Genomic DNA, 498333 nt, shown 5'->3' on the forward strand with positions numbered 1-498333 from the left:
AGATGGGAGAGACTTTTCCCTCTATATCCTTTTATACTTTTCATGTAAAAGACAGGTTAAAAAAATACATATATAAATATATATATATATATATTTTTTTTTTTTTGAGACAGGGTCTCACTCTGTCATGTCATGGCTCACTCCAGCCTTGACCTCGTGGGCTCCATTGGTCCTCCTGCTACAGCCTCCAAGGAGCTGGGACTACAGGTATGTACCACCACACCTGGCTAATTTTCTTAGTTTTTGTAGATACTGGAGTCTTCCTATGTTGCCCAGACTGGTCTTGAACTCCTAGGCTCAAGCAATCCTCCTGCCTCAGCATCCCAAAGTGCTAGAATTACAGGTATAAGCCACCGTGCTTGGCCAAAAGATGTGATTTTTGATGCTCACATATATCTTGAGCCTTGTAGGTCACACAGCTAGGAGGCTTTTTGTTTTTTAACATTTCCATTAAAAGACAGTAGTAAAGATAATAAAGTCCAGTCAACAAAAAAGTACCACTAGCATCTAATTCATAGAACTTTAAGGATCTTAGAGATTAATTAGTTTGATTCATTTTATGGATGAAGAAAATATTACAAGGTTACAACTCCATTATCCGTTCAGATGCATTAAAAAATGTGAAATTGGGCTGGGTGCGGTGGCTCAAGCCTGTAATCCCAGCACTTTGGGAGGCCGAGGCGGGCGGATCACAAGGTCAGGAGATCGAGACCACAGTGAAACCCCGTCTCTACTAAAAATACAAAAAATTAGCCGGGCGCGGTGGCAGGCGCCTGTAGTCCCAGCTACTCAGGAGGCTGAGGCAGGAGAATGGCGGGAACCCGGGAGGCGGAGCTTGCAGTGAGCCGAGATCGCGCCACTGCACTCCAGCCTGGGCAACAGCGTGAGACTCCGTCTCAAAAAAAAAAAAAAAAAAAAAAAAAAAGTGAAATTGTCATTCCTTCCATATATCGATGACTTCCAAGGAGTCATCCTCTTTCCCCAAAGGGCTTGTCTGGTTACTCATTGAGCAAATATTTCTTGGGTGTGTCCTAGGGAAGCCTGAGAAAGACCCACTTAGTTTGGCAAGAAACTGTGTTGAAGTTGATTCATGGTTAGTGACTGGAAGAAAAACTTCCATGCAATGAGGACAAGCAGCAAAAGGGAGAAATTCAATTGAAAATAAGAATATAGTTAGCAACGAACAAGAAGCAAGTATCCTCTCACCAACACAGCTGACTCTGGTAACCACAAACCTCAGCTAAACCCAGAAGTCAAGAGCTGTCACTTAAGTTTTGTTTCATTTCTGAGTGAAATACTTCTAAGACTTTATTACATGCAATGCCATGGATTAATCTCATAGACATAATGTTAAATGAAAGACGTACTGTATGATTCCATTTACATGATGTTCAAGGACAGACAAAAATAATCTATGGTAATAAAAGAATTGTGGTTCCCTTGTGGGGGTGGGGGTGGTAGGTAATTGACTCAAAGGGGACATGAAGGAACTTTCTGGAATGATGGAAATGCTTTGTATTTTGATCTGGGTGGTAGTTATACAGACGGGGCATACACATATAAGTATTCATTGAACTGCATGCTTAGAGTTGCATTTTATTGTATGATGTTATTCTTCAATTAAACAAACAAAAACAAAAATTTCTCATTATTCCAGGGACAAAAATAAGAATTCTTTATGTGGGCCATGGAGCCTTACTGATTCTGACCTTTACCTGCCTTTCCATCTTGCACTTCACTTCCCTAAGCTCCTCCTTGGTGCTTCCTATGTCTGGCACGCTTGCCAAACTCCCTGGCCATGCAATCGACCTCGGCACATGATATTTGCCCTGTATGGGATGTTATTTTTCCCCGTGCCACCCTCTTCTCCAGTTCCAGTAAGCTCCTGCACTTCCTTTGGCTGAAGCTGCACTTCCTTTGGCTGAAGCTTCACTTCCTTGTGTGAACTTCCTTCATAATCTACCCCCTTTCTAGGTCGGGTTCCCCATTGGATGCTCTTACAGAATTTTGCTCCTTTTGACTCAGACCATTTACCTCCCAATTTCCTCAATTTGTAATTACTCCCTCATTTGTGGGACTATTTAATTAAATCTGTCTCTCTCACTAGACTCTGTGCCATTCCATGGACTGAGGGTCAATGTCTGGGTTTTGCTTACCGTGCTATCCCCAGGGCTCACCATAGTGCCTGAAACACAGTAGGTGTTTACTAAATATGTTTTTGGGCTGGGCTTTGTGGCTCATGCCTGTAATCTCAGCACTTTGGATCACGAGGTCAGGAGATCCGGGGGTGAAACCCCGTCTCTACTAAAAATACAAAAAAAAAAAAAAAAAAAAGCCTGGTGTGGTGGCAGGCGCCTGTAGTCCCAGCTACTTGGGAAGCTAAAGCAGGAGAATGGCGTGAACCCGAGAGGCGGAACTTGCAGTGAGCTGAGATCACGCCACTGCACTCCAGCCTGGACGACAGAGCTAGACTCTGTCTCAAAAACTAAATAAATAAATATGTTTTTGACTCCTGAGGATAAAGTGACTATCTGATATTCTCTGGCAGGAAAATTGCTGATGTCTCACATAATGTGATTTGGATTTATCCCCATTAAATGTTTACTGGTATATCTTGCTTTAAGCAAACTGAATCCATTATATGGAAATCTGTATTTATCCAAAATATAAATTAGAGTGCATCTGTAAATGCCTGTTACATGATTTATACAAGTTCCAGGTGTTTTTTGCTGCATTTGAGAAGATAGATGAGCTTCAATTTGCCAAATTCAAGACTAGTTGAAATCAATAGGATTTGACAATTTGAAGTGATGGTTGTCTTCTATCAGCTGACTGGCCAGTATAGACGTAGTCATAGAGTCATTTACACCACTGCCATTGTCATCTGAACAAAGACCTAGATTTATACTAACTTCACGTTGTGGTTGGTGGAGTTCTGTAAGTAAGAAGGAGGCTGGTGCCAACAATCCAAGTTACACAAAGAGGAAAAAAAAATGCTCAAGAGGAAGTGGTACACTACAAAAGTGCAAACGTAGGTGGAATGTGTGAAAAAAAAAATTTTCAAATTAAAAGTGTCTTCGATTCTATGTTTTTATGATAAAAGAGGCCAAAAGAAAGTTGTCTGGAACTTCATATTTTTAAGATAATCCATCTCAGCACTCAATTTGGAAGACAGTGAATAAGTTGGAGGAAAAGAAGTAACAATACAGAGAGAACATGTGAATAACACCTTGCAATTTACCAAATGCTTCACTTATTCTCTCAACCTGCTACCAGGCCCTAAGCTGGGCTTCCAGGTTATAGCTGTAAACAAGTAGATCCATCCTGACCCTATTTGTTTTCTGATGCTTCCATACCCATTGACTCATTTAATCGTCCCAGCATTGTCAGAAAAACATTGTTACATTTGTCAGATGAGGAAATGGTAACTTAACTGCCTTGCTCAAGGAAACATCACCAATAGGTGATGGAACAGAACTCAGATTTGCCTCCTAAATTTAATTGCAAACCCTTACAACTACCCCAATTCTACTTGCTTGTAGGTCTCTGGGATGGCTACTTTGTTAATCAAGACTCTCAATGGAAATCAAGAAAAATTACAAAGTTACACCACTGGGCACTTTAATCATTCATCTATGTATCATTTCTCTCCCTTGTTTTGTCCTTTTATTTTTCTGAGTGAATAGGAATATTCCCACCAACTCCCTTAAAAACACAAGTTTCTTCACTCATTTCTCATAGCTCCTACAGATTTGTAGATGATTTCTGGGCAGACAGAAGTAATCAAGTCATCCAATTTCTTTGGCTGACCAATAACTAAATTGAGAGCTGCTTCCCTTTTAAATCACATGATTCAGGTTATTGTTTTTATTATTTGGTGCTTCGTAGTACCAGAAAGGTATTCAGACTTAATTTTGGACATTTTCTCCCAGTCCATAAAAGCCTGGTAATAAAAAAAATTTTGACATGACCTTCTGCTATATGGTTGGTGCTACAAAATGCTGATTTTAAGAGTAATTAGCAAAAATCCATCAACATATGAAGAGATAAAATATCTTATATTCATACAATGAAATATTATTTGTCCATAAAAAGGAATGAAGAACTGATACATCCTGCAACATGGATGAACCTTGAAAACATTATGCTAAGAAAAAGAAGTCAGTCACAGAATGCTATATATGGTATGATTCGGTTTATAGGAAATGTCCAGAACAGGGAAATCAATACAGACAGAAATTAGATCAGTGGTTTCCTACGGCTAGGGTAATGAGGGAATTTGGGGAGATAGCTAAAGGGTATAGGCTCTTTTTAAGGTGATGAGAATGTTCTAAAATTAATTGTAGTGATAGTTGCATAATTCTGTGATTATCTTAAAGACAATTGAATTGTATGCTTCAAGTCAGTGAATTTGTGTGGTGCATGAATTATATCAAAGAAACTTTTTTTTTTTCATGTCTGACGGGTAATGTGCTGACATTTATGAATTACCAAAAGATTTAAAACTGGTTTTTTATTTATTTTAATTTTTTTAATTTATTTAATTTTTTTGAGACAGAGTCTTGCTCTGTAGCCCAGGCTGGCATGATCATAGCTCACTGCAAACTTCAACTCCTAGCCTCAAGTGATCCTCCCACCTCAGCCACCCAAAGTGCTGGGCTTACTTACAGGTGTGAACCACCATGCCCAGCCTAAAACTGTTTTTTGTTTTTTGTTTTTAAAGGAAGTTGATATAGTGTTCCACTAATAACTTGGGGAAAATTCTTTCTCAAGTATATAATACAGGAAGTTGACAGGCAAGTAGTACTTAAATTTATGTTAATTGTGTAGAAAGAACTGAATAAATCATTTCCTGTTTTCTCTCCACCTGCCCCCACCAAAAAAAGAAAAGAAAAAATTCTAAATTTGACCAATACAATAATAGCAAGATAATGCAAATATTACAATGGGATATGGCCTAGGTCAATTAAAGCACCAGCAATTGACATTGGACCCTACACCTTATGCATGTCTATATCCAGCCATGATGTGAATATGTAAAAGTGCTAGCTGTGTCTTTTCCTGACTTGTTTGTTTGTTTTGAGATGGAGTTTCGCTCCTGTTGCCCAGTCTGGAGTGCAATGGTGCCATCTCAGCTCCCTGCAACCTCCACCTCACGGGTTCAAGCGATTCTCCTGCCTCAGCCCCCAGAGTAACTAGGATTACAGGCATGCGCCACCACACCTGGCTAATTTTGTATTTTTAGTAGAGACAGGGGTTTCTCTGTGTTGGTCAGGCTGGTCTCGAACTCCCGACCTCATATGATCTCACCCGCCTTGGCCTCCCAAAGTGCTGGAATTACGGGCGTGAGCTACCACACCTGGCTGTTTTCCTGATTTTTATATTTTAATGATTTGTATTAGAGTTAATTAATATTAACCCTCTTCAAAAAGAACATTAAACCTAAAGTCCAGTGACTCAGCAACATTAAATATTCCAGATTCTTTTCCCCAAAAAATTCCATTTCAACTCTTTGAAACAAAAAATTAGATAATGGTTTGGCCTTAAATGCCTTCCCCATAATACTCCCAAGTGAAAAAAATATTTTTTCCTAATTATTTTTTCATTTAATGTAAAACATTCCTAGTTAAAAGAGATTCTCAAAAATAGAGCTTTACAAAAAATATGAGTTCAAGTTTCAGTACCCTCCCCTCCCCCCACCCCCTGGCCCAGTGGCTCTGAAAAGATAGGCAATTAATTGTTATAAGTTTTTTCCTAAGAAATCTTTGGGGAACCAGCCAAGTTTAAATAGGGTAATTGGTAGGTCTATGGTTGCAATTTACATAAATTATAGAAACGTAACACCAGACATTTATCTAATTGAAGAAAATGTGGTGTTCAGTTACTTATCTAGAGGAATTCTACTAGCCGTTTGTGCCATTTGGTGATTAGTCCATTCTCTTGAGAATCTGAGTTGCTCTAGAGACAGAATATATGATAATAATGGTTCAAAAAATCAGTTTTGCTTTACTTAGCAACAACTCAAAATACATATTAAAAATAAAATACTATTCATACACATTTTCTTGATAAAAATAGTATTGAAATAGTATAAATCCGTAATTCCTTTAGAAGATGCTTATCCACATTCCTGTTAGAGATGTTGAGTAGTTAACACTCACCAGATAATGCTCTCCTTCTTTCCTTCCCTCCTTCCTTCCTTCCTTCCTTCCTTCCTTCCTTCCTTCCTTCCTTCCTTCCTTCCTTCCTTCCTTCCTTCTTTTCTTTTTTTTGACCGAGTTTCCCTCTTGTCACCCAGGCTGGAGTTCTATGGCGCAATCTCAGCTCACTGCAACCTCCGCCTCTTGGGTTCAAGTGATTCTCCTGCCTCAGCCTCCCAAGGCTGAGACTACAGGTGTGCGCCACCTCACCTCTCAAGTGCTGGGATTACAGGCGTGAGCCACCGCACCAAGGTGTTTAATTGTTTTTGTTTTTGTTTTGTTTTGTTTTTGAGACACTGTCTCTCAGGCTGGAGTGCAGTGGCAAGATCTAGGCTCACTGAAACCTCTGGCCCCTGGGCTTAAGCAACCCTCCCACTTCAGCCTCCCAGGTAGCTGGAACTACAGGTGCATACCACCGCACCCAGCTAATTTTTGTATTTTCTGTAGAGATGGGGTTTCACTATGTTGCCCAGGTTAATCTTGAACTCCTGAGCTCAAGCGATTCACCCAGCTTGGCCTCCCAAAGTGCTAGAATTACAGGTGTTTTAAAAAAGCCAAATAAGGGATATAAACACTTCCAATTCATAATTCAGATGCAGAGGACCTTACAATAGTTAACAATTTTCAAGCTAAAAATCACATCACCTATAAAACATTATAAGTGTTTTCCTTATTGAAATGGTTTAGTGGAAGGCCACAGGGCTTGAAATGGAGTGATGGAACACAAACATATAAGAACAGATAAGAAGAGTGAATGGTTGGCTTAGGAAGGTTTTCCCTTTCCATTCCAAGACTAGATTCTGGCAATATCTGGTATGTCAAACTAAGATATGTAACATTTAAAGACACAATGTTGTTTTTATTGTGAAAATAGTTTAAATATGTTTAGAATATAAAATTTGGGCTGGGCATAGTGGCTCACACCAGTAATTCCAGGACTTGGGAGGCCAAGGCGGGCAGATCACCTGAGGTGAGGAGTTCGAGACCAGCCTGGCCAACATGGTGAAACCTTGTCTCTACTAAAAATACAAAATATAGCCAGGCATCATGGCGCATGCCTGTAATCCCTTGAACCCAGGAGGCGGAGGTTGTAGTCAACTGAGATCTTGCCACTGCACTCTACACTGGGCAACAACATGATAGTCTGTCTCAAAAAAAAAAAAAAATTGTGCCAGACCCTTGCAGAATGCCTGAGACACCTCCATGAAATTCTAACACTGCATACTAAATGCTTTATAATCCTTCTGTTGAAAACCAGACATTCAAGAGCATACAGCTTAATTCCAGCAGAGGGCAGCAAAACTTCACTAAGCAGTTTTCAAAACCCTAGCAGCTTTTCTGTATTACCTAACAGCAGTTAAAAAATATTCCCCAGAAGAGTTCTGTAGTTCCACAACTACAATCTCATAGTAGTTGTGGAATTACAGTATTATCATACTTATATTTAGGCAGGACAGAATTCTTCCCAGAGTTCAAAGACTGTGGAAGGCTCTTAGATGGATAGGACCCGGGGCAATGACAAAAGGGAATAAAGATGAGCCACAATGTCTTAGTGGGGTCATCTGCCTGGTGGTTTTCCAACTCTTTTACAAAGAGTCATGATTTAAGGTACAATGGGATTCTTTTAAAAAATATGTTGTCACTGCAGGTGTGGTGGCCCATGCCTGTAGTCCCAGCCACTGGGGAGGCTGAGGTGGGAGGATCACCTAAGCCCAGGAGTTAAGAGTCCTGCCTGGGCAACATAGTGAGACCGCATTTATAAAAGCATGCATATATATGTATGTGTGTGTGTGTATATATATATATACACACACACACACATACACACATATTTTATAGTTGTTTAAGCATGTGTATATATATTTATAATAACAGTTACAACATATATATGTTGTAACTATGTGTCTTGAGTTTTCTCATCTGTAAAATTGAGATAATAATTGCACCAGCAGGGTGTGGTGACTCCCACCTGTAATCCTGGCACTTTGGGAGGCTGAGGTGGGTGGATCACAAGGTCAGGAGTTCGAGACCAGCCTGGCCAATATGGTGAAACCCCATCTCTACTAAAAAATAAAAAAAAAATAGCTGGGCGTGGTGGTGGGCACCTGTAGTCCCAGCTACTCGGGAGGCTGAGGCGGGAGAATTGCTGGAACCTGTGAGGCAGAAGTTGCAGTGAACAGAGATCACAGCACTGCACTCCAGCCTGGGTGACAGAGCGAGACTCCATCTCGGAAATAAAAAAAGAAAATGGCACCTAGGCCAGCACCTGCAGTGGTTCACACCTGCAATCTTAGTGCTTTGGGAGGCCAAAGGGGGAGAATCCTTTGAGGTCAGGAGTTCAAGACCAACCTGGGCAACAAAACAAGACCCTATCTCTACAAAAAAATTAAAAATTACCTGGGCATGGAGGTGCATGCCTGCAATTCTAGCTACTCGGGAGGCTGAGGCAGGAGGATTGCTTGAGCCCAGGAGTTCAAGGCTAGAGTGAGCTATGATCATGTCACTGCACCACACACTGTATAATAGGGCAAGACCATGTCTCAAAACAAACAAAATAAAATGATTGCACCTACATCTTAAGAGGTTGTTGCACAGATTAAGTGTAATGTAAAATCACTGGAACACTGTTAGCTGTTTTTTTAAAAAAAATTGTAAAATACATAACAGAAAATTTGCCATCTCGACCTTTTTTTTTTTCAGACGGAGTCTCACTCTGTCGCCCAGGCTGGAGTGCAGTGGTGCAATCTAGGCTCACTGCAACCTCTGCCTCCCAGGTTCAAGTGATTCTCTGGCTGGCTAATTTTTGTATTTTTCATAGAGGCACGTTCACCATGTTGGCCAGGCTGGTCTCAAACTCCTGAGCTCAGGTGATATGCCCACCTTGGCCTCCCAAAGTGCTGGAATTACAGGCGTGAGCCACTGCACCTGGCCTCAACCATTTTAAGTGTACAGTCTACATAAGCAGAATATATATGGGAGAAAACAAGCATACAGTCCAATAGTGTTAAGCATATTCACACTGTTGTACAAATAATCTATCCTCTTTTCATATTGCAAAACTGAAACTCTATACCAATTAAAGAACAGCTCCCCATTCCCCTCTCCCCGCAGTACTTAGTAACCATCACTCTACTTCCTGTCTTTATAAATTTGACTACTCTAAGTAGCTCATAGAAATGGAATCATATAGTATTTGCCTTTTTGTGATTGGCTTATTTCACTTAGCATAACGTCCTCAAGGTTCATCTATGTTGTATCATATGTCAGGATTTCTTTTTAAGGCTGAATAATATTCCATTGTTTGTATACAGAGCTGTTACATTTTAAAACAGAAATTTAAAAAATGACTTTGAGACTCCTGCTTCCAGTCTTACTGATCCCCCATAAACAACTAGAAAACTGGCCAAAATACTCTAAACAACTATATTCAGAAATCAAACAATAGGCAGTGTAGATCGTAATCCCTAAAAGAAAGGCAACAAGAAGGTAAACCCTAAAACCACACCAGAATTTTGTCTGAAGGCAATTTCGAGGTTGTGGATGCAGGGAGGGGAATGCAAGTGAAGCTGAGCAATCTCTCTAAGATTTGGGGAGCAGAAGGTAACTGAAAGTTGCCAGGCAAAATTCTAGAGAATTGGAAGCTTTGTAGAAAAAGTTTCAGAAGACTGTATAGTAAGTCCCCTTGACCATGCATGTGTGAGGTAAAACCTTCACAGGGCTGAGAAAATAAAGACTGGGAATTGTAAACTGAATAATACTCAGTGTTCAAACTGGGTGAGGAGAAGTGAGAACTTCAATTAGCCAAGGTCCTGAATAATCAATGGAAAGTCTTCAATAATTAACTGAGCCATGTGACAAATATTCAGGGGGATCATGCTTAGATGAAATAATCCTTGAGTAAAGGCTAATCTATATTTGCCATAGCAAAAATTAAAATAGGCCTTGAAAGTATCAAACTAATCTATAATTAGCTTACCTGCCTGCCATAACAAAGTCTGATCTTCTCTTCTCTTCTTTCTCTTCTCTTCTTTCTCTTCTCTTCTTGTTTCCAGCTGTGATTGCACCACTGCAGTATGATGGTGCACTCATGGCCCACTGCAGCCTTGACCTCCTGTGCTCAACTGATCCTCCTGGCCTCCCAAAGTGCTGGGATTATAGGCATAAACCACCATGGCCGGACTAATATTCTTCTTTTTTATCAAGGTGCTCAACAAAAGTAAAAAGGCCTAATATCCTTAAGATAACAACAGCAACAAAATTCAGATGCTCACAATGTCCAGCATCTAATAAAATATTACTAAACACGCCAAGAAGCCAGAAAGTGCTAGCTTATAACCAAGAGAAAATCAATCAACGAAAACAGACAGAAATGATAGGGATGCTGGAACTAGCAGATACAAATATTAAAATAACTATTATAAGAGTGTAAACACAGTTAAGTGAAAATATGAATATCATGAGCAAAGAAATGAAACTACAAAAGAGCAACACATGGAATATCCCAAGATTAAAATATATTATCAAATGAAAATGGAAGTTTCTCTGGAGGTATTGAGATTAGACACTGCTAAAACATAAATCAGTAAACTTAAGAACCTAGCAATATAATCTGTTTTTTTTTGTTTTTTTTGTTTTTTTTTGAGATGGAGTCTCGCTCTGTTGCCCAGGCTGGAGTGCAGTGGCCGGATCTCAGCTCACTGCAAGCTCCGCCTCCCGGGTTCATGCCATTCTCCTGCCTCAGCCTCCCGAGTAGCTGGGACTACAGGTGCCCGCCAACTCACCCGGCTAGTTTTTTGTATTTTTTAGTAGAGACGGGGTTTCACCGTGTTAGCCAGGATGGTCTCGATCTCCTGACCTCGTGATCCACCCGTCTCGGCCTCCCAAAGTGCTGGGATTACAGGCTTGAGCCACCGCGCCCGGCCATAATCTGTTTTTAAAAATGAAGCACAAATGTTAAAAATATTTTTTAACCAAATGAACAGAGCCTCACTGACTTCTGGAAAAATATGGAGTGGTCTAACATATTCATAATTGGAGTCTCTTAAGGAAGGATAGTACAAAAAAACTATTTTAATAAATATTGGCTTATAGTTTTGCAAATTTTATGGAAATCACAAACTCAGAAACCCAAGAAATTCATTGAATGCCAAGTAGGATAAACATTCTCACACATACAAACCTCACCAAGGCATGTCATAATTAAAATCACTAAAAACCAATGATTAAGATACAATTTTACATGCAGGCCCCTCTCAACCCCAAATACACATTACATACAGAAGAACAAAGATAAGAATTATTCTCAGGCTTCTGGTTAGAAACTGCAAAACATAAGACAATGAAGTAATATCTCTAAAGTGCTGAGAGAAAAAAAATTATAGATTAAAACTCTATTTTCAGTGAAAATACTGTTTAAAAATTAAAACAAAATTAAAGATTTTTCAAATAAAAGCTGAGAGGTTTATTGTTAGTATATATCTCCAATATAAAAAATGTTCAAAGAAAGTTCTTCAGACTGAAATAAAATGATACCAAATGGAAACTTTTTTCTGTACAAACGAAATAAGAGTACTAGAAAAGGTAAATACGGCTGGGTGCGGTGGCTCACGCCTGTAATCCCAGCACTTTGGGAGGCCAAGGCGGGCAGATCACCTGAGGTCAGGAGTTTGAGACCAGCCTGACCAACATGGAGAAACCGTGTCTCTACTGAAAATACAAAATTAGCCAGGCATGGTGGTGCATGCCTGTAATCCCAGCCACTCCAGAGGCTGAGGCAGGAGAATTGCTTGAACCTGGGAGGTGGAGGTTGCAGTGAGCCGAGATGGTGCCATTGTACTTCGGCTTCGGCAACAAGAGTGAAACTCCATCTCAAAAAAAAAAAAAAAAGAAAAGAAAAGGTAAATATTTTCACAGATATAACAATTTTTTCTAATTGCTTTATTTCTTTAAAAGAAATATCTCTATCTCTATTATGTGAAAATAATAATAAATTTTGGAGCTTAAAACATGAGAAGACACATGTGTAACAACACTACCACAGAGAAAGGGGTGAAGGAAATGGAAGTATATTGGTGTAAGATTCTACGTTATACATGAAACGGTATGATATTATTATTATTATTATTGAGATGGAGTCTCACTCTGTCACCCAGGCTGGAGTGCAGTGGTGCCATCTCAGCTCACTGCAATCTCCACCTCCTGGGTTCAAGCAGTTCCCTGCCTCAGCCTCCCAAGTAGCTGGGATTACAGGCGCCTGCCACCACTTCCGGCTAATGTTTGTATTTTCAGTAGAGATGGGGTTTCACCATATTGTCCAGGTTGCTCTTGAACTCTGGACCTCATGATCCACCTGCCTCGGCCTCCCAAAGTGCTGGGATTACTGGCATGAGCCACCGCGCCCAGCCGGTATGATATTATTTGAAGGTAGATGGTGATAATTTAAAGAACAAACACTAAACAAACAAACAAAAAAACAAAAAAGCCCAAAGAGAATAACTACTAAAGGGCAGATTAAGTATTAGAAAATACTTAATTAAGTATTAAGTATTAGATTAAGTATATATATATAAAGTATTAGAAAGTGTGTGTGTGTGTATATATCTATATATATATATAGATATATAGATTAAGTATTAGAAAATACTTAATCTGGTCAGGTGCAGTGGCTCACGCCTGTAATCCCAGCACTTTGGGAGGCCAAGGCAGGCAGATCACTTGAGGTCAGGTGTTGGAGACCAGCTGGCCAACATGGCGAAATGCTGTCTCTACTAAAAATATAAAAAATAGCCGGGCGCGGTGGCATGTGCCTGTAATCCCAGCTACTTGGGAGGAGAGGCATGAGAATGACTTGAACCCGGGAGGCTGAGGTTCCCTTGCCACTGTACTCCAGGCTGGGTGACAGAACGAGACTTTGTCTCAAAAAACAAAAAAAAAAGTAATTAATCCCAAAACAGTTGGGAGAGAAAGTGGAATCTAAAACAAATGGAACATACAGAAAACAACTAACAAGATGGCAGACTTAAAATGAATTATATTATTAATTACATTAAACATAAAGGGTATAAAGTTTCCAAATGAAAGAGACTGTCAGGCTACATTAGGAAAAAAAAGCAAGAGGCCAGGCGCGGTGGTTCATGCTTGTAATCCCAGCACTTTGGGAGGCTAAAGTGGGCAGATCACAAGGTCAGGAGATGGAGACCATCCTGGCCAACATGGTGAAACCCTGTCTCTACTAAAAATACAAAAATTAGGTGGGCCTGGTGGCATGTGCCTGTAATCCCAGCAACTCGGGAGGCTAAGTCAGGAGAATCGCTTGAGCCAGGGAGCCAGAGGTTGCAGTGAGCCGAGATCATGCCACTACACTCCAGCCTGGTGACAGAGCAAGACTCCGTCTCAAAAAAAAAAAAAAAAAAAAAAAAGGCAAGACTCATATACATGCTGTCTATATGCTGTCTGCAATAAATCTATTTAAATATATATTAGGCTGGGCGTGGTGGCTCAAGCCTGTAATCCCAGCACTTTGGGAGGCCAAGGCAGACGGATCACTTGAGGTCGGGAGTTCGAGATCAGCCTGGCCAACATGGTAAAACCCCATCTCCACTAAAAATACAAAAAATTAGCTGGGCGTGGTGGCAGGTGCCTGTAATCCCAGCTACTTGGGAGACTGAGGCAGGAGAATTGCTTGAACCCAGGAGATGAAAGTTGCAGTGAGCTGAGATTGGGCCATTGCACTCCAGCCTGGGTGATAGACTGAGACTGTGTCTCAAAATATATATATACACACACATACATACATATGTACACATAGATTAAAATATATAAGATGACAAAATATATACCATATATGCTACAAGTCAAAAGAAAGCTAGAGTGGTTATGGTAATATAAAGAGACTTTATAATGAGGAATATTACTAGAGCTAAGGGAGAAACATTTCGTAACCATGAAGGGGTAATTTCATCAAGAAGATAAAACAATCCTGAATGTGTTGGTATCCAATAACCTTCAAAATACATATCCCAAAACTGATAGAATTTAAAGGAGTAATAGACACATCCAAACTTACAGTTGGAAATTTTAGTACTTCTTTAATTAATACAAAAAGTAGACAGAAAATCAAGGCCACGTGTGGTGGCTCACACCTGTAATCCCAGCTTTTTGGGAGGCTGAGAAAGGAGTTGGAGAAGTAATTTTCCTGGTTTTTGGCATGATGGGTGATTTTTTATTATGTTCTAGACATTTTTCTATTACAATAGGAGAATATTACTTAAATTTTTTTAATTTTTTTTTTTTTTTTTTTTTTTTTTGAGACGGAGTCTCGCTCTGTCACCCAGGCTGGAGTGCAGTGGCCGGATCTCAGCTCACTGCAAGCTCCGCCTCCCGGGTTTACACCATTCTCCTGCCTCAGCCTCCTGAGTAGCTGGGACTACAGGTGCCCGCCACCACACCCGGCTAGTTTTTTTGTATTTTCTTAGTAGAGACGGGGTTTCACCGTGTTAGCCAGGATGGTCTCGATCTCCTGACCTCGTGATCCGCCCGTCTTGGCCTCCCAAAGTGCTGGGATTACAGGCTTGAGCCACCGCGCCCAGCCTACTTAAATCTTTTAACAGGCAGTTACCTTGTTTAGGTTACTGTGCAGGTCCTGGCCTAATTTTATGGGCTGTGGTTCCAATGACAGGTTTTCAGAGCCTTTTCAGTGTAATTTTGGTCTGCTTGGTTTATCTGGGGCTGCTGAGGCTCCCACTGGTCCTTGTTGGTGCTGCTGGAGGGAACAGAGGTTCCCCAGGCTGGACCACCAGGTGTCTCTCAGTTGGGGAGATGAGACTCAGAACCTGGAGGATGAAGATGTCTCTCCGGTTGGATGCTTAGCAGGATCCCCTTTGCTTGTGGGGGCCAACGACTGCTTCCTGGGCCAGGTTCTTGCTGTGATGGGACCTTGCCATCTCTGGGTCGGGAAGAGGAGTCTCAGGCCAACGGGAACAAAGAGGCTTCCTGGGCTGAGCCACTTGTGGCAGGGTCCCTCTTGCACGTACCCCCTGGTTATCTTGGTATCTCTCAGAGGGGAAGGAAACTATTTCCCATGGCACTTATTGTTAGCAGGGCTCCCAACCGATCCCCATCTCTGGTGGGGCTGGCCTCACCTGGTGGTGTTGGAAGGCTCCTGTTGGATCTGGGAAAATGAGCCTACCTGGGCTGTCTTCTATTGCTGCTTCAAGAAATGCTGGGTCTGGGTCAGTGTCTTCTGTTGAGTGGGGAGTAAGATACCCTGCCACTGTGTTGTTTCTCTGCTTCCAGGGTCCCAAACCAGTTTACCTTCCTGTTCTTAGCCTTCAGAGTTCTTCTTTGGTTGCCTCTTGAATTATTTCTAGGGTTTATAGTTGTGCTTAGTGGAGAGGAACAGGGAGGAAAGAGTCTACATCATCTTATCTGGACCAGAAGTTTGATTTATTTTTAGTTTTTAATTTTTTTTAGAGACACGGCCTCGCTGTGTCACCCAGGCTGGAGTGCAGTGGCATGATCCTAGCTCATCGAAGCCTCAAACTCCTAACCTCAAGTGATTCTACCACCTCAGCATCCTGAATAGCTGAAACTAATAGGCATGCACTACCATGTGTGGCTAATGTATAATTTTATTTTAAGTAGAGATAAGATCTCATAACTTTGCCCAGGCTGGTCTAGAACTCCTAGCTTCAAGTGATCCTCCCACCTCAGCCTCCCAAAGCACTGGGATTATAGCCATGAGTCACCATGCGCAGCCCTGGTTTATATTATTTATTTATTTATTTATTTATTTATTTATTTATTTATTTATTTATTTTTATTTTATTTTCTGAGACGGAGTCTCGCTTTGTTGCCTAGGCTGGAGTGCAATGGCATGATCTTGTCTCACTGCAACTCCCGCATCTCAGGTTCAAGCAATTCTCCTGCCTCAGCCTCCCGAGAAACTGGGACTTACAGGCGCCCACCAACACGCCAGCTAATTTTTTGTATTTTAGTAGAGATGGGGTTTCACCATGTTGCCCAGGCTGATCATGAACTCCTGAGGTCAGGCAATTCACTCTCCTTGGCCTCCCAAAGTGCTGGGGTTACAGGCGTGAGCCACCGAGCCCAGCCTACTTTTACTTAGTTTTAATTGTAGTTTAAAAAAAAAAAAAAAACATAAAAATTAGCCGGGCATAGTGGCACGCGCCTGTAGTCCCAGCTACTCGGGAGGCTGAGGCAGGAGAATCGCTTGAACCCAGGAGGCGGAGGTTGCAGTGAGTTGAGATCACACCACTGCATTCCAGCCTGGGTGATAGAGTGAGACTGCATCTCAAAATAAATAAGTAAAAATCCCAACATAATATTTACCATCTTAATTGGCTCCAAGTATACAGTAGTGTTAAATATATTAACATTATTGTACAATAAAGTTCCAGAACTTTCTTATTTTGCAAAACTAAAACTCTTATCTCCATTAAACAAAAACTCCTTATGTTCTCCTCTACCCAGCCCCTGGCAACCACTATTCTATTTTGTTTTTATGAATTTTACTACTTTAGATACATCATATAAGTGGAATCATCCAGAGTTTGTCTTTTTATGACTGGCTTATCTCACCTAGCATAATGTCCTCAAGGCTCAACCATGCGGTAGCATGTATCATAATTTCCTTTGTTTTTAAAGCTGACTAATATTCCATTTTATGTATTTACCATAGTTTGTTTATCCATTAATCCATTGATACTTGGGTTGCTTCCACCTCTTGGCCATTGTGAATAATGTTGAAACAAACATGGGTGTGCAAATATCTTTTCAAGATCCTGCTTTCAATTATTTTGGGTGTATACCCAGCATTGGGCTTGCTGAATCACATGGTAATTCTGTTTTTAGTTTTTTGAGGAACTGCCATACTGCTTGCCATAGCAGTGGCACCGTTTTACATCCCCACTGAAGTACAATTTTTCTACATCCTTGCTAACTTATTTTCTGTTTTTTTTTTTTTTTTTTTTTTTTTACAGTAGCCACTAATGGGTGTGAGATAATATCAATGTGGTTTTTATTTGCATTTCCCTGATGATTAGTGATGTTGAACAATTTTTCTTATGCTATTTGCCATGGTTGGTCTTTTTAACTTTAGATTTATAATAGCTGAGTAGGTGAGTAGTGGTATCTCATTGTGACATTAATTTGCATTAACCTAATGACGAGTAATGTTGAATGTCTTTTCATATGCTTATTTGCCATTCATATATCTTCTTTGGTCAGTGTCTAAATCTTCTGCCCCTTTTAAAATTGGGTTGTTTTCTTATTGTTGAATTTTAATTTTTTTTTTTTTTTTTTTTAGATTGAGTCTCACTCTGTCACCCAGCCTGGAGTGCAGTGGTGCGATTTCCACTCACTGCAACCTCTGCCTCCTGGGCTCAAGTGATTCTCCTGTCTCAGCCTCCCGAATAGCTGGGATTATAGGCACTTGCCACCATGCACCGCTAATTTTTGTATTATTAGTAGAGACCGGGTTTCACCATGTTGGCCAGGCTGGTCTCAAACTCCTGATCTCAAATGATCCACTTTCCTCAGCCTCCCAAAGTGCTGGGATTACAGGTGTGAGTCACCACACCTGGCCGAATTTTGAAATTTCTTTATTCTGGATTCAGATTCTCTGTCAGAGATGTGATTTGCAAATATTTTCTACCACTCTGTGGCTTTGTTTTCGGTGTTTTAATCCATATCTTGAAGAACAGAAGTTCTTAATTTTAATGATGTCTCAGTTATCAATTCTTTTCTTTTATGGATTATGATTTGGGGGTCCCATTTAAGAAATCTTTGCCTAACCCAAGGTCACAAATATTTTCTCCTGATTTCCTCTAGAGGTTATATAGTTTTCGGTTTTACATTTATGTTTATGATCCATTTATTTTTGTATAAGATGTAATGTAAAGGCCTAAATTATTAGGTTTTGTTGCATATAAATATCCAGTTGTTCTAACAATATGTATTGAAACGATTATCCTTTATCACTGAATTCACTTTGTAATCCTGTTGAAAATCAATTGACCATACATGTTTGGTTATATTTCTGGACTCTTATTTGTATCTATTGACAGTCCACCTTTTTTTTTTTTTTTTTTTTTTTTTTTTGAGACTGAGTCTTCCTCTGTTGCCCAGGCTGGAGTGCAGTGGTGTGATTGCGGCTTACTGAAACCTCCATCTCCCAGGTTCAAGTGAATCTCCTGCCTCGGCCTCCCAAGTCGCTGAGATTACAGGTGCGCATCAGATCATACCCAACTAATTTTTGTGGTTTTAGTAAAGACAGGGTTTCACCATGTTGGCCAGGCTGGTCTTGAATTCCTGACCTCAGGTGATCCATCCTCCTCGGCCTCCCAAAGTGCTGGGATTACAGGCATGAACCACCGCGCCTGGCCAACTGTCCATCTTTTATTTTATTTTATTTTTTTGAGACGGAGTTTCGCCCTGGTTGCCCAGGCTGGAGTGCAATGGCACAATCTCGGCTCACCACAACCTCCGTGTCCTGGGTTCAAGCAATTCTCCTGTCTCAGCCTCCCGAGTAACTGGGATTACAGGCCTGTGCCACCACACCCGGCTAATTTTGTATTTTTCGTACAGACAAGGTTTCTCCATGTTGGTCAGGCTGGTCTCGAACTCCCGACCTCAGGTGATCTGCCTGCCTCAGCCTCCCAAAGCGCTAGGATTTCAGGCACGAGTCACTGCTCCCAGCCCCAACTGTCCATTTTTATACCAGAATTACACGGTCTTGGCTATTGTAGCATTATAGTGAGCTTTGGGTAAGTCTTTCAACTTTGTTGTTCTTTTTCAGAATTGTTTTGGCTATTCTAGTTCTCTTAGATTTTCATTCCACTTTTAGAATCAGATTGTCAATCTTTACAAAACAGCCCACTTAGATTTAGGTTTGTATTGTGTTAAATCTATGAATTAATTTGAGGGAGAGCTGACATCTTAACAATATTGAGTCTTCCATCTATGAACATGGTGTATCTTTCCATTCTCTTAGGTCTTTTAAGTGTTAATACTTTTTTCTTCAATGTTTTATAATTTTCAGTGTACATTTTGCATATTTTTCTCAAATGTATCTCTAAGTTTTCCATATTTTTGATGCTAAATGGTATTGTTTCAAATTCAAATGTGTCACTGGTCATTGCTATCATATAGAAACATAACGGCTTTTTGTATGTTTATCGTGTATCCTGCAAACTTGCTAAGCTTATTCACTAGTTTTGGTTGCTTTTTGGTATATCCATAAAATTTTCTACCTAATCATGTTACCTGTAAATTAAGACAGTTTTACCTTTCCTTTTACAATTGGGATGCCTTTTATTTTTTTATTTTTATGTTATACCCTATTTAGGATCTCCAGTACAATGTTGAATAAAAGTGGTAAGAATGAACATCCTTTTTTTGTTTCCAATCTTAGGGGGAAAGCAGTTTTTCTGTAATGTGGGGTTAGTCATAGTTTGTTATAGATATCCTTTATCAGCGTCAAAACATTTCCCTGTATTCCTAGTTTGCTGAAGATTATTTTTTAAATCAGTATGCTGAATTTTGTTAAATGCATTTTTCTGCATCTATTTTTTTTTTTACTTTGGTAATTTGCATTGACTAATTTTCGAATGTTAAAGCAACTATTTGCCATCATTTTCTTTGCTTCAAGGATTTTTTTTTTTTTTTTTTTTTTTTTGAGTCGGTGTCTCACTCTGTCACCCAGGTTGGAGTGCAATGGTGCAGTCTGGGCTCACTGCAACGTCCACCTCCCGGGTTCAAGCAATTCTCCTGCCTTAGCCTCCAGAGTAGCTGGGATTACAGGTGCCCGCCCCCACACCTGGCTAATTTTTGTATTTTTAGTAGAGATGGGGTTTTACCATGTTGTCCAGGCTGATCTCTTTGGTCAGGCTGGTCTGAAACTCCTGACCTCGTGATCCACCCGCCTTGGCTTCCCAAAGTGTTGGGATTACAGGTGTGAGCCCCTGCACCCTTTAGTATTCTTGTAATGCTGGTATTTTGGTAATAAATTCAGCTTTTTTATGTTTGAAAGTCTTTGTCTTCATTTTGGAAATATATTTTCATTGTGTACAGAATTCTAGGTTGAGCTATTTATTGTTCTTTCAGTTTTTTTTTTCTTTTTGTTTTTTTAAGACGGCATCTCACTCTGTCACCCAGGCTGGAGTGCAGTGGCGTGATCTCTGCTCAGTGCAAGCTCCACCTTCTGGTTCATGCCATTCTCCTGGCCTCAGCCTCCCAAGTAGCTGAGAATACAGGCGCGTGCCACCACGTCCGGCTAATTTTTTTGTATTTTTAGTAGAGACGGGGTTAGCCAGGCTGGTCTCGATCTCCTGACCTTGTGATCCGCCCGCCTCGGCCTCCCAAAGTGCTGGGATTGTGTCCGGAATTGGTGGGTTCTTGGTCTAACCTCAAGAATGAAGCCGCGGACCCTCGCAGTGAGTGTTACAGTTCTTAAAGATGGTGTGCCCGGAGTTTGTTCCTTCAGAGGTTGAGATGTGTCTGGAGCTTCTTCCTTCTGGTGGGTTCGTGGTCTTGCTGACAGGAGTGAAGCTGCAGACCTTTGCCGTTAAGTGTTACAGCTCTTAAAGGCAGCATGGACCCTAAGAGTGAGCAGCAGCAAGATTTATTGTAAAAAGCAAAAGAGTAAAGCTTCCACGATAGTGAAGGTGAACCAAGGTTGTGGCTGCTGGCTGGCTAGTCAGCCTGCTTTTATTCCCTTATCGGACCCCACCCACATCCTGCTGATTGGTCCATTTTGACAGACTGCTGATTGGTGTATTTACAAGCCCTGAGCTAGACACAGAGTGTTAGACAGAAAAGTTCTCCAAGTCGCCACTAGGTTAGCTAGATACAGAGTACTGATTGGTGTATTTACAAACCTTGAGCTAGACACAGGGTACTGATTGGTGTATTTACAAACCTTGTCTACAAACCCTGAGCTAGACACACAGTGCTGATTGGTGTGTTTAGGATCCGTTAGCTAGATATAAAGGTTCTCCAAGTCCCCACTAGACTCAGGAGCCCAGCTGGCTTCACCTAGTGGATCCCGCACTGGGGCTGCAGGCGGAGCTGCCCCCAGTCCTGAGCCATGTGCCTGCACTCCTCAGCCCTTGGAGGGTTGATGGGACTGGGCATCAGGAAGCAGGGGGTAACGCTCATCAGGGAGACTCAGGCTGCGCAGGAGCCCAAGGTGCGGACAGGAGGCCTCGGGCATGGCGGGCTGCAGGTTCCAAGCCCTGCCCTGCGGGGAGGCGGCTGAGGCCCCATGAGAATTCCAGGGAGGTGCATGTGGGCCGGCAGTGCTGGGGGACCCAGCGCAACATCTGCAGTTACTGGCCCAGGTGCTACGCCCCTCACTGCCTTTGGCCGGCGGTGCCGGCTGGCCATCCCGAGTGCGGAGCCGGCGCCCGCACCCCCCAGAACTCGTGCTGGACTGGGAGCCGCTGCGGGCAGCCCCGGTTCCCGCTCACGCCTCTCCCTCCACACCACCCCACAAGCAGAGGGAGCTGGCTCTGGCCTCGGCCAGTCCAGAGAGGGGCTCCCACAGTGCAGTGGCGGGCTGAAGGGCTCCTCACGTGCCGCCAGAGTGGACACGGAGGCCGAGGAGGTGCTGAGAGCGAGGGCTGCTAGCACATTGTCACTTCTCAGGATTACAGGCATGAACCACCGCACCCGGCCATCTCTCAGTATTTAAAGATACTGCTCACTGTCTTCTTGCTTGCCTTGTTTCCAATGAGAATTCTTCTGTAATCCTTATCTTTGTTCCTCTGTATGTAACATGTTTTCCTCCTCTGGCTGCTTTGTAAGATTTTTCTCTTTATCACTGGTATTGAGAAACTTGACTATAAATGTCTTGTATTTTTCTTCTGCCTCTTGTGCTTGAGGGTTCATTAAGCTTCTTGGATCTGTGAGTTTATAGTTTTCATCAAGTTTGGAGAAATTTTGGCTTTATTTCAATTTTTGTTTCCTACCTCTCTCCATCTCTTCAGAGATTCCAACTACATACATATTAGGGCACTGAAAGTTATCTCATGGCTCTCTGATGCTCTTTTCATTTTAAAATTCTCTTTTCTCTATGTTTCACGTTCAATAATTTATATTGCTGTCTTTTTCACTAGTATTTTCTTCTGCAATGTCCTCTTAATCCCCTCCAGTGTTTTTTTTTTGTTTTGTTTTGTTTTTTTGAGACAGTGTCTCACTCTGTTGGCCAGGCTGGAGTGCAGTAGCACGATCTTGGCTCACTGCAACCTCCGTCTCCCAGGCTCAAGCAATTCTCCTGCCTCAGCCTTCCAAGTAGCTGGGATTATAGGCGTGTGCTACCATGCCCGGCTAAGTTTTGTATTTTTAGTAGAGACAGGGTTTCACCATGTTGGCCAGGCTTGTCTCAAACTCCTGACCTCAGGTAATCTGCCTGCCTCGGCCTCCCAAAGTCTTGGAATTACAGGCTTGAGCCACCGTGCCTGGCCATGTTTTTCATCTCATTGATGGTAATTTTCATCTGTAGAAATCATATTTTGGTCTTTTTTCATCTCTTTCATGTTTCTACTTAACATTAAAAATATGGAATACAGCTGTAACAACTGTTTTAACATCCTTGTTTGCTAATTCTAACATTTCTGTCAGGTATAAGTCAGTTTGGATTGGTTTTTATGTTTTTCTCCTATGGGTTGTATTTTCCTGCTTTGCATGTCTTGTAGTCTTCGATTAGATGGCAGGCACTGTGAGTTTTACCCTATTCAGTGCTGGATAATTTTGTATTCCCATAAATGTTGTTGAGCTTTGCTCCAGGATGCAGTTAGGTTACTTGGAAACAATTTGATACTATTTGGTCTTTAAGATTTATTAGGTTGGACCAGAGCAGTGTTTACTCTAGGACTAATTATTTTCCACTACTGAAACTAGACCCTTCTGAGTACTTTACCCAATGTCCTGTGAATTATGATATTCTTCTAGTCTGGTTTGTGAGAATAGGCACTATTCCAAGCACTATGTGTGTTCTAATTTTTTTAGGGTATTTCCCCTCAGCCTTGGGTATTTTCTTCACATGTATGCACTTTTCAATGCTCTGCTTAATACCTGAGGGGGACTCTCTACAGATCTCTGAGGTTGTCTCTCCATGGAGTGCTCTCCTCTTTGTTCTGTAAACTGTAGCTGCCTTGGTCTCCCTAAGCTCTCAGTTCCAACACTTCCACTCAGAAAGTTCACTGGACTCTACCTGGGATCCCCCTCTGATATACTTTGGATGTTTGTCCCTTCCAAATCTCATGTTGAACTATAATCCCCAATGTTGGAGGTGGGGCCTAGTGGGAGGTGTTTGAACCATGAGGGCAGATTCCTCATGAATGTCTTAGTGTCCTCCTGACAGTGATGAGTTATCTGAGTTCACACAAGATCTGGTTGTTTAAGAGTCTGGAACTTCCTTCTTGCTCTCTGTCTCTCGACATCTGACACGCTGGCTGCCCTTCACCTTCTGTCATGATTGGAAGCTTCTTGAGGCCCTTACCAGAAGCAGAGGCCAGCACTATGCTTCATGTACAGCCTGCAGAACCATGAGTCAAATAAACTTTTCTTCATAAATTAACCAGGCTAGGTATTCCTTTATAGCAATGCAAATGGACACCCTCCCTGTGCTGTGTCCTGAAATCCCTTTCAAGACTGTAAGTTGGAGCAATTGCAGGGCTCACCTCATTTAAATATCTCTTCTCTTAGGGTCACTGTCCTTCATTGCCTGATGTCCAGTGTCTTCAAAGCTATAGCTTTATAGGTTTTTTCATCTTTTTGTTTTTATTTCAGTTGCAAGGGCAAATCTGGTCCCCGTTACTACGTCATGGCTATAATTACTTTTTTTTTTTTTTTGAGATGGAGTCTTGCTGTGTTGCCCAGGCTGGAGTGCGGAGGTGCAGTCTTGGCTCTATGCAACCTTCGCCTCCCAGGTTCAAGAGATCCTCATGCTTCAGCCTCCCAAGTAGCTGGGACTATAGGCATGCACCATCATGCCCAGCTAATTTTTGTATTTTTAGTAGAGACGGGGTTTCACTATATTGGCCAGGCTGGTCTTAAAACTCCTGACCTCAGGTGATCTGCCCGCCTTGGCCTCCTGAAGTGCTGAGATTACAGGCATGAGTCACTGTGGCTGGCCATTTTTTTTTTTTTTTTTTTTAAAGACAGTGTCTTGCTCTGTCACCCAGGCTGCAAGTAAAGTGGCTCGATTTTGGCTAACTGCAAGCTCTGCCTCTTGGGCTCAAGTGATCCTCCCACAGTGCTGGGATTACAGGCATGAGCCACCATGCCCGACCTAGAATTACTTTTAAAGAGGTTTAAATAATAAGGGCCGGGCGTGGCTCACGCCTGTAATCTCAGCACTTTGGGAGGCCGAGGCGGGCGGATCACGAGGTCAGGAGATCAAGACCATCCTGCCTCACACAGTGAAACCCCGTCTCTAATACAAAAAATTAGTCTGGCGTGGTGGCGGGCGCCTGTAGTCCCAGCTACTTGGGAGGCTGAGGCAGGAGAATGGCATGAACTCGGGAGGCAGAGCTTACAGTGAGCCAAGATCGCGCCACTGCACTCCAGCCTGGGCGAAAGAATGAGACTCTGTCTCAAAAGAAAAAAAAAAAAGTAAATAAAATAAATAAATAATAAGAAAAGCCTCACCCGGGCGCGGTGGCTCACGCTTGTAATCCCAGCACTTTCGGAGGACAAGGCGGGTGGATCACGAGGTCAGGAGATCGAGACCATCCTGGCTAACACAGTGAAACCCCGTCTCTACTAAAAATACAAAAAATTAGCCTGGCGTGGTGGCGGGCCTGTAGTCCCAGCTACTCGGGAGGCTGAGGCAGGAGAATGGCATGAACCCGGGAGGCAGAGCTTGCAGTGAGCTGAGATCGTGCCACTGCACTCCAGCCTGGGCAACAGAGCGAGACTCTGTCTCAAAAAATAAAAATAAAAAAGCCTGTCCTATTTTCCGACATAGTTGCATGTTTAGTGCTCTTCATTCTGTTGTTTGGATCCACATGTCCATAGAGTATCATTCTGTTTCTGTTCAAAGAAAGTCCATTGAACATTTCTTGTATTGGAGGTCTGCTGGTGATGAATTCTTTCAGCTTTCATATGCCTGAAAAAGTGTTTTGCCTTTGTTTTTGAAATACGCTTTCATTTATCTTCCCAGAAAACAATCCATCATGATAGCCAAAAATAGAAACACAAAACCGATCTTTGATGATTCCAAAGATCTGTTTATCCTTGGACCACAACATATGAAAATGGAAAGCAAATGGTGGAATAACATAAATGACAATAGTAGACATATATAATGTTTACTATATCAGGAAGCAGTATCTATTAGAGGCTCAGCAGCATATTCAAATATAATGTTCAAATTAGGAGGTTTTAATAAAGGGACAATACACAAAGTTTGGGCAGTGTGTAGGGACAATACAATATCCTGGGGCTAGTGACAGTGGGGTTGTTACTATACTAGGCTAGAAGGGTTACAGGAATTCAGAAAGGACTCCTTGAGAGAAGCTGTGACCTGATGATAAGAGATGCAACCAGCCCAAGGCAATCCTTCGGGTGGGAGCTGGGGGAATGAATACACTAAACTCACTCTTCTCCCTCTCACTGATACCATGAGAGGATTTTCCCTGGGCCAAACCAAACCAGAAATGTCAGGCAGGAGAGCCCATGATGAAGTACACACAGAAGAGTGAATCAGGGTGCATAGTGGATTTGGAGAAGTAAACAAAAATATCTGGCATAGCACCATTCTAAGTACTTTTTTTTGTTGAGACGGAGTCTTGTTGTGTTGCCAGGCTGGAGTGCAGTGGCGCGATCTCGGCTCACCGCAACCTCCACCTCCCAGGTTCAAGCGATTCTCCTGCCTCAGCCTCCTGAGTAGCTGGGACTACGCGCGCCCAGCTAATTTTTTGTATTTTAAGTAGAAACGGAGTTTCACCACATCAGCCAGGATGGTCTCAATCTCTTGACCTCTTGATCTGCCTGCCTCGGCCTCCCAAAGTGCTGGCATTAGAGGTGTGAGCCACTGCGCCTGGCCCATTCTAAGTACTTTGGATGTATTGGCACATTGAATCCTCCCCCAAATCGTATTACTTACCATTATTACCCCCAGATAAACAATGAAAGATGAAGGAAAATTCAGCTGAACTGTGACATCTTCTGAGAGTTCAGAGAAGACACTGCCTTCGTTACATAAAAATAGGGGTGCTTTAAGTATAGAAAGAGTGATAGAAGAGGCCGGGCGCGGTGGCTCAAGCCTGTAATCCCAGCACTTTGGGAGGCTGAGACGGCCGGATCACGAGGTCAGGAGATCGAGACCATCCTGGCTAACCCGGTGAAACTCCGTCTCTACTAAAAAAAAATACAAAAAACTAGCCGGGCGAGGTGGCGGGTGCCTGTAGTCCCAGCTACTCGGGAGGCTGAGGCAGGAGAATGGCGTGAACCCAGGAGGCGGAGCTTGCAGTGAGCTGAGATCCGGCCACTGCACTCCAGCCTGGGCGACAGAGCGAGACTCCGTCTCAAAAAAAAAAAAAAAAAAAAAAAAAGAGTGATAGAAGAAAAAACTTTTAGTAAAAAGAAAAAACTGTGATGGCAACCCTCTCCTCAAATTAATAGAAGGATCTGAAGATAAAGGTGAGGAAATCTCCTTGAGAGCTGAACAAAATATAAATAAATAAAAAGTAAGAATAAAGAGATTAAGAATATTTGAAAATCAATCCAGAAGTTAAGGCATCAAATCCAGAAGGTTCATCTCTCTTTCTGGAATTCCTGAAAGAGAAAATAGAAAATTGTGGGAATGAAAATATATAAGAAAAAAAAAAATACAAGAAAAAATTCCAAATTATCTGGATTGAAAAGTATCCCCAGGTATACAGTACAATGAATGAAAAATACTCAGGCCAAGGCCACACTTTTGAGAAATTTCATATGTACCATTTTTATTTATTTATTTTTAATTTTTTTTGAGACTCATTGTGTTACCCAGGCTGGAATGCAGTGGCACAATCTGTGCTCACTGCAACCTCCACCTCCCAGGTTCAAGTGATTCTCGTGTCTCAGTCTCCTGAGTAGCTGGGATTACAGGCACGTGCCACCAGGATAGGCTAATTTCCATATTTTTAGTAGAGATATGGTTTTACCATTTTGGCCAAACTGGTATTCAACTCCTGGTCTCAAGTGATCTGCCCTCCTCGGCCTCCCAAAGTGCTGGGATTACAGGCATAAGGCACCACGCCTGGGCAACATGTACAAATTTAAAAGTGATTATTAAATAACAGTGAAAACTACTAGCTCTTAGTATTTTTTAAAACAGTGATTTCACATACAGTCTCACTTTTAAATGGGCTCGAGGGGTCCAGTGTCCCTGGCAACAGAGAATAAAACACTTGCGGGATGTCATTTTCAAACCTTTCACAGATGAGAGCACAGTTCATTAATACCTAGGTATGTTTGCATGTGGACAAGCTTTGGAATGCATGTCCAGTTTCCTAGGCTAAGTGATTGGCTCTTAAAGATACAGTGCATGACTTCTAATTCCTTGTTATTCCCTCAGGTCAACTGAAAACTGCTTTGACTAGGTAGGTTTGTGCAGCTGACTGATACATGAACCAAATCTGGAGAAAGGAGATATGATGGCATGAGCATTTTTTTTTCCTCCAACTTGTTTCCCTCCGCACCTTTGAGGTACAGTGAATACGGTCACCTTTTCTCACTGTGTGCTCATGTGGACAAGGTTTTACATTTTGATGATCGTCAGATTTCTATTGGTAGGTTTGGGCTTGGGGAACCCTCTTCCCTTCCAATAGTGTAGTTCTAGAATTCTGTTAATAAACAAGTTAGTGTGAATTAATTGAATCAACTGCGTCAATAAGGTGGGGGGGGGCGCGGTATTTACTGTCTGTCTCCTCAATGCCAAGGGGAGCCAGGTGAGGGAAACTGACTTGAGTGAAACTGGCCAGTCTCTTCACCAAATCTTTAAGAGTCCTCAGGCTTTGGGAGAATTAGTAAAAAATGGACATGCACAGAATGTAAATGGAAAGTCAAACAGCCTCTTCACCAAGATGGTGGGTTGCAGTTTCCTGCAGCCACACAGTCTTCGTTGAAACAGGGCTGTGGTTATGAAGAGCTATGCGTTCTTAGCTGCTGCAGATTGTGCTGGGAATGGAAACTAAAGCAGTCAGTGGCGGTGACCACAACCCAGAAGCTGAAACCATGCTCTAATTTTACAGAAAATTGCTAGTTCTGGCTCTGTTCATTGCTTATGGGTTTTCATTTAGACTGCAAAGATTACATCTAGTAGATTGCAAGGATTACATCTAGTTGTGTGTGAAATAACATCTTGAAAATTGACTGAAGAAAAACCATTTAGCCCTCACTCATTTGTACTAACCCACAAAACGTCAGTACAAACATTTTCTAATATAAGATACATCCTTTAGCATTGACAGTCAGTACAATTATAGGAGTAAAAAACGGAGGGAATAGCCAAAGCAGCAGTGAGAAAAGAGGACAGACAAAAGAGGAGGAGGAAGAAAAAGAGAATTAGGAGAAGCGAGTTTGCATTTGGGAAAAAATTTGGACTTACATTTATTTATGTGAATATCTTGCCAAATTTGGGAAGTAACAGTATGTTAAAGAAAATGGTGAGAGCTTATTGTAAAGATAAGACTACCTACCAGCCTTATTGGGCCCATGTGCTATTGAGAATTGGCTACTAACAGCTTAAAAAATGTTTAGCCTTTTCATCTAAAAACAAACCCCACTAATTGTGGGAAAGAGTACTAATCTTTTTTTTTTTTTTTTTTGAGACAGGTTCTCACTCTGTCACCCAGGCTGGAGTGCAACAGTGTGATCACAGCTCACTGCAACCTCTGCCTCCTGGGCTTAAGGGATCCTCCCGACTCAAGTCTCCTGAGTAGCTGGGACTATAGGCACATGCCACCACGCCTGGCTAATTTTTGTGTTTTTGTAGAGATGAGGTCTTGCCATGTTGCCTAGGCTGGTCTTGAACTCCTGGACTCAAGCAATTCACCTGGCTTGGCCTCCCAAACTGCTAGGATTAGAGGTGTAGCCACTGCGTTCAGTCTAGAAAGAGTACTAATCATTTTAATTAAAGTAGACTGAAATTCCAGTAAGAATTTCAAAGTGAAATTGGCCTTTTATTTAGCCTCAAGTTCCTCAACAGTTACCTATATTAGCAGTGAGATTCAACATTTCTTTTCTGTAACACCTATGACTTATCACTTCACTTTATACATAGTATGGATTCCAGATAGAGTTATTAAAAGTGAACACATAAGTGAATGAAAAGAGAATGCTTGAGAAAATAGATTTTAGAATTATGAGTTATTGTACAGATTCAGTGGATTATGCCTGTAATCCCAACACTTTAGGAGGTTGTGGCAGAAGGATCACTTGAGGCCAGGGGGTTCAGGACCAGCCTGGGCAACGTAGTAAGACTTCAATCTTTACAAAAAATTTTAAAATTAGCCAGATGTGGTGATGTGCACCTGTAATCCCAGTTACTTGGGAGGCTGAGGTAGGATTGCGTAAGCCCAGGAATTTGAGGTTGCAGTGAGCTATGATCACACCACCACACTCCAGCCTGGGTAACAGAGTGAGATCCTGTTTCAAAAGAAAGAAAGAAAAAAAAACGAGTTCTGTGAAAGTTTTGATAGATCAAAGACAAGCATTTATATCAATCTGCACCCTATTTTAAAGTTTGTATTCAGGAACCACAAACAAAAATTTCAGAAAGAACCTCCCCAGGAACACAGCTGAAACCTGTATTTTGTTTGTAGGACAAACACTGTACACATGGAGGATGACTTAATAATGTAATTTATTTGAAATATTTCCAGAAAAGTTTAAGGCCATTATACAAAAACATTCATTTCATCAAAACATTCATTGACTTTCTTCCCATAGGCCAACACTTGACAAACCTCTTTTCCCAACACACTGGCTGATGGCTCCTAAAAGTGGCTGATGGCTCCTACAAAGAATCATTCATTCTTTTCTTCACCATTAAAAGGCTGTTCTTGGCTTTCCTCTGCTTCTGTCTGCAGCAGGTTCACTTGCTGTATCAATAACAACTTGAGAAACAAAGCAGTTTTAAATAAACTTGTAATAGAAAAAAATTCACCATGTTTAAGATCTATAAATACAGGAATATGTTTTATAGGGTAAAATTGACCACAATATCCTTGTTTTTAAAAAATAAAGTATATACCTTGTTTTTATATTGATATATCCTGTCACACAGCTTCTTTGAATGCACATGATATATGTACATAATAAAATGACATCAATGCACTTACTTTCTTTTCTGTAAACTTGAAAGACAGAAGATTAAAGAAAAACTTTTTGGCAATAATTTAGAATAATTACCACTAGTGCTGGTGTGGGTATAATTTTGCACAGGTCATCCTTAATATTTACACTTGCAGGGAGCTCTTCTAGGTACTTCGCTTTTTTTAAGGTCTGCACTTTACCCTGCACTGTAAATCAAGGCTGGACAAAGAGGTTACTAATCTGGCTAGCTGATCCTAATTCATCAGAGTTAATGAAATTGGCCTCTGGAGAACATAATTACAATTCTGATTATAGCACAGAACCAGAGATGGCAAACTGATAACCCAAAAGCAGAGCAGGAAAGCCCAAGGCTCTGGCCTTTCTCAGCCTTGCTTTTCTCTCAGTGGCTCCCACACAAGGTTCTGACGAAGTGCTTTTCATTCCAACTTCTTCCTCTCCTGTGTTTCTACAAACAGTGTCATCGATAGAGTCATGGTCTCTCTTCCTTGTTGCTTCATTCATTCTCTAAAATATGAGTAGGCCTAGGCAGATGAAACACAATGAAGACAGGGCCTTCTTGTTATCCTGGAAGGCTTTCCTAGGCCATTTGGGTTCTATTCTGATGTTTTAGGCTAGCAACCAACTATGAGAGACACCTCCTGGTGCCATGTGCATTTCAGTTAAAGATTCAGAGCTGGCAGCTGCTTTTGTCCTGGCCCTTTTTAAGGTCAGCCTCTATTTTATGTCCTAATACATTCTTGCATCAAACTTGCACTGGATGAAGTTGCAAGGTTCAGACAGTGCGTCCTCCTTTGTAAAATTAAGCCTTCAGAATCTCCAGGGATGTTTTCAAGCTTTCTAGTTGAATAAAATCAAACCAAGTTCACTTCATGAGTTGGTCTTTCCTGATTCTCTCTCTAATACCATCCCGATACACAGGTGACTTCCTCATGCCCTATTTACAAGGCCCTCTAAATTCTGTGCCTTCAGCTACCACATCTAAGAGCTGGGAAAGTGCTACAGAAGCACAAGAGGAAGGACTCTTCAAGCAATCTATGTAAAACAGTAGTTTCGAGATTCTTTTTCTATTTTTTTTTAAATCCAGCAGGACAATTGAAAGTAACTTGTTTGAGTACCTCTCCATCCATCCAGACACTTGTGAAATACAACACAGGGTAATAGTTGCCACAGATTCCAGCTTACACAGACAGATTGGCAGTTACAGTACTAGGGACAAAGGTACAGATACAAGAGACTGGGTCAACATGTATATTTTCACAAAAGTATGAAAAAGTGCTTCTCCAAACCGTTCCATCTGCGGAATGCAAATACTGTACAGGTAAGACGCAGGCCTGCTTTCCGAAATGCGCATGCTTCTGTCAGACGTTGCTTTCACCATGCCTGCTGTTCCCACAGGAAGAGTCTGTCTGTTCCATGTGCTCACAGTCGAGGCTGACCTCACTTGTGTCCATACTACAGTCTGACTCACTGTCCGATTGGTCCATCTGTTCAAGTTTTGTTTCTCCCTGTAGCTCTCTGCTCCCAGTGGTGGGATTTAGGAATGATCCCTCGGAGTCAAGCACCCCAGCTTGCCCGGCAGCACATAAAACTGTTTCTTTGGCTTGACGAATACAATTAAGCCACTGCTGTTTGTTGAAGGTGTCATTGGCTTGTAGCGAGTGGGTCTGACTTTGGGATCCATTTTTGAAACTGACTCTGAAGAAGTTTTTAACTAGAAGGGAAAAACACATGAAAAACAAAGTCAATGGACAGATCCTTCCTCAGGCCAAAGAGAACACACATAGTGACACTAAACCCCAGAATCCATGGCAGGTATTGCTGATAACAAAACGTTTCCCACTGAACCGGGACATGGCTCAGCTCCACCCTGCAGCCACCATCAGGGAGTTGGGGTTGACACAGGTCTAGCGTTCAGCTGCCCTCATTGCTCTCAGAAACCAGCAGGTGGAGATCATCTTGGAACAACAAAGTTAAGTGATTTAGGGGAGCCCAGAGTACTGGTGACCAAATCTGGCTGCATAACAAAATCCCTTGGGGTGAGAGCTTGTGAAAAAGACAGATGCCCTCAGGAGACTGAAGTGGGAGCGCTGCTTGAGTCCAGGAGTTTGAGATCAGCCTGAGCAATATAGTGACACCTTTTCTCAAAAAGTAAAAATAAAAATAAATCCCCAGGCCCTTTTTGAGAGATTCTGATTCAGTAGATCTAAAAGTGGGTTTCATAATCTGTAATTTCAACAAGTAGACCAAGCTAGAGCTTTTTTTCAGTTTAAGAGGCTCTTTTTAATATTAAAACATGCCCATGTTTCTCCACGAGAGTATCTATACACTTAGTATTCAATGATGGAGAAGATATATGTAGACAAACTTGGTTTCATTGTCAAATGAAATTACATTTTAATTACCTCAACAGGAGCTATCTGCATTTAAAAGAAATGGTAGTCCACAATATGGAAGACATTTTATTTAATCTTTTTTTTTTTTTTTTTTTTTTGAGACGGAGTCTTGCTCTGGAGTACAGTGGCACAATCTTCGCTCACTGCAACCTCTGCTTCCTGGGTTCAAGTGATTCTCCGGTCTCAGCCTCCCAAGTAGCTGGGATTACAGGCACGCACCACCACGCCTGGCTAATTTTTGTATTTTTTTAGTAGAGACAGGGTTTTGCAATGTTGGTCAGGCTGGTCTCGAACTCCTGACCTCAGGTGATCCACCCACCTCAGCCTCCCAAAAAGATGGGGTTACAGGTGTAAACCACCATGCCTGGCCTATTTAATAACAACAATATAATGGACATTTAATGGGCCTTGTGTGCCACATGCAATGCTTGGTTCACAGAAACATCTGCAGTCTGTCCCTTTGCACTAACCCTGCAGCCAGTAGACTGGGAACCACCACCACTTCCAATGGCTTAGAGGCTAAGGAACAGAGGGAGAGGAGGCCAAAATGTTTTACTGCTAGCCATCTTCGGCTAGAAGCTAATCTCTGTCCTTCAAATTTAGGCTCCACCCTTTGATCTTGGGCAAGTACCTTAAATCCTCTGTATCTTAGTTCCTAACTTGTAAAATGAAGAAAACAAGAACCTACTTTATATGGTTGTTATGAGGAATAAATGTAATACATGTAAATGCTTATAAAATGCCTGGCACATAGTCAATACTCAAGAAACATAAGCTCTTATTTCTACTACTCCTACTCCTAGGGTAGAGGGATTGATCAGTAGGTAGAAGGCAGTACATACTAATTACTTTGACAGTATGATGCCTGTGTTAACCCAGGAAGCTCAAAGGTTACTTTCTCAAAGAAGTACTCCTTATTTCATTTAAAACAGACCTCCAGGCGGGGCCTGGGGGCCTGTAATCCCAGCACTTTGGGAGGCTGAGGTGGGTGGATCACTTGGGGCCAGGAGTTCGAGACCAGCCTCGCCAACATGGCAAAACCTCGTCTCTACTGAAAATACAAAAAATAGCCAGGTGTGGTGGCCCGCGCCTGTATTCCCAGTTACTTGGGAGGGTGAGCCCCAAGAATTGCTTGAACCCAGGAGGAAGAGGGTGCAGTGAGCTGAGATCACGCCACCACACACCAGCCTGGGTAACAGAGTAAGACTCTGTCTCAAAAAAATACATAAATAAAAATAAAACAGACCTCCTATTGCTATCCCTTCCTATTCCCTTACTGGGTTTTAAGTTTTCTTAACAACACTTAAAGTATTCATTTGCTTATCATCTTTCTCCTCCATCACAATGCAAGCTCCATAGGGGAAGGAAGTTACCTGCTTGTTTCACTGAGTATCATGTTAGATACTCGATAGATATTGCTATCTTGGCTTCTTTTAATTAATTCGTTTATGAAGTCTTAAATTAGGCCCACTGAGTAATGTTACAGATGAACCCACATTCCAGTTGACCATTCTTATGTCTCTTTAGGGACAAGTCTACCAGTTCAACTGCAAAACCCACCATAATGCAAATGGTATCCACGTAGGGACTATCTGGTTTTAAGCATGTTTTTATCCAATGGAAAAAGACAGAGAAAGAGAACTTAAGGAGCACTAACGATGTGCAGATAGGTTCACTTGGAGTATCTTACTAAATCCTTATAACAATCTTATGAAGGAGGTAAGTATGCATTTCCATTTTGGAGATGAGAAACTGAGAATCACAGGGGCCAAACAAAGTACATAATCAGGAAGTGATGAGACAGCATTCAAATGCAGTTTGACTTCAAGACTGGCTTTTCTCTTTCCACCAGCGGCCCACTCCCTCCAAACTACCACAGCCAAAAACATTCAACATGTCAACCCCGACTGCTATCCATACTTCTCTCGTTGTTGCTGAATGCCCCTCGCAGGGAGCCACCCAGCCTCACTTCTCCGTCCTGGAGGTCTTCCAGCAGGAGGTCCTTCACGGGGATTGGCTGACGGTACAGCTGGTAGCAAAGCTGCTCATTGTGGGTGACGGCTCGAGTGATCACAAGCACTTCTTGGAACAGGAAAACATGCAGTTTCTAGAAGAAAAAAATCCACAGGCTTTCACTAAGCAATAATGTAATGAGTGGTTGATATGTGGACCTCTGTGGATAGAGAGGTCCCCAGGTACCAGGTTCACACTGGATTATGAACTCCTAGGTTCAAATCTACCTTCAGGAGAACCAAAGTTGGGCATGATGCAGGCACTTCCAGATATGTCCACTGCCCTTCCTGTAGAAGCACCTCCCTAGGAACTCAGTGGAGAAAGCCCTTCTGCCTACAGATACCTGCAGCCAGGGTTGCCAACTTTGGGGGCCCTATTCATATTGCAATTCACAACTTGTACAGACATATCTGCCCCAGCTCCTATAAGAAAAAAACGAGAAAGGGAAATAGAATCAAGAGGGTAATGAAGGGAAAAAAAGTTAGCACTCTCTTGGCTTTGGTTTTATTACTCAATATAATTCTAAGTAAGCAGGCCGGATGTGGTGGCTCACACCTGTAATTCTAGCACTTTGGGAGGCTGAGGTGGGCGGATCACTTGAGGTTAGGAGTTCGAGACCAGCCTGGCCAATATGGTGAAACCCCATCTCTATTAAAAATACAAAAACTAGGCCGGGCGCCGTGGCTCATGCCTGCACTCCAGCCTGGGCGACAGTGCAAGACTCCATCTAAAAAAATTAAAAAAATACAAAAAATACAAAAACTAGCCAGGCGAGGTTGGGGGGGTGGGGGCGCCTGTAATTCCAGCTACTCAGGAGGCTGAGGCAGAAGAATCGTTGGAACCCAGGAGGCAGAGGTTGCAGTGAGCCGAGATCACACCACTGCACTTCAGCCCGGGTGACAGAGCGAGACTGTCTCCGAAAAAAAAAAAAAATTCTAAAACATCAAAATTACAAATAGTCTATAAAAAATGAGACTGGTATATCAAAGCTAAGATTAATCTTTGCTTTCCAAACCCATAAAAAACACTTGTTCCTTCAACCACAGAGTCATTATCAGCTTTATCCAGGAACTCCAAATCAGAAGACTGCTCATTCCTGAGGGAACCAGAGTATGCTGACACAGCCACAAAGAAAGATCATCAGGCCGGGTGGGGTGGCTCACGCCTCTAATCCCAGCACTTTGGGAGGCCGAGATGGGTGGATCACCTGAGGTCAGGAGTTCAAGACCAGCCTGGCCAACATGGTGAAACCCCATCTCTACTAAAAATACAAAAATTAGCCGGGTGCAGTGGCGGGTGCCTATAATCCCAGCTACTCAGGAGGCTAAGGCAGGAGAATTGCTTGAACCCAGGAGGCAGAGGTTGCAGTGAGCTGAGATCGGGCCATTGTATTCCAGCCTGAGAGACAAGAGCAAATTCTGTCTCAAAAAAAAAAAAAAAAGATCCACATTTTCCTTCTCAGTTAAGTTCATCAGAACCTTGGTTCTCTGAAGAAAAAAGTTGACAACTGATGTGTGTGATGTGGGCAAAAAGGAAACTGCAAAAATGAAGGCTTGTTTTAGGCCCCATTATGAAAGCAGGTGTGCTTGGTGGAGTTGGGGTAAATTTGCTCCATTCAATGCTAAGTGCCAGACTCTTCTCACAGTTTGGAAATGCTTAGGAACTGAAGTGAAAATATCCACAACTTTGCAACTAGGTTCTAGCTTTCTGGTGGAAATACTTGGGAATGTCAATCCAGCGGTCTTAAAGGGGAGAGACCAGAAGAGGAGAGGTTCTCACTTGGGTTCGCATGGACATAAAGATAGGAACAACAGACACTGGGGACTCTAAAAGGCAAGAGGGAGTGAGAGGGGCAAGGGCTGAAACTTCCTATCGAGTACTATGTTCACTATCTGGGTGATGGGATCAATAGAAGCCCATTCTCAGCACCATGCAGTATATTCTTGTAACAAACCTGCACATATACCCCCTGGATCTAAAACAAAAATGGGAACTGAATTAAAAACTTTGGATTAGAATTTTGACTTGGGATAGTGGAAGCACACTCAATATTATTAGATCATTTTAAATTTGGGAAAAAAGAAACCCATACGTCTCCCACCCCTATCCCTACTACCTCCCAAACACACACAAACACAGAAACAAAACCCAACCAAATCTTGGCTAGAGGGAATAAAATGTATATTTAAGAAGACTGAAAAACAGGATAAAGCACAAAACCAAGTTAAAGGCTTTTTGGTGTGGTAGTTGTGGAAATAATGTGTTAAGAATTTTCTTTTGGGGATTGTTTTAATGTACAGTATTTGGAATAATCAGATTTTTACACTGTTTCTACTTCTATCAATTTTCTAGCCAAGGTGGGCTGAGACTGTCTGGGCAACCTTTTAAAAATACAACTCAGGTGGGCACGGTGGCTCACTCCTGTAATCCCAGCACTTTGGGAGGCCGAGGTGGATGGATCACTTGAGGTCAGGAATTCAAGAACAGCCTGGCCAACATGGTGAAACCCCATCTCTACTAAAAATGCAAAAATTAGCCAAGCATGGTGGTGGGTGCCTGTAATCCCAGCTACTCGGGAGGCTGAGGCACGAGAACTGCTTGAACCCGGGAGGTGGAGGTTGCAGTGAGCCAGGATCGTGCCACTGCACTCTATCCTGGGCAACAGAGCACGACTCTGTCTCAAAAAACAAACAAACAAGCAAACAAGCAAAAAAGTCATTTATGAATGTTCACTGATAATTTCTCTTATTGGTCTCAACTCCTTCCTGCCCTCAAACTACTGTGCTTTTTTTCTGACCCAAGACTTTATTCACAGTGACTTTTTTTTTTTTTTTTTGAGATGGGGTCTTGCTCTGTCGCCCAGGCTAGAATGCAGTGGCACGAACTCGGCTCACTGCAAACTCCGCCTCCTGGGTTCATGCCATTCTCCTGCCTTAGCCTCCCGAGTAGCTGGGACTACAGGCGCCCGCCACTGTGTCCGGCTAATTTTTTTTTGTATTTTTTAGTAGAGACAGGGTTTCACCGTGTTAGCCAGGATGGTGTCTCGATCTCCTGACCTCATGATCTGCCTGCCTCAGCCTCCCAAAAGTGCTGGGATTACAGGCGTGAGCCCAGCCATTCACAATGACTTTTACAACTCTACTGGGGGGAAAAAAACCCACAAGCCTCCCACCCCAACTATCTTTGTTCTCAAACATCTATCTGCCTGCAATAAAAACTAGAGTTTATCTTTATGCCCTACGCACATCTAACCAGAGAGTTCTCAGTCCTTGACTGATGTATAGAAAGATAATAGGCTTACACCCTGTGGAGCAGTACATTTTCCTATTTCTCACTGGGCTTCCTAGAAAGAACGTTCAAGGAGCTTGGTGTCAGATACTAGAAGTCCACAGGTGCTTTCTGAAAATAAGCAAGAAACAATGCAGCTTTCTAGCAATCAGTAACTCCCTAGTCCCACAGACACACGTCTTCAAGCAACAGACTTAATAGGCCTCATTACCCGCACTGTACCATGTACTAGCTGGATCCACAGCATCCCTGATAATGGGTTATAACATGTATTTACTGATTTCAAGTAATATTTCCATGTCTGCTCAGTCTAGGCTAAACGGATGTCCCTTGAATTATCAAAACTTTATTAAGAACCCTTCAATCTAGTTTTGGCTTTCATTCTAAGGGTTGGCTAGATACTGAAGACAAAATACAATCAAAATGCAGAGTCTCTCTCCCAATGGTTATCTCAACACAGAAATTTAAACACACTCACACACACAATTTCTACTGGCTATACATACACATAGCTTGGTGAGCTAAATGAATTTTGAACTCTCATATAATTCAAATTCATCTTTCTCTTTAAATAAGCATTCATTCATTGAGTACCCAGTATGTGCCAGGTCCCCATAATAGATTCTAAGGTTGACAAAACACAGTCCCCCCACCAAAATAAAATGGTATAATGGAATATACTGACAGACAAATGGAGAATTGCAACTCACTATATTAGTGCTCTAAGGGACATATGCACAGTTGCTATGATAGCAGAAGAGGAACCATTGGTATCCACTTGGGAATAAAAGCCAGGAAATGGGTATCTATAGGTCAAAGCTAAATATGCAACCAATAGAAGATAGGTTATTTTTAAAAAACTGGTTTCAAAATGCCAGTCTGTGGATGGGCCCCAATCCACAATAAAGAAGTTAAATGCATTCAACTGAAGACTGTTTTTCTGAGATTAAATCCTTCTAACATCTTATTAAGATCATCCTTTATTTTCTTAAATCAAAGTGAGAGATGTTAACTATTCTGCATTTGTTTTTCAAAGTCATGATCAGACAAAATAAATAGCTGGCAACCCTATGTTGGTTTCCAAAATTCTTTCTGAATATTGGAATTACAAAATATGAATTACAAAATATGAATGAATATATATATACATATACACATATGGTCCTGTGACATAAATGACACTGGAAAAGCAATTTTTGTTTGAAAGAATGAATGACAGGTATGGTGGCTCAAGCCTGTAATTCCAGCACTTTGAGAGGCCAAGGCGGGTGGATCACTTGAGCTCAGGAGTTTGAGACCACCCTGGCCCAATATGGTGAAACCCTGTCTCTACTAAAAAAGTACAAAAATTAGCCGGGCGTGGTGGTGCGCGCCTGCAGTTCCAGCTACTTGGGAGGCCAAGGCACGAGAATTGCTTGAACCTGGGAAGGCATAGGTTGCAGTGAGCCAGCCTGGGTGACAAAGCAAGACTCCATCTTAAAAAAAAAGAACATGACCCTAGATAGGGAAGAAATTGTAAGAGGAGGCTCCACATCAAATGAATTAGGGATGGGGAGGAGGATGAGACTGCTTAAAGGGAGTAACTACTTACCACGCCCCGATTGTTCTTCAGTTCACCATGACAACACAAGACTCGAGAGCTGTCGATCAGGGAGTCTTTCTGGCCTTCTTCCAAGTAAAGAAGCCGCTCTTTATAATAGCGGCATTCAGATTCGCCAGTCTTGGTGTTGATTTCTGCCACAATTCCCTGAATGATATTTATCTATGGAAACAAAGAGGAAAATTAAGTATGGAGGAAAGCAGCAAACCATTCCCACCAAGTCTTAGGGGTTCAGCCTAGAAGGACACCAGGACACACCTGGATCTAATTCTGTTATCTAAGTTGCTACTTTGGGAAAAAGAGAAAAAAAAAACATAAATACTTTTAGTATACTGCATCTATCCATCCATCTGTACACATACACACACATTTATTTGTACACATATAAAGATATTTATATTATACATAAAACTAATATTGATGAATAATTTTATCTGGGAGGAAGGGATACCTATTGAGCTCCAGGCTGCACATTTCTTAAAACGTGCTCACAATGTTGAAAATATAGCCATATAAAAAAAATTGGCTAAGGAGAGAAAATAAAGCAGAATGTAAGAGTCCAAAAGAGGGACTGTCTTTGAGGATGTGACACAATTAATAGCTTCAATGTCTCTCTATATGTACTCAATCCAATGTACGAACAATATTTGCAAACTGGGTTTGAACAAATGGTTTGAATATCTTTTTTTTTTTTTTCTTCTGATATGGAGTTTCCCTCTTGTTGCCCAGGCTGGAGTGAGATAGCACAATCTTGGCTCACTGCAACCTCGGCCTCCCAGGTTCAAGCGATTCTTCTGCCTCAGCCTCCCAAGTAGCTAGGATTACAGGTGTCTGCCACAACGTCCAACTAATTTTTGTATTTTTTGTTTGTTTTGAGACAGAGTCTCACTCTGTCGCCAGGCTGGAGTGCAGTGGCGCGATCTCAGGTCACTGCAACCTCCGCTTCCTGGGTTCAAGTGATTCTCCTGACTCAACCTCCTGAAGTAGCTGGGACTACAAGCACCATCACGCCCAGCTAATTTTTTGTATTTTTTGTAGAGACAGGGTTTCACCATGTTGACCAGGGTGGTCTCAATCTCTTGACCTTGTGATCCGCCCGCCTTGGCCTCCCAAAGTGCTGGGATTACAAGCACGAGCCACCGCGCCTGGCCAATTTTTGTATTTTTAGTAGAGATGGGTTTCACCATGTTGCCCAGGCTGGTCTCGAACTCCTGAATTCAAGTGATCCACCCACCTCTGCCTTCCAAGGTGCTGGGATTACAAGTGTGAGCCACCGCGCCTGGCCTGGATATCTTTTTCAATGATATAATATAAACATTTATAAAGAACAGAGAAAAAATAATGGGAAAAAAGACACCAGTATAATGATGGGGATAGTCTGTATAAATACACTCACACCCAGGGTCTAGAGCACATGTGAGTGAGTAAGTTTGGGCAGAAGATTCCAAAGTGATGGTGGATGCAATGTTGTCAATACAAAAACAAGAGTACCGCCTGAGATGTGGTCAGTGGATATTTATTCTGATGTGTTGGCCATTCTGTCATATGAATATATCTAAATGTTATAAAACGCTAGAAAAGGGATGAGAAATTAGTTGAGCAAAACCTAATGACACCAGGCCAGGCGCGGTGGCTCATGCCTGTGATCCCAGCACTTTGGGAAGCCAGGGCAGGCAGATCACTTGAGGTCAGGAGTTCCACACCAGCCTGGCCAACATAGTGAATGCTGTCTCTACTAAAAATACAAAAAACAATTAGCCAGGCGAGGTGGTGCCCACCTGTAATTCCAGCTACTTGGGAGGCTGAGGTGTGAAAATCGCTTGAACCTGGGAGGCAGACGTTGCAGTGAGCCGAGATCATGCCACCGCACTAGAGCCTGGGCGACAGAGCAAGACTCCCTGTCTCAAAAAAATAAAAAACTCCATGACACCAATCAGAGGCAGAACAATGATTTCCTTAGCAGGATTCTCTGTCCCCTAAAAGTGAAAAGACCTACAGTCCCATCGTTCTTGTGGTGGTAACTGAAAAGTACTTAACAGATGGAAAATGTTGATAAGGTTTCTTCTTCGTCACATTTACTTAAAAGAAAAGTCAATCTCTGAAAAGCAAGGTTCCAAAAGAGGCCTTTGCTCAGTCAGAAGTTATCATGTCTTAAAATAGTAATAAATTCTATCTAGGATTGTTAAGTAATTATTTTTCTTTTTTTCTTTCATTGAGACAGGGTCTCATTCTGTCGCCCAGGCTGGAGTGCAGTGGCGCCATCTCAGCTCACTGCAACCCCTGCCTCTTGGGCCCAAGTGATCCTCCCACCTCAGCCTCCTGATAGCTGGGACCACAGGTGTATGCCACCATGCCTGGCTAAGTTTTGCATGTTTCATGGAGATGGGGTTTTGCTATGTTGCCTAGGCTGGTCTCTGACTCCTGGACTCAAGTGATCTGCCTGCCTTGGCCTCCCAAAGTGCTAGGATTACAGGCATGAGCCACTGCGTCTGGCCAAGTGATTATTTTTTCATATGCCAGTAAAATGATATTGTCTGCCAAAAGCAACTGGGTAAAAACTGTTACTCAGTTATAACTTTTGTACTTCTACACAAGTTTGACAGAAGATCTTACAGCTTTCAGCTGAAGTTTGGTGAATGTATGGAGAGACCATAATCTGTACATTCTCTGTAGCTATTAAGAGTTTCAAATATCTTTTCTTTCTTTTTTTTTTTCTTTTGAGACAGAGTCTTGCTCTTTTCACCCAGGCTGGAGTGCAATGGCACGATCTTGACTCACTGCAACCTTTGCTTCCTGGATTCAAGCGATACTCCTGCCTCAGCCTCCTGAGTAGCTGGGACTACAAGCACCTGCCACCACACCCAGCTAAATTTTGTATTTTTAGTAGAGACGGGCTTTCGCCATGTTGGCCAGGCTGGTCTCAAACTCCTGACCACATGATCCACCTGCCTTGGCCTCCCAAAGTGCTGGGATTACAGGCATGAGCCACCGCGCCTGGCCAAAAGTTTCAAAGATTTCTTTATTGTTTTCTCTATTTCTCAAATTGTGGTGGTAGCACTCACTACTTTGATTAAAAAAAAAAAAATCCTTATTTTAAAAAATATAGGCTCTTGGCCGGGCACGGTGGCTCAAGCCTGTAATCCCAGCACTTTGGGAGGCCGAGACGGGTGGATCACGAGGTCAGGAGATCGAGACCATCCTGGCTAACACAATGAAACCCCGTCTCCACTAAAAATACAAAAAAATTAGCCGGGCGTGGTGGCGGCGCCTGTAGTCCCAGCTACTCGGGAGGCTGAGGCGGGAGAATGGCGTGAACCCGGGAGGCGGAGCTTGCAGTGAGCCGAGATCGCGCCACTGCACTCCAGCCTGGGCGACAGAGCGAGACTCCGCCTCAAAAAAAAAAAAAAATATATATATATATATATAGGCTCTTTAGTGTTACAGAAGAAGCTTTTTGGCCTTTGACGTCAATCTAATATTAAATATAAATTCTGTAAAAGTAATTTGAGCTTTATTAACATAAAACAATAAATAGCAGAACACTTTGGTATACTTTCTTACTTTCTTTTTTCCTTTCTTGGTTTTCAAAAATGACTGATTTTCACTGTTACTTTCAAGACAAAATAATTTCACAAACTATACTAAAGCCATGACTCATCCTTCAAATTAATTTAATGTTTACTGAGAACCTGTTCCATGTTAGACTAAGTGGTACCATTCACAGAAATGAGAGGATTCCTGCCTTCAAGAAGCTTAAAACAAATGGGAGGTATCTGAGCAACTGTGTTATGTCTACTTTATCCTTTTACCTTTCCATATTTTACAATATGTAGTGAAATCCATGCTTTTTCCTTACTATTAAAGACCTCAGCATTAGTCGCTGTGACTTATCAGTTAATTGTTACCAGGTGTACCTGGACAGCTGGAATTAATCAGCACTTGAGTCAATTTTCTGAGTTGCCTGCAAGTATTCAGGAAACCAGAAAGAAGATGCACTATAGTCATAAATATGTGTTCATTTCCTAATTTAACTCAGGAACTGAACAGCTGGCATATCACATGAAGATTAATAAACTCAAATGCCATGGCGGTTCCTTATGCAGCTATGATTAGTTTCAAATACTGCTTCTTTTGCTGGTGTTTCAAAAACAGAGACAAAACAATGGAAACAATCAGTGTTCTCATTCCATGTTCTATGTATACATTTATAATAGTAACTGTGGGTCTGCTTTCATTTATTAAAAATAATGTTTTATATTTCTGTCTACCTGAATATCATGAGGGTTTTATTTCTCTGCATTGGTTCTTTTTTTCTGGAGACTGAGTTTCGCTCTTGTTGCCCAGGCTGGAATGCAATGGCACAATCTTGCTCACTGCAACCTTCGCCTCCTGGGTTCAAGTAATTCGCCTGTCTCAGCCTCCTGAATAGCTGGGATTACAGGCATGCACCACCATGCCAGGCTAATTTTGTATTTTTAGTAGAGACGGGGCTTCTCCATGTTGGTCAGGCTGGTCTTGAACTCCTGACCTCAGGTGATCCGCCCGCCTTGGCCTCCCAAAGTGCTGGGATTACAAGCGTGAGCCACTGCTCCTGGCCTCTGCATTGGTTCTTGAGAGAGATTTATTTTGCAGAATTTCAGGGAGGCATAAAGTTACGTACAGCAGGCTGCCATTAGCCAGACAACAGTCACAGTAGTTGTGCATTTAAATTAAATTTATTGTTGCATCTCTCACTGGGTTCAAACTGAAGGAAGGGACTGGTAAAGGGAGATGATGAGAGATACCTGGTAACAGTACAGAGATTAAGTGCACATGTGCTGGACTCATCATCCTCAAAGTGGACTCTGAAAGCCCTGACTGTCTGGTTCCTTGTGCCATGATACTCATTGGCTCCTGCCATGAACCAAGAATAGCAGTCTTCATGGCTGTTGCATCAAAAGCAGGACTGTTTTCCCACTTATTTCAGCGATTTTTTTTTTTTTAGGAGTTGAGAAATAGTGGTGGGTGGGGGGAAGGGATGCTCTGCAGGATCATTTTCTGGCAGAAAAATCCTTAGAATTTAAAACATTAAATGACCAAGTTCTCTGGAGTATCTGAATATCCAAACTCCTATTTTAAGAAGTTCTCTTTTGGGAAAAATTTTTTATCAACCCTCAAAGCATTATTAAGAAATTCTAATAAAGATGTGGTAGTTTAGGCACTACATTAAAGGCAAGACCTCTTTTTAGATCTAATCATAGGTCTGAATGCAATCAACTCCCTTGGAACGGAAGCAATTTACTTAGCACTCTCTGATTTTTCCCCTTTCATTGATGGGAAATTTATTCAGGGGATATTTGTCAAGCTATATTGGTGCTATGGGTTTTATGTTTATCAGACATTCATAATGCACCCAAGAGTACAGGGCTAAATAATTCTGTTCATCTGGGGTAATGCTACGAGGATTTTGTAAAGAGGGGGAAAAAAATCCTGTGCGTATACTGTGTGAGTAGGCATTTGGAAGACTTGCTCTGCAGACATTTTCAAATGCAGGTATACCATGTTTCATGCACAGATCTGCCTGAATAACCAGGTGCAGAGTCAACTTTTGAAAATGGCTTCATACTTTATGCACTAGGGAAACTGGTTACTAGCACATCATTTTATATTACACACAATCACATTCTTATCTGTTTTTAAATTCAAACTTTAGCTCACTGGGTATTTTTTTTTTTAAAAAAACAGAACAGTATTCTTTCATGCTCCATATTAAAAAAAAAAATCTTTACAGTAACTCAGAACAGGCTTCCATGCTTCAAAAAAGTCATGATTTTGAGTAGCTCATGCTCCCTGTTGTTTTTATTCCTGCAGACCACACACTTGCTGTGATGAAATATGGAGAGGAGGCAACTCTATCGCACTCTTCCCAGTAATAAAAAAACAGACATGATGAAGTGAGATGGGCCTCAACCTAGTGCCTGCGTCCCTGATCTGTGCTGGACTGCAGGCCTGATCTCTGTGTGTTGGGCCTACCAGATACACTGAATACCTCATGAATCAGAAGAGGGTCCTTTATTATTCTTTTCTATTCTACCTGGAGGCACCCAGCCCAGTTCTGCACCTGTGAGGCTGGTGACCAGACAGCTCTCTGCAATTATAAAGGCAACAGAAAGTGGTGGGCAGGCTTCCCACATCAAGGTATAGAATCATAAAGAAGTAGAAGGGCACAGGATTTGGAGTCTACACTGACAAGGTTTGAACATCAACTGCATCAATTGCTGGCTGTGGACCCGGGCGAGCTATTTAACCCCTCCAAGCCTCATCTGGAAAATGGCCCTAATAAGAACAGCTATCTCCTAGGCTGTTGTGAGGGTTAAATGAGATACATAACCTATGAGGCAAATTACATAAAGTTGATTTACTAGGTATTCAATGCCAGCAATTATTACCATGATTGTTGTTACTACTACTTATTATGAAACTCCTATCTGGGAGGAAATAGGCTGTTTGCTCAGCAGGTTCAAGGCTTCTGATTTTCAAATTACTTATGCATATCCTCCTTCTATTATTGTCCCAGATTACATCAGAAAATGAGCCCTTTGAATGATCTGTTAGCCTCTATCCCCCACTGCCACCTCCTTGATCAGGTTTTCACACCCGGACAGCATCCTCCGAACTTGCATCCTTATCACCAGTCTCTTCCTCCTCAGTTCCCCATTCTACCAAGAGTATGTGTCCAAGGTTACATAGCTTGTAAATGATGGAGCTGGGATTTGAATCCTGAATCCTAGCTACTTAGAAACCAACCAACAAACAAAAACAAACTTCAATTAATTGCATGACAAAGGAAAAATCTCTTAAATACTTAAAAACCTCTATAACCAGATCTGAACCCATATCCTCTGTCTTCTCTCCTGCTGTTTTCTCAGAGGACCCCTAACCCCAGGCCAACTGATCTATGATATTCCCCAGGCACGACCTGTCCTGTCATTTCTTTATATCTTTGCTCAGGCCACCCGCTCCCCATGGCCTGCCATCTGCCATCTCTACCATGCAGAGTACTTCAACCAGAATGGCGCTTTCTGGGTGGAATGCTCACAGTTTACAATATTCTCGTGATAGGCACCCCATTTTTCCTCGTCTCCTATTGCTGCTAGGGAAAAATATGTATTTCCCAGATTACTCAGCCCACACTCAATAATCTTTTTTTTTTTTTTTTTTTTTTTAAACAGTCTCACTCTGTTGCCTAGGCTGGAGTTGCAGTGGCATGATCTCAGCTCACTGCAACCTCTACTTCCCAGGCTCAAGCGATTCTTGTGCCTCACCCTCCTGAGTAGCTGGGATTACAGGCGTATGCCACCTCGCCCAGTAATTTTTTTTGTACTTTTAGTAGAGACAGGGTTTTGCTTTTTTGGCCAGGCTGGTCTTGAACTCCTGGCCTCAAGCGATCTGCCCACCTCAGCCTCCCAAAGTGCTGGGATTACAGGCATGAGCCATCATGTCCAGCCCGTACTCAATAACCATTTGCTGAGTGAGGATCCCACTAATGAGCAGGAGGTTTGACAAGGCAACCCACTGTAATCGGGGGCCAAAGGGAGCCAGATCTTAAATGGATGTCCACTTCATAAATGAGCTTTGGGGCTAGGCTAAAAGGCAACTTATTACTTTATAACCAAACAAAATTTAAAATCTACACAACGGTCTTGTCCCTCAGTCAGCAACTGTAACACCAGATTAGAGTCACCTATGTAAAACCAAGAATTTTACTGCCTAAGGGACCTTACAGTGTGTTTCATGTAAACACTGCATTTTACAGTTTAGGAAACTGAGGCAGAGAGAGGAGAAGTGACTTGTAAAATCAAAACATGGACGATGGCAGTGCCAGGCCTGGAACCCAAGATTCCTGAGTACTAAGTACCCAAGGACTCTTCCATTCACCCGCTGACCCAATCCACCAGCCATTATGGTGGAAATAACAAGAAGAGAAAGAAGGAAACAGACAAACTTACAGCTTCTTCCAAGTGCTGCTGATCTGGATTATCATTTGGTGTGTGCCTCAAGATTTCTCGGAGAAGCAGAGGGTATTTTACCAGACGGCTTCTTGGAATATCGAGGAAATTCCAGAGATCTAGTTTGCGGCTAAAGGGGGATTCTAAACATCGCTGTAGGAAATCCTGGACTCGGTGATCTTGCTTTTTGTGGTCTAGCAGAGCTTTGGCGGCTACTTGATTGCTGCAGTAGCTGTCATAGGAGCTGAGGCAAGGGAGCTAAGAAGGAAACAGAAAGAGAAGGTTGGAATGTCAAAATAATTGAGCTCTGAGGCTACAAGTGGCATCATTTATTGGGACTGAACAAATACCTAACTTGTCTCTGGGTCTGGCTGACATTCCTTTATCTGCATGGCTGGAGGAAACTAGTGGAATCTTCAACATGGCAGGCTGTGGACAGTTTTCTTAGGCTCTGGCTTGCTTTCACAAAGTAATTTTCTTAATTGCCTGTTTACTTTCTTAAGACTCTTACCATAGTTTGTTTGCATTCTGCCAATTTAAGTGATATGGTTTGGATTTGTGTCCCTGCCCAAATCTCATGTCGAATTGTAATCCCCAGTGTTGGAGGAGGGAACTGCAGGGAGGTGATTGAATCATGGGGGCAGATTTCCTCTTGCTGTTTTTGTGATAGTGAGTGAGTTCTCAGGAGATATGGTTGTTTAAAAGTGTGTAGCACCCCCCGCCCCGCTGCTCTCCTCCTCCTGTTCTGGCCATGTAAGACATGCCTGCTTCTGCTTCTGACATGACTGAAAGTTTCCCGAGGTCCCCGCAAGCCATGCTTCCTGTACAGCTTGCAAAAACATGAGCCAGTTAAACCTCTTTTTTTTTTTTTTTTTTTTGAGACGGAGTCTCGCTCTGCCGCCCAGGCTGGAGTGCAGTGGCCGGATCTCAGCTCACTGCAAGCTCCGCCTCCCGGGTTTACGCCATTCTCCGGCCTCAGCCTCCCGAGTAGCTGGGACTACAGGCACCCGCCACCACGCCCGGCTAGTTTTTTTTGTATTTTTAGTAGAGACGGGGTTTCACTGTGTTAGCCAGGATGGTCTCGATCTCCTGACCTCGTGATCCGCCCGTCTCGGCCTCCCAAAGTGCTGGGATTACAGGCTTGAGCCACCGCGCCCGGCCAAACCTCTTTTCTTTATAAATTACCCAGTTTCAGGTATTTCTTTATAGTAGTGCGAGAACAGATTAATACACTAAACTAGAAACAAAAGAAGTGAAATTACTGCATGTACATACAGTTCAGAATTTTCCTAACCTTCCAAAGATATCCAGTCACGTAAAAGCCTCCTAATTTATTTTAAAAAACATGGGATTTCATTTGAAATTATTAATAAGAAACTCATCTAGAAGACTTAGTGGCACAAAAAGGAGGCAAAGGGTCATACTCCACAGCCCAGCCCTTTGCATGGCTCAAATACCTATATTAGTCAACATTAGTTTATGATTACCTGATTCCAAGGCACCCAATTATAAAGAGCCTCACGAAGTTAAAGCAAAAGTATGATTACTAAAAAATCAGATGCAGAAAGCATTCATAAAAATCTTTTAAACTAGTTCTGACAGGTCAGAAACAAGTTTTGGCTATCACTAACAGTTAACATCACAATACTATGTCATGAACAATTTAAACTTAAAGACTTTGGAACATTTAACCTTCACTGCCTTCATTCCAGCAAAATGCTCATTTCTCTGACATATTCCATCATTCACACTGTGCAAACACCATGTCAGAGACTCAACGGAAAAGGCTTCTCATCCACTTTTTCTGCCTTGGCATTCTAATCTAGGAGCTATCAGCCTCCAGGGAGTTGCCAGAAGCAATCAAATGCAGCCAATGGCCTAACTGCTTTTGTTTCTCTCTCTTGTACTAAGAAGCCCTATTCCCTGTAACACCTGCTCTTTAGAGGGATTCAGTGCAAGACACTGGCAAAAGAGTGTCTTTCATTTCTGTATCCTCACTACTTTGCATTGGGCCTACTATATGGCAGACACTCTGTTCTGAATGAACAAATAAATGTATGTTTAATGGATTACAAGATTAGGTAATATTTGATGGTTTGGGAATATTGCTTAAAAATAAAGTATGGCGGCCAGGCTCAGTGGTTCATGCCTGTAATCCCAGCACACTGGGAGGCTGGGGTGGGTGGATCACGAGGTCAGGAGTTTGAGACCAGGCTGGCCAGCATAGTGAAACCCTGTCTCTACTAAAAATACAAAAATTAGCCAGGCATGGTGGCACACACCTGTAATCCCAGCTACTCAGGAGGCTGAGGCAGGAGAATCACTTGAACCCAGGAGGCAGAGGTTGCAGTGAGCCAATATCGCGCTACTGCACTCTAGCCTGGGCAACAGAGCGAGACTCTGTCTCAAAAATAAATAAATAAATAAAGTATGGCAGCATCTGAAACTTCAAATACTCTGCTGCTGCTTTTACACCTCTTATTGAAATTATTTCCTCAGTGACTGAAAGCAAAAAAAGGATACCAGGAAAGTAATATTTTACAAGCTCACTATTGAGCTTAACATTCCTTGGAAATGTCTACCTTCCTTACCTGTTATTAAAATTCTCTACTTATGTTAAAGAGTTGCAGAAATTTTTTCCCTCAACCTTATATTTGTGTAAATACTAGCTATTATTTTAAAGTAATGATAATTGGTACTTACACATGCGCGCGCGCGCGCGCGCGCACACACACACACACACACACACACACACACACACAGAAAACCCAGACGTGGTACTGTGGCTTGTAACTTAGATTTTCAGAGTTAATTAAAAAGGGCCTCAGGCCCTCTTCATTTAATTTCCACTTCCTCACCTTTTAAAAAGATCTGGAAATGCCCAATGTTTTCATTAGAAGAAACAAATCAGCAGTAACCATCGGATGTAAACTAGTGAGGAACCTTGACCACACTGCTGCTCGCTGTCCAATGGGTCACTGCTCCCTGTGATCCTGCTGCCCTGCTACCATGGCAACCAAATAGGGCTCTGGTCCTGTGCTCTCACCTGACAGGGTGCTCATTTCCTGGGCATGACCTGAAAGGCTATCTGGTTCAGTCACCAGCTAGGAAAGGCCCCAAGTGATCTTTAACTACACAGGGTGAAGAATGTACCAGATCTGGTTCTCAAAATACAGACAATCATTCAGAATGTGAGAGGTGAAAATGCAGTTAGAGACTAGGCAGGGTGCGGTGGCTCACGCCTGTAATCACATTACTTTGGGAGGCTGAGGCGGGTGGATCACTCGAGGTCAGGAGTTTGAGGCCAGCCTGGGCAACATGGCAAAATCCTGTCTTTATTAAAATATATAAAAATTAGCTGGGCATAGTGGTGCATGCCTGTAATCCCAGCTACTTGGGAGGCTGAGTCACAAGAATCACTTGAACCCAGGAGGCAAAGGTTGCAATGAGCTGAGATCGCGTCACTGCACTCCAGCCTTGGCGACAGAGCGAGACTCTGTCTTGGAAAAAAGGACAGACTCAGAAATAGGGAGAATCAGATTCAAAGCCTAACTCACACAGCTGTCAGTGACTCTTCCAAGCCTCAGTGTCTCCACCTACAAAACGTATATACTAATGTCCCTCTCTCCCTTAATGAGGTAAAGCATACAAAAAGTGTAGCATGGAGCTTGGCTTCTGATTAAGAATCAGTAAGTACTAGCTATTATTACTTGTTCCAAGAAGTTCTTTGTTTTTGAGACAAGGTCTCGCTTTGTCAGTCAGGCTGGAGAGCAGTGGCATGATCATGACTCACTGCAGCCTCTTCTTCCCAGGCTCAAGCAGTTCTCCCTCCTCAGCCTCTCAAGTAGCTAGGGCTACAGGCACACACCACCATGCCAGCTAATATTTTTTTTGTAGAGACAGGGTTTCGCCATTTTGCCCAGGCTGGTCTCCTACTCCTGGGCTCAAGCGATCCACCCACTTCAGGCTCCCAAAGTGCTGGGATTACAGACATGAGCCACCGTGCTTGGGCCCTAGAATATTCTTATTGAAGAAACTGTCGTTTAGAGAACCGAAGCTACTTGCTCAGCTGGAGACAAAACTAGAGTCTGACACTTCTTCTTGCTTCCCCTTTACCTTAGAGTTCTGAACTATTTGCCATCTCTTTATTAAATAGACTATCAATAATTTATAAGGGAAACTCACTTTTTAAAGAAGTTCTATTATCCCCCTAATATTGTGAACAAATCTTTTTTTTTTTTTTTTTTTGCTTCCATGTACCCTGGCTCTTTCTTAGGAATTAAAATTTAATGAGACATCAAATTAACATGAGAACTTTCTGCCTTGGAGAGCTGATATTTTATCATTGAAAAAACGTTGGCATGGAGATAAGTCACTTGGAGGTTGTTTCTTTATGCTAGAGAAGGCTTACTCAAACAGGCTGACCCACTAGGGAGGGGGGGACACTGATTCTCAGTAACCGGGGTAGTTCCCTGAAAAAAAGCAACCACTCTGTTTAAGGTCTTCAAAGTAAAAGTAATTGATTCATTCTAAGGTCAAAAGGACTTGCCAGGGCTGTCCCACTTGGAAGGCTCACTTGTTTAAAAGGATTTTTCCCCCCTCACTTTTTTCCTTTGCGAGGAAAATAAATCAATTTTTCATGGGTCGAATGGGCTCTGACTTTTCTCATCCAAAGTCCACTAAGATGTTTATTTTGTTCTGTTAAAAATACAAGAACTCAAACATATGTACCCCTAGGTTTACTGTTCCCACTCACACGGACACATCTGCAGTTAAAAGAGGAAAACATTTAACAGCTCGTCGGGCCTGATTTTAAATAAGGGCCATTTCTCATGAAGTCTGGCAACAACGGGCCAGTTGTTTAATTTTAGGCTGCTCTTCAAGATCCAAGTCCTCATTTGATGCCTGAAGCGTCCAGATAGCAATGGGCCAGCATGGTCACACTTCCTTTGGGTATGTACAGAAAAGGACTGCAAAGCTGTTCCCAGATCACACCAATTTTCTAATAAACATGACAAATGTTTATTTCAGCAAAAAGTTAATAACAAGGCAAATTCCTACAATTTTGCTTCTGGCATAAATTGACAATTTGCATATGATGCTTAAGGAAACCATGTAGTCCTGTACTGCTGTCTCATCAAAAGCAGAGGAGTTATCCTACAAATTCTGGAGTGCGACCTAACTGCTCCTTTTACCCCCGTATCAAAACACTCCACAGACTCAGGAAGTTTAAGAGATATTGAGGCAGACTCTCTGCTCATTATACCTTCTCTGTCTCTGTCTCCAGTTGGCTGGCTCTCTTTGGAGAAATTTCTTTGTGGGCTAAAGAGGTTAAGACATCTACCATGGCTCATAATAAAATGAAAGTCAAAAATATAAGATAAATGATCTCTCTTGAAATATTAAGGCATATTTTCTAAATTATTCATCTTAGACCATTACTTGCCTTTCAGATCCCTTGGGATATTTCAGCCTTGGTGCTAAAATTGACTCCTGAACTAAAGCTACCTAAGTCATGAAACTCTCATCAAGTATCTTGATCAAGGCAGTCACTGAGAAACATAAAGTTAAAAGATCAATGTTAAAACTTTCTGCACATCTATGTATTATCAAGGCATGTGAACCGAAAGGTTTTAGGAAGATTAAAATGCAGATGTAACTGAATAAAGAGAACTCACATAGCAACAGTAGGATTTATAACCTTCACAACACTCTCCAAACAGTGAAATGATCTCTAATATTAGCTGTTGTGGTACTTCCTGCCTATTTTTCTAGAATACTGTGTGCAACAGAGTGATGAGAGACCTAATCTTGCCTGGAAGAAGTCAGCAAAGTAATCTCCTCTCATTATCTGCTTCATAACAGATGAAAAACACCTGGAACTGGGGTGGAACATTCAAGTACTCACAGAAGGAAACGTAAATGTATAGAATAGGGAGTGGTGGGGACTGAGGCAAAATAGAGCACACGCCTTGTCTAGCATAAGTTAACCAAACAACAACTTTATGTACACAATACAAATCCAGCCCTAGGATCATAAATTTATGACTCCTAATCTAAGATTACAGCTTCTTTCTTTTTATTTAATTACGAAAAGGAATGGATTGTGTTGGGATGAAGGTCACCATAATACCCAGCTCTCCTATAAATTACTTAGCATGGTATATATCCTAAACATTAGCAACCTTTACTTATTATCTTGTTTATAAAACTACATTTTGACCATGAGATTTTTTTATGGCCTGAAAAGTTTTTTTTTATATCTAAACATTAGCAACCTTTACTTATTATCTTGTTTATAAAACTACATTTTGACGATGAGATTTTTTTTATGGCCTGAAAAGTTTTTTTTTTTTTTTTTTTGGTAGTGGATAAGTCACTAAATTTTTATTGGACTATATTATACTAGCAATTGGCCTGATAGAATATTTACTTCATTTGATACGAGACTAGTAATAGTTTCATGTGTACCTTTACTTATTTTGTTGCAAAAGGCCCTGTTACTTTTAAATGCAGTAAATTTGTAACAAGAAAAAAACTGTTTTCATGCTTTAAAGATACAAAGTTTAAATATAATTACAATTTTACTAGGAACTTGCTTTTTTTTTCTGATGCGAAACCAGTATTTGTAAAAAAAAAAAAAAAAGTCTAGCTAAAATGAAACTCCCATCTATATTTTTGAAATTTATCTTCAATAAAGACCAGAGAACTTTCTTACCCAGCCCACGAGGATGGGACCAACATGTTCAGTCGAGCCATCAGGCTTCCGAACATCTCGAAGCTGACTAAGGAGCTCTGGCAAAAAACAAACAGATGCTTATTTGTTAGGCAATCAAATATGAACAGGGCTGGAAGTAGGTTATTCACATTGCAGGCATTTCATAATCACTCACTCATTAATAAGACAACTCAATTAAGGCTACAAGTCACAACTCATTCTGGGAACAAAATTATACCTTCATGTAGAGGGATTAGAGAGTCCAGTGTTCCAAAAATTTGATTCAACTCTTGTTCTGTCATTATGGAGAGTTTCAGCATGGGGTCATGATAGGCCTGCACAAAAATGGCAAGAGATGGAAGCAAATGTTTAAAATCAGAGGAAGTACATTGTTCATGTAAGTAACTCCTGATAGGTCCTATCCAATAACAAAACTTCTGGCTCTCTAACAACAACTTCTCCCATAAAGCTGCAGGAACAGCAGACAGGTGTGGCTGGAGGAGAGGAGAAACCAGCACTGCCTTGAGCCTTTGTGGTTGAGAAACCAAAGCAGATTTTTCAAAAGCTTTTTTATTCTAGTATATCATGTATCTAGGAAAGAGCACAAATCCTAGGTATAGAACAGATTTGACTGTTAATATGTTTTCAAAATCAAGATCCTGCCTTTTAAAAAAAAATCCCACTTTATTCAAAACTAGCTACCAGCAGATTCTTTTTTTAAATTAGTACATATTTAAAATAAAGAAAAAGAGGAAAGAAACAGTGATTGGTATCCTTTACTACTGATTTGAACGAAGAGAGCAAAACCTCTGCTAATCCTATCACCTCTTATTAGAGAAAATTAAACAACAAGAATACACAGTTATACACAGGGCACTGAAGTAGAATACAAAGACTTAGAAGTCTCCTACCTTCAAGGAATTTTATAAAGCTAATGGGGAAGATAAGAAAAACTAAAATATTTTCTAGTTTTATATTTTAGTTTCCAATCTCATGGAAAACTAAATCTATGTTTAAAAAAGAATTTTTTTCTTTTTTTTTTTTTTTGAGATGGAGTCTTGCTCTGTCACCCAGGCTGGAGTGTAGTGGCATGATCTCAGCTCACTGCAACCTCTGTCTCCTGAGTTCAAGTGATTCTCCTGCCTCAACCTCCTGAGTAGCTGGGATTATGGGTGCCTGCCACCACGCCTGGCTAATTTTTTTTTTTTTTCTTTTGAGACGGAGTCTTGCTCTGTCGCCAGGCTAGAGTGCAGTGGATCTTGGCTCACTGCAACCTCTGCCTCCCGGGTTCAAGCAATTCCCTGCTTCAGCCTCCTGAGTAGCTGGGACTACAGGTGCACGCCACCACACCCAGCTAATTTTTGTACTTTTAGTAGAGACAGGGTTTCACCATGTTGGCCAGGATGGTCTCGATCTCCTGACTTCGTGATCTGCTGACCTCGGCCTGCCAAAGTGCTGGGATTACAGGCGTGAGCCACCATGCCCGGCCTAATTTTTGTAGTTTTTAGTAGAGATGGGGTTTCACCACGCTGGCCAGGCTGGTCTTGAACTCCTGACCTTAAGTGATCCACCCGCCTCAGCTTCCCAAAGTGTTGGGATTATAGGTGTGAGCCACCGGACCCGGCTTATGTTTAAAATTTAAAGATTCACATCAAGACTGATGTCACATGACAGCAAAAAGCCATCAAATCAAAACTGCTCTAGAGGGTCAGAGAATTAAAACTGGAGTGGCCAAGCAAAGTTTTGAAGATGAGCTGCTTGGTACAGAGAAGGAGGCAATAAATGTTATGTAAGAATAAACTGAGATTTGAGCTGGTTCCTGAAGGATGGGTGGATATGAACGGTTGAAAGGAACGAGAAAAGTTTGTAGGACGGTAGGGCCACCATGAGGAAAAGGATGGCCGGGAAACATCTCAAGGTGCTTGAGTTTGGCAAATCTTCATGCAGGAAAGGGAAATTACACGTATGACCAGCATGATAACTCTCACAGTGAAATAACTTCTTTGTCCTCTCTGATCTCCTCCTCCAGCCCTGCCTAAAACTCAGTTTCTTAGCTGTGTCCAAGCAAAGCTTGGGTGGCCGTCTCTCAGGAATGCTAGAGGTGGAATTTCATCTTAGCAGAAAGACTAAAAACCCTTAAAAGAAGGAAGGTATCCTTCCAACCCTGTGATTCTTTGAGGAGGTTGTGAATATCAGATGAAGGAGTCTGGTTTTAGCCTCCAAGCCATGCAGGAGGGGGGCTGTGCCACTGGAATGAAAACATTTTTGAGGAAGGTTTGTTGTCCTCCTCCTCCCCACACAAAATGTTGATTAGAAAACAAATTCCTATATAAAAGACCCCGGCTTATATGATAGTATGCAATTGCCTCATTTCACTTTATTTGCTTTTGAGATTCAAATGGCTTTATTTCTAAGACTCAGTTCAAGTTTCAGACAAGCACACATTCTCTCCCATGGGCAAAGACTCGTACATATGAGACTTCTAGGACAACGAAACATACATAAAGCGAGGCCTCCATGGACACTTTCTGATTTGGGCTGAAGTATTCTTTGACATGCATTACAGACATGCAGAGGTAAATGCCTAAAGGTGCCAGGTCTGGAGAGCTATTCTGCCCTCTGGTTTTGAAGCACTTTCCCCACTGCTTGGTGTGTGGTAGCAGACCAGTCTTAGTCATAAAAGGAGTTCTCATGAAGCACCACTTTAGGGTTGTGAAATTAGTCAAGAAAAAAAAGTGACTTGACTCAAATGACTGGATTTAAATTTACCTTTTTTGCTAATTTCAAGTCTTCTATCAAGTCTTCTTCTCCTTGGGAAAGCTCAAAGATGGCCTGCAAGGAAAGATAAACATATTCGCTGAATTCTCCCTTCATTTACAAGACCATATTCAAAGAGTGCTGGCTCCACCACTCAAAACCCCAAATTTACATATTTAAGTATTTTAAGTTACATTAACCTGAAGCAAATGCATCTATGCTTAACCCTGCAATGAAAAGATACTGCAAAACTACTGCATATTGTGCTTCTCTGTTTGTGGGAGAAAGTTTCCACACATTTCTAATTCAAAAAGTCATCTTTCATGTTAGAGAACTTTGATGCAGTCAAACAAGAGGGAACTATTTTAGGTAAAATAATTAGCGTGAGCATGGATTTGGTACCCTTGTTGTGAGAGGCAATCATAAGAAGTGATTCAGAGGCTGTTCTAGATAATGGATGTGGCAGTATTATTAACTGGGCCATCCTCACTTTTTCTTCCACTCGACAGAAGGCGAATCTCAGCAGAAAGTTTTATTTGTATTATCCAATGCCTTTAGGCTGATACTGTAGGAAGAATCCAACATTTTATCACTCCAAATACAATCTGGTAAAGTTAATTCATTCTAAATTACCTCTCAGTCCCACAGGTACAAAAAATAAAATTATAGGAGCTGGCTGTGTGGAAGAGTATGTAATGTAAATGGACCGTTTCTAATTTGGCTCCATTAAGCCATCATACTAAAGAGCTATGACGCGCAGAACACTCTTTCACTTCCATCTGGGAAGTCAAACTGTCAGCAAACATTACATTATTAAAGGACTACAAGTTTGTAATTATATTTCAGGGTCTACTGTGTTTCAGGATATAGGGAAAAAGTGGTCAGGCTTTGAAAGCTCCCTCCACCTGGGGCTGCTTGGTAAACTGAGGACAAAGCAGGTGGAGGCACAACCCTGGGCTGGATACTCCAAGGATCTCATCCGATGATGCACACATGAAGTTCTCAGCACAGCCTGGCACAAGCACTTAGACAAGCTCTTCTATACAGGGTAATATTATCAGAGCCATTTAGGGCAATTGATACAGAAAACTTACAGGGAATGAAATTAACTGGATTCTATAGAAAGGAAGTTTTCCACAAAGCTGAATCAAAGTTATGGAAACTGAATATTTTAAAATAGTCTAGAAGTTGCTATCAAAATATAACTAAAATGATTATTTCTGTGAACTTCAGAATCCTAAATAGACATTTGGTTTCATCTTCTTGTAAATTCACATTTTCACATCAGTTTCTTTTTAAAGTGGGGGCCACACCCTCCCAGCTGGTTTCTGGTTTCTCAGTTCCTTCCCCAAGGTGAGACACTCCCGTTTGTCCTTCTACAAATGCAATGAAGAATTGATTTGGAGACTAAGGCGCAAACTCCAGCACGGCTGACGCCTGCAGTGCACCTTTGTTCCAGACACACAGCCAACATGGAGTTTGGGCCCGGAGCCTACCTCCTGACGTTTGATTTCCTTGGATGTAAGCATCTGATTGACGCACACATCGAAGGTCTCACTCCACAGCTTGCTATCTCTCCGTTTCGTGCTTGAGGGGGCGGCATTTCTGGACCAGGGTCGGGGGGCGAGGATGTCAGGGCGGCTCTCACTGCGGAAGCTAATGGAGCGCTAAACAATGAGAAAAACAAACCATCACGGGGGCAGCGGCAGGACTGGGTGGATCTTTGAGCAGTTTCCTGTCGTTGACAGAACATAAATCATACATGTGAAAGAAAAAGAGGACATTGCCACAAGGCCTTTGGGAAGTGGGGCATTGTCTTGAGCCTACGTGCTAAGGAAAATTGGACAGGGGGCTGCTTTGGAACATGCGCTGGGAGTATCCGTTCTGTGCGACCTGGATACCAAGTGGACTACAGTGCAAGCACATATCAGGCCAAACTCACGCATGAAGGCAGTTCTTGGATACGTGATGAGCTCTACTTTTTTCCAGTGGACATCTCCCCTCTTTAGAAGAACAAGAGATAACAATAGTGGATGACCTTTATTTATTTAAACATTTGGCTAGTACTCCTACTCTCCTCCTTCTATAAATAGAATCCCACTAACTTTGGGTATCCTATTACATATAGTCTTGGTGGGCTCCCCCAGACCTGACCACTAGAGTATTCCACCATCCTGGTTCAGGGATGGGCATGTGATTCCCTGAAATTTCTCACATGATTTATGGGAGAAAGGAGGAAAGAGTATTCCTTTGAGATTGTGAGTTCAAGAGATAACACAAGCAGGGGCTTCCAGCAGCAACTCTCCCTGGTTAAGCAGAAGCATCTGTCTGCTACAGGAGAGAATAAAGGGACCTAGAATGAAGGATGGAGTGACCAGTGGAGGCAGGAAGGGAGCAAGCTTTACCAATACTGCTTGAGCCTCTGGATCCCACTGTGCCTGAAACCGGAAAGAACAAGAACCACCCTTAGACATTTTTGTTACATATAGAAAGACATTTCCCTTTCTATTATCTCAGTTGGGGTTCCATCAACTTGAAAAGTCCTGACTAATATACATACTAAATACCATCTTCGCAGCACATGATTCCTGTCCCTGAGGTATTTTCCTATTTCCCAAAGAGGCCCCGGTAGACTCCGGGGCCGTCTAACCATCCGAAGTCCACCTTTGTGACTTAAACATGCTACCAAAATGCTTTTCATGACAAATACAAATGATCCGGAAGAAAGCTGAGTGCATCATTTTCAGTCTTCATACTAGAAGATTTCATTACACTTATTGGAGACTGCCAAAGCAATGAGGTTGCTGTGCTCCAAAACCACATTCTTATTTAGGAAGTGTTCCCCCCCATGGCTCTCTGTGGCCTTCCGCGTGAAGTTTCAACTTCTCAGCTTGGCACAGAAAGTCTCTTGTAATCTGACCACAGTCTCCATATTTAGGATCCCATCCTGCCACTCATCCATGAGCCTCCATTTCTCCAACCATACTAGGCTATCTGTCATTCCCTAAATCCGTCATGCTTTGCCATCCCTCTATACTCCCTTCAAGCAATCTTCTCTTCCTGGAATGTGTTTCCATCACTTCAAACTGGCTAACTCTTTTTTTTTTTTTTTTTCTGAGACAGAGTCTCGCTTTGTCGCCCAGGCTGGAGTGCAGTGGTGCGATCTCGGCTCACTGCAAGCTCCACCTCCTGGGTTCACGCCATTCTCTTGCCTCAGCCTTCTGAATAGCTGGGACTACAGGCGCCGGCCACCATGCCCAGCTAATTTTTTGTATTTTTAGTAGACACAGGGTTTCACCGTGTTAGCCAGGATGGTCTCGATCTCCTGACCTCGTGATCTACCCGCCTCGGCCTCCCAAAATGCTGGGATTACAGGTGTGAGCCACCGCGCCTGGCCATGGCTGGCTAACTCCTAACTGCCCTCAGGATATAAGGATGTAACTCAAACAGCACCTCCTCTAAGAAGTCTTTACCAATATTCTCCCATCCTCCTACCCCAGAGCAATTTAGACATACCTCTTATATAGCAATGATCACACTTGATTATAATTATTGGTCACCTGCTCTTAACTAAAAACTTCCTGAGGTCAGGAACTGAATTTGCATATGACATATGAGCCTTCATCACAAAGGCATTCTAAGGTAGTTCCCAATTATTTTGAGATTCAACAAAATTCCAGAAAGTAAAGAAAAATTTTAAAAAGAACTATTCAACATAAGGGCATTGTTAAATAAGTTATAATTGGCTGGGCACGGTGGCTCACGCCTGCAATCCTAGCACTTTGGGAAGCCGAGGCGGGTGGATCACCTGAGGTCAGCAGTTTGACACCAGCCTGGCCAACATGGTGAAACCCTGTCTCTACTAAACGTACAAAAATTAGCCGGGGCGTGGTGGCATGCGCCTGTAATCTCAGCTACTCAGGAGGCTGAGGCAGGAGAATCGCTTGAACCCGGGAGGTGGAGGTTGCAGTGAGCCGAGATCGTGCCACTGCACTCCAGTCTGGGTGACAACAGTGAGACTCTATCTCAGGAAAAAAAAAATTATAATTCCCTGCTGGATGGAATATTATCTAGACAATTCAGAGATAATTTAAAATGTAAACATCCCTTCTATGTAGCCTAAAATAAAATCAGGATTAAAAATCTATATGTGAACATTTTATAGTTTTGCAAAAAATGCACATGAGCAAAGATATAAAGGGAACATCACAAAATTCTGTTGTTTTTTCATGTTGACATTATGGGTGATTTCTGTCCTCCTTTATAAATTTTTATGTCTTTTGTTTTTTTTTTTTTTTTTGAGATGGCGTCTCGCCCAGGCTGGAGTGCAGTGGCGTGATCTCAGCTCACTCACACCATTCTTCTGCCTCAGCCTACAGAGTAGCTGGGACTACAGGCACCCGCCACCATGCCTGGCTAATTTTTTGTATTTTTAGTAGAGACGGGATTTCACTGTGTCGGCCTGGATGGTCTCGATCTCCTGATGTCGTGATCTGCCCGCCTCGGCCTCCCAAAGTGTCTAAAATGGCCAGGCGTGGTGGCTCACACCTGTAATCCCAGCGCTTTGGGAGGCTGAGGCAGGCAGATCACCTGAGGTCAGGAGTTCAAGACCAGCCTGAACAACATGGTGAAACCGTCTCTACTAAAAATACAAAAAAAGTAGCTGGGCGTGATGGTAGGTGCCTGTAATCCCAGCTACTTGGGAGGCTGAGGCAGAATTGCCTGAACCAGTGAGGTGGGGATTGCAGTAAGCTGAGATTGCACCACTGTACTCCAGCCTGGGTGACAGAGCAAGACTCCCTCTAAAAAAAAAAAAGGAGCCGGGCGCGGTGGCTCAAGCCTGTAATCCCAGCACTTTGGGAGGCTGAGACGGGCGGATCACAAGGTCAGGAGATCGAGACCATCCTGGCTAACACGGTGAAACCCCGTCTCTACTAAAAAATACAAAAAGCTAGCCGGGCGAGGTGGCGGGCACCTGTAGTCCCAGCTACTCGGGAGGCTGAGGCAGGAGAATGGCGTGAACCCGGGAGGCGGAGCTTGCAGTGAGCTGAGATCCGGCCACTGCACTCCAGCCCGGGTGACAGAGCGAGACTCCGTCTCAAAAAAAAAAAAAAAAAAAAAAGAAAAAGAAAAAGAAAAAAGAAAAAAATGAGGCAGGGCTTGGTGGCTCATGCCTGTAATCCCAGCTCTTTGGGAAGCTAAGGCAGGCGAATCGCTTGAGCTGAGGAGTTCGAGACCACCCTGGGCAACATAGCAAGGCCTCGTTTCAGTTCTAAAAAAAAATATATATATATATAAATAAATAAATGAAAAATGTAAAAAGAAACTTCCAAAGAGCTTCAGGGTATTACCACAGCCTTCTGGAAGCAAGACGCTCACTCTGTTTGCAAGTAGCAACACAAGCCCCTCAGGCTGGCACAAATAGCGGGGAGCTCCTGGGCTCACTAATGAGCTCATGATGGCTGGACCAGCCCTATGCAGGTCAAGAAAGTACTTGCACCAAATACACAGTTCACTAATGGTATCTTACAAATCCTTGTGATCTCTTAAAAACAGTCCCTTGTAAACAGTAACCAGTAACTAAATGCACGCAGATCTCCAGCACTCAGAATCAAGCATTAAAAGGTCAAAACAAGTGCAGTGAGTCATTAACTTGCTCAACCCAATTTGCAGTTCTGATGGCAGCTGAGTTGAGAATTAAAGAGTAGAAAGAAAGGAAAACACACACAAAAAATTCAAAATGAACGTTTCCACTTTCACTTGAGAGAATCAACCTCCTACCCTGTTATATTTTCAGTCCTTGGCTAACTTTAAACTCCCCCTACCAATTTGAAAATCATGTATGCTAACTTTAAATTTTCATACATTACAAAAGTATATAAAATTAAGTACAAATGCCCTCATTTCCCCAAGTCTAGAAGTAATAACTGTTAAGTTTGTTCTAGCTCTTTCCAAAGTTTTTCCATGCATTCGTTAACACCCATAGAAAACTGAATGTTTTCTCTTTTCTTTTTTTTTTTTTTTTTTGAGATGGAGTCTCACAGTTGCCAAGGCTGGAGTGCAGTGGCATGATCTCGGCTCACTGCAAGCTCTGCCTCCTGGGTTCACGCCATTCTCCTGCCTCAGCCTCCCAAGTAGCTGAGACTATAGGCGCCCGCCACCATGCCCAGCTAATATTTTTGTATTTTTAGTAGAGACAGGGTTTCATCGTGTTAGCCAGGTTGGTCTTGATCTCCTACCTTGTGATCCGCCCGCCTCGGCCTCCCAACATGCTGGGATTACAGGCCTGAGCCACTGCGCCAGGCCGAGAATGTTTTCTCTTTCTACTTTACAGTATCTTTAGGTGAAATTTACATAACTCAATTACTTTTTTGTTGTTGTTTCTTGGAGATGGGTCTTGCTCTGTTGCCCATGCTGGAGTGCAGTGGTGCAACCATAGCTCACTGTAACCTCAAACTCCTGGGCTCAAGTGATGCTCCCACCTCAGCCTCTTGAGTAGCTAAGATTATAGATGAGTGCCACCACTAAGCAAGTGCCTGGCTAATTTTTTTATTTTTAATTTAGTAGACATGGAGTCTTGCTGTGTTTCCCAGGTTGGTCTTGAACTTCGGGTCTCAAGAGATCCTCCTGCCTCAGCCTCCCAAACTGCTGGGATTACAGGCATGAGCCACTGTGCCCAGCCTACAATTAACCATTTTTTAGTGAACAATTCAATGCTATTTAGTATATTCAGGAGGTTGTACAACTACCACTCTATCTAGTTCTTAAACATTTCCATTACCTCAAATTCACTTATTTTTTAAAATGGCTGCAGTTAGTATCCCTCCCATAGTCTGGACAGGCCTATTGATTTAATTAATCCACAACTGATGGACATTAAAATTGTTTCCAGTGTCTGGCTATTACAAAAAGTGCCTCAGTGAACATGCTTTGTGTATTTGTGCTGATACTTCTAAAAGGCAGGAATTCCTTAAGTGGAATTCCTTGGTCTAAGAAGTATGAACATTTTAATGTTTGAGATGTACCACTAAGTTGACCTCCAAATAGGCTATTCAACTTTATATTCCTCAGATAGGTACGTATCTCTCATAGATTGGTCACATTCTCATAACAAGGTATTATTATCAATCTGATAGGTTAAAACAACTACACCTTAATTTCAGTTTTGTGTTTCGAAGGTAAGATTGAGCATATTTTAATTAATTTATTTAAAAATTTCCCAGAGAGTTAGAGATTGCCTTCTGCTGCGGCATGGGAAAAAGGAGAGCAGTAAGCTGTACTAGGTGAGCTCTACCATTACGGAATTCTTGCTTTGCGTTTCCCTAATGATTGCTGGACTCGGGGTACTATGGGGGATATCACAGAGGGTCTTTTATATGCTTTGCCTACACTTAGCACTTCTGATATATTCTCTCTGATTCTCATAACCACCCTGCAAGTTGGGGGTTTATTCCCATTCTACTGAGGAGGAAACTGAGGTTGAGGGAGGCTAAGATTCAAAACCAGATCTGTTTGGTTCCAACAGAGCCTGAGCTCTTTCTACTATGGGGAATGCATCTACTGTTTGCATGCAAGACATGCATTTTGGGGAGGTTTCAGTGAGATGGGATCCAGCTCCTGCCTTCTAGGAATATAAATCTAGTTAAGGAGCGAGAGAGGATGCATTTGCTCAGCTTTAGGAATAACGGCTGATCTCTGACTAATCAAACTTCAAATTTACACCTTTAATTAGGCTGGATTAAAAGAAACATTTTTTCTTACACCACTCAGAAGGGGACTGGATGTTGAAAGAAGAATCCCAAGGGAGGAATAAAGAATGCCAACCATTTTTCCAGGTGAGGTTACTCACACCTGTAAGTCTAGCACTTTGGCAGGCTAGATGGGAGGATTACCTGAGGCTAGGAGTTTGATACCAGCCTGGGCAATGTAGCAAGACCCTGTCTACAAAAAAGGATAATCATACAATAATACCAAACCAGTGTGTGGGCAGCAGCTGGGCTGGGCTGGGGACAGCACCTGGGTGATGGGTGGGTGTTCACAACAGCACTGACTACATACCATGAGCTACCCCGAATCCATCATCAGTACCACTGGGAGAAACTATATTGAGAGAACTTGAGTTGAGGGAGGAACAGGCAACTACTACTAGGAAAAAAAAAATCTCTAAAGAGGATGCCTCTTTAGAGAGAAGAACAGCCATATCCCTACCAGCATTCCTGCCACTGTCCCTCTACACACCCTTTGCCCTTCTCTATTTTTCTCTATATTCAATATGTGCTATATTTATAGGTTTGTTTATTTCATGTCTATTTCCTTCCAATAGAAGGTAAACTCCTTGAAGGCAGGCATATCTACCTGCTGATGGATTCATCAGCAACTGACATAGTAAGACCTCAACAACTTTTGCTTAATTATTAAATGTTATGCTTGCTATGTGCTGGGCACTGTGAGGAGAGCTCTAGAGGGAAGGATTCTGCCCCCTTTACAGATGAGGAAACTTGAGGCTCAAGAAGGTGAAACTTTGCTGAAGGTCACACAGCAATGAATGGTGCTTTATTAGTTAAAACCCAGTGGTAAGGTGACTGTCAGAATGACAATTCAAGTCTAGTCTATTTCAGGCCAACCCCTCTGCCCCAATACTTAACCAATATCCTACCCTAATTGCCCTAGGATAAGATTCATAGTGTGGTGGGGTACACATGCCCAAATAAATGAATTGTAGGTTACTTCTTGGCCTGTAGAAAGTTTGAAAGTTCTTAACCTGGCCACCACATTTTGGACTACAGATTCTTTATTGTGGGAGGCTCTCCTGTGCATTGTAGGATATTTAGCATCATCTTTGGCCTCTAACCACCAGATGCCAGCAGCACAGCCAGCCCAGTTATGACAACCAAAACATCTCCAGACACTGCCAAATGTTCCTGGGGTTAGAAACACTGGTCCACGGTTAACTAGGAGAGGCCCACCTGAAAGTGAGGGACCTGGCCTTGGGCAGGACCACATAAAAACAGAAGCACATACATATATCTCCCTGGGTGTGGGGATGCTGGGAATGGAGTGAAAAATATTCCAGGACAAGCAAGAGTTTCCATGAGGGAATCTGGCCTAGCAAATGAGTCAAAAACTGAAATCTCATAATTGCTGGCAGCTAAAACAACAATGACCATAGCAGAGATAATGCAGATTGAGGAAATGGTGCTCATGTTTATGCCTGAGCTGGATATGTGGAAAAGATGCTGCAAATGCAAAAGAGACTGTCAGGGGCTGGGGGAGGGGGGTGGCAGGTGCACTTTACACGTGTCAGAGGAAATGTAAACCCAGCAGGTAGGCATGATGGGACAGATCTGATTTGTTAATGCCGCCTGTTCAGCGGGGTCCTCCCTCGCCCTGTTCCAAAAACCGTTTTCCACAGCCACAGATAACATGCTCCAATAAAGTATTCAAGCCAAGGAAATTCTCCACACTTACCATCCTAACCATATTGCTATTTTGTAGCAGATGTTTTATTACCAAGGATTGGAGGTTGGGGTGGGACTGTAAGAGGAAAACACTTTCCTATGTTGCCACTGCGGTGGGTTAAACCAAAGTGTACAGCAATAATGGCCAGGACAGGAAAATGTTATCCAACAGCATCCTGGAGGAGTCTCCTATGAGGCTTCATTACAGAAATTAATGATAAGTGAGAAGTAACACTTCCCAGCTGTGTGGTCTCTGTCACATTTGATCCTCATGCTAATCCTAGGAGAGGCATTGGGCAGGTTCTTGTATTTTTCCCCTTTTAACAGATGAGAAATTTGAGTAGCAGAGTGGTAAGTGATTGGCACAAGTATTGGAATAGGAACTGAGTGCAACTGTTTGACTCCAAAACATGGATTTGGGTGAAGAACATAGGCTTTGGAGTAAAACAGGCATGGCTTCAAGTTCACTCAATGGCTGAGAGACCTTTCATCTCTCTGGGTCTCAGTTTCCTCATCTCTAAAAGGTGCATAATAATAAGTACCTCACAAAGTTTTAGTGAGGATTGGATAAGATAAAGTACACGAGAGGCTTGGGCAAGTCCCTGGCACTCGGTCAGCAGGAATGGTAGTTACCTATCATTGTCATACCACAGACCGCACTGCCACTATTAGTGCTTGTTTATACATGCATTCATTCATTAGCAAACAGCAAACACATCTCTCTGAACTACCTGGACCAAATGGCTCCTAGGGGGACTTCCATTAGGATAACTCCTAGGGAAAGAAAAGCCCTCAGCAGGACACTGTTGTTTATAAAAGATCTGGAAACAGCCTAAAATGTTCTACAATAGGGATTAAACAAATTACACTGCAACAATAAAAGGAAACCTTAAACAGTTGTTAAGAAACATTCTTTTTGAGAAAAGCTTAATGATAAGGAGAGAACCTCACATGTAGAGTTAAGTGAGAGAAGATCCAATTTGAAATACAACAAAACGTTAACAGGGGTTACACCCCTGGATGATGGGACTATGGATAATTTTTGTTTTCTTTTTAAAATTTTATTTATTTTTAATTTTTTGATTTTTTTTTTTGGTAGAGACAGGGTCTTACTATATTGCCCGGGCTAGTCTTGAACCCCTGGCCTCAAGCAATCCTCTTGTTTCAGCTTCTCAAAGTGATGGAATTACAGGTGTGAGCCACTGCACCTGGCTGATTTTTATTTTCATCTTTTAATTCTCTAGATTTATTTTCCAGACTTTCTTTAATGAAGAAATATTAACTAAGAAGAAACACAGTCAGCTGACGAATGTGAAAGACAATGAACACTGAGTTAGAAATGTCACAATAAACATAAAACTACATATTTAGAATCTGATTCAGATTGATGCCCATTAAAACCATGGTAAAAGGGCACCCAATTAATTCATAATCAATAAATGTCAAACCTCAAAAACACAGTACAACAAGAAAACCTTCTGTAGCTTGGAGATATTCTGAGTAGAATGAATGAAAAGCTGAAGAAAATATTTGGCTTAGGTGTGGAGAAAATATTATACAATTTGCATAGCACAAGTCCAAAATTAGGAAGGCTTCCAGAGGCTTGGGGCAGTAGCCCAATCATCTTCATTGGGCACCATAAAATGGCTTTTGCATGAGAATGTTAATGACAAAATATTCCACAAGCTGAAACGGAAATGATGACTCTCCCTGCCATAGAAGGTGAACAGCAGTGAGGTGGGATGCTCCAACTCAAAAGTCTGGTGACTATTTTTAAATCCTGGCAAACTTCAGGCTTTATAATGATGAAACTTTGACTTTTTGTGGTAAGCCTACGGCAGAAGAGGCACTCAGAATCCCAGTTCTGGCCCTTACCAGCTGTGTGACCTTGGGCACAATTTTAAACCTTCAGATCTCTCCCTGTAAGTGATGATGAATCCTATCTTGCAGAGTTTTAGAGATGATATGAGGCCATGAACATAAGGTACTTTGTGCAGAACCTGGTTCATCATAGATACTACACTAATGAGTGTTATTACTAAATAAAAAATGACAAGCTTTAAATTACAACAGTCAACAACTTTTTTTTTTTGGAGACAGAGTTTTGTTTTGTTGCCCAGGCTGGAATGAAGTGGTATGATCTCAGCTCACTGCAGCCTCCGCCTCCCGGGTTTGAGCAATTCTCATGATCTCAGCCTCCTGAGTAGCTGGGATTACAGGCGCCTGCCACCAAGCCTGGCCGATTTTTTGTATTTTAGTAGAGACAGGGTTTCACCATCTTGCCCAGGCTGGTCTTGAACTCCTGAGCTCAGACAATCCACCTGTCTCGGCCTCCCAAAGTGCTAGGATTACAGGCATGAGCCACCGCACCTGGCCCAATATCAACTATTTGCAGTGGCTTCCAGGAACAATAAAGAACAGTAATATTCTACTACTCCAGGAATAGTAAAGAACAGCAGAGAATCAGGAGTTCCTCTTGAGACAGACTACAGATTAACTTGTCAGCTATACTCTCCAAGCTTGTCCAACTCACCTTATTTTGTTGTTCTGTTTGTTTTATTTTAGGCTTTTAGCAGCCTGAAGCCATGGTTTTTAGTTTCTGTTTCTAGTGATAAGCGGAAAAGAGGGATAAGGAAGGGGCTTTACTGGCCCAACCAGAAAGAGAAACTAAGAACCCATGACTGTATTCTCTCCCTTGGATACCCAATACAAGACAGTCTGGTTTCTGGTTGCTTTCCCTAACACACATGTGCCATCCACCCCCAAGCTCATCTCCATGTCAGCCAAATAAGCTAGTTATAGAAAATATGTGACCTTGGACCAAGGGACAAAGTTTGAGGTGCTCGGAGAAGGAAATCATGGTTGTCAGACATGGAAATCAGCACATATGCTTGGGTAATTTCTTACTTATTTATTACTACTTCTATCTAGATGGCATCAGTCATCCCATATTCCCTTCTCAAGCCTGAAATGCTATCTCCCTTTCATCCTTATCATCTGTGAGCCATTCCAGGTCCAACCCAAATCCCTCCACCCTTGCTAGGCAGCCTTCCTTGACGACCCCTCAGGCCATTGCTAAACTCTCTGTAGTGTATTTTATCATAGAAGATTTTCTAATCTTATTCATTTTTATCTGGTTGCAAAGGTAATACATAATTATTAAAAAATTCAAGTACAACAGAAATATATAATGAAAAAAATCAATAGTTCTATCTCATTTATTTATTTTCTATTCACTTGTAATTCTTACATATTGGGGAAAAAAGGAGAACACAAAATAAACAAAAGAACTGCAAAAGTATCTTATAATTGTATTCCCAAGAGACAACAGAAAAAAAAAAAAGAATTTGACGTTCCTGTTTTTTTTCCTATCCATATACTAATATGGGTGTATATTATTAATTGGGACAGTGGTTTTGAACTTTCCCCCAATTTTCTTCCCCTACTTGCTAATATACCTTAGACAACTTTTACCAAGTAGAACTTTTACAATTCTCTAGAGCAGGACTACCTTTCTCTATTGACTGTCTCCCCATTAAGTCAAGTAAGAATAAATAACACAGTGGATCCAAAGAACATTAATGGAGACCACTAATTTATCACATATTCATGCTGCATCTGGGTTGAATAAAATAATTCCCTGATCTAAGGGCCAGAGGATGGAGCAATGAGAGGCTGTGGTTGCCAGAAACCCTTCTTTGCCATAGCAATACTTCCTGGAGGAGCTACAACTGGGGGAGGGGACACATATTCTATTATGAAGTAGCCCAGCTGCAGGAGATGGGCAGGGCCCCATCACTAGGCTGGCAGCCACTGCCAGGCCCTGGAGAGAGCTTAGGAGCAGCAATGGCTGCCTTTTCTAGTCATAACAGTGATAATAATAGCAAGTACTAATTTTTGAGCACATCCTAAGTAATGTGTAGTATTAGGCACTGTGGATACGGAGATAAGACACCACCTTGGCTTGCATGGAAAACCCAAGGGGCCCCTGGGAAGAGCTATTTTGAAGGATATCACAGCAAAGAGAAAAACTGTGGCAAAAGAGATGGAGAAATGTTAAGAAGTCTAGATTTAGATGTGAAAACAGAGAAGCAGGTCTGTCCAAAACTGACACACATCAATAACAGAAGCCTTGCTGTATCAATGGCCTTTAGTATTCACACCCTTTGACCAGAATTCCATTTCTAGGAGTATAATCAAAGGAAAGAAAGAAGAACAGACATGCACATGATCAGGATGTTGAAAGCACTGTTATCTATAATGATCAAAAAACAGAAACAAATGTTCAACAACAGGAGAGTGATTAAATAACTGTACATTCTTTTGATGAAATGCTATATGAGTCCATTAAGAATCAGGTCTGTAGCCAGGTGTGGTAGCTCATGCCTATAATCCCAGCACTTTGGGAGGCCACGGTGGTAGGACTGCTTGAGGCCAGGAGTTTGAGATCAGCCTGGGCAACATAGTGAGATTTTTGTCTCTATTAAAAAAAAAAAAATCAAGTCTTTGAAAACTACAAATGACATGAAAAATACTCTTCCATTGTAGAGTTATTTTATACCATTAAGACCAAAGGGAGTAAAAAAATAGCATATACAGTGTGATAGTGATTTTGTTTTAAAAAATGCACATGCAAGTATAGTAAAAGGTAAAATTGCCTGAGTATGTACCAAAATATTAATGGAAGTTTTTTGGTGATGGGAAGTAGGATTACAAGTGACTTTTACTCTCTTTTATGTGCTTCACTATATTTTTCAATATTTATTTATTTACTTATTTTGAAATAGGGTCTCACTCTGCTGCCCAGGCTGGAGTGCAGTGGCATGATCTCGGCTCACTGCAACCTCCACCTCCTGGGTTCAAGTGATCCTCATGCCTCAGCCTCCCAAGTAGCTGGGACAACAGGTATGCGCCACTACGCCCAGCTAAATTTTGCATTTTTTGGTAGAGACGGGGTTTCACCAGGTTGGCCAGGCTGGTCTCAAACTCCTGACCTCGAGTGATCCGCCTGCCTCTGCTTCTCAAAGTGCTGGGATTACAGGCGTGAGCCACCACGCCCAGCCCCAGCCTCAATATATATATATATTTTTGAGACAGAGTCTCACTCTGTCACCCAGGCTGGAGTACAGTGGCACAATCTCTGCTCACTGTGACCTCTGCCTCCCGGGTTCAAGCAATTCTATCTGCCTCAGCCTCCAAAGTAGCCGGGATTACAGGTGCGTGCCACCACGCCTGGCTAATTTTTTGTATTTTTAGTAGAGACGGGGTTTCGCCATGTTGGCCAGGCTGGTCTGGAACTCCTGACCTCTGGTGATCCACCCGCCTCGGCCTCCCAAAGTGCTGGGATTACAGGTGTGAACCACTGCACCCGGCCTCAATATTTAAATGATGTTATATAATCAGAAAAGAAAGCACAATAGAAGGTAATTTAAAAAAAAAAAAAGGAGGGGGGCGGAGCAAGATGGCCGAATAGGAACAGCTCCAGTCTCCAACTCCCAGCGCGAGCGACACAGAAGACCAGTGATTTCTGCATTTTCAACTGAGGTACTGGGTTCATCTCACTGGGGAGTGCCGGACGATCGGTGCTGGTCAGCTGCTGCAGCCCGACCAGCGAGAGCTGAAGCAGGGCGAGGCATTGCCTCACCTGGGAAGTGCAAGGGGGAAGGGAATCCCTTTTCCTAGCCAGGGGAACTGAGACACACAACACCTGGAAAATTGGGTAACTCCCACCCCAATACTGCGCTTTAAGCAAACAGGCACACCAGGAGATCATATCCCACACCTGGCCGGGAGGGTCCCACACCCACGGAGCCTCCCTCATTGCTAGCACAGCAGTCTGTGATCTACCGGCAAGGCAGCAGTGAGGCTGGGGGAGGGGCGCCCGCCATTGCTGAGGCTTAAGTAGGTAAACAAAGCTGCTGGGAAGCTCGAGCTGGGTGGAGCTCACAGCAGCTCAAGGAAACCTGCCTGTCTCTGTAGACTCCACCTCTGGGGACAGGGCAATAACAAACACAGCCGAAACCTCTGCAGACGCAAACGACTCTGTCTGACAGCTTTGAAGAGAGCAGTGGATCTCCCAATACGGAGGTTGAGATCTGAGAAGGGACAGACTCCCTGCTCAAGTGGGTCCCTGACCCCTGAGTAGCCTAACTGGGAGACATCCCCCACTAGGGGCAGTCTGACACCCCACACCTCACAGGGTGGAGTACACCCCTGAGAGGAAGCTTCCAAAGCAAGAATCAGACAGGTACACTCGCTGTTCAGAAATATTCTATCTTCTGCAGCCTCTGCTGCTGATACCCAGGCAAACAGGATCTGGAGTGGACCTCAAGCAATCTCCAACAGACCTACAGCTGAGGGTCCTGACTGTTAGAAGGAAAACTATCAAACAGGAAGGACACCTACACCAAAACCCCATCAGTACATCACCATCATCAAAGACCAGAGGCAGATAAAACCACAAAGATGGGGAAAAAGCAGGGCAGAAAAGCTGGAAATTCAAAAAATAAGAGCGCATCTCCCCCGGCAAAGGAGCGCAGCTCATCGCCAGCAACGGATCAAAGCTGGACGGAGAATGACTTTGACGAGATGAGAGAAGAAGGCTTCAGTCCATCAAATTTCTCAGAGCTAAAGGAGGAATTACGTACCCAGCGCAAAGAAACTAAAAATCTTGAAAAAAAAGTGGAAGAATTGATGGCTAGAGTAATTAATGCAGAGAAGGTCATAAACGAAATGAAAGAGATGAAAACCATGACACGAGAAATACGTGACAAATGCACAAGCTTCAGTAACCGACTCGATCAACTGGAAGAAAGAGTATCTGCGATTGAGGATCAAATGAATGAAATGAAGCGAGAAGAGAAACCAAAAGAAAAAAGAAGAAAAAGAAATGAACAAAGCCTGCAAGAAGTATGGGATTATGTAAAAAGACCAAATCTACGTCTGATTGGGGTGCCTGAAAGTGAGGGGGAAAATGGAACCAAGTTGGAAAACACTCTTCAGGATATCATCCAGGAGAACTTCCCCAACCTAGTAGGGCAGGCCAACATTCAAATCCAGGAAATACAGAGAACGCCACAAAGATACTCCTCGAGAAGAGCAACTCCAAGACACATAATTGCCAGATTCACCAAAGTTGAAATGAAGGAAAAAATCTTAAGGGCAGCCAGAGAGAAAGGTCGGGTTACCCACAAAGGGAAGCCCATCAGACTAACAGCAGATCTCTCGGCAGAAACTCTCCAAGCCAGAAGAGAGTGGGGGCCAATATTCAACATTCTTAAAGAAAAGAATTTTAAACCCAGAATTTCATATCCAGCCAAACTAAGTTTCATAAGTGAAGGAGAAATAAAATCCTTTACAGATAAGCAAATGCTTAGAGATTTTGTCACCACTAGACCTGCCTTACAAGAGACCCTGAAGGAAGCACTAAACATGGAAAGGAACAACCGGTACCAGCCATTGCAAAAACATGCCAAAATGTAAAGACCATCGAGGCTAGGAAGAAACTGCATCAACTAACGAGCAAAATAACCAGTTAATATCATAATGGCAGGATCAAGTTCACACATAACAATCTTAACCTTAAATGTAAATGGACTAAATGCTCCAATTAAAAGACACAGACTGGCAAACTAGATAAAGAGTCAAGACCCATCAGTCTGCTGTATTCAGGAGACCCATCTCACACGCAGAGACATACATAGGCTCAAAATAAAGGGATGGAGGAAGATTTACCAAGCAAATGGAGAACAAAAAAAAGGGGGGGTTGCAATACTAGTCTCTGATAAAACAGACTTTAAACCATCAAAGATCAAAAGAGACAAAGAAGGCCATTACATAATGATTAAGGGATCAATTCAACAGGAAGAGCTAACTATCCTAAATATATATGCACCCAATACAGGAGCACCCAGATTCATAAAGCAAGTCCTTAGAGACTTACAAAGAGACTTAGACTCCCATACAATAATAATGGGAGACTTCAACACTCCACTGTCAACATTAGACAGATCAACGAGACAGAAAGTTAACAAGGATATCCAGGAATTGAACTCATCTCTGCAGCAAGCAGACCTAATAGACATCTATAGAACTCTCCACCCCAAATCAACAGAATATACATTCTTCTCAGCACCACATCGTACTTACTCCAGAATCGACCACGTAATTGGAAGTAAAGCACTCCTCAGCAAATGTACAAGAACAGAAATTATAACAAACTGTCTCTCAGACCACAGTGCAATCAAACTAGAACTCAGGACTAAGAAACTCAATCAAAACCGCTCAACTACATGGAAACTGAACAACCTGCTCCTGAATGACTACTGGGTACATAACGAAATGAAGGCAGAAATAAAGATGTTCTTTGAAACCAATGAGAACAAAGATACAACATACCAGAATCTCTGGGACACATTTAAAGCAGTGTGTAGAGGGAAATTTATAGCACTAAATGCCCACAAGAGAAAGCAGGAAAGATCTAAAATTGACACTCTAACATCGCAATTAAAAGAACTAGAGAAGCAAGAGCAAACACATTCGAAAGCTAGCAGAAGGCTAGAAATAACTAAGATCAGAGCAGAACTGAAGGAGATAGAGACACAAAAAACTCTCCAAAAAATCAATGAATCCAGGAGTTGGTTTTTTGAAAAGATCAACAAAATTGACAGACCACTAGCAAGACTAATAAAGAAGAAAAGAGAGAAGAATCAAATCGACGCAATTAAAAATGATAAAGGGGATATCACCACCGACCCCACAGAAATACAAACTACCATCAGAGAATACTATAAACACCTCTACGCAAATAAACTGGAAAATCTAGAAGAAATGGATAATTTCCTGGACACTTACACTCTTCCAAGACTAAACCAGGAAGAAGTTGAATCCCTGAATAGACCAATAGCAGGCTCTGAAATTGAGGCAATAATTAATAGCCTACCAACCAAAAAAAGTCCAGGACCAGATGGATTCACAGCTGAATTCTACCAGAGATACAAGGAGGAGTTGGTACCATTCCTTCTGAAACTATTCCAATCAATAGAAAAAGAGGGAATCCTCCCTAACTCATTTTATGAGGCCAACATCATCCTGATACCAAAGCCTGGCAGAGACACAACAAAAAAAGAGAATTTTAGACCAATATCCCTGATGAACATCGATGCAAAAATCCTCAATAAAATACTGGCAAACCGGATTCAGCAACACATCAAAAAGCTTATCCACCATGATCAAGTGGGCTTCATCCCTGGGATGCAAGGCTGGTTCAACATTCGCAAATCAATAAACATAATCCAGCATATAAACAGAACCAAAGACAAGAACCACATGATTATCTCAATAGATGCAGAAAAGGCTTTTGACAAAATTCAACAGCCCTTCATGCTAAAAACGCTCAATAAATTCGGTATTGATGGAACGTACCTCAAAATAATAAGAGCTATTTATGACAAACCCACAGCCAATATCATACTGAATGGGCAAAAACTGGAAAAATTCCCTTTGAAAACTGGCACAAGACAGGGATGCCCTCTCTCACCACTCCTATTCAACATAGTGTTGGAAGTTCTGGCTAGGGCAATTAGGCAAGAGAAAGAAATCAAGGGTATTCAGTTAGGAAAAGAAGAAGTCAAACTGTCCCTGTTTGCAGATGACATGATTGTATATTTAGAAAACCCCATTGTCTCAGCCCAAAATCTCCTTAAGCTGATAAGCAACTTCAGCAAAGTCTCAGGATACAAAATTAATGTGCAAAAATCACAAGCATTCTTATACACCAGTAACAGACAAACAGAGAGCCAAATCAGGAATGAACTTCCATTCACAATTGCTTCAAAGAGAATAAAATACCTAGGAATCCAACTTACAAGGGATGTAAAGGACCTCTTCAAGGAGAACTACAAACCACTGCTCAGTGAAATAAAAGAGGACACAAACAAATGGAAGAACATACCATGCTCATGGATAGGAAGAATCAATATCGTGAAAACGGCCATACTGCCCAAGGTAATTTATAGATTCAATGCCATCCCCATCAAGCTACCAATGAGTTTCTTCACAGAATTGGAAAAAACTGCTTTAAAGTTCATACGGAACCAAAAAAGAGCCTGCATCTCCAAGACAATCCTAAGTCAAAAGAACAAAGCTGGAGGCATCACGCTACCTGACTTCAAACTATACTACAAGGCTACAGTAACCAAAACAGCATGGTACTGGTACCAAAACAGAGATATAGACCAATGGAACAGAACAGAGTCCTCAGAAATAATACCACACATCTACAGCCATCTGATCTTTGACAAACCTGAGAGAAACAAGAAATGGGGAAAGGATTCCCTATTTAATAAATGGTGCTGGGAAAATTGGCTAGCCATAAGTAGAAAGCTGAAACTGGATCCTTTCCTTACTCCTTATATGAAAATTAATTCAAGATGGATTAGAGACTTAAATGTTAGACCTAATACCATAAAAATCCTAGAGGAAAACCTAGGTAGTACCATTCAGAACATAGGCATGGGCAAAGACTTCATGTCTAAAACACCAAAAGCAACGGCAGCAAAAGCCAAAATTGAAAAATGGGATCTCATTAAACTAAAGAGCTTCTGCACAGCAAAAGAAACTACCATCAGAGTGAACAGGCAACCTACAGAATGGGAGAAAATTTTTGCAATCTACTCATCTGACAAAGGGCTAATATCCAGAACCTACAATGAACTCAAACAAATTTACAAGAAAAAAACAACCCCATCAAAAAGTGGGCAAAGCATATGAACAGACATTTCTCAAAAGAAGACATTCATACAGCCAACAGACACATGAAAAAATGCTCATCATCACTGGCCATCAGAGAAATGCAAATCAAAACCACAATGAGATACCATCTCACACCAGTTAGAATGGCGATCATTAAAAAGTCAGGAAACAACAGGTGCTGGAGAGGATGTGGAGAAATAGGAACACTTTTACACTGCTGGTGGGATTGTAAACTAGTTCAACCATTATGGAAAACAGTATGGCGATTCCTCAAGGATCTAGAACTAGATGTACCATATGACCCAGCCATCCCATTACTGGGTATATACCCAAAGGATTATAAATTATGCTGCTATAAAGACACATGCACACGTATGTTTATTGCAGCACTATTCACAATAGCAAAGACTTGGAATCAACCCAAATGTCCATCAGTGACAGATTGGATTAAGAAAATGTGGCACATATACACCATGGAATACTATGCGCCATCAAAAAGGATGAGTTTGTGTCCTTTGTAGGGACATGGATGCAGCTGGAAACCATCATTCTTAGCAAACTATCACAAGAACAGAAAACCAAACACCGCATGTTCTCACTCATAGGTGGGAACTGAACAATGAGATCACTTGGACTCAGGAAGGAGAACATCACACACAGGGGCCTATCATGGGGAGGGGGGAGGGGGGAGGGATTGCATTGGGAGTTATACCTGATGTAAATGACGAGTTGATGGGTGCTGCACACCAACATGGCACAAGTATACATATGTAACAAACCTGCACGTTATGCACATGTACCCTACAACTTAAAGTATAATAATAATAAATAAATTTTAAAAAATAAAATAAAAAAATAAAAAAAGGACAAATGCATTAAAAAAACATTCAACATAGAGTTATTTAATATAAAAATATTCACAGCCTAAATATGTGTTAATATGACACTGGTTATGTAAAATAATACATTGGAATAATATATACTCAGTCCATAATATTTTCCAAAAATAACTGTGACATAATACTCCCCCTAAGCTAGACAAAAACTCCTTGCCCAGCCAAATAACAAAGGGAGGAGGAAAACAGATGGAACAAAACACACTAAGCAAAAAAAAAAAAAAAAAAGATGACAAAATCCAGGCAAAAAGCGTTAAAGGAAATAAACAGGAATATTTAATCCTAATAAAAGGTGCAACTCCCCCAGGAGGCTGTAATGGTGACAAATATGAACATTTGTGCACTTAACTGCATAGCTTGAAAATGTGTGAGGCTGAGACTGACAGAGATGCAAGAGAAACTGATCATCCACAGTCACTGTGGGAGGCTTTAACCTAAAAGTGAGCAGATCACCCAGACAGAGATAAGGCTGAATAGACTGCAAGGAACCCAAAACTAGGCTCAGAGTGTGTGAGCTCTGTACCTATGCCTAGAATAGTGCTAGAGGGAAACTGGTAAACTATTAATGGATTGTTTTGGTGTTGGAAGATAATACGTGTTCTTTTTCTCTTTCTCCTTTTCTGCATTTTTCCATAATGAACATTCACTTTTATAATGGAAAAGGAAAAAGTACAAGTCCAAAGAGAATGAGGGCCTACATCACAACATCATGAACACAGCATTCCATAGCATGTGCTGAACTCAGCTCAAATGAGTCCAGCAGCCGTGCACAGCTGTGGATAGGGAGAGGCAGGGCTCAGGGAGCGACTGGCCAAAGGCGAGCTCGCCTTCCTCACTCCACACCAGAGGAGCGCATGAGGGCCCCTTTCAGAGCTGGGCCAGATCTTCCTCTCGGGCAGGCCAGGGTGGGGGGATTTATAGGCTCAGAGGGATCCAGACATCTGTGCTTGAGTCTACCGGCAGCACTAACCTTCCTGGTGAGAAGCAGACAGAGCGCCATGCAGTCAGGCTGTCCCTCCCCAATGTCCACAAATGCTGCCTTTGTGTTGGGGCGCAAGCCCCCAGCCCATATGGGCAGAGGACACAAGAGAGAACAAATCCTGCAGTGTCTTGCTGAACTGTGGCTGCAAGGACCAGTCACATGTGTGACTGGGCTTTTAACATTTTCGGAAGTGGCTGCCAGCCCAGAGCTCTCCTGATATCCTCCCGGGCTAACTTGTGGTCTCCTGAGGAACCAGAGGAAGGACTGCTAAGTGTTGCAGCATTGATTAAAGCACCGTGTTTGGGCTTAAGTCATCTCTTCTATAATTAAAAGAATCCAACCTGAGAGACATAATTGAATATCCAAAGGGATATATATGTCTCTAAGGTGTCAGAAGCTAGGGAAAAGGAATACTGCAACAGAGAACCAAGCTGCTCAATTACAGCTTTGAATCATTTTTGGAATAGAAAAGACATAAATAATACACACATACGGGTAATGGATAGCTGCTGAGAGGTTTGGGGCAGCTGATACACTCTTTGTTCTCTGTTTCTCCCTTATTGGAAAGGGAACCAAGACTTAGACAAAATCAGAGAGGATGTGAAGTAAGCCCACTGAGCAGCGCTATGGGGCCAGCTCTTCCCCTCATCCTTACTACTCCCAGACCACATTAAATTAGCATCCAGCCAGGTGCAGTGGCTCACGTCTGTAATCCCAGCACTTTGGGAGACCGAGGCGGGCGGATCACCTGAGGTCAGGAGTTTGAGACCAGCCTGTCGAACATGGTGAAACCGTCTCTACTAAAAATACAAAAATTAGCCAGGTGTGATGGTGGGCACCTGTAATCCCAGCTACTCGGGAGGCTGAGGCAGGAGAATCACTTGAACCCAGGAGGTGCAGGTGGAGGTGAGCCGAGAGCACGCCACTGCACTCCAGCCTGGGTGACAGAGCAAGACTCTGTCTTGAAAAAAATAAAATATAATATAAAATAAAATAAAATAAAATAAATAAAATGAAATAAAATAAAACATAAATTAGCACCCTCTCTCAGTCTCGCTGGTGAGGGAAACTATTATTGAGATGCTACAGCTGGAAATAATGCCACAGAAGTTGCACTGTGTGCACCAAGGTGAGTTACAAGAAGACATGTGGGGACAAGGTGGCATTCTCCATGCTTTCCAGATCATTCTGCAAACATGGCTGCTAACTCTGCATACAACTTGAGGGGTGTATTTCCATACACTGACTGCCCCCCTCCCCACCCAAGGACACACTCAAACATAAGCACATTGCTCAATTCTCTCCGTATCTATGTACATTACCATTATGAATAACTCTTCTGTTTCTGCTGGGTTGTATATGGCCAAGATATAAAGCTTAGAGTGAGCTATTTATCATGATATTTGAAAAAATTAAATTAAAAAAAATATTTTGCACTTTGGGAGGCTGAGGCAGGTGGATCACTTTAGGTCCAGAGTTTGAGACCAGCCTGGTCAACATGGAGAAACCCCATCTCTACTAAAAATACAAAAAATTAGCCAGACTTGGTGGCAGGTGACTGTAATCCCAGCTACTTGAGAGGCTGAGGCAGGAGAATTGCTTGAACCTGGGAGGTGGAGGTTGCAGTGAGCTGAGATCGTACCATTGCACTCTAGCCCGGGCAACAAGGGTGAAAGTCCATCTCAAAAAAAAGAAAAAAAATATTTTGCCAAAAAAATCTTTGAGGTTTTAAAAACCAATTTCCACATGTCAGATCCTCCCTTGGGTTTGGCTTTCTCATCCTTGCTTGGCCTCAGTCTGCTGGATTTCAGACATGGCTTGATTTCTTTCTGTTCTAGTTCTCTAGGTCAATGCAAATTTCTGAGGTGAGCAAATGTTTCCTGCACTGTTCTCTGTGAAGGAAGCCCAGAAACAGAAGAAAGAAATTTTGCCTGAGAAGCCAAAAGAAAGATTTTGAAGGTAGGATAACAGATCTTACAGCAGCCAGGGCCGGGCTGTAGTGGGAGGCACAGATTGTGCTCTTCCTAGGCCCAGGAGCACAAACACAAAAAGCCTACCAACAAGGCAATGACAGAGAGTAAAGGGCCAGGTGTTAGAAGGGCAATTGAGAGAGGTGGGGACATTTGTAGGTGATGGTTGGCAGGCTGCCTAGGTCTAGCTCATTACTGCCATGTGGGAACACAGCACTGCTGCAAACCTACCAAAAGGCAATTCTATTATATCTGGAACACAGCAATATGAGGGCAGGAAGAAGAGCCTAATGCCTGATGAGGGCTCACTCAACACTTATTGAATGAATGAGGGCCTTCATGCACAGAGGGTGGACTGTCCTGGGAGCAATAACGGGAAGAGATGGCTGGTAATCTGGAGGTCTCACAATCAAGAGAGGAAATAATTGCAGAGTGAACTTGAGCCACAGCCATGAGATGGAGAGGAAAGGGTGAAATGCAGTAGACATTCTAAAGAATTTTCAAAAAGCAGTGCTCAGCGAAAGACCAGATGTGCAGGACTAGGGTGGTGATGAATCTTCCAGGGGATGCCTGCGATGAACTTGTCTAGAGGGCTGAAGGACTGGTCACAAGGGAGAAAAGGTAAACACATTCTTCACTAGTTTCAAAGCCCTTCATCTTGCTCTCCCAGACGACCTTATTTTCTCTTTCCTCCGTTCTCCCACAAAAGGGATCAGGGGATTAACCAGGGATCCAGAGGCCCAAGTGCTGAGAGAATTAGCTATAGCTAATTAGGTGATGAGGTATTCATTCAGGCGAAACTGCAACGGAGTTAACAGAGGAACGGGCAGGGCAGGGGAAAAGCAATGGAGAGGAAGGGCATCTATGGGAAAGTAGAAAGAACCACTTGGGCTATATGTGGAGTCATGACATATTGGCAGTATGGTAGGCAGGCAAGGACTGAAAGGGCTGAGGGAGAACCTCAAACAGTTCTCAAGTCATGGATTTTCACAGCATGAGGCATGCCTTGGGTTCTGGTCCCCAGTTTTCTTAAAGACTGAGAGCAGAGATAAAAAAAATATTGCCAAGCAAAAGTATTCAACGACAAATACATGGCAGACTCAAGACAGCTGCTCAGCTAAACCAGGTGAGCCTTTTCATGGCATATTTTTTGTGGGCTTCAATCTAAAGGAAAATTTGTATAATTATCAAATTGGGTCTAAGGCCTTGGATAAATCTCAACGTTCACTTTAAAAGATACACTTCATCAACAGTTTAAGAATAACTATAACTACTTGTTAACCAAAAAACTATTATAGTAGCTAATATTTACTACTTAGTCAACTAATTCAAAGATTAATGATTGCTAACTAAGGGCCAAGGCGTTATGCTAGGCCCTTTAAATGCACTGTCTTGTAAATCTTTACAAGGATTCCATGATGGTTTGGTGGCATCATGGCAAATTTACCCATAAGGAATAGAAGACCTATCAGTAGGACAAAGTATGGAAAAAAAATTTTTTTAACAAAAAATAAAAGCAAGACCTAGAGATGTTAAGTCACCTGCCCAAGGTGAGCCAAGGTTAGAACCCAAGGTACTTCCACTCCGAGGTCCTTAGGTCCTCGTTCTAAGCCAAAGGTCAGCAAACATTTTATGTGAAGGGCCAGATGGTAGATATTTTTGGCTTTGTGGGCAATATGGTCTCTGTCACAACTACTCAATTATGCCATAGTACAAAGCAGCCATGGACAATAAACAGATGGGCATGGCTATGTTCCAACAAAACTTTATTTATGGATACTGAAATTTGAATTTCATGTAGTTTTCACGTGTCACGAAACAGCACCATTCTTTTGATTTTCCCCCAAGAATTTTAAAAAGTAAAAATCAGGCTTAGCTTGTGAGTCATAAAAAAACAGGTGGTGAACTGGATTTTCTCCACCCAATGCAGTTTGCCGACCCTGGTCGAAGCCACTAGGCTCTGTTGCCCTCCAGTTAACATCATGTGCTGGTTTCCTCAGAAGGCCCATAGATATTTTAGGAAAAAATCGCGTGAGAGTATGTCTGGATGGGGCACATAACTCTGAAATACAATTGTGGGGAAAGGCCCAACTGCAATAGCTCTGGCTCTGCATGACCCTTGTCTGCAACTTGAAAACATCTTTCTTCCTCCAAGTCCCCTCACTCACACTCTTCTATTGAAATAAGCATTGATTCAGGTCACTCTGAAACCAGGGGAAATTCTAGGTAGAATGGGGATGTTTCCTCCCATTCACCATGATTTTCTGCAACCATAGGCCCCGTGTGCCCTTCTTACCTGCAGGGTTTGACTGAAGCGCTTTAATGGCGTGGCCTTCACAGGCGGGATGAGGTTTGCTAGTGACGTAACTCTGGAAAGGGGTTTGACCCGTTTATTACTAGGCTCCTATAGAGTTAAAAAAAAAAAAAAAAAGTAAAATGTCAAGGTCAATTGCAAAGACAACATAACCACCATACAACTGTGTTCCGCTCCACAAGGTGCTGGCTGTACACTGATCTATGGAATACAAAGTGTCACGTCTCACTCCGGCTGTATGGAGATGACCTGGCTTAAGAGGCAGGGAAGGACAAATGGCAGGCAGGGGATGTCAACAGAGGCATCATCTGGGAAGACAGAAAAGGGGCAGGGATCTGCTCCTTATCCCTCACCCCCCAGTATCTGCCAGCTTTTAATTCAGAAGCTTCCGCTTAGTAGAACCAGTCTCCCCACCCCTTCTGTAGACAAAAGCAGCCTCTGATTTCTCACCCAATTACCTTGTCTTTTGTTGCTTCTGGTTTCATCTTTTTAAAAACCTTTTCTTCACCTTGCCTAAAGCCACTCTTATGCAATGGCTTTCCTAAAGCACCAAGATGGTTTTCTTAGTTCATTAAATTTAAAAAAATTTTTTTAAAAAGAAGTTCTATGGGCTCTTAAGAAAGCATCTTTGTATCTACAGTATATTTGAAATGCACATATTAATATTTATAAATTATAACCAGACAGCAAAAGAAAATGTATAGAGAAAAAGCCCTACTATGGACATCAGTTTCTATACTACATACAGCCACAAGTGTTGAAAATCACCTCCACATAAAACATTATTTGCAAATCTGCAAGTTACTTCAAACCAGGCTGATAGGTGGGAGGGAGCCTACCCATTCCAAGGACTTTGCAGACAAGAATTACATAAATAAAAACAACAGGCTGGCCGGGCGCAGTGGCTCATGCCTGTAATCCTAGCACTTTGCGAGGGCGAGGCGGGTGGATCACAAGGTCAGGAGTTCAAAACCAGCCTGGCCAAGATGGTGAAACTCCGTCTCTACTAAAAATACAAAAATTAGCTGGGCGTAGTGGCGGGTGCCTGTAATCCCAGCTACTCGGAAGACTGAGGCAGAGAATTGCTTGAACCTGGGAGGCAGAGGTTGCAGTGAGCCGAGATTGTGCCATTGCACTCCAGCCTGGTTGACAGAGAGAGACTCTGTGTCAAAAAAAAACAAAAAACAAACAAACAACAACAACAACAAAACAGGCTATGAGGAAGAGAATGATGCTGGACACAACATTTTTACAAAGACAAAGAGAAGAGTTACCCTTGTCCTCCTAAGCTCCATCTGACCTGTAGTAGATGCTAGACAGCACATGAAGATACCAAATTTTGACAGACAAAGCCAAAGTAGCCAATTGTGGTGGCAAACCTCAGTCATTTCCAGAGGGAGCCTCTAGGTATTCATCTTTCCTTTTCAGCCATTGCTTTCAAAGTTTCGAGGGTTAAGGCAGAACTTCAGATTCTCCAGGACATCTCTGCATCCCCGTTCTGAACAGAGTAGGTGCCTGGAAAAACCTTTCGTGAATTTGGAATCCTGCTGAGACACTCTCATGTCATTTTATGTCCCTGCCAGTCTCAGAAACCAAAAGCCTTCTTTGAAATAGACTATCTCCAAGCTTTCCGGCATTTACATATAAAAATTTAAAAACTTAAAAAAAATATTCAATATAATCCCACAGTGTGGCCCAGAATGATTTCACGATTTCTCAAAGCAGTCAAATACTTTTCCAAGACAGAGCATGCAACCAGGCTGCTGGGTACCTCTCCGGCTTCTTAGCGTGCTAAGCTGAACAGACAGCAGAAAACTCTCAGAACACTAGGAAGGCTCAGTTCCAAAATGCAGAGGACGAATCTCCCAAGATGAGAGCCATTGCGTGACAATGATTTAAGAGCTGAAGGGAAAGATCTGACAGCTCTTCTGCTTCAGGTGACAATGCCCTTCAGGATGCTCCCTGGGCAGTGCCAGGCTCTTGAGCATTTGTGCCCAGAGGAGGGTTTAAAACATTTTTTTACGTCAGAGCTGCACCACTGGCGTACTGAATACACACATACACACACACGCATGCGCACGTACACACACACACACACACACACACACACACACACCGCCTCTTAAGCATCCCCTGAATTTGTCGAAATGGCTCCTGCTGTGGGCTGAAAATGCCAGGTTGGTAGCACAAACTGCATTACAGCAAGTGAGGTGACAAGGATTCCCTGAGGGAGCAGGACCTGGTCTCAGAGAATCCTGCCCACTGACTCTGAGTCTTTCTGTCTCTCTCTCTCTCTCTTTTTTATGGTTAAAGCTGCTGGGTCAGATTTTTATATTAGAATGGGGAGGTTGAAAGGCAAACGCCAACTGGGTTCTCTTGTTTTAAAAAGGGGCCAGAAAGCACTGCACGCTAGGCAGGATGGGGGATGATCCAGCTGTGTTCCACTTGCTGTATCATCTTTTCTAAGGTTCTGCTGACTTTGCTGTCCGTTTTGCATGACCCAGTCAGACAGGCGTTTTCTGCACAACTATAAGATGTAGGTTCAACACAAATGCAAGCCTCTCTGCAGGTTGAGTGCAGTGCTGCTACGTGAGATTGTAATTAAAACTGATTTCCTAAGGCATTGCCGATTTGGATGTAAACATCAGGCTGCTCTTTGGCAATCTGACATTCCCAAGTAATGAACAATTGAACCAGAAGCCGTTGCTGTGTGATTTAGTGCTACGATCCAGCAATGTAAGCAGGTGCAATTTCAAAACCAGAACACTTACAGGTTATTGGATCTATGGGGGAGGCTTTATGCCTAACCCATATGAGTAAAGTATGAATTATGGTGTTCTCCTTGAGGGCTTCTGTGAGAATAGAAGATTAAAAAAATTCCTGGCCTCATTTGATTTTTCTTTTCCATTTACTCAATATGTCTCCAGCTACATTTTACTGCTGTCTAAAGAGAGCCCTCAGGGAAAATATTTCCAGATTCTTGTTAAATAGCTCTACTGAGAACTAGCAAATGCAATTGCAGGGATGCTTTCAGGCTTTATAGAGAGATAACAGAACATAACCTGCAGGGACGCTTCCTAGTCCAACAACTCAGCTGCCAGACCAAGCGGGGCAAGGTCAATGCTAAACCCAGGAACCAAGTGTCCTGTTTCAAGTGCAGACACCACCCCCCACCACGTGATTTTAAGACAGGGCAGGAGGGTATCTCACTAAAGTTTAAAAAAAAAAGAAAAGAAGAAAAGACATTGAGCATTCTGTATGGACAGTATTTTGTGAATAACAGTTTTGTTTCATCTGTTCCAGGACTTACAACTCTTTTGTTTCTCTTGTCTTATTGCACTGGCTAGAATCACGGGTATATTGTTGATTACAAGCCAAGACAGTGGGTATACTAGTTTAATTCTTGGTTCTAAAGTAATTATTAATGAGATTTCATCATTAAATATTTGCTGAGAGCATGGGAGAGGCACCCTTTATCACACAGAGAAAGTTCCTTTCTGTACCAACTTTGCTGTAAATTTTTATCATGAATTGGCAGTGGCTTTTATCAAATGTTTGTTCTTCATTTAGTCAGAGAACAAGGAAAGAAAAAAAAAAGGAAGGGAAGAAAAGAAGGGAGGGGTGGGAAGAAGGAAAGGAGGTAATAAGGAAAGGAGAGAATAAAGAAAGGCATACAGGTCATATTTTTTCATAAATAAACTGATTTGACAATTTAAAATATCTTGTGTTTAATTACGAACAAAGGAGAATAAAACACTCTATGCAATTTTATTCTTAGTATGATATTTTTATTAAATGAATTTTGATATTCCTTCTCTAGGGGATACAATGATTTTTATCCTCTCCTCATTCTTCCCCTCAACAGGTAAAAAAAGCCAAAGCAGACTGTCTGCAATGTAAGAAAATGCCTATGGCATCAATATAATCTAGCATACTTTTTTATTCCTCCAAAAATAGTTCCATTGAAACAGACATGGCATACAGGAACTCCCCACTCATTTTCCCTGCGCTTTCTTTTTGCAGCCAGAGTGGGGTGGGGAATAGGAGGAATATCATCCATCTCATGTCTGCAGCTGCCCTGAGACTCTACCCCTAATGAGCCTCAAACACCATCCAGCAGAGTCTGGAAATGCAGTCACTGGCATAAGGACTCAGGCTGCTGTACTGCAGGGCAGTGTGGCTCTCAGCTGCTTTACATCTGGTTAGGAGCAAGGAAGAGGTGAGAATCGATTGTGCTAGCAGATACTCTTGCCCATGAGTTGATGGAGCCAAATAAAAAAATCTTTCAAATGTTTGGAAATGCCAGGAATGCCTTTTCAGGGTTCTATCTGTATGCCGGGTGTGTGTGAAAACTGTACTCCCAAGGGTCACGTTTAATCTACCCAGGAACCTTCTAGGTGGCTTTCATCGTCCTCGTGTTAAATAGGAAGTTACAATCTTACAGTGACTGATAAACTCTAGCATAAACAAATAATAATAATGAACTAATACTGGTAGCAGGAACTCAGCTCAGTGCTTTACATATAGTTGCAAATTTAATCCTATTAACAACCTTACAACTACTATTACGATCCCTATTTTAAAGATGGAGAAACTAAGGCATGTAGTAGAGCAATTTTCTTAAAACCATTCCGCTAAAACAAGGTGACCAGGATGTAAACCCAGGCAGGCTGACTCCAGAGCCCATGCCCTACACCAGGGCCTGGCTAACTTTTTCTGTAAGGGGCTACCCAGCCTCTGTCATGACAGCTCATCTCTGCTTTCAGACACAAACAATCTGTAAATAAATAAGTGTGGCTATATAATATTAAACATTTATTTATGAACACTAAAATTCAAATTTCATAGTTTTCATGTCACAAAATATTCTTTGAGACACGGTCTTGCTCTGTCACTCAGGCTAGTGTGTAGTGGCACGATCACGACTCACAGCAGCCTCAACCTCCCGGGCTCAAGCAGATCTTCCCACCTCAGCCTCTGAAGAAACTGGGACTACAGGTGCTCACTACCATGCCTAGCTAAATTTTAAAAAATTTTTTAGAGAAGGGGTCTTGCCATGTTTCTCAGACTGGTCTCAAACTCTTGGGGTCAAGCAATTCTTCCGCCTCAGCTTCCCAAAGTGCTGGGGATTACAGGGGTGAGCCACTATGCCCTGCTTACAAAATATTATCCTTTTGATATTTTTCAATCATTGTAACATGTAGACACTATTCTTAGCTTAAGGCCCATAGGAAGTCAGCTGTATTCGATCTTCAGGCCATAGTTTGCTGACCAGTTATGTCCTGGTCAGAGGCCCTCAGCCTCAGCTTTTCTACTGTAACATACCCAAAGACAACACTGCCAGGCACTGCACCTCCCACAGGCACACCTAGACATCGTCAGGCTCCAGTAGATAGCAAAGCTTGATTTGCATATTCTCCCTGCAGCTGGACATGCAGGGTCCTCCCCTGAGAAATAGGGGAAACATTTGACTTACTTTTTATGTGAGTAAACCCTATTTTATTGCATTTTATTCTCTTAACTTTCTAAACACAATGCCAACTTTCCTTGACCATTTAAAAATATATATGAACAAAGTACATAAAAAGTGATATGATGCCTGGGATCTACTTCAAAATAACAACAGTGGAGAAAGAGGATGGAGAAAGAGGAAAACAGGACTGGTCACAGGTTGGTAGCTGTCAAAGCTAGATGTCGGGCACAAGTACGTGACAAAATAAATGTCAAACGGTACATGTATTTGGTACATGCCTGTCTACGGTACATGTCAAAATTAAAAGTTTTTTTAAATTTTTTTTTTAATGGACATAAAATTGTTTTGCAAGTGTGCCAACGAATGCTGAACCGGAGTAGACAGGTGCTGTCTGTGATTTTTTTTTTACCTCAGTTATTAGGGAGGGCCTAGTGAGAAAGGATACTAAAGAGACAGACATCATCCAGAATAGAAGAAACCTATTTTTGTGTGTTGTAAAAAAGTTCCCACTACTGAATTTCAATAACTTCTAAATAACACACACTGGAATAGGGAAAGCTCCATGTGTTGGGAAAGAGAACGCTGGGAAAGCTACTTCACAGCATTTAAAGACAGCAACCCCAAGGAGAGCCATGGGCCAAGTCGCCACACCCCCTGAAGTCTTTTATTGTATTGACTGGCTTAATTCACTCTCATTAAGAAACCCTGGCCAGGCGAGGTGACTCATACCTGTAATCCCAGCACTTTGGGAGGCCAAGAGGGGCGAATCATGAGGTCAGGAGTTCGAGACCAGCCTGACCAACATGGTGAAACCCCGTCTCTACTAAAATTACAAAAGGTGGCGGGCGCCTGTAATCCCAGCTACTCAGGAGGCTGAGGCAGGAGAATCACTTGAACCCAGGAGGCAGAGGTTGCAGTGAGCTGAGATCGTGCCATTGCACTCTAGCCTGTGTGACACAGCAAGGCTCCATCTCAAAAAAAAAAGGAAACCCATTAATGGGTTCCCAATCACTGAACTCCATGACATAAAACAATCCAGGGGAGGTCAACTCTAATTTATTTTAGAAACACACAGAAAAATAAGGTCCCTTCAAGATCAGTTTGTCCATGGACAGGAGTCCTTCATGTTCCTGCTGTATATATTTTAACTTGTGAGTGTGTTTTGTTTTCCTGTGAATGCCTTGCAAATTCATATTTTTCTCGCAATTGATACAATAACATCATCTACTAACGAGGCTAAAACCTCCCATTTTTGCCAGATCCTCACTCCCCTTCTGCCTCTTACCGATCAAACAAATGTAAAGCTCATTACCCTACAATTGCCTTGACTTTACCACCCCGATTCCTCAGGGCCAAAGGGTGGTTCACATCATTTTACAGTTCATGCCCAAGATTCTCACCCTTCAAGACTTCTAGGCTACTACAAATATTCTTGTGTTCTAATTTTCTCTGATACCTCCTATTGCGAAGGCCTTCCCCACCCTTTCAGGGTCTCTGTTTGTTTACCCAGTGGACAATTCTTTAATTCCTGCTTCTGCCTCTTCCCAGCTATAAGCTTTACTTCAAATGGCCCCACTCCACCCAGCATGGGGGCACTTGACAGCTTGCTTTGTATCTTTTCTTTCAATGAATCCCTACAGATTTTTCCTCTTGTGTTAATGTTTTTCTAACAAAATGGTTGAGAATGAGCCATATTATTTTTCTAGATTTATCTAGTTTAGCCTGGCTCTCATATTCACTAATCTTGTCTTAAGCAAGTTACTTACTCAGTTTCTTCAACTGAAAATGGGGAAATAACCTTGTAATACAGCAGTGAGAATTCTGTGGGTAGGAGCTATGCTTTACGGGGAATTTACAATCTGTGCAGGTGCTGGGCGAAGAGCTTTACATGGATTTGCTCTTCTCATCTTCAGAACATCTTATGAGAAAGCTAATATCATTATCCCCATTTTATAAGTGAGCAAGTCAAGGTTCAAGGAGCACAAATACACAAGATCACGTATTTCAGGTAGAGGCAGAATGTGGACCATGTACTGGACTATACGCCTCTGCTTCGTTATTCTGCCCAATGACAGACAGATAATGACGATGAGCACATAGCACAGTACTTTGTGAATAGCAAGATAATTATCAGAGCCTAGAATAGGGCTTACAAATTGTTATGTTTTTGCTAAAGATTATTCCCCCCGCCACCTTTGCCTCTAAGAACAGGTGAGCTTATCTATTCCCTTAATATGTGCATACTCTTTTTCAAAAAATTGATTTTGAAATAATCTTAGATTTACAGAACAGTTGCAAAATTAGTAGAGTGCTCCCATAACTCCTTTACACCACTACCTCTAATGTTAACATTTTACATAACCACAGTACATTTATCAAAACTAAGAAATTAACATTAGGGCAATAATATTAATAGAGTTACTGAGATTCAACCGGTTTCTGTTTTCCCACTAGTGTCCTTTTTCTGTTCCAGGATCTAATCTAGAATCCAAAGTTATATTTCTGTCCAATCTGCGACATAGTTCCTCTGTCTTGTTGTTTTTCGTGATCTTACAGCAAAATACCAGAGCTCTCTGATTGACACTTGTGAAGAGTACTGGTTATTTTATAGAATGTCTCTCACTTTAGATTAATCTTATGTTCTCTCATGATTAGGTTCAGGTTATGCATTTTTGGCAAGAATACAACACAAAGATGTGCCCTTCCTGGTATATCACATAGGTGGTACACCATGTTGCTAAGTCTTATTACTGGTGATGTTAACTTTGACTATGTGGTTAAGATGGTCTTATGGATTGAATTATGCCCCTACTGAAAGATAAGTGTAAGTTCTTACTCCAGATACCTGTGAATGTGACCTTATTTGGAAATAGGATCTTTGTAGATAAAATCAAGTTAAGAAGAGTCTTACTAGTTTAGAGTAGGCCCTAAATCTAATCACTGGTGTCCTTATAAGAAGAGGGAAATTTAGAGACATACATGGAGAAGATGGCCATGTGACAACAGAGAGGTGGAGATTGGAGTGATGTATCTACAAGCCAAAGAACACGAAGGATTGCCAACAAACACCAGGAACTTGGAAGAAGCAAGGATTCTTCTGCAGGTTTCAGAGGGAGCATGGCTCTGCTGACCTTTTCTTTTCTTTTTTCTTTTTCTTTTTTTTTTGACACATAGTCTTGTTCTGTCGCTCGGGCTGGAGTGCAGCGGCACAATCTTAGCTCACCGCAACCTCCACCTCTGGGTTCAAGTGATTCTCCTGCCTCAGCCTCCTGAGTAGCTGGGACTACAGGGAGTGTACCACCATGCCCGGCTAATTTTTGTATTTTTAGTAAAGACAGGGTTTCACCATGTTGGCCAGGCTGGTCTCAACTCCTGACCTCAGGTGATCCGCCTTGGCCTGCCAAAGTGCTGGGATTACAGGTGTGAGCCACCACACCCGGCCTCTGCTGACCTTTTCATTTCAGACTTAGCCTCCAGAATATGACAATAAATTTTTTGTTGTTTTAAACTACCTAGCTTGTGCTTTGTTATAGCAGTCATAAGAAACTAACACAGGTGGTGTCTGCTGGATTTCTCCACTGTAAAGTTAATATTATTCTCTTTGTAACTAATACATATTTTGGAGGACTTTTTGACTTTGTGCATCCTTCTTAGTCCAATTTAGGGAGTGTTTACCCAGTATGGACAAAGTGGCCTTAATTGAAGTATACAGATGTCACTGTTGCGGGGAATGTCTCCCAGCTGAATAGGGAGAATCAGAAGGTTGATCCACAGAGTCAAGAGAGTCAGTGTCAGGTGGAGCTGGCAAGGAAGGAGCAGGTGAGATGGCTGGAAGGCAGGGCATGGTGTAGTGGACAATACAGGAACGCATGACACATAGGCAGCACTGAGGAGCCCTTCATAGAGCTGCTTGAGCAAAGGAGGAATAAGACTGTGGGTACAGAAAGGAGAGCTGCCTTGGAGCTTGCAAATGACTCTCTATCTTTTTCTTGGAAATAGAAAAAGAAAATAATAATGAAATAATTGTTCCTAATTCTAAAATTTCCATTGAAATATTTTTTTCTGTTTTTTTTTCCCCCCGGCACAGAGCTAACTGACTTGATGTCATCTGTTCCCAGAAGATGAAAGACAAATAATGAGGCCCAAATCCCAACAGAAACCTGGCTCCATTGATTAGGCCAAATGTGTTTCAGAATTATTGGTTTTTAACCCCCAAGGTGAGAAAAGGTCTTCAAACTCAGAACTATTAATTTTCCTCTTGTATGCTTATCAGTGATTTCAACAAAGGGACTACAGGCTTTGTGGACTTTGACAAGTTACCAGGAAATGTTCTGGGAGGCATCCCTGCTATCTTTGTCTTGGCTAATCTCAAACATGGAAGCCACATTCTTGTGTTTGTTTTCTCCAGCCATGAGTTTGGTTGCCAGTTGTCTCACATTAGGCATCTAAGGGGGATTTGATTTCCTTTTGATAAAATGGCTCAACTCTTTCCTCTATATTAAGGTAACGTGCTATGAGGAAAAGATCCCAATTTCCTTCTTTAAAAAAAAAAAAAAAAGCTGGGGTTTGTTTTGTTTTGTTTTGTTTTTGTTAATGAGGGAACAGGGACAGCCTGGATAACTAAAATCCACAAAACACCCTGAGTTGGTTCAGTCTCAAACCCAAGCTGCAGACAGGTTTTCGGGCTGCTGGATTGAGACTCCCACAATCTCTTGTCCCCTCTCATGGAAGTGCTAAGAGCAGATGACGGCAGAAGTCACAAGAGACTCTGGGCAAATCCACAAATTAAACCATCAACTCTCAGGTGCACAGAACTGAACATACTAATGTTAGAGGGATGACGTTTATTCTCTGTATATCAAGCTCTGTCTGCCTGAGCCAGGCAGCACCAAAAGCAGATTCGGCAGCTATGGCTTCTTGGCCAAAGCCTCCCTGTGAGATGGTTGCTTTCAGGGGGAGCCTTGAATAAGGCAGAGGCATAAGGAGGACAGTTGGCAGTTGAATGAACTCACACAATGCTGGCAGGAGCCTCTGAAACCATGCTCAGAGGCCCTGCCCAAACCAGCTTCCTATAAAACACAAATTTTAAAAACAGGGGTAGAAAGAAATCACACTTTATGACAATTTCTGTAGTCCTCCTAGCTTCATTTCCTCCTGGCCTCCCCTGCTGCCTTCAAGTCCAAAACACATGGTAGCAAAATACTACAGCTCTCTACTGTTTGTATAAACTGAATGGCAAAATGAAGGAAAGGTGGGGGTAGGGGGCAAGCGAGATGGATTTCTTCCAGTACACCCGGGAGAAGCAATTGATTTTACTACAAACTTGGAGAGGGTGAATGTTCATGGCACACCATTTTGTTTCTGAGAGAAGACTCAAGCAAGTTATTACCTTTATTCTTCTTGGTACCACTGAGTTTTTGCCCCCACACTGGAAAAGTAACCTGTCCTACTTGCCTGCCATGGGGAAATTTATTTTTGCTGAGCGAAGGTTTACGGGCTGAAAAAAAGAACCTTGGGAAATAATTCAGTAAAATACAGTACTCTGAGAGGTGAAGCAAGCAGCAGCCTAGGTTACAAACATAATCTCTAAGCAGAGCCAGTAAAATGAAACAAAACCACTGTTTCAGACACTGTATTTTTGGCTAAGGTTTCACTCTGCAATAACTTTCAAAGTTACTCGTTTTAGTCAACATTATAAGGGTAAGTCAACATTTGTCCTGGCAGCAAGCCCAAATTTGTTATTTTATTAGTCTGCTACTGGTTAAATTGGCCCAAGATTAAACACATCTAATAAATAGCCTTAAAATATTGAAGTTTAGCAGAAAACCACATTCAAGTTCTCTTTACACAGGATGTTACTATTACTTAACCTTGGGCAGAGGGAGAAATGCACACCCACACCCCGGTTAAGTTCCTTTTAGCAAACACCAGCCCCCATTGCCTGAAACTCATCTTGGTCATGCCCAGACATGATGCTACAGACTTTCAGAGAAAGAGGAAGCCAAATATTTAGCTCTGTCTGTGGTCCCTGGCTCCACATCTGCCTTCTGAGGCAGAAAGGGCCAGATGCTCAGAGCTGGAGAACTTTAAAGAGTTCAACCTCCTTAAAAATTAGGAGTTGCCAGCAGCATCAAGTCTCTGTGGCCTTACGGGAAGGCCAGCCATAGGCCCAGAGGATGTTTTCTCACATCAGGTTATGCATTTTTGGCAAGAATGCCACAGAAATAATGTGCCTATAATGCACACCCATCCCCCAGTCTGGAAAATGGGGCTGGACATCCCTGGTTGGATGATGCCAACAAGGCACCCAGAGGTAGAAAAGGTCTCCTGGTCATAGCCACGGGGTCCAGAGGAAGGTCTCTGTGGCTTTGGGGTTCCGGAGTCAGTCATTTCCTACTGACTTCTTGGAAACCTTTGGGTGGAATATATGTTCTGCATTTGTTTATCTCTGTAAAAGGGATTCCCTGGCTTCCCCTTGGGTGGGGTTGGAGGGGAAGGGGGAAAAGGATGCCACTGGGAGTTCCATTCCTCCTTCTTTAAGGACATTTTCTGGGCTCCCTCAGAGCTTAGGAATAATCTGAATGCCTCTGCAGCAAGTGACAAAGTTCTTATCACTCTGGCCCAAAGAGTGCATTGATTCTTTGCAAAGGATCTAAGGATAAAATATGAGTCAACCTGTCTGGTTAGAAAGCAATACCCTATGACCTTGGGCCCAAAATGTAACCTCTATAAGCTTAGTTTCCTCTGCTGTGAAGTGACGATGACTCTCCTACCTCCTCACAGAGTTGTTGGGAGGATCACAGAGACTAGGTGTATAATATGCTTGGCAGTCACCCGCCTGTTAGAAAGTCCTCAGTAAATATCAGAGTACTGCCCTTATTTCTGATGTCCTGGGAGAGGCGTGGTCTCTCTGCCAGCCTGCGCCCCTGCCCTCTTCTATTCCCTGCAGCACTGGATTTTGCCTTGATCCTTCCAGGGACAAAGCTGGAGTTCCATGTCACCTGCCAGAATCGTACCAATAACTGCTCTGGCCACTGAGGCTGCTACAAGATCATGTATTTTGATTCCACATTCCTGCCTTCCTTTTCTTCCCGTGGTTTTATCACCTGTTTAGTCAAGCTCCAGCTGGATACAGCAAAACAGTGGTGCTTTGGCAGGATTCAAGGCTATATTGGAAGAGAGGAAAGCAGTAAAATCTCAAGATAAGGACCCAAGTCCTAACCTCCCTAATCTGGGAGGTTTGCATTATCCTCCCACCTGCCCACTGCCACCAACACTGCTGAATTATGGGCTAGAAGAGCTGGTCTCCAGTCTTGCCAGATCCCAGTACTGTCTGGGATTAGGCAATGAGAGGAACTCTGGGCATTCAACCCATGTTGGATGTGCAAGGTGAAACTTCACAAAAATAATGTGTAACCAAGAAAGGACCACACAGAACCACAGAAAAGTCCTCTGTCTTTCTCATCCATCTGTCATTCTTTGAAGCTCAGCATTATCTTAGCTTCCCAGAAGAGGAAAAAGAAGTACAGAGATGAAAAAGGATGCGCAGATCTTAATCTCAGTGTCTCAAAGGAAGGACAGATTGTTCCAGCTGAATCTGGGATGATCAAACACATCTCAGGCAAGCAAAGCTGACAGTCAGGTCTGTCATCTGACTGAAAACTAGACAGGGACCAGGGATCCCAATTGGTTGCTGGGTAAAAACTACAGGGACATCTGACCAAGGGCACTGGGTCTGCAGAAGAAAATGGATCCCCTTCTCTTGATGTGTAGTTGGTTTCTGTTTTTGACAAGAACAACAATTTTGAGCAGACAGGCCTTGCAGAGATGTGACCTCCAGAGAGAAACACAAAATACGTCTGAGGTGCTCCCTGGTAACTACCAGCTGTCCCTTCTAGCACAAATTATCCTTTCAAATGTTTGGTCCATGTGTGTCCTCAGGAGCACATGCCCACACTTAGAACCAGGGGACACAGCACCCGGGTGTTTTAGAACACTCTGCTCCCAGCCGAGAACAGAATACATTCAAATCTGATTATTCAGAATGGAAAAAGCTACTAGCCAAACAACCACATGGGATTGATTAAATAGGAAATAAATTTTTAAAAATCTTAAACTTTCCTGTTTTTGGCTTTCAGCTGACATCTTACCACCCACTGAGCAATGGTATGCAGAAAAATAAGATACAAAGCACGCTGTTCAGGAAACTGTGAGGTAAGTAATCTATAATGGATTCATTTGGCATTTCTGTTGCCCCCACACACCCCAAATGAGCAGATGAATAGCTTCAAAATGTTATTCTTTGGGAGGGGTGTATGTGCATGTGCATGTGTGCAGAACACAAAACTGATTTCATTTGTTGAGACACTTTCCATTCTGTAGTGCATTTTTAATGGCAAGAATTAAAAAATACCCAGTAACAATGGGTTTTTCCAAAGGTTCATAACAAACACTGACTCTCAGTGCTGTACATTTGCAACCTTGAAACATAGTGATTACATGTTATTTTGAACTGTCAGCAATTAATATGCAACCAGATGTATCATTATCTACAGTTTATTAAAATGCAGAAGCCTGTGAATATTTAAAAAAAAAAAAGATGTAGCACACAACAAAGAAGGCAAGGAGCTCAGAGACTCAGCTTTGCTCCCAGAATCACTCTCAGCTAGTTTCAATTCCAAAGAGATAATGGTGAAAATGGGTAGACAGTGGCAACTGACTTAAAATGAAAGAATAAATACAAACCTGTGATTTGGTTGTTGGGTTTTGTTAAAAAAAAAAAAAAAAAAGTTGGCTAGCCATTGTAGAGTCAAGGACATTATTTTGGTGGTAAAATAAAACTGGCATTTATTCCTAAGGTAAAGGATGCCTGCAGCAGAGAGCAGCAAGGTTCTCAAGTGTTTTCTAATGTGGGACATCTACAGAGGAGAAGATTCCTTTGAAGACTGCTGGAAGTCTAAACTGGAAAAAAATTTCCTTGGTAAACGTTTCCCAAGCACTGCCAGGTTGGGAAGGGCACAAGGATGGAGTGGAAGGTTCTTCTTCTACATGCCAGGCCCTCCTTCCCTCTGCCCCAACATTTGAGAGTCAAGTGAGGGGTGCCCCTGAGTTTGCAAAGCAGGACTGTGCAGTGGGCCACTTGCCCTGCAAAGCTTCAATCAATTGCGATTAAATAAATCATACCCTGCCAAGGCACTTGCCTACTCATAGACTCTAGCAATTTTCTAGAAACAGCAGTCACCCTACACCTGATGCAGGTGTGACTCTTGTGACTCTGAAGCACTATGTAAACAATGAGGGAAGCTTAGGAAAGGGAAGGAGGAGGCACCAAGAGCCATGGAGTCACACACGCTCTCATCTTTGCCATACAGCAACCCTGTTATCCTGTTTCATAGAAGAGGAAGCAGGTGTTCAGAGAAGTGAGATGACTTCCTCCAAGTCATACCCAGTAGTTAACTGGCAGTGGTGAAATCTGAATTCAAATCTACCTGCCTTGAAAACCTCCCCCGCCACCCTACACTGGCTTCCCAGGATATACAACTTCCTCTGATAATAAATAATAATATAATCACAATATACAGGACGACTTTGTGCTAGGCTGTGCCAAAGTGCTTTCTGTGCATTATTTCCCTGACTTAAGTTAGTGCTATTAATATACCGATTTCACAGTGCAGGCAACTGAGACTCAGAGGGGTTAAGGGCCTTGCCTGAAGTCACACAGCCCAAATTGAGCCCAAAGCTACTAACGCAGCAAGGCCTGGGTTCTTAATTAACCACAGCATTGTTAGTTTCCTAAACCAGGGGGGAACCCCGAAGTGAATAGGCTGTAGAGGCAAAAGGGAAGTAGACACTGACGAAGGAGTGGCGGAGGAGAGAATGTTCTTTCGGCATTCAAGCCCTATCGCTCTGGAATCAGCAGCTCCTCCTGACACCTCCCTGAGAATCTTAGTGAGCCCAGGTTCAAAGGTGTCCTGCTTGCGTGTCCCCAGAAGATGCTGCCCTCTGATAAGGGCACACTCGAGGACTGGGGGGTGGCAGGCATCCAGCATCAGGGGGCTCATTGGATGACCACTTCTCAGTATTCCCCCTCCATAGTCTGCCAAGCTACCCAATGAAATAGCCTGCTTCTCCCCCTCCCCCTGGTTGACAGTCACTACCCGTATGATTGCGTTGTTAATGACTTGGTCAAACTGAAGTAGAAGTTCCTTGAGGACAGAAAGCATGCCTTTTCTAAACCAGGGGGAAAATGATACACAGAGCCAGGTTTCAAATAAATATTTACGGACAATTAAAGAGCATTAGGGGTCATTTTTTAGTTGTCTAGCTCTTTACCAGCTCATATCCATCACACTATGGAGTCTCCCTACATTTCCAACAAAGGATCTATTTATAATTAAAGCACCCTGTAAATGAATAGGGCATGAAGAGCTCAAAGCAATCTAATTCACCCTCATCTGCTTGCCTTGGGTCTGTGTCCATGGTTGGCATTTGGCTAGGATTCTCAGATGATGCATGTCAGGTGGGAGCTGGCCTTGGGACAACTTGCTTCCTACTCCCCTGGCCAGGGTGCCTCTCTACCCAGAGCTCACACACCAACCCCTGTTTGAAAGTCAATCTGGGAACAATCAGAAGGCCGCACTAGATTATTTTGTTGCTCTACCTGGCAGAAATGAATGTGAAGCTTGGCAGTATGCTTGGAACATCTTTTGTTTTTAAAAAAAATAATAATGCCCAATGCTAACTCTGATCACTTTATTTCCTACAAAGGAAGGAGCTACCTCCTAGCAGATGCCTTGGTAGGTATAACCACCTGTAGCTTCTACGCAACTGATCTATGTTTAAGATAGATGCTGCTGCTGCTGCTGCTAATGACCTATTAAGTACTTGCTTTGGTGGAAGCCCTTTATATGCTCATTTCAAATTCCCATTTTTCAGATGAGGAAACTAAGGCTTAGAGGATGAGACACAAGTCCAAGATCTCTCGGCTCACAGGTGGCCAAGTGGGGATTCAAACTCAGTTCAGGCTGACTTCCAAATCCAAGTTCTTAACCATTACATTCTAGGGCTGACCCCAATTAAAGTGTAATCTCATCCAATCCTTCCCGCCAGAGTGAAGGGGAAAAGGAACAGGATGGGTTGAATCATTTTAGCTGGAACTTTGGAATGTTCTTTGAAGCTTCGAAAAGAAAAAGATGTATGTTCTGAGGACAGAAATCTAGTTTTATTTTTTAAGTTGGCTACCATGTAGCACAGATTCACTTCCTATAACACATTAAAGCCAATTTTTATCTACTTAGTCTTAATATCTGAAATTTGGGTCCTATGCTAAATGTCCAAATTTCAAGTTTAGTTTGCAAGTGACTGTGTCAAACTTGGGAACTTATTGTAGACTTCTAATCCTAGAAAACCCCTCAGAACATGCCTTGTTCGCTGTTTCCAAACTCTCTGTATTGCCATGATAATTTTTTGCCATATGTACATGTCACCTGAGCCATTATGTACTATTTCCTTAATTAGTCATTTTTTACTTAAAAACTTATTGTAAAAATAAACTCTATCACTGCCTTAAATGGAAAATCACTATCACCTGTCATAAACAGATGCTAACTTTAAAAAATGAACCCTGAGGCCTACACTTAGTTACACAGGGAAATTATCAAGTGATGGGGAGGTGTTAAAGACACACTAATTCCAAGTGGAAACTTGACATAATCAGAGAATTTAAAAGGGAAAGTGATTAAATTATTTTGTGATTTGTCTTTGTAAGATTTGAGCTGCCCAAGTGGTATGAAACCCACCTTCTGGAAAATAACGATCTAATCCAGTCCTCTCATTCCAGAAACAGGCTCTGAAATGCCAAGACCCTAAGCCTACCTTTGCCCTGTCCCCTGCTACTTGGGAAGCTCTTGTACGAACCAGCTTAGAAATAAATGCTGCATTTAAGAGACTTCCGAAGCAAGCTCCTGTTCCTTGACGTTGGTGTCAGAATCAAGCTCACTCTTCTAGGCCCTTGGAACCTGGGCATAAAGCATTCAGAGACGAATGAATGCAACGTGTCTTTTCTGATGGTCTCTCCTTCAAAGCTCTCAGATAAGTCACCATCAAACATCTGAGGAGGAAGGAGGTGGAGGTGACAGTTCATCATGCATCTGTGGCTTACACACAAGAAACCATCAGTTCTCCCTCTTCTTTATTTCCTTCTCGACGGTGGTTTCTGACTCCTTCTGCAAGATCACACCCAGACATCCCCAACGCAATCACCAGGATGGCTGACCAGGGATGAGAAAATGAACTAAGACTGCCAAAACCTAACACGATATTGATGAGCCACTTTCACCGCGCCCCCCTGGCCCCCGAACCCATGTGAAGTCAAAAATTAAAAATAGTCTTCCCCAGTGACCTTTAGTTATCTTCTCTGTATTTGCCTGGGGTTGTTCTTGACATGCCTGCATCATTCGCGATTATGAAATGTTAGTATGCCAACATAAGATAGCACACTTGAAATGGGAGCTTGCCCTGGCCTTGGGTTCAGAAAGCACCCACAGGGAAGACTCACCATTTTGCCCCCCTCGGCCATCTGGCCGGACTCCATCTCTTTCCGCCACTAGCTTGTTCCTTTTCCTTCTGTAGCGTCTTCCTCTAGGAAGACTCCACATTTCCAAATCTGACAGCCCATGGCAAGTCCAAAACATTTACCTTTCTTTTTTCCTTTTTACATTTTATTTCAGGGTTCAGACACAGGCTCTCAGCTTTATTTAATTCAATCAGTTTGCCAACTTCTAATGCTAATGGTATTTACAGAAAGAGTGCCCTCGGGAAATGCTGTATTTCTTCTTACTATTTATCACCTGTGCTGCAAGCATTAGTGTGCAGAGTTCAGAAAGACATCATTTTAAGATATGTTGTGGCCAGAAGTAGTGGCTCATGCCTGTAATCCCAGCACCTTGAGAGGTCGAGGCGGGAGGATTACTTGAGCCCAGGAGTTTGAGACCAGTCTGGGCAACACAATGAGACCCTGACTCTACAAAAATAAAACAATTGAAAGAAAATTAGCCAGGTATGGTGGCACACGCCTGTAGTCCTAGCTGTAGTCCTAGGACTACAGCAGTAGCTACTCTGGAGGCTGAGGTGGGTGGGAGGATCGCTTGAGCCTGAGAGGTCAAGGCTGCAGAGAGCCATGATTGTGCCACTGCACTCCAGCCTAGGCGACAGAACAAGCCCCTATTTCTAAAACAAACCAACAAACAAAATACATCACCTATGTGTATTGAAGTTTGTATCTATCCATTCCTTGTGGGCTTTTTAACAGTGATCTCACATCAAATTTAAAGTAGGACCTTGCACTTGGAGATTACTCTGTACAGTGTTTTGGCTAACTTTAATGGGGTTCACTTAGAACATCCCCCAGAGAGACAGTGCTGCTTATCACCTACCCAGAACCATGACTGGCTTAAGCCAACATTGTGACATGCCAAGAGGTCAAGACTGGGCAAGGAGGGACCAACATTGGGCCCTGCCTCCTAATTTGGAGGGACCAACATTGGGCCCTGCCTCCTAATTTCTCTGAATCTCTTTTTCCTCAGTTGACCAACAAAAAGGACAGCTCCAGAAAAAAAGAAAAACAAAGAAAAAATGAAAAACTAAAAAATGAAAACCTAAAAACAAACAAAATAGCAAAATTAAAAAAAAAAAAGGACAGTCCTTGCCTTGCCCAGCTCCCTCAGCTACTGCAAGGCTCAAAGGAGAAAATGCATGTGAAAATAAGTGACTGCTGGCTGGGTGTGGTGGCTCATGCCTGTAATTCCAGCTACTTGGGAGGCTGAGGCAGGAGAATCACTTGGACCCAGGAGGCAGAGGTTGCAGTGAGCCGAGATCTTGCTGCTGCACTCCAGACTGGGCAAAAGAGTAAGACTTTGTCTCAAAAAAAATAAAAAAAAAGAAAAGAAGGCCGGGCGCGGTGGCTCAAGCCTGTAATCCCAGCACTTTGGGAGGCCGAGACGGGTGGATCACAAGGTCAGGAGATCGAGACCATCCTGGCTAACCCGGTGAAACCCCGTCTCTACTAAAAAATACAAAAAACTAGCCGGGCGAGGTGGCGGGCGCCTCCTGTAGTCCCAGCTACTCGGGAGGCTGAGGCAGGAGAATGGCGTGAACCCGGGAGGCGGAGCTTGCAGTGAGCTGAGATCCGGCCACTGCACTCCAGCCTGGGTGACAGAGCGAGACCCCATCTCAAAAACAAAAAAAAAAATAAAAATAAAAATAAAAGAAAAAAAAGAAAATGACTACTATCTGAACAAAGGGTGGCATTGCTCTGGATTTATTGAGCACAATGAAAAAGGAAGGTGTCCTCATTGCAACATACCTGTCCCCACTTCTCTGCATCCCATATGCACACATATAGGTTTAAACTGGTTACAATGAGTATATAATCATGCTCAACTTTTTTTCTCTTTATTTTTTCCAGGAACACTAGGGTATTTCTGTTTGCTAGTGAGTAATGGCTGCAAATGATGTCACTGACCCCTGTGCCAGAGGCCATGGTCATGGAGCTATTGCTCTATTGTAGGACAGAGAGGTTGTTGGCTTTTCTGTCCAGTTAAATAGGAAAGGATGCTAGACTGGAACCAAACCATCAGACTTCAGGCTCCAGCTAGGCCATTCCCAGCTGTGTGGTCTTGAGCAAATCATTGGACCTCTCTGACCCTTGGTATCTTCATCTTTAAAATGAGGACAATTATACACTCAGGAGAGCCAAAGAATATAGCAGTGCCTTGAAACTGTAAAATGCACAAATACAAAGCATGACTATTATTGCAAATAATGTCATTATGAACAACTTTGGAAACACAGCCTTTTCCCCACAAGAGCTAGAATACTACGTCCAAATATCTGAACCATTTTTGTCTTTTAATATGCACAGAAAGTGTGTTATCTTCTTTTCTTTTTTCTTCTTTTTAATAGACACAAGGTCTTGCTATGTTGTGCAGGCTGGTCCCGAACTCCTGGGCTCAAGCAATCTGCCTGCCTCAGCCAGCCTCCCAAAGTGCTACGATTACAGGCATGAGACACCGTGCCCCACCAATAAGTGTATTATTTTCCAGCAACATTCACAGCATTGGGTTTTTTTCTTTTCTTTTTATTTTTTAAGACAGAGTCACACTCTGTTGCCCAGACTGCAGTGCAGTAGCACAATCTCAGCTCACTGCAACCTCCGCCTCCCGAGTTCAAGCAATTCTCCTGCCTCAGCCTCCCGAGTAGCTGGGGTTACAGGTTCCCGCCACCACGCCCAGATAATTTTTGTATTTTTAGTAGAGACTGGGTTTCACCATATTGGCCAGGCTGGTCTTGAACTCCTGACCTCAGGTGATTCGCCCACCTTGGCTTCCCAAAGTGCTGGGATTACAGGTGTGAGTCACCACGCCCAGCTTGGTTTTATTATGTTTTAAAAATAGTTGCAACATCAATTAGGTATAAAATAGCACCTTATTATTGCCTTTTTCATTTCTATAATTCCTACTAGAGTGAACATTTTAAATAATCTTTACCATTCCTTGTGTGTGAACTGCCTTCTAGTATCTTTGGCTTATTTGTCAATGAATATCTTAGGGTACTTTTTAAATATCTGTATAAATTATTTATATGACAACAATGTTAATCTTTAGTCTGTCATCTTTACTTCAAAAATCTTTTCCAATGTATTAGTGTACTTCTCTTCTCTAAAGAAGCATATTAAGCCTAAAAGAAATCCTGTTTGTTGACACAGCATCATAGAGTGTCTTTGCACTTATCAATACTCAAGATTTTCAGGCACACTAAAGATGACCATAAGAAATAAGCAAGGACAGGAAAGAGATAGGACAGTATGTCACATTTGGAAAAGTTAGGGGAACCAGGAGCACTGGGCCAGGAGAAGGAAAGCATCTGAGGGGAGAGAGGGAGAGGAGAGAATGTACATATGCGTGGGTGGAGTGGGAGAGGTGTGGAGAGAGAGTAGTTTTCAAATACTTAAGGGCGTAACACATAAGAAAGTATTACTGGATCAGGCACGATGGCTCATGCCTGTAATCCCATCACTTTGGGAGGCCGAGGGGGGTGGATTATCTGAGGTCAGGAGTTCGAGACCAGCCTGGCCAACATGGTGAAACCCTATCTCTACTAAAAATACAAAAATTAGCAGGGCGTGGTGGCGTGTGCCTGTAATCCCAGCTACTCAGGAGGCTGAGACAGAAGAATAACTTGAACCCAGGAGGCGGAAGTTGCAATGAGCTGAGATCGCACCACTGCACTCCAGCCTGAGCAACAAGAGTGAGACTCTGTTTCAAAAAAAAAAAAAACAAAAACCACCAAACAAACAAAATGTAAAGTATTACTGAATAACATACAGCTCCAGGAAGCAATGTTACAATTAAGAAAGGATTTTCTTGTCATCTATACTGAACACAGATGGAGTACACTCATCCTTCAGTATCCAGGGGTGATTGGTTCCAGAACCCTCTCAGATACTAAAATCTAAGGATGCTCAGGTCCATCATATAAAATGGCATACTGTTTGCCTGCATCCTACCCATATCCTCTTACACTTTAAATCATTTCTAGATTACTTAAAATACCCAATAGAATGTAAGTGATAATTGTTGTTATCCTGTATTGTTTTTTATTTGTATTATTTAAAATTGTTATTTTTTATTGTTTTATTCCCTAATATTTTCTTTTCCTTTTTTTTTTTTTTTTTTTTTTTTTGAGACAAGGTCTCCCTCTTTCACCCAGGCTAGGGTTGCAGAGGCACCATCTCAGCCCATTGCAGCCTCAAACTCCCTGGCCCAAGCAATTCTCCCACCTCAGCCTCCCAAGTAACTGGGTCTACAGGTGTGTGCTACCACACTTGGTGAATTCTTTGATTTTTTTTTTTTTTAAGAGATGGGGTCTCGCAGTGTTGCCCAGGCTGATCTCAAACTCATGGACTCAAGCAATCCTACTGCCTCTGCCTCCCAAAGTCCTGGGATCCAAATACTTCTGATCAATGGTTGGTTGAATCCGTGGACATGGAACAAGTGGATATAGAGGGCCAACTGTATACAATCTAAAATGTTGTCCCTGGAGGTGTTTAAGCAGAGATTGAATGGATCTGGCAGCAGATAAGATTGGGCTACATGTTCTCAACAGGCCTTTCCCACTCTAAAGTCCTCTGATGCAATGACCCTGGGTCATTTCCTGGAGGCTGGATTTGTTTGTTTCATAAATCCTCAGGAAAAAAAAAAGCCTGTTTTGCTACTCCTTTCCTCCTCATCTTAAGAGCCAGAAAGAAGAAAAAAGTCTAGTGAACTTACCATTAAGGTTTCTGGTTCAGCTCCAATTAACTGAAATTTACTAATAATCAGGGCTACCTTCTCTCAAAAGGACACAATGGTCCAAACAGAAAGTCCGGGCACAAGTGTTTCCAGACTTAAAAAGAATCACTCCTTTCCCAGCCAGTAGAATGTTCGGAAACCTTTCCTGATTAACTTGTGACACAGTCTCTCTCTTTATTTTTTGAAGATGGAATCTTGCTCTGTTTCTCAGACTGGGGTGGTGCTCGGCTCACTGCAACCGCCACCTCCCAGGTTCAAGTGATTCTCCTGCCTCAGCCTCCTGAGTAGCTGGGATTACAGGTGTGTGCCACCACGCCTGGCTAATTTTTGAATTTTTAGTAGAGACGGGGTTTCACCATTGGTCAGGCTGGTCTTGAACTCCTGACCTCGTGATCCGTCCACCTCAGCCTCCAAGTGCTAGGACTACAGCTGTGAGCCACTACACTGGACGTGACACAGCCTCTTCTAAACTAGTTACTGGTGTCAACTTGTTTAAAAAAAAAAAAAGGAAGGCAATAGAAATCTCTGGCCTTCACTCCTGACAGTCCATGAGCCAATATAAGAAGAAATGGCAATGCGGTCATGGCAATTTCCTCATTTTGTGTGTGACCTCTACCCACTATCAAGGCTGACAAATTATGGAAGGCAACTGCACATATACATCACAAAGTAGCCCTTCCAGATACACACATCATCAATAACAATTACATTTACACAGGGCTTTGCACAATTAGGATGTGATCAGTAATTTATTTTCTTTCAGTAGTTATGAAAACAGTGGCATCTGTCCAGAATTTTTATGGGCAATCACAGGGTGTCTTGAGAAAATGACACAATTTGCAAATATCCAGATGGTAGTTGGGCCTTCCAGTGATTGGTTTACACAGAAGGCCTGTGGTTAATATAGATAAGCAAAATGACTAACAGAACTAACGGTGTCACCTCCAGAGGTAAGCATGCAGAATTCTGCCAAAGACCACCTCCTTGGTCTTGAGAAACACAAAATGAAGATTGCTCAAACCCTCCCAAATGGGGGCTTGCAAACCCCACTCCCGTGAGTTGCAGCCGTTCTATGAAGTGGGCTGCCAGAAGCATTGACTAACGGTGGGGTTTCCTAACCAGACAGGAAAAAATGGGCCTTCGAGCATCAGGCAATTTTTTGGGGCAGGTGGGTTCATCCTTCCCATGTTATGTGGTGAGACAACCAATGATTTAGTCACTTAGAGGCAATGTGATGTGGTTGGAAAAGTACAGACTTCAGGGTCAACTGGGTTTTTAGTCTCATCTCCTTGACCCAGTATTAAAGCCATCCTGGGAAAGCCACTACCTGTTCTGAGCCTCAGTTTCTTCTTCTACAAAAGGGGGTATGAATACCAACCTCATAGGATTACTGTGACGATTAAGGGACTTACAGTAAAGTCCCTAATGCACTGCTGTGTGTAAAACAGCATTCAGGCAATTAGACTGGTGATCATCATGTTTCTTAAAACCATTTTAAGAATCTGTTTTGAGATGTAAAGGTCGTAATTATAATGACATTTTCTGAGCACTTACTACATGCTAGGCACTATGGTTAGCAGTGCATATGAAACATCTCATTTGACCCTCACTATGGTCCTAGGAGTTAGAGCTCTCATCATTTCCATTTTTACCGTTGAGGAAACAGGTTTGGAGAGGCACAGTAGCTTGTTCAAGGCCACATCACTAGCAGGTGGTGGAGACAGCATTGAGACTCAGGCAGTCTTATTCTAGTCAATGCCCTTGAACAGCATTAAATGTACACATGTAAAGTCAACACATTTTCCTCTTCTATTGCTAGTTCATGTGCATTTTTAAGGACCAAGATTCCCAAAATAATTTTCCAACTGAACAGCCTCAGAATGATGGCTCAATGACCATAACCAGATCCTACAGCAAGTGATGGCCTTTTTCTGGGTAGCTCCGTGTGGCTTTCCACCCAGCAAGATCTCTGAGGTCATATGATTCCTGGAGTCTATTTAATCATCTGAAGAAATTACAGGATTCTAACTGTAATAACTCCTTACGACTAGTTTCATGTGGCTGTTCAGGTATACTATCAGTTCAATACAATATGATACAGATTCCAAGAAATGTACAGATTACTAGAAACCAGTAACCCTTTAGCTTTTCAGCTGACATTCAAGGAGTACAGCCCGAGGTGCATACAATTTTAAAATGCACATGTTGACTGATAGAGGCATAAATCGTGGCAGGAGCATAGGGTTCACCTTGCCCTTTAGAAGTGAGCCTTAAAGGATACCTTCTCAGTTATGTAAGGTGCTCAAGGTTATACTTAGAAGATAATATTTTAAAGTATTTTGCATGTCTATTAAGTTTTGTATTACCACCCCACCTTTTATCCCACAGAGGTAAACACCCTTAGATGCTACAAGGGACGCTGATATTAAATGCTGGACTGAATCCATCAGGAAATTTGGCATTGGATCTTGGCTTAGCTTCTGATTTTCTTTGCAGCTTTCTGTAAATCACCTCCCCTCAGTGTCCTTATTCATAAAGTGGAGAGAACAGTACAAACTTTATGTTAACCTTACAACACGTTTGGGGTCTCAAGTGAGACACTAGACATAGTAGACTTAGAAAAGGAACAGAGCTCTGTCATTTCTAGGTGCATGTCATTATTCTTAGGGTCATGCAAGGCTACTGGCTAAGTCAAAATCAGAACCTATACTTTGGAGACCCAGGGCAGTATTCAGCTATTCATGAGATAGGCCTATGGTCTATGGCGCTACAAATTTTGAAAAACTGCTGAGAGTCAAAAGCAATGGCTACAAATATCATTAACTAAATCAGGCCTAATCTGACCAATATCTAAGATGGTAAATTTTAAAACCGAAAGTAAGTAGTCCACCAAGCTGTCAGATATATTCTCAAAAATAACAGAAACATCTCTTTGTATTTTCATTAAAAATGAACTGGACCTAAAACTCTTAAAAGTTTCTCACAAAGGCTCTAGCTTCCTTAGCCAATGTGTCCACCTTACCTGAGCTTGCTTCCTTTTCTTCACATTTTTTTTTTTAAGCCTTCTTTTTAAAAAGCAAACCTCACTACAGGGAAATACTGATTTTTAACTTACATTCAGGATAATTCATTAGAGGTAACACATTTTCTTCTAGTGATTGGATCAGGAGTTTAGGGCACCTATATAGACCAGTCCCTCCTGGCATGGGAAGTAGATGACCAATAAATACAAAAACAGATAAACTGAACAAAGCTGCATCGAAGATTAGAAGAAATAAGCTTAATGCTCATATCATACCACATTTTTCATCCACAAAGTCTACAGCCATGTGAACTAAGTTCCTTATATTTCACAATTAATGATTATAGCCAGCAGGATCTCACGGATTATGGATATTAAAATTAAACATTTGCCACCCAACTCAAATCCCCATGTCATAAGAAATAGCATTAAAAGGCAGTATTATACTAACAGACAGCAATATTATAATCCCTGTGGAATATTTTCAAAAGCTTAAAATAGATCATTTTAAAAAATAAAAATGCATTTTTAAAATATCATTTTTTTTTTTGCTTTCACTGGAAACTACCACAAATAAAAAATTACAAATCACTTAAATCTTGAGTAGAATTTTTATTTACTTTTAAGAGAATGCTTATTTTTGCATATTTTTTTACTCAGTGCGTGGTATCAAATGTACATCAACGCCGCTTGCCTGTTCTCCAGGAGCCTTTTCCTAAGTGGCTTTCCCCAGTTCACTTGCTGCAAGGATAGGAGTGAATGCTAGAAGGCACTTGCCAGTGCCATGCTGTGTGCACTGTCCTACCCATGGCAAATTCGGAAGGAACAGCCATTACACACGGCCATTAAATGTTTAAAGGGCGCAGGTGCTCTGTTGCAAGGGACTTTGAAGGTCAACAAGTCCTGTTTTCCTAGAAAGGCCTCTGGATAGATCCATTTTTCTTTTTATTATAACCACATTCTTTCTACAAAGAAAACAATCACTCTTAAAAAAATACTTTCAGAGGAATTAATAGTCAATGCCTAGTTTATAAACAATTATATAATCATGTTTTTCAAAAGGCTGACAAGTGAATGCTATTTTTTAAACATTTACGAATACTGATGACACCTACTGGTGGAAAATATATTTTAGTTAACTGCTTATGGAGAAGCTAGGCCTACAAGGGTTAGCCGCCTTTTGCACTGATAGTGAAACCAGAAAACTACCCCCTAAACTCACTTAGGTCTCTTTTTCCAACTTTGCCAGTTTCCATTATCAGAAAATGATATGCTCATCAATGAAGTCAAAAGATATCTCTGCCTCAAAGTGTATAAAGCATACTTGATTTAGTGTTTAAATCAAACACTAAAAAACAAACAAAAACCCCAATGGTGATAGCTGAAAAATATTTACCAACTATCTCCAAAACTATTCCAACCCCTTCCTTACTTCTAACACCAGGATATCCCCATACAAGGAAAATAAGTCATATTGTATAGTCTAGATCCAGCTACCAATGAAGAAAATTAATATTTGACATGTGATAAGTTTCATCATATTTATGATATATAGACATATCAATATTCTATGTATAAGAATAAAATTAAGCAGGCAAGTTTTGCCTAAGCCTTTAGCTAAACTACTCAAAAACACAGGACTAAGTGATAGTAGGAAGGGACTGGTTAGAGTCCTCAGCTATCCTCACTCTTTGGCCCACTTCAATTTATTAATTACATTGGCTATGCCTTTCTTCCTTACAAAAGGAGTTAGAGCGGGCACCAATTGTGCTGCTCCTATGCTCATGAAATTAGGAAGTTCCCACTGAAAAAATATTATATTCATTCCAGGCCTGACCAACCTGAATTCTATGCAGGTGCTGCCATATCAAACCTTAAATAAGACTCCAGATGCCACTAGGGCCATCACATTTTCACAGCTGCTGGCAACAAAAACTCTTTGTGATAATATTAAACTGAGCTGGGCTGTGGGGTTGGGTTTAGGTGAGGGAGAAGTTAGTTTGTGCTCAGCTTATAGAAAGCTGAATACAACCAGAGACTGTTTGGAGTCCTGTCAGCCTGGAGCAGCTCTTGCTAGAGGAAATGAATCTTTGATGGTGTGCTCCTGAATATACATGATTCAGTGAGCCAAGTGCATACAGCTGAGCAGACCTAAGGAAGGTGAGTGGGTGGAACCTCAAGAATGCTGTGACAATGCCAGATGCACACCTGCTTTCAGCCTTTCCCTGGTGGCCGTGGTGATGTTTGCAGAGTGAGGTGTGGGAGAGTGGAAAGCTCCCAGATACACGCATGAGTGGCAATGACCACCTGGGTCCTGTGGGTTCCACTGCAGCTTGACCACAGCAAAGCTGTAATCTAGTGAAAGCGACTGTATTCCCTAAGACCCTCAAAGAGAGGGATGCTTTCTCCTCCAGCTGAACCCAACCTTTAAGACCACTGAGCCATGTGCCAGAGAAAATAACACGCAAGAGGAAAAGGCAGACTAAACATTACCTGGGAGCACTCCTTCACATCGCCCGCAAGGCACAGTAAAGTTCCCAGAAAGAGAAATGTTTCCAATGTTCCAAGGCAGCTTTCCATTGCCCTGAGGACTTTAATTCATTTTCAAGATCCATGTGGGAGACACTCCAATTTACTCATTTAGCCCCAGCCCCTCGGCTGACTGACCCTCACTGGCCACAGGTGATAGGCAGAGGTGCTGTGTCCTGTCTTTGCTGCCAAAAGGCTGCAAGGCCAAGTCTGACAGGTGAGAGGGCTGGAACTTCCCTCTGCTCTCCCATCCCAGGCAAAAAGAAACTCGCTTAAAGGGTAGCCCTTCCCTGACACTGGGGCTTGCTCACAAGTAGGAGAAAGTCTCTCTGAGGGTCCAGACAGAAGATGAACAGTCTGAGAGCCCTGCAAAAGCAAGGAGGCGGCTGCTTCCAGACCGGCAGGTAGAGGGACAGGGAGAGAGGGGGCAGCTAGTGTTTGGTCCACAGAGAAAGAGCTAGAGAAAAGGAGACAGGGTGAGAGATGGCGACGGGGAGACACAAAGAAGACGGTGTGAGATATGTAGAGAAAGTGACACACACGGAAAGTGAGAGATGGAAACAGAGACAGTGACACCGGGCGGGCGCCGAGAGAGTGGGAGATGGAGGGAGATGGACAGGCAGATGGCCCCTAGAGGTCCAGGTGCAGGGCGCGGCCCTACCTCGGCGTCCTTGGCCGGACCGCTGGCCGGGGGTAGCTCCAGGCTGCAGTTCGCCCGCTTGACCGTGAGGTAGAAGGGGTAATCCTTGGCCACCATGGCGGCTGCCGGGCCTGCCCTTTGGGATGTCACCGCTGACCCTAGGCGACTACAAAACTCCCAGGCGAAAGGGGGCCCCAGCTCCACGATGCCGGGCGGCGGCGGCGACACGGACACCGACAGCCGGCTTCCAGCCGGGCGGGACTCGACTGGGCTCCGGAGCCGAGTGGGCGGGGCTGTGCCAGCCACGCCTTGATGGGTGGAGATGGGCGGGCCGCCGGCTCGCACCGCCCCACGCCCACGTGCCGCCGCACGGACTCCTACTGGAGCTGCGAGGGGCGTGGGGCGGTCCCGAGGGTGGAGAGGGACCTCTCTCTCCCAGCGGGCCTTCGACTCCGAGCGCCCCCGCGGAGCGTGGGCCGCGATTGCGGGGCTGGCGGACCCCGTGATAGGTCCTTTCGGGTTCTTTGGCACTCTCCGGTGAGAGAGGCTGCGGGTAGAAAGGAGGCTGGGGCGAAACCGGGCGACGGGGAGAAAGGAGGCTCTAGTGACACCCGGCGGCAGGAAGGAGCCTGGGGGAAAAGCGAGCGTTGTAAAAGCCCACATTAGAAAGGGGTGGTGTTCTCTCTTGCCTCTTCCCAGGCCACTGCACGCTTTTTTTTGTTTTTGAGACGGAGTCTCGTACTCGCTCTGTCGCCCAGGCTTTTTTTTTTTTTTTTTAATGAATGTCACTGGAGTATAATCTACAAATGGCAAAATGAACCCATTTTAAGAGTACTGTTTGTTGAGTTCTGACAAATATAAACACCCGTATAACCACCTCCACAGTCGGTATACAAAACATTTCCACCCCCCCGGAAAGTTCCCTGGAGACCTTTCCCTTTGCACCCACTTTTAAATTTGACTAGGATGTTCAAAGGCTGTCTGACACTCAAGGGCAATCTGACAGGGTGTCCTTCAAGTATAAAGCTCTGCATGGATGACCCGGCACTACCACACCTTTCTGGATCCTTTTTTGAGAAACAATGACACTGGAAATACCCAAGAAGGCGATTGATTATAAGGTTGTTTGCACCAGCCCTGTCTGGGGCAGTAAAAAATAAAAAGTAGCTGGAAACAATGGTAATATATCCTTCAATACGGAGTGCTTAAATAAAGTTTACTCACTGTGTAATACTACTTAGCAGCAGTGAAAAAGGAGATGGGTCTATGGATGTGGCATGGAAAGATCTCCAATGTATTAGACTCAGTTTAAAAATAATTGCAGACTAAGCACAATACAATACCATTTATGTTAAAAAAAATACAAGTTTACCACAGAATATCATATATTTTCTATAGAGACATATTTGTGGGTAAATAGCATTGAACGCTGTCTAGAAGAATCCATAGCAAGCTTTTACCAGTTCCCCTATGGCTGAAGGGAGGCACCTGGGTTTAAAGAATTAAAGATAGTGAACAAAAGGGACTTAAGCTTATAGCTCATGTTGTAAAATTTTTTGTAAGAAAAATACAGCCGGGGCAGCAGTGAAACTCTGTGTCTACAAAAAAAAAAAAAAATACAAAAAATTAGCCAGGCATGGTGGTGCACACCTGTAATCCCAGCTACTCCAGAGGCTGAGGTGGGAGGATCACTTGAGCTGGGAGGCAGAAGTTGCAGTGTGCCAAGATCATACCACTGCACTCCAGCCTGGGTGACAGAGATGCTGAAAAAAAAAAAGAAAAAATAGAAAAGAAAAAGAAAAAAAGAAAGAGAAATAGAGAGAGGAAGGAAGGAAGGAGAAAAAATAAAAGAAAAGAAAAAAGAAAAGAGAAAAAAAAATTGGCTAGGTACAGTGGCTCACACCTATAATCCCAATGATTTGGAAGGCCAAGGCAGCAGTGTAGCTTGAGGCCAACAGTTCAAGACCATCCTAAGCAACATAGGAAGACCCTGCCTCTACAAAAAATTTAAAAATTAGCCGGGCATGGTAGTGCATGCCTGTAGTCTCAGCTAATCCCGAGGTTGAGGTGGGAGGACTGCCTGAGCCCAAGAGTTCAAGGCTGCAGTGAGCTATGATTGCACCACAGCACTCTAGCCTGGTGACAGAACGAGACCCCGTCTCAAGAGAAAAAAAGAAAAATATCTTCATTCATGGCACTACTTGGGAAATTATAGCTTTTTTAATATTAAAATTATATCTTTTTCTTTTCTTTCTTTTTTTTTTTTTTTGAGATAGGGTCTTTGTCGCTCAGGCTGGAGTGTAGTGGCATGATCTCAGCTCACTGCAACCTCCTCCTCCTGGGCTCAAGTGATCTTTCCACCTCAGCCTCCCAAGTAGCTGGGACTACAGGCCTGGACCAGTGTGCCCGGCTAAGTTTTGTATTTTTGTAGAGACAGGGTTTCACCATGTTGCCCAGGCTGGTCTGCAACTCCTGAGCTCAGGCAATCCACCTGCCTCGACCACCCAAAGTGCTGGGATTACAGGTGTGAGCCACCATGCCCAGCCCTAAAATGATCATCTCTCAAAAGTTATTTTGTAGACTGCACTGATGAATCTTTTTCCTCTTCATGTGGAAAGTCATGACTACATCAGGTGGTAATCTACTGAGACATTGTCTTTTGTTTTTACTTCCTGAGGATACAGGGGATAGTGGGAATGGTGATATCTAGTCCTTGTTTGCATGTTCTTTGCTTCTAGCTGAGGTCAGAACCCAGCAGTTCCTACTTCTCAGGCAGGACACCTGATAATACACAGCTCTTCATCCCAGGTATCAAATCCACACCCTGGCACTAAATCCACTTACTTTCCTACCCAGCTAGTGCAGACAGACTGCCTTTGGAGGCAGAAAGAATTGGGCCCAGTGTAGCCAGCCTGTTATTACCACACATGTAAATGAAGCTCCTGAATGAGTAGAGGTTCCAACTGAAATTGAAGAGAGCACCTGAGTTTTTTTCCCTCTATAGACAACCTGAAGCAATGGGAAGAAAACTGCCTAAGAAGAGGTATGGGGCAGGAAAGAGCACCTCAGAACCACTGATTTTTCCTATTTGTATTCCTGAACACAACTTTATCATTTTAGCCTGAGCTGTGCTGATGGGGAGCTCACACAAGTGCCCCAAAAGCTTAGCCAAGCTTGGTGGGGGTGTGAGAGTAACCTCATCTCCAAGTAGCCCCTGATTAACTATGCAGCCAAAGTCAGGGCCAGAGGCAGAGACATGCTTCACTCAGGGCTTGCCTGGTCACCAAGAACCTGTGCCCAAGTACCTGAGCCACTTCTTACTCCCCTTCCTCTTCCTGCTCTTCTGGCCCTCACAGTCCACTATCTCAACTAGAAGACGCTGGCCATCAAAGCCACTGGCTTTAACCCCCAAAAGAGCTTGCTGGACCTTGTTCTCCAGTTGGAAAATGTACTTACAGCACCTGGTGAAGAAAATAGTCACCCTGGTGAAGTCTGATAGCCCTGGGACTGGGTTGCTCATCACAGTATCCTTAGGGCCAAGCAGGGAGTCTGACATACCATAAGTCCAGTGTAACAGTAAACAAACCCTAAGAAATATGTTTATTTTATTTTATTGTTTTGAGACAGGGTCTCGCTTTGTTGCCCAGGCTGGAGTGCAGTGACACGATCTTGGCTCACTGCAGCCTCAACCTCCTGGGCTCAAGCAATCCTCCCACCTCAGCCCCTCAAGTAGCTGGGACTACAGGCACATGCTACCATGTCCAGCTAATTTTTGTATTTTTTGTAGAGATGGGGTTTCACCATGTTGCCCAGGCTGGTCTTGAATTCCTGAGCTCAAGTGATCCGCACACCTCGGCCTCCCAAAGTGCTAGGATTACAGGCATGAGCCACTGTGCCTGGCCTCCAAAGAAATGTTAAAGTGCAACTTAGGTTGAAGCCCAACTATTGCAGAGCAATGAACAGTCATACTGATTGATGAGAAGGCTGCTGTATCCATCTTCTCTTAAAACATTTCTTTGCTCTCCTTAAAAGATACTGGAGCCATAAAAATCAATAAATACACAGGGCTACACAACATATGTATGGCAAACATATCTCTTTTCCACTATACATGCTAGGCAAAGAGAGAGAGACAGAGGCAGAGAGATTGCTAATGGCCTGTAACAATTTAAATAGTGCTGCAAAAAAGCATAAGCTACAAAAGGAAAGACGGGAATCTGGAATTCCCTTGGGTCTGATTCTTCCAAGCTTCTTATAGCATGAATTTTTCACCACCCAGAATAGGATTCTGGTGTTTATAAACATATATTTTTGGTACAACAAAGCCTATGAACTCAAGCCAGCAATTTTGGGTGTATACAAGCCGTGTATATGGTCCTTGAGGCATTTAATGAATTTTCAGGAGTATTTTTGACCTCATGCAATTTCCACCTTGGTCCCTGACTTCAGCACCTTCCCCATATGTAATGCACTGCTCCACCATTGACAGATTTCGGTTTTGTGCAATCTGCCTGGGACTCTATCTGGGGGTGTCCGTGATCAAAGACTGTCAGAAAACAGGCAGCGCTGCAGGAGGGCTTCCAAGCATATCCCTAAGGTTAGTGTCACAGTTGAGGGAAGCTGGTCCAGCCCTGCAATGCTGCCAAGCTAAGTGGCCCCAGGAGCCCGGCGCTCCCCATTCTGCCTGTGTGTGTGTTTATGGGTTTAGGAACAACACTGCTCTAACAGGCAGCTTCACTCAAAGAAACGGCACAAAGTGTCTTTCAGAACTTGCCTTCGGCACAGCCCGTTATAATCCTATAAAATGCTTCACAGTTGGGCAGTGTTCCCTGCCGGCCAGAAGCCTGGAGACTGAAATAAAGAGGGCTGTTCTGCATTTGCAGGAACTGTGCCAAGCCCAGGGCCTGTGGTCTTGCCTGTGTTGAGCGGGGGTCATTTGGGCTGCTGGTGGAATGGTGGGCCTGAATACAGAAGCCCACCACTGGTTATTGGCCCCTTTTAGACTTGCAGACAACCAGGCAAGGCTTGGAGACCGTCAACTCCTTAAATCCCAGTCCCATGACTGGGAGCAGAGCAGGCTCAGCCTGAGGATAAAACCAGAAACTAACGTGGCTGTGACGACCTTCTCAGCCAACAGGACAATGCTTTGTCCTGTTAGCGTTATATTTTAACATGAGGAATAGCGAGTTCTATTTTATTTTATTTTATTTTATATTTTATTATATTTTATATTTTATTATTTTATTTTATTTTATTTTATATTTTTGAGATAGAGTCTTGCTCTGTCGCCCAGGCTGAAGTACAGTGGTGTGATCTTGCTCACTGCAACCTCCGCTTCCTGGGCTCAAGCAATTCTCCCGCCTCAGCCTCCTGAGTAGCTGGGATTACAGGTACACAACACCACACCCTGCTAATTTTTGTATTTTTAGTAGAGACGGGGTTTCACCATGTTGGCCAGGCTGGTCTCGAACTCCTGACCTCAAGTGATCTGCCTGCCTTGGCCTCCCAAAGTGTTGGGATTACAGGTGTGAGCCACCATGCCAGGCCTGAGTTCCTTTTTCTTTAAAGGCTTGTTCATCCATCCATTCATTCATTTATCAAATAATTAGTGAATGCTTATTACAGTCAGGTGTTCAATTAGATACATTTCTCCCCTCCTCTTCTCCACCAGTTCCTGAACTTCTATGCCAGGCAGGCGTTTAATACATAGTTGCTCAAAGAATATGGCCGATTTTAAAATGTGGTCTTTCAATTGTAATCTATGTGTTTACATTTGAAGGAGCTCAAGGAACAGTAGCTGATCCCCCAAAGCCTGGGCCTCCAATATGTGTATCTCCATCTGCTTTCCCTGGTATCTGAAGTCATCTCTTTCTACCTGCAAATGTGGCATGGATGGTGTAGGTATATGTTGGGCACATGAGTGTTGCAACGCCTTTTCCCTCCCCTTCCATTTGGGTGACATTCCCAGTTAATGCAAGCCCCCCTCTCCTCCTCTAATTTCAGTTTTGATGGGGAGGGAACCTGAAGAAGTTCTGGCAGTGAATTCTGACAGATCAGGACTGTGATTTACTGCTAGACAGGTAAAAATGGCATGAATGAAGCACTGATCATCTCTAAACTCATACCAGTATTACTATTCTCCCTTTGCCTGAGGAGCTGTCCACTGACTCCAGTCTAGATTTACAAAAATGTATCCCTGGGCCGGGCGCAGTGGCTCATGCCTGTAATCCCAGCACTTTGGGAGGCCAAGGAGGGCAGATCACCTGAGGTCAGGAGTTCAAGACCAGCCTGACCAACATGGTGAAACCCCGTCTCTACTAAAAATACAAAAACTATCCAGGCATGGTGGCAGGTGCCTGTAGTCCCAGATACTTGGGAGGCTGAGGCAGGAGAATCACTTGAACCTGGGAGGCAGAGGTTGCAGTGAGCCGAGATCGTGCCACTGCACTCTAGCCTGGGTGACAAAGTTAGACTCTGTCTCAAAAAAAAAAAAAAAAAAAAGTATCCCTGGATATTCTAAAGCTGGAAGTCTTAATTCTTGCATTTTCTTTAAGGTCTCATTTTCTGAAAAACTGGTTAAAGGAGAGAATCTCTCTCTTTCTCCCAACTGCGCTAATCCTGTGGATTATCAGCTATAAAGCAAAAAGTAGTAATAATAAATTAGCCAGTCACAGTGGCTCACGCCTGTAATCCCAGCACTTTGGGAGGCCGAGGCAGGAGGATTGCTTGACCACAGGAGTTTGAGACCAGCCTGAACAACATGAGACCCCCATCTCTACAAAAAAAAAAAAAAATCAAAAAATTAGCTGGATGTAGTAGCATATGCCTATGGTCCCAGCTACTTAGGAGGCTGAGGTGGGAGGATCCCTAGAGCTCAGGAGGTCGAGGTTGCAGTGAGCCATAATCATGCCAGTGTACTCCAGACTAGGCAACAGAGTGAGAATCTGTCTCAAAATAATTAATTAATTAAAATAAAAATAAAAAATTAGCTATGAAATTAGCAAAATTTTATTTTTCAAAAAAATAATACTGAAGTGTTTTGTCCTGAAACATCATAAACATTTGCTAGCCTCTGGTTCATAAGAGCAATGCTTCTCAACCAATGGTGATTTTACCTCCCAGCAGATATTTGGCAATGTCTGGATATATTTTTGATTGATGGTCAGTGGACAAGGCCAGGGTGCCATTGGCATCTAATAGGTAAAGGCTAGGGATGCTGTTAACACTTACAATACACAGAATAGCTTCCCATAACAAAGAAGTAGCAGGTCCAAAATGTCAATAGTGCCACTACTGAGAAATGCTGTGGTAAACAGAGAGTGGCACTGAAATATGGCATTAGAGCCAAGGGAATCTGTGGGTATTGACCTCAAGGTATTTTCACTTTAGTTTTTGATCATTGATTGGTATCAAATATCAGCTTAGGCTTGGTGGGGCAAAGAAGAAATGCTTGAGTGCCAAGAAACACCAGAATAGGGCAATGAATCAAGTCTTCCCTGATGCCCAGACCAGACCCTTGGCTGAATAACAAATTCCATAAAACACAAGACAGACAAAAGAATAAAGAGGAATATAGGAGTAAGAGAGTGAGGGGACAGAAAATTGTCTTAAACTGCTTCAGGTACACAAATATACTTTAAAACAGCAGTGAAAATTAAAGTTTCAATGAAGTATAACAAAGAAGAAAACAGGGAAGAGGGAATTTTTTTCAAGTCTTATTCTTTCCCAGGACAACCTTTGCCACTATATTTGTTTTAGGGGGCAGAAATGCAAACTCAGTGATTAAATAAAAACCCCAAGGGGTTTAATTTACTATTTTCTTGATATATGGTGTTTCTGGATGCACGGCTTGTATAAACAAAAACCTGTCTCACTCAAGATTTTGCAGTAAGAATCCTGACCTTCTCCAATTTGAACTTATACCTATCAGCAGGCTTGTTCTGCCCACAGAATTAATAAAACATTTTCTGTGTACTACTAGAGTATCTTTGAACTTTATGGAGAGTCTGCCTTTGTTTGAGAGTATTTCATATTTGGGGGTTAAGGATTCAATAAATATGTTATATTTAATTTTTAAAATTTTTTAACTTTTTTTTTTTCCTTTGTGACAGAGTCTCACTCTGTCGCCCAGGCTGGAGTGCAGTGGTCTCAATCTCGGTTCAATGCAACCTCCACTTCCCAGGTTCAAGCAATTCTCCTGCCTCAGACTCCCAAGAAGCTGGGATTACAGATGTGTACCACCATGCCTGGCTAATTTTTGTGTTTTTAGGAAAGACTGGGTTTCACCATGTGGGCCAGGCTGGTCTCGAACTCCTGGCCTCATGTGATCTACCTGCCTCGACCTCCCAAAGGGATTACAGATGTCAGCCACCATGCCTGGCCATATATTTATTTAGTTATTTATTCCCTTCAGGCTACAACTAAGGTATTCGTATTCATTTATGTGGGTTTCATATACTAACCATTATTCAGAGAAATTAGAACCTAAAATGTGCAAATTCTAGCTTTGGATATTAGAGGTGTTTTCTCTTCTATCAACTACAAACTCAGTAATCAAAGTACCATATTTCGTCAAACCTAAGACTGTAATATGTGCTATTATTTTATGTACTCTCTAGAAAGAAAAATAGGCTGGGTGTGGTGGCTTACCCCTGTAATCCCAGCACTTTGGGAAGCTGAGGCGGGCAGATCAGTTGAGCCCAGGAGTTGGAGACCAGCCTGGGCAACATGCTGAAACCCTGTCGCTACAAAAAATAGAAAAAGTAGATGGCATGGTGGCACACATCTGTACTCCCAGCTACTCGGGGGGCTTGAGCCCAGGAAGCAGAGGTTGCAGTGAGCTTAAGACTGTACCATTGCACTCCAGGCTGGGCGACAGAGAGAGACTCAGTCTCGAAAAGAAAAGAAAAGAAAAGACAAATATTGCCAATTAAATTATATGATCAATTGTAAGACCCTTGGCAATTCCAGAGAAGTTAACATGTGGAGGAAAATGTATAAAACAGCAAAATATGGCAGTATTCATATCATCTGGCCTGAATTTGAAAACCCATACATTTATAGAAAAATGACTTCTGAGGAGTCAGGGACACTTCCAGAGGCCACCTGCTATGAAATTGACTAAGAAGCTTATCAAATCCATATATATCCCTGAGCCCCACTTTGGGTCCAGTGAATTGGAACCTTTGGCAGCAGACCCAGAAATCTGTAAAACACCCTCAAAAAGCACTGTTTGAGTAACATACATTGTGTTATGAATCAGAATGATCAGCAAGCCCAATAATGAACCCCCCAGCCACAGGCTAGAAATGCTCTGACCACAAATCTTCAGTCCTGAGGTGCACAGGGGGTAATTAGCCCAATGGCTGTAGCATCAAAACCCAGAATGGGCATAGGGAGCCTCTTAACTTGTTCATCCAAACAAACATGCACTGAGGAACTACTGTGTGCCACACCATGCTATATACAGATGGGTACCTCAAGGATATGATGAAAAATCGACAAATCTATACTCCGAGTAAACTACCAAGTAAGCCACCCACTAGGAGATGTGTTCTGGCTCTTGGGACTTGATTTACAATCTGGTATCCAAGGTTCCAATTTAAAACATGTTTATCTTCATAGCCAGAGGGCATGACAGCATTTACGTTTTTTTAAAAATTAGCTGTAGAGCAGAGAATGGGCGGAGGGCACTTGGCTTGAGATGTTTACTTGAAAAAAGACCTGAGGCTGGGGCTGGGGCTGGGGCTAGGGCAGGTGGTGGGGGTGGGGGCATGGGCAGAAGACTTTAATTACAGAACAAGTTCAACTAGTAGAAACAGGTTCGGGTACTCCTGGCAAATATGTGTATCATCTGGTGGGAGTGGAAACTGGCTGGTGTATGCTAGAAGCAGCATATTAGCTGAAAGTGTTCTGTGTGCTGTGGGTATCAGACACGTTTCACAGAGGGGTTAGTGGGTGTGGGTTAACTGAATGCTTTGGTTAAGTGGGAGCTGAATTAAGACAGTTTCTGCTTTACTTGAATTTTTTTCCATCTCACAGCCAAAACCAAGCTCAGCAAACAGTTCTCGTGCCTACAATTCTGATTAAATCAAAAGCCTTGGCAATAGAGGACTGAACAGAAGCACTTAGTCACTAGTTCCCCAGATTTTATCATGGTACTATCATTTGATTCTTCAACTCTAGCATTAATAAGTACAACCACCTGATAGCTGTGCCTAGCTAATTCCTCTTACTCAAGGTTGTCTGTGACCCCCAGGCTAGGGTAATCCTTACTTTGTGCCCCCAAGGTGCCAAGTACCTCTTCTTCCCCAGTAGTCAGCCTGCTCATATTGACTGATTTTATGTCTGTCTCTGCTGCCCGGCTGCAAGCTACAAGGGAACAGGGACCATATCTATCTTGCTCATCACAGTAGCCCCAGCTCCTCCTATGATGCTGGCACATAGCAGACTCTTGGCTCATATTTGTTGAAATGAAAATTAAATTGAAATGGGGCTAATCAAAGAACATGTCATGAAGGAAGCAAACCCAGAGAAGATTTTTGCAAGGAGGAACACACCATATTTAAAACTTCTGAGATGGGACCAAAAAATAATATGCAGAATACTATAGTGGGCTGTTTGAAATTTTGAAAGGTAATTCAAATAGGCCCCTAATTTTAATGTTTAGGTTCTTGAAGAGTCCAAACCACTTTGAGAAACGGCTCCTACAGTGTTAGACTGTGGGGGCCTCTCAGATATGATAGAGCTTTCAGTTCCTTCCAGCTGTTTACACACTAATTCCTGAACAAGGTGGACTTGCCAGGAAGGCTGAAACTAGTGACAAACGGACGTCAAATAGACGCTGTGCAACATGCTCACCTGCCCTTTTCCTTCCCTTTAAAGGTTATTTCTTTCATTCCCTTCTCTAGGTTTTTGATTCCAGGTTAAACTCTACAAAAATGTTTTCTCCTTCTTTACTTGCCATGCTCACACCTAGTGTCATCTGTATCAAAACTTTGTTTTCTTGAGGTGGGCCCTAAGGGGCTGACTTTTAAGGGAGGGGGGAGATTTTGCCTGATGTTTCTGCAAGATTAAACATGGTGCTTATCTGAAGTTCCAGGCTGATGATAAATTATAGACTCAAGAACTTTTTATTCAAAGAAGCCAAAGGAAGAAGGAAACTTCTCTGCTAGCTGCTCCACCAAAGGGGGGTCATGTTCTCCCCTCCTAGAGTCTTACAAGAGATATTTTGAGAGATCATTCTGGTTTAGAGACAATACATGGTGAACAAAGCTCATCTGTCATTGAGTGGGAGGAAGGGAGGCAAGAAGGCAAGAGAGAATTAAAATTGTAAAGCCAACATCACGTGGATTCCTCCTTGAACTTTAATAACCCAGTGCTGCCTGCAGGCTCAGAACAACCAAATGCAATGGGTAGGTACAAGGATTGCTCTGGTGCCAGGAAAATGCAATAAGACATAACTTTTACAAGGTAGGCAATGAAAGAGTGCCCTGCAGGAACAAAACAGGCTTTTAACATCTCCAAAGTTGGCAGCCAGATGCCTGAAACGTTGGCTTAGTGCATTCAAAACACACAACAGATAGAACCACTTTCTTTAAGATGAAGTCATCTTCCAGGAGAAACAATAGCTGGGAAGGCTGGGTTTTTATGATTCATGGGAGGAGGAGAATTTGATCTGTATTTTCTTTGCCACAGCCTATCCCATTTTAATACATGTTAGAGGTTTTCCACATGTTAGGAAAATTTTCTAGAATGTTTTGAAAGGGAAAAAATTCTGCAGACTGCCTCAGTTACTGAAAGAGTTCTCTTTCTCCCCTGGTTGGGGAAGGATCCAATTCTGTCTCACTGTGTTATCGAAAAGATCTGAAACTACAACTCTTCATTTGGATTCTGCTGTTATGAAATGCAGTTTTGGGTATCTTGTTACACTTTACCCCCAGAAGTGTTAAAGGAAGTGCCTGTCATCAAAATTCAAAAATAAATATAAAAATGATGCTGGCAGAGTTCAAAAACTAAAAGGATCAGCATTTTGCTTCAGTTTCCTGTTCATAAAACTTTATAAAAACAACCCACCCATTTAAAAAAAAAACCCATAACAATAGTTCACTATTCTTTTCCTAAATGCTTGCCTCATGCCACTCTGAAATTAGGTGCCATCACATTTCCTGAGTTATGGGCCCCAAACACCACATCCTTTTCCTCCCTCCCACACCCCCACCCCACCTGGCATAATTCCTGAATTTAGATGCTTCTCCAGTTTATGAGCTCAGTAGAGAGATGCCAACATTCTCCCTCCTACCTGTCCTGAAGAGGCCAAGCATCTGTACCAGCTGGAAGCAGGAATAATTGAGGCTTCCTTCCCCCAAATTAATTCTCACTTCCTAGAGAAGCTTTTAATATGGAAGGTTAAATTACAAAGTAAAGAGCTAGTAAACTGAAAAAGAATAAGATATTTCCCTCCCAATCTGGCTTTACAGCAAACTTTTCTTTGTGGAATACTCAACACTCTGTCCTTCTTCCTGGAAGAACGTAGAATACAAGCTCTAGAACAAGCTTTTCCAACCCATGGCCCACAGGCTGCATGCGTCCCAGGATGGCTTTTAATGTGGCCCAACATACATTTGTAAACTTTCTTAAAACATTATGAGATTTTTTTTTTGCGAATTTTTTAAAGCTCATCAGCTATTGTTAGTGTTAGTGTACTTTATGTGTGGCCCAAGACAATTCTTCTTCTTCCAGAGATTGGACACCCCTGTTTTAGAATGAGAAGCATGGGTCCAAATACCAAGTTTTCACTTGCCAACTATATGACTTTGGACAATTTACTTAATGATGACAAACATCAGTTTAAGCATCTATAAAATGGGGATATGAGAGTTTCAAGGCTTTAATGAATTAAAGACACATGAATAATCCAATGAGATAATATGTATGTCAGATTTCTAGGCATATGGTTAGCACATAATCCATGCTATTATTAACCCTTCTGGTAAATAAATCATCCTTCTCCTTTTTTTTTTTTTTTTTAAATGAATTAAGGAAAAAAGATGGAATTTGGAGAACTTTTCCAACACTCCTTGCTTCCAAAGAGATTAATTCTTTGATTTAACCCTATAATTTCAAAAATGGATTTGACTGTCGCACATATATAAAAGAAGCAGTGGCCGGGTGTGGTGGCTCACGCCTGTAATCCCAGCACTTTGGGAGGCTGAGGTGGGTGGATCATGAGGTCAGGAGATCAAGACCATCTTGGCTAACACGGTGAAACCCCATCTCTACTAAAAAATACAAAAAACTAGCCAGGCGAGATGGCAGACGCCTGTAGTCCCAGCTACTCGGGAGGCTGAGGCAGGAGAATGGCGTGAACCCGGGAGGCGGAGCTTGCAGTGAGCCAAGATCGCGCCACCGCACTCCAGCCTGGGCGACAGAGCGAGACTCCGTCTCAAAAAAAAAAAAAGAAGCAGCACAGTGAAGAGTGAAGTGACCTAAATTAGAAGACATGGGCCAGGTGTAGTGGTTCACACCTGTAATCCCAACACTTTGGGAGGTCAAGGTGGGAGGGTCACTAGAGCCCAGAAGTTTGAGACTAGCCTGGGCCACAAAGTAAGACCCCATCTCTACTATAATAATAATAATAATAATAATAACAATTAGCCAGGCACAGTGGCATATGCCTATGGCACAAGCTACTCAGGAGGCTGAGGCAGGGTGATTGCTTGAACCTAAGAGTTTGAGGCTGCAGCAAGTTATGATCACGCCACTGCATTCCAGCTTGGGCAACGGAGTGAGACCCTATCTCTAAAAAAATTTAAAAAACAAAAAAAAAGAAGACATGGTATACAATCTGGCCCTGCCATTAAGTCTGTGGTCTTGGGCAAGTCAATTAATCTCTCTGAGACATAGATTCTTGAACCATATAACAAGGTGATTTAAACATAAATGTGTATGCTTCTGTGATTCTATTAAACAGCAAAGACTGAAGTGTATATGGAGTATTATCTTGATTTTATGCATTTAATTTCAAGAAAGCTTTCAAATAAAAATTCTTATCTTAGGTACTGATGAAAGCACCCTGTCTAAAATTAGCATGTTTGGTATAGGCAGCCCACATTTTGGGTTACTTCAGCATGGTAATATTTTATAAGGGCTCATCAGAAAATTAAGCTCAATGTACTCATTTGTCAAGAAATGCATATGCATATAGATTCTTTTAATATCAAATGGCAAAACAAACAAGAGGTTGAAACAGAGGAAAGATCAACTATGAGAAAAGAATTACTGAGGGAAAATGGAGATAGACTACAAATAGGACAGAACTGGCCTAAAATACACCACTGTCACTTAAAAATAGGTACTTGGTTACATAGTGCCTGTGTTATCTTTACAGCAGCATTTGGTTCCTACCCTGTCTTCTTCCTACAGGCCTCTTATGACTATGAGAGCTATCTGTTCCTTCAGTGGACCAAGTCTTGCTGCCTTGTGGATTCTGCCCAGTCATAGCTTCTCTTCTGCCCTTCGAGGGTGGGCTGCTTGCATCTAAGTAGTGGGGCCATAGCTAATTCTGTTCTGGATATAACACAGATGACTGGCTGGGCATGGTGGCTGATGTCTGTAATCCCAGTACTTTGGGAAGCTGAGGCAAGAGGATCACTTGAGGCCAGAAGCTCAAGACCAGGCTGACCAACATAGTGAGATCCTGTCTGTATACAAAATGTAAAAATTTAGGAGGGCATGATGGTGCATTCCTGTAGTCCTAACTCTTTTAGAAGCTGAGGCAAGAGGATGGCTTGAGCCCAGGAGTTGGAGGTTACAGTGAGCTATGACTGTACCACTAGACTCCAGCCTGAGTGACAGAGCAAGACTCCGTCCCTAAAAAACAAAACAAAAATACACACATAGATGGTTGCTGGCATGAGATGCTAAACCACGGGCTTCTCAAAGCTGAGGGTTCTGTGCAACCCTGGCCAAACTTCTTACCCAAAATATTTACATTAATGTTGTCCATTTATAAGAATTAGAACTAAAAACAAAGATACCTTGCAGCAACTTCTAAATAGTGCCCCATAAATAACAAATAGCACTAGAATTACTTAATAAATCATAATCTTCATCATTCTCTAGCATTTGTTTCCCCTACTAGACTATATGCTCCACAAGAATCATGAATCTCTTGTACAAGGCTACATCCCCATTGCCAAAAGATGCCGGGCAAGTGATGAGAGCTCAATAAATGATGCTGAGAGCTGATGAGGTGTTTGCTCTCTGCCAGGCACTGTTCTTTGACTTTAATGAAGTATCTCAAGTAATCCTTAGAACAATCCTATGAAATGAGTACTTCTATAGTAGGAGAAACTGAGGCACAGAGAGTTCAAGCAACTTGCCCAAAGTCACACAGCTAGTAAGTAGCAGAGCTGGGGTTCAAATACAAGCACTTTGCTTCTAGAACCTGAAGTTCCAATTCTCAAGTGGAACATTAATTCACAGGCTAGTCACAAACCAGGGAGTCCTGAGGCCAGAGCCTATGATGCAAGGGTCAAGGATTTGAGCCCATATGATGTGACTGAAAGAACACTGAATGAGAAGCAGCACTGACTTGGGTCCAGTCCCGTGACCTCTTTGCTCACCAGCTTCCCCTGTTGATCAACCAGGGGGTTGGATGTTCACTCAAGTCCCTGTCAGGTGTCAACCCCAAGTGCTAGAGTCACCCTAGACATAATCTCACATCTAGACAACTGCAGAACACAGTGTGCTCCTCTACCTTCCACGAGGGAGAACCACCAAAATACCTTCAACCATCAAGCAAGTTACTCAGTCTCTCAGAACCTCAGTTTCCTCATCTGCAATTAGGACTGAATAGCACCTACTTCAAAGGGTGGAGGTGAAGATTAGAGAGAAGCCTGGTTCAGGGGCTACCACATAGTAATAATTTCATAAACAGTAGCTAGGTTTATTATGGTCCCAAACAGAGCAAGGAGATAAGTCTCTTCAAAACCCAGGAACCAACCAACCAGTCGGAAAGACAGCTCTGAAACTCTTATTTTTAAACAATTTCTAACAGTAGACTACATGTGTGGCACATCTTCCAAGCAAAAAGTTCCATATCAGATTCTATTTCAACAAATGGAGTAATAAAGACAGGTTTGAGTTAACTCCAGATGGAACAGAAAGAACCATTATGACTTGGGAAGTTCACATCTGAGTGCTGAAAATTTAGAAAATAATGTTAGGTGCCATTTGCCTTATGCCAGACCTGTGACAAGTATGTGACATGTATTACCTTACTGAATCCTCACAACCTGCTGAAGAGGGTATTGCCCTGTTTTATAAATGAGGGCATGGAGGCTCAGAGAAGATAAGTAACTTGCTCAAGGTCACACAGCTACTAAATAGCCATGCCAGAACTTACTTAGTCTGCCAGAATGTTGATGGTCTTAACCACAAAGCTACACCCTTTCCCAAAGATAGCATGTCATTGGCCCCAGCGTGCCCCATACCCACAGGGCAATCATGTCCACACCATGGGCAAGTGGCTTTATAGGAAGGCTATGCATGGGGGATCAAGTGGCCTTGGGTTTTGGTCCCTGTTTACCCACAGACTGTGGCAGCTATGGACAAGTTATTTAACTTTCCTGGACCCTGTTTTGTTCAAACAGAATGCACTGGATTAAAGTTTTTCAATCCAAGTCTTGTAGAACACTAATCACTTACATTTTATACCCGGGAGGTTACGGATAAAAGAGGAGCCAAAGACATTATGAGCTAACCCTCTGTCCTGGGACTCTGGCTAGGGGAAGAAGTGGAACACATTTGTTACCAAACAGAACTGGGTGACCCTCAGTTTCCTTCTATCTTGAAAATTCTGAAACTCTACTGAAAATTCTGAAATTCTCCTGAAAATTCTGAATTTTATGCAATAGGAAAGGACAGAGAAGAAGAGAGGGACTTCAGGGTGGCAGGGTGGCCATCTCAAAGCTACATTTGCACAGCAACTACAGTGTACATACTTAGCTTGTAAGCTTATTTGAAGTGCTTCTGGAGTGAGGGGGCTGGTGGAGATAACGGGAAAGGAAGCTAAATTCCTCCTCTTGAAATGACTAGTATTGCACATAGCAAGCACTCAATAGATGCTGATAGAATTGAATTCAAAGGAAAAAAGACCTGGATCAAACTGATAGAAGTTGAGCTGCTGCTCAAGATGTATGAATATGTCAAAAATGCTAACAATGTCTTCTGTTCTCAGCCACCCACCCTGCCATAAGCCATTTTCAGTCTCAAGATCAATTCTTTTTCATGAGAATGAGCACACCTCTTTCAGCAGGATAACCACAGGTAAACCTCCCCCTGCACCCCCTGCTGCCATCCCACGCGCTTGGAATATGAACAAAGGCGAACTGTCTGGATGCTAAAGAATTCTGCTTGTTTTCAATTGTATCTTTGCCCAGGGTCGTGGCAAATATCGTTTCATGGGTTTCCAGCTTTGTTTTTGGAGCTCAAAGGATAAAGTGCTCCCACAAGAAAGAATAAAGAGAGAGGAAAGAAGGTAAGGAAAAAAACTATTTCATTCAAACAGCAGAAGTCCTTTCTTCCCAGGAAAGGTGACAGTATGCTACACCCTCTGTCTGAGCTGCCAAAGTCTCTATCTAGAGATACTGACAGCAACAATAACCTTAAAGAATTTTTTTGTACTTCTATTCTAAAAACAGGCCTTAAGAGAAGACTAAAGTCTTCTGATTCCCAGCTGATGTTTTTACCATAAAACTAGGCTGCCTCATGAACACATTCCTCAGGCCACAAAAAGGTTGGCTCATAATAGGCACTCAATAAATATTTGTTGAATGAATTAAAGAACAAAAGAAAGGAAAAGGCACAGAAGGTATGTATCAAGGGCTGTCAACATAAGAGGACCAATTGGTTGACATTTAAAAAGCCTTGTGTATCTTTGAACTCAGGTCCGGAATAGTCCCTCCCTCATCCTTCTCCATGTTTTAAAATACTACTCATTATTTATTCAAATCTCAAACCAAGTTTTTCTTCTGAGAAGCTTTCCTAGGTGAACCCAGCCCTGTGGAGCTAGTTTATTCTTTTGAGTTCTAACAATTCTTATTACTAACACTTAATTAACCATGTTCTACCAGTTGGCAGTTGTTTTTTTTTTTTTGTTTTGTTTTTGTTTTTTTTTAAGACAGAGTCTAGCTTTGTCTCCCAGCTGGAGTGCAGTGGTGCAATTGTGGCTCACTGCAGCTTTGACCTCCTGGGCTCAAGTGATCCTCCCATCTCAGCCTCCTGAGTAGCTGGGACTACAGATGCACCACCATGCCTAGCTAATTTTTATTTTTTTGTAGAAATGGGGGGGTCTCACTACATTGCCTAGGCTGGTCTTGAACTCCTGGGCTCAAACAATCCTCCTGCCTTAGCCTCCCAAAATGCTGGGATTATAGGCATGAGCCACTGCACCTGGTGCAACTTTTTTTTTCTTTTCTTTCTTGTTTTTTTTTTTTTTTTTTTTTTTTTTTTCAGTCAGGATCTCATTTTGTCATCCAGGCTGGAGGTCAGTGGCGCAGTTGTGGCTCACTACTACAGCCTTGACCTCCTGGTCTCAAGCATTCCTTCCACCTCATCTTCCCAAGTAGCTGGGACGACAGGCATGCACCACCATACCTGGCTAATTTTTTTAGTTTTTGTAGAGATGGGGTTTCACTATGTTGCCCAGTTTGGTCTCAAACTCCTGGGTTCAAGCGATCCTCTCCCCTTGACCTCCCAAAATGTTGGGATTACAGGGGTGAGTCACTGCACTCAGCCTAAGCTAATATCATCACTTATTCCTACATTCAGCTTCTATTGACCAACCAGTTTAATGGTCAATTGAATTTTTGTGCTGTTCTACTACTACCAGGGGAGGCCAGTAACAACTGGTATCTGGTCAGCTGTATAAGACTCTACCCAGGGAGGGACTGTGAGGATGTGTTGTGCCCTCAAAATAACTTCCTGCTAAAATTAAGGAAGATGCTTATCAAACCTCCAGATCTACTCACCACTTTACAGAAAATGGGGATGGAGGAAAACATAAAACACATCATGAGAAAGCATACCTGAATCCTGGCTAGAAAATATTCTGCCAGAAAAATGACCTGGTTTCCTCAGCAAGAGGGTAAAAAAGGGGGGGAAAAGCAAGGTTTTTCACGATAACAATGATAAGAAATGGGTGGACCAGTCAGGCACAGTGGTGTATGCCCGTAGTCCCAGCTACTTGGAAAGCTGAGGCAAGAGATCACTTGAGCACAGGAGTTTGAGACCAGCCTGGGTAACATAGTAAAGACCTTGTCTCTTAAAAAAGAAGGCAAGAGGCGGGGCACAGTGGCTCACGCCTGTAATCCCAGCACTTTGGGAGGCTGAGGTGGGAGGATCACGAGGTCAGGAGATCGAGACCCTCCTGGCTAACACAGTGAAACCCCATCTCTACTAAAAATACAAAAAATTAGCCAGGCGTGGTGGCAGGCACCTGTAGTTCCAGCTACTTGGGAAGCTGAGGCAGGAGAATGATGTGAACCGGGGGGGCGGAGCGTGCAGTGAGCCGAGATCACGCCACTGCACTCCAGCCTGGGCGACAGAGAGAGACTCTGTCTCAAAAAAAAAAAAAAAAAAAAAAAGGAAAGAAAGGAATGAGTGGATCATGTTGGGATACTGATTCAAACAAGTTAACTGTACAAGGATGTCTCTGAGACAAATTAACAAGAATTCTTCAATATCACCTCATGTGCAGTCTGAAGTAAAATTTGCATATGAGGACATTCAACTTTGGACTGAATATTAGATAACACTGAGGAACTATTATTAATCTTGTCAGATGGGATAAGGGATGGTGACTTATGAAAAAAACGTGGTGGTTCATGCCCGTAATCCCAGCACTTTGTGAGACCAAGGTGGGTGAATCACTTGAGCCCAAGAGTTTGAGACTAGCCTGGGCAGCATGGTGAAACTCCACCTCTACAAAAAAAATACAAAACATTAGCCAGGTTTAGTAGGTACATGCCTGTAATCCCAGCTACCCGGGAGGCTCAGGTGGGAGGATCACCTGAGCCTGGGAGACAGAGGCTGCAGTGAGGGCAGTGAGCAGTGATCGGGCCATTGCACTCCAGTCTGGGCAACAGAGTGAGAGACCCTGTCTCAAACAAACAAACAAAAAAAAAAAAAAAAAAAGGAAGGGTCCTTATCAGGTAGAGAGGTATAGCAGAGTACTGATGAGTAAAGTGATATATGGCCAAGGTTTGCTTAAAATACTCCTAAAAACACAGTGTAGTGAGACTGGGAAGAAGTCAGTAATTGTTGAAGCAGGATGATGGTGACCAGGTGCTAATTATACTATCCTCTCTACTTTTCCAATATGAGCAGATCACAAGGTATCATGATAACAAACCACATTATTCAACTTAGAAAGTTACAATTTCTTGCTGGTGAGGGTAATTTCTTGCTGGTACAGTTTCTCCAGGTATCATATTTAACACTAAATTATGCAACTTAAAAATTATCATTTCTGGCCAATGCCAGTGAGGTTGTAAGTGAAAATGGCATGTGTAGAACCACTGATGACGTAAAAACTACGGTGATATCAAGAGATGTCAGTATCTACCAACAGCAATACAAATATGCAAATATCTTAGCCCGATATCCCTACATGTGTGACTTTACCAAAAGAAAATAATCCAATGGCTGGACTCACGCCTGTAATCCCAGCACTTTGGGAGGCTGAGGTGGGTGGATCACCTGAGGTCAGAAGTTTGAGACCAGCCTGGCCAACATTGTGAAACCTTGTCTGTACTGAAAATACAAAAATTAGCCGGGCATCATGGGGCAAGCCTGTAGTACTAGGTACTTGGGAGGCTGAGGCAGGAGAATCACTGGAACCTGGGAGGTGGAGGTTGCAGTGAGCCGAGATCACACCACTGCACTCCAGCCTGGGCGACAGAGCAAGACTCTGTCTCAGAAGAAAAGAATCTAAAAGAAGAAAAGATTTTCAGTGTACTGTCATCTAAATAGTGAAAATTAGAAATAATAATAGACTAGCTACTAAGTATGAAAAATACACTATGTACCAGGAACTAAATGCTTTATATACATTATTCTCCTCTAAACAACCCTTTCAGGAAAGTATTATCATTCCCATGGCACAGATGAAGAAAGCAAGCCCTCAAGATCGCACAGCTAGGAAGTGGCACAGCAGGAAATCTGGGTCAGGCTGGCTCCAGGGCCTGCACTAATTGCCCTGAAATCCAAATGTCAGGCAATAGGGGATGTTTAATTAGATTATAGGCCATCCACTGCACGAACACTGCATAAACAAGTGTACTCATGAAGCCAAGCAATATGGGAACATGCTAAGCTAATAAAAAGCAGGATGAAAACTGTTTATGAGGGCACCTATGATATATATATGTGTGTGTGTGTATATATATATATATATAAATATACTCTCTCTCTCTCTATATATATATATGTGTATATATATGTGAAATATATATGTGGAAAAGCTTGGCAGGGAAAATACACAAAATAAAAATCACGGTTGTGGCCAGGTGCAATGGTTCACATCTGTAATCCTAGCACTTTAGGAGGCCAAGGCAGGTGGATTGCCTGAGCTCAAGACCAGCCTGGGCAACATTGTGAAACCCCGTCTGTACTAAAAGTACAAAAATTAACTACGTGTGGTGGCAGGCACCTGTAATCCTAGCTACTTGGGAGACAGCAATGAGAATCGCTTGAACCTGGGAGGTGGAGGTTGCAGTGAGCCAAGAACATGCCACTGCACTCCAACCAGGGTGACAGAGCAAGACTCTGTCTCAAAAAAAAAAAAAAAAAAAAAAAAATCACGGTGTATCAGAAGGAAGGTCTCCCAATCATGGGCCACGTGGTTATGTCATTTTTATAAAAAGGGGAGAGGTAATGGAACTGAGGTGCACACAGCTGCTGATAGAACCAAGGCATTTTGGTAGTGGTGTTTCTGTAAATATTGTAAACCATCAGTTTCTTCAAATTTGTTTCTTCTTCTTTGGAACACTATCAAAACTAAAAGAAGAAATATTCCACTTTTCCTCCCCATATATCTTTCCAATGACCTCTGCTAGGAATTCACTTACTTTTGCTCAGGAAGCAATCATTATTATCCTATAGTTTCCTCTTGCAGCAGATGCAGAGTAAAATGTTACAATATAAATGGATTTCTTAAACATAAGAGGGAAAAAAGACAACAGCTCAAATGAATGTATAAAGGCTTGTTTAATGATTGAGGTTCTCTCTGAGTCTTGTGAAATCCTATCATAGGTCATTTGTTATTAGCATGACTGAAAAAGGCACCAGAAAGCAGGAGTCCCAATTCTCCATCTTTTCATGGTCCAGCCAGGCATATCCTAACTGCATCTGCCAGACTGCTAATCACCTCAAAATCCAACCCCACAGGCCAGCCTCCTGCTCTCACTTTTCTCTTCCTCCCTTTTCACCTTGCCTGGAAAGACACATCTGACTGGCTCCCAGAATCAAGTTCACTGGGAGATTGTGGACTTGGAAGTGCTTTGGAATCTATGAAATGCTCTACAGATGAGAGGTTATCTTGATTAAAAAGCTGATACGTGCCCTTGTGTGTTTCTTTTGCCATAAATGAATTCCAGAGATGTTCCTTGGGGAGAGAAAGAAAACCCCAAATAACTAGACCCCAGGTTATTTTAACTGCCAGAACCAGGGTTGCCATAAATAATCAACTTTTTATGACAAAGCTTTTGTAACTGCCCAGGGGATAATTATCACCTGAAAAAGGCACTAATCTGTGAGCCAAACCACATGACCATTTGTGAGTCTATGTGGTATTTGTCAGTACCTGTCACCAAGATAACAGCTTAATCTTGAAAAGGGGAGTAAGAATATTTTAGAGGAGACTTTCAAGGGATTCCCCTTTAAAAAAACTAAGCAAAGAGAAAAGATCTTGAGGAAAGGAAAAACAAACAAACAAAAACAGAATGAGCCAGAGAGCCAGATGGACAAGAAGGCCGAGAAGGCCGTACTGAAACCACCAATCCTTCAGGGAGTTAGTGCAAACTTTTGTCAAAGATTATGGAAAAGCTACTGTTTCAAAGCCTGTGGACATCAGAGGAAAAAACACAAGAGATAGTTTGCTGAACAGAGAGCTTTAAGCAATTCAAGTTCAAACAGAATTCCAGGAATTAAGAAGAGAGGAAATTGCAAGGTGCTTTGCAAACCACTGCAAAGAAGAAGATGTCAGTGACAGAATGTCTTTACATTTGTCAGTTTACAAAATGTCAGTGATAGAAATGGAGATTTTGTTGTGGTGGTATTTATTTTGGAGGGGGAAGGAGTAAGAACAGGACATAATAATAGTAATAGTAATAATAAATGGTTGCATTACTAGCAGCCAGGTTTTTTTAAATCACAATTAGGGGCAGCATTGTGCTGAGCACTTTGTAAGTATCATCTCCTTTAATCCCCAGGACAACCTTTAGAGCTCAATCCTTCTAATGACTCCCTTTATAGATGAGGAAACTGAGATTCAGTCAGGCTTTACCTTTACTTCTTTGAGGTCAGAGTGCCAGGATTATGATGTAAATCCAAATTTGCTTAAAAGCCTAGCCTTTGAACCATTTACACACTACTATGTAATTACCAGGGCTCACACAGCTCAATACTATTTTTGAAGATTATTGGCAATTATTAAGTTCAGAGCTAATAGCCAGCTTGGTCAGCTTTCCACCTCCTTGCCTTCTTTCCTAAAGATAAAATGAAAGGAATGAACTACTATCAAGTCCATTTTAGTAATTGTTTTCTGGAAATGGTGGGAAGGAATGGATTAGAAAAATCTAGGGAGTTCATTTATAGCCCATCATTAAGAGCTAATGATACAACAGGATTCTCAGAGTAAAACACTTCAGTGGCATCACTGTTTAAAGATTTTGTTGAACAATGTACACTGTAAAAAAGAGTGAAGAAACTCTGTGAGGTGACAAGGTCAGGGTGACACAAGCCAGTTAATTATGGAGCACTGCTAGGAACCCATATACTGGAGTCTAGCAGTCCCAGTCTGGATTCTGATTCTACCAGTAATTTGCTCTGAGACCCCGGGTGAGTGAGTAATCTTTCTGAGCCTCAGTTTCCTCGCCTATAAAATGGGGATGAAAAGAGTACCTCCCTCATAGGGCTATTGTGATAACTGCGTGAGATGATGCATGGATGGCATAGGGCACAGTGCCAGGCATGGTAAATGTCAGCTAATATCCCTAGCACAGCCAACAAAGTAGCCATGCCACTCCATTTACAGAGATCCCTGCACTCCACGCCACATTCTTCACAAGCTATAGAATATTTAGGTGTGGAATCAGTTCTAAAATGACATTCACAAAAGCACCAATTTAAGAATCCAGCCCAATTTGAGACCTCATTCTTTTTCCAAACCATAGTCAGTGGTTGGGAAGAGGGAAACAATCCCTCTCTATGTTCTTTTCTGCTGGGATTTGGTATTTGACAAATGCCAATTACATGATGATAGCTTTTCTGACAAATTCCATTTAGGATCTCAGAAACCCATCATCAGTAATAGGCAGCAACATTTTCTGTTTGTTTAGTTTTATTTTGTAATGCAGTTGAGAATCTACTAAAGTTATTGCTCTTATCACATGACAGCAACTCAGTGCAGCTTCATTTTTATAGGCTTAACAGAGTCTATCTACTCTATTCAAGACTTTCATTGTTTGCGATGCTGGCCACCTGGAGCCAATTATTTAAGAGCTTGGAGAACAAGCAGCTCATACTGCGGTGCATTCTGGGGCTTTGGCTCACTCAGCTTTAGTTCCTCCCTTTTCTGATCATGTCTCTACAACTTTCTTTAGGGAAACGGCCTCTCCCCAATTCTCGGAGCTTATGGTTAAAATGGAACTGAGCCTGCTATCAGTTTCTTTGGGAGTACATGTGACTCAGGACTGACCAATCAGCAACCCTTCCTTCTAGTAACTGGTTCAGTTCCTTCTAGTAATTGGTTCTTCCTTCTAGTAACTGGTTCAGGAAGAGGCATGAGAACCAGGCTTGGGATTTTTGCAAGAGGAACTAGACAAGAAAGTACCCCTAAGTTAGAAGGGGGTAAGCTTGGAACTCATTGTTTGTGATCATCTTTCCACAAGAAGGGGAGAGCATATCTGAGAATGAAAGCAACAAGGAAAAATGAAAGCTGAGAAGTGAGGAGAGAAATAGATTCCTAAGCAAAAATAAGCACCTGGATCCAGCCATGCCTGAAGGTTGCTCTTGACTGTTACATAAGCATGACACCTGGTCTTTTCTGTTACATAAGCATAAATTCTCTATTTGCTTAAAGAAATCTGAGCTATGTTTCTGTCACAACTGGAAGCATTTTGATTCATATACACACAAAAGAGCCTCTACCACAAAAATGAATAGCTGCCTTCTTACTTTTTTGCACTGTTCAGGATTTATGTTATATATCTAAGTCTTGCTTCTCTCAACAAGATCATAAGGTCTTTGAGACTAGGAGACAAGCATAGTAACATATTGATACAGTCATACACTTTGGCCAAAAACAAACCCATGAGGGCTAAGGAATTATTTCATAACAATGACAAAGAGAAGAAAGTGGGAAAATGTCAAGAATGTTTCACAGGTGAGTTTTTGGAGGCTGATGGCATGGGGAGTCAGGGATCTCATAAGTATCCAAAGCTACCTCCAAAAGCTTCATTTGTTTAGCTGCCCACTCCTGAACCTCCATTTTACACTTTACCAGCTCAGCACATAGGAAAACCCCTACCAAAGTTTCACACTAAAGGTCTTCTAACTAGAACTGTGAAGAACTCACTGCTTGTCACCCAATGGTACCAATAAATCTGCTTTTTTTCTTAAATGAAAATTCACTACCCCAAATATTCTTCATATGCCAACTCTAACCACATTTGGATAGGGTAATTTTATTTGAGTGCTTTAAAAAGTGTTTTTTTAAATTTTTAAATTTTTTTCACATTGTATACCAGGATAAGCATCAAATACATCAAAGATGTAAATGTAAATATGAAAACGTAAAAGTACAAGAAGAAAATGGATCATTCCCTAGTGTAGGAAAGACCTTGCTAACTATGACTCAAAGTCCAGAAGCCAGAAAAGATTGATAAAATTTGTATCCTAAAATATAAAAAGATAAAATCAGTTTAAACATGTTTACATGGCAAACAAGAACAACAAGGAAAATATAAGCAAAGACAAACGACAGACTGGGAAAATATATTTACAACTCGTATCCATTTCAACACCAATCTCTGGAATATATATAGACTTCCTAGAAATCAAGAAGCAAAGGACAACCACATCTCTGTATGACTGATTCATGCTACAACATCACAAGGAGCAATGTCAATTACTGGGCATGAACATTTTAAGAGACAGCAGGGTGTTTATGAGTTAAGGGCATGAACCGAGCTTGGCCAGGTTTAAAATCTCAGCTCTGCCACTTTCTTGCTTGTGACCTGGGCAAGCTGCCTCACCTGCTTAAACCTCACGTGTAATGGGGGATTATAATCTTCACCTTGCATGGCTGTTGTGAGGATTAAACACACATGAATGCACTCAGTGACAGTCTGTCACTTACCAAGTGCTCAGTAAATGTCTGCTGTTGCTAGTAAAGCAGAAATTTGAAAATTAAGAGCATACCCTGGCCAGGTATGGTGGCTCACGCCCATAATCCTAGCACTTTGGGAGGCCAAGGTGGGCAAATTGCTTGAGCCCATGAGTTCGAGACCAGCCTGGGCAACGTGGCAAAACCCTGTCTCTACAGAAAAAGAAAAAGAAAAGAAAAGAAAAGAAAAAAAAAGCCGAGCATAGTGGCACACTCCCGTAGTCCCAGCAACTTGGGAGGCTGAGGCTGAGACAGGAATATCACCTGAGCCTGGGGAGGTCAAGGCTGCACTGAGCCATGATCATGCCACTGCACTCCAGCCTGGGTGACAAAGTGAGACTCTGTCTCAAAAAAAAAAAAAAAAAAAAAAAAAAAAAAAAAAAAAAAGGCATACCTTAACCTCAAGATCTTGCAGGTACTACTCAGAAGCCAAGATGTATGTGAAGTACAACAGAAAAAACAACAACAACATTGCTGTACCAGTAAGATTTTTCATTTTATGTACATTGTTATATTTACAACCATGAATATAAGTGTTGCTATTCCTATTTTACTGATGAGGACACTGAAACTCAGAAGGGTTAAGTGACTTGCTTATTGTGGCAGCTACTAAAAGGTAAAATTTAGATTTTACTCCATCTATGACTGGCTTTAAAAGTTGAGTGTTCATGACCAGGCACGGTGGCTCACGCCTATAATCCCAGCACTTTGGGAGGTCAAAATGGGTGGATCACGAGGTCAGGATTCAAGGCCAGCCTGGCCAACATGGTGAAACCCCGTCTCTACTAAAAATACAAAAATTAGCCAGGTGCGGTGGCAGGAGACTGTAATCCCAGCTACTGGGGTGGCTGAGACAGGTTAATCGCTTGAACCTGGGAGGCAGAGTTTGCAGTGATCCGAGATCACGCTACTGGACTCTAGCCTGGGTGACAGAGTGAGACTCCATCTCAAAAACAAAACAAAACAAAACAAAACAAAACACAAAAACCAAGTTTGGTGTTCATTATACTACATCAACCTGTCTTTCCCTAATTTAAAAGCTAGGAAACAATTTGTCCCCCTAAGTAGTAAGAAAAAATACCCAGAGTTGCCACAGTTCTAAAAGTCCCAGCCCTCAGGCATAAGAACTGACTCTGGTCCAGCAGTAAAACCTGCCATCTGTGGGAGCCTATTTCTTAGTGGAAGGAGAAGATCCATTCTGGGTTATGGCACATCTTTACCACATGTTGCTACTGGTCTTCCTTTTTGTTATACAGAAAGGTTAAAGAGATCCCTTGTATGGTTGTGGGTAGAGTGGTACATACACCGCTGTTTCTCTGGGACATTTATTTATTTATTTATTTATTTATTTATTTATTTATTATTTTGAGACGGAGTCTCACTCTGTCACCAAGGCTGGAGTGCAGTGGTATGATCTTGGCTCACTGCAACCTTTGTCTCCCGGGTTCAAGCGATTCTCCTGCTTAGCCTCCTGAGTAGCTGGGATTACAGGTGTGTGCCGCCATGCCTGGCTAAGTTTTGTAGTTTCAGTAAAGATGGGGTTCCGTCATGTTGGCCAGGCTGGTCTCAAACTCCTGACCTCAAGTGATCTTCCCACCTCGGCCTCCCAAAGTGCTGGGATTATAGGCATGAGCCACCACACCCAGCCTGGGACAGACTTTTGTGTGGTACAATTGCCCTCCGTCCAGGGCCTGTGGAAGACATGTCTTTGGCAGTGAACGTGGACTCTCATGCAAGCTATCTGAGCTATCTGAGGGTGAGGGCATAACTGGAGGGCTTTTCTCACCTCCTGGAAGCTAGTCCCGTGGCTCTAGCAGCCTGCCTGTAGAGGGCATGACAGAGACAGTGATGCTCCCACATTTGGCCCAGGTTGTTCAAAGCCCATAGTTGAAACACTCAGGAAGCTCTAGCTAACCCTGCAGCCCTATACCTGAAATGAGAATCTGCCTACAGCGGATAAATAAAATGCCCTTGCCAAGCCTCCCTTTAAGAGGTAATGCCTCCTGAAGAACATCTGCCAACCCCCACAGACAGAGCTATTTGAAGCAAGCACAGAACCTCAACACTCTTTTCTGTGGAAATTCCAATACATACTTTCTTTGCCTTTAAATCTTTGGAATGCTGATTTAAAAGCCTGAAGCTAAAATGTTCTGACAAACAGCGGGCTGTCTTGTCTCTCTGAAACAGTGGTATTTCAGAGGTCAGGGAGAGAGCCCTCACCATCAGCCTCATCAGTCAATGGGTTACATAAGCAGGGATTTGTTTCCAGTCTCTAAGGAGGATATCCACAGAATGTCAGAACTTTAGCAAAGTTCACCAACTCTCTACCAAGCATGGTACCTTATACCAGTTCCCAAATAATAGCAACAGTTTAGGGTTTACTATCCGATGATCGCATTATGGCACTTCACAATGTCCTATAAGGAAAATACTACGATCACCCCATTTTACAGCAGAGGTAACTGAGATACAGAGAGGAGGTGTAATTTGCTCAGGGTCATAGAACTTGTAAGTAGTACAGCTGGGGTTTGAATACAAGTAGCATAGCTTGAGTATATACTCTTATCCATAATGCTACACTGTCTCTCCCAAGATGATAATGGTGGGATGGTGGTAATGACAGTGGTGATGGTGGTGATAACAGTGACGATGATGGCTGGAGTGATAGTGGAGGTGGTGCTGGTGGTGATAATGATGATAGGGAGGCTGATGATACTATAACCCTGGCCCCTGTGCTAAATATTTCCCACGTATTACCACATTTCATCCAATCTTCCAACAGTGTTATCTTATCCGTCTACTTCTCTTCACCTTGCCTGTCTGCCACTGTCCCAGCCTAAGCTGTCATCATCTCTCACCTGGAGTAGTGCAATAAACCTGCTAACTGGTCTCCCTGCTGCAACCAGTACCTACACAATACAATCTCACTGCATTACAGCAGCCAGAAGGATCTTCTGAATGGTTATCCTAGATCTTAGCACTGACTCTCTTGCCTGAAACCTCCACTGGCTTCCACTGCACAAATCCCAATTCCTTGCCACCACTGGATGAGGCCCCATGGGATCTGGTGCTGTTCGCCTCTCCGCCCCCCTTTCCTGCTTCTCTCCTCCTCACCCATGATGCTCCAGCACAGTGTCCTTTCCCTCCCGACCATGGCACCTTGTTGCCAGGCCAGGACATTTGTGCTGGCTGTTTCCTCTGCCACCAAATCTCTGCAGGATTGGCTCCTTTTTGTCATGGAGGCATCAGCTCAAATAACCTCTCCTCAGAGCCTTTCCTGACCTCCCAGCTATAGGAAATTCTCAACTTCCATCTTTCTCCCGGTCTCACCTCCCCTGCCACCACCTCCTATTCCCAGCCCCAGCCACAGCCACCTCAAGACTGTACTGTGTCCTTGGTTGATTTGCTGTTATTTACCATCTCCCCACCTAGGCTACAAGCTCTGTGAAGACAGAGATCTTGTCCCTCATGTTTGCTGTTTCACCACCAACACCTCAAACAGTGCACAGCCCAGAATGGAGTCCACTAAATATTTACCGATGAAGTAACTGGGTTATCTCATTTACTCTTCTCAAGAACACTTTTAGAATTGAGGCAACAGCTATGTTTTAATAACAGACCCAAGGACGTATGGTGGGTAAATGGCATTTAACTCCAGAGTCTACACCCTTAATACCAATTCTGTAACTGGCTTTGTCATCTTGACTTTCTATTTCATTTCTCTGCTTCTCAGTGTCATTTTTACTCTAAAAGAAGAAGATAAGAAGATCTTCCATGCTTATTTACCTTCCAAAGGTATTTGGAGTTCAGAGCCCTTATTCTTAACCACTACCAGGGTTGGCAAACTTTTCCTGTAAAGGGAAAAATTCTAATTGTTTTAGGTTTTGTGGACTATTCAGTCTCTGTTGCAACTGTTCACCTCTGCCAATGCAATATAAAAGCAGCCACAGACAATAAATAAATAACAGTGTGGTTGTGTTACAATAAAACCTTATTTACAAAAGCAGAGAGTGGGCCATTCTTGGCTATAGTTTGCTGGCATCTACACTAGACCACTGGAGAAGCAATCTTTGGTTTCCATCTGTCATTCAGTTATTATGAGGCCTGGTAATCAGAGATGATCTCTTCCCAGCACCCTGGTGTGTATGTTCAGAAAAAATAATAAACATTTTAAGAAAGGTCAAGGTCTTCTGTCCAGTTCCACATTAACCAGTTACCATGTTGACAGAAACAGAAATGGCTCTCTTTCATTTTTTTCTGGACCTAAATTTGAGCAATCTTTGGGTGAACTTGGTGGCAGAAGGTTCTCTAACAACAGGCAAGAGGATTTGTGTCTAGACTCAAGGAGGAGTCAGAAGGGCAAAGGTATGATCAGGAGTTACTGTGGACTTGAGAACTTTGACATTCTTGCTAAATCAGGAGTATAATGATGACTTTGATCAAGAGGGGCCAGTGGAGGCTATACAGAAAGACTGCACAAACTAGAGGGTTTAGGATCCAGTGGGATCTTAGGAGGCAAAGCAGGGGTCTGAGCTGGACAAGAAGGCAGCTCTTTTCAACCTGAGCCCATGCCCCTTGGGCCCATTTCAGTTGTACCCAGGCCTTTTGTATCTGCTGTGATTTATTTTTCGAAAAACGTGAAAAATCATAGCAAACGCTATGGGTAATATAATAAATACTGACATTCTCACCATTCAGATTTAAAAACTCAATATTTTGTTAAATTTGCTTCCAGGGCTTTAAAGAATATACGTAAGTAGAGGGTTTACTTAGGGCAAGTGTGAGGATTGTAACCAGGAAACACAGATTCAAGTTGCCCGGAATATACACTCTCCCAGTGCTTTTTTAATAGATAAAATAAATAAAACATTACCCGCATAGCTAACATCTCCTCTTCCCATCACCTCAGTCCCACATTCCACCTTTGGCCACCCCTAGTGACAACTATTATCATGGAATAGATATATATCCTACCAGTTCATTTATCATTAGAGAAAATTTTCTATTGAGATGAAATTTATACATCATAAAATTTACCATTTTAAAGCACACAATTTACTGGTGATTATTATACTCACAATGCCGTAAAGCCATCACTACTATTTAATTCCAGAACATCTCGGTTATCCAAAAAGAAACCCTATATCTCCCGAATCTCCCCTCTCCTCAGTCCCTGACAACCATGAATCTTTCTGTCTCTATGGACTTGCTTTTGCTGGACATTTCATATAAATGGAATCAAATAACATATGACCTTTTGTTTCTCACTTATTTTGCTTGGCATAGCGTGTCTAAGGTTCATCCATGTTGTAGCATGCATCAGTATTCATTCCTTTTTATGGTTGAATAATATTCCCTTGTTTGGATATACCACATTTTGTTTTATCCATTCCTCAATTGATGGAATAGTGCTGCTATGAACATCCATGTGCAAGTACCTGTTTGAGTACCTGTTTTCAGTTCTTTTGGGTATATACCTATAAGTGGAATCGTGTCATATGGTAACACTATATTTAACTTTTTGAGGTACTGCCAAACTCTTCTTCACAGCAGCTGCACCATTTAAATTCCCACCAGCAATGTATAAGGGTTTCAGTTTCTCCACATCCTCACCAACACTTCTTCTTTTCTATTTCCCTCCTCTTTTTAAAAATAGCCATCCTAGTGGGTGTGAGGGATAATTGTGGTTTTGATTTGTATTTCCCTAAAGCCAGCTGCTACTGAGCATCTTTTCATGTTTTTATTGGCCATTTGTAAACATTGTTTGGAGACTATCACTTTTTACCTCTATATTTATTCCAGACATCTACAAATAGTGTGCAGTATTGTTTTCTAAGTGTAAATCTAAATATTTTCCCCACTTAGCATTGTTTTTGAGCTCCCTCCATGTTGTTGTATATAGATCTAGTTCAAAGCTGAATGTATCCAGCCTTCTCTATACCACATTTTATTTATCTGTTCTCTTATTTATGGATATTTACAGCGTTTCCTTTCTTTACTGTTACAAAATGTGTCGCACTTCCCTATACACGCCTCCTTCTGCATTCCTGAGATTGGTTCTCTAAGGCTCAAACTTGTATTTATAAGGCAGGATCACAGAATATGCACATTTACAATCTTGCCACATGTTCACTTTCTTTTTTAACATATGTTTGGAAAAGCAAATGCAAATTTGGATCACACTTAAGGAGACTTCTCAGCCCTCAGCGTATATCACACTCACACATTTACCAAGCTGGATAACTGTTCAATTTTTCTGGATTTTCAATATTCTTTTTTTTTTCCCCCCTGAGACGGAGTTTTGCTCTTGTCACCCAGGCTGGAGTGCAATGGTGTGATCTCAGCTCACTGAGCCTCCACCTCCTGGGTTTAAGTGATTCTCCTGCCTCAGTCTCCTGAGTAGCTGAGACTACAGGCGCGTGCCACCACGCCCGGCTAATTTTTGTATTTTTTAGTAGAGACGGGGTTTCACCATATTGGCCAGGCTGGTTTCGAACTCCTGACCTTGAGTTCTGCCCGCCTTGGCCTCCCAAAGTGCTGGGATTATAAGCGTGCGCCACCGCGCCTGGCCTGTGAATGTATTAAATGCCCCAGAGCTGTACATGTTAATGTTATGTGAATTTTACCTTAATTAAATAAAAAGAGAGCTATTACATGGGAAATGCTTCACATTGGCACTAGCTATGAAGTAGAAAGCAGGTATCATTATTGTAAAAGATGAAGTTCATAGTAAGAAAATCTAGAAGCATACTATATATCTAACAATGGTGGGTTAATTAAATAAAGTTATGTCCCAGTTGAACAATCTGATACTATGTAGGTATTCAGAATAATAAGGTCTTGGCCGGGCGTGATGGCTCATGCCTATAATCCCAGCACTTTGGAAGGCCGAGGTGGGTGGATCACCTGAGGTCGGGAGTTTGAGACCATCAAACTTTGTGAAACCCTGTCTCTACTAAAAATACGAAAATTAGCCAGGTGTGGTGGCACATGCCTGTAATCCCAGCTTCTCCTGAGGCAGGAGAATTGCTTGAACCCGGGAAGCTGTGAGCTGAGACGGTGCCATTGTACTTCAGCCTGGGTGACAGAGTGAGACTCTGTCTAAAAAAAAAAAAGAAAGAAAGAATAACAATATCCAGGTATAAATATGAACAGGAACAATGTTGATGTGTACCAAAATAAGACAAGCAAGACACAAAGCAGTATCTGTGCATCATGTGATCCTATTTGTGTGTCCATGTAAACATACATTTAGCAGGGCTATACTCCAAAATATAAAGAGTACCAAAAAGATGATTTTAATAGTCTTTCTTTAATTTACCTTTATTTTATAATTTTCTACAACATCCCCATAGTGCTAGTATAATAAAGAAGTAAAAGTTTGAAACATGTCAAAATAAATGCATTCTGGTACTTTTTACTTAAAGATGAATTGTGGTGAATTATTACCTAAAAGTATTCTAAATATAAATTCCCTAAATTATCTTGTTTTATGTGTTCATAATTTTAACAGTAGGCTTTTTTGTTTTTTGTTTGTTTGTTTGTTTTTTGAGACAAAGTCTTGCTCTTGTCCCCCAGGCTGGAGTGCAATGGCGCGATCTCGGCTCACTGCAACCTCCGCCTCCCAGGTTCAAGCGATTTTCCTACCTCAGCCTCCTGAGTAGCTGTGATTACAGGCACGTACTACCGTGCCCAGCTAATTTTTGTATTTTCAGTAGAGATGGGGTTTCACCATGTTGGCCAAGCTGGTCTCGAACTTCTGACCTCAGGTGATCCACCCGCCTCGGCCTCCCAAAGTGCTGGCATTGCAGGTGTGAGCTACCATGCCCGGCCTAACGTTAGCCTTTTTAAAAGCACATGTTCACCCCTATTTCATGCATTAAAATTAAATAATTATAAGACATGCTAAATAATATGCTAAATTAATGCTAAATAACAGCATTAATTCAGAGTATGACTTAATTGTTTAATTAATTGCTATTTCCACTTTCAAAGGTCTAAGCCATGTGTAAGGACTGTATTGCCTCCCCAGAATAACTATTTAGCTTTAGCAGAAAGACTTAAAATGCACCACCTCTGGCCAGGCGCGGTGGCTCAAGCCTGTAATCCCAGCACTTTGGGAGGCCGAGGCGGGTGGATCACGAGGTCAGGAGATCGAGACCATCCTGGCTAACACAGTGAAACCCCGTCTCTACTAAAAATACAAAAAAATTAGCCGGGCGTGGTGGCGGGCGCCTGTAGTCACAGCTACTTGGGAGGCTGAGGCAGGAGAATGGCGTGAAACCGGGAGGTGGAGCTTGCAGTGAGCTGAGATCGTGTCACTGAACTCCAGCCTGGGCGACAGAGCAAGACTCTGTCTTAAAAAAAAAAAAAAAAAAAAAAAAAGCAGAATGCACTACCTCTCTTCCCCTTTTCATGCAGCACAGAACATGACCCATAAAGTCCAACACACCGCAGGCCAGATAGCTAAAATAGGCCTGATAAATAAAGGGACCTGTGGCTGAGTCACCCATGGTTCATCCCTGACCTCTGGGGAAAAAAGAATACAAAAATTGAATCATGCACTTCCACACAGACTTCCTGTGGAAAAAGGATTTCTCAGAGAGTCAAGAAATGACTTAAGTCTTTGTTTCCTCAGTTTCCCAAAAGGGAGAAAAATCATGTCTCTTAGAAAAACTGTTGGTGTTTAGTGTGAGTATTTCTGTGGTAAAAATGACCTTCCTGACACAATTTAGCAGGCCAAGGTATCCCGTTCACATCTGATTAATGCAAGCTGCCTTATCACTCTTGGTCTTTCCTTATTCTTCAGATAGCTCTGAATGAGGCTGAGTTACCAATATTTGGAAAAAACAGACTGAAAAACAGATGTGTATTTTTGATCAATAGTTGATGAAAAACTCCTAATGAATAAAGTTCATCTCTTTCCTTTAGGGAAGAAAGTCAGCATTAGTGTAAGTGTTTCAGGATTTCTTCATACTTTCTTTGTGCACAGAAATGCTCCACTAACTTCAATCTATTATTCTTCTTTGGGAAATGGGATATGGTTGGGGAAACAATTTAAATTAAAAATTAGTTCTGAAACAGTATAAATCTCACCATGAGATTAATTAGTTGCCTCATCCATTCATTCAGAATGTATTTATTCCGTGACTCATTCACTCACTCACCCACAGAGTCCCTACAATCGTATTTGGGATGCCAAAGTGTTTTCAACCCATTCCCTACCCACCTGGATTTTGTTCTTGTTTTGCCTTATTCTGAATGATACAAACCAGTTCTAAAGATTTTATACAACAATCAGACAAGATACAAAAAGTCACTGTGGGCCAGTCACAGTAACTTACGCCTGTAGTTCCAGCACTTTGGGAGGCTGAGGTAGAAGGGTCATTTGAGCCCAGGAATTTGACACTAGCTTGGGCAATATGGCAAAACCCCATCTCTACAAAAGAATACAAAAATTAGCTGGGTGTGACAGTGCACGCCTGTAGTCTCAGCTACCTAGGAGTCTGAGGTGGGAGGATCACCTGAGCCTGAGAGGTCGAGGTTGCAGTGAGCCGTGACTGCACCACTGCACTCCAGCCTGGGTGACAGAGTGAGACCCTGTCTCAAAACCAAACAAAAAGTCACTGTATAAAGGCCAAGGATGATGTGAAAGAATCAGTCTGCATTACGTAGTCTTTATTTCACCCTCTTTCAGAAGACCCATTCTCCAAATATGTGGCATGAATTCATGCTTTCAAGAACCTGCAGAAAGCACACTTTATTTGATAAGCAAATGGTTTCCTAAAGAAAGTGAAGAGTCAGGATCAGAGTCAGGAGGTTCAGAAAATGTATTTTTAGCTTTTGCAAAGATTGGTGCTAATTAAAAAATCGTGACTCCTATAGCCCAGAAGAGTCTATATAAAAGAGACTTTACTTAAAAGGAAGGGGAGGGAGCAAGCAAAGAGACCAGACATTTTTCTACTCTGCTACCATACTCTGAAAAGAGCACGGCTGACCGAGTTCATGTAGGATCAAACCCTTGTCTTGTGGTCCTGCATTAATGCCACAATCCCACCAGCTGAGCTAACTGGAATTGACTGCTCAATGGAATTAGTCTTCCATCTTTAATTGGCTAGAAAACTTGCCAAGAAGCTCTGCCTGACAGTCCATCAGGCAGAAAACATGAGGATAAAAGATGGTCCAATAATTACCAATGAGAATTGAAGAGGACGATTATTCAAGAAATAGACTATTTCATGAAGCTACTAAAAGCTGGAGGGTAAAAAATGTTGTATGGAGCAGGGCCTGTGGAAACCTGCCCCCTTGTAAACCCTCTACTCCAAGGCCATCGCCTTCAGTAGATGAGGTCACAATAAACTGCAGCAGGTCCTGACAAACGGTTTCCCCCCAGGAGTCAATAAGTTACCTGAAAATGCTTAGTTCTGACTGTTTGAGTTCACCCCACCATGAATACATGACCAGCGATTCTGGTCAGGTCAGGGCTGTTTCCTTTGCCATGATGTGCACACAGCCACCTGAACAACATGCTAGAACAGCAGGATTACAAGCTTCCTCCAGCAGCCAGAAACTTACATATTTCTAACACACTGCTAAATGTGGAAGTGGCCATTAAGAACCATCAAAGTGTGCATTTTTGGCTCAATAATTCCACTGATGGGAATATAGCCTCTTGGATATGTGTAAAAGAAGACTGTGTGCAAAAGTAAGAATGTTCATCACAGGAAAATGCCTATTTTTTAAAAATAAAAACAACATAAATATCATACTCCATGGGCTAAATACAGCCATAACATGTAATATTATGTAGCCCTTTAACAATAATGGTATAAAAAACAACTTATCTATATTTCCCAACTTTTTCACAATAAACAGTTTTGTAAAGTATGTAGAAAACACTGTGGGGGGAAATAATTAAAAATTTTACATAGATCAATGTTTACCAAGTTAAAGGATAACTTAAGTGCATGGAAGAACATAATACTGGGGTGAATATTTTTTGTACAAATCTCTACATAAGACAGATATTCACTCCCATATATTTAGCTATTAAAATATGATATTACTTAATTATCTATTACTTAAATTGTTATTTCACTTTTCATTGTTTTTACCTCAAAATCTGGTCCAAAACTGGGAAATAAGATAATAAAAGGGCTTTTTAAAAAGTCATAAAATCCACACATTAATGTTGTCCATGTACCTCATTTACAGGTACTTTTCTTTCCATATATACAGAGTTACATTATCTTAACAGTTAGCAGCTGCAGTTTAGATGTGGGAACGAGGTCTGCACAGACAAAAATGCTGATAGTGGAGAGAAACAACAGCTGACAGCTTAGTAATGAGAGGGGAGCTAGAAATACTATGATGAGCCGACCTGAGAATTCAAAAAGCACAAATTCCTGGGACTAAACAGCCCTAAAATACCAAGAGATCAACACACTATAGCAAAGTATAATGATAGATGGTCATTGTGTGTCATCTAAAAAAGGCAAATGATAATTTGTATGACCTGGCCGGGTGCAGTGGCTCATGCCTCTAATCCCAGCACTTTAGGAGAACAAGGTAGGAGGATCATTTGAGCCCAGGAGTTCAAGACCAGCCTAGGCAAGACTGTGTAGTGAAATCCAAATAAAGTCTGTCGTTTCCTTAGCAGTACTAAACCAATGTTACTTTCCTGATTTTGACAAATATACTGCGTTATGTAAGACGTTAACATCAGGGGAAGCTGGGAAAGGCAAATAAGAACTCTCTGTGTTACCTTTGCAACTTTTCTGTAAACCTAAAATTATTCCAAAATGAAAGCTTATTAAAAATATAAAACAACAAAACAAAGAAGAATGGATGTCTTGGTTGTCTAATCAAATTGTCTGCACTCTGCACCCTATCCCCAGATCTCAAGGGGTCTGGCAGCTGAGCTTTCACTGATGTGGTCTGGTTGCATCAAATCATCATTGCAAGGATGTTGACCATAGAAAGCTACCCTCCTTTAGAACCTGACAGCTCACAACACAGGATCATGTTACCACCTTCTACCCACCTGAGGAAGGGAGGGTCTGGTCCCTAGGTCTGCAAAATCTGGGGAAGAAAGTGGTACAATTCCGAAGGATCCTGGTGCTCTTAGGCCCGGAAACGTTTCATCTGACAGGAATCCTCCCGGGAATGACTTCAACCCCCAGATCCCAGGCATTATCTCATCTTGGCTGTGTGTCATCCTCTGCATTTTCCTTCAAGTTGCTAAGAGGAAATGGAGGATCAGACGGAGCTCTGGAAGCCCACCTTCTTCTTAGGTGGATATTTTTAGCACTTTGAGACAAATAACTTGCTTTTTAAGACCATCCTGGACATTCTTCAAATGAGAGGTACAGGCTTTCTCTGCTAGACTCACTGAAAAATGCATGCAGTGTGTAGGAGAGCCAGCCAACAACAGTCAACAACAGGAAAAAACACCCCCATTTAGGGGATCATAAATATTTACAGCATCCAATGGTGTATTTACTATTCAATGATCACGCAAAACAAATGTTCTAGGACAAGAAGTGGTCAGCGTTTCTGTAGGATCCCAGAGTTTCAAAGCTGGAAAGGGAACAGAGATGCGTCCAGTTCCCACACTTTACAGGTAAGAAGGTTGAGGCTCCAAGTATGCTCCCATAAAATGTCTGCTTTTAAAAATATCTCTATTACAACATGCATTCCCTGAGCCCCAGTTCATTGTTTACAGACCATCTCTCACAGGAGAAGTGGGTGTTTGCCAAGGGACTCAGTGCAGTACTGTGAGTAAGCATCATAAGCAATCAATAAAAGCTTGTTTGAGACACCAAGATGGAAGCTCATCTCTGCCCTGACTCATGTTTCTAGGGACCTCTTCTCTGAACCTAGTTTTAAAACTGAGAAGACAAATCTTATTCCTGAATGGCTGAAAGAGCAACCAGGAGTGCATTTGGAAATTCACCTGCTGACATATTATAACATTAATATTATTTGTTCAAAAATTTAAAAAAAATTTCATTTCCTTCATGAGATAAAGATTAAAATTTTTCATTTTCTTTGGTAAGAATTTCTAGAATGCTGCTTTATTAAATTTCATGGTTAGACAGATTTACTGAGATAGAAAAGGTTTTTTAAAAAACTGTAAGATTAAAACAGCAAAGTTCCTGTTATTAACATACACACAGTTAAGCAGTGCCAAAGAAAGCTGTTTGTACCAGAATATGTCACCTGATCCTAAGAATATTTAAATTAGCACTTTGGGATGCAAAAACATGGAAAACCCCTTCTCTTTGCCCCCAATACATAAATACTCCTGGCTCCTCATCTATACTGATCAAGTTCAGGTCAAAACAGAATGATGAATTATTAAGATCCCTAGATATGCCCACTGTGACATCTCAGTGCAAGAGTGAGATGAACAATTAACCTTGGCTGGGATCTTTCCCTAAAGTAGCAATGGTAGGAAAAGCTTGAGTCAACCACCAGCTAGTCAGGCAGAAATTTCAAAGAGGTGGCGAGAAGAAGAACTTGCTGGCTACTTACTGGATGGGCTTCCTCAACCAAATCCCCCTTTCGGCTGTAGCATGCTCCTGCTTGTTGGTCTTACATGAGATCTTCCATGTCCTCCATTTAGACATAACTTACCCAATTAGTTGCCATCAGCTCTGCACAGCTCACATTCCCACTTTCTCCATCATGGCAGTCACTTACAAGCTGAGTAGCTGAATCAACTTCACTTTTCTATGCACACAGTTAACCAGAAATTTTAAAAATTTAAGTTTAAACATAAGCGCCCACAATCTGATGTTTCTAAGTCTTTAGTTACATAGTTTCATACTCAGAGACCTCACCCCCACAAAGAGCATTTAATTAGAAAAATTCTTGGGTGTGATTCTATGCATTTCAGAGTAGCTATGTAATCACTGTGATTCCATGCTTTACCTTCTTCAGCCATCAGATTGATTTGAAATAGGTAATTCCATGAATTACAGTCAAAGTATTAATAAAAAGAGGACCAAAAAGTGTGTGTGGGAGGGCACCAAAACCCACATACACATACAAATTCCCAAAATAAGTTGAGCATTGAACCATCCTCAAAAGATGGCATCTTTTGCAGAAGTTATATTTAATCAAGGTCTTGGCATTTGTTTTATTATTTGCAAAAGATCTTTTTTACTAACATTTTGTAGGCACTACACATTATCCTTTATAGACACTAGCTTAAGTAATTCTGAAAAATGCCATATGAGGTAGGAACTACTACTAGTAAGTCCACCCTGAGATGAGGGAATGAAAGCTAAGAAGGTTAAGTTCTCAGGTTACCAAGTTAGTTGTGGAGGCAAAATTTGAACTCAGTTCCTCTCCAAAGTCCAAGCTGATCACATTTCTTGCAGCGTTTCCCCAAGCATGGCCCATGCATTACTAGTCAAATGTGAGATTTTAAGATGCATATGTATAAATACATTTTTATTTTAACAGTTATATATGTATTTATTTTAATGTGGATTAGAAAAAATTGTCCAGCTAGCAGATATTTCTTTGATGTTATATTGCTTGGGACCTAGCTAATTTTGCATCAATTACATGCTTTGCAAGAGCTAGAAAAACAGTTAAGCTCTAATGCCATTTCTTCTAAGAAATAAGTGATTTGACTCACCAAGGAATGGAGTCCATACCAGCTTCTATAGACTGCTTCCCAGCTGAATTAATCAGCCTGGATATTAAATGATCCCTAGCAGATGTCTAGAATTCAATGCTTTTAACTTCAAAGAAGAGTTTCTTCTGGTACCCTTCTCTTCTCCATCATTTAACCCCTTCATCTTTTCCCCTACCCCCTACAATCATCTAGCCCTGGAAGATTACCTAAGCTAAGACAAAGCGGTGAAGAGCAGAGATGTCTCGAAGGAAGCAGAGCTGCTCACTCATCCTTCTGTCCCCAACATGGCTCATCACGGAACTCTCCCTAGGGCGGTCATAGCTGATCCCTGAGCAGACGCCCCGTTCAGATAATGGCCAGACATCAAAGCACCAGCTGATATAGAAATCTCTGGAGGAAAAAGCTATCTTGGTGACATAGTATTTTTAGTTCATCCTTTTCTTTATTGTCGAAATGACTTACAAATAGCTCCAACTTTTGACCGTGGCTAGTCAAGACACTGGTAGGCTGACTTTGTGTTCAATATTTTACTTAAAAAAACCCTCGAACTTCTAGTTATACAAGTAACACATGAATTATTTCTCCTTGTAAAAACTTTAAATATTAAATGTTAGACTGCCATTGGAGCCACCAGGCCCCCTCCTCAGCGAGAACCAATTTAGGGTTTTAACTCAGAATCAATTCAATGAATTTAGGGTGTTATCCTTTCAGACTGCTTTCTACGCATGGATGTATCTTTGAAAAATAAGCAGAATTGTTCTGTGGTGGCTTAGCTTAGCACACAAATGATATCATACTTAAATTTCTGTAACTCTATTTTTATTTTTTATTTTTCTAAGACAGAGTCTCACTCTGTGTCCCAGGCTAGAATACAAGGACATGATCTTGGCTCACTGCAACCTCTGCATCCTGGGCTCAAACGATCCCCCTGCCTCAGCTCCCAAGTAGCTGGGACTACAGGCATGTGCCACCATGCCTGGATAACTTTTGTACTTTCTAAAAACAGAGACAGGGTTTCACCATGTGGCCCAGGCTGACATCAAACTCCTGGACTCAAGTGATCTACCTGCCTTGGCCTCCCAAAGTGCCAGGATCACATGTGTGAGCCACCATGCCCAGCCCAAATTTCCGTAACTTGAAAAAAGAAATCTAACAGTATGTCTTGGCAATCTTTTCATCTTTCACCATCTTTCTTTCCTTTTCTTTTTCTTAATGCTGCATTGTATTCCAAGTATTCTATAGTGTAGATATGTTTTTATATTGTAAGGTGAAAATATCATGCAATTTGACCTTCGGCTTTTCTATAACACTTTTTCTCAGAGAGCAATGATATATAAGAAGATTCCCTTTACTTTCTGCCCCTTCTTGTTTCTAGAAAACTGCCACTAATGGCAATCTGAGTGAGGGACTGGCATTATTAGTTCTATAATTCCCGGTGCAACAGCAGGTTAACAGGACATAAAATCAGGCAGAATTGTGACTCACAACTGTATGGCCTTGGATTCATTAAACATCTATGAATCTCAGACTCGTCATTTGCAAAATGAAGAGAATAATATCTACCTTTCAAGGTCACTGGCAAGATTCTGTAAGAAAAGGAAATTAAGAACAAGCAGAGTACCTGGTACTTTAGTGCATGACAAATTATTTAAAGCTGTGTGGCAAAGTTCTGCTCAACAGTGCAGAATACAAATATGTTTCTATTATGCAGGATTTTCAGTTTATGTTCAAAAATTATTATTTCCCTTTGGAATATCTTGTTAGTATGGATATTGCACCCTGTGGATTTATAGGTAGGGAAATTGAGACAGAAAGATATGCTCAAGGTAAATCCATCGTGGTGCCAGGATTAGCTTTTCTAAGAACAGTTAAGCTTCTTTTCTTATGACTTATCATTAAATGAATAAACAGAATGCTTGAAATTGCTACCTGAAAACTAAGCATGTTGTCTGGAATCTTGCCTGCCTCTGTTAATTTTCCTCAAATGACTATTTAGAAACAAAAGATACAAAATCTTTCAGGTAAAGAAGATAATATTTAATAAAACGAAACAAAATAAAAAGGAAAAGGAAAATAACACCAATACCAACTGCTGCTACCACCAGGATTCCAGCCAACAGGTAATTAAACAGGTTTTGCTTCAACCTTCCAGCAGGGCTAAAAACAATCAGCCTGAAGCATTAGGGGAGTGGGAAGACTCTGGATCAATTTCCCAGGATTACATGGAACAAAGATTACATGTGTGTACAAAAACACAGGGTGGTTTTGTGACAACCCCAATATTTTCTGGGAGCCTTCACCAAGTCACTAAACATTACACATAGTAGACGGCCTCTCAAGGTGTCCCCCATGATCCTTGCCTCCTGGTGTTCACATCCCTGTAGGGCCAGAACAGGCTGGCGTACTGATTTTCTTCTAGCCATACAGAACATGGCAAGATGACAGGATGTACATAATTATGTGTTATGATTACATTACATAAGATTGGGTTATGTACTTATATTCTGAGGCAACTCTTTCCATTGCTGGAATCAAAGAAGCAAGAGGCCATGTTGAAAGGCCCATGTGGCAAAGGCCTGAAAGTGGCTTCCTGGAGCTGAAGGTGGCCTCCAGCCAACAATAACAAGAAACTGAAGCCCTCAGTCCTGCAACCACAAGAAGATGAATGCTGCCAACGTAAGTTTGGAAACAGACCCTTCCCTAGTCAAACTTCAGATGAGACCATAGCCCTGGCCAATGCCTTGACTGCAGCTTTGTGAGACCCTGAAGTAGTAGAAGGCCTAGCTAAGCAATGTTGAACTCCTGACCCACAAAAATTGCACCATAATAAATGTGTGTTGTTTTAAGACTAAGTTTGTAGTAATATTGTTATAGATAACTAATACATCACATTTTCCTCCATGTCTCCATCTGAACACAGGGGAGAAATCATATACAGCTTGGTCTCACCAGCAATGAGGGACTAAACATCCATACTAGAATTGAGCCACATGGTCTATTTGGTGATACCTGAATTGAAATGAGTCCTATAGCATTATTCTAAAAACCAGTGCTATATTTTGTGTTTCTTTGTTGATTTTTCCTTTCCTTTCACAGTGAGACAGAACAGTATACATTTTAATATATGATGTTCCTTCATGAGCAAATTATCTCCCAGGGAGATTTCCCTGACTTCCTAATTGATTTACTAGTCAGCAGGCCCTAACTTCACTAAGCCATTCCTTCAGTCCTTGACCTTATTAAAACACCATTCCAATCAGATCATATCCTTCTTCCAAAACCTTCACTGCCTGGAGACTCAAAGCCAAACCCTGTAGGAAGGTCCCACAGTCAGGTTTGTTGAATGAATAAAGAAATGAATAAAGGTGTCTGGTAGAACACAAACAGACCACACTGAAGTTTTGCTTACACGTGGCAAAGACTGCATCTCATTCACCTTTATTTACCCAGTGCCCAGCATAGTGTTTACTGTGTAGCAGCTGTCCCTATACTTCCATTGTGATACTGAAACAAAAATGCAGCATCACTCGCTCTCTCACTGCTTTAAGGATCTCTGTGTTACCCTTGTGTCCCTGAGCCTGGTAACCCATACTATTGAAAATGAACCCAGACTTTCTAAGATCATTAATCTGTTTGTTATAGCATAATGTTTAACATGTAATCTGTTTAACAGTTCTAAAATTCCCATTTGGGTTCATAACAATTCCTTCTTCACTCCAACCTAAGGGAGCTTTATATATGTCTTTAATATGTCTTATTCTACTTCATGCCTCAAAGGAGCACAAGAACACAAACATGGTTGGCCAGAAATGTAGAAATTAGAAAATGGGGCAGGGCCGGGCATGGTGGTTCACACCTGTAATCCTAGCACTTTGGGAGGCCGAGGTGGGTGGATCACGAGGTCAGGAGATCGAGACCATTCTGGCTAACACGGTGAAACTCCGTCTCTACTAAAAATTCAAAAAATTAGCCGGTTGTGGTGGCGGGCGCCTGTAGTCCCAGCTACTCCAGAGGCTGAGGCAGGAGAATGGTGTGAATACGGGAGGCAGAGCTTGCAGTGAGCCGAGATTGCGCCACTGCACTCCAGCCCGGGCGATAGAGCGAGACTCTGTCTCAAAAAAAAAAAAAAAAAGAAAAGAAAAGAAAGAAAAAAAAAAAGAAAATGGGGCAGGAGGAAATAGGTGCTGAATTAGAACACCAGATCATGGTCTTATAGCTCAGGGAGAGGTGTAGATCCTGAAAGTGGGCTTCAAGTGCAACAACAATTAACAGAAATTAATCATTAGAGAAGGTGAAAATGACTGGAAAACTTCCAGGCCTAGGTGATAAAAAATTTTTTTTTTATAGATTTAGTGGGTACAAGCACTGTTGCGTTACATGGATATATTGCATAGTGAAGTCTGGGCAAAAGGGGCACATGTGTATAAATTGCTGGGAATGGACTCAAAGTATGTATAAGCTGTTTGATTCACTGTATTTGCTGCTTTGAATGGGTTCTTGTACACCCAAAATTATTTGCTAGTATTTTAGAACAGGACTTGTGTGGACTAACTTCACAACTTTTTCCCCATATAATTACTCCTCCTCAGATCCAGTCATGGACCAAATTTGTCTCTAGTGACCCCAGGGTCTTGTGTCCTGTTCCTTTCCCTTTCTTTCCCTGTCAAAGCTCTAAAATGCTAAGAATCACTCACAAGGATAGATTACTATTCAAAGTGCTCTCCTCCAAAGGCTGCATTTTAACCAGGAAAACATCAATAATTCTTACAGGATTTATTTACAAATTACTTTGACACAAACCATCTTATTTGATGCCCAGTGCCCAGCACTGAGTAGGCACTCAGTAGTATTTACTGAATGGATGGATGAAGAAAAAGAGGCTCAGAGAGGTTAAGTGACCTGCCTAAGGTCACAGTGAATTAGAGTCAGAATAGGGGGTGGAGGGGTTAGAACACGAGTTTTCTGACTCTACCTCCCAAGCTCCCTACATTTCCACCAAATCATAAACTACAGACAGAAAGATTCACAAGAAAAATTGTAACTCAGGGGTAATGTGGTCTTCCCAGCTCCTAACAATTCACTCCATGAAAGCAGTTTCTTCTGTCTTAGAGCCAATTCAACCAAATTGAGGCATAATTCTAAGACTCAAATTTGCAAATTCATACCACATTCAGCCTCATCTTATACCTTCAATTGGGTTTCCCAAGCATGTTTTTGGCCAACTGTGCTGGACATTTAGTAAGATGCTTTCAAGGTGGAAGCAGAAAGCTGGAGGTGAAGAGGGAGCATTTTATCACCTCTTTCTTCAAAGGTTCTCTTATTTTTCTGGCATTATTTGAAAATAGTGAATCCCCACCTTGTAAAAGTTGATAAGTCTTTAAGAGCATTTACCCTTGATTTCATTTTTTATCTTATTTTTGTTTTGAGACAGAGCCTCAATCTTGTAGCCCAGGCTAGAGTGCAGTGGCGTGGTCTCGGTTCACTGCAACCTCCATCTCCCAGGTTCAAGAGATTCTCCTGCCTCAGCCTCTCAAGTAACTTGGAACGCAGGTATCCACCACCATGCCCAGCTAATTTTTGTGTTTTTAGTAGAGACAGGGTTTTACCATGTTGGCCAGGCTGTTCTCAAACTCCTGACCTCAGGCGGTCCGCCCGCCTTGGCCTCCCAAAGTGCTGGGATTACAGGCGTGAGCCACCACGCCTGGCCTACCCTTGATTTTGTAAACAGTAGTCAGGCCCTGCTGACTCAAGTGTAGAGTGCAGTGCTATGCACTGTGGTTAGGATGTGGGGGAAGGAAGGCACAGCTCCTGCCCTCCAGAAGCCGACACACACAGATGGAGACATCACAACTACAATAAGCACCACGGACTCAGGAAATGTGCACTGGAGAGCAAAGAAAGGCTTGGGCTGAGTAGGAAGTAGCTTTAAAGACATAAATGTTAGTGTGACATTTAAGCTACCTTTGGGTTTTACTTGTGGATTAAATGATAGGGTGTCTGGAATTTGCTTTTTAAAAAAGTGTGTGGATGAGGGAATAGGTAAAAGAATAATGGTAAAGTATGGTAGCTATTACGGCTGGGTGAATGATAAAGGGACTTCATTATACTCATCTCTTGAATTTTGTGCTTGCTTGAAAATGTCTATAATAAACAAAAATAAAATATTTGGGGAATCAATTCTAGGCTGTGCCACATGCTAGCTCTGCAGCTTTGGGCAATTCACTTAACTCCTCAGACCCTCAGTCTCCCCAACTATACAATGGCTATAATACCCTCTCCCTTAGAGGGCTTTTTTGGATATGTAAATGGTAATAAAATAATAAAAATATATGCAAAGGGCCTGGTACTATTCCTGAAAATGTAGGAGCTCAACAAAAGGTAGTTTATTGTTGTTATCACATAATAAAAGTCATTTGGTTGGGGGCAGGGCTGCAGAGAACACAGTCTTACATATACACTGTTGAACAACGGCTACACCACTCTCCCACTAAGACTTTTTTTTTTTTTTTTTTTTGAGATGCAGTCTTGCTCTTGTTGCCCAGGCTAGAGTGCAATGGTGTGATCTTGGCTCACTGCAGCCTCTCCTTCCTGATTTCAAGCTTCCTGAGTAGCTGGGATTACAGGTGCCCACCATCACTCCTGGCTAATTTTTTGTATTTTTAGTAGAGATGGGGTTTCATCATGCTGGCCAGGCTGGTCTCCAACTCCTGGCCTCAGGTGAGCCGCCCCACTTGGCCTCCCAAATTGCTGAGATTATAGGCATGAGCCACCGCACCTGGCCCCACTAAGACATGTTAATACACTTGATGTACCAGTGGCAGAGGCTGAACTGAACACTAATTATTATCAGCAGGTATCCAGCTCCTTATTTAGTAAAACCACTAAAAGAGCTTTATTTTTATCTTAATTTCAGTGAATCGAGCCTCACTCAGCTCCTGCTGACGTGAGAGCAGCCTTTTGTGAGGCTACTTCATTCTGTATATTCCTGGGGGTTATAAACTAGCACCTAAGTGTCCTGTACCTACAGAATCAGAAGGTATTTTACCAGGAACTTACATAATTCTTCTCGACAAGTGTGCATGAGAAGCTAAAACTCTGATTTAAAATAAAAATTACACATGTTTGATGAGGTTTTTTCCAGGCAAATATACATACAATCTGTATGTATATTTACATACAGCTTAGTGATCGTCTCTGGATTCATTTTAGCAATGTAAAGATACAGCCTTGATCCAGTTTCTTCACCTCTTTCAGCCTCATATTTTTCATCAGTAAAAATGAGAACATGGATAGTAGCAACTTCCCAGGGTTGTGGAAAGGATTAAAGGAGAAAATACACATTAAGTCCACAGAGTAAAAGCTAAATGTTAGCTGCTTTTATTATTCATGTACCCTGATTTCAACTAAAAAGCTCTCACTTTGATATCACACTTCCCTCCCACAATGCCCATGTCCTGTTGCCTTAAAGATGCTGTTATACCAACCCTAGTAGCCCAAAATAGATGGTCCCTCCTCACCTCTGAGTAAAAAAAACCAAGAAATTTAATTACCAGACAAAGAAAACACACTTTGTTTTCTATTTCTAGATATCAATCTTAAAGTAGCACAAAGAGTGGAAAAATGTCTCTGAAAACACATTTTCATCTAGGTTGGCTGTTTCTAGAATTTAGAGAACAATGCATTCTAAAAATACTGTGCCTGCATTCATCTTCCCTTGTTTCCCCACTCCGAGGGCCACTTTATACTCCAGCTGGGATATGACAGCTGAAAGAACTTTTTGGAAAACACGCCTTACCAAATGGAGTCCTCGGGCATTAGATCTTATCAATTTTTGTTCAAGATCCAAAACTAAGTTGCTTTATGCATTTTCTGGGTTTTAAGTATTACCCCCACTGCACCCATCCACCCCCACTTACCAGTAACACACAGCCCAAGCCTTATCAACACTGTTCCTAAGCCCTATTTGTTTCTTAACTGATGCTTTCCCACATCACCCATCACATGTAGGTACAAGGCACTGCAGTTCCTGAAATTTTTGAAAATATCAGCAGTCCCCATCTGATGAATTAGTTACATACCAGAATTTCTTTATAAACTTGGTTATTTGGGGCTGGACATAGTGGCTTATACCTGTAATCCCAGCACTTTGAGAGGCTGAGGCAGGGGGATCACTTGAGGTCAGGGTTTCGAGACCAGCCTGGCCAACATGGTGAAACCTTGTCTCTACGAAAAATACAAAAATTAGCTGGGCATGGAGGCACATGCCTATAGTCCCAGCTACTAGGGAGGCTGAGGAAGGAGAGTCACTTGAACCTGGGGTGCAGAGGTTGTACTGTAGCCTGGGTGACAGAGTAAAACTCTTGTCTAAACAAAACAAAACAAAACAAAACTTGGTTATTTGGAACCTGAAATGAAGTGGGGTCATTTTCCATGAGTAGGAAACAAAGCCCTCTGAGTTCTGTTTAACTCATGGTATAGTCAAAAAAATAATTTTAAAAATTGAATTGTGTATTCCTTTGACAACTATTTATGTAGTACCTATAATATACCTGCCTGGCACTATGTGAGGCTCTTGGAGAGAGGCCAATTAAACACCCATTCCAGGCCTTCAAGGAGCTCACACTCTGGTTTCAATTTTTATCCTCAATCATTATATGGAGCTTACTACATGCCAGGAGCCAGGCTAAATACTTTAAAAATATTAACTAATCTAATCCTATCCTCATAACAACATTATGAGGTAGGCACTATTATTATCTCCAATATATGGATAGGGAAACTGAGGCACAGAAGAGGTCAAGTCACTTGGTGAAGGTCGTGTAGCTAGTAAGTGGTAGAGTGAAGACTGAATCCCAGGCAGTCAGGCTCCTAGTTTTATCTCTTCACCAGTTTACCATCTTGCCTTTTGGTGGAGAAATTCCCTCAGATTCTACCTGAAGGCCCTGGTTGTATACTAAGGGTGGGTACACGTGTCCCCCATATCCTCACTTCCTCTGTGCCTGCAGGGACACCCTCCTTCTCCCTACGCCATTACTCCTCCATCCATCTTAGCTTTAGTTAAGGACAAAAGGCTATTGAGTCCTCACGATCACCATCCCACCTCCCTCCTGGCACTGTGGATTCAGCCTGAACCTCACCTCTCTCCTACTCTCCCTTCAACACCCAAATCATCCTCACCTGGACTATCTCTATCACCTCCTAATGGGCTTTCGTCTCTCCAGTCTTTCCTTCAATACTATCGTCTTAGTCTATTTTGTGTTGCTGTAACAGAATACCACAGGCTGGGTGGTTTGTAAAGAAAAGAAATTTATTTCTTACAGTTTCGTAGGCTGAGAAGTTCAAAAGCATGATGCTGGCATCTGGTAAGGGCCTCTGTGCTATGTCACCCAAAGGCAGAAGGTGAAAGACAAGAGAGGCAAACAGCAAGAAACAGAGAGGGCCAAAGTCACTTTTACAACAACCCCCTCTCAAGATAACAAACCCAATCCCGCAACAACATCAATCAGCTCATGAGGGCAGGGCCCTCATGGTCTAATGACCTCTTAATGGTCCCGTCTCTTAATACTGTCACAACGGCAGTTAAATTAAACTTCAACATGAGTTTGGGAGATGTTCAAACCACAGTAACTATGTTTTCTTTTCTTTTTTCTTTTTTTGAGAGAGTCTCACTGTTACCCAGGCTGGAGTGCAGTAGCGTGATCTTGGTTCACTGCAACCTCTGCCTCCTGAGTTCAAGCGATTCACCCACCTCAGCCTCCCAAGTAGCTGGGACTACAGGTGCACACCACCATGCCCAGCTAATTTTTGTATTTTATGTAGAGAAGGGGTTTCACCATGTTGCCAAGGTTGGTCTTCATCACCTGGGCTCAAGTGATCCATCCACCTCAGCCTCCCAAAGTGCTAATATTATAGGCATGAGCCACCATGCCTGGCCCTCTTTTCTTTAAAAACAAATTTTTTAAGCTTGTAAGTAATATATGATCTTTGAAGAAAAATTAGAAAATATAGACAAAGCAAAAAGAAAAAATTAAGTTACTCAGGGCTTTTACCATGTTGCCCAGGCAGGTCTTGAACTCCCAGGCTCAAGTGATCCACCCACCTCAGCCTCCCAAAGGGCTGCGATTACAGGTGCGAGCTACCATGCCTGGCCTTATGAACTTTACTTTTAACAAAGATTCAGTATTAATGTTATGCTAATTGGGTCATATCATGTCTGGGTAAGAAAACGTCAGTGGTTATAGGTGGCATCCAGCCTTGATTTGGCCCTTGGGGCCTCTGTTATCTGACCCTTACCCTGGAAGGGGTGGTCACCCCTGAGGACCTGTGAGTCTCCCTCATACATGACTCACTGTGCTTCCACCCTAGTATTTCCCAAACCTGGACCTTCCCTTGGGCAGGGAAAACCTACTAGACAGCAGAGCTATGGGTCATTCTGAAAAAAATTCCCTAGAGTAGAAGTGAGAATCTTTCTCCTGAGCACCCTCTGTGATGAGGTCTACAGGGCCCCATGGTGCCCTGCATGTTCTAAAGTATTTTCATTTTCCTTTGTTTTCTTGATTTCTTAGGTGATTTCATCTCACAGGAGGCAGAATCTGAGTAAGTGTTGTTTTGTAGACTTTTTGAATTGAATCAGAGCCCAGAGATGTCAGAGACCAGACAAAAGGGGACTGCTGGACCTACCATGCTGACCCTATTGCAGTACCAGTCCCCAAAAGGTACAGCCTGACACACATACACACACACATGTGAGCATGCACACACACACACACACACACATCCAAAGACCAAAACTGTTGTTTTTTCAAATTCTCTAATGCATCAGCAGAAGACTACAGAGCTGAGATCCTTTCTCCTTATCTCTACAGACCAAAATCATAGCTAGTTCTCTTTTGTTTCATGGGATTAAAGGAAAAAAAACCTACGGAATTGTCACAAGTTGATTCACATGCTGTAAAAAACCTACTTGTATAATATGCCATTCTTAATGGTCAACTTGGAGAAGAAAATGTGAAATATGCAGCTGATAATCTTTCCAGCTTCGGGCCGGGCTGGCTGATTCATCAAACCCTGATCTGACATGTCCCCTCTATCCTCTCAACCATTCCCTTGACTCACTAGAATTATTACTTCCAAAAGAGGAACCTTGTCTGCTCAATGGATGTATAGATCATGCATTGCATTTTAGAAACAGTGAAAGCAAGGGCTAAGAATAGCCAGAAAGTACTTTAGTTGAGAATCTCTAGTTGAAGTTCAGGGGCATGTGTGTTCAAGAAAACACGACCTCCCAAGAACAGCAGATTTTTAAACTTTGAATTTGATCCAAAGATGGAAATCTATACATATGATGAACTGTGTTTCTTATTTCTTTCAATTCAGCACTCTCCTGTAGTACCTGAGCATGGGGTACAGAGGTAACAGAACAGAGGACACGCATTGTTAAAGAAAAATCTGGGGTGGTGACAAGCCAAAAGTCTACCAGCCAAAAGGTCGGGAGATTGTGTAGAAGGAAGCTCACATCTTCCACACTCAAAAATATAACTGAGCTACTTTGCTGCTCAACACTTCTTGCTCAGTTTTTACTTATTATTATTATTTTTTTTGAGATGGAGTTTACTTCTTGTCCCCCAGCCTGGAGTGCAATGGCACAATCTCGGCTCACTGCAACCTGTCTCCTGGGTTCAAGTGATTCTCCTGCCTCAGCCTCCCAAGTAGCTGGGATTACAGGCATGTGCCACCATGCCTGGCTAATTTTTGTATTTTTAGTAGAGACGGGGTTTCACTGTGTTGGCCAGGCTGGTCTCCAACTCCTGACCTCGTGATCTGCCTGCCTCAGTCTCCCAAAGTGCTGGGATTACAAGCATGAGTCACCATGCCTGGTTTAATTTTTATTGTAGACTATGTTTTTCAATGTTAAGAACCAAAATTAACGTATGCTTTAAAATTTACAAGACCGCTTCCACACGCCATGGATGCTCATTCCTTCCCTTCCTTTGTTGAGTATTTGTGACGCACATACTACATGCCAAGAGTTATGCCAGGCTTTGCAGGCACTTGCACAGCAAGTAAGAACATGGGCTCCTATGGAAGCCTTCGGACGGGTCACCTCTGTTTGAGGGTCGGGGGAGGGCTCTCAGTAGAAGTTACATAGAAAGACAATTGTCAGAGCATGGTGGCTCACGCCTGTAATCCCAGCATTTTGGGAGGCCAAGGTGGGCGGATCACGAGGTCAGGAGATCGAGACTGTCCTGGCTAACACAGTGAAACCCCATCTCTACTAAAAATAGAAAAAACTAGCCAGGCCTGGTGGCAGGCGCCTGTAGTCCCAGCTACTGAGGAGGCTGAGGCAGGAGAATGGCGTGAACCCAGGAGGCAGAGCTTGCAGTAAGCCGAGATGGCACTCCAGCCTGGGCGACAGAGCGAGACTCTGTCTCAAAAAAAAAAAGACAATTAGGCACAAAAAGAGTGAGGACAAAGGAAGGAAAAGAAAGATTCCAGGCAGAAGGACCAGCAGGTAGAAAGGACTATGTCAAGGAAGTCCAGATCTGTTTAGTTGGCATATGGAAAGGGAGCAGTGCAATGTAGAAAGACATAAGCACTCAGGGGCTGGGTCTCGAAGCCATGTTAAGGAGGAGGCTTTATTCTCAGGCTTCCTCTGCGAGAAGCAGTGAAGGATGTAAAGTGGTGGAGCGGGAACCCAACTTGTGTTTTAGGAAGATCCCTCGGGTTTAGTGTGGGGAATGGATTTGAGAGACAGAAAGGAGGCAGGCAGATCTCCAAGTTAGCAGCAGGAACGCAGGCCAAAAGACTAAGCAGTCTCTGAAAGGGAGAGTCACGGGGCTGAAGAAAACTGGAGGAGTCTGGAGATATTTAGAAGGCAGGCAGGTTGAGATTTGGTGGGAAACAAGAGAAAGGAAAGAGGCCATGATGCCACCCCAGCTTCTGGCTTTGGCAACAGATAGGTACTATTTGGGGGGATGCAAATACCTAGAGGGGTGGTGGGGCTGGGGGCCAGGTAGGGAAGGTATGAAGTCTAGGGGAGAAGCAGCTGTCCCAGAGGCATCTGTCAGGACCCCGAGGGATACTCCCAATTAAGGGATGGACACAAGGGGTACCTGCAAAGGAATTCAAGGTGGAGTGGTCAGAAATGTGAGCAGTAAACAGGACAGTGTGCAGTCACAGAGAAACAGTCAACCTTATGTAGCATGTGGCAGAGGTCAGAGTGGAAAAAGCCACTAGATATGGCCATGGCAAGACCTGGTGGCCAAGGCAGTTGAGTCACTTATTCAACACAATCGTATTGAGTACAATAACAAGATCAGAGGAGGTGAAAAGGAGGAATCCAGGCTGAGGTGGGTAGAGAGGAGGGAGAGAGATGAGGGGCAGGATGGAGGGGTGCCTGCAATCCTTTCCTGAGATGGGAAAGACTGAAGGTTGTCAAGCACTATTTATTGTTGTTCCCATTTTTATCCGGAGATCTTTTCTCAAGACCACATATCTGAAAAGTGGAGGAGCAGGAATTCAAATACATGGCTGCTAACTCTTTTCAAAACATCTAATTTTGGCAGCAATAAATGGACCTTTACTAATGCAAAAACAAGTACTCTGGGCTGGGTGCGGTGGCTCCCGCCTATAATCTCAGCACTTTGGAAGGTTGAAGTAGGCAGATCACTTGAGGTCAGGAGTTCAAGACCAGCCTGACCAACACAGTAAAACCCCTCTCTACTAAAAATACAAAAATTAGCTAGGCATGGTGGCATGTGCCTGTAATCCCAGCTATTCAGGAGACTGAGGCAGAAGAATCGCTTGAACCTGGGAGGCAGAGGTTGCATGAACCGAGATCACGTCACTGCACTCCAGCCTGGGCAATAGTGAGACTCTGTTTCAAAAAAAAAAAAAAAAAAAAGTACTCTGGACTGCCTGTCTTCCCTCCTTCTCCACTCTCCCATGACTGCTACATACAACTACGACACTAAGGTGGAAGGAAAAACTGTCATGCTGAACCACAGCTCTCCCAAATTTGTGACATAGATGTACAGATGATGATGACATAGTTACCATCGGAAAAGGCATTCCAAATACTTACCCTTAACCCTAAAATGAAAGGAAATTTAACTTCTAAAACAATATCCCAGAAAAGACAAGTGTCATTTTTCAATTCCACTACTTGGCTCAAAGGGCTTCTTTTCTTTTCCTGGTTGTGACATTTCACTGTTTTACTCTCAAAGGAGCAGAAAGCCTGCAGACCAGCATGGGGCCCTGCCTCAGAGGAGGAAGATGTGGGGTCGGGGGCCTGGCCAGTGGCGGATGAGATGTCTGGTAGGGGTCTGGACAATCTGAGTCCATAACCAGTCAATCCTGGGGGGCATCACCATCAGAAGATACCAAGCCACATAAAATACACGTAACTCAGAGATAAAAAGGAAGCAGAGGGATAATAAGAGGAAGAGGATAAAGAGAAAGAAAATAAGAAAATGATCTATGTCTAGTACTGTCTGGAAGGAGAGTGACTCAACATTTTTGGAAATCCAGGCTCTTTCTCTAGCCTTTCACTCCAGAGCCTTCAAGGGCTGACATGGGATGGAAGGATTCTTATGTCATCAAGTCTAATACTGCAATTCTACTTTGTCTATTTATTGCTAATAAACTGACACTGCCTTTCATTGATGTTTTATTACACCAAATGAATGAATACAGATCCTCTTTACAGATATGGCTTGATTCTCCTTGGGTACCTCTCCCCTTTCCCCACCACCCACCATGTCCCAACCCCCATCCCTGACCTCTGCCATCGGGGTCCTCCCTCCTCTGCTGCAGAGGTACAGGTAGCTCTCTTTTCACACCCTTCATTTGCTTATACCTCTTGTTTTATAATTTTCCTAAAGTGAACCAAATTATTTTCCATCTTGAGAGGTTTTTTTTTTTTTTTTTAACTTCACAGCATCCATCTGGATAGTGGCTGACGCTTCTGCTGTAATAAAACTGGAATTAAAAAAAAAAAAAATCTAGAGGCTTTCCAGAACTCACTTAGAGGCTTCGCTCTGCCTCCCAAGATCAACCGACTTGCTCTTCATAATCTAAGCAAGGTCTGAGCTATGTTATTTCTTTGAAAATTTATATTAGAGCTTTTCCAAATCCCTGGCACACACTCTCCATTTAAAACTAACTGTGGAGACCAAAGCCTGTTATATAAGCATCCAAGTCTGCAGCCATGGGCCATATTTCTTCAGCTGCCAGATCACATGACTGATAACACAGCCAAGATAAAGGCAATAATTTTTTAAAAATTTTTTTCTAGAAGAAAAAAGTCCTGCATATTTGAAAAAAATAAAAAGATTAGGGTCATTCCCATCAGAAGCTATTCTAAGTGGTCATTCCTCAAAATTGAAACAAAAATAAATTTGATTTTAAAACAAGCCACACCTACAGTGGCCACTGTGGGTTGCTTCCTAACGTTGATTTCCCTTTCTCCCTCTTTAAGGAACTTCTATTGTCCGAAACTATTCACCCCGTTCATCCCCAAGGCAGAGTTTGAGTCAATCTTCATGGCATTTCTCCCGGGACTATTATTGACCCAGGGATGAGCATGTGACCTAATGTACCCAATCACACTAAAGGGAAGAACTTATTTTCTGCGAAAGGGAAACATATCACCCCAGTGGCTATTGGCAGCCATCTTGCAACCATGAGGGATACCAGCCTGAAGAGCATAAAGAGTTTAGGGAGATGGAAAGGACCTGTGTGTTTGGTGATAGTTTAGTAACTGAGTCAGTCAATCAGTAACTCTGTACTTTTTATTCTGTGACATACAAAGCATCTCTATCTAAGGCTCTGTGAGTCAGGATTCCTGTTGCTTTCTCCAAATGGCTATAACACCAAAGAAGGGGGGGTGGTGGGGGAATCTGGTGCCATTTCCTTTTTCTTTTCTTTAAAAAGTTTATTTGTTCTTTTGTTGTTTTTTAGGAAACAGCCTCTTACTATGTTGCCCACGCTGGAGTGCAGTAGCTATTCACAGGCACAATTGTAGCACACTACAGCCTCAAACTCCTGGGTTCAAGCTAGGCCCTGTTATGCTTTAGCCTTTGCATAGCTGGGACTACAGGTGCAAGCCACTGTGTCCAGCCCTGGCACAATTTTTCTGACCTACAAATTACATTTTAAAAGGTTTCTTGGTTTAGTGGCTCATGCCTGTAATCGCAGCACTTTGGGAGGCTGAGGTGGCAGATCGCTTGAGCCCAGGAGTTTGAGACCAGCCTAGGCAACATGGTGGAACCCATCTCTATAAAAAATACAAATATTAGCCAGGCATGGTGGTGCATGTCTGTAGTCCCAGCTACTCAGGAGGCTGAAGCAGCAGGATCGCTTGAGCCTGGGAGGTGGAGACTGCAGTGAGTCATGTTTGCACCACTGCACTCCAGCCTGGGCAACAGAGCAAGACCCTGTCTCCAAAAAAAAAAAAAAAAGGTTTCTTCTTTCCTTCACTATAATGGTTGCACTGTCCATTCACTGTATCTACATGCATTTTTATAACTGAGTACATTTTTCCAGGTTTTGTAGGAATTTTAATGGGTTTAAGCCTAGTGATTAAATATATATTATTAACTGGCTGCTACCACACAAAGTTGAAGAGAAGCAAACTCAGCTCTGAGGATACTGAGCCCCTGCCAGTGCCTGTCAAGATGCTAGAGATTATAACAATTGACAATGGTAGTCCCTGTGTGTGCTTGTGGATTTACCTTCTGGTGAGGGGAGGAAGACAGTCAACAGGAACAACAGACGGTTTAGGTAGTAACAACTGCCCAGAAAGCACTTGCGAGGAGGGCAGGGCTTGCTTTAAATTGAGTTACCAGGAATGGCCTTTGCAACAAGGTGACATTGAAAGCTGAGATCAGAACAAGGTGGGAGTCAAATCTGGGGGAAGAAGAAAGGAAAGAATAAACCTCGCATGTTTCAGTACCTCAATAAATTCTGGTTTATAAGAAGGTGCCAAGAGATGGAGAGGGTGGAGGGAAATGGGGTTGGCAGGTGGGCAGTAGCCTAGACATGTGGGCCCTATAGGCCAAGGAAAGTGGATCTACATTTTATTTTAAGTCAGGGATTCTTACTTGTTTCTGTGTCATGTACTTCCCGGGCAGCCTGCTGAACCCTGTGGACCTCTGCTTGCAAAATGTTTTTAAATGGCGAAGACAAAAACAAACAAACAAAAAATGTAGGATTATGAAAGACCAAGGGTGGGGCTGTGGGGGCAGGGAGATTATGGGAGTGGTTTATCCTGTCAGGGAGGAGTATTTTTATCATGGGCATTGTTTAGAGTTACCAGCTTATAGTGATCATAGAAGAATAGACTTTAAGTTGACTGTATTATTGTTTTGTTTTGTTTTTTGAGACGGAGCCTCGCTCTGTCGCCCAGGCTGGAGTGCAGTAGGCAATCTCAGCGCACTGCAAGCTCCACCTCCCAGGTTCACACCATTCTCCTGCCTCAGCCTCCAGAGTAGCTGGGACTACAGGTGCCCACCACCGCGCCTGGCTAATTTTTTGTATTTTTTTAGTAGAGACAGGGTTTCATCGTGTTAGCCAGGATGGTCTCGATCTCCTGACCTCGTGATCCGCCCGCCTCAGCCTCCCAAAGTGCTGGGATTACAGGCATGAGCCACTGTGCCCGGCCTGTATTATTGTTTTTAAATAATAAAACCACACCACCTTGTTGCCTAAATCCAGGGAAGACTGCGCCCACATCCCTCTTGCCACCCCCTTGGTACACCTTTTTTTTTTTTTTGAAGACAGGGTCTCACTCTGTCACCCAGGCTGGAGTGCAGTGGTGCGATTTCGGCTCCCTGCAACTTCCACCTCCCAGGCTGAAGCGACTCTCCCATCTCAGCCTCCGAGTAGCTGGGACTACAAGCACAAACCATCACACCAGGCTAATTTTTGTTTAAGTAGAGACAGGGTTTTGCTGTGTTGGTCAGGCTGGTCTCGAACACCTGACCTCAAGGGATCCGCCCACCTCAGTCTCCCAAAGTGCTGGGGTTACAGGCATGAGCTACCACGCCCAACCCCCTTGGTATACTTCTGATTAAGAAAATTCATTACATTGAGCTGGGCATGATGGTTCACACACCTGTAATCCCAGCATTTTGGGAGGCTGAGGTGGGTAGATTGCCTGAGCTCAGGAGTTCCAGACCAGCCTGGGTAACATGGCGAAACCCTGTCTCTATTAAAAATATAAAAATTAGCCAGTCTCATAACCTGGTCTCAAGATAGATAGACAGACAGACAGACAGAAATTAAAATAAATAATTTAATTTAAAATAAAATATAGTTTACAACATAAAAAAATAATTTATCAAATGACTTCTTTGTTCATATTTATTTCATTTTATTTTATGTTTTTAGAGACAGAGTCCTACTCTGTCACCCAGGATGGAGTATAGTGGTACGATCATGGCTCAATGCAGCCTCAAATTCCTGGGCTCACGTGATCCTTTGCCTTAGCCTCCTGAGGGGTGTGCTGAGACTACAGGCATGCACAATCATGCCCAGCTGATTTTATAATTTTTTTGTAGAGATGGGGTCTCACTATGTTGCCCAGGCTGGTCTCTAGCTCCTGGCCTCAAGCAGTCCTTCCACCTCAGCCTCCCAAAGTGTGAGCCACTGTGTCTGGCCTGTTTATACTCTAAATAACAGATATGGTGGCAGATCTAACCACTACTGTCATTTTGAATAATCAAATGGGCATACAAAATATTCTGAGATATATGCAACCAGTATAATATGAAGAGAAAATCACAGTGGGTTCTTTTGGTGACAAAGTCACAAGTAACTGCTGATATTGCTGTGGTTTTTTTGTCCCCATTTATAGAAAGGAAATGTAAATCTCAGTTGGAGGTTAGTGAAAATACAGATGTAATTTTTTTTTCCAATCCAAATTTATGGACCCCATGGAAGCTCCTGGAAGTCAGTGAAGAGTTTGACTAAGGAGTGTAATGTAATCTGATTTATGTTTCTAAGAAGATCTGCCTCATGGATGGTGGGGGATGAGGTGATTAAAACGTGCCAAGTTCATTTCCTGCTCAGAAGCTGGCAATGGTCAGCTGGAAGGAAGAGCAACAACAGGGTTTCTTTTGAATCATGCCTATTAAAGAACAGAGAAGATCTGCCTTTATGAGTGGTCTCTGGGCCCACAATGAAAAGGCAATGCAGCAGAAATAAAGCACCTCCAGTCCCCTGCTGCAGAAAAAGGAGAGGAGATTCATGGCCAGGAGAGGCCCCTGTGCAAATCTGCAAAGGCTTGGAGAAAAGAAACCATGTCAGCCTTAGCTTCCTATAAGACAAGTGTGATGATAAGCACCTCTCAGGCTTGTTATGCAGGCAGAGGGGCTGCTGCAGTATGAAGCGCCTGTCACCAGTAAGTGGTGGTCAGTGCCAGGGTGGTACCTTCCCTTTTGGTGCCTTCTGCCTGGGACTTTGGCCATTAACTTCAGAGTGGGGTGGGACATGGAGGAGTCTTAGGGGCCATCTCACTTTGAAGAAGTCAAGGGACAGCCTTCGATTGTCTAGAAAGCTTGGGGCTGGAAGGAACTGGAACCCAATCTGTCATCTAGGTTTGGTAGAAAACCAACACAAGCTCCTCAAATGCTCAACATTTAAAACCTAGATTGCCCAGGTGAAAGCATGCAAAAGAAACAGTCTTCCTAGCAGAAAAAGCAAGGAAATTTGAGCCCAGTGGAGGTTTGGGGGCAGTGGCTAAAGCAGAGGCTTCAAAGTTCCCTGAGCCCCGGATTTTCTCTCTTGATACATTTATAGAAGGGGCTATGGATCTCCCACTTCTTAAACGGAATCTGAGTATAAAATGTACAAGGGTCTGGGGACTGAAGGCTGGGGTCAGAAAGGCCTGGATCTGCTAGGCCCTCAGGAGGCTGCTCAGAGCCTTGCAGGGAGCAAAGAGTAGAGTCTGCCACTGCCAAATCCCAAAGCTCCTGCTGGAAGCATCCCCTCTCCCCACAAAGCTATAGAATGTACCTCAGACTCTTCCTCCTTTCTCTCTTCTAAAAGTGAATGAAGCCCTCTAACCTGTTGGGGTTTTTTTTTTTTTAACTCTCTCTCTTCCAAATGTCTTCAATCTAATAAGCAGCAGCTCTACTTTCACTGGTCTATACCTATAATAGTTCCCAAATGATCCCCAAAACTTATACACAGCAACAGAGTGCGCTAAAAAAATGGAGTTATCTCTGGCCAATCTGATACAAAGGCAAAAACACATATTCTAATCCACAGCTTAAAATGAAGGAGCAAATGAAAGAGTAAGCCTCTGACCCTCCCCACCCACCCACCTTTTGGGATTTTAAAAGGAATGGTACGGAGGCAAAGGCATGGTGAGGGGAGTGGGGGTGGCGAGCAGGAGCGGACTGCCCTTCTGTAAGTGTGAGAGATGCAACAAAAACCTTGCAGATGACCTCAGAACCACCCAAGAACCTCTCTACTCCACAAATTCCCCCATTCCAAAGCCTACTGGTTCAGCAGAACCCAGGTCTGCTGAACAGCCAACACCAAAACACTTGAAGAGGATGGGGAAATACTCTTTCCCTGAATCCCTGCTCTTGTTCCAATGGCTAAACAAAAAGCTTTTATCAGGATTATTTCACTGGGCAACATGGCACAAAGAAAGCAGTCCATTTGCAGTCTGAAGGTCAACAGGGCCGCTCTTGTTTCAGTGTGTTGCTTCTCTATGAGGCCAAGGCTGAATCTGGGCCCCCCTCCCCCTGGGAGCCGCCATGCCAATGTGCATTCCCTTAAAGTCTCACATAGGACGAGGCTGCTGCAGGCAGCTGACTGAGACTGACCAGCAAATTACACCTCTTGCCTTCCCCTTGACCCTGCCATTAGATTTTTTATTTTTTTAAGGTCAATGAAAATGCTATCAACACTCCTCCATTGGAAAATGTTTGTGGTTGCAGCTGAGCATGCCTGTTACAACTGCTGACAAAGGATTCCCAACTCACAGGACACAAAAGTCAAATGCACCCCCTTAGCAAAACCTCCCCTAGCTTTTTCCACTTCATTTAGGCTGTGTACCCCGCGCAGATTCATTAGAATTCTTACATTCACTCCTACTCATTTGAAGAGTTTGGTTTTGTTTTTCTCAAGTGACTCACATCTGGTGTGCTTTAAAAAGGCAACCTAATTAAAGAACAGTCTTGTTTGCCATAAATGAAATCTAAGTGTATACAGTGGTACCCCCCAACCATGTCTTCTAATATCCAAGGAGTTAGAGAGAAGGACTTGAAGAAAGATGGTCGTGTGAGTAAATCCAGATACCGATCTCCTATTATTAAACCAACACATTTACCTTTTTTTTTTTTTTGAGACAGAGTCTCACTCTGTTGCCCAGGCTGGAGTGCAGTGGAGTGATCTCAGCTCACTGTAACCTCTGTCTCCCATGTTCAAGCAGTTCTCATGCCTCAGCCTTCCAAGTAGCTGGGATTACAGGTGTGTGCCAACACCCAGCTAATTTTTTTTTTTTGAGACATTGTCTTATTGTGTCACCCAGGCTGGAGTGCAGTGGCACAATCTTGGCTCACTGCAACCTCTGTCTCCCAGGTTCAAGCTCCCAGGTTCACCTCAGCCTCGCGAGGAGCTGGGATTACAGGTGTGTGCCACCATGCCTGGCTAATTTTCATATTTTTAGTATAGACAGTGTTTCACCATGTTGGCCAGGCTGGTCTTGAATTCCAGACCTCAAGCAATCCACCCGCCTTGGCCTCCCAAAGCACTGGGATTACAGGTGTGAGCCACCACACCTGGCCGTATTTGTATTACTTAGTAGAGACAGGGTTTCTTCATGTTGGCCAGGCTGGTCTTGAACTCCTGGCCTCAAGTGATCCACCTGCCTCAGCCTCCCAAAGTCCTGGGATTACAGGTGTGAACCACTGTGCCTGGCCCACTTTTACCTTTTAGTCATCTGCCTGAAAAACCGATAGTACCCAAAACATCATGAACCCAGGGAATTTGGCACCGGAAAGGACACAATTCATCTATATTATTTTATATTTGTAGAAACTGAGGCCCAGATAGGTGAAGCAACACATACAAGGTCTGATAGCTACACAAAGACAGAAGGTAAAATAAAACCTACATCCTCTAACCCATGCCAAGAAAGGAAACATTTACTAAGTGCCCACTCAAGACCAGACAGTAAAGATATAAAACTATATACATCTCTCAAACTTGTCTGTCCTACAGACAGCTAAGCCAGGACACCACCATCTCTCATCAGGAGACTAAGGCAGCCTTCTACTCATCATCCATATCTACCCTTGGTTTCATAATCAACCAGAGGAATGAAAGCACAAATGACACCCTTGCCTAACACACCCCCTCCCTAGTGACTCCATACTGTTCTTAGTATAAAGATGCAAATCTTGAGCATAGCCTTTGAGGCTATGCATGGTCTGGTTCCTGTCAACTACTCCAGTCTCACCATCTCCCACCTACCAGCTGCATTTGCCTTCAAAGCAGCATGCTCCACCCTGCCACAGGGCCCTTGCACATGCTGATCCCATGGTCACAGCTCTTTCACTCAGCTCTTTAACCTAGTTAACACCTTTCCTTCTTTCAGCTTTCACTTCCCCAGAAAAGGCTTCCTTGGCCTTTCATGACTAGGTCAAGGTCCCTGGTTAAATGCCCTAACAGCAACGTGTCTCTCTTGCCTTCAAAGCTTTTGTTTTCATTTGTTATTATATTCTTGTTACTGTGATTATTAACATCTGCCTCCATAATTGTACTGTAAGTCACCAGAACCTTGCCTGGTTTGCTCACCATGTTATTCTCTTACCACCAATTAACACAGTGTGACTATAGGAGATGCTCAGTTAATGTGAATATCAATGAAAGAATGAGGAAAGAATAAAAGAATACATGTAAGGTCCTTGAGGACCTTATAGTCTAGAAATGTCTTCCAAGTCACCTGTAAATCAGGAAGCTATTCAATGATCAATGCCACTTAACATAGACCTTCCTCAGAGAGAGTGTCTTGATATCCCTCTCTTCAGTCATTATATTGCATATAATAAAATTTCAAAGTTTACTCAACAAAATGTCACCCTTTTGTCAAGAACATGAGACCTTCAGTCAAACATAAGCCCCCAAACTAAACAAAGCCTCCAAGGTCCCAAAGGCAATTTTGTTCTTTACTGTGGTTTCTTGGGAGCCCATTAATCATTCCCTTTATTATATAAAACACAGCAATAACCCTCCCTTCATACCATCCCTATTTTCAGACACATTCTTCATGAGTTGCCAGAAGCTGGTTCACTCCTCATTTCAGGCACTCCTCCACTTCCCTGTGGGGATGGCGAGCACATGGCAGGCCTATTTCCACAACCTGACAATAATTTAAATAAAATCACAGCCTCAATTTCTGGTTGTATTAGAGAGGGAACATTATCAAGGCACATAGCAAAACTTAAACAGCAACCTAGAAGAGAACACGCTACCTCAGTGCATGGATTGGTTAGAAAGGAGAATGATTCCATTACAGCAGACACAGCAGAGCAAAATACAGCAGATTGTCAACAGCTATGAGAACTGCACATCAGAAACGTGCTTATAATGAAACCTCCTTTTCTATGTGAAGGCAAAACCACATGAAATATCAAATGTAAAGGAAGATAATTTATAATTTTTTAAAGCCATGTCTTTTCAGTTACACATAATATTCAAATTTGTGAAAACTCACTGTATCCAAACCATATTTAAAAAGATGTTTTTAAAAGGTTTTTCTCTCCTCTATGGAAGTTAGTAAATTACTATGGCTTTAATGACATTTAGGCAGGTGGTTAGTGAGGTATGATCTGTGAGCTTGGATATTGTTATGAACAGATTATTTGTGACCCCCTGAAATTCCTATGTTGAAAATCTTCCGTTAATGTGATGGTATTAGGAGGCGGGGCTCTTGGGAAGTGTGTAGGTCATGAGAGCGGCACACTCTACAACCCAGAAGAGGGCCCTCACCAGAGCTGGAACCCTGATCTCACACTTCCAGCCTTCAAAACTGTGAGAAGTCAATTTCTGTTGTTTATAAGCCACCCAGGCTATAGTATTTTGTAAGACAGATCCTGTTCAAAGTGCAGTCACCTCTGTTAGCCGTAGGTGAATCATTTGCCTTTTGGGTTATCTGCAAATTAAAAAAAGAAAAAGAAAGAAAGAAAGAAATTAGCCAAGTGTGGTGGCCTGCACCTGTGGTCCCAGCTACTCAGAAGGCTGAAAGGCAGGACGATCTCTTGAGCCCAGAAGGTCAAGGCTGCAGTGAGCTGTGATCATGCCATTGTACTCCAGCCTAGGTGGCAGAGTGAGATCCTGTCTCAAAACACAAAACAAAACAAACCCCACCTTTCTTTATTAGCATGATTAAGTTGAGTAGATCGTCAGGTCCATTTTTAGGTCCATTCAGCACCTCCTGTTTAGTTTTTCCCTGTCTTGGAAGCTTATAATCAATAAAAGGTATTTTCAACCAAAACCTTATTTACCTTTTCCAAGTCAAATAAGTTAAACACACAGGGCAAAAGGGAGACTAAAGATGGTGGGCTAGTATGACCAGTGCCCTGCGTCACATTCCTAGGGGAGGCTGCTCCACTCACCCTGGAGGGAAAGCAGGGAAGCATTCCACCTTGTCCAGCAGGGAGAACCTGGCACATTCCTAGCTCCAACAATGCTGGGTCTCCTCGAAGTGGTTCCTGTATTTTTTCACAATATTGAGAATGCTGAAGCGGCAAGGCTTACTCATATTTCAATGTAACAGACAGAACATATTCTGGGTGAGATATAAAAGATGTACTGGTACTCTGCCATTTCTGTATCATCCAGAATATACTCCTTTCCACAAGCTTGGATAAACAAGCAATGTATGCTGACTGATAACTCCTTACAAGCATCTTTCATTCTGTAACCACATGGTGGGCACCAGGCATAGTGTTGTGCACTCAATAAGCACGCGTTAAGTGGAAAGGAATTGAGACTTAAAAGTGGGATGTTTTTCATTTTAACAGAAAATTTCCATTCCTATCATGATCCTGAGAGATCTTTCCGTACCAACTGAGTTAAATGTGAAAGCACTGGTGTTAACAATTCCACATCCATATGAGATCATGTGTACATTTCACATTCCTTCTATCCTCTTGGGGTCTTAAGCCTGACTTATTTATTAGCTCATAAAAGCCTGGCATTATTTTCACCTTATCTTACTTTGTATATCACAAGGTCTCTTCAGGTAGACCTTGATTTTGCCTTTTGTTTTACTTGTTTTCTTTAAAAATGAGGGAAGGCAAATATGTATATAGAGGAAGACATGTTCTTAAAATGTTGCCAAGATAAATCCAGTTCATGTTTACAGTAACCTTCCAAAGACAGCATGTAACATACGAACAACCAAGTGGCCACTCAATCATTTATCCAACAAATGTTTATTGGACACACAATGCCAGATACTGTCCCAGATGTTGATAATATGGCAAAAACAACAAAATAAACATTATATTCTACTTTGAAGAGACAAATATAATAAATTTTTAAAATACATAATATGGCAGGTGATGATAAAGGCTATGAAGAAAAAATAAAGTCGGATAAGAAGAGAGGGGAGTGCCATGAGGAATTAAAATGCTATTTTTTTTTTTTGAGACAAGGTCTTGCCCTGTCACCCAGGCTGGAGTGCAGTGGAGAACTCATGGCTCACTGCAGCCTTAACCTCCTGGGCTCAAGCGGTCCTCGGGCTTCAGCCTCCCAAGTAGCTAGGACCACAGGCACACCACCATGCCCGGATAATTTTCATATTTTTCATAGAGACAGGGTTTTGCTGTGTTGCCCAGGTTGGTCTTGAGTTCCTGGGCTCAAGCAATCCTCCTGCCTCAGCCTCCCAAAGTGTTGGGATTACAAGTGTAAGCTACCACGCCCGGTCTGGAAATGCTATTTCACATAGCGGGACGGAGGAATTCTAAGAACATTTGAGCAGAGAACTGAAGGAAAATGAGGAAGACCAGGTTGGAAGGCCCTAGACATCCAGCCACTGTGGAGATGAAGAGGGCATGACCATCTGGAGGAGGTGATAACGGCGTGAATCTGGCTCTATTTATCAAACCATCACCCCGTTGATCACATCTGCTTGGATATGAATGAAACTTTACAGAATAAAATCAATAGCAGAGGCATTTTCTTAAATACTACTAATAACAATTTACAGAAGTGGCTCATCCTCGTTCTCCCTAAATTGGAACAGTACCCCACAACCACTCCACGTGAACAAAATGAAAGGTCCTCTCTAGATGTAAAAAATCCTAGCGATGTTTCTTTGAAACTCAATGCTTCTAGAGCTTAATGCCTAACTGTAAGGAGAGCACAGATGCAAAGCCCACCCACAAAGTATAATTTCTCAAGGTTGGCTTTTACATAAAATAAAGTGAAGCACCTTCCTGACTGAACCTTTGAGTTAACCAGCTAAAAGCAAATATGTTAATTTCAAGGATATTCTTTTTTTCTCTTTTTTTTTTTTTTTTGAGACAGAGTCTCGCTCTGTTGCCCAGGCTGGAGTGCAGTGTGGTGCGATCTCGGCTCACTGCAGCCTCCACCCGCCGGGTTCAAGCAAGTCTCCTGCCTCAGTCTCCCAAGTAGCTGGGATTACAGGCGCCTGCCACCATACCCGGCTAATTTTTGTATTTTTAGTAGCAATGGGGTTTCACCATGTTGGCCAGGCTGGTCTCAAACTCCTGGCCTCAGGTGATCTGCCTGCCTCAGCCTCCCAAAGTGCTGGGATTACACTGCGCCCGGCCAATTTCAAGCATATTCTAAGAGAGAAAAATATTACCAGAAAAGAATCTATAGTAAAATTTCTTTCAAAACTAACCAAGAGTCAAAATTGATCCCTCAGAGAAAGGAGAAAAACAACCATGGGTACAGCTTAGATGTGCCTTCTCTGTGCTTGGTTAACTTGTTTCAGAAGCAAGAGTGCAACCCCCGCTTGTCTGCAGATGAATGAGTCTTAAGTTTAGCTTCTTTCAGTGGCCCGTGTATGACGTATGGTAGAGCTTGGTAAATGCCAGTTGATTGAATTAGTGGATGCACTGAGTGAATGCACTAAAGAATGAACAAATTAACTCATTAATTCTAAAATAATACATATTTTCTTCAATGGAATTTACATAGAGCTGGCCAGCAAAACCATCCCTTTCCTCTGCCAAATAAAGACAAAGAAGCTCTTTAGATTTATTGATTTTAGTGCTGAGTAGAGAATTCCAGTTTTGGAAATTGATATTTTGAGGTACGCGAGGAGTTAAAAAAAAAAAAAAAAAGGTCCATTTACAGTATTATAAGGGGAAAAGGTCAGTCTGTTGGGAACAAACCCATTCAGGTTTCCCTGCAGGATTGCTAAGGAGTTAATCCAAACCTGGCATTTTACCCCTAAACACTGCCATATTTATCTCTAAAAATTAAAACATCTTTCTATCCCCAAATTATTTTTTTCAACAGTAGAAGAAGCAGAAAAGATTTTCTACTAAAATACTGAAGATAAGCCCATGATTTGTTTTCAAATGTTTCACCTTCAATACCAGTCATGAATGTTATGCTTATAGAGAAACCACCTGCTCATACTGAGTCAGTTGTCTCCATAAAATGATCAGCACATAGCAGGGTAGGTTAAACAGCAGGGTAGAGGAAGACACACAAACCACGAGAATTCTCCTGGTTACTTCATTCTAACATTTCTCTGAAGTTACCCAAAAATTTCAGTGTCTGTCAAGTAATGTAAAATTCTATGCATGGTAAGGTCAAGGGCAAAAGTCAACATATCTCTTTCTCTTCACAGAGAACAGGTATCAGACACAATTGAGAAAAGTAAGAAAAACAGAAAAACAGCTTCTGCAATTGAAACCAGGAATATATAACCAGATCAAAGATGAGGCTTCATATAATTACTTAAGTCATTTAGGGGTAAACTCAATTAGCTGGGCATGGAAGTCCAGATGAAACTTCCTAACCAATATTATTTACATAATTTTCAGATGGACAGACCCAGGCTACAGCCTAGAAAAAAAATCAGAAACAAAAGTATTATTTTCTAGTAACTTCTTACTGCAAAAATCTCATCAAAATAGTATTAATGATAAACTGAAAACATTTTAAGACAGTTGAAAGGTAAACCTTGTCAATATAACATTCTTTAAATTCACAACTACAATTTATATATATATATATATTTAATTATGGATGACATAGAAGGAATATACTTCTGGATATGTAAGTTTAAGAGTTGCAAACACTGTTATTTAAATGAAGTGTACCTTACTACTTGCTCTGGGGTGTAAAGACAGTCATTGTTTGTTATTGGGAAGTATTGGACACAACAAAAATGTTTCTCAATGGAGAACTGCATTAAAAATAAACTATACCCATCTGTTTTATGCAATAATAAGCAGCAGTTTCAAAGAATAAGATAGAGCTTACACTAAATTAATGGATAAACAAACTGTGGTACATCTATACAATAAAATATTTTTCATTGATAAAAAAGTAGTGAATTACCAAGTCGTGAAAAGACATGGAAAAACCATAAATGCATATTACTAAGTGAAAGAAGCCAATCTGAAAAGGCTATATACTGTATGCTTCCAACTATATGGAATTCTGAAAAAGGCAAAACTATGGAGAGAGTAAAGAGATCAGTGCCAGAGGTTAGTGAGGAAGCGGAGATGAATAGGTGGAACAGAGGATTTTCAGGGTCGTGAAAGTATTCTGTATGAAACCATAATGGCGGATACGTATCATTACAATTTTGCACAAGCCCATGGAATGTACAAAACCACGAGTGAACTCTAATGGAAACTATGAACTTTGGTTGAAAGATGACGTCTCAATGGAAGTTCATCAATTGTGAAAAATGTGCAACTCTGATGGAAATTGTTGAAACGGGAAGACTGTATATATCGACTTGGGGGCATATGGGAATGCTCTGTACTTTCTGCCTAATTTTGCTGTGAACCTAAAACTGCTCTGAAGAAAAAGTGAAGTCTACCCTATATAGAAGAAAAATTTAAAGATAAGGCATTCCTCCTTTTGCTTTCTGAGGATGCCCTTTTCTGTAACTGAATAGCTTTCAATATACTATCTCTTCTCACAGCCATAAATAAATGAATAATCTATTTAAAGGGAAAAAAAAGCAAGTTGAAAATTAAAATAGAAACAATGACAACATGTCCTCAAAAAGCCATCACAAACTAATTTTTACATATCTATTTATCTATCTATCTAACTCTATCTAAATATCAGGAAGGAGACAGTAAACTGATTATTATACCTGAGGAGGTAAGTGGGACTGGGGCATGGTGGAGCCACTGTTAGCTCTCTATCTGCTGTTTGATTTTTAAATGATAAGACTGTATACAGTGTTACTTGTATAATTAAAAATAAAATCGTTTTTCTCTTTAAAATATTCACTTTATATTTTATGCTAAAGAATTTGACAGTAAATCAAAGATATCAAGACATTTTACCCCTAAACACTTCCATATTTATCTCTAAAAATTAAAACATCTTTCTATCCCCAAATTATTTTTTTCAACAGTAGAAGAAGCAGAAAAGATTTTCTACTAAAATACTGAGGTGGCTCAAGTTATCTATTTCAAAAAGCAATGTGTAGATGGGCAGATGAAGCATAAAAAACTAAAAACTAAAAACAAAAACAAACAAACAAAAGATTTTAAAAAGCAATGTGAAGGACCAGTAAACTAAACTGTTCTCAAGGAAAAATCTAAACACCAAGTGCTGAGAACTGATTTCATGACTATTACATGGTCTTCCTAAAAACAACTTACATAATGTTTTACATTCTTATCTTTACTAACACTAACAATCTCATATACCAACAGGTCAAAATCTATTATACTTGTATTTTTTGCAGTCATTTGTATTACAAATGTAATGTAATAGAAAAGCTTATCATAACAGATTGTCTTAAGCAGAGATTCATAATCTAGAATTCTCACACCCTCAAGAGTTCACTGAATAAAATTCAGGGCATCTTCAAGCTTGGATGGAAAAGTGAGATACATCTTTATTTTCACCAATGATTGAAATTTAGTATTTCTTTCCAGTATGAATGGCGACTACACATCACAGAAGCATTCTCAGACCTGTGACTGTCAACATAGAAATCACTATATTTTCAAATGACAGTGTAGTTGGTGTAGGTATTTCAAAATATCATTTATTCTTATTCTTATCATATCACTGAAGGTGTATTAGTTATTAGACTTGTTGCCAGATGTTACTTAATGCATTAAGAAGCACATGCTCTAACCACAAATTTGTTTTTAAACATTTTTATAACTATATTTCAACATAACTTGTTTGCTGTAACCTTGTGAATTTTGCTTTGGGCACATATAAACAGTCTTTGTGGGGAAAGGGGTGTTCACAGGTTTTGCAAAATACCAAAGCTCAGGAATCCCTAGAACTTAATCTCCTCATCCCCACAATTCCATTCTCCCAATCTAAGGACTATCCACAATACAGTGTATGTTCTTCCATATTTCTTCCTTTATATAGATAAATGCATATAAACATATAGGAGCATAACATATATAGCATGTGTTCTGTAACTGCATTTCACACTTATATTCTCAATGCATTTACAAGTCTATATAATTTGGATATTCATGCTGTTTCCAGTTTTGGCTATCATAAACAATGCCGTAATAAAAATCCTTATATACCTCTTTTCATATACTTTTTTTTTTTTTTTTTTTTTTTTTTTTTTTAGATGCAGTCTCGCTGTCACCAGGCTGGAGTGCAGTGGCATGGTCTCGGCTCACTGCAATCTCCCACTCCCTGGTTTAAGCGATTCTCCTGCCTCAGCCTCCCGAGTATCTGGGATTGCAGGCATGCACCCCCACACCCAGCTAATTTTTGTATTTTTAGTACAGACGAGGTTTTACCACGTTGGCCAGGCTGGTCTCGAACTCCTGACCTTGTAGTCCACCCGACTCAGCCTCCCAAAGTGCTGGGATTACAGGCGTAAGCCACTGTGCCTGACCTCATATACTGCTTTTTAAAATTATATGATCAATTCTATTTATGGAATACTTGTACTAATAACAAAGACCTCCAAACTTAACAATAAAGTTGATTTTGTATAATAAAATCAATAGCAACAATAGTTTTTGTTTGTTTGTTTGTTTTTTGTTTTTTTTTTGTGTGTGTGTGTGTGTGCTCATGATAGCCAGGTACTAAGTACTTTACATAAATTAACCTTTTATTTTATTTTATTTGTTTGTTTTTAAATAAAGACAGGATCTTGCTCCGATACCTAGGCTGCAGTGCAGTGGCATGATCTTAGCTCACTGCAATCTCTGCCTCCTGGGCTCAGGTGATCCTCCCACCTCAGCCTCTCAAGTAGCTAGGACTATAGGTGCATGCCACCACACTCAGCTAAGTTTTAAATTTATTATTTTTTTAAAACATCAAACAAGTTTTACTTTTGTGCTACGTGTTTTTCTGTTTTTTTGTTTTTTAACTTTTAAGTTCAGGAGTACATGTGCTGGTTTGTTACATAGGTAAATATGTGTCATGCAGGTTTGTTATACAGATTATTTCATCACCCAAATATTAAGCCTAGTACCCATTAGTTGTTTTTCCTGATCCTCTCCCTCCTCCCTTCTCCCACCCTCCACTTTCTGATAGCCCAAGTGTATGTTGTTCCCCTCTATGTGTCCATGTGTTCTCATCATTTAGCTCCCACTTACAAGTGAGAACATATGGTATTTGGTTTTCTGTTCCTGCGTTAGTTTGCCAAAGATAATGGCTCCATCCATGTCCCTGCAAAGGACATGATCTCATTCTTTTTTAATGGCTATATAAATTTTTTTGTAGAGAAGAGGTCTCACTATATTGCCCAGGCTGTTCTCGAACTCCTGGGCTCAAGCAATCCTCCAGCCTCAGCCTTCCAAAGTGTTGGGATTATAGGTGTGAGCCACCTCACCTGGCATGAATTAACTCATTTTTATCCTTACAACTTTAAGGCAGGGCATTGTTACAATTTCAGTTTTACAGGTGAGGAAACTGAGGTACAGAATGATGTTCACTCTCTAACCTCCTGAAGTTTGTAATTCTGGTGATAAATTCCAACAAACAGGTGTTCTGGGGCACAAGCACCCTCATTTAACAAGGGCTGCATCAAGGTCACTTTGAGGGGGAATGAGAAAAGGTGAATACACTGACTTACACTTTGTTATATCATCCACATCCGAGAGTGTGTCCTGAAGCTCCTTGGAATTTCTTTGTCACTGTGCTTTTCAAGAAGTGAGTCAAAGATAAAAGATTACAGCAACTATCATCTACCACCTAATCTATTAGGCCAAAGGCAAGATGCAATGTGTCTGTGTGAACACTCAAAGCACAAGTAAATTTGCCATCAGAGGTGGCAGCATCAAGAACAACCATTGGACCAAACATACGGTGTCTGCTACCTTAGCCCAAACAGTTTCACAGACAGCAAGAATAGACCATAAATTCAAACAAACAAAGAAAAATGCCAACAAGTTAAATATAAGCATGTGCTAATGAAGACCCAATCTCAGCTAGATGCCTGGTCTCCTCGGTGATAAGAGCATTATTAACCTCTCCCACATAATTCATCAAGGCCCCATGCTGGCCAGGGCAAGGCTAATCTCCCCAGTTAGCAAGTTCCAGAACAGACCAAGAGAAACAAAACCACAGAAATGGTATCTTTTTTAATTATCTGGACTCTGCTGAGCAGAGATAAAATAAATCTCACAGCTATTCCATGCCTGGTTTAACATATCCTGGCAATGAAACACCTTTTAGCTTAACTGAGACAGGAAAGCTTTTTTTCCCCTCTTCTACATCAATGCTTGTGCTTTGGGCATGCACACGACAGCATAAATAACTGGAGTGCACAGTTAATGGAAATTTGGGGATGCCTGTCATAAACCTCAAAGCAACTTTGTCAATAAGACCAGCTAAAAGCACTAAACATCATCCAGCACTGAAAGCCAGGGAGCCAAAAGCTTTCTTCTCCTCTCCTGTCCTGGAGGTGGTGTGGGGAGGCTATGGAATCAAACCATCCTGGGCTTAAATTTACAAATGGCTAGAGTAGCATGGCTGTGAGAGACTCATTAGATACATAGTGACAAGAGCAGCTACTGTTGATTTAGTGCTTACTATGTGATGGGCACTGTGCTATTATACATTTTATTATTTAATCCTCATGTTACTGTGACTTTGAACCAATTGTTTATCTCTCTGACTCTCAGTTATCTCATCTGCAAAAAGGGTATGATACATTCCATTGTCACAGGACCATACCACTGTGAGAATTTAATGAGGTATTTGGAAAGCACAGAGCATATGAATACTTAATTCATATTAGCATGCTATAGTATGCTATTTACTAATATAATAACTATAATTAGCACTGTGATTGGGAGGACAGGCCTGAGACTCAGATCCAAAAGCTATGGTATTTGCTAGCTGTAAGGCCTCAGGCAAGTTTATAACTTCTATCCACTCCGTTTGCCTCATCTCTAAAGGGATAACATGAGGATTAAATAATAAAATGTATAATAGCACAGTGCCCATCACATAGTAAGCACTAAATCAACAGTAGCTGCTCTTGTCACTGTGTATCTAATGAGTCTCTCACAGCCATGCTATGTAAGAAAGGACTCTAGCCATTTGGTCCCTTCTTCCCTGAAATTCTGATTAATATTAATCCCAGGAAAACTATGCTAGTAAGAGTAATACTGAGCATCTCAGAATACCCATATAAGTAACTCAATCTGAGACTCATTAATTAATTAATTAATTAATTAATTCACCCATCCCAGACATATTTATGGAGCATCTATGATGGACACTATGTATTTGCTTTGAGGGAATTCACAGGTTATTGGTGAACTTATAAACAGATCACTTCTATACCATGTACTACAAAAAAAATCAGGAATAGCCTTTTGTACACCCGAGTGAACGAAGTCCAAAAGACTTCCTGGCATCACACATCTGAGAAAAATATGTTCATCTCATCTTCTGCCTTAAATTTTAAAAATTCTATCCCAACCCTCCTTTTTTTGGAAATGCTACTGACTTTTTAACATTTATCTGTCCCTTTCTTTCAATTATTCATACAACAGAAGAAATTTCAAGCATACCTTCATTCAGCGTTTATTCAGCACCTGCTATGGGCAAGGCCCTGTGCCAGGTGTTGGGGATGTAACAAGAATAGAACACAGCCCTCCCTGTGAAGGGCTCACAGCCTGCCTCTGAAGGTGAAATGGAAGCAGGCATCACAATGCTGGGTGATAAAGACTAGGACGGGGACACAAGCTTGTGAGCGTGGGGTAGTGGTGGTAGGGAATGGCTGCAGGGAGAGGTACAAAGGAATCCTGGAAAGTCTGGGAGCCTCTTAGAGGAGAGCTAGATAAGAAGGGTAAGGGAGCACGAGCCAGGTGAAATGCGGGGAGAAGAAGGAACAGCAGGCATTCCACACACGGGAGAATAGCATGTGCAGAGGCCCAGGGACAAGATGGAGCATGACGACTTTGAGAAACTGAAAGAAACCCAGCATGGTTGGCCTGCATGTGTAAAAGGTGGAAGGGAGTGGTTCAGGAGGTAGGCAGGCACCAGATGGTGCAAGCCTTTGGAAGCACAGTCTGGGAACCTGGAGGCAGCATGACATCTTGGAAAGATGGCCCTGGCTGATGCTTAGAGGGCAGACTACAAAGAGGCCGGGAGGCCAGTGAGGAGGCCACAGAGATGCTGAATACTGCTTGACCTCAGTGAGGGTCTTGCAGTCATGTTAGTGAGCTCCAGAAGAGCCTCCTTCACTGTTGGCAGACCATAGCTCAGCTCTTCCTCAACTACTACCCTTAGGAAGAGAGGGAAGGGGTGAGATTCAAACATTTGCCATGTGGATTTCTGTGTAGATTTCTCAAAAGGGGCAGAAGAATCCCAATACATGGATCTCAAAAGCACTGAGAGCTGTGAGCACATTCTTCCCAAGTATTCCTTGCCAGGAGCTTAAACAGGGCCATCTTGATGGTTGCAAATCAGCAAAATAAAAATGCAGGAAGAATGTGAACTCCAATCCTATCTCACCCCAAGTGATGGTCCAGCCACATGCTCCCATGGGAAAGCTCCACCAGCATAGAAAAGATGCCCCACCACCAGCTCCATCCCCACCAATCAAGAGAGGAGTGTGGGCCCTGTCAGGGGCTCTCCTAAAGGCAGGATAGGTGGAGGGGGGAAGCAAATGTCCCACCTCAAGTTACAGTCTTAGCAAGGGACTGGCCATGTAGTGGGAAGAGAGAAGGGCCAGGGAAAGCTGAAAACCATCTCCCACGCCTGTGAGATTCCACACAAGATACTCAACAGCTTTAAACTTCATTTGCACTTCACTGCCAGAAGCAGAGGATAAGCCTGTTCACAGATTGTAAAAATATTCATACTCTTTTAGCCAGGAATTTCATATCTCAAACTTTATCCTACTGATAAAAGAGATTACACAAACATGTTCCTGGATGCCCATCAGCATTACTTATAATAGTGAAAAGTTGGAACTTATCTAAATACCCAGTAAAGGGTCGGTGGAATAGATTTAAATGAACCCATTTGATAAAGTACTCTATTGTTATTAAAAATAATATTCTTACAGAATATTTCATAATATGATGACATGTTCTTAATATAGTATGTGAAAAATTCATGAATAAATTAATTTGTACTATAACCCCTTTCTTTTCTTTTTCTTTTTTTTTTTTTTTTTTTTTTTGAGATAGGGTCTTACTCTGTCACCCAGCCTGGAGTGCAGCAGCACAGTCACAGCTCATTGCAGCAACCTCCCAGTCTCAATCGATCCTCCCACTTCAGCTTCCCAAGTAGTGGGGACTACAGGCATGCATCACCATACCTGGCTAATTTTTAATTTTTTTGTAGAAACAGGGTCTCCCTGTGTTGCCCAGACTGGTCTTGAACTTCTGGGCTCAAGTGATCCTCTCACCTCAGTCTCCCAAATTGCTGGGATTATAGGCCTACTGTGTGTGCCTGCCCGATCTCAATTTTAAAAACTATGTATGCTTATATAAATTTTAAAAGCTGGTTAAATATATATATGTTATTTAGGGATACATGTCCATAGCAAACTTATGGACATGCAAAGCAGAAACAAACATCAAACTCCACAAAGCAAAGGTTTTGCAAGGGTCTTTGGCATCACTGTTAAAGGCGTATTTCTTCAGTTGCATTGGTAGCTACGTGGGGTTTTCTATTATCTTTATGCCATTTGTATGTCTGAAATATTTCATAATGAAAAAAATAAAGGTTTGTATATAATGACAGGAAGGAAATTCATCAAAATGTAGCTATGGCTTTGAGGTGGGATTGTCAAACTATTGTTCACATTTTCCAATTTTTCTAGAGAACATATATTCCTTTTTATTTTTATATTACTTTATCATTGGAGGCTATTTTTGTTTCCACCCAGAGCTCATTTGTTTTATGAGAAAGAATGTGTGGTGCTGAGCTGTGCTCTGCAGCAGGAGCTCTGGCACCAAGGGCCTTTCCTGTGGTGACATGAGCTACATCGTCTCTTGCCCATAAGAATTTAAACTAGAAAAGTGCTGTGGGGGAGGCAAGCTCCCTGAAACCATCCTACTCATATCCTCTGACGTGAGAGGAGATTCGTAGGTGGCTGCTGGGAGCCTTCTCCACTCAGCAGATTGCTCTCAAAAGTGTACGTTGCTTTTTATTTTCCCTCAGAAATAATTTGTGTTCTAACCCACCAGGAAGTTGGGGGCCCAGTCAGGGGATTGGGTGAGGCGGTGAGGCGGTGGGAAAAAATAGTGACCGATTATATCATCAACTAACATTGACTCTCCAGTCAGAATTCATTTTTCACCAAGTGCTGGGAGTAGAGAGTCAGAAAACAATTATTTGGAGATACATCACCCATCACCGAGCTTTAAGACCCTTCCAGTTTCCTCTGTAAGAGAAACCCTTAACATGGGGTCTTGGCTGGGATCCATGAATCCCCTGAAATCACACATCAATCTTGTAAAATTTCCTATGCTATCACCAGATTCCCAAAAGAGTAAGTGATGCATCCCCCTAAACAAGCGAGGATCCCTGTTCTGTAAGAATAACGTCAGTCATCCTGAAGGGTGTCTGAGTGATGATAACATCAAACATTCTATAGGGCCACGAAACCAGGCTGCATAGTAAAAGGTGAGTGGCCGGCGGGCAAGCAAGCACAGTTTTATCTGTATTTATGGTCATGCTCCATCTTTCTCATTATCGCTCAAGTTCCGCCTCCTGTCAGATCAGCGGTGGAGACTTTAGATTCTCATAGGAGCACACACCCTATTGTGAACTACGCATGCAAGGGATCTAGGTTTTGGCCCCTTATGAGATTCTAATGCCTGATGATCTGTCACTACCTCTCGTTACTCCCAGATGGGACTGTGTAGTTGCAGGAAAGCAAGCTCAGGGCTCCCACTGATTCTACATTATGATGAGTTATGTAACTATTTCATTATGTATTACAATGTAAAAATAATAGAAATAAAGTACACAATAAATGTAAAGTGCTTGAATCATCCTGAAACCATCCCCTACCCCACCTGGTCAGTGGAAAACTGTCTTCCATGAAACTGGTCCCTGGTGTCAAAAAGTTTGGGGACTGCTGCTATGCGGCACTTACTTTTTAATCAAAGGGGGATTTAGTCTGTGTTAATATTTCTCAACTTTAAGTCCCAGAGATATTTCTTCAGAAGAGGTATACATTAGGCGAGTTCACTGTTTTGTTTTGTTTTTTAACCCATCAACAGTATTTATCAAGAATCTACTGTGTATCTAGCATTGAGCTGGGACTCAATGAAAACTTGACTATGATCCCCAAAGACCTGTCCCCTCATCTAGCAATTTCTTGTTCAAAGCACATATCTGGCAAATGTCTTACGACTTATTAAATGGAATAAAAATTGAAAGTTACTCACATTACTTTCTCAAACCCTCACATCCTCTGGTATGAGTCATCCAATGGGACCCACCTTTTTTTTTTTTTTTTTTTCTCCAAAGATACTTTCCACTACACATAGAAACAGTCTGAAAAAAACTCTTCAGTAATACTGCCAGTTAGCTCAGGGATAGTGACTCTATTGGATATCATCATTTAAATGCACAAAGATAAAGCTCCTTTGAGTAGCCTGCAGAGGCCATTTACTTATTAGAGCAATTAATTTATTGGATTCAGATATTCATTTCACCATTGTTGCCTTAATGGCAAAACATCTTCTCCTGTGTGGCTCTATCTACCATTTAATTCCATTCAACTCATCTCTCCAGAGTGCCTACTGCGAGAAAGTTACTTAAATTTAGTCACACTCCCTCCATGGCCACATCTGGATCTGTCACACCCTCTATCATCTCCATATGACTCTAATGGTCAGTGGAATCTGCAAAACAGCAGTTTTCATGTTCCTACAACAGTTTCTAGAATTCTTCCAACTTCTGCAATTATTATACTATGTGGCAATAAATGGAGGAAACTCAGCCCTGTTTGCCAAGATTCAGGAAAAATGCCAGGTAAATCAGAAATGAGTCTGTCCAGAGTTGAGACCCTAAGCGTAGGGATCGGCCATGGTGGTGGTAATGGGGTAGATTCATCTTCTATACAAGTCTCTTTACTCTGACAAAACATAATATATGAGATGGTTAAGAAAAAAGAAAACATCATCCGTAGCTGCACAAGGAGAAAAGAAGCCAAATTATCCACAGGCTTGTGACCTTGATGGGAAGTCAAGGCCACTGATGACAATCAAGACAAAAATCAAATCATAATTCATAGTTGTAAACAGTCCTTTAATACAATGTTAGTGGTTCTTTGATAGAAAGCATCTAGAGACATGCTTTCCTGAAAAATGGATATCAATAATATACTTGGGGAAAAATGTAAGACAAGGCATAATCTTAGAAGTGACCTGGATTGAAGTCTTGCCTGAGTCATTACACCTCCAGGGCTTCCACTTCTTTATCTGCAAAGTGAAGGGACTGGAATACATACATGGTGGCTAAGGGCTCTGTAAATTCTGACAGTCTTTAAATTCTGAAAATCTTTAAATTCTAAAAGTAAACTTCCACAAAATTAAAAAGATTCAAACACACAAAAAAATCTTGCTGCTGCTAAGAGAAATTCCATAGACTTCACTTGTCAATAACAAAATATTCAATGAGTAAAGTAAAACCCAGAGGAACATCATCTTTTTGTTCTGTTCACCATGGCAACCTAGTAAACTGGCCCAACTCCATCAATCTGAGGGTCTAAAGATTGGAACAAACAAACACCATATGGTAAAATAGATGCTGAAGTACATTAATTAGTGCCAGTTCAAGCTCACTCCATCATGGCTGCTTGCACCACAGAAAACTCTGCAGTAATTAAAAATAGCTTAAAAAACATTGTTCACACTGGTAAATAATGTTATCAGTTGAGTACCTGACAATCCATATCTAATGAGTTTCCTTTTCACAATGGTTTTAGAAGGCCTGATCCCAAACCTTTTTTCTTTTTATTTTTTAACAAATGAAGAAACAGAGGTTCAGAGAAAGGAAATGACTCATCCAAGGTACACTGTTAATTATAGGTAGAGCCAGAACCATGACTCAGTTCTTTATTCCCAGCTTGGAAGGCTTCTCATCTCATAAGAGTAGCTTTCATGGTCTCCATAGAGGAGAGCGAGCAGGGCCTAATGTTAGATGGATCCACAGAGCACAGTGGTTAAACCCCAGGGACGTGCAGATGATGAGTTGACAAGGGGAGCCCAGGGAGGGCCTGAATTCCTACTCCACCTCCCAGGCCCTGGATAATGAGGGCATCAGAGGCTAAGGTAGGCTTCCCAGTTGCATCAGTGGGGAGACAAGGTGGCCACACAAAGAAAGCGATGAAATTAAGTATCCAAGGACATGTTCTGAAACAAAGCCAAGAAAGCTTTTCCACCTTGATCATCACCAACAGTCAACTACCAAGACACTTGAGCATCTTCTACGAACTTCTGATTAAAAAAAAACACAATGAGGCAAATATTTAGTGGGTGCCCAGTATGTACAAGTAATGTGTTTAGTATTCTCTCTTTTATTGTTTTATTTGATCCCCTCCCAAATTTTGTCAGGTTAAGTCTTTTCATCCCTATTTTCCAGATGAGGAAACAGGTAAGGAAAGGTGTCACACAGATGGTAAGTACAGAATCTGGACTCAAACTAAGATCTGCTGATCCAAAGCCACTCACTCCACTATGCTGCTGGAGTCTTCTTCTGGCCTTTGGCCCATCCGGCTGCCTGAGCTGGGCCAAGCCACTAACTGTCCCTCAAAGGGGGACAAACATCTCTTCCATCTTCTGGAACCAGCCTTTAAAAGAGCACACTCGTATTTATCTAGATTCTACCCAGATGTACTGAGTTCATAATTCATTTTATGAGAGAAAAGACATAGGCAATAAACAACTTAGCCTGGAAGTTTAAGTTGGCCACACAGTTTTCTCCAGTGAAATAAAATGTTTTTCAGTTAAAAAAAATTTTCCCCCAGGTCACAACTTCCATAGTCAGATCCTGGAAGTCCACTTCAAGCACACAGCATATTATTAACAAATAATCTTCAGAGAAGAGAGATGCTCTCGGCGCCAGTGGAGGTAGAAAGGACTATACTTACACTTATGTCGAGACTGCAAAGGCTAACAGCATCTTCATCTTGGGTGCTCTGTTTCCGTTTTCGCTGCAAAACAAATGAAAAAACAAAGTTCAAAGGTAAGTAGGGGTTATGGCTTTGATTAAGGCAAGAAAAAAGCAATCAAATAGCACATGCAATCCTTATCATTTCCACCATGTTACCCAAGACTTGTAACCAAACTATGTAAATGAACACTTCTTTTTTCTTTTTTGGAGATAAGAGTCTCACTCTGTTGCATAGGCTGGAGTGCAGTAGTGTGATCTTGGCTCACTGCAACCTCTGCCTCCTGGGTTCAAGTGATTCTCCTGCCTCAGCCTCCTGAGTAGCTGGGATTACAGGCACATGCCACCACGCCTGGCTAATTTTTGTATTTTTAGTAGAGACAGGGTTTCACCATGTTGGTCAGGCTGGTCTTGAACTCCTGACCTCGTGATCCACCCGCGTTGGCCTCACAAAGTGCTAGGATTACAGGCGTGAGCCACCGCGCCCAGCCTATAAATGAACGCTTCTAAGACAGCCTAAGAAGTTATGAGAAACTATTAAGCTCTAGGATAACTGGTTTGTGTTACTATTTTTATGTGTGCTGTTATAGTTTGTTTCTCTTTGAGTTTCATTTTTTTCTAAATGTCTCCATATATCAAGGCGCAGAAATTTAGATACAAAGTTCAGATTATGACTAACTGGGAAGAGGAGATTAGATTGGAAAGAAAATCTAATTCACTTGAAGACATTCCATTTTTAGAGCTGCTTTGTACTTAAGTAATTTAAACTTGCTCTAAACCATATCCAGGGTCCTAATGTAATCACAGAACCCTAATGTTGGAAAGAAACTCAGGCATCTTCTCCAACTTTCCTGCTTTACAGCCATATGATTTTTAAAAAGTCATTACCGGGACTGAAGATAACTGTATTTGAAATGAATTTGTAAATTTATGACCACGGCAGTCTGCCAAGTTAGGTGTGAAAAAGTATGTTTTTCTTTCTTTTCTCTTTTTTCTTTTGAGACAGGGTCTCCTTCTGTTGCCGAGGCTGGAGTGCAGTGGTGTGAACACAGCGCACTGCAGAGGCTGGAGTGCAGTGGTGTGAACACAGCACACTGCAGTCTTGACCTCTTGGGCTCAATCAATTATCTTGCCTCAGTCTCCCAAGTAGCTGGGACCTCACGAGCACACTCCAACACCGGGCTAATTTTGGTTTTTGTAGAGAGGGGGTCTTACCATGTTGCCCAGGCTGGTCTCAAACACCTGGGTTCAAGTGATCCTCCTACCTTGGCCTCCCAAAATGCTGAGATTATAGGAGTGAACCACTGAGCCTGGCCTTTTTCCTTTCATAAGAAGAAAATAAATTTAATCTACAAGCCATAAAAAAGCTCATCAAAGATACATTCACCTCTCTTCTGCACCCCCAGCTCAACCAACCAGTCAAGTGTTTCTTCAGTCCCTAACCTGTGACTTGCTAGGTCTTCTGATGTTACTTAGAAGAAAGCTATCAGAAGACCAGAATCAACAGCATAGGGTTACAGGAGAGTTTGAAGACATCTGTAGTCTTCAATCCCAAAAGAAGTCAGCCTCTTCCTCCTCTAGTGGAACCCTGAACTTGAACAAAGGCAGAGGCTGGAAAGCAAACAGAAATACTCTTTTCTATATTACTATAATTGTTCTGTTATTTTTTTCACTTCAATTTAACAAAGGTTTGTTGAGCATCTACTATGTGCCAGGCCCCGTGTTTGCTCCCAGGAATGCAAATGTCAGCAATTCCCAAGGTTAAGGACCTTACACTCATGTAGGAGAGACAGGCCTATTATGATGAACTATAATGCAATAAGAGCCAAACATCCTAGAGAAAGTCACTTTGATTCTCTGAGTCACCTTTTCTCAACTCTAAGGTGTGAGCAGAGGTGGTGGTGATGGCATTAGCTTCTATTCTCAAAGGAAGAGGAGTAAATATAGTAATGCATTTTAGAGCTTAGTAGAGTGCCTAGTACACAGTAGGTGCTGAAAACATGGGTTGGAGGGCTCTGGGAGGACAGTGAGGGAGGTCCTTCCAGAGGATGAGGCATTTGAATAGGCCTAAAAGATGAATAAGAATTTGTCAGACAAAGGTGGGGAAGAGATAGGGGCCTCTTTTTGCTAAGCAGCTACCTAGATATTTAAAATCCCAAAGTTCAACATGGTCCTATCCAGAGCAGAGGCGTTCTAAATCTATACATTTTTCCACTGAAACAGTGGTGCAGCGTGCAGCAGAATCACCTGAGGAATGATTCAGAGATGCTGATGCCAGGAGCCATCCCCAGGAAAGCTTAATCAGTCATTTGGGAGGGTGCCCAGCAATCTGCATTAACAAGCTCACCCAGTGACTTTTAGGAAGTCAAATAGTCCACTCAGGGTCCTTAAGGAAAGCCTCGAGAAGATGCTGATCACAACTCCAGGCACAGCTGCCATTTTTGAGGATGCTTCATGTTTGTACAGGGGCCTGATCCTTATTGATTCACCATCCAGGTACAATTAAAAACAGGACTTCAGTGCCAGTGAAACCAATTCACCAGCTTATATTTATATGGTGACTTTTTGAGCCAGATATGGTATGGGATAATTTCCATCCTACAGGTTAATAAACTGAGGTCAGGAGAGAGAAGCAATTTGCTCAAAGTTACATGGTTACAGCGTAACACTCTGAATCCAGGATTCTAATTCCTAGGGCAAAGCCTTTTACATACACTATTCAAAGGGTTGGTGGCAAATAGGTTACATCTCACTTGCCATCCAGAATGCCTGATAGTGTCTGCTTCGAGCACTGTATTGAGGACTGCACAGCATAGCAAGCCAGAGAATGCTGTGATCACAATCAGCAACATGTGTTGGGCAATGAATTGGGGCATGGCAGCATGGGTATCCTGCTGCCTAGAGTAACCCCATGCCCTTCCTGAGCTCTACTTCTCCTGCCTTGGGAGGCTACCGTATTATACCTGGGATCTTAGGAGGTATTAGGAGGAGGTTGAGACTCTGGGATGTTATCTGTAGAGTAGAAATAATGCCTTCCAGGTTAGGCTGTTGTGAGGATCATAGATGTTGGGCAACAACAAGACCTGGCACATAGTAGGTGCACAGTAAGTGGCAGCTCTTGTTATGAATTGCCCAGACCATAGGCTACACTGAGACACACTGCAACCTAGTATTACCAGATTATTGAGGTTTATGGTGCTACAGTTCCATTCCTTGAGCTCAATGATTTTGTCAACCTGACATGTTGACAGTAGCCTAGATGCAAACTGATGCAGGAGAGGGAATAATAAGAGAAGCTCCTCTCCTCACAGGCATCACAGGCATGCAGCCCTCTCCAGACCAATTCAACACACTACCCAGCTTTGGAGTCAAGCCTCATGAGCTCCCCCGACCCAGTTCCTGCCAGATAGTGCCACCTGCTCCAAGTGTCAAATCCAGAAGACAAATGGCCTCCAATGGTCTTTTTAATTCAGCCATAGACAGTTAATCTGGGATAGAATGATCTCCTTAAGGAACCCACACATTTTATAAAATAAAAACTCCATGAATTATGAAAATGAATTTTCTTTTCAATTGTCTTACATAGGGAGATGACTGACCAGTGCTAGCAACAAAAAAGTAGCCTGAAGTTTAAACTCTGGGCTCAGAACAAAAATTTCACAAACCATCACTTAGTCACTTGTTCATTTGCTCTGTGTTCACTGAGCACTTTGGACAGGCAAAGCCCCATTCTGGGTCCTTGGATATAGCAGTGGATGAGCCAGGCATGTTCCCTGCCCACTAATTTGGAGTAAAAATAAAACAAAGTCATTACAGATTGTGATCTCTGTTATGAATGAGTCAGATAAGATGCTAAGACAGAGGCTAGTGGGGCAGACCCATTTTAGAAAGATAATTTTATTTAACTGTTTTCTGGGTTTTGGTTGACCTCTTCATGAGACATAAGCCCATGAAGGCCGGACTTGGTCAGTCATGCTCACAGTCCCAGAGCCTGGGACAATCCCTGCTACATAGCCAGCTTCCCTTAAAAGAGCATTTCTGGATTTTGTTGATGCTCTTGGTCCTCCTCCCTTTGCTTGTCCTCTTCACCAACTGCCCAACTCCAGACGGTCACAGGAAGAGAGAACAGAAAGGACCTGGTGAAGAAGGGCATACAGAAGGAAAAGCCACATACAGACATTTCACGTTCTACCCAGGAACTGGGATTTCCAGAATATTGGGATGTTGACCTCATGCCAGTGATCTACAGAGTAGCTCATGGAAGAAATTACCAGTTGGAAATAAGTCATGGAGACATAAACAAATGAGCATCTCAGAAAGCAGAGAGTGCAACAGGACATGGCACTCACTTTGAACTTTACTGGAGCTATTAATAATAATAATTCAGACTAATAATAATGGAAACTTTAGCCTATTGAACGCTCACTACATGTCAGGCACAGAGCTAAATCCTTACATGCATGATCTCATTCGATCCCCATAACTACCCCATGAGGTAGGTAGATAATGGTATTATCTCCATTCTACAGAGTAGGAGATGAAGGCTCAAAAAGGGGCAGGAATTTGTCCAGGGTTTCATGATTAGCAAGTAGCAGAGCCTGGATTCAAATCTGGGTCTATCCTACTTCAAACTATGTGCTTCCCCACCATGCTGTCCCGTCCCAGAGTCTGGGATGGCACATCAGACCTGCACAGAAGGTGTTGAGCATGAGGAATATGGCAAGAAAATAATTTTTATTCTACTAGAGAGACTGGCCTTCAAGATCACAGCACACATTGTCTAGACCAAATCAATTTTGTGATCCTTTCTAGTTTTAAGAGCTATCAGTGTCTGCTATCAGGTGGCAGGCACTGGTGGCAAGCACTGGTGGCAAATAGGTTATGTCTCACTTGCCATCCAGAATGTCTGGTAGTGTCTGTTTGGAGCACTGTATTGAGAAGGACTGCACAGCATAGCAAGCCAGAGAATGTTGTGATCACAATCAGCAACATGTGCTGGGGAACGAATTGGGGCACAGCAGCAAGGGCGTCCTGCTGCCTAGAATAACCCCATGCCCTTCCTGAGTTCTGCTTCTCCTGCCTTGGGAGGCTACCGTATTATACCTGGGATCTTGGGAGGTATCAGGAGGAGGTTGAGACTCTGGGATGTTATCTGTAGAGTAGAAATAATGCCTTCCAGGTTAGGCTGTTGTGAGGATCATAGATGTTGGGTGACAAAACCTGGCACATAGTAGGTGTACAGTAAGTGGCAGCTCCTGTTATGAATTACCCACAGGAAGTAAAAAATGCCATTTTACTTCCTCTGCATCAAAAACCACTGATCAGTTACCTGGGGGCATTCTAAGGCAGGAAGGGCACTGTGTGTGAACTGTGCATTTGCACACTTGGTCTGACAGGTTCCCAATTTGAGGAGCCAAGGACCCACCCTGTTATTCTTGTCAAATTTACTGAAGCAAATGCACAGTCCACTTCCCTTTCAACTATGAAAACAAAGCACCTTGGGTGAGTCCAATAATTGTACTGTAGTCTCTGCTCTCTGATTTCAGCACATAACTTTAACCCCTCAGTGCCCTGTGCTGAGCAGTAGGTCAGTGAATAATTTCTGAATGGGTGACTAAAAGAAAGAATAAACGAGGCCAGTGTTTTTGAGGTGGCACCTTTTCCTTTCATTAACCACCTGGTGGCAATAGGGCAGCCAAAATTAAATAAAAAACCTCAAAAGTGAAGGTCATTGAAGGCTGAAATTCTTCAACCTCAAATCTCCTTGGAGACAAAACCTGCCCATTCAAGCTAAGATTCTTGTTTTTCAAATAAGAGCCTTTTTTTTTTCTTACCAGTGGGGGCATTTATTTTCCTTAAAATGCATAGACATGTTAAAAGAAATTACAGTGGTTTAGACATTGGTCCAAGTGGGACATTGGCCATTTCCACTCCTATGAAAAGGAATGTCAGATCTGTTCAAGGGTGAGGCACATCCCTGACCAGTGAATCTATCTGTGTACTGCCCTAGGCAACAGCCTAGGGACTCAGTCTCTGTGCTTTAAGGGCAAGTAATCCAAGATTGATAACACCTCAGATGGAAAGGAAACAGCCAGATGAACCAAACCCTAAACGAACTTAATGGGCACCTGACCCCTTAGTCTCAATGCCACGTGCCTATAGGGGGGCGGGGAGAAAGGCAGTTACAGAGAATCTGTGGGAACAATAGACTGCATGTAGTCTCTAAGTCCTTAGCCCTGCAGGTTATATATTTGCTATAGACACTTTCTAGAAGTGCTCAGGTGCTGAAAAAACCCTCCCATGCTTCTTTAAAAAGCGACCAGGGGGCCAGGCATGGTAGCTCACGCCTGTAATCCCAGCACACTGGGAGGCCGAGGCAGGTGGATCACCTGCGGTCAGGAGTTCGAGACAACAGATTCTCAGAAGAACTGGCCGTGGTCCAAGCCTGAATAGTGTATCCTTACCTGGCTTAGCTTCCACCCTCTCCAGACCTCCTTTGAGGTTTTGAGAGAATCACCAGGTACTTTCCAATACAAAACTGGAGGGAAACAGACATTGGAATTGGGCACCTACTGTGAGCCAAGGACTACGCTCTCAGTTTAGTGGACGGTGCCATTTAAGCTTCTCCTCAGCCCAGTGTAAGTAAGCCTTACGGTGTTCATTTTAACAGAGAAGGACACTGAAGCTCAGGAAGGCTTCAGTAACGTGCTCAAGGTCACAAAGTAAGTAAGTGCTGGAGAGAGGATTTTCTCGAGGCCACCCTGACTGCCAAACCACTGACGTCTCTGCATGTGATGCTATTTCTCTTTGTACATTGTTTAAAACAATCTGCGTTTCCTTTAAATTAATACATGAAAATAATGTAAAATACATTTAAATATTTGTTTAATGGCCGGGTGTGGTGGCTCACGCTTGTAATCCCAGCACTTTGGGAGGCCGAGGAGGGCAGATCACCTGAGGTCAGGAGTTTGAGATCAGCCTGGCCAACATGGTGAAACCCCATTGCTACTAAAAATACACAAATTAGCCGAGTGTGGTGGCGCGCACTTGTAATCCCAGCTACCCAGGAGGCTGAGGCAGGAGAATCACTGGAACCCGGGAGGCAGAGGCTGCAGTGAGCCGAGATTGAACCACTGCACTCCAGCCTGGGTGACAGAGCAAGACTCCTTCTCTAAATAAATAAATAAATAATTGTTTAAAACCATATGTGTTTTAAAACAATATAAAAAGACCCACAAGGCATTTACCTACATACCTCAAAGAAACTAAGAGCATAAATGAGACCGTTCAAAATCCAGCTCCACCTTTGCTACTTGGTGTGACCTTGGGCAAATTACTTCTATATTCCTTCATTCACTCAACAAATATTTACTGAGCATTTACTATGTGCCAGGCAGGTTCTAGGTGTATGGGATACGTCAGTGTCTATATAAAGCAGTTCTATAAGCTTTGGTTTTCTCCATCATGGGGTTATTTCAAATATTAAAGGAAATAAAATATTTCAAACAGAGCCAGACATATGGCAAGAGATTTAAAAAATGTATTATTGCTACTGTGGTTATTATCGTAATTATTATTGCTACTACTGTCACTGCTGGCATAATTATTTTGTTGTTATTTGATGTTGAGAGTCAGGCAGGGAGGGTATTAGAGATGGGGGGATACTGCAGAATGATGGGCAGGAGACCTGGTATGCTGCCTGACTCTCTCCAACTATCCAGGTCCCAGAGGACTATCCACAAACACCCTCTGGATACCTTCAGTCACATTTGCACTGTGTCGTTCCCACTTCTTTCACAGAGACAAGGGCTACTGCAAGCCTGACTTAATTTTAAATGGCCAAGATTGAATTGATTAGTGTCAGAACAACCCTGTTATTTAATCACTGGGCTTTTCTATTTAATAACCAGGTGACCAGAGCAGCAAAAACGTACTGATTGAGAGAGTGCAGCTCCTGACTTGGCAGCAAATAGTCCCTGATTAGTCATTTGTAATTATTAAATTCAAACCAGATCTTGAACCTTTTTGATTTATTTCTTTGCTGGCAAACAGCTTTGGTGGTTTCAGAGGCTTTGATGCCTTGCCTTTCATCTGCTCTTTCTTTGGGGAAAGATTAGCAAAAGGATTTTGTGTTCTTGTACTTGCCCTTAGCTGGAACTTGACTTGCTAAATTCACGTTTTAGCAGGGAGAGGATCCACATTTTGTTTTTCTCCAGTCTGAAGCTCCAGAAGTGAATGAGAGAATTGAGAGAGGAGCCCCAACTCCATTTTTAAAAATTAAAAAAAAAAAAAATAGAGACGAGATCTCCCTATGTTTCGCAGGCTGGTCTCAAACTTCTGAGCTCAAGCAATCCTCTCACCTCCGCCTACCAAAGTGCTGGGATTATAGGTGTGAGCCACCATGCCTGGCCCCTACCCCATTTTTAATACACTGCTTTTTTTTTTTCTTTTCCTTGTTTTTTTTCTTTTCCTTGTTTTTTTTTTTTTTTTTTTTTTTTTTTGAGACGGAGTCTCGCTCTGTCGCCCGGGCTGGAGTGCAGTGGCCGGATCTCGGCTCACTGCAAGCTCCGCCTCCCAGGTTTACGCCATTCTCCTGCCTCAGCCTCCTGAGTAGCTGGGACTACAGGCGCCCGCCACCTCGCCCGGCTAGTTTTTTGTATTTTTTAGTAGAGACGGGGTTTCACGGTGTTAGCCAGGATGGTCTCGATCTCCTGACCTCGTGATCCACCCGTCTCGGCCTCCCAAAGTGCTGGGATTACAGGCTTGAGCCACCGCGCCCGGCCTCCTTGTTTTTAAAACATCATCTTTTTTCCAGCATCCAGTAACCCCAGACCTTTTTTCTAGGCTCTCTTCAGTGTGCTCACAGGGTGGAGAAATGGGAAATCATGATGTTTTCTGAGCTATTGGGAACTAAATGTTAACAAATATAATATGCAATTATGTGCTCAGATGCCACTAACTATAGGTTGAAGATGTTAGGTAGGCTCTAAAGTCAGTGTTTGTGAGTTTACATCTTAGTTAAGCCATTTATTTGTTGTGGAACCTTAAGCGCATCACTTTACCTCTCTGCACCTTAGTTTCCTCATCTATAAAATGGGAACACTAAAATACCTCCCTTCTAAGGTTGCTGTGAGAGTTAAATAGATCAATGTGGGTAAAGAGCTTAGCACAATGCCTGGCCCTCAGCAACTACTCAAGTATTAACTTTTTTTTTTTTCTTTCTTTTAAGACAGAGTCTTGCTCTGTTGCCCAGGCTGGAGTGCAGTGGCGAGATCTCAGCTCACTGCAAGCTCTGCCCCCCAGGTTCATGCCATTCTCCTGCCTCAGCCTCCCCAGTAGCTGGGACTACAGGCGCCTGCCACCACGCCTGGGTAATTTTTTTGTATTTTTAGTAGAGACGGGGTTTCACAGTGCTCGCCAGGATGGTCTTGATCTCCTAACCTCATGATCTGCCCACCTTGGCCTCCCAAAGTGCTGGGATTACAGGTGTGAGCCACTGCACCCAGCCTCAAGTATTAACTATTAATGGTAATAGTAGCAACAGCAGCAGTAACAGCAAATATGTACAGGCACTGGGGGCGAAAATCATGGGGAAAATACTTAAAATGTCTAAAAGTCTACTCATTAACTTGATGTTGGCAAACTAGGAAAAGTCCCTATTATGAGTTTAGCCATGGAACACCTGGCCCTTAACTTGTTTAGAGGTACAGATGAGACAGTCTTAGCCAAGGAAAGGTCCTCTTCTCCCACAGGAAGGAAGACATGTCCAACCAAACAAGTGGGAGGAGGGAGGAGACCTAGCCAGCCTGCCAGTGCCACCGCCAACCCTGATAGCTAACAAGCAGCAGGATTCACTCTGTCATTCAACAAACATTTACAAACTGCTTTTCCCTCCAAAACACTCAAGGCCAGGGGAGTAGGAGAAAAGACATAAAACTCATCTATCCAGGACAGAGGGCTGCCAAATATATTTTCCAGAAAAATTGTCCCAGAAAAAAAAAATACGGGCATCAATCTAAGGTGGGAGAAGGGGTCCATATTCACAAGGATTTTCAACAGTGGAATGTGACACAAAGCACAAAATTGCATTAACCAGAGCACTTTTTACTAGGCCTTCTAAATTACTGTAATTACTATTTTCTACTGGTTCTCAGGTATGCTGAAGTGGATTCACTGCAATTCTTGGTTCATAATATGCTATGGTGCTTCCTGGGCCCTCCTTTATATGTTTATTCACTTATTTTTTAAACACTATAACAAAACCCTACTTATTAAAATTCTTCACTGATGGAATGATTTGAAGCCATTATCAACAAAAATTATTATCCATATATATGCAGTTTAGGGAGTGTCCAAATCATTGTTTAATTTCTAGAAAATTAATCCATGTAAACAATCAGCTTAGATTGTCTAACTGCATAATTCAAATTCAAAGTGCTCATCATCCACAATAATACTGGGAACCTGAATTTACAAAGAGAATTGCCAGTTTTTCACTCACTTGGCTTGTGTTCCTGCTTTCTTCTACCTAGAAATGCTCCTAGTGCTGGTAATGTCTTATCAGCCACAACACCCCATGGGTTCATGAGCAGTTCCCCAAATGCCAACAGGCAGGCCTTTAACCCTACGGAGAGCAGGGCGCAAGGCTCCCTTTCAATCACTGGTGTCTCGAACATCTACCCCTTGGGGCAATTTGCCACACAAAGCAGAGACAAAAAATGCTAGAGAAATGGGCTGCTCTTGTCAAGCTGTCCTCTAAAGGACATTCCTTTAAATAAACAGAAGGTTCCCTTGTACAACCATTTGGTGTTGTCTACCATATGAGAACTCACAACTTCAGTTGCCAAAATTCCATTTCTTTATTGTATATTCTGGCTGCTTAAGGTAGTCCTTTCCCTTTGCTAGGATTTTTTATTTTATTTTATTTTATTTCATTTTATTTTATTTAGAGACAGGGTCTCACTCTGTCACCCAGGCTGGAGTGCAGTGACATGATCACAGTTCACTGCAGCCTTTAACTCCTGAGCTCAAGGGATCCTCCCACCTTAGCCTTCCAAGTAGCTAGGATTACAGGCATGTGCACTATGCCCAGCTAATTATTTTATTGTTTTGTAGAGATGGGGTCTGTCTTTGTTGCCCAGGCTGGTCTTGAACTCCTGGGCTCAAGTGATCCTCCTCCCTTGGCCTGCCAAAGTGCTGGGATTACAGGCATGAGCCACCATGCCCAGCCCCTTTGCTGGGATTTGTAACAACTATCTATTAAGAATCCACTGCCAGCAGGGCACAGTGGCTCATGCCTGTAATCTCCGCACTTTGGGAGTTTGAGATGGGCGGATCACCTGAGGTCAGGAGTTCAAGACCAGCCTGGCCAACATGGTGAAACCCCATGTCTACTAAAAATACAAAAATTAGCCAGGCATGGTGGCGTGCCCCTGTAGTCCCAGCTACTCAGGAGGCTGAGGCAGGAGAATCACTTGAACCTGAGAGGCAGGGGTTGCAGTGAGCCGAGATTACGCCACTGCACTCCAGCCTGGGTGACAGAGCAAGATTCTGTCTCAAAAAAAAAAAAAAAAAAAAAGAATCCACTGCCTTGCTGGGTGCTTTACATGTATTATAACCAATCCTTAAAGTACAAAGAAATTATTACATACAAAGAAACTGAGACTTAAAGAGTTTAAATGACTTGACTAAGGCTGCTCTAGGAGTATCAGAACTGGTCACTCGTATAGCAGACACAGCAGGCTGACAACCCCTGGGCAATCACCATTTCCCTGCACACCGTGTGGAAAGCACACAAATCAGCTTTCCACAGGTCAGAAATGCCAGAGAGTTAATGCCACTGGGATCAGCTTTCAATCTGTGAGGGACTGGGGCTGGCAGATAAATAACCCAGCTTCTGACAGTTTGGTGGGACAACTCTGAGGTATGATCTCAGTCTTGCACATTGGAATCACCTGGGTCCACTCAACTGTGTTCTTCCTGAGAACAGACACTGCGTCTCTTTTGTTAACCAATCTATCTACAGCATTTGCACAGTGTCTGACACATGGCAAGTGCTTAATAAACTATTGTTGAATGAATGAAACTAAATAGTGAAATTAATTTATCTGAGTATCCTACTGTTCCTGTGTTTCTATTGTCAAAATTCAGAAATATTGTGGGCCCCAGAATAAAAAATGATATTTTATACAGTATTTCTTGGCATTTTAGTTCTCCTGAAAAGAAATTTTAGGCCAGGCGTTGTGGCTCAAGCCTGTAATCTCAGCACTTTGGGAGGCCAGGCTGGGAAGACTGCTTGAACCCAGGAGTTTGAGACCAGTTTGGGTGACATGGCAAGACTCTCTCTCCCTCTTTTTTAATTATAAAAAGGAAAAAAAAAAAGAAATTCTATGGATTTGCTATTTTATGGGCAAATGGGTTCATTTGTTCACATATAGCAGGTGTTGAACATTCTCTGTGTGCTGGGTTAAGCCTTAGAAATGTCCAGGAAAGTCCTAAAAAAGAATTCTACTCTTGGTAAAACACTGATTTCCTGGGAAATGGATTAAATGCTGGATAAACATGCTTTGATTCTGCAAAAGCCAGGTCTGCATTTCAGACTTCAGGATAAAAGTGATTGGGATGAACTTTGAAGCAAAGATTCTGGATTAGAAAATTTAGCCCAAAGTACTTTCCCCCATTCCTGCAGCCCATTTGTGGCTCACCACAACTTTTGCTTTTTACTCAGAACTTGACAGAACATGACAGTGTCACTAAAGAAGGCAAGCCCTGAATACCTGCATGTCCCTAGTGTTTAGGGGCCCCCTACCTCCCTCCCTGTAATTTGGGGTTGTGGTGAACCCCTCCTCCACTTTCAAAGACAGCTGTGGGAGGAAAATGTCCCTCTAATCACAGCTGACTTCTTTCCAGACGCTGCATCAGAAATGGGAACTGGCTTTCACGTTATTGTTCTGACGGATTCTCTACAGACCATCGCCAAGAGCATTATTCCCGAGTTAGTCATGATTACTCGGAATGACTGGTGGCCTCCCCTGTGCTGAATGAGCTCTAGCTGGGCAGAGAGAGGGGCCTTTGTCACAGGAATGGTCCATGGCAGTTTGCGAGGCTCCAGTTGCCTCCAGTGAGGAGATACAGAAAGAGGCTGTGTTGGCATATTCATATTCAGGTCCATTGTTTTTTTTTTTTTTTTTTTTTGAGACGGAGTCTCACTCTGTCGCCCAGGCTGGAGTGCAGTGGCGCAATCTCGGCTCACTGCAAGCTCCGCCTCCCGGGTTCATGCCATTCTCCTGCCTCAGCCTCCCGAGTAGCTGGGACTACAGGTGCCCACCACCACGCCCGGCTAATTTTTTGTACTTTTGGTAGAGATGGGGTTTCACCGTGTTAGCCAGGATGGTCTTGATCTCCTGATCTCATGATCTGCCTGCCTCTGCCTCCCAAAGTGCTGGGTTTACAGGCCATTCAGGTCCATTGTTCTGAGGGAAAGAGTATTCATTATTATGCAGTCCCTTTCCTTACAGTTGTTTCTTTCCTACTGAGAGAAAGCAGCATCTTTAAGGATAAACGGCCAGCCTCTTGGGAGAGTTTCCAGTTTTGTGTGGAAGAGACCTACTTTTGATTAAATAATTCTGCAATTATCTTCTTGGGCCTCAGGAATTGTGCCTCAGCATGAGGGCCTGTAGGCACGGGGGGTTGGCAGTTCCTGCAGAGCTGCCGGCAGCACGAATGGCCTGATACCCCTGGAGTTGTGTGGTGAGAGGATATTAGATTCCCTGAAGAGGAACAAAGGAACACAGGCCTTTTTCTTGGGGAGGGCATAGTGTGCAGTTTATTTATTTATTTTATTTTTGGCAAGTTTATTTTAATATAGTTTCAAACTTATAGAAAAGTTTGCAAGTCCAGAATAAGATACTCCTGAAAATCCTTTACTCAGAGTCATGGCTGCCTACAGCTGACCTCATTTGCTCCCCCCCTCTCTCTCTTCCTATACATATGAATATAAAATATTTTTCTTCCTAATTATTTGAGAATGAGTTGCAGACATTATGTTCCTTTAGACCCTAAATACTTCAGTGTGTATGTCCTATGAACAAGGGCATCCTCTTACACAGGATAATTATTATCAAAAGCAGGAAACAACATTGACAAAATATATCAACTCATTCACCACTTTTTTAAAAAGGTGCCAACTATCCCAATAAAATATTTCATAGCTATTGGTTTTCCTGGTCCAGAATCCAATTCAAGGCCCTGCATTGCATTTACTGTCACATGTTCTTGAGTCTCCTTGAATCTGGAACAGTTCCCCAGGCTTGCTTTGTATTTCTTGATTTTAATGATTTTGAAAAGGACAGGCCAGTTATGTTGTATAATTTCCCTACCTGAAGGTTTACTAGATGTTTTTTCATGATTAGATTCAGGTTATACATTTAAAACATGTCTAGAGTAGTAAGAGAATTTTTTCTCATGTGGTGTATTTGTCACAGGAATATGACAGAAGGGACGATGTAGTATCTTCCTGAGCACATCACCTCAGAAGACATGTGGCATTGATTTGACCCAATACTGGTGACATTGGCTTATGCTATTTAGTTGAGGTGGCATCTTCTAAATTTCTCCACTGGAAAGTTACTATTTTTCTGTTTTTAAGTAACCAGCAAATTGAAAATATGGAAGTGTCTTCTTCCTCATGAAATGTTAACACACTAGTTTTAGTGTCCACTGATGATTTTTCAACTCTATCATCTCTTCAGTGTTTATAAGTTATTCTTCTACTGGAGGGAACAGCTTTCCATTCTCCACCATTTATTTATTATTTACATCCATGTGGGCTCATGGATTCCTGTTTTATTTAGTGGGTTATGATCCATTACTATCATTTTTCATTTTGATGCTCAGATTGTCCCAGACTTGGCTAGGGAGAGCCCTACAACCTAGTGCCTGTGTCCAGCTTGTTCACATACCCATCATTCTTAGGGCACTTCATTACTTTTTGATACAAAAAGATGTTCCAAGATCTTCCTATATTCTCCCTGCCCCAGCCCTGGAACCAGCCTTTTCTCCAAGGAACTCTGGTTCCCTTTAGTGGAGGAGTATTTAGAAGCATAGATCTGGGCACTAGGTACGTTTTTGCTAAGGGAGTGCCACTGCTTATAGGCCCTCTCAGTAGATACAGGGAAAAAACATGCATATATATATATATATATATATATAACCATGAACTCATTCTGATGCTTTCATTTCCAATCTATTTATATGTATCTTTTTTTTTTTTTTTGAGACAGAGTCTCGCTCCGTCACCCGGCTGGAGTGCAGTAGTGCGATCTTGGCTCACCGCAACCTCCACCTCCTGGGTTCAAGTGATTCTCCTGCCTCAGCCTCCTGAGTAGCTGGGACTACAGGCGTGTGCCACCATGCCCAGCTAATTTTTGTATTTTTAGTAGAGATGGGGTTTCACCGTGTTAGCCAGGATGGTCTCGATCTCTTGACCTCGTGATCTGCCCACCTTGACCTCCCAAAGTGCTGGGATTACAGGCATGAGCCACCGTGGCCGGCCCTATTTTTATTTATTTATGTATTTTTCATTTTTGGGACAGGGTCTCAGTTCTGTCACTCATGCTGGAGTGCAGTGGTGCCATCATAGATCACTGAAGCCTTGACCTCTGGGTCCAACTGATCCTCCCACCTTGGCCTCCCAAGTAGCTGGGACTATAGGTGCACACCACCACACCCTGCTAAGTTTTGTATTTTTTGTAGAGACGGGGTCTCATTTTGTTGCCCAGGTTGGTCTTGAACTCCTGGGCTCAAGCAATCCTCCTGCCTCAGCCTCCCAAAGTGTTGGAATTATAGGCATGAACCACCATGCCTGGCCTGTATCTATTTTAAAAAACATTTTTAGGTATGTTTTATTTATTTATTTATGAGATCGAGTCCCACTCTGTCACCCAGATTGGAGTGCAGCAGCACAATCTCAGCTCACTGAAACCTCCACTGCCCAGGTTCAAGCAATTAGCCTGCCTCAGCCTCCTGAGTAACTGGGATTACAAGCATGTGCCACCACAGTGGTTGATTTTTGTATTTTTAGTGGAGAGGGGGTTTCACCATGTTGGCCAGGCTGGTCTCAAACTCCTGACCTCAGGTGATCCACCCGCCTCAGCCTCCTAAAGTGCTGAGATTACAGGCGTGAGGCACCACGCCCAGCCAGTCTTCTTTCTTTAATAAGCCTTCTTTCTTTCTTTTATGTTTACCTGCTGTTAGTTTGGAGTTCCCCTAAAGCAGATCCTGGGGCAAAGATGTAGCTATCAGCTGTTTTCTTCTGGGGTGATCCCTGGAAGAACTGATGGGGAGTGGGAAAATGAGACAGGGAAAAGGAGGGAAGCCAGTAAAGAGTATGGAGACATCAGGTTACAGCCGTGGGCAGCCGGCGTTCAACCCACTGGGGACCCCCTGAGAGAGCGTACAAAACACACCTCATGGCCAGGTGCGGTGGCTCACGCCTGTAATCCCAGCACTTTGGGAGGCTGAGGTGGGTGGATCATGAGGTCAAGAGATCAAGACCATCCTGACTAACATGGTGAAACCCCGTCTCTACTAAAAGTACAAAAATTAGCTGGGTGTGGTGGTGCATGCCTGTAGTCCCAGCTACTCAGGAGGCTGAGGCAGGAGAATGGCTTGAACCCGGGAGGTGGAGGTTGCAGTGATCCAAGATTTTGCCACTGCACTCCAGCCTGGAGACAGAGCGAGACTCTGTCTCAAAAACAAACAACAACAACAACAAAAAAACACCCCTTATAATTCTCCAACAAGGGGTGAGGAGGTGGGACTTTCAATCTACCAACTCCTCCCCTCATTGCTGGAGCGGGGCTCCTCAGGATGTTAGCTTCCCTGGCTAGAAACCCTGCCAGATAGAAGGACATAGAAAGTCAAAGGTGTGGACAGGAGGCCCTGCAGATGGCATCTGAAGTGGCCTCGGCCATATGGGTGGGGCACCAGGAGAATCAGTTACAGTGTTCTTTACCCAGCATCAGATCACATAACAAGAAAGTTATTACTTTATCAATTCATTGTCCGTCCTAAATCCCTCAAAGAGAAATGCTCAAATTGAGGATACTTCACCTTGAATACTCCCCTAACGTTTACCATGCCCAATCTTTCTCTTCTATGTACAAAGAGGCTCAGACAATAGCACCTAGCTAGAATTTTTTTACATTGGTTTGTGCATATTTATTTATTTGGATACTTATCATCTATTTACAAGCATACTGGTTTTCTGTTCATCATAGTAATATAAACTTTCCATTAAATATAAATATGAAAGAAAAAATACGTTGTTTTACAGAAAATTATGAAGACTTTTTCAGCATTAAGGGTTATAGTCAAAGGTGATTCACACATGAGCTCCCTCTCTTAATTGTCACACAGAGTAACTGTCCCATGCATTTTGCTGCTGTGACAAGTACAGAAAAAGCAACTCTCTGTTACCCTGTGCCCTGAGATGACTGAAAAGGGACTCCTCCTTTTCCCCATCCTTTTTGGAGAAGATGTGAACCACTCCTGGCACTGTAACCCTCTGTCTGCCCAGTCATGGATTAAAAATGAAATTCATATCTAATAGGTCTAACTTTAGCCACAGGAAATGGGAGTGCTTGGGTGACCCAAAAGCGTTCGCCATCCTTTGTTTGAGGATGGGCACGTTATCTTTACCTAACCTTCTTCCTTCCCCTTTTTGGGAGGGGAGAGAGTGGAGGCTAGGTTTGGGGAGTGAACAGGAAGTAAAGGCTGATGGATCTGTTTCCTGGCTGGCTTTGTAGCAGAGGCCCCCACTCCCAACTCCCTTTGTTGTCACAGTCCTGGCTTGCAAATGTATGTTACATATTGTTAGGACCAAGTGATACCCACTTTTGGATGTGTTATAACAACAGGTATTTGGATCATGAATATCACCCAAGTGAGAAACCTAAACACCCTCTATATTGGAAACATCTAGATACCTTGATTGCAGATAAGAAATATTTTTGTAAAACAAAAAACAAACAAACAAACAAACAAAAACAGTTGGCGGGGTGTGGTGGGTCACACCTGTAATCCTATCGCTTTGGGAGGCCAAGGCAGAAGGATCCCTTGAAACCAGCCAGAGTTTAAAACCAGCCTGGGCAACATGGCGGAACCCCACCTCTACAAAAAAAAATGTATATATAAATATATAAATTAGCCAGGCATGGTTGCCCGCACCATAGTCCCAGCTACTCCAGAGGCTGAGGCAGGAGGACTGACTGAGCCTAGGAAGTCAAGGCTGCAGTGAGCCGTGATCACACCACTGCACTCCAGCCTTGGCGACAGAGCAAGATCCTGTCTTGAAACAACAACGGTTATATCTAGATATTTTTCTACTTCCATTTATACACTTTCTCCAGCTTTATTACAATGTACACGATTTCTAGAAATCTGTTTTATGCTTTTAATCAGAAGTGACCAGATCACAATCGATGTTATCTTTTTCTTACCCAATGTATAAGTAATAAAGTAGAGCAACTGGGAACTATTATTACCTGGGTTGTCACCTGCTTTTTTAAGGCCATTGGACTAGCTTTGTGACTTCAGGCATTTCACTTTCCCTCTCTGGATCTCAGTTTCATTATCTGTAAACTGAGGGAGTTGGACCAGGTGACCTCTAAAGTTTTCTCCTAACATTTTATACATTTATGACAGTATGTGGCCAAAGAGGTTTTTGGGTGGGGGAGGAAAGTGGGTAATGAGAATGGCAGAGATTGGGAAACACTTTCCAGAAATCAGCATGAGACTCTCAATCTGTCTCAAAATCATCACCAATTATAATAATCCTATGCATAAGCAATGTTTTTGAAACATAAGGTCTGTGTTCAGGTTCCAACATAGACCAGTGCATGGCAAAAGGTGATCCACAAATGTGTATTAAATACATGGATAAATGAATAAAGGTTGGTGCCCTTGAGGGCCCAAGGCTAATGTCAGAAGGACCACTGACAAATGAGAGTGAACCAAAAATGCAAGAGATTAGAAGAAAGAGAGGGCAAAATGGAGAGTGAACAAGAGAGTGGCAAAGACACACATACATACTGTGTGTGACTCTCATTATTCAGCTGACTCTCATTATTCATAGTAGTATGTTCTATTAAGTCATCGTGAACACTGAGTTAATAAATACTAAACCATTGCTCCGGGGAATACAGGGCTAAGTTTCTGTGAGCCTCTGGTTGTAATTTTTTTTTCTTTTTTTGAGACAGGGTCTCACTCTGTTGCCCAGGCTGGAGTGCAGTGGCACACTCACTGCTCACCGTAGCCTCAATCTCCTGGGCTCAAGTGATCCTCCCTCCTCAGCTTCCCAAGTAGCTGGGACTATAGGCACGCACCACCATGTCCCACTAATTTTTTTATTTTTATTTCTAGTAGAGATGAGGTCTTGCTATGTTGCCCAGGCATGGTTGCAATATTTTTGTCAATATATAACCTTGTTTTATGTGTATTTCTGCTTAACGACACCTTATTTAATGCATATTGTTGATTCATTGGCATTGAACTCATGGCTAACGACACCATAACTCAAGCTTGAATGAATCTTATCTAATACATGTATTTTCTCCAAAGGCACATCATAGCCCTCTTGTGCTTAGAAATACTAGACAGCATTTCAGCACTGTACTTGAGAACCTTCTTACACACTGAAATCACCAGCAAAAAATACAATGTGAACAACATGGCACTAAACAGACCACAAAGAGGATACTTATTTACAGTATGGGAGCTAGGTAGTGTATCACCTTGTTCATCTTCTGCTGGCAATGTGCTATGGGGACTCAAACATTTTGCTGCTCTGCATGTGTCTGGGAGTGACTGCACAAGTGCCATGAGTATTAATTCTGGGATTAGAAATAGATTTTAGAGAGTAGGCAAACTTACAAATATGAAATCATGAGTAATGAGGATCTTGTGTGTGTGTGTATGTGTGTGTGTGTGTGTGTGTGTGTGTGTGGGGAGAGATGGATGGAGATAGATAGATTGATTGACTGATTTAAAAAAAAAAAAGAAAAGAAATGCATGAAATGAGGAAACGAGTGTTTCATTCAAAAGAGCTTTGCATTGGGAGGCCGAGGCGGGCGGATCACGAGGTCAGGAGATCGAGACCACCCTGGCTAACACAGTGAAACCCCGTCTCTACTAAAAACACAAAAAATTAGCCGGGCGTGATGGCGGGCACCTGTAGTCCCAGCTACTCGGGAGGCTAAGGCAGGAGAATGGCATGAACCCAGGAAGCGGAGCTTGCAGTGAGCCGGGATCGTGCCACTGCACTCCAGCCCGGGCAGCAGAGCGAGACTCCGTCTCAAAAGAAAAAGAAAAAAAAGAGAGCTTTGCAGCTCACAGTGGGATGCAGGTCCTCCACAGAGCGGAGAGAACAGGGCCACCCACAGGACTGCACCCCTCTCCCTATATCCTTTTTAGTCTGAGAGACACAAAGATACTTAAGGCAGGACTAGCTATATAATTTGCAGGACCTGACATAAAGTAAAAATGTGGGGCCCTTTGTCCAAAAAGTACTGAGTTTCGAGATGACTATAGTAGAGCACTGAACCAGGCACATGGCCCTTCTGAATGAGGACCCCGTGTGCCTGCCCAGGTTGCAGGCCGGTGAAGCTGGCCCTGGCTTCAGGCCTGCAAGAAGGCCTGACCCAGGTGAGGACATGTGAGCAGACCAGAGAAGGAGTCTTATACTCTCACACTACACTTGTGTGCCCAAAGCCTTAGGTCTCAGCTTAATGCCTCAGAATGGGCCTTACCCCAAACACCAACCCAGGTCAGGCATCGGAGAGAGGCCTGATTTCTCCTCCTTCACTGAGGACCCAAGTAGCCCCAAATGACAGCAAACACCACAAGAACAATAACAACTGACTGGGCAATTTCTGTCTAAAATAAAGAACAGTGTCCCAGTTTTTTCCTCCTTCCTCACCCAGGCAACCAGAATACAGAATTTGCTTTTGTGTGTCCCCTCTCTAAACATACACACACACACACACACACACACACACACACACACACACAGAGAGAGAGAGAGAGAGAGAGAGAGAGAGAGAGAGAGAGAGAGAATGAACGCAAGTTTCCTGGTGACAAAGATTTCTGCTGAATTGCCTACAATTCAGTTATGCTCCAAGGTACAGAATGGAGGTAGGAGTGATGGTGGGAGAGGGATTAAAACAAGATGCTATTTCACACTCTGGGATTGGCAAAATTGAAAAGTCTGATAATATGAAGGTTTGGAGACATCAGGGCTCTCACACAAGGCTGGAGGGAGAGTCACAGATTGGAGAGCAACTTGACAACTTCCAGGCATGCTGAAAATGTGAACATCTTACTGCTCAGTGTTCCACTTTTAGGGAGATACTCTAGAGTATGTCTTGCCCAAGGGCACTTGCAGACATGTCCAGGATGTTTACCACAGCAAAGGACTGGAAATAATAGAAGCATCCACCAGTGGGAAAATGAAATATAGGACATGCACCAACATTCTCATCAGTCAAAACCAATCCATCAGCTAAGCTCCTTCTTTAACAGACACCACCCATATCCTACTGCTGCACTTGGATATGTAAAGTGCACATCAGCTGCAGCCCTGCTAGCTCATCTCCTGCCTGACCCTTGTTTGGATAGCTGCATTTGTTTCCCTGCAGTTTATTTCAATCCAACCAGAATTATAAACACACAGGGCCTGCCTGCTTCTAGGTCAGTGGTTCCTGATTTTTTTTTTTTTAATTTCAAGATGCTTTTATACTTTCAAAAATTAGTGAGGGCCCCAGTGAGCTTTTGTTTAGGTTAGTTTGTATTGATAAATAAATTTGTATTGATAGATACGGTGTACCATATTAGAAAATAAAACTGAGATTTTTTTTGAGACAAGGTCTCACTTTCTCACCCAGGCTGGAGTGCAGTGGCATGATCACGGATCACTGCAGCCTCAACTTCCTTGGCTCAGGCAATCCTCCTGCCTCAGCCTCCCAAGTAGCTGGAACCAGGTACCTGCTACCATGCCTATATATATATATGTATTTTTTGAGACAGAGTCTAGCTCTGTTACCCAGGCTGGGGTGCAGTGTTGCAATCTCAGCTCACTGTAACCTCTGCTTCCCCAGCTTAAGCTATCCTCCTACCTCAGCCTCCCAAGTAGCTGGGAATACAGGCATGTGCCACCACGCCCAGCTAACTTTTGTATTTTTTTCGGTAGAGATGAATGAGGTTTTGATAGGTGGCCCAGGTTGGTCTCAAACTCCTGGGCTCAGGCAGTCCTCCCACTTTGGCCCCCAAAGTGTTGGGATTACAGGCATAAGCCACTGCACCCAGCCTTTTAAAAAATTATTTGTAGAGATGGAGTCTCGCTATGTTGACAGGATGGTCTCAAACTCCTGGGCTCAAGCGATCTTCCACCTTGGCCTCCCAAAGTGCTGAGATTACAGGCATGAGCCACCGTGCCCAGCCAAAACTGAGAAATTTTAAAAATATTTATTCTTTTAAAAATAAACATATTACTTGCTAATCTAATTACCACATTTTAATAAAAATTAACTATATTTTCAGAAAAATAGTCATATTGTTTTATGTTTTGACTACTCTAATGTTTGGCTGCACAGAAGACAGCTGGATTCACATATCTGCTCCTGCAATAAAGCTGCTATGATTTGTTATTTTGGTCGACACATACAAAGAACGTCTGTTTTGTATTTATGTCGTCAGTACCCTCTAGGCCTTGGGGACTCCTAGGGCTCCTCAGATCACACTTTGAGAACCACTCTTTCAGGCCACTTCACCACTCCACCAAAGCTGTCATTCATATCAATACAAGCATGTTACTTCCCATTTCCTTCAAACCATCTCTGGCTCCTCTGGTTCAGAGTTAAATCCAAACTCTACTCACAAAACCTCTCCCATCTCGCTAGTCATATATGTCCAAACTCCATTACTATGCTCTTTTATACACCGAATACTCTGCCACTGCTGGGTACATGTAGATGATTAAACCCATTCCACTCATTCACGCCGCTGAGCTTCAGCCTTCCTCCTGCCTGAAGGACTCCTATGCATCTTTTACAATCCAGTCCAAAGGTCACTTTCTCTAGGAAGCCTTCTCTGATTCACCCTTCCCTTACAGTTTTCTCTTTTTGTTTTTTAGGTGTTCATTTTTTGAATAGGTAATATACAAATGCACAGGATTAAATTCCAAAAGGGTATAGGCACCATATGATGATGTCTACCTCTCTCACATCCCAGACATTGCATTCTTCCACACCTGCTCTAGACATAAATAAGCAAATCATCTATTTTATCCAATGCTAACACACTATAAGTACTGCTCTACGCTTGCTTAACATTGTATTTGGGAAAGCTTTCCACGCTATCAAATAATCAATTTTTTTCAGTAGTTGCAAATTACAGTTTTAAGGCCGGGCGCGGTGGCTCAAGCCTGTAATCCCAGCACTTTGGGAGTCCGAGATGGGCGGATCACGAGGTCAGGAGATCGAGACCATCCTGGCTAACATGGTGAAACCCTGTCTCTACTAAAAAATCCAAAAAAAAAAAAACTAGCCGGGCAAGGTGGCGGGCGCCTGTAGTCCCAGCTACTCGGGAGGCTGAGGCAGGAGAATAGCGTAAACCTGGGAGGCGGAGCTTGCAGTGAGCCGAGATCCGGCCACTGCACTCCAGCCTGGGCGACAGAGCGAGACTCCATCTCAAAAAAATAAATAAATAAATAAAATAAAATACAAATTACAGTTTTAAAATGTGCAATAACGTATTTATTTAAGTCCCTATTGACTGAGTATGTATGTAGTTTCCAATCTTCTACTGCAGCAAATATCCTTCTACATAAACCAGCCTACATGCATAAGAGACTCTGTAGCATTAATATCCAGAAACAGAATGGTTGGGGTCAAGGGAATGTGTATTTGTAAGTTTGCTAAACATTGCCAACTGGCCTCCATAAAGCCTGCTCTAATTTATACTCCTACTGGCCATGTATAAAAGGTTCTGTTCCCCTCCTCAAACAGCATTATCCAACTTTCTAATTTCTGCCAGTGTGGTAGGTGAGAAACGATACCCTGGTCAAGTTTAAATTGATATTTTTCTAATAAGATCAAATCTCTAGAGTTGTGCTGTCCAATGTGGGAGCCACTAGGTACATGTGACTGTTTAAATTCACTTTTTTTTTTTTGGAGACAGAGTCTCGCTCTGTCGCCAGGCTGGAGTGAAGTGGTACGATCTTGCTCACTGCAACCTCAACCTTGTGGGTTCAAGCATTTCTCCTGCCTCAGCCTCCTGAGTAGCTGGGATTACAGGCACACACCACCACGGTTATTTTTTGTATTTTTAGTAGAGATGGGGTTTCACCATGTTGGTCAGGCTGCTCTCGAACTCCTGACCTCAGGTGATCCACCTGTCTCAGCCTCCCAAAGTGCTCAGATTACAGGCGTGAGCCACGGCACCTGGCTAACATTCTACTTCTACTGGACAACACTGCTCCAGAAAGCACAGTGCTATGGAGGTCTGGATTTTAGCATCTTTCTTTTTACATAGAAATAAATGTAGTTATTTGCTTATACACTTTTGGTGGGAATGTAAACTAGTTCAACCACTATGGAAATCAGTGTGGCAATTCCTGAAAGACCTAAAAACAGAAATACCATTCGATCCAACAATCCCATTACTGGGTATACACCCAAAGGAATATAAATTATTCTATCATAATGACACATGCACATGTATGTTCGTTGTAGCACTATTCACAATAGCAAAGACATGGAATCAACCTAGATGCCCATCAACAGTAGACTAAATAAAGAAAACGTTGTACATATACACCATGGAATACTATGCAGCCATAAAAAGAATGAGATCATGTGTTTTGCAGGAACATGGATGAAGCTGGAGGCCATTATCCTTAGCAAACTAATGCAGGAACAGAAAACCAAATACTGTATGTTCTCACCTATAAGTGGGAGCTAAATGATGAGAACACATGGACACATAGAGGCGAACAACGCACACTGGGGACACATAGAGGGTGGAGGGTGGGAGGACAGGGAGGATCAGGAAGAATAACTAATGGGTATTGGGCTTAATCCTTAGTGATGAAATAATTGATAGAACAAACCCCCATGACACAAGTTTACCTATAAAACAAACCTGCACATGTACCCCTGCACTTAAAGGAACAAAAGAAGTGTACAGTTAATCATTGCTATAAAGCAAAAGAGACTCACTGGAATCTCTTTTTCCTTCTTACCTTTCCCCGCCCCATGCAGACAGGCTGGGCAACAAGAGGAGAAAGGGCTACAATGATCCTGATGACAAAGGATCAACCCTGCAACAAACCAGTACACTTCCCACCTGGGCGGCCACAGGCAGACACCAGTGACCCCGAGCGGGGACTGATTTCCTGGTGGCTGTTAAAACAATGCACCAGAGAACAAAGTGCCTTCAAAACTAAGAATAGAAGAACAGCTCCAAATAAGATTTCCAGGATTCTGCAGGAACAAATTCCTCCCTTGCTCTGTCCGTAATCCACCATCCACCCACAGCTTGACCAGCCTCAGCACAAATGTCCCCACCTCCGCAGTCCATATACACAGATCTGGGCGAGAACTGAAGGACAGAGTGGAAAGGGGAGATCCAGAGAAAGAGGTGAGGTGACAAGCACTTTGCCTTAAGGGGCTCACACCATAATGGTTCTGCAGTTGAGATGTGGAATATGTTTCTGTCATCCATGTCTTTGGCTTCAGATATGAGGGACAAGAAAACTCAGTTGTGCAATGTGATCCATAAAACTGACAAATCAGAATGGATCCTGTATTCTGAAAAGGTACTGAGGGAATGAGATCTAATTGTATCTGCTTGGGGGGGAATGTTAATTATAATAATGATAATGATATTATTATTATTATTATTAGCTGTATGCCTTTGGGTAAGGTTTATAATTCGGTCTCAGTTTTATAATCCAGAAAATAAAGGGGTTGGATGCAATGTGTGGTGATTCCTGAAAGACCTTAAAACAGAAATATCATTCGACCCAGCAATCCCATTACTAGATATATACCCAAAGGAACAGAAATCATTCTATCATAATGACACATGCACATGCATGTTCTATCTCATTCAGTTCAAAAATTCCCTGATGCTATGCACATGCAAACAAGGTATCATCAACACTGTCATCTTTATTCTCTCACTCATCTAGAAAACACTCATTGGGCAGCTAATACGAGTCATACCCTGCACCTGACACTGGCATACAAACAAAGAAAAACACCGCTTCGCTTCTGGAGTAGTTTCTTAAGAGAGAAAGAAGGACAAGGGAGAATGGATGGAGTGAAAAATTAGAGCAGAGTTCTTCACCAGGAGCCAGGGGGCTGTACAGACATTTTCACAACTATGTGCAGGTTTCTAAAGAGAACACTCAAAGACACACGTGAACTCAGGAAGGCAGAGGGCTGGTGATTTAGTGAAACTATGACAGACCAAGCACCATGCTAAATTCTTAGTATGTGCGGGTGCTTGAAGGGTTGGTGCCCAAAACAGTCCACAAAGTGTTCATGGAAATATACACCTAAGGGATTTGAACCTGTGCTTGACTGGTGCAGAGCCTGCCTCTCTCCCCAGCATCAGGGATGGTCTCATGGCATGTGGCCTCTCCCTGCTGCTGTGCCTCCATCAACTCTCCCTTTCTCATATCAGAAGATCATAAGCATTTAACAGCCTTGCACTTGTCTGACCCGAGCTTGCTGTATCTGCCCAAGAGGGCTAGGAAGATAAGATGAAATAATCCCAGTGAAATACTCATCACTAGTCAGCACTTAAGAGGTACCAGTAGATCATCATTCATCATATATTCATTTAGGACCTAATACATGCCAGGCCTTGGGATAGGCGTTCTCATCACCTTCATCACTTACTGTTACTATGTTTAACATCCCCCACTCCCAGCAACATGCAGAATGCTTCACACAATATGCACTCAGTAAATGTGGGTTCAGTAAGTAAACGGTGATGAGCTTGATGGTAGATATATTTATTCTTCAGCAAATATTTATGCCTTTTCCTGACCTCCATGGCTTGATCCTGTGAGGTGCAAGAGATGGTGTACCAACTCTGAGCCTACATCTTAAGAGACATCATGTGTTTCTGCTCGCTCCACAAGAGAAGAATATATATGTGGGTAGCACTGTCCAGAATGAACCCACGTAGGACAGACCACCCCAGCCAACCTGCACACTTATAAGCATAAGAATAAATGTTTGTTATTGTTTGCCACTGAGTTTTGGGGTAGCTGTGACTCAGCAAACGCTGACTGAAACAGTCTCCTTTACCCAACTCCAGAAGTTTCAGGCAGGGAGAGTGGCCCTGGCTTTTCTTACTTTTAAGATGCAGTTTCAGAAATTGGGTCATTTTGTGTACATCCCTCTTTCCCCAATTTTCTCTGGGCTGGTAATGTCCCATTCAAAGAAGACAGCAGGGACTATAAAGACCCATATTTTGGCCACCTTGGCACCCGGTGCAGAATCCAGCACAAAGATGGTTCTCAGGCAGTGCCTGATTGATGGAAAGATGGGATGAGTACGGTCAAAATCACTAGAGGCATCAACCTGGACCTCAGATGCTCAGAGCCACTGGTTCTGCAGTCCTCAAAGCACGGAAAGTGGATCCCACTGGTGATATAATATCATCTCAGACCATATGCAATAGACCTGCATATATTTATTATAATATGTTTTAGGAAACACATTTCCAACCTGTGATTTCAGGACTATTACTGCTTAGGATGCACCTAAGTCTAAAAAAAAACCAAAAACAAACCAAAAAACCCAAACCTAAAAAACCAAAAACGAAAAAGAGATAATTTAAATAAATACAGTAACTGAAAAATAATAGTACCGATGGTATGTGAATATGAAAAATGTAAGTGAAATTTGGGAAACACTGATCTATTACAAGTCTCTTTTTCCTAAAAATCACAATCATAATCATAGTGAGCATTTTTGAGCACTAACAAGATACGCTGTTTGAAGCGCTTCACAGATACTATTTTATAAATTCCTGATTCCCTATGAGGCAGGTACTATCAGCATCTTCATCCTGCAGGTGAAGAAACTGAGGCCCAGAGAGGTAAGGAACTTGCATAAGGTCACAGAGTAAGTGACAGTGAGGATTTGACTTCAGGCTGCAACTTCCAGGATCTCAGTCCTTGACAGCTATGTCTCTACTGGTTCTGCTTGGAGAACCTGGTACTGGGGAAGTTCAGCATTGCCCAGAGTTAACTGCAAAATCCAGAACTTGATCCTCAGACTCCTAACTCCCAGCCCAGTGCTCTTGTCCCTGCTCCACAAGGAATATGCTGGAGAGGACACCTGGGGTTAATCCAGAACTTGATCCTCAGACTCCTAACTCCCAGCCCAGTGCTCTTGTCCCTGCTCCACAAGGAATATGCTGGAGAGGACACCTGGGGTTTATGAGGACACCTGGGCTGTGTGAGGTCTGTGAGAGGAAAGGGAGAGAGGTGGTAAGCACTGCAAGGAAGACTTGGAAGGGAGAGACGGGGAAATAAGGATCTGTCATGAGTTATTTCAAGGCTGCCAAGCTGAGGCAGGTGCCCAAAGAATGCAGGGAAGCTAGAATACGGACAGAGATATTCAGCAAAAGAGGGCTAGCAGAGCAAGGGTTGGCACACAGGAGCTGCTTCCCAAGAGAACTGCCCACCCCGGCCAGTATAAGGAGCGAGTTTCCTGAGTTTCCCTAAGTGACATTCACTTTGTCTATATTTAGGTCCTAAAGCCACCCATTGTTTCTGTCCCAGTGAACAGCTGGGGTCACCACTCTAACCTTGCCCGCTCCGAGTCACACGTCTGAGTATTCCATCAAGAGAGGCCTTTTTAGGATCTGGTTTGAATCAACTTCCCCTGCCATGGCTCCTACTTGGCGTCCTGGGCAAGCTGTAAAAACATGGCTAGAATAGCGGCTTTAAAATGCATTCTCAACCTTCCATCGAATATGCTGCTTCCTTCCCTCCACAAAATCAAACTATGTCCATGTTTACCTCAGGACATAGGTGCCTCAGAGCCCTGTTGTTGCTAAGCCCTTACACACTAAGGTCTGAGCTATTCCAGAGGCTGATGGGGGAGGATCACTTGAGCCCAGGAAGTCAAGGCTACAGTGAGCTATGATCATGCCACTGCACTCCAGCATGGATGACAGAGCAAAACTGTCTCTAAAAGAAAAAAAAAAAAAAAAATATATATATATATATATATATGTTCATAAGCAGACTAAAGTAGTTAGTAAGCCAATTATATTTTGAGTTCTAGTTGATATCCTTGGGAAATGGGTGCTTAAACACATGCATTAAATCATTCATTAAATCATTTGACTTTGAAATAGGGCAGATGTGAAAACTATTTTTGACTTTTTGTGCAAAATATTTGCATACTTTAGACTCATATCTGAGCTAAATTGAGTTTAGAGACATCTCTGATTTGACAAGTGGGGAAACTGAGTCCAGAGAAAGTAGTGACTTGTCATAGGTGCCTCTTACTTAGGCACTGACTGGACCACAGCAAACATTCACCAAAATGGGACAACTTACCAAATCGTTGGAAAGGAAAGTGTTACTGCAGATGTTGCACATAATAGGAGATCTGGGAAGGACCCCACATTAAAGTCATCACATAGCACCTAATGGCTAAAAACATCATTTCTGAATCCATTCTTCCTGGATTTGAAACCTGATCCACTACTTAACCATTCAGGTGACCTAGACAAATTATTTATCTTCTGTAAATCTCAGTTTTTTGCCATCTGCAAAATAAGAATAATGATAATAGCCAATCCCTACAGTGTTGTAAGACTTTTATGACCAAATATGAGTAAAGTATTTAGCTAAGCATCTAATAAATGTAAGTTATTATCGTATTATATCGTTATTAACATTACATTAACTATCACTGACACGTAATCAATCATTTGAATGTTGTCAACTTTCATACTTGAAAGGCTCAAAAATTATTCATCAAGAGAGCAAATAGTGAGGTGAGTGAGATGGGGAAAGGCTGAAATTACCCCAGTCACATCAAAGTATTAAAAATATACGTCTGAGGGGCATGCAGTGGCTCATGTCTATAATCCTAGCACTTTGGAAGGCCAACGTGGGAGGATCACTTACGGCCAGGAGTTCAAGATGAGTCTGGGCAACACTGCAATACCTGGTCTTGACAAAAAAGTTAAAAAATTAGCCGGGTATGGTGGTGTACACTTGTAGTCCCAGCTACTCGGGAGGCTGAGGTGGGAGGATCCCTTGAGCCCAGGAGTTCAAGGCTGCAATGAGCTATGATTGTGCCACTGCACTCGAGCCTGGGCAACAGAGAAAGACCCTGTCTCCTTAAAAACAAAAAACAACAAACAAACAACCAAAAGTATGTCTAAACAGTGTAACAAAACAAAAAGGCAACACAAAGAATGGGATAATATATTTGCATATAATATACTGAAAAGGGATTAATATTCAGAATATGTAAAGAACTCTTAAAACTCAGTAACAAAAAAATAAGCAACCCAATTCAAAAGTGAGCAAAGGACTTGAACAGACATTTCTGCAAAAAAGACATACAAATGGTCAATAATGCACATGAAAAGATGCTCAACATCACTAATCATCAGAGAAATTCAAATCAAAACTATAAGGTGATACCACTTCACACCTATTAGAATGGCTACTATTGGAAAAAAAAATCAAAATTAGAAGTGTTGGGGAGGATGTCGAGAAACTGGAACCCTTGTGCACTGTAGGTGGGAATATAAAATGGAATAGCCACTGTGGAAAACAGTATGGTGGTTCCTCAAAACATTAAAAATAGAATTACTGTATGTTCTAGCAATACTACTTCTGGGTATATACTCAAAAAAACAAAAAGCAGGTAGTGGGAATGTAAACTAATACAACTACTATGGAAAACAGTGTCGAGATTCCTTAAAGAACTAAAAGTAGAACTACCATTTGATTCAACAATCCCACTACTGGCTATCTACCCAGAGGAAAAGAAGTCATTATACGAAAAAGATACTTGCACATGCATGTTTATAGCAGCACAATTCACAACTGCAAAATCATGGAACAAACCCAAACACTCATCAATCAAGGAGTGGATAAATAAACTGTGGTATATTTACAGAATGGACTACTACTCAGCCATAAGAAAGAATGAATTAACGGCATTACAGCAACCTCGATGAGATTGGAGACTATTATTCTAAGTGAAGTAACTCAGGAATGGAAAACCAAACATCGTTATGATCTCACTGATATGTTGGAGTTAAGCTATGAGGACGCAAAGGTGTAAGAATGATACAATGGACTTTGGGGACTTGAGGGGAAGGGTGAGAGGGCAGTGAGAGATAAAAGACTACAAATAGGTTGCAGTGTATACTGCTTGGATCATGGGTGCAACAAAATTTCACAAATCACTACTAAAGAACTTATTCATGTAACCAAATACTAGCTGTACCCCAATAACTTACAGGAAAAAAACTGAAAGCAGGGTCTTAAGAGATTATTTGTACACTCATGTTCATAGCAGCATTATTCACAACAGCTAAAACATGAAAGCAACCCGAGGTCCATCCAAGGATGAATGGATAAGCAAAATGTGGTATGTCACCGTTTAACAATATTAATTGACAAAAAAACACCTGTTTAATGTGGGGCATACAGTAAACAGCTCTCAAATCTTTCAGCCTTGTAATACAGAGGGTAGTTTTCAATCACTATTAGAGGTAATAATGAAATGCAAAATATGTACTATATATAATTATGCAACAGTGTCATATATTCACAGAGAAATTGAGTATTTGTTTCTCTGTTACCTTCAGAGCTCCATACAATATTACCACCATACGCAATAATGGAATATTCTTTTTTTTTTAATTTTGAATTTTGCTTTAATTTTTTTTTTAAACCAGAATATTCTTAAAGGAAGGGAATTCTGACACATATTACAACATGAATGCACCCAGAAGACATTATGCTAAGGGAAATAAGCCAGTCAAAAAAAGACAAATACTGTTTGACTCTACTTATATAAGATACTTAGAGTAATCAAAATCATAGAGACAGAAAGTAGAATGGTGGTTGCCAGGGGATGGGGGAGGGAAGAATGGAGAGTTATTGTTTAACGGGTATAGAGTTTCAGTTTTGCAAGGTGAAAAGAGTTCTGGAGATGGATGGTAGTGATGGTTGTACAACATTATGAATGTACTTAATACCACTAAGCTATTTACTTAAAATAGTCAAGATGGTAAATTATGTGTTACATGTATTTTTACCACAATAAAAAATTTGAAAAAAATGTATGTCTAGAATGGTCATACACAATGGTCATACACAAAAGCTGGAATCAGGGTTACAGAAATCAGTCCCAGGAACATAGTTGTGATGAGAAGAATAGAAAAAGCAATGGACATTGCCTTTAAAAAACAGTTTTGGCAAGCCAGGTGCAGTGGCTCATGCCTCTGACCCCAGCACTTTGGGAGGCTGAAGCTTGAGCTCAAGGAGGATTGCTTGAGCTCAGAGTTTAAGACGAGCCTGAGCAACATAGTGAGACCCACATCTCCACAAAAAAATGAAATAATTAGCAGGGCATGGTGGTGTATGCCTGTAGTCCCAGCTACTCAGGAGGCTGAGGCAAGAGGACTGCTGGAGCCCAGGCGGTCAAGATTGCAGTGAGCTGTGATTGCACCACTGTATTCCAGCCTGGATGACAGAGTAAGATTCTGTCTCAAAAAACAAAAATAAACAAACAAAGAACAGTTTTGGCTTATCCAAAACTTTAACAACTACCTCCACAAAAAAACAAATAAAGGGATAGGGAAAGTAACCTTCAGAGCTCCTAACCATTCTTCAACCCATGGAAACATAACATTTCCAGACACTCTTTCCAAAATAACCCAAACCAAACAACGATGTTCTTAATGAGAATGGTATCAAGTCTGAGTCTCCACTGATAATATCTGACTTCATTCTCCCAATAACAAACAGACTCAAAAACACCAGGATCACTTTAGGGAAACCTACAAAACAGTTGCTTCAAGCAGCATGAACTTCTAAAACCTAGTTTAGCCATCTTCCAATCCAAAGAAAAAGAGAAGATCTTGGAAATCCACTTTGTGATTAAATAGCAACAATAAAACAGAAGGCGGATGCATCTTCTTTTCTCTCTTTTCCTTCCCATTAATCAAAATCATCCTCTTACAAAAATTAAAATAGTAGCATTGCAGAGCACAGCGTGAAAAGCCCTTCCCTTTGTTCCCCTCCAATCACATATGCTAAAGGAGGCCCTGACAGCTATGCACGCCACTCAGCTCACCCTCGCAACCAAGCAAAGCCATCTGCGGTCTTAAACACAGCCACACAGTGCTCTTCTGATTCATACTAAAGTGAGGCGGGAATCTGGCTCCATCATCCCAGGTGCTTTTAACAGCAGTTCTCTGATCAGTGTCTTGGAAGGTAAAAAGAACACTGCGTCCTCCCACACCTCAGATCCTGGCACCGCCCCCCAACCCGGCTGGCTCGGGTGGGAGTTGAGAGCTGGCCCATCCCAGGTTCAGCAGCAGGGGGCTTACCTGCGCAGGGACAAAGAGGCAGCACCACACCATGGGGCGCTCTGACCTCATCCACCCGGACTCGCCGGCTCCTAACTGCAGTGGAGCCCTGTGCATAGGATTCTCTGAACAGGGCTGAGCATAGTTTCCCTGAAGGAACTCCTCCCCGCCACTTGGGCTGCATGACAGGAAGTGACAGGGGCCATCAGTTACAAGTGTCAGAGGCTGAGAGCCGCACCAGTCAAGAGCTCCCCACCTCTCCTACTATTGCTGTTTTTGCAAAGCACTCTTTGAGCATTCAAAGGTAAACCAGAAGTTCAGTTTCTGACTGACAATCCCCAGCCTGTGAGAGATAAACAGTGCTCACTGGGTCCCCACCAAAAGCAATGTGAAGCATCCTGTCGGCTGCAGCGGGTGTGCTGCCTGCAGCTTTGCAGACCCAAACATCAGGGTGAAGTAGAAAAGAAAGCATCACTAGGAGAAGGGACATTGGGAGGAGAGCGTTGGGTCTTCAAAGAGGAATCAATGATCTACTTGAACTTTAACCAAGAATCAGTGCCCAGGATACAGAGCCCATACTGAGTCGCAGTTCAAAAGCAACTACACACCCATCCGTTTCTTTTTGTCTTATGCAAACCTGGCATCTTCCCTTCAGAGCCCTTTCAAAGTAGCTGCTTCTGGAAACCTCCCTTTCAACTTTTGTCATGGGTAAGAGGTCTTTCTGCTCAGAGCTATTATGGAAATAACTCATGGCTGACATTTCTTGTTTTATGAAGTGGGGATCTCACCAGAATGAACGTCTTGCTCCAGTTCCTTGCCTTATAAAAAACCCAGACCTCTTGGGTAAGGGAGACTGTCTCATAGGAAACTATAAGGTTTCAGATTGAAAACTATGCCTGGCTCACTCCTTCCCCACAAACAAACCAGCCCTCTCACCCTCCTTGAACATTGGCAGAGGGTCTCAAACTCAAGGAGACATAACTCTAGTGTAGTTCTCAATTATTGATTTATTTCTTTTAGTTATCTAATGGGGTAGTATTTGACTTACAAAAATCTTCCTAATTACAAATTTTAGTGGCTAAGATTTAGCCCAGGGTTTCCTGAGGCCTTCTTACAAATGCATGGATTTTTAAGAGCCTTCCTCTGTCTCAGGCCTGAGTAAAGTCAGGGGACCCAGCAAAGACAGCAGGTTCATTTGAACAATAAGCTTCTGGTCTAACAGAAGGAGATTAAATCCAAGACTTTCATTAGAAAGCAGGCTCTCTCCATCCACGTTGCCAGGAATTTGCAAAAAGTGTTGAGGGGTCCAGGAAATAAGCGAGCTTGGCAAATGCATTTTTCATGGGGACAAAGTCTGAGAAGGATTCTCAGAGCAAGAGACACATGGGCAGTCTTCTGACGGGTGTTCTAGGCAGAAGAACTGGCAAACTCAACAGCAAGGCAGTGCAGAACTACGGGGTATTTTGGAAGAAACCAAGTACGTTAATAGGTCTGGAGGCTGCTCTGACAGGCTTGGGTCTTGCTTCAAAAAGTGTGAGGGAATCACACCTGCTTAGAGAAAGGAGGAAGTGAAATCACTGCCTTTCAGGCAAGCATCTGGGTCACCAAGGAGCTAGCACCTGGAAGCACTCAGTAATGAGTGGCAGATCAAATGGCAGTGTCCACCGAGAAGTGGGTTTCAGATTGTCCTTGGGATTCCCTACTTCCTAAAGCCTGACTCCCCACAAAGCAAGCTAGTTAAGTGGTGGCTGGGGGAGGGGTAAGGGCAGGTATTCCTAAGGCCTCTTGTTCCAGCCTCCTACACAGGAAGGGTCCTGAATTTGAACAAGCCTGTAAACAACTTGAGATTAGCCAGCTTCGGGGACAACTCAGCCGATGAAGAAAGACAGTGCCCTGGGAAACGAGGGAGGCTGCATCACCCAGCCACTCCTCTCTTGGAGGATTTTCTGACAAGTCACTTCGAGGAGTCCTAGCAGCCAAGGCCAGCCTCACCCCAGTGAGGATTCATTGGAAATGTGAGATGACCAGGGCATACTATGTTTTCTTTCTTTTGCGGGGAGGAAGGGAAAATTCACATGAACAAATCCTAGAATGATTCAGCCTAACTTCCGGCTGCTGACTGAATGGGAAAGAAGAACTGAAACCTGTGGGCTGCAGCACTTTGTGGAAGAGGTGAAACTTGAGGGGCTCCAGGGCAGGTAGCAGTGGAGTAGGGAGGGACAGAGAGAGGGCCAACAGATGTCCTGGCAGGGGAAAGGGATGCAGCCTGCAAAAAGCAAGGCAAGAACAGGGCACGGCCGTCTCCTCTGATGCCCTTGCTCTGACCAGAAGCAATAACTCCCGGATTGAAATGGGTCCATGAAGAAGGCACTTCAAGAGGAGAATTTCAATAGTAAGAGGCTCTGATCCTCAAGGTCCACATTCATTTTGAGCTTTATAATGGGATATCAAAAGGAACAGTTTTCTCTACGGTATCTAGGATACTACCAAGTATTCAAACATGTTTATGTATTGGTTTTTACATTTTAAAAGTAACATAGCACACTGTCACACATTCAAACCACACAGAAGTATATAAAGTAAAAAGTGAGTCTTCCCAAAGGCCCTACTTTTTTTTCTATCCCGATCCCATTTGCTGGACGCACTGGGGTTAAAAAGCCAGATGTAGACAGAGGCTTATTAACCCAAATGGATTTAGGACCAGGGGTCAGGTACTTGAAAGAAAAGGCCAGGTGGGCACTGAGGCACCACTGAGAGTTTTTGTCTTAGGTCAGTTCCAGCTTTTCGGGTTCCTAAGGGGTTAATGGCCCAGGGTGACCAGACATTCTAATTTTACATAAGACCCTGAAATTCAGGGTCTTATGTAAAATCTGTCAATTGTAAATGCTGGCAACTATTCATCACCATAAGAAGTATTGTACGGGCCACATAACACAGTTGCTGGCTACATTTGGCCCGGGGGGGCCACCGGTTTGCACCCTCTGGTGGTAATCCTTCCAGACATTTCCTTCTGTCTAAAAACACGAGTTGCTGGGTGTAACATCTTGTTTTTTTCAAAAACAGAATGATAACATTGTTCTACCACTTGCTTTTTTCATTTAACATCCAGGGCATCTTTCCCTGTCACGTTGTTTTCGACCTCTTACTGCAGAGCATGCTATGGTATGGAAGGAAATTAACTCCTTTAGCCACCTGCCCTGTGGACATTTAGCAAATACGAAAGATATGCTTGAAATGTCACTTCTCGTTGTCCATTCCTCTTACCTCTGCCAATGTTGATAACTCATGATGAAAGTGCACCTGTGTGCAGATATTAATATATCATACACCACAATTATTGAAACCAGAGTGACCAAGGATTTTTTATGTTTTAATATGAGCACTTACCATGTATTTTCCCATGTGATCCTCACAATAGTCCCAAAGGAGGCCTTATTATCATCTCTCTTTTTGCAGATTAAAAAAAACTGAGACTCAAAAAGGTGGTGTACACCTCCCCATGGCACGTGGCCTAGAGGTGGTAAAGTTGGTTAGGAGTGGGGCCCAGCAAGCTTACTTCAGAGATCCTGCTACAAGCATACAGCCCTCAGAAGAGACAGCCAGAAACCTCCTCTGGGATATTCAAGAATCTGACATATCAGAGCACAAACCACTAGAGAAGGATTGCTAACAATGGGACAATTCACTTGCCTCTTGGAAAGAAAAGTCTCATTTTAAAGCCCTTCTTCATACTTATCCAACATAAATTCTACATAGATTGGAGAGAAATGTTAAAAGGGGGAAAAAAATACAAAATTCTGGGGCATAGGTTCTCAGGGTATGGTATTTTTCTTTTGGTGTATAGAGCTGAATCATATATTTATACACAGGAAACTACCTACAAGGTGCCTACGATGCAAAGATAAACTCTGTTTTCCCACAGCTGGTTACATAACCAAACTGGTAACAGTCCCTCTTGTTGGGCTCTAAAGAGATTAGCACCAAAACTGGGATCTAACTAAGATGCCACCAAAAGTGTCATGGCATCACTAGAACCAGAACCATGCTTCCTGTGTTCTTGTTCGATATATCTGAGGGTATTTTCTGTTGAGAAGTTCCAAGCAATTTCCTTAACAAAGATATTATAAGGAACATACTCATCAGGGTTGTGAGAATTTCATTTACATAAAATAAAATATTTAGATTTTAGCAGAATTACTTCTTCATTAAAAGTTGGCAAGCAACGATGATTCTTTCCATTTGAGCTTTATCCTGGCTTCTTAATATCTTTCTTATTTGTACTCAGCAAGTCAGAAATTTCACAAAACCTTACAGTTGGAAAGGGAATTTCAAGGTCTTTAAACATATCTCATTTGATACTTCAAATTTTAAAATTCCACAAACTGAATTTAAAAACAGGTAGTAAAAAAATCTCATGGCCCAGTGCGGTGCCTCACACCTGTAATCCCGGTGGTTATGGAGGCAGAGACACAAGGATGGCTTGAGCCCAGGAGTTCAAGACCTGCCTGGACAATGTGAGACCCTGTTCTCTACAAAAATCTCAAATGGGATGGTAGCAGTAACCAAATTAAAATAGTATATTGCACACTGGCTTAACCAAGGTTCCAATATCATAAGATTATTATTTCTCAGATGTTAGGTTTCTAAGGTAAGACTAAGGAAAAACAAAAATTCAAAAGCAAATTTAGGTAAGACTAAGGAGAAACAAAATTTGGGTGTTACTACGCTGTCAGGGAGGCAAAAAGCACAGCAAGTCAGTGAGAAATAAAAAGAACATCAAATTAGAGCCTGGGAGCTGCTCACAGTCATGCACTTTTATTGAAAGTCTTTATCTACTCCTCAGAGCTGGAAGGGTGGTTAATCCAAGTAAAACTTGAGCAACTCCTCTGCCCGCTTCACCATGAACCCTAGACAAATGGAGCAGGGGCGTCCAGACACTTTCCCAGGCCAAGGCCTATTGGACTCAAGGTGGTTCAACTCAAGAGACTCTGAACATTTGAAAATGTTGATGCTCTTGGAGAGCCCTGCTTAGTATCCCAGCTCAACAAGATTATAAAATGATGAGAAGAATGTGGGAGCAGACCTGGCTGCCCAAGGTCAAGAATGAATAAATAGAAAAGTCTTCATCTATGGTTTCAACACAGGAACTAAAAATAAATGATGCTGGAACATGGAAGTCTCAACGATTGCCAGTCATGGCTAATCTTGAGTGCTTATCTTACTGGTTTTGTTACGGGCAATCGCCTGAGCTTGGTCTTTATTCTCTCTAAACAAATCTGAACTTGTATAACCAGATTCCTCACATTATTTTGGCAACTGACACATGGGCAGCTATTTTTAAAAGTGAATGCAAAAAAATAAAATAAAATAAAGCCGTCTTCTGATGAATGGTGTAAAGCAGCTACTGGCCTGGTCGCTGCAGTTCTGCCTCCTTGACTAACACAAGAAGCAAGACCCACCTGAAGAATTTCTGCATGAAGCAGACAGGGACCGCTTGCAAATAAGCTCATACAGTTATTTCTTAGAAATATGAACACCCTGGGTGCAGCTTTTTCAAGAAACTGTCAAGTCCCCTTCCTTACACTGTCAGTTAAAAGTGAAACTCCCGTCTGTGGGTTACTGACTTCTGCCCAATTTTTAGGAAGAAAAAAAAGTTTAAAAACTGATTAGCTGATATCTATCCGCTAAAGGGCTTCCTTACTTGGAAATGAGACTTACTATTTGGCATTGTACTGTCAAAGTTGGCTAGAAGTGGAAAATTTGAATATGGGGGTGGGGGTGGTATTTCTGACACTTACATGAATACTCAGGAGGATTTTTAAAAGAAACCTGCCTATATCAAAAAACAGCACTTGACACACTGAATTTCCAAGTTAAAAATTTATAACAAAAGCAAGAATCATTCTTATTAAAAAGTTTCTCACCATTATTTTGACTTCAGATAACTCTTTAGGGATAATTTCTGGGAACAACCACCTGGCTGGAATAGTTAACAGTAAATTAATATTTGGGCTCTGTGATTTTTGGCTCTGCCATTTATTTACAAGTTGAATGACCTGGTAAGTCACTTCTTAATTTCCTTGATCTTTAGTTTCCTTATCTGTAAAACAGGAATGACTCCTTTATCCCTAGCAGGGTTGCAGGGAGGATGGTAGGATACTAACTGACACAAAGTATTTAAAAGCAGAACAGGCTGGGCACCGTGGCTCACACTTGTAATCCCAACACTTTGGCGGAAGGATCAGCTGAGGTCACGAGTTCAAGACAAGCTTGGCCAACATGGCAAAACCCCATCTCTACTAAATATATATGTATATATTAGCTGGGCACGGTGGTGTGTGCCTATAATCCCAGATACTCCGGAGGCTGCGACAGGAGAATCACTTGAACCCAGAAGGCAGAGGCTGCAGTGAGCCAAGATCATGCCACTTCAGCCTGGGCAACAGAGCAAGACTCCGTCTCAAAGAAAAGGCAGAACGAAGGATGACGGGGACTTTGGGCCATCATACCATTGTTTCTATTTTTGTATAGGTTTTAATTTTTCCAAAATAAAATGTTTTTTAAAAAACAAAGGCATAGTAACATTTTTTTCTTTTTTCAAACAGAAGAGGCAATTTTTTGGTGTGATATTGGAAACTGGTTCAAATTTTCTTCCTAGCAAATTGAAAAGCCGTACCAAATTTGAAATCCATAGTTTGATTTTTCTATCCTGATTTGACTGTCAACTGGGCATCTAAGAAGAAAACAGAAACTTGCAGTTTCCCATTTCCCTTCTTCCTTCCAATAGAGAAAAAAAATGAGAGCATAGTTAAAACTTAAGTCATATTTATTTTTTAAATCTTACAATGCTGACTTCCCTGAAATCCCTGTATCCATCTAAAAAGTTTGAGACTTCTACGAAAATATCCCCAAGAAACCAAGAGATTTAAAAGCATGTATGTCCCATGACTCAGAGCGTTCATTCTGCCTAAACACCAGTGAAAGTGGTTTTTTGTTTTGTTTTGTTTTGTTTTGGGTGTGTCATGTGTACTTGAAGAATTGGTATTGCCACTTTTTCTCCCTTAATTCAGAATCAGAAAGTAATCACCAAAACGCTGGAAAATACCAAACCAAATGAGATAGGCAGAAAGGGCTTCCAATTCCCACCAAGGCAACTGGTCCTGGTTGGAAGCTCAGCACCTCCTCCCAGTTAGGGCTCTGCCCTGGAGGCTGTCCCTTTAAGTCAGACTTCCTGGTAAGGCTGAGAGATTTCCGCATGCAGCTTCCTGGAGACTGTATAAGATAAACAATAAACTTTGCAACAAGATCATGGACAATAAGCCCCACGTGGCTGTAACAGAAGCAATTATAAGCATTGACAATGGCTAGGGCATTTCCAACAGGAATGCAAGTCCGTGATAAACAGGGGAGAAACATGCTACCCCACACCTGCACAAACTAAATGATGTGTAAAAAATAGTTCCTAGCCTCTCATCACATTGAGAACTAGTTGCTTCCAAATTCAGCACTTTTTTAAAAAAAATCATTGTCTAAGAGGAAAGCAGTCAGGCCTTTCTTAAAGCACCACTACCTATTAGATGTAAGCTGCTAAGGCCCAGTGACACTACGTGTTCCTTACTCCATGGGTCTCTGTGTTACAGGAAAGGGGTCCTGATCCAGACCCCAAGAGAGGGTTCTGGGATCTCGTGCAAGAAAGAATTCAGGGCAAGTCCAGAGAGTAAAGTGAAAGCAAGTTTATTAGGAAAGTAAAGGAATAAGAGAATGGCTACTCCATAGATGATTGCCCATTTTTACAGTTATTTCTTGATTATATGTGAAACAAGGGGTGGATGATTCATGCCTCTTCTTTTTAGACCATATAGGGTAACTTCCTGATGTTGCCATGGCATTTGTAAACTGTCATGGCGCTGGTGGCAGTGTAGCAGTGAGAATGACCAGAGGTCACTCTCATTGCCATCTTGGTTTTGGTGGGATTTAGCCAAAATCTTTACTGCAACCTGTTTTTCAGCAAGGTCTTTATGACTTGTATCTTGTGCTGACCTCCTATCTCATCCTGTGACTTACAGTGCCTTAACTGTCTGGGAATGCAGCCCAGTAGGTCTCAGCCTCATGCTACCCAGCTCCTATTCAAGATGGAGTTGCTCTCGTGCATATGCCTCTGACATAAGGGTCACCCTTTGAGTCTCCTGCAACGGAACCCCCTACCTGGCAAGCTTTGGGGAATCCTCCAACTCAGGAACCACAGCCCACATTCTACCAAAGGAGATGAGAGTGCCACACACTTGTTTCCCAGCCTCCCTTGCAGTCACAGCATGAGAACATGAGCAGGCTCAGCCAATCATGTGCTGGGATGCAAAGCAGCAGGGCCACTGCAGACCCCATTCTGCGAGGGTGGTGGCAGCTTGCAGAGGTAGAGTGAGGGTAGACTGGGTAGCCATGGCCTATAACCAGTGTTGGTGGTGCAAGCCATGGCATCTACACTTACCCAGCAGTGGTAGCAATAGTGTCTTTACAATAACTGTTTGGTGGTATAATTTGGGGTTGTCTCTGTTTCCCTGGTCCTTCCAAAATTCTCTGAGCTACCCTAGACATTGTAATAAATTCATTTTCTGCTTAACTCAGCTGTGTCATCACTCAAGTTCAGCTCACAGGAGGCTTCCCTGACCAAGCTGTCTATAGGACTATGCCCTATACCCCACCATCTTATTCTCTATCACAATACCCTATTGATTTCCTTCCCAGTACTTATCACATCCTATAACCAATCCATTTCATTATTAACAATACAAACTACCATTGACTGGGGGCTTGCTATGTGTCAGATGGTAGGCTGAGCTAATTTAATTCTGTGAACACCCTATGAGATAAGTACATTTATTAGCCCTAGTTTATAGATGAGGAAAGAGGCTCAGAATGGTTAAAAAAGTTGTCCAATGTGCCAAGCTTGGCAGTAATGGAATAGGGACCGGAGCCTAGGCCTGCAGCACAGGCTCTTACCACAGTACTCATTCAGGCAGTGACTGAATACACACTGGCCACAGTGCAGGCACCAAGGCCACAGGATAGCCTGGCTCTTGTGGAGCCCGGAGGTTGGTGGTCCAATCTCCCACCTGGTATTCTACCTGTCACCCAAAACCCTTCTTGGGGAAGAAATGCAGACTGACATGTGCAAAGATGAGACCAGCTTCCTTTGTTCAACAGGAATGTGCCCAGCTCTGTGTTCAAAGCATCAGGCATGCAAAAATACCTCAGAAGCTCACAGGCCAGAGAAGACGCAGACCTGTACACAGTGCTCACTGCTCAACCTGCTGGTTCCCACAGCCTCGAAGCACTGGGCTGCAAAGGAAGAAGCCAGGGACCATTCTCAGGGTCTCCCCAGTGAGAGTGCCATTCCAGCTGGTTGTTAATGATGTAGAGGAGTTGCCAGGCTGAGGAGAGGGGGGCCAGCGCAAAGGTGAGAAGTGGGAACAGCAAAGTTCATTCGGGAGGCGAGGAGACGGTCAAGGGGTCTGTGGAAGGGATGGGATGCAAAGGTCAGAGATGAGGTGCTCGGAGCCAAGGAAGGAGTTCCAACTGTACCCTGCAGGAAATGGGGAACCAGGGCAAATCTCTCAGCCAGAACAGCTGCACGACCAGATAGAAATTCTTTTTGTCAAGAACAGTGGCCATGGCCATAGAATACAGTACTAGTCAGATGTTTTTCCTATGTATTTTTAAAGTACACATACATAAATATATTTGCTAAAAGCCAGGAATTGTAATAACAAGAAGTTCCATTTCCATGCTTTCCAACTCCCTCTCCTGGCTGAGTAAGAAGTGAAATAAGTCTGCCCTTCCAACAGAAGGAGTTAAACACAGCCACTCCCTCCTGTAATGTGAAATTACACAGAGCTCTCACATGGATAATTTATGGAGAAAACAAGGAATTCCCCAGCTACTTGATTTTACAACTCCAGTCACCCAGATTCCCCCAGTGTGATAACAAGAACCTCACCTCTGGGTTGTGTCATCATTAAAATGAAAAGCTGATTTTTATTTTTTAAAAGAATGTGTGTGGTTGAGCCACAAAGAGCCTCCTGGGTTGAATGAATACCCCGGGAGTGCTGGGAGGAGTCCCCAGAATGACCCTCTGAGGCTGAGAGAGACTCATGCTTAGTAACAGGCCTCAGGGAATGCTGTGTTAAGTGTGCAGCCCCAGAGGTCTGGAAATGCCAAGCCAGCCGAGGTGGTGAGGGCATAGCAACCAGAACACAGACCAGAAATAAAGGAAGGCAGTTTAGCACAGAGGTGAGGAATAGGAGTTCTGAGCCAGATAACCCAGGTTCAAATCCCAGTGCTGTCACTTAATGTGTGACCCCTGATCATTTACTTAACTTCCCTGTGCCTCTGTTTCCTCCTCTGGTAAATGTGAATAATAAGAGGACCCACCGCAAAAAGTTCTTGTGAGAATCAAATAAGTCAAATATGTATCATTGAGCATAGTGCCTGGCACATAGTAAGTAACAACTGCAGTTTCCTAGAGACTGTAAGATAAACAATTTTGCAGCAACGTAACAGATAATAAGCCCCCATGTGGCACAACAAAAAGTAATTATAAGTGCTGACAATGGCTAGGACATTTCCAATAGGAATGCAAATCTGTGTAAATAGCTGTTGCTGATATTACATACAATAATCTTATATAAAAGTATAATATATAACATAAACATATTTTAAATATACTATATGTAACATTATAGAATATGGTTAAAGTGATTTTATTATGATCTGCTTTAACCCAATTTAACAAAGAGTTTTTCAACAAAAATGAGGGGTCTGAGGAGGGGAGCCCCAGGATCAGGCACCTAAAGTGTTTTGTGCGGTATTTCCAACCACCTGGAGGTTCAATGTCAGGGTTACCTACCATGGACCACAGAGCCAATCTGCTAGGCCAGAGTCCAGGTGGTACCACATATGAGCTGCAGAGTTGGGAAGTCATTCGACCCATAAAAAACAAACAAACAAAAACCTTGATTTCCTCATCTCTGCAAAGGGGATAACAATAGTACTGCCTTCACAGTTTGTGTCAAGCACTGGTGCTCAATTTTACATGTGTTTTTACATAAATCTTTCTAACAACCCTGTGAATCAAAAATGATTATGATGTCTATTTTATAAATGAGAATACCTGAGGCTCAAAGACGTTAAGTAATTGCCAAAGAGCACACAGCTAGAATGACATGCAGGAAATCTACCCCAAGCCAGCACTTTAAGCCAGCCCTCAATTCTGCAGACACATGCAGCATGAGAAGGATGCACCAAAGCTCTTCAGAGCAGGAGAGTACTAACCAACACATGTGCTAGAATCACCCTTTAAGAAGGGCATGTGTTTCCCCACTGCAGGCCCCAAAGCTTATGGCACCTATAGGCAGTGAAAAGAAACTCCCCCTTGCTGAGCACCTACTATATACCAGGCACCATGTTGAGTGTCCTGCCACATCTTGCCACCTTATCACCATAGAAACCCTCTGAAGCAAGGACTAGAAGACATTGAGGCTCAGTGAGGTTGAGTTCCTGGCCCACGGTCACAGAGCTTTTCAGTGGCAGCATCCCTACACACATCTGGGTCCGTTCTGCTCCCACTCAGGCTTGGAGACAGGTTCTGAAAACACTCCTTAATGTCCCTTAGGTGCTCCTCTCCCCCTCATTACCTCTCACTTTGAAAGCACAAAGCTGCTTATTTTGCAGCAGGAAAATGACCATGGGGGCTGAGTAGGGCCATGGTGCAAACTATGATTACTGCAGACAACAATTTGCATTCCAGATCTGAAATGTGCTCAGGGCTCCACTTGAGCCCTGTAATCAGCTTAGCCTTTGCCCAAATCTCTCTTGAAATGAAGACATATGAGATGAACTGAGACACAGCAGGATTTGGAAACTTGCCTCTGCCCCGCAGTGAACTGCCACCTGAGGAAAAACCATGCCAAGAAATGGCCAGGGTTGAGTGGGATTTAAGCCCCAGAGAGGTCGAATTCCTCTGCTGCAGAACAAAGAAAACAGCAGCCAGGACAGTGGACAGGCAGAGCCACATGGGTAAAGAATCAAAGGCAGGAAATGCATTACATAACACACGGGTCTCAGTGAGGAGGTGGAATGGCCACCCTTCCCTCCTTTATCAGAAATGACTGTCTTGCCTATGAGTCACATGTCAGGATATGGTGACCTTACTGCACAGGACAATAAAGGACACGCACAAGGTCAGCAAAAGGCCTACTATGTGCACACTGTGAGAAAAGGGGCATCCTCTGCATTAGAGAAAGAGCTCCAGGCAGGCCTATCCAGGACAAAAAGGCTGCGATTTGGGTCCTCTGGGTTGGGGAAGGAGGGTCTAGAAAGGACAGTGAGAGTTGGGGATACCAGAGTTTTTAACCCTGACTGTGGCCTCTTCTACTCAGTCTGAACCACAGAAGGATTTGCACTAATTATTTCAGTCCCAAGTGGCTAGAGACATGGGTCCTGGTTAACTGAAATTTACCACAGCCCAACTTTCTTTTGCTACAGAAAGAAGGGACGGTTTACATGCCAATTTCCATCACCCCAAATCCAGACTAAAGAGCTTCACATGAAATCTCTACTGAGTCGACAGTACCTGCAACCTAAATCTAGACCACCCTCAAAATCAGAATGTTTCTCAAACTTTAATGTGTCCACACATCACCTGGGGATCTCAATGAAATGCAGCTACTGCTTCAGGTCTGGGGCGGGACCTGAGATTCTGCATACCTAACATGCTCCTGAGTTCTGTTGTCACTAATGTACTATGGACCACATTTTGAGAACCTTACTAGAGGACATGTAGTGACTTAAGCAGAACCCCCCAAAATGTATTTCCTATGTTTCCATAGTCACGGTGACAAGTGGTGACTTCATTCTAAAAGCAAATAAGTAAACTCAAGCACTATGTATCTTTAAAATTATTGTTTCCAGGCTCAAAACTTCAGCACTTCTACGTTATTTTATTAGTAGCTAACATGATGACTGTTCTTGAAGGAAAGCCTTGTGTAGATGCTATTAACTGAGGAAAATCCAGTAGAACTTCCCTTGGCTGATGTTTCCAGAATAGCCCTAGATCCTCTGAGGTACAAAAAACCTGAAGCCCCAAAGGACAATGCAACTGAGCAATGCTTTTGCCAGTGCTCTCCCTCACTGATGACCCTCTCCCACTCTTGGGTGGCCAGCCCATTGCAGTGCAGCCATATTCCTGAGGCTGGGTCACCTGCCAGCCCCCCTCCCACCAGCTGTGACTGGGATCCTCTTCAGGAGGTCCTCGTCAGTCACAGTTGCACCTTCCCAATCTGACAGATACCTTAATAAAATCATTCATCCAATCCAAAGCATTTTTTTAAATGCTGGAGTTGGCTGCCCTGTCCCGTTATGCAAACAGTACACAATGAGATGCTGATAGCATCTCTCTACCATTGCCAACACAAACCCTGCCAGGCCAGCAGAAATGAACCCGGTGGCTGTAAGCAACAATAGTTGCATGAGTTTGTTTAAACACACACAACTCACAACAGGTAAAAATGTTTTGAACTCCTCCTATTGCTAAACCAGAGACTTTTAAGGTTGGTTTCTTCTAGAAATAAAACCAGCGTCAAGTGTAAGGAACGAAAGGCAGCTGAAGGGAAACCACCCAGAAAGTGAACTTTGTGTTTCTTCCAGCAACACACACAGAGGCACAGATTTTTGGACAGATTTTTGATGAGAACTACTGAACCTGAATTAATTGAGATACTTGCATTGTCTTTGCCTCAAAGTAAGGACTCTTTCCTAATCTTGTTCACTGCATTTTTTTGACTTTTGCTCTTCGAGTTTGGTAGCGAAAATATTTCTTAATATATTAAAGAAGTTCAGTGCCACTAAATAACATAAAATTACATGTAAGAGATACCATAAAGCTTAAACCAAAACCCTAAAATATATATTTTTAAATGCATGTGGTAAGTGAAGGGAAATGGGCATTTATTGAAGTAGGGAGATGATGTTCAATACTGCGCTCAATGAAGGGCATTTGACAAAGCACATCAGAATGACTAATGAAACCAGATGAGGAAGTCATTTCCTGAGCAACAGGTATCAGGAGAAAAGAAAGAGCGAAACGAGGACAAGTATTTTAGTGGCACATATGCTGGGCCTCTTAGTCACTCTGGATAATGAGATGAGTATATTTTTAAAAGAAGAAAAAAATGACATGACATCAAGACTGGAAGAATAAGGCAGCGGGAGCCTTTCTTATGTTTCAAGAACAGCAAATCTGATCCATTTGTACCAATTCTGTAGACTTGAAAAGCCTATTCCAGTCTAAACCTCAAGGCTTTTCCCTCCTCGAGAAGTTTGAGAAATTGCTGATGAACTTTCTAATGCCTGGCAGAGGTTCTTCTTAAGAAAAAACACTTTAGATTATAATTACACAAGTTCCGTGATGGGAAACATACTGTTGGGTGGAAGGTATTTTTTAAAAGCCACATGTCTTTTTGGCCAGGTGCAGTGATTCACGCCTGTAATCCCAGCACTTTGGGAGACCGAGGCAGGCAGGTCACTTAAGCCCAAGAGTTCAAGACCATTCTGGGCAACATGGCAAAACCCTCTCTCTACAGAAAATACAAAGATTAGCCAGGCATGGTGGCATGTGCCTGCAGTCCTAGCTACTCGGGAGGCTGAGGTGGGAGGATCACCTGAGCCCAGGGGGTCAAGGCTGCAGTGAGCCGTGATCGTGCCACTGCACTCCAGCCTGGGTGACAGTGAGATCCTTCTCAGAAAAAAAAAAAAAAAAAAAGCCGCATATCTTTTTGATCCCCAAACTCCTAAAACAAATTTGCAATCTGTAGTTATCTGAGTTTCATAATTAAACCTAAAGGGAATACACAGGCTGCCATATTAGGTATTTTTCTCTGATTTTTCCAAAGTGATATTCCAAAGTACTGGTCCAAGCAAGCGCTCCGAACTCATAAAAATAATGTGCCCAACACAGAGAGGCATCATTGAGCTACCTATTAATTCTTTGGAATATGAATCTTTTGGTCCAGGATGATTGCTTTAGAGCCATAATTTTTCTCTTGGCTGAGCACACAGTATCCATTCTTACCAAGGTGCTTTCCTCCCCTCTCAAATATCCAAGTAAGATTTATGGGGTTTTTTGTTGTTGTTGCTGTTGCTGCTGTTAGAAGAAGACAAAATTCCTCCAAGTTCACCTTTACCGAGTTCTCACATTTGAAATTCCTCCACAAACATATGTGATGCCATATTTAAAAATTCCATCTTAAGTAAGCATGGGATTTAGTCCAATTCATTGCATTTCTGACTTAGATTCATTTCTGTTGCCTGTTGGGGAGGATTTTTATTCTTAAACCTTAAAACCTAAGACTCCACTCAAAATTGCCATTCAAATATTTGTCTTATTACTTCAGCTTTTTGCCCCCTTAAATATAAAAATTAATATATGCACCCCATAGAAACGTAGCAAAGTCAAAACAAAACAAAAATCATGTATAACCTCACTTCCCAAAAGGAAACCATCATTAATATTTCAGCGTATTTTCTTTTAATCCTCAAGTGCTTTTTTTTCATAGCCCAAATTGTACTGTATATACAATTTTGTTTCCTGCTTCTTAAAACATACCAATAAACATTTTTCCTGAATTAAAACTCTTCCCCAACCTCCTCTTGTCACTTACAACTCATAAGAACAAAACCACACTTTACACCAATTGCCTCACATTAGTGGACATTCAGACTTTTTCCACTTTTTTTCTGTCATTATAACTGCTGCAGCACTAAACATTTTCGTGCATAAGTCATATCTCTGGTGACTTCCATGGGATAGATTCCAGTCATGGAATTATTGGGCCAATAATTACATATGTTTATGGTTTGTGACATAAATAACCAAACTGCTTTCCAGAAAGATGACCAAGTAACACTACCACTGAACACCTATGATAGAGTCCATCCTACAGTACCCTCACCAGCATTTTGAGTTATCACTTTTTAAAATGCTAATTCTGAAGCTTTAAAAAATTTCCAATCCTCAGAATGACCTGCTGAGGTCAATTATTTCAACTGTTACCTCATTATCAAAATAATCTTTTATCCTTCCAAACAAGATGTTAATTTGTACCACATCAAAATTGCAAACATGAGAAGAATGTAGTCATTTGTTGCATATTTTCATTGGGCAACTAAGGTGCCGTGATTAAGAAGCCAAGAACAGTTAGTTCAGTACCAGTCTGCGGCAGTACACAGAGAGTTGCATGCAAAATAAAGTAAAACCCAAATCTACTGCCAAGCGTCACAAGATACACAAGATCTGAATTACCATCAGTCAACACCTATCAGAAGGAATACATAGAATGTTCAAGAATATATGCAGACTACATTTAAAATTCATTCAATAGCTTTTTGCACAACAAATTTTCTTTCTTCCCTCTAAATTGGTACATATCTCCATATGCAGCAAGTATGTCTTTTTTATTTAAGGGCACATCTACACAAACAGCAAATGGTCCAGACTCAGTCTTCCATAACCTAGAGTCTGAATTGATCACTCTACAAAATGGAAAAATGTTTATATTTTTAAACTTTTTTTAGTTTTTAATTTTTTTTGAGACAGTGTCTCACTCTGTCACTCAGGCTAGAGTGCAGTGACACGATCACAGACCACTGCAGCCTTGACCTCCTGGGCTCACGTGATCTTCCCATTTCAGCCTGCTGTGTAGCTGGGACCACAGGCACACACCACCACACCTGGCTAATTTTTGCAATTTTTTTGTAGAGACAGGATTTTGCCATGTTACCCAGTCTGGTCTTGAACTCCTGGGCTCAAAGGGTTCACCCGCCTTAGCCTCCTAAATTGCTGGATTACAGGCATGAGCCACCGTGCCCCCTGGAAAAATTATTTTTAAAAAGGAAAGTTTTTCTAGTATGCTAGAAATGTTTGGGGATTGATATGGTCTGACTCTGTGTCCCCACCCAAATCTCATCTCAAATTGTAATCTCCATAATCCCCACATGTACAGAGAGGGTCTGGTGGGAGGTGATTGGATCATGGGGGCAGTTTCCCCAATGCTGTTCTCATGATAGTGAGTGAGTTCTCGCAAGATCTGATGGTTTTATTAGTGTTTGACAGTTTTTCCTTCACATGCTTGCTCTCTTGCCTGCCACCATGTAAGATATGCCTGCTTTCCCTTCCACATATGATTGTAAGTTTCCTGAGGCCTCCCCAGCCATGCAAAACTGTGAGTCCATTAAACCTCTTTCTTTATAAATTACCCAGTTTCGGCTATTTCTTTACAGCAGTGTGAAAACGGACTAATACAGGGATATAGTCCTCATGTTCCCTTCCCGGGATATTTGTCCCACTTCACCAATGTTGCCCACAGCTCCTGCTGAGTGAGTATGGCATAATAGTAGTAGCAGGGATGGAGGGAATATTTACTGAGCAGTTACTATGTCACACACCCAGTGCTAAATACTTGATATGATTATTTAAGTCAATCCTCATAATAACCCTATGAGCTACATATGATTTCAGATGGGGAATCTGAATCTCAGGGAGGCTGATTACTTGCCCAAGCTGGTGAGTGACAGATCCATTTGACCTTGACTCTCTGGCCACAGATGACTGAACCAAGAGGTAGAGAAGCCCTTTTAAGACCAAGCCAGCTGACTGCCCACCTAGTGCCCACCTTGTGGAGCCTAGTGCAAGAAAGATAAACTGATGCAATTGAAGTTTTCTTAGGGATTTGGGGATGGAGAAACTGAGACTATGCCATAAGCTGCAGGAGAGCGAGCTGCTGAAAGATCATGCTGAGTTGGTCCAGAGCTGGCATCATGACAAGCCCAACAGTGCCACACACAAGGAGGAGACACCAGGAGCAGAACCTATAGGTCAGTAACAAGTGAAGGCAGAGAGAGAAGGGGAATAAAACTGACCCACAAAGAGAAGTCCTAGGTTCCTGCAACTATATATTCTCTTATTAAAAAGCCATTTTCTTGAGGTAACGGAGCAAGTGCCTATTCTTTGCCAAAAACTCTGTCTAAAATATCCACCAAAAAATGACAGTAGAGTCACTCCCCACTCAGGGTCTGAGCTCTCATGAGTGTCTACCCTGGTAGCAAGTTAGCATCACTAGTAACAACCCAACTGTATGCCTCTTAATAAGATGCAAGTAACCAGCATCCCTTAGGATGTTTTCCTGTCCAAAAGTGTTCAGCCTAAAGCAAACTAAGTCTTTAGATCCAAATTACCAGATTATAAGAAATATAGAGAGCTAAGGAACAAGTTAAATGACATCATAGGGAAGCAGTCAGATAAACCCAAATGTGAGACACATTCCAAAGTTCCGTGGTTTTTTTTGAGACAGGGTCTCATTCCATTGCCCAAGCTGGACTGCAGTGGCACAATCACAGCTCACTGCAGCCTCCAACTCCAGAGCTCAAGTGATCCTGCCCAAGTAGCTGAGACTATAGGCACGTGCCACCACGCCTGCCTAATTTTTGTATTTTTTGTAGAGATAGGTTTCCTCATGTTGTCCAGGCTGGTCTTGAACTCCTAAGCTCTAGCAATCCACCTGCCTTAACCTCCCAAAGTGCTGGGATTACAGGCATGAGCCACTGTGCCCGGCCTCCAAAGTCTCAAAAGACAAACTGGTCTTTTCAAAAATTGGAGGGATGAGGGGAGCGTCTGAGAATCAAAAAGGCTTAAGAAACATAACAAAACGAAATCATGGTCCTTGATTGGATAAAAACAAACAAACAAGAAATCCAGCTAGATGTAGTACCTGATCCTTGAATGATTTGGGGGAAAACCAGTTATAAAAGACAACTGAGAAAATATGAATATAGATGGAATATTAGGAAATGTTGGAGAATTACTGATAACTTAGGTTTGATGATGATGCTATGATAATGTAGGAAAACGTACTTATAATTAGAACATATATACTGAAATATTTAGACATGAAGAATCATAGTGTCTGTAATTGTGTTACTTTGGAATGGTATAGCAAAATAAAGCCAAACTCTATCAACAACTAGAGACAAATAAGTAAAGCAAAAGTTAGGAACTGTTAATTCTAGATGGTGAGTGTTTGTTGCACTTATCTTTTAACTTTTCCATATGTTTGAAATTTTTCATAATAAAAAGTTGAAAAATAGCACACAGTAAATAAGGATCATGGAAACCACGTAGGAAGACACCACGTGAAGCAGACATCCCTTCTCCCAATAGACCACACTCATTAATGCCTCCTCCCTGCTAGAACAAGTATTGTATATACACCTTCAGTTTAGCCTCAGAGGAAGCTGTTGCTTGTTTTTAGGGGGTAGCCTGCACAAAAAGCCCATGTTAACATCTAGAATCACCATCACTCCAATAGGATAGACAGAGGAAATGACAGAGTCACCCACCTAACTTGTGCTGAGTCATAAGTTTTCTCCCCATCCTCTTTTTAATGAAGTGGTTTAGTTAAACCTGCATAAATTAAATGCACTTCCCTGAAGTCAGAGCTTTACACTTAACATAAATTTTCATCTGTCCATAAAAATTAATCAGTCTCATTCCCCCTTTTCTCTAAATGAAATGTTAGGTCATATCAGCCCTGAGATACAAAAACACATCATGTGTTAGCAGTATTCTGCTGTGCAGAATGTCTCCTCTTCCCTGAATGTGTGTTAACCAAGGGGTCAGGTGCTTGGTGGTCCTTGGTGCTGCTACAGCATCTAATCCCACTGGTTTTATTTCCAGCACCACATAGGGGTTGTCAGTAACAGCCATGCACAAAAAAGCTGGTCCTGAAGTTGTGTTCATTGATATTTCCAGGGTTGGATGGCAGAGATGTCATTCTCCTGAGTGGAGAATGACAAATGCAGGAGGCCCAAAAATCAAGGAAGAGAAGAATTTTCATCATCACACTTAGATAGGGCAGCCCATTTTCAAATGGGCCCCATGCAATCAAGATTAATGACTATTTGTTTTTAGAGACTACTAATTTCAATTACAGAGGAAGAATAAGTTTGTAAGACTTATTCATCTTCAATAATAGAATATATTTTAAGTGATGTTACTTATAATTAAGTGGTTAATAAGTCAAATGTGTGCACCTAACATAGACAAAAAGGGATGGAAGGAGCAAAACATACCTAATATTCATGAGGCATCTGGTTACACTAAACATGCATGAGACTTACAAGGCACTAAATATACAGAGGCACTAATAATGCTTGAGCACCTAACATACATGAAGCCTTAACTCGGCTCCCCATTGAAGATACCTATTCTAGCCTCACGTGTCTTCTGCCCAAGAGATAAAACAGAAATTAGCCGGCTGTTCATCCAGCTAATTGGCAAACTGCGGTACAGACCAGGTGTACTTGTCCCTGAGTCTCTTTGATAAAGCTAGTGTGTGCCACTGGCCCGGGGCGTCTTTGTCTGTGAGTCTCTTGCTTGAAGTTCAACTCCAGTCCCTGTAGCTGCATCATTAGTGGTGAAAGCTGACACTGTACAGAGAGACAGGACATACGGATGTTGCAAAGCCCAGGACTCAGGTAGTGTGGTCCTTCCACCCTGCCTGCACTCTCTGTGAAGTGTGTTAATGGATCCCATCTTTTCCCCCTTGCTTCTAGCTGTGTCTTTCAATTGATTTAATGGGCAGTATGATTTGGGCATTTAAAGGGGGGGTAGTATTAGAGCCACAATCCTATCCAGTCCAATCTATTCAGTAGGCCACGTTCACTGTGAAGAGGAAGAAGTTGATGACAGAGAAGAAAATCCAGTGACAGGACTTTTACCAACCCCCACACAAATCCCCATTCCCAGATTCAGACACTGACAGAAAGAGAAAATAAACCTAACATGGAGGAAAGAAAGGGAAGTTTCGGCTTCAGAAAAGGGGGATTTTCTAAATAGGTACGTTCTCTCAGTTCTCAACATCACCACCTCCTCTCATGCTTTCAAATACATGACGGTCTTTTGGAGGTAGCAAGATCACTACCATGACATTTTTTTATATGTAATAAAGGCTACATTTGATTAAAATTAAAAATAAAAATTTCCATGAACAGTCATCAATGTCACTAACCACAAAACAATACTGAGACCGATTCTTGGACCACCTTCTGTTTAAAACCCCTGACTGAACTCCAATACTTCCCAACAGTCTAGAAATGGCCTTAAGCCATTTCAGAACACAATTTTCTAGGACCGGCTATTATTTTGATTCATCCCGAGGACTATTATGTTTTATGTCTTGCTGAATAGCTTGCCAAACAGGCTATTCTTGCTCCCAGAACAGATTGTCTGGGTTGAAAAAAATCAATAACCAAATGGACTGCTTCTAACCAAAGATGAAAGGAGTTAGGAGTTTTGCCCACATGGAGTCAAAACAGGAAAAAACGGAATCAGGATGATTACCTTTTATGATAGGAGGAGAGATGGAGAAGAATTTTGTAGGCAAGAATTATTTGTATCTGCCCCAGTGCCTCCTTCTCCTTCTAGAAACTGCCCCTTCTCCCCCACTGTTACTATGGTTACCATAGGAGTCACCATGGTGGTACAGCACGATCCCACTCCCTGGCCACTACTGATTGGTAAAAGAGTATCCACGTGACCCAAGTTGGACCAATCAGAATCCCTCCCTAGTAATTCTGGCTCTGAGAGAGAGAAGGCTGTCTCTCTGTAGACGGCTGCATTTCCACTGTATGGAGAAACGGAAAAAGTCAGTTGGCCAAGCAAATGTGCTAACAGCAGAGAGGAGTCAGGAATTCTAGTGGGCTTCCAGTGCCTGGTTCCAGGTACTTTTGAGGCTCCACTGCATTCCATGAAATACTTCCCATACCCCTGTATCTTTAAAAACTCTCCTTGATTAAGCTAATTTGAGTTGAGTTCCTGTCACTTAGAACTAAGATGTCCTAATTAACCCAGAAGGCCAAAGTAAAAGCATATTTTACCCTACATAACTCTGGAACTAAAAAGGGACTAAGCACGGACTAATCAAAATGATAACTATATAAAATAAACAGGCATCTATAAACTCAAAAATGCAAATCTGTTCAGCTGGCACACAAGCCTACTGTTAACTCCCACAGACCTCACATATGGCCAGAAAAAGAAACGGCTTTAAATCTGAGTTCCAATGTTCCTGGCATATTTTTGGTGTCAGCAGGTTGAAGATGACACGAGCTTTCCCTCACAGGTGTCAGGATCTACACAGCCTGGCTTCTCTACTGCCTGAAGGGAAATGAGACACGCAGAACTAAGTGGAAACCCAGGTATGGTCGGTTTTGTCTTTATAAGGGTGCAGCTCACATTAAAAAAAAAAAAAAAAAAAAAAAAAGCATCTGTTAAATACTTATCTTTAGAAAACAGTCATCTCAGGAATAAAGGAACCCTAGTTATATGGAGCTAACATTTTCTGTACACTTACCTACATGAGAGGCATTTTTCAGGTCACTTTACACACATAATTACTAAGTCTCTGGTTTTCAGGAAATGGTATTATTTATCCATACTCATTTTGCAGCTAAGAGACCTGACGCTCTGAAATGTGTCTGAAGACCCCAATCTGGCATTCTGACCCCAAAGCATATACTTTTTCACCATCTAAACTGTTATTATGGCTGCCAAGCACAGTTCACCAAACTCAGACTCTGGGCTGACCAATAAAACTGCTAACCCAAGGGCGCATGGAATTAGCCTCTAGATTGACTGTCAGGGAGGTGGGGAGGACCGGGAGAGGAGGTGGAAGCAAACATCTTGAAGCACAGCAGAGTATAGCACAGCATGTGCCAGCCTCTTCTGTGCACCCAGATTTCATCAGTCCCCAGAGGCTTAGCCACGGCACATGTTCTGTTTTTGAGGCAGAGTCTCGCTCTATCACACAGGGTGGAGTGCAGTGGCACGATCTCGGCTCACTGTAACCTCTGCTTCCTGGGTTCAAGCAATTCTCCTGCCTCAGCCTCCCAAGTAGCTGGGGTCCCAGGAGTGTGCCAACACATCTGGCTAATTTTTGTACTTTTAGTAGAGACAGGGTTTTGTCATGTTGGCCAGGCTGGTCTCAAACTCCTGACCTCAAGTGATCCACCCGCCTGGGCCTCCCAAAGTGCTGGGATTACAGACGTGAGCCACGACGCCCGGCCCACAGCACATATTCAGTGAAACACCCTGATGTGTTCTAAGACCTGAAACTTTTAATATAAGCCTCCTCTTGCTTGTGGAACATTGTGATTGTGGAAGGAGTTCTTTTTCAATTATTCTAAATTTATTGTTTTGCTAATTATAAAGGCAATACACACTCCCTTTAAAAAAAATTCAGACTTAAAGTATGTAACACAACAGTTCCCTGGGACTTCATCTACTCCATATTGTTGTTCAACAGTGACAATACTTTTTTCTATGTATATATTAATATATTTTCTCCCTATAAGAAGGGATCACTTTAGTTTTTATGGTTTTAATTTGCTTTTCTTTAGTTATGGTTTAAATCCTATAAACATATGCTTTACATTATATGCTCTGCATCAATTGCACTTGTTACAATCATCACTTTATTGAGAACACAGGCTCTGAAACCAGACTGACTGGGTTCAAAAGCTACATCCACGACTTAATTGCTGTGGGTGTTTGGGGATGATTCTGGTAGAAGTTTTCCCGTTTGAAAACTGAGGATAATAATAATGTTGACTAAATAGTGGTGTGGGGGAATGTGATTACTTGCAAAGTACTAGGAGCAGTAGCTAGCACATTCCAAAGGATAATAAATGAAATACATTATTATTGCTATTGTTTTTATGATAGGAATATCTCATTTTATTGCACTTTGCTTTATTGCACTTTGCAGGTATTGTGTTTTTTACAAACTGAAGGTTTGTGGTGAACCTGCACTGAGCAAGTCTATCAGTGCCATTTTTTCTAACAGTGTGTGCTCAGTTCACATCTCTGCATCACACTTTGTTCATTCAAAATTCAATAGTTCAAACTTTTTCATTATTACATATCTGTTATGGTGATCTCTGATCAGTCATCTTTGATGTTACTATTGTAATTGTTTTGGGGTGCCACGAACCATCCTCATATAAGATGGTGAGCTTAATCAATAAATGTGTGTGTTCTGACTGCTCTATCAACCAACCATCCCATCTCTCTCCCTCTCCTCAGGCCTCCCTATTCCCTGAGACACACTAATATTGAAATTAGGCCATTTAATAACCCTAGAATGGTCTCTAAGTGCTAGAGTGAAAGGAAGAGTTGCCTGTCTCTCACTTTAAGTCAAAAGCTAGAAATGATTAAGCTTAGTGAGGAAGGCAGGTCCAAAGTTGACGCAGGCTGAAAGTTAGGCCTATTGTACCCAACAGCCAAGTTGTAAACGCAAAGGAAAAGTTCTTGAAGGAAATTGAAAGTGCTACTCCAGTGAACACATAAAAAGATAAGAAAGCAAAACAGCCTTATCGCTAGTAGGGAGAAAGTTTGAGTGGTGTGGATAAAAGATCAAACCAGCCATAACATTCCTTTAAGCCAAAGCCTAATCCAGAGCAAGGCCCTAACTCTCTTCAATTCTATGAAGGTGTGAGGAAGCTGCAGAAGAAAAGTTTGAAGCTAACAGGGGTTCGTTAGTTCATGAGGTTTAAGAAGCTGTCTTCATAACTTAAAAGTGCAAGATGAAGCAGCAAGTCCTGATGCAGAAGCTGCAGCAAGCTATCCAGAAGATCTGGCTATGATAATCGATAAAGGTGGTGACACTAAACAACAGATTTTCAACGTAGATGAAAAAGCCTTATCTTGGAAAAAGATGCCAGCTAGAGTTTTCCCAGCTAGAGAGAAGTCAATGCTTGGCTTCAAAGCTTCAAAGGACAGGATGACTTTCTTATTAGGAGCTAAGGCAGTTGGTGACTTTAAGTTGAAACCAATGCTCATTGACCATTCTGAAAATCCCAGGGCCCTTAAGAATGATGCTAAATCTACTTTGCCTGTGCTCTATAAAGGGAACAACAAAGCCTGGATGACAGCACATCTGTTTGCAGGATGATTTACTGAATATTTTAAGCCCACTCTTGAGACTTACTGCTCAGAAAGAAAGATTCCTTTTAAAATATTACTGCTCACTGACAATGCACCTGGTCACCCAAGAGCTTCGATAGAGCTGCACAAGGAGATTAATGCTGTTTTCATGCCTGCTTACTCAACATCAATTCTGCAGCCCATGGACAGAGGAGTCATTTTGACTTTCAAGTTTGTTATTTAAAAAATACATCTCTTTAGGTCAGGCATGGTGGTTCACGACTGTAATCCCAGTTCTTTGGGAGACCGAGGCAGGCAAATCACTTGAAGTCAGGAATTCAAGACTAGTCTGACCAACACGGTAAAACCCCATCTCTACTAAAAATACAAAAATTAGCCAGGTGTGGTAGCGCTCATCTACAATCCCAGCTACTCGGGAGGCTGAGGCAGGAGAATTGCTTGAACCAGGGAGGCGGAGGTGCAGTGAGCCAAGATCGCGCCACTGCACTCCAGCCTGGGCAACAGAAAGAGATTCCGACTCAAAAAAAAAAAAATCTCTTTGGGAGGCTGAGGCGGGTGGATCACTTGAGGTCAGGAGTTCGAGACCAGCCTGGCCACATGGTGAAACCCCATCTCTACTAAAAATACTAACATTAGCCAGGCATGATGGCAGATGCCTATAATCCCAGCTACTCGGGCGGCTGAGGCAGGAGAATTGCTTGAACCCAAAAGGTGGAGGTTGCAGGGAGCCGAGATCACTCCACTGCACTCCAGCTTGGATGACAGAGCGAGATTCCATCTCAAAACAAAATGCAAAAACAAAAACAAAACAAACCAAAAACATCTCTTAAGGCTATAGCTGCCATAGACAGTGTTTCCTCTGGTGGCTGTGGGCAAAGTAAGTTGAAAATCTTCTGTAAAGGATTCACCATTCTAAATGCCATTAAGAACACTCATGATTCACAGGCAGAGGTCAAAATGCCAACATTAACAGGACTTGGGAAGAAGCTGATTCCAACCCTCATGGATGACACTGAGGGGTTTAAGACTTCCGTGGAGGAAGTCACTGCAGATGTGAAAATAGCAAGAGAACTAGAATTAGAAGTAGAGCCTGAAAATGTGACTGAATTGCTGCAATCTCATGATAAAGCTTGAACAGATGAGTCGCTTTTTAAGGATGAGCAAAGAAAGTGGTTTTTTTTTTTTTTTTTTTTTTTGAGATAAAGTCTCATTTTATTGCTCAGGCTGGAATGCAGTGATGCTATCTCAGCGCACTACAACCTCTGCCTCCGGGCAAAAGCAATTCTCCTGCCTCAGCCTCCTGAGGCTGGTCTCCTGGTCACCCAAGAGCTTCGATAGAGCTGCACAAGGAGATTAATGCTATTTTCATGCCTGCTAACTCAACATCAATTCAGGTTCAAATCCTAGCTTACCTGTTGTGTGACTCTGGGCAAGTTATTCCCTTCTCTAAACCTCTGTGTGGCAGGCAAAATTTTAAGATGGTCTCCAAGATTCCCATCCTCTAGTGTGTACACCTTGTATAATCCTCTGCCCTTGGGTGCAAACAGAATCTAGAAATGTCATGGGATACCACCCCCATGATTGGGTAACTAATCATTGGCTTTTAGATCATCAAGGTAGAGATGATCTGAGTGGGCCTAATCTAGTCCGATGAGCTCTTAAAAGGAATTTGGCTCTTCCTCAAGTCAGAGAGATCTGAAGCATGAATGGATGTGATGTGAGGGAGATTCTCCATTGCTGATTTTGAAGATGACATGGCAAGCTCGCTGAGAGCGACCCCAAGCTGACAGCCAGCAAGGAAATAAGAACCTCCTGACAACCACAAGGAACTGAATTCTTCCAACAGCCCAAATGAACTTGGAAGAAGACCCCAGGCCTCAGATGAAACTCTAGCCCTGACTGACAGCTTGATTTCAGTCTCACGAGATCTTGGGCAGAGAACTCACACCATGCCCTAACTTCTAATCCACAGAACTCCAAGCTAATGAACAGCTGCTGTTTAAGCTGATAAATTTATAATAATTTGTTACTCAGCAACAGAATATTAAGGTAGCGTATTTTCTCATTTATAAAATGAGGATGAGGCTGAAACTACACTCACCTCTTAAGACTTTTCTGAGAAGTAATATATGCACAAAGTGCTCAACACAGTGCTTGGTAAAATGTAAGTGAACTCTAGGGCTTAGACACCTGGGATAAACGAAGTTATTGCTATTGTTTTAGTAATTACCATTACAAAATTGGGGTAACAAATCATTTTTTCATACATCTAGTAGGGAAGATTAAAAGGTTTAAAATAAAGTCCAAGAGGGTAAAGGAAATCAAAAGGGATTCTGGGTAATGAAAAGTTTAAAAAGATCTTTTAAAAAGTTCTTCACGTCTAACCTCCTTTGGGGAAAAGGTATGTGTGATCGGCCTTGTTTTAAAGAGGTAATATACTCTAATGGCCTGCATTCAAAGGCTGACTCTGCCAATTACTACACCTGTACTTTAGGCAAATAGCATGGGTGGGGCTCAGTTTCCCCATCTTTGGAGTGGGAATAGATACTATCTACCATGCAGGACTGCCACAGCCTGGCCTGGGGCTGACGTTCACTCAACAAAAGTAAATGCACAAACTGAGACTGCAAGAGAAATGAAAGGCTTGCTGGCTTCTTTTGCAGTGTAGAGATGGTAAAGCCACAATACATGCTGACCTGGCCTGGTGTGTTGTGAGCATTAGAGACTCTGTCACTTTACTGAGTTGTGAATTTCAGAGCAACTCTCCATCTGACCTTCAAGAAACATTCAGCTACAATGAGGTTTTGGCAACTGACTTCTTTACATGCAGAATAGAATGGGTCAAGGAACTGTGGAGAAGGTTCAGGACCTCTTGTCAAAAGACAAGGTTCTAGTCCTGATCTCACCATTGTGAGTGACCCTTAGGAGTGGGCTCCACTATTTTCTGGCTGTCTGGGAACTAGACTCTCCCTTTTGGTAGCAATACCAAACTCTTTCTTTGAGCAGCTACCCCTTCTCCACCTTAAGTGGCTCTAGTGAGGCTACCAGTTACAGAGCCCTGTCCACCTGGCCCCCTGACTATGGATGGAAGCACATGACCAAGGCCTGTCCAATCATAGTACCCCATCTTCTTGACCATAGTGATTGGCCAAGGCATAGCTATGTGACCCAAGCCCAGACAATCAGAGTCCTAACTGGGATTTCATATGTGGATCCTGGAAGCAAATCTCTTTCCTCTGGAAATGTGTGACTATTTATGGTCATCCTGTTCCTTCAAAAACATCCATCTGCGGTAGGAGAAGACAAACCAAGAGAGTGGCAAAGCTAAGAAAAGGAGTACACCTGGAAACAGCTGTGCCTGAAGCTTACCCGCCTCAGTTTCCCTAAGTCACATGAGCAACCAATTCCCTTTATACTTGAGCTAGTTTTAACTGAGTTTCTATCACTTATAACCCAGAGTCCTGACTAATATACAAGGTCTCGTTTTCTTCATGTAAATATTAAAAGGTTGGGGCTACAATGTCCAAAGTTGCTTCTAAGCCCCAGAGTCTAGAAAATCTTCTCAAACGGACTAGACAAAAGTAAAGATCAGGCACTGGAGAAGGAGACAAGACAAAAAGGGCTCTGAAATTTGGTCCATATTTAATTAAAACCTCAGTTCTGGCACCTAAAGTAATGCCTTGTTCACAGCAGGTCCTGGTTAAGCATTTCCTAGTTAACTTACAGGCAATGGCAGGAGCTGTGCTCCAGAGACTTTCACAGCTCTAGGGTGTGTGTCTTCCCTGAGCCTCAGTGTCTCCACCCCAGCCCAACAGGAGGAGCTGCAGCAAATATTTTCACAAGGAAGGGTGGAAATTCTGAATTCTGAGCTCAGCACTGCCCCAACCAGATGGGAGCAGATGTGCAGTGAGTACCTGATGGAGAAGCTGCCTCACAGCAAGACACCCCCCAGTCCCTCCTCCCTCAGCCTTCTCATTCCTCCCATTCTGTGATGGTCTTCTCTTACTGTTCCTTCCACGTCCACTGCAGCCCAAACCATCCTCTCTGCTTCTCTTGGTGAATGCATCTGCAGCATCTATGGGTCTGGTTGAGTGGTGGGCACAGTGCCACACCTTGCTCAGGAGGGTGGGGAAATCCTGGAGGGTTGGTAACACCCAGGGCCTCTGTCTCCTTAGACAAGCATGGGAACTGAAGGGCAGAATGCACCCTGCAATTAATGAAGATGACAATCCGGGAAAGGGCTAAACCACTTGGTAAGGAGAGGGGATGTGTAATATGAGTGTCAACAGCCTTTTCTGAGCCTCTCTACAGCCAAACACTCCAGCAAAAAAAGAAAAACACAAATGCAACTCCTAATGTCTGAGGACTAATGGAGGTCTGCAGGGAAGACAAAGACGGGGTGCAATACAACTCACTCAGCAAGACTTTCTTTAAAGTTATTTTGAAATCTCTCTCTCTTCTCCCAAAAAGTCTGCTCCTCAGCCACCCAGATCTTGCCTACCAGCTTCTCCCACTGTACCTCTCCTCGAGAGCAATGTGGTTCCTTCTTCTCTTGCCTTTTCCAAACCATTTCTCACTATCACCTCTTCCCCCGCCCCATTCCCTTAAATTCACAACTGCCTAGGACCTCGGTGAACAAACACTGGATCCTTTCTTTTTTTTTTTCTTTTCTTTTTGTTTTCTTGAGACAAGGTCTCTCTTTGTAGCCCAAGCTAGAGTGTGGAGGTGCAACCATCGCTCCCTGCAGGCTTAAGCTCCTAGGCTCAAGTGGTCCTCCCACCTCAGCTTCCCTGGTAGCTTGGACTACAGGCACAGGTCACCACGCCCAGCTAATTTTGGGGTTTGTTTTTGTATTTGTTTTGCAGAGACAGGGTCGTGCTTTGTTGCCCAGGCTGGTCTTGAACTCCTGGGCTCAAGTGATTCTCCTGCCTCAGCCTCCCAAAGTGCTGGGATTACAGGCATGAGCCACTGCGCCCAGCCTGGATCCCTTTTCTTTGCGAGCTAAAGAGGAATAAAATTGCAAATGCTTATAATACAATGGTTTTCTCCAACACATATATAAATGTGGAAAATTTGCTAGCATGGAAAATTTGCTAGCATGGAGATTCTGAAACCTTCCTTTCTAAATAAAGAAGAAAGCAGAGTGCTCACAGAAAGTGTACCCTGCCCTAGAACAGCATGTACATCCTGGCCTAACAGACCTGGGAGTCAGATTTCATTACAGAAGATATGTCAGCTAGATGATGCCTCACACGTCTTCATCCTGACATGCTGCATCCTTCTCGTTCTTCAATTTTATTTACCATAATGACAATTACAAAGTGCGTCCTGGCTGGGAGTAAGGGTGTTTCCACTTGGTTGGGTTCCCTTCCCCAATCCCCGACCATGTCACTGTGGATTACACTCTGAGGCAAAGAGAGATCAGTTTTGGCCAAGGAGGAATCTGGCCTTTGGCCAGGCCCTGAACTGTCTCCCTCTGGTATATCTTGATGTCAGTTTGTCTAGTTTTATCAATAGGCCTCAGGGCCCAGAAGAAATCAAGGCAAGGACAGGAGATCAAGATAAATGTCACAAATGGCCTAACCACCTAACTGACAACTTTTGCTGTTTGGGAAAATCTTGTGAGCTAGCTAAGAATTTGAGGGCTGAACCTGAAGTCAACATTGCATTGAATTCTGAAACCTACTTGGTTGCAATTAGCCAGGGACAGGGTTGGTGTTTTTTTTGTTTGTTTGGTTGGTTGGTTTTTTCTGCAGTGAATTACTACTATTTTATTTTATTTTATTTTATTTATTTTATTTTATTTTTATTTAATTTAATTTTATTTTTTATTGCGACAGAGTCTTGCTATGTTGCCCAGATTAGACTCAGACTCCTAGGCTCAAGCAATCCTCCTGCCTAATCTTCCTGAGTCCCTAAGATTACAGGTGTGTACCACGGTGCCCAGCACATTAATGTGACTGTTGTGTTAGAGAGATTTGGCAAGGGTGGGGCAAACAGAGGGTCACTTAAACCAAGTATGTCTCTAACAGGTCCTTTTGAGTAACAAGGTCTATAAACCAGAGTTGTGCTAAAAAATTCACAGAACATTTTTCAAGGGAAAACAGTTGAAGAGGTCTCATGGCCATAGGTGGGGTAATCAATTGTCCCAGTTAGCCTGGTTCCAGGGAGTTTCCTGATGTGCAGGACTTTCAGTGCTCAACCCAGGACAGTCCCTGGGCAAACCTGGATGGTTGGTCACTCTACATGTACCCACAAGCCTTGGCTAATGACCACTGTCGGAGCAGAAGGGGAGCAATACTGAAGGGAGGATGGATAGGGCAAGCACTGAAAACAAAGACCTTCAAAAAGGCTAACTCACTCACAAGAGATCTAACTTCTCTATAGCTCAAAATTGGCTGTTAATGTCAACTATTCCAAAGTGCATACAATCTACTTGGTCAACAAGGGGTTTCATGATCAATGACTTTGGGAAATGCTACAAACTCCACCAATTCTCCTTATGGAGTCTCCACGTACATCCACACATCAAAGGCTCTGAGAAGCCCTGCAGTAGTGAGCATATTTAGTTTAATACACTCAGTATGTCCCAAATAGATATGACCACACAAGCCTTTTTTTTCACTTAATGGTTATGATCACACAACTGGATACACTTTGAGAAATGGAGATCCTATCCCCAAAACCATAAATGACTTAGGAAGTGCACAACTTGCATTCAGTAAGACACGCACATCTATTTCAGAAGTCAACACATGTCTCTTTGTATTCAATAAAAAGCTTACTGTAACCTGAGCTAAAACAGTTCCATGATCTATATTTATTTTTAATAAGACACTTGGAGAAAATGACTGAGATCTATACAGGATTTTAAAGTGTGACTAGAACCAGTCAGAACAGTATTAAAAAGACTAAAGACCTGAACTTGAAATCCAATCTAAAGATAACATGTGGATGGATGCAAGAAAGATATTTGGTGTCAGATGGATATGAGAAAGGTATTCATTCCTTCCATTCATTCATCTAACAAATTAATTAAGCATACATGTTCTAGGCACTGTGCTAGGCCCAGAGATACAGTAGTGAACAAGAGAGAGAAAGGCTGCTACATTCTTCATGCCTGAGTCTTCCAATCTTAAATTTCAGTAAGGACTAACTAAGCACAATAGTAAGAAACTGCAAGGGTACATAGGAGATTCGGGAACTCAGATTCAGGAGGTGGTCATGAGGGCTTCTTCCCAGAGGAGGTGATGTCAAGGCTGAGACCCAGTAGGTGAAGGGGGTGGGCCAGGAGCAGTGTGTGTAGGAGCGTGGTGCTGGGCAAAGAGAGTGCTCTAGGCAGAAGGAACATGTGCAAAGGCCTGGAGGTGAAAAAGAGCTCAGAGCATTCTCTACAGATGCAAGTTTTGCTCCTGAGGTTAGCGCTAGAACTCACTTTAGCACACAGCAGGACCTCCATACACTGTGGCTATTATTATTATTACTATCACTATTCTCCTGAGGAAGACAACCTTGCATCAGGAAGTTCAATCTGACCCTTCCTATACCTCTGTATCTCTCAAGCAAGGTTGATTGCTTTGTGCTTCATCGAATTTTATGATTCCTAAAATCTGTTTAAAGATTATAGACTTCTCCTTCTGGAAAACAAAGCTCCCTGTGAAGGCATAAATCTACAGATTAATAAACTGTACATTTCTGATTTCTTTTTTCCTTCATTGTACACTGGTTCCCTCCAGGGTCCAAAGAAAACAGCCCCCATGCCTGCCTCAGCAACCTTGACACTTCTTGACTTCTTCGCAAGATGCTTCCTACAGTCCAAGACCTTCAGGGCAGGTGAATGTCAGCAGAAGCTTATTGGGCCACCTAAATTTTTTTTTTCTTTAATTTTAGCTAGAGTCTCGCTCTGTTGCACAGGCTGGAGTGCAGTGGCATGATTTCAGCTCACCACAACCTCCGCCTCCTGGGCTCAAGTGATCCTCCTGCCTCAGCCTCCTGAGTAGCTAGGACTACAGGCACACGCCACCATGCCCAGCTAATTTTCATATTTTTTTGTAGAGTAGGGGCTTCGCCATGTTGCCTAGGCTGGTCTCAAACTCCTAGGCTCAAGCGATCCTCCCACCTTGGCCTCCCAAAGTGCTGGGATTACAGGCGTGAGTTACCACACCTGGTCGCCACTTGGAGTTTTTACTTAACCCACAACCACTGATTGAAATGTGACTTCCCCAAGTGGTAAAGCACAGACGCTCTCTTGATGGAAACTTTGATTAGTAAAACCAACCCTGACAGTGTCTGTTCTGGAAGCCAGAGCATGTATCCATAATAGGACATTTAACAGCAGGGGCTACCCAGGGCAACACTTACCCCTCTGAAATTCCAGGCTTTAGGAGAGGGAAACATGGGAAAATTGTTTTGCCACTGCCGTTTAGGCCTAGAAGAGAAAAGACAATGTATTCATTATTCAGTGGTTGGATATTCAGAGGAAGTCACTGGTTTCAAATGCAGGTTTATCAAAAAGAGAGATGCCTCAAGAAATGGCCCAAACAAGGTGGCTGGAGTTTTCAACAGCTCTGCAATCTTCAGCAGCCAAATTCACCCCAAACTCCTTCTCAGTTCCCCAGCAGGAAAGCCCCAGCGTGCCTTAAAATAGCCCTTCATCTGTACGAAATAAAATAAAATCTAACACGCAACCTGGATGCAATCAAAGAGTCAGACCAGACTCCCAATCTTTGTCTTGAATTTTCACACGGACACAATTCCCACATGGACTCTATCAGGAGATGTATAGCTTCAGCTCAGCCTGGAACTCTCCCTTGTCACACAGACATGCTGGGGAGTTCCAACAAGGGGTACATTTGAGCTCCAGGTTTTTAAAGGAACCATTAACGGGACATTTAGCCCCTGCCTAACAGGTGCTGAAACTGGTTTCCTTACCTGTTAACCTCTCAACATGCATCAATTTCCTTAGAGGCAATGGACACAGCTTCAAGACAGACCAGCACGGAGACTCCAGGCACACCAGAAGCACCTTATTTCGGTCTCCCAAATTGAATCAAATTTTGTAGCTGCCAATATAACTACAGGAATACCTTTTTCAATATTTTTACAGATAAATTACTCCCCTAAAACATGTGATGTCTGTCAATATGGATATTCAGATTTCATGTTTGCTAAAAAGCATCTCTGAAAAGCATCCACCTTGGACTTTTCCTGAGACTTTAGTCACTGATGTACCAAAAGGTTGGCCAGGCTCAGTGGCTCACATCTGTAATCCCAGCACTTTGGGAGGCCGAGGCAGGCAGATCACTTGAGGTCAGGAATTCAAGACTAGCTTGGCCAACATGGTGAAACCCCATCTCTACTAAAAATACAGAAATTAGCCAGGCGTGGTGACGGGCACCTGTAATCCCAGCTACTTGGGAGGCAGAGGTTGTGGTGAGCCGAGATTGCACCACTGCATTCCAGCCTGGGTGACAGAGCGAGACTCCATCTCAGAAACAAACAAACAAAACCCCAAAATGTTGGTTACACAATAGTCACTTTTACCTTGACCTGTCTGCTGTAATCAGCAATAATGCAAGGCAGAAAGCATGTAGTGACCAGTGTACAGGCTTTGTAGTATGTCAGACCTGAGTAAAAATCTTGATTGGCTCTACCATACAAAAGAGACAAAATACAAGGTAATTACAATAAGAGGAGCAACTAACTGATATTGAGCACTTTAAAAAGCATATACTAATATTTTACATAGTTAATCTCATGACTCTCACCCTGTGAGTTAGGATACATTATTATACCCATTTTACAGATAAGAACACTGAGGCAAGCCTAGGGATATTAAGTGCTTTGATTCTGATCACACAGATGAAATCAGCATTCTGTTCGTAGTTGTCTGACCTCAAATCCCATGGTGTTTATTAGCTTTGTGACTCTGAACACGAGGCTTAATTTCTTGAACTTTGGTTTCCTTATGTGCAAAACAGGGGAAATAATACCCTCTGTGTTGAATCAGGATGAGATGAGGACTCTAACTCTGGTTCTGTCATTAATAAGTTTTCACCAGCTGTCAGCATGGTGCCCCCATCCCCCTTTCTCTCTCAACACCTGCCTCCAAGAACAGCATTCAACCCAGGGTGCAGGGCTGACACAGAAGGGCCAGGGCAACTCACCAAAACTATGGGAACTCCCACCTGATGTGCCTTTAAATCAGGCCCCCTCCTGCCTCACCCTTCTCTTCACCCACACATAAGCAATAAAAACCCAGGCTAATAACACCACAAGACAGAGAACATGTGGGTGGTTATTTATGTTTCATACCCTTCTCCATTAAATTACATGTTGGCCTAAGTCCTTCTGAAAATAAATGTCTGTTTTAAAACAAAATTTTTGGATTTCAACAATACTTCTCCCTGGATACCATTCCCTTCCCTCTCAGTCATAACTGGGCTTTGCTTTCCTAATTATTTGATGGAATTCATTGCTTCTAAAGTAACAATATATACTAGAACATTCTGAGTAAATGTGTCCTTGTCTTATATGTTGCAATCCACAGATCATACATAATGTTAATTGTCACAATAATTAACACAGATTCAGTTACTGATGTGCCCAGGACTAAGCACTTTAGGTACTCTAAGTCTCAAAATAACCTTATAAGGTAGCTTATTATGTTATAATGTAAATATATGACATACAGACAGCATTATAATGGTGTTATATAACATTTTATACACAATATATTATAATGCATTACATACATTTAAATAAATAACCTTATAATTTTATATAACATTATGTAATATGATATAATGGGAACATTATCACTACTGCATTTTATAGATGAGATAAACTGAGGTTAAACCACATGCCAGAAGTCACACAGCTATTAGCTGGGTAGCCAAGTTGGGATTCAAACCCAGACGTGTCTGATTCCAGATCCCGAGGATGCAATCCCTCTCACGTGAAGAGAAGCCCCACCAAACAGGGCAAAGCATACCTCTGAAAGAAAGCTGCCTGGGGGTTCCTTGTGGGAGGGCAGCAGCTTAGCAGGGCTTCCCACCATCAGGCCTCACAGCCAGAGAAAAAGCATCAGAGCAAATCTGTCCATTCAGGACACTGTTGGGCAACTTAGGTGTCCCTGTGTCAGCTGGAGAAGCGGCCAGGAGACCTACCGAGAGAAGGGCTGTCCCTGATTGTTAGCTCCCACCTTCCTCTCATCCCACCACCATTCAGACTTCCAGTCATTCACATTAGCTACAGTCCCTTTTAACAATTCTAGATCAGGCACAGACTCATGCCTGTAATCCCAGCACTTTGGGAGGCCAAGGTGGGAGGATCGCTTGAAGCCAAGAGTTCAAGACCAGCCTGGGCAACATAGGAAGACACCATCTCTACTGAAAAAAAAAAAAAAATTCGCTGGGCATCGTGGTGCCCGGCTGTAGTCCCAACTACTTGGGAGGCTGAGGTAGGAAGATTGCTTAAGCCCAGAAGTTTGAGGTTGCAATGAGCTATGATCATATTACTGCCCTCCAGCCTGGGTGACAGAGTGAGACCCTGTCTCTAAAATTAAATTTTTAAAAATTATATCCTGATATCATAACAGCCTCCTGATAGTTTCCTCTCCTCCCCAAACACTAGCACCCAGGTGGCTTTAATGGACAGAGTCAGGGAAGGAGAACCATACTGAGAAGGCTTCTTGATGAAGTTGGTGAGGGACCCTAGCGGCATAAAGTGCACCATCACGGAAGCACCAATGCCAGGTCCTCACCAAAGGAGGGGCCTCTCAGTCCTGGGTATATTTCTTCTGTTGTAGAAGTGTATTTTGCACAATCAGCAAAAGTCCAAGTGAGAAAATAGCACTTGGTGCTGCAGGTGTCCCAGACACAAAGACATTCAGCTGAGCTTCTGAATAAGGCTTGGAGGGCTTGTCTATCGTCTCTGTCCAACCCTCAGGCTCCTCATGTGAGCAGGCTGTGCATGGTGTAAACACGTGGTTACAAAGCACAGCCTTCTGTCTGGGCAGCATTTCCCAGTGTCTCACAAATGTCACAAGGATAAGTATGACCACCTCCATAGAGGGATTCATGGGAAAGCCAGGGATGGGTGAGCAGCAAGAAACTTACAAGATTGTTGGAGGAGTTGGAGTTGGAGGGCTGCTATCGTGGAGAGAGGTTGCAACCCTACGAAAGGTGGGGAAAAAAGCCACAAGCCCCCCACCCTTGGGAAAGCTCATAATAGAAATGGAGAAATGCCCACAGCAGTAGAGAAAAATCAGGATTCAAGGTTCAGTTAGGGAATGATCTCAAATTCAAGTGTATGTGTCTGGAATCAAACAGAATAAGGTCAGTAGCAATAGGCCTTAGGGTTAGTGCAGAATTTATTTTCCCACCATGCAGAAACAAATGTGACTTTCTCGTCACCTTGAGAAGAGGTTTAGCGACCACTTATAGAACAGCTCCTTAGTATGGGTTCAGAATTGAACATGTATTTAGACTGATCCTGCTGTCTGGGCACTGAGTGGGGCTCAGAACGTGGTGTTTAGGGAAGAGCCAGCTTGGGTTTCTAATAGTGGCTCCCTCCCTTTCTTGGTGGGGGACTTCAAGCAAGTTACCTACTCTCTACTCCCTCTGAGCCTCCATTTTCTTATCTGTAAAGTGGAGCTAATAATCCCTTTTCACAAAATTGAAGGATTAAATTCATGTACTTAAAAAAAAAATGGTTAGCAGGGAGTCTGGCGCTCAGTAGGTACTCAAATTAGCTATTATCATTATGAGAAGACTCCTTCTTTAACCCAGTAAGGGTAAATGTTAGTTACCATTATCATTGGTGAGGCTCGTATTAGAGGGCCAATGAAATTTACATCTCACTCTTAAGGACTGGATAAAATATACACAAAATAAAACAAAGGCTTCAATGTGTTACGAATATTTGTTTTAGATAACAACATGGCCACAAATCTGGACATGAGGTAACCATGAAAAGAGACTTCTCTTTTCTACTCTAATTTTCTAACTCCACTTTCCCTTCTCAAAGACTACCACCTTTGTCAGCAAGTTGTATGTTTTAAATATTTTACTGTTTGAATTCTTAATTCAGAACATCTTGCTAAGGAAACTTCTTCTTCTTTTCTCTTGTTTTACCTCTCTCTATCCATCAGAACAATTGTAGCATTACTAGAAAAATCAAACAGCTATACTTTTTAAGAGAAATCTGTGCTGAATGTGGTACCACCTGTGCCAAGTATTTTTGTTCTGATTGAACCACTTAAGAAGATAATGGCTTCTTTCACTTAAACATCTTTTTAGTTTCTGTTTTTAGGACATAGCTGATGAGAGACTGGCAGGTGTTTAGCCAGGTGAAGACCCAATTATTTGTGGAGAAACTCACGGTGAAGTGGTAGTTTGCAGAATAGAAAGCTCATCACTTTGGCCTGTCTCTTGAACAAAGGGACCTCCAAATAATGTTTCTGTGGCTCACTGAGTCACACTCAGCTTCATTCTACTCATGCCATGGCTGCAACTCCAACTCTTTATTTCCTCACAAATTATGGGAAAAAAAAAAAATCACAGAGGCTGCACGTGGTGGCTCACGACTGTAATCCCAGCACTTTGGAAGGCTGAGGCAGGCAGATCACCTGAGGTCAGGAGTTGGAGACAAGCCTGGAAAACATGGTAAAACCCATCTCCACAAATAAATAAATAAATAAATAAATAAATAAATAAATAAATAAATAAATAAAAATGCAGAAATTAGCTGTGCATGGCGGTGCGCACCTGTAGTCCCAGCTACTCAGGAGGCTGAGGCATGAGAATCACTTGAACCTGGGAGGCAGGGAGCTGAGATCATGCCACTGCACTCCAGCCTGGGTGTCAGCGAGACTGTCTCAAGAAAAATAAAAAAAAAAAGAATCACAGAACCTCAGAAATGGTCAGCTGGTACAATTTCTCAGTCACTAGTTGAATCCTCTTTGCAGCAGTCCTGCTGAGAATGGCCCCTTAAAGACAGCCCTCACCTTTGGAGAATGGGTCTGTACTCTACTCATGGGAGCTCACCCACTAATTTATTCACCAATATTATTGAGCAGCTACTATACGTCAGGCATGGTGCTAGACATTAGAGATCAGCAGTGGACAAGAAATTCAGTTCCTGCTTTCATGTCCTCACAGGATATTCAGATCCACCCTCTTCCCCTCCAAAAAATTACAACATGGCAAATCGCTTTTTTTTAAGTGGTAGTGAGGAGTGCCACAGTGACTCAACCAAAATTTGAAGAGCCAGAAAGACCTCCCAGAGAAAATGAGGCCTCTCTGAGACCTAACAGGGAAGAAGGACTCAACAGGTAATGAGAAAAGGGAAAAGTAGGCCAAGCCAAAGGAAAACCATACTAAAAAGGCAGAAGGTGAAAAGACGAACAAAATAGACATTAAATAGACAGAACTGGCCAAGTTCAAAAACGGGTGGAAAGGACTCTAATAAATACTGTTATGAATAAGGTCATATAACTACAGATTCAATAGCAATTAAAATTTAAAGCTTCCCAGTGCTTTGGGTGGTCAAGGAAGGAGGATCACTTGAGGCCAGGAGTTCTAGACCAACTTGGGCAACATAGCAAAACCAAATCTACAAAAAAAAAATTTTTTTTTTAATTAACCAGGCATGGTAGCATGAGCCTGTAATCCCAGCGACTCAGCAGGCTGAGGTGGGAGGACTGCTTGAGCCTAGGAGTTCAAGACTGCAGTCAGGCATGATAATGTCACTGCACTCTAATCTGGGCAACCATCATAAGTCCCCATTTTAACAAATAAATAAAAACTACAATAAGAATGTCATCAATACTTTTATGGTATTAAATTTGAAAACTTAAAGAAAATGCAGAAATCCCTAGGAAAATATGACTTATAAAAACTGTCCCAAGAAGAAATAGAAAGCCTGAACAGCCTTATAATTAATAAAGAAATGAGAGAAAACATCAGGCCCAGACAGTTTAAATAATGGATTCCATCAAACTTTCCAAAGAAAAAACAAAAACCAGATCATTCCAATCTTATACAAACTGTTTTATAGAAGATAAAAATCATCAAGAGTTAAGTGGTAAATAAAGGAGAATATGGCACATGTGAAGAACTGGAAGAAGTATGACAACTTTAATGTTTGTTGACAAGGAAGTAGATTAAATGAAACTACCATCTTTTTTTTATTTTTGAGACAGAGTCTCGCTCTTGTTGCCCAGGCTGGAGTGCAATGGCGCAATCTCGGCTCACTGCAACCTCCATCTCCTGGGTTCAAGCGATTCTCCTGCGTCAGCCTCCCAACTAGCTAGGATTACAGGCATGCACCACCATGCCCAGCTAATTTTGTATTTTTAGTAGAGACGGGATTTCTCCATGTTGGTTAGGCTGGTCTCAAACTCCTGACCTCAGGTTGTCTGCCTGCCTCGGCCTCCCAAAGTGCTGGGATTACGGGCATGAGCCACCACACAGGGCCCTTTTTTTTTTTAAGTACAGCATTATTCAATTGAAATATCATGTAAGCCACATATGTAATTTTTCTATTATATATATATGTGTGTGTGTGTATATATATATATATGTACATATATTTATATTTTGAGACATGGTCTTGCTCTGTTGCCCAGGCTGGAATATAGTGGCATGATCATGGCTCACTGCAGCCTTGAACTCCCCAGCTCAAGTGATACTACCGCCTCAGTCTCCTGAGACTACAGGCACACACCAGCATACCTAGCTTTTTTTTTTTTTTTTTTTTTCTGTAGAGATGGGGTCTCCCTATGTTACCCAGGATGGTCTTGAACTCTTGGGCTCAAGCAGTCTTCCAGCCTCAGCCTCCCAAAGTGCTGGGATTACAGGTATGAGCCACCACACCCAGCCTATTAGTCACATTTTAAAAATAAAAAGGAATAGATAAGTTTAGTTTTAATAGTATAGTTTATTTAACCCAATGTATCCAGATACTACTAAACACATAATCAATAGGAAAAAGGCATTAGAGATACTTTATTTTTTTTTCATACCAAGTCTTCAAAATGCAATGTGTATTTTACACTTATGACACATCTTCATTGGCACCAGCCATGTTTTAAGTGCTCAGTTGCCACATGTGGCATGTGGCCATCATATTGAACAGCACAGTTATAGAAAAATAAGGCACTCTGGCTGGGCGCGGTGGCTCAAGCCTGTAATCCCAGCACTTTGGGAGGCCGAGACGGGTGGATCACGAGGTCAGGAGATCGAGACCATCCTGGCTAACACGGTGAAACCCCGTCTCTACTAAAAAAAATACAAAAAACTAGCCGGGTGAGTTGGCAGGCGCCTGTAGTCCCAGCTACTCGGGAGGCTGAGGCAGGAGAATGGCCTAAACCCGGGAGGCAGAGCTTGCAGTGAGCTGAGATCCGGCTACTGCACTCCAGCCCGGGCGACAGAGCGAGACTCTGTCTCAAAAAAAAAAAAAAAAAGAAAAAGAAAAATAAGGCACTCCTTTTCCAAGAACCTCTGACTGTGAAAGTCCACTGCTCCATGTCTTAGCAGTTGGTGACAACCAAAATGCATAAATTGAGAATCCCTGCTAAAAACGAGGCATTCTCTAAAAGGATCTTAGTGTCCATCTGAATTCAGAAACATCAAAAGGACAAAATATTTTACAAAGGCTTTAGAGAGGTAGTACTATATCTGTAAATACCAAATCATCTTTAGGTCACAAATGTATAAAGATCTATTTGAACAAAGCAACAAATGAAATTCTTCCCCCAAATAGGGAATATCTCAAACACATACATGTGCATAGTTTCCAAATAATATAGAACTACTCTATTCAAACCAATTCCAGAATTAACTAGAGAAAAGATTGAAATGATTTTTTAAATCCATGAAATTATATTGTATTTGTAGTTCCTCTTCTGTAAAATGCTTGTTCAGGTCATTTGCTCATTTATATAAAGAGGTGTTTTTTTTCTTATTGATTGATCAATAAGAATTTTTCATATATTCAGGATATAGCAAGTAGCAATGTGTCTGGCACATGGCTGGTACTATAATAACCCTATTGAAAAGGTACATATGAGGGCCGGGCGCAGTGGCTCATGCCTGTAATCCCAGCACTTTGGGAGGTGGAGGCGGGCGGATCACAAGGTCAGGAGATCGAGACCATCCTGGCCAACATGGTGAAATCTCATCTCTACTAAAAATACAAAAATTAGCTGGGCATGGTGGTGCGTGCCTGTAATTCCAGCTACTCAGGAGGCTGAGGCAGGAGAATTGCTTGAACCAGGGACCAAGATCGTGCCACTGCACTCCAGTCTGGTGACAGAGCGAGACTCCATCTCAAAAAAAGAAAAAGAAAAAAGAAAAGGTACGTATGAAACGTTCATCAACTAATGAATAAACAAAATGTGATATATCCACACAACAGAATATTATTCAACCATAAAAAAAGAATGAAGTACTGATACATGCCACCCCGTGGAAGAATCTTGAAAACATGCAAAGTGAAAGAAACTAGACACAAGGAATACATATTATATGATTCCATTTATGTGAAATGTCCAGAATAGACAAATCCATAGAGTCAGAAAGTAGATTAGCTCCAGAAGCTGGGGGAAGAGGAAGAATGAGGTGACTGCTTAATGAGTATGCAGACTCCTTTTGGGATGATGAAAAGGTTCTGGAATTCGATAGTGGTGATGGGCACAACCTTGTGAATGTACTTAATGCCACCGAATTATACATTTTTAAATGGTTAAAATGGTAAATATGGTAATGGTTTAAATGGTTACACTGGTAATATTTTATGTGTATCCTACCACAATTTTTGAAAAGTGAGGGTGAAATAAAAATATTTTCAGGCAAAATAAAAGACACATATTTAATGGAAAAAAATCCTCATGGAAAAATGATGTGAAATAAAATCCTATTAACTACTCCAGAAGAGAAAATTCAGTAAATAAGCTGAGAAAGCAAGCATTTTAATGCAGCCTGGGATTTGACAGAAGTGGCTTAGTGGTGGAGTTTCATCAGTACTTGTGAGAAATCAGTCCTACACGTCTGTTTCTGAGACATATATTTACTTGAGTCACTCAACGATGATAAGAATTCCCACACCTTCTGGCTTTCTCCACGTCCTCCCACACCCACCCCCACACTGTCTCTGTGCTCAGAGATTCAGCAGCAACAGCTGGTCTGTCTTCTGCTCCCACTTAAGAGCCATTTTGCTGTGTTCCCCTTTTGTATTTTAGTTTCCTGCAAAGCTTGTATCTTTAGAACAACTTTTCATGCGTGCAATCTCCCAGAAGGAGAACTGCAATAGTGACTGTCAGTGCCTCCTGAGTCCTGCCATACAGGGGCGGCTTGGCCCAGCAGTTAAGAGCACAGAAGCTGGAGCCGGCTCTGCAACTCACTAGCTGTGTAGCGCTGAACAAGTGACTTAACATCTCTGATCCCTAGTTCCTCCATCTGTAAAATGAAGGTACTAACAAGACCCCCTCTCACAGGGCTGTTTTGAGGAGTAGAGGAGTTACTATACATAAAGCTCTTAGTGACTGGAGCACAGAAGGGACCCTGTAAGAGAGCCCTCTTCCAGGGGACGAGCTCTGGAAAGCCATGGATTATCTGGTTTAGACTCGCTGCTGTCACTGCACTCCTTGCAGCAAATAGGAGCTTAATAAATAATGAGAATGAATTCATGGTGCGGCCTCTCAGTAAGTCTGTGGTCACCAATACACAGGGAAGCCTTCTATACACGATGAAAGAACATGAATACAACATACGCACTTCAGAGAGAGACAGAGAAGAACATCCATAGTGGAAGCCATCTCATGGGGTCTTCTAAGTAGCCGGCAGGGACCCAAAGCAAGCCTGACATGAGGCTGTGGATCTGTATTCACTCCAGTCATCTCCTTTTCCCCAGGCCTCTCTCAGGCCAAACTGGATCCTAAATAAGCATTTTTGGAACAAAAAGGCCCTCAAATGCCAACCAACTTCTCAGTCTGGTCTGGAGCTATCCAAATGAACAGCATTGAAGAGGATACCAGCCATGAGAGATTTAATGAGAGATGGACAGTCAGGCGCCAACATGACCCCTTCCCCAGGGCTTTTAAGAGCACTTTGGGTTAAGGCCGGGTACAGTGGCTCATGCCTGTAATCCCAGCACTTTGGGAGGCCGAGGCAGGTGGATCATGAGGTCAGGAGATTGAGACCATCCTGGCTAACACAGTAAAACCCTGTCTCTACTAAAAATACAAAAAAAAAAAAAAAAAAATTAGCAGGCATGGTGGCAGGAGCCTGTAGTCCCAGCTACTCGGGAGGCTGAAGCAGGAGAATGGCATGAACCCGGGAGGTGGAGCTTGCAGTGAGCCAAGATCGCCCACTGCACTCCAGCCTGGGTGACACAGCGAGACTCCATCTCAAAAAAAAAAAAAAAAAAAGCACTTTGGGTTATGTATGATTTTCACCTTACTAACCCCAGCTGGTGTGGTTCCCTTTTCTCCTCATCCAGGAGAGAGTATCTGGCCTACAGCACATTCATACCCCAGACACTCCTGAGAGACCCTATCTCATCCTAACAAACGCACCAAGATTCCTGCCTAGTTCCTCATTTCAAGTCCATGGATTGCTCATTCACATTTCTGTGTGTTAGTCAGCTACCATAAACACTTCTAGAGCAAATTCAGGCCACCAGAGAGAGAGAACAGTAACCTAGGGTGGTCAAAAGCATGGGCTCTGCAGTCTCCAAGACCTGGTGGGTTCAAGCCCAAGTCCATCAAATTACTTTGGACAGCTTATACAACTTTCCCAGTCTTCAGCTTCCAACTTGAAAATGGATATGATAAGACTTAGACCTCCTACGGTTGCTTTGAGAAGTAAATACGTAATTCCTATAAAGCACTGTGCCGACTACCTGGTTCATACCGAGCCCGTAACAAATGTTAACTTTAAACATTTGCTGAGTGTCTACCATGTGCCAGGCATTGTTTTAGGCATAGAGATACAGCAGAGGACAAAATATACTTCCTCTTCTCTCAGAGCTTACATTAGAAGGTGATAAATTCTATGGAGGAGGACAAAGCAGGGTGGGGGATCAGGGGGTGGTGGGAGTGGCTGATATTTAATATGGAGTGGCCAGGGCAGGCTTCTCCCTGCAAGAGCTGGGAGCCTGTCTTAGGTGGACAGGACAGCACATGCAAAGTTCCTGGGGCACGGCTGAGGGGCAGCAAGACCAATATGGCTGGAGTGGGCTAAGCAGTGAGCAAGAGTGGAGAGTCACAGAAGGAGCTGAAACCAGATGACAAGGGTCTCACAGATTACTTCAAGGTCTCTGGATTTTAGTCCAGGGGAGACAGGAGGCCACTGGTGGATTCTGAGCAGAAAACAAACCTGACCTAAGTTTTAAAAGGATTGCTCTCAATGTTGTATGGAGACAGCAGCTCTAGGTGGCGAGACAGGGGCAGGAAGGAGGTGAGGACGTTCCTACGGTGGCCCAGGTGAGGGACGGCAGGGACTTGGATCAAGATGGTGGCAGTGGGAGTGGTGAGGAGTAAGTGGAATGATGAACACATTTTTTCTTTTTTTTTTGAGACAGAGTCTCGCTTTGTTGCCCAGGCTGGAGTGCAGTGGCACAATCTCGGCTCACTGCAAGCTCTGCCTCCCAGGTTCACACCATTCTCCTGCCTCAGCCTCCCACGTACCTGGGACTACAGGTGCGTGCCACCACGCCTGGCTAATTTTTTTGTATTTTTAGTAGAGACAGGATTTCACACTGTTAGCCAGACTGGCCTCGATCTCCTGACCTTGTGATCCGCCCGCCTCGGCCTCCCAAAGTGCTGGGATTACAGGCATGAGCCACCGCGCCTGGCATGATGAACATATTTGAAGGCAGGAATAACACGATCTACTGTGGATTAAGTACAGAAGGTGAAATAAGAGCAGTAAAGGATGCTCTAAAGAAGTTTAGCCTGAACAATGAGAAGATAGCGAAGGGCTATGGGAAGAGCAGGTTTGGGGACAAAAATCAAGAGCAGGCATATAACATTGGAATAGTATGGACCTCCAAATGGAGATGTGGAATTAGCTGCTAAATATAAGGAGCGTGTTTTCAGAAATCATCAGCTTACAGATATGAGAGGAGCCCCATGGTAGGAGGAAAACCGTAAGAGGGACAACACGGAGGCCAAGTAAAGACAGTGCTTCAAAGAGGGAGACTCTACTATTTCACCAAGCAGGAGGATGGAGAGGTGCCCACCGAATTTGGCAAAGCAGAGATCCCTGGTGACTTGACAAGAAAACATTAGTGAAATGGAGAAAGAGAGCTTAGAGATTCTTGTCCAAAGATACCTAGGAAGCATTATTTGTATAAAATATACATTGACAGAAAGCTTAGGTATTGGTCAGTCCACTGAAGTAATTAAAATATGAGCTCCAACCAGACTAGGCAACACAGCGAAAGCCTGTCTCTACAAAAAATACAAAAAGTAGACAGTTGTGGCGGTGCATACCTGTAGTCCCAGCTACTTGGGAGGCTGAGGTGGGAGGACTGCTTGTGCCCAGGAGGTGGAGGTTGCAGTGAGCTATGATCACACCACTGCCCTCAAGCCTGGGTGACAGAGCGAGACTCTGTCTCCAATATATGTACATATTGACACTTCTTTTCAACAATAAAGATAGTGTACGATATATGTACAAGAGGACAGGCACTTCATTATCTTTTCAACATTTTATCCCCACTCTATAGACATATGGTAGATGCTCAATAACTATTTGTAAGACTTTTTTGAACTTTCTTGACATCTGCAGCCAAATGGTACAGGCCAATGGGAAATTTCCATCCCTAACAGTATGGTGTGGAAGACAATGAGGAATATACTATACTAGTTATACAAATATCAAATTTTTCATGCTCTTCCCTTAACTAAAGAAACTAAAATTAACACTACTTGGTATTTCTTCAGCATACACACACAAAAAAAGTGTTTCCCAGTTACCACCTCATTGGCATTCTGATCTGCATCATCAGCGGATAGATGGCAGCACCAAACTTCAAACATCTAAGCTCACTGTCAGCTGGTCTAATTAGCAAAAATTACAGAACATTTTTGAAGGGATGTCTTGTAACAGAGGTCTTTTGGAAATCTAATTTAAGAAAATCAGTTTTCCATTTTCAAAATGCTGACCCGCAAATGTTTCTGAAGTGTCCAGGAGTTGCTTTTAAAAGCAAAGGGATCGTTCTCCCTCTCCCCTCCCGCTGCCCCCCACATCCATCTGAATCATCGCACGTTTTCAATGGGAAAGGCTTCATTACATCCTAAGGAAATCCACATCCTGCACCTCCAGGTCACAGCCTGGCAGAGAGCAGCCTCATGTCCCTCCGGAAAGGATAATTAGTTTTCTACCCTTTAATCAAGGAGCAGCAGATTGTTATTTTTCTAAAGTTTTGCCTGGGGAGAGCCTGTTCTTTCCCGAGAGTATATTTTTCTACCCAGCACTCCTTGTTTGTGCTCTACCTTCCCACGCACCGACTCTGAGGGCCCCTCCTTCTTGTTTGAAATGAGACCAAAGCTCTCCACTGATGAGACGGATGTGGGATCTGGTCATGGGCTCCCTAACTCATGAGCACCACTGCCCGTTATCATATGGACTGGGGGTATCCTCAATCTCTCTATCATAGAGAATGTTGTCAAGGGTTCGCTGTTTAAAAAGAATCAGTTCTGGCTGAGCGCAGTGGCTCACACCTGTAATGCCATCACTTTGGGAGGCTGAGGCAGGTGGATCATTTGAGGTCAGGAGTTTGAGACCAGCCTGGTCAACGTGGTGAAACTCCATCTCTACTAAAAATACAAAAATTAGCTGAGCATGGTGGTGCTCACCTGTAGTCCCAGCTACTTGGGAGGCTGAGGCAGGGGAATCGCTTGAACCCGGGAGGTGGAGGTTGCAGTGAGCCGAGATTGCAACACTGCACTCCAGCCTCAGCAACAGAGCGAGACTCTGTCTCAAAAAATAATAATTATAAAAAATAAAAAATAAAGAACCAATGCTTATAGAGGGCTCACTGTGTCACAGCCAGACACTGTTCTGAATGCTAAATAAATATTAACTCATTTTGTCCTCAAAAAACTTTTCTGAGTAGGCATATTTGTTATTCCCACTTTACAGGTGAAAAAAATGAGGCTCAGACAGGTTAAATGACTTGCCCAAAATCACACAGCTAGTAGGCATCAGAGTGGGATTCAAACCCAGGCAGTCTGGCTCTAGAGTGGACGAACAGAGAAACAGATGTTAAAACCATTGCAGAAGCAGCGACAACAGAGGAAAGGAGATGGAAACTCAAATGCTTACTATGTACCAGGCCCAGAGCCAATACTGAGTTGGTTCTCTTTATATGAAGTGTAACAGGACTTTAAAAAAATAATAAAAACAATAAAGATCAGAGATTAAGTCTTATTCACTGGTTTTTCTACATCTGCAAATAAAAATATCCATGGAAATTAATGGTAAACTTTTCTGTGTGCATATTGTACTTTTAATAGAAGGGTAATTTTAATTTAAAAAATTTAATGGCTCAGTTTTCTTAATATTAAGAGATTTCGATCAAATAATCAAGGCTTAGAAGGTGGTTTTTTTGGGGGGTTTTTTGTTGTTGTTGTTGTTTTTTGTTTTGAGACAGAGTCTTACTCTGTTGCCCAGGCTGGAGTGCGCTGGTGCAATCTCGACTCAATGCAACCTCCACCTCCTGGGTTCAAGCAATTCTTCTGTCTGAGCCTCCCAAGTAGCTGGAATTACAGGCGCTCACCACCACGCCTGGCCAATTTTTGTATTTTTTAGTAGAGACGGGGTTTTGCCATGTTGGCCAAGCTGGTCTTGAACTCCTGACCTCAAGTGATCTGCCCACCTCGGCCTCCCAAAGTGCTGGGATTACAGGTGTGAGCCACCATGCCCAGTCAATTCACGTTTTTCAAATCCTAGAAAACTCTTTACTCAAAAATTATATCTCTAGATACCATACTTTACTAGTTTCTATCAAACAGGTACTCCATAAGGGTTTCTTGCCCTGTGAGGAGCAGAAGAAAGTCTTTATATTTTATTCAATACGATATTGATCAGGAACTAATAAATCCATATGTAGGTGGCCCAACCCCTCCAAAATGAACATTGCAATCCTGAAAGTGGGTCCTCAGATATGGGCATTTATAATAAATGTTCTGTTGATCCTAACAGTTTAAAATGCCAAAAATTCTTAAATTAGCCAGCATTGCTTAAAGCAGTTTATTGACTCCAATACAGGACCCACCACAGTCTCCAAGGTAATTAGATGCTCCATAAATGCTGTTTTTGGCAGTGACTGGGGCCACACATAAAAACATGTTTATTCCCAAACTGTCAGTGAAATGTGGGAGTGGAACTGCGTCAGGCTTGTTAGAGCTTATGTGGTAGAAAGGAAGGTAATGTCAAGGCCACCGTCAAGCTGAGATGATTTCAGCACTGCCCCAAACAGCAAGCCACCACGCTGAATCCTGGCAGACCTCAATGACGGCTAAAAAAAAGGGAGTGCCGGGTATGAGGTAATTCTGAGTAAAAGAGGGTAATATTAGTACTATTTTCATAATAATATTACTATTCGTACTGTGCTTTTTATGAGGATTAACTCACTGAATCCTCACGGGGGCCCTGTGGAATAAGGGCTGTAACAGATGAGGAAGCTGTGGCACTAACATCTTAGACTTGGAAATGCCTCACAGCTACTAAAGGGTAGGGCCAGACAGCCCGATTCCAGGATCCTGCCCCAGAGCTCCACCAAGTTGCATCAGGATTTTTCTGGCCACCTAATCCACAAGAGCCACAAACTAGGGCGAGAAAAATGACTGTGGTTATCAGCTACATGCTATTTACCAAATATTTCTATCAAACATTGTCTATCTAAAGCACAGGGCAGAGCAAGCCCCATTCTCTTGGGTCCTTCACTAACTCCCAGCTCACCAGCTGGGCTCCAGTGGGAAGAGGACCAGCAATTGCGTCAGTGCTGCCATAGCTGCCACCATGGCAACCACCCTTTATGACCCAAGCAAAGATGCTCTTCCCACTCACTCGGGAGCCCTGATTTTGGGATGCAGCCCTTGGAGAGACATATGCTTTTACCCACCCCAACTTGCTCAAAGTCTATAACACTGGTAACCAACAGGGGGTTCCCCAGTTTCCTGGACACATCTGGACCAGGCCAATATGTACAAAGACTGACAGGGAGATGGGGCTCATGGAGAGATGGTGCAAAGAGATGCAGATTTGCAAAGTGAACAGCTAACATCTCCAGGGGCCTCAGCACCTGGCAGAGCTGGAATTGAGTTCCAGCTGGCTATCTCATGGCCCTAAGCAAATGGGTTCAGCCTCTAGGAATCCAAGTCTTACGCTATGAAAAATAGGAATAATATTAGGTTTTATACCTCACAGAGCTGTTGTGAGGTTTAAGTAAACTCAAGCACATAAAGTACATAGAGAGTAGAAACTGGCTGTGACTATCACTAAGGCAATGGTGCCGGGACCCTCAAAACAGCAGGAGCCCCTCAGCCTCCCACCACTGCCCTTCCAGCTCAGCAGCCTGACAGTAGAGACAAAAAGCAATCCTGTCAACAGACCAGACAAGGCCAACAGATCAGAGTCCACATACACCCTGCTGAGCGCAGGGAGACATGCCAGCGTTCAGTGGGGACCGCAGGTGCGGTTACCCCCACCCCTACTAGGCTACTTGGCTTCTCTGAAAAGATAAATTTATCAAAATAAGCCTACTACCTTTATTTGACAAAGACGTCGCTGGACAAAACACTTTCTAACACACGAAAACCATGAATGAACCTTCAGAAGTCTTTAAAGTCAAATGGATGGCACTGAAAAATTTCTAGAAGATTCTGGAATTATCATTCCCATACTGTCAGCAGTGGTGATTTCTCAAGGTTAGGATTGATCCGGGGAACTTGCACTTGCCATGTTACACATTCCTACACTGTCTAAAATTGTATGACTGTACATTTTTGTAATAAGAAAATATTATTTATTTGAAAAAGAAAACTGAAATGCTTTGCCATAACATAGTTCACAAAATAAAAAACCCAATCAATAAGCAAACAAAAAGTACTCATCCTCCCTAGTAACTAGCCAAATGGAAATTTAAATAAGTTAGTATGTTTATATTTCAAATTAGCAACTTCTATATGGGCATATCAAATGCAAGAAAGAATGTGGAGAAACAGGCACTTTGCTTCACAACTATGACTGTATACATTGACATGAATTTCCATACGGTAATTTGACACCATTTTCCAAGAGCATTAAAATGATCCAAAAGTTCATCCTCACGATAATTAATTGGACAAAATAACCACAAACATGGGCTTAGCAATAAGGATACAGCTCCTAATGTTGCTATAGAGGGAGAAGCTAGACACAACTCACACAGCCAACAATAGGAACCAGCTATTAAGAAAGCCCCTTGAGGCCAGGTACAATGGCTCACACCTAGAATCCCAGCACTTTGTAGACCAAGGCTGGAGGATCATCTCTGGCCAGGAGTTCAAGACCAGATTGGACAAGAAAGTGAGCCCTCATCCATACAAAAAATAAAAAAATTAGCCGGCCGTAGTGGCATGCACCTGTAGTCGCAGCTACTTGGGAGACTGAGGTAGAAGGATGACTTGAGCCCAGAGCCCAGGCTGCAGTGAACTATGATTGCACCGTTGTACTCCAGCCTGGGCAACGCAGTGAGACCCTACCTCTAAAAGAAAGAAATCTCCTTGAAAATTTCTACATATCCAATAAGTAAGGTAGCAGCAAAAAGACTTACTTATTCCACTTGTGAAAATACGGAATTATCTGGATTTGGCACCTTTAATTGCATATTTTCATTCCACACTCATCCCATTCTGCAACTGAGTAAACTGAGACCCAGATCTATTCGACCATTTGTCCTGCAGTGGTTGGACAGGTTCACAGTGTTATTTGCTGTTGCATCCATAGTAGGGCCAAGCTGGTTCCTGGTGCCACAGAAGGCCCAAGCCAGGGGCAGAGGCATCTCTTCAAAATCCTCTTCCCCCATGATGCCACACCTTCCCAAGGGCTCTCAGCCCTGTCCAGCTGCCAGGGACAGCCAGAGACAAGGCACAGGCCCAGGAATAAAGCCGGGATCTGTGAGCAAGGCCCTCACTAGGAATAAAGTAGGCCCCCTCCAAAGAAGGTCTGGTCCACATCAGGACTGCAGGTGGTGCTTATCCTAGATCGCCTCTCACCCTGTGGCAACCCAGGGGCTCAGAGAGGTCAGCTTCCCTGTCTTAAATCACCCAGCCAACGAGGATGTGAACTCCTTTCGTATTCTTAGCCCTTTCTGGGTAACTCAGTTTCCTCATCTAGAAAATGGGGAGAATAATTGTACCTACCTACAAGGGTTTGGTTGTTACGAGAGTTAAAGGACTCAATCCTTAGAAGGTGCTTAGAACATTTCCTGACCTACAGGAAGCGTCTTGTGCAGCTTTTATTTCTGCAGTGAGACTACCGAGGGTGGTGGTTAGGAGCAAGGGCTCTAGAACCAGCCGCATGGGTTCTGATCACACATCTACCACTCGCTTGCCCTGTGACTCCAGGCAGGTTACCTAACTCTTTGTGCCTCAGATTCCTCATTTGTGAATTGACAATGATGATGATAACTCACATGAACCTCAACTTACAATGGTAAGTCGAAAATGCACTTAATACCCCTAACCTACCAAACATCACAGCTCAGCTTACCCTACAAATCCAATAAGTAAGGTAGTAGCAAGAAGACTTGCTTATTCCACATTGTGAAAATACGGAATTATCTGGATTTGGCATCTTAATGCATGCTTTTAAAGCCTAGCCCACTTAAACATGCTCAGAACACTCATATTAGCCCACAATTGGGCGAAATCATTTAACGCAAAGCCTGTTTTGTAATACAGTGTTGAATATTTCATGTAATTTACTGAATACTGTACTGAAAGTGAAAAAAAGAAGAATGGTTGTATGGGGACTCAAAGTACAGTTTCTCCTGGATGCGTGTCACTCTCACACCATCAGAAAGGCTAAAACTTGTCAGGCGACTCACTGTGGGTCAGGACCATCTGTAGGACCTATGTAGGTTAGTGGGAATAATCACGTTATCTACCTGAGTTAATGTGCTTAGAAGAACTAAGAACAGTAGCTAATAATAATGAATACAATGGTCCTAACATGCAAAGTGTATGTTAGCTGCTATGAATATTATGCCACTCTGTCTCCTATTAGCCCATTAGGAATGGCACCACTACCAACAGTCGTCATTATTCTGGCTGACAAGAACCTCACGTATGTTCTCCTATGAGTGGGTACCATTATTGTTCAGATTTACAGATGGGAAACTCAGATGCAGAGAGCTCAAGTAACCTGACTTGGGACACACAGCCAAAAAGCAGCAATGCTGCCAGGCTTCAAGTCAACTTCATTGGCCTCTAAGGCTCTTGCCTGACTGCACTAACCACCTCAATATCCACATGGCCTGTGGCTGCCTACTTGTGCAACTGTATGACTGCTAGTACATTCTGCAGAGGGTGATGCATGGTTTTCTGGCTTTGAGATGACTCACTCCCAAGCCTTCCACCATGCAACACAAATGCTGGCCCCTGCAGACGTCTGACTAAGAGAAAGGGTCAGAAAGTCACGTCAGCAGCGTCACCAAGGAGCAATCCCTGACTTCCCTCCCCATCTTCCTGGGGAAATACATTGGTATGTGTCTGTCAAGATGGGACATAACCATTAAAACAAAATTCTGGACTGAGATACCTGCTTAGTGTCTTGGAAACACATGCCAATGTCCACACAGCTGGTTTTCCTACAGCTGTTGGTAGTCACGTGCTGTTTCAACTATGGCCTACTCGAAAGTTTGCACTGGAAGATGAGGCCAGGGTAAATCTTCCTTAATGCATCATTCTAGCCTTTGAAGCATGACATCTATGACAGTGAAGCTCACTTTCCATTACCAGACTGAAAAGTTGGCAAAACTTTGCTGCACACCATTAAGGCAGAGGTGTAGTTAGGTGCCACCAGCAAGGAGTAGCATAGCTTGAGCAGAGGTGGGTCTCATGTCCTTCACGGCTTCCTCAGCAATTCACTAACAGAGCTAGTTGTTGAATAAAAACAAAACAAAAAATCTTCTACCCAGGATCCATAACCCTGTATTATTTCAAACCTGGTAATTTAATTCAATCATATCTGTTTTCAGATAATGTATCTAAAACTCACACAGATCACAAGCTGGAAGGATCCTCAGAGAACCAGCTGATCACCCTCATTTAGAGACTGGAGCACTAAGACCTGGCCAAGCTCACATGGTCTGTTGGTCACACACTGGGACCCTTGAAGGTCTCCCTGTTTTCAGGCTGTTTTCAGCCCTTCCTGCTTCCTTGATCCAAGTGTTGTCAGAGTGGACATCTGCTGTTCCTCACTACCCAGCGTTTAGTCCCCAATCTTCTGCTAATAGCACCCAGATTTTCTGTTGGGGGATGCCCTCTCCCCTTTGGGACCCTGTGATTCAGGAAGGGCCAATCCCAGGCTCCAGAGATGGGCATGTGACCTGGCCTCTTCAGTGAGAGTGATCCCAAGACTTTGGCCAGCATTGAAGAACAGATATACAGTCCTGGCACAGGAGCTGAGCTGATGAGATGCAAACTTGGAGCTGTGCAGGGCATCTGGTGTAGAAAGCCTACCTGAGAAGGAAGCTCACCTGGAGAAAGCAGAGCAAGAGACCAAGAGAGAGAAGGTTCCTAATGACACAGATTAACCACCTGGATCGAGCCATGCCTGAAGGTAGCCTCTCACTAGATTTGCCAGTGATAAAAAGTGAGCTCTCTTTTTTAAAAAAAATTTAAGCAAGTGTACACGGTATTTCTGTCACATGCAACCAAAAGAACTATGCTTTGTATCTTTGCAAAAGTTCATTAAAGAAAGTATCAAAATGGGAATGTTCCCAGGGGACCGTCCAGAGTGCCTAGCACACAGTAAGCACTTAATTCACGTGTAATGGAGTGACATCCCTCCTTCAGGTCTCTTCTCAGTGGGACTCTCTCAGTCCATCCTGTTGGAAACCGTGGCCCTCCCCCGCCTTTCTATCCACCACTTTTGCCTGTTTTCCACAGTGTTTAGCACCATCAGACCTACCCTATGTCTTACTGTTTCTTGAATCTCATAGGGGTGGAGATTGTTGTCTACTTTGTTCACTGCTATAACCCTAAGGCCCAGATCAGTTCTCTGAACCATAAGTACCCAGTATACACCCGGTGAATGAATGAATGAATGAGGCAATGGATGATGGAATGAGTGAGTGCCTAGCGTGCTCCCAGGTCCCCATCTGTCTGCTGCCTTGGTCAGCAGCCCTGGGACCTGGCCTGCAGAACCCCTGGCTGTCCTTCCTCCTCTTTCTGGATATGGGTCCTCTTCCCACTGAGCAAATACTCCAGCAGCCAGCCCCGCAGTCCAGGCAACCTGACTGTCACCCACCTGCCCAGGGAGCGTCAACAAAAAGGAAAGGGTAAGGAGCCCTTTGGGTTATAAAGATGTCTTCCTTCTTTTTTCCTGCTTACAAATAAATATATGCTCATTTCAAAGGCAAACAAACAAAATTAAAATGTAAACAAGTAAGCAATAAAAAAATCATAATAAATTTAACTTCTAAGTTAAATTTGAGGTACAAGTCAGAAATGGGAAGACTGCTGGTATATTTTATATGACCATAGGGTGTATGTATGTATATATGTATTTATTTTTGAGGTAGCATGCAACATTTAAAAATCTAGATTTCATTTAGAAATCAGGTACAGTCTCTAGCTTCAGTTCAATATTTTAAAAAAATCTCATCACTAAGGGCCCATATTTCCATATGTGACCATGGTCTGCTAGGGTTGAGTGGTAGCTGCCCCCTTCATGGGCTCTTGGGATCTCCACTCCTCCCCACTGTGACCCCTGCCCTTCCCTGGCCATTCATGTAAGGTCCTGCCCGGTCTCTGTCACACTCGGAGTTGGTGATCCCTGGCCAGGTGTATATCCTTTCAGACTTTGCTGCAGACATAAAGTTTTCTAAGAATGATGGTTTCCAGCTGCATCCATGTCCCTACAAAGGACACAAATTCATCCTTTTTATGGCTGCATAGTATTCCATGGTGTATATGTGCCACATTTTCTTAATCCAGTCTGTCACTGATGGACATTTGGGTTGATTCCAAGTCTTTGCTATTGTGAATAGTGCCTCAATAAACATACGTGTGCATGTGTCTTTATAGCAGCATGATTTATAATCCTTTGGGTATATACCCAGTAATGGGATGGCTGGGTCATATGGTACATCTAGTTCTAGATCTTTGAGGAATCGCCATACTGTTTTCCATAATGGTTGAACTAGTTTACAATCCCACCAACAGTGTAAAAGTGTTCCTATTTCTCCACATCCTCTCCAGCCATCATTCTCAGCAAACTATCACAAGAACAGAAAACCAAACACCGCATGTTCTCACTCATAGGTGGGAACTGAACAATGAGATCACTTGGACTCAGGAAGGGGAACATCACACACTGGGGCCTATCATGGGGCGAGGGGAGGGGGGAAGGGGGAGGGGGGAAGGGGGAGGGGGGAGGGATTGCATTGGGAGTTATACCTGATGTAAATGACGAGTTGATGGGTGCTGACGAGTTGATGGGTGCAGCACACCAACATGGCACAAGTATACATATGTAACAAACCTGCACGTTATGCACATGTACCCTAGAACTTAAAGTAAAATAATAATAATAATAAATAAATAAATACAAAAAAAAAAAAGGTTTCTAAGAAATCCCCCTAAAAATTCCCCTCTGCCTCCAGTAGTACCTGTGATGCTACAAATAACTACACAATTTCTAACACCAGAGAACACTGCATTTACAGCACAGCCCCCTTCTTCAGGGTCAGCATGCTGGGTCAGGTTCATGTCTCCTTCTAAGACTGACCATCGGCCAGGAACAGTGGCTGACGCCTGTAATGCCAGCACTTTGGGAGCCTGAGGTGGGCGGATCACGAGGTCAGGCGGTCAAGGCCATCCTGGCCAACATGGTGAAACCCTGTCTCTACTAAAAATACAAAAATTAGCCAGGCATGGTGGCGCACGCCTGTAGTCCCAGCTACTCAGGAGGCTGAGGCAAGAGAGTTGCTTAAACCCAGGAGGCGGAGTTTGCAGTGAGCTGAGATTGTGCCACTGCACTCCAGCCTGGGGATAGAGCGACCCAAGAAAAAAAAAAAAAAAAAAAAAAGACTGGCTATCCCAGCTCAAAAACTGACCCTGCCACACTGTAACGTACAGTCCTTCAGTTCACCCCACATAGAAGGACCCCACAGTCCTGAGCACCCATGGGGCCACCTTTTTGTAGGGAAATTCCAGATCTAGTGTTTAAATCCAGCCTCCCAGTGTGGACAGTCTCATAGACACACGGCAGCCACAAGAACCTGCGCCACCACTGCGCTGCCACCCGTGCGTGGAAGTCAAAACCACACCATGGGCTACAGCCCCACACCCACCACCCAGAGACCCCCACAATCTGCTATTTTCCCCTGTGTTTACTTACATGCTGGTTCCTATATAGCAGTAACTCCCCAAGGACAGGGATCCTGCCTGTCGCATTGATAATTGTTTCTTAGAACCCAGCCCTGTTCCTCAGAGAAGAGACCTCAACCTGTGATGGATGGATGGTTGGTAAGGAGACAAGCACATGATGGGTAGGTGGGTGGGCGAGTCTGTTACAGGGCAGGGAGGGAGGTGGACAAGCCCTGCAAACTGTGATGTCTAATATGCCCTTGTCATGAGGCAATGATTATATTAAAATACTGGATGAAAAACTAGGATATAAAGTTACATAAATAAACTCACAGGTTTGAAAAAAAGATAAGGAAAACACTATAATATTGATTGTGGTGTAACTTTTAAAAAAATCACTTTGTGCATTTCCCAAATGGACTACAAGTCTGTTTTATAAAGTTCATTTTTAACTGCCAACATGAAACTACATCAAGTGAACATTACTCCCTAGAGTTTTCTAGATTTTGAAACACCAAGGGCCTACAGAGGAAAGGAAAATATTTGGATTAGTTTGGCTCTTAGAGTGGACTAGAGAGGGGAGGAAAAGAAAACAGGGGAGGGGAGCCCGGCCTTGAACAGTAGAAAAGGATCCTTCCAGGCTCCTTGGTGGCCCCGTAATGACCAACACCTCTGCTACCTGCTATCAGCAAAAGCAACATCAGTTACCCTTCCAGATACTGGAAATCCAAAATATTATGGGAAGTTGTGTTTCTTTTGGAGTAAAAGATGGTAGTTTTTTCACCCCTGGCCTATGAATGCTTCTGAAGAAACGCGAAGAAACGCAAAGAAACACCAGGACATCTTCTAATACAAACACATGATTTGATTTGATTTGATTTTTTTGAGACACAGTCTCACTCTGTCGCCCGGCAGGGAGTGCAGTGGTGCAATCCCAGCTCACTGCAACCTCTGCCTCTTGGGTTCAAGTGATTCTCCTGCTTCAGCCTCCAAGGTAGCTGGGACTACAGGTGCCCGCCACCATGCCCGACTAATTTTTGTATTTTTAGTAGAGAGAGGGTTTCACCATGTTGGCCAGGCTAATCTCAAACTCCTGGCCTCAGGCGATCTGCCCACCTCGGCCTCCCAAAGTGCTGGGATTACAGGCATGAGTCACCATGCCTGGCCTTTAAAACACAGAATTTTAAATTAGAATAGACATTCTCTTTAAAAACCACTGCTGCTTAGACTGTCCTGGCACTGGGGCAGCCAGAACAGCACTGCACTCGCTACGAGGCGACAATGTGACATATTCATTCACCGCCTCCACCCCTGAACCTGGGCTCTGCCACCTTCGCTGGTCTCCACAAGTGTTCCACAGACAGGTGGGCAGCAGGGCTCAGGGCCAGCTACTTTGTAAAGACAGATAGGGAAACTGAGGTTCTGAGAGGGGCAGCAGTGCACGGTCCCTGGAAACAGCAAAGCTGAGAGCAGACTGCAGCATCGCCCCCTCGATCCCCTCACGCACATTCACCTGGGCACTGGGTCCTGGCCAGAACAAACATGCACACCTGGGTCTTATGAGCAGGTGACAGGAAGGCACGGACCCTAACAAATTGGGTGTAAATGGACAAGATACCCACAGGTGGGGCTGGGGGTGGGCAAGGGGAATTAGCAGCAAGGGGCAGTGTGATGCTGCCTGGCTGGGAGGTCACCAGGGACATTCAGGGGGCGGTCCCTCTACAACATGCTGCTGCTGCTGGGCTCCCAGAGAAGGCCCTGTTCAAAGACTCTCAAAGAGCCAGGCCTCAGAAACTTACCAGACATCAAGTACAGTGCAGTCACAAACACCCCAGCACTCTGCGCTCTGCCAGATGCAACTTATTAACATTGTATTTGGGGCTCTGGAGTCTAGGAGGGATGCATGAATCACCAGCAGGGGGAAATTAAATGTAAAAGAAACCACACACCCACAAACTAGCAGCAACCTAAAGAGTCCAACAAAGAATCAGGAAGTGTAGGGTCTTTGAGGGTGGACGAATTTGGGGTTTATCCTCCCTCCACCTGCAAAGGCTTCCCAGTGCCCTCAGATTGAATTCTCAGTTGCTTAAAAAGGCCTGTTGTCCCTAATCTCTGCCTCCAGTCCCCAAGACTGAAGGCAGCTCCAGCCTCCAGAAATCTGAGTTTGACACATACAAAGTCTGGGGCCCCTGGGAGGTGTAGATAGAAAGGTTCAGCAACAGTGGGGAACTGGGATTTGCAGCTGAGGTCAAAGCCAATGTCCTGGCATGGCTGGGGTGACCAAAGGTAAGGACCTGCAGTGATAGAAGAGGCTGGAAGCACAGCCCTGGGAAGAGTGCAACTGGGAGTAAGGAGGTGGGGGGAAGCCAGCAAATCAAGCTTTCCAGGAGGAGGCAGAGCCAGGACCCAGTGCTGTGAAAGGGGAGTCCATGATGAAGCCTGCGCAAAACCCACCGAGAGCTTTGGCTCTCCAGATGGCTGGTCACCTTGGAGGCAGTTTCAGGGTAGTAGTGGGGGTGGTGGTCACTGGGGAGGAGAGAGGAGGTGGGAAAAAAGTGGGGACAGAAAAGAGGATAAACTCGTGCAAATTTTGGGAAAAAAAAGAGAAAGAGAAAATAGGACTGGAGTGATGGTCATAATAGTAATGATGGTCCATGGATATTGAATCCTTACTGTGGGTGAGGTGATGTTTAAAACGCTTTGGAGGCCGGGTGTGGTGGCTCATGCCTGTAATCCCAGCACCTTGGGAGGCCACGATGGGAGGATCACATCAGGCCAGGAGTTCAAGACCAGCCTGGGTAAGATGGCAAAACCCCATCTCTACAAAAAAAAGAAAAAATTAGCTGGGCATGGTGATGCATGCCTGTATTCCCAGCTACTAGGAAGGCTAAGATGGGAGGATCCTTTGAGCCCAAGAGGTGGAGGCTGCAGTGAGCTGTGATCGTCCCACTACACTCTAGCCTGGATGATGGAGTGAGACCCTGACTCAAAAAACAAACAAATAACTCTGGGTTGCCAACGCCTCATATAGTCCACACTTTCTGGACAGATTCTGTTAACATCACCATCTTGGAGATGAGGAATCTGGGGCATAATCATGTGCTGGCCGTGGGGAGAGCTGAGCTCTGACTTCAGGGCTCCCCCTCTTTGTCTCTCAACTGTTGCCAGCACTGGGCTGAGCTCTGGGCAACGCAAAGGCTGAGCAGGAGTAGGAGGGAAATGTTTGGCACAGGAGGCCCCAGGCCCAATCCACAAGCAAGAGGGAAGGAGCCGCTGGAAAGAGAAACAGAAGATGAAAGGGGACATGCGGTGGAGAACACTCCTGGGCGTGCCCTTAGCTAAGAGCCACTACACTGGGGGTTTCTCTGAGAGCTTCTCAGCAGCAGAAAACCTTGGGTCAAGCCCAATCCTACATAAACCTGGCAGAAGCAGAGTTGATCTAGTAGGAAGGAAAGGAAGGAACCAGCCCCACCAACCTCACTCCCCCTACCCTGCACAGCCCATCCTGCAGCCACTAAGTAAGAGACCACCTGAGGAACATGGACACCTCAGGGCCTCCACTCTCAGTGTATGCTCTCTGAGGGCTGGCTGGCTTTCTCTTCCTTTTCAATTTTCAAGTATTTGATTAACACACCCAAAATTAAAATAATTAAAATTAGCCAGAGATGCACTGTGTCTTGTGTGCGCACCACTGTCTTACCACCTGGGATCCAGAGCATAAATGGGACTCCACAAATGGGTGACAGATAGGTACGGGCAACAGCTCTGAGGGGTCAACCTGGCTCCTCCTTCACCTGCTAAGTGACCCTTAGCAAGTGCCTGACCCTCACAAAACCTCAGAAGTTCCAGCAGTTCCCCACCTCTTGGGACTTTAAGAGAGTTTTTTGTTTTGTTTTGTTTTGTGTTTTGTTTTGTTTGTTTGTTTGCTTTGAGATGGAGTCTCGCTCTGTCGCCTAGGCAGTGGAGTGCAGTGGCGCAATCTTGGCTCACTGCAACCTTTGCCTCCTGGGTTCAAGTGATTCTCCTGCCTCAGCCTCCCAAGTAGCTGGGACTACAGACACACACCACCACGCCCAGCTACTTTTTTTTGTATTTTCAGTAGAGACGAGGTTTCACCATGTTGGTCTGGCTGGTCCGTGATCAGCCCACCTCAGCCTCCCAAAGTGCTGAGATTATAGGCGTGAGCCACCGCACCTAGCCTGAGAGAGTTAAATAAGCTAACAGTCATAAAAGTGCCCAGCATATGATCAGAGCACAATAAATGTTACCTGTCATTACTATTAATAGCATCAACAGGATTAAAAGTATGTTGGCGGGGAGAGGAAGGAATTAAAGTGTCCCCATGGGAAGCACGGTGCCCCGCATGTCCCAATGTTGTTCCCTACTAGGACTGGTCAGTGAATGCTCTGGTTTTTGCAACTCTCTCTTTAATTTTTGTACCAAAGGGAGGCAGGCTCCAGACCATGGAGGTGTGAAGCTCACGAGTTTGGCAGGCCCGGCTCATCTGGAGCCCAATATTAATTAATTGGTGTTTATGCAACAGTATGTGCCCATCTGGCCGCGTTTCTATCTGAACTTTGTGCTCTGAGAACCTTAGAGAATGCATCTCCCTCATGACTTTTCTAGGCTTTGATGCCAGACAACAGCAGATGCGGGTGTTAAAATAATAGCACCGGCCGGGCGCGGTGGCTCAAGCCTGTAATCCCAGCACTTTGGGAGGCCGAGGCGGGCGGATCACAAGGTCAGGAGATCGAGACCACAGTGAAACCCCGTCTCTACTAAAAATACAAAAAATTAGCCGGGCGCGGTGGCGGGCGCCTGTAGTCCCAGCTACTCAGGAGGCTGAGGCAGGAGAATGGCGGGAACCCGGGAGGCGGAGCTTGCAGTGAGCCGAGATCGCGCCACTGCACTCCAGCCTGGGCAACAGCGTGAGACTCCGTCTCAAAAAAAAAAAAAAAATAGCACCGACATTGCAACTCTAAAAGGGGAAGGTCCCCTCTTGAGGACTCAAAGTTAAATTACAAATAGCTGGAAGTCAATTTTTTTCCAGGGCTGAGGGCAGGAGCCAGCAGGGCTCCTGCAGCCACTGAACGTTTCCAAGGAGAAAGACAGCACCGATTATGGATGAAGACTGCCCTCTGCTGGCCGGTATTAGAAAACTTCAGTGGGTTACCTCGTCCATGTCTCCCGGAGGGCTCCGGTTCTGCTGCCTGGCAGCAAGTCTCAAGTACCCTCTTTAGCTCTTTTTTAAAATCTGAACTGAAAACAAAAAGTCTTCCTTTCCTAAGAGGATAAGAGCTGAAAGAAACAAGGTCAAGGAGCATTTTATTCCACTCCTCGCTTGTGTTTTTTTGCTGGTGCACTAGAAATGGCCCTGTGGATGCTGTAGCGTGAGATCTGCCTCAGAGAATACAAGTAACTTGGGGAGATCAACCAAGTGTCCACAGGTGGCTCACAGCAGTGCCCCATTTCCATTTTAAGAGGCGTCCTCTTGACTAGACTCCAAAGTGTACAGAGAGACACTTCAAGCCAAAACTGCTGCTTCCTTGCAGAAAACCCCAGTAGGTCTGTGCCCAGGGGGTAGGGGGCTCCTGGTGGCTGAGCAATCACAGTGGCTGAGAGCTGGCACTGGATGCATTGCTCTGGAATCGTCCAGCCTGTGACACACACCCAGACTCAAGCCCAGGACAGCGCTCATCTGGTCTCTTGTAAGGCTGCCGCCTCCCCACAGCTGGGGCCCTCGTGGATTCCAGCCCCAGCACCACCCCTGCCCCACTCCCTAGGAACAACCCTGACTTCATCAGTGAGTTAACTCTCCCGGCTTTCTGCTCACTCAGACTTTACGCACCGGAGCCAACCTGGCTGAGCTTCAAACCCCTTCATCACTTCACAGCTGCAAGATGTCCCCATTGTGAACTTGACTTTCCTCCTCTGGAACAATAATGGGAGCTGCTATTTACCAAAGGTCCACTAACTGCCAGAAACTTCAAAGTAATCCTCATGACCACACTATGGGAATGTGAGGGAGCTGATCTCCCTGAATCAAGGGCAGGAATTATTTAAAACAATGACACTACCCAGCTTCTTGTCCACTGGCTAAGGAACAACTTTGCCCCCATCTACCATCTTCTTCCCTCCATTATGCAGTCTGAGTTCATCAGTTTCCATATGCAAAGTGCATTAATCAGAGGAGAGAGAAGAAGGACAGAGAGCGAAAAGAGTATACCAGAGGTGGGGCAGAAGAAGAAAGTCTTCTGGGGCAAAGCGAATGGAAGGAGAACTTTAGTGGAGTCTAGGGAAGGGCAAGAGAGGTTTTAGAACACCTGCAACGTGGCTGGGCCGTGGCTCATGCCTGTAAGCCCAGGACTTTGGGAGGCCAAGGCAGGTGGATCACTTGAGGTCAGGAGTTCGAGATCAGCCTGGCCAACATGGTGAAACTCCGTCTCCACTAAAAATACAAAAATTACTTGGGTGTGGTGACGTGCACTTGTAATCCCAGATACTCAGGAGGCTGAGGCAGGAGAATCACTTGAACCCGGGAGGCAAAGGTTGCAGTGAGCTGAGATCATGCCACTACCTGAGAGTAGTTTCCTAAAAGAGTTGCTGTTGGGTATAAAATGGATCCCCCTTGACTATTATTTGAGAGACACAAGTAAAATGTAGAACTGTCTTTATTGTTAGCCAATGGATCTCAAATCTCTGAATGTAACCAAAGCCTAAGTCTGGAGGATTGCAGACTTTGCTATTTGCTTAGATTACATTACAATTTTATAGGTTAAAAAAATAAAACAAGCTGAGACAGCCAGTAACTTGCTAAGGGTCATGCAGCTCATGAATGGCAGAGCCTAAATTCAACATCTGCACAACCCCAGCTCCATCTGTGAGGCTCTCTGCCTCTGAATGAGAGGAATAATAATCTGCCTAAGGGGTCAGGTGAGGGGTGAGTGTGAGATGGGCCGTGCACACTCAGCTTTGCACAATGAATTGCACATTGTGGGTGAAGCCAGAAATAACAGTTCCTTTCCTTCCCCTCCCTTTGTCCTAATCACTGAATTCTCCCTTGTTCTTCAGACCCAGTTCCTGCTTGATAATCTAGTTCTCACTGCTAGATTCCTGCCACGTCTTTTATCACCCAAGCCCTGTTTGGGTAACTGCCCCATTACCCTAGTCCCTCTCAGGCTGCTCACAGCTGGTCTTCCGACCCCAAACTCCTCCACCATGACGGCTGAGGTTCAGCTTCCTAGTGGTAGGCTTTTCCTGCATCAACACCCTGGCCACTTGCGTGCCTGAGGATCCAACCTTTCCCCATTTGTTCATTCATTCAAGAAACAGTCACTAGCTCCTCCTTTGTATCAGTTACTATGCTAGCCACTCAAGATATAATGCTGTTAAAAACAACTATCCCAAACTAGGAAATAAAGTATAACTTTTCGAAGTCATCTATCTACACCCCGAGTCTACTTACAGGGAGGTTATTTTTGTTTGATTCACTATTTGCTTTTGATTAGGGCCCAGACTTTGTAAAGTTGTTAACTTGTTAAAGATTGATAAATTTGATAAATGCAAAAGCAATTCTGTCAGGTACAGTCTCAAAGGTTACAGTGTTATTTTCCTATAGGATATTAACCAGTTTTGTTTCATTTTGTTTTTTGAGACAGGGTCTCACTCTGTCGCCCAGGCTGGAGTACAGTGGCATGATCGCAGCTCACTAAAGCCTCTGCCTCCCGGGTGCAAGTAATTCTCCCACCTCTGCCTCCCAAATAGCTGGGATTATAGGGGCGTGCCACTACGAGCGGCTAATTTTTGTATTTTTAGTAGAGATAGGGTTTCACCATGTTGGCCAGGCTGGCCTCAAACTCCTGACCTCAGGTGATCCACCTGCCTCAGCCTCCCAAAGTGCTGGAATTACAGGCGTGAGCCACCGCGCCCGGCCCATTAACCAGTTTATATCTAAGTTTGCAATCTTATTCCAGTATTCTTTTTTCCATAATATTTTTCCATAACACACATACACATACTCTCTCTCTCTCTCTCTGTGTGTGTGTGTGTGTGTGTGTGTGTATATATATATATATATCTTCCTGGATAGTCCTTAGAACCAGCTTTCTCATCCTCATCCTGCTAGTTCTCTCATTAATGAGTTAAATAAATATTTTGCCCAGGCTAAGTATATATTTGTACAAGAGTCAGAGAAAAATGAACCTCTGTATGAGACCTGTGAAATCTGAAGAATGAAGGTGAGGAAAGCATTTCAGGCAGAGGTGACACCATGTACAAAGGTCCTGTGGTATGGAGTATGGCTTTAAAAAAAAAAAAAAAAAACAGAAAGAAGGTCATGTGGCCTCCAGCATCCGTATCAGCCCAGCTGTACCAACATCGTGAGCTGACTGTCAAGTTGAGTCCCTTCTGTCCGCCCCAGCCACATGCAGTGGCTAAGAATACAGCATGGGAGAACTATGTTCCCTGGATCATGTCATCCTTCTTCAGTCATCAGGGGATGAGCCAGGTAAAGGACAGCTGGCGAAGTCCTAAATTCACTGGACTCCACCCCAGGCACCAGCCTCAGCACATAGCACAGAGGATAATTACCTTCCATGAGCATCAGCTGCTCAGTACCAGGTACTCTGTCAATCCCAACGCCGTCTGTGGCTTGCTGCAGCTTCCCTGTCTGCTTGTTCACCAAGTCAACATAGTTAATACCTGCACCAAGTCAATACCTGCTCAAGGAAGCTTTTCATTTTATTTATTTATTTACTTATTTTTTGGAGATGGAGACTCACTCTGTTGCCTAGGCTGGAGGCAGTGGTGCTATCTTGGTTCACTGCAACCTCTGCCTCCTGGGTTCAAGCTATTCTCCTGCCTCAGCCTCCCAAGTAGCTGGGATTACAGCTGCATGCCACCATGCCCAGCTGATTTTTGTATTTTTAGTAGATATGAGAGTTCCACCATATTGGCCAGTCTGGTCTCGAACTCCTGACCTCAAGTGATCTGCTTGCCTTGGCCTCCCAAAGTGCTGGAATTATAGGCGTGAGCTACCACACCTGGCCTCAAGGAAGCTTTTTAAATTCTACAATAGGATGATAATTTCCACTGAAATCATGCTACACTCAAGCCTTACTTCATCCTCTTGATTCTGTCTAAATCAACTCCTAGTTCAAGATTTGAACAGGGGTTTTTGCTCTCTCTCCTGGTATAAAGGACATTAGCAATGGGAGCAGGAAGAAGACCACAACCAGAGGCTAATCCCTAACTATGTAACTTTATGGGGTTTTTTTGTTGTGTTTTTGTTTTTGTTTCTGAGACGCGGTCTCTGTTGCCCAGGCTGGAGTACAGTAGTGTGATCTTGGCTTACTGCAGCCTCGACCTCCCGGGCTCAAGCAATCCTCCTACCTCAGCCTCTCAAGTAGCTGGGACTATAGGTGCGTTCCACGATGGCCAGCTAATTTTTAAATTTTTTGTAGAGACGGTGTCTCCCTATGTTGCCCAGGCTGATCTCACACTCCTGGGCTCAAGCAATCCTCCTGTCACAGCCTCCCAAAGTGCTGGGGTTACAGGCATGAGCCACCGCACCCAGCCTAACTTTGGATACATTGCTTAACCTTCCTGAGGTTCAGTTTCCTCATGTGGAAGGAGAAATATTTATATCTCATTAAAAGTCTCAGTGATCACGGATAAAAGCACACTGTAGGCCAGGCGTGGTGGCTCACGCCTATAACCCCAGCACTTTGGGAGGCCAAGGCGGGCGGATGAGGTCAGAAGTTCAAGACCAGCCTGGTCAACATGGTGAAACCCCGTCTCTACTAAATATACAAAAAATTAGCCGGGTGTGGTGGCAGGTGCCTGTAATCCCAGCTACTCGGGAGGTTGAGGCAGGAGAATCGCTTGAACCCGGGAGGCAGAAGTTGCAGTGAGCCGAGATCGCGCCACTGCACTCCCGCCTGGGCGACAAGAGTGAAACTTCGTCTCAAAAAAAAAAGCACACTGTAGATTACAACACACAATCTAGACATGTTATTTTCATAGTTGTTATGATTATCAGACGTATTTTTAAAAATCTCACAAGACTTTGTTAAGTAAACGATACAACTCTACATGAAACTTGGGCAAAATTTCCTGACAAAAATGTAAAGCCCAAAATAACAAACAAGCAAAAAGCATGGCAAGGAAGCAAGGTGTAACTACAGAAGCTCTAGCACCAAAAGGCTGCCAGGTGTCGTTTCTGGAGGGCTCATGTGCATCAGGCACTGTGTTGGGCACTTACTTGAATCATCCTGAGCATTCAAATACAACATACAGAGAACTTAGGTCTCTTTTTTCAATCTGTTTGGATTTTTCAAAAGAGACTACTTTGTGGATAACATGACTATTTCTCTAAAATTATTTGCCAGAAAGGGAAAAGAGTTTCAACAGCCCTCTTGGAAAAGGGATTTCCCTTTTCCCTCTTGGAAAAGGAGTTTCTGCCGCCCTCGCTAAAGAGTTCATATTTTTCCATTACCATATGCCTTAATTGTCTTAAGATACTAGCACTGGTATGGATGGGTAATCTTTTCATATTTTTCTCATTAAACCTGTAACAAAACACAGTATAGCTTAAATACTTCCCACACTCCCCCAAATCCAGGACAACAGAAGAAAATACAAAATGCAGCAGGAATGATGGCTGATATGGTTTGGATCTGTGTCTCTGAATCTCATGTGAAATTGTGATCCCCACGTGTCAGGGGAAGGGCCTGGTGAGAGGTGATTGGACCATGGGGGTGGATTTCCCCCTTGCTGTTCTGGTGACAGTGAATGAGTTCTCTCAGGATCTGATGGTTTAAAAGTGTGGCACTTCCCCCCTTGCTCTCGTTCTCTCCTGCCCCCATGTAAGATATGCCATGCTTCCTCTTTGCCTTCTGCCATGACTGTAAGTTTCTGAGGCCTCCCCAGCCATGGGGAACTGTTCGTCAATTAAATCTCTTTTCTTTATAAATTACCCAGTCTCAGGTAGTTCTTCAAATTAATAGCAGTGTGAAAATGGACTAACACAATGGCTGGGGCACAGAGCACCAATTCTCAACTCTTTGTAGAGCAACTGATGTTCAAGGATCATAATTTTCCTTTGTGCTATGAGCTGAGGCTGGTGTCTGGGGGGTGGAGTCCTGTGAAGAGGCATCTTGTCCTTCTCAGGTATTAGGACTTTGACAACTGTCCTTTACCAAGCTCGTCCTCTGATGACTCTGATTTGTTGTATCAAAGGGTAATGTGAAATGCTAAAAAAAAAGATATAAAATCTTCCAGACAGAATTCATTTTAACTTTGTTTATATGCCTTGCTACTTCTTTAGGAACGGACTGAATAGCCATGATAAGATCAGGCAGTGAGGATCTTTGTGGGACCCTGCAAACAGGAGACCAGTCATCATTTTTTCAATCAATCCCAAAGTGATTGCACTCAAAGAGCTATTCAAAAGTCTGACACTAGGGGGCAAAAGAGAGTAAATTTTCTGGGGGGGGGGTGTGTATTTTTTTTAAACCTGGTCTCAATTTGAGACCCCAATAGAGATATAAGTTGAAAAAATATAAGTTGAAGCTAAAATTGGGCATTTGAAGATTTTCTGGCAAAGTTTTGATGACAAATTCAAGGCTGGCCTAACAGTCTGAGGACTCCTTTTGTCTACTTACTGAGAAGCTCTTTAAAATGCAAATAGGCTACCAGGACCGGATAACATATTAATTCCCATCAACCATTAACTCCCACATGTGACGAGAAGTAATTCATCAGTTGAGTTATCAAAGAGCAAGGCCCTGGGGGATTCGAATACAAGGTTGGGAGCTTTCGATTGAGAGAAGAAGGAAAGAAACATAGATGACAGTGCCCTCCAAGCACAGCCCCCAGGAGATTGCCTTTAATCCCCATCATCATCTCTTATACCCATTTTGTGGACCTAGAAACTGGGACTCACCGACTGAAAAACAGAGTCTTAATGACTGGCATCACCATCTGCCCCCACTCCCACTGTGGAACCCAGGGGGTCTGCTGAGACCCCCTCCCTCATTTCTGCATCCACTCTGCTTCAAACCCCCTCCTCTCCTGTCTATTCCCTATCTTAGCTTCCCCTGCATACTACAAACAAGAAGCTTCTAGATCTCAAATATAGTTATTCCTTCCTCTTCCTATTTCAAACCCCTGAAATTGCTATGGTCTGAATGTTTGTGTCTCACCAAAATTCATATGTTGAAACCTAATCTGCAATGTGATGGTATGAGGAGGTAGGGCCTCTGGAAGGTGATTAAGTGAATGGGATTAGTGCATTTATAAAAGGCCCCAGAGAGCCGCCTTCCTTTCCATCTCATGAGGACACAGTGAGAAGGCACCATCTATGAGTGAGGAAATGGGCCCTTACAAGACGCTGAATCTGCTGGCACCTTGACCTTGGACTTCTCAGCCTCCAGAACTGTGAGAAATCAATCAATTTCTGTTGTTTATAAGCCACTCTCTTTATGATATATTGTTACAGCAGCTCAAATGGACTAAGACAGCAAGGTCCCGTATCTCTCACAGAATAAAATCCAAGATAAAAAAGCACAGCTATGCAGACCCTCTAGCCCAAGCTCGTCCAACCCGTGGCCTGCAGGCGGGCCCGGTATGGCTTTGAGTGTGGCCCAACACAAATTCGGAAACTTTCTTAAAACATCATGAGTTTTTTTTTTTTTTTTTTTTTGCAATTTGCTTATTTGCTCATCAGCTGTCATCAGTGTTATGTGTGGCCCAAGACAATTCTTCTTCTTCCAGTGTGGCTCAGGGAAGCCAAAAGATTGAACACCCCTGCTCACCCTCCCACCTCACCTACCCCTCAACTCATTTCCTGGGATCCCTACCCCAGCATCCCCACACAGGGCCTCCAGCCCCACAGAAGCACTTGCCACCAAACAGCGCCGAGGTCTGCGATGCCTGGTTTCCACTGAGCAGCTCAGCCTCTGATGACCTAGCCCCAGGGCCACCTTCTCTGACAAGTCTTTCTGACCCTCATGACTCCCTCAGGATGGACCAGTTTCCCAGAGCCCCCAACTCTCAGTTCAGACTTCTAGCCTGTCCACCCACATGCCCTGTGGGGAGGTCCTGCAGAGCAGGGTCCACATTTGGTCACTTCTGCCCAGTCCATGGCCTGGAAGACAGTCGGGCCCTGGGATCAGGCGGAGGGCTCTTGGTTCTTGGAAGGGGCTAGTATCAAGAGGAAGATGGCTAAGGGTGGACAGAAAGAGACACTAAAAGCAAATTCTGCCCCCTGACAGCTTAGCAGCAGGCCTGCCTGAGCAAGAAGGACTGGGCAAGAGTGGGGTCTGGCAGCCTCTCCGTAAACAGAGCTGACTCCACACAGATCTACCCTGGGCAGGTTGTCACAGGAACTCAGAGGAGCTGTTTGTGGGGGCGGCTTTTTCACATCCATGTATGCCTTTGCCCTGATCAACAGAGAGACAGCCTGGGAGTACAATGAGAGGCCCCCAGCAGATGACGAACAGTAAATGATCCAAACACCTGCTCTGCACCCCTTACTTCACCGCCCTGTCATTCCCCTGTATTATCAGGAAAACCGAAGGATTTTCTATTTGCACTCCTCCAGGGCCTCCATGTTCCAATTCTAGAATTCCTGGAATATGTTTCAGCAAGAACTCATAAAACTTTCACAGTTCCAAAGTCACACTCTCATGAACATGTGTACAGTTGAATGCAACGTCACATGCAGGCTCTTCTGGCCTGTTTCCTCATTTGCAAAATGAGGCAGACAAGACTTAATTAACTTTGATGTCCTGCATCTGCAAGGTATAATGTACAGTTGGGTTTTTAAGGTTCTCAAAGTTATTTATGCAAACACTGAATCAGTAACATCGCAAACTGCTGCTCGCTTCCCAGTGCCAAATTTTTACAGTCAGCCAAGGCTTCCTGCATAGAGACAATTGAAAAACAACCACTCTTTCATTTAACTCATACAAACACACAAAAGAAAATGGTCCAAACACTCTCTGCACACATACAAAAAAACTAACCAGGGAAATCAAACAGAAAGAAGCCCTGCACTCACTCATTTGGCAAAGCTATTACTTGGTATCAGATACTGTTGAATATTTACAAAGATTAACACTCGTTAAATAGGACCAGGAAGGTGGCTTGGCTCCTTCTCTTCCCGGTCATCCTGCCTTTTTTTTTTTTTTTTTTTTTTTTCCTTCCCTGCAGCCAAGAGCAACACTGGCTGGACCTTGGTTCACTTCCCTACTTTCCTTGCTGTGGGGACTCCAGGCGTAATGACTGAGTCCAGAAACATGAATGGTGCCATGAGCTCCTCCATGACCTCAGCAGTCATCTGGGGATACCACAGCTGAGCCCTCAGCCCGAGCCCTCCTGCCCAGGGATTTCACAGACCACTCCTCAAACTGCCTTCCCAAACACCACAGAAAGCCAAGCGGCCATTTGGGTTTTCTTGATTTGACTTTTAACGCAAGCTGTCTCAAGAAATGATCGATTCAAACACAGCTCTCCTTCCTCCTTTCCCTCTACCGTGGAATTGGCCATTTCAGGATCCAGAGGAAGGTATGTCCACATGTTTATGACCACAGGCACACAGAGTCCTAACCTCAGCAGATACCCTGAAGCAGATCCCATGTCCACCTTTAAGCACGTTTTGCTGTTCTGGGCCCTCACAATGTTTTATGTACACTCCATATGAGGAGAAGCCCATTGAACTTTATTATTACCAAGAAGTCAGGTTGAAATTCTTGATTATTTATGATGGGAGCTTGGCATTAGTTCAGCCAACAGATAAAGTAGTAAGTATTTTCAAGAGGCTTTTGTTGTTGTTGTTGTTGTTTTGAGATAGAGTCTCGCTCTGTCGCCCAGGCTGGAGTGCAGTGGTGTGATCTTGGCTCACTGCAACCTCTGCCTCCCGGGTTCAAGTGATTCTCCTGCCTCTCCTGCCTCAGCATCCCAAGTAGCTGGGACTACAGGTGTCACGCCCAGCTAATTTTTGTATTTTTAGTAGAGATGGGTTTCACCATGTTGGCCAGACTGGTCTCGAACTCCTTACCTCAAGTGATCCGCCCACCTTGGCCTCCCAAAGTGCTGAGATTATAAGCATGAGCCACCACACCCAGATGAGCTACTTTTTAATCAAACAGTTATCTAAGACATTTAACTTATCACAAATCATTCTTGCCTACTCATCAAATCAACTACTATGAAAAATACTATTAAAGAACACACTGTCTTAATTCCAAATATAACCTTTGTGAATGGGAAGAAATAAAACTGTATTTTCTAATATTTTAACAAATATTTTCCAGGCTCACACTGTAATCCCAACACTTTGGGAGGCCAAGGCAGGAGGATTGCTTGAAGTCAGGCGTTTGAGATCAGCTTGGGCAACATAGCGAGACCCCATCTCTACAAATAGTTAGATGTGATGGTGCACACCTGTGGTCCCAGCTATTTGGGAGGCTGAAGCAGCAGGATTGCTTGAGTCCAAGAATTCCAGGCTACACTGAGCTATGATTGCCAACTACACTCCAGCCTGGGAAAAAGAGTGAGACCTCATCCCCCAAACAAGAAAAATGTTCTAGTCATACTGCCCTTCCTCTAGTCAACTAAAAATAAGAGATCTTTACTGAAGAGAACATAGTAGGCATGTAATTATGACAGTGAGAAATCACTGTGTAGGGAATGTTTAAACCATAGGAAACAAGTCCTGTTTTGCTCCATGAGCTTGAACCCTGACTCTGTCATATACTAGCTGTGTGGCCTTGGGCAAATGCTTAACCCCTCTGAGCCTCTGCTTCCTCAGCCATAAAATGAGACTAATAGGCAGCATCTGTATCCTATGCTGATTTTGAGGAGTCAATGAGAAAAGCCTGCAAATGCTTGCCCGAGTGCCTGGCATATGGTAAGGGGTCGATAAATGTTAGCTATTGTCATTGTGAATGTTATTGTTACTTCTCTACAAAGTGCACCCCACATATCTTCAGAAATGACTTCTCAGCACATCACAGACACTCTTACAATGACCAGTGAGAAGCAGATTTATTGTAAAGTCCTTTTTTCTTAAAGAGGATATCTCTCTCACACACACACACACACACACACACACACACACACACCCCTTATGCATCAGGCCCCACAAAACCTGGATCCTTCCCTGATCATAGGTAATAACTGATGCTCACTGTACATCCCTCCCAGTCAAATTCCTCTCCACGTCCTCCCTTTTGATGTGATGTCAATCACCCCCATTTGTATTTTTTACCTTTACTACATCATTATTATTATTATTATTATTATTATTATTATTATTATTTGTGTGCATGTGTGTGAGACGGAGTTTCACTCTGTTGCCCAGGCTTAAGTGCAGTGGCACAATCTCGGCTCACTGAAACCTCTGCCTCCCGGGTTCAAGTGATTCTCCTGCCTCAGGCTCCCGAGTAGCTGGGACTACAGGCACATGCCTCCATGCCTGGCAAATTTTTGTATTTTTAGTAGAGATGGGGTTTCACCATGTTGACTAGGCTGGTCTTGAACTCCTGACCTCAAGTGATCCACCCGCCTCAGCTTCCCAAATTGCTGGGATTACAGGCATGAGCCACCATGCCCGGCCACTACTACCTTACCATTTAACTATAAGTAATAGAAGTGTTTCTACATGTAAAGTTTATATAAATGGAATCATAGTATATTATACCTATATAACCTTCTGCAATTTTATTTTTTAATTTTTTTTAGAGACAGGGTCTTGCTTTGTTGCCCAGGCTAGAGTGCTATGGCGCTACAATAGCTCACTGCAGCCTCAAATTCCTGGGCTCAAGCAATCCTCCCACCTGAGCCTCCCAAGTAGCTGGAACTACAAGCATGCACCACAATGCCTGGCTAAATATTAACTTTTTTGTAGAGATAGAGTTTTGCTATGTTGCCCCAGCTGGTCTTGAACCCCTGGCCTCAAGCAATCCACCTGCTTCAGCCTTTCAAAGGGTTGGGATTATGGGCATGAGCCACTGTGCCAGGCCCTTCTGCAAATTTATATTTGAAATGTTATACATTTTAGACTTATCCATGTTGACGCATGCAGGTGATAACTGCTCTATAGTACTTGATTATACGGATATAAGATCAATTAATTTATGCATTCTCCTGTGGATGAACATTTAGGTGTTCAGAGTTTTTTGTCATTTGTACAAGCAACGCTTCAATAAGCATGCAGCCATTCTTGTTCTAGGGAATCGGGACAGATGCTGATGCATCCTTTTGTTCTTTTTAACAGAACTCAACATGTTCCCAAGTTGCAATTCAACATTCTTACCTTCCCAGACCCCCTGTAGCTACAGGAGGACACACCCTTCAGTTCTGGCCAAATATGTAAACAGAAATCTGCTGGGACTCCTCAAAGACTTTGTTTTCCTGAGAGAGTGCAGGCCTTCCCTCATCCCTCCTCCTTCTGCTGGAGCGTGGACATGAGGGCAGGAGATAAGCAGCCATAGTGCAAACATAAGGCAAAGCCTCACCAAGAGGATGGCGGAGTGAAAGGAAGACTTGAACAGTAGCCAACTGAACTATTTAGGTACCAAATTTACCTCCTCCTACCTTCAGCACCATTTGTGTATCATTCCACAAAGGAATAGAAGATATTCCCTCACAAAAGATGAGTCAGTTTTGTAGTCTCGTCTTAAATCCTAGAACCCAAAGTGAGATGTTTTTCACAAAAAAAACTTTCACTATAAGGATGAAGTACCATTAGTCAGTAGTATCACTTCCTAAGTATCAGCAGTCAGAAGAACCAAACTGGAAGACGGAATATGCATTCACACAATTTCTGAGTGATTATTAAGGATAGAATAATGGTGATAATAAAATATAGTACTCAAAATGCACTTACTATATGCCAGGCACTGTTCTAAGCACTTCATACATATATATGTAATATATATACTTTTATTGAGTTCAGGGGTTTTTACATGTGGGGGTTTGTTACATAGGCAAACGTGTGTGTCATGGGGGTTTGTTGCACACATTATTTCATCACCCAGGAATTAAGCCTAGTACCTATTGTTATTTAGCACTTCATATATTATTTCAATTATGCCTCAGAAGAAGAGGAAGTTCTATTTCTTTTCTTTTTTTTCTTTTTTCTTTTTTTCTTTTTTTGAGACAGAGTCTTGCTCTGTCACCCAGGCTGGAGTGCAGTGGCGCGATCTTGACTCACTGCAACCTCCACCTCCCGGGTTCAAGCTATTCTCCTGCCTCAGCCTCCCAGAGTACCTGGGACTACAGGCACGCGCCACCACAACTGGCTAATTTTTTGTATTTTAGTAGAGACGGGGTTTCACCACCAGGATGGTCTCCATCTCCTGACCTCAGGTAATCCTACCCATCTCCACCTCCCAAAGTGCTGGGATTACAGGCATGAGCCACCGCGCCCAGGAAGTTCTATTTCTATCCCCATAATAGATAAGGAAGTTCCTTAAAAAGAAATTAAAGGCTGGGCATGGTGGCTCACGCCTATAATCCCAGCTCTTTGGGAGGCAGAGGCGGGCGGATCACCAGGTCAAGAGATTGAGACCATCCTGGCCAACATGGTGAAACCCTGTCTCTGATAAAAACACAAAAATTTAACTGGGCACTCCTGTAGTTCCAGCTACTCGGGAGCCTGAGGCAGGAGAATCGCTTGAACCCGGGAGATGGAGGTTGCAGTGAGCTGAGATCGCGCCGCTGCACTCCAGCCAGGCAACGAAGGAAGATGCCATCTCAAAAAAAAAAAAAAAAAAAAAAAAAAAAAGAAGAAGAAGTTCAATAACTTGCCACTATCACCAAGTTCATGAATGACTGAGCTAGGACCTGACCCCAGGCAGGCTGGCGCCCAAGGTGTGAGCTTAGCACTACAGGGCATGAGTCCATGTGGTGGGCTGAATAATGGCCCCCAAAAGATGTCCCCATCCTAATTCCCAAAACCTAAGACTTTTTTACCTTACATGGCAAAAGGCATTTTGCAGATCTGATTATGTTAAGGATCTTGAGATGGGGTGAGTATCCTGGATTCTCCAGGTGGGCCCAATGTGATCAAAAGGGACTCTCTGACAGGGAAGCAAGAAGGTCCGAGCAGTAGTAGTAGATGTGATCATGGAAGCAGAGGTCTGAGTCATGCCAGGAAGGGGCCAGGAGCCAAGGAATGCAGGCTGCCTCTAGAAGTTGGAAAAGCCAGGAAATCAATCCTTCCCTGTGGCCTCCAGAAGGAGCCAAGCCTGCTGGCATCTGGACTCCAGCCCAGTGAGACTGCGTGGAGACTTCTGATCTCCAGAACTGTAAAATGATCAGTGTGTGTTGTTTGAAATTGCTAGATTTGTGGTAATTTGTTACAGCGGCCATAGGAAACTACTACAGTCAATGACCCTGACCCTAGTCCTTGCCCTCAAGGAGCTCATTCGCCCAGAGGGAGGCAGAGAAGCCACCACCTGCTCCTAAAGACTGGATGGAATATGGGCCCCAGACATGCCCAGTGAGGTGCTGTGCAAACCTGAGGGAAGGTGTTCGGTCCACACACACAGGCCCCTGACCTTCCCAGCAGAATGTCCTTGTCAGCCACACCTGAATACAAAACCCAGGGAGATAACGACAGTCTGGAGCCACTTATTAGCAGATGTTTCAGTGGATTCGTTTTCTACTAGATCCGCCCTGATAACGTGTCCACATTTGCAAGAGACAAAAAGCTGGCAAGGGAGACAGCAACACCCTCAGGGCTTCCTTCCTGGAATCCTTTAGTGGCTGGTCTGGATTTACCAGCCAGGTTTTCCTTCTGTTCTCTTCAGTTCCTCACCGCACCTTCAGACAGCTGATGCCCAACATTTCCTTTCTGTCTGGCCAAGGCCAGGCACATAAGCGGATTATTCTAATGTAAGAGAGGCAGCAGCATCTTCAATCTACAGATCCCCTTTCAAGTAAACTGGCCCCAGCATGCACTGATTTTAAACAACATGTCACAGACTCTTATCCCAGCTCGTCCAAGCAAACTGAGATTTCATTACATGCCTAGGTAATAATAGTTTACGCAGCCAGCACAGTGGCTCATGCCTGTAATCCAGCACTTTGGAAGGCTGAGGCGGCAGGATTGCTTGAGGCAAGGAGTTCAAGACCAGCCTAGGCAACATAGTGACCCTGTCTCTATTTTAAAAATTAGCCAGGCATGGTGCTACACACCTGTAGTCCCAGCTACTCAGGAGGCTGAGACGGGGCAGGGGGGAGCAGGGGGGTGGTCACTTGAGCCTAAGGGTTTGAGGCTGCAGTGAGCCGAGATTGTGCCACTGCAGTCCAGCTTGAATGACAGAGCAAGACTCCATTTAAAAAAAAAAAAATACAGCTGTGCAATCCCTGAAACAAATGGGGGTACAAAAAGGAAAGTCTTCCTCTTTATAGATGTTTTCTTAGAATCCACAAGGGATCTCAGCCCTTGCTATAATGTAGACTATAAGGCCAAAATTATAAGCTACAATGATTCTACTAGGCACCTCCTACGTGAACCACAAACAGCTTCAGAATTTGAAAGATGGGAATGGGAACATCTAGGAATAACTAAGAGAAATGACAGCATTTATTGAGTACTTAATGTTGATTATCATAATACTTATCATAATACTATATCCTAGGTACTAACATTCAGCCCATTTTATAGATGAGGAAATTGAGGAACAGAGCATAAACTAGCTTGCCCACAACCACAGTCAGTAAGCAGTGGAGCAGAATCAGAGCCCAGGGAGGCAAACTCAACAGTAGAAATGTCTGTGGCAACCCATCTCAGTGCCACCTGTCCCCACTGCCACATAGTCAAATAAAACAAGGGAGAAAGTAGTATTGCCAATGAGAACTGGATTTTTTGTGCAACGGGGCAATCTCAACATGAATCATAGACTCACAGGAAGTCCTCTAAACAAGCCTAGCATTTCAGTTGCTGGGACAGCCTGCCCATCCTGCTCCCTGTTGGGAAGGATTCCTGCCATCTCTGTCTACAGATCTCACTCGTCCATGTCTGGCAGCTGAGGGTCAGGATCTGGAGCTGTAAACGGGGTCCTTAAAGGAGTGACGACATCACCTCCATAAAGCTCCGTTCTCTAATATGTGAAAGGCAGAGAATAATGTTTGCTGGACACCCAGTAGAGGGCCTCCTTTCTGTACCATAACTCAGCATAGAAACAGAAGGTTACACACCCTGGAACAAAAATACCCCTCAGATTTGCCAAACACTTTCTAGTGTTCAAAGTTTTTTACATACGCAATCTCCTCTGGGATAAATCAATACTATTTCTTGTTAGGATATGATAAGCACATATTAGAAGTGACAAATACATACAACAACATACAGCCTTCAAGCTTATAATTAACTTACCTGTAACGCTGCACCCACATAAAGCCTGATGACCCCATAAGTGTAAATAAAACTATTCCTAGCACCTGGCCCACAGTTGGTGGCTGAATCAATGTTGAATGAATATTGGATAACCAGGAACCACTTTTAATAGGATCTGCCACGTTCCCCGTTCCCTGGAGCCAGACAAAGCAAGCGTATATATAGAAACCATCCCAGTCATGCATTAAAGTAACGTGAGAGCAAATCACTGAGAAGCCAAGTTCTGCCCACACCTGCCAGGGGAGCTCCCAGCTGTCAATGCCAATGACCAGCGTGAGGTATCTGCGGAACCACTACACCGACAAGACAGATTTCAGTTGTTTTCAAACAAGCCATCAAAGTAGCTAATGGCTTCCCTCAAAGAAACCCCACACCTTCAGCCAACAGACAAGGAACTCATTAGGCGGAGCTGCCCCCTCTGATCTCCATTGTCCACAGGCTTCGTCCAAGCCGTCAGGAAAACAGCTCCCCGCAGCCCACATGCTGACAGGCGGCATCCGGGGTGATCAGATTTCTATCAGTAAGGACACATGGCATTTCTCTCTGGCTCCAGTTCAGAATCTCACTCCACCCACCCCCAAGAGGCGGATCTCAGCTTTTCATAGGTTCTAAATAATCTGGCCTTTAAGAAAATGCTCGTGTATCAGTGACACACACAACATCACCAACAGTGTGCTGCCTGCTCTTCGTTCAATGTGCTCTTCGTTCAATGTGCTGCCTGCTCTTAACACCCCCCCAAACATGGTCACACTTTCTCATGCCCGCCTAGAAATCCATCTCCATCAGAGTCAATGAACCGGCATCTCCCTCAGGCTCTGGGTGCCACAGGAATCGCCCTCCTGACATTCAGAGAACAACCCTCCCTGGTTGAGTTTTCTCAAAGCTGGATGGCACAACCCTGCTTAGGGCTCTTTAAGCCCAAAACCCCGGACCCAGCATCCAGGTGATATTCCATTGACACGTGGTGAGAAGTTGGGCTGATGGTTCTGCCCGTGGAGGGGCCACAGGGGGCGCTCCTGGGGTGATGGTCACACTGCTCCTCACTCTGGGTGCTGACTGTAAAGGTGTGCTCAGTGTGTGAAACCCAGCACGGTGTACAGTTACCCGTGCACTTTTCTGTGTTTACGTTATTCATCCAGGAAGAGTTAATAAATAAGGTGCTGATTCACATGAATTCTCAGTTTGTTCTGGAATGTTAGGAGTTGGAGGTGGGGGGTCAATAACACCATACTTCAGCCACATAAATCAGACTTTCTCAACAGCCTGAAAAACCAGTTGTTCCTGCCATCGATTGCACCGGTTCCAGAAACACCTCCAACAGCCCTGAAGGAAAGACAGTCATGAAACAGCCACCACTGCACGTGCCTTCTGCTGAGGCTGAGCTAGAATCGATTTTGTTTATTCCAAAATCAGACTTGGAAAGTGAGGATTTGGTCTTCCCGGTGAAAACCGGCAGGCAGCTTGGTTTTCTGCAGAACCTCCTATTTTTAAAACTGGGTTGCTCACAGGGGATGGATGCTTTGACCCGAACACACGATGTTTTTCAAAAGCAGAGGCCGTGCCTGCAGTGTTGCGCCCGCCCCTCCACATTTACCACAGCACTCAGCCTCTTCCTAGCTGACCAGGGATGGGTGAGTTCCGGGAACTCTGCTGCACGTGACTCACCCTCCAGGGGCCTGACAACTGCTCCTGGATCCTGTTCGGTTTTCTTCAAGAGACTGGCTTTGGTGTTTAGGGCTCACGCTGCAATAGCTTGCAAAAATAAAACTTCTCTCCTTTTTACGAGCAGAGTGAGCAAGCACACGAGAACACAAGAATCAAACCCCGCCCCTCTCCTCCTGCATAACCGGAAACATTCATTTCTGAGCCCCTAGGTCACGCCATTATTTGGCGGCTCAACTATTTTAGCAAAGGCAAGTTTCTCATCACCTTTTCCCAGCAGGGCAGCTTAGCTGGGCACCTGGGGTTTGTGCCATGGTCCAGGGGCAGCCTGGACTTTCCTGGCCAAAGGACAAAGCTGATTGGCCTAACACCAAGGGAATTTTTCTAGCCTGCTTTGTGCTCTGCCGAGATCTCCAAAATATATTAACTGTGTAGATCCTTGGGCAGAAAATTCTCTGTTGAGCCACGCTGGATGTACTTTCCTAGAACAGATCAAACTTCAGCAAAATTAAATCTGTGAGCTTTCCAGTATGATTAATCCCTAGGAGGTGGCCCTGCCAAGAATAGCCTCGTCTGGGAACGTGTGAGCCTTTTTGGCTCAACCGAGAACGAAGACCACGCTCACGCTTCCTGGGGCTCCTGTGGTCACTCTGCTAGCTCCACAGAGCAGTTTGGATGACCCCAAAACCTGCAATAAAACTCCACTTAACAGCCGCTTGCCGAACAGAAACACACTGTCTGGATGGAATTGGAAGAAACAGATCTGCAATGGGAGCTCCAGAGAGCTGGATTCCATGGATAAGTCTTTTTTTTTTTTTTCTTTTTTTTTTTTTTTGAGACAGAGGCTCACTCTGACACCCAGGCTGGAGCACAGTAGCATGATCTCGGCTCACTGCAACTTCTGCCTCCCAGGTTCAAGCAATTCTCCTGCCTCAGCCTCCCAAGTAGCTGGGATTACAGGCAAGCACCACCACGCCCAGATAATTTTTGTATTTTTAGTAGAGACGGGGTTTTCCATGTTGGCCAGGTTGGTCTTGAACTCCTGGCCTCAACTGATCCGCCCACCTCGGCCTCCCAAAGTGCTGGGATTACAGGCATGAGTCACTGTACCGGGCCCTGTCATTTTTCTCTGGACCTCTGTTTCCACATCTGTAAATCCCAGGGGCAAAAGCACAGCATCTCTCAAGTCTCTTGCAAGCTGGTAGATTTTCAATTCCAGCTCAAAAATACATTTAAAAGAATTTTTTTCAATGAATTGCCAACATTTCAAAATCCAGACGGCTCTTATGAGAATTGGGAGGTTTTACATTAAGATCCCAATTTCTAGATGATCTTGGGAAATTGGCAGATCTGGCCCCGTGGGCTAGCATTCTCAACAGGAGGCAGGAACCAGGATGGGCCATGAGTTCCTGGGAAACAGAAGGCGTGGCCCAAGCTATTGCTCTTATTTTCACGATGGGCTGGCCCTGTGAGCCTCAAGTTTGAGGCTCCTTTTCCTAGATCTGGCTCCTCCCCACCCCTGCCCTTTAACATATTGCTTAAACTTTTTCACTTTTCATTTCAGCTGGAACACTCAAGAATGAACTATGAAGTCAACATATTTTATTTAAAAAAAATAGTACCAAAAAATCTGTTAAGTGGAGATCCACCAACTTGGGGCCTATGCCCCAGCCTGCCTGTAATTCTAACACTGTCCATGCCAGGAACCTAGAGCTACTTCTAAAGTTCCCCGGACCCTCTGACCTCTGTGGGCCGCCTCACACAACCCCCCACCCCTCATCCCAGTCCCTCAGTCCCTCAGCTAAGAATCCACGTTTGGGAGCCATGACAGTGAGGCCAGAGGCGGGCGGATCTCTGAGAGGGGTGGTAGCTACATCTGCGTTTTGTCAGCCTGCTGGACAGGCCAGGATATGAAGGGTGGCTGCAGGCCTGCCAAGTTGCTGGAGGAGATTAAACAAAAAGTGAGCCACGCTGCTGTGGGAAACAAATGAGAGAGTGCGTGGAGAAGACTCCCAGCACACCCGGTGTGTGTCTGTGTGATGGAACGCCAGGGTAGGAAGATGGGACCTTGTTGCACATCTCTTTAAAGGAACCACACAAGCCAAGAGGCACAGGATGGAAACTCAGTTCTCAAACCAGCCCATCTCATTGGAGGTGGTAATAATAATCATATTATGATTAATTAATAATAATAATAGAGAGTGAGCAGCAACACAGCATTACAGCTAACATTTAGTAAGCTCTCACTCTGTGCAAAGCATCGGTATTCTCATCATCCCCATTTTAAAGATGATGAAACGGAGGCACAGCAAGGCTACAAACTCAAACAAGGTCACACCGCAGCAAGTGGTGGGGCAGGAACTGGACCGCAGGCAGCTGCCTTCTGAACCCGGGCTTCTGACCTCAGGGCTTTCTCCTATCTCTTTTTAACATGCAGACGCCACAGCACACATACCTTAGATGTTCAGAATTCAGGGACACACCTTGTCTTCTATACCCTCTTCCACTATTAAAAACTACAGTGGAATTTATTTACATGTGCTCTCCTCTATATATGACAACTATGTACATTGACATCTATATACACAGGTTATTTTACAGGGTTGTACATATAAAACTACGCATGGTTTGGAGGATTTATGCATTTTGAAGATGACTTTTGACTATCCACAGCCTGTACCTGACATGCCAACTTTAGGTGTGTAAAACTCCCCTGTTCACAGTCAAAGTGTCTGCCTCCTCAGAGCCCTGACTCCCAAGGAGCCCACCATGGAGAACCAAGGACCCCAGTGTTCGTGGAAAGGCCTGAATCATGGGGAGACTAATCTTGAGAAATAGACATGGGCTGTTTTACAAAATACACTTTACCCCAAGGAAGAGACATTTGGACCCTTGTTCATTGTCTGCTCACTCCTAATTTACACACACTCCACTAAGCTTAGAAAGAACAGATTAAAAGCAGCAAAATTTGAAGAAAGAAATGAGCCAAAGACAAAAGGGTGTTAACAGGTGGCACAGGAATCTCCAGGAGGGAGACCAAAAGGAAATTGCAAAGCAGACCCAAAGTAGGCTTTAGTATCAGGGGAAATGTTCCCACCCACTTCCACAGTTAGTGGGAGCACCCCTGCGTGTAGGAGCTATGATGAACAGGCAGTCAGCAAAGGGAAAACCGGAGAAGGTGAAACTGGGACCGGAATGCAGCCTAATGAAGAAACAGAAGCACGGCTGATGAAAACAAAGACGTTTTTGGCACAAGGAGGCAAAGTTAAACCGCTTGGAACTTACAGGAACATGATGGTGCTGAGCATATGATCTGAAAACAAAGATTTCACCTTTTTTCTGCCCTATCGGTGAACTCCCTAAAGATTTCCCATGGGGCACACTGATGACAGCAATCCCAGTTGGACAGAGTTGCTCTCAACCCCCACTGCCCACATGCAAATACATATGCCTCCTCTTTTGCCTTTCCACAGGACATATGGCAATGTCTGGAGATATTTTCGTTTGTTACAAGGGAGTGGGGTGAGGTGGGTGCTACTGGAATCTAGTGGGGAGAGGCCAGGGATGCTGCTGAACATCCTCCAATGCACAGAACAGCTCTTCCACTCTCCCCAGCCCACAGCGAAGAATTCTCCAACCCAAGGAATCAAATAGTATTGAGGTTGAGAAATCCTCATCTAAACCAGAGCAAAGGTAGCAGGTGTGGATTTGACACCAGAAAGAAAGGTGTCCTAATACTGTCACTTATTTACCTGCTGTGTGACCTGAAACTTTGGTCTCCTCATCTGTACAAGGAGATAATCACTCCCAATCCCTTACAGCTATGCTGAGGATTCATGAGACCTGGTTTTTGAAAGTATTTTATCACTGCAGGCCTCACTCCATCTTCACTGCCTCCCAGTTCTTTGCAGGGTCTCTGATGTGCACTGTGGGAAAGGAAGAAGGAGGTGGTGAGGAGAAGCTGTGGGTTGTGGTTAGGTGGAAGAGTGGTCAGCACGGACCAGCTCTGGGTCCTAGGTGGTCCCTGCTGAGGATTCAGACTCCCTCATAGGATACTCAAGAGGGACACGTGCCTTCTGAGGGAACCTGAGGAGCTACTCCCCAACGAGCTGTGCCAAGAAGACTGAGACTGAGTATGAGATGGGGTCTACAGGAGATGGCCTCATGACCTGCCTCAAAACCTAAGAGCCACTACCATTATTACAACAATGCCATCACAGTGACAACAGTGAGAATGGCCAGCATTCATTCAGCACTGAAATCTGTACCTGGTCGTGAACTAAGCCCTCTTTTGTTATTGTTGTTGCTGTTGCTGTTGCTGTTGTTGTTGTTGTTGTTTTGAGACAGGGTCTCTCTCTGTTGCCCAGGCTGGAGTGCAGTGGCATGCTCTCAGCTCACTGCAAGCTCCACCTCCCGGGTTCAAGTGATTCTCCTGCCTCAGCCTCTGGAGCAGCTGGATTACCGGTGCCCGCCATGACACCCAGCTAATTTTTGTATTTTTAGTAGTGACGGGGTTTCACAATGTTGGTCAAGTTGGTCTCGAACTCCTGACCTCAAGTGATCTGCCCACCTCAGCCTCCCAAAGTGCTGGGATTACAAGCGTGAGCCACCGCGCCTGGCCACTCTTTGTAGCTTATCAATTTAATCCTCACAACTGACACAGAAGGTGGGTAGAATGATTATCTCCATCTGACAAGCGAACTAAAGTCACTTACTCAAGGTCTCCCAGTTCAGCCAGAACTAGGTTTTGCACCCAGGATTCTGACGCCATAGTGCATAGCCTTAACCACTATAGCACCCTCCTTCCAAACCATACCCCTTCCATCGCTACCCCTCTTCATCACAACCTGGACTCCCATATTCTAGAAGAAAGCAGAAAATCAAGCCAAATACACAGTATAATTCTATTAAAATAATTAATGTGCATATGTATACCAATGCAAGAAGGAAATTTCCCACAATACTCACTGATGAACAGTGTTTAATGATGAGCAGCAGAATTAGAAAACTTTTTTATTTCTTCTTTATAGTTTTCTAAACTTTTCAGTTTTTTACAATAAACACAAATTAATAGTTAATATAATAAAAAGTAAAATTACAAAAGTAAATATTTATAAAGCTTGTTAACTTTTTTACTGCACTTTTTTTTTTAAGCAAAAGTCTGCCAAACAACCTGAAATTATTAATTGCCTAAACCAGAGGTTGGCAAACTAGGGCCTGAGGGCCAAATCCAGCCGTCTGCCAGTTTACATAAGGTTTTACTGGTATACAGCTACGCTCGTTCACTTACATAAATGACTAGGACTGCTTTTGGCTACAACTGAGTTGAGAAGCCACCTGCAGACACACGGTAACACTATACCCCGTTTCTAATCTGACCTAGAGATAAACTTCTTACTCTCCTACCTCTAAACCTTTCCTCACAGCATGTCTCCACTTGTTTTGCTACAGCCCAAAATGGATATTCTAGGAAGCTAATGAAACTGAAGCTTAGGGGCCCCTCACTTCACAGGACCCTCCTTAGACAGGTGTATATGCCCTTGCAATTTTGTAAAATTCAGAAAGGGATATTTTAAAATTCTTTTTCTTTTACTTTTTCTGTTGCCCAAGCTGGAGTGCAGTTGCATGATCACAGCTCACTGTAACTTCAACATCCTGGGCTCAAGCTATCCTCCCGCCTCAGCCTCCTGAGTAGGTGGGACTACAGGCGAACGCCACCACGCCCGGCTAACTGTTTTTTTTTTTTTTTTTTTTTAACAAAGACGAAGTCTAGTTATGTTGCCCAGGCTGGTCTCAAACGCGTGGGCTCAAGTGATCCTCTTGCCCCTGCCTCCTAAAGTGCTGGGATTATAGGCGTGAGCCACCACACCTGGCCTTAAAATTCTTTTTCTTGAAAAGGCCCCCCAAATTATATAAGTTTCAGACTCTTCAAAATAGATCTGCCTGTATCTAAATCCCTAGACACTTCACCGCCCTTGCTACATTTTCAAGACCACAACATGTTCAGTGGTGAGAAAAGTCTTGTTCCCACCAATTCCCAAGCAGCACTGGCAATGACGAACTCTTGGATTTCCAATCCCCAGATGGCCAGATCTTGCAGACAGAGACCACAGGGGCAGGGGGTCCACCTGGGTGGGTCCTCATATCCACCAGAAAGTTCACAGAGCAGACCATGCCCCTAGAGGACCCTAGTGGCACTCACACCCACACAAGGAAAAGAGGAACATGCACAACTATCACACAACTATCTTTCTGCCATTTGTGACCTCTGCTGAAATCCACCCTCCAATCCAATTTATGTAGTTCATGATACAGAGCCTCAGACATCACAGCACATCCAAGTGGTAAGATGCAGGCGGGTGGTCTGAAACTGCTTTCTAAAAGGTAATGCTGCTTGCAAGAATGACAAAAAGGCCAGGCGCAGTGGCTCAGGCCTATAATCCCAGCACTTTGGGAGGCCGAGGCAGTTGGATCACGAGGTCAGGAATTCAAGATCAGCCTGGCCAAGATGGTGAAACCCCATCTCTACTAAAACTACAAAAAAATTAGCCAGGCATGGTGGTCGGCGCCTATAATCCCAGCTACTCGGGAGGCTGAGGCAGAGAATTGCTTAAACCCGGGAGGCAGAGGATGCAGTGAGCTGAGATCGCGCCATTGCACTCCAGCCTGGGCGACAGAGCGAAACTCCATCTCAAAAAAAAAAATGACAGAAAGGAGATCAACTCACATAATGTCCATGCAAATGTTTTATTATTTTATTTTTATTTATTTATTTATTTTTGTATTTTTAGTAGAGACGGCGTTTCACCATGTTAGCCAGGATGGTCTCGATCTCCTGACCTTGTGATCCGCCCGTCTCGGCCTCCCAAAGTGCTGGGATTACAGGCTTGAGCCACCGCGCCCGGCCTGTTTTATTATTTTAAAGACCTCTCGAATGTGTGGAGAGTTTTTCAAAATAGCTACCGTTAGGATGGAAAGTTTACATCAGCTGGTGCTGAGCACAGTCGTCAATCCAAATGCCCACCCACACCTCTGAGTCGGGTGCACAGTGTCCTTCACTCTCTTGCTCTTGGTCGCCCCCAGGTCTATTCTTATCTCCCCTTTTCCCTGGTGTGGGGGAGGGGGCCTTCTTTGTGGAATGCAGCTGGCGGTTATGATAAGCAGGTGTCAGGACTTTGAAAATGACCTTGCCCATCAGCTGGTGGGAACCAAGAAGACAAGGAAGTCACTGTGTCACTGTCTGCCGGGTCTCAGTCCCCGAAACAAGACACAGTGAGGCCTGGTGAGGGAGAGAGAGAGGAAAGCTTTCTCTTTCTCTCTCTCAACACACACACACACACACACACACACACACACACACACACACACACACGAGCCACCAAACAAAAGGAAATGCACATAATATCACCACTAAAGAGCAAAATAAAAACTCAAAGGTGAGGATGTGTTGAAGTGTTTCCTAAACAGCAGAGGTAAACCAAGGAGACTGATGCTTAGACAAATCCAGGGAAAGTCTGCATTCTATGCGTGGAGTTGGCAAATTCCATCAGGAGAGAGTCAGGAGAGGTTGGGGGAAGAGGAGGGATGTATATTCACCCAAGGCTGATTCCAGCTCCCTGAAAGCCAGGGCCATGTAAATGGCTGTTACTGTACCAGTCCCTGGAAAGGTTCCAACACCCAGGACATGCTCTGGGAAGAAAGTGAATGTCCACTAACCCAGTTTCTAATTAAATGTGGGTTAACTGGCACTGCTCCCTGCAGCTCAAGGGGCCAATTGAGAGCTGAAAGGAGCGTTTTTCAAAATGAAAAGGCTGAGCCCGCCAAACCAGCGCTTTTTGTTTTCTCACATCCTTTCAGTTGCTCAACTTGACCCTCTGCTAGTTGGGTTGACTCCTTGGTCCTTGAAGAAACAAATCCTTCCCTGCCCCCACCAGCTCCACGTCTGCAAGGACAGAGATGCCCCCTTGGCACACGTTGCATTGAACTCTGTTCCTCCTTTCCCATGATGTTGTCACGGCTGCCCAAGGATGAGTCACTGTGAAAGCCACACATTGTCCCCAGTGGACAAAAGGCTGGACCCAGGAGAGTGGCCCATTCACGCTTCTCCAAGAGCTAACCGGCCTCTTTCTACAACATCCAAAGGATGCTGCCTGATGCTGGGGAATGGTTAGTCTTCTCTCCCAGCTCCCAGTGCTAACATGAACAGGAAGAGAAACGAGTTTGGAAAAAAACTTTCAGTGAAGTACAAAGAGCACATACAGTAGTTACTCTGTGAAAACCAAGGCAAAACTTCATTCAAAATGCTTAAAGGCCAGGTGCAGTGGCTCATGCTGTAATCCCAACACTTTGGGAGCCCAAGGCAGGTGGATCACTTGAGGTCAGGAGTTCGAGACCAGCCTGACCAACATAGTGAAACCCATTTCTACTAAAAATACAAAAAGTACCTGGGCGTGGTGGCACATGCCTGTAGTCCCAGCTACTTGGGAGGCTGAGGCAAGAGAATCACTTGAACCTGGGAGGCCGAGGCTGCAGTGAGCTGAGATGGTACCACTGCACTCCAGCCTGGGTGACACAGCAAGGCTCTGTCTCAAAAAAAAAAAAAAAAAAGTTTTAAAGGCCAAAGAGGAATATAGATCAATTTGTTAGTAATAATAATGTCACATTTACTGCACATCAACTAAGCCACTGGGCTAAGGAAGGGTATTGTTTGCATTATCTCATTTCATCCTCAGAACTACCCTATAAGGTAGGTCCTATAATTAGCCTCATTTTACATGCAAGGAAAGCACAGCAAAGAGAGCTTAAGCAACCTACAAAAGGTCACACATCTGGCCAGTGGTAAAGAGTCAGGATTTGAACCAGAGCAGTCTGGCTCCATAGCTGTGTTCTTACATACACCATGCTATCGTTAATTAATAAACTTAATTTATAATGATTAAATTAAAGTTATGCTAAAGTGTTCACATTTGGGGGAGGTTGGGATGCTTTACGTTTATGTCATATCTCACCTTCCCCATGCCAAAAAAGCCACAACCTGGCTTTTCCCATTTAAAGACAGCATCTGCCAGGTAGTGTGCTGAGCATGTGACATGTATCATCTCATTAATCCTCACAACCAATAATAGGAGGTTGGTGCTAATATTCCTTTTACAGATGAAGACATGGAGCTTCAGGGAAATTAACATCCTTGCCCAAGGTCATAAAGAAGGAATTTGAATCCAAGAATGTCAGATTCCAGCATCTATATTCTTTCCATTATATATGCCATCTCTTGCAGAATTTCAAGATTTTCCAGAAAAAAAAAATTAACAGTATCATGAAATGAGGGATGAGAATGACTGAGTCCAATGATTAAGCCACCTGGATTCACCGGGTAGCAGGGACCACAGTGGGTAGCTGGCCCATAGACCAGGACCATCCTCCCAGCTTCCAGCCTACAGACCTTGGTTTCTTTATTTATCAAAGAGGAACAAGAGAGCAAGAGGGTCTTCCTGAGTCTTAGGTAGACCAGGGGCACTCCCAGAGGGCTCTGTAGGTGGCCGTTTCTCCTCCATGGATGAACGCTTCCCATCTCCCTTCCCGGCACAATTCTTCGGGATCAGGTTTCTCATTTTGTCCTTGGACCCAAGTGTGTGCACCCAGGTAGGCAATGGCAAGAAAGTCACAGTCCTTCTCAGCCTCCGTGTGTTCCTAGGGAGGAGATGAAGGGGAGGGAAAGAAAGGGGGCTTGAAAGGAGCTGGAATGGGGGCAGAGTGCTTGAACAAGTGCTACATCTGAGCCCAGGAGGTGTAAACATACGCAGAAAAGCTTGTCCCTTAAGTTGGCACGTGTGTCGGATATATTACACCTCAATCAAATTAAAAGAAAAAATACCATTTGAAGAGACGCCACATCAGATCAGGCAAGATTTTGTCAATTTAAAACTTTGCTACTATTAAGGCTCTATATTAAGTATGTAACATCCCATCCAAGACACCTTTTTAAAGGTGTCTACCTTCTAAGTTCATTATGAAAAGGGAACAATAAGGAATTGACAAGAAGGATTATTATATGTGGCTGAGAGGGTGGGGGTAAGGGTGAGCCTGGGGAAATCTCTTCTTTAATAGCCAGCCCTCAAGGTGCACAGATGATGCTTTAACTCTCTATTTCCTTTATTTATTTATTTATTTATGAGTCAGAGTTTCACTCTTGTTGCCCAGGCTGGAGTGCAATGGTGCAATCTTGGCTCACTGCAACCTCTGCCTCCCAGGTTCAAGTGATTCTCCTGCCTCAACCTCCCAAGTAGCTGGGACTACAGGCAAGAGCCACCTCGCCCAGCTAATTTTGTATTTTTAGTAGAGATGGGGTCTCACCATGTTGGTCAGGCTGGTCTCAAACTCCTGACCTTAAGTGATCCACCTGCCTTGACTTCCCAAAGGGCTGGGATTTCAGGTTTCCATGCCTAATTTAGTGGAGCAAATAAAACCTGGAACTTCAGGTAGGGACTTAAAATCCTGATTCTGTCACTGATTTGCAGGGCCCTGGGGCTGAGTCAGGAATCACGGCTCCCTGCTATCTCCCCTCTCACCTGTGAAAAAGGACAGTGAAGACCACAAAGGAAAGGGGACCGCTGACCCAGATGGCATGAACATCTAGGGTGTCTGCCACCCAGCATCCAATTCCCTGTGTGTGGGTAACAGCACCTGGCCTTCCCACTGGGGGACCACCCCTCCCCTACTCTCCATCCATGGGTTCAGATGAGGCTGACTCCATCCTCCACCCCTGAGTTCCAGAGTTCCAGGAGAGAGCACGAGGCCCACGTTGTGAACAAATCTGAGTTCACTCGGGAAGCTCTGCTGGAACAAGCGGGAATGATAAGCTTTCACTCCACAGCTGGAGTCAAATGCCAGCCTGGAGTTGCCAGTATCACAGGGAGGAAACCTTTCTGAGAATGATTTCAACACAGAAGAAAGCAGAGCCAAGAGAAGGGCAGAGTGACAGCAAGGCCTAATCACACTGAGCCCCTGGATCCTGCCATGCCTGAGGCTATCCACTCTTGGACCTTCCATTCCTGTGAACCATTACATTCCCTGTGCAGCTTGATCCCGACTGAACGGTGTTTCTGTCACTTGCAACAATGGCATTTCCTAGCAGAACCACTGCAGAGAATCCTAAGTCTCTTAGTTACAAGGGATACTGGAGGCTGTCCAACCAGCAGCATTTTGCAGATACTAAGCATTCAATAAATTAAGTTGGTCTAATGGATGAATGATTTGTTCATTCCCTCTAGCTTCAATGCCTCAAACAGAAGGAAAGCTATCCTGTCAGTATTACTCTAAGCCACAGGACAAACCAAGTGCATCTTCACAGAGTACTAATTTAATTGACAGAAAGTAGCTCCATGCTTGAAAAGCACAGCTGTAACCAAACACAGACACCTGTGGTTCATCCCAGGAATGAAAGGATGGGTCAACATTAGGAAATCTATCAATATAATTCATCTCATTACAGAGTCAAAAGAAAAAACAAAAACAGATGTCTCCTTAGATTCCAACCTTGTTAAATTCCCACATATATTCCTGATTGAAAAACAAAAACAAAAACAAAACAAAACAAAAAAAACCTCAACAAAACAAGAATGGAATGAAACTTCCTTAAGAGATATATATCTCAAACTGAAAGCCTGCATCACATTTCCTAGGGAAACATTAGCGCACTCCCACTGAAGGGGGTACAAAGCAAGAAGGACCCTACATACCACCAGTAGTTAACATTATTCAGGAAGCATTTACCAATCCAATTAGAATTTTTTTAAAAAAAAAGTCATGCTGATTAGAAAGGAAGGGAAAACAAAATTGTATTAATTTGCAGATGATATAATTGTATGTCTGGAAAAATCCCTCCCTACAAAAATATAGTAATAATAAAATAAGACCTGCAAAACTATTAGAGCAAATAGGAAAACTAGATAATATTAATCAATATGAATAAAAGAAGTTGGTCAGACATGGTGGTGCAAGCCTGCAGCCCCAGCACTTTGAGAGGCCGAGGCAGGCAGGAGGATTGCTTGAGTCCAGGAGTTCAAGACCAGCCTGGGTAACACAGTGAGATCTTGTCTCTACAAAAAAAAATTTAAAAATTTAGCCAGGCATGGTGGCATGTGCCTGTATACAGTCCTAGCTACTCAAGAGGCTGAGTCAGGAGGATTGCTTGAGCTCAGGAGTTTTGAGGCTGCAATGAGCTACGATCACCCCATTGCACTCCAGCCTGGGTAACAGAGATGCTCTGTCCAGTCACCTGGGGAAGCCCAGGAGGTCCCTGTCTTTGCCAACAAAGGAAGAGAGGACCCATCTTTCAAGACATGACTCGCAGTAGCAGGGCTGCTCAGACTCATCCACACATGTGACCCTCTCATCACCCACATCTGTACTGACCTGAATGCCATTCTTCATGCAAGCTAAGCCCCTGGGCCTTCGCACATGCTGTCCCTGATGCCTGCTATGATTTTCCTCAAGAAGGCTGCAGGGCTTGCTCTCTCGACATTCAGGTCTGTGTTGAATGTTATTCTCTGAAAAAAGCTCTCCCTGTGTCTCTACGTAAAACTCCACCCTCTTATGCTCACCCTATCACATACCCTGTCTTTCCTCATAGCATGCACCACCAGCTAACGCCACTTCATACATCTGTTTACGGTCTGTCTCTCCCACCAGAAGGTAAGCGCCATCAGGGCAGGGACCACCACATCTGCTTTATTCACTGCAGTATCCCTACCCCAAACACAGTCCCAGACACACAGAAGGGGCTCAATAGATACTGGTTTTACAGGTGGATGGATGGATTTGTTCAGTCCCCAGATCCACTCTCAATTCTACCACCTGAATATTTTTCATGATTTCACCTTTCTTCATTGGTTATCCAAGCTATCCACTCACTTATTCTCAACTGGTATTGATGACCTCCATCATCTCTCTCCTGGATGACTACAATACCCCCACCTGGTTACTCAGCCCTGAGTTTTGCTTCCCTCCAAATGCTTTTCCCACTCTAGCCAGAGATCTTTTCTCAAAATGCAGATTTAATCAGATTTAAGAGGCCACTTGAATCACTTCAGTGGCCTCTTGGGACCCTTAGGACAGAGTCTAAGCTCTTTACTACCAAGGCCAAGAGGACCCAGCACTCCCACTCCAGAGGCCTCCCAGGCCCCTGTCATATGACATGATCCAGTCTCACTGAGATGCTGTCTTTGCTTCCGGCACATCACATCTCTGTGGACTCTGGACCCTGGCACACACTGCCCCTTCCACATGGTTTGCTCTTTACCTGGCTATCCCTCACAGATGATTCCATTTTCTGTCTGTTACTTCCCATGGGCACTGTTAGGTCCACCCCAAAGGGACCACAGATCCTCACACTTCCCTGTCACACGCTCACTGCCCTGGAAATGGCTTGTTTAGGTCTGTGTGCTCCTGTACTATAAGATTCACAAGAGTCAGCCTGTGCCATTCACAGCACCCAGAACAAAGCCCCCAGCACTGAGTAGACACTAGAGATAGACTTCTTTGACTTTAATTTAAATCGTGCCTTCTCCAAATTGGCCTGGGGTTGGTTTCTTTGTGTCACATCTGATACTGCTTTGGGCACCCCAATGCACCCTTCATACTCCCTTGAGAAAACAGCAACACATAGGTACATGCTTACACTTGCATGCACACAGCACTTGGGAACCCACCACTCTCCAAAGTGCCCATTCCATCATGACATTCTAACCTTGCAGAAATCTTGTTTCCTGCCTAAATGTTATAAACAGGATATTGAAGCTTCCTACATCAAGAACACTCTACTCCAATTTGACCTGGATCTATCAAAAAGGAGATATTTAAAAAAAAAAAAAAGTAGGGGGCTGGCTCTGAAATATCTCCCTTAGCCACCATACCTGGAAGGCCAATAGTAAACAGATTCAATTTTACTTGACAGTCTTGAAAAAAAAATCAGAGCTATACCTGCATATGGCTTATTTCTGTAATAAAAAAATACCCACCTTGTGTAGGGTAAGAGCAGTTTTTTATTACAAATCCTTCTCCTTCTTAGTAGTTGTTAGAATTATGGTCAATATAATATCTCAATCTGATCTAAACCAAAACCAATGCAGGCTAATGCCTTCACCAGGGTGTCAACTCAGCATCACCAGCATGGGTCATCCTGATGTTGGAGTGATGTCACCCACAAGGGCCTCTCACTGCAAACCCTGCATTTGGACTCCAGCCTTGAGGCTTCACTTGAAGTTCATGGAACTAGAGGACTAGGTAAATGGCACTGCAAAGATACACCCAGACAAACACAGAACGTGGATCTGACTCTTCAAAACACTAGTGCCATGGAGGGCAAAAATAAAGGAGGGATCTGTTCTGGACTGAAGGAGACTAAAGAGATGAAATTATCAAATACAGTGTGTTAGCCAGGACTGGGCCAAGATGGCTGGGGAAAGGAAAAGAGCTGTCAAAGGGGTTTCGGAGCAATGGAGGGAATCTGGATCCTGAGTAGAAGAGTTAGGAGACAGTATTAGTCATCAAACTTCAGAGCTGTGAAAAACCATCACCATCTTTACATTGACACAATGTTCCATGATTTACCAAGGAATTTCACGTGACCTAGTCCCACCCACTCACTTCAGAGATGAGGAAACTGCACTCAGAGGAGTGGCTAGACTCTAGCCCTAATGCAGTGGGTTGCTGAAGTTGGCACACACTGGGAAGAGTAACTGCACACATCTCAGTGACTGTGTTAGCATGCTGAAGTTGGCCATGGTGGGAGTATTTACAGAAGTAGGCAAATCCTACAGGTCTGAGCTTTTTCCCCTCAGAAAGCTCATTTGCCCTAACCCTCACCCTAACCCTGTCCTGAAGCTAGACATGAACCTAGGCCTCCCTCTAGCCATTCAGGGCTCCTTTCCATCACCCTTGTTTTTGCTCCCTCTTGAGTCCTCTGCCCCTGAAAAACCTATGCCAGACCACAAAGTCTTCCAGGGCAGACTTTATTTGATTGTAATCAGGGCCCCTGCCTGTCCTACTCACCAATGTATCCCTGAGCCCAGCACAGTGCCTGGCACACAGCCTCGATAGATACTCATCATTAGAGAAGACGATTCCTCCTACTTGGGTTCTGCAACAGGTGGGACAAAAGCCACCTTCAGCTCAAGACCCAGAAGCACTTCTGGGAAAAGGCTTAACTCAAGTTCCCATGCTCTTCTCTCACCTAGGGAACAAAATTCTCAAGACTATCCATCCCCATTCACACCCTAGCAGAATACCCCAGACAAAACCAACACTTAGGGTATCTCAACAACCTGTACCTTATGAGCCTAGTGAGCCCATAAGATACTTTAGCAATGATGGAGGCAGGGCGCAGTGGTTCACACCTGTAATCCCAGCTCTTTGGCAGGCCAAGGCAGAAGGATCACTTGAGCTCAGGAGTTTCAGAACAGCCTGGAGAACATAGTGAGATTCCATCTATACAAAAAAAATTTAAATTAGCCAGGTGTGGTGGTGCAAGCCTGTAGTCCCAGCTACTCAGAAGGCTGAGGTAGAAGGATCACTGACCCCAAGAGGTTGAGGCTGCAGTGATTCATGATCGCACCACTGCACTCCAGCCTGGGTGACAGAGTGAGACTCTGTCTCTTAAAAAAAAAAAAAAGAGGTTTGGATGCCTCCCACCCCACACTTGCACAGCTCTCTAAGCCCAATGCTTAACTCCTAGGGTTGAAAAAGTTGATTCACCTCCAGAGAAAGTGTCACGCTCTCACCTGGCAGGAATTTTCTATCAGATTTCCCAGGAGGGAGACTGACATGGTCTCCACCCAGTGAGAGCACGGCATGAGGACAGCTGCTGTTTTAGGTGCCACCATCCACCCCACCTAGACAGGGCTGGGGGAGCTTCCTCTTTACCAGACGAGTCTAGGCCAGAGGCAAAACTCCTCAGAGACATTCTTTTCCTGCCTGTTGTGCTACATGGTGCCACCTGAGAGTGCTGTGCCCATCAGAGGCCACCTGGTGTGTGTGTCTTTAAACACTTCTCGATTGTGCACTAGGTGCCAGACACTGCCAGGCCCTTAAACCTTTCTTGTCTCCTATTACTACATTCATCTCCCCTTCTAGACTGTAAGCTGCTTGAAGGCAAGTCCATGTCTGACTGTAGCCCCCAGCATGCCCGAAAGAGTGCTTACCACATAGTATGTACTCAAATAACTGCAGAATGCATTTTCTAATGTGATCAGATCACCCTATGTTAGAAATTGTCACAGAAAAGTAGAGGGCATTCATTTTGAGAGCTCCTCCTTGACTCTGCAGTTGGTGGGAGAATGATTTACAAACTGATAACAGACTAATGCCATGTGCTAGACATTGGCCAGATGCCCGGTGATGGAGCTAAGCATTTCTTACCACACTGAATCCTTGCATAACTCTATGAACTAAGTACCACTGTTATCCACCTTTCACAGATGGGCAAACTGAGACTTGGGAAACTTCAACAACTGGGCCAGGATACTCACCTCCTCCCCTAACACCCTCCTGGCAGTTCCCCCTTGTCACTGGGGCCACCCTATGAGAAGGTGACTGCCTGGCATTAGGAACATGCTGATTGGCTCCCAGTGCCCACCCTTCCACACCTCAATGGACTGCCTGGGATGAAGCCCACTCCTACCCTTGGAGCAGCCACAGAAACTGCTCCCATTCTGCAGAGGGGCTCTGTGCTCCGGTCTGCAGGGAGCAAGTAGAAGGAGGATCCAGCCAGACAAGAAGCAGGTGGGGTGGTGAGAAGGCTGAGGGCTTTCTCTGGGAGTGTCAAAGGTGCAGGTTTAGGTTGGGCACGGTGGCTCATACCTGTAATTCCAGCACTTTGGGAGGCTGAGGTGGGTGGATCACGTGAGGCCAGGAGTTCAAGACCAGCCTGGCCAACATAGTGAAACTCTTTCTCTACTAAAAATACAAAAAAATTAGCCAGGTATGGTGACGCGCACCTGTAATCCCAGCTACTCAGGAGGCTGAGGCAGGAGAATCACTTGAACCCGGGAGGCGGAGGTTGCAGTTCGCTGAGATCGCACCACTGCACTTCAGCCTGGGCGACAGAGAGACTTCATCTCAAGAAAAAAAAAAAAAAATCAAAGGTACGCTTTTTTTTGTTTTCGTTTTTGTTTTTTGAGATGGAGTCTCACTCTGTTGCCCAGGCTGGAGTGCAGTGGTACGATCTCAGCTTACTGCAAGCTCCGTTTCCCGGGTTCACGCCATTCTCCTGCCTCACGCTCCCGAGTAGCTGGGACTACAGGCGCCCACCACCTCGCCCGGCTAATTTTTTGTATTTTTAGTAGAGACGAGATTTCACCGTGTTAGCCAGAATGGTCTTGATCTCCTGACCTCGTGATCCGCCCGCCTCGGCCTCCCAAAGTGCTGGGATTACAGGCGTGAGCCACTGCGCCCTGCCAAAGGTACAGGTTTAAGCCTAAGCCCTAGAATTACCTGTGACATTGGAGCAGGTACTTTAGAACTCTTTTCCTCATCTGTAAAATGGAGGTGAACAATATGTGTTGTTCACTGGGTTGCGATGATGTTTGGAGCCAATGTACATAAAAAGCCTCTCAGGAGGTGCCCCAAATCAGCAGGCGTTATAATTTGCTATGTAGAAGATTAGCCATGCTCACTGGAGGACCAAGGAACTCTTTCAGTGACTTTGCAGCAAATCTTCCAAGACGTGTACCAATCCATGCCTTTGACCATTACAAGGGCAGCTAATGGTAAAAACACACACACATTCACATACACCTCCCAAGATAGGACGTGAGGTTTAGGAGACCAGATCTGGGGCTTAACTCTTCCACTCCTTGGCCACAGGACCACAGCCCAGCCCTTCACCTCCGTAAGCCTTGGTTCCTCATCTGTAAATAACATCTACTTGGGCTGGGCGTGGTGGCACAAAAGCGAAACTCCGTCTCAAAAAAAAAAAAAAAAAAAAAAAACTACTTACCTCATTGTCTTGATCACATAACTGAAGGACTGGGTGAAGGCTCAAAGACCCAATCCAGCACATCCCTGGGGTGATCTCTACAGTAGCAGATGTAGGGAGCTGCCCTCCCTTAAGAGACCTCTGCATGCACAGTGGCACCTTATAGGCTCTGATGAGGTCTGCAAAAAGGGCCCCATTTAACTGAGGTTAAGCCAGCACTGGCCAAACAAATTTGACAACAGACCCCATTTTTTCCCTGCCATACCTAATCACGTAAGGAGGAAACCATATTCTAAGGAGCAGACTCTGGGAATGCTGATGGGATCTCCAAGAAAACACCTTAGAGAGATGAAGTACCTTGCCCAGGGTCACAGAGCCCAAGGTCAGGGGAGTTTGCAAACCTCAGCTCTTGCTCTCTCTTCTGTTGGGTTTCTGGCTTCTCAAGGTCAGCAGCTAAACCTCCGGAGGGTGGGGGAAGCAGAGCAGGTCCCAAACAGCCTTTTGGACAGTGAACAAAGAGCAACTAAAAATCAGTGACCAAAACAGCCCTGGCCTAATGCCAAGATGGGAGCTGATAAGTGGATCAAGGAGAAGAGAGCAGCTAAGAGCAAGCATCGAAACCACCATGTCTAATGGGGAGGGCTTCGAGCACTATACAAACCAGTCTAATCCTGCAGCATGAAAACTGCCTGTGGCGCCGGGGCAAATCGCAATTCTGGGTCAAGTCCTTCATGTTGCCATCTACAGATCACTCTGTTTTCTAGCCAGTTCAGTCCACCAGAGCCACACGCAGGTGTCACTGCACCAGACAAGGCCCTTCCCTCCAGGAGGGTAAAGCCTAGCAGAACGGGCAAGAAGGAGGTGCTCAATACTGAATAGGTGAGCAAGCCAGGGGAGATTTTTATTTTGGAAAAAGAGACATATATGTGTATAATCTGTGCCTGGAAGACTCTGCAGGGAATGCCTAATCCCTTATTTGAGCATTTTCCTAAAGTGCTGAGGGCCACTGAGTAATGCAATGTCTGTTGACCGACTGACCAAATGAATGAATGAATAAATGACCTAAATTAAATATTTCCATTTCTCCAGCATAAGTGAAGTCCTTACTATCCAATCATTTCACCATAGGTCCATTCACAGGAAGAATTTACAAGAAGGACAAGGACTTCTCCCCCTCAAAATTCTCTCCTTTGCACCTGAGAAAACTGTTCAGAAATTCTGCTTCTGTTGCTACACAGCTAAGGAAACTGAGGCATAGAAATGCACTATCTGCCTGCAGTCACTGATGACCACAGAAAACTGCACTCTCCAGGGTATTTATCTTCTAGAAATCCTGTATTCTTGGGCCCCTAAAATGTAAGTTAGCATCCAGAAGTAGAAGCAGCAAGAAATTATTGTTCACTCAATAAATGCTATGCAAATAGTTCTCCTCACAATAAAGTCACTTGGTTAAAAGACAAACTGCCCATAAATCACAGGAACAAAACTGCATCTCACAAAGGGAAGCATGGCCTGTGGGTAGGGATTCCAGGGAGCCCCAGTCCTTGAAGTGGGGTTGGCCCAGACCGATCTGTGGTCCCTCCAGCTGGTCGGCTTTATCTCAGCACCTCATCTCAAGGATCCTGAGCCCACCGTATCTTGTTACTCCACCCCTTTTACTCATTGGTCTAGGAATATTAGTAAGTACCTACTGTGTGCCAAGCACTTGGTAAATAATGGTGAACATGAGAGGTGAGACCTGACCCCATGAGGTTTGCAGTCCAATAGGTGAGAGAGACACTAAAAAGATAAACACATGTAAGATGAGAAATTGGGTTTACCGATTACCATTTCTGAAACATAAGTCTATCATTCTCCTGATAGAAAAGTCTTTCTAGGTTCTTCACTCTATGTGTGACTAAAAATAAGCAAACAGAAACAAAACAAAAACTGCTGCCTTTACTGGGTACTGACTATATGCCAGGAGCTTTCCAATGATTAACTCAGAACATCCCCAACGACCCACTGTGGGAGATACTATTATTATCCCCACTGACTAACGTAGATTCATGGATTTCCACTTAACCACTGCTCATATGTGTGCAACTACCTCTCCCCCACAGATGCCAGACTCTGAATTCACTAAGAATTCATATCTTACCCATATTTTTTTGTCACTGGTACATACAATAGTATTCAATCAATGCCCACCAAATGAACAATCAATTAATCGTTCAATGGGCTAGTTTTCTGCAAGATATACCCACTAATCAGCTGTAGTTTTGGAAGACGAGAGGATCAGTCTCCTAATAATTGCACAAGAGGTAGCTGTGATGTTGTGGAAAGAGCCAGAGCCAGACCCTGGGAGCATGATCTTGGCAATCATTTCATCACTCAAGGTCTGTCTGCTTAAAACTGTAATGCAGAGTTAAACACAATGAATCTAGGATTTCTTCCAGCTCTAAATTTTTATGTCTCTGAAATATATAATAAGAGGTTGGGGGCTGAGAAAGGCATTTGAAATTGCACTCTGTCTGCAATTTCTTGATCTTAGAATAAGACCTAAAGTTAAACATTTTAGGGTAGGTTGACTGATTAGGTCTAGGGAGGGCAAGTGAAGTACTTCCTCTCCCTGCACAGCTCAGTTTATGTACTCCCCATAAGCTATATGTACTCCCCATGACAAATATGCTCAACCTGTGAAACCCCTTTGCAGAGAAACATTTCGGATGGGCATGGGTGAGGCTGCCATCCCTAACTGTACCCAAGAACAGCGGTACTGGTGATATGCAGGAGCCCCTGTTCATATGCTGGACAGGGACAAAGCCATCACTTTCAACTCTGCTCTCCCCTGGAAATACCACAGATTCTGAATCACAACGGAGTGTGGTCAAAGCAACTGCAAATATGGGTGTGATGGCTCCAAAGCCATGCTCATTAAACAGAACTCAACAACTGTGGGTCTGCTTGATACTCCAAGTGAGAGCACTAGGTAGAAACCAGGGCTCCATGGTGAGAAAAGTTTTGCTGGTTTCCTTTTACTATTTGGGTTGGTTTTGAATATGTTTCTGTCTGTTACCTAATGGCCACAAAATGGGGAGAAACAACACAACTCCCTCCTCTAGAGGACCACTGTGAGAATTAAAGGAGATAAACAGGCCAAGTGATCCACGCAGAGGCTAACATAGTAAACACTCAAACTGTTGCCAATGCTGATGGCATCAGTGATGGTAGTGGTGGATATAAAAGTAGGGAAATCCAGCTGAGGGCTCTTTGAAGCCCCTTAGGTTTAGAAGGAGAAGCAGACAATCCTGGGCTGGACTCTCCCGGGGGAGTGTAAGTGTACTCCTTGGATGCTTCTCAGAAGAGAATGCAGCAACCACTCCTGGGAAGGGCCAGGCTCCCCAGATGCCCTGGGACTCTGGATAGGTGGATGGGTCCCTATGGGGACAGAGGCTTATGGCACCCTCAAGAGATGAAGCTAGGCAACAGAGTCCTGAGAACATGAACATCCTCAGAGTTCAGAGGAGGCGGAGGAAACTACAGCCACAGAAAGACACCATCATTCACCCAAAAAAATAGCAAAATTAAAAAGTCGAAGATCTGAGGCATAGCAGGACAGTGGGCAAATGGGAGATCTGGTGCCCAGGTGACAAGCAGTGCCCTTTGGAGAAGGAACTGGTGATGTTTCAGACCTTACAGGTATACACAGGATGGCCCAGCAACTCTAATCCCTGGCAACCTCCCTAGAAGACTCTTGCCCATGTGCTCAGGAGAAACGTACCAGAAAGCACATCATAGCACAACCATAAGGGCAACAAACAGAACCAAGCTAACCACTATCGTCGGGGAACTAGCCCAATAAACAGTTGGATCCTTGTACTATGGAAATACTATTCACTTGGCTGCATTAAAAAAAAAAAAAAAAGGTACATTCACATATGTCTTGAAAACATTTTAGGACATATTATTGAATTTATAAAAGGGCTACAAAATACGCCAACAAGTACACTATGACAGTACATATTTAAAAACAGAAAGGAAAAAAAGGAAGAAAGGAAAGAGGGACTTTTGTTCTATGTATCGAGATAACTAACAAAGTTATGGAAGAAAACGTACAAGGTAGATCCCAGTGGTTAGTTCTGGGAAGGGCAGGGATGAGGTAGGAGCTGGGAATGAAAATGGGGGTCAATGGGGATTTCATTTGTATTTTTAGCAAGGAAAATGTATTTATTTATTTCTAAATAAAATTAATTTTAGGCTGGGCATGGTGGCTCATGCCTGCAATCCCAGCACTTTGGGAGGCTGAGGTAGGTAGATCACCTGAGGTCAAGAGTTCGAAACCAGCCTGGCCAACATAGTGAAACCTCATCTCTACTAAAAATACAAAAATTAGCCATGCATGGTGGCAGATGCCTGTAATCCCAGCTACTCGGGAGGCTGAGGCAGGAGAATCGTTTGAACCCAGGAGGTGGAGGTTGCAGTGAGCTAAGATTGTACCCATTGCACTCTAGCCTGGGCAACAGAGCAAAAACTCTGTCTCAAAGAAAAGTAAATAAATAAATTTAATTTGATTAATTATTGACATTACATTAAAAGTTTTTAATTATTTATATGTAATTATTTATTTTAGAGATGGAGTCTTGCTGTGTTGTCCAGGCTGGAATGCAGTGGTTACTCAGCCTCCTAAGTACCTGGGACTACAGGCACACACTACCACAACTGGCTTAAAAAAAAAAAAAGGCAGAAGAAAGAGAAAGAAATGGTGAGTTGAAGAGAAGACAGAGCTGCCAAGAGCTCAGGGTCTGCCTTTGCCTCCTCTTGGGGGACTGGCCACTCACAAATGTGAGCACGACACATCCGAGCATGGGGCACAGTGTTTTGGAATGAACGTCCGTAGTTTGGAATAAAATATTTAATTCTATATCACATTGGTTCTAATTATACCAACTCTTCCTTCTAAGTCTTCGAAAAATCCCTTCATACTAAATGGCATTCCTCCTCTGGCGGAGACGTGAAAGAAACATCTTTAGTAAGAAATTAGAGATGTGGAAGAAAATATGTGAAATTTTGCTATCTCCAAATTCTTTTTCTGTTTTTGTGTTTTTGTTTTTGTTTTTGTTTTTTTTTTGGACAGGGTCTCACTCTGTCACCCAGGCTTGAGTATAATGGTATGATCATGGCTCACTGCAACCTCAACCTACTGGACTGAAACAATCCTCCCACCTCAGCCTCCCAAGTAGCTGGGATCACAGGCGCACATTACCATGGCTGGCTAATTTTTTTTTATTTTTAGTAGAGATGAGGTCTCACTCTATCACCCAGGCTGGTCTCGAACTCCTGGGCTCAAGTGATCCTCTCTCACCTCAGCCTCCCAAAGTGCTAGTATTACAGGCATGAGAAACTGTGCCTAGCACAATCTCCAAATTCTTGATAGCCTCTACTGACTTATGCAGGCTTAAAGGAAGCCCTCCGTGGCATTTAATTGTCACATGCAGGAATTTTAAAATTTTTAATTATTTAGGTTATTTAATTATTTTTACCTTTCCTTGTTTTCTTCCATTCCTCTACAGACGCATTGATTCATTGCTGTGGAACTGTCCATAGACTCAGTATGGCAGGTTCAGGTCTCCTTTTTTAAAAAGCAAAACAACCAACATTTATCATCTGGGTACATTTATAATATAAACACACAAAGAGCTGCATTAGATACAAGAGGAATATATCAATGGTTACCCAGTGTCCACCAAAATCCAGTCTTTCCTTGTTCCATAATTATTCAAGTTTTATCAGGTACAACATTTTCTTTTCTTTTCGTTCTCTGAGATAGAGTCTCGCTCTGTCACCCATGCTGGAGTGCAGTGGCACGATGTCAGCTCACTGCAACTTCTACCTCCCAAGGTCACACGATTCCTTTGCTTCAGCCTCCCAAGTAGCTGAGATTACAGGCGCACGCCACCACACCTGGCTAAATTTTGTATGTTTAGTAGAGACAGGGTTAGACCATGTTGGCTAGGCTGGTCTTGAACTCCTGACCTCAGGTGAGCTACCCGCCTTGGCCTCCCAAAGTGCTGGGATTACAGGCATGAGCCACCGTGCCCAGCTAGGTACCACATTTTCCAAGCATCCTTGCAGGCAGATATAGCCAGATGTCTGGGTTCCCAATGGAACGTGAGAAGAAGTGATGTGTGCCACTTCTCGGTCTAGGTGTTAGATATGAGCACCCTTCCCACGGGCTGGATGGAACCCAGCTCTGCCCATGCAGATGATGACAATGCACTTGGAATGACAAAGCAACAAGGTAGAAACCACCTGGGCCTGTGACTGCGTCTAGCACAGCCACTGCTGTCACCTTAGAACTACTACCTTACAGAGAAATTTCTTTGTTCTTTAAGTCATTGTTTTATGGGCCTGGTTTTATGGGTTGTGAACTGTCATCCCAGCTGGGAATATGATTAAATATCCTCACTGGGGCCCTTCTGCAGGTGGGTTTGGTTATTTGGAGCTTCGCACATGCTATGTATGTAGAGACAGGTGAGGCCAAACTCTTTTTGGCCACAATTTCAGTGAAACCACATGCAACTTCATGAGGGCCTGGTGCATAGTAAGTACTTAATCAGCACTTAATGAATGAGGGATGTTAATAAGCAGGTAATATCTTCCAGAGTGAAGACTCTCAAGAGCAGAGCACTGCGCACAGAATGAAGAACAGAGGGCATTTCCAAGTATGAGCTGTGAGTTTCATGTCACAAAGTGACCACCTGGACTGGTAAAATACCTTTCAGTTGCATGACACCCAAGTTTAGGTAAGGACTCCAGGAGGTGTGCTTAGGAGCAACAGAGGCAAAGAGAGAGACAAGGGAGAGAGACAGAGACAGTGTGCACAGGAGAATATTCCAGTGACGTGGAGTATTCCTCCCACCATTCCGCTTCCTGAACATTTGCCCCAGGATGAGTCTGAGCCATAACTCTGGGATCTTTCTTCAGTCTCAGGCACTGCATTCCTCACCACTCTGGGTGTGGTTTGAGCATCAAAAGATAGATTTTCTTTGTACCACATGGCCCCAAACACAAACTTGCTACTTCATTTAGTGTCAACCAAAGAAACAGCCACCAGTTTCAACTATAGAACTGGCTGTGCAGATCATACTGATGGAGAGTGTGTTGGTCTCCAGCCTGTCATCTTCCAGGCATGGGGGTCAGGGTAATTTGGACCACCCATGTTCTAAGCTGGTGCTGGCTGAATGGTCCAACACCACTGCATCTACTACTTTGATTGCTGAGAATCACAGGCCTGCTTGGCCACATCTCCAGCACAGCCTCCTTCATCTGCCCTACCACAGACCTGGCCAGATTAAAGCACCATTGAGATAAATTCTCCAATCTAGATGAGTAGGACCTACAGGATACCTGGGACCCTTGTACCCTAAGGCGTTAGACAGTCGGTGTGGGGGAGAGTTCCCAGCCACTGCCTCCAATGCTGGCCTTTAACTTGCAAAGAACACACCATGACATATTTTTAGCATCTGGATCCCTGTCAGGAGCCACTGCTCTGGCTTCCATCAGAGCTAACTTCATCAGCTGAGACATGTGCATTATGGAGGGGCCCAGGCTAGGGCAAGAGTGAAAATGTGGATCCCGGAAGAAGGAAAGATGGAAGGGTAGTGGGACTTGAGTTCAGAATCCCAGAGTTGCCACTGCATCCACAAAGGGTATGAAGAGAAATTGAGCAGCCCATACCTGGGTCACTTCTGCAGCTGTGAACACCTCAACCTACCTCATTTAGGCCTGGAAACCACATTTGTTCAGTGTCCCAAGCTCCTCTGCAGCATATAACTGCTGCAGGGGACTTTACACCCACATTCCAAAATGATGCCAACTGCAGGACTCTCCTCAAAGTCACATTTCCCAAGGAGCCATGAGGGATCACAGCCTGCCTTTGAGGGGCCACTGGCTAGTTCTAGGTCAGAGCTTTAGGTTTTTCCTTTCCCATATTGGCAAAAATATTCTGTAGACAGGCACCAATAAGCCATCACCCTTCAGCCTGTGGCTAGGGGCAAGGACTGGAGGCATTGATCTCTGTGCCCCGGCACTGAGGGATGCCCGAGGCCCTGACCCTGACACTGACATGGATTGTTGCATTACATTCTCACGCCAGCCCTAGGAGGCAGGGACTGTTACCACCTCACTTGAAGAATCAGAAAACTGGGCACAAAGAAGTTAAGACTTGGCAAAGGCCACACAGGTAGCAAATAATAAAGCTGAGACTGGAACCCCAGGCATTTGGCCTGGGAGTTCCTCCTGACTGTGGCATGACATGCACAGGAAAGCTCGGTGGTAGCTGAATGAATGAACAAATGAATGAATCAACAAAAAATTTCAAAAGCAGTGTCAGGAATGGGGTAGGGAAGAGTGTCTCAATGAGGCCCTGGGGGTTGCGGGGTTGATCATGAGCCTAACCTTACCTGCCCTGAATGTCAACCAAAAGGTGATACTCTCAGACCCCTCTCAAGGTTGAGTGTTCAGCCCCAGAACACTCTAAACCCAGGGGTTTCATACCATTGTTTTGTTTGTTTCTAAGGCAGAGTCTTGCTGTTGCCCAGACTGGAGTGCAGTGATGTACTTATGGTTCACTACAGCCTCAAACTCCTGGGCTCAAGTGATCCTCCTGCCTTAGCCTCCCATGTTAGCTGGAACTACAGGTGCACATTACCACACATGGCTCAATTTTTTATTTTTTGTAGAGACGGGGTCTCCCTATGTTGCCCAGGCTGGTCTCCAACTCCTGGCCTCAAGCAATTCTTGCACCTCAGCCTACCAATGTGGTGGGATTATAGGCGTCAGCCACCGCCTCAGACCTATACCATTGTTGGTAACGACCACAGCCACTGCTGACTCAGTGCCTCCTATTTATACATGGTAAGTTCAGGGTTCTCACACAGAGGCTCCTCTCATCTGCCAAGGCCCTGCAGAAAAGCCAGGATCATACCCATTTTATGGATGGCAAAACCAGAGATCTGAGAGGGTGTGACTTGCTTATAGTCGCAGCACTTAAATGAGGGCTGATGAACAGCATGGGCTTTTTCCCTACCACACAATACCCACCACATTCCTTGGTTAGTCACAAAGTTCCACAGATGAGATAAGCGCTATTCTAACTCTTTAGGTGGAAAGTTTCATGTTAATCTAAAGTTCATCAGTATTTCCCATCCCAGTCACCTGCATGGAAGAGGAATTCCAGTTCTCCCCAGCTAAAAACTGTCACCACCACTCCCTGATTCCTCTCCTCAGCTGGCTGGATCAGCACCCATTGGTATTTGCTGATACCGCCTGCATCCATCCACCTTCTGCAAAGCACAACTGCATCCACTGGACAGCAGGTCCTGTTAATTCTTCATTTAAAAATACCTCTTCCCAGGAAGCACCAAGTGTCGGTGAGAATGTGAAGCAACCAGAACTCTCATATACTGCTGCTGCTGGGAACATAAATTGGTCCCACCATCTTGGAAGACCGTGACAATGTCAAATCAACCTGCATTTGCTCCTAGGTGCACACGTGCACCAAGAGACATATTCTAGAATGTCCTCAGTAGCCCCATGCACAATTCCCCTACATTTGTCTTTTATTGCTGCTGTAACCAATTACCACATGCTTAGTGACTTAAAACAGCACAAATGTATCTCCTCTCATAGCAATGTAGGTCAGAAATGGGTCAACACGGCCTTGCAGGGCAGCATTCCTCCTGGAGGCTCTAGAGGAGACTCTGTTCTCTTGCCTTTTCCAGCTTCTAGAGGCCACTTTGCATTCCTCGGCTTGTGGCTCCTCCTCTTGTTTTCAGAGCCAGCAATGGTATCTTCAAATCTCTGTCTTCTCTTTCCTCTGCCTTAATCACCACATCTCAATCTCTGAACCAGACCCTCCTGCCTCCCTCCTATAAGACTCCTTGTGACTACATTGGTCCTTCCAGGATAATCTCCCCATGTCAAGATCCTTAAAGTCATCACATCTGCACAGTCCCTTTTGCCATCTAAGGTAACACAGTCCCAGGTATTACTGGTGAACGGTGCCTGTGACCAGGGATTAGGTCAGAAACATCTTTTGGGAGGGCCATTATGTGACCTAGCACAAACCCCAAACTGGAAGCTACCCAAATGCTCATCAACATAGAATGAATGAAGTCAATGGCGGTGATACCCAGTGATGAGAATGGATGACCGACAACTACATGCAGCAACAAGAAAGACACTCAGAAAACAACGCTGAGCTAAAGACGCCAAACACAAGAGTGTGTGGTCCAAGTCTGTCTACAGAAAGTACCAAAACAGGGCCGGGCGCGGTGGCCCGCGCCTGTAATCCCAGCACTTTGGGAGGCCGAGGACGGCAGATCACGAGGTCAGGAGATCAAGACCATCCTGGCTAACACGGTGAAACCCCAACTCTACTAAAAATACAAACAATTAGCCGGGCGTGATGGCGGGCACCCGTAGTCCCAGCTACTCGGGAGGCTGAGGCAGGAGAATCACTTGAACCCGGGAGGCGGAGCTTACAGTCAGCCAAGATCACGCCACTGCACTCCAGCCTGGGCAACAGAGCGAGACTCTATCTCAAAAAACACAAAAAACAAACAAACAAAAGGACCAAAACAGGTAAAACTATCCCAGGCTGTTAGGAACTAGGATAGCGGTTCTAGTAGGGGAATGGTGGCTGGAAGAGGGATGATGGGGCTTCTGGGGTGCTGGCAAAGTTCTGTTTCTTAATCCAGGTATGATCCATTTGTGAAAATCCATCAAGCAATACGGTATGACCTGTGCCCTTCTCTGTGGGTATGCTGTGCTTCAATAAGACGCTTTAATAAATGGCTCTGCCTGCTTCATTTCATTTCCACTCCACAGGCCTGTGTCCTTTCACCTCTGAATGGAGCAGACCCCAGGTGACCTCCTCAACACCCACCACCCTGCCAACTGCTGCCCACCAGACTGACCCGGAACTGATCATCAACTGACAGCTGCTGCACAGTGCCCTCCTCTGTCTCTCCTTCACTCCTTTACCTGCCTCTCACATACAGTGACCCCATCTATGAGCCCCATCTCCACCAAGGTGCTCCCCACTCCCCACCAACTTCTACAGAACTTGAAATAAAAACCACATCATTTGGACTTCATTATGACTGTCACATACTGATTGCTAATAGGACCAAGCACCTACTCTTGTCTCCCCAGACAAATGCAAATGTCTCGAGAGCAGAATGTCTCAAGGTCTTGCACATTCCATTCTGTTCCTAGTTCTGATTGCATGTGAACTTCTAGTGCTAATTAATAATAACTCCTACTAATAACAACAGCCTTTACTGAGCACCTCATATGCACCAGACTCAGCGCTCCTCATGCATTATCTCACTTCCTCTTCTCCTACCCTATGAAGCAGGCGCTATCACAATCCCGCTATTGAATAGTAGGAAACTGAGGCACAGAATGGTGAATTAACTTGTTCAAGATTCCAACGTGTATCATGGTAGGGGAGGGACTTGAACCCACACCATCTGATTTCAGAGCCCATGCTCTTAAGCCAGACCCCATGCTGCTTCCATAACAACCCCAAACTAATGGGGTGTTAGGCATACAGTTGGTGCTTAACAAACACTTTCACATACTTAATTACCAAAAAAATATACACTAAGAAAAAAAGTCTTCATAAGTACACAAACAACAAAATCAAGACTCCACCAAATGAGATCTTTTCATTTTCAGATCTCAAAAGAGGACATGCCCTCCAGGGAAATTTACAAAAGCTCCGCGTACTCCTTGCTATGCTTCATGCTTGGCACTCACAGCTTTATAAACTTTTATCAGCAAACAACAGTCAGAGTTGTCCTCCAGGCCTTTATCTGAATAGGGAGAGAGCTGGATACATTTTTTCTTGCTGTCTGCCAATCTCAGGGCCAGAGCCAACATCAGAACTAAAGTATGGTTGGATGGCTTAGGCTGGGACTACAAGGTCCCAAGCCACCCGCCCCAGATGACCTCACCTCCCCAGTGGCCAAGAAACATGGCCCAGAGCCCTTGGCTAAAAACAAGGCCACCACCCCCGAGGGCTGATGTGGCCACTAAACTGAACCAGAGATAACGGCACGAGTAGCCGAGACATTAGGTCAGTTACCAAACAGTGCTCTGGTCAGTGTGGACACAGCAGCGCATCTGGGCCAGCTTGGCATTGTTTCCAAGCATCCACTATCACCTTGAGTCCTCCTGCGCATGGTCTTGAAGCATCTACATGGATACAAATGAAAAGTTCCTATGCCCCAGGAGGACGGGGACTACTATGAGGAGACATACCCTGTGAAAAACAACCAAACTGTCCATCAATAAGGCCCTGGAGAAATAATGACTCTTTGGTGTAGAATATGCAACAGCTAAAACAACAAAGCAGATCTAGATGCACTAGCATGGGAAACACAGCTCAACTCAACATTAGAGGGGAAGAAAAGCAAGAACAGAACCCAAAGTATAATGATGTTTCTAGCAAAAGAAAAACCCCACATACTTCAAGACTCGAGCTATATGAAGCAGTGGTGGATGAGAGCCGGCACATACCAGCTTGAGAAAGCCAATGGTGCACATCTCTTTCCAACTCTATTCAGTCATGTTGGGGTTTGTTGGCCATGGTGGGAGTTTTATCCCATGGAAATCAGAAAATGCTGTAAATCATGCCTCCCCACTCTCCAACCCATCCCCAAGAGCTGACTGTTAAACATGTCCCAGCATAACACTGTATGTACAGACATATATACAGTTTTGTTTTGTTTTTTGAGATGGAGTCTCGCTCTGTCGCCCAGGCTGGAGTGCAGTGGCCGGATCTCAGATCACTGCAAGCTCTGCCTCCCGGGTTCACGCCATTCTCCTGCCTCAGCCTCCCGAGTAGCTGGGACTACAGGCGCCCGCCACCACGCCCAGCTAGTTTTTTTGTATTTTTAGTAGAGACGGGGTTTCACCGTGTTAGGCAGGATGGTTTCGATCTCCTGGCCTCGTGATCCGCCCACCTCGGCCTCCCAAAGTGCTGGGATTACAGGCATAAGCCACCACGCCTGGCCCATAAATATATTTTTTAAAGTTTAGAAAACACAACCTCAAAGTTATTTTTAAGTGGCTGTCTCTGAAGTGGGATATGGGACTGGCTGGAGGTTAAGACAGGCTTCAGTTATATCTGTACCACTAGCACTTTTTTTTTTTTTTTTTTTTTGGAGACCATGTCTCACTCTGTCACCCAGGCTGGAGTGCAGTGGCACAATCTCGGCTCACTACAACCTCCACCTCCTGGGTTCAAGCGATTCTCCTGCCTCAGCCTTCTGAGTAGCTGGGATTACAGGCATGTGCCACCACGCCCGGCTAATTTTTGTATTTTAAGTAGAGATGGGATTTCACCACAATGATCAGGCTGGTCTTGAACTCCTGACCTCGTGATCCTCCCACCTTGGCCTCCCAAAGTGCTGGGATTACAGGCATGAGCCACAGTCCCTGGCCACCATTAGCATTTTACAACACCAACGCCAACAAAAATGTTTATATTGTTAGGATTACTAAAATTGTTTCAAAGTTTAAAAAAAAAAAAACAAAAACTCTCAACATTATGGTACAATGTAATAAAGCTGTAATGATGGGATATACAGTTGTAAGAGGAAGAGCACCAAGTCAGCCTGAGCATATCATGGAAGGCTTCTCAGAGGAGATGATGACTGGGCTGAGTTTTGAAGGGTGAATAAGAGACTACCAGGTCAACAAGCCAGGGCTGCTCTGGATGAAGAACACAGTGTAAGTAATTAACAACGAGGGAAAAGATATTACAAGAGTGAGGAGGAGGGTGACAGAAAGTATAAGGAGGGCTAGGGTAGTGCAGTGTGTCATCACAGCAGGTTGTGCACCCTTGCATGAAATGAGATCATCCATGTCCAGTGTTTAGCCTAGAAGATGTCTCAATGGTTAGTGTTACCTATTTCTATTTGCATGTCTACTCTATCATCCCTGGACGCCAAACACTGTGGAGGTTATGGGAGATTGTTGGGGCAAGAATTTGGAAGTGAAGTCCCATGACCATCCTCTGAGAGACATTTTGCCAGCTCCACCACTCACATCACCCCCTTGGATTTTCCCAGAGTGCTCTGAAGATGCGCTCTCGTGCCTCCTTAGTGCTCCTGCCACACTCCTCCTTCACCCAATCCCACCAATGTATGCACACGTGTCTCCCCAACTGCACCAGGCTGTGTGACACCCTGAGCACACAGACAAATGTATACTTGTTGAATGAATGAACACATTCAGTGAACTGTGTACTCTTCCACTCTAATGAAAGATGATACAAACCTGCTGTGGAATCAGGACACCCACACCATGGAGGCATCACCACCAGCTGAAGCAATAAAGTGGTCTACATGGGGGTGTTGGCCATTCGAGAATCATAGAAAAAGAAGGCATCAAGAGGCAAAGCTGCACAGTACCCAACCAAGTCCGTAAGTCACTATCCCTCAAAGGAAGATGCATGCTGGGGACACAAGGACTTGTATTTCTAAACACAGTGTCAAGATACCCCAATGATGAAATAGATGCAACAGGCTAATGATGGTATCGTACTTGCTCCAACAAGTATTTTGAACTCCACTCCCACCAGGCAACCTACAGGTTTGGTGCTTGGCTGCCCCTGTAGCTTAATTACATGGATAGATGAAGTACCAGTTCCAATTTTCACTGCTTATGTTCAGGCTGGTACTCCATCACATGTTCATCTGGGGAGGTGTGGGGAGAAGGTTAGTCAGTCCTCAAGGTCATATCACAAGTCCCCAGTCTTCCCAGTGGAAAATCAGATCCCAGATCCCAGGATAGGAGGCTTGGTGGAGATACCACGAGCAGTCAACCCCTGCCTGGTTCCAGGATGCCTGTCCTTAGGCCAAAAGGTGTTCCAATTTCAACCAGGGCATCTCATCTTTTATATGATTTACATGCTACGGTTCTTGGAGGAGTTCTCATACGGTCAAATGGTTCCAACAGAACAAAAAACTTTTAAAACCTTGCTTTATATAAAACTATTGGACGGGTATGGTGGTTCACACCTGTAACCCCAGCACTTTGGGAAGCTGAGGCAGGTGGATCACCTGAAGTCCGGAGTTCGAGACCAGCCTGGCCAACATGGTGAAACCTCATTTCTACTAAAAATACAAAAATGAGCTGGGTGTGGTGGCAGGCGCCTATAATCCCAGCTACTTGGGAGGCTGAGGCAGGAGAATCGCTTGAACCTAGGAGGCGGAGGTTGCGGTGAGCCGAGATCGCGCCATTGCACTCCAGCCTGGGCGATAAGAACAAAACTCTGGCTCAGAAAAAAAAAAAAAAAAAAAACCACTACTACCGTCAGCCTGTGTCTCTCTGGGTCCCTTCAGGAATGCCTTTCATGGACACTCAGTATGTTTTTGTTGATGGACAGACAGCATGCTTACGGATTCACGGAGGACCCAAAGGTAGAAGGGAAAAAGACACAGTGGTCAGAGCAGGACTGGGTCCCCCATTCTGTGCTGCCTGCTGTATGACAGACATGGACCTAGCAACGGGTCATCTATGTCACCCTGTCATCATTGTCCTCCTCCTCCTCACCACAAGCAACAGCAATGGAGGCCTTTTCATATGCCAGACACCCTGCTGAGGGCTTCAAATGCTCAACCCATTCAGCAGTGTTGTCAGGAACTCTTAACTCCTCACAGCAGAGGAAACCTAGGCACAGAGAGCACAGATTTGCCCACAGAGCTAGTGACTGGAAGAACCAGGGCAGAAGCACAAAAACCAAGAACATTCTCCCCCAAACAGAGGTCCCAAAGGGAAGTGGCAGACACGCAAAATGGCCCTAGAAATGGTCTTGTGCCAGTTTTTCTAGTTGAGGTTAAAACTGGATCTTTTGGGCAGGGAAAGATTTTCTGACCTGATCCTTCACCAACCAGCATTTGTTTAAATGAGCTTCATAGAATCAACACACATCACACTCACTAACTCAGCTCAAAGTCTGGTTTGTCTCGTTATCATTCATTACTTGCAAGGACAAATGCTTAAGTACAGCATACCTCATGCCCAGAGTGCTTCAAAGTGCAGAAAAAATAAGGTGAGCTCTCTTAGAAGCCCAATTCTAAATAATGCTTTATGAAATTATACCTGGCTAGCCACTTAGAGACAATTTACAATTCACTGAAATCTATGGGGCTGTAGTTAAGGGGCACAGATGACCAAGATATATCAAGGACCTGTTCTCTAACTGCAAATTCACACAAGATCCCTGAGATGTGCACATTGTTATCCACATTTTCGAGAACGAAATAAACTACAGCTTTAGGCAACCTGGCCAAGGTCCGGCAGCTGGAACTGGACAATAGGGGTTGAACAGCTGGGTCTGTCTGACTGACTCCCAGGTCCAGACCTCCCAAACTGCCAATATCTCATAGGTTCTGGCACCTGAGTAAATATGCAGCCCAACTCCCCTACAAAACAAAACTCTCTGGCTCAATCTTAGCTCCATCTCTGTGCTCTGACCCAAATGTCAGCTGAGAAAGACCCTGCAAAAGGGAGGACCAAACTCAGCCTTCTGACACTGGAGGGCAAATTCTAAATTCAGTAGGAAAATCCTGCAGAATTCAAAGTTCCCCTGGAAAACCCCTCAGGAAGATGCATCTTAGTGAGCTGCTCACCCTCTCTGGAGGAACCCAACTTGGTTCTCCCACAGTGCTAGAGCAGCTGACTGTGTGTTCAGCTGCACTACAGGTAAAGTCGGTGGTCAGAACCAAAGGAAAACACAGACCTCTAACCCCCAGACTCACACACAGAGCTGCCCTGGTTGAAGCGCTCAGACTGTGGGGCCTGTATAGGGAGACCAGCAGATTCACCACCCCTGATCTCCTGTATCCTTCAGAATGTACACTCATTAAGTGGAACAGTGAGATTAAACTGCTGTTTTTCTCTTTTTTTTTCTAAGAAATTCTAGTTTTGTTTGCATAAACTAAATGCAAGAGAAATGTGATTCCATAATACCATAATTACACAATGACAAGATTTTACATAAGCTATTAAAACGTCTATATTGCAAAAACATTTACAACAGAGAAAGCCAATGGAGGCCTGGGGTTCCAAAATTAGACGATTGGGGCCGGGCGTGGTGGCTCACGCCTGTTATCACAGCACTTTGGGAAGCCAAGGTGGGCAGATCACCTGAGGTCAGAAGTTCGACACCAGGCTGGCCAACATGGTGAAACCCCATCTCCACTAAAACTACAAAAATTAGCTGGGCATGGTGGCATGAGCCTGGAATCCCAGCTACTCAGGAGGCTGAGGCAGGGCAATCATTTGAACCGGGAGGTGAAGGTTGCAGTGAGCCGAGATTTTGCCACTGCACTTCAGCCTGGGTGACAGAGTGAGACTCCGTCTCAAAAAAAAAAAAACAAAACTTCGTCTCAAAAACAACAACAACAACAACAGAGTGAAACTATTGGGACTTAAATTCATTTGACCCTTGCTACTTAGCAGCGATAAAATCTTGGAAAGGACTTCTCTATGCCTCAGTTTCCCCAACTAGAAAGCAGGGGTCGTAATGGTGTCTACCTCATGGAACTACTATGGAGACCCAATGAAGCAGTGTAAGCAAAGAGCCCAGCACAGTGCCATGCAAAGGTCAGTGTCCTTTCCCCCTTTATAAAAACAAACCAAAAAAGATGGGAAAGCAGAGGGTCTCTTGGAGAAGTTAAAAAGCCTGTTGGAGATCCCCCAATGAGCAAGTTTCAGAGTCAGTGTTGTATTCAGTGCTGTCGATTTGGGGAGCTGGATGTAAGAGAGGAGACCTCTGTTGGAATGAAGTGAATCCAAGGCAGCTGCGTTAAAGGAACAGGAGATAGAAATCTGAAGCCTTCTGGAGTTGGGATACTGAGCAAACAGAAGGGTGAGAAGTAGGGGAAAGATACATCCAGAGATTACTAAAATACCAATGAGGAACAATTACAGACCCACCCAGAAGGCAAGACGGTACAGGCATGTGGATCTCCAGAGGCAGTAAAGCTCAGCCACAGTCACAAAGAAAGTGACCTGACTGATAGTAACCCTTGGATGAGCCTTCGTGCACTTTAGCCCCGTCCTGCTGGTCCAGACATGCGCAGGCCTTCAGAGGATCCAGGTCTTCCCTCCCACTCCATCCAGCACCACCACCACCCCGCCCTAACTCCAGACACCAAGATCTGGATCTGCTTTGCAAGATCCCTCCAGGATTCCAGACCCCAATCCTCTTGCCCAAGAGACACATGCTCACAGTACACATGAGAAATGACAATGAGGAATGAGCATTATGGAGCTCAGCCAGTCAAGTCACATGTCCACCATCAATTTCCATTCTGCGAACCTTCACTGACTGGTTGGGTGGAGGAGAATTAACTGGGGAGGCACATCTTCCAGCACGATGAGACCTCTATCACCCAATAGATTTGCACATCAAGAGCAAGACCACACCTTCTGCAAAAGCCAGCCGGAAATATGCAGGGAGATCTGGTGAAGGAGGACCCCTTCATTTGGTTATAATCATTCCTCTGTGTCCGAGGAGAGGCAGACAATGGAAATGGGCAGATGCGTCCGGAGGCATAGTCTGGCACTTCAGCTCTGCGTGCTCTCGGGGTAGGAGCAGCTGTGCCCCACGGCCCCCTCTCCTTAAGGCTGGCTGGGAGAATGAGACCACAAACTAAACAAATTGGGGACACAGGCCCCCAAACTGTTAGAATTTCAGCTATGATAAACATACTTGACCTTGTGTAATTACTGGTGGCACACACAAAGACACACAAGTTCAGAACCCAGACATTTTAACTCCTGCTAATTGCAGGAGGGGAGCAGCCATTGCCACTACCCAGAAACCCCACCTGGTGACCTGGCACCAAGAAAACCAACTTCACCCAGCATGGCAGGACATGTCAGGGCCTGTGGCTGAGGACGAGGATGTCAGAGCCAGGAGGACACCCAGCGTTAAGAGCCTACAGGTGTCCTGACATGGCTGGGTAGAATCATCCAAGCAGAGAATCACGCTCTGCTCAGCTCAGACCTTCTGAAACAGACTTGCCAAGGCTGGGTCTGGGAATCTGAACTTTAAAGATCCCTCCCAGGAGCTGAGCATGGTGGCTCATGTCTGTAATCCCAGCACTTTGGGAAGCTGAGGCAGGAGGATCACTTCAGGACAGAAGTTCAAGACCAGCCTGGGCAACATAGAGCGACCCCATCTCCACAAAAACTAAAAAATTAGCCAGGTATGGTGATGCATCCCTGTAGTCTCAGCTACTCAGGAGGCTAAGGTGGGAGGACTGCTTGAACCCAGGAGTCCGAAGTTGCAGTAGGCTATGATTGTGCCACTGCATTCCAGCCTGGGCGACAGAGTGAGACCCTCACTCCAATAAATAAATAAATAAGAATAAAATATAATAAAATAAAAATCCCTCTCAGGTGACTGGGCTGCTCTCGAAACTGGAGCAGTCCAGCCTGCTGGGTTTATCTGTGGGAGATGCGAGGCCATACGGTTGTTAGTGGTTCCTTCATTCCAGGGTTGCGTATGTGTCTGGCTCTAAGAAGACACAGCTCCGGCCCTACAGGGATGCAGAATGTTCTAAGCAGCTGAGTTCACCTGGGGAATTGCTCAGAAATGCAGATGTCTAAGCTCTACTACCTAGGATTGGAGTTCCAAGGGGCTCAGAATCCAGTAGGGAAACAAAAGCAAAGCCTGAAAAGAGGAGAAATCAGAAACTATGGTGGCTGGGAAGGCAGTTCTAACAGAGAAGCCAGTTCTGGGGGTGGCTTCTTGGCACAAGAAGGGGAAGATGTGTCCCTGCCCAGCACCCACTATGTGCAGCCCCCTGACTGCTGTCAGCATCGTCCACATTCACAGGACCCTGCAAGGGCGCTGCATTAATCCCCATCTTACAGATGAGGACAGTGAGGGTCAGGGATTGACAGCAACAACTGCAGGGGCTGGGATGTGAACCCTGGCAGCCAGAGGACTTGCTCTTTCCACTCTCAGCCCCTCTCCTCTGAGGCCCAGGCTCAGAACACCCTTATCACCCAGATTTTGAATCTAGAGACCTGCAAGGTGTCCTCCACCCTTCTCTCATCTTACCCTTTAGGTTCAGTCAGCAACTAAGGCCTGACCCTTCTCCCTCCACTCCCTTCTCTCAGCCCCTGCTGTTAACACCTTCACCATTACCACCTGCAGTATTGAAAATACAAGCCCAATCGGCCAAGTCATTCCCTGGCTTAAACCTCTGCAAGGGTTTCCCACAACCCTAAAAATATAAATCTTCCTCCCAAGTTTGCCTCAAGGCCTTCCCACACATTGTTCCCTCCCCTAAATGCTGTTCCCTCTCACTCTCTATTCTCAGGACGATCAAAACTAAGTTGGGTTTCCTGCTTCCACCCTGGAAGGCCAAGGCCACAGAGCAGGGACAGCTCTATGCTGCCTATGGCTGAGTCCCAGGGCACACAGTACGGGGGTAGTGGGGAGAGAGAGAAAGAGAGAAAGAGAGAGTACTGGGGGGAGAAATTGGGGGGTCGGTTGTTGACCGACTGAGGGACACTACAGGTGGTCTGAGGTCCAAGTATAATGGTGGGGGGAAAGCCACCATGGTTAGAGGCTGGGCAGACACGCTGGGGCCAGACTGGGAAGGAAAGGCTGTGAACACCACAGAAGGGAGCAAGGATATAAGCCCCCAGGCCATGAATAGCTGTGGACAATTATGGACAACTGTAGTCAGCTGTGGAGACTCTCGAAAGCTGGGGAGTAACACGATCAACTTCACATCCATACAGTATTTATGGAGCTGTGCTCATCTGTTTGAAAGGCGATCTATCGATAACCACCAAAATTTTAAATTTGCATGTCTGTAAACCCAGCAATTCCAAGACTACCAAGGATACTCACTGCAGCATCCTTCCCTAGTAGCAAAAGCAAGAAGCGGCCTCAATGCCCATCCAGAGAATGAATTATGGCAGACAAGTCCACAGTCCCTTTTCCAACCCTTGGTGCTGGACATATTTTGGAATTCATAATCTGTTTGCATTTGAGAAAGGTAGTATGGAGTATGTACAGGATGCTATGCCAAACCCCAGCAGGGCCAGGCACAGCACCCCAAAATCCAGTACATAAATATTTCTACAGCTGAATGTGTAACTACTTCTGTTACATACTATGAGTAATCTCCCATTAACTCAAGCCAGGTTTGGTCATTAAATGAGTTTTTTATTTAAAAAAGTGTGATTTTCTGAGGCAGGCAGATCACCTGAGGTTGGGAGTTCGAGACCAGCCTGACCAACATGGAGAAACCCCGTCTCTACTAAAAACACAAAATTAGCTGGATGTGGTGGCGCACCCCTGTAAGCTACTTGCAAGGCTGAAGCAGGAGAATGGCTTGAACCCGCGAGGTGGAATTTGCGGTGAGCCAAAATTGCACCACTGTACTCCAGCCTGGGCAACAAGAGTGAAACTCCATCTCAAAAAAAAAAAAAAAGAGTGGTTTTCTTGATTTTGTAATTACAGATAAGGGTTGGATGATGGAATAATAAAAATAATAACAGTGAACATTTACTGAGCCCTCACATGTGCAGGTACTGCTCTTGGTGCTTTGTACAAACTGGCTCACTGGCCCACCACAGGCACTGATACATTTCATTTTTCTAGTACATCTAAACACCCTTCACCAGACCAGGCACGGTGGCTCACGCCTGTAATCCCAGCATTTTGGGAGGCCGAGGCAGGTGGATCACCTGAGGTCAGGAGTTCAAGACCAGCCTGGCCGACATGGTGAAACCCCATCTCTACTAAAAATACAAAAATTAGCCAGGTGTGGTGGCAGGAGCCTGTAATCCCAGCTACTTGGGAGGCTGAGACAGGAGAATTGCTTGAACCGGGGAGGTGAGGTTGCAGTAAGCCAAGATCGCGGGACTGCACTCCAGCCTGGGTGACAGAGTAAGAGTCTGCAAAAGAAAAAAAAAATACCCTTCACCATCACCACTACCACCATCTACTGAGTATCAACTGTATGCCAGGCACTCTTCTAAGTGCTTTATGGTAATTACCACACTAAAGCCACACAACAACCCAAAGTTACTATTCTCGTGTTGTCCAGATTGATCTCTAATTTATTCTTGATCATCCAATAAAGAAACAGAGGCACACCTTGCCCAAGGCCGCCAGCCAGTGTGCTGCTCGTTGTTCTTGTGCCTCTCACCCTCACATCCTGCAGTACCTGTATATTAGCTGGTCCAATGTCATGCCTGAAAACTCACGCATTCTGGCTCCAGAGTCTACATTCTTTTCTTCTTAAGACAGAGTCTCATTCTGTCACCCAGACTGGAGTACAGTGGTGCGATCTTGGCTCACTGCAACCTCCACCTCCCAGGTTCAAGCGATTCTCCTGCCTCAGCCTCCTGAATAGCTGGGATTACAGGCAGCCACCACCACGCCCGGCTAATTTTTGTATTTTTAGTAGAGACGGCGTTTCACCAAGTTGGCCAGGGTGGTCTTGAACTCCTGACCTCAAAAGCTCAGCCCACTTCAGCCTCCCAAAGTGCTGGGATTACAGGCGTGAGCCACCCCACTCAGCCAGAGCCTACACTCTTAACCCCTACACTTTCCTCGTCTTCTCTAGATAAAGTGGCTTAAAGCTTTTAGGGAACACAGCAGGACATAAAGACATAAATAATAAAATTCACAATATGCTTGCATTTAGATCCAAAGCCATGGCCCTCGGGCTGTCCCAAGGCAGCCAGAACACAGGCCTAGAATTGAAGTGCGTCCTTCTCCTGTCAGAAGGACACCCAGCAGGAGTACCCAAGCAGAAAGCCAGAGACCATCTAGAGCACAAACCACCCCCCAGGGCACCATGGCCCATCCTGCTTGGAGATCTGCCCCAGCAGACTGACAGGGTCGCCCCAGGCCATCGAGAGAAATGGGCTTTAAATCAATGAGGAGCAGCCCAGGGTGTGGGTGCAGGTGATGTGCCCGGGCAAACAGAAGCAGATTTGCCCTCCTCATTGGGTCCCCTCCACCCTATCCACCACCACCATTTAATCCCTGGCTTCATGCAAAGCTGCCTGCCAGGCAGGTTCCCATATGGGAAAATCCAAGGAGTGCAAATTCTGGAAGCACCAGGTAAATGCACCCCTTCCTTAAATAGCACCAGAATTAAGAAAGGCCACCCTCCCTCTCAAGCGCCTCCTCTCTTCAGGATAAGGATCGTGCCAGGGACGGCTGATGGTTAGCGAGTGCTCACTGCCAAAGGATACATGGGTAGGAGAGGGCAGGGAGGAACACACAGGAGCAATCACCGCGGCCCACACCTGGGGCAGGGAGGAGCTCCATGGCAGGAAAATCACCCACCTCTTCCCAGCCCTCCACCTCGCCTTCCCCTCCAGCCTGCCCTGCCTCTGGCTTTCTTTCATGTCCCCACCCTTCTTCCAAAGGCTCTAGAAAGTTTCCATGTGTTCTTTTTTTCCCCAATATACACACTAACAAAGTAGTTTGCAACATCCATAAAGCGCATCAATCTTAAGTGTACAACTCAATAACATTTTTAGATAGGTATACCCCAATGTGATCAGCAACCAAATCAAAACATGTAAAACAGTTCCTGTCTCCCAGAAAGAAGGCTTCCTTATGTTCCTTCCCAGGTAATTGCCTACCCAAAGGTAACTACTATCTTGACTTCTGCATCTGAAATGTACATAAATGGAATCACACAGTATGGACTGTCCCTGGCTTCTTCCACTCATCACGGTGTTAGGAGTTTTATCCACATTGTGGCATGCAGCAGTGGTTCCTTCTTTCTCATTGCTGAGTGTATCCCATTGTACGGATATACCAAATCTACTTATCCATATGGCTACTGATGGGCATTTGAATTGTTTCCACTTTTTGGTAATTATGGATAAAGCGGCTATGAACATTTGTGCACAAGTCTTTTGGTGCTCAGATGCATTCACTTCTCTTGGGTATATATCTAAGAGTGGAATTGCTGCAGCATAGGTAGGCATCTGTTAAGTTTGGGTAGATGTTATCAAAACGATTTTCCAAAATGGTCGTGCCAATTCATACTCCCACTAGCAGTGTGTGTGAGTTCCAGTTGCACCATATCTTCACCAACACTTTGAGTCTTTCTAATTTTAGTCATTCTGGTGGATATATAGTAGTATCTTCTTGTACTTAAATTTTCATTTCTCTGGTGACTCCTGAGGTTAAGCATCTTTCCAAATGTTTCTGTGGTAATTTGGATATTCATTTTGATGATATGCTTGCTCAAGTCTTTTATCCTTTTAAACTTGGGTTGTCAGGTGTGTACAGTGGCTCACACCTGTAATCCCAGCATTCTGGGAGGCCAAGGTGGGCAGATCGCTTGAGCCCAGGAGTTCAAGACCAGCCTGGGCAGCATGGCGAAACCCTATCTCTACAAAAAAATACAAAAAAAAAAAAAAAAAGTCACGCATGGTGGTGCATGCCTGTGGTCCCAGCGACTCGGGAGGCTGAGGTGGGAGGATTGCTTGAGCCCAGCACGGTGGGGTGGAGGTTGAAGTGAGGCAAGATCACACCACTGCACTCCAGCCTGGGTGCCAGAGTAAGACTCCATCTCAACATTTTTTTTTTTTTTTTTTTTGAGACGGAGTCTCACTCTGTCACCAGGCTGGAGTGCAGTAGTGCCGTGGTGCAATCTCAGCTCACTGCAAACCCTGACTCCCTGGTTCAAGGATTCTCCTGCCTCAGCCTCCCGAGTAGCTGGGATTACAGGCACACGCCACCATGCCTGGCTAATTTTTGTATTTTTAGTAGAGACGGGCTTTCACCATGTTGGCCAGGATGGTCTCAATCTCCTGACTTTGTGATCTGCCCACCTTGGCCTCCCAAAGTGCTGGGATTACAGGCGTGAGCCTCCGCACCCAGCCAAAAATTTTTTTTTGTAAATAAAATTGTGTTGCCTATTTCCTATTGGTTTGTAGAAGTTCTTTATATATTCTGGATATAAATCCTTTGTTGAACATAAGTATTTTAAACATCTTTTCCCAGACTGCAGCTTGCCTTTTCCCTCTCTTAATGGTGTCTTTTGATGAAGAGTTCTTAATTTTAATGAAATCTGATTTATAAGCTTTTCTCTTTATGCTTTGCTTTGCTTTTCTTTTTTTTTTTTTTTTTTTTGAGACGAAGTTTCACTCTGTTGCCCAGACTGCAGAGCAGTGGCGTGATCTCAGCTCACAGCAACCTCAGCCTCGCAGGTTCAAGCAATTCTCCTGTCTCAGCCTCCTGAGTAGCTGGGACTACAGGCGCACGCCACCAAGCCTGGCTAATTTTTGTATTTTTAGAAGAGACAGGGTTTCACTATGTTGGCCAGACTGGTCTCAAACTCCTGACCTCAGGTGACCCACCCGCCTTGGCCTCCCAGAGTGCTAAGATTACAGGCCTGAGCCACCCCGCCTGGCCCCTTTATGATGCTTTTCGTGACTTATTTAAGAAACCTGTGCCTAGCCTCATCTCATGTAGATATTCTTCTTTATTATCTCCTGAAAACTCCATTGATTTGCCCTGCACATTTAAATTCTCAATCCATCTTGAATTATTTTTGTGTACGGTGTGAGGTAGGAGTGAGGTAGGATGTACTTTTAGGGTAAAGTCCTGTCAGCTGTGACCATAAACCAGGCACACAAAAATTACAATCTCTGTTACCTCTAGAGGAAGGTGCAGCTTCCCTGACACCCAATCCTTTATCTATATCCTCCAGAAGCCTCTGATTCCACCTCGCCCCTGAAGTCCAACAGAATTCCAAACCACACCCCTACTGTTTGAGAGAATTTTAGGACACAAACTCCCACCTTATATAAAGCTTCCACAACTTTCTATAAGTCCATTTTGACAACTGTACATGAGTCAAAATACTTCTAAAATGCAAAATGATTAAGTAGGAATGTGAATAGGGACAAGGTAAGACAGCATCTGGCTGTCAGATCTGCTGGGCACTGTGCGCCTCTATGGGCTGGGAATTAAGGAGGCCACAGAATATGAGCAGACATAGCCCCTACTGTCACCATGCTCACAGTCTGGAGAAGAGACCAATAAAAAATGGCAGCAGAGGCTGGGTGCAGTAGCTCACACCTGTAATCCCAGAACTTTGGGAGGCTAAGGTGGGCGGATCACAAGATCAGGAGATGGAGACCATCCTGGCTAACATGGTGAAAACCCACTCTATTAAAAATACAAAAAATTAGCCGGGCATGGTGGTGCACACCTGTAATCCCAGCTACTTGGAAGGCTGAAGCAGGAGAATCTCTTGAACCTGGGAGGTGGAGGTTGCAGTGAGCCAAGATTGTGCCACCTCACTCTAGCCTGGGCAACAGAGTGAGACTCCATCTTTAAAAAAAAAAAAAAAAGCAGAGAAAGTATGCAGGGAAAAGTGATTATGGGGAGCCTCCCTGCAATATTTGAGCCAAAACCTAGATATGAGAGGGAGCTGGCCCTAAGTGAAGGGGCAAAAGTGTTCTTGACAGGAGGACCAGCAGACTCAGAGGCTGAGCAAGCAAAGGGATTGGGACATAGCTGGAACATCCATGAGACCAGAAGGCATGACAAGGAGTGGAAAGGGCATGTTAGTTAAGGCAAAAAGAGATGTGGATTTTTTTCTAAGTAAAATCAGTTATCATTTCTTTTTCTTTTTTTTAAGTTTTTTGTAGCTATGTTGCCTCATGTTGGGCATGGTCTCAAACTCCCAGTCTCCATTATCTTGAACATATACCACAAGGTCCTATATGAGGTTGATGCACCACAAAAGACTACGGGATTGAAGGGCACTCAGTCAACTGGTCCACCTTGAAATCCTTCTATCCCACCATGGTTCAAGCAGGCAACAAAACACAAAGGCTCCTGTTGGCCTTGACCATGCAGGCCTATATATACACACACACACACCCCCCTCACACCCCTGCCCCCTTCCATCTTTTCCTTTAGGTCTCAACACAAGCAGGCTGTCACTCCACCTGCCCCCTTGGTAGTACCTCCAGCTGAGGACTCTTAGTCCCGTTATGATCCTGGGTAAAATGGGGTCTACACTGCAGGTTTCTGCATTTTTAAATTTTTATTATTATTATTTTTTGAGATGGAGTTTCACTCTGTCGCCCAGGCTGGAGTGCAGTGGCACGATATCAGCTCACTGCAACCTCTGCCTCCTGAGTTCAAGTGATTCTCTTGCCTCAGCCCCCCGAGTAGCTGGGATTACAGGTGCGTGCCACCTCACTTGGCTAATTTTTATATTTTTAGTAGAGAGGGGTTTCACCATGTTAGCCAGGCTGGTCTTGAACTCCTGACCTCAAGTGATCCACCCACCTTGGCCTCCCAAAATGCTGGGATTATAGGTGTGGGCCACTGCACCCGTCCAGGTTTCTGCATTTCTGTTTATGATTTCTCAGCACTTATCCCAACTATAATTTTACTAGCATTCATGTGACTATTTGATTAGTATCTGTTTCCTGAATGTGTCTTGTCTGCTGACTCTGGTAGGGTAGAGTCTGAGCCAGTCTTAGCCACCAAGTCTTCCCCAGCACTGAGCACAGGGCCTGGCCCAGGGTAAGTCACACCCATACCCACACCCCCACACAAGCTATTTAAATGTAAAAGTTTAAATACATACAAACGTAGAAAGAATATAATGTACTCTCTGTGCCACACATCATACAATTTGAGTGGTCAACTCATTCCTAATATTATTTCTTCTACACTCAACCCAGTGAAGCAAACTCCAGCCATCGTATCACTTGATACATACTCGAGTGATACAGAGTAAGTGAATGAATGACTGCCTCCTACTATAACAGACAAACTAGGGGCTTAATTCTTGCTCTCACTGATTTTACTGTCCATACTACACAGACAGGGAGAGTTGAGGAGGGGCCACCTAAATGAGTCAGTCAGTTTTGCCACCAAGTTAGCAACTCCGATAAAATTTCAGATGAAACTAAAACTATTGTCTAAAGTGAATTTCCTTTTCCTCATATTGATTGGGCTTTAACCCTTCAGTCCTGTCCTTGCCATGGCCACATTCACCAAGAGCTGACTATAAAGGAAGGGAGGGTTACATATTTCCCACAATCTCTTTCAAATAAAAATCTTGAAAGAACAAGTTTCTTTCCATAAAATAAGACATGTGGCCTTTTACACAGAAAAATAAGGAATGCCTTGGAAATTAGTATTACCACGTGCTCCCTCAAGGGCCAATCTACATTACACCTATTTTCTCTATTTTCACATTTATGAGAACTTGTTCCAAATCAGTCTGGTCTTTTTGAAATGCCATTACAGTTGTACATACATTGGACAAAACTGTCATAGACTGTGATGCTCTTGGCGTCCAGCACAAGGAGTGATACTCGTACCCAATGGGTTTGTTTGATGTCACCTGCCTTCAAGGTCCCAAAAGTGTGCATAAAAATAACAATTTGAAATGCTGACATGCAATCATACTTAACTATGTCTTTTTTACTGTAAAATATATTCATTACTTACATTTTCTAAATTTTTTATAAGCACAAGGAAAAAGTTTTAAGCCTTGTCTTTAAGCCTAGAACAAGGGTGTCCAATTTTTTGGCTTCTCTGGGACGCACTGGAAGAATTGTCTTGGGCCACACATAAAATACACTAACACTAACGATAGCTGACCAACTAAAAACAAAATGCAAAAAAACTCATAATAATGTTTTTTAAAAGTTTACGAAGGCTAGGCGCGGTGGCTCACACCTGTAATCCCAGCACTTTGGGAGGCCGAGACGGGCAGATCACGAGGTCAGGAGATCAAGACTATCCTGGCTAACACGGTGAAACCCCATCTCTACCAACAATACAAAAAATTAGCCGGATGTGGTGGCGGATGCCTGTAGTCCCAGCTACACGGGAGGCTGAGGCAGGAGAATGGCATGAACCCAGGAGGTGGAGCTTGCAGTGAGCCGAGATTGCACCACTGTACTCCAGCCTGGACGAAAGAGCAAGACTATGTCTCAAGAAAAAAAAAAGTTTATGAATTTGTGTTGGGCCACATGTTAGACAAGCTTGGCCTAAAGATAAGTCACATTTTGGAGTCTATTCTTCCCCATGTGTGTATGAGTTGGGGGTGGGGGGAGGGAGGGTGGTGAGCAGCATGATTACAAGTTCAGGCTCCTGAATCAGTGATAGATTCCAATCTGGCTCTGCTATCTGCCACCCACATAGCCTCAGGCAAGATGCTTCCCTCCATAAGCCCATTTCCTCTTCTGTAAAGCGGGACTGAAATGACTGCCTGATGGGGTGACAGCGAGGCTTTAAAAACATGAAGTGGGGCCGGGCACAGTGGCTCACGCCTGTAATCACAGCACTTTGGGAGGCCGAGGCGGGGAGATTACCTGAGGTCGGGAGTTTGAGACCAGCCTGACCAACATGGAGAAACCCCATCTCTACCAAAAATACAAAAGTAGCCACGCCCGTGGTGGCACATGCCTGTAATCCCAGCTACTTGGGAGGCTGAGGCAGGAGAATCGCTTGAACCTGGGAAGTAGAGGTTGCCATGAGCCAAGATCGTGCCATGGAACTCCAGTCTGGGCAACAACAGCAAAACTCTATTTCAAAAATAAAAATAAAAACAAAAAGATGAAGTGAGGGACCAGGCATGGTGGCTCATGCCTGTAATCCCAGCACTTCAGGAGGCTGAGGCAGGAGAATCAATTGAGCCTAGGAGTTCAAGACCTGACTGGGCAACAGAGCGAGACCCCATCTCTACAAAAAATTTAAAAATTAGCTGGGTGTGTGACATGCACCTACAGTCCCTGTGGGAGGATCTCTTGAGCCTGGGAGGTCAAGGCTGCAGTGAGCCATGATTATGCCACAGCACTCCAGCCTGGGCAACAGAGCTGAGATTCTGTCTCAAAAAAAAAAGAACTTAGCCCAGGGCCCGTATGCAGCAAGCACTTAAACGGTATAGCTGCTGCTACTCGGGTTTTCAAAAAAGAGCTGCAAAAAACTCTAGGTTCTGCAGAAAAGCCCTCTCAAGAACCTGCCCAGGAAGTGGGTACACCTGTCCCCACCCCCACAGTAGGAGTCAGAATCAGGGACTGGACAGGATGGGGTTCCTGGAGGAAGCTCACAGCACCAGCAGCCTCTGAGTCACAGCTCAGCCCCTCCCTGGCATATCCCTTTGTTTGCTGGGAGTTGAGCTATGACTCACATGAGCTCTGGTCCTGGGCTGGGCACATGTGACCCAGGGTCCTGACTGCCCTGCCCACAGTCACTGAGAAAATTCTTTGTGCAGGCTCACCTTTCCCTCATCTCCCCTGCTCTTCCTGCTCCTGCAGCATCAGATCCCAGCCTGCAGTATCAGACCTCACAGGGAGCCTCTGGTGTCTTGTGGGTAGTTTACCAGCCCCCACCACACACACACACACACACACACACACACACACACACACACACGGACACACCACCACTTTTTTGGCCTGTGCCTGTTTTTTCACTGTGCTACATTTTGACGTAACTTCAATCTATAAAGAAAAAGTCCAGAAGAGCCACTGTAGTACACTCCAACTCCTCTTACACTTTTTTCTTATTGTGGTAAAATATAATATCAAACATACCACTTTAACTATTTTTAAGTGTACAGTTCAGTGGCATCTAGCACATTCACCTTGTTGTACAACTCTCACCATTATCCATTTCCAGAACTTTGCTGTCATTCTAAACAGAAACTGTGTATCCATTCAGCGGTAACTCCTCCTGCACCTGCCCCTCTCCCAGCCCCTGCTGTATTAATACTTCTCTCTCTAAACTTGCTATTCCAGGTACCCCCTGTAAGTGTCCTTCTGTGACTGGCTTTTCTCAGGTAGCATAATACTTTCATGGTTCAGTCATGTTGTAGCATGTGTCAAAATTTTTTTTTTTTTTTTTTGTAATGTGGTCTGGCTCTGTCATCCAGGCTGGAGTACAGTGGCACAATCATAACTCACTGCAGCCTCAAACTCCTGGGCTCAAGAGGTCCTCCCATCTTGGCCTCCCAAAGTGCCAGGATTACAGGTGTGAGCCACCTCACTCAACCAGAAATTCCTTCCTTTTTAAGACTAAATAATATTCCATTGTATGTACATACCACATTTTGTTTAGCCACTAATCTGTCAATAGACATTTGGGTTATTTCTACCTTTTGGCTATTGTGAATAACACCGCTGTGAACATGGGAATGCAAGTATCTGTTTGGGTCTCTGCTTTCATTTCTTTGGGTATATACCCGGATGTGGAATTGCTGGACTATATGGTACCTCTATGTTTAACCCCTGTTACACTTTTAGGATTCTGGCAGTCACCATAGCTAACTCAATGAGCACTCTCATCTTACGTTACTCACCACTCTAAGAATTTTTATTAGCTCATTCAGTCCTGAAAACAACTCCCTGAGGTGTGGTATAATTATTTGCATCCCCATTTTACAGACAAAGAACCTGAGGTGAGAGAGGTCCTCCTTCTCAGATGGCAGCGTCAGCATCTGAGCCCTCACAGTTCAGATTTAAATTGTTTCTCTGGTTGTGACAAAAACAAGGTGCTGCTCTGCCTACCAGCATTTTCTGCCCTGAATAATGCCTTTGGGAGGGTTTCCACATCTTTCCTTGCTCTAGACTAAGGATCAACTAAAAAAAGAGAGTGAGGCAGGGATGCTCCACTGGATTGGATCTGTCTAGACTCACTGCTAGCAGTGAGAAATCCAACTCCATCTAGATGGGTGAGAAAGGGGATTGTAGGAAGGTCCCTGGAGCAGCTCGAACAGTCATGTGACTAGATCCAAAGACAATGTGCCCAACCCTCCCCACGCGCTGTCACCACTCCACACTGTGGGCCTGTCCTAACTGCTCTAACGCTGGGTGAGTGCCTTCAAGCACCTTCCCTGCCACTTCTGAGTGGGTTAGGATGACGGCGAGGAAGCCCACGGCCTGGCATGGCTGGCTTGTGTCTAGCTCCGAACCGGCTACCATAGCCAGGGGGAGAGGAACCATGATAGGCCCAGCCAGGACCACAGCCCCCACTCCGGCTCCGGCTGGGCTCAGGAGCATGGGGGGGCTCAGGAGCACAGGGGAGCCTTTCAGAGAAGAGGGAAGGAAGCAGGGCAAGTGCCCAGCACAGATGATGCGTAATCTACAATAGCAAAAGATTGGAAGCTGCCCAGTAGTACTGAACAAAACAAGGTTAAATAAAGTTGCTCTAGCCACTCAGCAAAACACTACGTAGCTGTTTAACAAGCAGGAATATCTGGGTGTGAACAACAGGACTCGCTCTTTCTCTGTCCACACACATGCACACACACACAACAAACATACACACACGCATACATACACATATGTAATAATTCACAGGTAAGAAAAATATAGGCAAGTATTATATCATAATAGAAGAATCAAATGGTTTTTAATCTATTTACCAAACTTTTCTTTACAGGTTCAACAAATTATTGTCTGTACCAGGCAAGGTGCTGGGGACATGACAGGGAACACAATAGAAGAAAAATTCCTGCTCTCATGGAACTGACGTTCTAGTGGGGGAGGCAGATGACAAGATAAATAAGCAAAATATACCTTATATTGGATAACGATAGTGTTAGGAGAAAAAGCAATGAAGGCAGAGGGGAAGTTGGGATGTAGTGGTAACAGTTTAGATACAATGACCAGGAAAGGCTGGAGGAAATGAGGGACCAAGCTCTGCAGACATTGGAAGAGGTGCATTTTGGGCAGTGGGAATAGCAGGTGCAAAGGCCCTGAGGTGCCCACGCAGGGAACAGCATGGAGGTGATGTGGCTGAGGTGGGGTTATGAGGGGGAAGGGCAAACTAAGAGAGGAGTCAGAGAAGAAATGTGGCCAGATCACATGGGGCCTTGCAGGCACCCTAAGGGCTTTGGCTTTTGTTGCAGTGAAATGAGAGCTATTTGAGGGCTTTGAGCAGAGAAGTAGCCAACCCTTTAGAAGGTTCCCTCTGACTCTGAGTTGAGAACAAGCTGAAAGGAGGTAAGGGCAGAGGCTTGGAGGACACAGTCATTCAGGTGAGAGGGGAGAATGACCTGGAGGGTGGTAGGAGAAGGAGGGGAGCAGTGGCCACTCTCCAAGTATATTTTGAAAAAATACAGTGGGGTCTTTTGACAAGTGTGGAGAAGAGAGATACAAAAGTCAAAGACAGGGCCGGGCGCGGTGGCTCAAGCCTGTAATCCCAGCACTTTGGGAGGCCGAGACGGGCGGATCACGAGGTCAGGAGATCGAGGCCATCCTGGCTAACACGGTGAAACCCCGTCTCTACTAAAAAATACAAAAAAATTAGCCGGGCGAGGTGGCGGGCGCCTGTAGTCCCAGCTACTTGGGAGGCTGAGGTAGGAGAATGGCGTAAACCCGGGAGGCGGAGCTTGCAGTGAGCTGAGATCCGGCCACTGCACTCCAGCCTGGGCGACAGAGCAAGACTCTGTCTCCAAAAAAAAAAAAAAAAAAAAAAGTCAAAAACGATGCCCCAGCCTTCGGACCTGAGCAACCAGGAGGTTGGGGTGCTCCTTAACAGAGATGTGGGAAGAGGATCAGGAGAGTGGGGCATCCTGGAAGCCAGGTGAGGCAAGGCTTCGAGGAAGAGAAAGTGACCAACTCCATGAAACACTGCTGGTAGCCAGGAAGGATGGCAACAGAGAACAGGCCATTGGGATGAGCAACCAGGCACTCATCGGAGACCTCGGAAGAGATGTCTGGGGAGAGGGGAGTGGAAGCCAAGCCTGCCTGAAATGAGGGGCTCAAAAGAGAATGGGATAGCAGCATTATTCACAATAGCCAAAAGGTGGAAGCAACTCTGTATTCACGACAGACGAATGGTTGAACAAAATGTGGCAAATGCATAGAATTGAATAATATTCTGCCTTAAAAAGGAGGGAAAGTCCATGCCAGCTGTGCTGGCTCACGCTTGTAATCCCAGCACTTTGGGAGGCCCAGGCAGGGGGATTGCCTGAGCTCAGGGGCTCGAGACCATCCTGGGCAATGTGGCAAAACCCTGTCTCTACCAAAAATATAAAAAATTAATCGGGCATAGTGGTGCATGCCTGTGGTCCCAGCTACCCGGGAAGCTGAGGTCAGAGGATTGCTTGAGCCTGGGGGGTAGAGGTTGCAGTGAGCTGAGATTGTGCCACTGCAGCAATCAGTGACAGTGAAGCCCCATCTCAAAAAACAAAACAGAAAACCAAAAGCCAAGATGGAAATTATTTCTTTTTTCTTTTTTTTTTTTTTTCTTTTTTTGGAGACAGGGTTTCCTTCTGTTATCCAGGCTGGGGTGCAGCGGCAAGATCACGGCTCACTGCAGCCTCAACTTCCCTGGCTCAAGCGATCCTCTCACCTCAGCCCCCAAGTAGCTGAGATTACAGGTGCATGCCACCACACCCAGCAAATTGTTGTATTTTTTTGTAGACAGGGTATCACCATGTTGCCAAGGCTGGTTTTGAACCCCTGGGCTCACCGCCCGCCTCCTCGGTGCTGGGATTACAGGCATGAGCCACCATGCCCAGCCCAAAGGAAGGAAATTCTGACACATGTTACAACATGGGTGAACCTTGAGCACATTTTGCCGAGTGAGATAAGCCAATCACAAAAGGACAAATATGGCATGATTCCACTTATATGAGGTATCTAGAGCAGTCAAATTCAGAGACAGAAAGTAGAATGCTGGTTGCCAGGGGCTGGGGGCAGGAGGGAATGGGGGTTACTGTTTAATGGATACAGCGTTTCAGTGTCACAAGATGAAAAACTCTGCAGATTGGTTGCACAACAATATCACTATACACAACACTACTGACCTGAACACTTAAAAATAGTCAACACAGTAAATTTTACGTTATGTGTGTTTTATCACAATTTTTTTAAGACAATGGAAGGCCAAAAATTAGTCAGCAAGTCCAGACAATTCTTTCAAAAAGTTTTGCTCTAAACTGAAGAGAAATGGGTGTACAACTGTAGGGAGAAGTAGGGTGGAGAGAGGGTTCTATTGTTTTTAAGTTGGGAGAAATAACTGCGTGTTTATTTGCTGATGGGACTGATCCAGTAGGCCATGCTCTTAAATGTTGAAATTACTTGCAAAAGGCCAGGCGCAGTGGCTCACGCCTGTAATCCCAGCACTTCGGGAGGCCGAGATGGGCAGATCACTCGAAGTCAGGAGTTCGAGACCAGTCTGGCCAACATGGTGAAGCCCCATTTCTATGAAAAATACAAAAATTAGCCGGGTGTGATGGTGCACACCTGTAGTCCCAGCTACTAGGGAGGATGAGGCAGGAGAATCACTTGAGCCTGGGAGGCAGAGGTTGCAGTGAGTCGAGATTGTGCCACCGCACTCCAGCCTGGGTAACAGAGTGAGACTCCATTTCAAAACAAAAAAAAAATTACTTGCAAAAGAAAAACTGTATTTTAGGATGATGAATATTCTGGAACTAGTGGCAATATTTGCACTACCTTATGCATGTGCTAAAAAACAGATTGGGTACTTCAAAAGGGTCAATTTTGTGGTATGTTAATTATACCTCAATAAAAATAAAATAAAACAAAAGCGATAATAAATATTTAATGTCTTCTGAATACCATGTTCTCATACAGGCTGAGTTCCCACCCAGGCAGCCCCAGACACCAATAGTTTCTGTGGCCAGTGACCCACTATAGCTACGTGGTAGCCTGCGGAACAGGTGAGGCAAGGTCAGCCTCATTATGGCTGAGTCACAAATGCTGCATTAGCACACACAACCCCCTACAGCTAGGTCTACGGAGCATGCACCAATTTGCTGCAGATAGATGGCACCTTTTACTTAGTTAGGCCCATGAACTCTCAGATCTTCAGTCTTAAAAGGAAATCTAAGAACTGGGCACGGTAGCTCACACCTGTAATCCCAGCTACTCAGGAGGCTGAGGCAGGAGGATCACTTAAGACCAGGAGGGCAACATACGGAGACTCTGTCTCAAAAAAAAAGCAAAAACCCTAAAATGTAAGAAAAAAATCATTTCAATCAGAACAAGAAACTCTGCACCTCCACTGCCAATCTGCCAACCCATCTGGTCCACCTGTAATTGCAAGACAAGAAGGGAGGGACTTATTTTGCAGTCAATCAAAGGGGACGGAGTTCTTTCCGAAATGTTCTCCTATCTGTACCAACAGCACACTTCCACTTCCAACCATTGCCTTTTTCCTTTCTTTTTTTCCTGAAACGGAGTCTCACTCTGACACCCAGGTACAGTGGCACGATCTTGGCTCACCACGACCTCCGCCTCCCAGGTTCAAGCGATTCGCCTGCCTCAGCCTCCCAAGTAGCTGGGATTGCAGGCACCCGCCACCATGCCTGGCTAATTTTTTGTATTTTTAGTAGAGACAGGGTTTCACCATGTTGGCCAGGCTGGTCTCGAACTCCTGACCTCAAGTGATCCGCCCACCTCGGCCTCCCAAAGTGCTGGGACTACAGGCATGAGCCACCACGCCCAGCCTTTTGCCTTTTTCCTTTCTTCTGAACAACCTCAAACAGTATCTTACCCACTGTGATGATTAATTTTACGTGTCAACTTGGCTAGACCATGGTAACCAGCTATTTGGTCAAACATTCTAGACATTTCTGTGAAGGTATTTTTTAGATGAGATTAACATTTAAATCAGTGGACTTAGAGTAAAGCAGATTATTCTCCATGATGTGGTGGGCTTTAGCCAATCAGCTATGAGCCTTAGTAGAAAAAGACTGACCTCCCAGAGCAGGAAGAATTCTGCCCAGACTGCCTTTGGGCTCACTGCAACTCTTCCCTGGGTCTCCGGCCTGCCAGCCTACCTTACCGATTTTGGACTCACTCGGCCTCCACAATCATATGAGTCAATTCCTAAAAATCAGCCTCTCAATAGATAGATGAGCGATTGATTGACATATATCCTGTTGGTTCTGTTTTTCTCCAAACCCTAATACACACCCAAAATAAGTGATTTTCCAATAGAAATGGTCTGTAAGGACCTGTACTTGCATGAAATTTCAAGTCACCAGAGAGATGAATAAAAATATTTTTTAAAAAAACCACAAAATATGGCAACCCAGACAGAATAACATTTGTTGGCCAGGCACAGTGGCTCATGCCTGTAATCCCAGCACTTTGAGAAGCCAAGGCAGGAGGATCACGAGGTCAGGAGATGGAGACCATCCTGGCTAACACAGTGAAATCCCATCTCTACTAAAAATACAGATACAAAATTAGCCGGGCGTGGTGGCGGGTGCCTGTAGTCCCAACTACTCGGGAGGCTGAGGCGGGAGAATGGCGTGAACCAGGGAGGCAGAGCTTACAGTGAGCCAAGATCGTGCCACTGCACTCCAGCCTGGGCGACAGCGAGACTCCATCTCAAAATAATAATAATAATAATATTTGTTTATATATTGATCAAAGCCATCATAGGAGATATATTTGTTTCCAAATGCAACTTTAGTGTGGGTGTGGTGGCTTACACCTGTAATCCCAGCACACTGGAAGGCTGAGGCCAGAGAATTACTTGAGCCCAGGAGTTTGAGACCAGCCTGGGTAATACAGTGAGACCCAGTCTCTACAAAAAATTTTAAAAATTAGCCAGTGTAAAGCCAGGTGCGGTGGCTCATGCCTGTAATCCCAGCACTTTGGGAGGCCAAGGTGGGTGGATCACGAGGTCAGGAGATCAAGACCATCCTGGTTAACATGGCAAAACCCCATCTCTACTTTAAAAAAACACAAAAAAATTAGTCGGGCACAGTGGCAGGCTCCTGTGGTCCCAGTTACTCGGGAGGCTGAGGCAGGAGAATGGCGTGAACCTGGGAGGCAGAGCTTGCAGTGAGCTGAGATCCGGCCATTGCACTCAAGCCTGGGCAGCAGAGCGAGACTCCGTCTCAAAAAAAAAAAAAGCAAGCAAACAAACAAAATTAGCAGGTGTGGTGGCATGCACCTGTAGTCCCAGTTACTCTGGAGGCCAAGGCAAGAGGATCACTTGAGCCCAGAGGACACTAGACATGCATAGGGCAACTATTGTTTCACCAAATAATTCAGATATGTGTGTGTGTGCGTGTGCGTGCACACACACAACCGGGTCACCAGGTTGCAGTCTATTTTTTACAATAGGTCACAGTCAAAAACAAGGGAGAAGCCACCATACTCCACCACATAATAAATACTTAATAAAATTTGGTAGCATCATCATTCTTAGCTCACTCTAAAAGGTAATACTTTCATGTTCTTCATTAGCATTTATTATCACAATAAAATAGAGCTTCTAACACATTTATCAGTGCTGCCACTCACTTACTGCAGTGCTGTTTAAGAGTCACTGCACCTCCCTAAATAAACTTGCCAACTCTCTCTCCTCAAAAGGACTCAGGCGGTCATTTAAATAATTTCTGACTCACAATGCTGGCCAAGGATTAGCGAGGCCCTGCCCAGCCCAGAACACATGAAATGTGAGTGATTTGTTAAGAAAACCATTTGAGTTTGCAAGACTGCACAGGGCTTTTATAAAACTAAAGCCATGCTGGAGAGAAACAGTCCTCCCCACCCCCTTGGGAGATGTGTCATACAGAAAGGTCACACAAGGTCAGCCAAGCTGCATGCACCTTCTGAGACTGGGCAGGAACTGAAGCGCCAAACCTCAAGTGTGTAACGTGCTTCCTTGTTTTGGAGTTAGGTTATATCATTGTGTTTTTCCCCTAACTTTCCATGTGCACACACACGCACACACCCCCATCACTAAAGGATGGAAACAAAATCCCTATGAACTGCCAGTTCCAACAACTTAAGTAAAGGGAATCTGCTAAGGCAAAAGATCTGATTTTTTTTTTTTTTTTTTTTTTCCTGAGACCGAGTCTCGCTCTATCACCCAGGCTGGAGTGCTGTGACACGATCTTGGCTGACTGTAACCTCTGCCTCCCGGGTTCAGGCAATTCTCTGCCTCAGCCTCTCTAGTAGCTGAGATTACAGGCACCCGCCACCACGCCAAGCTAATTTTTGTATTTTTAGTTGAGACGGGGTTTCACTGTCTTGGCCAGGTTGGTCTTGAACTCCTGACCTTGTGATCCACTCGCCTCAGCCTCCCAAAGTGCTGGGATTACAGGCATCAGCCACCATGCCCAGCCTAGATCTGAGATTTTGAAGACCTCAAAACATTTTCTATTGCATATAACTTTCTCTCCTCCCAGAAACAAACTAAAAACTCAGTCCAAATTAATGCTTTTTAAAAAATTGCCTCTTTGAAACAACTGTAATAAATAACTCTAATCTCTGTCTCTCAAACACACACACACACACACACACACACACACACACAAGTATTGTTTTTTAAAATGAGAGCTCCTCCCCCCAGCTGAGTTGAGGTATGAATGGATTTGAAGTTTCAAATGTAGTTTCCCACGTGTTCTTTAAGTTTGGAAAACAAGATTCCAAATGGGAAAACAAGATTCCAAGTGATACAAATGTAAATGCTGCATTCTTTATTTCTTCTTTCTTGAAAATAAAATCATGTATTTGTGCTGTGCCAAAGCATTACATCTGGAACACATAAGTACATGCTGGGGTATAAACTAAGCTTGTTTTTTTCTTTTGAGACAGTCTTGCTCTGTCGCCAAGCTGGAGTGCATTAGTGTGAGCACGGCTCATTGCAGCCTCAAACGACTGGGCTCAAGCTATCCTCCCACCTTAGCCTCCCAAGTATGTGGGACTACAGATGTGTGCCGCAACACCCAACTAATTTTTAAATTTTTTTATAGAAATAGAGTCTCGCTTTGCTGCCCAGGCTGGTCTCAAACTCCTGGCCTGAGGCAATGCTCCCACTTCAACCTCCCAATGTTCTGGGATTACAGGCATGAGCCACTGCGTCTAGCCTAAACTAAACTTTTAATATGTGATATTACTCCCTTTTTATTTTTATTCCATTCTTCAAACTATGATGGGAGTGAATTGGTGGGAAGGGGCCAAGATTGTTTTAGTAGCAGAACTCTTTCCTCAAATGAAATCATACCCCTTTGCCCAACAGATAAAACAATATAAAATGGAGCCTGGCTTCAATTCTCCTACCACCACCTGGTGCCTCCAGGGCTGTGGGGTCTCCCAGTTCTCACCACACTTCTCAAGGCATGAAGCAAGGGGTCATGGGAGTATCTTAGAGATCTCCATCCCATCCTTAGCATGAAGGAAAGCCAGATCTGTCATATCTGCGACCAGGTGCCAGATGCACTCCCATTTCACAAATTCAGGAGTTAAGTGTCTTATCCAAACCTTAAATTAGACACTATAGTATACTGTGTTACTTTCTTCAAAAAGGAAAAGAGACATTATGTCCCTGGAGTTTTGTCAGTGCAGTTTGATGTCTGTGCAATTTGCCTACTCAGCAGACTCAATGACTAGGGAAGCTGAGTGAGCAGTGCCACCAGCAAAAAGGAATTCAGGTTCCACACTTAATATTGTTAAGATGGCAAAACTCCCCAAGTGATCTACAGAGTCAATGCAACCCCTATCAAAATCTCAGGTCCCTTTTTGCAGAAACTAACAAGCTGATCCTAAAATTCATAGGGAGATCCAGAATGGCCAAAATAATCTAGAAAAAGCAGGACAGGCTGGGCACAGTGGCTCACACCTACAATCCCAGCACTTTGGCAGGCCAAGGTGGGAGGATTACTTGAGCCCAGGAGTTTGAGACCAGCCTGGGTAACATAGCCAGACCCAGTCTCTACAAAAAATAAATAAATAAAAATTAAGAATTAGCTGGGTGTGGTTGCACACATCTGTAGTCTCAGCTACTTGGGAGGTTGAGGTGGGAGGATTGCTTGAGCCCAGGAGGTCAAGGCCACAGTGAGCAGTGATTGTACCACTGCACTTCAGCCTGGGTGACAGAGCAAGACTCTGTCTCACAAAAAAAGAAAAAAAGAAAAAAGAAAAAGAAGGACAAAGTTGGAGGACTCATAATTCCTGATTTCAAAACTTACTACAAAGCTATAGTAGCCAAGACAGTATAGACAGCAATACTGGCATAAGGATAGACATATAGATGAATGGACTATAATTGAGAATGCAGAAATAAATGCTTACATTTATAATAAACTGATTTTTGACAAGAGTATCAAAACAATTTAATGGGGGCCGGGCGCGGTGGCTCACGCCTGTAATCCCAGCACTTTGGGAGGCCGAGGCGGGCGGATCACAAGGTCAGGAGATCGAGACCACGGTGAAACCCCGTCTCTACTAAAAATACAAAAAATTAGCCGGGCGCGGTGGCGGGCGCCTGTAGTCCCAGCTACTCAGGAGGCTGAGGCAGGAGAATGGCGTAAACCCAGGAGGCGGAGCTTGCAGTGAGCCGAGATTGCGCCACTGCACTCCAGCCTGGGCGACAGAGCGAGACTCCGTCTCAAAAAACAACAAAAAACAAACAAACAAACAAACAAAAAAAAAACAATTTAATGGGGAAGAAGAGTCTTTTCAACACATGGTTCTGGGACAACAGGATTTCCATATGCAAAAAATGAAGCTAGGCCCCTACCTCACACCATATACAAACATCAATTCAAAACCGATCAAAGTTCTAAATCTAAGAGCTAAAACTATAAAACTCTTATAAGAATATATAGGCATATGGCCAGTTGCAGTGGCTCATGCTTGTAATCCCAGCACTTTGGGAGGTCAAGGCAGGCAGATCACGAGGTCAAGCATTTGAGACCAACCTGACCAACATGGTGAAACCCTGCCTCTACTAAAAATACAAAAATCTGCCGGGTGTGATGGTACACACCTGTAGTCCCAGCGACTCAAGAGGCTGAGGCAGGAGAATCATTTGAAACTGGAAGGTGGAGGTTGCAGTGAGCTGAGATCATGCCACTGTACTCCAGCCTGGGTGAAAGAGCAAAACTCCATCTCAAAAAAAAAAAAAAAAAAAAAAAAAAGAATATATAGGCATAAGTCTTCACGACCTTGCATTAGGCAAACGTTTCTTAGGTATGATACCAAAAGCATAGGCAACCCAAGAAAAATAGATAAATTGAACTTCACCAAAATTAAAACCTGGCACTTCAAAGAACACCATCAAGAAAGTGAAAAAATAACCCACAGAATGGGCAAAAAGTATTTTAAAATCATAGCTGATAAGGAACCGAATTCAGAATACACAAAGAACACTTACAACTCAATAATAAAGAGACATATAATCCAATTTTAAAATGGATAAAAGACCAAATATACATTTCTCCAAAGAAGATACACAAATGGCCAATAAGCACATGAAAGAATGCACAACATCATTAGCCATCAGGGAAATGCAAATCAAAGTCACAATGAGATGCCACTTCATACCCACTTAGGATGGCAATAATCAAAAGATGGATAATAACAAGTGTTGATGAGGATGTGGAGAAACTGGAAACCTCATGCACTGCTGATGGGATTGTAAAACGGTGCAGCCACTTTGGAAACAGTTTGGCAGTTCCTCAAAATGTTACAGTTACCATATACCCAGCAATTCCACTGCTAGATATATATTCAAGAAAAATAAAACCATATGTCCATAGAAGTTTGTATATTCTTCCCTAGGGAAGGGAAGAGCCAGGGCAGGTAAAAGAGAAGAGAAATGCAAATGGACAAAGAAAACACTCTTGGACATAATTAAATGGGAAAACATTAGTTGTTAGCACTGTCCGGGCCAAATAAAGAATTAAAAAAAAAAAAAAATAGGCCAGGTACAGTGGCTCATGTCTCTAATCCCAGCACTTCAGGAGGCCAAGGCGGGAGAATTGCTTGAGCTCAGGGGTTCAAGACCAGCCTGGGCAACATGGCAAAACCCTGTCTCTACTAAAAATACAAAAAATTCGCCAGGTGTGGTGGCACATGCCTGTAGTCCCAGCTACTAGGGAGGCTGAGGCACGAGAATCACTTGAACCGGGGAGGCAGAGGATGCAGTGAGCTGAGATGCCACCCTGGGCAACAGAGCAAAACTCTGTCTTAAAAATAATAGTAATAATAAAAATAAATAAAAACAGGCCAGGCATGGTGGCTCACTCCTGTAATCCCAGCACTTTGGGAGGCCAAAGTGGGTGGACCACGAGGTCAGGAGTTCAAGACCAGCCTGGCCAAGATGGTGAAACCCCATCTCTACTAAAAAGTACAAGAATTAGCCAGGCACAGTGACAGGTGCCTATAATCCCAGCTACTCAGGAGGCTGAAGCAGAAGAATCACTTGAACCTGGGTAGCAGAGGTTGCAGTGAGCCAAGGTCATGCCAGTGCACTCCAGCCAGGGTGACAGAGTGAGACTCCGTCTCTAAATAAATAAATAAATAAATAAATAAGTAAATAAATACAAAGAAACAAAATCCATTGGTAAGTAATACATACAAAATGAGCCCATTGTGTTGGTTTTCAAAGATACTCACAGGCACCCATGCTTGTGTGAGTAAACAAAAGCCAGAGAAATCTATGCCCAGTTGATCACAAATATACTCTCTGGAAGCAAGCCTGGGATGGGGAAGGCAGAATTTGATTTTTTACTTCTTTTTTTAATCTCAGCATATTATACCTATAATTACTTTTAACTCTACAACTTCTGATATGTTTACATTTGTGTTCAATAAGAATATAATCAGGATTTCTTATTTATGTTTCTAGCCAAAAGGGAAGGAAAGAGAGAGAAAGCCACTGGAGTTGGGTAGCGTGGGAAGCTGTGAAAGTGGACAAGCATAAAGAGCTTCCAAGGAGTAGAAACAGCAGGAGCAAAGATGTGAACATGGGAAAACCTCCACAGTATCTGGGTGACTGTGGAGTTTGGCTCTGTTTGAGCACCCGGGGATGACTGCTGGTGGTGTGTGGCTGAAGGTGAATGGGAACAGTGCATTCAGCAACCAGGCTGCAGGAGTGCTGCATGCCCCTTAGGAATTGGCTCCGGCCAAGTGCCCTGGCCTCCTTTCCTGGAGCATTTTGGTTTTGACTTGGGCCCCATGTCCAGTTCTGCCCTGACTTATGGGTCCACCTTGGAAAAGTCAGGAGACACCTGGGAAATGAAGGCACTAGACTCTTCCAGACTCGTTCCATGGCCACCCAGAGGCCTTGGGTCATCTACCCAACATCCCAAAAAACCCAACTGTGCACTGGCCTCATGCCAGGGGCCAGATGTTCTGCCAGGAGCAGCCTCTGCCCTCCCAGAGCTGACATTTCAGGGAGATGTGCGCCAAAGCGAGACCTGTCAGAGATATTTACAAACAGCCATCTCTCTTGACATCGCTGCACCCCAAATAAATCTTCTGGGAAGACCCTCTTCACCTCCAGCTCTCCTGATACAGCAAGACAGTTGTGAACAAGTTATTTATAACTCTATACCTCAATTTCCTGGTATGGAAGATGGGGATAATGAGAGGACCTGTGCCACAGGATGGTTGTGGAGACTGTATGAGGATATAGGTGCTGAGCCCAGTGGCACAGGGTACAGCCGTTCAAACCAACTGACATTTATTGAGGGCTGCTTTGTCAGGTCCCTCTCTACAGTATACTCCAACACACACAAACACACACAGCTGTAATCAGTGAGAATCCTGCAACATCTGAGAGTCTGGCAGCTTTTGTCTGGGCCTTTGCACATGCTATGCCCTCCCTTCCATCCCCCACCGGGGGTGACTCATAGCCATCCCTTTCTGCATCTCATCAGATACCACTTTTTCCAAGAAGCCTCCCTGTCGCACCATTTCCCCAATATCACAGATGAAGGAAAAAAGACTCAGAAAGGTTAAGTTACTGGCACAAGGTCACACAATCCAGATCTCATACTCTTAGCCCCCTAGGAACCTTACACTGTATTAAATGACATCAATTGATCAATCAATGGAAAGAGTGGGACGCATGCATCTCCTGATCCCCGATCCTATACATTTTCATCTCTTTGTTGTTTCTATCAAAGCCTGCTAAGTAACTACTTTTCCTCTAGGTGAGTGCCACTAGGTGATGAGGTGAGGTAATCAAATGACACAAAAGAGGAAGGAGTCCACCACCAGGGTAGGTGCAGTGGAGCAAGTCTTACAATGTGCAGGATTATAACTCCAGCAATGACCCCTAGGCTCATGCTCATTCCCCAGGTGGCAGTTTCAGAACACATTGCTCAGGTCTCACTCTGTAAAGGTAGGTACCAACCTTCTAGTAAGCCATCAGAACACACAATGCCAAGATCTTACTCCAGCCACCTGCCAGGACCTGGGGGGCAGGAGGAGAGTTCTCCCTACATTGTCTCATTTTCCCTCCCCTTCTGCAGTGAGATAGACCATGTCCAGTGCTCAAGAGTTGACTGGCCACACTGGGGAGTTTGACCACAACCTTGGGCTCCATATGCATGGAATGAGGTTGCCTGCAATTGTCCATGAGGCTGCTCCCTCATTTGTCTGGGTTTATGCTCCAGTGCTATCTCCTCAGAGACCTTCTCTGACCAAAGCCAGCTCTGCCTCCATCCCATCACTCTGGATCTCCTTCCCCAGCTTCATCTCCATTACACTGGCCACTCTCCCTCACATCTTATTGCTGATTAGTTGTCTGCTGTCCATCTCCACCACTGGGATGTAAACTCCACAAGGGAGGAATGCTGTCAGTTTCCTTGACTGCTGTGTGGTCAGTACCAGGGCAATGCCTGGCACAGAGTAGCCCTCTCTCCCTAAATGTTTTTGAATAAATGAAAAAAATGAGCTAAGTGGCTAAGATAGGTGTAAATACGACCTCAATTAGGAACAGTCTTGCCAGTCCTCTTTTTTTTTCTTTTTTTAAGAAAAAAAAAATGGGCCCAGCACAGTGACTCGTGCCTGTAATCCCAGCACTTTGGGAGGCCAAGGCAGGTGATCACTTGAGCCCAGGTGTTCGAGACCAACCTGGGCAACATGGTGAAATCCCATCTCTACAAAAACTACAAAAATTAGCTAGGCGTGGTGGTGCATGCCCATAGTCCCAGTTACTCGGGAGGCTGAGGTGGAAGGATCGCTTGAGCCTGAGAGGCAGATGTTGCAGTGAGTCAAGATCACGCCACTGCATGCCAGCCTGGGCTCTTAAGAAAGCAAGACCCGGCCGGGCGCGGTGGCTCACGCCTGTAATCCCAGCGCTTTGGGAGGCCGAGGCGGGCGGATCACAAGGTCAGGAGATCGAGACCACGGTGAAACCCCGTCTCTACTAAAAATACAAAAAATTAGCCGGGCGCGGTTGTGGGCGCCTGTAGTCCCAGCTACTCGGGAGGCTGAGGCAGGAGAATGGCGTGAACCCGGGAGGTGGAGCTTGCAGTGAGCCGAGATCGCGCCACTGCACTCCAGCCTGGGCGACAGAGCGAGACTCCGTCTCAAAAAAAAAAAAAAAAAAAAAAGAAAGCAAGACCCTATCTCTAAAAAAGAAAAAAGAAAAAGAAATGTGTACCCATTTTCATAACTGAATAAACAATTTTCATCAAAGTAAAAAAGAAAGCAAAGCTTGTCACCAAACCTCTCCACAGCAGACCTCACTCCACCCATCATGCTAGTAATATCCCATGAAGAAACTGACTCAATAAATTAGAATTATATATTAAAAATCTCATTTTAACTTGAGTTTCAACTTGTGAAAGTGAAGTGATATGAATTAAAGAATATTTGTACAAACCATTAAGAAAATGGGTCCAAGGATTAATTTTCTTTTAAATATAGCTAGGGTCACATTAATAAATTGATTAAGGAATGATACAGAAAAATCCAGGAAAAGAACAAAAGAGAGAGAAAGCCCCTACCCACCCCTACCTCCAACCCAGTGCAGTTCAGGAGCCTGAACAATACAGAACTTGGCCTTGAAGGGTTACTAAACTATGGCAATGGCCTTTCTGCTTCATGCTTCTTTGCCTCAGACCCCCTCTGGTGACACATGACTGGGCAGCATACTAAGTTCTGGTCAGGAGCTCAGGGACCTTAGTTATGGCAGAGAACTTTAGAGATGGATATTGATGGATGCAGGATGGTCAGGACACGAAGCAGACCAGAAGGACTAGAACGGTAGCATGCAGGAGGCCACAGCTCGTCCTCATCACAGTGGTACAGGGACTGCATCTGGTTCTCTGTTCCCTCTCCTCCAATGGAACAGGCTATTGCAGGAGGCGACAAGTTCCCTGTGCCTAGAGGATTCAAGCTTAGGTTAAACAGTAACTAGGAAGAGATGTTGCAGAGGTGATTTAATCTGGAGGTGAAAGTATGCCACATTCATGGTCACTTTCAACCCTGAGCTCCCGACCAGCAACTAGTTCCTTCGCATTTCACTACTCTCCAAACTCGCCTCACTTCAGTCAATGGGTGTTCATTCACTCAGGACAGTTATTGTGCACCAGCTATATGCCATGGGCCAGGAGTCAGTAGTGAACAGGACAACACACCTCTGCCCTCTTGAATCCTACGTTCTCCTGGGTGGATGCACACAATAAACCCATAAATCAATGCATGAATAAGATCATCCCAGGCAAGCTCTATGAATAAAATACAAGAAAGAATGTGATAGAAACTAATGGGGGAGGGGCTGCTTTGGATAGAGTAGTCAGAAGAACCATCTGTACAGAGGAGACATCTGGGCAAAAGGGCAAGAAAGAGCCCAGCATGGAAGAAGTGATGGAAAAGCATGCTAGGTTGAGGGAACAGCAAGTGCAAAGGCCCTCAGAAGTCTTCTGAAAACTTGAACTCAAACGTTCATGAATTGCATCCCAGCCTAAAGGTCTCACCACAGGCCAACAGTGCCTAACCTCACAGCCTGCGTCTCTTTCCCCTAATTGACCAAGTCAAGGCTGACCTGTATTGCCTACTGAAAAGTGCGTTCTGGGAGGGTGAACAAGGGCAGCCCCCAATTTGCAGGGAATTGAGATGTAACGGGGGCAAGAACCTTCACTTTCCTACCAGAAGTTCAGAGTCCACTTACAGGCCTCATGGAGAATACAATGTAAGGGGAAACTTCTGGAAAAATAACTGTGCCTCATGTATATTTCAGGACATTCCCTGGGGCTCCAGGTACAGAGCTCTTATCTGTGGAGTTCCAGAAGACAGAAACTAAATTTCCAAGAAGATACTAAATGGGTGCAGCCCAGGAGAACTCTACAGATGGAGGGAGCAATCTGCTAGAGATGAATGAATGCGGGAGAAGAAGACAAGATCAGGTCCCCGGACCCTGAAATAGACTCCCGCACTCACAGAGACTAGACAATATCAGCCTGTCAGGGGACCCAAGGCCTAAAAGAATCAAGTGAAATCTACCCACCCTCCCCCCGCCAACAAGAGGCAAACATCCAATCGCACCCCAGAGCTTCCAAAGAAGATCCAAGACCCCACTTCCCAACAGAGTCCTTGACAAAGTTCATCTCTAATTCCACATTCTGAGATATACTTTGCACAAGGCTGGTTAGCCACAGGAAGTATTACAGCAAAGCTCAAATTTCCCAGGGCGGAAGAGAACACCATGGCTCCTGTGTAAACACCACCAGCTCCTTACCAAAAGAAGGGGAAGGAGCAACAGCCTGCAGACCCACCTCATTGAGAAGCTAGGGCTGTGTACGCGCTGTTAGATGTCAGTGATAATAATCACAAGAGCAGCTAACACAGAGGATTTATCCTGCCCCAGTCAGTATTTTAAGCACTTTATCCCTATACAAGTCTTTAAGGTTTGTACTATTTTCATCCCCACCTTACAGATGAGAAAACTGAGGCATAGGTAAGTGAAGTAACTTGCCCAGGACTACACAGCTAAGACAAAGATCCAGCGAAGCTCTCCTCCTCCACACCCCAGGGAAGAAAGTGGTTATACCTGGGTAGTGCATGAAACGCTTAAAAATAAGTTTCTACCGGTACATTCAGGTCAACTACCGTCTGGCAATTCCCACGTCCTCGCCCAGTGCGGGAAGCAAGCCTGGGCCAGGCAGTAAATCCAGCAACCCGAGTCCTCTAGGAACAAGGCGCTCTGTTTCCGCAACATTCAAGCGCGTGATGGGGCCGCTGATAGTGCAAAAGCAGCTCTCCACCACCGCAAAGCCCATGGGAACCCGTTTCCACTCGGCTCAGTCGGCCTCAGAAAACGCTCACCCGTCTCTGGCTGCGAGGCACCCACGCTGACCTTAACCCCTTGGCGTCCGCCACCCTGGCGTCCTATCTCTGGATCTTCTGGCCGCTCGGTTTAAAAGATGCAGCCGCCGGGACAAGGGCCTCAGGCAGGCTGGGACGGTGCCCGCCGCCCGGAGCGCCCTGAGTCCGGCTCGCCAGCCGCGAAGTGACCCGCAGCCCTGTGAGCCGCCACCAGCAGCGCGCAACGCGACGCTGACCTGCGAGTGCCCCGCCAGGCTGGAGAAGAAAGTTGGGCGAAAGGGGCGCGTCCCAGGACAGGTGGCGCCTCCCTCCCAGGAAGTGGCTCCAGGAATTTTCGCTCAAGGGGCTACCCGGGGACCAGAGTCAGGGTCCCCAGCAGGAGCGACGACTGGTCGAGGTTGGCGGTGGCACTGCCCACTTGCACTGCGCCCAGTGCGCCCCCGTGCGCTGGGCGTACCCTAGACCAGGGAGCGCTCAGGTCCCGCCGGGGGCGCCGAGACCTGGCGGGGTAACTCGGAGGTGGGAGTGGCGGGGGTCCAGCTCCGGGACCGGGGCAAAGGAGGAACCAGCCCGGAAGAGGGTCTCACTCCGGGAGATCTAGCGGGGGTGTCCCACCAAGGGGGTGTCCAGCCGGGAAGGGTCTAGCCGGGGAGCGGGGTTCCCGGCTGCTGCCCGCACTCACCTCGGCCCCCGCGCTAGTTCGGCCTCTCCAGGCTGGAGAACTCACCGCGGAGGCGGCGGCGGATCCCCTGGGCGGGGCGGGGCCGGGGGCGGGGAGGCCGGGCCGGCCACGTGGGCGGGAGGCGGGCCGGGGACCCCCGCGGCGCCGGGCGACGCAGGACTAGGACGTGGCCACGCCCGGCCACCGCTCGACACCCCAGCTCCCCATGCACGGCCTAGGTCTACGGGAAGGCTAGAAAGAGGAGAGCGGAGACCCCAGGACATCCCTCCCCCGCCGCCACCTAAATCAGACTGAGGCTGAGAGAATTAACCGAGTCGGAGGAGGAGTAAACAGCCCTGCCTCTGGCTCCAGCTGTCCGGCCAGAGAACGCGCCGCGGAAACCCCGAGGGTGGGTCGAGGGCCGGGTACCGTAGTGGGAGGGGACTCTCGTGCGGGGGTGGTAGGGGCTGCCCTAGCGGTCCAGGGCCAGAGCCTGCACGCGGAGCTCCCACCCCCACCGCTGGGCAGATCTTGGGCGTGTCAGATCTTGCCCAAGCCTCACTTTCCTCGATGGTGGAGGTGAGAATGAGAACGAGCCTCGAGCTGCGTGAATCCGGGCGCCCAGTAGGCTCTCAGGAATCGCCGGCTTGTAGGTGGACGCCGAGCCTGAAAGTGAGGAGCCTGGGTCGTGCATGCGGAAATCAACATGGGACTCTAAATAAAACGAGTTTCTGCAGGCATTCATTCATTCAACAGATGAACGCCTACGGTCCTCATCACCTCTTAAAATCAGAAATAAAGAATGCCCTAGACTGTCGTTACTGGGCTCTTAAGAAAGTGTAAACCCCGATGCTAAAAATGAAAAATTCATCAGTTGCCCCCATGTGCCGGCAGTGCAATTTTAGGTGCTTGATCGAAATTAACATTCACGACAGCCTGTGCGGGCCCGCTTCTCAAATGAAAAAATCGAAGCTTAGCGAGGTGAAGCCAGCCCCCAGAGCCAGAGGATCACAGTCTGGCCCCCTGTTTACAGAGGAAAGAGCATCAGCCCAAGGTACTAAGGCTCTTGCCCAGGTGCAGGAAGGGGGTGAGGGTTGAGAGCTCCCTGGGAGGCCACCTGTCGTGACAGCAGCAGCTGGGATGCAGATCTTCCAGATTTACTTCATAGCAACCTCTGCCTTCTGTTGCCAGTGCTCAGCCCCGCAGTGCTGGGTGGCCTCTTCCTGGCCTACAGCCCACCTTTTGGGCCAGAAACTGGGCATCTTGAGCAAACCAACTTCTATTCCAACAGCTGCAACTTCATTCCACTACAGCTTGACCCCAGACCCAATGCATTGTGACCCACCAGTTTCCTGTTCAGGGAACACACTCTCCCCAGTACTCCATTTCCAAGGACAACTCCTGTGTCCAGACCCCTAGTCCTCAGTCTTTTCCCCAAGAACCTTTTGTCATTCTCCTTACTCCCTAATGCAGAAGATCCCTACGACAACCAGCCGTGTTTATCAAGTAATTACATTTATTAAGCAAAGGGCTTCTCCTGTCTCTGAAGTGCCTGCTCCCTCATCTGAGCTCAGCAGTGGCTTCAGATCCACCAGCCAACACCTGGTGTTCTACTCAGGCAGGTTTGTCAGAGAAAAGTTTTCTTTGCATTAGATTCAATTTAACAATTATTTGAGCATCTACTACATGCCACACACTGTGCTAGGCTCTGGGGACAGTAGTGACTGTCCCCAGATACCGAGACAGACAGTTCCTGACCTCATGGAGCTTATGAGCTGATGAAGGAGACAGTCAACTGACCCCTCACCGGGCAGCAAGAGAGCAGGATGTGGTGACAGACACCTGGAAGAAGCACTGGCCCAGGCAGAACACAGGTCACACTGCTGGAAGTCCATGGACCATGGACAGGGGAGGTAAGGGGAGAAAGAGGCTGGAGGAACCTTGATGGCCAAAGTGAGACATTAGACCTTGTCCACCTAAAGGTTCAGACAGAGGCATGATGGGATGTGAGCCACAGTTTGAAGACATCACACTGGCTGCTGAGTGAGAGATGATGCGGCAAGTGAGTCTCCTGTACACAGCTAAAGGCAATGTGCCTTTTTATTATTACTAAAGGCAACTGCCTTGACTTCCTCTGTTTTATAATTCAGGGTTTCTGGAAAGCAGGACACATCTGCAAGTAGGATATTTAGATTAGCAACACAGCAATTTAACCCACAAGGTTTCTATGTGCAGCTCTCCCACCCTCTCCCATCCATGCTGTGCTTGGCCCTAACGTGGACTTAGGGTTGGGGAGGACTTTGTTCCTAGACTCAGACTGAGAGTCTGTCGGGAGGAGAGATGATACACCCAAAGACAGTCCTTTATGGAGTGAGAGGATAGGCAGGAGATGTGGGTGTCTATCCACAGAGTTTGGAAACTGGTGAAGACTCCAGAAGCCTCTGATGGTCAGTCATCTTTTCTCCTTGAAATAGTCAGTTTATTCATAAGGGCCCATTCTTAAGTTCAGTTGCCTCTCCCCGAACTACAAGACAGGATGAGAAGGCCATGTGCGGTGGCTCACACCTGTAATCCCAGCACTTTGGGAGGCCAAGGTGGGAGGACCACTTGAAGCCAGGAGTTTAAGACCAGCCTGGGCAACAAAGTGAGATCCCTGTCTTTACCAAAAATTTAAAAATTAGCTCAGCATGGTGGTATGTTCCTGTAGTCCCAGCTACTCGGGAGGCTAAGGCAGGAGGATTGCTTGAACCCAGTTTGGGGTTGCAGTAAGCCATGTTCACACCACTGCACTCCAATCTGGGCTAACAGAGAGAAACCTATCTCAAACAACAACAACAACAACAAAAAAGAACAGGCTAGTGTGGGATCAGGGCAGTTACTTCACAGAATCATCAACTGGGGAAGCCAGGGTTTCTGCAAGAGCCCCCCACCTGGATGGGCAGAGGATGAGCTATGTCTGACACCAGGCAGAAAAGCAATGGAGAGGGGCTGGGACAAGGGGTTGGGTAGCACCTTCAGGGAAAGCAGCCACAGGATAAGGCACAACCAGGGTCAAAGGTGGGATTCTGAGACCAGTGGCCCCAGCCACCTAGTAACCACTGGGTACCTTGAACACTTGCTGAGTGTCTGTTGTGTGTAACCTTACATTTAAAACCCTCTGCTTATGTAACACTACTCATTGTAAAGCAATATAGAAAATACCAGAGATACAAAGAATAAGAAAACCCACCCACAATCACACCATCCAGTGGTAACCACTGTTAATCTGTGTCCTTCATTTTTCATTTAACATATTGTGAACCCTTTCCTTTGTCATGAAATATTCTTCCACAACATGATTGCTAAAGGCCATTTGGTCCATTGTATGCATGTGCCCTCTTATAATCAATCCCGACTGGTACTTGGTTTATTCCTCATTTCTCGTTATCAGGATAATGCTTACTAATAAATTTTTTGTTTTTTTGAGACAGAACTTCACTCTCACGCAGGCTGCAATGCAGTTGCACTGCAACCTTCACCTCCCAGTTTCAAGTGATTCTCGTGCCTCAGCATCCTGAGTAGCTGGGATCACAGGCACCCGCCACCATGCTCAGCTAATTTTTGTATTTTTGTATTTTTTTTTTTTTTTGTATTAGAAATGGGGTTTTGCCATGTTGGCCAGGCTGGTCTCAAACGCCTGACCTCAAGTAATCCACCCACCCTGGCGTCCCAAAGCGGGGATTACAGACGTGAGCCACCAGTTCTGGCCTGAAAATCTTTTTTTTTTTTTTTTTTTTTTTTTCAAGGCAGGGTTGCCCAGGCTGCAGTGCAGTGGCACAGTCTCAGCTCAGTATAACCTCGACCTCCCAGGCTCAAGTGATCCTCTTACCTCAGCCTCCCAAGTAGCTGGGACTACAGGCATGTGCCACCATATCTGGCTAATTTTTCTGTCTTTTTTTTTGTAGAGACAGGTTCTTGCTATGTTGCCCAAGCTGGTTGTGAACTCCTAAACTCAAGCAATCCACCCGCCTCAGCCTCCCAAAGTGCTGGGATTATAGGCATGAGCCACCATATCCAGCCTCGAAAATCTTTACACAACAAATGTAAATATGCATTTTTAGTTACTTACTAAAGATAAAACCCCAGAAGTGGAATTACTGGAAGAGACATTTAACTCTCTGCCTATAGCAACGCACTGTACAGATGCTCCCCCTCCACCATTTTTTGGCATTTGAAAGGTGTGGAGTGTCCGGTTGTCGTCTTCACCCAGGGAATGGTGATGTCTGGGCATCAGTCTTTTTTTTTTTTTTTTTTTTTTGAGACGGAGTCTCACTGTGTCACCCAGGCTGGAGTGCAATGGTACGATCTCAGCTCACTGCAACCTCTGCCTCCTGGGCTCAAGTGATTCTCCTGCCTCAGCCTACTGAGTAGCTGGGATTACAGGCGCCTGCCACCACAGCCGGCTGATTTTTGTATTTTCACTACAGACAGGGTTTCACCATGTTGGTCAGGCTCATCTCGAACTCCTGACATCGTGATCTGCCCACCTCAGCCTGCCAAAGTGCTGGGATTACAGGAGTGGGCGTCAGTCTTATTGTTCAGGCCTAAGCAATGCTCTTCAAGTGCTACTAAAAGGCTTCTTTCGAAGCAAGTCCTTTCTGCTTTCATAATCTGGGTTAGAAAACCTGAGGAGCAAGGCTGAGCTGGGGAGTGGAAAGGCAGAGAGAGGCTGTGGAGTAGGAAATACCTGAGTTCAAATACAGCTTGAGCCCTGTCCTGAGGCAGGACATGAACTAAACTCCTAAGTCCTTTTGGGAGGGTGAGGGGAGCTCAGGCACTACGCAATGCATGGCATAGTAGCAGACATCCAATACACATTGGTGATTCTGATACAGCTCGTTCTGCTAACCAAACCCGCGTCTATAGCAAGCTGTTATCCAGTCTGGAGACAGGAACCACAGGGTGTAAAACCTTAAGATAACAGCCTTGTGGGGGAAATACGTAAAACAGCCCAGTCGTTCTCCACTCTGGGATCACAGTAAATGGATGGGAGCCGTGTTCTAATTTGCAAAGTGAGGCACAGATGCAGTTTTCTCTTCTAGGGAACATTTTAACTGTCATCAAGATAGGCAATAATAGTGTTTTTTAAATTTACTAATTTAAATTAAATTTAAATCTTTTAAATTTACTAATAACTGTTATTTCTTAGCCAGGCACAGTGGCTCATACCTGTAATCCTAGCGCTTTGAGAGGCCAAGGCGGGTAGATTGCTTAAGCCTAGGAGTTCAAGACCAGCCTGGGCAACATGGTGAAATCCCATCTCTACAAAAAATACAAAAATCAGCTGGGGATGGTGGCGCACGCCTGTAGTCCCAGTTACTCGGGAGGCTAAAGTGGGAGGATCGCTTGAGCCTGGGAGGTTGAGGCTGTAGTGAGTGGATTTGCAGCCTGGGTGACACAGTGAGACCCTGTTAAATAAATAATACAAAAGAAAAGAAAAGGAAAAACACTATTATTGCCTGTCTTGATGACAGCTAAAACAGATAATAATGTTTTTGAGCACTTGTCATGTGCCAGGCACTGAGTGGGCTATCCCCTCCCCTCCCCTGCTTTATCCTCACAACAACCCCATGCGGCAGGTACATTTTTTCACCCCCATCTGACTGATGAGGAAACTGAGAACCAGGGAGATGAGGTGACTTGCCCCAGTGACTGCTTAATGATAGGGTGGGTACAAGCTGGTTAAAGCAGTAGAACCTGAGTCCAGTCCAGATGGAAGGCCTCTGCAAGGGATACGGCCTCGCTTCATGAAGCAGCACTCTAGTGGGCAAGAGGCTCCTGAAGACACATGTCAGGACCTAGACTGGAGGTGGACAGTGGTCAGGGAAGGTCTCATTGCAAAGGAGGGATGGAGACTGAGAGAGGGTGATTCAGGTAGAAGAAATGGCACATGCAAAGAACCCGGGGCAGGAACATAGGAGTGAGGAATTTCAACAGTCTGGTATGGTCAGAAAAGAAGGGACACAGAGAGGAGAAGTCAGCAAGGCATCACATAAGAGCTTTGGTATTCACTTCCAGGGCCACTGGTGGTTTAAGCAGAAAGTGACATCTGATCAAGTACCCATCTCCCTTGAAGGCTATTCCTAGCTGCCCTGCGGAACTGAGACCTCCAGGAAGCAGGAATTCCATTTCAGTTAGCTATGCCATCAGCTACCCAGGCGAGGGCCAAAGAAGACATTCAGGGGAAATCCCATTTCATAACTTATACCTCCTAACCTGCCCCCATGACTCATCCCTATAGGAACAGGGGCTTTCCATGTGCCATGCTTTGTGCCTAGAATTTCACCCAGCCTCACATTCAAGCCTCACAACAGCCCCATTAGGTACTGAATTATTAACTGCTTTTTTTTGTTTTGTTTTGCTGTTTTGAGACAGAGTTTTGCTCTGTAGCCCAGGTTGGAGTGCAGTGGTATGATCTCGGCTCACTGCAACCTCCACTTCCCAGGCTCAAGTGATCCTCCCACCTCAGCCTCCTGAGTAGCTGAGACTACAGGCGCATGCCACCATGCCCAGCTGATTTTTGTATTTTTAGTAGAGACGAGGTTTCAACATGTTAGCCAGGCTGGTCTCGAACTTCTGACCTCAGGTGATTCGCCCACCTCTGCCTCTCAAAGTGCTAGGGTTACAGGTGTGAGCCACTGTGCCTGGCCCTATTATTAACTGTCTTCTAGATTTAGAAAATAAGTCCTAAACAGGGCAAGCCGCCTGCCCAGGGAAACACGGAAGATGGCAAACTGAGATCTAAGTTCAAGATGCCTCAGACCAAAGCCTGCCTCAGCTTTAATCACAATGCTAATTATCGTCGTCTCATGAATAATAATACACAATTATACACAGGTGTGCAGGATACTGAAGCACATCTACCTCCAGAGATACAGAACCAAAGGTAGGACCTGACTGTATTTGCATTCAGCTGCCAGGCATGCTCTTGCCTTTCTTTTCTACAAGTTCCCTATGGCCTGGCCTTGCCCAACCTGGTAGGAAAAGTCTATGGTTTGCTTTGAGGCTGATGTCTGCCCACTCCCCAGGATGTCTCTGACCAGCAAGAGTGGAAAAGACCAGGCAGAGCCATCTCATTCTGGAAGACTGTTATTTGATCTCTTCCCATCTCCCTCCACTAACTTCTAAAACTTGGGAAATTGCCCTGACCTTGCACTGATGGTTTGAGAAACAACCCCTGCCTTTGTTCACATTCAGAATGGAGAGTGGTCATCTGCCTAGCACAGAGACCTTACAGCAGCAAGTCCAGAAAAATGTATCTCTATCAGGATTAAATGGCAACCAGGAAAAAAGGAGTCTGGGGAATGGAACATTGGCAGATTTCAAGGTGCACAGTCAACTGTCACAGGCTATGTGTGGTCAGCTATTGGGAACCCCAGAGCTAACGTCTTAATTTTGCCAAATTAAGTTCCTCTTCAGCCCTCACCTCTGCAACAGCCAGGCATGGACCCACCATTTTCTTTCAGGGGATAGAAATGATATAACTTATCACCTGACAAAATACTTGGCCTAAAGCTCCTTGTGGGCATGGAACTGTCTCCCACCCATCCCGATATGGCCCCCAAAGAGCCCAAGACCTGCTCTTTCATGGAATAATTAATAGCTACTATTCACCAAGTACCTAGCACTTGCTGAGCACAGCCTTGGGTACTTTATATACTCCATCTCATTTAATCCTCACAATAACCCTTTGTGGTGGCTATTAGTCCCATCTTACAGATGAAGAAACTGAGTTTCAGAACATTTAGATGACTTGCCCTCAACTCTATATATATAGGAAGTCAGGAGGGCAGGGGTCCTGTGTTTACCATGTCCATCACTATGTCTATGTCCCAGCACACACTTTGGAATTAACCCTGTTAAGGCAGTTGTATCATCTATAAATGCAAAAGATGGTGCAAGGTCCCTTCCTGAAAGAGCCCAGGAAGCCAAGCTCACTGATCTTGCATTTCTTTTCCTTAATCCCAAAGACCCCATTTGAATTTTCTCATTGCAAAAGTTCTTATGCCATGTTTGTGTCCATCTCTCCCCTTCACTGCATCCTCTAACTTATCTTATTCTTGGGCCTCTTATGATTTCATTCCTTGTGGACAGCAAGGACAGGATATGCTGAGGGAGGAGTGGGAAACACTTTTTTTGGGGACCCACTGTGCCCAGGACTGCAAAGAAAGATTTTATGTCTCCTCTCTCCTCCACCTGCTTAGCTTATCATCTGTAGTTCTTATTCAACTAAAGCAACGACATTTTTTTTCCAATTAGAGCCTCCAAGAGGAAACTAGTCTTTGCTCCTCTAATGCTGGTATTTCTAAAACAAAGCAAAGCCAGTGGCAGGGCCCCACATATGTTGGGGACTGCAAGAACCCTAGGCTGCTGTAAAACCAGACAGCTTTCTAATATCATGGTAAAAATGAGGGCTTCTCATGCTGTCCCAAGAGAACACTAATAGAAAGTACTAGCTGCAACATTTCTTTTTCTTTTTTTTTTTTTAACTTTTTAATTTTAACTTAAAATTTTTTGAGACAGGATCTTGCTCTGTCACCCAGGCTGCAGTGAAGTGGTGTGATCATATAATTCACTGCAGCCTTAAACTCCTGGGCTCAAGTAATCCTTTCACCTCAGCCTCCTGAGGAGCTAGGACTACTAGCACACACCACCATGCCGAGCTAATTTTAAATTTTTTTTGTAAAAACGGAGTCTTGTTATGTTGCCCAGGCTGGTCTTAGACTTCTGGCCTGAAGTGATTCTCCTGTCTTGACCTCCCAAAGCGCTGAGATTACAGGTGTAAGTTACCATGCCTGAACTATTTGTATTTTTTGAAGCCTCAGCCTGCCGAGTAGGTGAGTCTATAGGTGCGCACTGCCAAGCCCAGCTGCAACTTTTGTTTTAATGAAAGAAAAGGAAAGAGAAATTCATGTATTGCAGTATCTGCCTCACGAGATCCATTTGCTTCAACTCTGAACCAGATTTACACTCAGTGTTTTCAATGAGAAAGGAACCAAGTCACTCAAGATTCTTCCTTCTGCTTAAACTATTACTGAGGGACAGAGCAGCCTATTGATCAGGAGTGGTGATGCTTCAGAGACTTCAACTCCAGTGCTGCCAATTCCTTGTTTGTGCCCTTGGCAAAGCTATACAATTTCTAGACCTCAGAATCTCAAAATTGAGGCTGCTGATAGTACCCTCCACAGGGGGTCATGGTAAGAAAAAACATGAAGAGCACTAAGAGCAGGAACCAGCCCTGTCGACACTCAGAGGATGGCAATCATCACTTCCTCTCTGACATTTACTTTATGGGAAAGCTCTCTATTGCCTTTGACCACACATTTTTCAGTCCATCCCTACCTGGCTGGCTTGACCTTTACCAAGGGCATACCTGAGCCGTCTAGGTAGGGTTTGCCTCAGCTCATATCCTGGCTCTGCCACTAGCCAACTGTGGGATCACAAGTCAGCTATAGACTCTCTGAGCCTCAGTTTCCTCATGTGTAAAATGGAAACAGTAGAATTGGCCACCTCACAGAGCAGCTGTGAAGATTAATGAGATGATGTGTGTAAAGCACTTAGCACTCCTGGAAATAAAAAGAATGGACAGAGTGTGGGGGAAAAGGAAATCAATGGGAGAAATGATAAGGAGCCTCCTGGGTGACTCTAACCAGGAGAAATGAAGGATATGCGAAGGTCAGGAGGCAAGAATGTGTGAGAATTTCCTCCTCTCAGAAACAACAATGCTTCCCTCAGAGCTGTTTTCTTTGGGGGGGGTTTTGTTTTTTACCACTCCTTCTGTTTTCCTTGAGCTCCCCAAACAGGGTAGGTTGTAGGCCCTGAGCACATTAACATCCCAGTGAAGTATGAGAAGGAATAAGTAAATAAGGAAGATCCAATGTTTAAAATCTATTATGGTCCCAAGACCCCAAATTTAGACTACATCCCGCTCGGGCAATGGCCAAAAGCTTGTATTCTATGTCCTTGCTATTTGTTAACCCTCACTGTCCTCCTGTGGACGCTGTCATTTACTGAACATGTACTACGAGCCAGGAATGCACAGGTGGCACTTTACATTCGCCGTGCAGTTTAATTCATCGCCCTGTAAAGTAGGGCCTCTCTATGGACGAGAGGCTGAGGGGCAGAGTCTGACAGTCACTGGGGCACAGCAACAGTAGCAGAGGCCAGGCGCGGTGGCTCACACCTGTAATCCCAGCACTTTTGGAGGCAGAGGCAGAAGGATTGCCTGAGCTCAGCAGTTCGAGAGCAGCCTGGGCAACGTGGGGAGACCCTACCTCTTAAAAAAAAGAAAGAAAGAAAGAAAAAACAGTCAGCAGAGCTGGGACCTGACCCTGAAGGTGATGGACACCAAGAAGTTAACTCACAGAGCATGGGGGTCACAGGAGGGGAGAATGTCCATGGAAGACTGAGTAGGCATCTTTTTTTCTGAGTGACAAGAAACGTTTGTGTGCAGCCCCCAAATCTCAGTGCCTTTTTTCAAATTTCTGAAAAGAAAGTCCATTTGTTCTGAGAAGTCAAATTTCTTTCTGATATAAGTAACCCTGTTGCAGCAGGGAGGCCTGTTGCCACATGGGGTAATGGGCGACTGATTGCCTGGGGAGCCGAGCTGAAGGTCTAGGGCAGCACGGTCCTGTTCTCTAAAGGGCAAGGAAGACCGGCCACCCCTGGCCTCCTCGTCGTGAGGCAGAGCCCTCCGAAAACTGGGCTGGGAACCCCAGCCAGTCAGGAAACAAGAAAGATGAAAAATGAACCACTACAACCTTAAAACAAAACATTTTATTTAATGCAGAAATTCTAAGGTACAAAAACATTTTGTAAATGTCAGCTGTGATCTACTATCACCTATTTACAGAGTTATGTACAAATCAAATAAGTCATTAACATTTTCAATGTAAAAAATACAGCACGCTGTTAAGAGTTCTGTCAGTGCTCATTATCCCACTAGATCCCACAAACGACAAACTCAAAGATGAAACAAAGGCAACGTCATCAATAACCACCATATTCCACAGGCTTTCTCCCCTAGGATGTAGTAACAGGGAGTTTCCACAGGGAAAAATTATCTTTTAAAAAACTAACAGTAAAAATAGGAGTTACTTACTATCTAGATGAACACATTTGGTTTTCACAAAAGCTTTTGCTGCGGTCTGGATTCACCATGCTTTTTTGTTGAGAGAAACATACCAAACTTTTTGTTGTTGTTGTTGAGATAGAGTTTTGCTCTTGCTGCCCAGGCTGGAGTGCAATGGCGCGATCTCAGCTCGCCGCAACCTCTGCCTCCCAGATGCAAGCGATTCTCCTGCCTCAGCCTCCCGAGTAGCTGGGATTACAGGCGCCCACAACCACGCCTGACTAATTTTGTATTTTTGGTAGAGACGGGGTTTCACCATGTTGGTCAGGCTGGTCTTGAACTCTGGCCCTCAGGTGATCAGCCCACTTTGGTCTCCCAAAGTGCTGGGATTACAGGCGTGAGCCACCGTGCCCCGCCTGATACGAAACTTTTAAAACAACAGATGAGCACATTAGTGTAATCCAATGGCAAGTTTTTGTCTAACAATTGGAGCAGCTAATTTTGTCTACATCATGTACAAATAGAAGATTGCCCCTGAATCTTCCTGAAATTTTATAGGATATAAATATCAGATACGCAGTCATAACTGTTTGCTTTCGTGAGACTTCTGATTGTGCAAAACGCAGTGCTTGGTCGGTTGAGAGCAGAACATAAACAAGATTCTGGAGGTGTCTGTGGTCTGAGCTGAATTTTAAAGAAGAACGAAAGGGCAAGAGGGAAGACAACTGGCCAAACTTCCCCAGCCATCTTCACTGGGGGACTCAAATGTCTTTGCAAATTAGCCCTCAAACAGCAATGGGAAGGTGGTGCTTAGCAACTACTGCTGTTACCTCACCAGTGGTTAAACGGAAGTCTGCACTATTTAATATTGTGAGTCATGAAATAAAGGTGATGTCTACAGAGATGTGTAAAAATAGGATCTAAAATTGGGAGGGAGGGGTAGCTGCCACTCAGAAGGTAAGAGCTGGTCTCAACATAGTATACATCAGAAATAAGCACCAAGTGTTTGATCTCAGGAGGAAAACAAACACAAGTTATGATAGATGACTATCATCAGGGGAAAAAATGTGGTAGTCAAATAATTCTCCATGAATATAGGCAATATATCATTTTGTAAAAGTGCCATTATATTTTTATGTGGTAAGAGGAGCTGGGTGTGCAAGAATTTCCCCCATAATCCCCACCCTGAGCCTGGTCTTCACAAGGCACCAGTGTGAGTAAGGCACCAACATTCTGTTTGGGCAACTAAACTAAGTGTGAAGCTGAGAAACATTATAGCAGTGAAAATTATTAGGCCCCTGGAAAACAAGAGCCATGAAGAATGGTTTAAGTGGGTGGAATTATTTATCACTGAAATAAAAACACCAGGGGGATGACTTCACTGTGGTTTTTGAATACATGGAAGGTGACCAGCTGTTCTTTCTCCACTACATGCCGAACAAAAGGAAGCCGGCTTGAATTTCTATAAGACATACAAAGAACTATCTGATCAGCAGGGTAGGTTACAGAATCTCCTTCTTGTAAAATAAAGAATACCATCTACAGCCGTATGTCTGGAATAATTCAGGCACAGCCCTGTCTGACACCAGGGGAAGAACATGCTAGATAATCCAAACTTTCTCCTAGTCCCTAAACCCTGAAACTAGAATCAAAGCCACTGGCTTGCAGTCAGATTTCCTTTTGTCTATTTTCACCCTGATCCTGGAAAGGAGGTGATATGGCAAGGATGACCCAACACTCCATTTGGACTCCTAACTGGTATCTCAATATCAGGAAAAGCTTTTCTCTGTATACTGTTTCACACCTCCAAAACAGAGTCAATTCACAGATCACTCAAAATGGAAGATAATGCAAATACCTGGCTCTAATGGATGCTAGGAGGTTCCTTGCCTTACTTTCTAAAATTGCCTGCTTTCCTAATCATGTCTTGGCCTATGCTCAGAACTGCACACCATCTAAAAAAAAATTATTATGCCAAGAGCTAAAACTATAAACAAAGCCCTTTAGGTTGTGAAGTTTAAATGAAATTTTTCCCAGCATTTTTTAAATTGAGAGAGCATAAATCTGATTTTGAAATTAACAACTGGCTTGCCTTTCTTTTAAGACACCATGAAATGCAAAGATGCAATCAAGACATGTCCAGTGCATTCAGAATCACATCAAATTTCTTTGCGGGAGAGGCTGGAGAAAGAAGCAATCTAACTACTGGCTGCATTTAGCAAGAGCATTTTCTGGTGACACCATCTGTAATTACCATGAATGCCTTTCCTTCAAATCTTATAAAGCAGAGATTAACAAACTGGTATTCAGTGGACCAAATCAGGTCCATCCATGTCTTCTGCTGGGTCTAAATTCACTTGAATTTTAACTTAGTTGTCAATATTTTTTAAAATCAGAATTTTTCATATAAAAATCCAGACTGTCAGCTTTTCTTGAAAAATGGGAAGATCAGGAAATACTTCATGGCCACAGTCGACTGGAAAATTGCCCCCTGTGGGTGGAACAGGGGCGCTTCAGTTTTGCCTCAGTCCCCACCATTCCCTATTGCTCTCTGACACAGACAAAGTATATTAATTACCATTTATCATCACACCGCTGTTTTCCTTATACCTCACATGCTATACTGGTGACCACTGAAGGTATAAGATCTGCTAAATAAGAGCAGTAGTAGTCTTCACCAACAGAAAATAAAAGACTAGTAACCTTCACATTGGCATTGTCCACTTCTCTTCAATAAAGACAGAAAGAATTTTTTCTCTATTCTTCAGGGAGCCAAATTAGTGTTGAAGTTGGGGGGCCAGAGAGTTTTCTTTTGGGAGGAGGGTGTGTCATTTTTCCTCCAGGAATAAAATTGGTCCTCTTGCCCTTTATTTCTTTTAAAAGAAAAGATGCTCAACTCTGAAAAAAAGGCTCTGAAAATCATGTAACCCCACATTTTTTGAAGGATAGTCTCCTGTTTATTTGCACTTAAGTCAGGAGACCTGAGACTAACAGTTGGTATTTTAAAAAAGATACTCGTGGCTATGAAGTTATAAGACTGAACGCTGACAAACAAATACGAACTTAAATATCCATGACTTACTACACACTGATTCCAATGATGTCACCACTGCTAAAGACATTTTATTGAACTTCTGATCTGAGACTGTCTTCAGTTATTCCTAACATGTCAATCAAAAACTCTGTCTTCTAACTTTATGGCCTGATCTCATTTTTGGCTCAAGATACTATTATCTGGCTGGGTCACCATTTGAATACCTGGGCCTGGACTGGAATGACTTCTGATTCTTTCTGGAGATCGATTGCCTCGAAGGCCCAAGACAGCCCTCTGGAGGAGCTTCTGTACCCTGTATGGCTGGGCTGAGTCTGTTGAGGTGGTCTCTGCTGAGGTGGTCTCTGCTGCTTGTAACCAGTCTCTGAGAAGGCACACCTTTACCTGAGCTTTAACCTCCTTGATCACTCTCCTGGCAAAGCTGACGACATCAGATGCTAAGTCCTTTCTATAGTGCATTGGTAAGTTAAGATGAACAACTAGCACTCTACCTTCAGCTACCTGAAGGCTTCTTGGTTTTCCTGGAACCCTGGACTTACCCCTGATCTCTTTTCTAAAGGACACTGTCTAACCTACCCACAAAAGCCTTTTACTCTCAGGATCAAGGCCTCTCATGGAGATCATCCCTTTTTCCATTTCTTGTTTCCACAATATCTAAAAGCCTGTGACTTGGCAGAACGTTTTTCTGAATTTCATCTTATATCCACCGTCTGGGACAATTTCTGAGTCAAAAAATGCAGCTTTGCTTAAAACAGATGTTTTGCCTTAATCTGCAGGGCAAGGATTCCCATTTCTAGCACAATGGGGAGAATAGAAAAAGTGAAACTAATGAAACAAAACTAGGCAGTTGGACTTCTCAATTTATTCTGAGGCAATCACACTGTCGTTTCATTACTTGGTATATTAAGAGTTTGATTTTGTTGATCAGAAACATTAGTATTTCAACATAAGTATCAAAACCCTAAATCCAAACTAAAACATCTCCTGATTTTTCGACTAGCACTCTCTTTTTCCCTTCCATTTCCATAAGGAGTGAGTTCACGTGGCTAGCTCTCTGCCCACACACCCTTGGAGCCCAGTTAATGCTTCTCCTCCCAATCCTCCATTCTCTCCCTGGGGCCACTTTCCCAGAGATGCCTTATTTCATGAGCAAAGCTGAATATCCTAAAAGCGACTCCTAATGGTTCCTCTGGGACAGGAAACATCTCTTGACCTCAATAAGAAATCTCTCATAATGTTCCAAGTGAATTTTCATATGTTAGCAAGTTTGGACTAACCAATCTCCTTCACAGAATGTATGCGTAGGATGAAATGGCGGGGCAGTCATGTGTGGTAGGAGCTCTGCACTCATTCCAGATTCCATAGGAACAACATGAAATGACTCTTCTCTGAGTTGCCTGTTTTTATGGGGAGACAGTCTTGCAGCTCCCTGTCTCTCCCTTGGAGCAGCTGCAGGAAACTTGATGCCAGAGAACAGACTAGCACGTTCTTCTCCCAAAAAGCTGCCAGCTGCCTTTACAGAGCAGTGAGTATGACATTTGCATCAGAAATATACACAAACCTTTTCTTTCCAGCAGGGGTGCAAGTCCCCCTTTCCCCACCTGCCATGCATGTGCTTAGAAGGGAAAGTCCTGCCCCATCCCACCTCCCACTCTGCCTCAGGATATTTCTCAACATACCCCTTCATGCTGGTCTTATCTGACGAAGGACTTAAAACCACAGTCCCTGGGCTGAATGCTGAGAAAACGGGGTGCCAAAATCTAACAGCACCCGTGTGAAAGGCAGTGAGAGATGTCCACACCTGCTCAAAGGCATGGGGAGAAGGGTTTCCACAGGGAAGACCAAGACAGCATTCATTACACACGTGCTAATCATCATATGGAATGTGAACAATTGTTTTTTCTTTAGAAACAGAACTCTGTAGAACAAAGTCATTCATAAAAATGGAACATTTACTTTTGTGACTATCCCCTCCATTCTACCTTCTTAAAAAGAGGTTTGTCATTAGTCAAAACCAGTTCAGCAGATTAACTGGCCATCACCTCCACACACTGCTGTATTTCAGTGAATTCTGATCCCTAATATTCAGGACACAGCTTTAGACCAGAAGGCCAACCAAAGCACGAACTGCAACTTCCAATAATACAGACCAGCTGGGTAGCAGTCTCTTAAGAATAAACTTCCAGGCCGGGCGCGGTGGCTCAAGCCTGTAATCCCAGCACTTTGGGAGGCCGAGGTGGGTGGATCACGAGGTCAGGAGATCGAGACCATCCTGGCTAACACGTGAAACCCCGTCTCTACTAAAAAAATACAAAAATTAGCCGGGAGCGGTGGCGGGCGCCTGTAGTCCCAGCTACTCGGGAGGCTGAGGCAGGAGAATGGCGTGAACCCGGGAGGTGGAGCTTGCAGTGAGCTGAGATCCGGCCACTGCACTCCAGCCTGGGGGACAGAGCGAGACTCCGTCTCAAAAAAAAAAAAAAAAAAAAAAAAGAATAAACTTCCAGATACCAACATCTGAGATACAGCTCAGTAAATGTAACCCATGGAAACAGCAGGCAGATCTGGCCTCCACATGATGTCTACTCAGACCAAGAGGAGGCTGTGTGTGCTGAGGTCCTGGGGCCTTCTGCACATTGACCAACCTATCTCAGATGGAATGGTCAAGAAGGTCAGCCTGGCCCTGTGAGCTTCACCTCAATCAGTCATGCTTCCCAGTAACACAGAGACTCATTTCATAAAAGGTGACCGTATATTCAGTCACTTTCTTGACTTTTGACTCAAAGCTTATATTTAACACCCATGGCAATGTAAATTCTACATCAAAAATAAATGAGAACATTATCTGCAATACAACATGGATTCCAGATAGACTGGCACTTGATTTCTGTGGCTATGATGCTAAAAGTGCCTTTTTTCACAAAACATTTCAAATCAAGGTAGCCAATAGCAAACAGGCAAAGTTTGCAGAGCTCAGTGAAGTCTAAATGACCAGTGAAGGTATCTTCCTTTTTTTTCTTTACATATTTCTTCCCTACCTCCCACAACAGGCTCTGATCCAAGGACTAACCAAATATGGCAAGCTGTTGTCAGACCTTATGGACATGCCTTTCAGAGCTCCATATCATTTTAGAAAATTGGAGAGTTTGCCAAGATATCTGGTGAAGGGTTGGAGCAAGGGAGAACTGGCCAGCATTTCACTCCAAATATCCTTGTATGAGACCTCAGCTCCAAGTGGGCCATGCAACCAGGGAGATAAGCTGGGGAATCAGAGGGAGGCAGCAGCTAAAGTGGCAATGCTTAGACTCTTTCATTTTGTTACAAAGGGGCGACTGCGTGGAGTTCATCAGTGTAGCTGCGGCAACCAAGATCTGCTTTGCACGCTCCAGAAGAGAGGAGCTTGGAAGGAAGGGCAGGAGGTTCCTCTTCACCTAAGTAGAGAAGAGAGTACAGAGTCACACTATCATCGCATTTCACTGGGCTGGGCGGGTGCTCATGCCAGAATATGGCTGGATCTGGGTTTGGACTATGGCTCTGTATTAATGAGGTAAGAATCCCAACCAGCTCAAGATGGGGCTAGTCCTCCTAACAGGTTCTAGTTCCCTTAGCTGAGGAAGGAAGAGATATTTCGTAAAAGTAAAGGGTTTGGGCTGAGCGCAGTGGCTCACGCCTGTAATCCCAGCACTTTGGAAGGCCGAGGTTGAGGGATCACTTGAGGTCAGGAGTTCGAGACCAGCCTGGCCAACATGGTGAAACCCCATCTCTACTAAAGATACAAAAAATTAGCTGGGCATGGTGGTGTACCTGAAATCCCAGCTACTTGGGAGGCTGGGCAGAAGAATTGCTTGAACCCGGGAGGCAGAGGTTGCAGTGAGCTGAGATCGTGCCATTGCAGACTGGGCAACAGGGTGAGACCCCATCTCAAAAAAAAAAAAAAGTCAAGGGTTTGTATGTATGACCCCAACTAGTTACAGACATAGTAAGGCACTGCCTGAGATGGCATCTAGCTGATGCTCCCTGGGGAAGTAGGCCTTCCTAGACAGCCCTCATACCTGGGACCCTGTGCTGAGCTAAGATAGAAATAATACTGTACCCATGAATCCCAGACTCAATGAATGTAGCTTTAAAGACAATGGGGGGCTGTGAACACTATAGGTCTAAAAAAGACACGCGCCCACAAACTGTTATCCAAGACCCTCGGGGCCCAATGTGTTTTCATGTCTGATGTTTTTGAAGTTTAGAAAAGTGATACGGTGCATATACTATATGTGGCACAACACCCCTTGCAGGGTCTGGGCAACTCACCATAATTTAGCATTAGTATTTCTGCAACTCAAACATGTGAGTATTCCCATCACCTGGTATAAATCAAGACTACCAAACGAGCTGTGTTCTCATCAGGTTTCACTGCCCAATAAGTTGGCACCAAAGCTGGAAAAACGCTTTGACTATTTCAGAAGCATGGCCAAAGGCTGTGTGCTGTTAGAACCCGGCCCCAAAGTCACCTTACCCAGGCCTGAAGAGGAAGACACGCTCTCCGTCAGGGAAGATGTTTCTGTCTGGTCTGTCGAGAGTCCTTCCATCAGTGGCAGAGACAGCTCAGATGAGGGCACAGACGAGTCATAGATGCCTGAGTCCCGCGGCATGTCCGAGGGGCTGCCGGCTTTCACCGTGTGCAGCAGGGGCTGCAGAGCGGCGCTACCATCAAGGGCAGGCCGGGCCTCCGCGTCTTGGTCCAGGCCCCCGTGCTGACTCTCGTGCTGGGAGTCGGCTGGTCCAGTTGCCCCAAGAACGGCCGCCTCTACCTTTAGGCAGAAATCGCTCTCGGGCCCTGGTTTGCACATGACATCATTTAAAACCAAGCCCGAATCAAATTTCTCCAAGACTGGCTCCCGGTAGCGCAGTGGAGGAGCATGGAAGGGAACGAATTGCTTTTCGAACCAGTCGGGCTCCTCGTCGATAAACTGGTGCATGTTGCAAATGGCGACGTACAGGGACCTGCCTGACTTGCTCCGGAAGTAGTTCCTTCTGCTGCCCTGTCGCGCGTGCTGCCCCAGCTCCTGGAGGCCGTGGTCTCGGGAGTGCAGGTGGGAACAGAGCTGGGGAAGATTGTCCATGAGTTTATACTTGGTACTCAGGTCTAGGACACCGGGGACGTCTCCCTCGCAGGAATAATCAAAGTAGACAGCGATGAACTTGCTGAGCGCCGCGGACGAACTCTGCTTGGCCTGGCGGAGCTTTTCGGCAATGGCTGACACCGCCACCAGGAAGAGTTCTCCTTTCCCCGAGCCTCGGCCACCTCCTTTGTGTTTGTAGTTCTTCTTGTCCACAAAGTACTTCATACCTTTGGAACAAACCACAATGATGAACTGGGATTCGTGGATCTTCTGGATGACCCATTCTCTCTGCCCTTCTCTACAGAGGCTGAAGTCTTCCCACAGGTCCAGAGCCACCTGGAAAGAGAACAAGGCACCGTGTCACCCATACAGAAGGCTCTGGAAGAGGCTCGGGAAGTGAGTTACAGGAAGGGAAATGTCAGAAGGAGGCCATCTCATCTGCCCCTTAACCCTTATGAGCACAGCTATGTGCAGGCTCCAGGTTACACCATACCAAGGAATAGCTAAAGTTCCATGGGTGATGGTCATATGCTAGTCCCTCTGCAAAAACTTGCCATCCATCCATTTTCGTATCACACGGCGTCATTACCACTCCTGCCCTACAAGTGAGGGGACAGAAGCACAGCGCTTTTGGCACCTTGCTGAAGTCACACCCTACATAGGGCATCCTCAAGGAAGAAACAGGTGGTAAAGAGCACAGGACAGAGAAACTGAGGTTGGTTATCTGGTGAGTGAGGTACCTGGATTGGAGGGGCAGATCCTGGAGAGAAGGCTGGCAGGCTCTGAGAGGAAGATGTGGATGAGTGGCTCCAAAGTGAACTGGGAGATGGGGCTCAGGCCTGGATGCCAGTCACCCCCAATTATAGGTGACTCACATCCAGACAGTGACTGACAAAGGGACCTATCTCGACACTCTCATAGCCTCAGGCGTATGCATGCTGTTTACTAGTTTGTCCACGGCTGGAGAGGAGGTTAGTGAACTGCATTAACATGGTCATTCTGAATAACTCACTCAGGACTGACTAGCACCTTCCTCCATGACTTCACACAGGTCTACAAAGCTACATCTCTACAAGGCTGGTAATTGGCAAGGCTTTACCCCCAAGGGGGTCTAGTAGGGAGATTGTGGGGGTGGCTGACAAAAGAGAGAAAATCAGACATGTGTGGCCCCTCAGAGGACTTCACCTTCTCAGACCACTTTCACCTAATTCTGCTGAAAACATCTCTTGGCGATTGTGTTGATGTCTTTCCTTCTGTAGTTCAGATATTAATTCCCAATGGCTATGACCAAATACAGCAGCCACACTATCTTACAGGGAAGGGCATTCTGAAATGACTTTGTTCTCCTCTTCTGCTCTAAGATGTTACCAATGGGGAAAAAACTCCAACATCCATCCACTTGCTGAAAATAACCCTGAATTATCTTCTACTTTCCTTAATTCTTGATAACATTACACATGCTAAAAGCTCAGTGGGAGTATACACCAAGCATTTTTTAAATGTTCCTATCTTTGACCCAGCAATTCCATTTCCAGGCATCTTTCTTGGGAAATCATCACAAATGGGACAATATTGAACCACTGAGATGTTTAATATTTGTACTAATTCAGTTACGGCACATCAGTATGGAGGGTCATGTAGCTATTTAAAATTGCAGTTTATATATAACTACTAATAGTGTAAAAAATTATTAAGAGACTGCAAAAAAATCATTTCAATCAGCCCCAAAGGCAAAACTATGCGTGAGTTCACCTATATGGAAAAAGACTGGAAGGAAATAAACCACACATGAAATGTGAGTTCCTCTTTCTCAGATTTTCTTTAATCAGGTTGGGATACCAGACAATGTTTTATTTATCATCCTTTTCTCGTTCCAAATTTTCTACAGTAACTATTACACTAATAACTGGAAGAGCGTTTTCCCCAGAGGCTAAATACTTGTGAAGTAGAGCAAACTTGGTTGCCTGTGGTATCTGAAAACTGTGACATTGGCTAGAGTGCAGTTATTTTCAGCACGTGCTGATCCACCAACCTCACCGCTTCCATGCAGAGGGAAACTAGGCTAGCGTAGTATGTTATGCTGACACTAGGGGGCAGCCTCACCACATGGAGAGATTCTGAAAAACATGCCAATGGGCAGTTTCAAAGCAAAAACAACTTCCAATCACACAATTATTGTACAGTTCTTGCATTTGCAAGAAACAGGGTATGCCTTCCATGAGAGTTTCAGACTTCACTCTAAAAATGTACATTCTGACATTATAGAAAAGGATATTAATAACATATTAATAACTCAAGAGAACAGCTAAGAAACCAGAGCAGATCATTTCAGTACTTGACACAATATTGCTTTCTGGGAGTGCTCCCTTCCTACCTCCCTGTTCTCTCTGGCCAGTGCCCTCTCCTGCATCACCAGTTTCTCCCCGTCTATGATTCCACCAGTCAATGGTCAAACAGCTTCACAGAGCCATTTGTTTATCACTTCTCCCTGGACCTCAAGATCCCCTCTAATGGCAGCCTCATCCCTCATTCCCCTTCTCAGCAGAACTCCAAACAACTGTGCGAACTCACTGCTTTACTTGCCACTCTCTCTTTGATCCTCCGAGTGGGGCTTCTGTCCTGAACATGCTCACTAGGATGAGTGACACCCTTCAACTCCAATTGCATGTTTCCATGGAAGCTACTGGTCTTCTTAATGCTTACAAAACTTCCTGCCAGGTGAGTGCCACTCAAAGCTCTAGAGCATAAGTTTGTCAGAATTAGAACTAAGTATTATGAAATATTTAGTGCTGGTGATGGGTAAGACAGACTGAAGAAAGAATGCAAGACTATCCCCAGTTTGAAAGCTGTGGCACTACTCAAGGGCAAGTGTCACCACAGGAGGCCCAGAGGAGAGGAGAAGGCAGTGGGGAGAGAGTACGGGGCAAGTGTCCTGGCCAGGGTAGGAGAAGGAACTTTAGATTCCGCACCTCACAGCCACAGAAGTCCTGGAGGAAGTAGGCGAAACACTGGACGACATTCATGTGATTCTGGCCATCTTTACTGGAATAGCAGAGAAAGACCTTTGGCCGCGGCCGGAGCCTCTCTCTCGGGAGTGCTGCAGTGTATGTGGAAGACTCAGAGCTCTCTTCATCTAAATGTGAATATATGTTTTCTAAATTGGAAAAGAAGATAGGGTTGATACCTGCAAGCAATGCTTTGTTCTATTCCCTAAGAATTGAAACCCAGTGCTATCTTCAAGAAAGAACAATTGACACGTCTACCTAGAGTAGTCCCAGTCCCCAACTCCATCAGCCCCCTCAGGTCATCACTTGGAATGGGACAGTTGATTTCCGCAGTGGAGCAGCGAATGGTCAAAAATTGTTCTTCACCTGAAACTGACCTTGGATAAACTAAGAAATGTTGCAGGGGTCATCCTGGTTAGCGGAGCGCCACCCTAGTTAGCAGAGTGCCCAGAACTGGCTCTTACAGCCAAGTGCACCTATTAGACCAATTAAGCACGGGCAGAGCTGATATTTTCTTAAAAGAGTTTTTATTGAGGTATAATTTACAAAAGTAAAGTACCTAAATCTTAAGTGTACATCTCAGTGAATTTTTATGGAAGTATACAACTGTGTAACCCTCACCTAGACCAAGCTATGGATCATTTACAACACCTCAGAAGGTTGTCTCATGGTGACTTTTGTAAATGAGCAAGCCCTACCTATATCCTTACTTATACTTCAAGCTTCCTTTATGTCCCTGAATTTACTATCCTATGGTTGAAAATAGAATTATGGGCCAGAGGCCGTGGCTCATGCCTGTAATCCCAGCACTTTGGGAGGCTGAGGCAGGAGGAATGCTTGAGCTTAGGAGTTAGACCAACCTAGGCAACATAGTGAGACCCCATGACTACAAAAAAAAAATGTTTTTTTAATTAGCCAGGCATGGTGGTGCATGCCTGTAGTCCCCAGCTACCTCAGGGGGCTGAAGTGGGAGGATGGCTTAAGCCTGGGAAGTCGAGCCTGCAGTGAGCTATGACTGTGTCACTGCACTCTAGCCTGGGCAACAGAGCGAGACCCTGTCTCAAGAAATAGATATATAATGATACCTGTTTTTTTAGTGGCTCCTGAGGTTAAAAGCCAAATATTTTAATTCTGGGAACTGAATAGGAGCTATAAGGCTTCCCAGGAGCCATCCTGGAGGACCCAGGTACTCCCAGTCTCCCTTTCTGTTGGCAGCAACCCCTGGTCTGCCCCTTGTTGTGGGGAGACACAGCACACGAAGAGATACCTTGTTGCTTCTTGCGGCACATCACAGTGAAGAGCGTCGCGAATGCTGATATGACCACCAGTGGCACTGTGATAGCCACAGCTCTGATGGGCCCAGCCCACGGGGAGTGCACTGGGAAATTTCAAAGGGAAAGTTTTTAAACTTAAGCAGTGTAAAGGTTCAAAGAGAAACAACTTTCTTTCTTTTTAAACATAAGCCACATAACAGGTTCTAGGACCATGCAACCACCTTTCTCTAGTGTGGTTTGGTGATTATAAAAGGATTCAAAGGTTCATTTTTAAAGAGTTGCAAAGAACAATTCAACAGTTAAGAGTCAGGCTGGGACATAAAATACCTTTAAGTGAGAATTTTGCCTAAGGAAACCTCCCCTCCTACCACTTTTCTTCAGAGGACAATTGACTATTTATCTAGTCCCAGCTATACACACCAAATTGGCTTTAATCTCCCAGGTACCCACATTAGAGTGGAAGGAAAGTCAGATTTGATGGAACATCATTTAAGAGAGAGGAGCCGAATTTTGTTTTGTTTCTGTAAATCATGAAGTAGACAGAATATCAAATACCTTGGTCTATATTAGTCTAGGGCGAAATTTCAAACGAAAAAACACCTACCTGGCTTTAAGGCATAATGCATCACTTTTCTTGTTGTGTTAGTGTCATCCATCAGCTGCAAAACAGGGGATGCTGCATTATTTTTTTTTAAGTGATATATACCAGGTAAGTGGAAAAAAAATGGTAATTTCATTCATTTTTTCCATCAGTGGGCAGTGCGGGAAGGGGTGGGAAGCAAGTAGTGGAGAATGGCTGAGTTTTGGAAAAGAGAGCTTCTGGAGCCTGTAATCATCTGCCAGGCTGAGACTAGGCATCATGTGTACTCAGGTTCATCTCTGCTTTACCAACTCGAAACTCTAAGCTTCATCATATTTTCTTTTATTAATCAAAAGGCTGTGTATTAATTGAAGAAGTCAGCTGGTGAGTCCCACATTCTAATAATGTTCAATTAAGCTGGCATCCTTCCACTGATTTTACTGGGCCTCCATTAATGCTTTAAGAAGGTGTGTCAGTCTAAAACCACACACTGATTCCAAGGAATGCAAGAACTAGGTGTTTCTACCAAAATGTTAAGACATGTTGGTTGTCTTTGAATGGTGGCACTATGGACAAATTGTTAATTTCCTTTTCTATTTTCCTCATACTCTTATTATTTGTAGTACCAATTTGATACAGGAAAGGTAATCTTAAAAAGGAAATGAAACATTACTTTTTTTTTTTTTTTTTTTTGAGACGGAGTTTCGCTCTTTCACCCAGGCTGGAGTGCAGTGGCGCGATCTGAGCTCACTGCAACCTCCACCTTCTAGTTTCAAGTGATTCTCCTGCCTCAGCCTCCCGAGTAGCTGGGATTACAGGCGCCCGCCACCACGCCCAGCTAATTTTTATATTTTTACAAGAGATGGGGTTTCCCCGAAACATTACATTTACATGTTCTTTGAAGTGGTGTTTAGAATTCATTTATACTTACATAGAAGAATAGCAACAGAAACTTAAGAGAAGTGTAGGCAAAAGTAATGGGCATAACTTATTTTGCTATTTTCATACTAAAAAAAACTTTAAGTTAAAATCTTGAAAATATATCTTTGTAGTATTAAGGAATACTAGAGATTTTAAACCATGGTTATATATGGACCATATGATTACATAAAAATATTTATTTGAAATATTTAATGAAGAGATCAAAGATCAATTATATATAAACTTTTTCTAAAAGCATGTTAAGAACCATATAAAAATATAACTGTGCACACCTTCAATGGCTTGAAATTTTAGTGTTGTAAACAGTTGGAATTCTATATGAACTGGGTTCATTCTATAGCATTAATAGGGCTATCTTGTGTTATGCATACCTCAATTATATAATCCCCTGGAGAAACATTTTGAAGGAGGCAGCTGGTCGTCTCTGTATTTTGCTCCTGCAACAGACCAAAGAACACTTTAAAAACTCACTTTTGGCCGGGCGAGGTGGCTCAAGCCTGTAATCCCAGTACTTTGGGAGGCCGAGACGGGCGGATCACGAGGTCAGGAGATCGCGACCATCCTGGCTAACACAGTGAAACCCCGTCTCTACTAAAAATACAAAAACTTAGCCGGGCGAGGTGGCAGGCGTCTGTAGTCCCAGCTACTCGGGAGGCTGAGGCAGGAGAATGGCGTGAACCCGGGAGGCGGAGCTTGCAGTGAGCTGAGATTCGGCCACTGCACTCCAGCCTGGGTGACAGAGCGAGACTCCGTCTCAAAAAAAAAAAAAAAAAAAAAAAAAAACAACTCACTTTTTGGACAAAGGTCATCAGGACACCTCTTCTAGCCCAGAGTTGAAGAAGACTTGCCATCAGTCCATCAGTCTCAACCACAGTTTTCAGAAAATGTGATTAGATCAAAAAGTAACTGTGTTTATCTGCCACATGTTATCTGAACTTCCCTTTGATAAAAGGCCCAGGACAGCCCAGGACCCTTGCCATAGTCTATGCTTAGCTGGTGGCACCCTGAGCAGGAATATTTGATTTGAAGACAAAGAAACTAGTTTGAACAACCTTTACTTAACAAAAGGGTGAGGAAATAAATTACCAGTTTGTGTTTATACATATTTTATTTGCCATAATTTTAACATGGGCAGGAGGTCAAAGACCTTGATAGAGATCAGAGCCAGCAAGGAGAGCAAACTATGACAGAACCTGACATATACAGGAGCATGTCTAAGGAGGTACTGGGCTTTGCCACCACAACCAAAAACTTTCTTGGTATCCACAGTGGGCGATCAGACAGTCCTGTGAACATCCGAAACGGTTTCCACTCTTCTGACCACTCCCAGTTTAAGGGCTGGGTTACTCAGTTTCTATTTAACTTTGGCCTGTTTGTAAAATCAGTACCCACTGAGTTATCAGTGGCTTGGCTCCTAGATCTGGTTTTTCCATTTACTAGCTATGCGGCCTTGAGCAAGCCAGGTGACTTCCCTGAGCCTCAGCTTTCCCATCTGTAAAATGGGGATGACAGTAGCCTCTGTTTCATAGAGTGGTATGGATTCAAGGAGCATAAAGCTCAGGGCCTGCCACACAGAGAGCACATGATGAATGTTTAAAACATAAAAGGACAGGCCAGGCGTGGTGGCTCGGGCCCGCAATCTCAGCACTTTTGAGGCCAAGGTGGGTAGATCACTTGAGGTCAGGAGTCTAAGACCAGCCTGGGCAACATGGTGAAACCCTGTCTCTACTAAAAATAAAAAAATTAGCTGGGCATGGTAGCATGTGCCTATAATCCCAGCTACTCCAGAGGATGAGGCAGGAGAATCATTTGAACCCAGGAGGCAGAGGTTGCAGTGAACCGAGATCACACCACTGCACTCCAGCCTGGGTGACAGAGCAAGACTTCATCTCAAAAAAAAAAAAAAATATATATATATATATATTTATATTTATATTTATATATTTATATATATATAAATATATATATGTATATATACACACACACACACACATATATATATGGACAAATGAGAAATACTTCTTGTTTATTCCTTGGCAATACTGTTACCAGGCTGCTGTATCACAACCAGGACAGCTGGGTTACAGATAACTAGGGAGTGAAGGACAGTGGCAAGATGGCCCTGAGACATGCCCAGTGATTACATTCCCAAGTATCTACCAACCACTGAGAGCCAACAAAGCCTAATGCTCACATTGAGCAACCCAAATTCCAGTGGCCCAGGAGTCGCTTTGAAACTCGCAGTGTTACTTTATGTACACCCAGCAGCTCACCTGCTTACAGGTCTTTCGCTTGAAAGGTCCTTCATGCTTGAGCTTGTAGTGAAGATAGAAGAAACGGAAGCCGAAGTTGTGCGGTGCGTGGTCGAAGGACACCTGCATGTCCGAGCCATGCTGGCTGATGTTCAGGTTCCGAGGCTTCCAGACTGGGAGGAGGTAGGACCCAGAGTGAGCAACCAGAGACTACCCCAACACCATCATAGTGGCAACACTTTGAGACTTGATAGATAAGAACACTGTTACTTACAGGGTTTACAAGCCAAGTTGTCCGGCTGTAACAACAGGTCACAGGCTATTAAGAGAATAAAGATACATGTTTTTAGTTTTAGGACAGTTTGACATTTTCCTCTCCCAACAACCCAATGAAATATAAAGATACTGTGCCAGGTAATGCTAGAAAAGGTATAAAATATATCAATTCAATGAGGATTTTCACTACTGTGCAGTTGTATCTTACAAACATTTAAATGGTACAATATAAACATATTAATGCAGTTCACTTTATGCCACATAAATGTTAACAGTGTAAAGTCACCCAGATTTTAAAAGCTTGTTGGGCATTACATAATTTCAAGGATGGTAGCCAAGGGCAGCAGAGCTATGTTCATGCCACAGTCACATGGAGGCTCTGTTTCAGCTGTAAACAGAAATGATGCCGGCCCCTACCCCACTGTGGAGATGTTTAGACACAAGAGAACTTTGGAGTGGTCTTGGTAACTGCTGCAGGATTATTTTAACCTTCACTAGTATTCTATTTAAGATGCTCTTGATGGTTTCCTGAAATGACATGCAGGCATATAAGTAGTAGTGTCAGCACTGAAAACCAGGTACCAAAGCCAATAGCTTTGAAACAGAATCTAAACGCAATCAAAACACAAGGAGAGGGGCCAAACAGCTAGTCCACTATGCCATGCTGCTTGCTAACGCAGGGAGAGTCTCCGTATAATGCCAATAAAACCAAAGGCAGCATCAAAGACCACAGTGCACTGAAATGGTGACAAATGTTTGCATTCCAGGAACATACCCCCTGCACCCACCTTACCCCCAAATAGACATATTGATTCTATGCCAATGGGAAAAATTCATCTTAAATTATACTAATTTTGATTTAGGTGAGGCTTTCATAAACACATTCTTTGAATCTTCTATCTGGTTATTATGTGCAAGTCATCCAGAGATTATGTGACATACACATGGTCTTTGCCCTATGGAATTTCATTTTAAGAATTATGAGACCAATTGTTAAAATAATTTTGCTGCATAGAAAACAACCATAATAAGAATTCTGCAGAGGGAAACACTGATGTAGGCTGGAGTTGTGAACAGAAACATCACAATGGATGAGGGCTGCAACCAGACCTCACAGGAGGGGATGTTGGACAGGACTGACCATCCAAGGCTTGAATGACAAAGACTGATCAGGAAGGCAAGAAGGAGCTGCTGCCTGTTGCAGGGTGACCAGTCACCAAAGTTTGAAAGCAGCAACTCAGGAAGATTAAAGAGATAACCTGTACAGAACAAAAGGTGAGCAGACCCAGCACAGTGGGTGGTTGAGTTCAGAGCATGGATTCCAGAGTCAGACTTCTGGGGTTCAAATCCAACTCCCGGCAAGCCCTTCACCTTCTCTGTGTGGGATTCGACATCTAATAAGTGGGGATGGTACGATTAAATTCTTTGTAGGGTTGTCACAGAGGGTATTTGGAGTTAACATTTGGAATGCATTTAGAACAGGGCCTGGCACATAGACATTAAATAAACAGAACTTTCTAGAAAATAATTTTCTTAATCTAGTCCTGAAAATGACAGGCCTCCCTCCTGATAACAGGTAAAAAATGGAATCATTTCATGCTCCTACCCTTTACCACAAAATCAACTTACGCTTTTTATTTCTGGTTTTTTGTTTTGTTTTGGTTTTTTTTTTTGAGATGGAGTCTTGCTCTGTGGCCCAGGCTGGAGTGCAGTAGCATGATCTCAGCTCACTGCAACCTCTGCCTCCCCAGTTCAAGCGATTCTCCTGCCTCAGCCTCCTGAGTAGCTGGGATTACAGGCACATGCCACCACACCCGGCTAATTTTGGTATTTTTAGGAGAGATGGGGACCACGTTGACCAGGTTGGTCTCGAACTCCTGACTTTGTGATGTGCCTGCCTCGGCCTCCCAAAGTGCAGGGATTACAGGTGTGAGTCACTGTGCCAGGTCAGCTGTCTTTTTTAACTAGAAATGGGGTCTTGCTATGTTGCCCAGGCTGGCCTCAAACTCCTAGGCTCAAGCAATCCTCCTGCCTCAGGATTATAGGCATGAACCACTGAGCCAGGCCTATTTTTCTTCTTTAATCCAATCGTTTTGATACATGTCTGGCTTTTTTTTTTTTTTTTTTTTTTTTAAGACGGAGTTTTGCTCTTTCGCCCAGGCTGGAGTGCAGTAGCTTGATCTCAGCTCAATGCAACCTCCACCTCCCGGGTTCAAGCAATTCTCCTGTCTCAGCCTCTCGAGTAGCCGGGACTACAGGTGCACACCATGACGCCCAGCTAATTTTTGTATTTTTAGTAAAGACGGGGTTTCACCATATTTTTCAGGCTAGTCTGGAACTACTGACCTCAGGTGATTCACCCACCTCGGCCTCCTAAAGTGTTGGGATTACAGGCATGAGCCACTGCGCCTGGCCGGCTGTCTTTTTTAATTAGAAATGGGGTCTTGCTATGTTGCCTAGGCTGGCCTCAAACTCATGGGCTCAAGCAGTCCTCCTGCCTCAGCCTCCCAAATAGCTGAGAGCATAGGTAATGCAGACTGTCTTAGTGATGGTCACAACATCCTCAAAAATATCAACTGTCAGGTCTGTTCTACAACAAGCCAGGAGTGGGTATATCTGGTTAGATGAACAGTGTCTGTACCTAACCTTAATTCTAAAAAGTACTTTTCTGGATGCTTTTCTCCCTGCCATGCTTGCTTCATACTAGTATTTGGCATGTTTTTTGTTTGTTTGTTTGTTTCCCCCCAAGACAGAATCTCACTCTGTCACTCAGGCTGGAGTGCAGTGGCCCAATCTTGGCCCACTGAAACCTCTGCCTCCCGGGTTCAAGCAATGCTCCTGCCTCAGCCTCCCGAGTAGCTAGGATTACAGGTGCCCGCCACCATACCTGGCTAATTTTTGTATTTTTAGTAGAGACAGGGTTTCACCATGTTGGCCAGGCTGGTCTCGAACTCCTGACCTTGTGATCCGCCTGCCTCGGCCTCCCAAAGTGCTGGGATTACAGGTGTGAGCCACCGCGCCTGGCCCTTGGCATGTTCTTGAACACATTTCTATAGAAAAATCATCAAAAGCAGGAGAAAAGTCTTCTCATGGGAACCAGGCAGGAAAGGCCATACTCACCTCGGGTTCTGAAGAAGAAAGGGTGGTAATTGCTTTCGTTTTTAATGGAAGGAAAAGGGACAACCTTTACGAAATAATCCGTTTCAAATTTCATATTCAGGAAAGGTTGAGATTCCATTCCCTAAAAGGGAACAAAAACTCAGTGACATCATGGAGAAATTACCCACCCCTCCACCTACATAAGGTCTTCGCTCCTACCCCAACTGCCACCCAGACACAACTCCAGATCTGCAGGACATGTTCCAGGGAGGCAGGAAGTCAGGTCTAGTTTCTGGACCAACTTGAGGTTTGGATCACTTAACCATGAAGATGGACAATGCAGTCTGTTTTTTGGCAAAGAACCCATGGCTTGTTAATACTGAACCTCAGAGTTGGGGGGCAGGGTGAGCCCACATACACTCTTTGGGGCACAAAGACACCTTCCAGGATCGCTGCTCCAGCAGTAACCCGAGAGACGTGTTTACACAGGGAGGTGCTGAAGTTTCCCTGGGAGCGTGGAGCAGGCTCAAGGTGCTGCTGTACCATTCTTGCCCACCTTGGCGGGTGGGGTGGACCCCATAGCCCCTCCTTCTCCAATTTCAGACTTTGAATACGCTATTCAGGACCCTGGAACAATGGCATGTCTTCAGGAGCACATTCCCCAGCATGACTTACAGTTCTTTTGAAGCTACTGTTGAGCTGCTTCGGATCCTTTAGAATCAGTTGTTGGCACTGTCTTCCCTCTGACTTCAGCTCCTCCAGTATTACCCGAAATCCTTTCAGGAATTCGATGCCTAAGCAAAGCAGAATGCTTGTATTAATAGTAAACCTAATTACTTCTGAATACACTCTTCTTCCTCCAAGATTACCATCTTCTCTACCTACACACCAGAGTTAAAGGAATCCTAACTCTGGCCAGGGTATCTGAGTCTATAGAATGGAAAAAACATACCCCCTGCATTCCTCTGGTAAAGACCAGGTGATTTTCTCCATCCCACCATTACTAATTAATCCCTAATCCAGCCAGCTATTTCATAAATACTCATTGCCTCTATGGCATTAGGGTTCAAATATTTAGACTCCAGTTACAATTGGTCATAAAAAGTCTGAAGTGGAATATATGATTTCTAGGTCATTACACAGAATACATTCGACTGATGATAATTCCCAGTGTTGACTAGGGAATCCCTCCAAATCATGTTTCCACTTTAAGTTTTAGCTCTATATTTTTTGGCACATCTCACTGAGCAACATACAAAATTCCCAACAAATTGTGTCTGCACCCAAGGGGTTCTGAGGCTTGAGATTAAATAGCTTAGGGGAATGCCTGTGTGATTTACAAAGCGGTTCTTGCTCTAATCATGCCTGAAAGGCAGACACCCAAGGGTTGCCCAGTGTGTGCTCTTCATACAGCCTCCGAGGCCCCGAGACACCCACAGCGCCGCTGAAAGGCACCAGCCCAGCCTCCTGCCACCTGAGCTCCCCCCACTGCACGTCCGACTAGATGCTTTCAAAAGGATTAAGCTCTGATGGCCACAAGCGCCAGCACCAGGGCTGTGTATCCCACGGAGACTGAAGTGGTCCAACTGCAGCTGGAGAGCCCCAAAGCCTGCCACAATGGCGAGATATCGATTTCACATTCTTTCTGAACATTTTCAACCCTTCCCCTCCCAGGACAAAAGTAATTACACAGGATGCAATTAACCAAGTGGGAAATTTATTGATGACAAAGGTCAGGAAAATCTTTTTCAAATAGGTTCTCCAATCCTATAATTATTTGATGAAGAATACATATTTCTTGGTGAGTAGGGCAGAGGAGCAAGAGCAACAATTAGAGCTTCACACTTTAGGGTTTCAGAGCATTACTGTGCACAGGTATGGACTCTGCCATGTTGTATCTCAATTACAAAGCTTCCTGTGGGGGTGAAAGCCAGCTGAGCAACCACCAGAGATTCAGATAAGGTGACGACAAGGTCATTAGATCAACGACTATTTTAGATCTCACAGGACTTGCCTTTTGAGATCCAAAAAAACTTTGTAAAACAAATCTTCAGTATTAATACTAAGATTTAATTTACACAACATTACCAGAATGACTATTTAGCAAAATCCAGGTGATTAATACTATTAACAGCCATACATCTCACAATTACATAAAAATTCATCAGCTGGGGCCAGGCGCAGTGGCTCACGCCTGTAATCCCAGTACTTTGGGAGGCCAAGGCGGGCGGATCACGAGGTCAGGAGATCGAGACCACAGTGAAACCCTGTCTCTACTAAAAATACAAAAAAAAAAATTAGCCAGGCACAGTGGTGGGCACCTGTAGTCCCAGCTACTCAGAAGGCTGAGGCAGGAGAATGGCATGAACCCAGAGCTTGCAGTGAGCCAAGATCGCGCCACAGCACTCCAACCTGGGTGACAGAGCAAGACTCCATCTCGAAAAAAAAAAAAAAAAAAAAATTCATCAGTTAGGGTGGCAAGGGGTGGTTCTTGTTCTTATTTTTAAAATATTGGCCTAAAAACCACTATGCCAAGGTTCCAAGGCTGAGGGAAGAGGCGGTGAACGTAATTCCTTTATCACTGTGACACATTACAGTACTATTAACACCTTGTAGTTATGTAATGATTAGCAATTTTATAGAGGAGCTTCTCAAGAAAGAACTTATTTGCTCTCTCTTCCATCATTTAAACTCATCAAATCCTCCCAACAACCATAGGAGGAAGGTGTTATTATCCCCATTTTACAGATGAGGAAACAGGTTTATAGTAGCTAACTGGCTTGCCCAGGGTCACATAGGAATAAAATGGCAGAGGTGAGATTTGAACCCAGGAAGTGTCTGGCTCTCAGCCAGTGCTCTTAACTCACATGCTTTTCTACCTTCCAAGAAGTGTCCTTGATAGAACCTAACAGAAACTCTCCAGCCACCCCCACCCATAAATCAGCATCCAGGAAAAGCACAGACTTCTGCCCCCACTGGTCCATGTCAGTTTTCCTGCCACCAGCTCACATCTCTTACTTTCATTCTAACGAGGGGGCCTGCAATTCATCAGTCCAACTCCTTAACCATTTAAGCCTTACATGGAATGACTACTTCCTTTTTATCTACAGAAAATGTTTTTAATCTTTAAATGTTAAGATAATATTATTTTTGGAAACCCCAGTGGGTTAAAACCCAGAAGTACTGATGTGGAGAAGTGGTTCGGCCCATGGGTCTGCTTAATCCACCCTCTCCTGCAATCTGGTTCTTCTGAGATTTTTCCTGTTCAGATTAAGAAATTCAGACTTTATTTTACTTCTCCCTTGGCCAGGTTTTCACAAACTTGTAAGATCAGGTAGCAGTGTCAAGCGGCAGTCCCAAGAACCAGGTTCTGATCATGGTAATAGCAGCCACTATTCTTTGAGAACTCTCTGAAAATGTACCATGTGTGTCTCTAACCATGAGGCAGTTCTCATCTCCCTTCTACAGATGGGGAAGCTGGGGCTCAGTGAGGTTCAATGCCTCATGTGAAAGATCAATTCTGGAGGTTCAAACCCAGGCCCATCTGAACAAATGGTCCCCTTCCTACATCTCACACTTGGCTAACCCGTTCTTTCCTATGTATCTTCAATTCATTCAAGAGGACAAGCAGATTTAGCCCCAACCCGAATCTAGCCATATAATACCGGTTTGCTTTTTTCTTTTATTCTTTTGTTTTTTATTTATTTATTTATTTTTGAGACAGAGTTTCACTCTTGTTGCCCAGGCTGGAGCGCAATGGTGCAATCTCGGCTCACTGCAACCTCTGCCTTGTGGGTTCAAGCAATTCTCCTGCCTCAGCCCCCCAAGTAGCTGGGATTACAGGCATGTGACACTACGCCCAGCTGATTTTGTATTTTTAGAGGAGACGGGGTTTCACCATGTTGGTCAGGCTGGTCTCAAACTCCTGACCTCAGGTGATCCATCTGCCTCCGCCTCCCTAAGTGCTGGAATTACAGGCATGAGACACCACACCCAACCTGTTTTGTTTTATAAAGAGACCAGGTCTCTTTCTGTAGCTCAGGCTGGAGCGCAGTGGCACGACAATGATAGCTAACTGTAGCATCAAACCCTGGGGTCAAGTGGTCTTCTTGCCTCAGCCTTCCAAGTAGCTAAGACTACACACTTGTGCCACCATGCCCGGATAAATTTTTAATCTTCCAGTAGAAATGGGGGTTTCACTTTGTTGCCCAGGCTAGTCTCGAACTCCTGGTCTCAAATGATGCTACCGTCTCGGCCTCCCAAAGTGATGAGATTACAGGTGTGAGTCACCTTGCTTGGTCTGTTTTTTGTTGTTCTTTTCCATTTTGTTTTTTTGTCTCACACACTTTAAATAAAAATTCAAGCTGGGCACTGTGGCTTACGCCTGTAATCCCAGCACTTTGGGAGGCCGGGGTGGGCGGATCATGAGGTCAGGAGTTTGAGACCAGCCTGGCCAACATGGTAAAACCCCATCTCTACTAAAAATACAAAAATTAGCTGGGTGTGGTGGCGGGCACCTATAATCCCAGCTACTTGGGTGGCTGAGGCAGGAGAATTGCTTGAAACCGGGAAACGGAAGTTGCAGTGAACCGAGATCGCGCCGTTGAACTCCAGCCTAGGTGAAAGAGCGAAACTCCGTCTCTGAAAAAAAAAAGAAATTAAATTTGTTGCCAACATTTAAAAATTCATTGATTTCGTTGTTTTTCATGAACACTGGGATTTTCCTGAAAAATCACAATATGTGCCAATGCTGAGCTGGCATGTCTCTGTGTTCACAGAAACTGCTAATGCTGGATGGCCATTATGCCCCTGGATGGGCCATGGGTTTTCTTGGCACTGCTGCCCTCCCACCCCTGACTAGGGCTGAGACAGAGGCCAAGACGTCAGTGCCATTTATTACTCACACAATATTACTTTTCAAGCGCGTGTGAATAACAATAACAGTAGAAGAAACAAAAGACCATAGGGCACAGTCTCAAGCCATGTGTACGCCCAGCAAATATATGCAACAAAGTACAAAGTGTATCTGTGCCCAATCCAACGTAAGCCTCACTCACATCCAGACCTGCCTGGTTCCTGGAGACCATCACGTGGGACCTTTGCACTGGGCCCTATGCACCCAGGTTACCACCATACACTCGAGTTTTGACCACTCACCAAGGGCCCCTGGGGACCAAAGAATGGTGACTGCCACTTGGTCATGGCAAGCATACTGGCTGATGGTGATATTCTGGGCGTCAGCAATCACATGCTTCCCCACTGGATTGAAGTAGGTGGTACAATCTAGAGAGTGGGGAGAATGAGAACAGTTACATTTAAAATTTCATTTTTATTTTCAGGTTCATCTTATCAAAATAAACAGGGCATGTCTGAAGGTGGCCAAATCCATTCTGTTAAAGATGTGTGCCTCAAAAGCCCAAATAAGACATCAGAGGTTGACTACTGCTTGGAGAACTGTAAGATGCTACAGAGGGATGATTTGTAGCACCACCACCACCACCCACTCATGCCATGTTAAATTCCAGGGCGGTGTTGGGAGGATCTTATACAGTATGGAGTCTGTGTGTGTATCTGGCATTAACTTTTTTTAAACCTAAATCAGTAATTATTTACATCAATTCAACCAATTTTCAGCATTAAGGAGTGATATGAAACAAAACAATCGCTAAGTAACTTGGGCATTGTTTGTTTTTAGAAAAAACCTAGAGGGCCAGATGATTGGGGGAAAGGAACTAACACTCAGATGTGAATTCATATGGGAGTGATTCTCAACAAGACTGTTAACTCAGTTAGCACAGGGTACTAACTCAGTGACGAAGTGATAAGGATGTTAACCAGCATTGGTCAAAGGTAAAATTTTTGTTCTTAGACACCATGTGTCATCAAAGACACCAGCAACCCCCAGAAAATCCAAGGAGCCTCACATTGCTCAAAAAACAGAAACCACACCCATCTTTGATTTTGCCTGAGGAGTTTACTCACTGCCACCTGTCAACGTAGCCATAGCAGCTGTACCACCTGGTCTTACTAAATACACCTTCAAAATCTGCAAGTTTCCTAAAAAGCTGCCAAAAGCTTCCGGCCAGAATCAGGCTGTAACTTCAGAGAATAGCCATGAGCTGTTCTGACCACTCTTGCAGGGAGAACCGTTCACCATCCCCAGCAGACACCACTCATAATTCTTATGCTGCTTCATCCCCATTTCTTTCTCAATGATCAAACTTGAACACCCTCTCTTATATCTCCTGCAAAAGATCATCAGTTCCATCAAACATCCAAACCTGTCCATTACCCCTCTGAAGCCAGGGTGTTTCTCTTTGGGGTAAAGCATTCCAGGGGACTTTGTAAGAAGCTCTGTGAGTCTCCCTTTTTCTCCCTGTAGATGTTACTGCACATTTCTCATTTTTATGACTAAAAATGTTCATTGCAGACATTTTCAAACCACAAAAGACTGTAAGAAAAATATAAAAGGCATTCATAACCTCTTACCACAGAGGTGCAATGAACATTCTAATGAATACCCTTCCAAGCCTTGTTTTAACATGCACATAATAGTCCTCCTTTTAAATGTATTAAAGCACAGCATACATACACAAAAACGCACCCCCACACTTGTAAAACTCCATCCTTCATGCTGCCTGTATTCTGTGTTATTGCCTGACTACATTAGGCACACTCCTTCCTCCACTCAACTCCATCAGCTTCAAAAACAGTCATATTTATATTTCCTTTTTTCTTTTTTGAGATGGAGTTTCACTCTTGTTGCCCAGGCTAGAGTGCAATGGCGCAATCTCGGCTCATGGCAACCTCTGCCTCCTGGGTTCAAGCGATTCTCCTGCCTCAGCCTCCCGAGTAGCTGGGATTACAGGTATGCGCCACTACACCCGGCTAATTTTTGTATTTTTAGTAGAGACGGGGTTTCTCCATGTTGGTCAGATTGGTCTCGAACTGCCAACCTCAGGTGATCCGCCCACCTCAGCCTCCCAAAATGCTGAGATTACAGGCGTGAGCCACCATGCCTGGCCTATATTTACATTTCAGTATTACTTCTTTCAAAGGATGTTAATAATGCCAAATTCTACTTCTAGTGAAAATTCACTCTCAAAGCAATCAACCTATGTTCTCTGGGTAAAGAAGAGATTTTAGAATAGGAAAAAATTTATAACATCTGGTTTAACACCCTCACTACACAAATGAGGAGCTATGAGAGATCAGCTCTTACCACTTCTATCACAGCACACAGCTTATTGCCACCAATATGAGTTCTGAATCAGAGGTGTTCAGCCTGCAAAAACCCTGGCTGAGACCAGGTTCCCAAAATATTAAAAAAAAAAAAAAAAAAAAAAAGCAAGTTCCTGTCATACTTGTAAAGTTCAAATATTTTGATTTATTGTGGTCCATAATGAAAGAGAATCAAATGGCTCTGAAAAGATGCATGAACAAGAGCAAATAATAGTAGTTGTCATTGTTTTCTTTGTTCATTCCTAATGCCAAAATTAATACTGTTTGGGTTTCTGTAAATGTAGTTATGCAATATGAAGTCTAAGAATTTTTTTTTTTTTTGAGACACGGTCTCACTCTGTCACCCAGGCGGGAGTACAGTGGCACAATATCAGCTCACTGCAACCTCCGCCTCCTGGGTTTGAGCAATTCTCCTGTCTCAGCCTCCTAAGTAGCTGGGGCTACAGGTACATGCCACCATGCCCAGCTAATTTTTGTATTTTTAGTAGAGACAGAGTTTCACCTTATTGGTTAGGTTGGTTTCGAACTCCTGACCTCAGGTGATCCACCCGCTTTGGCCTCCCAAAGTGCTGGGATTACAGGCATGAGCCACTGCGCCCAGCCAATATAAAGTCTAAGAATAAGAAATTTTAATATAACCTACTTGGGCATACCAAGAATGTAAAGTAAAAAACATGGAATTCAAGGCCAAAAGAGGCAGAGAGACTTGTAAAATTTAATTTTGACTTAACGGCAAGACATTTTCTTCCTGTATAACATTAAATGACAAACGAATAGAAAAATATGGGTTTTAGTAGTTTTGTTGAAAACCCAGTAATTGGTTCTTAGTTATTTCAAACAAGTTATTTCAGTTGACTAGTAACCAGTCAACTGAGCAGTAACAGGAACTTCCTTGTGGAAGACAGAAATATCTTTTTCAATGGAAAATATGGAATAGGTTTTTCTACACAGCCTGGATCCAATTATTAGCAAGTCCAAAATTTTGGATTCTGATTACAAAAACTTCATGCTCAAATGACATTTTCCCAAAATGCAACTGAGCTTCATATGTCTCAGGAGTCAATACAAGCTGTGAATTAAATTTTAATTAAATGTTGAAGAATTAAAAAGAAAGTAATGACTAAGAGACAGGCATAGGTATGTGGGCCAAATATTTGGTATTATGAAGAAAACAGCAAGATACTTTAAAGTTTTACACGGAGAGATCCTCCTTCACAAATGTCATATTAAATTAGAGATACAAATGCTTGTTTGCAGCTGACAGGAAAATTCTGAACGCTTGAATGTAATACAAGATCTGCTAGGACCAAGAGCACATATTAGAAATTCACTTTGTAACTCAAAGAAAGATCCCTTACACCTCTTTACTTAGCTGAATCAAGTATCATGATGTGTAAATCTTTCATTAGCATCTACCCAACATTTACCCAGAACATATATACACCACCAATGTGAGCTGCCTGAGTTGCACATGTAAGTCCTCACTGGTTAGCCTAAAATAGCCATTCCAGCAACTGTGGGTGTGAATCTGACACACATATTTGTATCTTAAAATTGTTAGATTGTAACCACAACTTTTACAATCCTGCTTTAGCAGTGATTATTCTAGAGGCCTCAATGCAACCTAAGCCCTTTACTTACATTGATTCATAACCCTGTCCAAGAGATGAATCAGATGCCAGAAGTTACTAAATATGAGTCAAGTTCCTTCTTGTCATTTTTACTTAAATTATGGCTCATAAAGCTAAAAGGATCACAATTCTATACAACTATCTTCTTATGAATGAAAGGAGCTGCTTAGAAAAAGCACCCCCCATGCCCTCAGAAAACAATTCAGCCAGAGGCCGGGCGCGGTGGCTCACCCCTGTAATTCCAGCACTTTGGGAGGCTGAGGCGGGCAGATCACGAGGTCAAGAGATCAAGACCATCCTGGCCAACATGGTGAAACCTTGTCTCTACTGAAAATACAAAAATTAGCCAGGCGTGGTGGCACACACCTGTAGTCCCAGCTACTCGGGAGGCTGAGGCAGGAGAATTGCTTGAATCCACGAGGCGGAGATTGCAGTGAGCCGAGATTGCGCCACTGCACTCCGGCCTAGCAAGACTCCGTCTCAAAAAAAAAAAAAAAGGAAAAGAAAACAATTCAGCCAGAGTCACCCTTTCTTGAGAGAAAGGGCAAAAAATGGTGTTGCATTCCAACTTCAGTTGGACTGATTTCTATATTAATAGATATTAATTAATGAATATGCATTGCAGTCAGATCCCAACTTGAGCAGTTATAAGCATCACCTCATTTAAAACTCAAAATGATGCTAGAAGAAGGAAACTAAGTTTTATTTTAAAAAAGAAAACTGAAGCCTGGAGAAGTCAAATCACCAGCCACAGCTCATAAAACTGGTAGGTAGGGCAAGGCACAGTGGCTCACACCTGTAATCCCAGCACTTTGGGAGGCAGAGGTGGGCAGATCACTTGAGGCCAGGAGTTCAAGACCAGCCTGGCTAACATGGCAAAACCCAGTCTCTACTAAAAATACAAAAACTAACTGGGTGTGTGGCTGGGCGCGATGGCTCACGCCTGTAATCCCAGCACTTTGGGAGGCCGAGGCGGGCAGATCACAAGGTCAGGAGATCGAGACCATCCTGGCTAACATGGTGAAACCCCATCTCTACTAAAAATACAAAAAATTAGCCGGGCGTGGTAGCGGGCACCTGTAGTCCCAGCTATTCGGGAGGCTGAGGCAGGAGAATGGCGTGAACCTGGGAGGCGGAGCTTGCAGTGAGCGGAGATCATGCCACTGCACTCCAGCCTGGGTGACAGAGCGAGACTCTGTCTCAAAAAAAAAAAAAAAAAAAAAAATTAACTGGGTGTGGTGGCAGGCACTTGTAATCCCAGCTGCTCAGGAGGCTGAGGCATGAGAATCGCTTGAACCTGGGAGGTGGAGGTTGCAGTGAGCAGAGATCACGCCACTACACTCCAGCCTGGGTGACAGAGTGAGACTCTATCACAAAAAAAAAGAAAAAGAAGAAGAAAAGAAAAGATAAAATAACTGATAGATGGGGAACTGGGGTTGGAGCCCAGGCCTGGTCAGCGATGGCCAACCAACTGCAGACTGTAGACCTCTGGCCAATCTGGGACCCAGATTCACACAGATTCACCTTGTGTGAATTTCACACAGATTCATTCTGTGTGAAATTTTAAAAATAACTGCCATTATTAAAAAATGTTTATACAAAAAGCACGAATTTCCCACTATTCTTAGAAATCAATTTGCTACATTCAGTGGGAATTTCTCATGGCCACAATATTTGGAATTAAGGAGTCAAGACTCCCCTCAGACTAGACATGAGCTATTCAGTTTGCCATACTCTCCACCATTCCCTAGCACCCTGCACTGGGGCAACTTTGTTTATGTGTTCCTTGCTGGGCCATACTGGCAGTTATGTCCTTAACAACACATACAGATAAACCCCAAGGAACACAGGGAAAGTCTCCTTACACAACTTTTCTGAACACTATGGAAGACACTTGACCTGGTCAAGCTCCCAAATACTTGAGTGGCTTAATTGAGACTGAGCTGCTTTAGCTGTTGACAAACCTGAACAGGTTCAGAAAATTCCTCAACCCCAAGACTGCAGCGTCCTTGATTAAGCATGGCTATGTAATCTTTAGATGACTCAAAGGGCTCTATTCTTTGGCAATAAAGGCAGTTACTTACTGTCATATTTGAAGGTGATGTTGTACAGCCCACTGTTTCTGCTGGCCGGCCCCACTCCCTGTGGGAAAACAAGAGAACACGATGCAGAGTGAAGCCAATTTGCTCTTCCAACACAAATCCCCATGGAGTCCAAATGCAGGCAGCACTGCTGAGACCCAGGGTCATGCCAGTCCCCGGACATCGTCCACCACTCTTTCTGCCCACTTCATGGCCCCCCATAGCTGTCAAACTCCGGCCAGCCCAGGAGATTCCTAAGTGCCAGGCCATAGGGATCATGAGCACTCACTTCTGTAAAACAATAGGGGCAAGCTGTTCTACATTTAGGGGTTAAATAATAATTCATTAACAGTAAAATTGGGAGAGAGACCAAGAGCTGCCAGCTGGAGCCCTTCCAGTTAGATCCACTTTGAGCACTGATTGGTCATAAAATTCGCCTACTCCAGACGCCCTCATCCGCAAGCTCTATTAAGCCACAACAGATAGGCAATTCCTCAAGTCTAAGGAAACTGGTTTCTCATTTCAAGACTGGGAATGAGTGTGGGAATAAGTTGTTACTTTTAATGAGAAAATTCTTCACTGCATCCATACCTATGCTTGGAATACATAGTGTGGGTCATAAAAAAAAAAGAAAAGAAAAGAAAAAAAGACTTTAAAAGGCCTAACTCTTATTCTTGGTGATGTGGTCATTAGCCATCTGCACTCTTAATACCAGGGCTAACAACTGTGCCAGACTTCCCACTTTAATTATAGCATCCACAGAGTGAGCCACGGAATCCTCCTGTTGACCCCACCTTTTCCACCACTTACCCATCATGAGAAAGAGCAGCTACAGATCTATCAACTCCAATTTACCTGTTTCTGTAATACTCTGCAAATGTGCCATTCAGCATTAATCACAGAATTCTCCAAAATATGTTAATTCTGAAATGCTAAATGATGGGAAAATATTCCAGCCACACAGCTAAAGTTTCCACTGAACAAGAAGGATGTTGGAGGGAACCATATGCTGGCAGCCTGGCATTTAATGGGCAATTGTTACACCAAAACAAAATGTGGAGAACACTTCTGATGGAGCCCAGGGTTTCTGGCCACAACCACATGACATCCATAAGCCACAGGCATGTTCACGCTGCTTATCCTGAAGCCAGGCACACCCACTGAAAGTGTATCCCTGAATTCAGATATACATGGGCCTTAGGAAAGCACAACTGGGCAGAGAGGGGCACATGGACACACCCACCCAACCCCTACTCTAAGGTGAGGAATAAGTAACAGAAAACCTAAATCCACATGGCACACCAGCTCACAATCTACTGAAGCTCCCCTTCTTCATAGTTCACCTTCCTTTTCCAGCTTTCCTCCTCCTGCCTCTCTCCCCACATATACAAGATTCCAGAATTCCTCACCTGAACTAAAACACTTTGGAAAGTGTTGTGAACTTATTAAAATCCTAAGAGTGTCTATAACTGCTTAGGGACAAGACCACAGTTTGTACAACTAAAGGCTGCTCAACCTGCAGATGGCAGACTCCAGAGTAACACAACCAGGTAGGAGACCAGGAACGAGACAATCCAATCCCCCAAGACCAAAGCCCAAGATCCCCAAATCACACTCTTCTGTGCTCTTATAAGCCCCCAAGACATAAACTCAATCCCCATCTATTAGGAGCCAGACATTATGCCAGCTACGCTGGCAAACAAAACAGCCACTGTCCCCCACCTCGTGAAATGAATTAACATGGGGTTCATTATTTCAAAGAAGAGTAACTGGGTAGGTAGATTATATCCTAGGCATGCAGATAAATTTCACATCACACCGTGGCCCTCCAAGAATGCCGTTTAGATGGCAAAACAAGGTATATATAGCAAGGGTGAAAGAGCCTGGTGTTAGGGAAGTACAGTGTATGAAATACCACAAGACAGCCCTTGAGTAAGGATGAATGAAGGACGGGTAAGACAACAGGTTCCAGAAGCTTAACAGGGGGAAGGATAACTGGGCTAGAATGAAGAGGAAAGCAGGGTAGCATCATGGGAGGAAAAGAAAACTGTAATCTAGAAGCCAAGATTAGTACCTCAATCCTCCTATCCTCCACTGGATACCCGATGGCAAACCACTCTACTCTAGGGGTTCCCAACCCCCGGGCCCTGGACTGGTCCTGGTCCATGGCCTGTTAGGAACCAGGCCACACAGCAGGAGGCAGTCAGCGGGCGAGCATTACCACCTGAGCTCTGACTCCTGTCACATTAGCAGTGGCATTGGATTCTCATAGGAGCACAAACCCTACTGTGAATTGTGCATGCGAGGGATCTAGGCTCCTTATGAGAATCTAATGCCTGATGATCTGAGGTGGAACAGTTTGATCCCGAAACCATTCCCTACTGACCCCCCAGTGCATGGAAAAATTGTCTTCCACAAAACTAGTCCCTGGTGCTAAAAAAAAGGTGGGGACCGCTGCTCTACACCACTGGGTCTGGGTCTCCTCAACGGTCTTTTTTTTTTTTTTTTTTTAAGAATTTACATGGCTTTCCTCTAGGAGGTGGTTTTGAGGAAGATCAAATGAAGCCAGGTACAGGAGGGACTTCTAAAAGGAAACACATTCCATCTAACACCATGCTTCCTGGTGCATAGGGATCCTAGCGACCAATCACCTTACTTGTCAGACGTAGCTTTTTTTGTTGTTCCAGTTTCCTTATATGTCTTTTGTTTGTTTCCTCTATATTCCTATTGCAACGCACTATTCACAGGTATTTACTGGGCAATGGCCAATGCATTGTGGAAAGGAGCCCAAGACAGTGAGGTGTGCTATGCCATGCATTCAAGAACCTAAATCCCTCCAAATAAAGTCTCTGTGATATGTGTGGAGCTGTTCAGAGGGGGGCCCAGTGAGGCTGGCCTGGAAGGAAGGTGAAGCTTACCTGTGGCATCCATTCACTCTCTGCTGAGCATTCCACCTTGGCCTAAGACTCACAAGGCTGGGCACTCAGCTATGAACGAGACCCAGGTCTTGACCTCAAGGGGCTCTGGCCACGTGCATAACTGCCCTCGCTCCCCTGCTTTGAGCCCTTCACTGGCTCCCTGCCCCTCCAGATCATTCCTGACGTGACACCTGCCTACCTTCCCAGTCACTCCCTCTTACACCTTATAAACCCTTTGGACACTACAGTTCTGCTTGGAAAATGTCCTCAGGCATGCCTGCATTCTCAGAATCCCCTCCTCTTCTCTTCCTATCACCCAGGTCAGCTGCTTGCCACATCACACTGTGTTCCTGACACATCGGTCTGCCCGCTACTCACTTGAGGGGAACATGGTAATTCATTCCCACAATTGGAGTAGCATGGCACTTTTAGGGATGTAGATGCAAAATGGTAGTTCCAATTCCACAGAAAATCAGAGATCATAAGACCCCGTGGCCATCTAAGCCTGGTCATGGAGCTCAGAAGCAGGAGAAAACATCCCAGGTATCAGTTCTTACATGCATTTTAAAGACCTTTTGGCAGGGCGCAGTGGCTCACACCTGTAATCCCAGCACTTTGGGAGGCCGAGGCAGGTGGATCACCTGAAGTCAGGAGTCCGAGACCAGCCTGGCCAACATAGTGAAACCCCGTCTCTACTAAAAATACAAAAAATTAAGTAGGTGTGGTGGCAGGTGCCTGTAATCCCAGCTTGAGAGGCTGAGGCAGGAGAATCGTTTGAACCTGGGAGGCAGAGGTTGCAGCAAGCCAAGATCGCGCCATTGCACTCCATCCTGGATGACAAGAACAAAACTCCATCTCAAAAAAACACACAAAACAACAACAACAAAAAACCTTTCACTCCTGGAATTCCTCAAGTGCACAGCTTCTCAGCACATGCATCACAGATGCTCTATCAGGCTGTCCTTAGCTCAACACCCAAATAATGCTTCAGCTGCTCTAGAGCCCTCAGAAACCACCTTAGCAATGGTATCCCAGGCTAGCCCATGGTGCACTTCTATTTTCTTTACACCTCATGATAGATAGAATGATAGCCCCTTAAACATGTCCATATTCTAGTCCCCAGAACCTGTGACTATGCTATTTTACAGAGCAAAAGAGACTATGGAGATGTAAAGTTCAAGTATCCTGAGATGGGAAGAGTATTCCGGGTTCTCCAAGTGGGCCCAATAACCACAAGGTCTTTATAAGAGGGAGACAGAAGGCTCAGAATCAGAGAAAGACATGTGACAATGGAATGAGGAGAGACAGAAAGAGAGATCAATTTGAAGTACTGGTTCTGAGGTCAGAGGAAGGAGGAGCTAAGGAGCCACAGAATGCAGGCCACCTCTGGAGACTGAAAAAGGCAAAGAATGGATCCTCCCCTACAGCCTCCAGAAGGAGCCAGCGCAGCCAACACTTTGATTTTGGCCACATTAAGATCCATTTTAGAATTCCGACCTCCAGAACTATAAGACAATAAGGTAGGTCATTTTAAGCCACTAAGGTTTTGGTTATTTATTATAGCAGCAACTGAAAGCTAATATACACTCACATAATTTCAGCTGCAATATGGATAAAATAGATCTCTATGTCACACACACATGGCACGTGCTGTCATTCCTCCACTCTACCCCCCAGCACCTGGAGCTGATCCCTGTACTTGTGTTCTCCCCAACCCAAGCTTCAGGCAGGCATACAACATGGACCCATCAGAGCTGCTGCTTGAGATTCTGCTGTCCTAGATGCGGGCTTCTGTGGGCTGACCTGGGGCTGACCCCAGAAGCAGAGAAGTGGTTAAGACAATAGGTTTTGGAGTTACGCAGATGTGTGTTTAAACCACCACATTTCCAGCTGTGTTACTCTGGGTAAATTTCTGAACCTCCCTGAGCTATAAAGTGTTTGAATAGGCTGGGTGCAGTGGCTTACACTTGTAATCCCAGCACTTTGGGAGGCCAAGGCGGGCGCATCACCTTAGGTCAGGAGTTCCAGACTAGCCTGGCCAACATGATAAAACCCCGTCTCTACTAAAAATACAAAGATTAGCCAGGCGTGGTGGGTGTCTGTAATTCCAGCTACTTGGGAGGCTGAGGCAGGAGAATTGCTTGAATCCGGGAGGTGGAGGTTGCAGTGAGCCAAGATCGCACGCACCATTTCACTCCAGCCTGGGCAAAAAGAGTGAGGCTCCATCTCAAAAGAAAAAAAAAAGTGTTTAAATAAAACTTTGTGAGGCTCCATCTCAAAAGAAAAAAAAAAGTGTTTGAATAAAACTTTGTGGAAAGCACTGTGTGACATGACATATATCAAGTGCTCAGCATAGCATCTGACACACAATAAACTCAGAAATGTTTTACATTATCCTTCCCAAGAAGGTCACTGCCTTAATAAGCAGGTGAGAGTTGTACTGCAGGACAAGTTACAAAGAGATACATGAGGAAGACTGGAGAAAGGTCACAGGTGGTGTATTTCCTAGGTATGAACTGCCTTCTGCATCCAGAACCTTGGAGGATTGTGGAAGATAAGACAGACAGGTCAGGGCAAGGTACTGGTAGGCACTGATCACCAGACTAAAATGCATTCAACAGATGGTCATGGAGGCCCAGTAAGTCCAGTTCTATTAAGGGCATAGGTTGGATTGGAAGAGGAGAGGCTGAAGACAGAGCCCAGGAGGACAGCCCTCAAAACCCCTGCCTATAGTCCTGGACATGACACATAGTCCTTGATAAGTATAAGTTTTCTGCCTGAATAAATGAATGCATTATTAAGCCAAGTAATATACCCTAAGAACCTAGCTTGGTGTTACACTGATTTATGGGCTTAGAATGAGGGCCCACACTAAGAGAAAACAGATAAGGCAACTTACAAGGCTGCTGACCAGCTTTGCAAACTGTTCTTCAGGAAACAATTCCAAGCTTATAGCTACTATACCGTTTTTGATATTTAATGAGCTGATGATTAAAAATACTTGTCTGTTGCCTGTTACTTAAAAACTATAAATGCCAATGCAGTGGCCTCGGGGTGCCACATTCTTAGTTAATTAAGCACCCCCATTTGCTGCACTAACGGGTAGCTTTTAATTTGTTCCAAAGGGAGCTAAGCAGCAAGCCCTGGCTGCCTGGAGCGCTGCTATGAAATTCCTTTGGTTAGGCCAGGCGCAGTGGCACACGCCTGCAATCCCAGCACTTTGGGAGGCCGAGGCAGGAGGATCACCTAAGGTTGGGAGTTCGAGACCAGCCTGACCAACATGGAGAAACCCCGTCTCTACTAAAAATACAAAAAATTAGCCGGGTGTGGTGGCACATGCCTGTAATCCCAGCTACTCATGAGGCTGAGGCAGGAGAATCACTTGAACCTGGGAGGCGGAGGTGGCAGTGAGCCGAGATCACGCCATTGCATTCCAGCCTGGGCGACAGAGGGAGAATCTGTCTCAAAAAAAAAAAAAAAAAAGAAAGAAAGAAATTCCTTTGGTTGGTGCTCTATGGTCAGTAGGGACGGAAGCAGCAAATCAGAACATAATGGAGAAAACATCTTTAACTCAGGAAGGGAGGGGAGGATAACCCTTAAGGGCTCTAAAAGAATAAAATTCAAAAGCTAAAATCCCACACCACGCTCCAGCCATATGGCAAAGAAGCAAAGGCCTGGATACAGAGAGGCCAGCAGCGGAGCAGGATCCACAGGCAGCAGCCAGGGGCAGCCATGAAGGTGATCAGACAGCCAACTTCCTGACGGGCCTTCGGGCATTCTAAGCCATTTGAAGACACTAACTTCCCAGAGCAACATTTCCAATTCACCTCCAGCACAGCTTAACTGCCATTTTGGAAAAATGCATTTCAAGAAGAACTGTGCTAAATATAGCACCCCTCTTCCAGTGGAAGGCAGGCCAAACTTTCGAATCAAGTAAGGAACGTTCAGAAAGCCAGTAATGTTTTAGTGAACAGAGTCAGAGTAAAAATTTAAATAAGAGCATTCGCACAAAGAACTGAGACTTTTTTTTTTTTTTTTTTTTTTTTTGAGACAGAGTCTTGCTTTGTTGCCTAGGCTGGAGTGCAGTGGTGCGATCTCGGCTCACTGCAACCTCCGCCTCCCAGGTTCAAGTGATCCCATCCCCTCAGCCTCCCGAGTAGCTGGGATTACAGGTGCCCACCACCATGCCCGGCTAATTTTTGTATCTGTAGTAGAGACGGGTTTTGCCATGTTGGCCAGGCTGGTCTCAAACTCCTGACCTAAGGTGATCCACTTGCCTTGGCCTCCCAAAGTGCTGATATTACAGGCATGAGCCACTCACTGTGCCCGGCCAGAAGATGGTTTTTTAAAGGTACACCTAGTAACTACTTAAAACTAAGGCCAACTCATATATATATATATATTTGTTGTTGTTGTTGTTGTTGTTGTTTTTTGAGATAGTCTTGCTTTGTCGCCCAGGCTGGAATGCAATAGTGTGATCTTGGCTCACTGCAGTCTCCACCTCCTGGGTTCAAGAGATTCTTTTGCCTCAGCTTCCCGAGGCTGGGATTACAGGTGCCCACCACCATGTCTGGCTAATTTTTGTATTTTTAGTAGAGAGGGGTGTTTCCCCATGTTGGTCAGTCTGGTCTTGAACTCCTGATCTCAAGAGATCCGCCCACCTTGACCTCCCAAAGTGCTGGGATTACAGGCGTGAGCCACCAGGCCCGGCCATACTTTCTGTTTTTCTATAACATATTCTCTATCTTGGGCTTCCAGTGTGTAACATAGCAGACAGTGCTGTGAGGCTTAAAATGTACAACGGGACTAACATCTTTGTCTCTGACCAATGGATATGAGAAGGGTGAGACGAAGCAGAATATGGGGCCATTTGACTCCATGCCAATTCAGATGGTTTCATAAACAAAGACAGACCCCACTTACTTCAGTTCAAACCTTTAACAACAACAACAACAAAAAGTCGGCAAAGGCAGAGAAGCCCCAGGTGATGTAAGCTGAAGAGAATGCTGGTGAACCCTAAACACAGGGAAAATAAATCAAAAGCCGGCCTGGATCTATTCAAGATATTCCCTCCACATTCCCAGGAGCTGTTCTCTCTCTCTCTCTCTCAAATTGAGATGCAACCAACTTCAGAAATGAAGGATGCCAGCAGTCTGATTTGGAGGTGAGGTCTTGGATGCATAGCAAGGAACACACAAGCTCTGGGGGAGTGCTGCTGGGTTCCCACCAGCAATTACCACATTGGCCCAAAAAGACCCGGAGATCTTAAGCTAATTAAAGAGATTTGCTTGGGGGAGTAGGAAATCACTACTCCAGAGCATGGCCTGTGCACCAGACCAAAGCCGTAATCATGATTCATCTCTGACATGTTGCTAATCAGCACACACATGTTCCTAATTTCACGCTCTCCAAAGGAAAGCTGAAGGGACAATTGTTTCTGAGCTTTAACATGAAGCCGACCCATGCCAAGTGACCATGTGTCCTGCTTATCAAACTGAGAGCTCTAGTTTTCATCCGAATTTCTTTTCACTGTCCCACCCCTCCACTCACTCTGCCCCCCGAAATCCATTCACTAAAGATGAAGATTTGTTAGGACAGTGGCGTGAGTTGTTTCTCTGACAGCAACTGCTCTAAATGACGGTGGCCCGAATGGAACTGCATATATATATATATTTTTTTTTTTTTTTTTTTTTTTTTTTGAGACGGAGTCTCGCTCTGTCGCCCAGGCTGGAGTGCAGTGGCGCGATCTCAGCTCACTGCAAGCTCCGCCTCCCGGGTTCACGCCATTCTCCTGCCTCAGCCTCCCGAGTAGCTGGGACTACAGGCACCTGCCACCACGCCCGGCTAGTTTTTTGTATTTTTTAGTAGAGACGGGGTTTCACCGTGTTAGCCAGGATGGTCTCGATCTCCTGACCTCGTGATCCACCTGTCTCGGCCTCCCAAAGTGCTGGGATTACAGGCTTGAGCCACCGCGCCCGGCCTGGAACTGCATATATATATATATATATATATATATTTTTTTTTTTTTTTTTTTTTTTTTTGAGGCGGAGTCTCGCTCTGTCGCCCAGGCTGGAGTGCAGTGGCGCGATCTCGGCTCACCGCAAGCTCCGCCTCCCGGGTTCACGCCATTCTCCTGCCTCAGCCTCCCGAGTTGCTGGGACTACAGGCACCCGCCAACTCGCCCGGCTAGTTTTCCTGTATTTTTTTAGTAGAGACGGGGTTTCACTGTGTTAGCCAGGATGGTCTCGATCTCCTGACCTCGTGATCCGCCCGTCTCGGCCTCCCAAAGTGCTGGGATTACAGGCTTGAGCCACCGCGCCCGGCAGAACTGCATATATTTTTAAATGTCCTTCCCCACGCCTGACTTTATGATTTTCTTATTGCTTTGCCACTGGAACCAGCCATGCAGCTAAAGCCCAGAGATATCAACACAGACGCATACACACGCAACGCACACAAGCAAACTTTCTTCCTGGGTTTAAAAACAAGGCAAAACAAAGTTGTGCAGTCTCCTTAGTTTTCACAAAGCAAAAACTCAAGTACTTTTTCCAATTAGTCTGTTAAGGATCTGGGCCGTGTGTTCTCCCATGGCTGATACTCACAAATAGACAGGATTGTTCCATTTTTCCAATTCCGAAAACGTTAGAGACAAGCTATAAAACATGCCTCTGGACGGAGAGCCAGACCTTTCCCTCTGCTTCGTGCACCACTCCCATCCACTCAAATGAGAACCGCATGTTAGAGAACTGGCATCTTTAAGGTAACAGTCAACCCATCTGTAGTTTAAAAAGCATACACAGACTCAGATTAACTGTGTCTGTGTATGCTTTTTCCATAAATACTGGGTACAAAGAAGAAGCAAACAACCAACCACCCAAATACCCACCCAGCAAATTGGCTACTGACTCACTCTCACTTAGCTGTGAAAGAACAGTTACAAAGGCTTCACACTCCAGAAGCCCAAAAAGTCTCTTCCTATGAGGGCAAAATAGTGATTAGACAATAGAGGAAAACTTAAAGCTATAAACATGATTGTTATGCCTAAGCTGAGAGGAAATGTTCAGATCAAAACACAACTACTAATGAAAAGCCTTAGGACCACACAGAGAGGTGCATCGAATTGTGCCGACTTCAAATACCACTGTTTCCGAGGCCCGGGGACTGAGTCTCCAAATACTATGTCACATCTGGAATTCTGCTTTTACAGCACAAATGCCTGTAGAAATGGGGGATTGTGACGTTGCCATGGGGACCCAGCCTCCTCCACCCCAACAGGTCCCCGGCAAGCCCCACACACATGCTTCCTTCAAGGTGGATTTCGCGTATTTGGAAATTATGGAAGGCCGTCCTTTTAGGTTTCAGTGTTAATGGAAACATTACAGGACATGCTAGAAAGCAAGGCAACCCCTTCTGTCAGCCGATTAAGTCTGTCCACATGGTGGTCTCAGACAGAAAAACCTCCTTAAAATAACAGTGGGAAGCAGTAAGTCAGCATTAGGCCCTTTTTCAAAATTTGTGGCTTTCCCCGACTTTCTCTAGGAAGGAGACAGGCTTCAAGCATCCTTTTAAACTCTCCTGTTCTCTAGCTGCAAAAATCCAAGTGAGTCAACCTATGCTCAAAACTGCCAGCCATTGGTAGCCCATCTCAGGCTCCAAGTAGCCTTGCCCTTGCTGAACTGAACCTCTCATGCCACCCTGCAGGGCTACTGGCCAATGCAGCATGTATTTGCTTTTAATTACTGATGACCCTGTTTTTGTTAAGAGGAAAAGGTTACTAGAACCTTTGGAGAATCCTGTGAAAAATAATCCTTCCCCAATTTCCCCCAGAGACTTTTCATACACAATTTTGGGAGGCTCCCAGAGCTCAGGAAGGCCACCCAAGGGCCTCTGAGGGGTTCACAGGCCCCCAGGTCCAAAGCCACATTTAGATGCAAAAAATCCCGAGACCCCACTTAGAAATCAGAGAGTGCATCTTGGCTTTGCCAGTTCCCTGGGATGCAGACCCTCCAACTTACCTCTCCAGGTGTGGATTCAGATAGCAACATATGAAATATCCACACATATACCATAACCACCCTTGGGTGACCCCAGCTGGTTCTGTCCCCCAGAAGTGAATATTCTCTCATTCATTCTGACTAGAATATTCCAAGCTAAAGCCAGAATGACTCTTCTAATGAGTATCTGCCTCTCTCTGCAAGGTCTGTCCTTTCCCAGAAGCTTTCCAGGGGAGAGGGAAGAAATCAGCCCAGAGGTGAAGCCACAGTCACCAAGCTTTGACAGGCAGATGGGAGGAGAGGGTAAGGCCTCCTGTTTCACGGCCCTGCCCGGCCCAGGGGTGACACTCATGATGTGTCCTCCTGATCAAACCATTTCCATCTAGTCTCTTAGACAGCAGGTCCTGAAACATCCCGCTGAGATGCAGCCAGGGTTTCTGAGTGCCTTTGAGTGTGTGTGTTGTCAGTATTTGTGCCCAGCCACACAGCCAACAACAACAACAAAAAAGCACCAGGAAGTCAGCAGTGCCGGCTCCAGGTGTTAACACTTAGCGCATCCTGCCCAGCCCCCTCCAGCTTGAGGCCGGCCGCCTGGGAGCCGGACACAGCAATTAGACCCTTCCCGGGCCAGGCGCCTTTGTCCCCTTGCTAACATCATTAGTGTCTGACTTCCTGTGCACAACGGGGCCTCCCGGGGGGCAATCGCCGGCTGACCGGGGCAAGGCATTAGACTTCCTTTGTCAAAGACCCTCAAATGTTAACAAGCATGTGAACAAGCTTCTCCTCCCCCACCCCCTCCCACCTCAGCTGCTCCTCCAGCCCACCACTCTCAACTGGCTTGGTTCTCCCCAAGCTGTGGGAATCCGAGTTACTTGGGAGAAATATCAAGTCTCAATGCTGGGCAAGCAGCACTGCCTTTCTGCAGAAAGAGCCTCCAAACCTGATTTCCTAGAACCTTTCAGTATAAGCATGCAACTCACACTCGCTGAGTGCCCACTGGTTACAATGGCTGTGTAACCACCGTCCTGCCTTAAGTAGGGTGAAACAAAGAAAGGTGAAAGTCCCAGGCTGTGCCACACCCAGCCCAGTGCCCATCAACCATAGGCGCACTGTTCCTGTGTTCATGGACTGAAGTGCAAAGTTGGCCTCAAGATGCAAGGACTTTGAAGGTTTGAGTGGTATCCTGAGGCCTTCAGAAAAATACTGGTGAGATCTGAAAACGGGATGAGTGTGAGTTGCTATATAGCTGCAATCTACCATCATCCCTCTCTTGGCAATACTATCACCACCAAGGCCAAAATCACTTTGCTTTCATTTACCCCTCATTACCAAGAGTCACAGCTTCTTATTTGGGGGGGAACTGTGGTGCATGTGTGCACACACATTGGCACACAGTATTTTCGGGAGGCTTCTGGACCCCTGAGGCCCCCAGACCTCTCACCTGCCTTACAGTCCAGCTCCACTCAATAGCTTGATAGCTTAAAGCCACGTCTGTTGAATAATAGAGAGTGGTTTTACTTTGGCGATTAAAAACAAAATTCAGGGCAGCCACAGTGGCTCACACCTGTAATCCCAGCATTTTGGGAGGTGGAGGCCAGTGGATTGCTCGAGCCCAGGAGTTTAAGACCAGCCTGGGCAAAATGGTGAAACCCATTTCTACAAAAAGTACAAAAATATTAGCCAGGCATGGTGGTACACACCTGTAGTCCCACACACCTGTAGTCCCAGCTACTCGGGAGGCTGAGGCAGGGGGATCGCTTGAGCCAAGGAGGTTGAGACTGTAGTGAGCCGAAATCACACCACCACACTCCAGACTGGGTGACAGAGCAAGACACTGTCTCAAAAACAAAACGAGGGCTGGGCGCAGTGGCTCACATTTGTAATCCCAGCACTTTGGGAGGCCGAAGCTGGGGATCACAAGGTGAGGAGTTCAAGACCAGCCTGGCCAACATGGCTAAAAATACAAAAAATAATTTAGCCAGGCATGGTGGCACCCGCCTGTAATCCCAGCTACTCGGGAGGCTGAGGCAGGAGAACTGTTGGAACCCAGGAGGCGGAGGTTGCAGTGAGCCGAGATCGCACCACTGCACTCCAGCCTGGGTGACAGAGTAAGACTCCATCTCAAAAACAACAAAAACAAAAACAAACAAACAAAAAGTTCTAATGGGGGAGGGAAGCGGTTGATGTAAAATCTCCATTTAAAATAGAAGTCTTGGCCGGGCACGGTGGCTCAAGCCTGTAATCCCAGCACTTTGGGAGGCCGAGACGGGCGGATCACAAGGTCAGGAGATCGAGACCATCCTGGCTAACATGGTGAAACCCCGTCTCTACTAAAAATACAAAAAACTAGCCGGGCGAGGTGGCGGGCGCCTGTAGTCCCAGCTACTTGGGAGGCTGAGGCAGGAGAATGGCATAAACCCGGGAGGCGGAGCTTGCAGTGAGCTGAGATCCGGCCACTGCACTCCAGCCTGGGCGACAGAGCGAGACTCCGTCTCAAAAAAAAAATAAAATAATAAAATAAAAATAAAATAAAATAAAATAGAAGTCTTGGATTAATGCCATCCAACTGTAATCCTTTATAGGCAGTATTTGTTACAACTCAGTAACTGAACACTTTGTCCAAGATGTTGGGACTCATGAACTTTACAAAGTAGAAACATGAAAGGCAACCACTTACGCTGTTGAGCACATAAACCCATCCAGAGAGCGGTATCTATCACTTTTCAGATCACAGGTGACAACAGTCATGTGTGCAGCCAAGTCAGTTGCACTGAATCAAGATAAAAAGTGAACTAGGATGTGGCTAATTCTTATTCCTTTTTTTTTTTTTTTTTTTTTTCCCATCACTGAGTGTAGAGGAAAATACTCATAATACCCACTGGATGAAGAAAACAGCTGATTTTCCCACTCCTGCTCAACTGCCTTTGCAGAGTATAGTATTTGTGGTCAACACAAAAAACTGAGTTAGGTTTTGGATATATTTTACAATATCTGCGCATGAGCCACTATGAAGGATAATCCAAAATTCCAGCTTTCCAAAATGAATAATCTATGTCTCTGACTCCTACTTCAGCCACAACAAAACTCGTTCAGCTTCAAAATTAAGATATTGGTATAAAGCAAAGGACACCATCACTTACATGATGCCAAGTCCCCCACAAGTTTATTTTGATGAATGTTACAAGTTTCAAAGGGTAAAAAATTTCACTGTCAGTTCTGACTTTTACCTTTTGCCAAACTAATTTTAAAATAGCAGGCAATCGGAAGGATATATTCAAACACTAATGATCCCTATAACTTTACATCTCCCTACTATTTGGATGGGAGCCAGCAGTCTGTTCTTAAACTATAAGCAATAAATCTAGAAGACTCTCTTTCCTAATTTCCCAAAGACACCACATGGAATTTCCATTAAAGCACACACACACACACACACACACACACACACACATGCAAACACACATACACATAATGACATACCAATTAAATCACTGTGTGACATTTAGGCCAGGACATAATTATGTTTGCCAAGGAGTATTCAGCTTTGTTTTAATTTCCTTGAACCGCTAAAATGTCATTCTGAGAAGGCAAAGAATGATGTAAAAATGAAGTATTGATATCTTGGTCAATTTTAGATTTTGATAAATGTTTTTTTGTGGGTGAAGAAGGCAGTGGGGTGTTCCCAGGAATTAAGGTCTCCCTGCACTCCCTCTCCCAGGATTTCTGGCAAGGAGTGGGATAGAGAGGTCAATTAGAAAGCAAATCCATTGTGAGGCAGACACAGCAAATGGAACAGCAGGTAGGAGCATATTTCCACCCCGATGAAGTGGGCCTGGTGGTAAGTTCCCATTCCTCTCCTATAGGGCTGAGGCAAGCAAATGGCACACACAACCTTGTCCCTTCACCTGTCAACAGGAAGAAATCAATGTGTCTTGCCCCTTCATTAAGGCTTCCCATGGAGATATGTTTACAAAATCAAAGTAATATGGTGAATTAAATTAGAAACCTGTAATATTTTGTCATGAAGTTAGCATGAAACAGAAGCTAACCAGAAAAGATTAAAAGCAGTGATTTTTTTTTTTTTAAAGGAAGGTCCAAAGGTTCTGGCTAAACTGACTTTAAGAATCGGGGAGTTCGTTGCTTTTGCTGCTGCGGCCACAGCCATGAGTATGCTCAGGTTTCAGAAGAGGCTCGCCTCTAGTGTCCTCTGCTGTGGCAAGAAGAAGGTCTGGTTGGACCCCAGTAAGACCAATGAAATCGCAATGCCAACTCCCATCAGCAGATCCAGAAGCTGATCAAAGATGGGTTGATCATCTGCAAACCTGTGACTGTCCATTCCCAGGCTTGATGCCGGGAAAACACCTTGGCCCGTTGGAAGGGCATGCACGTGGGCATAGTAAGCGAAAGGGTACAGCCAATGCCCAAATGCCAGGGAAGGTAACTTGGATGAGGAGAATGCGGATTCTGCACCGGTTGCTGAGAAGATACCGTGAATCTAAAAAAATTGATCACCACATATCACAGACTGTACCTGAAGGTGAAGGGGAATGTGTTCAAAAACAAGTGGATTCTCAGGGAACACATCCACAGCTGAAGGCAGACAAGGCCCACAAGAAGCTGCTATATTACTATAATTTATCCTGTATGTTTCTTTAAAATTACATAAATGCAGGGGATTTTATGATTAGATGACTGCTCTCCAGTGAATAACAGAACTGTGTAAAATTAAAAGGGAAACTGGCAAATCCAGAAAGCAGATGACAGTGTCTTCCTCTCTCCAGCAAAATAATCACATTACAGCCATGTGGAAACCTAAGACCTCCAACTCTTTCCAGAGAGTCAGGGCGGCTTGATTTTACAGACCAAGCTAAGGAGATAAAAACCACTTGCTGGTAAAAAACGGTAAATTCCATTTTGTGATTAGAATCACAACACATATGTAGCCCAGGTGTTGAAGAAGAAAGAATGAGCTCTGCCTCAAAAACAGCCTGGCCAGGCACGGTGGCTTCCACCTGTAATCCCAGCATTTTGGGAGGCCACGGCAGGAGGAATGCTTGAAACCAGGAACTCAAGACCAGCCTGGACTCCATCTCATAGACCCCATCTCTATGAAAAATACAAACAATTAGCTGGGTGTAGTGGCACATGCCTGTAGTCCCAGCTACTGAGGAGGATCTCTTGAGCCCAGGAGGTTGAGGATGCAGTGACTGCACCCTGCACTCTAGCCTGGGCAACAGAGCAAAGCTCTGTCTACCCCTCCCCCGCCCCCATCCCGCCCCCCTCCCCCCCCAAAAAAACTTAGCTGATCTAAAAGCAATATTTAACTATACCCTGACATTCTCTCCTCCTTATTTATTCATGAAAAACCTCTGCAAATGCCCCAGGATTTATCAACCAGATGTCTCAAGAGCTCGAAATACGCTTTTGCACTTAGGAAAGCCATTTTGAGTGAGAATAAGGCTAAACCAGACCCCTGCCTCTAGGTGTTTACAATTAGTTTTGGAAAACAAAGCTAAAAGACACAAAACTACAGCAGATAAGGTTACACTGCCTAGAATGAATGGGCTAAGTTATGCCACTGAGCTCTATGTGTAGTAAGATTTCAGAGAAGGGGTAGTTGAACAGAGGAAGGCTAGCCAGAGAAGCATCTTCAGAGGAGGCATGTCAAGCTTTGGGATTGGGGAGGGGAAGGAAGATTATTTCAAGCAAACGCAGACCCAGAAGCTTGTGCTACCAACTGTACAACCCAGTGCCCAACACATGGTAAGCATTCTAGAAATGGTTGCTGTTTCTCAGGGATGACACAGAGCCTTTCTGGTCATCAGAATAAACACTTCCCACATCCCTGGAAGTGACCAACATGCCCTCATTGCTTCTGTGTTAGACACCCCCAAATGGCCTGAAAAGATGGACACCATAGGACTGAAATGGCCAAGTGGGTTCAGCTTTGCACGTGGTACATCTTGGAGACAGGCAAGATCCAAATACAGTGGTCCTTAGAAATGTGAGCACAAGCCTAGATGTGGCAGACAGAAGCACAGGGAAAAGGTCTCTGATACAGGCCAAGGTGGCAATCGGGTAGGTGGAGAGATGAGGAAGGAAGAAGAAAGAGGCAATGAAACAGCAGCTTCAAAGGATGAATCCAAAGGACCCAAGAATTGAACAGATGGGATGAGTCAAACCCCAGGGCCTGGAGAGCAGAAGTGACACAAAACAGAAGACTGGAGCTGGGGTCTCAAAACACATATCCATTTCAAGATGGAAACTGATTCCCTGCCCCTAATACAGATGGAAGGTATTTAAGAAGGAGGAAGGGGAGTCCTGGTCACCAGCCACTTCCAGTTTTCACTTCTCTTCCCTCCATGACAAAAAAAACTTTTGGTGTTAGGTTAGTGCCACAGAGGCCTAAGTTGGGAGTCTCTAACCTTCCCCGGTTGCTCTTACACACCTTAACTTTCCTGTCTGTACTCAGAATAAACCAGTGTCATGCTTCCAGACAGAACTCACTAAATACTAAAGAGATAAGAAGAGATAAGAACAAAGGCCCTTTGTTAGCTTTTACCAAATCTTCATCAACTTCCCTACAGATCAAGACCACTAAAAACAATCTTTAAAAATGTGACATTGGCACAAAAGGACAAAAAGGACAATACTGTATGACTACATTTATATGAGGTATTTAGAGCAGTCAAATTCATAGAGACATGAATAGAGATAGCCAGGGGCTGTGGGGAGAGGAAAATGGGGAGTTATTGTTTAATGGGTATGGAATTTCCATTTAGGAAGGTCAAAAAGTTCTACGGGTGGATGGTGGTGATGGTTGCAAAACATTGTGAATTTACTTAAAAATCTTCGAACTGTACACTTAAAATGGTTAAAATGGTAAATTTTATGTTATGTATATTTCAACACAATAAAGAAAAAAGCAAAAACAACACAAACAACAAAAAAAAAACATTAAAGGAAACTGAACCAGGAAAGGAACGATAACAACAAAACAGTGTTAGGGCCACATATGCAGGAAGAACTAGAGACTAGAGGGTGGAAGACTGGAGTGAGGCAGACCAGATAGTCAGCAACTGCAGCAGTCCATATGTAACATGACAGGGACGGCAATGTACTGATGAGGATCAAAGGACAGGTCTGAGAGGCATTTTTAAGGAAAAAATAGCAGGACTTGGTGACAAATGCAATACACAGGTGATGATGAAATATTCAAAAGTGACTTTCAGGCTGTTATTTAGGGAAGTCGGAAGATAGTGATTTTAAGGCAATTGTTATTTGGGGAAGTCGGAAGATAGTGATTTTAAGGCAATAACGAGAACACTGGGGGCCAGGCGTGGTGGCTCACACCTGTAATCCCAGCACTTCGGGAGGCCGAGGCAGGCGGACCACCTGAGGTTGGGAGTTTGAGACCAGCCTGAACAACATGAAGAAACCCCGTCTCTACTAAAAAAATACAAAAAATTAGCTGGGCATGGTGGCGCATGCCTATAATCACAGCTACTCAGGAGGCTGAGGCAGGAGAATAACTTGAACCCGGGAGGCAGAGGTCGCAGTAAGCCAAGATCGCGCCATTGCACTACAGCCTGGGCAACAGGAGCAAAACTCCATCTCAAAAAAAAAAAAAAACAAAAAAAGAGAACTTTTTTTCCCTCTGGGGAAAGAGGGTCTTTTTTAAAAAAGTAGGCTGCAGAAAAACAGTGAAAATGAGGAGCCTACTATCTTTTTACAATATCATATATTTTGGGGGGAGGGGAGAAATCCAGGGTTAAAAAGCAGGGAGTCATGTATGAAGGTATGCCACAGAACCTTAAGGACAGATAGGCTAATTCATAAGAGGTATACAAAATTAACAGAAAGTGTAAAAAATAACAAAAACCAGGAATTAGGCTTTGTGAGACTACCCCTAGTTAGGGCACATATGGAGGAAAAAGAAGATTGAAAAAGTGAGGTTGGCAAGGTAGGAAAATGATATATACTTAAAATAAAGAATATTCAACAGGCTACAAGTAAAAGAATGTCAAGATGGATGTTTTCAACATGAAAGCCATCTTTTTAAATGCTTTTTAAACTTTTTCCTTTGTTTAAATTTTTTATTTTGAATTTTTGTGTAATTTTGAACTGAATGTGAATTTGAATGTGAATATTATATGTACACATAAGTGTATATTATTTATGGGGTACATGCAATGAAAACTTTTTCTTTTTTTTTTTTTGAGACGGAGTCTCACTCTGTCGCCCAGGCTGGAGTGCAGTGGCCGAATCTCAGCTCACTGCAAGCTCCGCCTCCCAGGTTCACGCCATTCTCCTGCCTCAGCCTCCCGAGTAGCTGGGACTACAGGCGCCCGCCACCTCACCCGGCTAGTTTTTTGCATTTTTTTAGTAGAGACGGGGTTTCACCGAGTTAGCCAGGATGGTCTTGATCTCCTGACCTCGCGTGATCCACCCGTCTTGGCCTCCCAAAGTGCTGGGATTACAGGCTTGAGCCACCACGCCTGGCCTCTTTTTTTTTTTTTTTGAAATTGGGGTCTTGCTCTGTCTCCCGGGCTGGAGTGCAGTGGCATGATCTCAGCTCACTGCAGCCTCCGCCTCCCGGTTCCAGTGATTCTCTTGCCTCAGCCTCCCGGGTAGCTGGGAGTACAGGCATGTGCCACCACGCCCAGCTAACTTTTGTATTTTTAGTAGAGAGGGTTTCACCATGTTGGCCAGGCTGGCCTTGAACTCCTGACCTCAGGTGATCCACCTACCTTAGCCTCCCTCCAAAAGTGCTAGGATTATAGGTGTGAGCCACCTCGCCTGGCCAAAAACCTTTTTGATTATACAAATCGCTGAGCAAATAATTATATTGCTAGATCATTTAAAATAGTTCCTCCATATTAATTCCTGAGTTTTCTGCTGTCATTCAAACTCAACTCCTGGTTTTACAGGAAAAATAGAAAACATATTATTAGGACCACTTAAATCAAATGTTTTCATATGTTTGAAACTTAAAAAAAAAAAAAAAAAAACCTGCCACTGGCACTGGAAAAAGGTACTGAAAAGACCGCTAGTTCACTGTCAGGCTTCTGCGCACAGATACCGAGTCAGGCATCCTGCAGGCAAGGCTGTGCTCAGAGCTCACAATTCTGCCAGAGAGCCCTCTAATCTCCCACATTATGGAGAAGAACACAGAGAACCCATGTCATGATATTCCCCAAGATCTGCTCAGCACTTCACAATTTGAACCACTGTTAAAATATACCTTTTTTGCTGTTTTTGAAACAATGCTACATGGAAAATGTAGACTACCAACACTGAACTATGAGTTCCAAATCAGGTCTTTTTTTTTTTTTTTTTTTTTTTTTTTTGAGACAGAGTCTTGCTCTGTCGCCCAGGCTGGGGTGCAGTGGCGCAATCTCGGCTCACTACAAGCTCCACCTCGCAGGTTCACGCCATTCTCCTGCCTCAGCCTCCCAAGTAGCTGGGACTATAGGCACTCACCACCACACCCGGCTAATTTTTTGTATTTTTAGTAGAGACGGAGTTTCACCGTGTTAGCCAGGATGGTCTCGACCTCCTGACCTCGTGATCCACCTGCCTCGGCCTCTCAAAGTGCTGGGATTACAGGTGTGAGCCACTGCGCCCTAAATCAGGTCATTTTTTTAAACCAGATACTCCTAACCAACTAGTCTAAGAGCTAGCATTTAGAATAACTGGCAATTTCCCAGAACTCAAAGAGAAATAAAAGTTCAAAAGATTGGCTAGAACAGTATCAGTAGGACTCAAAGTTATCGAATTAGATTTCAATTCAGGCAAACCATTTTTGTTCAAAGCTCACAAAAATGGTGAATGTTTGCATAAGGACACTAATATAAGCATTAATTTTCAGACTATCCTGTTTTGGACATCATTCAACATTTGCTGCCATTTGACAGATGTACATCCATAGCCCCGAAAGGCTTAGTGGGTCAGTTTTGGCATCATGGCTAGCAACTTTCTTTTTCAAAAGTAGTGTGGAAAAGCTGAGGTGTGGTTCATCTCTGAAATGTGATTGATCTCTGAGATGAGGTCTACTATGGGAATATTACACCTCTAGAGTTTATTTCCAGACATCCACAACAGGTCTAGGGAAAGTAATATTTCAGGAAACAGTAACTATTACACTGGTTCAATGCTTATCACTAATGAACATTTATTATGCAGTAGCAGAACTGTGACTGACCTTCATAACTTTTATTTTTAAATTGGAGACAAGGTCTCACTCTGTTGCCCAGGCTGGAGTACAGTGGTACAATCATGGCTTACTGCAGCCTTGAACTCCTGGGCTCAAACAATTCTCTGCCTCAGCCTTCTAAGTAGCTGGGAGAACTACAGGCATGTACAACCATGCCTGGCTAATTTTTAAAATTTCACTCTTTGTAGAGATGGGGTCTTACTATGTTGCCCTGGTTAGTCTGAAACTCCTGGGCTCAAGCAATCCTCCTGCCTCAGACTCCCAATGTGTTGGGATTACAGACGTGAGCCACAGCACCTAGCCAACCCTCGTAACTTAACCACACTACACTGATGTTTTCCTGACAATATAACTTTAATTTAAAAACATAACTTTTGAGGTCATAAAAAAGAACTTCTATAACCACTGGTCTGAACAGAACCATGTCATCTTACAAGTTCCCCAAAATAGCAAACGCCTCTCTATTTCATCTTTAAAAGCTTGACACTCAGGACTTATTTTTCAGGGAATATGTAGCTATTTTTTGCAATGTTAGCAGTTTTCATTTCTGAGGGATGGAATAAACATTAAAATACTCTTTGTTCTCTAATGTATTTTTTGAATTAAAAATACTATATACAATTGAACATAATCCTGAGCAGAACAACTAGTGATTATTAAACATTAATTATTTGTCACTTCAGATTAGAAATTTTTGAAGGTCAATTTTTTGTACATTATCTGTATACACAAATTGCTAAATGTTATTATTTAATATTTGTTATAATAAACATTTCTGGGGAAAAAAAAAAAAGCTTGACACTCTAGGTTTCTTTTACAATTCTCCCCATACTAGAACATCATGCCAACATCCTAATAAGATTGGTAGTAATGAAAGATCAACCTCATTTTCTTGGCAACAATAGGCTTACAGAAGAATCACGTAAGAGAAAAACAAACACTATCTGATAAGGAAAAGATGGATTCTGTCTTCCACCGCAGCCCTTGGGCTCTCAGATCTGGAACACTGTTATCTGATTGTATCTGCACGGTTTTCACCACGAGGGCACTGCATGGTAGAGGAAGCAGAACAGAGGAACAAGGACCAAGAGCAGCCCCTGCCCCATAGCCTGAATGCTCTAATAGCCACAGGAAAAAAAAAAATTCAAACAGGGACACATGGAGCCTTCCTAACTCTCCCTTTCCCACTGACACCAAAAATAACCAACCATAAACTTTTAGCACCTCTCAAAGACTTCAAGAGAGGCATAAAGGGCAATGCTTTGGCCTAGCTAAAGATTTTCAAACCAGTGCAATTCCTTTCTTTACTGTTTTATTAAAATATGCAAGCACAGTACTTATAAACAAAGGAATCATTTCAGTTTTTGCTTGGAAAAATGGGAGCCAATACATTCCTTCTGGGAATTCAGGGTAAAAGTTTTACAAAAACAGTGTCCAGATGTGCTTAAAAATTCACTCTGTTCTTTCTTTTGGGGAGAAGTGGAGGGAGAAACAAAGGGTAGGAGAGACATTTTATTAAAAATTGAAACAGTTATTGGTTTTTCTTGGCTCACCCACTAACCTGCGCTCCACTGACAACGCGGGAGCACCTGAGGCAGAAGTGCGTGGCATCCTTCCCCTTCCAACCGCCCCGTCTGACCTCCTCCACTCTGGCCTCCTGGCAGGGAGACTGGGCCTGGCTGACCGCGGTGTTGGTGTCGCCAACCTGAGCCTCAGGAACTTCTCTAACTTCCAGAACATCCTCGGTGACAAATGGTTCCACCAGGTGGTGATGAAAAGTTGTGTGTGTGTGTGGGGTGGGGGGTTGGGGGGGGGGGAAGAAAAGACTTTGAAGGCCAAAAGTTCTCAACTGAGAATCAAGCATTTCTTTATGAAAACAACCACCCTGGGGATAACCCTTCATTTAAAAAAAAAAAAAAACTTTAAACTGGAATGTTTTGTCAACATCACATCCCAGTTTTAACCTGGAAGCTTTGCTGAGATTTGAAGCTTCCTCAACCCAATGACTTCATTCCCAGAGTCCTTTTTAACCACAGAGAGATTTAAATAGTCTGTTATAAAGTTTCCCTTCATTTTCAGAGGAGCTGGTGCTGGCACTGAGTATTGAAGGTAAATGAGTGTTTCAAACGGAGCATAAATAGACAGAGAATCAGGCATATATTATGAATAAAAAGATAATCCTAATAATAGTTTACATTATCACAAACCAAAGTTTATATGAGTAGCTAAGCCCCCTTTCAAAGTAGAGAGCAGCTGCTGGTACGGTAGAGGAAAATGGTATGTCAAAAATTTGACCTACCTTAAAGTGTGTTTAACTCTGCTGTCAGCCACTGCTTCCTTCTGCCACCTTACACCAGGATGGAGGCAGGGGCAGTATCCTTTTTGAAGTGTTTTGTTTGCACAGGCACAAAACTGGCTCAGTGCTGGAGGGACCTATCTCCACTCTACCCTGACAATCTCCACAAAGGCTACATCATTCTCATCAGTGATGAAGTAAAAACAGGGACTCCCTCAGAGGAGCCAGTCCTGAAGGTGCCCTGCTACTGCCTCCTTAGAGTGCGAGGAACATCTCCAGGGTCTACAGCCTCAGTCCTTGAAGGCTGCCACTACCACTATCAGAAGTAGGCAGGAGGCTGGGGAGCTGTGCTTACACACAAATCTGCTAAGTCACAAATCCCCTAGGCTTCATCTGCACCCAAAAATGCTGGCCCCACATAAACCACTTTAACCCAAAGCCCTCACCATGAGTGAGAGGAATATCTGCACTCAATAGGGTAATCCTGCCCTTCTTCATAGAGCTCCCAGGATGTGCAGAGTCCAGGGCCAGGCCCTAGGAAGATGAGTGCCATGTGCCTAGGGCAGTGACATTCAGGTGGAAGAGACACACCTGGGTTTTCTGAGTGAAGACTAGGCAAGAGGGTCACCTTCTGGAAGTGGCCAGCTTCATGTTTCCAAATTAGAACACAGCATTACAACTCGAGTCAATTATCTAAAGTTAAATATTTCTGTACCTACAGGAGCAAGAGGCACATCAGAATCATGGAAACAGTCCACGCCACTGGTCTCCTTTTTCAATTTCCACAGATATTAGGCCCATTTCAAGATGTTCTCACCAGGAGCCAAAAGCTTTATGCAAAGGTGGCTGAAGCTTCAATCAGCCCAGGGCAGAATGAGGGCAAAGAGCCCCTAGTAATGAGTGGACTCCAAGGAAGAGAGCCCCTCTTCCTTCCTTTCCTCCTGTCCTCATAGCAGCAGTGTGGCCCCTGCCACCTAAGGATATGAACATTCATGCAATGAGTGACCAGCATTGGGGAGAACTTCAAAGGCTCCTGCAAGCATAAAGGATTGACCAGCGGGTCCAGCTTTCTGCTGGCAGAGGACCATGAGGTATAAGCCACAGAAGAGGGACTGCCAAATCACGGGGTGTTGGATAAAGACTCTTAGAAGGTGTTCACAAGCAAGCTTTATTTGAGGTGAGGATATTCAGAGGTATGAGCTGCACATACCATGTACATCTCAGTCCTTTCTGCAGAGGATTAAGACACCCTTTGCTCTGCCACTGCTGCAGGTGGAGGCACTGGTTTCAACCACGGTCCCTTCCCAAAACAACTTGTCATCACTCCTGTCTAAGCTCAGTGTGCTTCCAGAGGGTGTGACCCCTGGAGATAAGGCATTTCATCAAGTCAGCCTTGTTGGTGCCCTCATGCTCTAGGGCCTGTTATCACACACGGTTGCCCTTTTGGTCTCTGAATGAGTGACCTCTTCCCTAGCTGCTCACCATCTCTTCCTCCTCTGGCTTGTGTCACAGACCCTGTGGAGGTGTCCATCTTCCTGACAGCCTATCAGGCATTCTTGGCTCCTCTCCTGCCCACAACAGGATGCCAGTGCAAGCCATAGCCTTATTTCTTAAAGCTTATCTCTGCTTTTATCTTCTCTATCTCCCTGGTCCCTTTAAGTCCACCCACCCATGTACTCTTAAGTCCAGGATCTTCACTCTGGTATATTAAGGGTAGTCCCAGACTCACCCTTGTGGAGGGGAAGTAACTGCTTTTACATTTCCCAAAATGTTCTTATCATATCCAGGGATCTTCCCAGAGGACTTGCTAAAGCAATGCCACTTCAACCAGGGCAGGTGGACAATCACTCAGGAAGTGTTCTTGGACTGAGAGGGAAACCCACAGAACAGCAATGCCTGTGTAAGGGGCAAGGACCTGTGGGTGGGGTGGGGCTCAGTCAGGGTCCTTCTCCCCACTGTCTTCAAACAGAGCTGCTGCACTCTTATCTGCTTCATGTTGGGGTTCCCAGGAAGGAGTCATTTTTAAAAATAGGTAAGGAAGGTGTAGGTGTGTGTATGTGTGTATCACTATTCTGAAGAAGACAGCTTGGTGTAAATGGGAGTAAAGAGGGTAAAAAATCAACGACTCAGTTCTGCAATTACCCATGTGCAGATCAACTGTCAAACAAACAATTTCTATATCTGTGGCTGCCTTTCTTCTGCCCTCGCCAACACCTAGCACAGTACCCAAATCCTCTCCAACCCAGACAGTGGCTGACAGAAAGGCCTCTGGGACTGTCAACACCCCAGTGTGATTCAAAGCTCCCAGGGAGTCTGAGGCGGTCCCCTTGTTTATGGATTCAGTGATTGATTGGGCCCTAAAAGCTCCTGGCCCAGAAGACTAAATGGGTTGTAATCAATCATTAACAATAGTGTTGATGTTAAAAATTGGGAGATGCACTGGGTCTTTGGCCATGTGGATGAGCTGGGTGAGCACACATGAAATGTGAAGGATGGAGGTAGGTGGAGACATGGGCACCCTCCATGTATGCAAGCAACACAGGCTCATCAAAAGTGACCCGCAGAGCCGACAGGCCACATTTTGCAAAAATAAAGCTGTGTCTCAATTTAAAAAATAAAAACTATATGTAGGACAAATGCTTTTCTTGTATTAGAGAAAGATCTGCAACAATGGCCATAGGTTGGGTGTTATTTCCCAAGTGAGATGAAAAACAGACACCCAGGTGCAAGGGGCAAGAGTCTAGGTGGCAAAAGAGGTGGGCAACTCAATAAGGACATGGAGTGGGTAGGACAGGACAATTACACCCTCCGAATTAAAGGTTCAAATCACCTCAATCAAAATAATAGTTAAAATCTTAAGAATAATTCTAGTCTAACTGTCCCATTTTACAGGTAGTAAGGAAACTGACAGTCATATGGGTCACCTGCCCTGTCCATAGTCACAAGCAGTCAGCCTGAGATGCTCTCATCACACACGTCGCAGTGACCTCAACGTGACAGCCTAACCAGGGTGGTTTCTAGCCCAAGATTAGGATTTTTTAAAAACTTCAATAAAACACAGTTAATATATATTCTCTTTATGGGTAATGTGTGATCAATCCAAAAGCTTTGGGGAAAGTACACGCGCGCACACACACACACACTCTCTCACGCACGTGCGCACACATACTCTCTCACGCACACACACGCGCACACACACACACATACACACAAAGGAACAAAGGTTTGCTGACCAAACTGGCAGTACAAATAGAATTTCCATGATAATATTCAGATTCAATTATTTTCATAATATGCTGGTAAGTCAGGAAGACTCACTAATCAATAATTCTTAGACTTACTAATCAATAATTATTCTAAATTCTTATTTATTCACTTAAAACATCCTCCCTAACACTCTCTACTAAGCAACATTTCACCCACACCTAGCTTTAATATTACTAGACTTAAAGGCACTAAAACATACTCAGAAGGTAAATCACCAGATGAAAGATTTAGTCCTCTAATAAATCCAAAATCAAACAAGTATAAGCCATCACCAAAATAACAAAGGCAAAGAAAAATTATAAATGGGGCTGGGTGCAGTGGCTCATGCCTATAATCCCAGCACTTTGGAAGGCCAAGGCAGGCAGATCACCTGCCGTTGGGAGTTCGAGACCAGCCTGATCAACATGGAGAAACCCCATCTCTACTAAAAATACAAAATTAGCTGAGCGTGATGGTGCATGCCTATAATCCCAGCTACTTGGGAGGCTGAAGCAGGAGAATCACTTGAACCCAGGAGGCGGAGGTTGCGGTGAGCCAAGATTATGCCATTGCATTCTAGCCTGGGCAACAGAGTGAGACGCCATCTCAAAAGAAAAAGAAAGAAAGAAAGAAAAAAAATTATAAACAATATTTCGTGTGTGTGTGAGAGGTTTTTTTTTGAGATGGAGTCTCTGTTGCATAGACTGGAGTGCAATGGTGCAATCTTGACTCACTGCAACCTATGCCTCCTGGGTTCAAGCAATTATCCTGCCTCAGCTTCCTGAGTAGCTGGGATTACAGGTGCCTGCCCACCATGCCCAGCTAATTTTTCTTTGTATGTGTGTGTGTATTTTTAGTAGAGACAGGGTTTCACCACATTGGTCAAGCTGGTCTCAAACTCCTGACCTCAGCTGATTCGTCCACCTTGGCCTCCCCAAGTGATAGGATCATAGGCTTGACCCACCTGGCCAATAAACATCAATATTATTAGGATGGAGATGAACGAGTACGTGTATACTGCTGATAAAAAGACTGCAGCCAGTCACTAAAGCAGTTACCATGTGGCCAGGCACACAGCTGGATGTTTTAAAAACAGTATCTTGCTTACATCCTAAAACAACCAACAACCCTGGGAGATGAACTATTAATAACACATTTTACAGATGAAGAAATAGCCTCAGGGAAAAATTTGCCCAAGGTCTAAATAAATGGTAGCAAATGGTGGAGCTGAGATTCGTGAAACAAACCTATTCTTTTCTCAAAACACAATTCCTCCCAGTAAACTGGTTCAGTCATTATACAGGACAAGCTGGTAAACATGTATGTAATGAGAGCCACAAATCTTTTGACCCAGTAATTTCACTTTGGGGAATAAATGCCAAGGAAATAAACCAAAACATCAAGGGAGATGGGCAGGAAACCCATCTGTATGAAGATGTTCATAGCAGCTTTGTAACAGTCATAACTTGAAAACAACCCAAATGCCTCATCAAATGTGGGGTGAGGACTGGCAAAAAGGGGAGGGGAGCTTACAACATGAACATATCATATGGCCACTAAAAGTGACATGTCTGTGGACTACATCAATACATGGAAGTATCTTTGGAAAACAAACACAAGTAAAAAATAACCATAAATAAATAAAACACATACAGTGATTATAGCAGCTATGCAACAAGATCTGTTTGTGTGTTCAAGGGTAGAATAATCAGTATGTAATGGAGCTTAATACTCAGTAAACTTCATTTTTCTTACAAGGTTGAAGTAACCAATTTGTAAAGGTAACACAAGGAAACTCTCTTTAGAGATGCTATGATCTATCCAGAATGTTTTCTTCCTGATCTAAGGAAGTCAAGTTTTCATATAAAAAATAAAGAATGTCAGGCATGGTATGGTGGCTCACACCTGTAATCCCAGCACTTTGGGAGGCTGAAGGGGGCAGATCACTAGGTCAGGAGTTCGAGACCAGCCTGACCAACATGATGAAATCCCGTCTCTACTAAAAATACAAAAATTTGCTGGGCGTGGTGGCACGCGCCTGTAATCTCAGCTACTAAGGAGGCTGAGGCAGGAGAATCGCTTGAACCCGGAAGGCGGAGGTTGCAGTGAGCCAAGATGGCACCACTGCACTCCAGCCTGGGCAACAGAGCGAGACTCTATCTCAAAAAAAAAACAAAAAGAAAGAAAAAAGAAAAGAAGACCCACTAATTTTAAAGCTACCTCCCCCCTTTTACGCTTTCAAGTCAGTCCTATTTTTAAATCAGATTAACAAAACCTCCAGTTATAAGCCCATAGCTCACAAAATTTTTTGTTACCCATTTAGCAAATTTATTTAAGAACACATACATTTATAAATTGGAACATTCTTTCTGCCACCATTTGGTTTGTACTAATAAAAGTCTACACTCCCTGAATCTCATTCTTTTATAACACATTTGGAAAAGTAACACTAAGATAACATAAATCAATGGGGGTAGAGGAGGTGGGTTTAGGAGCGTCTGAACACAAGCCAAGGTAAAGGTCATATGCTCAAAGCATAAAGCAGGAAGTTTATGCCTAATTGCCTTTTTTATATGCTCTCCTTCCCCAAAAAGGAATACAATATGCTCACACAGGTTCTTCATCACACTCTGTCTAGGGAGGCAGGTGGGCCCAGTGAAGCCCAGAACACCCTCACCTCTTTGCACTGGGCTCACCTGGCCCCTCGGATGGCTTCCTATATATCCTATCACTGCAGAAGAATGGGAGCATAATTCAAGAGCATCCCAACTAACCCCTGTACCTTTTAAAATGAACAAGGTTGAAAGGTTGGGGAAAGAAGTGGGCCAAAGATGGTGCTATCTTTGGAAAAGAAAAAGCAGATTCCTGGCCAGGCATGGTGGCTCACGCCTGTAGTCCTAGCACTTTGGGAGGCCAAGGCGGGTGGATCATCTGAGGTCAGGAGTTCGAGACCAGCCTGGCCGACATGGTGAAACCCCCGCCTCTACTAAAAATACAAAAATTAGCTGGGCGTGGTGGCACTTGTCCGTCATCCCAGCTACTTGGGAGGCTGAGGCAGGAGAATCGCTTGAACCCAGGAGGTAGAAGTTGAAGTGAGCTGAAATCATGCCATTACACTCCAGCCTGGAGGATAAGAGTGAAACTCCATCTCAAAAAAAAAAAAAAAAAAAAAGCAGACTCCCTCACTCAGCAGGATTGTCCTCTGCCTGGGCAGATCTCAGGTCAGTCTTCATCCTAAGGTTCCTTCTTCTCTGTACTTACTCACCCATATTGGTAAGTCCTGTCAATTTTCCATTTTACCCTATGTTTGGGATGACTTACTATTGTCCTGCAAGCATAAAGCACCACAGTGTGCATCCTGCACAGAGCCAAAGCTCCATGATACCACCATGTCTACTTTTGAGGGTGAGCTGTCCAATAGGGTAGCCTCTAGCCACGTGTGGTGATTTAAATTTAAATTAAGTTTAAGTAAAATTAAAAATTCAGCTGGGCGTGGTGGCGCAAGCCTGTAATCCCAGCACTTTGGGAGGCTGAGACGGGCGGATCACCAGGTCAGGAGATTGAGACCATCCTGGCTAACACGGTGAAATCCCGTCTCCACTAAAAACTACAAAAAAAAACTAGCCAGGCGAGGTGGCGGGCGCCTGTAGTCCGAGCTACTCGGGAGGCTGAGGCAGAAGAATGGCGTGAACCCGGGAGGCGGAGCTTGCAGTGAGCTGAGATCCGGCCACTGTACTCTAGCCTGGGCGACAGAGCGAGACTCCGTCTCAAAAAAAATAAAATAAATAAAATAAAATAAAAATTCAGTTCCTTAGTTGTGCCAGCCACATTTCAGGTACTCAGTAGCCAAAAGTGGTTGATGGTTACTGAATTGAACGGTGCTGGAAAGAACATTTTTTGTCACAGAAAGTTCTGTTGGATAGCACTGGGCTAAAGAGCTCAGCACCTGCCCACGCCTGCCTCTGCAATAACAGATGACACTCTCTCACAGCTGGGCAACTATTCCCAGCTGTCACCAGGCACCACAGGCCACCTCAACTGACACCTATATAACTCAGGTTCACCTGGTCAGCATATTTATTTTCATTTACACACAGTACAATTGATAGTTTTTGGTGTATAGGTCCACAAGGTATATGCATATATATGTATGTATCCACCGCTATAATCAATATACAGAACAGTCCCATCATGCCAAAAACTTCCCTTGTACTGCCCCTTTGTAGTCAAGCCCTCCCTCCATCCCTCCAAAACCCTGGCAATCACTAATCTGGCAGCTTTTTAAAAAACTCAGATTCCTGGCCTTCCCCCTGGAAATCCCACTTAAGCAGGTCTGGGGTGAGGCCCGGAATCTCCCCCCACGCCAAGAATGCTCCTCAGGTGATTCTGGTGTTCGGCCAGGTTTGGGAATCTTTGGGGTAATTGCCTAATCTGAGTTTAATTTAATTATCTCCAAAGTGCTGTCTAGTCTCGCTCTCTTTCCACCCCCCATTAGTTGCTTTGTTGCACATGGCAGCCATCCATCTGAGACAGGGTGCTTGGAAGGCAGGGCAAGTCTGACTGCTGGGGGCACGGGCAGGGTAAGAACTCTGCAGCTCCGGTTTCTGGCAGAGAGAGGCCTCTCCGAGTCACATGGACTCTCATCTTAATCCCTTCCTGGCTCTTTGTGCCATGGAATCCTCATCTGGAAAAAAGGGAACCACATCAGAAATAATCATTTACCTCCGAGGCTTGCTGGGAAGTGATGACTTAGATAACATGTTCAAAGGCACTGGGCTGCCAGGACGAAAGGTACACTGTCCTGGATATGTCATCACCTCACCAGATTTCCTCTGGATGCAACTCTCCTCACCCTATTTACTTGATGGATGTGAGAGATAGGGACTCAAATTACAATAAAATTGCAGACTTTTTGAAAACAAACAAACAAAAACTCAAAATATTTTTTCCTTCTAAATTCATGATGCCAAGGGTGAGGTACCAAATTCCATTTTTAAAGAGGAATTCAGAAGAATCAGCATCTTCTCAGAAAACCTCCTCTGCTCAGAAAGTAAACAATTACAAAGGGGGGGCAAAACTTGAGTTTAGCCATTCTCTTCTGGCTTGCTCCTGCTATGCTGAGGATTCCTGGAAAACACTTTGAAAGGTTTAAGATGATCAAAGAAAAGGCACGGCCAACACAAGAAATGCTATCATTTAATATCACATGTTTATTTAGCCCCTCCAAGCCAAAGAGGGAAGATTGTTTGAAAGGGAGAGAATGCCTGCTTAATCAACTAAAAATGCATTCATTACTATGCTATTCACTGCGGCTTTCCTGAAATCAGACACTTTTGCCCCTAGACCATAAGATTGAAGCGATTTGAAACGAAAATATTTCCTGTCCACTGCTTGCCAGTTTCTAGCCCCAGAGTGATATAACAGATGACATCCAGTACAATAAATGCTTTTATTAACCATAAATTTGAGACTGCTTTAGGGATTTGAAGTGTTGGGTTTCATGCTGAAAAAATGTAATGTTATCCACAGACCATCAGTGAGTAACAAAAACAGAGGCACAGGTTATGCTACTTTGATCAAATTATGGCAAAAAATTGTCTTTTGCATTTAAAATAGAAGTTGCATTCAGGGCATATCTTCAAGGAGCACCACAATAGTTTAATCATATGTCTTGGAGAGTTTCATGGAAATTCATCCTGAGTGCAGATTTATAGAACCAGCAGCTTCTGTTAAACAGATAGGAAGCTGAAAAGTGTTATGAGGCTAAGAGGGCTGAGAAATCAAAATACTAAGATGGGACCCCTAAATCAGGGTTTCTCAGTCTCAGCGCTATCTACATTTTGGGCCAGGTAATTCTTTGTCATGGAGGGCTGACTTGTGCATTTCAGGATGTTTAGCAGCATCCCTGAGCCCTTCTCATTGACTGCCAGTAGCAGCCTACCCTAGCTGTGACAACCAAAAATGTCTCCAGAAATTCCCCAAATCAAGGTTAAGGCTGCAGTAAGCTGTGATCATGCTACTGCACTCAAGACTGGTTGATAGAGACCCTGTCTCAAAAAAAAAGAAAGAAAGAAAGAAATTCCCCAAATTCCCCCAATCAAAAACTACTGCTCTAAATCAAAGTCTAGGCTTGTTTAGCAAATGCTGTGTATGTTTTCTTCATCCAAAGGAAATGTCAGAGCCTGGGGAGCTGCGCAGCCTCAGCACTGTGCCCGCAGTGCCTCCCTCTACACAAAAATGGTTAACCCTGAGCAATTTCTGAAATCAAAAGCACCTTGCACTCCCTCTTCTACAAAACTAAAGGTAGCATAGCCATAGAAATGAGAACTCTCTCGGCTGTGACCAGAGCAAACGAGACCAAGCAAAGGCAAGCTGCCCCCCTGCCCCCCACCAAAGCATACCCTCACCCGACCTTTGTGTCCAGCATGCATTCCAGCCCAGGAGCTCCGGCCCGCTGGGCAGAGGCTGCACACCATTTCTGCCAGCATCTAAATTGCTGCTTTCTGGCCTTTCACTGTCAGGCCACAGAGGGGACTGTGGACTCGGTGCCAGAAAAGAAAATGAAAAGCAAAGTTGAATCTCTGCGGACCATTCTCTGGATGCTGAATGTCCCACTATTACATCTCGGCATGACATTTCATGGCCAGCAGGGGAGGAGGCCCAGTCCTGAAAGCTGAACAAACGCCGGGCACACAGGCCTGCCTGCGCCCTCGTAGTCTCTCTGGACTTATGAATAAAAGATGGAGGTTTTGTCTCTGTTGTTTCCCTGGTACCCTGTAAGAATAACAACTTGTCACTTTTTGACATTTTAACTTACTCTGAAAAATGACCAATATTAACTTTACATGTCTTGGCCCTTAAATCTGGAGTGGAGTAAAATGAAAGAAAGAAAAGCCATGTAATTAGGTAGAAGATAATAATTCAAGTTAAACTAATGAAACTGTCTGTAAGGGACTCTAATAAAATAATGTAGGTAACATGCAATCACAGGACTAAAAGGCTAGAAACTAACTTGGAGGATATGCTTTGGGTAAAGTAGCCTTTACTGGAAATAAAGTTCAAGGTTTTTTAGCACAAAGGAAAGAAATGGCTGAATTTTGGTATGAGGAAGCAGTCAACCGTAAACCTGCCCCGGCCAAACAGTGGTCTTTAATAGGAACTCATTCCCAGTCTCTGAGGGTGACACATCTATAACTGCAACAAGCCCATGTGAATAGCAAAAGCCTTGAGCATTCTTGAGAAACAACACTCCTAATTTTGAGAGAGCGTGGTTGATTTTAAATAATCTTTAAGGAAAGAGTTTATTACAGGATAGCACAAATGACATCCTGCACTTTCCTTAGACTCTCAATAAAGTAAAAGGGAAGGCTTAATATGAAACACTGCATTTTTAAAAAGACAAATAACACAAGACTAAACTGGGTACTATCATTAGCATAGATCTCTAAATACAACAATTGCACACAGAAAAAACAAATTTTTCTTATTGCTAAAACTGCATCCACATTTGTTACCAGTTGATACCTAAAATCCAACAAAGTCACAGTATCACCTTTAGAGGGGTCTTGTCAAAATATTTGACCCTATTCATAAGGAAACAATAAAAAATCCAAATTGTGTACACAAGTGGCCTTGACTCTTCAGAATGTGTAGGCTATAAAGGACCAAAAAATAGGTAGAGGAACTGTTCTGTATTAAAGGAGGCTAAAGAGACAGGACATCAAAAAGCAATGAGTGACCCTTGTCTGCCCCCTAGAATGTGATGCAGAAAGAAATTATGAATGACATTAAAAGGACAAGTGAGGTAAGTGTAGCAAAACGTTACGAACTGGTACCTCTAGACAAAGGGGAAATGGGTGTTCATTTTACTGTTATTTCAATTCTTCTACAGGTTTGAAAATTTTCAGAATACAAAGGATGGGAGAAAGAGCACAATAATGGGGAATCCCCACGTGGGGCTTTAAGGGACTCTAATATACAGGTGACTGTATTTTATACATCAGATATATACATTTTACACACTATATACATTTATATATATATTTTATACATTATCTATACCTGTATTTTGTACAGGTGACTAGCTGCCTGCTTGGGGGGTTGGGATAGCAACAACTTCATCTTCCTGTATCGTTTCAGAAAATATATGCCCTAGGCAGGGCATGGTGGCTCATGTTTGTAATCCCAGCACTTTGGGAGGCCAAGGCAGGAGGACGGCTTGAGGCCAGGAGCTCGAGATTAGCCTGAGTAACACAGTGAGACTCTGTCTTAACAAAAAAAAAATGTAAAAAAATTGCCAAGCTTGGCAGCACACGCCTGTGGTCCCAGCTACTCAGGAGACCGGGACAGGACGATTGCTGGAGCCCAGGAGTTCAAGGCTGCAATAAGCTATAATTGCATGACTGCACTCCAGCCTGGGTGACAGAATGAGACCTTGTCTCAAAAAAAAAAAAAAATTTACACACACACACACACACACACACACACACACACACACACACACACACACATATCATAGATCCATTTAAAATCTCCTGTATGCCTTTCCCTAAAACTCTTATCCAGCAATTTACCATTCTCCTCTTATCAGAATTCCTACTAATTTAAAAACTTTTTAATACTCTTTAAAAGTTCCCTGGTCTGCTGCCCAAATTCTCCCCCATTATCCACTCCCATCCTTTTTTAATGAGATAAAAGCAATGATTACACTAGTCTTGACCAACTCGAAACTCTGTACTTTTTAAAATGTGGGACCCTTTAAGTAAAAGAAGCAAGCTCAGTAGATGGGAAATGTGCTCAAGTGAAAAGATGTGGGAGGTAGAATTTGTCTCTCAATGACTTCAAAACCAAGGGAGGAGAACAATGAGAGGCGGCCTGTCCACAGCAGCACTATAGAGGCCAGTGACAGTCACCTTGGGCATGCCGGCACTGGGAACTCATAGCTCCAGAGGCCCTGAAGCAGTCTTCCACCAGCACAACCAGATGTTACATTTTTTCTGCTTAATTTTGGTAAAACTCCATGACCTCCTTCTCAAATTAAAAAGGCAATGCCATTTTTTTTTGTAAGCCACAGGAGCTATCTTTAGTGAAGCCTTCTAAGGATTTCATTAATTCATAGCCAGCCAACCAGGACTTTTCCCACAGTCTCCCACAAAAAAGCCCGGGAAGTCACTGATTGCTTGGCTGGATCTGAATATGAGCAGAGGTAAGATCAGAAATATCTAGTTCCTCCCACAGGGAGGCAAGGCATGAAAATCAAAGCTGGGCAAAAACTCATTTCCACAGCTGGCCAGCAAATCCGCAGCCCCGGAAAGACGGCAAAGAGCACCTCTGATTACGGACAGACCTTCAAGTGGCTTCAGAAAATGAAATGCATTCACCACCAGAGGGGAAAGAAGCAAACAAAAAACGAGACCTGCACCCCTGTGAAAAAGACAAAGTTTCATACAAACTGAGGGCTGCTGCCAGAGAGTGAGATTTGTTCTGTTCACGTCGTTTCAGAAAGTCCAAAACCAGGATGCTTAGTCGGGGCTTAGCAGTAACTTTTCACATTTTTCTCATCCACAGTGCAGGGTAAAGTGGACAGTCCAAGCAACCCCCTCAAGCAACAGACACGGCCAGGTGTGGCTCCCACACAACACCAGCCCACACTCTCCCTGTCATGAATGGGAACCTGGCTTGAAGCCCAGCTTCTAACCAGTATGTGGCCCCTGGCAGGAGTGCCAAGAACTGTGGTGTGAATGAATAAATTAAGCATATTTTTTATGCTACTCTCAGCACTAACTGCCACATGATTAACCAATGTTAAGAAAACAATTTTGGAGGAAATTTTTTTTTTTTCAGACGGAGTCTCGCTGTGTTGCCCAGGCTGGAGTACAATGGCACCATCTCGGTTCACTGCAACCTCCACCTCCTGGGTTCAAGTGATTCTCCAGCCTCAGTCTCCTGAGTAGCTAGGACTACAGGTGCACATCACCATACCCAGCTAATTTATGTATTTTTAATAGAGATGGGGTTTCACCATGTTGGCCAGGCTGGTCTCGAACTCCTGACCTCAGGTCATCCGCCTGCCTTGGCCTCCCAAAACGCTGGGATTAGAGGCGTGAGCCACCACTCCCTGCCCAGAGGAACTTTTATTATAGTTGCTTGACTGACACGTCACCTTCTCAGAGAGGCCATTGGAGAGTGTCTACTTGCAAAAACCCATTGCTCTTATTGCCTCATTTTAATTTCCCATAGAGTGCTTAGTCATTCAAGAAACACGTATGGAGAACCTGCTATGTGCCAGGCACTGTTCTCATGATGCAGAAGGGAACAAAATAGGTAAAGGCCCCGCCCACATGGAGCTGACACTGCAATGGGGAAAAAGGATGGACAAAGAGCAGTGAGCTGAGATCCGGCCACCGCACTCCAGCCTGGGTGACAGAGCGAGACTCTGTCTCAAAAAAAAAAAAAAAAAAAAAAAAAAAGAAAATACTATGTATGTCCCATGGTGAAAACTTCTGCAAAGAAAAAGTGAAGAAAAGAGGACAAAGTGAGCAGCAAGTTGCTATTGTAAACAGCATGGTCAGGTCTGATATTTCATTATCCTGTTTGTCTCCCCTACTAAAATCTAAGCTCTGGGCCGGGCGCGGTGGCTCAAGCCTGTAATCCCAGCACTTTGGGAGGCCGAGACGGGTGGATCATGAGGTCAGGAGATCGAGACCATCCTGGCTAACACGGTGAAACCCTGTCTCTACTAAAAAATACAAAAAACTAGCCGGGCGAGGTGGCGGGCGCCTGTAGTCCCAGCTACTCGGGAGGCTGAGGCAGGAGAATGGCGTGAACCCGGGAGGCGGAGCTTGCAGTGAGCTGAGATCCGGCCACTGCACTCCAGCCTGGGCGACAGAGCGAGACTCCGTCTCAAAAAAAAAAAAAAAAAAATCTAAGCTCTGGACAGGCATGGTGGTTCATGCCTGTAAACCCAGGTGGGCAGATCGCTTGAGGCCAGGAATTCAAGACCAGCCTGGGCAACATAATAAAACCCCATCGCTACAAAAAGTGTAAAAAATTAGCCAGGCTTGGTGGCACGTGCGTGTAGTCCTAGCTATTCAGGAAGCCGAGGTAAGACAATTGCCTAAGCCCAGGAGTTCAAGACTGCAATAAGCTATGATCATGCCACTGCTGCACTCCAGCCTGGGCGACAGAGACCCTGTCTCTGGAAATAAAATAAAATCTAAGCTCTAGAAATCAGACCTAACACGCAGAACGCACCAATATTCACCCAATGAATAGCCACTGAGTGTCCCTCTTATCAAACCGTTCACCTGTTGGAGAAATCTTCCAAGCCTCACCACTCCTGACAGAACACACACAAGCAGACTTCAAGGTGCCCTGTTATCTAGTACCTACGTCTTCAACCTTACCATCCCCCCACCACCCTTCTCCAGCTTTGCCCACATCTTACTTTCTGCCCAAACTGTCCCCCCAGCGCCCAGGTCCACTCACTGGTCAGGCCCTGCTCAAAGTCCCTTTGGTAAGACCTGTCTTCTTCATCTAAGCCTCCCACAAACCACTCAAATTCAATTTCTTCTTTATAAACACATCAAATTTGTTTGTTCCTCAATGCATCACTGCAATGTTTGGACACGTTCTCACGAAATCCGGAGGGATGATAGGGTCGGCCAGGCTTTGTGGCACAAGGGAAAGCTAGGGAGTGGTATGGAGAAGCCTCACAGAGAAAAGGGGGCCTCCTCCAAAGCAGGGGAAACTGAGGCAGAGCAAGAAGCCAGAGTTACTGGGAACCAACTGAGACATGGGCTAAAAAGCCAGAGTTCTAAGACGGCCTCAAGCAAGGCCTCAGACAGTTGAATGTCAACAAACTGCTTTTCACAGAGGCAGTTCTAGGCTGAGGAGCAGCAGAAGCCCGTTCAGGTTTCTCTGGAATGAGCAGGGAAGTGTGGAGAGAGGACTGAGAGGGCTTGGTACTGTGGCCCCAGAATCCTTCCTGAATTTCCCTGTTATCCAGGCCCCTACTCCTTTGTCTTTCTCCTGGCCCAGACAGGCAGCCACTGTGGATGGGGGACTGGTCCCACAACTTAACACAGGGTGGTTGCTCAAAAAAGTATCTCCTGCCTCCTCACTCCAAATAAGTCTTTTTGAGCTTCAGATGCTGAGCAGTTACAATAAATCCTAACCGTGTGAGTGCCTGTGCTCCACCCAGAGCAAATGTGCACACTCCAGAGGAAGGGGCCATAAACCGTCACTCAACAGGGACCTGCTCAGGCGGCGGACTGCTGCTACATTTGGTCTGTACTGCACTGCATTTTCCTCAGATAAAAGGGGGCCGTTTCGGGAGAGGAGAAACCAGAAATCACCCGGACAGAACAAAATCACAGGGAAAGGATTTCTAAACCATATGGCCTATCTCAGGAAAACCCACCTCTTCATTCCAAGGAAGCCCTCCCTTCATCCCATTAACCCTCCCACTCTCGAGTAAAACAGTCCATCGCAGCACAGAAGTCTGGGGACACTGCCAGGATTTTTTAAAGGGTTACTATTCGATGGGGGGAAAAGATCTACAAAACTGACCAAACAGAACACTCAGAAAAACTCCTAGTTTTGAAGGCAATAAAGTACTTTTTACATCTGAAAAAAAGTTGTATTTAAGGCCTAATCCCTCATGATTTCAAAAGGATTCATATGAAGTATTCATTTAATGTGTGAAATGTAAATATCCATCCAAACATTTTAATTAATGCTACCAATTTCCATTCCCTTTTCAAAGTTGATACTTGAATTTTATATGGCTTTTCTGGTATGTTCAAGCATGCTTCCCTACCATGCAGTAGTTTTAATGAAAAGCCTCATGATTAATGTCTATTAGATCAGGTTTGTAATGAAGAAAGGTACAATAAAATTACAATTTACTAAGCTTCCAATAATACTTGCCATCTACTGCCCTTTCAAGTCTTAAGGTGCCAGCCATATGCAAATAAGACATTTTAGCATTACTTTTACCATAAAACGAATGCTTCTTAAATAAGCACAGTAGAGGTAGTTTTCATTTACACTATTAAATCAGAAAATTTATGAGCCCATTTCCGTTTTAGAAGAGAATTACATGTGTGTTCACATCACATCTTTATTTTGTCGTCCACCCAGTGATTTGTTGAGGACAGCTGGTACCTATTAAATCCCCCCTTTAAATGTTGTAGCCTTAATTAGCTACATCCACCTTCACCCAACATTTCCAAACAAGGAACCAAAGAAAAGGGAATCCATTTTTATCATGGATACTTGAACAATGGAGTTGCAAACATCAACGTTAACAGTCTCTAGTAGAAATAGCTATTCCTTTTTTAGGCCACTTCACAAAAATAGGGTACAAATGGAGTTTTTGTTATGTAGATAATTTTTTAAATTGTTCAATTTTTAGTTTCCTGCCTGGTGTTATTAATTAAAAATCTTCTTTTAATATATTGTTTGGGAAAGGATGAAGGAGTCTCCCCAGAGATATTCTGGGTATTATTTAAGCTACAGACTTCTTTCTTACTTGCACTTCTCAGCATATGACTGAACAGATAGAATCTGCAAATAGAGAAAGCAGCAGGGTGTGGTTTTCTATGAACAGACATCATGCCCTTCCCAGACACCAAAGGGTTTCCAACTCACACAACGAGAAATTGTTGATTGGATTGCTTTAACCTGCCATATATAGATAAAACACACACTGACTTAATTTACAATGTCGATATCTCTTCTTAAAAAAAAAAACACATTTACATTTATGCATTCAGGACTTCAAGTGTGAATTCTGTTCAACAGACTACATTCTGAGCAAGATAAGGAGCCATCTCAAAGATTCCCCCATTGGATTTGTTTCTTCAAGACTGGCCCTAGCTTTAATCTGCAGTAAGACTATCTGTTTCAATAGGATGTGATCACTTGAGGGCTTGTGTCTTTTCAATCAGCCGGTGGCCCTGCCGGGTTTAGAGTGGCAGAGGGGAAGTGGCCTGTGGTTAAACAGAGGAAATACCAAGGCATTTTAATAGAGCAAATAGTCTCTTTACTTCCCACCGGGAAGAGCTTCAAAGGCTGTGGGCCCCAGAGGAGACAATGTGTTTCGGAGGCCATCAGTCACCTAATCGTGTGTCAGGCCCATTCAGAACATCCAAGCAGCCAAGACAAACACTGCCCAGGAGGACAATGCCTCCCACTGGCTGGGCAAGTCTGGCTGGCTGGAGATGGGGCCTGTAGCTCCAGCTCAGACAGCCCCCCGGCTGACTGAGGGCAGGAGCTCTCCAAATTTGGGGGCAGATGGGAAATGGAAAAGGTCTGGCGACCAGGGCAGAGTGGCAAGAGAGAGGTCTGCTCTAAGGCCACTGCACCTCTCAACCTGTCAAGCTCCTGGGGATACCTGAGCCCCCTCCTCACCCCACATTCTTACAAATCAAGGGTGGAGGCTCAAGCTTCTAGAAGCCTAAAAACCCATCCATCAGAAGCAGGCTGAAGAGGCAGTGGGGGGCCAGGCACGGTGGCTCACGCCTGTAATCCCAGCATTTTGGGAGGCCAAGGTGGACAGATCATCTGAGATCAGGAGTTCGAGACCAGCCTGGACAACATGGTGAAACCCCGTCTCTACTAAAAGTACAAAAATTAGCTGGGTGTGGTGGTAGACACCTGTAATCCCAACTACTCGGGAGGCTGAGGCAGGAGAATCGCTTGAACCTGGGAGGCGGAGATTGCAGTGAGCTGAGATCGCGCCACTGCACTCTGGCCTGGACACCAGAGTGAAACTCCATCTCAAAATAAATACATAAATAAATAAATAAAGAGGCAGCGCAGAATGAAGGAGGACAGTGAAATTGTTGATGGGGTAGCCCCAGCAGGAGCAGACATCTGCTGGGCCACAGTATATAAAAAGTTCAGGGACAGAGGAGGAAAAAGCCTTGAAAGCTTTTTAAAAAAAGAAAAAAGAAAAAAAAAAAAACATGTTTTAGGCCAAATGAAGCATGAAAAATACTTAAAAGCATTAGCAGTTCTTTCCTTTGTTGGGAAGTTGTAAGATTTGAACTGCCGAGAATCTGATTTGGATCCTCTGCTACTCCTTCCTGAGACTGTTTTCAGACAAACCCAGCTGTTCTAGGGAGGAACCCAGGGAAAGTGTCAAGTCCTCTTCCCTCCAGGCCTCCTCATCAGTCCCAGGCCAGAGGCACCCACCCAAACTAGCCCCCCCCCCCGCCCCCCCAGTCCTCACAGTCCCCATCCAGCCTGACCCCTATTATTGGTCGGGGCTCTGAGAAAGTCTTCACATTCCTCTCTAAGGCCAGTGACATAATTTAAATCCAAACTCTGATTTTAAATGTTTAGAATGTGTCTTCTCCCCTTCTCTGGATTGTGGAACCCCTGTCCTCTAAAAAAAATAGGTCTCATCCTGGTTACAGCATGAGTATCCTCAGAAGAACTTGTTAAAATGCCAATTCCTGGGCTCCACCTCACTCTCACTCTGATCCCATTAGCTTTCAATCTGCATTTTAACAAGCTCCTGAGGCAATTCTGATACTGGAAGGCCCTGGGTGTCACTTGGAGAAAAAGTAACTGCTGGTCTCCTGGTCACCGAGCTATATGCCCAAGTTAATAACTAGCACAATACCCCAGGCACTGCAGGGGCTTGGGGTTGGGTGGATGGGTTGGGGTGGGGAGAGAAGGGAGGGCTGCTCAAGAAAGATGGACATGGGCCAGAAGAGTTCCCAATTAACTAGGCAAACAGGCTGGAAGAAAGCTTTGCACTGCTTATAAAAACATCTCTCTAAAAAATGTATCAGCCAGGGCTGAGTAATTTTTTAACCAAGAATTCTGTAACAGACACAAGAGCATCTATAACATGGACGACATGGCCATAGGATAGGCAGACCAGATGTGGGCTTGGGAGCCATGAGCTGCAAGTGAATGAAAATGCATCCAATTCAGAATCAAATAAACATGCCTGGGCCCACAGCCAAGGATAATTCTTGGATTGGACTTTTATCAGGAACCTAAATTTTAACCAGCTGGAACTTCTCTTTTCCAAGTACCACCCTATTCCTTCCTACCTTTTGCAATGAAGTATTTGCCTTAAATGGGAAACTTGCATTTCATTGTAAAGATGATGCCAGCATCCTGCCTTCCCGAATTCCTGAAGAAGTAGTGTTTTTTTTGCAGGGGGAGTAGGAATTGTGTTCCAGGGATAATAGACCAGAGAAGGTGTACCCCATTTAGGTAAGGAGGCAAGAAATGTTCCCTCCTCCCCCACTGCAGGAAAAGCCATTAAATAAAAACCTGTGGGAGTAGATTCCTAACTCCTTGTTCCATAAAAAGGCTTCTAGACCAGCAAGACAAGGGGAGGGAGAACTTCAGTACAAGTGACTGACACAATTAAAGTTACGAACCAAACTTGCTTCTAGTTGCACACAAAACCATTCCACTCTCTAGAAGCAAGAGCCAGTGTAAATGAGGATGGCGGTCCCTCTGGAGGTTTTACAAATCATTACTTCTTTGCGAACACAGTATTTATTACTCAAACAGCAACCTTACCTGGCAAGGACCCTAACAGATTTTTTTTTTTTTAAGTAGTTGAGGAAGTGTGCCCACAACTCATTTCTAAAACACTGACCTGTGTTCAAGATGGTATCAGCCTCTTAACTGCTCCACTAATAATGGGGAGGTTGTGAAACCTGACCACTTAAACCAGGCCAGCCCCTGGCTCCTCTGGGAGCAGCCCGAAGGGTCTGTTAGCAGGGCTGCAGAGGGTTAGCTGGCTGCAGTCACCTTGCAAGTCCTACAAAAATACACATTTCTGCAAGGGCAAGGGTTCCTGAAACAAATGTTCCCTGGAGATCAACAGGGTCATTTGCTCAGCTCTGCTCCACACCCAAATTCGGTCTCTCAGGACTTGGTGCTGCACCTTGCTGCCCCCTCTCAGGTTCTGAATATTGCCCAGGCCCACAGGAAGCCTCCTCTGATTTGCATCACATATAGTCGACCCTTATTCTTTTATGTTCCTATAGCCCCACTGCAAGCAACCTTAGAGCTGAGGCCAACATCTACGGACTAAGTACCTATTATTTGGTAGGGGACCCAAACATGAATCAAATACTCTAGTCACTGTGTACCAGTAATTTCTAGCTGACTCCCTGACAGAGCAACTTCTAGAAGACATGACCTAGGGAGGTGTGGACAGGGACAATTTTTTGCAGAAGTGATGCTAGGGCTGAGAAGGGAAGCTACGGAGGTGTAAAGTGAAGGAACACAGGCAGGAACAGCATGTGCAAAGGCCTGCTGCAAAGACAATGGACCTTGATGCCCTGATCTTTGCCTCTACTTCTTAAAATCTATCAAGAAATACAGGATTTAGGAGGAAGGCAGCAGGTCTAATTTGGTTCAGCCAATATTTACAGGGCTTTGAGGCCACCAAGATGAGGTTCAGTGCCTGGCTAAAGAAACTAGTCTGAAGACATAGAAGTGAACAAATACTGACAAAATGGTCTGGTGAGACCAAAGTGCAAGGACCTGCATGAGAAGGCAAAGCAAGGGGCATGGCATTCAGGAGGGCTTCCCTGAGGGGGCACCACCTGAACTGAGTCTTAAGCTAGGCAAGGAATTCTCAAGGGAGGAAAAGGCATCCTGGGAGGAGGGAAAAGCATGTCTTGGAAGCACAGAGGGCATCCATCCGGAGTTAGGAACAGGATGGGAGGGGCAGGGGGTGAGGCTGGAAAGGGTGGGAATGCAAAGCATGTGGGGAAACTGGGTCCATGAAATGCACCAAGCAGCAAATCCAGGAAAGAAGGAACCATGTATCAGCATGGATGAGCCTGGAAACCGGAACATGGCCCAGAGGTCTCTATGATCTTCCAGGAGAGGAAAGTAGATGACCCAAGGAAAGGATTGGTGGGGCCAAGGCAGGAGCAGCTGAGAAAAGTCACCCCCAGCTAGGGGTTGTGGTGGAGAAAAGGTCAGCATGAGTGTGAGGTGACTGGGACAGAGCCACCATCCTATGAGGGTGCAGGTTTGGGAGAGGAGAACACACTCGCACAGGTAGAAGAAAATCACCAGCCTGGCTCCGTGGGAGCACTACCATACCCCACAGCATTAAAACTTCATGAGTTGTGTACAGTGGCCTAAGAAGCCACCTTGGCAACTGCAGCAAAACAGCAAATCGGACTGATTTACCTATGTCATCACATGAACACTCAGAATAAAACGCCTGTGATGATACTGTAGTCATTCGAAAGCCAACGGGAGTCTAAATCCAAAATTCTAGTAGGATCCATACATAAGTCAACATGAGATTAGCCTTGAGGAAACTTGCTAGCTACTAAAATTTTTTTAAACAATAAAACAAGAGCAGTGATGTTTTACTAAAATGGAACACAGTAAGAAAATGTGATGCTTTACTCAACTAGGAAGGAATGACAGAGCCTAAGGGGGCGGGGGAGGGGACGGGGGAGGGGGCGGGGGCGGAGGCAGAGGAGGGGTCATAGCTGTCTCCATAGCTTAGCTATTGAGTCTGAAGACATCCCAGCTGTCTGGCTCACACCTGGTTTTCTGCACCACATTTCTTGGACTGTGGGGCAAGTGAGCTTGGAGGCACCAGCCTGTGTGCCTAACGGAGTGTTATGTCCTAGGTTTTGACTGTGCTGAGGCTGTTTAGACCCATCCAGAAGAGGTCAACGTTGGCCTAAGCAAACCACTCCATACCTATCCCTCAGCCCAGCAGCACTAAGGAAATTCTCATTTCATCCCATTTTTCATATGAAGAAATTGAGGCTCATGGCTCCCCAGGAGCAGAGCCAAGGTCACGTCCCTGCTGTCTGAGTGTAAAGCCTGCGTTTTCTGCACAAGGCTTAAGGCCGTGAGTTCCCTGACGCCGGGCCCACCCTGGCCTCAGTGGGAGGCTCGGGGCAGACGGACAAAATCTCCGGGTTCTGGGGCCGCCCAAGGCCAGAAGCCCAGGTAGGGAGCTGGGAAGCTGAGAGAGGGATGGCAATGACCTGCGCACAGACAGTGTCAAAGGAGCGCTCGGTTCCAGGGAGACGGCTCAACTCACACGGCGAAAGTCTGGGCACCTCTCCAGCCTCATCTCAGGCACCTCACCCAGGTGACACCCACGCGGCCCTTTGGGGGAAAAATATCCGCAACTCGAAGCAGGGAAGCAGGATATCAGCCGCGAGACCTTCACAAGACGAAGGGCTGAACCGAGAGGCGAAGTTTCTCAGGAGGTCCCGGAGTCAGAGGAGGGGTAGGAGTGGGGTGACGGCCCCAGGCGAGGAGAAGCAAAGCTACCAGGAGAGCGGGGCGCATCCCTCCCCGGTGCTCCAGGTCCCCTCTCCGGTCGCCCGGGCCTTGGCAGAGTTGTGGACTGGAAGTCCGAGAGAATACCCCCTTCCCTCCCCAAAGCGCAACCCGGTCCGGGTGGCTCCGGGGATCCCAGCCCGGGACACGCAGCCCTGGGGCGAAGGAGGTCCCGGGCCAAGAACAAAGAATGGGGAGCCCAGCCCAGCCCCACCGCCCCTCACGCCCGCCCTCTGAATGGGACCCCGGCCGGCGGCCGCACCTCATTAGCAACACAAAGCCGGGGTCGGGCAGCCGCTTTCCTCCCGACCAGGGCCGGAGGACGCGCGCCCCGGGAGGGAAACCAGGAGGATGCGCTGGAGGAGTGGGACCCGGGCCGGCCGCGGACCCCGCGAAGAGCAGACAGGTTGGCGCGGGCTCGCCTCCCCGCTAGCACCTGTGCGCGCTGCGTCCCCCGCGAGTTGGCGACGGCAAGAAACCCGCCGCCCTCGCCTTACCCTCCAGCCACAGGTGTCGGCGCCCCGCGCGCGGCCGGACCCGCCAGCGGCCACAGCTAGCTGCGAGCCGTTGAGGCAGGCGTTGACTGTAAAGAAGACGGAGCAGAGCTGCAGCCACGGGGCCATGGCCGTGCGCTTGCCCAGCCAGGCCCTTCTCTGCGCCCCGGCCGCCCGCCGCTGGCCAGCCCCGAGTGGGCGGTGGCCGCGGCTCCGGCGGCAGTGAAGGGGACCGCACTGGGCATGCGTCGCCAGCCCGGGTCCCGCCCCTTTCTCCGGGCCCCGCCCCCGTCCTCAGTCCTCGTGTGCTGGTCCCACCCCCACAGCCTGGCCCTCCAGTCGTGACCCTGCCCCCGTAGACCACGCCCCTCTGGTCACGCCCCAAGCCCCCGCTGAGATTCTGGCAGCTGCAGTTTTTTTCCCCCTCACTTAGATCTTTTTTTTAATCTAAAGGATTTGTCCAAGTGATGTTCACTCTATGCGAAACCTGAGGAAAACACAAAGAATGTAATAATAATAATTTTAATAATAATTTAATAAACACCTGCTATGTGCCAGACTCCTTTCTGTATGCTCCCAACCACACAGGGAAGTGTATTATTGTTATCCCAGTCTTAGGCGCAGAAAAGTTAGGGGAACGTGATAGAGAAATCCTGGCTCCGCATTTACTAGTAGGACTTTGGACAAGAGCCTTGCTGTCTCCACAGTACTTCCTCACCACCACCCCCTTTTGTCCCCGCCCAACCCCCCTGGAAGCTAGAATAAGTATCCTAGTCTGGGGAGAGTTCTGTTGGTTGAAACATAACAAGTGCTCCATAAAGGCTACAATCTATCATTAACTGACTCTCATAAGATCACACAGCTGTTACCTGCCAGACCTGAGATCCAAATCTAGACCTGACTAAAAACAATACTCTAAGCTACTACACTTGTCAAACATACCCTCATGAAGTGGATATTATTTCTATTTGGAAGAGGAAACTGAGGCTCAGAGAAGTGGAGTAGCCCAAGCTATTCAGCGTTTCACCGCACTCCTCCCAGGCCTTTGCCTTGTATCTGAGCACCTAAACTCTCACACTTTGTCCCTCTCCACTATCCCCTTCCTCAAGAACACCACCTCCTCTTCCTAAGGGCTTTTTCTACTTCTGACTTTGTCCCCGTGTCCGATACATTTCTCCACCCTGGATCCAAAGTGATCTTCCAAAAACACAAATCAGACTACTGACTTATCCTAATTAAAACTCTAGGCTGAGTGCAGAGGCCAATCCTAGAGGATCGCTTGAGTTCAGGAGTTAGAGGCAGCAGTGAGCTATGATCTTGCCACCGCACTGAAGCCTGAGTGACACAGTAAGACCCTGTCTCTAAAAAGAAACAAACAAACAAACAAACCTACCACCACCACCACCAACAACAACAACAACAAAAAAAACCAGTAAAATTATGTGTTCTGTGTTCGGAGGATTAATAAAAACAAAATCAATAAATAAAACTGTTCTATGGTGGCTTTTATGCAAAGGCCATTTAGAATAAAATCCATACTGGCCTTCTCTTCTACTCTGTCTTTACCACCTGGCTCCTGCTGCACAGATCTCCCCCCAACCCCAGCCTTATCTTGGTCTTTTTGCCTCAGGAAACCTTAGAAATTGTCATCTCCATCCATTCAACATGGCAGCCTCCTCTATATGACTCTCCTTCCAGGGCCCAGAATCCCCTCCCTCTCCTTGTCTGGCCTGGCCTAAGCTCAGCCACTACTAACACAGGATCCTGCACTTTCCCTTGTGGCTTGTGTCCCCACCACCCTGCCCACATGTCCTTGGAGGGCTTAAGTGGAGGAAGAGAACTCGTCTTAGTAATGCTAGCAGAAGTCCTGGGGATTTGCTTGGAAGTAGCTACATCTAGAACCGAGGAGTAGAGCCAGCCTCACCTGAACTTCAGGGGCTGGAAGTATGAAACAGTGGTTGCCCAAAGGAACACTGACATTATTGCCAGGGAGAGGGAGAATGGGTGCTGGGTTCCCCAAACAACAGCATCCACCTCAAGACCCAGATGCTGGGCAGAATTTTTTTTAACCTCATTGCCTGGAATTCAGGAATTCAGCCAGACCCAGTGAGGTTTACCATACCCTCTTCAGACACCAGAATAGCTAGGATCCACAGAAGGCTGTTCTGGAGTAGCCTTCTGTGAATAGACCTCGGGAAACACATCACTCCTTTGGAGCTGCTTGTTCAGTGCCTCCCTACCCTTCCTCACATTCTTGGTACCTGTCCCTGGGTTGTTCTTAGCCCCCACAGCAGGGATGTCCAGCGTTTGGCCATGAGAGTCAGGGGTGGCAGGGCCTGAGATGAGGCCAGGACCACATGGGTTTTGGTGAAACAGGGAGGAAACAATGAGGCGACCAGTTCCTTAATCTATGTAGCATTCCAGTCTATACATGCTTTATAACTTATTAAACAACCTCATACTAAGGGACATCTGTTAGAATCAGTGATTCAAAAATACCCTAACACACTTATCTTGACACATTGATTCAATGATTTTATACATTTCTAGAATCAGAATTGCTGGATTATGCACATTTAAAATTGTCAAACTGCTCATTATCGTATTATCACCATCTTAATTGGCTTCTCTGGTTGCGAATGAGGTAGATCATGTTCCCATGTATTTGTTGGCCATTTGTACTCTTTCTTTCTTTTTTTTTTTTTTTTTTTTTTTTTTGAGACGAAGTCTCACCCTGTCGCCCAGGCTAGAGTGAGTGAAGCAATCTCGGCTCACTGCAACCTCTGCCTCCCAGGTTCAAGTGATTCTCCTGCCTCAGCCTCCCAAGTAGCTGGGATTACAGGCATGCGACACTGCACCTGGCTAATTTTTAGTGAGATGTGGTTTCACCATGTTGGCCAGGCTGGTCTTGAACTCCTAACCTCAGGTAATCCGCCTGCCTCGGCCTCCCAAAGTGCTGGGATTACAGACGTGAGCCACCACGCCCGGCCCATTTGTACTCTTTCTTTTTTTGTTTTTGTTTTTGTTCTTGTTTTTGAGACAAAGTCTCGCTCTGTCACCCAGGCTGGAGTGCAGTGGTGTAAACTTGGCTCACTGCAAGCTCCGCCTCCCGGGTTCATGCCATTCTCCTGCCTCAGCCTCCTGAGGAGTTGGAACTACAGGCGCCTGCCACCACACCTGGCTAATTTTTTTTTTTTTTGTATTTTTTATAGAGACAGGGTTTCACCATGTTAGCCAGGATGGTCTCGATCTCCTGACCTCATGATCCACCCGCCTCGGCCTCCCAAAGTGCTGGGATTACAGGCGTGAGCCCCCGTGCCCGGCCTGTACTCTTCTTTAGTCAGGAATTGGACTCTAGGAAAAGGAGCAGTACTTAGAGCTTTCAACAGAGGGAGAACCTCAAGGAGAACATTGGTTAGAGGAAACTGTTTCTCCCTGGGTTTTATTCACGTCACCATATGATTGCATGACAGGGAAGGCAGAGCCCCACTATTGAATTCCCTCCTATCCACAGCTCACTGCAGAATCCGGCAACCGACAGCCTCTGAAAACATGCTACAGGGTTCAGAGAGAGCACAAGCTTTCCTGAAGCGGTATGGAGGGCACAAGAAGGAAAAGGCTTAAGCGTCCAGTGTAAAACATGCTTAGAATGACATCCCTCAGGACCGGGGACAGGGAGGCCCTCCTATTTCCCTTCAAGGAAGGCCACCAGCACGTGTGTGAGTGGGAGGAGAACCACAAACACCAAAGGGTCAAATCTGGTCAGGAAATTAAGGTTGTAAATTGGCATTTGGCAACGTTCTCTGCATTCTGGTCTTTTCCATTGATTATTTCTCCCATCTCCTTTGTTGTTGTTGTTGTTGTTGTTTGTTTGTTTGTTTGTTTGAGATGGAGTTTCACCCTTCTTGCCCAGGCTGGAGTGCAATGCCATGGTCTTGGCTCACTTCCATCTCCACCCCCTGGGTTCAAGCGATTCTTCTGCCTCAGCCTCCCAAGCAACTGGGATAACAGGCGCCTGCCACCATGCTTGGCTAATTTTTTGTATTTTTAGTAGAGGCGAGGTTTCACCACGTTGGCCAGGCTGGTCTCAAACTCCTGACGCCAGGTGATCCACCCACCTCAGACTCCCAAAGTGCTGGGATTAAAGGCATGAGCCACTGCGCCCAGCCTCCACCTCCTCTTTTTATCCCAACCTTTCAGAATAGCTGTAAGGCTGCAGGGAGTGGACCTCTCTATCCTGGAAGCTGAGCTAAAATGAGGGGACCAGGCCCCACATGTCCTCCATGGATCACAGTTTCCTCCAAGCCACAGTAGAACTCACCTGTGGAGGTGACCAGAGACACGCTAGGGGAACCCTCCCTCAATACAACACTTGGTCTCACCTGCCTAGGCCAGGATTACCTGTAGTCCAGTCACACTTTCAGTCACCCCTCATGGTGAGAGGTGGCTGTCGTCTGATTCACCTCTGCCCCCATGCCTGGCACTCTGTCTGGCACATATCAGTGGGCAAGAGACTGTCACCAACTCTCCCTCTTTGGAACAAAGCTGAGAATTAAACAGATAAAATCACCTTAAAATAAGCTGTTGATGAAATGCAAATATATTTTCCCACTCTAACTATAACCTAGCCAGATAAGAAAAATCCTTAACACAAGGATTGGATTTTGTTAAGGGTCAAATTATCCCATGAAACATAAAAAAAAAAAGATAAAGTGATGGTGGAAGTAATTTGTTTCATGAATCATTTCGAGCAGGGAATAACTAAATACTATTTTAATGAACAGTGTTAGAAGCAGTCGGCCCAAATTCTAATTTATTTTGGTATTGTGAGAAATTAGTGTATGTTTTCTGTATTAATAAAGACATTAAAAGTAAAGAATGTCACTGTACCCCTGACCCCAGTCTCCCAGAGGGCTGAGGGTGCAAGGTTTCCTGGGCTTTGGAGGGAGCAGTGTGTGGAGAACTGGTACCCACCTGCAAGCCCTTAGTCCCTGAGACCCCACAAGACTGCCTGGATGTCAGTCAGGCTACCTGGCAGTCTTGGCTCCAATGGGGTAGGTGTCATCATCCTCACTTCACAGATGGGGAAGCTGAGTGCTCAGCGAAGGGAAGTCTGCTCGGGATCACAGAGCTGGGGTTCAAACCGGACCCCGATCGCCTGACCTGGGACCACCTTGCCTGGGACGAAAGGCCCCAGACTGAGCTGATTCCTCCAGACTCTTCCTGTCTAGGACGCCAACAACATAGCCTTCCTAAATCCAGTCGTGGGGCCTCCTGCACAGCCCAGAGACCCAGGGCGGCAGACGACAGAAAACCTGGGAAGGCGGAACCAACCCTGCGCCCAGGAATCCCAGGACGCCCATCCCATAGTTCTTGGGCGGTGCGTACCTTGGCCACTACACGGAATTCAACGGCCCACGGCCACTTTCCGTTTCTTTTCCCGGAGGAAAAGAAGAGCGGACGTCTGGTCTCCACGGTAACCGCGAGGGGGCGCGCGCAGTCCAGGTCGGAGCCCCCGCCCCCCCGCCGCAGAAGACCCTGCACTGCGCCCGCACAAACAAGTCGTTCCAGATCAAAGCCCCCAGGGCAGGTGTACTCTGCTGTTACCCAGAGCTGGTGCTAAGCTTTAGGGGAAGTAGAGTCCAGGGGGTCGTAAGAAAATAGGATCAAATGGGGCCTTTCAGTGGCTTTGGGCAACTCTGGATGTCAGTTTTCTCAGACGGCAACACAGGAATGACGTGGATGCAGACCTCGGGTTTTTTTTTTTTCGAACCTGAAGTAAGCAAATGACTTACAGCCTGTGTGAATGTTACTGCAGGTAGTGGACCAGGAGTTGATGCAGCCAGGGCCGGCTCTTATTTGCAATTCAGATAAGACCTGGGGAAATGGCCACGTCTAATCTTCAGGAGATAACACCCTGGTTTGGATCCGCACTATACCGGAAGGCTAAGGACCATACCCTGTTTTCCATTCATTCATTAATTCATTCAACAAGCACTGATGGAATCTCTGCACCATATAAGGCATTATGCCAGCAGTGGGGATCAGTGTGAACAACAGGGTACTGTCATAGTTGTCATTAACCTGCAAAGAAACATTCCATGGAGGACACTGGCATTACTCAAATAGCCCTATGACTAGGGAGGAATTACTAGTAGATGAGTTGTTTTTGAAAAAGGGATCCCTGAGCTGAGATTCCAAATATAAGAGTTACCTGGGCAAAGGGGAGGGGAGCAGAGAGAGGAGGACTGTTCTGGGCAGAAGGAATAGCATGTGCAAAGGCCCTGGGGCAGTAGGGAACATAGCAACTTCAAGGAGTTGAAAGAGGCTAATGTGGTTGGAGAACAGTCAGGTGTGGGGGAATGGTGCAAGGTGAGCTGGTGAGGCCTGCAGGGCCAGCCAGGCAGTACTTTATGTCCTGGTTTGACATAAAGTAAAAGTAGCTAGCAGCTTCTTAGGATTACTTTAAGGGCAGAAGTGGGGCTATATTTTGAAAAGATTCCTGTATTCCAAGTGCTGAGCACAGGGTATTTCCTGGCATTTAGCCAGCATTTGATACATACTTGATGAGTGAATGAATAAATGATCAGAATCTTTACTGAAATTCTGAGTTTTAATGTCTTGAATGAATCCAAAACTCATTAAAAAGCCTAGGAAAACATCCAACCCTACCAAAGCTCCAAATAATGCGAATGAAGCGAAGCAAAGTGCAGAAACATTTTCTTATCATTTGAGGTTATTTTTATTTTGTAAAGTTCTGTCTTATTTTTAATAGACTTTTAAAAGAACAATTATAGATTTACAGAAAAACTGAGATGACAGTATAGGAGTTCTTATTACATTACATAACATGTATGTTATGTATTGTATGTATGTATATATGTATTAATAATATGTTATTACATATTACATTGGTAGGGCACAATTAATGAACTGAGGCTGATAACATTAAAAGTCCAAACTTTATTCAAATTTCCTTAGTTTTTACTTAATGTCCTTATTCTATCCAGGATCCCAGCCAGGGTATCACATTACAGTTAGTTGCCATGTCTCAGGTTCCTTTTGGCTATGACAGTTTTTCAGACTTCCATTGTATTTGGTGACCTTGACAGGTTTTTTTTTTTTTTTTTTTTTTTTTGGAGACGGAGTCTCACTCTTGTCACCCAGGCTGGAGTGCAATGGCGCAATCTCGGCTCACTGCAACCTCCACTTCCCAGGTTCAAGCGATTCTCCTGCCTCAGCCTGCCAAGTAGCTGGGATTACAGGCTCCTGCTACCACACCCAGCTATTTTTTTTTGTATTTAGTGGAGACACGGTTTCACCATGTTGGCCAGGCTGGTCTTGAACTCCTGGCCTCAGGTGATCCACCTGCCTCGGCCTCCCAAAGTGCTGGGATTACAGGCATGAGCCACTGTGCACAGCCTAATTCATACCTTTTATGGCTGAGTCGTATTCCATCATATATATATATACACCACCACAGTTTCTTTATCCACTCGTTGATTGATGGGCATTCGGGCTGGTTCCATATTTTTGCAATTGTAAATTGTGCTGCTCTAAACATGTATGTGCAAGTATCTTTTTTGTATAATGACTTCTTTTCCTCTGAGTAGATACCCAGTAGTGGGATTGCTGGATCAAATGGTAGTTCTACTTTTAGTTCTTTAAGGAATCTCCACACTGTTTTCCATAGTGGTTGTACTAGTTTACATTCCCACCAGCAGTGTAGAAGTATTCCCTTTTCACCGCATCCATGCCAACAACCATTATTTTTTTATTATGGCCATTCTTGCAGGAGTGAGGTGGTTGAGTGAATGAATAAATGATCAGGATCTTTGTGGTTTTGATTTGCATTTCCTTGATTGTTAGTCCCATTCCAGGCTAATTAAAAAAAAAAAAAAATCATAGACAGGGCTTTTCCATGATGCCCAGGCTGATCTCAAACTCCTGGGCTCAAGCAATCCTCCTGCCTCTGCCTTCCAAAGTGTTGGGATTACAGGCTTGAGCCACTGTGCCTGGCCTATATTTCTTAACATCCAAGAGAAGCTCTTTCTTATTTAGTTGTTGTCCCTTTTGCTGAGCATCTTGTTCTTGCTTTAAAAAGTAATTCTTTCTCTTATCTCTCTGAGGAAATAGTTTTATTGAAGCCCTCTTCTGTTTCCTCCAAATGCCTTTTTTCTGTTTGTTTGAAATTTTAAAACAGAATCAACTTTTTACGACTCCTCTAAAAGTGGAAAATAGATATGCTGTGTTAGCAGGTTAGGACTTAAACTGGGTAATTGATATCAACAAACAAAGATCGAAGACAGGTCACATATATCAAGAGGAAAGAGGTTCCACTGAACCAATCAAATGAGATACGGTTGATAAACAACCTGGAGCAACCATGGCAACTCTTAGCCATTTTACTTTGTGAATTATCACACCTATAATGTTTAGTTCTCCCTTCACCTAGATGAATTGTTTCTTGTTTTCTCTGATACCATCATGAACCTAAATGATATGGCTTGTGATATAAATGAATGCATAATCATAATGAATAGCACTTTTATATTCAACTGTTAATCTATCAAGCATTTATTGAGTGTCTCATGTATGCCAGGCACTGTGCAAGGCACTGGAAAGGAACATGATCAAGGTCGTGATGTCCTTGCCCTCCAGGAAGTCACTCTCCAGGGCAGTCCCTTACACTTAGCAGAGTTAAGTGAGACTGAGGGGCAGCCACTTGCAGTTCCATTTAACAGACGTGAAGGATATGAGGCTCTGGGTGGTTCCCTGGTTTGCCTAATGACACGCAGCTATTTGGAGACTGTGCTGCATCATGAACCCAAATCTTCCTCTCCCACACTCTTTGTTTCAAAGGCTGGGGTACAAAGAGAAGCCAGAGAAAATGAACCACAAAAGGAGAGTTCAGAGTTCAGGGGGAGAACCAAGAGGAAACCAAGGGGAAAAAGAGTTTCAAAGTATTTGCTCAGGCCCTAGCCTCCCCAGTTTACATTTTAGCAGGGACTGGCTCAGGGCACTCAGTGGGGGAACAGGGCCTGCAGGAGCACCTAGGAGACAAGGAGAAGTTTCTGGGGAAGAGATGACAGCGGAGAGGAAGAGACACACTGTGTTCATTTACAGTTGCAGGGAATGTTTTCGCTACTCTTTTACAGTTAAATCCTCGTGGGCAATAATCCTCAAATTGAATAACTTATATACCTAGAAGCAGTGGCTGGCAACTGGGTGGGTCAGAGCCTTCTAGGGTGTCTTCTCCATTGCAGGGGGAAGGCCAATGTCCCTCAGTTGTGAAAATATGCAATGGGCTGTGACTCTGGTCTCTCAGCCAACCCAGTGCCATTGCAAGAAATTGCAAGAAAGTCTAAATTTCTGGCCAGGTGCGGTGGCTTGTGCTTGTAATGCCAGCACTTTGGGAGTCTGTGGCAGACAGATCACTTGAGATCAGGAGTTTAAGATCAGCTGGGCAACGTGGTGAAACCCTGTCTCGACTAAAAATACAAAAATTAGCTGCACATGGTGGTGCACGCCTGTGGTCCCAGCCACTCGGGAGGCTGGGGTGCGAGAACTGCTTGAACCTGGGACGTGGAGGTTGCTGTGAGCCGAGATTGTGCCACTGCACTCTAGCCTGGGTGACAGAATGAGACTCTGTCTCAAAAAAAGAAAAGAAATTCTAAATTTCTGAATGTAAGCTAAATTTTGCTAGAGGTGGAGCAAGGATTACAGATCTCAAAAACAGCAGCAGAGCAAAACATTGAGCCAAATTCATGAGCACAAGTCAGCCCCATGTCAGCAATGAAATCCACCAAGCACCCTCCCTGCCAGGCTGCTTCCTCCTCCCACAGGAGCCACCCAAAGATTCAGGTGGGACAGCAGCTCTGCATCCCTGCCTGGGACACGTGGAATCCCCCGCAGGTTGGCAAAGGCCTGGGTGGAGTGGGGAGGAGCGTGAAGGAATGTGGTTCACTCCGTCTTTCACTGGAGAGGTCAGATGATAACTTCCATTGGCCTTTCTCAACTTGACTAAAGATATACATTAAAACCCGAAACCTAAAATAAATTCTTCCATTGCTGCTGGCTGCCATTATGTAATGTCTCACAATGTTTCCCAGGGACCCTCCAGGCAGTCTCATTTACTGCTTTGGGTGCTCTTCCAGCTTTGTTCATGACTTCCAAACTGCTCTCCATAAAATTGAGCCATATGTATGTTGGCTACTCTCAACATAGTTTGTACCTCTAAAAGTATGCATATATCATCATGAGGCCAAGGTTGAGAATGGTATGCAAGGGCATAGATTGGGTTCCTTTTTTAAAAACGTGGCAACATTTCAGGCTAAGTTTTTCAAAAGTTTTTGAAACAATTTTAAACTTACGAAATTTGTTGCAAAAATAGCTCGGAGTACCCATATAGCTCTCCACCCACCTTCCTCTAATGTTAACCTTTTATAGTATAACCATAGCACAATAATCAAAACCAGAAATTTAACACTGAAATACTACTGCATAATCTACAGACCTTACTGGAAATCCACCAGTCTTCCCACTTTTTTTTTTAAGAGATGGAGTCTCTCACTCTGTCACCCTGGATGGAGTGTAATGGCAATATCGTAGTTCACTGCAGCCTCAAATTCCTTGGTTTAAGCAATCCTCCTGCTCAACCTCCCAAGCAGCTGGGTCTACAAGAGTGTGCCACCATGCCCAGCTAATTAAAAAAAATTTTTTTGAGACAAGAGTCTCACTAGGTTGTTCAGCCTGGTCTTGAACTCTGGGCCTCAAGCAGTCCTCCCACCTCAGCCCCCTGAGTCGCTGGAATTATAGGCATGAGCCACCAAGCCCAGTTCTAATGTCTCATTTTTAAAAACAGTTTTTTAAATTTTAGAATGTTTAGATTTGCAGAAAAATTGAAAAGATAGTACAGAATTTCCATACACTCCACAACCAGTTTTCTTTACTATTACATCTTACATTAGTATGATATATTTGCCCCAATTAATTAACCAGTACTAATACCTTATTATTAACTAAAACCTATAATTGATTTTGATTTCTTTAGTTTTTAATGTAATGTTCCAGGATCCTATCCAAGATACCATGTAATATCTAGTCGTCATATCTCCTTAGGCTCCCCTTGGCTATGATAGTTTCTCAGACTTTCCTTGTTTTTTCATGACCTTGACAGTTTTGAGGAGTACTAGTCAGATATTTTGTAGGCTACCCCTCAATTGTAATTGTCTGGTGTTTTTCTCATAAGTAGACTAGGCTTGTGGATTTATTTTTATTTAGAGATAGGGTCTTGCTACATTGCCCAGGCTGAAGTGCAGTGGCTATTCACAGGCACAATCATAGTGCACTGTGGCCTTGAGTTGCTGAGTTCAAGGGATCCTCCTGCCTCTGCCACATTAGTAGCTGGGACTATAGGTGCACCACCATGCCTGGTTCAGGGTTATGGATTTTTTTTTTTTTTTTTTTGAGACGGAGTCTCGCTCTGTCGCCCAGGCTGGAGTGCAGTGGCGCGATCTAGGCTCACTGCAAGCTCAGCCTCCCGGGTTCAAGCCATTCTCCTGCCTCAGCCTCCTGAGTAGCTGGGACTACAGGCGCCCGCCACCACGCCCGGCTAATTTTTTTTGGATTTTAGTAGAGACGGGGTTTCACCATGTTAGCCAGGATGGTCTCGATCTCCTGACCTCGTGATCTGCCTGTCTTGGCCTCCCAAAGTGCTGGGATTACAGGCGTGAGCCCCGGCGCCCGGCCGGGTTATGGATTTTTAAGACAAGGTCATGGAGGTAAAGTGCCATTTTCACCACATCTTATCAAGGGTCCACTAATGTCTTTTTTCTGGTCCAGAATACAATCCAGAATCCTGGACATAATGCTAATTGCACGTAGTTGTTATGTCTCCATGGTCTAGTTTAATCTGTGTGTATTAGTTCATTCTCACACTGCTATAAAGAACTACCTGCCCCATGTGGTGTCTCACGCCTGTAATCCCAGCACTTCCGGAGGCTGAAGTAGGTGGATTGCCTGAGGTCAGGAGTTCAAGACCAGCCTGGCCAACATAGTGAAATCCTGTCTCTAATAAAAATATAAAAAATTAGCTGGGCGTGGTGGTGGGTGCCTGTAATCCCAGCTACAAGGGAGGCTGAGGCACAAGAATCACTTGAACCTGGGAGTTGGAGGTTGCAGTGAGCTGGGATCGCCCCATTGCACTCCAGCCTGGGCAACAAGAGAGAAACTCTGTCTCAAACAAACAAACAAAAAGCAAAGAACTACCTGAGACTGGGTAATTTAGAAAGAAAAGAGGTTTAATTGACTCACAGTTTCACAGGCTTAACAGGAAGCATGACTGGGAGGCCCTCAGGAAACTTACAATCATGGCGGAAGGTGAGGGGGAAACAAAGCATATCTTACATGGTGGCAGGAGAGAAAGAGTGAAGCGGGATGTGCCACACACTTTCTTTTTTGTTTTGTTTTGTTTTGTTTTGTTTTGTTTTGTTTTGTTTGAGATGGAGTCTCGCTCTGTCGCCCAGGCTGGAGTGCAGTGGTGCGATCTCCGCTCACTGCAAACTCCGTCTCCCGGGTTCACACCATTCTCCTGCCTCAGCCTCCGGAGTAGCTGGAACTACAGGTGCCCACAACCACGCCCGGCTAATAATACATACATATATATATATATATATATATATTTTTTTTTTTCTTTCTTTCTTTTTTTTTTTTTAGTAGAGACGGGGTTTCACCGTGTTAGCCAGGATAGTCTGGATCTCCTGATCTCGTGATCCACCCGCCTCAGCCTCCCAAAATGCTGGGATTACAGGCGTGAGCCACCGGGCCCAGCCTGCTTGGTGGAGATGCTTTTAGATGGTAGAAATACCCTGTTACTCCTCAAACTTTTGTTGTTGATTTCAGCATCCATCAGTGGATCTGGCATGTAAAAATTGTTACTGTGGTGTTCTAATAGTGATTTTCAAATTTCCCTTATTCCCTCTTTTTTTATTAATTGGAATTCTGTAAGGAGAAGTTTCCTGTCTCTTTTCTACCATTAATTTATTTATTCAATTATTTATATAAATACGGACTCGCGAATATTTTATTTGGTAGGTTTTATTCCAGTACTATTATAATTTAATTTGGTGCTCGAATTTTTTCAGCTTTGGCTGTTGAGAACACCTTCAGGGTGGTCCTGTGTCCTTTCTGTATGCCCTATCATTTTTTTTTTTAGTATGTCCTTACTTCCTGGTACACAGAAATGTCCCAGGGTCATGTTATATTTTCCGTGTCCTAGTACTGGAATCAACAATGTCTTTTTTTTTTTTTTTTTTTTTTTGAGATGGAGTCTCACTTTGTCACCCAGGCTGGAGTGCAGTGGAGCGATCTCGGCTCACTGCAACCCTGCAACCTCCACCTCCCGGGTTCAAGTGATTCTTCTGCCTCACCCTCCGAGTAGCTGGGATTACAGGAGCGCACAACCACACCCGACTAATTTTTATATTTTTAGTAGAGACGGGGTTTGCCTGGGCTAATCTGAAACTCCTGACCTCAGGTGATCCACCCACCTTGGCCTCCCAAAATGCTAGGATTACAGGTATGTGGAATCAATAATTTCTGTAAGGATTTTTGTTTCCTTTTATTGGAGAATGATATTTAGAAATCAAGACCTAGGTACTAGGTGTGCTCATTGCTACTGGGGTATCATTGCTCCTAGGCCCTCCCAGCAGACAAAGCTGGGAAATGTATGTATGTATACTAACACACACATACACACACACACATGAAGCCACGAGTTCATACTAATAAATTCAATTATAATCCAACATTGTAGGTTCAATCCAGCTTCTCCCTTTCCTTGTCACTTCTTTTTTCCACAGTGAGAAACCTGGTTGTCTTTATTCACAATACATTCTCTTATTTGCTTCTGCTGGCACCACAATATTGCTGCTGACTCACAGAATACCTTATCCAACATCATTCCCAAATCATTGCATCTTATAAAAAGTGAAATGTCACAGCAAAGAAAGTGTAACAGTGGGCTCATGCTCATGAAATTAACTGTTCTTATTACATATCCCATTACCCTGAGGCAGCACACCTAATTAAAAGTTGGCAAAATTTACTGAAGACTTTATTGTGGTGCCATTTGGGAAATAATACCCTGACAGGATGGATTCTGTCTTATAGGATGCAGTATATATTTTGAATTAGGGATCATCATATGGTGCTGTCTCCCTCTTAGCCAGAATAAATAGCTCCATGATGCAAGGAGTAGAAATGGAAGTGGCTTCTCTCACTATTATATGCTAACCCTCTTGCAGGATTTTTGCTTCCCTTCCCTGCAACTTTGAGCTCTGCTGGTTTAGAGGTCTTAATCACCAAAGGGAACCCAATAATGGTTCCATTAAATTGAAAGATAGGACTGCCACATGGCCATTTTGGACTCCTTATGCCACTGAAAGGTGTTACTCTACTGGCCAGAGTGACTGATCTCTATTACAAGGGGGAAATTTTCGGATCATTGCTACACAATGGGGACAAGGAAGACTATGTTTGGAACCCAGGGATTCTCCAGGGCACCCCTTAGTACTTCCATGCGCAATAGTAAGGGTTAATGAACAACTAGAGCAACCAGAAAAGGCAGGGCAATTGAGTACTCAAGAGTTCTGGGGGACTAAGGTTTGGGTCAGTCCACCAGGTAAAGAACCCCAACTAGCTAAGGTTCTGGCTGAGGTTAGGGAAATATTGAATGGGTGGAGGGAGAAGGAAGTCATGTATATCAATTATGTCTTATGACCAATTAAGGAAAATACGTTCTATTTGCTTGTTATATGTGTTTGTCTATCTAAATCATTTTCTCCTTCTTTCTCTTCTTGCCATTTTTATTTTATATACAAGTTGCTAAAGTTAATGCTACAGTTTAGTCTTTAGGTAACAGAAGATTTCATGGGACTGTGAATGAATATAAGAAATAATTAATAGAGCCAGGAATGGATGTAATGATTGTTGGGACTGAGTGTCTTCTCATTTGGGGGAGAGCATGAGGACATCTTCATTTCTAAGATGAATATCTCTATCTTGTTAGGTAGAATTGTAGAGGTGATTTGTTGTAAAAGGTTCAAATGTGGCCAGGTACGGTGGCTCACGCCTGTAATCCCAGCACTTTGGGAGGCCGAGATGGGCGAATCATGAGGTCAGGAGATCGAGACCATCCTGGCTAACACGGTGAAATCCCGTCTCTACTAAAAAAAAAAAAAAAAAAAAAAAAAAATTAGCCGGGCGTCGTGGCAGGTACCTGTAGTCCCAGCTACTCGGGATGCTGAGGCAGGAGAATGGCTTGAACCCAGGAGGCGAAGGTTGCAGTGAGCCGAGATCGCACCACTGCACTCCCTCCAGCCTGGGTGACAGAGCGAGACTCTGTCTCAAAACAAAAACAAAAACAAAAGGTTCAAATGTGTGTAGAAGGGAGCATATGGAAGGTGAATAGTTGAAGAGGAGAACTCTACCAGTTATCAATTTGTTGCCTCTCAGATCCAAATTCACCCTTCATTATCTGATGCTAAGCAAAAATGGATCTGGTCCGTTTAATTATTTTCCTTTGTCAGCTAGCACTATGTTAAACTCTGTCAGTAGAGGGTGATGGAGAGACATTGTAGGAAGAAGGAGGAAAAACTGGTTGCTGTGTTCCTTCCATCAGGCTTGTGCGGTGTGGGCTCCTTCTCCAGCACCCACTCCTGCAGCATTGGTGGCTTTTCTAGCACCTGCATTGCAGGCAGCTTCTCCAGTGTTCAGCTCCTGCTACAAACACAGCTTCCTCAGTACCATGTTCTTACAGCAGCTGGTTCCTGCAGTGCATGGCAGCCAGAAGTGCCCGTGGCCAGCAGCTTTCCCTGGCACTCCTTTTGAACAGTTTCATAGCAGAGTGCCTCCAGAGAAACACCTTCCCATGAACAGCTTTCCCTGGCACCATACTGGGTGGATTTGTGACAAGTTCTAACACGGAAGCCCCACAGCAACTTCTCTGCCATTCAGTGAGGTATGGCTGTGTCCCCTCCAATGGGGTCTGATCTCTGACCTGGGAGAGGGCTCTTCCTTGCATTGTCTCTCTCAGCCCTAGGTGGTGGCTGCTCCTCCTACATGCTATTCCTACATTGTTTAGCATTCTCTCCATTTCTTACTAGTGAAGCCATCACTTCTCCAATTTTTTGTTATCGTTAATAATCCCTTATATTAAACTTTCCTTGTTCAAATTACTATGTAGTTTGTCTACTGACTGGACCCAGACTAGTCTACGCAAAGAATAGTTTCAGAATTTCTAACTCTGACTCATTCCCCTGTGAGAGCCATAGACAGAAATGAAACAAATATACTAACAAAACTAAATTTTTTTTTTTTTTAGACAGAGTCTTGCTCTGTCACCAGGCTGGAGTGCAGTGGCATGATCTCGGCTCACTGCAACCTCCACTCCCCGGGTTCAAGTAATTCTCCTACCTCAGCCTTTTGAGTAGCTGGGACTACAGGCGCCCGCCACCACGCCCAGCTAATTTTTGTATTTTTTAGTAGAGACGGGGTTTCACCATGTTGGCCAGGATGGGCTCGATCTCTTGACCTTGTGATCCGCCCGCCTTGGCCTCCCAAAGTGCTGGGATTATAGGCATGAGCCACCATGCCCGGCCTAATGAAACTATAATCTGTGTGTACAGCTCTTTCCATCTTTAGTCTTAGAGTATCTAGTCAAAACATTGTTTTCCAGAGTTACATAAGTTAGGTCTTTTCTTAACTATTTCCAGTATGGTTATACTATTCATTTGGGATATACTGAGGTTCATTGGTGTTGGTGTTCCATTTTGGGTTCTCCTCTCATCCTGGTTGATTTAAATTATTTATTTATTTTGGGTGTATGTGAAGCATTACCGTGGTTCTAAGAGTCACAGCAACATAAAAGGATCTACTCAGTCTGTAATCTCAGCACTTTGGGTGGCCAAGGCAGGCAGATCACTTGAGGTCAGGAGTTCGAGACTAGCCTGGACAACATGGTAAAACCCCATCTCTACTAAAAATACAAAATTAGCCGGTCGTGGTGGCGCATGCCAGTAATCCCAGCTACTTGGTGGCTGAGGCATGAGAATCACTTGAACCCAGGAAGCAGAGGTTGCAGTGAGCCAAGGCTGTGGCATTGCACTCCAGCCTGGGCGACAGAGCTAGGCTCTATACATATAGTATATATATTATGTATATATACACTCAGAGAAGTGTTGTGCTCCCATATTCCCAGCATCCATTCCCATTATTCCCTCCTTGTTTCCATCCCATCCCCATCCACTCACCCTCTATAAGTAACTAGAGTTTTTGGCTTCTGGTTCATCTCTACTGGATTTCATTTGCACAGATAAGCAGATGCATGCGTATGTTCTTGTATCCCTTTCTTTATACCATAGATACTCTTTTGCATCTTATTAACCCCATGTTTTAACCAGATGATGTATGGGAGGTCTAAAGATGAGTCTTAAGCCTTCCTAGGGAATAAAGACATAGTTTCATATTCCCCTTGTTCCCTGCTTTGTTTGGAGCCCAGGCTGTGTCCATCCTAAAGTAGATAAGAAATATTTACTGGAGTTGACCACTGAAAGTCACATTGGAGGACCATAGAAATGGCCATTTCTATTAAAATAAAACATATGAATAGTCTCTAATTTGTAATGCACAGCGATTCTACTTCTTGGTGTTTAACCTCAGAAAAAATTCATGTCTGTGCACAGGTAGATACATACAAAGCTGTTTTTAGTAACAATCTTAATCCATTAAGGCTGCTATAACAAAATACCATAGACTGGGTAGCTTAGTAACAACACAATTTTATTGCTTACAATTCTGGAGGTTGGGGAGTCAAGGATTAAGGCGCCAGCAGATTTGGTGTCTAATTGTTACAGGATCTTCAGGGTGTTGATTTTCTGGCCAGAAACCTCTGTGGCTGCGGCACCTAAGTTCTTGTTCTGCATCCAGGAAGAATGAGGTACACAGACAAGTAAAGGGTGAACAAAATGAAGATGAACTTTATTGAGTGTTACAACAGCCAGAGGAGACTTGCAGTGGTTAACTCCTCTCCGTGGGCAGGTAATCCTTCAATGTTCAGTTCTCAACAGAGAGGAGGCCCTGGGGATGGTAGCTCCTCTCTGCAACTGGTTGCCCCAGTGTCTGCAGCTCTCAGCAGAGAGGAGTCCCTGGAGAGGGTGGCTTCTCCCTGCCAGCAGGTCATCTCTGCAGCTTTCAGCAGAAGGAGTAGCTCCTCTCTGCAGGTCTCAGCAGAGAGGCTAGCTCCTCTCTGCTGCTGGTTGTCTTGTCATCTCCAGCTATCAGCAGAGAGGGTAACTTCTCTCTGACAGCTGGTCATTCCTTGTCTCTCTGCCCTCTTTGTCCTCTGGCCATCGTCTGCACTGCTCTGGCTAAGCTCTGGGCTTTTATGGACCCCAGAGGGGAAGAAGCACATGCCAATTGGTCCATGAGTGGCCACGGGCCAGCCAGAAGAGGTACCATGAGTCCCCACTCCAGTCCACGGGACTGGTAGCCTGGCCCCCAGCCTTCAGGCCCTCCCTGGCCTGAAGATGGGGCCTTACTGGAAACCTGCCCCCTTCCACCCAGGAATCAATCTGCCTCCTGCTGCTATTCACGGCACCTGGGGCTCAGCCCAAACCCTGTTCCAAGATTGGAGCAGGCACCAGGAGTGGAGAGAGGCCAGGCAGCAGGAGCAGACACCCCCGAGCCTGCAGGGACTTGTGGGGGAGGGGGCAGTTCTTCCTGGGGTGCGGGCTGCAGAGACACCCGGGTCATGCACTGGGGTTTGGGTGGCTGCAGTGGTGGGCCTCCCACCGGCTCTACAGAGTGTGCAGTGGAGCGGTGCCTCCCTGTTGCAGCCAGCATGATGGCAGCAACCACTGCCATCATAGTGAGGACCCATTTCCTGCTTCATAGATGATTCCTTCTTGCTCTGTCCTCACATGGCAGAAGGGGAAAGGGAACACTCTCAAGCCTCTTGTATAAGGGCACTGATCTGATTTGTGAGGGCTCCACTCTCATGATCTAATCACTTCTCCAAGGTTTTATCTCCTAATGCCATCATCTGGGGGGCTGGGATTTCAACATTTGAATTTTCGGGAAGAAATATTCAGCCCATAGCAATAGCACTATTTTTAATGGCGGGACAAACAACAACAACAGAAACAACCTTAGTGTCTATCAAGAGATAAATGGCTAAAAACACACTGTGGAACACCCACCCTGTCACACTACACAATGCAATAGGTTTGTTTGTTTTAACAAGGCATAGCTACGAGGGGCTTAGAAACAGCACTGAGGCATATTGTTGAGTGGAGGAAAAATGCTAATTATAGAATAAGTATGTTAAAATACCATTTATGAAAAATCAACAAATAAATAGAACTATAAAACAATGCTACATGTTTTATGTGGGTACATACCCTTGTATAAAAATCCATAAGAAAAAGATTTTGGAAGCAAAGGTATCAAACTGAAAAAGGTAGTTTTATTGGAGGGAGGAGACTGGGGATTTGGGAGGAAGGGTCTCAAAAAGAGCTTCCATCTGTAATGTGTTTGCTTTTTCAATCCTAATGTAATTTTTATTTGTATAATTAAAAACAAACAAGCACAACAAATAACAAATAAACAAGCAACACAGACTACATTAATTAGACCTCAAAACCCTTGAAAAAGTGACTACAATCTATTGTGGAAGCACGCAGACTCACTCAGTATCAGTATCTTCCTCCTACAGAAAATGCTGGGAAATGACAGAGTCTCCCTCTACCCCCATACAATGAGACAATCCCTTTCTAAAAATTGCCTGCTTGACTAAGGCTTGTTGTCTACTAATAAAACCGAGCAGTGCAAGCAAAGAAATAATCTAGAATCTAAAATTGCTGTGAACACTGTACACCCACCGTCTGCACACTACAATTAATGCTGGACTATTCCTGCTTTCTCACATGCGATCATTGACATGTAAAACTCCACTTCTCTCAATACATTGTCTGCTTTGATTCTGTTCTTTGCTAACGTATAGGATATTCCACGTGAGGAAAACAACTGATGGCTGAGGACAGAATTCGGGTACTCCAAGTCCTTTGCTTTCTATTTCAACCATTTGATTATTGAGATCAGAGAGGCGACAACATTCTCACACTGAGGTTATTAAATATATTTCTAAAGATAAAAAGTATATAAAATACTTTTCAAGTATATAGTTAAATTATATTTCCCTTGGGGAAAATGAAAAAATAAAACTAGAGCCTTAGCCTTATTACACTAAAAAAAAATAAAAAGATTAAGATGATAATGAGCCAGAAAGCTGACTAAGCCACTAATCAAAGACAGAGACACAAATACAATTAGTGTTTACAGCAAGTTGCTCTGAGGATTCTTGGCTAATCCTGAGACATCTAGAGGCCTCACATGGGGACCCCATCCTGCCTTGACATGGGAAGGCACTTCCTGCCACCGCTCTCTGTTTTTGTGTAGTTCGGGTTAAGACTATGCAAAATAAACAACGGTATTTTGCCCAGGCATCACATTCCCTTCTAGGAGGAAATTACCACACTCATTTTTTAGCTTCTCTGTTTGGAGTATATTTTCTGGTATTTTAATTTTTAAATCCCCTAGCTCCTCTCCTGCCTTTTAGGAAAATTACTTGTGTTTCTGACCTTACAGACTCAAAGCTATTCCTTTTGAAGGTTTCTTTTTGATTCAAGAAATTTGTGCAAACAGCAAAGAAAAAATTATATTTGTGCAAAACACATCCGTCCTCATGTAGAGAATATCTGGAAGAACGGCAGTATCTCAGGGTAGTAGGATTGCTGCTAATTAATTTATTCTAATTTTCTGTATTGTTTAATTTTGAATATTGAGAATATTTTATTTTTACAATAAAAAGAACATTTTCTTTTTGGAACAACAACAAAAAATGTGGGGAGGGAATAAGGGATGAAATAACTGGAACAGAAAAAAATGAGAACAATAAGATGTGCCAGGACTGAGGTTAACACTCACACTCCTCACAGACTCAATTGTTGTCCAGCTCCAAATCCATCCCCCTGCCAAGCCACTCTCCCTTCTGGCCCGCACCTCTAGCAACGTCTCCTGTCTGGTCTTCCTGCCTGCTCTTGCTCCTCAATAATCTATCTCTACAGAACAGCCAGAATGTTTACTTGAAATGAAAATGTGATCCATTATTCCCTCCATATACGACCTTCAGTGGCTTCCAGTTGCACATGGATAAAAACCCAATCTCCAGCCGGGCGCAGTGGCTCATGCCTGTGATGCTAGCACTTTGGGAGGCCAAGGCAGGCGGATCACCTGAGGTCGGGAGGTCGAGACCAGCCTGCCAACATGGAGAAACTCTGTCTCTACTAAAAATACAAAATTAGCCGGGCGTGGTGGCACATGCCTATAATCCCAGCTACTCAGGAAGGCTGAGGCAGGAGAATCACTTGAACCTGGGAGGCGAAGGTTGTGGTGAGCTGAGATCGCACCATTGCACTCCAGCCTGGGCAACAAGAGCAAAACTCTGTCTCAAAAAAAAAAAATAAATAAAAACAAAAACACCCAATCTCCTTATCCCACTCAAGGCCTGGCCCCTCCTGCCCTTGCTCCTTCTTCTCCTACCCATTTTCCTTTTGCTCACTTTGTTGATCATTCCTGGAACACTCTTTCCTGCCTCAGGGCCTTTGTACTTGTTGTTTCCTGTGCTTTTCACTCAGCTCCTCACATGGTCAGCCCCGCTCCTCCAGAGTCTCCAGGAATCTACATTTTAAATATGTATTTCACGTAATGCTCATGCACACTCATATTTCAGAGTTCCTGGATTTGAACGAGTGTTTAAGGGGAAGGGCATTCAAGAACCAACTTCTGACAGATGCCTGAAGTATAGCTATTCTCTCTCAGCCTTTTGCGAGACAAGGTGGGTCCCCTGGACCAAGATGCTCCTCAAGAAGGTCCTGGGTACGGTATGTCGGCTCACAGAAGGATGGCATTTTAGGGCTCAAAGTGCCCCACCAAAGACCAGAATGGCTGACATTCTAGCTAGGAAGATTTTTTATTTTATTTTAAATATATAGAGAGACAGGGTCTCATCACTCTGTCACCTAGGCTGGAGTGCAGGGGCACAATCACGGCTCACTGCAGCCTCAACCTTCCAGCCTCAAGTGATCCTCCCATCTCAGCCTCCCAAGTAGCTGGGATTACAAGTGCATGCCACCATGCCTGGCTAATTTTTGTATTTTCTGTAGAGATGGGGCTTTGTCATGTTGCCCAGTCTGGTCTTGAACTCCTGAGCTCAAGCAATCCGCCCGCCTCAGCCTCCCAAAGTATTGGGATTACAGGCATGAGTCACCATGCCCAGCCCAGGAAGATTTTTAGTGGTGACAATTATGTATTCATCTATTACTAAGCTAAACATAAGGTAACTACAACAAATCTGACCTTCCTTTAAAATGGGGTTTGGGGACTGAGATATATTCAGATATTGACTGCCTGAGAACTAGTCACCCTGAAAGGGTCACAGGACAAATTATCTGGGTCAAATTAAAATACCCTGTTGGAAGGTATTGGAAGCATTAAGCAAACACTGAGCTGAAACTACAGGCAAGTTCCTATGCTAGGAGTGTGAAGGGAAGCAAGATGGTGGGCCCAGGTCTGCCTAGCCTGCCCACAAGGGCTTATAGGCCTTCACTGGAGCTTGTCATGGGGCAAAGTAGATTGAGTAGTTTTATTTTTCATTGTTTTTGAGGATTTTTTCTATTCTCACCTGGTAGGCAGGTGGTAAGAATAAGCAGAAGTGAGAACCTCACAAAAAGGCCGTGACAAGGACAAGCGGTAAAGAGCCATGACTTTGTTGTCATCCTCTCCTCTCTGTGAGTTCTTTTAGGAATACTTTCCTCCCTCCCTGTAGTTCTAGGGGGCTGCCAATCAAGGTGGCCCTGTACCAGCCAACCCTCACATTAGGAGTGATTCTCCAACCCCAGGAGCTGGATCCATCAGAGTCCTCCCTGAGACTTCAACAGACTCAGAGTTAGGCTCCCTCTCTTCCTGGCTTCCCAAATTGGCCAGAGATGAGCCTTGTGTTGTCCAGTTGCATCACACCCATCCAGTAGAGAAAGCTGAGAATTGCTTGAACCTGGGAGGCAGAGGTTGCAGTGAGCCAAGATTGCACCACTGCACTCCAGCCTGGGCGACAGAGTGAGACTCTGTCTTGAAAAAAAAAAAAAAAAGAAGAAGCTTACTAACTAGAGTTCAATATTTGCTTATAGTTCTTTATCTTTAGTCTGAGGGTATATAGTTGAAACACAGTATGCAAAAGTCACTTGGGTTGGTTTTCCCATATTCTGCCCTACTTCAGAGTGTTAGCATCATTTTGCGTTATTCATTTTAATTAATGTCAAGTTCATTGCTTCTGCTAATATTCAAATTTAAGGGTTTTTTTCTTTCATCTTTGTTGGTTTTAATTTTGAATATGTGAAACATTAATACACCATTAAAAGTATATGCAGAGGATGGGGTCAGTGGCTCATGCCTGTAATCCCAGCACTTCGGGAGGTGGAGGTGGGCAGATCTTTTGAGCTCAGGAGTTTGAGAACATTCTGGGCAACATGGCGAAACCCTGTTACTACAAAAAATTCAAAAAGTAGCCGGGCATGGTGGTTCACGCCTGTAGTCCCAGCCACTTGGGAGGCTGAGATAGAAGGATTGCTTGAGCCCCTGAGGTGAAGGCCGCAGTGAGTCACAATTGTACCACTGCACTCCAGCCTGGGTGACAGGGTGAGACTTTGTCTCAAAAAAAAAAATAATAATATTAATATATGCAGGCAAGTGTAACTCCCCCACCCATCCCTTCCACCTTGTTCCTATGCTCCCATCTCTACCACATATCTCTACTCCCTGAAGTAACCAATTTCATTTCCTAGTTTATCCTTCCTGCATATCTCTTTTCAAAACTAAGCAGATACATCTAGGTTTTATTTCTCCTTCTTTTCAAACTATAGACACTCTCTAGCACTTTTCTTCACTTATATGCTGGGCATCATTCCTTAACAGTTCGTAGAGGCATCTGAGCTTCTGTACAGCTATGTAGTATAGCATCATGTGGCTGTACCAGGGTTTACTCAACCACTCTTTTGTGTATGGGCATTTAGGTTGTTTCTAATATTTTATAATTCCAAATGTGCTTCAGTGAATAATCTTATGGATAAGGAGTTTTGTATTGTTGGAAATATATATATATATATATATATATATATATATATATATATAATTTTTTTTTTTTTTGAGACAGAGTCTCACTCTGTTGCACAGGCTAGAATGCAGTGGTGCAATCTCGGCTCACTGCAACCTCTGCCTCCCAGATTCGAGTGATTCTCCCGTCTCAGCCTCCCGAGTAGCTGGGATTACAAGCACCTTCCACCACGCTGGCTAATTTTTGTATTTTTAGTAGAGATGGAGTTTCACCATGTTGGACAGGATGGTCTTGATCTCCTGACCTCGTGATCCGCCCACCTCGGTCTCCCAAAGTGTTGGGATTACAGGTGTGAGCCACTGTGCCGTGCCAGAAATGTTTCTTTAGAGTAAACCCTCAGAAGTTGCATTGCCAGATGAAAAGTTAAACACATATGTAGTTTTGTTAGATGTTATTAGATTTCCCTTCATATGAGTTCTAGCAATTTGCATACTCACCAGCAACATACGAAAGTGTCTGTTTTCCCACAGACTTGCCAGCTGAGTGCTTTGTCAAACTTTAAAATTTTTGCTAATGTGACAGGTAAGAAATGGTATCTCAGTGCAGTTTTTAAAAAATGTATATAGGCCGGGCTTGGTGGCTCACGCCTGTAATCCCAGCACTTTGGCAGGCTGAGGCGGGCGGATCACTTCAGGCAGGCTGAGGTCAGGAGTTCAAGACCAGCCTGGCCAACATGGTGTAACCCCGTCTCTACTAAAAATACAAAAATTAGCCGGGTGTGGTGGTGGGCACCTGTAATCCCAGTTACTTGGGAGGCTGAAGCAGGAGAATCACTTGAACCTGGGAGGCAGAGGTTGCAGTGAACCGAGATCACACCATTGCACTCCAGCCTGGGCAACCTTGAGAGACTCCATCTCAAAAAAAAAATTTATAAATATATATATAAAATATATTATATATATGTGTATATATATTATATATAATAATATACACACACACAAACTATCTTTTGGTACACAGTTCCATGAATTTTAACATGTGTATAGATTCATGTAACCACAGTCAGGACACAGAACAACTACTCCATCCTCCCCAAAAATTCCCTCATGCTGCCGCTTTTGCAGTCAAACACCTTCCCTCTCATGAATCCTGTGCACCACTGATCTGTTCTTCACCCTTATAGCTAGGACTTGTTCAGTGTTATCTACATGTGCAAGTTCTGGACTGCTACAGAATATAACCTTTTGAGATCTGCTTCTTTCACTCAGCATATCTCTGACATTCATCCATGTGTCATGTGGACCAGTAGTTTTTGTTTTTTTAAAAAATTTATTTCTGAGTAGCACCTCACTATTTGGATGTATGACAGTTTATAAATGCACTCACCTATTGTTTCCAGCTTTTGCTGATTATAATGAAACTGCTTATAAACATCTGTGTAGAGTTTTGAAGGTAAATACCTAGAAGTGGGATTACTGAGTCATATGGTAAACATATGTTTAACTTTATAATAAACTGCCAAACTGTCTTCCATAATGGTTGTGCCATTTTGCATTCCTACCAGCAATAGATGAGAGTTCTGGTTGTTCCACATTCTTGTCTAAACTTGCTACTATCAGCTTTTCTCCCCTTCTCCCTAGCTATTCTCATAGGTATGTGGTGGTATTTCATTGTGATTTAATTTGCATTTCCCTAATAGTTAACGATGTTGAACATCTTTTCATGTGCTTATTTGTTATCTGTATATCTTTTTTTTGAGACGGAGTCTCACTCTGTTGCCCAGGCTGGAGTGCAATGGCACAGTCTCAACTCATTGCAACCTCTGCCTCCTGGGTTCAAGTGATTCTCCCTGCCTCAGCCTCCCAAATAGCTGAGATTACAGGTGCCCACCACCACGCCCAGCTAATTTTTTGTATTTTTAGCAGAGACGAGGTTTCACCATGTTGGCCAGGCTGGTCTCGAACTCCTGACCTCAGGCGATCTGCCCACCTTGGCCTCCCAAAGTGCTGGGATATCTGTATATCTTTTTAAATGAGGTGTCTGTTCGAACCTTTTGTTCATATTTATTTGGTTTATTTTCTGAACCAAATGTGTGTGTGTGGGGGTGCAGTTTGAGACAAGGTCTTGCTCTGTCGCCAAGGCTGAAGTGCAGTGGTGCAATCATAACTCACTGCTGCCTCTACCTCCTGGGCTCAAGTGATCCTCCTGCCTCAACCTTCTTTATAGTTGGGACCACAGGTGCATGCCACCACACCTAGCTACTTTTTTTTTTTTTTTTTTTTTTTGAGACTGAGTCTCGCTCTGTCGCCCAGGCTGGAGTGCAGTGGCCGGATCTCAGCTCACTGCAAGCTCCGCCTCCCGGGTTTACACCATTCTCCTGCCTCAGCCTCCCGAGTAGCTGGGACTACAGGCTCCCGCCACCATGCCCGGCTAGTTTTTTGTATTTTTTAGTAGAGACGGGGTTTCACCATTTTAGCCAGGACGGTCTCGATCTCCTGACCTCGTGATCTGCCCGTCTCGGCCTCCCAAAGTGCCGGGATTACAGGCTTGAGCCACCGCGCCCGGCCCTTTTTAAATTTTTGTAGAGACAGGGTCTCACTTTATTGCCCAGGCTGGTCTTGAACTCCTGGTACAAGAGATCTGCTCTCCTCAGCCTCTCAAAGTATTGGGATTACAGGCGTCAGCCACTGCACCCAGCCTGTGATTGTGTTCTACACTGCATATATTCTGGATACAAGTCCTTTGTCAGATATACCATTAGCAAATATTTTCTAGTTTATAGTTTGTTTTTTCATTCTATTAACAATATCTTTCAAAAAGCAAAAATGTTTCATATTTTAGTGAAATCTATGTTTTTCTTTTACTGCTTTACAGTAAATCTTAAAACCAGGTAGTATGATTGCACTAAATTTTCCGTGATTTTTCAAAATTGTTTTGTCTATTCTAGTTCTTTTGCCTTTCCATATGCTTTTATTTTTTTAAAAACAAAAAATCCTGCTGGGATTTTGATGAGAATTGTGTTGAATTTATACATCACTGTGGGGATGATTGACCCTCACATCTCAACCATGTTGTCTTACAATCACTAAATTCAGTGTATCCGTCTATATATTTAGGTCTTATTTGATTTCTTTCATTAGCTTTTTGTGGTTTTCAGTATACTGATGCTGTACATGCTCTGGAGGGCACTATTTTTTTAATTTAAGCTTCTAATTGTTGGTTGTTGGTATATAGAAATACGATTGACTTTTGTATGTTGACCTTGCATCCTGCAACCTGGCTAAACTCACTAAATCTAGGTACTTTTTGTAGATGCCTTGGAATTTTCTACATAGATAATCATGTTGCTGTGAATAGGGATAGTTTTATTCCTTTCTTTCCGATCTTTATGCATTTTTTTTTTTTTTTTTTTTTTTTTTTTTGCCTTATTGTACTGGCTAGAACTACGAAGTCAACACTGGATAGGAGTGATGAGGTGGACATTGCATTGTTCCCAGTCTTAGGGGGAAAGAATTTAGTATTTCACCATTAAACATCATGTTAGCTTTATGGTTTTTTGCAGATATTTTGTAGATGTTAAGAAAGTTCCCTTCTATTCCTAGTTTGATGAGAATTTTTATCATAAATGGCTATTGCATTTCAATGGATATTGAATGCTTTTCAATATCAGTTGAAATAATAATGTGATTTATCATCTTTAGTCTATTAATATGGTAGATAACATTAATTGATTTTCAAATATTAATCCAGGCTTGTAAATAAAATCCAGCAATACCAAAAAAAGAATAACACAGTATCACCAAGGGGGGTTTACTTAGGGGTTGACAAGCCTGGTTTAATATTTGAAAATCAATTAGTAAACCCCCCTTGGTGATACTGTGTTATTCTTTTTTTGTATTGCTGAATTTTATTTACTAATATTTTGTTGAGGATTTTTGCATCTATGTTAATGAGGGATAGTGAACTTGGGTTTTTTTTTCCTTCTTTTATTGTCTTTAATTTAGTATCGGGGTAATATAAGTCTCATAAAATGAGTAGAGAATTGATCTTCTTGTATCTTCTGGAAGAGATTGTGTAGAATTGATGTTACTTCCTCTCTAAATGTTATAGAGAATTTGCCAGTGAAATCATCTGGGCCTGGAGTTTACCTTTTCAGAGGTTTAAAATTATTATTTCACATTTCTTTAGTAAGTATAGAACTATTATGGTTATTTGTTTCTTCTTGGGTGGATTTTAGTAGTTTGTAGATTTGATCTATTTCTTCTAAGCTATCAAATGTGTGCATAGAGTTATTCAAAGTATTATCTTATTCTTCTTTTAATGTTGATGTGGTCTGTAGTTATAGCTCCTCTTTCATTCCTAATGTCAGTGACTTATATCTTCTCCTTTTTTCTTTGTTAGTCTGGCTAAAGGTTTATCAATTTTATTAATATTTGTAAAGCATCAGTTTTTGGTTTCATTGACTTTTCTCCATGATTTTTCTGATCTTTATCTTTCTGATTATTCTGAATTTATTTTGCTCTCCTTTTTTGTTGTTCTTAAGGTAAAAGGTTAGATTGCTGATTTGAGATTTTTCTTTACAAAAAATTTTTTTTTTTTTTGAGAAAGGGTCTCACTCTGTCACTCAGGCTGGAGTGCAGTGGCATGATCATGACTCACTACAGCTTCAACCTTCTGAGTTCAAGCAATCCTCCCACCTCAGCTTCCTAAGTAGCTGGGACCACAGGTGCACATCACCATGCCCAGCTATTTTTTTTTTTTTTTAGATGGAGTCTCTCTTTGTTGCCCAGGCTGGAGTATAGGGGGGCGGTCTTGGTTCACTGCAACCTCTGCCTCCTGGGTTCAAGCGATTCTCCTGCCTCAGCCTCCCGAGTAGCTGGGATTACAGGCACCTGCCACCATGCCCAGCTAATTTTTCTATGTTTAGTAGACACAGGGTTTCACCATGTTGGCCAGGCTGGTCTCAAACTCCTGACCTCAAGTGATCTGCCCACCTAAACCTCCCAAAGTGGTGGGATTACAGGCATGAACCACTGTGGCTGGCTAATTTTTTAATTTTTTGTAGACCTTGGTCTCACTATGTTGCCCAGGCTGATCTTAAACTTCTGGCCTCAAGTGATCATCCTGCCTCAGCCTCCCAAAATGCTGGGATTACAGGTGTGAGCCACCATGCCTGGCCTCCACAAATTTCTGATGGCAATTTCAGGGGAAAAGGACTTAAATCTAGTGATTGCTGTTAAATCTTAATAAGGTTTAAAATTAAAAAAAAATTGTAATGAGGTTTAATATTTATACAGGTAAGGATGTACATATTATCTAGACAAAATACCATTTATGTATAGAGAAAAGATTATTTCCAAAAAATTGTTGGAACTTAAGAGAATTTGATTACTTTAGGTATCAAACACTCAGACTTTTAATCCCATCCCCCTACTCCCACTCAACCCTGCCAAAAAAAAAAAAAAAAAAAAAGTGGAAGGAAGGAAGAAAGGGAGGAAGAAAAGAAAAATGTAGTACATTTTTCTAGGTATTAGCATCATAGCCAGTAACTCCATCTACTGGAATGCTGAAGAGGAAGAGGCAACTCTGGAGTCAGGCAGAACTTGGTCTGAATTCTGGCTGAGCTGCTTCAACTGTGTGGCCGTGATCAAGACATTTAGTCTGTGTCCTTCAATCAGCTCATCTGTAAAACAGGATAATAATCATCATAATAAAGGCCCGGCGTGGTGGCTCATGCCTGTAATCCCAGCACTTTGGGAGGCCAAGGCAGGCAGATCTCTTAAGGTCAGGAGTTTGAGAACAGCTTGGCCAACATGGAGAAACTCCGTCTCTACTAAAGCTACAAAAATTAGCTGGGTATGGTAGCGCATGCCTGTAGTCCCAGGTACTCGGGAGGCTGAGGCAGGAGAATCGTTTGAACCCAGGGGGCAGAGGTTGCAGTGAGCCGAGATCATGCCACTGCACCCCAGCCAGGGCAACAGAGTGAGACTCCATCTCAAAAAAAAAAAAGAAAAAAAATCATAATAAAAATATCTGATGCTAGGTTTTCTTATTTGTAAAGTGGATTGCCGATATTCACTTTGCAGAGTGACTGTGAAAATTAAATGGGAATATTCATGTGAAGAACCATATTGCATAGCTCATGGTGGACAGTTAGCCCATTTGGGCTTCTATAACAAAAATGCCACAGACTGGGCAGCTTATACACAACAGAAATTTATTTCTCACAATTCTGGAGGCTGTGAAGTCCAAGATTAAAGCATGGGCAGAAGAAGTGAGTTTAATGGGGTGTGGAGTGTTGAGAGCCACCAGGAGCTGCCTTGTGCCGTGGACCGATGTTCCAACAGGAGTCAGGACAGTCAAAATGACCATGAAAGGTAGCCAAAGACTAACTTTGGAGGGGGTTTTATTCCTATGAGGCTCAGTGAAATGGAGATAGCAAGTCACCCTTTGTCAGACTGTGAGTTGAGTTCCATATTGAGAAAATGGAGCAGTTCCCAGATCTCTGCTGGGAGGAACAAGAGGGAGGAACAAGGCCCAGGTTGATGCTGTGTGCTGGGTTCGGTAATGGGAGATTTATGCCATTCGTGTGATGTGTGATAAGATGCAGGAGGTGAAAGCGGCTATTAACACTGATTAACTCAAAAGTTGACCACCAGCACACACAGCCATTGTTTCCAGCAGCACTCTTTAGTGATGGGCTTTGTCTGGCTGACTTCACAAAAGACAAATACCATTACAGGAGACCAAATAACCTTATTTAGGCAGTTGTCAGATAATAGAGACGCTCCAGGTATTAGCCTGACTGCATTAGTTTGATTTGTTACTACTGTTCACCTTGTCTTGAGCATTAATGGAGACAAAGGCCTAGAATTACCAGGAAAGAGAGATAAGCTGTGGATTAGAGCCTACGTGTTTTGGGGGAAAGATAATTCTATCTTGGGTTTTCCTTTCCATTTTCATTTTGCTTGATTTTTCCTGAGTTCAATTTTCCCCCTGAATATCATTATATTCTCTCCAAATTTCTAGCAATTATAATTCCAAAAATGTTACTGATTCATTATTTCTTCTAACAAGATCAGCCTTTATCTTTGGGTTTTTAAAAAAGATTTTAGGGGAAATACACTAGCAATCTTTTATATTATCCTGTTTCTTGAGTATTCTTATACATTATGAACTTGCTTCACAAAAGTTATAATAGAACTTATATTGTTATTAGTATCAAAAAATATAAAAAAGATAGGTATATTACATTTATAGTTATTTAATATTATAAATTCATGTTTAATTTTTCTGACTTATAAATGCTTCAGTTATAAATATATCATTTCTATTATAAGTTATTTCAGTTATACATATGTAGCTTCAGTTATAGACATATAAATTCAGTTATAAACACAATTTATTTCAATTATAAATAAAATTGAATTTTAGGGCCACATAAATCAGTTATGTAAAATTGTCATTGGAAAATACTGAGATAATGATGGTCTAGGGTTATTATGTTTCTCTCCTCACCAGACTTTTTAGAGGCATGACCAGTTTTTATAATTAAAAAAAAAAAACTTAAGTGCATTATTAGTTGTTGATTGATATCTGTGACAGTGTTTCATTTTTTTCTAGATTCTATCATTTTACACAGAATCTTTACATTCCTCAGGGATTTGGGAATTAGGTTTAATTGTAGAAATTCTAGATAAACTATGATTATTCTTTGAAAAATCTCAATTTATGAAAAGCACTACTTCAAAAATACTTTAATATTAATATTAATAATGTGGAATAGTTTCTTATTGTGTACAAGACTTGAAATCTTATCCTAAACCAAGCAGACATTCAGGAGACAGAGCTATAATTCTGACATGGCAGGATGTCAGAGAGATGCAAAACAGAATGTCAAGTGTGATCACATTTTAAAAAATAACGACAAAAACAACAAATATGTGTGCGTGTATATATATAAAGATGTTTTTATGATACACAAAAAGATCTATAAAGGTGTTTAATGATGGTTATCTCTGAAGGATGAGATTCAAGGGGGATTTTACTCTATTTCTATACTGCTTAAATTGTTTGCAGAATATAGAATGACAATAAATTTGGAATTAAAATAAAAGCTTACCCATCATGCGACGCATTCTCCTCCAACCCACTCCCCCAGAGCCTACTCCTGGTAACTTCCAGTCTTTCAATTTAACATAATTTCATAAAAACCTAATGGAGAATGAAGAAAACTCTTTGTGGATAAGTTTTAACTAATACATTTCATAAATAGTGCTTCCAATTTTTATATGAATGGAAGCAGCTTTTTATATTGGAAAAAATGGTCCAGTCTTTCTTGGAAAACAGGTAATGCCTCTGTTCTTCCTAACTACCCTGTTGCCCTTCTTTTCCTCCTCTTTCTCCATCTCAGCAACAATGGACTAGAATAAGCACACTTATTGCTGACCAATTGTTGGGACACATAGCTCTCTACCCCAAATGTGCTCTCAGTAAATAATTTTAAAAAGCTCTAAAATCTGAGTCATGATGCTTTTCCTTAGAAATAATATGCAAACTCCCTCTAGTCTTTCATATATAAAAATATATAATGATTATAGATTCAATAATTCAATAAGAACCTTCTACCCTGATCATCACTGGGACATCAGAAAGGACAGAGGACAGAAAGAAAAGAGAAGCAAGGGAGAACTCAATTCAAATGGACAAAGCTGAAATTTGGCTTCCGGTGGACAAAGTCAGAGTCTTAAGCTGACATTTCAAAAACAAAACAAAACAAAACAAAAAACCCACCCACTTAAGTCTTCCATTAACTAGAAAACAAATGCCCAGATTTCCAGTGGAGAGGGCCCCCTTCTTGTTATATATCTTATCCTATTCCCATCTTTAATTGGCAGGGAAAATGGGAAAATGGGAAATGAAAACACATAGTTTTTGTTACTTAGAAAGCACCTTGATTACTTCCAGTGACTATGTCAGAGCACTTACAAAAGGTGGGTCAGTTATCCTACCTTCTCAGTCAATTTAATTTTGCAGCTGATTAGAAATCATTAAACTGGAAATAGATA

General features: G+C 43.8%; 3 protein-coding genes, 2 long non-coding RNA genes and 1 pseudogene across 15 annotated transcripts; 4 read left to right on the forward strand and 2 right to left on the reverse strand.

Moving 5' to 3' along the window:
• Nucleotides 1–30058: 30058 nt before the first annotated feature.
• Nucleotides 30059–376977, reverse strand: LOC105482527 (Rho guanine nucleotide exchange factor 3). 10 transcript variants are annotated; one of them, XM_011742660.2, is made up of 13 exons: nucleotides 376928–376977; nucleotides 332658–332746; nucleotides 261856–261922; nucleotides 194770–194832; nucleotides 83660–83767; nucleotides 58802–58972; nucleotides 57318–57380; nucleotides 54787–54883; nucleotides 54549–54625; nucleotides 47831–48088; nucleotides 39834–40004; nucleotides 34862–35048; nucleotides 30059–32259 (listed from the first exon to the last, which is right to left on the reverse strand). In XM_011742660.2, exons 2-13 carry the CDS (start codon nucleotides 332717–332719, stop codon nucleotides 31907–31909), a joined length of 1677 nt encoding a protein of 558 aa, XP_011740962.1. In that variant the 5' UTR covers nucleotides 332720–332746; nucleotides 376928–376977; the 3' UTR covers nucleotides 30059–31906. The 10 variants fall into 10 exon arrangements, with proteins under 10 accessions (XP_011740962.1, XP_011740965.1, XP_011740995.1 ...); XM_011742663.2 differs by lacking the exon at nucleotides 376928–376977 and adding an exon at nucleotides 376246–376484; XM_011742693.2 differs by lacking the exons at nucleotides 332658–332746; nucleotides 376928–376977 and adding an exon at nucleotides 376246–376484.
• Nucleotides 72219–101555, forward strand: LOC105482514 (uncharacterized). Of its 2 annotated transcripts, XR_987690.3 has the most exons (7): nucleotides 72219–72307; nucleotides 81232–81352; nucleotides 93238–93367; nucleotides 97289–97364; nucleotides 98009–98130; nucleotides 99918–99946; nucleotides 100990–101555. It is a non-coding gene; the product is annotated as an uncharacterized lncRNA (long non-coding RNA). The 2 variants fall into 2 exon arrangements; XR_003018297.2 differs by lacking the exon at nucleotides 99918–99946.
• LOC139361980 (uncharacterized) lies at nucleotides 129620–130224 on the forward strand. The gene is made up of 3 exons (XR_011620104.1): nucleotides 129620–129702; nucleotides 129932–130020; nucleotides 130134–130224. It is a non-coding gene; the product is annotated as an uncharacterized lncRNA (long non-coding RNA).
• On the forward strand, nucleotides 370814–372869 carry LOC105482504 (spermatogenesis associated 12). Its single transcript, XM_011742645.3, has one exon. The coding sequence runs from the start codon at nucleotides 371143–371145 to the stop codon at nucleotides 371719–371721; it is 579 nt and encodes a 192-aa protein (XP_011740947.2). The 5' UTR covers nucleotides 370814–371142; the 3' UTR covers nucleotides 371722–372869.
• Nucleotides 376978–387702: 10725 nt separating the features above from the next.
• LOC105482558 (interleukin 17 receptor D) lies at nucleotides 387703–465221 on the reverse strand. The gene is made up of 13 exons (XM_011742733.2): nucleotides 465043–465221; nucleotides 418568–418625; nucleotides 412768–412893; nucleotides 408286–408404; nucleotides 407632–407752; nucleotides 404510–404554; nucleotides 404257–404408; nucleotides 402355–402420; nucleotides 401066–401120; nucleotides 400455–400565; nucleotides 399152–399336; nucleotides 395576–396518; nucleotides 387703–394496 (listed from the first exon to the last, which is right to left on the reverse strand). Exons 1-13 carry the CDS (start codon nucleotides 465166–465168, stop codon nucleotides 394384–394386), a joined length of 2220 nt encoding a protein of 739 aa, XP_011741035.2. The 5' UTR covers nucleotides 465169–465221; the 3' UTR covers nucleotides 387703–394383.
• LOC139360826 (large ribosomal subunit protein eL19-like) lies at nucleotides 433640–442317 on the forward strand (annotated as a pseudogene).
• Nucleotides 465222–498333: the final 33112 nt, after the last annotated feature.

The sequence above is a fragment of the Macaca nemestrina genome, chromosome 2, assembly GCF_043159975.1.
Source record: "Macaca nemestrina isolate mMacNem1 chromosome 2, mMacNem.hap1, whole genome shotgun sequence".
Taxonomy (NCBI): domain Eukaryota; kingdom Metazoa; phylum Chordata; class Mammalia; order Primates; family Cercopithecidae; genus Macaca; species Macaca nemestrina.

Excerpts from the sequence above, each read along its gene's own strand:
- LOC105482558 (XM_011742733.2), bottom strand. The coding sequence starts at position 465,168 with ATGGCCCCGTGGCTGCAGCTCTGCTCCGTCTTCTTTACAGTCAACGCC. Across the intron at positions 408,405-412,767 it reads TTGGTCCCCAGGGGCCCTTG|GCATCGAATTCCTGAAAGGA; the intron begins GTGAGTGGTCAA and ends TGCTTTGCTTAG. Across the intron at positions 394,497-395,575 it reads GTCTTCCTCTTCAGGCCTGG|GTGAAGAGGAACCTCCTGCC; the intron begins GTAAGGTGACTT and ends TTCTCTACTTAG.
- LOC105482504 (XM_011742645.3), top strand. The coding sequence starts at position 371,143 with ATGTCCAGTTCTGCCCTGACTTATGGGTCCACCTTGGAAAAGTCAGGA.
- LOC105482527 (XM_011742660.2), bottom strand. The coding sequence starts at position 332,719 with ATGGACAGTTCCACAGCAATGAATCAATGCGTCTGTAGAGGAATGGAA. Across the intron at positions 194,833-261,855 it reads AAGCCTGGAATTTCAGAGGG|CGAAAACGGAAACAGAGCAC; the intron begins GTAAGTGTTGCC and ends TTTGTTTTGCAG. Across the intron at positions 35,049-39,833 it reads TGAAGAACAATCGGGGCGTG|AAACTGCATGTTTTCCTGTT; the intron begins GTAAGTAGTTAC and ends TTTTTCTTCTAG.